The sequence below is a fragment of the Callospermophilus lateralis genome, chromosome 1, assembly GCF_048772815.1.
Source record: "Callospermophilus lateralis isolate mCalLat2 chromosome 1, mCalLat2.hap1, whole genome shotgun sequence".
Taxonomy (NCBI): Eukaryota; Metazoa; Chordata; class Mammalia; order Rodentia; family Sciuridae; genus Callospermophilus; species Callospermophilus lateralis.
The window spans coordinates 196,803,754-197,380,469 of NC_135305.1; the positions used below are offsets into that span (position 1 = coordinate 196,803,754).

The window sequence follows — 576,716 nt, forward strand, 5'->3', positions numbered from 1 at the left end:
AGAGTGCTTGCCTAACATATATGAGACCCTGATTTTGATACGATCACTGCAAAAAAAAGGATTAAAGATAAATGTGTTTCCAGATGAAGAAAATATGAGCAGACATAGATTAAGGCAAGTATAAAGGATGGTCTTCAAAAAGAAGGAACATGACACGAATTCCTAGGATTGCGATAAGAAATGAAGAATAAGGTGGTAAATATGTGAATAAACTTAAATAATAAACCTTGATTGCATAAAACAAAAATAATTGGTTTCTCAACATTTAAATATGTAAACCATTAGAACACACAGCTCTTCTGGCTCTAATTTGCTGTGGAATAAATCACCCCGGGTAACACAGGCACACCATTGTTTTGTCTCATGGTTCTATGGTTTCATTGGGCTTAGCCTGGAGATTGTCACTCAGGCCTCCCATGTAGGTGCAGTCATGAGGCTGTGACTAGAGATGTATCAAAGACTCCAGCACTCACAAGACTATTGGGGGATGCTTGCTGTCTACTGTGACCTCAGCTGGGCTGTTGAATGCCTACACATGACCTTTCCTCACAGCATTGTAGCTGAGTACCAAAGGCAAGCATATCAAAAGACAGAAAGTGAACACTGCAAGTTCTTAAGGCATAGGATCGGAAACTGGCAAACAATCTTTATTCTATACTTGTATTCTACTAGTTAAGCATTCACAGAATCAGATTGATGAGAAGAGTCAAAATCCACTCGCTGGCCACAAAGGTTCTACATTCTTACCACATGTAAGATACGCATTACCCCCTCCTCCAGAGCCATTCAAATTTCTCATTCCATAATAGCATCAAGCACAAGCTAGGGCCCAGAATTTGTAAGATCCTAGAGCAGGGGAGACTCTTTAACTCCTTGAATGATTCCTCTCCATGTGAAGATCTGTGAATTAAAAAGTCAAGAGGCCTGCCTCAATCACCGCCATATATATCGCATGCAATGGGGGAAAGGCAGAGAAAACTTCTATTGATATTTCCTTTCAAAGAATGGTGTTAAACAAAACTCTAGAGACTGGGGTTCCTCCTAAATAAATTGGTTTAGCTTCTAGATATTAGGCAGAAAAGGACCAGGTCCTTGGACAAATTCTATAGCTACCAGCAGCAAGATAAGAAGGAAGTTGAAAATATGTCTGCCAGACCTAAAAGCCAAGAGCATTTTTATAACAAAAATTGGGGGAAAGGAAAGCATAAATTGTTTACCATTGATCTGCATTGGTTATAGATAAGAGGGGCAGGATAATAATAATGCAAAGACATTTGGGGGATAGAAGGACAGTCCTTGAGGAGAAGTACTTGCTACTCCTGGATTGGCTGGGATTAACAATCCAGAAAGCTCAAACATAAAATAGATGATAGTGGTCAACTGCCTGAGGTTATAAGGCAAGATTTCAACATACAATCAGGAATATGGAATAGTCTTTTGTTGATTTGGCCCATAGCTGTTAAATAATTAACCTCTTCTATGTCTCCTCCCCTCCATCCTCTACACCTTAGGGTTAAATTTAAGGCATCTCCAAATTTTTCTTTTCTTTTAATATTTTTTTTAGTTGGACACAATATCTTCATTTTTATTCAAAAGTTGTACCAACACATATTCTTGAAATAAGACCTTTTCTAATTTATGTGGTGCTGAGGATCAAACTCAGGGCCTCACACGTGCCATGCAGGCACTCTACCACTGAGCCACAGCCACAGCCCAGAATTTTTCTTTTATCAGAGAAAAGATGGAAGGCATTTGTCAGTTCGGGGAAAGTCCATAGAAATTCTGAAATTCAGTTGAGTAGATGTTTGCAGTTCTTTGATTAGGACTCTCTTATTTTCTCTATTTCTTATTTCTACCCACTGGACTTTTGATTCCACCCTTTGAATTATCCTTCCAGTTCCATAAAAAGTAGCACAGGTTTACAGGTGAATAGTTTTCTCAGCTGTTTCCTGTATCTGAAGTCCTCTCTTCATTTTCTATTGTCTGTCCCTTTGAGTCCGAGCTGATACAATTTGTTCTTCAACATTGTGGGGATTTTGTGACTTCACTGTTAATTATTCCAATAGACAAAAGTTGTACCAACACATATTCTTGAAATAAGACCTTTTCTAATTTTGGATCCATGAAGATAATGCCTGAAGATTTTAGAAGCCTGCTGGGCACAGTGATGTATCCCTGTAATCTCAGCAATTTGGGAGGCTGAGGCTGTAAGGATCACAAGTTCAAGGTGAGCCTTGGCATCTTAGGGAGATCCTCAGCAACTTAAAATAACAAAATGAAAAGGGCTGGGGGATGTAGCTTAATGGTAAATATATGAGGCACATGCCTAAAGTCTCTAGAAGCTCTTTTGTTCATTTTCCAGGGTCTCTGAAGTACCACTTTCTGAGGTCTTAACAAATGATTTTATAGTTCTATCCTTGACTGAATCTCTTCTGGGAGTGTTTTGTTTGTTTGATTTTTGAGACAGGGACTCATCATGTTATCCATGTGGGTCCCAGACTCCATGGCTCAAGTGATCCTCCTTGCCTCAACTTTCCAAGCAGCTTGTACTACAGGCACATGCTACTGTCCCCATTTAGAAACCTTCTTTTTTTTTTTTTGGTACCAGGGATGAAACCTAGGGGTGTTTAACCGCTGAGCCACATCCCCAGCCCTTTTTTAATTTTTTATTTTGAGGCAGGCTCTCACTAATTTGCTTAGGGCCTTGCTAAGTTGCAGAGGCTGGCTTTGAACTTGCTATCCTCCTGCCTCAGCCTCCTGAGCTGCTGAGATTACAGGCATGCACCATCACGCCTGGCTAGAAGCCATTTTTGAATTTGAAAATTTCTTTTCATCTGGAGAGGGAATGAGAAACAATTTATCAATCATTTATCAAAACCACCAAGAAATTCTTGCTCCTTTATATTTCCTCTAAATTTTTCTTAAAAACTGAAGTGTTCCTTTTTTTTTTTTTTTCTTTTCATCTCATTCCTCTTCTTACCAGAGTTTTAGACCAGAGGCTGACTCTGAGATTCTCTGAAAATCAGGCCTGGTCACTCCCTCCAAAAATTCAAACAAAAAGTAATGGGGAAAAGGAGGAAAGGAATTTTAATTAGTATAGCTACACTAGGGGACCAGCATTTCCAGTTCTGTCTTCAGGGGTAGTGATGTGAGCTCCCAGATTATAGACAAGGAGGATGAAGTATGCTATCAAGTGGTCTTGGTCAAACTGTGGGTTGGTCATTATTTTAGGATTGATCAGGCAGTGTGAGGTAGAAGCAGGGGATCAGCTGCAATAAGAAAGATGGGATTTCCCAGGTGGAGGAGGGTAGTTTCAGCTCCTTGCAAGATGTTTATCATCAACCCAGTTGTTTCTAGAATCCAAAGTGGCTGACTCAGAGCAAAGGAGATGGATGCAAAATGGAGTCAGAGATACTTTTTGTTTGTTTGTTTGCAGTTCCAAGAGTCAGTGCTGGCCTGAGTTGTTGCTCAGTGGTAAGCACTTGCCTAGCATGTTTGAGGCACTGGGTTTGATACCCAGAACCACATAAAAATTTTTTTTAAAAAGTTATTTAAAAAAAAAAAGAGCCAATGCTTATAGCAAATCAGCCTCTAACTCCTTTGAATCATGGAAAGTAGGAAGAAGCCAGATGGTACTTTGAAAATTCTTCTTAACCAGATCATTGACTTCATTAGTTCAATTTCTTTTTTCCACATTATCCAAGGCAGCTGTGCTGCCAAACTTGCTACACCTACATAATAAGGACTACCTTTCCTCCAACTTCTAGTAATATTTTCCTTAAATCCCAAACTGAAAACTCCCATCATCTCCTCTCGGATTCCATTAACATTCTCCTCAATGCTTTTTAGGTCTTTAGGACCATTTTCTTTGAGGACTTTCCAGCTTCCACTGCCTGGTTCCAAAGCCAGACCCACAGGCTTTATATTTCTGTTTTAGCAACATCTGGACTCCAGGTACCAAAACCTGTTGCTATAGTTTACTGTCACTTACAATTATGTAATAGATGACTCAAAAGCTTAGTAGCTTAGAACGATAATGTTACTGTTACTGTTCTTGGTTGTAGGGATTGACTCCTGTCTCCCAAGAAAATCTCATCCAGGGTTCCTTATGCAATTAAAATTGCATTTGTGCGGTGGCTGGGACTGCAGTCATCTCAAAGGCTTCTACACTCACGTGCCTGAAGGTGGATGTAAACTGTCAGCAGGAACACTTCAGTGTGGCCTGGAATTCCTGAAAATGTGGCTACTGGGTTCAAAGATCAATCATTTCCAGAGACAGGAAGTAGGAGCTACTTGTTTTTTGTTGGGAGAAGGGGGTGGGGAGGGGCTGGCTGGGCAGAGTTGGGGTGGTACTGGGGATTGGGCCCAGCAGTGTTTTACTACTGAACTACATCCACAACCTTTTTTAAAATTTTGAGACAAGGTTTCTTTAAGTTTTAAGTCTTGCTAAGGTTTAGAGGCTGGCCTTGAACTTGCAGTCCTTCTGCCTTAGCCTCCTGACTTGCTCAGATTAAAAGTGTGCACCACTGCCAAAGCTCCTATTTTTCAAAGGTCTATGCCTAGAAATTGTCAGAACATTACTTCTGTCACGTTCCATTGTTCAAGAGTGACCAAACATTAACAACGACGGAAGGAACACACAAATTCAATCTCTACAAAGAAGAACTATCAAAAAATTGGGGTCACATATTTTTTAATATTTTTTAAAAATATTTTTAGTTGTATATGGACACAATATCTTTATTTTATTTATTTATTTTTATGTGGTGCTGAGGATCGAACCCAGTGCCTCACACGTATGAGGCAAGCACTGAACTACAACCCCAGTCCCTTCTTTTATTCTAATTTGTTATATATGACAGCAGAATGCATTACAATTAATATTAGACATATAGGGCACATTTTTATATATCTTTGGTTGTATACAAAGTATATTCACACCATTCGTATTTTCATACATGTGTTTAGTGAAATGATGTCCATCTCATTCCATCATCTTTTTTACATCTCTTGCTCCTCCCTTCCTCTCCCTCTTCTCTGCCCTATCTAGAGTTCATCTAATCTTCACATGCTTCCCTCCCAACCCCACTATGAATCAGCCTCCTTATATCAGAGAAAACATTTGGCACTTGTTTTGGGGGGGATTGGCTAACTTCACTTAGCATTATATTCTCCAACTTCATCCATTTACCTGCAAACGTTATGATTTTATTCTCTTATTGCTGAGTAATATTGTGTATAAATACCAAAGTTTCCCTATCCATTGCTATTGTGAATTGTGCTGCAATAAACATTGATGTGGCTGTGTCCCTATAGTATGCTGTTTTTAAGTCCTTTGGGTATAAGCTGAGGACTGGGATAGCTGTGTCAAATGGTGGTTCCATTCCAAGGAATCTACATACAGATTTCCAGATTGGCTGCATCAATTTGCAGTCTGGGGCACCATTTTTAAAAACTGTCAGCACTACAACATATAAAGCTAACAAACAAACAAACAAACAAAGAACAAAATTAAAGAACTTTGAAAAGGATAAACTGAGTCAGCATGCATTTTGGTTCTTGCACTGTCAGAATGGAGGATATGATAAAGTTTCATATTCAATTTTGAGAAGAGAAGCATGCATGATGTATTTTTTTAGGATGACAATTTAAGGAATAGGAAAAGAGGTATAATGAAAAGAGGAGAAAAAAATAAGAAAAATTTCTAACTAATTAAGAAAATGGAGAGAAGACAAAGAAAAAGAGCACAAATGGGTTTAGACAAATATAAAGTACATAGGAACACAGTATATTTAAACTAAATATGTAATTGTCTTCACTTATAAAAATTCCAACAGATTTCTAGTTTCTGTCTATAGCACATGTCTATTTAATTTCTGAGTATGGTGTAATGTAAAAGTTAAGGATGATATTGTCTTTCTGTGAGTCTCCAGTTGCTGTAGCAGGAATCATTAAAAATATTCTTCTTGGGGCTGGGGATGTGGCTCAAGTGGTAGCGCGCCCGCCTGGCATGCGTGCGGCCCGAATTCGATCCTCAGCACCACATACAAACAAAGATGTTATGTCCGCTGAAAACTAAAAAATAAATATTAAAATTCTCTCTTTCTCTCTCTCTCTCTTAAAAAAAATTATATAAAAAAATATTCTTCTTTCCCCCATTGAGTCACCTTCATCACTTGATGGGACAATCAATTTACCATATACGCTCGGATCTATTTCTGACACACACACACACACACACACACATATATATGTATATTTTTTTTAACTTTCCAAAACAGTTTATTATTGGTATATAGAAAAGCTATTGGTGTTGGAATATTGTCCTTTCATTTGGCTGTTTTACTGACCTCTTAGAGATTCTAACAACTTTTAGCTGATTAGTTTCTACATAAACAATCATATCAATAAAGTTTCATCATTTCCCTTTGAATATCAACACTCCTTAGTTTTGTTTTTCTGGATTTTTCCAGGACCTTTAGAATGTGCATGGTCAAGACAGTAGTTATCTTCTGTCTTAGTAGGAGATTTCTAACATTTCCACTTTAAGCATATTGTTTACTCTAGGTTTTCAAAGGTACCCTTTATCAAGTTAAGGAAGTTTAAATGTTTTCCTAGATAATAAACTATTGAAAGAAAAGAAAAGAATCAGAATGCCCTTCTATCTCTTGAGTTGGCCGGATGGCTTCCCTTTTTTAATGTAGTGAAATGCATTCATAAGTTTTTTAACGTTGCCATATTCTTGCATTCCTAAGAAAAACACTCTTGACTATGAATTATTACTCTATTTATTTATTTATTTATTTTTAAATATTTATTATTATTTTATTTTAGTTATTGGCAGACACAACATCTTTGTTTGTATGTAGTGCTGAGGATCGAACCCGGGCTGCACACATGCCAGGCAAGCGCGCTACCACTTGAGCCACATCTCCAGCCCCTACTCTATTTATTTTTTAAAAATTAATTTGTTTTAATTAGTGTAAAGGTAGAATGCATTTATGCACTTTGATATATCACACATAGATGGAGTATAATTTGTCATTTTTCTGAGTGTACATGTTGGAGAATCATATTGGTCATGTAGTCACATATATACATACAGTAATAATGTCTGTTTCATTCTACTATTTTTCCTATCCCCACATACTTACCCACCCCTCCTATTACTTCCCTCTGCCTAATCTAAGGTAACGCTATTCTTCCCTAGTGCCCCCCACCTTATTGTGAATTAGCTTCCACATATTAGAGAAAACATTCAGCCTTTGGTTTTGTGGGATTGGCTTATTTCACTTAGCATAATATTCTTCAACTCTAACCATTTACTGGAAAATGGCATAATTTCACTCTTCTTTAAAGCTGAGCAATATTCTATTGAGTATATATACCACATTTCTTTTATCCAATTATCTATTAAGGAACACCTAGGTTGGTTCCATACTCTAGCTATCGTGAATTGAGCTGCTATAAACATTGATGTGGCTGCGTCACTATAATACGCTGATTTAAAGTCCTTTGGGTATAAACCAAGGAGTGGGATAGCTGGATCAAATGGTGGTTCCATTCCAAGTTTTGTGAGCAATCTCCATACTGCTTTCTATAGTGGTTGCACCAATTTTCAGTCCCACCAGCAATGTATGAGTGTCTCTTTTTCCCCACATCCTTGCCAACATTTTCCTATTGCCTGTATTCTTTTTTATTTTTTTAATATTTATTTATTTAGTTAGTTTTTTTCGGTGGACACAACATCTTTATTTTATTTTTATGTGGTGCTGAGGATCGAACCCAGTGCCCCGCGCATGCCAGGCGAGCGCGCTACTTCTTGAGCTACATCCCCAGCCCCTGTTGCCTGTATTCTTGATGATTGCCATTCTGACAAGAGTGAGATAAAATCTTAGAGCAGTTTTGATTTGCGTTTCTCTAATTGCTAGAGATATTGAACATTTTTTTCATATATTTTTTTATCAGTTGTGTTTCTTCTTCTGTGAAGTATCTGTTCAGTTCCTTAGCCCATTTATCAACTGGGTTATTTGTGTTTTTGGTGTTAAGTTTTTTGAGTTCTTTATATATCCTAGAGATTAATGCTTTGTCGGAGGTGCATGTGGTAAAGATTTTCTCCCAATCTATAAGCTCTCTCCTCACATTATTAGTTGTTTCTTTTGCTGAGAAGTATCTTTTTAATTTTAATCCATCCCATTTATTGATTCTTGATTTTACTTCTTGTGCTTTAGGGGTCTTGTTAAGGAAGTCAGATCACAGGCAGACATGATGAAGATTTGGGCCTACTTTTTCTTCTACTATGCACAGAGTCTCTGTTCTAGTGCCTAAGTCTTTAATCCACTTTGAGTTGATTTTTGTGCAGGGAGAGAGAGAGAGGTTTAATTTCATTTTGCTATATATGGATTTCCAGTTTTGCCAGCACCATATGTGGAATAGGCTATCTTTCTCCAGTAAATGTTTTTGGCACCCTTTGTCTAGTATGAGATATCCGTATTTATGTGGGTTTGTCTCAGTGTCCTCTATTCCGTACCACTGGTCTACAAGTCTATTTTGGTGCCAATACCATGCTGTTTTTGTTACTATAGCTCTGTAGTCTAGTTTAAGGTCTGGTATAGCAGCTGCCAGGGAGGAGGGGAGTTGGTGCTTATTGGTACCTGCCCAGCTGGTGTTCTGACTTGGGAGTTGCTGCAACTGAAGATGGTGATGAAGGTGACCCAAGTTGGAGGTGGCTACTTACAGCAATGGAATCGGGGGTTGGGGGGTGAAGTCGGGGGTGGCATTGGGTGATGTGTTCAGAGACGCAGCTCTGTGGTATGCAGTATTGTGACTGTCAGCTGTTTCTGGACCCAGTGTGGGGCTCTGGACCCAGTGTGTCAGTGGGGCTTTCCTGGGCCTCACAATACTTTTTTTTTTTTTTTTTAATTTTTTTTAGTTGCAGATGGACACAATAACTTTATTATATTTATTTATTTTTATGTGGTGCTGAGGATTGAACCCAGGGCCTCACACATGCTAGGTGAGTGCTCTACCACTGAGCCACACCCCAGCCCACAATACCTTTATTTCATTCATTTATTTATATATGGTACTGAGGATCAAACCCAGTGCCTCACACATGCCAGGCAGGTGATCTACCACTGAGCCACAACCCCAACCCTGATATTTTCAATTTATATAGGCTCAGCAAGATATAACCACACTGCTAGGCTGAGGAACATTTATATTGTAATTTTCCATAATTATTTGGGTTCTTTGATACACATATAAATAGCTTGTACATTATTACCAAAAGTCTGCTGGAATTTTGACCAGTTCTACCTTGAATCTATAGATAAGTTTGGGAAAGCTGGCACTTTAATGAGTCCTCTAATTGATTAACATGGAATTAATCAGATCAGATGATTTATTTAGATTTTCTTTCATTTCTCTCATCAATGGCAATTTTCTGTATATAAGTCTTGCACATATTTTGGTACACTCGTTCTTAAACATTTCATGTTTTATACTTCTGTAAAGGTATTTTTCTTTCAGTTTCCTATTCCTTTGTTGCTAATACATTGACAGATGACTGATTTGTATCTTGGTTTCTGAAAGTTGGAAAATTGGGAGCAGCTTAGCTGGATTGTTCTGGTTCAGGGTCTCTCATGAGTTTATAGTCAAGATGTCACCTGGGGCTGTAATCATCCAAAGGCTGGCCTAGAGCAGGAAGATCCACTTTCAAGCTCACTTATTATGTAACTCTTGACCAGAGATCTCATATCTCAACATATGGAACTACAGGGATGCTTGAGTATCCTCATAACATGGCAAACTGGCATCTCCCAGAACAAGCCAACCAAGAGAAGGAAAAGAAGTTGCAGGGCCTTTATGACCTGGTTTCCGCACCATCCTTTTTTCTCACACCAACCTTTCCACTTCATTTTTGTTTGACAGAAGCAAGTCTCCTAGTCCAGCCTCCATTCAAGAAGAGGGAAGTTATGGGTTGGGGTTGTAGCTCAGTGATAAAGTGCTTGCCTAGTATGTGAGGAATTGGGTTTGATTCCTGGCACTGCATATAAATGAATAACATAAAAATCCATTGACAACTAAAAAAATTAAAAAAAAAAAAAAAAAAAAAAGAGGAAGGGGGAGTTAGGCTCTGTCTTTTGAAGGAAGGAGTGTCAAAGAACTTGTGGACGGGGCCCTAACTAACACATTTGCATTCATCATGATCACCTAATAGTTTTTGAAGGCACCAAACAATACAATTATCCTCCAAAAGAAATTAGAATATAAAAATGAGAAAGGAGAAGATTAAAATGATTACTGTTTATATGTTCTGTTTTTTTGAGGATTCGTTTTTTTATACTTTTATTTTATTTGTTTATTTTTCTGTGGTGCTAAGGATCAAACCCTGTGCCTCACATGCACTTTACCACTGAGCTACAGCCCCAGACCATAGAATCAAGTGAAAATTCAATAATATGGTGGTATGCAAAATTAATATATCACAAAACAGTAGTTTTTATATAAAGAAGCAGGCTTGAAAAAAAGAATGAAAGAAAAGAATCAATTATGACAGGATTAAAACACTTAGGAGCTAACTTAGTGTGAAATGTAAAGAGGTATACCAGAAAAACATTTAAATGTTCAAAATGAACACAAAAGTACATTGAGGGGCTGGGGTTGTGGCTCAGTGGTAGAGAGCTAGCATGTTCGAGGTACTGGGTTTGATTCTCAGCACCACATACAAATAAATAAATAAAGGTATTGTGTCCATCTACAACTAATAGAAACTTAGAAAGAAGAGTACATTGAATGTTAAATAATGGCAGTTCTCCTTAAGCTGACCATTACATTCAATGTGATTCCAATAAAAATACCAACAGAATTTTAAAAATTGGGAAAATTGATTTTAAAACTACTATGAAAAAGCAAATGGGCAAAAATGGCTAAAAAAGAAAAAGATTTAAAAGATATTAAAATATTATAAAACCAAAGTATTTAAAGAAGCATATATGGATGAATAAATGAATACATCAGCAAAGGGAGAGAAAGAAAAAATCCTGGGAACAGATCAATATGAATATGGAGTTTATTATGCAATTGAAAACTGCAATAAAGTTATACAATAAAAACTGTATCTTGGGTTGGGGCTGTGTAGCTCAGTGATAGAGCGCTTGCCTCACATGTGTGAGGCATTGGGTTTGATCCTCAGCACTACATAAAAACAAAAATAAGTAAAATAAAAATATATAAAAAAAGGTTATCTTCTTGGGGCTAGGGATGTGGCTCAAGCGGTAACGTGTTTGCCTGGCATGCGTGGGGCACTGGGTTCAATCCTCAGCACCACATAAAAATAAAATAAAGATGTTGTATCCACCGAAAACTGAAAAATAAATATTAAAAAACTCTCTCTCTCTTCTCCCCCCGCTCTCTTTCTTAAAACAAAAAAGGTTATCTTCTTAAAAAATCTCAGTATCAGTAGGATATTCTACAAATTGTTTGGATATCAACATTTAGCTATCTAGAAACCTCATATCAAATTATAGTCCAGTGGCTCAAAGATTCCCCATTCCCCCCCAAATATTTCTTTTTTTTTTTTTTTTTGTATCTGGGATTGAACTCAGGGGTACTTAATCACTGAGCCACATCCCCAGCCCTTTATTATTTTTTATTTTGAGACAGGGTCTTGCTAAGTTGCTCAGGGCCTAGCTAAGTTGCTGAGACTGGCTTTGAACCTGTGATCCTCCTGCCTAAGCCTCTGGAGACGTTAGGATTACAGGCATGAACCACTGTGCCCAGCCCCCAAAAATATTTGAAACAAAAAAATCAAATCAGAAAATGCTAGAAGAAAATATAGGAGAATAATTTTAGAAATTCAGAAGGGAGGAGGCTTTTAAAAAATATGACATTAGGGACTGGGGTTGTGGCTCAGTGGAGCACTTGCCTAGCATGTATGAGGCACTGGTTCCATCCCCAGAACCACTTAAAAATAAAAACAAATAAAATAAAGGTACTGTGTCCATCTTCAACCAAAAAAATATTTAAAAAATATAATAAAAGACAAAGGTACTGTGTTCATCTTCAACAACAACAACAAAAAAATTTAAAAAACTATAAAAAAATGTGACATCAGGGGCAAGGGTTGTGGCTCAGTGGTGGAGCCCTTGCCTAATATGTGTGAGGCTGGGCTTAATCCTCAGCACCACATAAAAATAGATAAATAAAATAAAATTATCATGTCCATCTACAACTAAAAAAATAATATTTCAAATCCAGAAATTTTAAGGAAGCAATTAATACATTTGAGTACATAAAACTTTAAGATTCTTCATAGCAAACATCACAGTATTAGTCTATTTTTTATTATTCTAAGTACGTGAGGCAGGCTAACTCTATAAAGAAAAGAAGTATATTTAGTTCATAGTTATTGGAGGTTCAAGGGCAAGGCACCAGCATCAGCTCTGCCCTGGTCTGGACTTTGTCGTAGAGGGTACCACAATGGTTGGAGCATGTGAAAGAGGAAGAGATCATGTAGCCAAAATGGAAGGTAGAGAATGACTTTTATAACAACATGCTATCTCAAGATCTAATTCAGAGTCCCACAAGAACTACCTTAACATCTTGCAAGAACATACTTCTAATGACCTCATCCTGGGCATCACCTCTTAAAAGTTCCACCACCTCCACATGGCCACCCTGAGGACCATGCTTCCAACACAGAAATGCTTCAGGGACAAACCACTTCAAACCACTTTAGGGCAAAATCAAGAGAACAGGAAAAATAAGATTCTTTGGAACATAGTGGGCAAACAAACATTTCATTTCACCAATACATTAAGAGTTCCTATAAAGAGATAACAAAATACAGTGAAAATAGCACTTAAACACTGCAACCCCAAAGAACTTACAAGTTGAGTGCTGAGAGCCATAGCCAAGTAGGAACGACGCATGGCATTTTGGTTTGAAAGGTGACCCTGCTCAGGGATTAGGGTGGCTCCGGGTTTAGGGTGGATCCTGCTGGGAATAGGGTGGCTCCAGGATTAGGGCATATCCTGCTGCCTCAGGCGCCCGCTCCTTTGGAGTTCCCGTTGAGTTCTCCAGCGGTTCTGAGAGTATTGGTACGCAGAGCCAGGTGGAGGGAGTGTATTTTTCCCGGAACGTGCGTGTAGAGTGTCGGTGAGAGTTCGGGAATAAAGAGTTGCTGTTTGAATCTACAAGGCTTTTGTGGTGGCTCGGTTATTTTGTGCCCAGCCGGACTGTGGCAGTTGAGGGCATCTTTTTTTGGTACCAGGGATTGAACACAGGGGTTCTTAACAACTGACCCACATCCCCACTCCTTTTTATGTTTTAGTTTGAAACAGGGTCTCACTGAGTTGCTCAGGGCCTCAATAAATTGCTGAGGCTGGCTTTGAATTCATGATCCTCCTGCCTCAGCCTCCTCCTGAGCTGCTGGGATTATAAACATGCATGCAGCTAGAGGGCATCTTTTTGCTTTTTTTTTTTTTTTTTTTTTTGTGTGTGTGTGTGATACCAGGGATTGAACTCAGGGGTACTTGGCCACTGAACCATATCCCCAGCCCCCAGTATTTTACTTAAAGACAGGGTCTCACTGACTTGCTTAGCGCCTCAATTTTGCTGAGGTTGGTTTTGCACTTGACATCCTCCCACCTCAGCCTTCCAGCCACTGGGATTGCAGATGTGCACCACTGTGCCCGGTTTAGAGGGCATCTTTTAAGATACACCCACACAGAAAATTTCACTGGGAAGAGCAACTAAATTGAGGAGCAGACTCTGGCAGGACAGTCAAAAACTTTAGCACTAGAATTCATGTTGCCAGTAATGGTGAAGATTAGCTGCATTTGAAGAACAGTCTGTTCTTGCTGTTTTGCAAAATTGTGGAAGAAACTGATACAGACCTTGCAGAAAGGCTGCTATAGCCATTTTCAAGATCCCATCACTACCATTTTCTCCCAATTATATGTAAGCCTGAGGATCAGTGAAAAGAAAAACTGCTCTCTGTAGAGAGCCTTTGTCCAGTCAGTACTTAGTTACAAGGAGTGAACCACAGATGTTGCTCATGAACAGGAAGAACTCTTCATGAAGAAAATTCAGTGTGTGTGTGTGTGTGTGTGTGTGTGTGTGTGTGTGTGTTTTGGTACTGGAGGTTGAATTCAGGGGAACTTTACCACTAAGCTACATTCTCAGCCCTTTTTAAAATTTTAAGACAGGGTCTCACTAAGTTGCTTAGGGCTTTGTTAAGTTGATGAGGCTAGCCTCAATCTTTTGATCTTCTTACCTCAGCCTCTTGAGTTGCTGGGATTACAGGTGTGCACCTCCATACCTGGTTAAAACATCAGGTTTTCAAAACATGTTTACATTGACTTCTGGGATTCAAAACTGCCTCTGCTTGAATTTCTGCCCAATTAATTATTTTTTTTTTTCTTCAAGAAAAGTTAATGATAAATGGTATAGTTTTTAAATGCTGGGAAGTATCGAAGATGCCTTTGTTTTCTTTACAGACCAGAAGTTTGTCCACTGTAGACTGAGTAACGTTTGTGGAGCATTCCTTTTTGAATAGAACTCTCGGTGTCTACAATATCACCTTTCTTGTTGATTCACATGTATGTGGCCAAAGGAACAACTCCGTATTTCCTGTAAGGCTTAAAGTACGTATATCATGTGCTTCTCCTCTTCTGTGTTCATCTGTTTGCAAATTGCTGGATTGGAGGGTGCAGATAAGAGAGAGCAAAGATGCTTTCTGTATGGTCTTTTGTTCAACCATTTAAAAATATCCATTCTTTCAGTTCCTCTGTTTGTTAAGAGGTCCTTGGGGTATGTGGTATACTTTGGGACATGCTGAGGTTGTTAAAAAGCCAGCACAAAGTATCCAACGAGCAAGAGAGTCAGTTAGCATTTGCTGGGTAGTCAATCACCTCAGAATTTAGTGACCCCAAACCCCAACCATTTGTTTCATTCATAGTTCTGCAAGTGAATGGTACTGAGTCATATGGTCTCTGACTAGTTCAGGCTTATTCTTTTGACAGTTGCAGAGATTCATGAGAGAGGCGGAGTGTGAGGTCTCATTCCAGAATTGGAAAACTTATCAGTTCTGCCAGATTATCTTGGTCAAAGTAAGTCATAAGACCAGGCCAGATCTAAGAGATGGAGAAACTGTCTACATTTTGATGGGAGAAGATGGCACATCACATTGCAAAACCAGTGAGATTATAAATGCTGATCAGGAGCAAAGATGCTTTTTGCTGATGGGTTTTGAAAGGCTTAATCAAGATAAAAATAAGCATTTTAAAGGGTTTTTTCCTGCTAGGAGAAGTGAGGCAGGGGTTGGGAAACTGTGGTCATTTTTATAAATGATATATCACAATTGGATAGATACAAACTTGTTTGTACAAGATACAAAATACAAACTTGTTCCTAGAGTAGTTAACAAATTTTCTCAATCTGCGGTTGATGGGTAAAGAAACCATTGGGTGGGGTTGGTTAAGAATACCCTGCCTTTAAAAAGAGAATATTGGGCTGGAGGTGTAGTTCAGTGGTAGAGCTAAGCATATGCAAGGATCTGGGTTCAATCTCAGCACCACAAACAAACACAAATAACATGAGAATGTGATCTTCCTGGTTCTATATGTAGATGGGGAGAATGCCCTACAACCAGATTTTGAGAACTGTGACTGTACCAAAAAGACTATGAATGTTAGGTAGATTACATAACCACAAATAAGGGTCAGGTACATTTTTTTTTTTTTTGAGACAAGTGTCTTGTTGTGCTGTCTAGGATGGCCTTTCTCTGGAGTAACTGGGATTATAGACTGCGCCATTGCGCCTGGCTCGGGTGGTCTTTATTTTTGTGTTCATGTGTGTGGTATTGGAGATTGAACCCAGGAGTTCTCTACCATTGAGCTACGTTCCCAGCCCTTTTTATGTTTTGAGACAGGTTCTCGCTAAATTGTCAAAGCTGGCTTTGAATTTGAAATCCCCCTGTCCAAACTCCCGTGTAACTGGGATCACAGGTATCTGCCACCATGCCCTGCTACTCTTTTAGACAATAGTTAGATGGTGTAGCTAGATTACCTGGATTCAGATTTCCAGGTCTGTTAATTATTAGTGTGTGATCTAAGACCCTCTTTACTTCAATTTCTTCAACTATAAAAGGAGATAAAGCATATCTTCCTTGCAGTGCTTAGATGGAATACGTTTAGAACTCTAGCCAGGAAGCCTTAGGTGTTTGCTGTTCAATGATAATGTAGGCTATGAAGAACATTTAGCCCTTTATCTGTCTCATCAAAAAGGAGCTGACTTGGGCTAGGGATGTAGTTCAGTGATAGGGTGCTTGCCTCACATCCATGAAGTCCTGGGTTCAATCCCCAAAACCACACACACACACACACAAAATATATCATATATATTTAAAATGTTTTTTTTTTTTTCCTTGAGATGTCTTCTTTGCTCCATATGTTTAGAAGTATTTTGTTTTTAATCTCCAAATATTTGGGTATTATCTAATATTGATTTTTAAATTTTGGTCCACAAATAAACTTTGTATGATTTTATTCTTAACATTAAATCTGATTATAGTTTTGACTTGGCACTTGTAGTTGACAGTAGTTGACAGTTTCACTGCCTAATCCATTCTCTTTGCCACTCTGCTACTTTACCTCTGTTGGGGAGGTAAGGAAATTCATGGGCCAGATGCCAAGTCATTGATGCAACCAATGGGTAAGTATGATGACAAGAGGTACAGGTAATGGATCCATTTACGGTGTGAACCTTAAAGGAGGTAGGGGTTAGATTCTATGTGCCAAATATGGAAAAACTCCGAGATTAGAATCAGTGAGACTGACATCAGATGACAAAGTGAACCAAGAGGAAGTGTGAGAGGAAGCAAACATCGGAATGTTGCAATTCGTGTAGGTAAGGACTCTCTCAACCCAGCCTCTTTTAGAGTTGCTTCTCTGTTCTGTCATCTATATAGATATTGCATGTATTATCAATATCTTTACATATAATCAATCATTCACAGTCATCAGGTGGTGAGCAGGGTTCTAATCATAGCTGATTTTATTTTTACTTTTATTTTATGTGCTGTGTTAGGGATCAAACCCAGGGCCTCATTCTAGGTATGTCCTCTACCATGGAACTACATCTTCATCCCCTGAACGCATTTTAATGACCAAGTCACTTAACAATTATTTAAACAAAATCATTGTAACCACATTCACCATCTTGATAAAGTATACAGCTCACACTGTTGGGCAGCTGTCATCCCCATCCATCTCCAGGATACTTTCCACCATCCTAACCAGGAACTCTTCTCCTCACTAAGTGACTCTTCCACTTTCTTCCCAGCCCCTGGAACCCTCGACAACCCCTGGTCTCTCTTCTGTCGCTATGACTTTGGCTACTCTTGGTACCTCATAAAATCAATCAAACAGCATTCAAATACTGTCAAAGGCACAGTACTGGTCAACCAACCCTGAGGACATTCTTCTGGGTGGGTCTCCCCTGGTCACTTATTTCAGCTGACCTAGGGTAAACCTCACTGTAAGGAAACTCTCTGGCCTCTGGGACCTGCATGTCAGTTTTCTGAAATAAAAATCACCATTTCTTTCCATGAGAGCAAAATTGAAGAGACTAAGCTAGTATTGAAGTGAAACTTCAAAATAGAATAAGCTGTGGGAGACAATGAGTAGTGAGTTTGGGTTGAGTTGGGAATCAATGATGTGTTTTGAACACTTGGCATGTAAGTTCATGTGTTCAAAAATGAGAAAATTTATCCTAAAAATCACACAGTGAGAAGGGAGCTCTGGATTGTTCATTCTATTTAACAGCAGCATGAAAATTGATTCACTGCTTTTAACCCAGGCTGTATTACCACAGAGGATCTGTCTGTGGCAATTCCTCTGCTTTAGGGCAGCCGTTGCTCAACCTGGGCATTACAGACATTTGAGGCAGATGATTCTTTGTTGTAGGTAGCTGTCCTGTATATCTTTGGCCTGTATGCACTAAAATGCTAGTAGTACCCCACATTAAAGTTTTGACAATCAAACATCTCCAGATATTGCCAAATGTCCTTCTGTGAGCAAAATACACCGCCAGTTGATTCATGAGAAGAAAATATCAGGCTTCTTGCTTCACTGAAGTAATCTAATTCTGAATCTAAGTCTCCACTCTGACCTAAACTTTGGTAATAATTAATGTTTTCAATTTGGCTTTAAACAATAACTAGCAAAACTGATTTTCAAGCAACATTTAAAAAAATTTTTTTTAGTTGTAGATGGACACAATATCTTTATTTATATATTTTTATGGTGCTGAGTATCGAAACCAGTGCAGCATACATGTGAGGCAAGTGCTCTACCGCTGAGCCACAACTCCAGCCCTTTAAACAATCTTTTGTACATGCTTCTGGTAAAGAACTGATTTACACTTTAAAAAAAATATTTTTAGTTGTAGATGGACACAATACCTTTATTTTTATGTGATGCTGAGGATTGAACCCAATGTCTCTCACATGCTGGGCAAGTGCTCTACCTACTGAGCTACAACCCCAGACCCTGATTTACACTTTCTTAAGGAAAAAGAAATACTGTTGTATGTCTGATATTAACATTGAGTGAATACAAGGACTGGTCAGGATGGCTGACAAGCAGCAGCATCCCTCGAACTCTCCTGAGTACCAGATCACTCCCTCCAGCACCAATACTACTGAAGACACATTAATGTATTTCTCTCATTATCAGATTCACAACTACATATTTACAGCATGCAGATTTTAGGGCTGTCAGATGCATAGTGGGTACTCAAATATTTAATAAGTGAATAAAGGAAATCAGAACCAAGTTAGCTGAGGCCAATATGTTTAAAAAAAATGTAGCCTAAAATACTTCACTTCTGGGGCTGGGGCTGTAGTTCAGTGGCAGAGTGCTTGCCCAGCATGTGTGAGGCACTGAGTTCAATCCTTAGCACCACATAAAAATAAATAAGGGCTGGGGATGTGGCTCAAGCGGTAGTGCGCTCGCCTGGCATGCATGCGGCCCGGGTTCAATCCTCAGCACCACATACAAACAAAGATGTTGTGTCCGCCAATAACTAAAAAAAAATTAAAAAAAAAATAAATAAAATAAAGGTATTCTGTCCATCTACAACTACAAATAAAATAAAGGCATTCTGTTTATCTATAACTACAAAAAAAGAATTAAAAAACTTGAATTTTGAAGTTTTAAGATTATGTATGTGATTTTTTGGGGGGTGGGTGGGTGTGGGGTTAGTACCAGGTATTGAACCCAGGGGCACTTTACATTCCCTCCCTTTTTATTGTTTTGAGACAGGGTCTCCCTAAATTGCCCTGTCTGGCACTTGTGATCCTCCTGTCTCAGCCTCACAAATCATTGACTATAAGTATGTGCCTCTGTGCCTGACAATGTTCAGACTATGTAAAACTGAAGTGTTTGTAGCCAGGCATGGTGGTGCATGCCTGTAATTCCAGGGCTCAGGAGGCTGAGGCAGGAGGATCACAAGTTCAAGGCCAGCCTCAGCAACTAAGCAAGGCCCTAAACAACTTAGTGAGACCCTGTTGCAAACTAAAAAACAAAAATGGCTGGGGATGTGGAACAGTGGTGAAAAGGGCCCCTGAGTTTGATCTCCAGTACAAAAAAAAAAAAAAAAGATGGGCTTGTGTGGCATGTAGTCCCAGCTAGATACTTCGGAGGTTGAAGTGGGAAGCTCACTTAAGTCCACCTGTTCAAGACTAGTCTGGTCAACACAGTGAAACCCCATCTCAACGCCCCCCCGCCCCCAAACTCACTCCCCTTTCTCTCAAAAATAGCTGCGTATAGTGATATGGGTTTGTTGAGGCAGGATTGCTTAAGCCCAGGGTTTGAAGGTCAGCCTGGGCAACGTGGCAAGACCCTGTCTCAAATAAAGAAAAATCTGCAACAAAAAAGTTAACATGTGTATCCAAGAAAACTTGGATACACATTTCTTCCAGTGGTTTTTATTGGAAGTTTATTAAACTGTTGAATTTGGGTTTTCAAACTGAGCATAGTACTTGGTGTCTCCCCAAGTGGTCGTAATTACACAGATTGGTTTTTATTTTGAGATAGGGTCGTGCTAAGTCACTGAAGCTGGCCTTGAATTTGCAGTCACTTCCAGCCTCCTGAGTCACTAGGATCACGGGCTTGTGACACTCCGTATGGCCCAACTTGCCTTATTGCACTTATGAAAACAATGGTTCAAAGAATTCCACTGACAAGTTCTAATGCTTCTGGCTACTTCATACGTCACTGCCTTGCTACTTGTTTCCCTTGGTTCTCCCCACTGTACCCCTCAATGTCTTCATGCTAACCACTTTTTCTAGGAAGCATTCAATGATGACTTTATGTGTACCTTTTCTCCCCTCCCATCACAGTGCTCTTTTTCTATCATAGCATGGATCACACTGTATTATTTTATATCCTTGAAGGTGTGGACATTGCATGGATGAATGCAGGAAATTTGAAATACTGAAAATCTGATATAAATAAATCTTGCTTTATTTTCCTGTTCTATTTTAGATTACTATAATAAGAATAGCTTAGAAGCAGCAATTTAAGCAACTAGTACATCTTCAAACAATGGTTTTCTGTATTTAGCAATTTCATATTAAAGACTTCTAAAAAACTGCCTTGTATGAAATAATGGGAGATTTGCCAAAGATATAGCTATTTGCTATAAGAATATTCAGTGACTATCATCCATCCAAGGTTGCTCCATACATACAATGGAAAACTTTGCTGCCATTAGAACAAGTGAAGATTGATATATTCAAAAGTATCAAATACACTCATAAAAGAAACAAAATTTAATGTTTCCTTATAGTTTTCAGTATCAAAATAAAATTCCTTATTCACAAAATGACAATAAATATTATCAAGTGATGATTTTAGAGGTAATTTTTTCTTAAGCTTTTCATTATTTTCCAAATATTCTCCAATAAAGGAAATAACTTTTTATCAGGTGTATTATGGATTTTTTTTTTTTAAGTTTTAGGTGGATTTAGGTGGACACAACATCTTTATTTTATTCTTTTTATGTGGTGCTGAGGGTAAACCCAGTGCCTCATGCATGCCAGACGAGCGTGCTACCACTTGAGCCACATCCCTAACCCAGGATCCTTTATATAGTTGCAAAACTGGACTAACTACAATAAAATGATCTGAAGTAATATAGAAAGGTAAAACAATGTAAGGAAAAAACCTCATGTATTATTGAAATTATATGCTAATTTGCATTTCTATTGATTGTTAATGTTATTCTAAACTAATAAATTATAAGACACACTTGATTTACAAGTAGATCTGGACTGGTAAGATTCTAGTATTTTATTATATGACCTAATTTGATGTTGTAGTCATTTTGATCTTAAATTTGTAAAAATAAAATACAAAGGGGCACCACAGATTAACTCCAAATTGAAGCCCAGAATAAACAGGTTTCATATTCTGAAATAAATATATATGCGTGTATGTATATATATGTGTGTGTGTGTATACACTTTAATTTTTGAGAAGAGTTCTCACTATATTGCCCAGGCTGGCCTCCAAATATTGGGCTCAAGCAATCCTCCTGCCTCAGCTTCCCATGTAATAGCTGGGACTATAGGCACACACCACATGACAGCCTATAATATTCTTTTATTTATTTCTCAGCAGTGCAGTAAATAAATGATGCTGATAATTAGTTTGGAGGAGAAAGCAGGAGAAGAAAGAATTTAAACAGGTGCTTTTTATCACCATTCTTTAATAGCTGACATCTACGCATGTTTCTGGAATGAACAAGTAAAGGTATACTGCATTAGTGATTTGAATAATCAATAACTTTCTTATAGTCTTATCAACTGGAATTATAGAATTTTATTCATTATTTATTTATTTAGCAGTACTGGGGATCAGACCCAAGGCTTTGTGCAAGTGCTCTATAACTGAGCTACATCCCCAGTCCTGAAATTATAGAGTTTTCAAGTTTATATACATTTACTTTCATTTAGTCACATTAAACCATACTTTTCCATCATGTAGTTCATTAATTTCTTGAGTGCCTGCTGTTAGATGCCAGGTACTTGATCTAATTTTTCAGTTAGTGTTATTATTTAGCTTAAGTCATTCTACTTAGTTGTCAACAGTAAAAAGCAATACCCTAAAGCAGAGGTCAAAATTAAATCAATACTCTGATTCAAAATAATATTAAAATATGCCAAAGGTCATGGTACATAAAACACTACTGAGAAGAGTTCAATATTTAAAATGCCTTTTCTTCTTAAAGTAAGCCATAATATATATACACATGTGTAAATAGCTATGTACATTGGATCATGGTTGCTACTTTTCTCCTCAGGTGCACTTACAAAATTCTTGAGAACATCATTAATACAAGACCTTCTAAAATCAGAAAAACTCCACAATCTTTGTGACTTATTACACAGTAAGACAGAAAAACAGCTGTTATACATTATTAACTTTTTCAAGTATGTTATGTACAGTTTTATTGCCAGTATATGCACAACAGTAAGCATAGAACTATAAATACACAATGTAATTAACAGTAGAAAACAAAATTGTTACAGGTAAGGGGGAGAGGAGATAGAGAAATTATTTTGTTGCTGCTAAATCAGAAACAAAGGAAGGGAAAAGCCTATGACAAATCATCCATTTAGTTCTCTTGTTTTAAATTCTTTACATATATTTCTATACTTTTTTCATTTAAACAAAGTACAGATAACTGTAACAGCAGCAAATTGCTTCCCTAGTCGCCATTTGCTTTTTCAGTCAAATTCACTTTATGTTAGGATTAAAAAAAAAAAAAATAAGTCAAGATGAAAAATCATTAGTATCCTGGTTCCATATGATCTAATTTGGCCTTTCACCTAAACTGTTAATCTTAGAAAGTTGGCTGCACACGAAAAGAACAGGTTTAGAAAAAGGTGATTAATTTTTTTTTTGTTGTTGTTGTTAAAAAGTAACAGAAAATCACCCTTTAAAAGTCTTCCAAAAGACATTACAGGCAGCAGCTCAGTTAAAGGTATTGGCCCTGAAGAGGTAGAGAATTTGCGCCCATTATACAAGATAGCCTTGGCACCATCTTCTCTCTCATCAGGATCATGTTTTCAAGTAATATAACTGCATGGTCAAAGGAAACCAGGTTCCACCGTTTAGGTGCTGGTCAACTCACATGTCTCAATAATTAGTTTGTTTATTAAATGAGAAACAGAATACAGTCAAAGACACACACGCACTTGATTTTTTTTTGTCTGTTTCCATTATCAAGTTTATTCATAAGTGAATTTGATATTAATAAATACAAAAAAGCATCATTCACAACAAAGATAACCAAAAAACCCTGCAATAAAACCTTCTATTTTAATAATATCAAGAAAAAAACCAGGCAGATGATTTGGTGGAGCTTTCTTAAGGGATCATAGAGGAATGTGGTTTTAAATAAAGATGGCAAGATCAATAACCAACAAACATATCAGTTTTACAGAACTGGCTGATTCTGTAACTTTTCTCTTTGAGGTCTTAGTTTTAAACTATAGACCACCCCAAAGAAGTTGCAACTAATGACATGTATCACCACCACACCAACAGAGTCTGGCTGAAGTTCAAATTAGTCTTGCTTTGTTTCACATCATTTTCAATATTTCTAGCATACGACATGATACAGAACAAAACTCAAAGAAGCAATAAAAATATTATTCTGCAATTGAATAAAATGTTTTAGACTGTTGAACTTTTAAAGCTTTAAGCATTCCTGTTTAACCAGCATTTAAAAAAATTTATACAATCGTAACACTGGCAAAGGTTAATGGGAAGACAAAGTAGTACAAACATGTGAAATGATGAATTAGATTTAAAAATTACTTTGTATTGATCAATTGATGTTAATACTGTTTCTTCTTGAATTTGGAATAACTATCATAAAAGTTACATGCAGATTGAGGACAGCCCTCTGTAACAGAAAATATAAAACAAAACAAAAAACTAAAACTGGGAAACAATGGTTATGTTTCATAAGGTGTATTTGAGAATTTCCTTTCATTGATGAGGGTAGTCTGTCTGTCCTTTCTTAGAGATTCCTGGTTACTTTGATGAACTTCACTAACTTTGTCCAGAAACATCAGTAGTGGGATCAGCTCCTCCAGAACCTGTTTGTGCACGTTTGATGTAAAGATTCAGTAGCTTCATCTGTGGATGCAAGTCAAAGTATGTCATTTGAGCAAGCAACTCTAAATTATGATATGATGCTGATTAAAATTATTATATACCTACATGTGAGCTTTGAAGGTCAGATTTTAGGATGGGTGTAATCATAATGCTTAATCTACTGCTGATAAAAATGTTGTAGTGATAAGACAAAAAACATTTAACTTATAAGAAGTCACTATTAAAAAAAAAAAAAGAAGTCACCATTAAAACAAAAACAATTGGGCACAAGCTACAACATGTGCTAGCTGCTTTACATTATCTCTTTATTTTCACATTTTATAGATGAGGCAATCAAGATACAGAATGGATAAGTAAGTGCCTAAGGTCTTAGGGGTGGGTAAGAAGTGGGCCAGGACAGAAACCTAGGCATTTGGCTCCAGGACCCAAGATCTCAGGCCACTATGCCACTGACATCCAAACAAGAATGTTTTGATGTCTCAATGTCATTTTGTGGTTTTTACCTATGTGAGATCAGGTTTATGTAAAATTTGTAATCAACACATATACAATTCTGTGTTATACTTTTTTCATCTATACTTATTTAAAAATGTTTTCCATCTATTTATTTCATATGCAATATCATTACTGGTTCTGATCAAGTTCTAAATTTTAATTGTTTAAAGTATGTGTGTATGTGTACCAGGGATTGAACTTCGGGGTGCTTTACAATGAAGCTACATCCCCAGACCTTTATATTTTTTGTTTTGAGATAGGGTTTCACTAAATTGCCAAAGCTGGCCTTGAACTTGTGATGATCCTCTTGCCTCGGCGTCCTGAGTAGGTGGGGTTACACATGCCACTATGCTTCGCTCCTTTATATGTATTTTCATTCTGCCTTGGTATTAAAAAAAATATGACCATGGCAATGATTATCATTATGATTTTGGAAAACTGTAAATGAAGGTGAATGTATCTTGTTAGCTGGATCAAAACCCATACTTCAACTATCAGGGCTTATGCAGTGGAACAAGCCTATAATACCAGTGATTCAGGAGGCTAAGGCAAGAGAATCACAAGTTTGGTGACAGTCTTGGCAATTTAGTAAGAAACCCTGTCTTAAAAAAAAAAAAAGTGGGAACTGGAATATAGGTCAGTGGTAGAGCACCTTGGGGTTCAATCTTGAGTACTGCAAAAACAACAAAAACAAAAATAAACAATCATGGTTTATTCTCAACCCCTAGAATTTATTCTAAAGTTCTGGTAGTACCAATAAAATGAGGAAAGCAAGCCTTATTTATTATTTTAAATCTTAAGGACTAATCATAAATTTTTATTTTTAAGATACCAAATCAGAGTTGCACATTAATGGGGTTCATAAGAATAAAGAGAGAAGATCAAATATTTGATCATTACAGTTCTTATGGGCAATTTAGAGAAACATTCAAAGTGTGTCACATTTTGGGAGATACAAAGTAATTCATGATATATAACTACAACAATCTATTTATTCTTAAATAGTTCTTAGGGAGAAAGATTTTGAGTAAGGGAATAGAAAAGGGGTTGGTTAGTGGTTATGAATAACCAGACTACATTGGCTTTTTCTTTTACAGCAGTCTATCAACAACCATACCAAACTGCTGACCTTACCTGAGTGACAGATGTTAGGAACAGAAACAGCTACGGGCAACGTGGTACTCAAAGTCGGATTTATTAAAAGCTGAGTAACAAATTTCTCCTTTCACACACATAGAACTGTTGTGTTTTTTTTTTTTTGGTGTGTGTGTGTGTGTGTGTGTGGTGGTGCTAGGGATTGAACCCAGGGCCTTGTGCGTGCGAGGCAAGTACTATGCCAACTGAGCTAAATCCCCAGCTCCCAGAACTGAATTTTAAAGAATGCACTACCACTACTACTTTAAATCCATGCAGCACCACTTACTTTACTGCCAGTGAGCTGACTGAGATGTGGTTTCAGTTCATCACCAATTACCGCATGAACAGCTACCAGGCAGAAGACGCAAGCTTTCCGAACACTGCTCTCCGAATTATCATAACCCTAGGGAGAGAGCCCATTGTTAGTACTCCTGAGGGATCTGAGAAAATACCTTTGCAACAGAAGATGCAACTCGAAAATGAGATCCCAAGAACACTGAGGCAAGAAAACTGATGATCTAAGTTACTTTTTCAACGTCTGCAGGCAGAGATACAACCTTCTCTCCTCGCACTTCATTGCGCTCTACTCTACTCCTAGGTCTCATTATCAGGTTTTTTCTTGATAAGCTGCACTTCTCTGACTCTGAGGTTGCTTCTTTGCCACCAAAAGTCTCCAGATGAGCCTTAAAGAACTTAGCTTCAGGGCAGCCAACAGCCTCTCACTATCTAATAAAATATAAATCCCTTGTTTTGGCAGTCAAAGTACTGTCCTATGATTCAAGCCTAATTATGTCTTACATCTGTCCCATCCCTGTGATTACCTTCTCAAATCCAGTTTATGTAAACTAATTCCCTTATGCTTTTTTAAAATTTTTCTTTTTGGATACACATGTCAGTAGTGTGTTTTGACATAGATGGACATAATACCTTTATTTTATTTATCTTTATGTGGTGCCTTACACAGCCTTACACACACTTGGCAAGCACTCTATCACTGAGCTACAACTGCAGCCCCAATTTCCCATTCTTTTTGGGAGGGTACTAGGGTTTGAACTCAGGGGCACCCGACCACTGAGCCACATCCATAGCCCTATTTTGTATTCTATTTAGAGACAGGGTCTCACTGAGTTGCTTAGTGCCTTGCTTTTGCCGAGACTGGCTTTGAACTCATGATCCTTCTTGTCTCAGCCTCCTGAGCAGCTGAGGTTATAGGTGTGCCCCACTGCACCTGGCCCAACTTCCCATTCTTGTGTTTGTATATTTGTACATGACTTGGAGTTACATTAGTATGTATTCATACATGAACATATGAAAGTTATGTCCGATTCATTCTAATCTTTCCTATTCCAATCCTCCCTTCTTCTATTCATTCCCCTTTGTCTAATCCAATGAACTTCTATTCTTCCCTCCCTCACCCTTCTTGTGTGTTAGCATCCACATATCAGAGAGAATATTTGGCCTTTGGTTTTTGGGATTGGCTTATTTCACTTAGCATAATAGTCTCCAGTTCCATTCGTTTACCAGCAAATGCCATAATTTCATTCTTTTTTATAGCTGAATAATATTCCATTGTATTTATTTATACACACACACACACACACACACTACATTGTCTTTATCCATTCATTTGTCAAAGGGCAACTAGTTTGACTCTACAGTTTAGCTACTGTGAACTAAGCTGCTATAAATATTGATGTGGCTGCATCACTATAGTATGCTGATTTTAAGTTCTTTGCATATATACTGAGGAGTGGAATAACTTGGTCAAATGATGGTTCCAAGTTTTCTGAGGACTTTCCATAGTGGGTATAACAAACTGCAGTCCTACAAGCAATGAAAGAGTGTGCCTTTTTCCTCACAATCTCACCAACATTTATTGTTACTTGTATTCTTGACAATTGCCTTTTTGACTAGAGTGAGATGAAATCTCAGTGTAGTTTTAATTTGCATTTCTCTAATTGCTAGAGATGTTGAATATTTTTTCATATATTTGTTGAGTTTTTTTTAATATATATTTTTATAACTTTATTTATTTATTTTTTATGTGGTGCTGAGGATGGAACCCAGTGCTTCACCTGTGCTAGGCAAACGCTCTACTACTGAGCTGCAGCCACAGCCCTTTGAGTTCTTTCTAAATCCTGGAGATTAATGTTTTATCATAGGTGGAGGTGGCAAAGATTTTCTCCCATTCTGTAGGCTTTCCAAGTTCTTGATTGTTTCTTTTTCTGTGAAGAAGCTTTTCAGTTTGATGCCATCCCATTCAATGATGGTTGATTTTACTTTTTTGTACTTTAGGAGTCTTGTTGAGGAATTTGTTTCCTAAGCTTATATGATGGACAGTTGGGCCTACATTTTCTTCTAGTATAAGTGCAGGGTCTCTAATCTAACGCCTATGTCCCTAATCCACAAAAATATGGAATGCTTTACAAATTTGCATGTCATCATTGTGCAGGGAGCATGCTAATCTTCTCTGTATTGTTCCAATTTTAGTATATGTGCTACTGAAGCAAGCACTCCCCCTATGCTTTTTTAAAAAATATTTTGTTTTAGTTGTAGCTGGACACAACACCTTTATTTTATTTTTATGTGATGCTGAGGATTGAACCCAGTGCCCCGAATGTGCTAGAGGAGTGCTCTACTACTGAGCTACAACCCCAGCCCCTCCACTATGCTTTTGATCACAATAGTCCATAGAATTTTTATTCATAAAGTATTTTTGAATCAATTATCTGAATGTATATGCACATTTTACACAGGCGAATGTATATGCACATTTTACACAGTTAATCTCTATTAAAACACTGATCATTTTATCCTAAAATGACTAAAGATATATTAAAATATCAATATCAATTGATACTAGCTAAAAGAAACACTTTTTTTTGGTGGTGTTGGGGATTGAACCCAAGATCTCACACATGCCAGGCAGATGTGCTATCACTTAATCACACCCCTAAACTTAGAAACACATTCTTCATAATAATCTATGATATCTAACTGCATTCATTTAATTTTCTCTCATCACTTTGAATAAAATTAATTGTCCTTCATAAATAATGATACAAGGTATCCATTTTGTATCTATACTCATTTAATCACTCTATAGTGTTGTAAGCTTGTTTATTTGTTATAGTGCTGGGGACTGAACCCAGGGCCTCATGCATGCTAGGCAAGTGCTTTCCCACTGAGCTACACCTCCAGCTTTACTGTTGTTAACTTTAAGTCTTTTTCCTCACAACATTACTCTTGACATTAGAAATGATACTACAAAGAATACTGCATTCATGTTCTGATATTTAATTGTTTGCTATGTGTAAGAATAGGCCAGGTAAATAATCTTCAGTGTCTGTGTCCTATGAGATAAAAAAATGACCCTTCCTAGAAAAGTTATGGAATCACATGGCCAGGAGGGAATGAGATAGGAATGTGATAGTCAGAATACACTTTGCAAATCTGGGCATGGTGGCACAAACCTGTAATCCCAGCAGCATGGGAGTATGAGTAGGAGGACTGCAAAGAGTCTCAGCAATTTAGCAAGGTGCTGAGCAATTTAGTGAGACCCTGTCTCAAAAAATAAAAAGGGCTGGGGATGTGGCTCAGTGGTTAAGTGACCCCTGGGTTCAATCCTTAGTACCAAAGAACCAAAAACGAAGAAAATCCTCTGCACAGAAAGGTTAAGTGGAGACCTGAGGATAAAAGTAAATTAAGAGTAAGGAAGGTGATAGAGACAGGGAAATATGCAGTGACCTCGAGAGACAGTTCAGTCTGTCAGAAAAATTAATTATAGGAGCTCATAAAGTAGGAGGAAAAGTAGGAAGGAGCCAACTAAGAGAACTGTAGCAAGACATATGGGCTCATTCTGTTCATGGGAATCTCTGAAGGGCTTTAAAGGAAGGGTGTGATGTTAGAGTTAATTCAGAAGGTTGTCGTTTTTTTGAGTACCGGGGATTGAATTTAGGGACAATCAACCACTGAGCCACATCCCCAGCCCTATTTGTATTTTATTGAGAGACAGGGTCTCACTGAGTTACTTAGCACCTCACTTTTGCTGAGGCTGGCTTTGAACTCGAAATCCTCCTGCCTCAGTTCCCCAGCTGCTGGAATTATAATTCTGTGCCACCTTGCCTGGCCCTTCATTAACTTTTTGAGAAACGGTCAAACTGCTTTTTATAACAGCTGCACTACTTTTCTTTTCAATCAGCAATGTATGAGGATCCCGATTTCTGCACATTCTCACCAATACTTGTTTATTTTGTTTGATATAGTCATCCCAGTGGGTGTGAAGTCAGATCTCATTATGTTTTTTTTTTTTTTTTTTTTTGGTGGGGGCACTGGGGATTGAACTCAGGGGACATCAGCCACATGCCTAGTTTTTTTTTTTTTTTTTTTTCTTATATTTTATTTTGAGACAGGGTTTTGCTAAATTGCTAAGGCTTGCTTTGAACTCATGATCCTCCTATCTCAGCCTACTGAGCCACTGGGATTACAGGCATATGGCATCATGGATAGCTCATTATGGCTTTGATGCACATTTCTATAGTGAACATTTTTTTCATATGCTTGTTAGTAATTTGTCTATCTTTTGATAAAATGTCTATTCAAGTCTTTGCTCATTTAAAAACTGCTGTTTTGTTAAGTTAGAACAGTTCTTTATATTCTGGATAGTAGACCCTTATTAAATACATAATTTGCAAAAATCCTTTCTCCAACTCTGTGGGTTGTCTTCCTACTTTACTGATAATGTCCTATGATGCACAAACATTATAATTATTTTTGCAGTGCTTAACATCGAACTCAGGGCCTTGTGCATGCAAGCATCACTCTAATCCCTGAGCTACACTCCCATCCCTAAAATAGTTATTAATTTCAATGAAGTCCAATAGATCTTTTTTTCATTAGTGCCTTGGGTGTCATATCTAAGAATCCACTGCCATACCTAAAGTCAGAAAGATTTAACCCTGCTTTTTCCTAAGAGTTTTATAGTTTTAGACCTTATATTTATATTACTGACTCACTTGAGTTATTTATACATGGTGTGTGGTCACTGAAGTCTCTTTGTTATCTCAGCAGTCAGTCAGTAACCTGACAGAGATTTCCTTAAATGCCTAGAGCCAAAACCAAACAAATATTCTCCCAGTTTTTGAAGATCGTCTCTGAGTTGGAGTATACACTCAATGCAAATGACATGATTTTGTACTTCTTTATGACTCAATAATTCTCCATTATGTAAACATACCACATTTTTTTAAATCCATTCATCTGTTGCCAGATACCTGGCTGATTCCATAACTTGGCTATTGTGAATTGTGCCACCATAAACATGGGCGTGCACATATCTCTGAAGTATGCTGATTTTAACTCGTTTGGCTAAATACTGAGGAGTGGTATAGTTGGATTATATGGTAGTTCTATTTTTAGTATTCCCCTGTCCTCCGCCCCCTCATACTGGGGATCAAACCCAGGGGTACTTTGCTAGCAAGCTACATCTCCAGCCCTTTTTATTTTTGAGACAGGGTCTCACTAAGTGGCTTAGGGCCTTGCTAAACTGCTGAGGCTGGCCTTGAACTTGCAATCCTCCTGCCTCAGTATCACAAGTTGCTGGGATTACAGACATGTCCCACCATGCCTATTTTTAGTTTTTTAAGGAATTTCCATACTGATTTCCATAGTGGCTATACCGATTAATATTCCCACCAACAGTATGTAAGGGCTCCTTTGTCCCTGCATTCTCACCAGCATTTATTACTTTTTTGTATTCTTCTTTTTTTTTTTTTTAAAGGAAGAGTGAGAGAGAGGAGAGAGAGGGAGAGAGAATTTTAATATTTATTTTTTAGTATTTGGCGGACACAACATCTTTGTCTGTATGTGGTGCTGAGGATCGAACCCGGGCCGCACGCATGCTAGTCGAGCGTGCTACCGCTTGAGCCACATCCCCAGTCCCTTTTTTGTATTCTTGATGTTAGTCATGTGGACTGGGGTGAAATGGACTTCCTTCTCTTTTTCCATTTTCACTCTTTAATCAGAACTCAGAGCTAAATTATAGTTTCAGGTTATTAAATGCACAAACTTAGTGATAAAACTATTAACAAAAAGCATTACCTGAATTCTGAGAGTAAGTGGTTTTCTAGGTCAGCAGGTAGGAGAGAAAACAGGAACAAGATCTTCTCCAAAGGAGAAGGGAACCATGTTACTCAGTGAGCCAACAAAGGGTTTTTGGCTTTAACTCACTAAGGGCAAGAAGGAATGTCAGTTCTGATCTTCACCACAGCAAATCAGGAACTCCAATTTTTCAAACTAATTACAGACAAAAGAGAGAAAATAACTCCAAACTGACTGACTGACTGGTCCCGATGACTAATGAAGTGTCCTATATTCATGAGTTGGTAAAAATCATTGGAGTGACTGTTGGAGAAGGGAGACTTTCATGTATTTTCAGTTGTTATAGTCTGGTAAGTGTTAGTCTTGCCAGACCACCTTGTGCCACCCCTTGAAGACCACTGGTACACTTATACAACATGTCCGTCATGGTCCTGGCTGGTACTGTGTCAAGGTCATATTTTGCACCTCATGTTTTCTCAATAACAACATTAAATGCACTAGAAAGCAGAGCCAGAGAACCTAGAGTATTAGCCTAATGTACACATTGCCTAGTTAGTCTATCATACATAAAACCTGTACATGGGCTGGGGCTGTAGCTCAGTGGCAGAACACTTGCCTAGCATGTGTAAGGCACTGGGTTCGATCCTCAGCACCACATAAAAATAAACAAATAAAGGCATTCTGTTCATCTACAACTATAAAAGATTTAAAAAAAAAACCAAACAAACAACCTGTATATATCTTGGTTTGGATCGGGCCATGTTCTGGGTTTCTTTCAGTCCTAGTTGAAGACCATTCACTACTCCAAATATAATCCCTGTCATGCAATATCCTTCAATGGTAAGAAAGGCTAGCTCAATTCTGTCCCAAGTCTTATTAGCTCCAGTTGGTAAAAATCATCTATACTGTGAACAAGATATCATGGGTCCACATTTAAAAAAGGAGACAGAGAGTTCATACCAGTTAGCAGAATGCCAGCCAATCTGCATACAAGTAACCTTTGTCACTACTTCTTCTATTGCCTTCCATGGTGTCACAGCAAACTGCCATGGCCTTCCTGCCACCTCCTCAGGTTGAGGTCATATGCTTGGCTACTGCTCCACACTAAGTGTGGAGCATTCTTACTTCTTTTGAGAAGTGTCTGTGCACTTCATGTGCACATTTACTGATTGGGTTGTTTTTTCAGTGTTAAGATTTTGAGTTCTTGATATATTTTGGATATTAATCCTTTGTCAGAAGAATAGCTGGCAAAGAATTTCTCTCATTCTGTAGGCTGTTTCATCACTCTGATTATGATTCCTTTGCTATAGAGAGGCCTTTTGATGCCATCCCATTTGTTAATTATTGCTATTATATCCTGAGCTATTGGACACCTATTCAGGAAGTCACTGCCTGTGCCTATGTCTTGTAGTGTTTCCCCTAGACTTTCTTCAAGCAGTTTCAAAGTTTTGGATCTTATATTTAGATCTTTGATCCATTTTGAGTTGATTTTTGGTATAGCATCATTTGTTAAGAGGTAGTCTTATCTGTAATGTATGTTTTTGGCACCTCTGTCAAGAACTGGATGGTTCCAGGGCAAGAGGATGGATGTATGTAATCCCAACAACTTGGAAGGCTGAGGCAGGAGGATCCCAAGTTCAAGGCCATCCTTAGCAACTTAGCAGAACTCTGTCCTCAAAACAAACAAACAAACAAAGGACAATGGAATATAGCTCAGTGTTAAAGTACCTAACATCAAGAAAATCGGTGTTCATTTGTTGATATGGCTCTCTTGCATATTTTTTAAAATATTTTTTTAGTTGTAGATGGACACAATATCTTTATTTTACTTTTTTTTTTTTTTTTTTTTAATGTGGTGCTGAGGATCAAACCCAGTGCTTTCTACATCGAGGAGGCAAGCACTCTACCACTGAGCTACAACCCCAGCCCTCTCTTGCATATTTTGAAATTGGATACTGTGATACCTCCAGCATTATTATTTTTTTTGTTTTTGTTTTTTGAAATAAGGATTGAACCCAGGGGTTCTTTGCCACTGAGCCTTTACCCCCAGCCTTTCTTATATTTTAAAATTTGAGATAGGGTCTCACTAAATTCCTACCTCAGCTTCCCAAGCTGCAGGTACTACAGGCATGCACCATCATTCCTGGTCTCTAGTATTACTTTTTGCTCAGGATTGTTTTGGTTATTTGGGGTCTTTCTTGCTTCCATATGAATTTTAAGATTGCTTTTTTCTAGTTCTGAGAAGAACGTCATTGGTATTTAAGTATGAATTTATTAAACCTGTAGATTACTTTTATTCACATAGCCGTTTTAACAATCATTAATTCTGCTGATCCATGATGTGAGAGGTCCTTTTGTCTAGTGTTTTCTTCAATTTCTTTCTTCACTGGTTTCTAATTTTCACTGCAGAGGTCATTTTCCTCCTTGGTTATCTCTTATCCCTAAGTATTTTAATTTTTTGAACAGTATTGCTTTTCTAATGATTCAATGTTGACTTTGTTTCCTGCTACTTTGCTGGATTTATTAGTTCTAAGTCTTTGGGAAGAATCTGTAGTATTTTTCTAAGTACAGAGTCATATATTTGTAAATAGGGATAATTTGATTTCTTCTTTATCTATGTTATTTGTACCCTGCCCCCTCTTTTTCTTACCCAAAAGTTCTGGCTAAAATTTCAAGGTCTATATTGAATCTAAATGATGAGAGTGGAAACCCTTGTCTTGCTCCTGATTACAGAGACAATACTTTCAGTTAGTCTTTCCCCAATCAGTATGATGTTGGCTATGGGTCTGTCACATATAGCCTTTATTATGTTGAAATATGATGTTACTGAACCACATCTCCAGACCTTTTTATTTTTTATTTTGATAAAAGGTATTTCTAAGTTGCTTAGGGACTTAGTAAGTTGCTGAGGTTGGCTTTGAACTTGTGATCCTGCTTCAGCTTCCCAAATTGTTGAGACTACAGGCGTGTGCTACCATGCCTGGACTTATTCATGCTTTTTACTAGCTTTTATTGTTTCCTACATTTACTCCTGTGTTTTCTTTCTTTTTTTTTTTTAAAGTGTGTGTGTGTGTGTGTGTGTGTACTAGGGATTGAACCCAGGAGCACTTTACCACGAAGACACATCCCATTCCTTTTATTTTATTTTTTTAAAGAGAGAGAGAGAGACAGAGAGAGAATTTTATTTTGGCGGACACAACATCTTTGTTTGTATGTGGTGCTGAGGATCGAACCCGGGCCGCACGCATGCCAGGCAAGCGCGCTACCGCTTGAGCCACATCCCCAGCCCTACTCCTGTGTTTTCTTAAATTTAGGTTTAGGTTTTCATTTGCCTTGTGTCTACATTTTTCTAGTGTACCTATATTTTAGATACCCTATGGCTACTACTTCCTTCCTTTTTTGAAAGGGAGGCTAAGTACCTTTTTTGTGGGGCCTGACTCCACACCCTTTTGTTATTTACATGTAAGTGGAATGGGATTATGTATTTTCTATATTTTAAGAGAAGTCTTCTATGTAGGGGTTGGAGTGCTGTTATAAAAATCTTTTTGTGCATTACTACTGTAGAACTGCCTCTTCTTATTTCCTAAAGGTATTAAAAATATGGCCTTTCTATGAAGCTATATCAGCCATAGTATTGGTATGATACTCAGTTTAGCTTCTACTTCAAGGAGTTTTTTTTGTAGGTGAGGAGCTCTTTCTGGAAGATAATTTATTTCTTTTCATTTAAATTCATTTAGTTCTTGTTCTCTCTCTCTCTCTCTCCTTCCCTTGTCTTTCTCTTCCACCCCTTCTCTCTCCTCTCTTTCTCCCTTTTTTTTCTTTGGTGATACTGGGGGAATGAACCCAGGGCTCTTTTACCACTGAGCTACATTCCCAGTCCTTTTACTTTTAGACAGGGTCTTGCTAAGTTGTTCATGCTGACCTTGAACTTGCAACTTTCCTGCCTCAGCCTGTGAGTACCTGGGATTATTGGTGTGCACCACCATACCCAGCTACTTTGCAAAGTATTTCAAAGAGCCCTGAGGATTCAGAACATCCCAGCATAATCTTCCCTGTCTGCATTTATGCTTCCACCATAACTTTTACTCAGATAGCACTCTGAGAATGGGGACCTCTATTTTAGAGGCAAGAATTTATGTGATTCTCTGGCTCCAGGGTCATAAAAGTTAACTTTTGGATTTTCTTCATACTCTTCTAAACTACTAGGATCCAGAGGAAACCACTGGTGGTGATGGTTTGGCTCTCCCTGCTTGCTTATATTTTGGGGTTCACTAAGATATCTTTTCCTAATTGTGTCAAAGATGTTTTCATGTTTTTTTATATACAATCCTAGGTCTCAGTGAGATGATTTTTTTTGGTCGTAAATTGAGAGACCTTCAGAAACCATATTATTATTGTCTCTTGCCTCTCTTTGTTCTTGCCCTAATACCCAGAAAGTTCAATATTAATGGTTTATGGGGAAAAAAGCTAAAATTTAAATTTATTTGAGTTCTTCTGCTTTTTCAGATAGGTTCCCAATAATCATGTATACTATAAGATTTTTGCACCAAGCTGATCAGCGAAAATAAGATATTTACAATCACTTACAGTTACAAGAACCTTTTGCTAGTATTCTCAGTTATTCATCCTATAAATATTTATTCAGTAGTCATAATATTTATGAAATATATATACTACATAAACTCTGTGCTTAGTACCAAAACATAGATAAAAAATAAAGAGATCTGAATTTTATATTATTAAGTAATAAGTTCAGGACAAGGCCACAAATATAATATTATAGATGTACAAAGAAATGAACGATTAATTTTCTTTAGGATTCTTTTTTTTTTTTTTTTGGTATCAGGGATTGAACCCAGGGGTTCACTTAGCTGAGTTGCTAAGTGCTTCGCTAAAATCCTGAGTAGCTTTGAACTCTGATCCTCCTGCCTCAGCCTCCAGAACCAATGGGATTACAGGCATGCACCACCAAGCCTGGTCTGATAGTGTTTTTTGAAGCACTAAAAAGTTTAAATGTTGATAAAATCCAATTTAACTGTTTTTTTTTTTTCCCATTGGTTTCTTTTGCATTTGGCATTATATCTAGAAACTACTGCCTAATCCAATATAACAAAAATTCAGACCTCCAGCCCTTTAAAGTATTCTATTAGAAACAGGGTCTTGCTAAGTTGCTTAGGACCTCACTAAATTGGTGAGGCTGGGTTTGAACTTGGACTCCTCCTTCCTCAGCCTCCTGAGTCACTGGGATTATAGGCTGAGCCACTGCACCCGGCTTAGGACAGTTTTTAATATACTTTATGTAATACTAGCCAGCAATTAAAATTACATTGTAAAATATTATTCTTTGGGTAGAAAAAGTTCACAATATATAGCTAAGTTAAAGCAGATTATAAAATATTATCCTACTTTTGCTAAAGTGCTTATATACATGGGGATGTGTACATACAGACAAAAAGATATTATATCTATGACTGTAAATTAGTATAACTACTTTGGAGAGAAATAGGGCAACATTTAGAAATTCTGTTTTTAGATATACACATGTAAGTAGAAGAAGATATTATGAGGAAGTTCACTGTATATTGATGCTAATAAAAAAAAAGGAAACAATCCAAACAGTCATCAACAGATGGACAGATAAACAAATGTAGTATGTTATTCAGCCATAAAAAGACAGGAAATTCTGATACATGTTATAACATGGATGAACCCTGAAAACATGCTAAATGAAAGAAGCCAGAGAGTAAAAAAAAAAGCATTTAATTTCACATATAAAGAAATCTAGAATAGGTAAATTTTAGAGACAGAAAGTAGAAGAGAGATTACTGTGGGCTTGGAGGGAGGGAGGAATGGGATGTTATTACTTCATGGGTATGGTGTTTTGGTTTGGGATGAAGTAGTAGTTCTGAATATGGACAGTACTGGTGGTTATACAAATGTGAGAATGTATTTAATGCCATTAAATCATATATTTAAAAATGGTTGGGCAGTGAATTTCATGTTATGTATATGTTACCACATCCATACCACCCACTTACTGAGACAACCCTAGTTATGAAAAGACTGTCCTGAACATCATAGGCAGCAGGAAGGCTTGGTCATGCCACTAGTGCTGCTTGGAAAGTGCCTCAAATAGCTCACAAATGTACCATACCTTGTTCTTTCAAGCTTTGCTGCTTACCTGTATTAAGCCTGGCATAATCTCTGGCAAAAGTAGGTTAAGAGTTTCCTTGGATACTCTCTCTATCACTTTTGTTTGCATTTTGATTGCAGCCAGATTAATTGGGTAATCTGCTGTTTGGATGATAGGACAAAGCACTTTGATGCACTGCTCTGGACTAATGGAAGTAGCCAATACTGATGCAGCTTCCTCAGCAGATCTCACCACCTAAAACAAAGAGGAAATTAAACCGGGAAGTAATTTTTAAAATCTTGTAATATGCCCCAGAAGTATAAACTTTAGGAATATTTACTAAGTCATGATATTTGAGGTTCACTGTAAAAATACTGTAGTAAACAAACATAAGTGAGGGTAAATATAAACAGAGTAGCAAATGGCAATAACTGTTGAAACTGGATGACAAATGCACCAGGCTTTATTTCACCATTCTCCCTCCCTCTGTGTCCTTTTACTCTTGGCTAAAGCAGTGCTTATTTTTTATCTAGTTTTTGAGAAAGAGTCTATGTTATATTGCCCAGGCTGGTCTGGAACTTGAGGGCTCCAATGATCCTCCCACTTCAGCCTCCTGAGCAGGTGGGACTACAGGTGTGCACCACCATGTCTGGCTAGAGTAGTTTTTAAACTGCACTAGTCTTGCTAGGGTGTGGAGGCTCTATTTACTTAGACTGCAATGTGAATGAAGTTCCCTGTATTGGCCACAGTGAGGTCCTACTCATTATTTAATAATCTCAACTGCTGAATTCTAGAAGTACTTTACACATTACAACTCTTAGTCCCTTATTAGATACATGGTCTGCAAAAATTCTTTTTGGTTCCAAGGATTAATTAAACTCCAACGGTGCTTGACCACTGAGTCACATCCCCAGCCTCCTTTTTATATTTTATTTAGAGACGGAGTCTCGCTGAGTTGCTAAGTGCTTCACTAAAATGCTGAGTAGCTTTGAACTCTGATCCTTCTGCCTCAGCCTCCAGAACCAATGGGATTACAGGCATGCACCACCAAGCCTGGCCTGATAGTGTTTTCTGAAGCACTAAAAAGTTTAAATTTTGATAAAATCCAATTTAACTGTTTTTTTTCCATTGGTTTCTTCTGCATTTGGCATTATATCTAGAAATTACTGCCTAATCCAATATAACAAAAATTCAGACCTCCACTTTCTCTGAGAATTTTATATTTTTAACTTTTGCATTTACCTTTGATTCATTAGCTTTGAAAACAAAATCAGATAAAGTATTTCTCAGAACTGTCCCACTTTAGGTGAAAAGGCCATAATATTATCATAATTCATATAATAGAAAAGAATATATGCTTGCATCTTCCCCCAGGGCTGGGGACTGAACCTAAGCTCTTGCACATGATGGGCAAACATTCAACCATTGAGTTATAAGCCTAGCCCATAGGCCTATATCTTAATCATGTATTACTTTGAATATAAAAAGGAAACAATTAATAAGGGTACTTTTAATGCAAAGTTTACATGGTTCATGCAATAAAATGCGAATAAAATCATAATTTAACTGTTAGATAACTTACTTCTTTTATATATATGTATATTTTAGTTATAGATGGACATGATACCTTTATTTTATTTATTTTTATGTGGTGCTGAGGATTGAACCCAGTGCTTCATACATGCTCGGCAAGCGCTCTACCACTGAGCCATTATCCCAGTCCATAACTTACTTCTTTATGAGGATCTTTGTGTGCTTCCAACGTTTTCATGACAGTCAGTTCTGCATAGTTTTTAAATCTTGCTGGTTGATGCCTTAATATTTCTCTTAAAACCTTTAATGCCAAAGCCCTGATTGTAGGCTAAGAAGAAACATTTAATGTTTTTAATATTTTATGTGATAGTGATAGACAATCTTTAACATTTTTTCTTTTTTTTTGTACTGGGAATTGAACACAAGGGCACTTTACCACTGACCCACATCCTCAACCCTTTTTATATATTTTTATTTAGAGACAGGTTGTTGCTCAGTTGCTCAGGGCCTTCCTAAATTGCTGAGGATGGCCTCAAACTTATGATTTTCCTATCTCAGCCTCCTGAGTTTCTGGCATTACAGGCATATGCCATCATACCTGGAAACATTTTCAATTTCTACAACTTCCGCACTTAATTTTGGGGAAACAAAATCTGTAGATATCTGCATGAAGTATGTAGCATTTTACATAATTTTAGAAAATCTAATGGAAAATTCACATCATGCTTTTCATATTTGTAAAAAAATATCATTCTAATATAGGAAATTTTACTTCTGAACAAGTAATTCATATTTGCAAAATAAATCTGTACTTTCTTACAAGAATTCAGTCTGTAATCTTTCATTTTTACTGTTGTCAACTGTTCAAAACTGTTGAGCTCCTTGGTTTAGAATAAAAAGTAATTTACGCTAAAAGTTTCACACAGAGGATGGCAGCAGAATAGACTCATCCTCCCAATTTCTGAACATGTGTAGTATCTGATTAATAGGCAATCTAAAAAGAGACAGGTAGGACAGACAGGTTTATATATTCTGTCACTTACCTCTTTATCACCAAGGGTTTCAAGCAATAAAAGCAATATTGTTTTGAAGTGTTCATCCCAAACACTGAAAGATTCTTCCTGTGTCAGTTTCATGAGTTCATAGAGGGCAATTTTTCTTTCTTCTACACGTTCATTGTGGTTGGAGAGTTCCTTCAACAACTCTGCAACTAGGTCAGAATGGTCTAGGGAAAGATCTGTCAAAAGAACATAATATTATAATATTATTTTTTTAATAGCTCAGTTTCACAAGAATGGGGGTGACAATTTTATAATATGAAACCCAGATATAATCAATGTTGGTTGTAAAAAAAAAACAAAAACAAACAAAAAAAAAACATTAAGTAATTTTCTAACTCTAACCCCAAACAGCAATGTTATTTAAACACTTTTTATAATAAAACACTTGAAAGAACAGTGTAATGAACTCCCATATACTCATTATCCAGATTTAATAATTACCATGATCTTACTATTCTTATTTCTTTCTCCCCTTCTTTCTCCTGAAGTAAATCCAAACATGTCTCTTCCTTTTACTTCAGTACGCAAGTCTATATTGTCATGCCAAGAGGCTTTCTATGTTGGGTATTTTATTTTTAGTGATTCTAATAATGATCACTGGATTTAAATGGTGACAACTTGATCCCATCATTTTAAAGTCCCCCCACCCCCGCATCAACATCAACCTTTTAATTAAGGGGTCTGCACAGTGACTGTTGCTCAATTAATGACTTTATTGAGAGTTAAAAATGGTAATTATCTAATCATAATATTCCTTCCATAGACTAGAATTTCTCCACAGAGAGTAACTTTATTAACTAGAGCTATTTTGATTATAGTGAAATACAATTTGAAAGAAAAAAGAATAAATGCTTAATATATTTTTCTTCAAGTTTCAAAGTAAAGAGTTGAACTCAATGATTTCCTAGGAGTTTTGATTTGCTTTTGCTTAAGTATGAACTCATGGATTTCATGAGTGTTAACGTAATCAGAATAGTGCTTTGAATCATTTTTAAAATTTTTATTTTTAGTTGTAGATGGGGACACATACCTTTATTTTGTTTATTTAATTGTATATGGTGCAAAGGATCGAACCCAGTGCCTCACACACTCTAGGCAAGCGCTCTACCACTGAGCCACAACTCCAGCCCCATTTTTTAAGAAAATCTAAAGATTGCACTAGAACACTGGAAAGTACCAGAGTTCTTCCTTAATTCCTTTAACTGCAGGACCCAGGCAGTGGCTTGAGCTTATGCCACAGACTCACTTGTTTCCTAACTCCTCTGGAATAAAATCACCACAGAGCATGCTACACACCAATATTACAATACTGCTGACTTATTTATCCTAAGCATTAGGATAAATAAACACATTCATAAATCCCACAAAAATCATCCTAGAAACTTTAAGTTATCAGGGCTGGGGATATAGCTCAGTTTGTAGAGTGCCTGCCTTGCATGCACAAGGCCCTAGGTTCAATCCCCAGCACCACTAAAAAAAAAAAAAAAAAAAAAGTAAGTTTAAGTTATCAAACTCTCACAGGTGTCAGAGGATTATCAATGCAATTCACAAGAAAATGCTTTTGAAAGGAAAACTTTTCCATGAAAGGATGTTTATAATTGCTCAAAGCACACTGCTAGAAATTACTTGATATGTATAAGTCTGGACAGACTATTGAAAGGAAAATAGTTTCCACCAGAGAAACCACGTAAGTTATTTGTTACCAAACTGAACTATTTATATCACACCAAATGCCATAATCTTAAGATAATAAATTTTTTGGCTGGGGTTGTAGCTCAATGGTAGAGTATTTACCCAGTACATGTGAGGCACTGGGTTTGATCCTCAGCACCACATAAAAAAAATAAAATAAAGTAAAATAAAATAAAATAAAGGTATATAAAAAAGATACTAAATTTGTCCTTTTCTGACACAGTAGGGCACTGGGGTCAAGTGCAAAGTTTGTGGTTCACCAAACCTCTGCCTCTTACCCTCCAGTATGGGTGGGACACGTAGTTATTTATGTTGAGGATGATTTCTCATTAGTAAAATGGGAAAATAGCATCCACCTCCTGGGGTTAGGGTTAGGAGTTGGGCCTGGAATATAGTAAAAATACTAATATTAATTTTCCCTGTATTCTTCTGACAGATATTGGCACATCTACAGTGCTGGTAGTATTTTTGTGAATAAAATGAAAATATACAATAAAGGAAGACAAGTGCTATATGAAGCTTGAAACAACCACTTCTGTGGTTTAACTGAGGGCTTATGCATCTTCAGAAAATAATTACAGAACTTAAAATGGTGGCCTATGTTTCAGAAGTTAGTCAAGCATTATACTGTGAGTAGTAATGTTCTTGAGATAAGAAAATATCTACCTAATGTTTCAGTTATATAGTTTCCAAAGAAGTCTTTTGACAAATGGAAAATATGATCTTTAGAAACAGACATGAGAATTAGACAATAAGAGGGTAATCTTACTGAGGTATCATAAGTTTGGCTTTGTGATGTTTGTGATATAGTGACTTGACATGAGAAGTTGGACATGATTCCCCAACTTCATTAATGATCAAGGAAATATAAATGAAGAAAAAACAAGGGTTGGGGATGTGGCTCAAGTGGTAGCGCGCTCGCCTGGCATGCGTGCGGCCCGGGTTCGATTCTCAGCACCACGTACAAACAAAGATGTTGTGTCCACCGATAACTAAAAAATAAATATCAAAAAATTCTCTCTCTCTCTCTCACTCTCTCTTTAAAAAAAAAAAAGAAAAAACAAATAAAGATTTTTTTATTAATCAAAATTATAAACCACCAGGTATGAAGTCATAGATTCTTGAGCAGAGTAAGGATAAAGTACAAGTTTGTAGAGCCCAAGTAGTTAAGAAGCTCGTTGTGCATATGGAGTGGCAATTTGGTGTGAGTTGTTGGAGCCCAAGTGTAATGATACTGGCATCCACGGCTTTGGGTGAGGGTAGAATGGCAGAGGTCAGAAGGATGAGGAGTTCATCTGTATAAGTGAGGATGTGTAGTGGACATGAAGACTGGGTACATACAGGAGGACTGACCAAACAATATTTACTTAAAGATAATGGAAGCTAGGTTTCTTCCTGTCAGAAAAGGGGCTATCAGTATGGAAAAGAAAGAAATTAGAATTAATACCATAATGCTACAATGGAACTGAAGCTCTTGGCGTAAACATATGGCTGTTGATAGATATTCCAAGAAACAGAGAAGTTAAGTTAATGTATATATATATATGTTCCCTAGGTATGGCCACTGAGAGGTTTGGAGAATAGTGATGTCCCATTAGCAGACAGTATACTAGTATTCAGACCCTAGACTTTAAACATTGCTTTTCATTAAAAGCAACAATGTATCTTCTGAGAAACTACTGATTCCAGATTAAAGCTGTAGCAATACAACATTTGTTATGACAGAATGCAAGGATGGGGACATGTGAACAAAGAATACCAAAAGCCAGCTTAAATGGGGTCTTGCTGCTCATATCAAGGACCAATTGAACATCAAAATAAATAACAACAGTTACAAATTAAAACCTACTGAGGGGCTGGGATTGTGGCTCAGAGGAAGAGCACTTGCCTCGCATGCGCGACTCACTGGGTTTGATCCTCAGCACCACATAAAAATAAAGAAATTGTATCCACCTATAACTAAAAAATAATTGTTAAAAAAACCCCTACCGAAAATAACAGGAAACTATAAGTACATATAGTAATCAATAAGTACACCCCAAATTCTTTTATTTATTTATTTATTTTTGGTGGGGATGGGGATTGAACCCAGGGCCTCATGCATGCCAAGAAAAAATTCCTTTCTTTCTTTCTTTCTTTCTTTCTTTTCTTGCTACTGGGGATTGAATTCAGGGGAACTCAAACACTGTGCTACATCCCCAGTCCTATTTTGTATTTTATTTACAGATAGGGTCTCATTGAGTTGCTTAGTGCCTTGCTTTTGCTGAGGTTGGCTTTATTTATTTATTTATTTATTTGGTGATCTACCTGTCTCATCCTCCCAAACTGCTGAGATTACAGGCATGGGCCTATAATCCAGCTAAGTGTTATTTTTGACTATCAATTGTGCTGTGGCAAATCCCTCTCTTTGTTCTTTAGCTACCCAGGGCAGATTCTACCACTTGACTGCTAAAACTCAGTTCCATTTGGTTTATTTATTTTTTATTTATTTTTAAAAATTTTTATTGTTGGTTGTTCAAAACATTACATAGTTCTTGACATACCATATTTCACACATTTGATTCAAGTGGGTTATGAACTCCCATTTTTACCCCGTATACAGATTGCAGAATCACATCGGTTACACATCCACTGTTTTACATATTGCCATACTAGTGTCTGTTGTATTCTGTTGCCTTTCCTATCCTCTACTATCCCCCCTCCCTTCCCCTCCCCTCCCATCTTCTCTCTCTACCCCATCTACTGTAATTCATTTCTCCCCCTTGTTTTTTTTCCCTTTCCCCTCACTTCCTCTTGTATGTAATTTTGTATACCCCTGAGGGTCTCCTTCCATTTCCATGCAATTTCCCTTCTCTCTCCTTTTCCCTCCCACCTCTCATCCTTGTTTAATGTTAATCTTCTTCTCATACTCTTCCTCCCTACTCTGTTCTTAGTTACTCTCCTTATATCAAAGAAGACATTTGGCATTAGTTTTTTAGGGATTGGCTAGCTTCACTTAGCATAATCTGCTCTAATGTCATCCATTTCCCTGCAAATTCCATGATTTTGTCATTTTTTAATGCAGAGTAATACTCCATTGTGTTTAAATGCCACATCTTTTTTTATCCATTCATCTATTGAAGGGCATCTAGGTTGGTTCCACAGTCTAGCTATTGTATATTGCGCTGCTATGAACATCGATGTAGCAGTGTCCCTGTAGTATGCTCTTTTTAGGTCTTTAGGGAATAGACCGAGAAGGGGAATAGCTGGGTCAAATGGTGGTTTCATTCCCAGCTTTCCAAGAAATCTCCATACTGCTTTCCAAATTGGCCGCACCAATTTGCAGTCCTACCAGCATTGTACAAGTGTACCCTTTTCCCCACATCCTCGCCAGCACTTGTTGTTGTTTGACTTCATAATGGCTGCCAATCTTATTGGAGTGAAATGGTATCTTAGGGTGGTTTTGATTTGCATTTCTCTGACTGCTAGAGATGGTGAGCATTTTTTCATGTACTTGTTGATTGATTGTATGTCCTCTTCTGAGAAGTGTCTGTTCAGGTCCTTGGCCCACTTGTTGATTGGGTTATTTGTTTTCTTATTGTTTAATTTTTTTGAGTTCCTTGTATACTCTGGATATTAGGGCTCTATCTGAAGTGTGAGGTGTAAAGATTTGTTCCCAGGATGTAGGCTCACTATTTACCTCTCTTATTGTTTCTCTTGCTGAGAAAAAACTTTCTAGTTTGAGTAAGTCCCATTTGTTGATTCTAGTTATTAACTCTTGTGCTATGGGTGTCCTATTGAGGAATTTGGAGCCCGACCCCACAATATGTAGATCGGAGCCAACTTTTTCTTCTATCAGACGCAGTGTCTCTGATTTGATATCAAGCTCCTTGATCCATTTTGAATTAACTTTTGTGCATGGTGAGAGAAAGGGATTCAGTTTCATTTTGTTGCATATGGATTTCCAGTTTTCCCAGCACCATTTGTTGAAGAAGCTATCCTTCCTCCATTGCATGCTTTTAGCCCCTTTATCAAATATAAGATAGTTGTAATTTTGTGGATTGGTCTCTGTGTCCTTTATTCTGTACCATTGGTCCACCCGCCTGTTTTGGTACCAGTACCATGCTGTCTTTTTTACTAGTGCTCTGTAGTATAGTTTGAAGTCTGGTATCGCTATACCACCTGATTCACACTTCCTGCTTAGAATTGTTTTTGCTATTCTGGGTCTTTTATTTTTCCATATGAATTTCATGATTGCTTTATCTATTTCTACAAGATATGCCATTGGGATTTTGATTGGCATTGCATTAAACCTATGGAGAACTTTTGGTAATATCGCCATTTTGATGATGTTAGTTCTGCCTATCCATGAACAGGGTATATTTTTCCATCTTCTAAGATCTTCTTCTATTTCTCTCTTTAGGGTTCTGTAGTTTTCATTGTATAAGTCTTTCACCTCTTTTGTTAGGTTGATTCCCAAGTATTTTTTTTTTTTTTTTTGAGGATATTGTGAATGGAGTGGTTGTCCTCATTTCCATTTCAGAAGATTTGTCGCTGATATACAGGAATGCCTTTGATTTATGCGTGTTGATTTTATATCCTGCCACTTTGCTGAATTCATTTATTAGCTCTAGTAGTTTCTTTGTAGACCCTTTTGGGTCTGCTAGGTATAGAATCATGTCATCTGCAAATAGTGATAATTTAAGTTCTTCTTTTCCTATTTTTATGCCTTTAATTTCTTCCGTCTGTCTAATTGCTCTGGCAAGTGTTTCGAGAACTATGTTGAACAGAAGTGGTGAGAGAGGGCATCCCTGTCTTGTTCCAGATTTTAGAGGGAATGACTTCAATTTTTCTCCGTTCAGAATGATGCTAGCCTGAGGCTTAGCATAGATAGCTTTTACAATATTGAGGTATGTTTCTGTTATCCCTAGTTTTTCTAGAGTTTTGAAGGGATGCTGAACTTTGTCAAATTCTTTTTCTGCATCTATCGAGATGATCATATGGTTCTTATCTTTAAGTCTATTGATGTGGTGAGTAACATTTATTGATTTCCATATATTGAACCAGCCTTGCATCCCAGGGATGAATCCTACTTGATCATGGTGCACAATTTTTTTGATATGTTTTTGTATCCGATTCGCCAGAATTTTATTGAGTATTTTTGCATCTAGGTTCATTAGAGATATTGGTCTGTAGTTTTCTTTCTTTGAATTGTCTTTGTCTGTTTTAGGAATCAGGGTGATGTTAGCCTCGTAGAATGAATTTGGAAGTTCTCCCTCTTTTTCTATTTCCTGAAATAGCTTGAAAAGTATTGGTATTAGTTCTTCTTTAAAGGTTTTGTAAAACTCTGCTGTATACCCATCCGGTCCTGGGCTTTTCTTAGTTGGTAGTCTTTTGATGGCTTCTTCTATTTCCTCAATTGATATTGGTCTGTTTAGGTTGTGTATATCCTCCCGACTCAATCTGGGCAGATCATATGACTTAAGAAATTTATCGATGCCTTCACTATCTTCTATTTTATTGGAGTATAAGGATTCAAAATAATTTCTAATTATCTTCTGTATTTCTGAAGTGTCTGTTATGATATTGCCTTTTTCATCCCGTATGCTAGTAATTTGAGTTCTCTCTCTTCTTCTCTTCGTTAGCATGGCTAAGGGTCTATAGATCTTATTTATTTTTTCAAAGAACCAACTTTTAGTTTTGTCAATTTTTTCAATTGTTTCTTTTGTTTTGATTTCATTGATTTCAGCTCTGATTTTAATTATTTCTTGCCTTCTACTTCTTTTGCTGTTGTTTTGCTCTTCTTTTTCTAGGATTTTGAGATGAAGTGTGAGATCATTTATTTATGGTTTTTTTCTTTTTTTAAGGAATGAACTCCAAGCAATGAATTTTCCTCTTAGAACCGCTTTCATTGTGTCCTATAGATTCCGATATGTTGTGTCTGTGTTTCCATTTATCTCTAAGAATTTTTTAATTTCCTCCTTGATGTCTTCTATAACCCATTGATCATTCAGTAACCTATTGTTCATTCTCCAAGTGATGCATGATTTTTCCTTCCCTCTTTTATCGTTGATTTCCAGTTTCATTCCATCATGATCAGATAGTATGCATGGTATTATCTCTACTCCTTTATAATTTCTAAGAGTTGCCCTGTGACATAATATATGATCTATTTTTGAGAAGGATTATGTTTGGTTTTTTGTCATAGACTTAAACTTGTGATCCTCTTGCATTAGCCTTCCCTGCTGTTGGGATTACAGGCGTGAGTCACTGCACCCAGCTCAGGCAAAGGTTCTTAAATAAATAAAATTTTAATTTAATGAAGTGCAGGGATATTTACATTGAGTATTTTCTGATAAAACAGCTCTTGATTAAAAGAGAAAAAGTAACTTCACAGTGAAGAAGCCTGTTAAACACCGCTGTAACCAAGTGACGAAAGTTAATATCACCAGTTGTGAAATTATGTTATTTGGTAGGGTGCAATGAAAAGAATACACAATCACTTCTATGATACTGATGCAAGAATGCATAACCTGATTCTAAACAATAGAAAACAGGTGGGTGCGTCCCACATGCCTATAATCCCAGCCAATCAGGAGGCTGAGGCAGGAGGATCACAAGTTCAAGGCCAGCCTTAGCAACTTAGCAAGACCCTATCTCAAAATAAAAAGGATTGGGGGATATAGTTCAGTGGTCAAGCATCTCTGGGTTTAATCCTCAATACTAGAGAAACAACAACAAAAAATAAGAAACCCAAAACCCCCCAAAACCACCACTACCAACAAGAAAACATTAGACATATGTAAACTGAATGAAATACTACAATGAAACACTACAAAACAACTGGTTTCTGACCTCCAGAGGTGCCTTGGTCATGAAAGCCAAGGAAAGATTGAACACTGAAGAACAGAAGCATGATGGCTGAAAGCAATGTGTGATTCTGAATGGGATCTTTGAGCTATAAGATATTATTGGGCGATTCTGGAAAGATAATGGAGCAGGAAGCACCCAGAATCTGTCTTCTCATCTAGAGAACAATTGCAATGGCAGTCTATCTGATTTAACTACTTTGGAGACCAATGAAGGCTTTCAACTTGCAGGTAATGGTTTGGATGGTAAAGTTTGATTAATTCCAACTCTTCACACAATAGCAACTACCCATCCTCCACTCCTAGCTTCCCAGCAAGCAGTTGTGGAGCATTCTGTGCACAGATTGTGAAACAAGGATAGGCAAAAAGGATCTTGTCTTCCAAACAGTGAGGCTTTGTGTTCTCATCACTCTTGTTACAGATCACAGAGGTGCAGACAAAGGTTGACAGCCATTACTATTTCAGCTCTCCCCATTATTGCAATCCCCTCACCCTAAGGCTGAAGTGACTTTCAGAGGACTTAAAGGACTAGCACTCTTAGCCACCTTCACTCATTTTCCTTTTTTCACTTTTTGGGAGTCAAATATTAAAGACAAGGATAGTAAAAGAAAACAAATGTACATCAAGAAAAAGTTAAAAAGTGACATAGCATGCTCAGGGAAAAGCTTAAGACTCAGAAAAGATCTGAAAAGATCTTAAGTTTACACCTGAGCCTAATTCTTAGCACAAAGACAATCTATAATAATCAATAAAATAAAAAATGATAAACAAAAGCAACAAAAACAACAAACCCTAGGGTAGGGAAGAATCTGATTTCCAGAGTTACCCCATAATTAGATTCAAATGTCCTATTCTTGACATAAAAAAAAAAAAATAACACAAGACATATAAAGAAACTGGAAAGTACAGCAAATATATGAAGCAACACCTGATAGAATTAAAGGAGAAATAGACAATCCCATAATAATAAGTTGAACTCTTACTCCTGGATTCTTGTTCTCAATAATGGATAAGGAAACAGAGGATTTTAACAGCTCAATAAACCAACTTGATCTAACAGACAAATATAGAACACTCTAACCAACAAAAACATACACATTGATTTCAAGTGCACACAAGACATTTCCCAGGATAAACCATATGTTAGGACACAAGTTAAGTCTCAACAGATTTTAAAAGGTAGATAACATCATAGAAGTTATCTTCTCTCACCACACCACGATAAAGTCAGAAATCAAAGACAAAAGTAAAAGTGGAAAATCCACAACTTTGTGGAAATTAAGAAATCATAAGTAGAAACTCTACTACACTTAGAGACAATTAAAAACCCAAAACATGGGGCTGGGGCTGGGGCTGAGCGGTACAGTGCTTGCCTCACACATGTGAGGCACTGGGTTCCATCCTCACCACCACATAAAAATAAACAAACAAACAAACAAACACACAAAAAAACCCAAAACATAAGGTACTAAAACTTAGCTGGGGGCTGAAGTTGTAGCTCTGTGGTAGAGCGCTTGCTTAACATAAGGCACTGGGTTTGATCCTCAGCACCACATAAAAATAAACAAATAAAATAAATGTATTGTATCCATCTACAACAAAAAACAAAAGCTGGGCACAGTGGTTTATGCCTGTAATCCTAGAGACTTGGCAGGCTATGGCAAGAGCATCATCAAATTTGAGGCCAGCCCGGGTAACTTTAACAAGGCCGGAAACAACTTAGTGAGAACTTACTTGAAAATAAAAAAGTCTAGGAATGATATGGCTCAATGATAAATTGCTTCTGCATTCAATTACCAGTACCAAACCAAACCAAACCAAACCAGGAAGATCTCAAATCAAAAACTGAACTATAAACATAAAGAGCTAGGTAAAGAAGAACAAACTAAACCTAAAGTTGAAAAATGAACCAACTTATTTAACTATAAAGAGATTGAATTAATAATCAAAACTCTACTGACAAAATTAAATCCTAGATCTAAGGGCTTCACTGGTGAAAATTCTACCAAACATTTATGTAGTCAATACTAATACTTCTCAAACTTTTTCAAAAAATTGAAGAAAAAGGAACATTTTCTAATTCATTCTATGAAGCCAGCATTACCCTGATATTGAAGACAAAGACACTTTAAGGAAACTGCAGACCATGTAATATTCCTTATCAACACTCAAAAATGTTGATATACAAAAATCCAACAAAAAACTAGCAAACTGATTTAAGTAGCATTGTAAAAGGATTATGGCCAAGTGGGATTTATTCTTGGAATATAAGAGTGGTTTAACATCCAAAAATTGATTAATGTACACACATTAATAGAATAAAGGAGAAAAAAATATGATTTCAATTTCTGCAGAAAAAGTGTTTTATAAAATTTAATACCTCTCCATGAGTCCTATCTCCAAGCTAGAAAAAAATTATGTATGTTGTTTATTTATTTATTTCTGCAGTGCTATGGATAGAATCCAGGGTCAGTCTGACTGCATGCTAAGCAGTTATACTTTAACTGACCTATATTCCTAGCCTGGTGAAAGAACTTTTGGCAGTGATGCCAAGTAGATTCAATGGGAAAAGGACAGTCTGGATATCCACATGCAAGAGAATTAATTTTAACCTACTTCACTTCATATCACAAATATAAAAATTGACTCAAGGGGCTGAGGATGTGGCTCAAGCGGTAGCGCGCTCGCCTGGCATGCGTGCGGCCCGGGTTTGATCCTCAGCACCACATACAAACAAAGATGTTGTGCCTGCCAATAACTAAAAAATAAATATTAAAAAATTCTCAAAAAAAAAATTGACTCAAAATATATCAAAAACCTAAATATAAGACCTAAAATAATAAAACTCTTAGAAGAAAAATGGCAAATGTTTCACAGCACTGAATTTGGCAATGATTTCTTGTATATGAAAGACAAGCAAGGCATAGTAGCATATGCCTGTAATCCTAGGGACCCGGAGGCTAAAGCAGAAGGATCCAAAGTTTGAAGCCAGCCTCAGAATAAGAACTATAAAAGACTGGGGATAAAGCTCAGTGGTAGAGATTCCCTGGGTTCAATCCCCAGCTTAAAAACAAATTTTTAAAAAATGATTATTTTAAAATAAAAATACACATATACATGGTACAGAGTCAGTGGGCCCAATTTAGTCTGCCAGTTTGTGACCCATATGCATCAAGAATTTTTAAATTATTAAAGCTGCTAAATCTAAGTCTGAGTTCACCAGGCTGTTGCTACTACATAGTGTTCCAAGGATACTTTCATGAGATCCAATTTATTCACTCCTATTACACTGAGGTCATGACTACACCTCAGTAACACAGTCAAATATTTGTGACAATTAGATTAAAATATAGGTCCTTATGCAACTTAAATTTAGTTTGCTAAAGCTGTCTTAATTTTGGTTTCATTATATCATGATATATTAAGTCTTCTAACGTAAGAGGTTGGTTAAAACAGGATTCCTCAACCTCATTGTAATTAAAAATACACAAATAAAGATACTAGTTCATTCATCAAGATACAAAAATTAAAAAAAAAATTCTAATTTCTCAATCTCCCTAATAATCAAAGAAACACATTAGGATGGCCTGTTTTGTATCCGACACAATCATAAAAAATTAAAAACATTCAAACATTCTGTGTTGGTGAGAAAAATCAACACTGCTTAAACTGGCCAAACTTTAAAATTCACATTAAGCAACTCCATCTTTATAAATCTCTTAGATGTGAATTAGATTATTACACCACTGTTCTTTCCTAGAGGTGAAAACTGAGACCTAAGAGGGTTGACCACCTTACCAGGTTATGTAACTTACTTAGTGCCAGAGCTTAGACCTAGGCCCATTTCACCTCAGTTCATTAGAATGACAGTTTTTCCTATATTTGGTCCTTAAATGTTTCTTATTAATAAAAGTTTATTTATTTACACTTAAAGGTTTATAATAAAGAATGTGTAGGTAGTTCCTCAAAAGGTTTTGTCACTGTGGTATAAAAATCGATGACTGATTGCACTAAATTTATGAGTTACAATTAGTTTGAATTGTTTATTGGAGGGTATTCCTCCAATTTTATTGATTGTGAGGATAATCTCAAGATACCCCCTGTTTCTTATTCTAGGGAAGAAAACTATCAAAACCATTAGGAATGAGCTCCTAAAAGACAGGAGAAAACAATCCCATTCTAAAGATCCTTATATTTTAGGAAGTTACAATAAAAGATTTGGAAGGCTGATTATCAGCCCTCCAAAACAACACAGTGTAGTAGCAGCATGACCCAGAACATACCATCAGGAAACTGGTCAGCATCATCATCAAACATGGCTTCCTTGAGGGCAGACTTGTTGAAGGGACTGATGCTATCTGAATAGTTATAGGGATTATAGTCTCGAGAGCGTGGAGAGGAGTGAACTGGCATCGAGTGGAGCAACGAAGCTTTATTATCAAGAGTTGTTTGGCTTGAGTCAGTAGCATCACCTCCTGCTCTTGGGTCTGACATCCCGGGACCACCACACATCTATTGACAGGAAGGGGAAGGCACAGTAAATTGACTTAATTTAAAATATCTCTATAACATTATAAAAAGAGGTTTTCCTACTGTTTAAAAGGCTATTTAGGAAAGTAATAATAATCAGTTGAAAGAAATTAATGACAATCAATATAATTTAAAACTTATATTAGAAATGACAAAGCTTAAGATGTAAAGAAGCCACAACTGGGAGGGCAAATAAGAAACTATGAAAGAATGCTGCCTCCATTGATTGTTACAGTTCCTTTGCCAATGATTCAACCAAATAATACATACAATGTCATTAGTAATAGCTTCTGTATGCTAGCTAAAAATGTGAAAGGACTTCATCACAATACAGAACTAGCTGCCAAATGCTATTGTCAAGGTAGTAAATTATGCAATGAAAAGTATGTCAACAAAGCATAAGAAAAACATACTTTAAAAAGGCCTCCTTTAAAAAAAATTCTTTTTAAAGAAGGACTTAAAAGTCCTACTTAACTTTTGGAAGGATGCCAATAGAGTTGGGCTACATAATCACACTTGCCAAAATATCAATAATAATAATGATACAGATACTAGTATCAAAATCTTTATTGCCGTAAGTATCATCATCACTACCATCTACTGAGCAACTATGTACAAAGCCGTTTTCCAGACATTTTATAAACATTCTTCACATATTTAGTGTGTAGCTACTATGCGCCAGGTATTGTTCCTGACATTGGAACTAGATTAGTGAATCAAAGATAAAATGATGTTTACACTCATGGAGTTACATTCCAGTGGAGAGTCAGAAACAATAAAACAAAAAACAAACAAACAAAAAAACACTTAATGAGTAAAGAATATAGTATGGTAAAAGGTGATTAGTGATTGAAAAAAAAGAACAGAGTGTGGTATTAAAGGATTATGAGTGCTGAGGTGGAAGAACAGGGTTGCAGATTAACTAGAAGTGAGTAGGGTCCACTGAGAAGCCATTAGAGTGAAGCCTGGAAAAATGTGAAGGAATTATCCAGGCGACTATCTGGAAGAGTGTTTCAGGCAGAGAGAATAGTCAATGTAAGATCCCTGAGGCAGGAACATGCCCAATAAGTTCAAGGAATAGCAAGGAGACCTGTGTAGCAGGAATTGAGTGAACAAAGAGAAAAGTAGCAGGAGATGAGATAATAGCAAGAGGAGCTTATTATATAAGACTGTGGCTTTTACTTTGTGACAGGAACCTTCTATTGAGTTGTGAAAAGAGGAGTAAAAAGAGTACAGAAGGTCCAAGGGGAATCACACAGGCCAATTAGATGCCTATTTTAATAACCTAGTAGAGAGAACTGATGATGATAGCTTGAACCAGATAGGCAGTGGTAAGAAGTGGGTATATTCTAAGGTAGAGCCACCAAGTTTCCTGACTCGGTATGGAAGATAAGAAAAGGGAGGATTTAAAGACAACTCTTTGTCTCAGGTTTTTGCTGAGCAACTAGTGTTGCCATCAACTAAGATAGGGAATAGCAGTTTCAGGGAGAAAATCAGGACTTGAAATGGGTAATTAAAAGTTTGAATGTGAATTGAAATGCATTCTGCTGTTATGTACAACTAAGTAGAACAAATAAAAACATAATTTTTTTTAAAAAAGCAAAACATTCAATTAAACTAAGAAAAATGTAAAAAAAAAAAAAAAAAAAAAAAAGAAAGTATGAATGTGGACCTCAGGAGAGATATCTTGACTTAAAAGAGCCACATGATGTTTCACATTTGCAACAACTTATAAGGTACATAGCAATATTTCTATTTACCTAGGGAAAACCCCAAGGCTTAGAAATAATCCTTTCATTACCCAATAACTGCTGGAATCTGGGATTTGAACTCACTTTTATCACATCAACTACCTGAATTCCCCACCTTATACCATAAACAAGATGAGACTGAGTGTCAAATCAACCATCTCTCTTACTAACCTGTTGTTGCACAACATGTAACTTTTAGGATAGGGAGTCTTGAATATGAATGCTAAATTAGCTTTTTGCAGCCAGTTTATTCGGCCTAGTACAAGCTACCTCTCTGCTATAGACACAGGAGAAAAACAACAGTGGGAAAGAAATCAGGAAAGCAGACAAGAGCCCTCTATAGAGATGTGCCAAAATACTATAATGTTCTGCAATTTTGTAAATATTGAGAAACAATGAATTCCATAGGAAATGGCAAGATGGCTGTTTAAAAAAGAAAAGTTGAAGCCGTCAGAGTAAAGTCTAAGAAGCAGCAAAGTAAAAAATAATTACCCTGCTGGGTACGGAGGTGAACACCTGTAATCCCAGCAACTTTGGAGCCTGGTGGAGGAGGATGGTGAGTTCAAAGCCAACCTCAGCAACTTGGTGAGGCTCTAAGCAACTTAGTAAGACCCTGTATTTAATAAAATACAGGGTGTGGCCCAGTGATAAAGCACACTGGTACCAATAAAATGAAATAAAATAAATTAAAATAAATAAATAAACCCCTCGGGCTGGGGTTCTGGCTCAGTGGTAGAGCGTTTGCCTAGCACATGCGAGGCCCTGGCTTCGATCCTCAGCATCACATAAAAATAAATAAGTAAAATAAACGTATTGTGTCCAATTACCCAAATAAATAAATAAATAAATAAGTAAGTAAATAAATCCCCAATTACCCTTTTATAATGGGACAGGCAATCAATTAAATAATATTCACATATGTTAAGAAAGATAGGTCATAGAGATGGGGTTGTGGCTTGGCTGTAGAGCACTTGCCTAGCATGTGCAAGGCTCTGAGTTCGATCCTCAGCACCACATAAAAATAAATAAATAAAATAAGGGTATTGTGTCCAATTACAACTAAAAAATTAATATTAAAAAAAAAAGATAGGGCTGGGGATGTGGCTCAAGCGGTAGCGCGCTCGCCTGGCATGCGTGTGGCCCAGGTTTGAGGTTCGAACCTCAGCACCACATACAAACAAAGATGTTGTGTCCGCCGATAACTGAAAAATAAATATTAAAATTCTCTCTCTTTCTCTCCCCCTCTCTCACTCTCTCTTTAAAAAAGGTCATAACAGTCTTAATGGGAGCCATATAACCTGATGGAGCAAATCATTATTAATTACTATAATTAACATGAGAAAAAATAATTTTAAATTCCTTATTTTATAAGACTCATGTGCCCATGTTCCACTCCCTCTTTCATTCATAATTCTACTACTACACTGGATTTCTTCAAAGGCTTCAAGTTTGCTCCTGTCACTGCACATGTTAATTCTGTTATGGAATTCTCCTCTACATTCACTGTAGCTTTATTTAAATTAAATGCAAGATGCCTGAAAGATGCCTTCCTTGACCCACACTAAAACAATTTCATTTTCTTCCAAGGACATTTTAAACTAAAACTCCATAATAATCAACTCTACACCAATATCTAAAACGAACCGTGCATGATGGCACACTCCTGTAATCCCAGTGGCTTGGAAGGCTGAGGCAGGAAAATCACAAGTTCAAAGGCAGCCTCAGCAACTTAGCAAGACCTTGTTCAAAATAAAAAGTTAAAAAAGGGCTGGGGATGTGGCTCAGTGGTTAAGTGCCCTTGGTAATCTCTGATACCAATGAATGAATAAATAAACAAACAAACAAATGAACTCGGGGGCAGCTACTTGTCTTGTAACTCTAATGCATAAAAAAGTGCCTGACAAATGGTAGACACTCAGTAAATAAATGAAAAGGAACAGATCCCTAGAAAATTGTTTGAAATGCTACAAAGCAAAGTAAAACAAAAAAGCAGACAAAAACAAAATCTAAATGGAAACTAAACAGTCTGCAAAATAAGAATATTCAGATACTCACTGAATCGCCATCATCCTTTTTAGAATCCCTTTTCAATGGCTCATTCATGTCTTCTTGACTACGGAAGCTGAAATTTTGGATTGCTTCAGTGACACCTCTAAGAGAGCTATAAATATCTTCAGAGTTCATATTTTCTGTGTCATAATCAAATGCACTATGAAAAAGATAACACTAATTTTTATTTCTCTATAGTTTTACAATACAAACACATATGAGGAGATTATGTAGGATAAAGACAGAATTAGAGAATGCATAGCCCCAAAACATCATTAACAAAATAAAATGTGGCAGCTATAAATGGTTAAAGTACATATCCTACTGTTCCTCACCAAGGACTGCTTACAATGACTCTGGATTGTACAGCTTTTAACAACTAGTTTGTCTATCTTCAAAAATGTTCTGTTTAATATTGGCCAAATTATATTGTGTTCATGTTATGAATACGAAACAACAACAAAAAATCCCATCACTATGTAAAACTATAATGCATCAATAAAAAAATGTGGGAAGAGAAAAAGAATGTTCTGGGCTGGGGGGTGTGGCTTAGTGGTAGAGTGCTGGCCTAGCATGCACGAGGCGCTGAGTTCGATCCTCAGCACCACACAAATGTACAATAAAGATATTGTATCCACATAAAACTAAAAATAAATATTAAAAAAAGAATGCTCTAATTAACCTGGGATCAGTAAACTATGGATGGCTTGCAAGCTAAGACTATTTTTTACGTTTTAAATGGCTGGAAAAAAAAATTAAAAAAATGTCTTATGACACATGAAAAGTATATAAAATTTAAATTTCAGTGTACATAAGTAAGATTTTATTGGAACACAGCCATATTTACTTATTTAGGTATTGTCTATGATTGTTTTTGTACTGTAATAACTGAGTTAAATTGTGGCCACCAAGATTACATGTCTTAAAAAGCCTAAAATATTTACCCCTTGTCCTTTATAAAAACTCTTCAAATTCTCACAATTGACTCATGAGAATGGTACTATATTTGAAAAGAAAATAAGTGTATTTATATAAGTTTATAAGAAGTTAGAGAACTTTAAACACTGAACATAAATGTTAATGACACTAATTCTATAATCAAAACTCAAAATTCAAATGAGGCTTGAATTTAGCTATAAATTATCTCATATGTATGTATAATATGGAAGAAATGAGCTAGATAATGTTTGTGATATATTTTTCTTTCTTAGATGCTGATATTATATCCTACAATTTTAATGAATAAGCTGATAAAGCAAGTTATGTATATATGGTTAACAACAAAATTGAGCTAATAATTATAAGCACGAAGTACTGTGAAAATCCTTTTTTGAAAGGTCAGGAAAAGGGAAAAAATAATAGTCTACTAATGAATTCATATTTTGATCTGAAATGCTGACCATTTTTGAGCTGCACAGTGTGTGAAAATTATTCATCTTTTAAAAATACTTTTTTCGTTTTAGTTGTAGATGGACACAATACCTTTATTTATTTTTATGTGGTGGTAAGGATCAACCCAGTGTGTCACACATGTTAGGCAAGTGCTCTACCACTGAGCTACAACCCTAGTCCTCCAAATTATAATCTTATATTCTATATTAAGGATTAATCTCTTAATCACATGTTCTTTCTCAGAAGTATATATAATGTCATCATAAGGTCTTTATATATTTAATATTCTTCTTTTTATGCTTTGTCTACAAGTTTAAAATCCCCTACCTCCTACTTTTTTAGAGGTGGTTGGTCAATATTAGATCTAAATATCTATTATTTTAATTGACCTCATCATTTATATTGAGTGACAGGATGTAAAGCAAAGATACAATTTGCTGGGTTTACATATTATCTCTGATAAATACAACTATGTGATTTAACAAGACAAAAGCTCTATCAGTAGATTTTCTTTTCCTTTCAAAAACTTCTATATCTGGGCTGGGATTGTAGCTCAGTGGTAGAGTGTGTGCCTAGCATGGGGAGACCCTGGGTTTGATCCTCAGCACCACATTAAAAAAAATAAATAAAATAAAGGTATTCTATACAACTAAAAACAACAACAACAACAATAATAAAAACCCAAAACTTCTATATTCAATACATTATCTTTGTTGTTGTTGGTGGTGGTACTGGAGAATTGAACCCAGAGGCACTAACCACTGAGCCACATCCCCAGCCCCATTTTTATTTACAGACAGGGTCTCACTGAGTTGCTCAGAGCCTCACTGTTGCTGAGGCTGGCTTTGAACTTTCTGCCTCAGCCTCCCAAGTTACTGGGATTATAGGTGTTATTTTTATTTTGAGACAGGGTCTGGATAATTTGTTCAGAACCTTGCTTAGGTACTGAGGTGGTTTTGAACTTATGATCCTCCCAAGTTGCTGGGATCATAGGCATGAGCCACCATACCTGGCAAAACATTCTCTTTTAAAAGGCTAGTTTTCGAATAAACTTAAAATTGCCTTTTCCCCCCTTTTTTTCATTTGTGGCAATATTGGGAATTGAACCTACGGGTGCTCTACCATTAAGTTACATTTCTAGCCCTTTATATTTTGGGACAGGGTCTTGCTAAATTGCTGAGGCTGACCTTGACCTTGTGATCCGCCTGCCTCAGCCTCCTGTGTAGCGGAGATTATAGGCATGCATCATCACACCTGGCCCTGTTTATACTATTTTAAGACCTTTCAAATCAAGATGGGGATATAGCTCAGTTGGTAGACTGCATGCCTTGCACGCACAAGGCCCTGGGTATGCTCCCCAGCACCCCCCCCCACCACCAAAAAGAAAGCTCTTTTATTAATACTTTACTAAGAGCGAGAATTTGCAAATACAAAATATGATGAAAAGTTATCCTTTTATTACCTTGGCGATAAAGTATTTTGTGATGTATTGGTAGGAGAAGTAAGAGGACTGGACCAGTTGGCTGGTGATCGTGGAGTTGGTCTTGTCAAAGGACTCCCCATGGAACTCTGATGAAGGGAGTCAAATAAATATTAACATATAATAGGTAAGTAAAAGGCTCTTAAGGAAACAATACAATTGTGAGACAGGAACACATGAAATAGCCACAGTTATTGGTCAATATTTTAAATATTCATATACTTATATCTGGTTTCTGGGAGGAAAGTTTTTCTCCTCACTCAGAAATCTAACTCTTTAGCGTTTTTATCTTTTCTCCTTACTTGCTTCCTTGTCTCAAATATTAATCAACATCCTTTCCCTCAAGAATTCAACAGGATCCTAAACTAAAAATTTTAAATGGGCTTTCTATTCTGAGATAATTATCCACTTCCAACAATTACTAATGATAAAATTTTATTCTCTTAGTTTGCTTTACAAATGATTTTCATAAAGACGCCAATGGAGTAAAATGTGGCCATGTTATTAATCTGTATATCTCTTACAATCTAGTGAAATAATTTCTCTAATTCACACACAAAAAAATTTTTTCAGATTATTTTTCAACCTCAGACTTTGCCTTAAGCCTCCCATCAAGTGCATCTACATTTTTTATATCTGTTATCAAAAACTCCCTAAAATTTTAGTCCAGTTCTACAGATTACTAAATAAAATTTATTTATATATAGATTTATATCTTATTGCAATGTTTCATTTACTCCCACCTTACTTCCTCAAAATAAAATCCAAGCACAGGTGAACTGAAAAGCCTATGATTATTATGTACCAACCTTATTTGTTAACCCTGCAATAAGTCATCTCTGCTAATAGTGAAATAAGGATTGGTTCATCGGAAGAACATGTCCTAATGTTCTAATGGCTTCCAAAGCTGGTACCTTCATACATATTTTGCTCACATTTAGCTTTCATTATTCGTAATTAGCCAGTATTCACCAGTGCCCTAATGTATACAAATTATAATATAAACACGGCAAGCCTAAGGCCTCTGTTGTTTCCAAGACAATATATAGTTTTACTCAGGAAACTCTGGCAAGTACAGAAATCATATATGAGGCTCAAGTTTATTTCATGTAAAGGAAAATAATTACTGTTAAACCAACCATCAGATTATACAGTAGCCAAGAAAGTAAGCAAGAAATACCTGGGTTCCATTGCCGGTGTTTCGAAGGTGATTATGAAGAAGTTTGGTAGCACCATCTTGAAAAGTTTTTGGTAAAGCTCCTAGTAACATTGTAAACTCTGGGGTATTGAGTTCAAATAAAGAAATCAGCACTGATTGTGCTGCCTTAAAAAAAAAAAACAAACAGTAAATTCAATAAATGCATTTTGGTTATGCAAAGATGACTGTCTTCTTTTACATTTCTATTAAACATCAGGAGGTTTAACTATTTTTCCCAGGGCAAAGAAAAATGTTCTTATTTCAATTATTATTATTATTTTTTTTGGAAGGAGAGGTTGGTTAGAGCATTTGTCTAGCATATTCAAGGTTCTGGGTTTGATCCAGTACTGAACAATAAAAAACAAAACACACTTCTTTTATGGGAAAGATAGAAACATTCAACTACTGAGCTACATCCATAGCCCTAGGAAGGGATTAAAAAAATATATGACCTACCATTTATTTTTTGAAATTAAAAGAGAATACAAAAAGTTTAACAAATAGAACAGAAACAAAAGATAACCAGACCCTTTCTTCCTAGGCCTGCAATCTTACCTACTCAAGAGGCTAAGGCAGAAGGATTGCAAATTCAAGTAGTTTAGTGAAGCCCTGTCTTAAAATAAAAAAGGAATGGGGGTGGTATTCAGTGGTAAAACACCCTTGGGTTCAATTCCCATTACAAAAGAAGAAAAAAAAAAAAAAAGTTAACCAGATACTTTCTCTGTCAACATGTTACTACTTCAGTTTTCCTAATAAATGATTATAATGAGCAAAAAATTTCAAATTCTACTTTCTCAATATATGTAAATCTTGAATAAATCAACAGTATCTAAACTCTCAAATAGCTAATCTAACAAATCTACAATCTGAAGAAGCTAAACTATAGCTAATATTTCGTGGAAATGGGAACAATAACAACAAAAAAACCTACTCAGATTTGTAAGAAATCTTATACATTTCTTCTCCTATAGTAATCAGTTGAGTTATTAAAAGACAAATATTGAAATTCATATTTATAGAAACTTAAGTTCTGGAACTGTTCTGACCTAATTCTATAAAAACCTAAGTGTTTCTATGTTTATAGCATCTGAATATACAACAATAGGGGAATGGCTAAGTTATGTTATATTGAAACCATGAAATATTACACAATAGTTATAGAAGATAATGTAGGTCTATTTATGCAGAAATGAAGATTGGTCTTTTATATACTGCTGAAGGAGAAATACATAAAACAACAGTGATAACACAAGTTCATTTTATTAAAAACAACAAAGCATGTATCGTATGGGAGTATGCTTCAACACATTAGTTAATTTTGTCTTAACAAATTCATTATTAAACATACTTTACTCCATCTATAGTTTATTTTGGTTTAGAGATTAACGTTTCATCATCTCTTATAGATAGCTCGATGGTTCCCAAATCATTTACTGAAGAGTACATCCTTTCTACATGATTTTAAGCAGACCGATATTCTATATAAATCTGTGTTTCTGGACCATTCTTTATGACCCATTGATCTATTTCTGTACTAACATCACATAATTTAAATTGCTACAGCTTTAGTGTATTTTGATCAAGACGTTTATTTCTGTTACTTTTAAATTTTTTTGGTCACATGTTTTACTAGATACATTTTACATTTAAAATAAATTTTCAGGTCTTTAGCCAGATGTGGCGGAATACATCTGTAATCCCAGTGACACAGGAGGCTGACGCAGAAGGATCACAAGTTTGAGGACAGCCTCAGCAACTTAGCAAGACCTTGTCTCAAAAAAAATAAAAAGGTCTAGGGATATATATAGCTTTGTGGCAAAGAGTCCCTGGAATCAATCCCCAGTAACAACAGAAAGAAAAAAAATTCAGGTCTTTAAATTAAAGTAATATACACATAAGAATTTACAGAAACCAATGTTATAGAGAAGGTTTTGTATTTCTCAATTTCTCTTTGCAATGCTTGTTTTAACTGTTGGGCATTCATAGGTTTATATACTAATTTCTTATTAGCTTGAGATACACTCTAACATAAGTTCTCACATAGGATATTATTGTTCAATATCCTATGTGAGAACTTATGCTCTTTTTAATACTAGTCCACCCTTTCCACTTTTCCCCTTTATATAAAACAGCACAAAACTCTCTAAATTAAAATCATGCCAATGGTTTCCTCTTCTCTGTGAGTGTGGTACTGGGATTGAACCCAGGGCCTCACACATGTAGACAAGCACTTTACCAGCTGAGTCACATCCCCAACTCCTAAGATGAGCCAATGGTTTCTATAAGTCGTTTTCTCTTGGTCAACCAAGCTGGAGGTTTGGAAATTTTGTTGATTTCTCCAAAGAACCAACTTTTGGTTTCACTGATATTCTCTAATATTTTCCTATCTTCATTTTGATTAACTTTTTTTTTAATCTTCTATTGGCTTCAGATTTGCTCTGCACCTTTTTCTAGTGCCTTAAGATAGTGCGTTGGCAATTCACAATAGCAAGACTGTGGAACCAACCTAGATGCCCTTCAATAGACGAATGGATTAAAAAAATGTGGCATTTATACACAATGGAGTATTACTCTGCATTAAAAAATGACAAAATCAGAATTTGCAGGGAAATGGATGGCATTAGAGCAGATTATGCTAAGTGAAGCTAGTCAATCCCTTAAAAACAAATGCCAAATGTCTTCTTTGATATAAGGAGAGTAACTAAGAACAGAGTAGGGATGAAGAGCATGAGAAGAAGATTAACATTAAACAGGGATGAGAGGTGGGAGGGAAAGGGAGAGAGAAGGGAAATTGCATGGAAATGGAAGGAGACCCTCAGGGGTATACAAAATTACATACAAGAGGAAGTGAGGGGAAAGGGGAAAAATATAAGGGGGAGAAATGAATTACAGTAGAGGGGGTAGAGAGAGAAGAGGGGAGGGGAGGAGGGGGGGAGGGGGGATAGTAGAGGATAGGAAAGGCAGCAGAATACAACAGACACTAGTATGGCAATATGTAAATCAATGGATGTGCAACTGATGTGATTCTGCAATCTGTATACGGGGTAAAAATGGGAGTTCATATCCCATTTGAATCAAAGTGTGAAATATGATATATCAAGAACTATGTAATGTTTTGAACAACCAACAATAAAAATTAATTAAAAAAAAGAGATAGTGCATTGGGTTACTAATTTGAGATCTTTCTTTTTTTGGTATAAACATCAACAGCTATAGTTTTCTCTAAGCACTGCTTTAGATGCATCCCATGTTTTGTTAGGTCATGTCTTTATTTCATTATCTCAATGTATTTTCTAATTTCCCTTTTAATTTCTTCTCTGAATTAATGGTTTTTTAAGAGTAAGTTGTTCAATATCATTTATTTGAGAGTTTTCCAAGTTTCTTTCTATTATTGATTTTTAATTTTATTCCACCGTGGTCAGAGAACACACTTTGTGTTATTTCTATTGTTTGAAACTATTGAGGTTTGTTTCATGACCCAGCATGCAGAATTTTACACATATATTTGAGAAAAATGCACTCTCTGTTCTTAGCAGGTGCAGTGTTTATCACTGTTAATGAAGGTCACAAAATTTATATTCTGGATACTCCTCTGCAACAGTGAAGGAAAAGATTCGCAAAGAATGATTCACAAGGAAGATGTGTACAGAAGGCTTAGGGGAGAGTATGTCCAAACTGGTGAAGAGAAGAGGTCTAAGAAGGAGTTCTCCAGAAAATAAATAACCTCTTTTGGAGTAAAAAAAATATTAGCTATAATTATGTGACAGAGATGTTGAAAATATTAACAAGTATTTCAAAAACATTTAAAAAAGCTCAGGCAAATGAAAAACAAGGCAAATTATTAACTCCAAGACAAAATTTCTATAAGAAAGGAGACAGCAGCAAACCACCTGGCACAAGTGTATGTGCATATCCAAGTGTAAATCTTTTCTACTGACTACCAAAAATTCAGTCATAAAGTATTTTGAAGATTATGGGGAAGGATATAGGAAAGTTATGTGGGAAAGATAGGGGAAAGCTAAATCCTAACAAAGATAGATCAGTATGTCTATATTTATCAATAGATCAATAAATAATGCCTAAAATGGATAAACCAAGAAATAACACCTGTTCTTGTTTGGAATACATAGGTAAATGCAAGGAGAATAATTTGGAATATTTTGTGCTTGAGGCTGGGAGGATTATAGCAAGGACAGCTATTTTTGATTCCAATTTTGAAAATTATGCTCAGTTAACTGGACCAAATTTAAGATAATTTAAAAGAATTATTTTTTTAAAAAAAAAGTCCTTCATAATTAATTGCTAACTGGTAGAATTCTAAAATATTCTTCCTTTACTGGCAATCCAAAACTACTGACTTGCTTTTCCAACTGATATTTTTCTTGTTTGTGGTGGTAGGTATCGAACCCAGGGCCTTACATATGCTAGTCAAGGGTCTAACACTGAGCTACAACCCCAACCCTCCAATTGATCTTCTAAACCTTATGTGAAAACACACCTTCCGAACATCAGAACTTTTGGGTTCTGTTGTCCAAGTGATGACCCTAGACACTGCCAGGCGAGTTTCACTGGAATTTATAAAATCTCCTGGATCCATTTGTTTGGCCAGAGTTTCTATGTATTTAAGGATGGCAACCTTTACCTGCAGAGATAAGCAGAATGAGACAGGACAATAAGATGGTCATTGTGAGGCACTAGAGTAAGCTTCAGAAATAATTACATGACTATTTTTGACAAGAAGAAAACAATATAAACAATAAAAGAGATAATATAACCACCTACCTACTTCAGGTCCAAGTATATGATAAGGTGATGATTTTTGTTTTCATACATATTAAAGCTTTTAGGTCCCAGGCATTTTATTCCCCAAGTATGAAAACTGCGACAAACTTTCTTAACAAGATAATAAACTTTGTCTTGTATCTACCGTTGCACTGCAGCTGATTCTTAGCTAACCCCAGAGGAAGTGAGTCTTATCAACTCAGTCATTTCATTTTGGGGGGAAATTACCAAAATATTTGAAAATTAGGAATGGTAAATCCAGTCTATCAAGGCTGCAATAATGGTGGGCAATATAGTTGTCATTGTTTTTTTTTTTTTTTTTTTTTTGAGGGGATGGTATCAAACAGGATAAAACTGACAAAATGAGATCAGGTTCATCAACTGTTACAATTGCGTTAAATGAAGAGTCTCAAAAATATTAAATAAGTATCACTGGAGAAAAGATAATATTCATTTGTAAAAAGAAGTTAACATATAGGTGTAAAAAGTCTCATTCTTGATATGTGGGTGCATGAAACATAGACATGTAGTGGGATGAAGACTATGCTAAGGTGATAAAAAGATTTGAGAATCACTGTTTTTAAAGTCATGTATTCCAACATTCTAGTTTTTCCATTTGTTTTAAAATATTTATTTTTTAGTTGTAGTTGGACACAATACCTTTATTTCACCTATTTATTTTTATGTGGTACTGAGGATCGAACCCAGGGTCTTGCAGGTGCAAGGTGAGAACTCTACCGCTGAGCCACAACTCCAGCCCCTAGGATTTCTTAATGGTTTTCTCAGACTTTACCTGTTTATACTTAATTTTTTTAAAAAACTAATTTATTCTTTTTGTATATGTGGTGCTATGTATTGAACCCAAGACCTTATGCATGTCAGGCAAGCACTCCACTAGTGAGCTACACCCCCAACCCAATTTATTCTTTCAACTGACAAACAACAATTGGATATATTTAGGGTATATAATATGATATTTTGAAGTAAGTATACATTGTAGAATGGTTAAATTGAGCTAATAACATTTGCATTACTTCACATACTCATTTTTTGTGGGTAGAACACTTAAAATCTATTCTCAATTACTTTAAAAATGTTTTTATTGTATATATTTAAGGTACACAAGATGATGCTTTGATACACATATACATAGTGAAATGATTTCTACAGTCAAGCAATGAACAAATCCCTCGTCTTACAGGGTTATCCATTTGGTGTACATGTGGCAAGAACACCTAAAATCAACTCTTTGAGCAAAAATCTCTTTAATTATAGACCTCATATTGTAAATTAGATATCTAAACTTACTCATCCTACATTATGCACAACTTGATATTCTTTCGTCTGTATCTTCCCATACCCCCTCACTCTGTTAGTATTTTCCAGCTGTGTACAATGTTATTTATCACTACATTATACCAGTGGCCACTTTAGAAATAGCATGTGATATAGTAGTGTATAATCCTTGGATTCAGCAGATGCTAAACACACAGTAAAGGCTGATTTACTGATTCAGGAAAAGTAAAGTTTAAACGTACGATTAAAACAACTTGAGCCAGGCACCAGTAATCCCAGCTGCTCAGGAGGCTGAGGAAGAGGACTGCAAGTTCAGGGCCACCCTGGCAATGTAGTGAGACACCATCTCTAAAACAAAAATAAGCCGTGCCCACCTGTAATCCCAGTGACTTGGGAGACTGAGGCAGGAGGATCACAAGTTCAAGGCCAGCCTCAGCAATTCAGCAAGACCCTGTCTCAAAATAAAAAGTAAAAGAACTGGGGATGTAGCTCAGTGGTAAAGTGCCCCTGGGTTCAATCCTCAGTACCAAAAAAATAAAAGAAATAAAAAATCCCAAACCCTAGCAAGTTGAGATACTGCCCAGGTTAATGTAATTAGTCTCTCTATGTTCTTTCTTCCCTTATGGATTTAAATGTCATTTTTATCACTCAGGCCAAGTATCTATGGGAAAACTCTCTGGGTAGTGTTATGCCAAATTAACAGGAAGGAAAATATTGAAATAAAGTTCTGCCTCTTATACATTTTCCTCTTCCTGCTCCTAAAAAGGGGGATATCAAATTATGTTCTTCTTTCATAAGAAATATTTAGATTTATAATTTTACACAGCTTACAAAAATAAAAATAGCAAATGGGAGTACATTAAACTAAAAAGATTCTTTTATGCAGCAAACAAACAACAGAGCAAAGGGACAACCTATAGAATGGAAGAATATCTTGTAAAGCACACATCCGATAAGGAATGAACACCCAAATATGTAAAGAAATCAACCTAAACAAACAAACAAACCAAACAAACCCTAAATAACCTGATTAAAAAATTGTCAAAGAACCTGAATAGACATTGCTCCAAGGAAAACACCCAAATGTACAATATAAAAATGAAAATGCTCAACATCAATAATCATCATGTAAATGCAAATTAAAACCATAACGAGAGATCACTTACTACACTAAATGGCTACTATACAAAAGACAAAAGGTTGCTGGTGAAGATGTAGAGAAAGGGAACCATTTGCACACCACTGGTGTGAATGTAAATTAGTACAGCCATTGTGGAAAACAGTATGAAGTTTCTCCAAAAAATTAAAATAGAATACCATATGATCCAGTAGTCCCAGTAGGGAGTAACTATCTCAAAGACGATGAAAATTAGTATGTTGAACAACTACCTGTACCCCCATGTACAATGGCAATGTTATTCATAATAGCCAAGATATAAATCAATTTAAGTGTCCATCAATGGTTGAGTATGGTATATATACACAATGAAATACTATTTAGCTTTAAAAAAGGAAACCCTGGGTGGGGGCTGTAGCTCAGTGGTAGAGCACTTGCCTAGCATGTGTGAGGCCCTGGGTTTGATCCTTAGCACAGCAAATAAATAAATAAATAAATAGAGTGGAAAACCCTGTCATTTGTGACAACATGGATGAACCTGTAGGACAATATATTATGTGAAACAGGCCACGTAAAGAAAGACAACTATTAAATGATCTCACTTATATGTGGAGCATGATGAAGTCAAACTCAGAAACACAGAGTAAAGTGGTAGTCACCTGGGGCTGGGGGATTAGGGAAAGACTGGTTGAAGGACATAAAATTTCAGTTAGAAAAGAATAATAATTTCAAGAGGACTATGTACATCACAGTATCTACAGTTAATAACAATATACTTGTTTTTTTTTTTTTTTGCAGTACTAGGAAATTAACCCAGTGTTGCTCTATCACTGAAATATGTTCCCAGTACTTTTATTTTTTATTTTGAGACAGGGTCTTGATAAGTTGCCCAAGCTAGCTTCCAGCTTGCGATCTTTCTGCCTCAAGCTCTTGAATAGCTGGATGTGCATCACATGCTTGGTTACCATGTACATATTAAATATTTGAAACTGCTGAGATTGGATTTTAAGTTTTCTCACCAAACACATACACACACACACACACACACAAAAGGTATGTGAGGTAATGCAAAAGTAATTTGACTCAGTCATTCCATAATTTCTCTCTCTCCACACACACACACACACACACACACACACACACACACACCAAAACATGTTGTATACTCTAAATATATACAATTTTTACTTATTATTTAAAAAGTGAATTATAACTTTTAATATAAGATGTGGTTAGTTTTGTAGTAGCAGGCCTACCTAAATTATAGGATAGCACATAATATTCTGGATTCTTGAAGCCATGTACCTGCTATCAGTGTGAATAGCTGAAAGATGACTATGTTAAATCAATAAATGAACAATGTATTCTTTTTAAGTTACCAACACTAATAACTGTATATATTCCTGAGCATAGTAGTAGATGCTGGTATTCCTAGCTACTTAGGACACTGAGGCAAATTCAAGGTGAACCTGGGCAATTTAGTGAGACTCAGAATCAAAATAAAGTAAAAAGGGCTAGATGCGGTGATGCATTCAGATGTGGAGATGCATGCCTATAATTCCAGTGACTCAGGAGGGTGAGGCAGGAGGATTACAACTTTGAGGCCAGTCTGGGCAACTTCTCAAGACTCTATCTCAAAATAAAAAATAAAAAGGGCTGGGAATGTAGCTCAGTGGTACAGCATATGACTAGCATACACAAGACCCTGAGTTCAATTCCCAGTAGATTAGGGGGGAAAAAAAAGCAAGCATTTATTTGCCCTCTGTGACATTCAGTTGGTGCAGTGTCTTGACAATTTATAGAGTCATGCACAATTTTAAAAAGGTGTCTCAGAATAGGCAAATTTAATAATAGGTAAAATAATCACACACATATGATAATTTGAATGTTTTTAGTAGGGTATTTTATGAGGTTACATCAGTCTATAATTTCAATTATGCAAATATATACTCTTTCAAAGGAAAAACAATTTGATTGTTAAGTGTGTGTAATTCTTCAATGTTTGTGAAAGCCAGAGTTCAGCAAAATTACATTAATTTAAAAACATTAGTAATTCAAATTAAAATTCCTGATTTTATACTGTTATTTCCCTCACTGCTTCCTATTTGATGTCTGATCACATGATAATACATGAGAGATATCACATTTTATGTAAATATCCTTTTTTTTTTTTTTAAATCTGAAATATCATTTCTCAATAAAGATATTTTCCCTTGGTCTTTTTGCTAGATCTAGAACAAGTTATCTGTGTTTTTCCATAGCCTGTTAAGATTTTAAAACTTAACCCTGTCACCCACCTGAAAGTTGTTTATATTTTTGCATAAAAACATAACTTCTTCCTGCTATCCTAAAATATCTACTTAAGAGTTGAAGAGTGATTCCCCAAATGGCTTTGCTACTGAAACTATACTTCTATGTATATTTATAAATAATTTAGGCTTTCAAAGAAACAGTCTGGTGCCAGTCTCCAGTACAATGTTTTCCAAAAGGAAAGCCCATTTTAATTTGTCTGTTTCCCATTTCACTATTCCCTTTAATTGTTTTCTTCAGCAACTTTATACTCTACCTCAAGTCACCTCTTATCCTTATTTCTTAAGCTGGTGATCTTCTTTTGCACTGGCCCATGAAACATCTCTATATACATTTTCTTTTTTTTAATATTTATTTTTTAGTTTTCGGTGGACACAACATCTTTATTTTTTATTTGTATGTGGTGCTGAGGATCGAACCCAGCATCCCGCGCATGCTAGGCAAGCACGCTACAGCTTGAGCCACATCCCCAGCCCCTCTATATACATTTTCAACAGTACTGGAATATCTACCACAGGTAGATGTAATTTATAGGTTATCATGTATTATAGAAAACAGTGATCTAATTATAAGTTTTATATTCCCAGGAACACTGAGCACAATGCCTTGGATATGAGTTCAAAAAACATTTCTCACTAATATCAAGTAAACTGATTTTCTGCAGGTCACTTTTCAAAGTAGAAATAGATGGAATCCCATTCATGAAGTATTTTTGAGAAAATAACATTATGTTGAATGTATATCCACCCTGGTAAGAAACATAATTGTGATTTTCAGACACAACTGCATTCAGAAACGTAGGGGAAAACCAATCCTGGGCAGAAATGCTCAAATATACTTCGTGCAGAATAGAGCAGAAGATAAAAGACTTATGTAAGAATATATGCTTGTTATTTCCCTGACTTTAATCTCATTTGATACAGCTCACTAAAAAAAATCTTTGGCAAAGTATTCAGGAGGATCTTCTTTAATATTACATCACTTTTTTTTAAATATTAAATTGCATCATTTAAAATTACAAATTAGAATCCACCTACTTTTCACATAAATTAACTGGAAAATGTGTGCAAATAAAAACTGAGAAAGTTAACCTTAATTACAAATTTGGTGCACGTCAGAAACATCACATTACAAAAATAGTTACTATTTTGGTTAAGGAAAATGGTACTGATATTAAGATTTGTTTGTTTACTAAAATATGTACTTAGGCAAAACTGGTATTTTGTCCAAAATGCCCATTAAAACTCCTAAGATTACAAATAAGAAAAAAAAGTATTGGGAAATCACAAACATAAAATTAGATAAGATTTTATAAAGCAAGTTTGCAGTATCAGCTTAGTGTTAGATGGCCATATTGTGATGCTTTCTAAATGTATATCCCCAGTAAGCGTTCTCCAAAGGAGGAAGGACATTTGAGAAACATTTGAACAAATATGTGCATGCGTAAAAGGCTTACAAAGGTTAGTACTCGAATATAGATGCATACAAACAATATCTGAAACACTGCAGAGAGAGTTAAGAAAAGAAATAATGCAGATTAAAACAAAAACAAAAAAAAAAACCTTGGAGCTCCAAAAAGAGTGAAGATGGTCCCGAAGTGCTGGCTTGACTGTCTGTAAGTTCATAAAAACAAAACCCACTGATTGAACTGTTTCTCATGTGACAGAAATACAAATACTGACATAACTTTATCAATAAAATACTTCAATTTTTTACAATGTTTGCAAAAAACCTCAGTTTTTTACCTTCAGGCTTGGTGTCTGAGTCTGATCAACTGTAAATCTCATTAGAATATTAAACTGGAGATCATTTGGAAAAGATTCTCTGAAATAAGAACAAAGCAAACAAAAAAATTAAGTCAACAAGTATGCATTTAACAAATTTCTTTTTTTTTTTTTTTAAAGAGAGAGTGAGAGAGGGAGAGAGAGAGAGAGAGAATTTTTAATATTTATTTTTTAGTTTTCGGCAGACACGACATCTTTGTTTGTATGTGGTGTTGAGGATCGAACCCGGGCCGCACGCATGCCAGGCGAGCGTGCTACTGCTTGAGCCACATCCCCAGCCCCGCATTTAACAAATTTCATACAAAAAAATTGCTTAATGTCAAAACATAATGTCATATGAAGTAGTATATATCTGTAGTACAGTCTACAATAAAAGCATTCCCAGAAGAATACAAACATTTGAATTTATGACCAGTATTGGGTTAAGAAGCAACATTATAATAATAGTCTATCTTGCCTCAATAATAGATTTAACAAGAAAAATGTACTCAATAGAAAGTTCAATAGTTTCAGACATTTCCCCCACACCTAAAATCTAAATTCCAGTTTCATTTCAACTCAGAAAATGGACATTTTGAAACAGTCACTTCAACAATATACATAGGAAAGCAGAAACATATCAATGGTTCAAAATCTTCTGAAGAGAGATTCTGAATATTTAAATGTATACTATGTTTTATTAACACTTAGGAAACACTTTCATATTTACATTAGATAAAATTAATCTTCAACCCTACTTTGCAGATATATCTTCAGTTGATCTTTAGTCAAAACGCCATGATGCAACTACAGATATCTTTTTTTTTTTGGGGGGGGGTGGTGGTACTAGAGACTTAACCCAGGGGCACTTAACCACTGAGTCACATCTCTAGCCCTTTTTTATTTTTTATTTTGAGACAGGGTCTCATTAAGTTGCTTAGGTCCTTGCTTAGTTGCTGACACTGGCCTCAAACTTTTGATCTTCCTGCCTCAGCCTCAACTGCTGGGATTACAGACAGTGTCACCATGTCCAGCTTTTTCTTCTTTATTTGAGATGGGATCTCACTATGTTGCTCAGGCTGGTCTTGAACTCCTGGGCTCAAATAATCCTCCTGCCTCAGCATTCCCAGTTGCTGGGACTACAGGTGCATATAATATGCCTAGTTCTAGATTAATCCTAATTAAGATAAAATACAATTTTGAATTACTTGAACCAATAAAATTTTTACAAAATAAATAAAAGGTCTGATCTAAGAAACAATGTTGTATTAAATATACCATGTGATTGGTGAAAATTAACAATTTTCAGAGGTGTTTCTACAGAATAAATTATTTGAAAGATCTCAGAAATTAAATTTTAACATAAAGATTAAATATAACTTATTATTAGGTAAACTTGAAATACATGCAAAAAATATTACCTTGTAACATCTAGGGCTTTCTGAACTTTTGCCTGAACAGACCCAAGCAAATCAGCACCCATTTTTTTAAGTAGTTGTGTCAGCAGTACAAATAACCAATCTTGAAGATCATCTTTGTGGACTTGTATAAAATCTACTAGAGTCTCCAAAAACATGCTGAATACCTATAATAGATAAAGGGGAGAGGTGGGAAGAAAAACGAGGAAATATTGATCTCTATGCTCAGTTCAAAACTGAAAATAGAAGGGAATACAGGAATCAGAGGCACAGCGATTGGCAGCCAAGCGGAAAAACAATCTCTCTTGCTTTTCATTGGACTCTGTGATACAAGAGTACATTTGAATCGTTATCCAACTTCTGCAGAAGTTCAACAATTAGCTATTCCATGCAGCATCACTTGGTAAAGAAATTTTGGCCATAATGGCTGGCACACCTAATGTAATCAATGATGCCACAGCTTAAGCTACTTAAACTAAAAATTTATTTTATACAAAATATAGGGGAAAGATCTATAGTCTCACTAACTCTCAGCTTTTTGCAAGCGTGGCATTGAGTAAATTAGAGAATGACTATACTAACAGCTATCTAAGGTATAAAATTTACATAACATAATGAACTAATTAGAGAATCCTCAGATTTCTCAAAATGACAATTGTCACAAACTTTCTGGCATGAAATCTGTTATTTACTAAAACTGCCCCAAAAGTAACTTTAAATGACCTGTGATAAATAAAACTGTACTTAAAGTCAAATAAATTCAAGATAAAAGCCTACATCTAAATTTTAGTGGATTTTTTAAAAGGTCCTAGATGGCATGCTTTATGCTGTGTGTGGTGGGGAGGGCTTTATAAGTGGTTCTAACATTAATCTATCTGTTTAAAAAAATTTTAAAGTGAAAAAATCTTAAGGTGCAGAGAAACTACTATCAATACATGATGTATCTCACTGAAGTACGTATGAAAAGCAATCCATCACAAGTTTTTATCTGTTTACAAGAAATCCAATATCATACTAAAAAAATTATTTCAAGGTAAAGAGGAAAACACTGTTAAGACTCTCAGTCATGATGATTCGAGACAAATTATAATCAAAACAGATGATTAAAACTGTGGTTTTTTAAATACTCAATATCCAAAGTACTATACTAATTTGAGAATTAAGAATTTGAAGGATTTTCTTTATTAGAACTATAAGCTTTAACATTTGAATCTTAGAATTCAGGAATTTTGTGAAATGTTTGGTAGCTTGAAAGCAGCTACTTTCAAATAGGAGTCATCTACACTTCAGACACTGGCAAACACTACAAACCAAGGTTTCTTCCTCCCCACCAAAGCTAGTTTACCAATACGTAACTGTTTTTTATTCTGTGGATCACTTTTACTCTTGTTTAAATTCTTCCCTATTTTCTTAAGGATTCCAACCTGAAACTTTTCCATATGAAAACCCATTTAGAAAGTCATAAGATAGAAAAATGCCTAAGTCGACTCTCCTATTTTATGTACAAGGAAACAGAGAACTAGAAAATGTGAGTTACCCAGTTTCACAGCTAGTCAATGGGTTAAGACTTAGCTAGGTCACTTGGTTTTCAGTTGTATTTTATCTACTCTATTAATTAAACTCTAGTGGCTTTTCCCTCAATTTGATTTCCTCTAACCCTAATGTTCTAATAATCATCTCTCCAAGGAAGAGTCAATTTTATTCCCTTTTAAGTCTAATTTTTCAGTTCCATATTTTTGCTCTCTAATGTGTGCTCTCCTCTACTATATTTACTCTTTCATTTTTTTACCTAGATCCTTTGCTGCCACACGCAGAAGACACCATTCCAGGAGCTTCTCTTTCAGCTTCCACCCTATTGCTCCCACTACTTATCTTCTAATTGTGGTACGCAATAGCTTTCTCCTAGGTAAAGTATGGTTGGCCATTCTGTAGCTTGACATTTCTTGCCTCTTAGTATTTCCCTTCTTTTTCTTTTTTGCAGGCATTGTCCTTTTGCATCCTAAATGTCTTCATTCTGATTTGTTCTTCATTCCAAGTGTGACCTCCTTGACTGGGCCTCTCTGATTCTATGAGGCTCCAGATCTCTAGAACTGCTCTCTTTTGGTCTTCCCCAAATCTGTTTATCATAGCACTGTTGTAGGCACCAAGCACTTCTGATTTTATGTCTGGATTATTGCAGTAGCCCGACTCTAGCCTTCATATTTTCTATATATCAAGGGTCATCAAATCATTTCTGTAACAGGCCACATAGTACATATTTGAGGCTTTACAAGCCATAGGGTCTTGCAACTACTCAACTCCATTGTAGCACAGTCACAGTTGTGTTCCAATAGAACTTTCAAAAGTAGGCAGCAGGACAGGTTTGGCCTGCAGGCTGTGTTTTTCAATGCATGCTTCTTTCATACCATCAGATTATGACAGTTTGTAATAGAAACAAAATTCTTAAACGTCTCCCATTGTCTATAGGATAATATCTCAAACCCTTATGTAAAACTGTCTACAGGATAATGTCTCAAACCCTTATATAAAGTTCTAACTCTCTAAACTGGACTATCCAGTAAAATAAGACCCTTTATTCCTCCACTTTCATTCACATCTCACATGACTCCAATTTTCTCCTATTCCTGCTCATACCTCCAGCTTGCTTACATATAGTATGTGATTCCCCACTCAAGCTCCAGCCAAGAAGCTTCTTAGGCTACTTTAGATAAGAGCCACTGATCCTTCCTACTTGGAATTCACAGTGGGATTAGCTATTTTTGGTGCTATTTAACTTTTTCTCTAAAATATCATCCCATCTGGAATATATATTATCATAGAATAAAGACTATAGTTTTATACAGTCCTATATCATCAATGGAACCAAGTCCAAAGTTACCTAAAAAGTTTTCAATGAAAATAAGTATTTTCTCTTAAGCAAAATTTACCCTGTAATTAGTAGTAAACACCTGTTCCACCTAGAATCAAGACTTTCCATTCATTCTAGTGAAGATTAACTTGTTTTTCTTTCCTATAAACTTTCTGGCACTACCCACTTTCTTCATTGGACTCATGCTAGCCATTCCTGGAAGGCTCTTTCTTCTCATGCTGACATAGCCAAGGTTTATGTTTCCATCAAGATCTTAACTGTTATTTCCTTCAAGAAGACTTCTCTAAGTGTCTGAATAGAAATTTCTTTTGGTTAGATATAACATGAGTAGCCCAATAAAAATGTAGACATGGTATTTATAGCACTCTCTATATAGAATTTTACCATAACCTTTCAAAAATATTTATATCCTATAACAGTATTTAATAAATGATCATATATACACATACATATGCACATATATCCATATGCATAATATATTGGAGACTACACACAAAATTTTTTCTTCGATTTCCCTAACACAAAGAGTTTCTCTCAGGTGTTGACGTTCTCCCATATCCTTGCCTAGAATTAAAGGAGAAAATGGATATGCTAATGTAACAGTAGGAATAAAAATTTCAAAAGAAAAAGCTGAGAATCAATGCTCCATAAATTGCTGTTTGCTTTTATGCAATAACATTAACAGACTATTAGGAAGTACATATGGGGACTTAGGGCCCAATTTTTTTTTTTTAAATAATTATGAAACTGGGGAATTATTTCTAAACCTTCAATGGAATCAATTTATAATCCTACATATCTCACATCTGTAATTTGTTCAGAAAGAATTAAATATCTGAGCTATTACAATTGAGGCAGTATTTTCCTAAACTCACTTATATCTTAGGTGTGCCAGTCAAAAAAAGAACAGAAGAACATGATCAAATTAGATTAATTAGTAGATTAAAAAAGCACATCTCCAAACAGAATGACAGTTTGCATATAGCATTTCGTGGATTGCAAAGGGTCCAACACTGCATGAACTCTTTGGGAGAGAAAACAGAGAAAAAGGGTTAATTTCACAGTCATGCAGTAAAGTTAGGTTTCCAACAAATATTGAACCAACTTACTCTCTATTGAGAGTTCCAACACAGGGGACAGCATGCAAAAAGAAAAAAGGAAAAAAAAGAAAAACACACAAATTAGTCGCCATCAATGCAAAGTTCCTGTATGGAAGAAAAACACTTAGAAAATAAAAATGACAAATGTTTTTCAAAGTTTTATGATAAACTCAAAATAGTTTTAAAAGCAAAGAGTTAAATGAATTACATGGGAGAAGAACATGATTTTCCTGTGTTTCTCTTTAACCTCCTGGCAAAGGAAATTAAAAAAAAAAGAGACAAAAGCTTTTCTTTTGTACATCGTACTATCCTTGAGGTTCAACAACTGGGAAAGAACCCAAGAGTCACAAACTTCATTCCCAATTCTGAAAATGTCAGAATTGGGAATGAGTTTTCATTTCTTATCCCCTTTTCCTCCAGAAGAAGTATTTTCATAAGTTAAATAATTTCTGTAAGGACCTGGAACAATTACTATTCTTTGGAGGTTAAAAAAAAAAGTAACTGTTTATACTATCAATTTTTTAATTCTTCAGGTAAGATGTGTGACAGTCTCCTGCTCCAAGGACTATGAGAGCAGCTGTAGCTGCCTAAAATATTTATCAAAAGACCAGATGTCACTTTCTACATAAGGTACTCAACTGTGCCCCAAGTTAGTAGTAAGATTAAATTTCCTAGCAACCCAAGACTCAAAGGCATGATTCCAGAGGCAGAATCACAAAGACCATAAAAGTCTAAGTCTACTTTGGTGAAAGTGGCTCTTTTTGAAGAGCTACTTCAGTCAAATGCAAAAACCATATAGGATAAGTTTTAGTATCTGACAATGCTTACACTTAAGGGGGAAAAAATGTGTCCAGAGCAGTCAAAATAAAAATCTGCTCTGAATGCCTTAATTTTTAAAACTACTATACTGGTATATTCTTATATTCTAAGGGCTTCATATGTATTAACTAATTTAATCATCACCACAACATTATGAGGCATATATTACTATATATTCTGTTTTACAGATTAAGAAACCAAGGCACATACTGCTAATAAGTCCTAGAGACAGAATATGAACCCAAGCCATCTTGCTCCCTATTCATACTTGTTATGTGTTGCACTGCCTCTCTTATAAAAACACTAAGAGGCTTTAAATAACATAATTTGCTACTTTGTGGTCTATTACTATCCTACATATTTCATTGGTTAGATCACTTATCTTCTTATCTGCAGGTTCTGCATCAGTGGATTCAACTAACCATGGACTGAAAATAGTTGGTGGAAAAAAAACTATATCTGTACTGAAGGTGTACATTTTTCCCCCTTGTCATTATTCTCCAAACAACAGAGTGTAACAACTATTTGCACAGCATTTACATGTATTTGTTATTATAAGTAAGCTAGAGATAATTTACAGTGTTTGGGAGGATGTATGTAGATTATATGCAAACACTGTGTTGCTTTATATAAGAGACTTAAGCATTTGCATATTTTGCAATCTGCTGAGTGTCCTGGAACCAATCCCCTACAGATACTGGGGGACAGCGATATGTAAAGTAAAAAGTTAATTTATCAAATTTCAGAAATCAAAAAATTTCAACTTGCTAACTATATTTACTTTATTCATATTATTCCTGTTCCAGGAAATATCCTTCCTCTGTATTTAGAAACAATTCTTTTCCAGGACTTCTTTTCTGGCATTTCTGTACTATATATTAGATACATCAAATATTTTGGTTGGATACAGACCTTTGGTTGGATACAAAAAGGGAAACATTATGGTGGCTGGAGCAGGTGGTCCTAGCTAAAAGGATAAGAACTGATGCTCACAACTTTGTTCTTTAAGCATCCTGTTTCTGTTGGGCAAATGTGAGAACAACTTTCATTTATGGAGGAAGCCTGCAACTCCCTAGAACCTGCTGACATAAAGAGTGAAATGCCATTTCTGTTTTTTTTCTTTTCCCCATGGTACATCAAGACTGAAGCCTTTTAATGTACATGGGGAAGTCCACTCATGGTATAAGGCATCTCCCAAACACACATAAAGGTCCATTCTAGGGGTAAGGCTTTATAAAGTTTCTGCCCCGTGAGCTTTGGTGATGGTTGAAGTTATAGAGAAGCAATTCTATCTAGTTCAGAGTGGTGATCTAATACAGACTTGAAGAAGATGTGCTATCTAAGCAGAGTCCTAAGAATGCTGGGTTGGGGAAGAAAGGGAAATATCCTCAATAATGTGTTTCAAGTGAAAAGGAAAAGTACAAGGCACATTTGGGGAAATGAACAGTTTGGGCTGGGTTGACAGCGAAGAGGGAATACAAGCCAAAATGATAAGCTTTGGCTATTTCTTTAAGGATTTTTAAGATAGTAGAGATTTATTTTTTAGAACGGTTACTAGGGCACGAAGTATGGAGGATAATTTAGGGATGGAAGTGGGAGAGGTGGTGCAAATGGCGAAAGATGAGCATGCCCTGATTAGCAGTGAGAGTGGATATTCAGAGATGAATCAAGAGGATCCAGTGAAAGTTCTAGAATAATGGTCAATTCCTCACTTGAGTAATGGTGGTATCATATAATCAGATAAAGCAACTAGAGGCTGAAGATCTAGTTGGTCCTCTGTGTTTGTGAATTCAGCATCCAAGGATTCAACAAACAATGGATCAAAACATATTTGGGAAAAAACTGCTTCTGTACTCAACATGTACAGACATTTTTTTTCTTGTCATTCCATAAGTAATAAAGTATAACAACTATTTACCATACTGAATTGTAATCTGGGGACGTGAAATATAATGGGAGGACTGTATAGGTCATATACAAATACAATTCTATTTTATATCAATGCCTTGAGCATATGTGAATTTTGGTATTCAAGTGGGTGGTGTGGGTGTGGAGTTGGTCCTGGAACCAATATTATAAAGAAACTGAGGGATAAATGAAGCCAATAGATATGTAATTAAATAAGTATAGGAGAAAAAACATGGGCTGGAAATATATTACACATCTGGAAGCTATTATGAAAGCAGGTAACAGAAGCTTCATATAACGCAGAGAATGAAAGAAGAGGGCAAAATTCTACATGACACAAACATCACAGGACAAAAAGGAGAAAGACCTCCTTCCATCTCAAAAGGAGGAAAGGTAGAAAGAATGGGCTGACGGTGAAGCTTGTTGGCTGGAGGCAAGAATTGGGAGTTTTGGCTAGATGGCTTCTATTTTCTTGGTAAGTTAAGAGGCAGGACACATGCTGGGGCATGAGATGTGTGAGGAGGTAAAGAGAGCTAAGAATTTTAGGAGAGAAAGTATCTGTCAGTCTACATGTAGGACAGAGGAAAAAACTGAGATGTAGAAGACTATCAGTCAATCACAGATCTGATACGAAGATTGCAGGAAAAGGCAGGGAGGTGTGCTTTCACTTAACGGGGCCAGTATACCATTTCCCTTCAGTAGTCCTGATTTTCAGCAAGGAACATGTGCTGCAAGAGCACAGGTTCCTGAATATACAAGACCTTTTAGTGACACATGAAAATTATATGAACACTCAAGTTTCAATGTTCATAAGTAAAGTTTTATGGCAACCCAGTTATATTCATCTGTTTACACACTATCATAAATACCTTCTTGCTAAAAAGGCAGACTTAAATGTGGGACAGAGGCTATAATGGCCTGAAAAGTCACAGACATTTACAGAAATTAACATCCGATCCCTAATAAGAATCAACAATGTATTTTGAAAGAAAAGGGTTTTTTGTTTGTTTTGTTTTCTTAAGTTTCTAGATCCTGAAAGATCAAATTGGTAGTACTTTATTGGCAGAGTTAATGATGAACAATCATCAAAGAAAAGCTAAACAAAACCAAAGTTTTTTCCATTACATTTCTTCACTGAACGGAATAAAAAAACCCAACCCCTGTGCTGGGATTGTGGTTCAGTGGCAGAGCTCACATGTATGAGGAGGCATTGGGTTCGATCCTCACACCACATAAAAACAAATAAATAAAATAAAGGTACTATGTCCATCAAAATTTTAAAAAATTGAAAAAAAAATAAAAACAAAAAAACCCCCCACAAAAATCCAATCCCAAATAAACATATAAACAAAACCAGATAGGTCAGTCAATAAGAGAAACTTCTTTTTTTTTTTTTTTTTTAAAGATCAAATAGGAAAGCTAAGTTCGTTTCTCTTTATCGCTGCACAGACACTGGCATCCAACTAACTTGCGTTATTACCATTAAAAAATGGTCAAAAATTGGGGCTGGGGATGTGGCTCAAGTGGTAGCGCGCTCGCCTGGCATGTGTGCGGCCCGGGTTCGATTCTCAGCACCATGTACAAACAAAGATGTTGTGTCCGCCGATAACTAAAAAATAAATATCAAAAAATTCTCTCTCTCTCTCTCCTCTCTCACTCTCTCTTTAAAAAAAAAAAAAAAAAAAAGGTCAAAAATTATGACCAAGAAATAAATTCAGCCTTGGTCTTATACTTTCCAGTAGCAACAAATTATATCATTTAGTGAAGATAGTTAACTAAATTTTCAAAGTTGAATAAATTGTCAATTAAAATGTTCCTTAAGGAAAAAGGCTCCTCCAGATAATTATCTCCCCTTTTGGCTTACTGTGCCAACTACTAACCAAAAGTTAGAATTTATAGAAATTTTTAGATTAAAGCAAGACCTACAACTGTAATTAGTGGTGGTGATATCAATATAAAATGGCAGAATTATCTACAGTTTGAAAATTACAAATTTTAAAACATTTTGGCCAACAAACTGCTTGTTAAACGTATTTTCATTTTTGCTTTTTAATGGGATCTTTTATTTTCAGATAAAATAAATATACACCTGACAAAGGAGAATCTTTGGAAAATATTGTTTTAAAGTGTAAGCAATTTATTTAAATAAGTATATGCCCAATAGGATTTAATCTTTAGTTAGATTTTAGTTTATGTATAATGTGGGATTTTATATCTTTAAAGAGTGACATAAATAATAAAAATAGAAAAATAGAAAAAACCAAAATGATGTGTACAAAAATGAAGTGAAGATAATTAGAAAAAAAAAATAAAGTAGAATTCATTACTATTTTTCTTATAACTTCCTTGCTACATCTCTCATTAAGGTTAGATATACACCTGCATTTGACATCTTAAAGGAAGATACTTAATATAAGTTTCACCACAGTCAAACACATTTCTGGAAAAAAAATAACACATTTTTATAACATTATTATTTATTAAGATAAACCAAAATTTCATAGTGAACATGCCAATTATGCTTAAGTACTTAATCCAATATAGTTAAATCAACATTAAAGAGTGAACAAAGTTCTGAAAATTATGATTTTTATTCAATATGTAAAATGTTTCATTTTTATGTTACTATCAAACTACGGCTATAATCATATTTTGTGCTTTTCTGTTATTTAATGGCAATTCTTTTTTATAAAAACAGTTCTTTCAAGAAAAGAATATGTTTAAATTATGGTTATAATAATCATAGAAGAAAATTGAATAAAATGTCAGCAACTTTCTTAAACTTACCCCAATTATATTCTTCACAAATAGTGAAATATTCTTAATAATACAAAATATACTCACCCTGGCTAAATTATTATCTTACACTCAATCTCTCTTCGGAGAAGCACAAATGATTACCAAAGAACAATTTCTAAATTATGTATGATATTAAAAATTATGTTTAAAAATAATCACTACCCATTTTGGGGTAATAATAAAACAAAAGTGGTTACAGTTTTCTGCTATTTTACTTCTTTTTTGGGCACATATGAGTAAATAATCTTAAATACTAAAACATACCTTGCCATGAGGATCAGCAAACATTCTTGTAAAAATCTCACATAATCTTTTCAGTTCAACTCGACTGTAAAAGTAATAAAGTTGGGTAATTAATATCTTTCCATAAAATGAACTCATTTTAAAGTAACCTTTCATATAATTAAATTTCTTAACAACAATAAAAAGGTTAAGAGACATAACTCAAAAATTTGAAGTTTGTGGGATTTACAAGTCAGGGCTAAATACAAAGTTATAAAATGTGGCATTTTGCTATAACCTATACTAGCTTTAGAGTGGAAGTCACAAAAAGAAGTACACATTTATTTCTTATTGCGACAGGGAAAATAATACATATGACATTCCTAGTACATAATTTTAGTCATTTAGGGGCCAAAATCTTTCTAAACTCCGCTTACTCTTTTGCCACGTAAAAGAACATGCTAAACCTAATATTAAACTAATCCTGATGGGCCTGGGAATAATATTATGCTGATTTACTTCATGAAGTTGGATATAGGTAAATGAAACTACATTAGGTAATACACAAATATTTATTTAAAATCATACAGGTTTAATAGGTCCTAAAATAAATACTCAACAGATATATCAAATCCTGATTTCACAGGTATCAAGTCAGAAGGTAGCCCACACTCAGAACGTATATAATTATCTGAAGACAGGGCTTTTTTTTTTTTAAGTACAAGGGATTGAACCCAGAGACACTTAACTATGAGCCACATCCCCAGCTCTTTTTATTCTTGGTACCGGGGATTGAACTCAGGGGCACTCAACCACCAAGGCACCTCCTCAGCCCTATTTTGTATTTACAGACTAGGTCTCACTGAGTTGCTTAGCACCTTGCTTTTGCTAAAGGTAGCTTTGAACTCCCAATCCTCTTAACTTAGCCTCCCAAGCAGCTGGGATTACAGGTGTGCGTCATGGTGCCAGGTACTTTTTATTTCTTGAGACAGGTTCTCACCAAGTTTCTTAGGGCCTCACTGAGTTGCTGAGGCTGGCTTTAAACTAAGCATCTGCCTACCTCAGCGTCCTAAGCCACTGGGCTTAAGACAGGTTTTTAAAGGGCCGAACAATAAATATTTAAAACATTATATGGACAAAGACAATGAAGAATATGGGGAGGAGGTGGGGGAAGCAAGACAAATCCAATGGGAAAGGAATGAAAATCCTAAAACCCATAGTCAAAATAAACTTCTGTCCTAAAAAATTCACTCTAGGGCTGGTGTTGCGGCTCAGCGGTAGAGTGCTCCCCTAGTGCATGAGAGGTGCTGGGTTCGATCCTCTGCACCACATAAAAATAAATAAATAAAATAAATGTATTGTGTCTACAACTAAAAGAATAAATACTTTAAAAATAAATGTTTAGGGCTGGGGATATAGCTCAGTTGGTAGGGTGCTTGCCTCGCATGCACAAGGCCCTGGGTTCAATCCCAGCACCAAAAAAAAAAAAAAAAAAAAAGAAATTCACTCCAATTTCATTTTATATTCTAGCTCATACTACACAGAGTCACACTTACATGAACACTAAGAATATATCTTCATTTCTGAATAAGCGTAAGTATTCTTTCCTCTCATTGAAAGTTTATCAGGAAGAAATTTTGATATACCAGTCAACTTTATTATTATACACATTTTGCTATTTGTTCATTCTTTTTCTTTTGCAGTTTTGGGGATCAAACAAACCCAGGGCTTTAAATACACTAGACAAGTAAGTGCCCACTAATCTATACCCCCAGGACTAATTTTTTAGTTTCTAAATTGATAATTTTCATTTAATTTCTATTTGTGAATAAAGTTTCCTTTAAAATGCTTCACTATGGGCTGGGGATGTGGCTCAAGCGGTAGCGTGCTCGCCTGGCATGCGTGCGGCCCGGGTTCGATCCTCAGCACCACATGCAAAACAAAGATGTTGTGTCCGCCAATAACTAAAAAATAAAATATTAAAAATTCTCTCTCTCTCTCTCTCTCCCCCCCCTCACTCTCTCTTTTAAAAAAAATATAAATTAATAAAATAAAATAAAATGCTTCACTAGGGCTGGAGATGTGGCTCAAGTGGTAGCGCGCTCGCTTGCATGCGTGCGGCCTGGGTTCGATCCTCAGCACCACATACAGACAAAGATGTTGTGTCCGCCAAATACTAAAAAATAAATGTTGAAATTCTCTCTCCCTCTCTCTCACTCTTTCTTTTTTAAAAAAATAAATAAATAAAAAATAAAATGCTTCACTAAACAGAGAAAACAAAATAAAAAATTTTTAGTAAATTATAATACAGATAGTTCTAAAGAACTGAGGCTTTGGAAAGACACTTTGATGCAAACTCTGAATTCAGGAAGCCTGTTGCTAAACTAGTATTTTTTAAGTGTTATTAAAAAAAAAAAAAAAAAAAGTACATCACTATTGTTGCTGCCTAGCCTGGAGGTCTCTTCTTTGGGTGCGGCCATGGTTACCTGGGACCAAATTCCCGCTGCCTCTAAACCAGAAGTCTCCTGTCAATCAACTGCCTCCTGTACTGCTACTGCCATTGCTGCTGCCAGCCTGAGATTGCCTGGAGGTCTTCTTTCTTAGTGCTGCTACCACAAAAGAAACCTCTGCCCTGGATACAATTGAAGCCTACACCACTGGGGACCCCCTGGTGACGCTGCCCTCTGAAGCCTCTGTTACTGCTGACCAACAACCACCATCACTACTGCTGAGACCATAGCCTAGAGGACTGCGGCAGTGACTACAGGTTTGGTTGCACGTGGATGCACCCATTTTGGGACACCCGCTAGGGCCTTGGGCCTGGGTGCCATCGGGTTCACCACCACAAGAGTCTGGGGACTCTGGGCTGGGGATGTGGTGGCGTGCTTGCCTGGCATGCGTGCGGCCCGGGTTCGATCCTCAGCACCACATACAAACAAAGATGTTGTGTCCGCCGAAAACTAAAAAAAAAAAAAATATTAAAATTCTCTCTCTCTCTCTCTTAAAAAAAAAAAAAAAGAGTCTGGGGACTCCAGATGGAAGTTGCAGGTCTAATGTGAGGGTTTAGAGGAGACTGGGGTCTTCCTGCTGAGAGTGCTGGTGGCCCTTGTCTTGCTGCTGCATATTGGGATTTGGGGTTACTCCTTTGCATAGGTATATCTGGGGTGGTCTCTCTGCAAACAGGAGCAGCACTGAGATCTTGGGACTACAGCATGGCCGAGCCTGATGTATCTGAAGCCCAGATGGGTGGGGCAGAAACTGGGTTTTAGAAATTGGGTTTGGTGATCCCGAGAGATATCAGAGATTGGGCTGAGAAACTATAAAACAATGACAGAGACAGTTTGACTTTCCAGAAAGGTTTCTTTTCTTTTCTTTTATATTTTGATTCACTAATCTCTCCACCATACTTGGAACAGGATGTTTTTTATGCATCAGTGTGTGGAGGACAATGATATATGAATGGGGTTTTACATTTTTGTTGTATTCTTATGTCTTTAATTTTTTCTCTTTGTTCATATTCTTCTTCTTTCTTGTCTACTTTCTTGGATTTTCTTTCCAACGTTTCTGCAACCAGCAGCCAACCTCTGTCGGCTCCTCTTCCACTCTTCCTGTGAATTTTTACTTCTAGCTTCTCTCTTCCTCTCTCGTGAATACTGCATACTGTACTACCTCTGTTCTCTCATCTACCATTTGAAACTGTAAATCGTTTTAACAAATATTCTGTTTGTACTATAGATTGTTATTGAACTCTTCATTTTGGTTTAATATAAGAAAGCAGTAGATGCCTTACTGGGAGATATTAGGTTTAAGGCTATATACTGTGTACACTGGGTGCTATTGATACTGGTCTCACCAGTAAAGGGGGAAGCACTGAAAACCTTCAAGGACACTACAGGTCAACAGGGTAGAATTTATCCTGCCTTAGATCTGTACTTTTAAATGGGAAAACACAGTAACAACATGAAAAAAAAGGGAAAAAAGTGCCACCAAAAAACCAAGATGCTTCAACAACAGAAGCCACTGATAACACAGAAGAAGTATCCAAGAAGGAGTTCAGATTGTATATAGTTAAATTGATATATGAAGTAAAGGATAGTATAAGGTATAATCAAAGAAAAAATACAGGAAGTAAAAGACCACTTCAATAAAGAGATACTGTAGAAAAAAAAAAAAAACAAGCAAAAATCCTCGAAATGAAGCAATCAGTAAACCAAATTATAAATTCCATAGAAAGCATCAACAACAGACTAGACCACTTGGAAGACAGAACCTCAGACAATGAAGACAAAATATATAATATTGAAAGTAGAGTTGATCATGTGGAGAGATGGTAAGAAACCATGAACAGAATATACAAGAACTATGAGATAACATGAAAAGACCAAATTTAAGAGTTATTGAAATAGATGAAGGATCAGAGACACAAACCAAAGGAATGCACAATCTTTTCAATGATATAATATCAGAAAATGTCCCAAACCTAAAGAATGGAATGAAAAATCAAATACAAGACACTTACAGGACCCTAAATGTACAAAATTACAGCAGACCCACACCAAGACACATTATAATGAAAATGACTAACACACAGAATAAAGATAAAATCTTAAAGAGTGTGAGAGAAAAAAAATCAAACTACATATAGGAGGAAATCAACTTGGATCTCAACTGATTTCTCAACTCAGATACTCAAAGGTAGGAGGTCCTGAAATAATATATTTCAAGATTTGAAAGAAAACAGATGCCAACCAAGAATTTTATATCCAGCAAAATTAAGTTTCATATTTGAAGATGAAATTATAACATGATAAAAAAATTTATAAGAATTCATAAATAGAAAGCCTACATTAGAGAGCATTCTCAACAAAATATTCCATGAAGATGAAGCCAGAAAAAAGGTGAAAACCAGCAAACGGAGAAGCTACACTAAAGGGACATTCAATCAAACGAGAAACAAAGACAAATCAAAAACCAGAAATAAATCAACATGACAGGGAATAAAAATCATGTGTCATTAATAACCTTTAATGTTAACAGCCTAAACTTACAACCAAAAGACAAAGACTGGTAGATTGGATTGAAAAGCAAGACCCAACAATATGCTGTCCTTTCAAGAGACTCACCTCATCGGCAAAGACATCCACAGGCTGAAGGTGAAAGGATGGGAAAAAACTTATCATGCATATGAATTATGTAAACAAGCAGGGGTTTCCATTCTCATTTCAGATAAAGTAGACTTCAAACCAAAGTTAATCAGAGGAGACAAAGAAGGACATTTCGTATTTCTTAAGGGAAGTATATATAAACAGGACATAACAATTATAAATATTTATGCCCCAACAATGGAGCATCTATGTACATCAAACAAACCCTTCTCAATTACAAGAGTCAAATAGACCACAATACAATAAAACTACGTGACTTTAGCACACCACTCTCACTACTGAACAGATCTTCCAAACAGAACTAAAAATATAATCAATAACTTAGACTTAACAGACATATATAGAATATTTCATCCATCAACAAGCAAATATACTTTCTTCTCAGCAGCACATGGCTCCTTCTCTAAAATAGACCATATCTTATGCCACAAAGGGACTCTTAGTAAATACCAAAAAAACAGAGATAATACCCTGCATTCTATCAGACCACAATGGAATGAAATTAGTAACCAATGATAAAATAAAAAATAGAAACTACTGTAACAAATGGAGCTAAATAATACACAATTGAATGATGAGTGGATAGTAGAAGAAATCAATGATGAAATAAAATTCTTAGAGGTAAATGAGTACACTGATACAAAATATCAAAATCTCTGGGACACTATGAAGGTAGTACTAAGAGGAAAGTTTACTGCATTGAATGCATTCATTACAAAAATAAAAAGTCAACAATAGATGACCTAATACTACATCTCAAAGTCCCAGAAAAAGAAGAATAAATCAACACCAAAAGCAGTGGAATACAGAAAATATTAAAATCAGAGCTGAAATTAATAAAAACAAAAGAAAAGAAACAATTGAAAAAATTGACAAAACAAAAAGTTGGTTCTTTGAAAAAATAAATAAAATAGATAAATCCATGGCCATGCTAACAAAGAGAAAAAGAAAACTCAAATTACTAAAATACAAGATGAAGAAGGAAATATCACAATGAATATGTCTGAAATACAGCAGATAAATTAGAAACTATTTTGAAAATTTATACTCTAATAAAATAGAAAATATCAAAGAAATCGATAAATTTCTAGAGACATATGACCTACCCAAACTGAATGAGGAGGTCATACATGATTTAAACAGATCAGTTTCAAGTAATAAAATAGAAAATGCTATCAAAAGCCTACCAACCAAGAAAAGCCCAGGACCAGATAGATTCTCAGCCGAGTTCTACAACACTTTCAAAGCAGAATTAACACTAATATTCCTCAAAGTATTCCATTAAATAGAAAAGGAGAGAACCCTTCCACACTAGTTCTATGAGGCTAATATCACCCGGATACCAAAAATCAGACAAAGACACATCAAGGAAAGAAAACTTCAGACCAATGTCTCTAATGAACATAGATTCAAAATCTTCAATAAAATTCTGGCAAATCTCATACAAAAACATATTAAAAAGATAGTGCGTCATGATCAAGTGGGATTCATCCCAAGGATGCAGAGTTGGTTCAACATATAGAGAAAAATTGAAAGCATTCCCGCTAAAAACTGGAACAAGATAAGGATGTCCTCTTTACCACTTCTACTCAGCATCATTCTTGAAATTCTAGCCAGAGCAAAAGAAAGAAATTAAAGGGATAGAAATAGGCAAAGAAGAACTCAAACTGTCACTATTTGCTAATGACATGATTCTATATCTAGAAGATCCAAAAAATTCCACCAGAAAACTTCCAGAACTAATAAATGAATTCGGCAAAGTAGCAGGATATAAAATCAACACCCATATATCAAACACATTCCTATAAATCAGCAAAGAACTCACTGAAAGAGAAATGAGGAAAACTACTCCATTCACAATAGCCTCAAAAACAAAACAAAACAAAACTTGGGAATCAATCTAACGAAATAGGTTAAAGACCTCTACAATGAAAACTACAGAACACTAAAGAAAGAAATTAAAGAAAACATCAGAAGATGGAAAGATATCCCATGCTCCTGGATAGGCAGAATTAATATTGTCAAAAAGGCCATACTACCAAAAGGCTTACACAGATTTAATACAGTTCCTATTAAAATCCCAATGACATTCTTCATAGAAATAGAAAAAGTAATCATGAAATTTATTTGGAAAAAATAAGAGATGCAGAATGGCTAAAGCAATCCTTAGCAAGAAAAGTGAAGCAGGAGGCATCATAATACCAGACCTTAAACTAGACTACAGAGCTATAGTAACAAAAATGGCATGGTATTGACACCAAAATAGACTTGCAGACCAATGGTACAGAATAGAGGACACAGAGACAAATCCACATAAACACAGTTATCTTATACTAAACAAGTGTGCCAAAAATATTCAGTGAAGGGCCAGGTTTGTGGCTCAGCAGTAGAGTGCTTGTCTCACATGTGAGAGACCTTGGGTTGGATCCTCAGCAACACATAAAAATAAATAATAAATAAAATAAAGGTATTGTGTAAAAGAAAAAAAAATCATTGGATTCAACATATGGTGCTGGCAAAATTAGAACTCCATATGTAACAAAATGAAATTAAATCTCTATCTCTCACCCTGCACAAAAATCAACTCAAAGTGGATCAAAGACTTAAGCACTAGAACAGAGACCCTGCACTTAATAGAAGAAATAATAGCCTAGAATGACTTCTTTAACAAGACTTGTAAAGCACAAGAAGTAAAATCAAGAATCAATAAACTGGATGGATTAAAATTAAAAAGCTTCTTCTCAGCAAAGGAAACAATAATGTGAGGAGAGAGCCTATAGATTGGGAGAAAATCTTTACCACATGCACTGATAAAGCATTAATTCTAGGATATATAAAGAACTCAAAAACTTAACACCCTCCAAAAAACAAATAACCCGATCCATAAAGGCTAAGGAACTGAACAGACACTTAACAGAAGAAATACAACTGATCAACAAATACATATAAAAGTGTTTAACATCTCTATCAATTACAGAAATTCAAATCAAAACTAGTCTAAGATTTTATCTCATTCCTGTCAGAATGGCAATCATTAAGAATACAGGCAACAGGGGTTAGGGTTGTGGGTTAGCAGTAGAGTCCTCGGCCAGCACGTGTGAGATGCTGGGTTCGATCTTCAGCACCACATAAAAATAAATAAAATAAAGGTATTATGTCCAGCTACAACTAAAAAAATATTTTAAAAAATACAGGCAACAATAAATATTGGCGAGGATGTGGTGAAAAAGGTACACTCATACATTGCTGGTGGACTGCAATTGGTGCTACCACTATGGAAAGCAGTATGGAGATTCCCCAGAAACTGGAATGGAATCACCATTTGATCCAGCTATCCCACTCCTTGGTTTATACCCAAAGGACTTCAAATCACCATACTATAATGATGCAGCCACATCAATATTTATAGCAGCTCAATTCACAATAGCTAGACTATGGAACCAACCTAGGTGTCCCTCAATAGATAAATGGATGAAGAAAATGTGGTATATATACTCAATAAAATATTACTCGGCTTTAAAGAAGAGTGAAATTATGGCATTTGTCAGTAAATGGTTAGATTTGGAGAATATCATGCTAAGTGAAATGAACCAATCCCACAAAACCAAAGGCTGAATGTTTTCTCTAATATGCGGATGCTAATTTACAATAAGGCGGGGGACACTAGGGAAGAATAGCATTACCTTAGATTAGGTAGAGGGAAGTGATGGGAGGGGAGGGGAGGAGGGGGATATGGGGATAGGAAAGACAGTAGAATGAAACAGAGATTATTACTGTGACTACATTACCAATATGATTCTGCAACATGTACACTCAGAAAAATGAGAAATTATATCCCATCTTTGTATGATATATCAAAGTGCACAAATGTATTCTGTTGTCGTATATAATTAATTAAAACAAATTACAAAATTAAAAAAAAAGTAAAGACAAAAAGTATGAACCTCACACAATATAATTACATTTTAATACAACTCATCTCACCTTAGTGTTCTCTGATTTTTTAATAAGTTCTGCAGACCCAGGAGGCCTTCCTTCCGTTCTGACCAATTGGAACTAGCACATCTATTGAGGACTTCTGCCACATCTTCTGTCTGCCTCATATATGTAGGAATACTACCATTTCGAGAACTGTAGGAGCGTTCTGAACAAGCACTAGAAGCATCACTGTTGGCATCATCATCTGAATGCATTCCATATGATTCATATCTTCTTCGAGCAGGTTTTTTCTGTTATATATAAAGAATCTCATTAGTAGTAACTAAAAATATATTGATATTTCATAATATCTACTGAGCACAAAAGGACTGATTTCAGTCTTAAAATCAGTGCAAAGCATGCTGCTAAACAGTGTAATAAACTAATGTCAGTACTTAAGTTTTTGTTTAGGAAACATGTTTTATAAGTTAGCAGAAAGTGAAATATTCTTTAACTATGGGAAGTGGTAGAAGCAGAATAAGACCATATGAAAGTTCAGATATGTAACGTGAGAAGTGTTAAAAAATGTGGGTTTTCCTCATATATCGTTTTCACAGAAAACTAACAACTACTAAAATGTAAATTAACAGAAACTGTTCTAGAAATTCAAATTGGTAAGAAGAAAAGATGACCTTTTTAGAGTAGGAGTACCATGGATCAGAAAATGCATGATTTCCCCTATGCAAAATCCCATTTTTCCCTGTCTCTACACCTTCTCTTTGCTATTCTCCTTTTACCTCCACTACCACTTTCCTTGCCACTCTTCCTTCCCTTGTATCCAACTTTCATGTTTCCTAGAAAAGTAAAATACAGACAAAAATATGATGAGAAACTGTTTTACTCACTATTGTTTTTAGGAGGAAAAATCCTTAAGGGCCCTCCACATTTTTCTCAATATATCTGTACTATTTCAATAAATAAGAAACATCATGTATGGATTGTTTGGATATCTTTACTTCTACGGTTTATAATTTAATGTATGTAACTGGCAATTAAACCTTGCATATCAGAAATGACATCAGGGAGAATAAATAGCTAATTTGAAATTTCCCTGGAAGAATTAGAAACAAATCTATGCAATCTGATGTTTGGATTTGAGCTGGTAAGTGGTGAAGATATTTCTACGAAATATTAAGGACAATAATTTAAAATAGTTCCAAGTAGCTGTAAGTTCTCCATTCTAAAATCTATAAGAAATATAATTTGAGCTTAAATTAAATTAGCTTTAAAATGATGTTTCTGTCACTGACCTCATATTAATCTAGAGACACCAACTCAATTTAGAAATGTTTCCTATGTTGGGCTCCAGGATCAGTCTTATTATAGAAATTAGTATAAATGACCTCATCTCATTGGTATGAAGTAGGTGGACTAAAAAAACTAATACCCCCACACAAGACAATCTATTCAAGGAGTATCTCCTTGATAATCACAGAAAAACAGATGTATGTCTAAGAATTTTATTACTTCCACTTTAATTTGTTATAGATGAACATCATCTATTAAATTGATGAAGCAAAGAAAAAAGTTATGGTATCATAAGATGTCAGAAAATAGCAATGTTTATACCTTAGTCCGTATGTCTCCTAAGAGCTGAGAGCAGTAGATTTTTAAAGAGAAAAATTGAAAATAATGAAGAACATTTTGCTAAGTGGCACAGCGAAATAGGCATTAACAATGCCCATGATCAGAAACATTAAGTTTTTTTTAACATACAGATACAAAAGAATTGCTTACTAGCAGGCTATATCGTTAGTCTTGTCAATGTCCTTTAGTTCATAGAGAAACAGCTAAGCTACAAAAATATTCCCATACCCAGTTTTCCCAAAGAATCTCAAATATTCTTCCTATTTGCATTCTTTTGCCATTTCCAAATGTAACTGTATTTCTCTGATTTTCCCTGGGTCCAAATTATACTTAATAGTTGAATTTTTTTTTTCCCTAACAACTGAGAGTAGTAAATGGAGTTATCTGTGCACTATGCAAATAATGGAAATAGAATCATATTATTGGGACTCATATTTTAGTCCTCATGGTTAAATATTCCTATACAATTCAAGCACATCATCTCAGTATTATAAGCAATAGTTCAAGAATAACCCAGTCAATTAATAAAATTTATATAAGCAGAATTTAACTAGTGAATCATCCAATTAAAAATATAAAATATGATTTATAAAATATAGTGATAAGGAATAGTAAACTAAAAACCACCTGATTAAATATTCAACATAAAAAGATCTGATCTTCATCATAAAAAGATCTGATCAATATATCTCAGACCCAAGAGAAATAAGCCTCTTAGTTATATTAAATACATTTATAAAAAATGACTGAGGTAAAGGGAAAATTCAGCACAGACTGTTAAAGCAGTACTACATAGGTGATGCTATCCAATAAATTAAAGCTATTACTAATGAACATTCTTAAAAACTTGTCTTTCAAATCTACTGCAAAAATTATATTGTGTCAACTTGTTAAGACGTGATCTACATTTTTAGGGACACTATATATATGTATTTACATATAAATATTTATTTATTTACTTAAAAATAAAGATGAGACCTTTTGTAAATTCTAGGTAAGGAAATGAGTAAATCTGCATGCAGTTCTGTTTTCAATCCCTAACACCCTCGCCCACCAAAAATTGAGTAAATGCTTCACAGACAAGATTAATATTATAATTCATATTTTGATAGAGGAAGTATCATACTAAATTGACTTGGGAAATTAGCAAATCATCCACATCATTTCAAAAGAATCTTCTTTCATAATTTGAGAAAAATAATAATGATATATGTACAGCACTCTTCTGACAAAATACTAAGAATCTGTAGGATGTTTTCAAACTTTTTTTATGTATTAGGCACAAAGAACCAGGATCTTAATTATAATTTGTCTTGAGACTGTACTTTCTCTCAGCTCAAAAAATAAAAATAGTTAGCAGAGTAAAAATCCAACTAAAACAACCCCTATTCTCTCAAGGTTAAGCCAGGCTTGAAATTACATGCTCATAAGTACACACACTTACATACCAATCTATCTGCCCTTACATTCAGTGTACTACAGTGCATAAAATACAATGATAAAACACATTACTATATTAAAGACAATAAAATTTTTGTTCCTGACACCCTATCAGTACTATTGACCCTGGCTTAAAATTCTGAATACTAAATAAGGCTCAAGAATTAATTATTCTGCTCTGCTTTTTTACATTGTCCACATTTTATCTTCCTAGATTTAATCCAGAATTTTCCCACCTCCTTTCCTACACAGGTGGACTAGCTCACACATACATTAGTTTCATAATGGGAACATTAGTAATGACAAGGAAATGGAGTAGAGTACCAAGGCATCTGCTACTGCCTCCTCCACATCAGAACCTGTGTTCAGGACTCGCATGGCACTGACAGAAGATGACAGTCGACTTGATTGGCTGATCCCATAACCTGGACCTAATTCACCAAAAGAAGGAAAACAGTTTTGAGAAAGTCATAAATATAACAGTATCAGGTTGGAAAACTTTTAAGACCCTTGGGGGTGGGGTAGGAGCAAAAAAACCAATGGGGCAAAGCATTTTAAAAGCAATATTGTACTTCTGGGCACACTGAGTTTTTTGGTCAGATAATAGGGTAAAAACAAAATTATTAATAATGTGTGGAAAACAAATTTAAAGAACAGCAGTATTATTCTTTATTTATAACAAGATCAAAGAAAGCATAGCTGGTAAACAAAGGGCTTGGACATCTATAGCCCTGTAATCAATTCATCCAGCTCTGTCAGTTCATGCAAGTCTCTCTATATGGTGAACCACAAAGTAAACCAGAACAAAGATCTATCCTCAACCAATAATGGTTAGGGAGATCAATGAAGCCACACCAGGATTTCACTAGGAAGAAAAGTTCCAATTATAATCTATCCTTCAAGATAAGTTAATTTTATTCTATAACTAAGACAGATCATTCAATGTCTGTTAAGTGGCTACTATGTGCCCAACATTCTGAGATAGGTGAAAACAAACCACAGATGAATTCTCCCCCTCAACTGCTTTGAATACCATCATTTTTTAAAAGCAATTTATATTTTATTTAATTTTTTTACTATCATTTACAATTAAAACACTTCATCCACCATTTTGGTTTTTTTTTTTTTAACATATACAAAGATGGAGTACATAACTGAGAACATAAAACAACTCTATATTTCAAAATGATATAACGGGTTTAAAAGAAAAACATCCATCTGCTAGTGAGGAAAATGTTCAGTAAGGTTAAAGGAAAAAGTTATTTGGGAGAAAAGAAAGAAACTACAAGTGATTTATTCTCCAGTAAATAAAATTTAAAATAAAAACAAATCAATTAAAAAATGAATAATATTCAGTGAAAACTGTAAAGAATAAAAACTGAAATGAATACACAGATGATAGTGAAAAGGTACTCATCCTTCACCTGAGGCCCCATACACATCGGGGGCGTAGAGGGCACCAGTAGATCTGGAATGGTGTCTGGAGGCTGGAATAACAGGACCATACAAACCTCATCTATTACCACAGAAACAAGGAATAGTGGCAGCACTACTGTCAGGCAAGGAGAGTTAGTTAACGCTGGTATTACTCTTAATAGTTAATGATCAGAATATGGCCAGATATGGCACTTGAACATTAACACTGAAAGATCATCCCTGACACACGAATACAACTTACACCTAAGTGGATGGACACAGGCCTACAGAAGACAAAAGAAAAAAAGCAAGTACTCAAATGGAAGGAAATGTCAAAAACACAAGCATGAAAACAAACAAACAAAAAAAAAAAACCAAACACTGTTGTTAAAAAAAAAACCACTATGGTAACTAGTAACTAATAATAATTTTACTTTCTTTAATCTTGGCACTCAAAAAGGCAGCTATTACTATTCAATTTTATAGGTCTAAATATTTGTTAACCGCCCACCCTCATATGTTTAAATCCTAACTCCAAGGTGATGGTATCAGGTGGTAGGAAGGACCTTTGGAAGGCAACAAAGTCAAGATGAAACCTTCATGATTGGGATTAGTGTACTTAATATAAAGGAAACTCCAGAGAGCCAGGTAGCTAGCTCCTTCTAATATGTAAGGACACAGCCACAATCATCTATCAACCAGGATACCAAATCAGACACCATTATCTGTTGGTGTCTTGACCTTGGACTTCCTAGACTCTTAAATGTGAGAAATAAATTTCTGTCATTTTTAAGTTTGTTACAGTAGCCTGAAAGGATAAAGATAGATGAGGAAATTAGTGCACAGAGAAAGCTTAATTTATATGACCAAAGCTAGACTACTAGAAAGTGGTAAACCTCAGTAATTGTACTCTTTCAAGGCCTCTGCTCTAAAGGATCACACATACCACCTTAACACTGTTCAAAAGACAATATACCTTATTTTTGTTACCATAAACATCTTTCATAATGGCTCACAAAATATAAATTTTACATTCAATAGTAATTATGTAAATATCAAAGCACATTTGAATATCAAAAGTATCAATAATCTAAACAAAAAAACCCTAAAAATTTGTGACATGTCTCTCTATATATTGCTCTAGAATCTGAATTTGTCAGGTGTTGCATTTTAGATCTTAAAATTTTGATTTTTCATAACACCATAAAATCTATCTTTCTTACATATAAAAATAAATTGCCAGGGAAAATGTATTTTAATAAATATTATTATATGATTTAAAAGTCTTCCATTTTAATATATATTATTATGATTTAAAAGTCTTCCTCACATATATTAATTAGAACAGTTAAAATATTACATAAATGCTTCCTTTGCTACAGGACAACCTTAATGAATAGGAAAATAATCAAAAAGCTTGAGGCAAAGAAGGATTTAAACAAAGAGTATGCTGTTCAAATAGTCAAGTCCTGAAAGGTGATAAGTATCATTAACAAAATATACTAATACATAGTTTTAATTTTATCTAAGGGAAATTATTTATTTATTTTCAATTAAAAAATAATAATTTCTAAGTGAGAAAGACTTGAGCAAATCTGGAAATGCCTAGTGGATGAAAATTTTTAAAAAACTAAGGACTCAATTGCTACCTGTGGTTGGAGATAACAAGTAAGAGGCATCAGCCATGTGTTTGTCATAAAGTAAGACTTTTTTTGAATTTTATTTCCAGAAATAAATGGAAGTTTAAGGGTATAAGTTCCAGAGAAGTTTAATTTTGCTCAGTTCTGATTTCTTTCTAATGCTTCAGGGCCATCAGACTATTCTTGTGATACAAGCAGCTGTATCACATGTTATAGTATTCATGTCTAAAACACTAATATTCAAAGTCAAAGGTGATACAAAGATTCCATTAAGTAAAGAGATATAGTAAAGCCTGGAGTTTGCAGGCAAATGTAGCAGAAAATGGGAATGGTGAAGACAACTTAATCTCTGGAAATGCCATTCTCCACTCTTGTGAAACACACCAGGCTAACCTACTACCTTTGCTATGCAATATCCTATGTAAATAAAAGAACTATAAAAAAACAACTCCAGCAAATTTACAAGGAGTTGAAAAAAAATCAGTTTTTCTAACACTACATGATTAAAAGGTTAATCATTTTTACCCTAACAAGAAGTTCTATGAGAAAACTGCTTCCATGACTTAATAATAAAATTTAAATATTTTAAATTGTCAAATGGAAGCTTTGAAATGAATTTAGAAAATTAATGGATAGGTGATGTCTCTCTTTAAAAACTGGCCTATTAACAACGCTTACTTTTTAAGTAATTAGTAGTTGACTGTAAATTCCCGACTATTACACAGGTTTAAAAGGTAGAGAAACATTTTGGTTTCTTTTTGGTATGTTTTCTAATTATAACCTATAGTATTAGTAATATATAAATGCAGATGTATGCCATTAAAAAAAACCATGACATCCTTGTCGTTAAAGCCTGGGGCTCGGGGGAAGAGCACCAGCATGGATGGCAATGATGATGTTCATATGACCAGGGCAATTAAATGTTCACTGCACCAAGCACAGTCCTGAGGAATTTTTTTGTTTTGATGTATTTTTCTCTTTCTTTTTTTCTTTGCACTGCTGAGGACTGAACCCAGGGCCTCGCACATGCTAGGTAAGTACTCTACCACTGAGCTACATTCCTGGCCCTCATGTATTTTCTCATTGATAGAGTCAAAGAATCCTAAGATGTATGTGTTACTATTATCCTTGTTTTACAGATAAGAACCCAGGCATAGAAAGATTACTTGAACTGAACCATCTGACCTCAGAACGTATGTTCTTAAGCTATCACATGTGCACTCTACTTCTTTCAACTCTTCAACAGAAATTCTATAGACCAAATCTATTTTATATGAACTGAAAACATCTCTGGCAAAGTATCAGCCACTTAGCCTTAGTGATGCAGAAGAGTTCTTTCTACCTTGGTACCTTCCTACAGGGGAAAGAGAAAGTGAGAAACTCTTTGGCACCTAAGGCTAGAACATGAACAAGGGTAGAGGATTTTCCTATATATCCCTAGCTAATGGAGTTTCCCAGATCATTACAGGTCAGCTCAGGGATATATTGTAACAAAGGGATCCACAGAATTATAAATTAATCCCTAAAAAGTCTATATTAACATGACTAAGGAAATAAAAAGTCTAACAAACAACCAGTAGATCTGAATTCTACTTAAATCATTCCAAACTCTTGAAGAACAGCTCTCTTAGTACTACCATTTACTACACATGTCAAAGGAAAAAATGTGAAAATGGCTGTAGGAATGTGCATACAAACGAAGTACCAGGTGCATGGTGCATGCCTGTAACCCAGCCACTCAGGAGGCTGAGGCAGGAGGATTGCAAGTTGGAGGCTACCCTCAGCAACTTAGTGAGACGCTGTATTAAAATTTAAAAATAAATAAATAAAAATAAACTAAAAAAAAGAAAAGGGGGCTAGGAATGTACCTCAGTGGTAAAATGTCCCTGGGTTCAGGTCCAAATATGAGAAAAAAGGAAAATAACAATAACAACAACAAAAAAGCTGAAGAATCATGAAGATATTCTAAAATTCTCAATGAAAAAATTATGCCTCTGCAGTTTTACTAAAAATACTAAAGCTTTAAAAAATTAACATTTTTATTTTTTAACATTTTACCTCAATTGGTAAGTATGGTATTATAATCAAGATTACAATACAATCTCTATTCTCAGGAACAAAAAAGTTTTATAGCAGTGACAAGACATGGGCTAATAAATGGGAAATGACTATTAAAATATAAAATATTATAAAAATTTAGTCCCTCCCACTGATAATAGGTCATTGATCTAAGTTGAAAAGTCAGTATTTCTACTGAAAAGAACAAAATGTACCAAACCAAACAGTTCATATTGCACTTGTGGTTATTTAAATATTGTCTTTAAATTCTGTAGGTTTATTTATTAAGAAATACATTGAATTCAATATTCTGAGGTTTAGATTTATGCTACAGTTACTTGGTTATGAAAGCAATTTGTTTATACAATGACTGACTTACTCATTTAAGATAAGTCAATAAGGTCAAAGGCATTTCCCAAACATAATTTTTCTTCCGACTCTTTCCTCAAAATGACAGAAAAGATATAGGAGCAAAGACACAGCTAAACTCCAGGTATGCTGGGTCATCAAATGGTGATAACACAAGGAGAAGGCAATGTACCTCACATTTGCCCAAATGCTTACCGAGGGGCTGAAAAGAGCGAACCGGACTAGTGTCCCTGCTACTTTCCCGACTAGCTTCCCGGCTGCATCCTTGACTCACGCTTGGTCGAGGAATACGACTGCTTCGAGCTGGCAGAAAGAAATAGGCATGGCAAGGGAGAAAACAGAAGACAGAGTTTAGCAGATTTTAAAATTTTGGTTTTATTTTTCTTTTGGAACTGACCAATAACTTATTTTTTTTTTAATATTTATTTTTTAGTTTTAGGTGGACACAATATCTTTATTTTATTTTTATGTGGTGCTGAGGATCGAACCCAGTGCCTCATGCATTCTAGGTGAGCACTCTACTACTGAGCCAGAACCCCATCCCATAACTTAAGTTTTTTAAAGGTTAAAAAGATATTGCTTTGGGGCTGGTGATGTGGCTCAAGCGGTAGGGCGCTTGCCTGGCATGCGTGCGGCCCAGGTTCGATCCTAAGCCCCATATACAAACAAAGATGTTGTGTCCGCTGAAAACTAAAAAATAAAAAAATTCTCTAAGAAAAAAAAAAAAGATATTGCTTTGATGAAGTATTACCAGAAATACAGTTAAGTTTCTTGAACTATAGTCAGTTAGTCTGTCGGGGATTAAAAGGTTGCAAGTAAAAAAGAAGACTTAAATATCATATAACATAAACAATGAGACAATTTTTCTCTTAACTATAGACTTCTATCACCTTTGGTACTTTAGACCAAAATCTTATTTAAAAAAAAAATACATGCTAAACATTAACCTAAAGTACAATCCCGATTCTTTAGTTCTCAATGCAAAATATAGGGGAAAAAAATGAGCCAATGCTTTCAATTTCCATGCCTTTTCTCACTTCTCCTAAACAAAAACACAAATAAATACACAAGCAACAGAAAATCTAGGAGTGAGGTTGGGCATGATGGCCTGTAAAACCAATGACTTGGGAGGCTGAGGCAGGGGGATGGTAAATTCAAGGCCATCCTCAGCTGCTTAGTGAGACTCTCAGCAACTTAATGAGACTCTGTCTCAAAAAGTAACAAAGGATTGGGAAGGCAGCTTAGTGGTAAAAGCCCCCCTTGGGTTCAATCTCTAGTATCCCCCTGCAATATTATATATATGAGTGAGTGAGTGAGGACTGATTAAAAGTGAAGTAGAGGGGCTGGGATTGTGGCTCAGAGGTAGTGCGCTTGCCTAGCATGCGTGAGACACTGGGTTCGATTCTCAGTATCACATAAATATAATAAAGACATTGTGTCCACCTAAAACTTAAAATAAATAAATAAATAAATAAAAGTGAAGTAGAGAATTTAAAATGATGTCTAGAAAATAAAAACAAGTGAATCAGCCTATATGATAACACCAGAGGCTTTGGGCCAAATAACAGGCACACAGTAAGTAAAAAATGCTGCTAAGGACATAAATTCAAAATCTGTAGGCCTAAAAGAAATCTGTGACACCTATTGAATGAAGACATTCTCAAACAAGTAAGGCTTCAAAAAGCTTGACTCCTACATAAAATTTCTTTTCTTTCTACTACTTTTTATTGGTGCATTATAGTTAAACATAATTATGGGATTTGTTTACATATTTGTACATGCACACAATATCACAATATAGTGTTGCCAATATCACTCTGCAGCACATCCTCCTCCTTTCCCACCTCCCGTTCCCTCCTACACACAATTTCTATTTGAGAATATGTATGGGGCCAAGCAAAAGAATAAATTTAAAAAGCAAGAGAGAGGATACAGGAAGGAGTGCATTCAATCCAGGGAAGAAGTAAATCAGACTTTCAAGATGACAGCTCATCAAGATGCCCAGATTGCAACCAATCCACCAGAGTACTGAAAAGAATGGTCTCAAAAAATAACAAACTTCATACAATAGTATCATTGAGAAGATTGCAATACTAGGGGATAAGAGAAAAAGTTGTGCTGTGCTTCCACATAGAAAGCAACCAAAATGTGGCACAATCTTAAGTAACTGACAGGACTAGAGAATTCAATTCTGTATCACAAGAACATTAAGTGGTCCATAACACTTAACACTCAGTGTTCACTGGGGAAGAAATGAGGCCATAGTACACTATGTGTCTTGGCAGCAAACAACTTTATTTCTTCATAACATAGTAAATATTCTTTATAGTTTTTCAATTTTTAAAGTCAACTTAGGGAGCAAGTACATAAGACTGGCTTGTGAGGGGCTGGGGTTGTGGCTCAGCGGTAGAGCGCTCACCTCACACATGCGAGACCCTGGGTTTGATCCTGAGCACCACATACAAAAATAAACAAGTGAAATAAAGGTGTTGTGTCCAACTACAACTAAAAAATAAATAAATTAAAAAAAAAAGACTGGCTTGTGAATGCAAAAGACAATGTATATGTAAACTTTAATAATGTAAAAAATAAAGCTGGTTACTAAAAGAACAGAAAGTGAAGGGAAAGGTAACTGGAGTTGAGATACTGGTTGAAGCTGATGAATCAAAAAACAGAAACAGGATAATATTCTTTAAAGTTATACAGGTAATCTAGGAAATACTTAAAAACAATGGACAAATGATTAAATAAAAGTTGGGGTAATGAGGGGAATTTCTGACTTGGGATCAAGTACCAGGTATCCTAGAGACAAAGTCACTGACAGAGCAGAAAGGATGGGAAAATATACAGACAGACTGGTTGATCAATCTGCTCTGAGGTCTGCACAGCCTCCAAACATTTCAGCTAAAGAGCCAAGAAATCCCTCTTTGCTGTTTAAGCTTGCTCCAATTATAATTTCTCCTATCTACATGACCTTTTTTTTTTAATATTTATTTTTTAGTTCTCGGCGGACACAACATCTTTGTTTGTATGTGGTGCTGAGGATTGAACCTGGGCCGCACGCATGCCAGGCGAGCGTGCTACCGCTTGAGCCACATCCCCAGGCCCTAATTTCTCCTATCTAAAACTGGAAGTATCCTAGTCAACACACAGAGAAAATAAAAGTTTATTAGAATTCAAATGTGGCTGACCTACAATACAGCTAGTATATATATGTATATATTTATGTACATATATACATATACATATATGACAAATGTTAATTCTATAATAATCTTGTACTTTTGAATAGTAGCTATATTTTTCAAAATTCCTATGAATTATAATATCAAAATTAAATTCATAACGTATTACTTTAATTCTCTTTGATTTTTTTTTTTTGTGGCAGGGGGAGAAGCAGAGGGGCACATCAGGGATTGAACTCAGGGGCACTTGACCACTGAGCCACATCCCCAGTCCTATTCTGTATTTTATTTAGAGACAGGGTCTCACTGAGTTGTTTAGCGCCTCACTTTTGCTGAGGCACCTTGAACTTTTGATCCTCCCATCTCAGCCTCCCAAGCCACTGGGATTAAAGGCATGCACAATTGTTCCCGGTTCTCCATGAATTTTTAAGTTGTTTTCCTCTAATTTTTAAGAGCCTTATTATTTCCTCAAGTGTTCAGTGCTACCAAAGTCTGAAATACAAAAGAAATAAACGATCAGCAATTCTCACATATAGAAAATCTTACCCACTGAAAGCCTAGATGGACTAGCCTCTCTGCTACAGCCCTGGCTCCTTGGTATCTTGCTTCTTTTCTGTGTGGATGCTGAATTGACCAGGACTCTTTGAACACCAGAGCTCACAGTAGAGAGGGCTGTTGTGGTCAAAACTCTTCCTGGAGACCCAGATCGGCTGCCAGCTAAACACCAAACACATACATAAATATTAAGATGTGAATACTAAGAAAATTTGCTGACAGGATAAAAATTCAAGAAACACATCTGAGAAAACTATTGTAGTATGACAGGTTCTAAGTTTAAAGAAAATGGACCAAAGAAGATATATACATAATTGTAACCTGGGAGGAAAAGGTATACCACATATAACTACCACTGAATGATAAATCATCTAAAACATATTTTCAGTTTGGGGAGTATACTATATTTGATAATGACAATACTATTATTATTTTTAGAACGCAAATAATAAAAAAGATTTCTAAAGCCAGCATATATCTGAAAGTATATTTCACGTGGTTAATATGGTCTGTGTGAAACAGTTATATACTTAAAAGGGAAAAAAAATCCTTGATTCCATTACTGCGATTATTTTTTAAAGTATACAATAATGGTAATTTGCTTTATCTTCACATAGTTTGCCTGAGATTCTCTGAACAAGTATATAGCAAAGTTATCTATTTTGCTACTATGTATGTATTTTAAAATTTTATAAAATTAAAAATTTAAATATTGACAAGTTTGGGCCTAGTGAAAAAGAAAATTTATTTTTGCTATTTGCAAAGGACTCTTTGGGTGGCCATATTCTGGGGTATACAAGTATTCATGGTAGAACAGGACTATGGGACAAATTTTTACATATATATATATATATATATATATGAAAGAGAGATCAGGGAGATATAGAAGGAGAACTGGACAAAAATTTTGTCAGAGACTGGGCATGGGGTAAAACAAGTTACGAAATATGGTTTTAAACTAGAAATGCCTGGATTAACTTCTATGGGAATGAGTTCCTTTGTCAATGAAAGCACTTTATGTTTACAATGAATAGGACATGGGCCAGATAACTCCAAGATAAAATCTAACTCTAAATTCTGAATGGTAACATTATGAAAAAATTAAACTTACACTTAAGTAAATCAATCTTTGTGATATAAACTTCTCCCTTTGCTGGGCACCATTTCTACCCAGTAGGAGAGTCACTATTCAAGCTGTTCAATCTTATCCAATTATGTTTCATTTCCATAGGGCAGATTAAAAATTAAAGTGCCAATGGGAACAAGCAGAGAATGTCAAAAAACGGAAAACTGAATACAGAGTAGGGAGTGTGCTAAGAGGACTGTGATCAAGAGGAGAGTGTTTACCCTTTCCTAAGAGAGAGGTGACTTTTTAGTTCCACCCAGCTGTCTTGAAGTAATACTGACTAGGTCCTGTGATTTTTTGAAATTTCCTTTTTTTTTTTTTTTTTAAGTCATGTTCTACACGTCAAATAATACATGAATGAAACAGGCTGGATGTGGCCCAAGAGCTGCTGATCTGTGGCCCCTGCTATTACTTTTCTTGGCACCATCTTGCTGAATAAAATTTATACTCCTTCTTCATCAGCAAAGTAAAATTTATTTTTGACTGGTGATTGAGATACTGTAAAACAAAGTAGCTTTTTCATAAAATTAATAATTTACCATTTGAGTAGAAGGAATTCTAAATTATAGTAGGGAAATTATTGAAGTCTACTTTAAAATGACTGCTTATTTGAAAGCTTCCCGATGTTTCAGGTGAGGAATCTTCAAGTCCGGTTTCTTTCAGTTGTAACCTTAAGGATGGTTATAAGGTACCTGTTTTCTCCATGCAGTATCTAAACTAAACATACACACCAAAACATCCAAACACTCAACATGCCACAAACTCACAATGCAAGAGAGGCTAATGGAGTATTTTATGGGAAAACTCGCAATAGTATAAAAGGTATAAATAATGAGTTGAGCACATACAATATGGTATTCTATTAAAACCAATATAAACTTGTGGAGGTAGAGGTGTCGGCAGGAAAAACTGGAGAAATTTTTTGAAATCTGGGTCTATTCAGCAGATAGGAAACACGAAGTTTAGAAGCAGAGTAACTGTTTTTTTGTCTTATATTATTTAATTTATTAGTTATGCAAATTCGCTCTCTGTATTTAAATTCATTCATGCCCTCTCCTAAGAAATAAAATGGCACTGTTCACTTCAATCACTACCCTTTGTTCTCCATTACCCCTCTGGTATCACTAAGACTGTGATAATTCCAGCACCTGTGACTCATTTGGAATTGTTTATGTTTAGAAGAAAATACCAAGGCTCTTTCCCTAGCAAAGAGCCACCAAGGTTAATTATTTCCTTTAGAAAACCACAGAGTTAATGAAAAAGGGCATGATATAACCAGGGAAGAGCAAGTTAAACAGAAAAAACCCTATGGCAAAATTTGAAATTAAATACACATTTTTCTTGTGCCACCTATAAGCTACCATTTTATACTTTTTATGGCATTTCAAAGGATCACTAAAGCTCCTTTTGACTGTTTATATATGGTCAGCTTGGATAATTTTTAAAATGCAGGGTTTGGTAATATAATAAAGACAGCCCAAAGAAAAATCATAATTGGTAATTTTTACCCCAATATGATTATAGAATGATGGAATATTAGATGTTAAGAATTTCTGCTGAATAGAACCCATTTCTGGCAATGAAAATAGGTGATCAAACAATAGATGCATACATAAAGTCTATAGATTCTTACCACCAATGGTATTAGCAGATTGTGATCCTGAACAAGTGTAAAGGCAGAATTAGGGTAAGGGTTATAATAATCCATGAAGAGGGGAGAAGCAGTTTTTAAATGGATGGCAGATGAAAACAAGAAAGCTTTAGTCAGTTCTCCGGGGGAAAAAATTCTCTAACGCGAAAACAAAAACAAACAACAACAACAACAACAACAAAAAACACTTTAAAAACTCCCAAAGCACAGATGCCTTTAACAAAACAGTACATTTAGTAGTTTTATAGCTGAAAAACAGAAATCAGACACTCATGTACAAAGCAGATGAAATGAAGCTGCAAAGTTTAATGTAAATTCTTCAGCTTTTCTATTACTGGTAATCCAAAATTTAATAATTAAATGTTTAAGTTTTTATTATTTAAACATTTAATTTAAAACTAGATGTACAGAATAACTACAACATCTTGTTGCTGAAGAAAAATCAGATGAAAATGCTACAAATTGCATCTTTATTAAGATTCACAGAAAAAATAAGAGGTGAGAGGAGGGGAGACGGTTTCTGACAGGCTGTACAATCATCTGTACACAACCTGTCACTACCAACTGAAAAAGAACACAATTCCTTCAATATAAATCTAAAAGTCTCTCCGCTGGGTCTACTTTCATTTACTTTGATTAGCCATCTTAGGACACCTGCTTTGATCCAAGAGATTTTTCTAAAAGATGATACAAAAACACGGAAGACCATGCAAACCCTAATGAATTACTTTACAACAAAGCAAAGATGGAGACCACGGTAATATTTGTGTGTAGATATGTTGTAAAGAAACTTGCATACAAATTACGTATCTATACAAAAGACTTTGGAATGGAACATATAATCATTCAAATAAATAAGCAAGCAAACAAACAAAAACTTTCCAATATGATTTACAATCTAAGTGACTTTATGGTAGGAAAGTCTTTTGATCTTAAAGTCTTCCTTGGTCTAGTCAATTTTACTGTGTTTTCACATTTTAGGGAAGTACGTGGAGTACTGCAGATTGGATTTCAAAGTAAAAACCAAATGCACAAAATTATTCTGTTCTCTCCTGAAGTGATCTGAAGTTATAATGATCTAAAAAGCAGGTCCTTTAAGGAACATAAAAAGAAGGAAAAACAAAACCAAAACAAAAACAAAATAAACAAAAAACTTCTGAAATCTTTACTCTGAGGTTAACCTTGTTTTTTAAAAGACAACTTAATAAAGCCAGGTGCAGGGTGGTACACGCCTGTAATCCCAGTGGCTTGGGAGGCTGAGGCAGGAGGATTGCGAGTTCAAAACTAGCCTTAGCAACTTAGCAAGGCCCTAAGCAACTTGGTGAGACCCTGTCTCTAAATAAAATATTAAAAAAGGTTGAGGATGTGGCTCATTCATTGAGAGCCCCTGGGTTCAATCCTCTGTACAAAAAAAAAAAAAAGACAACAAATATCTCATGATTAAATTTTATCCTAAGATCCTAGACATGAATAGTTTCTCGTTGTTTTTAATTTCTTTATGCATTAAACTTCCTATCTTCACGAATACTTATTTCAGTTTCCTAAAGGCAATAAGAATAACAAGGTGTAGAAATACATAACAGTGGTATAAAATTCAGTTGCCATTTGATTAATGATAATAACGAGGAAAATTTTGTCAGCTAACATACATAGGGCTTACTCTGGGCCAGGCATTGTTTTAAGTGTATTAAATATACTATATCATTTCATCCTCATGGGAACCTTATGAGGAAGACACTGGTAATCTCTTCATTTTACAAGTGATATATAAATACAGTAACTTTGACCCAGAACAACCAGGATTCAAACCTGGGCATTATGGTTCCAAAGCTCATGATCTAAATGAGTACTTCTTAAACTCTATTATGGCACAAATCACTTGGTAATCTTGCTTAAGATCAGATCTGATAAATCTGTGATGGTACATAAGATTCTGCTTTTCCAAGTAGCTCCCACATGATGCTAATGCTGGTGTGGGCAGCATGAATGGAGGAGTGAGGTTCCAACTAATACTATGCTACACCACTGAGACTAATGTACTCTAAAAAATCACTCCAAAATACACAGAATCAGGGAAGAATATGACCTGATAGAATATGATCTAGTCTTGACTTAAGTTGAGAAGAAAGCTCTTGCCTTGAGGACATCTATCTTTTTTTATTATTTGTAAATAAACTTCAGTTTGAAAAACAACTGTACTGAGTATTTTTGCTTATTTTTAGGACTCTTGTTGAGTGCTCCCACTGTTATTCTGTCTGGATATTCTTACTCTGCAAAGAGGAGAATTTGTCAGGCCTGACTTATGTAATCATCACCCTGGTCCCTCCAAGCCTTGTTCTTTCCCAATTCCAAGATTCAGGTATCAGGTTATAAAAGCAAATAGGATATCCAAATATTAATAAATCACCTAAATAACAACAGAAGACCCTTAAATCTCTTTCCAAAATAGTCAGGCATACAGAATAACCCTGATTGTAGAGTTTAATGCTTATGAAAATCTCTTGGTAAAGAAGAAGTGTGAATAAATGCTTCAATTAATAATGCCATAAATGTATATGTTATTATTCTGGTACACATAAAAAGAGATCATTTATTGTACTTAGACCTTAAAGTTGTGCTTTTAGTAAATGTCTTTGCTAGGACTTCAGCTTCTAAGGAAATAGCAAAAACATAAATCTTTAACAAGAACACAGCAGAATTGGTCATTTCAGTTTATTTATCCTTGCTATAAATCAGCATATGCCTGCCAAAACTGCTAACTGCCCCCCTATAAAACAATACTATGATATATTTGGGAAGACTAAGAAGATATCACTTATCCACGTTTGAATGGCATTAGCCAGAAGCAACCAGATTTTGATGTTAATATATGGCAAGTATATTTTCCATATTTGCAAGTTTCTGAGTAGAATGTGAAAACCTTAATACTAAGGATTTGTGCTATTTAAAATATTTCCATGCAAACATTTGTAGAGCAGATGAAATTTTTCTTTCTAAGTGGCAGATACCAATGATGCAGCCCTAGTAACACAAAGACAAGACAGCACCCACTCATAAAATTCCAATACATGCACGACAACTGACCCAAAACATTGAAAAAAAAAATACCTTCATTTTTGTCAGGTGATGATGAACCTAAAGTACAGAACAAGAACTCAGTATGTGGCTTGTCTTTTTTGAAATCAGCTTTGTCTTTATCCACTGGTCAATCTCCTAATACAGTAATATACAAGGAACACACTTATTCTAACATTGGCAAATAGAGGAGGCCTGATAAGCAGTACGTACGCTGTGACTGAGACACCATTTTTGTTCGACTTCTTCCTCTAGAATCTGTCTTGGCATTTCCCATGCCAGCAAGTGGTGCTGAAAGCTTTGCTCTCACTCGGCCTGAGGAATAAAATATTTGTATCATTAAACATTTTTCTACAATAATATAGAAATAACATAGTAGTAAGAGGAAAAGTCTTACTATTTTCAAGTATTATTAAATTCTGTAATAATGTATCCCTCACTTACAGGTTATAGTCTCTTATATTTTTAAAAACTCATACTTTTCTTTTTTTTTAATTGTAATTGTTTTGCTTTGCTTTCTTTTTTGAGATGAGATCCCAAACTCCTGGATTCCAGAGAGCCTCCTGTCTCAGTCTCCTGAGTACCTGGACTATAGGCTCATGCCATATACACAGATTCATATTTATTTTTTATGTGCTGTACTCTATGCTAACTTTCCTTAAAAGCTAAGGATAAAGTCAAACTAGAAAACTTTCATTCTTAAAAGTTGGATATCATTAGTCCAATAGTTATAATTAAAATAATTACTATGGTTATGCCACTTATCTCTTAATTGGTAGTTTTAATTCTAAAATTTCAGTTTCTAGAAAATTTAGATTATTCTCTAATCTACTCCATAGTTTAAAATATAAGCCCAAATAATCCTTTTGATTGAAAATGTACTTCTCAACTGATTTGCAGGAAGAGATATTATTGGCAAAATATTTAATCTTTTATGTATCAGATTATAACACATGTATATGGATATGTTCACTGTTTTCTTTCCTAACCAACCAATTTTATTGAGAAAATGATTTGAGGAACTATACGTCACATAAGGATTGGCACATTTAAAAAATATTTCTTTTCTCCCTCCCAGTTGCATTCTTTTCTCCTCTATCACTGCCTCATTCCCCATTACAAAATATTCTCACACTATTTTCCAGAGCTCTTGAACTCAAGGAAATATGTTTGTCAAAGTGCTCACATAAAATGCCATCAGCAAAAACAAGTGATAATAAATATATCACCAGCTAGTATTTTGGTTTTCTCCAGCTATCGTTTCAACCAAATCAGAACCAATATCAGACACACTGAAAAATAGGGCTCAGAATCCTTTTTAATTAAAAGGTAAACTTTGTAGGGAATACAAAAAATTTTGGCTAGTCCAATATGGCCACATTCATTAGGAAAAAACAATGAAGAGCAGGGATAAATTTTTAAAAGTTAGAAATCACCGAGGGAAGATAAGAGAATGATAAGAAAGTGGAATAAAATAGAGGCAAAATTGGTGGAATCCTAACATTCTAACAACTTCAAGCCCCTAATGAGCTATACTTCACAAAGGCTTTTACAGAGTCTATTTTGAGCAGAATATTATGTTCTCATGACTAACAAGTAAACCTAAAACACCCCATTTTAATCACAAATTCAATTTGAATCACAGACCAATTCCTCAAGTACTGATTCAAAAGTAAGATAAATCTCAAAATGGACTACATAAAAGAATTTTAAAAGCATTTAAACTTCAATGACAAAGCAAATGCAATTGCATGCTCCCACAAGTGGAAATAAATTAAAAAACAAAATACAAAGAAAAGCATTTTAATATCAATCCAGGAAAAAAAATTATGTACTAACTCTATACTAGATATTATTAAACATGTTAAGCAATTATGTTTTTTAGCAAGAAATGGTTCAAGATACAAAGCAAAACTGTAGGATAAAGCATTAAAAAACAAAATCCACACATATAACCAACACAATCAAATGTAGAAGCTGGGAAATGATTTGCAAATAAATTAACCTATCATTTTAGTTTTAACATGTAATTCCTAACAATGAAAATATTAATTTAAAGGCACTGTGTTACTAATAAAATGTATAATTCTTACCATCTTCAGATGCTGTTCCTAAATAAGAGAAATAAAACAATATTTCAACAAATACTGCCAATGCTGCTACCTCACAGCTCCCGCCCAAGACTAAAATGCAAAGGTGAAAACAAAAAGTAACTTAGTCTAATAGATTAAATTTAAATTTGACAAGGTTCATTTTCAGGAAAATAAAACTGGAGATAACAATATTCACAACTCACAAAAAAGTTGAAAGTAGTCAAGTGAAAACTGAAAAATTCTTCTACATTTCAAAATTTTGAAGTGATTTTTTAAAAAAATAATCACTCAAAAAATGTAATTAACAATTTTTGCAAATGAAGATTTTTACTGACTTTGGCTCCAGAGTAGCAATATTTTTCTATGTATTTTCAAAAGGTAGCCCAGAGAAGAATGTGAAAGTCAAATCCACAACATAGGCTTCATTTGCGCACATAAGTCCAAATATTAGTGGGAGTAACACATGATGTAACAGAGGTGACTCTTCAAATAAAAGGCTGATAAGCTTGTTTGCATGTATACGACGTGTACATGCACATGCACACACTCCTGCACTGCTCTACCACTGAACCATCCCCTTCTTGCTGAAGGTCAAAGTTGCCCAGGCTGGCTTTGAATTTGTGATGCTCCTGCCTCGTCTCCTAAGTAGTTGTGATGATAGGTATGTGCCACCACACTATGCCAAGAAAATATTTTGTTTAGAAAGTAATAAAAAAAATTGTTTAAAGGTTCCAGGAATGTTAATGTTAGAAAGGATAACCATAGGTTTGATGTATACAAACCATCTCTTTTTTGATGGTATGAAGGAGTACTGGGGATTGAATCTAGGGCACTCTACTTCTAAGCTACATCCCCAGTCCTTTTTATTTTTATTTTGAGGTAGGATCTTGTCAAATTGCTGAGGCTATCCTCAAGCTTGAGATCCTCCTGCCTCAGCTTCCCAAATTGCTGTGATTATAGGCATATGCCACCAAGTCCAACAGAAAACATTTCTTGATGGCTGTCATTTCAGCCATACATACAAAAAGGGAGAAACTAATGTAATTAAAACTCATGTATTCAACTGAAGAGTTTCATTTCATTAAAACAAAAGATACACTATAGATCAATTTTTAGAGTTTTTGATGAATGCTCAAAAAATATAAAAGTGTCTCAAGTTTTCCTAGATTTCAAGTAACTCACAGATTGCATTAGCTTATTATGAATCATTTTAAAAAGCTCATACTTCGAGATAACATGGGATCTGATAAAAACGAAGTATAAATAATAGTATAAATAATATGCTGACAAGTATCATAAAAAATATATAGGCTTGCTGCTGAATCCATCAACTTTATTTATTTATTTTTAAAAAATCTTTTAGTTGAAGCTGGACACAATCCTTTCATTTATTTTTATGTGATTCTGAGGATCGAACCCAGGGTCCGCATGTGCTAGGCGAGCTCTCTACCTCTGAGCCTCAACCCCAGTCCCTCCAGCAACTTTAGATAAACTGTAACAATTTGGATATAGAAATTTAAAAAGCAAAGCTTAATTTAAGTTCAGTTTTGATAAAATCTTGATTTAAAATTCACTGTGAAAAAGTATCTGTAATTTGTATTTCATTTTCATAAATAATCATTTGAACCTATGAAATAAGTCTCTCTATATATACCAAAGTTAGTAAACTAAAGTTCTGAATCAAATAAATTTGGAGATTCCTTTCCATCCTTCTTAACCCAACATCTTAAAGGAAGACAAGACCTTCAACATACTCGGAGGCATATTTCTAAAAGCTCAGGTAAAATGTTTAAAATAATAATGGATTTAAGTTACAACAAATAGTAACCTACTATTTGAGTAGAACAGAAAATCTGAAAATGTTTATACCTAATCTAAAATTTGACCAAATAATTATGTAGCCATTTTCACATTAAGATCCTTATTAATTAAGTAGGATATATTCAGAAATTTAAGGAAGAATGAATAAGGATATAATGTAGAACCCAAGAACCATAAATGTGTAGTAGAATTATAAAAGCAAGTTCTTACCATCCATCTTGTCAGAAGTATCCTCTTTGATGAAAAGAGCAAGCAAAGAACAGAGGAAAACTTAGTGTATTAGAAAAAAATAATTTTATGATCCCTAAAAATTTTTAAAGAAGACAGAAGTCATTGCACAGGTATACTTTACTGCTGCACTATAACCTCACCTTTGGATAAATTTAACAACTCACTTTCTCGATTCCACTACTTGATAGAGAAGACCACACTGAAATGTATTTATACATACTGGCACTAGTACAGATGTGGCCTTTGGTGCCTGTGCAGGCAGAGCTGACATGGCAGGATTAATGCTGCTTTTAGGAGGTTTTGTTTGTGAGTCTGGCTTCTGGTAACTTGGTTTTGAATACCCTCTGTGTTGATAAAGTAATTCTAAGTGAGGGTGGGGGTCCCAGACTCTGCTGTACATCTGCTTAAACTGTTTTTGCAAACTGTGATTTATGGTGAACACCTGCTTTCTTTTTGGGAGTTTGGAGTCTGATGAATGTGGTTGACACAGTGCCTATGTGACTATTCTCCACTCCCCACACCACCTTGGACTAAGTCTTAAGCAAGTTTCCCAGGGCAGAAAAATTGTGCACATGTTTCTGTACTTCACTGCCGGGGGAAGAAGCAGGCCCCTAACCTTACCTGTAGGAGGGAAAACTTTGAAAGTCTATAAATTTCTTTTGCTATATCTGTTGTGTATTCTTTTGCTTCAGTCATGAGTACAGCTGATTCTGATTCCTAGAGTTCTTTTAGCAAGTCCCCAAATGTGGGGGTGGTTTGGGAGGCCCACAGTGTACCACTCTCTCTGTGCCCCTTCAATGTATGTTTTAAACTTCAAGTTTCAAGTCACCTCTTAGCACAGGATCCTGATTATGAATCCTCAGGACAAAGATCACAACCTCCCTGATCTCACTCTTAACAACCACTCCCCATAAATACCACAACCAAATCTACCACATCCAAGGCTAACTCCCGAGCTAGGCTCTTTATATCCCATTCTTCATGCCTTCCATGGGAATTTTGTCATGAAGTATCTCCTCACATTCTTGCACTTCTTCCTTTCTCTACTGACTTACTACTTTAGTATATAAGCATACCGAAATTCCTCGAGTCTTAAAAAACAGTAACTTCATTTCACCCCTTTCCTTGACCATCAAGCACAAAAATAATTCAGATTCTCCTTTTAAAAAAATATTTATTTATTTATTTATTTTTAGTTTTAGGTGGACACAATATCTTTATTTTACATTTATGTGGTGCTGAGGATTGAACCCAGTGCCTCATGCATGCTGGATGAGTGCTCTACCACTGAGCCCCAGCCCCTCAGATTCTCCTTTTCAACTTCTTCCTCAACTGACTGAAATTTGTCTTCTGTCTATGACATCATTGAGACTGTCCATTTTCTTTTCTATACAAGGAGTTACATTGAGAACACTTGTAAATATGCATACATAGGTCAAGGTTTCCTTAACATGAATTCCTACCTATCTTATATGACACCAAGTTTACTCTTCAGGAAGTTAAATGATGTATTTCAAAACACTCCTAATCTCTTCCACCAAAGCATTCAGGACTTTAGGGAAAACAAAAACAAACACAAACCAGTGGCAAGGGCTTTACGGAATGTATGGAGTTTAATATCTATCTCTATCTCTCCCACACCCCCAAGTTCTATACCATTGTTGTTCCCTAAGTACTTTCAGTTTGAGATCCCACAGGGACTTCAAACTCAAGATGCATAATACATAATAAACCTTTAGCTGCTCATCCCTCAGCAACTGCCTAACAGACTGAGAGACTCTCAGTATAAAAACATATACCTGTGATCCCTGGTACCTCACATGGTACCTATCAAAAATTCAGTGCTCGTTAAAAGTGTTTCCAGAAAAGAATCAAATACCCTTTCTGAACCATACATGCTCAGTCATAATAAGTAAGGCTTAAAGTAGAAGAAAACAGTCCACCTGTTGCAAGTGTATAAGCTTATATAACAGGTAGAAAGTAAGGTTGAGGTAAGGGAGAAAGTGGGAGAGGGAGAGAATAGGAACATTTTTACTGAACCTCTGAAGAGAGCCCCAGGGAGGCAATTCATTGTCTCCGAGTATAAAGCTGGGCCAGATACAGAAAAGAGAAAAGGGTAACACTTTTTTCTTCCAACATGAAACATATGTTCAATTTAAACCCTAAACAACCAGAAGAAATAAATTAAGTCAAATTTTATGATACTATTGTAGGTTTTCTTACAACAACAACAACAAAATGCAAAAACTGACTTTCTGGTTTGCATTAAAACATTTTAAATATCATATTTTATCTGGTAATAAATAACTATTCAATATATCATTAATTCTCATTATTTATTTATTTACTTTTTTGTTGCCAGGGATTGAACTCAGGGGCACTCAACTACTGAGCCACATCCTCAGCCCTATTTTTTGTATTTTATTTAGAGACAAGGTCTCACTGAGTTGTTTAGAGCCTCATTGTTGCTGAGGCTGGCTATGAATTCAAAATCATCCTGTCTCAGCCTCCCAACCTCCTGAGATTACAGGTGTGTGCTATCGTACCTGGCTCAATATAATAATATTTTTTAAGGCTTGGGAAGAAAGGTTGTTTTTTTATTTTCTAATTTTCTTTTAACTCAATTTTTAAAGTATAATTCACATATACAAAAAAATTCACCTTTCTATATTATACAACTCAGTGTTTTTACTACATACACAGATTGTACAACCTCACTACTAACTCTAGAACATTTTTTACCACCTATCAAAAAAAAAAAAAAAATTCCTGTACTCATTAGCTACCTCTATTCCTTCCACTCCTAAGCCCTGGCAACAACTAATTTACTTTTTGGCCATGGATTTACCTATTCTAGTCATTTCACATAACTGGACTCATACAGTGTATCAACTTCATAATGATTTCAAGGTTGAACCATCTTGTGGAACAAGTCTTTATGTAATATACTCCTTTGTGGCTGAATCCATTTCATTATATGAACATATCCCATTTTATTTATACATTCACCTGCTGATAGACATTTGGACTGGCCCATTTTTTGCTACTATAAATTATGTTGCTATGAACACTCACAAGTCTTTATGAGAATATATGTTTTCATAACTCTTGTTAATATAGCTAGGAGCACTTCTAGGTCACATGGTAATTCTGTGTTTAACTTTTAGAGAAATTGTCAAATCATTTCTGCAGTCCCTATATCTTTTTATATTTGACCAGCAGTGTATGGAGGTTCTCCATATCCTCACCTGCAGTTATTGAATTTTTTTTCTTTAATTTCTTGGTAGTGCTGGAAACTGAACCTAAGGTCTAATGTGTACCAGGCAAGCACTTTACCACTGAGCTACAACCCAACCAGTTCTGCTTACATTTTTTCTTTGTAATCATCACAATGAATGTGAAATGACACTGCATCATGCTCTTGATTTGGACTTTCCTAATAATTAACAATATTGAGCATACTTTCATTCTTTATATCTTAAATGGAGAAAAGTTTAATGAAACTCTTTTCCATCTTTAAAAATGGAAGTGTCTGTTTTGTTACTAAGTTCTAATAGTTCTTTATATATTTGGGATACAAGTTCTTACTGGTTATATAATTTGAAGATAATTCTTTGTGATGTTTTTTCATTTTCTTCATTGTGTCCTTTGAAGCAAAAAGGTTTTAATTTTAATGAAGTCTAATCTATCTTTCTTTCTTTACTTATGTGCCTGGCATCACATCTAAGAATCCACCACCTAATACAAAGTTACAAAGATTTATGCCCATGTTTCCTTCTGCTCTATTTTGAGTCTGTGAAACAGGAGTCCAAATTAATTCTTTTGCAGTCAGTTATTCCAGTAGCATTTGAAGAGAAGAGAATTCTTTCCCCATTGGATGGTCTTGACACCCTTTTTGAAAAATCAACTGACCATAAACACTATGAGTTTATTTCTAGACTCTCAATTTTATTCCACTGGACCATAAGTCTATCCTTACATTTGTACCCCAAAGACGTAAAAGTAAGTTTTTAAACTGGGAAGTATAAATCCTCTAATTATGTCGTTCTTTTTCAAGATTATTTCAGCCATTTTTCTGTCCCTTGCATATTTGTATGAATTTTTAGGATCAGCTTCCCAACTTGCATCAAAAGGAAGATGGAGGGGTAATGCATTGAAGCAATGTATCAATTTGACACCTTATTAATATTAACCTTTAAAATTTTGAGCCAGAATGTCTTTTCATTTATTTGGGTCTACTTTAATTTCTTTTAAAAGTACAAATTTTTGTAGACATTATTCCACAAATCTTTTGTTATATTTATTCCTAAGAATTTTATTTTTTTTTTTAATGCACTCAACCACTAAGCAACATCTCCAGTCCTATTTTGTATTTTATTTGGAGACAGGGTTTCACTGAGTTAGTTGCTTAGCGTCTCACTTTTTCAAAGGCTGGCTTTGAACTCAGGATCCTGCTGCCGTAAGCCTCCCCAGCAACTGGGATTACAGGCATGTGCCATGGCACTTGGCTCATTGTGTAGAAGATCATGTTTTCTACAAATAGAGGTAATTTTACTTCTTCCTTTCCAATCTGTCCTATTTTTTCATCTTGCCTAACTGCCCTGATTAAAACATCCATGATGATGTTGAATAGAGAAGGTAAAAATGATCATGCTTGTTTTTTTTTAATTGATAATAGATAAAAGCATCTAGTGTTTCACTATCAAATAATGATATTAACAGGGGCTGGGGTTGTGGCTCAGTGGTACAGCACTCACCTAGCATGTGTGAGGCCCTGGGTTCACTCCTCAGCACCACATAAAGATAAATGAATAAATGTATTCTGTCCATCTAAAACTAAAAAAAAAAATTAAATATAATAATGATATTAACTGTGGATTTTTCTAAAGATACTCTTTATTAGGAGAAAGCTCTTTTCTATTCCTAGTTTGTAGAATATATATATATTTTTATCTTAAAGGATGTTGAATTTTGTCAAATGCTTTTTCTGTAAATACTGAGATGACCATGTGGTTATTTGTCTTTTGTTAATATGTGCATTGTTGATTAACTTCCACATATTGAAATAAATGTCATTTTGGGTAACATGTTTCTAAACAAAAATGTTTCTTGAAAATTAAAAGCACTAATCAACCCACCATTAATATCTTTATATGTATATCTCTAGTCCTTTACACAAAGTGATGAACTTACCACACATTGATAATCTATATCATTCTATCTTACTTGAAAATATGACTTTTTAATGTATGCATAATACATATAAGGATATAAAAAACTTAATCATTCCTTTGTTATATAAAAAATTGACTCTAAAACATCTGTTACAATGAACACTTTTTATTTCTTGATATAATTATCTAAACATTGAATTATTGGGTCAAAATTTCTTAAGATTTAAAAATGCTCCATGGGTATTACTAAGATTGTCACTCAAAAATAACTATCATTGCTGATTCATAATGTGGTTGGGGGAGGCATGGGAGGATTAGATGAACTCTAGATAGGGCAAAGGGGAGGGAAGGTAAGGGAGGGGGCATGGGGGTAGGAAAGACAGTGGAATGAGATGGACATCATTACCCTAAGTATATGTACGAAGACAAGAATGGTGTGACTCTACTTGTGTACAATCAGAGATATGAAAAATTGTGCTCTATATGTGTAATATAAGTTCTAATGCATTCTGCTGTCATAAATATCAAATTAAAATAAAAAGAACTATCATTAATTCACATCAACATTTCTCGGTAAGGTCCTATTTACCACATTCTTATCAATTATGGGCACTAGCTAAATATTCTTGTTACTGTAAAAATAAGCTCATGTTTCTCAGAGACTTGAAATATTTCTTGCTATTTAAAACTTTTTTACAGTATCTGGCAAAAACTTTCCCCCTTTTAGTTTTGAGCCCCTTGATTTCAGATTTTCACATACTACATTTAAATTCAAGAGATTTTGCTCTCATAGTTTTTTTTGCTTTTGTGTTTCGAAATTCTTTCTATAATCTGAGATTAGATGAATACTCACTGACTATGCTTCATCAAGTTATTTTGTTTTCTCCAAGATTTCAGTCAGGTGGAATATGTTTTTATGTGCCATATAACATGGTTACAATCTAATTTTGTACTAAATTGTGAACCATGTGTAATAACATCATGTACTACTGAATAATCTATCTTTTCCTCATAATTCTGAATCTAACTATGCTAATTTTATCACATACTTAATTCATACCTAAACACATTCATTCACTGTGTTTCAATGAACTACCTGTTTTGTCTTTCGCTAGTACTGCCTAAGAAAGAAAAATGAAGTTGAAACAGATATACAAATGAACAGCCAACCTCAAAGTTTCAAATTGATGGGCATAAAAACAGAAAAACCAAACTCCAAATAGTTTTTTGAATATATGTTTAAGCTTTGGTTAGACATAGAGCTTTGAGTTTTTTAGTTGTAGTTGAACATAGTACCTTTATTTTATTTATTTATTTATTTTTATGTGGTACTGAGGATCAAACCCAGGGTCTTGCACGTGCCAGGTGAGCACTCCACCGCTGAGCCACAACCTCAGCCCAAGAGCTTTGAGTTCTCTCAGACCAAAGGCTTTAAAATCTTGGTAAGGAACAAGAAGCAGGACAAAGAAAAGAGATGCTGGTTATAAGGCTGATACCATTCCCATACTTTCCTCAGTAATTCATTGCTTAATGTGGCAGAACTACAGAGTTATAAAAGTTCTATTGACAATATGGAGTCAAGAACTGTTTCTTTGATCAAGATGATAATGAGAAAAAGGGGGAAAAAAACACAAAAGATGATGAAGAAGAAGGTAAAGGGGGAAAAGTAGGAACTATCCACAATACAGAATCATATTAAAACATGGTTTATTCTTAATTAGCAAGAATAGCATGGCAATAATTAAGACATGTCACTTTGTCTTCACTGAGATCACAGGGAGAACACTGTGTAATTTCCCAAAATTAGCTGCCTTACCCAATGATGCATAGGAACCTGGATTCAGGGCGCCTGCCCCTAACCGTCCACTTCGCACAGATTGTCCAGCAGCATGATGTGCCTTGGCACCAGCAGCAGCATTCACATCAATGTCACTTCGAGAACGCTGCAGGCTGCCTGGAAGGGAACTGGCTTTGCTGCTGCCTGCTGATACTATGGAACACAAAACAAAGGTGATCCATATTATTTAAATAATTGTAAACATAAAAATCACATAGACTTGAAATCAACATAAGCTAATAAACATGATGACATATAGTCAGCAAGGAAGCAGCAGCCAATGAACAGTATTATATTAATGACAGACTATCTCAATTTCAATCCTAACAAAATGAAGATTTCTTAATATTTCTCTGCCTCATTTTCTTCTCCCATGAAATGGGTACAATGACCAATTATGACTATAAAATTCATAGGACTGTTACATAGATTAAAGAGATGTTGTTTATGATTGATCTATGAAAATGAAGTGGAATATAAGATAAATACATGGAAGTAATATTATTTTTACTATCAGAAAAATGCAGAAAAAATAGTACAGAAACAGGGATATTTAGAAATTAAAGGAGGTTCTGCCACTCTTGGGCATTTATGAAAGTTAAATCATTAAATTTCTGAAATATAGTTTTTTAGTTTTAAAAAAGAAGAGTTTGATAAACCATGAATCATAACCCATTAATAGGTTGGGAAATCAACTGAATGGGTCATGACTAGCGTTTTAAAGAAATGAAACAGAATAAAAAAACAGAGTGCATTACATATAAGGATAAGTACTGCTTCATGGAACTTTAGTTTATACTACATATGTATATATGCACAGTTGTAGTATACATGTGTGGCCTGAGGTTATGGAAATGATTTTTACACTATGGATCACATCAAAACAGTTTAAAGCCTATTGCTTAGAGATAAAATAGGCCATGACTCTTATTTAAAATGCAATTACCTCTTCCAGCCACACTTGATGGATTTGCTGTAGACCATTTAGAAGAAAAAGGGCGACTGCAAGGTAAAAAGAAATGTTTTCAATAAATTACTTTATTTACTATTGCTTTGACTGCAACTAATGAGATACTAGTTTTCTTAAAAGTTAGGAAACTTCTTCATTTTTTTTTTTTAACCAAAAGATAAGGTCTTGCTAAATTGTTGAGACTGGCCTTGAACTGTGTCTCAGCCTTTTGAGTCACTGGGATTATAGGTGTGTAGAAATTTAAGCTTCTGGGCTGGTGTTGTGGCTCATTGGTAGAGCGCTTGCCTAACGTGTGCGAGCCCTGGGTTTGATCCTTAGCACCACATAAATAAAAAATAAAGGTATTGACAACTACAACTAAGAAATAAATATAAAAAAAAAAAGAAATTTAAGCTTCCTTTAAAAAAAAATCACTCAAACATGTCATCAAATATCAATGGTATCTCAATTAGTTATAAATCAACACTAAAATAATTGGTGATGAATAAAGCATAAACTCTACAGAGAGATTGCTTTTATTCACTTTGGTCTTCAGTGCACATCATGGTGTCCATCACAGAGGACTCAATATTAGTATTATCAACCGCTTGTATCCTGAGGTATTTTACTTAGAAGAGAAAGAGGTAGTGTTATTATTAGCACATACCAGCATACCATAGCCTCTCACCTAAGTCATAGGGTTGTGGCCATCAGCAATTCATGCAGTTACCATGCAGCTATCACACTCCTCAATGGACTATGTGGGAGGTCTAACACAAAGCTAAGACCTACCACTGAGAATGACATACGTGATTAGAGAATGTTAAAAAAAAAAAAAATCTCTAATCATCTGAACATTTCCCTTAATATATTAAAAAACTAGACTTTAGTATTCACACAACCCATGCCTCCTTAAAATTTGGTGCCTCACCCTAAACCCTGTCCTGCTTCAGAGTTGCCAAGGCAACTAGCAGTGTTTGTAGGGCATCGAGGCTCTAAATAGAAACAAATTACAGAAAGATAAACTGACATTCTGTGAGTTGCTCTTCCCTAGGGAAATATACAAATAATATGACACAAGACAGAGGGCCATGACGATGAAAAGAGGAATCACTGTAAGGAAAAGACTTAAACATTTTTAGCAATCTCAGAGGTCTAGAGAGACAGAAAATACTGCCAAAGCAGCAAGAATTTGAAGTAGCCAACTGGGTGCAGTGGTGCACCCCTGTAATCCCAGCAACTCAGTAGGCTGAGGCAGGAGGATTCCAAGTTTGAGGCCAGTCTCAGCAACTTAGTGAGGTCCTGTCTCAAAATAAAAAATACATAGGGCCAGGTGTGGTGGCACATGTTAGTAATCCCAGCAGCTCAGGAGGCTGAGAAAGGAGGGTTGCCAAATACGAAGCCAGCCTCAACAACTTAGCAAGGTTTTAAGAAATTTAGTGACACTCTGTCTCAAAATAAAAAATAAAAAGGGTTGGAGATGTAACTCAGTGGTAAAGTGCCCCTGGGTTTGATTCTCTAGTGTCAATTAAAAATAAAAAAATTGAAGTATCCAACATTATGATGAGAAGAGAGTTATAGAGATACTAAATCATTTTGCCCCCTTAAGCATTTCTGGAATTCTTGAGATGTGCAAAAGATTAAGAAGGAAAGCAGTGGAGTTTTTACCAGTTGCACAGATTTGTATAAAAACTCTGAAGATGACTTCTCAATCTCTTACAATTACTCCACTATAAGGTCCTAGAAATGGGCTATTTACTGTATGAATTATTTCTATAGTATCTAAATCAGTGCTTCCCAGACTTTCACAGACTATGCACATGTAGAAATAAAATATGTATCATTAAACTCTGGGTAAAGAAGTTAATCTAGCATATAATACAGCTTTGAGACAACAGATACCCCCCAAAAGTTGCTTGAGTCACCATATTTTAAAGGCTTTAGGTGAAAACAAAGCCAACCATTCAAAAGTCCACCATTCATCTCAAAGAATGCTGGGGAACTGGGGAGAAAAACAGATCAGTTAACTATCACTTGCATGATCTTACTTGAGACTTTCTTGTGAGCTAGATGAGGACCGGTCTGATTGTGGAAGAGATGCTACACTGCCAGAACTCTTTAAATAAGTTTGAAGACTTTTCTGATAAGATGGCTCAAGGGAATTATATAATGTTTCTGCTTCACCAGGAAAGTGGTTTCTGAGGCCCATGTATGTCCTGTAAATAAAAGAAGAAGGAAAAAAAAAAAAGCACATTAATAGTTTTACATGATTAGGCTTTAACAATAAAATGTGCACATTCAAAGATGAAGATGAACTCATTTTTTAAACACATTTACTATGTGTCAAGGTGAATATATTCTAAATTAAACAAGTTACTGAGGAAATACTGTAAGATCTTGACAAAACAGATTTCAGTTCAAAACCTGGCAATGTCATTTATGGGTTAATTGGGCCTTGGGTAAATTTCAAATTTCCAGATTTTGGTTGGCTTAAGGAGGTAACATCACCTTTACTGGATCATTTTAAAGATTACAAAGAAACAAAGGCCAAGCATCTCACACAATACTGGGTACACAATATATACTCAATAAATGATATATACTCATAAATAATAGTTTCTTTTATTCATAATAAAAGTAAACAGATTATGATGGAATAAGAATACTGATCATTACACAAATGAATATTTCAAACAGATATCAGGTATCTAGTACAGATTTCTAAAAATATATATATTTTTTAGTTGTTAAGTGGACACAATACCTTCATTTATTTTTATGTGGTGCTAAGGACTGAACCCAGTGCCTTATATGTGCTAGGCAAGCACTCTACCACTGAGCCACGATTCCAGTACCTCTAGTACAGATTTAATGGATAAAATCAATCTCAATTTTATTGATGTGCTAGTGAATCAGAATACTTGGGACACATCTGATATTTTTATTCACTTAATACAATGCCTTTCAAAAATGTTCAAAGCATGTTTAAAGTGTCACAAAATAGACTACAGACTTACTTTCTTGCCTCCACCCTGGCCTCAGCATCAGCATCATGAATTCCCTTCTTAATAGTTTCAACTAAGACAGCTGCATGTCTATGAAATAAATAAATCTTCAGATTCATGTAGAAAGCTGTGCATTTTAGCATAAATGATACTCTCACATGTTACATATCCATCACAAAGGGGCAGAAGAGGTGAAAAGATTAATTAGTATACAATAATAAATCTAAGATTGCATGATCTTCTAATAATCTCAAGGCATTTCATTCACATATGGTTTCCTTCTGACAATGGAGACAATATAATCTGATAGCAATTATTTTTATGGAATCCAGATCATGTATAAATGTATAATGCCTAAATTTTTTTAATGAATTTGAGGGGGGAAAAAAACTTCTTGTGTAGCTCTTCATTAACCCATCATTGTAGAAAATGATTTGCTAAGACTAGGATCAATTTTGATCTGACCATATCAAATAGTAGTGGCCACAAAACTTAAAAGAAAACTTGGAATGATTTCATGTCATCAACAACAAATATTATTTCTAAAAAAGAAGACGTGAAGAGATTTAAGGACTTCCATGAAAATAGAAAATCAGCAATGCACTCAATGTAAATGGAAATTATCACTGAAGTGTCAAACTTGAGAATAAGAAATATAGCCATGCAAATGGCCAGTGTCTGATGATCAAAATATGCTATATACATGTATGAATATGCCACAACAGAACTCCTTATTCTGTATAATTAATGTGCATTAATGAAAAAATACCCAGTGACCAACTAGCTGCCCACATTTTCCTTTCCTTCTTCTCAGAATTACATTAGATAATATATAGTATATTACCTGACCAATGACACCAGATAAAAGGAAGCTCCTTCCTTCCCTCTATATTAAATTATTCACTACATGATTAATTGTAGCTCAGGAAATCTATCTCACATGATTTTAAATTTTTTGCCTAACTTAACTTGAAGTATCTTATATAACCATCCTTCTTAAGGGACCCCCACCCACTCCACAGAGAAAATCATATTATTATAGCTGCAATGAGTAAGAGCACAACAGCGCAGTTTTAAAGGAAAACCTGTACAAATAATCTTTAAGGAAAAATGAGAAATAACAGAAAACCGATACCAACAGGTTCTAAAGAACTGGTGACAACAGGGAGAAGAAGGGAAGAAGGAGGGACAGACAAGGCATACCTTTCCAATGAATGAGTCTGCCACTCTTGTAACAACAAATCTAAAAATTCAAATGAACGCCTGAAAAATAAAAAGTTAAATTTTAACTAAATGTTGTATTAAGAAACATATCAATACTTCCTTTTTAATACTGTACTTTATCCCCTGAATTTAAGCATATGTTTTGTATGGCTTAACTATGGAATATCTGATTTTAAGAATCCAACTATTCTTACAATAAATCATTGAAAAGTACTTAGAATTCCCTCATAATTTTACCTTAAAAATGTTTGTTTAATGTAAAATTTAACAGTTTTCATTTTAAAACATTTCTTATATAGCTTACTATGCACTAGACATTGAAGATATATATATATATATATACACACACATACATATATATAAGCATATATATATATGCATATACCACAATGACCAAGAAAGTTATGACAATCTAGATCTTTCATTTCTACATTATTTCCTTAAATACATATGTACATTATTTTAAACCAAGTTTGTTTATTTTCTTCTAAGCCCTCCAATTTCCACCTTCAACTTTCAATCTTGGCTCTTTTTTCTTGGCTTTTTCTAATGGCACTGTTCTCATGTTATTTTCCTTTCTTTACAAACACTTTTTCTTTCCCTACCCTTAAACAGGTACTCATCTGGTTGGTGTCAATGTTCTCTTTTATAGTTTATTTACTTGATAACATCATCCACATACTCAGTCTGCCAGATATAATTCCCACATCTATAACCAGATACAATTTTCACATCTTAGTCCTATATCTCCAGCATTAGTTCTTTGCCTCAGCTATTAAAAGTTCTAATAAAGTTATGGACATCACATAAGCAATAAGTGTCAACTCAGATACTACATACAAAAGAATAAACTAACTTTTATTTCTTGAATCTACTCTTTTGGGGGTTGGGGGTGTAGCTTAGTAGTAGAGTGCCTGACTAGCATATGCAAGGCCCTGGGTTCAATTCTCAGCACCACAAAAAAGGAAAAACAAAATCCACTCTTTTGTCCCATATCATACAGATTAGGAAATAAGAAACTAGGAGGTTAAATTAACTTGCCCAAAGTGATAAATCTAGGACTTAAACTCCAGCATTCTGACTCCAGAGCTCACAGTCTAAAGACACCATCTCTTTCATTCATATTCTATTGTCAAGTGTCATTTCCACACATGAAAGATATTTTGAATCTATTAAATAAAATCTTCAATTATTGTCAATATAGGTAATGTTCAGACCCTGCCTTCCTTTTACATGATAACAACTCCTATTTAAACTAAAGCTTTTCATTATTCCCTTTCAATCACTGTTAATAGCTGGAATAAAAATTAGCCTGGATGAAATTACTTCTTCACCAAAAATCTATAGTTGTCAATCACTCCTACTATCCAAATAGCAATGTCAAAATTCCTCTTCACGACATACAAAGCCCTCCACATTGTCACTTTAACCTACTCTCCACCTTGCTCCCCAAATAGTCTCATTTATACTGAGACCTCCTGTTTATCATGGGTTCTGGCTTCAATGGCCTGATACTTCTGCAGCATATGGCATAACTTTACATATCTGCTTAGTGCACCCTAGTTAATAACTTCCTCTAATTAATGAATCATTCTCCATTTTCAAGGCAATTCTTTTTTTTTTTTTTTTGGTACCGTATATTGAACTCAGAGGCACTTGACCACTGCCACATCCCCAGCCCTATTTTGTATTTTATTTAGAGACAGAGTTTCACTGAGTTGCTAAGCACCTTGCCATTGCTGAGGCTGGCTTTGAACTCAAGATCCTCCTAAGTCACTGGGATTACATGCATGTGCCATTGCACCTGGCTTTTTTAAGGCAATTTTCATTCCCTCTTCTCTGTTACATTCCTATTTCTCTAACTATCATTCTCCTCAATATGAGACAGATTAGTAATCTTTCCTGAAAAGGGTCAGGCAGTAAATATTTTAAGCTTTATGGATCATATATAGTCTCTGTCATATTCTTCTTCCATACTCTTTTTAAAACTACCTTGTAAAAAAAACCATTTTGTTTGTAGATATTACTAAGACAGGCTATTAGCAGACTGGACCTATGAACTAATTCCTGATATGTCAGGTAATTAAACAACTGTGAGCAAACCTCTGAGCCACTCAAAGGAAATAATAATGTCTTAATCAGTTTTTGTCTAACATTCAAACTATTTAAATAAATATGCTTACCAAAATTTAAAAAAGAATAGAGTTCTTAATAAAATTTCTTAAGGATTAAATGCACAAGTTTTTTCCTTTCTTTATTACTGATGGTGATATCAAAAACAGTAGATGTCATATAAAGAGAAAGAGAGGGACAGGCAGAACTGATTAGGTTATTTACTCTGTTTCAACCACTAGGTTAGATTATACTAATGTGTGTCTCATTTCATCTCACATTCTATGTAGTTCACATCATTAGCCCTGTTAACACACACAGACTCTGAGGTAGTTGGTGACACTCGTAGAATTCTAGCCTACTCCTGATTCTAGACTCTGAAACACAATGCAAGCAGCAGCCCAGAGAAATCAAAGCTTAATATGATAAAATTGAGAAATGTGATTATAATAACTGCTTCATCTGTATTCCTTCACATGAGATATATAAGGTTTTATTTTAGATTTTTTGGAAGACAATTTTAAGAAATTAATGATAATCAACTTTTACTCCAAACCAAAAATTAAACATTATACAATGTTAAAGTTAAGACAAAAAAAATTTTTTTTTCTTTTTTCAAAAACTTACCTCTTGGAAGGGAGGGGGATAGGGGTAGGAAACATGGTAGAATGAGATGGACATCATTACCCTAGGTACATTTATGAAGACATGAATGTTGTGACTCTACTTTGTGTACAACCAGAGATATGAAAAATTTTTTTGTGCCCCATTTGTGTACTATGAACTGAAATGCATTCTGCTGTCATGTATAACAATTAGAACAAATAAATTAATTAATTAAAAAAAAACTTACCTCCTTACAGGAACTGATTTTGATGTGCAATTGCTTGTTATTAAAGGGATAAGTCTGGGTACATGAGTATGCTGAAAAAGATATATTAGAAAAGGATGAAAAATACTGTGCACTGCATATAGTTCTTTCTTCAAAGTAACTTAGCTACATTATAAGATAAATGACAGATTTTGAAAGAAATTAAGAAAAGTTTTCCAAAGCAAAGTAAAAATTATGATGATTCAGTTTCAAAAGGACAGCTGTGAATACAGTAAGATATAACAAACACAACTGTGAAGAACTGTTAGGATAGTATAATTCATGGCAGAGGTAACACAAAGAAGGACTGGGCATGAACTATCACATTCTGAAGTAACATGGCTACTGTTGGTAAAAATTATAATTATGGGCTGGGTTGTGGCTCAGTGGTAGAGCGCTTGTCTGGCATGTATGAGGCTCTGGGTTCGATCCTCCACACTACATAAAAAAATTAAATAAAATAAAGGTATGTGTCCATCTACAACTAAAAAAATTTTTTTTTAAAAATTATACTGACACATCATCAAAGCAGGTAGTTACAGTAAATCTGTATTCCTAACTATTGAAATGATAATTTTAATAGAAGTATCATTCTGGCTAAACCAGTTGTTTTATAATTCAAGTAAAAGTTCAATAGACATAATCTACTAACTTTTATTAGTAATTCTTATGCTCTTCTTTAGTGAAGCAAACGCTATAAAATTAATAGTAAAGATAGGATAAAACAGTAACCTAAATATATGTATTTGATGTTATAAATCTCCTATTTTTCTTCTGAACTAATGGCTGGGTCACCTAGGAAGCAAACTCTGAGATAAAGAGTTTAGCATGTACAATATACATTAAAATGTGCCCTTGGGAGCCAGGTACAATGGCACATGCCTGTAATCCCAGTGGCTCAGGAGAGTGAGGCAGGAGGATCATGAGTTCAAAGACTACCTCAGCAAAAGTGAGGCAACTAAGCAACTAAATGAGACCCTGTCTCTAAATAAAATACAAAATAGGGATGGGGATTTGGCTCAGTGGCCGAGTGCCCCCTGAGTTCAACCCCAGAACCCTCCTGACGAAAAAAAAAAAAACAAAAAACAGACAGACATGCCTTGGTATCAGTATAGGTGCAAGAGAGAAGGAAACAAAAATGGGTAAGGGGTGTAGCTCAATGGTAGAGCACCCTGGGTCTCATCACCAGTACCAATCCTCCCTCTCCAAATTGAATTGTGATAAGACCCAGGATATCTTTGTTCAAAGTCATCAGGGAGTTCTGCAGCTATGATAGTCTTTCAAATAGCCTTAAATTGGTAAAAGAAAGTTAAGCCTTTACAATTCCACATCATCCATTTACTGAATGAAAGTCATAATAGAAAAAGAAAAAAAAAGAAAAAGGCAAGATGGGCTGGGGTTGTGGCTCAGTGGTAGAGCACTTGCCTAGCACATGCAAAGCCCTTGGTTCAATCCTCAGCACCACACAAAAATAAATAAAATAAAGGTACTGTGTCCAACTACAAGTAAAAAAATAAATATTAAAAAAAAAAAAGAAAAGAAAAAAGAGGCAAGATATCAGGAAAGGCAGCTCTCTGAAGCTGAAGCAATCCTTGAGGAGGCTGGAAGATGGAGGCTGCCAGCATTGGAGAAACAAGTCTTTCATTAAAGGAAAATAAGCATGGCACATAAGTGTCTATAACAGCTAACTGAAGCAAAATAAAAGGAAAAAAAAGTTTTAGCACTGAAGAAGGAAATATCTATAGATCTAAAGCTGTACAAGATTATATTAATGCCAGAGAATATGCTAAACTGTTATTCAACTGTTAACATTCATCATGAAAACACCTTGTGGACACGCTCCCTATAGCATCCAGAAGAATACATTCCCTGAACGTTATTACAAAGGATAAATCCCATGAAGACTCTCTACCCTTATCACACTATATCGTCTCCGCTACCACCACTCTCCTCTTTCTTTCATAACCCCCCAAAATCCTGACTGCTAGATTACCCATACCCATTATAGTGGTGAAGATGTTGAGAGATTAGCCTTAAGTATTGTGACGCCATCTTTAGGGGGAACTGTACAAAAGGAAAATGAAAAGTGACCTTCATAATACAGATGAAGTATTTGACAAAATACCAAGTCAGAATAACTTACACTTGGCTTTACTAATACAAGCTGACAAATGAAAAAAAAAGTCTCTTAAAATTAAAAGAATTACAAAGCATGAAGAATAATCTAATGATGGAGTTCTCTGAGAAAAAAAATGAAGCACAGAGAACAGAAGATAACATTTTTTTAAAAAGCCACTTGATTTATATTTTTGTAAAGATAATAGATTATTAATTACATGAGAAATTTTTAAGTAAAATGAGCATTTGAAAGCAAAGTATAAAGCCTGATAATGGCAAAATGGGTAGTGCCTAAAAGAATTTAAATAATTTTTCCTGAGAACACTTGTAACTGTTAGACAAAGAGATAAAAATTATTCAAGAAATGATAAATGTTATTGGGGATTTCAGAATTTGTATAAGAAGAAAGAAAACCCTGGGCAAATAAGAAAACCCAAGTAAAGAAATGATCCATGAAAATTAATACAAATTCAAGGAAAATTCATTTCAGTCAGAGGTAACACTATATAAGATCAGTACTACTGAAAGACAATTAATCAGACCGATTGTGGAGAAACTCACATTAAAAAAAATATTGCATAAGGCTTCCTAAATGCTGTTTTCTTATTGTTGTTTTGCTATAAAAGAATCAAATAGCCAGGCATGGTGGCTCACGCTTGTAATCATAGGCACCCGTGAAGCTGAGGCAGGAGGACCACAAGTTAGACGCCATCTTAAAAAAAACAATGGATTAGGAAGTAGCTCAGTGGTAGAGCACCCTGGATTCAATCCCTACACTGCCACAAACCAACAGAAACAAATAATATCTCACTTTTTAGAGACAACAATAAAGAAAAGAAATTTCAAAAATAATTCTGAGAGATGAGAAAAGTAAACCTTAAAGTTCAATAGTAAAATTTTCAGTACTGTGTAAAGGGAAAATAATAAAGTCATTTTTGGGCTGGGGTTGTGGCTCAGTGGTAAAGCACTTGCCTGGCATGTGTGAAGCACTGGGTTTGATTTTCAGCACTGCATATAATAAAATAAAGTTCACTGACAACTAAAATATATTTAAAAAATAAAGTCATTTTTAAATATGCAAATATAACAATATATGTGAGAATTGAGAAAACACTAAAGCCAAACAAGCATGATCCAGAAGCAATTAAAAATGAAAAGTAAGAGTTTATCAATAAACACTGGTCAAGAATAGAAGCAGCTGGGGCTGGGGTTATGGCTCAGCGGTAGAGCGCTCGCCTCGCATATGCAAGGTCCTGGGTTTGATCCTCAGCACCACATAAAAACAAATAAATAAATAAACAAAAGTTATTGTGTACAACTGCAAAAAAATAAATATTTAAAAAAAAAAAAGAATAGAAGCAGTAAAAAAATCTACAGTTAATTTCCAATTGTTAAAAATGAAACTGTATTTGTTGAGTGTAATTAAATGGTTAAGGGAGAAACTGATGTAAATGAGAGAAAATACGCACATACCCTATATGTATATGTAATTTTCATTTTTTTGTGTGTGGAAAAATATGTTTGTATTGGTATAGAATATAAGGTTGGTAAAATACACACATTAAACAGCTACAGTGTTCGGTTATACAACAGTAGAATTCAAGGGGAGAGATTTATTTATTTTATTTCTCTCCTCACACACACACACAAACACACACACATACATATTTAATTGAAGACAAATATTTTGTTTATTTATTTTTACATGGTGCTGAGGACTGGACTCAGACTCACATATGCTAGGTAAGCACTCTACCACCAAGCAATCCAAGCCTAAGATTTATTTTTTTTAACTCTGTTTCTTTGGGCATCTCAAGATATGCATGATGAAAATATGAAGAATTTGCTGCCTGTAACATTTGTGATTTTACACACATATACGCACAAATATGTACAAGCATATATAGCATTATATTCATATATCCATATTTAGGCATGTTTACTTTACAATCTTCTGTATTACTTATATGCTTTCTATTGACTATAACGATAACGTATTGTTTTTACTATCAGAAATCATTCAAAGCTGATTTTCCTCCTTTGGGGTTAAAAAAAAAAAAAAGACTCTAATTACTCATTTAAGTATACTGAACTCTGGGACAAGGAGGGAGATGGAACTTACCCGAATGATGAATCTGATTGCTGCACATCCAGAAGTTGCCATGACTTTTGCGCTATTGGGGACAAGATTAAAAAGGGTAGGTACAATGGCTTCAGCCCCATGATCAAACTTGTTGCCCAAAACTGTTGAAAGATGGCTAAAAGGCAAAAAAAAAAAAAAAAAAAAAAAAAATTATTTTAATAGCTTAATATTAAGGAAAGATAGGACCATATAATTTTAAAATTCTTTTACTGAAAGTAAACATCAAGTAAAATAACCAGCTCTGATAGCCCTGACTTTTCATCTTTGTTAGACATTTTCATTTTGACAAACTAAATGTTAACATATTTAACAAATTAGTTCAAAATCCTAATCAAATCAGTGTCCCTCAAGACATTCTGCATTTCTATTAATGAAACCACATTTTTTTTGTCTGACAATGTTGTTGTATTGATCAATTTCAATACATTTTCTTGTTTAAAATACATAGTTGAGACACAGGATAGCTCCAAAACTCCGAGTTTGTGATTCAAAAAGGAACTCAGACCTTTTCAGTAATAAAATCTATTTTCCAGTGTCTCAACTCACAGGCAAAAATGAATTTCAAATAAAAAGCAGAGGGTTTTGGGGATTGTGGCTCAGTGGTACAGAGCTTGCCTAGCACGTGTGAGGCCCTGGGTTCAATCCTCAGCACCACACAAAATAAAGAACAAATAAAATAAAGTTATTAAAAAAAAAAAAAAGTAGAGGGTTTCTGCCAGTGTCTGGATGTTGTCTTCTTTTAGAGTTTGAAGTCTGCTTCAGTAAGGCAAGTAAAATACTTGGTAATCAGTTTGATTAGGTAGGGTCTAGGATAGCCTTCTATTTCGGAGCTGGTATAGTGCTCTTCCTATATGATGGTCTTTCCAGAGTCTCTACTAAGTGCCCTGGGCATTTGATAATGTTTCTCCATTCTGAATGGTCAGATCTGGAACCTTTCCCAGCCCCATATGTGCTCTGGGAATTGTTGTTTGCCTTTCATCTCCCATATAGGATTTCTTTCTCTCCTATTCAGCTAGATTTAGGATTATATAGATTTCTACGATCTTTTTCTTTGTCTCTCTTTTCTCCAGTATTCTTCTAGACATAAATTTTGGCCACCCTAGTCTCCTGAAACTCTAGGAAACTAGTGCTTCTGGGTCAAAAATGCTCTCATCAAACTGCTCAATTTGTACCTTTCAGGAACCCCAGGTCAACTCTCATCTTTGCATTATCTGATAACAGTTATTTTACATATTTTGTCCAGTCTTCTAGTTTTGTTTTAAGTACAGTTTCCAAGTTTATATCCTATGGATTTTTTCCTGTTTTGTTTTGCTAGAGATATTTGATCATTTTAGTATATCAGTATACTGACTTGTATCTAGAACCTTGCTAAAGTCCCTTAATTATGATAAATCATCTGATGATTCCCTTGTGGTTTTCCACATGGGTAATTATGTCATCAATTAATTATGGTAGTTTTACTTTCTCATAATCATCATAATTTTATCCCTTTCCCACTTTTCAGCTTTAATTTAGAACATCAGACACACTGCTAATTAGAAATATTGATAACAGGCACCTTTGTGTTTCCCATCTTCAGAGGAATGCTCAAACAACATACTCAACAACAGTACCTAGGTCTTAAGTAGTAATAAATGAGATTTATGTGTTCCACCATCCTTATTGTATTGTGAAAGATCATAGAAAACATAGATTTGGATAAGTTAATGGTGTATGTTACAATTACAGGACGATTTGCTAAAGTATCAGAGACAGAGTACTTAATAAATTAGTAATGAGAAAAGTGAACATAGTTTGTTTCCAGACCAATTCATTTTCTTCTACTAGTAGCGTTGATCCAAAAATCAACCAGTAGGCTTTACATAATTAATATAAACACATTTAAAATTTTTTTTTAAATTTTTATTTGTTCTTTTTAGATATACATGACAAACAGAGTATATCTTCACACATTATACATACATGGATTATAACTTAGTCTAACTAGGATTCTATTCTTTTTAAAAAAAAATTTTTTTAGTTGTAGATGGACACAATACTTTTATTTTATTTATTTATATGTGGTGCTGAGGATCGAACCCAGTGCCTCACATGTACTAGGCAAGGACTCTGCTACTGAGCCACAGCCCCAACCCCTAGGATCTTACTCTTGTGGTTGTACATGATGTAGAGTTTCACTGGTTGTGTATTCATATATGAACTTAGGACAGTTGTGTCCAATTCATTCTATAAACACATTTTAATGTTGGTATAAAAATATAAATTGAATCCAATATATAATAAAGATGATTTTGAATCATACATACTTTTTTGAGTTATTCTGTTACTTAGTACAGAATCAAAAAGGACTAAATCTATTCACTAAAAAATAATATCACAAAAGGAAGATACTTACGCTACAGTAATGCAAGCTTCTCTAACAACCTGGGATCTAAGATCCTTAGCTGATAGTTTAAGAGCTCCATCCAACAAGCGTAAATGTTGGAAAAAGCAATCATACTGTGCAGCTCCAGCAACAAGGAGTGATCGAATTTTCTTAAGCTAAAATAAAGAGAATTTTTGTTACCAGTATTAAAGGTGGCAGTGCTAAAGAAAATAAAAAGGAACATTTGTTACCTAAATTACAATATTCAAACAATTGTTTAAAAAATGAGGCACACGTTTCATTGTATTTATGTAACCATATTCACACTATTTTTTATATAAAATATAAACTCTATTTTAGATGAATTAAATGTCCTTTCTCTCTCTCTTTTTCTGTGACTAGGAATGGAACCCAAGGCATTAAGCATGCTAGACAAGTACTCTACCCCTCATATCCCCAGCCCTTAAATGTCATTTTGTAAATAAACATACAAACAGATAAACAGCTTTCTGGAAAACAATGTGATAGATTTAGTCAAATGTTTAGTAGATTATATATATATATATGAGAACTTTTAATGTTTTAAGGCAGTCTTTTTTATTACAGTAAAAATTGAAATAATATTAATCATTTTAAAGTACATGATTTGGTAGCATTAAGAACATTCCCAATGTTGTATAATCATTAGCACTCTCTACTAACGAAGCCTATTTATAAAAGGGTCAAGTTTGAAAACTCTTCATCAATAAGCAAAAGTACAAAATCAAAATGACTAACCATCAGTCATCATCATGTCCACATGTTAACATTATCAAGCTTTGTAAGCAAAAGCAAATGGCTCTTGCTATTTACATAACTTTGGCTTTAAATTTTAGCATATGATTGTAAAATGTTTTCTACATGAACACTAGACATAAATAATAAACAAATCAATGGAGAGAAATAGACACAAGTACAAGCAATGCTCACAAATATTCAGAAGCTAAATTATGACTACTATTATACACAATCTTCCATTTAACTCAGATGCTTTTTAAATTTTAAAATATAACTTTAAAATGAAATAAAATGGAAAAAATAACATGGACTAAAGATGTAAATATAAAACCATAGCTATGGATATTTTTAAAATTTGAAATAATAGTTTATATAAACTTGGAGAATACAACAAAGAAAAAATTTTTATAAACAGAACAAAATTTCCAGAAGTCATCTAAACAAGATTAACTTAAAAAAGATTTTTAAAAAATCACAATATGTTTGGAAAAAAATACCTGCAACATGAAAGGATACATGACAAATAATAGTAAGATAAAGGCAATCCAAAATTACGTTGGGTAAATATAGGAATATGTGTTCAACCTTACTACTAGTAGTAGGCAAATCCAATTAAAAGACACATTATTTTCCTTTTTCAGGGGCAAGAATTTTAAAAACTTGATAGCATCCAGTATCAGAAAGTAGACAAACACTCTCAAAAAATTCAAGTAAGATTATGAATGACTAAAACTTTTATTCAAAATATTTTGGTAGCATCTATTAAAATAAAATTACATTTATTCTTTATCCAAAAACCCTCATTAAAATCTAACCTATAAAACACTATTGTTGCTAATATGTGCAAGGACATTTATTGCAACATTGTTAAAATGAAAGAAAATTTAAACAAACTAAAGAGCTATCACATGGGAAATGATTTAATAAATAACATGTACATATATTAAACTAAGGAACAGATGTACACAATGATCTGCATTCAATAAATAGCTGAACAGCTATTACATGCCTGACTTCTAAACCAGTCAGACTGAATGTGGATACTTTGTTCATGGAAGGAAAGCAAATTATTAAGTAATGTATTTTGTATGATCTCAGTTGTTTTCATAAAAGGCAGGACCAGTTATTTTGTCGTATAGGTTGAAATAATATACAGAAAATCTTAATATTTTTTTAAAAAGCAACTAAAAGTCTATTATTTCTAAGTGGGTACTTACAAAGTAAAACAAAAAACTCTCAAGCACAAAATTTGTTTTATGCTAACAATATTTAATGTCATGTTCCTCTTCAGATCACCTACAAAAAAGATCTTTTTGTATTTGACTTGGAACTGAAAAAAGAATTTGAACCATATTTAACACATTGGGAGCAACATTTTCTCTTAAACATTTAAAATATTCAGACTTGCTAACAAAAGAGATGAAAAAACATCTTGTGTTCAAGGTGTCATAAAAGTCATTATTTGTCAAAAAGCCCCACTTTAATTTAATTCATCAAGTAATGTAGATTTTCATGACCATTTATAGATTCAGAGCTCTGAGAACAGAAGTCTTCAAATAGAACAGCTTCTCTGTCTTCTGAGGACTTTGAGCTACTCATTATGTGTAATTTGTTCATATAAACTTGACAGATTCACATAAAGTAAAATATATAGTCTGTTGTCAATGCAAAAATTATTTAAAACTTTAGCATATATTGTCCTCAAGGAACTCTAAGGGTAAATAAATTATTCTTAACTCAAGGATATCCAACCTTTTGAAAAAATAGTGAGAAATATTTATCAGAGTCATGATTAAAGGAAGAAAAAAGTCAGATAAATGGATATGCTATTGTGATATTTTGTCAATACTTTAAAAATACTGAGCATGCAAGAAAAGTGAACTGCTCTACTGGCCAATCTTACATGATTCAAGGATGGTACTCAAAAGCAACTATGTAACTTCTATGAACCAACAGCCTCCTTCAGCATACTTTCCTGGTTAGTCAATAAACTGCACAACAGGAAAGGCTACCTGAAGGGCCAGGCAGGCACCATCTGGTCAGCAAAAACAGAATAAAAAGTGATCCTAGGAGCTGGGGTTGTGACTCAGTGGTAGAACGCTTGCCTAGCACATGTGAAACACTGGGTTCCATCCTCAGCACCACATAAAAATAAATAAAATAAACAACTACAACTAAAATATATATATATATATTTTTAAAAAAGTGACCCTAAATCAGAAAATGCCTGTTACTTCAGCATGATTTCCAGAAAGAAATGTTACATATTTCTCTATTTTATTAGTAAGTACTAGACAGTATTACTACTGAATGTCTGTTTTTAAAAGAACACTGGAAAGGAAGAGGATAAGAAAAGAAAAAACTTACTGCATTGGCACGTTGATCCCAGTCATGTTTGTCATCTGACAAAATTTCCCTAATTTTATTTAATGTTTCTTCAAGTTCTCGACTAGAATAGATCTTAAAGAAAAGATTCAGAATTTTAACAATATTTCTTACCATGAACAATATCAAAATTATGCCCTGATATTTAAAGTGTTTTTTCATATAATTAAGATGTTTTGTTTTTCTTCCTTGTTAACTCTTGCAATTTCTCACCTCATGAATAACTTCAAATATACTCTTAAAATGCTTTGTAATTTAAAAACAAGATGCAAATGTACAAGAATTAAGATAAATGCAAAAATTGCACTCATATACTATCAAATAACATTGTTGAAAGACATGTTTTGAGTTAGTTTTGCTATTCTCTGTTGTGACAGACTAGCTAAGATAGCTACGTGTTTTTTTTCCCACTGAAACCAAGTGACTAACAAGTAACTATATATTCACTATGATCTCATTCATATGACAAATATTCACATAACAGGAACATATTAAGCTAAGCACTAGGAAGACTCTGATGAGTAAAAACAAACAAAATGTTTCATGTCTTTGCCTTATGGGCCTTAAAATCTATAGTCAGGGAGATTTAAATATTAATCAAATAACATAAATATGAAATAACAAATAATAGGCACCACAATGCCATGAAAATCTACATAGTTTTTTCCTGACCTAGTAAAGTCAAACTTGAGCTGAGAGTTAAAGGATGAGTAAACAACACGTGCAGAGTGAATAGAATGCACAAAGGTTCTTCAGCAGAAACCAAAATACTCTTAAAGACATTTTTAAAGCTTTCTCACAACTTCTTAAGATCTTAAATAGCTTAAGGACAACTTTTTGTTTCAAAGGGCAAATATATTCAGTGAAAAGTAGTTTGCAAATAAAGCAATGTGAAATATTCTCAAAAAGAATGTTCAGCGTCTACACCCATCATGCTGAAAAAAAAAATACTCTGAGTGACATCAAGTGTGGTAAGGATGTGAAGAAATGGGAATTATCAAACTTTTCTCATAGGAGTTTTAGCTGGTAAAAAGAATCCTACAGAGTAATATCTAGTAAAGTTGAAAGATTATAACCACACAATTTCCCTCCTTGTGTTTACACCCTACAGAAACTCCTACAATCAAGACCACAGTTTAAAAAGAACCTTCATTGAAGCAGGATATGTAATAGCAAAAAGTTATTAATGACTTAAATATCCATACCAGAAAGGATAAATGAACTGTGACGTGTTCGGGCAATAGAATATCATCTATCAATTCAAATGAATGAAACAGAATCACAAATTTTAAGTTGTGGAAAAATATTTTTAAACTTTTGAATAAAAAGGCTATACCAATGTAATGTACAATATAATATTTTTGTATCTTAAAAAAATGGAAATAATACTCTCAATTATAATAAGTATGTCCACTCTACTTCAGTAACTTCTATGTGAACATATTTAAAAGTTTTTAGTCAACAAATCTCCAACATTTTCTGGGCTCAAATCTTGTCAGCATTAAAAAAAAAAATCACTAATTTTGTCAATATGAGTATTTCTTTTTGAAGCATTTTCATTCTTATATAGTCATTTCTCTTAACTTTTTCTTTTCCTTTTTGGTTCCCTGAGTAACTTTGGTTTTCTTACTTTCATTCTATTTCAATAAAAGGGAATATTAAACAATTAAATTAATTCAAGAATGTGAACTTTAAGTTAGACATTATAATGTAATATGACTTAATAATATGGATTCCATTTTATTTCAGTCTTACCGGGGAGTGGAAAACAACTTGAAAATCTAATTATACCAATAAATAATAGCTTTGTACTAAGTCAAATATATAATTTATATAGTCGTTTAAGGAAAAAATGATTTTTAAAAAGGGACAAAACAAATGACATGAACAAGCAAATAGGCTATATTCAGGGAGAGAGCCAATTCACAGGTAGCTTTACCTGAATAGAAGGGACATCTGTAAAAGCTTTTATAAAATCGTCTTCATCAACTGCTCCAGCACCTCCTTCTTTCGAAGCACCTGCTAATTAAAAGGAAATCAATTTCCTAACGTTTATTTTTAAGCATTTTAGCACTAGGGACAACATGAAAAATTTATGCCTTTGATCTGAACAAAGGCATAATTTTGAGGGATATTTCAATTTATAAAAAATCATTAAAAAAAGAAAACCTCCACTTTTCAAAAAGTCAAAATACATGGAAATAGCTAATTAAACTCTCTAAAAGGAACTAGGCTAGACTGGTTAGATAAAATGCAAATTACTAAAGCAGAGGCCCCAACCCCACATCCCCCATTCAGTGGATTAGCAAGGACACAAATACTATAAAAGAATGAACATTTTAAAAACTGAAGAGCAACTTAATACCATCAGTAAATGATGGCAAATAAGTAAGACACAGGGCCTGTGTATGGTCCTATGGTCATAAAAGCATATGGAAAAAATGAGAGTCCTAAAATTAAATTATACAGATAAAACTTCCTTTATTGTATGTATTAAATTTTAAAAGGAAACAATAGGTATAGCAATTATTTAAGAGCCAGAAATTAAGGTATTATCTTTCCAAATTTATTCTTCTTTCAGATGCCGAGCCTAGCATTCACCAAACCCTTATTTTTCAGTTGTTCCTAATGATTTCTGTCTCTTCCAGAGACTGAAAGCTGAAAGAAGAAGGAATCTGCTCCCTTCTGAATACTTCCTGTTCTTATCAGTAAAACTCTAGTTACTCTGGCAGAGATGTGAAGTGTAGGTAGCATTCACTAAATCAGCTCACTGCAGCCATCAAAGACAGTACCTGTTCCTTAGACACGTGAGTTCCAGATCACCAGAGAGTCCCTCCGTTTTTGTTTGTTTTTGAGATGGGGTGTCACCAAACTGGTCTTGAACTCCTGGTCTCAAGTGATCTTGTGTCAAAATACTTCAAGTTCCAAATGCTAGAACTACAGTGCATGTCACCACACCTGGCTTTAAGCCTCTAAATTTTAATAATTCTAACATCCTCATCTTGTTCCTCCAGTCCTGAGCATGGTATCTGCTTCATGTAATTGCTATCTTCATATTTTAGTGTTTTCTTTTCACATTTTTAAGGCATCAATAGCCATTTAACAATTCTTTATATAGGCCGAGTGTCCCTAACCTGAAATCTTGAAATCTGAATGTTCTACAATCTTAAACTTTTTACTAACATGATGCCACAAGTAAAAATTCTACACCATTAAATTCTGTTGCATGAACAAAAGCATTTAAAATATTGTATAAAATTACCTTCAGACTTTGAGTAGAAGGTGTATATAAAACATAAATGAATTTTATGTTTGGACATAGGTCTCAACCCCCATTATCTTCTTATGTATATTCAAATATTCCAAAATACACAAAATACAAAATATAAAAAAAAATTCTGGTCCCAAGCATTTTTGCATAAGGGATACTCAACCTTTATTAAATACTCTGTAAAAATAACTGGTGTTATTTTCTCTTTCCTAACTGAATCTACAACTAAAAAATAAATATTTTTTTTAAAAAGTAATAGCAATTAGATTAATAAAAGAGGAACTAATTCATGCTTGTTACAGAATAGTTCAATAATAAATTTAATATTTTAAAACTTCTAGATATTAAAAAGCCCAATGAAAACTAAAGTACTCTCAATTCCATCTCCATAATCAAATCAGTCTTTGTAGCTAACAGGTTAACTAAAAATTTAAATCATATATTGTACACTTTAAAATAGATGATTTTTAACTTGTCAATTTAAAAAGTCCCAAAATAATAGATAGAAAAATCATGAGAAATTAAAGTCAAAAGTGGCTGAATATAAAATTAATATATAAAAATCAATTTTATTTTTTGGGCTGGGGATGTGGCTCAAGTGGTAGCGCGCTCGCGTGGCATGTGTGCGGCCCAGGTTCGATCCTCAGCACCACATACAAAAAAAAAAAGATGTTGTGTCCGCCGATAACTGGAAAATTAATATTAAAAAATTCTCTCTCTCTCCCTCTCTCTTTTAAAAAAAATCAATTTTATTTCTAAGCAGTGGCAGCAAAATTACAAACTTTAAATTGGAAAAATACTTAGGTTCAATAGTAACTAATACTTTGAGGTATCTATGAATAAACTAACCAAATGAAAACAAAAGTAAAAAATTGGGTGGGGGGAAATAATATATTTTAGTAAAACATTTAGAGCACTAAAATGGAGATCAAAGAAAAAAGGACCAATGAAACAATCTATAGCCCATGCTTATAACACTTCAAACTTCAATTTACAAGTAAATGGAGGAAACACTAACATCCAAGACCAGCAATGTCAACTACAGAGCAGTCCTGGAGAAAAGAAATCAGAGGAAGCATCATAGAAAAGGAAGATCCTGGTTGTTGCATAACATAAACATCAACTTCCCCCAGGACCAGAGTTACTAAGTAGCACACTCAGAAGGAGAGAGTATACTTTTGAACTTTGGTAGATAAAGAAAAGAAATAAATAAAAGATAAGCAATGTCTGAAACAAGACAATCCCAGAATCAGTAAAAAGCCCCACAGAGTTAGTAAAAAAGTTGCATTTCTATAAACCAACAGAAGAGGGCATTCTTAAACTGAGAAACAACAAACTTTTCTTCCTGGCCCCACAGAATCAATCACCTGTTACTTGTAGTCCAGGAAAATCCAATGTATTATCAGAAAAAGAATACATAATCTCATGTCTATAATAGACTACAATAAGTAAACAAAATAAGAATGAAAATCTTTTATGCTGATAAAAGTATCTGCTTAAAACAAAATCCCAGCATGTGAAAAATGGAGGTACTTTGGGCAAAGGGAAGGGAGGGTAAGGAAGGTACATGTGGGCAGGAATGATGGTAGAATGAGATGGACACCATTACCCTAAGTATGTGTATGAATGCACATTTGGTATGACACTACATCATGTACAACCATAGAAATGTAAATCTGTGCTGCAATTGTGTACAATAAATCAAAATGCATTTTGCTGTCATATATACCTTAATTAATTAATTAATTAATTAATTTTTAAAAACCCAACAACTTAGTAGAGTGGAAACTGTAACACAATATTCCAACATGAATCAATATAATTAAGCAGCAATTATACATATGAAAGAACAGATTAATTAGAATGTCAAAAACTCTGATAAGATATAGAAGATACCAAAGGGCAACTGGTTAAAGTCTGGAATGAAAGAAATAAATACTAAAGCATCAACTACCCAAGAGGGAATTGATATAACCTGGTTGGAATAAGAAAAGCTATAAAGATATTCTTAAAGAACATTTGGGGAAATTTGAATATATAAATGACATGTGCTGAGGGGCTGGGGTTGTGGCTTAGTGGGAGAGTGCTCGCCTAGCATGCATGAGGCACTGGGTTCGATCCTCAGCACTACATAGATATAAGATATTGTGTCCACCTAAACCTAAAAAACAAATATTTTTTTAAAAAAAGAAATGAAGTGCTGAAAGGGAGGTGAGCATATAGTTTAAAAATAAATTTACAGAAAATAAAAGGACTATGGAAAAGCTAAGTAATGTCACAAAGAAAATCAGACAAATCCAAACGAGGGACAACCTAAAAGACAATTGACTTCAAAATACCAGTGTCACGGAGACAAAAGCTGGTTAGGGGATTGTTTTATAGATAATATTACAGAATTTTCTTGCGTATAAAAAAATATTTAATATGGGTGAGAATATATCTCTATAGAAAGAATTTAGATACGGGATATCACTGGTTATAAATATAGGTGATTAGTGTTCACTGTATATCAAGTTTGTTGTAGGCTCAAAATTCTTCACAATAAAAAGTATGGGAGGGCTGGGGTTGTGCGGTGGAGTGCTCACCTAGCACGTGCAGGGCGTTGGGTTTGATCCTCAGCACCACACAAAAATAAATAAAATAAGGGTATTGTGTCCAACTACAACTTAAAAAAAAAAAAAAAAGTATGGGAAACTATTCACCATAAAGCTAAAGTAGATACAATTACATCAAGAAAAAAATGATAGAAATTCCAAAAACAGCCCAAAATATATTAGGGTAGTATTTCCATGGAGTAAAGGATGTTTTATTTAATTGCACAGACTTAATTGGTCATGAATAAAGAAGAAATAAATGTAAATAGTTATACTACAATTTTATATAAATTATATAAGACAAAACAAATTAAATGTAAAATAATGCTTTAGAATAAATGATGTTTTGTACTTTTGGAACCGGACAGTAGTCCTTCTTATTCAAGACAGAAAATTTGGAAGTCAAAACTAAAAGGATAGGGGCTGGGGTTGTAGCTCAATGGGACAGTGCTTGCCTTGCACACATGAGGCACTAAGTTCTATCCTCAGCACCACATAAAAATAAATTAATTAATTAAAGATGTTATGTCTATCTAAAACTTAAAAAAAAGGATAGCTATTTTACCTACCATGACAATAAAAATAGAAATATGACACGAAAACATGGCATACAGGTCTGGGGTTGTGGCTCAGTGGTAGAGCGCTTGTCTGACATGTGTGAGACACTGAGTTTGAATCTCAGCACTGCATATAAGTAAATGAATAAAATAAAGGTCCATCAACAACTTAAAAAAAACACAACGTACAGAGGAGAGACTAAGGAAATGCTTGCAACTTTAAATAGAAAATAAAAGGCCTAATACTTTAAAAAATTCTACCTTGTTTTTCACAGAAGATATGTTAATTCTTACTAATGGATTTAAATATACTGAACTTCACTAGAAAACCAAATCCAGGAGAGCAGAAACATTATTTTTGTTCACTAACATTTCCCAGAGATCACAAAAGTAGAAGGACTCTAAAAGTTTTAGTTAACATTCGCTAGCTACTGGTCAAATGGATAGGTGGATAGAAAAATGCATATTAAAAGAAATATCGCTTTTTAATCTGTCAAAACAGCAATAATTACAGTAGATGGGGTAGAGAGAGAAGATGGGAGGGGAGTGGAGAGGAGGGGGGATAGTAGAGGATAGGAAAGGCAACAGAATACAACAGACACTAGTATGGCAATATGTAAAACAGTGGATGTGTAACCGATGTGATTCTGCAATCTGAATACGGAGTAAAAATGGGAGTTCATAACCCACTTGAACCAAATGTATAAAATATGATATGTCAAGAACTATGTAATTTTTGAACAACCAATAATAAAAATTAAAAAAAAAAAAAACAACAGCAATAATTAGGGCTGGGGTTGTAGTTCAGTGGTAGAGCATTTTCCTAGCATGTGTGAGGTACTGGGTTTGATTCTCAGCACTACATATAAATAAATAAATAAAATAAGGGTCCATCAACAACTAAAATATACATATATATATGTATATTTATATGAGTATATTTTAAAATTTTTTAAATTAAAAAACAGGAATTAATGAGGCTTTATATTCAATGCTATAGAAGATAAAATGTCTTTATTTAAATTAAAAGCATAAAGAGCTCCTTTTGATGAAGTAACTTTAGATGAATCTTCCACAGATGAATCTTCCACAGATGAATCTTCCACAGAATAGAAGCACCAGAATGTCAAAATATATGGAAATTTGCATTGTTTGTAATGGCAAAAAGTTGCAGACATGGGCTGGGGATGTGGCTCAAGAGGTAGCATGCTCGCCTGGCATGTGCGGGGCGCTGGGTTTGATCCTCAACACCACATAAAAATAAAATAAAGATATTGTGGCCACCTAAAACTAAAAAATAAATATTTTAAAAAAGTTGCAGACAACTTGAATGACATTAAGAGGGACATAATTTATTAAGTCATGGTGCAACAATAATGTAGAATATAGTTGCTATGGTTTAAATGTGTTCCCTAAAAGTTCAGGTATTAGAAACATATTCCCAAATTCATGTTGATACCTCATTTGAGAGGTAATTATTTAAATGAGTCATGAGGAAGTGGCTCCTATTATAGGAGTTTTATAAGAGAGAGATCTGGGCACTCTAATCAGCTGAGACTAGAAAGGCCCTCATTAGATGTCAGCACCTTGATGTTGGACCTCCCAGACTTCAGAACTATAAGAAATAAATCTCTATTCTCTATAATTTACCCAGTCTCAGGTATTCTGTTACTGTAACAGAAAACAGACTAAAACAACTGGAGGCTCTGAGAAATAGAGGAAAATAATTTTCCTTCTTAATGGAAAAAAATCATGCTGCAAGATATTTACTAAACATTTAATGGGGGGGGGATGAAATCTGAGTACCTACATAAATGAACATGGAGTGATACGACATAGAAACATACATATCAAAATTGTTTGTCAAATCAACACTGTTTGTCTCAAGTTGATGAGATTAGACAGACAAGCTATTATTGAAGATTCTTTTAAATGTATTGTTAATAATAAGCACAGCTTTTATATTTAAAATCAAATTATGTCTCTCAATTCTTTTCATTAGTAAGAAACGGTTTTTAAACAGACAAATGATAAGTTAATGGGAAAATTTTTTAAATTCACAATATGACCATTAAAAAAAGGTTTATCAATTATGTTAGAATGTATGTGATAAATAAAGCCTAAGATTGTAACTATTATTACAAGCTTTTACTTGATACTTTATACTTGATCTCTGGATCAAGTAATACTACAACTTAATTTTTTTGATCCATGTAGTTTTTCTTTATACTTGATTCAGAGTAAACTACATAGATCAAAAAAATTAAGTTACAGTATTTAAAATTATATTATTACATTTAAATTATATTATTAACTATAAGGACCAAAAATTATGTGTCAAATATAAAGAAAAATTCATCATGTGTGAGATCTTTATGAATTATCTGTCAAATCTTTTCTGAGGCAAAAATCTGGATCAATCTATATTCCTATATAAGGCTTTACAGTTTTTTAACACCTAGATTTTAGTCAAAAAGTACAGGACCAAAATGCTAACAATGGTGGACAAATGAGCAAGTACCGCATTTACCAGTTTAAAACCTTGAACTGCACATTCTATATGGCCTTCTCAGTGCACAACATAGAACCTTGCACACATTAAAGTCTACATAAAGCTGTATATAGAGACAATAGTTTTCCTGTGAGAAATTTGACTTTTTAATGTCAATAAAAATTGTTTGCTTATATAATTTCCTCTCTTATCAATATTCTGAATGCCTCAAAAAATAAACTTTGTACAAAAACTGTCTTTGCCATTTTAGATTTTTCAGAGAAGGTAACACAAAAGCAGGGTCAAATAAAATATCAACAGCAAAGACAACAAATATTCTTATATGTAGAAAGAAAGCAGACAACTTGCACTAATTTATCCATTACTTACTCAAGTCCAATTAATCTTAAAACAAAAGTTAAGATAGACAGCATCAGGGCATCTTATGATGGATAGTAAATGATTGAGGATTCACAGTAATTAAAGACAGAATGGTGAGTGGTCAAACTCTAAATCTACATGGGATAAAATAGCATGTATTATATGCACTATTAACTAGGAAATGACTTAGAAATGATCCAAAAGGAAGCCTCTGACAGCGGGCCAAGCTCTAGGTTCCCATCTCATCCCCAGTATTCAATGTTCTGAGGCTTAGCCTGTGGATATGAGTCAGATCATCTTTAAGGACCCCTCAGGGTTAAAATCTGAGTTTAGGATCTTTTCCTGTCAGTAAAAAAAAAGGAAGAGGAAGAAAAAAACTAAAATATACAAACAGAAATGTTATTTGATTTTAAATAAAGCTCAAAACCAAAAAATAGGTTTACTAGTCAAAAAAAAAACTGCATTCCAGGATTCAACAAAAAAATTCTTCAGATTTATTAAGTGCATATGATTCTTGTTATGTTTATTTGTTCAAAAGAAAAAGCAGAGCAGCACACATGTGTAATCCCAGCAGCTTTGGAGGTGGAGGCAGGAGGATCACCAGTTCAGAACCAGCCTCAGCAACTCAGCAAGACCCTGTCTCTTAAATAAAATATAAAAGAAATGGGGATGTGACTCAGTGGATAAATACCCCTGGTTCAACCCCTGGTACCAAAAGAAAAAAAAAAAGAAAGAAAGAAAAAGTAATTTGTTGTTTGCATGATGGGAAAATAATAATTTGTAGAAAATTATTCTTAATAAAATCTCAAGTGAGACATAAATGAAGTGGAACAAATATAAAATATCCTAAAGATAAGTACTACTGTATTTGAAATGGCAGTAATTACCTAATTATAAGAATATTTCCATGTAGTCTTTTAACATTAGATGGGAACAATGGAAAGAAAGCAGTCTGTTCACATGAATCAATGAATGAATGAATGAATGAGAGAGTAAGAGAACTTTGAGAACTGATAATCTGGTTAACTTTTCTCAAGGACTGAGATATGTATAAGCCCAAATGACAAGTGACTAACCTAAAAATCTCATATTAATTATAAAAAAATGACATACTACCATTTTTGAAAATTAAGTCAAAATAACTGGTAGAGAAATAGAGATACAGCATTTAGAAGGCAATTTCAACAAGAAAATAAGCATTTCTACTTACAATGTAAAAAGTATTTGTTAAATATTTCCAAATATTCTATTTTTCTGGGAATCATACATACTAGCTAAGCCTTAAAATGACCATATAGGGATTTTAATAATTTCTACAGATTATAATCTCAGAGGTAAAGGACCTAGAAGATTCCTATTTATCAACAGAGATAAGTGTGGCAGCCATATAGCAAAATGATTCTTATGCTTTGCCCACTTATTAGATGGGTAACTCCCAGGAAGTTACTTCTCTAAATTTCAGTTTGCTCATTAGGATAATAAAATATCTAACCCCTTAAATAAGACAATGTATATAAAAGAACACTCATTTTTTTTAAAACTGTTAACTAAAACACAAGAGAAATGTAAGTATTTTAAATAATCAGGTATCTTAAGCAATTGTAATCCAAACCATTGAGCAAAGAAAGGAAAATATGTTCATCTAATTTCTACTATGAAGTTAACAAATGCTATTCAGGAAATGGACTATTAAACAGAATTTGTTTTATGCCATTTTAATTAGTTAAACAGAATGGTAATACTTTTGATGTTCACACAATATGGGTTTTTTAAAGCAATGATATATTGGTTTGGCTCTACCACAATCTTTTATTTCAATTCTCCTTGGCTTACAGGCTACAAAATTACAGTATGACTAGAATAGGACAGCACACCAAGGCCAAAGGACAAAGCAAACTGACACATACTACAGATTATATACATAGGTATTACTAGCTTTATTTAGGGTGCTTTGCTTAAAATAGCACATATCTCTTTTATTATGATATGTATATTAAATTCTAAAACTTCTAAAATAGGTTTAGTCAGGATTTTAAAGAAGCTCATTTTACTTTTATTTGATAATTTCACCAAAGAAGATTTGTCAAACTCAGTAGGGCTGTAACCAGAAAACAGATAACTCATTTAAAGAGAGAAAGCAACCTTCAAGTATTCAAAAGTATCATGTTAACAAATAATTCCATGAATTCCAAGAAGGCAGATTTTAATGTAACATAAAAAAGAAATTATCCAGAACTGAAATGGGTTTATAACCTTTCTGGAAAATACTTTTCCAAATTCTAAAAATTCCTGCTTCTTCTAATCACAAACTTTAGAAACTTATACCAAGTAAATGATTGAGATGATACATAAAAGAATAATAGCACAGTTAATAAAAGCAGAAAAGACTGAAGTCAACCTAGATGTGATGTAGCAATGAATAATTTTCAATAATTAAGAGAATGAGAAAATGCTTAGGGTAAAATAGAAAATAGAAAAAAAAGTACTGAAAATGATATAATGAATAATGTTAAATTTGTTCTCCCAAATATTTATTTGTATATGTAAAAATTACTGGAAAAGCAATTATGAAATACATGGAAGAAAGTACAACATAATTTCCAGCTGATTATGTCTATATGTATTGGTACAGCGGTGGTTGTATGCTAAATTTTAATCCAGAACATATCTATCATGATTTTTATGAAAGACCAGATACCCAAGTTCCAGTCTAATTCAAAGATTCTGTAACTCTAAGAAAACTTCTTACAACTAATTTAAAAATCAATAAGTCTATGCCAATACCAGAAAATCTAAAGTTGAAATTTCAAAGTAAGACAGCCAAGAATGGCATTAATTTCAGAAACAACATCAATATCCTCTGGCTAGTAGCTCTTTTCTTGGATAGAAAAATGGGCAGAGGACGTAAATAAGCTGTGTCAAACAAAAGAAACAAGAATGAATCTCCAACTGCCAAAAAAGAGGAGGCAGCATAAGAAGAAAAGGGAGAAATGAACAAAAATTTTTCATTTATTATTACTGAAAGGGCCACTGCCTAGATGGATGGTAAATCTGTGAGTGATTAGTGACAACAAATAAGAAAACTACTAACATTTTTTTATCTGGTAGAACTACAGTTTACAGAACAGAGGACATTCAGAAACTCATTATTAAAAACTGAATTATATTCATTTGATTAGTACCAGAATTTAGAGACCTGTGTGGGAGTTAAACTATCATATCAATTTTCACCTAAGACATTAAGCCATGAAAAAACAAAACTAATTATAAACCACTAGTCCAGATTCTCAAAAATGTTAACTAGTATCACCATGTATTTTACATATTTACCTATTTTAAGTGAAATAAGACAAGTTTCACAAATTATATCATAAGTAAAATTCCATAATTCAAAATCAAGAAAAAAATATTTCCTTTGTAATGAATGAAGACAGCCATTTGTTACAAAAGGAAGAAATCACTGAATGCCATGTATTTTTTTTTTTTTACTAGAGATAGGTAATAATGCCTAATACAAAATACCTTGTAAGGATATCATAAGTAATGTTTAGATAAGAATATAATTCTATAACCGCAAAACAAAATAATTAAAATTTGAGTGTTAAGTTACTCAAAATATTCTGAGAAACATATAAGACATTTTAATTTCACAGGTCATTTATTTGCATACACACACACACACACACACACACATATACATTCAAATACATATATACATACCATACCATCTTTCTAGCTAGTTACGTTACACATCATGGAGTTAAAGAAAGTTAAAATGAAATACTATGATAGTTTCTCTATATTTAGAATACCATATGACTTACAAAAAAATATTGGGTTGTACTGAAAGATTAAAGAAGGATGATTCATATAGAATCTGGTCAAAACATACAGTTTTTATTTTTTTCTTTCCTTTGTAATCAAAGTACTATAAACAAAAAGAGAAAACATAAAAATCCTCAAGACCATGTTTTTCCCATCAGGTATTATAAATAAGGATGTACCTGTTTTCCCAAGATACAATTGAAACACATTTATTTTTTAAAATAACAGATTAGTGTTTCTTTAGTGTTAATATTTATCCTATTCTTATATATTCATTCCATAAGAATAATCCAGCAGAAACTAACATCTGAAAGGTACTAGGCTTTCTAATTAGCATATGAAAAATACCATTTAAAATTTTAAAGAAAGGCAACATGCTAAGAACAGTTCTATGAACAGTTCAATGAATATGTTCAATGAACACACTATGTGCTGTACAATTCATAAAACCTGCTTTATTCCTATTTATTATTATCTAATCCATAAGTCATTTTTTGAGAAAATTTTACTTGACCACCACCCATTTCCTATTGTGACAAGTGATTCGGTAATCAGTATCTTCAACCATTTTTTAAATATTGAGGTATTTAAGACTTACTACCTAGACAAATGTGTAAATTCATTACATAATGCAGCATTTTATAGATGAAACAGCTATAGTATAGTAAAATTAATAGCCAAATTCTAAAAAAAAACCTCTCTCCTTTAACACACACACATTCCTAGAATCTTTCCTTCTAAAAATGGCATCTAGAAAATAAATACCATCAAGAAAACACTAATTCACATGTTCTTATAGGAAATAACAATATACAATATTTTACCATTTCAAAAAGGTAGCATATTATGTGTGTTGCAACGGACTCGCCAAATCTGCAATAGTGCTGCAGTCATGAATAAACATATTCCTCTGAAGTTCTAACTATGTGGGGCCATATCAAGGGCATGGAGCATGCACATCAGATTCGAAATGGATTTACATTACCTCCAACCTTAGGGCCACCTGCTGAACCAGGCTTCCTTGCACTGTTGACAGGATTACCGGATGTTTTAGGTGCAGGAACCTTGAAGGCTGAAGCAGCTGATGATGGCCTATTTCCATCCACTGATTCCTCATCATCAAAGCTTTTATCTACACAAAACATTAGAAAAATGTATTTTAAGGAAATTAAGCTTTGTTCCATTTTTCATAAGTCTCAAAAATCAAATAATGCCATATATAAAATCATAACTTTGATAAGATATATAATACAAAACCAAGGTCTACTGAATAAGCATGAATATACTGGTTAACACATATGAAAAAAAACCTAAAATTTAAAATCAAATGCAGTATTATAAATTTTCCTACCTGTATGAATTAAGGCAAAAAACAAGCATTAACTCTAAGAGCAGTAAGAAGCATTTTTCATTTTTTTGCTACTCATACAATCATTTTCTGCCAGCTCCTCCCATAGTGCATCTTCCAGCACGCCCTGCCTTATTCCTTATACCCAGATTCTGCAACTTACAATCACAGATCCTCTTGCAAATCAGTCGCCTCATTCCTCTGAAAGCTCTTAATTTCCCTCACCCTAGGATGCTCCCAATAGTTCACATGGCCAAATACAGTAAATTCGATACTAATCAAGGATTCTATCAAAAATAGATAGAAACAACCACAGAACCACCACTGAGGTTTGTGCCGGCATTTTTCTTTCTCTTCCCTGCCCTAGGTGCTGTAACAGCCAATCAGCTACAAGGTGACATCATCTTATGGCTGCTACTGCCAGATGAAAGGTAAAAATTCTCCATGCATCTAAAAAAATTCTCTATGCATCTGCAATCTTTATTATATTCAAAAATTTAAAGGCAATTAATACTAATAGTTTATGTGTCTAAGTTTTCTTTTACTTAATTCACATATGAATTTACATAAATAGAAAAATATGGTTTTATGCAATATTCATTGTGCTGAGGTGCTTATGATTGCATCAGTAAAACATGGACTATAACAGCTCATTACTGTACATAATTAACTCCATAATCTCACAATTTGCTGTTTGTATAGGCCACAGAAACCAAACTGAACAATTTGTTTTCATAAATGATTCTCTAATATATTCTACAAGGCTCCTTTGAGAATATAATGACCACACTAGTATCATCTTCTTATATACAAATGAAACAGCTCAAGACCACCTCCTCCACCCCCAAAAGAACAAACAACAACAACAACAAAAAATTACAAGATATATTCAGTTTTACTCTTCTGAGGAAACGGTTTTCTCTAGGACCCTGCACAAACCAACTATGACAAACAAGATGGGCGAGGCAGAAAAGCAGCTTCACCACAAGCTTCAGATCAATATGCCAGAATCTCCTTCCTTTCAACCTGTTCTCCTTACCTGTAAGATACCCAACCACTCAGAATGAAATCATCCAGATGAAGGGGTATTATCTGTACAACTATTAAATACATTTTAAAGAAAATATCTCAAACAAGTTTTAAGACTTATTTATTGGGGTGGGGGGACAAAAGAATCAAAGACACCCTAACATAAAGCCCACATTTCATTTCAGTGTTTTTCTTAAATAACACAATTTATAGAAAAAAAAGTATATTCTAGTTAAAAAATAATTGTTTTAGTATAAAACAATTAGGAAATCAGTTTAGATAAAGTAATGGATTTAAAACCTGTGCTTTACATAGATTGTTCTGTTAAGAACATCAATAACAATTTCAAATAAAATTTTCTGCCACCATTATTTTAAAAATGCAGCTAAGAAAGAGTAGACACAAAAATTTACAGAAAGTTAGGCACTGAAACACACAGTAGACAGAAGTTCCCATGGAAACAGTGTTCTGTTCCTGTACACACACAAGAATTGAAGAGTAAATGTCCCTACCATTTTAAAAAAAATAACTCTTAATATTCCCCAAACTACTGAGAGATTAATTTTTAGCTTTTTAATCAAAATAGAGTCAAGTATACAGATCTGAGTTTGCAGTTCAATGAATTTTCATAAAATAAACATGTTAGCATAATCACTGTCCAGATTAATATATTACCTGTATCATGAGACCCCTAAAAGTCATTATTTTCTAACAAAACTAACTACTAGTTTTAAATTCTACAGCAACAGTTGGTTTTGCTCACTTATAAACTTCATATAAAAGGAATCATACAATTTGCACTCAGGTATCTAGTTTCTTTTCACTAGAAGTTGGAAAGTAATGTTTAGCAGATTCATTGCTTAAAGTTCTCGAGTGTATGAACACGCCACAATTTATTAATATCTATTCTGCTGATAGACACTTGGGTTTTTGCCAATTGGAAGTTATTATAAAATGGTGTTCCTAAGAGATGAGCAAACAAAGTTAAAAGGTTCTAAGGATTTTGCATTATTGGGGAAGTAGTAAACACAGTACAGGTTGAGCATCCCTAAAATAAAAACTGAAATCTGACATGCTCCAAAATTTAACACTTTTTGAAAGACAACATGATGCTCCAACAGTTTTAGATTCTGGGGCATTCTGAATTTTGGGATTACAGATGCAACTGATATCTGCAAATATTTTTTTTAAATACAAAATTTGAAACACTTCTGGTCCCAAACATTTCAGATAAGGGATGCTCAATATGCAGTTGATTTTAGATTATAATAAATCAAAGATGCTACATCATAATACCTAGCTAGGACAGTGTTCCTAAAAATGTGGTCTCCAGGCCAGTAGTTGGGCATCACCAGCAGTTTGTTAGAAATGTAAATTCTTGGGCCCAAGCCCAATTCTGAAGATGCAGCCCAGTAATCTGCCTATTAAGAAGCCTTCCTGGGCTGAGGTTGTAGCTCAGCGGTAAAGCACTCACCTAGCACATGTGAAGAGGCCTTAGGTTCGATCCTCAGCATCAAATATAAATAGATAGATAGATAGATAGATAGATAGATAGATAGATGTATTATGTCCAACTACAACTATTAAAAAAAAAAAGAAGTCTTCCTGAAGATTCTTGTGCATGATCAGTTTAAGAAACACTATTACAGCAGGGTTGGTGGACTTTTCCATAAAGGATCAGAGAACAAATAAGTTGGGTTTTGCAATTCATGTACATTATGATCTTTCTATAATACATGACATGTAACAAATAGCTGTGGCTGTGTTTCAATATAATTTTATGTACAAAAACATGAGGACAGCTGGATTTGATCTGCAAGCAACAGTTTTCCAATCCTTGCTATGAGATGAGCAATAAAAGAAGGGTAAATACATATATAAATAAAATAGAAGAAAAAGAGAATATTAAAAATGTATGGTTTACTGGGGCTGGGAATGTGGCTCAAGTGGTAGTGCGCTCGCCTGGCATGCGTGCGGCCCGGGTTCAATCCTCATCACCCCTTACAAAGATGTTGTGTCTGCCGAAAACTAAAAAATAAATATTAAAAAATTCTCTCTCTCCCTCCCTTCATCACTCGCTCCCTCCCTCTCTCTCTCTCAAAAAAAAAAATCTGGTTTACTAAAAAGAAGCAGGAATGGAGACAAAATATAAAAATAAAATGGTAAGTATAAAACCATACACACCAATAATTACCTTAAATGTAAATGAAGTAAATAGTAGAAGTAAAAGATCAAAACTGAATATCTTAAAAATAGATGGCTTCATTGAAATATTTCACAGTTATATAAAGGTTAAAAGTAAAATGAGAAAGGTAGATATTGGAAACACCAACCCAAAAAAAAAAAAAAAAAAAAAAGCTGGTTTCAAACAAAGCAGGCTTAAAAAGCATTACCAGAGAAATACAGACATTTAGTAATGGTAAAGGAGTCAATTGGACAGAAAGAAGGAACTTTAAATATTTATGTAATCACTAATACAACTTCATATATATTAAAAGGAAAAACAAGGTCTGGGGATGTAGCTCAATGGTAAAGCATTTGCCTAGCATGCATAAAGTCCTGGGTTTGATCCTCAGGATCACAATCAAACCAATCACTAAATCAATCAATCAGTCAGTGGAAAATCTACAAGCATGAAAATAAGTTTTGCCCACTGCTAATAAGGTTATATATTCTTTTAACCACAAATCAATGGAATTCATAAAACTCACTCATCATCATAAGACTTCAAATTAAAAAGTTTGTTTTATAATTTATCTAGAAGCCATAAATATTCTGGGTTTCATTTTTTTTCCCCTAAACTATAATAAAATAGCAGAACAAATCCCAATTATTTTCTTTATAGTAGAAATTACTTCCCAATAAAGTCATAAAGCTGATTTTTGGAAGTTTCTTCTTCTTCTTCTTCTTCTTTTTTTTTTTTTTTTTTTTTTTTGTGGGGTGGGGGAAGTACCGGGAATTGAGCTCAGGGGCACTCAACCACTGAGCCACATCCCCAGACCTATTTTGTATTTTATTTACAGACAGGGTCTCACTGAGTTGCTTAGCGCCTTGCTTTTGCTGAGGCTGGCTTTGAACTGGAGATCCTCCTGACTTAGCCTCCCCAGCCTCTGGAATTTTCTTGTTTATGCAGTAACCCCATTACCTATAACAATCCATGGATAATTGTCACAATCAACTCTTTTTCCTGATTCTCACCTTTGTCTCCAAGAGTTTTTTTCTGGCACAGCATTCTGATTTGAACAAAGTCACATCATATTACGCTCAAAATTCTCTGATGACTCCATAAAAAGGCCTATCAGGACTCTAAAATCTTAGATATCACATTAAGTCTCTCCAACCTCATCACCTACTTTCTCTCTCCAACCTCATCTCCTATTTGCTCCCTCCCATTCAACACTACTAGTTTCTTTGCTGGTATCCACATCAGGTCAGGGCCTTTTGGCTTGTTTCTTCTGCTTAGAATGCTCTTTCTATATCCCTGTTTCCCAATCCACACTATTCACTCACCATATTCATGTCTTTATTCATCTGTCACCTTCCAACACCTTGATACTCTGATCTACCTCTGCTTCTCTGCTTCATTTAGTTTACCCAGCATTTACTATCTACATATTTCATTAATTTTATTTGCATTTTTTCCCCACTAAAATATATAATCTAAGAGGGTGGGATCATTTGTGTATTTTGCCTAGTGCTATATCTTCCCTTCGTGGAATAATGCCTAGAACAGCAAATCACACTGGATAAGATAGATAACTTTAAGAACCTTAAAAGCAATAATTGGGGCTGGGATTGTGGCTCATCGGTACAGTGCTTGCCTGGTATGTGTGAGGCACTGAGTTCAATTCTCAGAACTGCATGTAAATAAATAAATAAAAATAAAGGCCCATTGACAATGAAAAAAACAAAAGTTAAAAGCAACTATGTTTGATAAGATAGCTAAGAAATACAAGGATAAACCGAGTACATTAAAAATTCTATTTTGAAGGCTATGTGGGGAAAAGGGAACAGAAATCAAAACCCACATAAGATGCAGAGTCAAAAGCTGGTACACCACATGACTCTACACTCAAAGTTAAAGTGAAACATAAGAAAGCCTTTATTTTCCTATAGTCTTCTTTTCAAACTTTTCTCAAAAAAGAGCAGCAGGGAAATGAATAAAAAACAAATGCTTGGGCAATCCAGACACTCAAGTTCTTGAACTCTTGAGCTCAGACTGGTAGTATTTCCAAGCAAGAGTCAAAGCAAAAGCAAAATTTCCACAAAACAGGGTTTCTGGTCTCAAATTATTACCACAACTTTCTATAGGTCACCAGGCACAAAGGAAATACGACACAATGAACATTTAGAAGGAAACAGATATTAGGAATAGACCTATATAAAATCTTAAGTGTCTGTTATCAAACTCAGACTTACAAAATACCTAGACTTGCTTACTGGGAAAATTTTAATATAATTTGAAGGATCAGAAAATTATAAAAAGTGACAGATTTTTTAAAATCAAATAGAACTTCTAAAATGAAAATATAGTAAATGAAACTGGGAAGGCATAACAGCTGATTAGATATAGCTTAAGGAATCATTAATAGGGGCTGGGGATGTGGCTCATACGGTAGCGCGCTTGCCTGGCATGTATGCGACCCGGATTCGATCCTCAGCACCACATACAAACAAAGATGTTGTGTCTGCTGAAAACTAAAAAATAAATAATAAAATTCTCTCTCTCTCTCTCTCTCTCTCTCTCTCTCTTTAAAAAAAAAAGGAATCATTAATAAATAGGAAGATAAATCAGAAGATACCATCTAGGGTATATATTAGTAGATGCTCTACTAGCTACTGAAGGATCACACAACAAAAGCAAACTGTAAATTATGACTACCTTAATGAACTTGCGTTCTTATTACAATGTTTAAAAAAAAAGAATAGTATGGTTAAGTGCAAAAGTAGAACAAGATAAGCACACTTTAAGGCTGGGGTTGTGGCTCAGTGGTAGAGAGCTGGCGTAGAACATGTGAGGCACTGCACTTAATCTTCAGCACCACATAAAAATAAATAAATAAAGGTATTATGTTAATCTACAACTAAAAATTTTTAAAAAAAAAGATAAGCACATTAAAAGCATAAGCACATTTCTAAGGATAGAAACTAATAAAGTGAATAGGCTGTGGTGCTATTTACATGATAAAGATGGAAAAGGAGGAGAAAAGATGGAGAATGAGAGAAATGGATAGAGATGGAGAAGGAATATGAGGAGGAGCAGATGATAGAAACAGAAGAGGCAGAAATGGAGGAGGTGGAAGAGATAGAAAAAGAGAATGAGTACATGGAGGAAAAAATGGAGAAGAGGAACTGAAGGGAAAGGAGAGGCTAAGGAAGAATAGTAGAAGAATACCTCTTTTGGATCCTTGAGTACGGTTTCCCAAACTTTGAATTAATTCTTTGTAACCTAGTCAAAAGAAGCTCTTTAGGGCTGGGAGTGTGACTCAGCAGAAGAGTGCTTGCCTCGCACATGTGAGGCGATGGGTTCAATCCTCAGCACCACATAAAAATAAAAAATAAAATAAAGGTATTGTGTCCATCTACAACTAAAAAAATTTTTTAAGGGGCTGGGATTGTGGCTCAGCGGTAGAGCGCTTGCCTAGCACGGGAGGGACCCCGCTTAGCACAGGCAGGACCTGGTTCGATCCTCAGCACCACATAAAAATAAAGGCATTGTGTTGTGTCCATCTATACATTAAAAAAATTAAAAGAAGCTATTTATAAGTTTTTATTATATTTAGATGCATTAATAAAATAGATATACTTCTATTTTGTACTTTATTATTCAGATAAGAGAGAGGAACAAAGAATGGGGAGTAAGATGGAGTACAGCAATAAGTTTTCTCAAAAAATCTTAAGTAATACCTATCAAATCTAGGTAATGAATTTATGGAAATATTTTCCATAATTCTTTGGTATGTTTAAAATATCTTATAATGAAATAATTTTTAAAGTTTTTTTTTTTTTCTTTAAAGATCACAATAATGGGGCTAGGGTTGTGGCTCAGTGGTAGAGGGCTTGCCTAGCATGTGTAAGGCACTGGGTTTGATCCTCAGCACCACATAAAATAAATAAAGGTCTACTGACAACTAAAAATATTTTTTAAAAAGATCACAATAAACTCCTTGAAGTATCAATAAGATGGAAGGGGAGGGGAAAAGAAAAAAGTGGGGAGGACATTGAGCCAACAGGTAAGAAGAATTCATAGAGAAATGAATAGTTTAGTGGGTGCTGGGTCTGGAAAAGTAAGCTGACACAGGATCTTTTGGGCCTTAAATGCCATGCAAAATAATAAAAATGAACTGCTCGTTGTCAACAAAAGAAAAAAAAAGTGTAGGAAGTGGAAGAGATGCAAGCAGAGGAGGAAGACATGCAAATGCAGGAAAAAGAAAGAGGGAAAGAGATAGAAACAGTGGAGGAGACTGGAAGACTTAGAAAGCAGTAGGAGAAAGGAGAAGGGGAGTGACAGGGAGAAAAAAAGACAAAGAAAAAAAGATCAGGCTTTGCCTTTTGTCACCTTCAAATAACACTTGGAAACCATTCCACTGTCCCATGTATGCATGCTTAAGGTAAAAAGTAATGAAAATCCATTTTTCTTTTGTCTTTTAAACTCAGTTGGTAGCAAAAATCTGAACTGGGCTGGGGGTAGGGCTCAGCGGTAGCACACTTGCCTGGCATGTGTGAGGCACTGGGTTCGATTCTCAGCATCACATAAAAATAAATAAAATAAAGGTCTATCAACAACTAAAAAAATATTTTAAAAAAAATTTGAACTGACCTAACTCGGTTTATGGCAAATCATAATATGAAATAGCATGGGGCTATTTGTTGTCTACTTATTTTAATCTGCACATATTTAACTGCAAAAATATTAACATACTTATTAATTATAGGCTGGTGTCCCAAGCTCAGTAGGAGTTGTTACATAGTATATGCAATGTGACCATATTACTTTTCTATAATCAGAAATATCCTGGATTCTAAAATACAACTGGTCCCTAAGGTTTCAGGCAAGAATGTGTGAATTCAGATTATTTTAATTAAGTTCTATCACTTTTTTTCTCTTTTTCTCACTAAAGGAAAGCCATACAGTCAAATGACTTTTTAAATTTTCCACTTCAGTTTTAGAGGTACATACACTAAAAAACCCTAAACATCTGCTTTTAAGACTCATTCAATAGATGAAAAAGTTCCATCTTACATGGCAACAAAAGAACAAGCCAAAACTTCACATCTCATCTGTATGGATTTCATTTTGTATGGATTTTCTTCAGTGAAACAACTAGTTAAGAACCACACTCAATACTGTGGATTTTTAGTCACAAAATACACTCCATTTCATATTAACTAGTTTCTTACAATGAAGTTCCTCTTTTCTCTTGAATCTGTATCCTTCCTTATTCTAATTAAAACAATGAGCAACAGGACTATGGATTTCTGAGCTGTTTTACACTTGTTTTTTTTTTTTAAATCCAGCATTGACCATGTTCATATGTAACAGCTAATTACTGAGACTAGGAAACAATAATTTCTACAAACTACTGTACTACTGATTATCAGATAACTCAAATTTTAATTATTTACACTCCCTATCCCAAGCTTTTGCAACAGGTAACTTCCATTGGCTTTCCTCTCACTTCATAGGCAACTGTAGCTCAGTCTCTTCTGTCAGCTCTTTCTCCTTTACCCAACTACTACAAGTGGAACATCCTCCTCTCCAGACTACACCTTTTCTCAGTAGTCTCTCATCCATTCTCTACAGTTTTAAATATCATCTAAAGGCTGACAACTCTCAACTGTTCATTTCCAGCCTAGTTCAGATCTATATATTCAACTGCCTTTGATGTCTCACCTATGGGAATCTTGAAGACATCTCTAACTTAACATAGGTAACAACACTAACACCACCTTCAAACCTATCCTTCCCCTAAATCTTCCCTCATCCCAATATGATAAATGAAACCATGTATCTCAGCTGTTCAAGTTTACAATGTAAGAACTGCATCTAAAATTTTCTTCTGTCCTACACAGATAATTTTTATTTTACCAACAATTTTTATGTAATAACTCTAAGTTATATCTTTTTGTTGTTGTTTGTGGTGCTGAAGATTGAATCCAGGGCCTTGTGCATGCAAAGGCAAGCATTCTACCAACTGAGCTATATCTGCAGCCCTTTCAGTTATATCTTTAAAACTTCTTTTTCGTTGTAGATGGACACAATACCTTGAATCTTATTTATTTTTTATGTGTTGCTGAGGATCTAATCCAGTGCCTCACACATGCCAGGCAAATGCTCTACCACTGAGCTACAATCCCAGCCCCAAGTTATATTGTAAATGCACTTATTTCTCTTTACCTCTGCTGCAACTCATAATGTAAGACCAGACCAGTATTATGTCTGCCTACATTACCACAACAACCTCTTAACTGGCTTCCTTGCTTCATTCTCAACCTCCTTCCAAATCACAAAGTAGACAATGCAATCTTCTAAAAAAAAAAAATCAATCTGGATCAATGGCTGCTAACACAAACCATAAATTGAAAGACTCAGGGGGAGCTTTATAAAGGATAAATTAGGCTGATCACTAAATCCATTGTTCAATATTAACATTACAAAGAAAGACAATTAAGACTTTGTATACCTCTGAAAAATATCCAAACTATCACACAAAATACCACCTATGAAAAATTTGTATCAACAAAATACAACTTCAAAATCAGAACTGATTTGATCAAATCATTAGAATTTTCACGGGTTGGGGTTGTAGTTCAGTGGTAGAGCACTTGCTTAGCATGTGTGAGGCACTGGGTTCAATCCTCGGCACCACATAAAAATAAATAAAATAAAGGTATTTTGTCCATCTACAAATATATATATAAAAGAATTTTCAGTTTTCAGGAAATATAGAGGATATATAACATTTTTTAAAGGGTGAAAAGCAGCATGGTGATGCAATCAACAAAATCTAATGCATGAAAAAAAATTATCTAACAAGATATTTTTCTCTTCAACAAATAAAAGGCAAGAGAAGAAAAAAGAGAGATAAATGCTTTGAATGAACAGATCCTTAATAGATATATCAACCAACTATAATAGTGATCCCTGTTGGAGTCCCAATGAACAAATTATTAAAAGATATTCATGAAAGTGAAAACCGAACACCAACTATTTGATCCTAAGGGGTTTTATAGATGTGATAAAGATACTGTGATTGTATTTTTAAAAGATACTTTCATTTTATACATGTAAATGAGTACATATGCACAAGTATACACATGTACAAACCTCAGTCCCGCAAGACGATGGGGCTGGGGTAAAGATGGAATAAGAATACAGACAGATAAAGATTGGTTATGTAGTGATGATTTCGTCAAGTTGAATGACAAGTGGTAATAAATGCTCATTACAATATTATCTGTTCCGGGGTATGTTTGAAATTTTTTGGTAATAATAATAATTTGTACTACTTTCCTCCCTGCTTAAAACCCTACAATGGAACCCCAATAATATAACAACATCATAAGAGTTAAGAAAATGAGATGGGGCCAGAGATATGTGAAAACAGAACCTAAAAGATGGCAATAAAATCTCAAAAGATGCAAATTTTTAAAAAATTAAAGGCTACTAAGAAATAGCAGATCAAGGGCTGGGATTGTGACTCAGTGGCAGAGCATTTGCCTAGCATGTGTGAGGCACTGAGTTCAATTCTCAGCACCACCAATAAATAAAATAATGGTCCATCAACAACTAAAAAAACAAAGACAAAGAAAAAAAAGAAATAACACATTAAAGCTACAATTTATAATTCCAAGAAACTGCCTGATCTATCTTGCAGAATGATACAGAAGTCACCATTTTTAAGCCAGGAGTACAGAGATGAATACAAGGAGTAACTAAAAATCTATGAAAAGGCTCTATTTGTGTAATAAGAATTGTAATGCATTCCGCTGTCATGTATTTAAAAAAAGAAAATCAATTAATTTTAAAATATCTATGAAAAGATTTCATTGTTAAGTTCTTCCCTGTCCCCAATGCAGGGAGCTCAATACACAAGTGTGCACATGCACACTGGTGTAAACATGTTTGTGTGCACACACATACATATCCATAATTTTGTAAAAATGAAACCACCAGAAATGGAAAGAGAAAGTCCTTAGAACCATTTAAACTTTTGTTTGCCAAAGTTAAAAGTTAACAGAAGGTTTGGATGACAAAGTAAAGGATATCTCTCAGAATATGGATTAAAAGAGAAAGAGGAAGAAACTTGAGAGAGAAGACAAAGCATAAAAGTCACTGAGAATCAACCCCAGAAGTCAAATGTGTGACTAATACCTACTCTCTAAGAAGAGACTAAAGCTGGGGCTGGTTTTGTGGCTCAGTGGCAGAGAGCTTGCCTGGCACGTGTGAGGTACTGGGTTCAATCCTCAGCACCACATAAAAATAAATTAATTAATTAAAGGTATGTGTCCATCTAAAACTAAAAAAAAAAAAAAGAGGAGACTGGGCTGGGGATGTGGCTCAAGCGGTAACACGCTTGCCTGGCATGTGGGGACGCTGGGTTGGATCCTCAGCACCACATACAAATAAAATAAAGATGTTGTGTCCACCAAAAGCTAAAAAACAAATAAATTAAAATTTAAAAAGAGGAGATTAAAGCTAATAAAGGAAGAAAACATATAAAAAAAATGATAGGAGAAATTTTCCCAGAACTAAAGAAAATCATCAGCCATCAGAAATAAGAATCAAGTAGCAAAAATTTAAAATGTCAATTTAAATGAAAATAAAACTTTCAGTAGAATTATTAAAAATTGAAAATTCAAGTGCTTCAAAAGATAACAGTTAAATTTTAGCATTTATATGAAGACGCTATTCTTAGCAATTATTTACAACAAATAAAGTTGATTCCATACCAAGTTTAATATAGAGGCCAATAAATCTGACAAAGTCACTTAAAATATCTAGGTAGATATAACTGTCTAATTAAAAATATATTTGAGGGGCTGGGGCCGGATTAGCTCGGTGGCAGAGTGCATACCTAGCACGTGTGAGAGACCGGGTTCAATCCTTAGTGCTGCATAAAAGTAAGTAATTTACAACAACAACAACTTTTTTTTCTCCAAAGCCAGGTGCAGTGGTGCACACCTGTAATCCCAGTGACTCAGGAGACTAAGACAGGAGGACTTCAAGTTGGAGGCCAGTCCTAGCAACTTAGCGAGACCCTGTTTCAAAATCACAAATAAGAAGAACTGGGAATACTGTTCCGTGGTTAAGTACCTCTGGTACAAAAAAATACACACACACTCACATAGATAAAGATTTTTATCTTTAAAAAGACGTGCTTTAAAAATTCAAAACCTTCAACAGTTCAAAGCAGTAAACAGACAATCACAATTTACACTATCATCTAGTATTAATAAAATTAAACAATAGCATGCATGATAACAATTATATCAAACTGATTAATAAATGAGACTCATAATAAGGTTTATTTAGAAACTTTATAAAAGCTATTTACCTAAGGTACCTAAACCTTCAACACAGTTATAATATGATTATAACATCCGTTAAAATCATCAACTAACCCTAGGTACATGTATGATGACACGAATGGGTAACTCTACTTCATGTAAAACCAGAGAAATGAAAAATTATGCTACATTTGTGTACTATGAATCGAAATGCATTATGCTATCATGTACAACTAATTAGAACGAACAAACAAATAAATAATAAATATTTAAATGGGAAAAAAAGGGAGAGAAAAAATCATCAACTGAAGTCAGGCACTGTGGTGGTATATACCTTTAATTCCAGCTACTGGGGAGGCTGAGGCAGGGGGATTACAAATTCAAGGCCAGCTGGGCAATTTAGCAAGACCCTGTCTCAAAAATAAAAAGGATGGGGATATAGTTTAGTGGTAGGGCAATCCTGGATTCAATCCTCAGTATGACCAAGAAAAAAAAAAAAAATCAACTGTACCACTCTACAAGTACAAAGAAAAGATGTAAATACCTTCTTAGAGATTCAAGATCATTAGCAACATCAGATTTGAAGTATGATGCTACTGGTGACCAATGGGTGTACCCAATGGGTAAATATGACTGCCTCAAAAAGATTATTTATTTATTTATTTATTTATTTATTTAAAGGTACAGCATATGGGACTAGATGCCCTTAATACAGACCTAAATCATATGTTGGATGGTAAAGGCTTTCAATGGCTACGGCAGGGGGCTACTATAATGTAGATTTATTTTAGTCACTGACTATTTATTGCCCTATATTGCTACTAATGCCAATTTTTTGCCTCTTGTAATTTACTTTTTCTCCTTATAGACTCTTTTTACCTCTATCATTGGTACTTTAAAAAGCAAACAACCCCCCGCCCACACACACACACACACAAAAAGAAGGTTTGAAAAGCCTTGAAGACTGGGCATGTGCTCTCAGTGGTAGAATGCTTACCTATTATGTGTGAGGCCCTAGGATCCTTCCTAGTACTACCAAAAAAAGAAATTTGGCCTTTTATTTGTGTTTTCCTGTAATTTAAATTATCTAATCCTAATGTACAAAGAATATATAAGAGAACAAAAGAAGAAAGATCTACTCAGCATTAATTTCTTTGCTATTGTTCTATACCCTTTAAACCAAGTTTTATGTCAGTTTGCAGCAGTCCCGGAAGCCAAGGGATCCCACAAAAGGTTGGCCTCTAGAAAGCCATGTTTATTCCATAACTTGCATATATTTTAAAAGACTCATTTTTGGAATAATAGATTGTGTTGAAATGTTAAGTTTGGAAACAGTCTGTTTACAACAAAACCTTATTTCTTTCCAGCCATTCTGTAGCAGCAACAAAAGGCCAAATTCCTCTTTCATGCTTCTGAGGCAGATTGCAGGGCTCAGCATCACATAATAGGATTATTAATCCTACAGGTTTTTAACTCTATCTGCTTTGACTGCCCAGAACTATACACAATCAAGTAACTGTTTGGTTTTATACCCTTGAGTAAGGATGGAGACAACTAAACCGAAAAGTGCCCAAAAGCTAATCAACAACTTTTCTAAGTGATAGAGATCGTAAGTACTTCATAAATATTTTTAACAAGAAAAAAACTGCTAATCAAATCTTTTACATAACCTTGGAGTTAAACCTATATGACATATTCAATAGATAACAGATCACAAGATCACAAACTGTAATACATAAAAAGCAATTATAAATTACAAAAGAAGTCTAAGAACCAAAAAATTAAGGATACCAAAAGAGAATCTAAAGAAAAGAAATATAAATAAACATATGAAGGCAACCAACCTTATCAGAAAGCAGACGTGATTTATAAAGGGTGAGATATTTTGCACAAATCACATTGGCAAATTTTTAAAAGATTAATAAGAACTGAGAAGAATATAGGAATAATAGGCACTACTGATGGGAATTTTGACAAAACCTCTTTTGGAGCAAATGATTATAGTTAACATAAATTAAAATAAAAACTTTGAAACAGATATGCCATTTTCAAGCTATTTTAAGATGTACACACATGTGTACGCATACAAACACATATGTTATATACAGAACAGTTTACTTCCAAATCATCTACATGAATTATATATGGTAAATAATTTGAACTTCCATAAAAGATTAACTGATTATGATACACTATTACTATGGAGTACTATGCAACAGTGAAAACAAATGAGGCAGAGTAACACATGATGGCATTTAAAAAAATCTCCATGCCATACTGAGTTGACATGGGAAATGGTTTAAAAAAAAAAAAAAAAAAAGGTATTCAGAATATCATGTTATTTAAACGCAGTCAAAACAAAACCATTAATTTTGATACTTAATGTGCAAATTAAGGCACAATAAAAAGCTATGTAAAAGCTGGGCATGGTGGGCATGCCTGAAGCAGAAGGATCACAAGTTCAAGGCCAGTCTCAGCATTTAGCAAGGTCCTAAGCAACTTAGGGACAATCTGACTCAAAATAAAAAGGGCTGAGGACTCAGTGGCTAAGCGCCCCTAGGTTCAATCCCCAGGCCCCCCCCCAAAAAAAAGCTATTAAAAAAAACATACTCCATAGAAATAAAGACTTTTATCTCTGCTTATACCCAGGCTTAGAGCTTGGAGGTGGTTCTGAGGGATTTTTGTTTTATCATCATTATTTGAATTCTAAAAAGGAGATGATATTTCATAGTAAGTTCATAATTACAATTTAAAAATAAGAAGTCACAAAAGTTAAGAATAGTGTAATCTACTTGATACATATGTTTACATGATTCTGGTATGGTATATGTACATTACGTGTGAGAGAAACTAATATACAGAGGAGTATATATCAAACTATTAAGAGCTATAAACCCCATGGCCTATTTCTATACATATATATTTACTGCTTTGATTTTTAAATATTTATATAAATATACTAACAAAAGTATTTCTATTTTAAAGAAGAAAATTAATTGAAAGGTTACCCTCTAAGCTTTGTGATTGTTACTTTGATTTAAAAAAAAAATCAATACATTTCTAAACTATCTGAATGTATTTATTTGTTATCTGAAAAGAGAAAAATTAAGATCTACATTACTACCCAATGAACCCAAAATGTTTAAGAAAATGAAATGTGGACCTGGTCCAAACCAAATACAACGTTTAAAGATGCCTGCAAATTAAGGTTTGTTTGTGTTTTCTTAAAGGGAAGAAATTTTGCAATATTCTTAAATATATAAGAACTTAATTTGATGTCTTTTGCCTTAAAAATCAGTAGTAAAATTACATTCTTATTTATTTCCATAAGGTCATATAAAAAGTTACATAAATTCTTGAAATAAATTTTTGGAATAAATCATAACAATGTGCAAAACCAAATTTACTATATTTCCATTTGAATGTGCATAATAGTTTAAATGACAATACCATCATTTTGGCAAGTTTACATCCTAATGGGCATGGCTCCAAGTAGACAGACAAACTCCTTAGATAAAAGAGGTCATAATATAGACCCAAGAAGGCTGAAATTGTTAAGAGTTAAAACATCCAAATACAAGCAAGTCCTCCTGAGAAGCCTAGTAAAAAACATGCAAAGCACTTTTTGAGAAACTTTATATTCCCCTTTGCACATATCTCACATACTGGTGTGATCACAAAATATACCTTTAAGCATCTTAACAAAAGGTTTAACACTAGGGGAAATAGGCTCAAGGATTAAGTGTTATGAAGAACAATATCACATGCTCACTTGGGACTTTAGATTTTGTCTAGTTTGTTTTCTCTGTCTGGATCAACATATCTTCAGCAAGTCTCAGTTTCCTAATCTGTGAAATGGAAATACCAAAATAGTCTGCATACTTCCTGGATTTGTACCGGAATTAAAATATTTTAAGTACATGAAAGTCCTTTTGCAAACTATAAAGCACTATAGAAATATTGTTTTATGACTATCCTTAACAAAATAAAATACTGAAAAATTTTTAATCAAATTATATCCTGTAGAGAATTCTTAAAAGGCTATTTTCTAAAGAACTGTTTACTAGATACACTGACAAATCACAAGCATACTAATTAAAATAGTGTCCATGGCAAGCCATTTTGCTTCTTTAAATATTCGATTAGCACAGAATTCTACTTGTATCGAATACAACAGGAAAGATGCCAAGCTAGCTAATCAAACCTTCCTGCCAAAATCTGTCATTCTTCCAAAGGCCATGTTCTCCCTTCAAAAGCTTTTGCATACATTCCACGTTTCTTCCAATATCCCTTCATATCCAATACCAAAGACTGAAAGCTTGCTTAGATTGCAAGCTAAATTTGTCACCTTATGTTTGCAAGATCCCATACAGAGACATCAAGTGAAAAAAGATACCAAATGACAAGCACACACATGCATAAATGTATACATGAGCGTACACACACATACACAAACACAGAAATGTCCTTCATTCTTTAGGGAAAAATACATTTCTTAATAGCAAATGATCGACACCTTAAAAGGAAGTGTATAACACAGCAAAAGAGGAAAAATAAATCTTACTCACCATCTCCCATAGCCATTCAGATGGTCCAGGGAGCTCTCTCAAACCAAGAGGTCAAACAGCACAGCAAATAAGTGTACCTCAGTGCCTGCGCCACTGGGCTCGGCCTGCAGCCTGCAGACACCCGGAGCACTGTGTGACCCAGGCCGCGCTGCAGCTCTGCACCGCAATAGCCAACAGCTGCTACTCCACTTCAAAATAAAAGTCTGGGGTCTTGCTGAAAACCTTCGTTTATTTAGCAGAGCCTAGCAGGGCTTGATCAAGATTATTCTTTAACTGTACATATGCTGTTAGATACAGGTGGTGATATTTCTCCTTGTACTGGCTGCCTGAAATTTAATCTAAGAAAAGCTCTGGGAGTCAGTAAATGCCATTCCACTAGGGGACTTTTAATGCAATCATCAAAACACAAGGCATGTGTTCAGCAATCATTTTCTGCTTCCCTAAAGATACCCATGTAATCAGTAGCAATCACATGATCGAATGGATTAACTGATTTGTGCCTTTTTAAAAAGGTTTTCATCCCTTTGTCATTACCTTTTAATATTTACAACAGAAGACTGCTAGAAGTACACAAACAGGAATAGCCCAGTTTCCACGATTAACTGCTTTCATTATGCAGGAAGCATTTCTGGCTGCCGTAAACAAATCACGTCAAAGGCAGCCCATCAAAGGCTGCTCTGTGTGGGGACAGCAGGGCCACAAGAAACAAAGCTTGCTTCTGGTAGAAACAGAACCTAGCCAGTGCGCAGCTGCAAGGACGCAGAGCACCCTCTATCCAAGCTACACAACCATCAGGATTTTATCAAGCTCTAAGAAGGCCCTGGGGTTCATGGTCCCAGACAGATATGCTTTTAAATCAGCCTAAAAAAAGAGTTGCTTTGCTTTTCACCAAATGATCGGCACCTGTTTATTTTGTTTATAAAAATAAACAAAACGAAACTGGAAGTTACCTTATTGACTCATATAAACCAAGTATCAAGGTAATTTAAAAGCCTAAGGTCCATGATTTGTATTATTAAGTCTTTAGAAGCAATTAATTCCCTTTCTAACAACTATTTAAAACAGAGAAACTGGAAATACTTTACCATGATTACAAACCACACTGTGTTAGGTCCTATATACACACCAAACAAATCAGAATTATGCACAGCTATTTTCACAGTGAAAAAAATACTTACAGTCAGAGTCGCCAACACTGCTGATGATTACATCTTGGTTAGTATAGAATATTATCTAGAAAGCTTCATGATGATACCAGACCCTGCCATAATCACAGGGGCCCTCCAACTTTCAGTTTTTTCCTTCTTACTGGGGAAGTGTTGCCTCCTTTCAGCCACAATCTGATTATTTTTAATTCCAGGTCCTTCTAATTCTACTGCACTTTGGGACTCTGCCTAACTTAACTTTTGTAATATGAAAATTAAAGTCATGCTTGAAAAATCCTTAAGACAATAACAACTACAACAAAAAAAGTACATTTATCACTATTTCCAAATTAAATGATATGTTCAAAGTTCTGATAAAATTTACTTAGTCTTCTTGAGTGTGCTAAACTAATGCTTTGGAAAATCAAATCAAAGAATTCAATCAGAACTTCAAAGTACAGATTTGACAATTATGTTCGGAACAGAGGCAACCATCGCAAGGCAAACTACAGTTTTAATCTGCAGTTGTTTACCTGAGGATACCAACTCCATGATGTGGAAACAGCTGATAAACCAGGTGAAATGTACTGCTGTGAAAAGCATCTTAACTATATTCTTTACCCTAAAAATGTGCATTATAGACTAACTTTCACATACTTGCATAAAATACAAGTATATTTAGATCATAATCTCCAATATACTCTCTGATATACTGAATTCAAGAAAAATAAATGCCAGATACTAACTTCAAACCTCTCTGTTTATGGAGAGATAAGACAAAAAGAAATGAATCAAGGGGAAAAAAATGCTTCCATTCCAAAGGTAACAGAAATAATTGCATTAAATATAAGAATGACAGTGCTTTTAAAATAAACCACATTCAAACAATGAATCCTTAAATTTTATAAGATATATTATACATTTTGCCTTAAAATTATAACTATAGTCTGGAATACACAAATGATGACATTATGAAAACACGTCTCCATTCAAGGAATTCTAACAACTCTTCCTTTTCCTGCTTTTTCTGCATTTCTATAGACATGGATAGATATAACTGTTACAAAACTTAGGAGAAGAATTTAAACACCTATTCAGACCAGAAGTGAGAAATGGCTGGCAGTCAGGGTGAGAACTGGTAGCACTAAAGACAATTTGTATTTCTGAATTAAGTTTAAACTAGGATAGATACAATGTTTATAACACCAAATTCTCACTCCATTTGACTTTTTGCAACACAATGAAACAGTCTTGGTTTAACCTAGAGGAAAAAAGAAAAACTACATTGTATTTTTAACTAGCTTTATTATTCCTTAACTATATACTCAAACAAAAAATTTTTTCTCCAATGTCATTTACATTACCAAGCTAACCACTCTCTCTAATATGAAGCTACTTTCCTAGGGGGTAAAAAATCATCTATATTATCTACAGAAACATATTCTTCACACACCTGGCTAATTAATATTTAATGATTTAAGTCAGGTAAATGCTACCCAATAAAACTAAACACAATTTATTAACCTAACCACAAAATCAAATAAATGACAACTGATTTGTGGATGTGGATGCTAATTCCAAATCTCTCCAAAATTCCAACTTGGTCTCATTCCATTTAAGAAGCAAAAGATTATTATTCTATAGTGAAATTTTGAAGGATTCACTAGTATCATCATCACTGAGAGTCTGCACACAGGTTTAAGAGAGGTTATCCACTATACAATTTCTAGTAAAAACAACGAAGTAAAACAATTACTCTGGGCATAAAAACATACTTCATTCATGTAACATGAAGGGCAAGAGGATTATAATACATCTTCAACCCACACACAACACAAAGGCAAAAGAATGGCATCATTATACACTACACTAATAGTAGTACATCATTGTACTACTATTAATATTTTACTTACTCTAAAAGCAGTCCAAGGGTAGATAATAATCAGCAAAATATAAACTTTTTTGTTACTGTACCCAGGTAATTTTTCTTTCTTTTTTTTTATTTTTATTTTTTTAGTTGTCAATGGACCTTTATTTATTTTTATGTGGTGCTGAGAATCAAACCCATGGCAAGCGCTCTACCACTGAGCCACAACCCCAAACCTCCCCCCCGCCCACCCACCGGCACAGGTAATTTTTCAAACTACAAAATCAACTCTTTGAATTTGCTATTTAATAGTTGATTTGAAAACACAATTCATAGTGTCTAAAACTTGGCTAAATAATCTTAGAACTGTTTGAAAACTGGAATAGCTTAAATTACTCTTACCTTTGCAGACACTCAATATCATACCACCCGAATTGTGTACTTCATCAAATTTGGCAAATATTCTTTCTAATCTGGGAATAAAGAATAAATAGTTTTTACACACGTGAATAGAAAGAATTTCCATCACCATCTCTCTTAGGAAGAAAACAATTCTAGGGATTCAGCTGGTTCACTAAACAACTGTTGTCTATAAGTAACTCACTGAAAGAAGACACAAAACCTAACCACTCTTCAATTAAGAGAAAAAACCAAATGTAGGTAGGATTCTACATTCTTTTTTTTTTTAAATATTTATTTATTTATTTATTTAAGTTATCGGCGGACACAACATCTTTGTTTTGTATGTGGTGCTGAGGATCAAACCCGGGCCGCACGCATGCCAGGCGAGCGCGCTACCGCTTGAGCCACATGCCCAGCCCGGATTCTACATTCTTGCAGGTACATTTGTAAAAAGACAACTTCCCACAATGCAGTTTCATTGTAAAACTATTTTTCCAAATCCAGCAAAACTTTTCCAGTTGCAACCTTATAACAAATCTACTTAGTCACCCAAACATTTTTTTTGTTGTTGTTAAAAAAAAAAAAGGCAACCATAAAAACTTAAAACATTAGGAACTAAAGTAATGCTGATGAGACTGATAATCTGATGCTTTCCCTGTCAATCTATTTTCATACAACAACAATTCCACTGGTACTACTAATTTTATATTCAGGATAATTACTCTTTCTATACTACTGCTATCGCCTTTTTCAATCAATGTTATTATTACAAAAGTAATACTTATTATAAGAGGAATTTAGTAACTATAAATAGAAAAAAATACAACACACATTCCCACCATCCAGAGAACTTAATTGTAGCATTTCTGATGATTTTATATTCACATATAAATTATCTTCAGAGTGATCATGCTGACAGTAATTTTTTTTTAAGTTTGCTTTTTCCTCAACTCTATAATGTATCATGCTATGGTTTATTATTAAATTCATGACTTATTGATTTGGGGAAGAGAGGAGAGCATTGTCGTTAAATGCTAAATATTTTTCTCTGGCTTACTATTATATTTCGGTCACAAGTTTATCTCATAAATCCTTATGTAAGCCTTAATCCACATCCTGTTATTTCTTATAAATCACAGATAGAAGTATTTTTAGAAATAAGCCATTAGCTAATTTCAGTAAGAAATAACAAAAATAATTTTTTTCAGTTGGAAATCCTTTAGAGATATAACAGATTTCTAACACTGAAAATCCTTTAGAGATTATAACAGATTTCTAACATTTCATTATAACAGATTTCTAACCTCATCTCCTATCCCCACTAATCAAAAAACACAACTATTTACATATCTGAAAGTATGTCAGTGGAAAGACACAGGTCCCTTCATGCTAGAGTAGTAGCTTCCAGAGGGCTGAACAGATAGTAGGCAGGTTGCCCAGAAGTAAGATGTAGACGTGAGAAAGAAGAGAACATTGAAATTGTAAGCTGACACCTCAGAATGAAATCCAGACAGACCAGGAACAAAAAGGAGAGAATTTAAGAGAGCTGTTTAACAAAAAAAGCAGAAGATATTAAGAAGCATGAGACTGGGCTGGGGTATAATTTAGTGGTACAGTGCTTGTTTAGCCTATGTGAGGCCATGGGTTCAAACACCAGTACTCCAAAAAGAAAAAAATATACAGTTCAGTTGTTCTTAATATATCCATAGTTACGCAACTGTTCTCATAATCAGTTTTATAATATTTTCACACCTCCCAAAACAACCACACACCCATTAGCATCACTCCCCATTGACCCTCTTCTCTCCAGTCCTAGGCAACCACTGATCTACTTCCTGCCTCTGCCTATGAGTTACTATAACTGGCCATTTAACACAAATGGAATTATAAAATATGCAGCCTTTTGTGACTGTCTTCTTCCATGGCTCATGCATGTTGTAGCCATCCCTATTTAGGGCCAAGTAATATTCTATTGAATGAATATACTGTGTTTTGTTTATCTGCTCATCAGGACATAAGTAGATGAAAGGTGTTTCCATTTTTTTAGCCACTATGAATAATGCTGTTATAAACACCTATATGAGGGTTTTTGTGAAGACATATTTTCCTATCTGTTCAGTATGTGGCTAAGAATAGAACTGCTGAGTCATGTGATAATTCTACATTTTACATTTGGAGGAATTATAAACTTTTCCAAAGTTGCAGTATCATTTTATATTCCTGTGAATGTTTCAATTGTTCTACAGCCTCATTATTATTTTTTTTTATTTTAGCTGCCCTAGGGGAATGTGAAGCAGTGTCTCATTGCAGTTTGATCAGTATTCCCAGATAACTAAATTTTATTAAGCATCTTTTTATGTTCTTATGGCCATATGTATAAGAAATCTATTTAAATACTATGTTCATTTTTAAAATTGGATTATCTGTCCCTTCTACTGTTGAGGTGTGAAAGTCCTTTATGTATTCAAGATATAAGTTTCTTATGTAATAGTTGACTTGCAAATTTCCCACTATATAGGTTTTCTTTTTCTTTCCTCATAGTGTCATCCAAAACCAGTTTTTTAACTGTGATGAAATCAAATTTATCTAATTTTTTTCTTTAATTGCATATGCTTTTGGTGTTGTGCTTTTTAAGAGTTTCATCATTTTAGCTACTTTTGGTTTTATGCTTCTTTCTGAGTTAATTTTGGGATATGTTGTGAGGGAAAGAGTAATTTCATTCTTTTACAGGTGAACATTCAGTTTTTACAGCAATATTTGTTGAAATGACTAGTCTTTCCCCATTGAATGATCTTAATATATCTGATGAAAACCAACGGCTTTATAATTATGTGTTTATTTTTGAACTCTCAGTTCAGGAGCATACGATCAGAAATTATATTTTTAAAAATATCAGACAAATAAAAATATATAATTATTACCTTTAAACTATTTGATTTAATGGCTTTATAAATTGTATTTCAGTTGTTTTAACAAAAAGAATGGCTTTGATATAAATATAAAGGTAAACAAAAACAGAACTTTAACTTTAGAGAGCTGTATCCAAAAGGAAATTTGGAAACCACAAAAAGAACAGTATTTGAGAGGCAAAAATATCTGTTCTGAAAAATCAAAGACTGTAACCACTATGACAAAAGAATACCTTGTTTCAAATGAATGCAACAGTATAAAGTTAACTCTTGAGACTATATACTGGTGGAAAAAGTGAAACATCTGGTAAAACTGGGGGGGGGGGGGCAATATTAATCCATGCTTTTCCCTGCAAAGGTTAAAAAAATCTTTAATATGCATCCAGTATCTTGAGGATTCAAAGTACTACTTACAAAACAATAAGGGTTTATACAAATAAATAAATAAACTTGTTACTTGAAAAAGCAAAGCTTCACTAAACACTTGAAAAAGCAAACCTTGTGTACCCACAAAGAGTTACTCCCAATACCCTACACCTGCTACCAAAGCATCACCAAGAAGAACAATATAAGCACCAATGGCCAATGGCCTAGAAGTCAAGAAGCCTTCAGCTTCTCACCAACTCCCTACCAAAATTCTGGGTCTCAGAGTCTTCATCTGCCAAATGACTAGCCATGTAGAAGAAGGAAAAATATATAAATAAGAATGGCTAAGTAAATAAGTTATTGGCTTATTTCAGTAACAAGCAATGACTACCTGCATGTGATAAAACCCTAACAAATTTTTTTCTTTATTTTAAGCACATATGTATGCATTCAATTTAAAACAAAGGAAGCATTGAAGAAAGATGTTTTCAGTAAACAGTGTTGGATCAACTGAATATGGAGGAAAAGTATCTGAACTCCTGTCACACCACCCACAATAAAACTGCAGGTGAATAAAACTGTAAGATAATCACACAAAAGAATGGCTTTGTGACCAAGGAGACGTTTTCTGTTTTTGTTGTTGTTGTTTGTGTTGGTTTTTTTTTTAGTTGTAGTTGGACATAATACCTTTATTTATTTATGTTTATGTGGTGCTGAGGATCTATCCCAGGGCCTCACACCTGCTAGGCCAGCGTTCTACTGCTGAGCCACAACCCCAATCCCAAGAGGACATTCTTAAAGGCAAAGATTTCTCAAAAAGGGCAAAGAAATCTCCACTCATAAAGGAAATAACCAAGAACTACATTACAAACTTACACACATCAAAGCTAGGCATGGTGGCCTACACCTGTAATCCCAGTGGCTTGGGAGGCTGAGTTAGGAGAATCGAGTATTCAAAGCCAGCCTCAGCAATGGTGAGGTGCTAAACAATTCAGTGAGACTCTGTCTCTAAATAAAATACAAAATAGGGCTGGGGATGTGGCTCAGTGATTGAGTGTCCCTGAGTTCAATCCCTGGTACCCACCCCCAAAAAACTTACACACATCAAAAGACATGAAGAAAGTAAAAAAATCATCATCACAAAGTAGGAGAAGATATTTGAAACAAATATATAGTTGACAATGACTTGTACTCAGCATGGATAAAGGACATCTCACAAATTGATTTCTTAAAAGCACAAACAACTCAGTTTAAAAAAAAAAATTGGTGAGGGCCGGGGTTGTAGCTCAGTGGTAGAGCACTTGCCCTGAACATGTGAGGCACTGGGTTCAATACTCAGCATCACATAAATAAATAAATAAAAATATTGTGTCTATCTACAAGTGTGTGTGTGTGTGTGTGTGTGTGTGTATAAAAAATGGATGAAATGAACACTTCACAACAGAACACATCCAAATGGCTGATTAATAAGTGAAATGCTATTCTTCTTTATTAGTAACCAGAAATATGCATAATACATCCACAATTAAACTACAACACACCCATTGGAAACCTAAAATTAATAAGACTAAAACTAACAATATAAAATATTGGTGAAAATGCTACAGTGTCAATATCAACTAAATGTAAACATACACTCTGACCCACCAATTCCACTTTTAGGTATATATTCAAAGAGAATGAATTCATATGTACACTAAGACACATACAATAAAGTTATTAGAAAAAGTATTCATAAAAACCACAAACTGAAAACAACTGAAATGTCCATCAACAGTATGCACCCATAAAGTATGGTCTATTCATACAATGTAAAAAACTATACGGCTACGAAAACGAACATCTATAGCTAGATCCAACAACCCAAATGAATCATAAAAATATAATGTTAAAAGAAAAAAAGGGCTGAGGAGATAGCTCAGTGACAGAGTGCTTGCCTAACATGCACAAGGCCCTTAGTTTGATTGCCAGTACTGCCTAAAAAAACACATTAACTGAAAGAAGCCAGACATAGCAGGCACCATGGCACACACCTATAATCCCAGCAACTAGGAAGGCTAAGACAGAAGGATTCAAATTGAGGACAGCTCAGCAATCTAGCAAGGTCCTAAACAACCTAGCAAGACACTGTCTCAAAATAAAAAGGTCTGGGGATATAGCTCAGTGGTAGAGCACTCTGCATTCAATTCTAGTACACACCCTGCACCCCAGAAAAGAAATCAGAGACAAAGAATAAACACTGTATGATTCCATGTATATAAAATTCAAAAATAGGTAAAACTAATCTGTAGTGTTAGAAGTCAGTATTGTAGTTACTTTTGGGAAAGACAGAAATGGTAAAGATGAAAAGGGATATGGGAAGGCTTCTGGGATGTAATATTTGACTTCCTCATTTGTATGTTGGATACATGAGTGTATTCACTTTGTTATAATTTACAAAGCCACATATTAATGATTCATGCACTTTTCTCATGGAGATCATAGTATAAAAATTTTTTTTAATATTTTAATAAAAAGTAATTTCCATCTCCTAGTTCTGGTCTTGTATGTAAGAAGCTTGGAAGTTGCCACTCTGCCCTAACAACAACCAGGAAGTTAAAATAACTAAAAAATCAACAACTTTTCTTAGCTCTAACTATAAGACAAGCTGGGTCATGTGCATATGTAGCTAGGAGTAGAACTGCTTAATTACATTATAATTCCACATTTAACATTTTAAGAACTATTAACTATATTCCAAAGTTGATACACCATTTTACATTCTCATGATGATTTCAAACTGGAAGCAGGCAAAACTGAAGAACCAGAATTGATTCCAGCAGAAACCTCTCCAGGAACCTATGCCAGAGCAGGAAAACCAGAACTGTAGTTGACAAACTACTAGAAGCTTAAAGTGGATAAGTCTAGGCCTCAATAACGCCAGAGCAAACAGTCCTGGGGGAACATCATCCCTAATCCCTCTAGAATGGCTAATTTGACTTGTCAACTTGATTGAATTAAGAGATGCCTATGATTAAGGGACTTCTGGGTGTGGCAATGAGAGTGCTTCTAGGAATGACTGGCATGTGGGTAAACCAACTAAAGTGGAGACCCTCCCTAAGCGTGGGCAGCACCATAGGATGATGGCTTGGATGAAATAAAACTTGGAAGAACAGGGAAGCAGCAGCAGATGCAAGCTGGATTCTTCTTGAATGGGTTCTTGATTGCTACTGTGATCATCTGAAGATATCAGACTCTGCTTCTTCACTTTTCAAAAAGGACTCTGCCAGTGATTCTCTAGATAGTTTCCAGAAGCCTTCAGTCTCAGACTAGGGAAGCACCCCTGATCCCTCTTGTTCTGGGGCTTTAGCCCCTTTGACTGCACAGCTACTGATTCTTCCAGCTCTCCAGCCTACAGATGGCCATTGTGGACTATCCATCTTCTATTTTTGTAAGCCTACCTAATAAAGCCCCTTTTTAAATTATACTTCCTGTAGATTCTGTTCCTCTAAAGAACCCCGACTAATACACCCTCCCTATACACATACTTGCTTATTTTATTTACCTCCAGAAGTTCAACCTGGTTTTCAGCATAGGGAATGGAAAATAAACCATTTTTAATTATGCTAGACCATTCTGTTCTTAAGGTCTGCCCTTAGGAGAAACTATTTAAGCAGAGCCTAATCTTCCGGAGTTTTATCAGACTCTAAATGGCCTGGGAGAATGGAGCTAGCCAATTCCAGCCACTATAGCTTTCCACAAGGAGGAAAGAGAATACCCAGCTCCAGACCCCTACTGTCTTCTACAAAAGACAAGGGAAAGAGCTGGCTCCAGCCCACTCAACAACCACCCAGTCTTAAATTGCAGGGCAGAGGGAGAAAAGGAAAGGAGAGACTGAGAATTTCACAGCTCAGAGGCACAAGTTCATGAAATTACTGAGACCTACTCAAAGAACTATGCTATACCTCCCCTACCCACTATACTTTACCAACCTAGTGCTTTAAAAGGCCTGTTTCTAGCAGTTCCTTTTACCTGGTAGTAATGTCTAGGTATTAAAAAAAAAAAAAATACAGAAGGTTTCAAACCAGGTTTAAAAACTATGATTAATAAGTTATGGTCTCTACTTAATAAAGCATTCAAAAGATAGGTAAGCACCCAAGAGAGATGGAAATTCTAAGAACACCTTCTCCCCACCAAAAAACAAAAAACTAGTAATAAATGGGCTTATATGTATACTGGACATTACAGAAGAAAGAATGTCTTGGCTTAAGGATATTTCAATAAATTTTTCTAACACGGAGAAGCAAAAAGAAAAGGACTAAAAAGAAAAAGAATAGAATATTCAAGAAACTGATGTTGGCAGCTACAAAAGTAATATACATGTAATTCAGCCACGTGACCAGCAGGCTAGCTTCATACTAGAGGTTCGAAGCATAGAAGTTAACTAGTGAGATCAAAATAAACACACAAAACTCAATTTACCTTTTTCTTTGACCAGGTCTGAGACGGCCCTCCCTCTGGCTCCTGCCTTGAGCCACCCAGTAGGGCAGCGAGGAGAGAGGGGCAGGGCACGCCAGAGAGTGGCCTTTTATTGGGAACAAGAAATTCAGGGGAAAATTCCATCCAATGAAGGTTGAGGGGGACAGCATTCCAAGGTCAGGGTCAGTGATTGGTCTCAGGGTCAATGGTCAGTCACACCCCCACACAGATGGGTTCTCGCACCTAGAGAGGGTGGGGATTAGTTCCGACAGTTTAGCCAGAACGCCTCACACCCAATCAGGGAGGTGCCCAATCACGTGCGAGAATGGCTTCCCACAGTAATGGCAGTAGCAAAAAAAGAAACAGAAAAAGGAAAAAAGAAATGTATGAAACAATAATCACTGAGAATTCTCCTCAACTTAATGTCATAGCAAACCACAGAACCAGGATGCCCAGAGAAAACGAAGCATAAATGCCATAATCACTACACCTAAGCATGTTATATTCAAATTATAGAAAATCAAAGATAAAGAGAAATATTCAAAGAAGCCAGAGGAAAAACACTTTACCTATAGAGGGTCAAAAGTAAAAATTATATATAATTTCTCAGGTAGAGAAAAAAACTGACAGAAATGAACCCACCAACCTAGAATTCTGAACTTAGTAACTATCCTTTAAAAGTGAAAGAGAATTGAAGACTTTCTCAAATAAAAATTGAGGGAATTTGTTGCCAGTAATCCTGTCTTGGAAGCAATGTTAAAAAGGAATTCTTCAGAGAGAAGAGAAATTATATAGATCAGAGACTCAGATCTACATAAAGAAATCAAACATCACAGAAGTAATGAGTAAAGGATGAAAATAAAACTTTAATTTTTCTTTTTGTTAATTTATCTAACAGATGTTTTCTCCAAATAACAGCAACAATGAATTCAATTATATATACTTATGTGTGTGAATGTGGATATATACATATATGTTTATGTATGGTCATGTATAAATGAAATGAATAATATCAATGACACAAAAGGTGAGAAGGCGATATTAGTATCATTTTATTATAAGGTACTCACCCTTTCTGTTTAATGGTACAGTGTTATCTGAAAGTGGACTTGAATTAGTTATAAATGTATATTGCAAACTCTAAGAAACCACTAAAAATTTTTTTATTAGTTGCTCAAGACAATACAATGATCTTGACATATCATACATTTGATTCAAACAGGGTGTGAATTCTCATTTTTCCAAGTGTACGGATTGCAGGATCACATTGGTTATACATCCATGTATATACATACAGCAATCCTAGTGTCAGTTGTATTCTGCTGCCCTCCCTATCTCCCCCTCCCCTCCCCTTCCCTCCCATCCCTATTCTCTACCCATTCTACTGTGACACTTATCTTTTTTTTCCCTTCCCTACCCCCTCACACCATCTTATATATATTTTGTGAACCCATGAGGGTCTCCTTCCCTCTTCCGTGCAATTCCCCTTCTCCCTCCTTTTCCCTCCCTCCTCTTTTCCTTGTTTCGTGGTAATCTTCTTCTCATGCTCTTCCTTCCTACTCTGTTTTGAGTCACCACCCTTATATCAGAGAAGACATTCGGCATTTGTTTTTTAGGGATTGGCTAACTTCGCTTAGCATAATTTGCTCTAGTGCCATCCATTTCCCTGCAAATGCCATGACTTTGTTATTTTTTAATGCTGAGTAATATTCCATTGTGTATAAATGTCACATCTTTTTAATTCATTCATCTGTTGAAGGGCATCTGGGTTGGTTCCACAGTCTAGCTATTGTGACTTGTGCTGCTATGAACATTGATGTAGTTGTGTCCCTGTAGTATGCTCTTTTTAGGTCTTTTGAGTATAGTCCGAGAAAGGGAATAGCTGGGTCAAATGGTGGTTCCATTCCCAGCTTTCCAAGGAATCTCCATACTGCCCTCCAAATTGGCTGCACCAGTTTGCAGTCCCACCAGCAATGTACAAGTGTACCTTTTTCTCCACATCCTCACCAGCACTTGTTATTGTTTGACTTCATAATGGCTGCCTTTCTTAACTGGAGTGAGTGGTTTTAATTTGCATTTCTCTGATAGCTAGAGATGGTGAGCATTTTTTTGTGTACTTGTTGATTGATTCTATATCCTCCTCTGTGAAGTGTCTGTTTAGATCTTTGACCCATTTGTTGATTGGGTTATTTGTTTCTAAAATGGTTTTTTAATGTGTGTAAGTGATGTGCTAAGAAGGTAAATAAAATGGAATCATTAAAAGCTCAACTTTATGGATAAAAACTATAGTGGAAGACAGTAAATTAAATCCAAAATAAGCACAAGGAAATAACAAAAGTTACAGCAGAAATCAATGAAATAAAAAACAAAAAACTAATAGAGAAAAATCAACAAATTCAAAAGCTGTTTCTTTGAAAATATCAATAATACTGATAAGCCTCTCACAAGGCAAACTAAGAAAACATATATTATAGATAGCAGAAATGAAAAATATACATTTCATGGACATTATAAAGATAATTTAAATGATCCTTTCAATAGATGCAAAAAAGCATTTGACAAAACACAACATCCATTAATAACTTTTTTAAAAACAGTAAAGTAGAAATAAAGGGGAACTTACTCAAATTGATAAAAGATACCTACAAAAAATCCAAAGCAAACATGACACTATTGGCTAAAAAAAAAATAGAAAATTTCTTACCAAGATTAGGAAAAAGCATGTATGTTACCCTTACCTTGCCATTTCTTTTCAACATCATATTAGAAGTCCTAGTCCTAGTCACTATGTAGTAAGACAAAAAAAAGGAAATAAAAGGTGTATTTATGGAAAAACAAGAAATAAAACCATCTTTGTCTTTGCAGATGACGTGATCATCTATGGAGAAAATTCAAATTAACTGACAAAAAAATCTGGAATTAGCAATTACGTGACAAGGTTGCAAGATACAAGGATACAAGAGATTTGATTAATTTCCTTTAGAGCTGGTCCTTGGCAAGGACTAATTCCAGGAAACCCCCTTGGATACTAAAATCTGCAGATGCTTAAGTCCTACATATAAAATGTCACAGTATTTATATACATAGGTCAATGCAAATCCTCCCACATATTTTAAATCATCTCTAGATTATTTATTTTATCTAACACAATGTAAATACTAGGTAAATAGGTGTTACACTTTATTATACAGGGAATAATGACAGGAGTCAGTACATGTTCAGTAAAGACACAGATTTTTTTTCCCCAAAAATATTTTCAATAAATATTTCAACCAACTATTTATGGGTAGAATATGTAGATGCAGAACCATGGATGGAGAACATCAAGTGTCTTCAAGCAAGAAACAGGTAGAATTTGAAATTTAAAAAAAAATACTATTTATATTAGAACACACCAAAATGAAATACTTCGGTATAAATTTAACAAAATATGTATATGAACTACATGAGAAAAGGTACAGAACTCTGTTGAAATCAAAGAAGGATGAAATACAGACATACTCCATGTTTGTGGAAAGACTCAATGTTGTCGAGAAGTTATTTCTTCCCAACTTGACGTATAAATTTTATGCAAGCTCAGTCATAAAGTTATTTTGTGAATATAACAAACTGTTTCTAAAGTTAAAATGAACAGGCAAAAGACCTAGAATAGCTAATATGGAAGGAACACAACAAAGTTGGAAGATGTTTTAGTCAGCTTTTTCGCTGCTGTGACCAAAAGACCTGACAAGAACAATTTTTAGAGGAGGAAAAGTTTATTTGACACTCACCATTTCAGAGGTCTCAGTCCATAGATGGCCGACTCCACTGCTGTGGGCCCAAGGTAAGGCAGAACATCAGGGCAGAAGGGTGTGATAGAGGAAAGAAGCCCAGGACATGACAATCAAGAAAGCAGTGAGAGAGACTCCTCTGCTCACCAGGGACAAACTATATACTCCAAAGGCATGCTCCCCAATGACCAACCTCCTTCAGCTACATCCTACCTGCCTACAGTTACCACCCAGGTAATACATTTAAGTGGATTAATGCACTGATTAGATTAAGGCTCTCAGTAACCCAATCATTTCACCTCTAAACTTTCTTACATTGTTTTTTAATTGTAGATGGACACAATGTCTTTACTTACTTACTTATTTATTTATGTGGTGCTGTGGATCCAACCCAGGGCCTCGCACATGCTAGGCGAGTGATCTACCACTGAGCCACAACCCTAGCCCTACATGAGAGCTTTTATGCGACAGCTTATATCTAACCTATAGCTACCTAACCCTAAGACTTACTATAAAACTCACAGAATGTAGAAAAAAATTCTAGTTGACCTTGGGTTTGGTGATGGATTTTTTAAAATATGACATCCATGATAAAAATAATTAACATGCTGGACTTAAAACTAAAAACTTCTGTTCTATAAAGATGGTTGATAAGACAAGACACACAGATTAGGACACATTATTTGCAGAAGACATATCTGATAAAGTCTGCTACCCAAAATACACAAAGATTTCTCAAAACTAAGTAGAAAATGAACAAAATTTCATTTAAGGGGCAAAAGATTTGGACACCTCACAAAAAAAAAAAAATACTGATAGCAATTAGCATATGAAAAAATATTCAAAATTATAAGTCATCAGGGAAATGCAAATTAAAATGACTAAATACCACTTCAAAACTGTTAGAATGGTCAAAACCTAAAACAGAGACAATAACATGCTGGCAAAGATAGAGCAACAGGACACTTCATCCGCAGCTGGTAGGAATACAAAATGAGACTGCCATTTTGGAAGACAGTTTTCAGTTTCTTATAATATTAAACATACTCTTCCATACAACAGACCATAATAATTATAGCTCTTGATATTTAACCAAAGGATATGAAAACTTAGCCCCATTAAAAAAAACTGACAATATTTTTAGCACTTTTTATTATAATTACCAAAACTTGGGAGCAACCAAGATGTCTCTCAGTAGGTAAGTGCATAGATACACTGGTGCATCCAGAAAATAGAAAAGTATTTGTCACTACAAAGAGATATGCTATCAAGCCATGAAAAGACAGAGGAAACTTAAATCCATATGACCGAAGAAGCCAATCTTAGGATTACATACTGCATGATTCCAACTATATAATATTCTGCAGAAGTTAACTACGAAGATAATAAATGATAATAAGATAATAAATAAGATAATAAATCCCCTAGGGGTTTAGGGGAAAGGAGGAATGAACTGGTAATGCAAAGATTTTTTTAAGGCAGTTGAATTATTCTGTCTGATAGTATAAAGGTAGGTAGTATAATGGTAGATGGATATCATTATACATCAGTCTAAACTCATAAAATATACAACATCTAGGGTGAATCCTATTGCAAATTGTGGTCTTTGGGAGATAATAATGTATCAATGTAGATTCATCAATTACTGAATAACAAATATACAACTTTGGTGGAATATATTGATAACAAGGATGCTATGTATATGTGGAAATAGAAATATATTTAGGAATTCTCTATACTTCCAATTTTTCTATGAACCTAAAATTACTCTAAAAATAAAAGTTTACTTAGAAAAAATAAAATAGTAATTTCAATATAAATTTTAAAATGTGTAATATGCACACATACACACACACACTCACACACTCACACATACAAAAAAATACATATGCTGACAATATTTCTTACATCCAAATAATATGCTGCAGAATTTACTCAAATGAAATTCTTGTTAGCCCTGAAAGTAGAAAGTGAATAGATGAACAAATCAACAAAAAGCATATTTACTGGACAATTTTGTTATCAGAAATTAACTGATACTGAGAAAACTCGACAAAGTAACACAACCAGATATGTATGATGAGACTCATGACAGAATACACCACTACCTATGACATAGTCTTATTCTTCCCAAGCCCTCCCCCCCGCAAAAAAAAAAAAAAAAAAAAAAAATCTGATGTAATGTCTACATTCAACTACGAATTCATAGGATATGAAGAAAAAAGAATATGTTGAACCATACCACAGGGAAAGAATCACCAAAATCCAGGATATGGGTTTTTTGTGTGTGTGTGTGCGCGCTACTAGAGATTGAATCCAAAGGCATCCTACCTCTGAGCTACACTCCCAGTCCTTTCTTTAAAATCTTATTTTGAGACAGCATCTCACTAAGTTGCTGAGGCTGGCCTCAAACTTACAATCCTACCTCAAACAGCAAGTCAAAGGGATTACAGACATGCATCACCATGTCTACCATTGAACATAGGAAACTTTACAGGATAAACTACTGGCTTTTTCAACAAATAAAATGCAAGGAAAAAAGAATGTTAAGGTATGTAATTTTAAAAGATCACAAAATATATCAACTAATTGTAATACTGGACTTTATTTGGATCCTGATTCAACCAAACTGCTAAAAACATGTACATTACTCATACTTATGAAGCAACTGAAAATGTAAGCTCTGCCTAGATAAATTGATAAATTGAAAAAAAAATAAGATGTGATAATGGATTTATAGTTGTGAATAAATTTTTTTCCTTTAGAAATATATATACATAAAATATCATAACAATTTATATTTACTTCACAATAATATAGAACAAAGATAAATAGGCCTCTGTATAACACACAAATTGGCCATGAGCTGAAAACTGTTAAGGCTGAGTAATGGGTACACAGAAGTTCATTGTGTTATTCTATTTTAGTATTTATTTGACATATCAAATACCATAATACAAAGTGGAGGAAATCATCTTAACAAATCCCCTTACAGAGTAAATTTCATTATGAAAAGAAGAGAATTTGGTTGGAATATCTTCAATAAAATAAATTCTAGTAAGTAATAAAGAAAAAAAGCACCTCTGAAAAATTTTCTGTTATAACAAATGCTAGTGATATGACTAATTAATGGTTTACTACTCATATATTCTTTTTTTTTTTTTTTTAGTTGCAGATGGACACAATACCTTTATTTATTTATTTGTAATGTGGTGCTGGGGATCAAATTCCATGCCTCATATGTGCCAGGCAAGTGCTCTACCACTGAGCCACACGCAGTTCCAGCCCAAGCCCCACTACTCAGATATTCTTGGTTTCCTTTTTATTTGACTAAGTTTTAAGAGCAGTAGCTGATTCTTATACATCTTTGTTACCCAATAACTTGTACAATACATTCAACAATAGGTACTACTTTACAAATATTTACTTAACTAATGAATTAAAATTTTTACTAAATTCTTACTCAAGCATCTTCCAAATAATGACTTTCACCACCTGGTATCAGAGGATAGTTACCTAATGATGGTATTTAATTATATTCTAAATAATAAATGAATATATAATAAAAGTGACCAGAAATAAGAAGATCCTAAGAACATTGTAAATAGTGCTAATTTATATATGTACCTCCTTTCATACCTTTTGAATTTTAAAACACTTTAAAAGTTTAAACCTTCTTAAAATAAACAAAAATGAAACAAACTTTTAAAACTTGAAACAATAAATAAATAAATTCAGCAAGACTTACCTAGCAGGGGGGATTCCTCTCTCATAAAGATCAATCCTCACTTTCTCTCCTACATGTTTGTAAATCTCCACCATAGCCAATATTGCAGCATCTCTCACCTGTCAAAGAATTCAGAATTTTTTAAGAAACTTATATATGACACAATGAAATACTTCACCTCAAGGTAATATTACACTAGCAAACCAACTTGAAGCTCCAACTTGTTTTAATGCCTCTTAACTCCTAGGGAAATTATAACATGTCATTAACAGAAAACCAAGAGGGCATGCTAAGAAACCTTTAAAGACACCTCATTTTAAACATTTTTTAAAAGATTTTATAGAAATCTAAGAAACTGATGAATAAAAGTTACTAATGTGACTTTCAAAAATTTTATTTGTAATAAATTTATGTAAACAAATATCAATAACCTATATAAATTATTATGGTTAAATTCATAGAAGCCTTATTCTAATAGTTAAAAGGTAGCAACAACCCAAATGTTCATCCACAGATGAATGCATAAACAAATTGTGGTGTATATGATTAGGATTTTATTAAGACTTAAATGGAAGGAAATTTTTAAATGTATTACAATATATATGAACTCTGAAGATATTACGCTAACTGAAATAAATCAAAACAAAAGGAAAAGTGTTTCATGATTCTATTTCCATGAAGTACCTAGAACAATTAACCCCACACAAAAAGCCAGCAGATGGGGAGAACAAAGGGGAAAGAATGGAAAGCTGTCTAATGGGTACAAAGTTTCAGTCTGGGAAGAAGAAAATGTTCTGAAGATGGATGATGGTGATGGTTGCCAAACAATGTAAATGTATTTAATTGCACTGAAATGTGAAACATACACTTGAAATGGTCAGAATGGTAAATTTTATGTTGTACATATTTTACCACAATTAAAAGGAAATTTTTCTTTTTAATTTCCCAAAGAAAATTACTTTTTAAAAAGCTCTAGTTCCTTTACACAGCTCACTGTCAAAAAGCAACCGAAAGCTGGATGTGGTGGTGCACATCTGTAGTCCCAGCTTCTTAGGAGACTGAGGCAGGGGAATCACTAGAGCCCAAGAGTGTGAGGCCAGCCTGGGCAACAAAGCAAGACACTGTCTCAAAAAAAAAAAAAAAAAAGCCCACACACAGCAATTGAACAGAACATTCTACAAACCTGTCAAAGGGCAGCTAAGACCTGAAAGAAGGGAAAACCCTACTTAGGGTCATTTAAATGCCTAAGCTATGCCAAAATTTTCACAGCTAAGATTCAACTTCAATTGGAGGGACGAGATCTAGAACATACTCTTGGATTAAGCCTATAATACAGACAGCTAAGAAAAAGAAATAATATACCACTAACACAAATTCTCCCTGTTAAATAAGGTTTTAACTACTACAAAAAAATGTTAGGCAAAAAAGCTTTTATATTCAGGAATAAAGGAAGCTGACAATCTTTCCTCACAATTAATACACAGGAGGACTATAAGGCAACCCAGAGTCTTTGTGACTCAAACTCAAGAACCCATTATTAAATTTCATCTCTCCTTAATACTAGCAAAGATACTGACAAACTACAGCAACCTATGTGGAATATGTTGTTTAAAACGAATCTTAATGTATTTTTTAAAAAGTAAGGTAAAAATCTTTGTTTCATGGCCACCCTCCACCCTTTCTTCTTTTTGTAAAATGGGATAAGAGCACAGAAAAGAAAGGGTAGCCAACAGTCAATACTTGAATATAAATAAAGTTTTACCTGAGTATTTGAATCACCAAATAGGATACACAAATGTGGTACCAACTTGCTGATGGCTAGTGGCTGAGCCCCAAAACTAAATATAATTTGAGAAAAAGAGAATTTGGTTTCAATAAAATAGTAAACAAAATATCCTTATGCCTTCTTCTTGTCTGTATCAATATGACAATTATGGTAGAGAAGATGGGCACACATCATTAAAACATGAAGGATATGAGACACAAGCAAAACATAATTCTAAACAATGTGAAATATGCAAACTTGAATAATGACACTGAAAACTGTCCATGACCCAAAAAAGCAAAATGCTTAACAAATGGCACTTTTAAACCTAGCAACCTCTCAATTACTTATGAAATCAAAGCATTTGCTTTTGAAAGAGTGATTTTTCTTAGACTGTGGTTCTCAAATAAATATGCAATCCAATGAAATAAGTACATTAAAAGATCATAATAATTTATGATTATTGATATTTGGATGAGTTCACAGGTTGAAAGCAAATGACAGGAGAGCCAAGACCCATAAAAGTTGTGTAGACTGGATGCATTTATAAGCTCTAGATGGCAGAAAGGACCATAGAGCAGTAAAAAAAAACAAAAGAATATTTAAGGAAGTAATGCTACAGGAAAAAGTTGAAAGCTACTACACACTACCTATCAGATTGCATAAAATCTGAAAAAATAGTCCACAAGCAGAACAAAAGCCCCAGTGACATCTATGATGTCTATGCTGTCTAGTTAACTGGAAGAATTTTGTTCAATGTATGATTTTGGTAGCCACCCACAGTGTTCCAGGAAGTTTAAGGCCAAATGGCAAAAGGGGGATGGAGGAGGAAAATGACTATAATATGTGAAATACCATTAAAAGTTAAAAACAATCCCAAATTGGATCCACAATAGAAACAGATCCTAAGTTATACATCAGTCCATTCTATGACCATCTATTTTGGGTGGCTACTATAAACATAATGAAGAAAAATAGAGAACACTTCTTATCACTAAATGACTAAAATTAACATGAAGAATAACATGCATAAAAATATTAGCAATAGTTATTAATTTTGTGGAGATAATGAATAGCTATTCAAAATTTATTCCCATAACTTTCCTTAACCTTGTGAAATGAATTTTTGTTTCTGAGAAATGGAAAACGTAGAGGCTATTTTCAGTAATCATAAAACTTACGTGTTCAAGGTTTCAATAAGACACAGACACACGCCTTCTCGAGATCGAAAATTCTTGTGCTTAAAACCAGAAGCCAACTGTTCCCAAACATACTATTTGAAAGAGGAGTAAACATGTAAAATGAAAAATTAAATTATCCACAATATTTTAACACTTTCCAACCTTATTATCAGCTTTATTGTGTTAATGAATTTTTTCATCAGACTGTTCACTTCTCTACTATAGAATAACCCTTATCCAAAATGCTTGGGACCAGAAGTGTTTCAGGTTTTAGATTTTTTTCAGATCTTGGAATATTTGCATTTACACAAGATATCTTAGAGATGGGACCGAAATGTGAACCCAAAACTCCTTTATGTTTTACATATTCTTCATACACAGAACATGAAGATAATTTTATTCAACATTTTTAGTGCACTGTGTTTGGAGTAGAACCTGTCACATGAGGTCAGGTGTGGAACTTTCCATTTGTGATGTCATGTCAATGCTCAAAAAGTTTTGAATTTTGGAGCACTTTGGATTTTGGGATTAGGGATACTTAAACCTTACTTAAAATTTTTCTAAGCCAAATTTACATTGCAGTTGTTTCTAACCATTTTTAGTATCTTAACTATATTTTTAGTTTTTATATATAATTTTTTACTTTAGATTTCAATTATTGTCAGAAAAAAATGCTTAATACCTAAAAACCTTAGCATTTCCAAAGATATGGTTTCTTGTATGCTTTAGAACCTTAATAACAATGCTACCATTATAAGTCCAGTAGTCCAGTAAACATTAAAGAGGTCCACCACTGCCTAGCAACTACTATAAACTGTCACACAGAATAGGCTTTTTAAAGATTTTATAATTAAGGTTTTTCTACTTTTAATCCTGGATCCAAACACAAAACCATTTCAAGTCAAGTCATTTTATGGTTACCTGTTTGTATAAGTTTATTTCTGAAGAAAAATATAAACTTACATAAATATTGCAAAACAATATTTTCAGTTTGGCATATCGAGGAATTCAGCTTTATTTTTTTCAAACAAATAGTCAAACATCCCAATTAATCTTTCTTCTATATTTGGAAACACACTTTACCATCTACCAAATTCAGACACATACATACACCCCTTTTTTTTTCCCAGATTCAATATTATTTCTGGAGACTATATTCAGTTCTATTAATATATTTCTCTCTCACTGCCAAACTTTCAGGAAGCTAATCTAAACACTGATTTTTCAAAATTTTAAATAGGAACCAGGTGTAGTCTTATGTACTTCTAATCCCAGCAACTCAGGAGGTTTAGGCAGTAGAATCCCAAGTTCAAGGCCAGACAGGGCAACTTAGCTAGATCCTGATTCCAAATAAAAGCAAAAGGTCTGAAGATGTAGATCAATGGTAGAGTATCCCTTTGAATAAACTGACTCAGCAATATCATCTCTGGAACTCTACTCAATAACAATACTCAAGGGCTGGGGATATAGTTAAGTTGGTAGAGTGTTTGCCTCACATGCACAAGGCCTGGGTTTAATCCCCAGCACCACAAAAAAATAAAAATAACAAACAAACAAAAACCACACATATACTTATGTCTAAAGATACATGTACAAGAATGTTCTCTAGAGTATACTCTGTAATAACTAAAAGCCAACAACAACTTAAAATACAAATCAATAAACATAAAACAAAGAATATCTACCAAATTATAAAGTTTTAATTCTGAGGTTTAAAATATCTGGAATAGTATTTACTTTTAACAATCTAGAAACTGAATTTTTTTAATAAAACACATATTATAACTTTAAGTTGCATTTTTTTTGTTTTGTTTTTAAAATATTTATTTATTTATTTATTTTATGTGTAGATGAACACAACACAATGCCTTTATTTTTATGTGGTGCTGAGAATCGAACCCGGGTCCCGCCCACGCTAGGCGAGCCCTCTACCACTGAGCCACAGTCCCAGCCCTTAAGTTGCATTTTTAAAAAAATTTTTTTAGTTGTAGATGGACACATACCTTTATTTTATTTATTTATTTTTATGTGGTGCTGAGGATTGAATGCAGTGCCTTATACCTGCGAGACAAGCGCTCTGCCACTAAGCCACAATCCCAGTCTTTAAGTTGCATTTTAAGTATCACATAATATCATTGTACATATTACATATTCTGATTTTTTTTCCACTTGAGCTACTCTCTCATCTCTGCAAGTTAATTTATTTTTACTGTCCTTTCACAATACCTCCATACTATGGTTTGGATATTGTTTATCTCCCAAGAGTTCATGTGTTAAAGGTTTGATCTTTAGTGGTGGTGTTGAGATGTTAGGACTCTTATGAGGTGGAGCCTAGTAGGATGTAAAAAAAGACTGGTTGGGGGCTGGGGTTGTGATTCAGCGGTAGAATGCTTGCCTAGCATATGTGAAGCCCTGGATTCGATCCTCAGCACCATATAAAAATAAATAAATAAAATAAAGGTATTGTGTTCAACTACAACTAAAAAATAAGTACTAAAAAAAAAAAAGACTGGTTGGTCACTCCCCCTCATTCTTGGATTTCTGTCTCACTATGTGGTGATGCAGCTAGGGATGTCTACACCAGAGTCTGTGCTATGTTGCTTGGACTTTCAGCCTCCAAAACTATGAACTAAATAAATCTTTTTATAAGTATCCAGCTCCAGGTATTTTGTTACAGTAACAGAAAAAACGAAAAATACATTACATAATGGCAAATTATTTCTACTAAATTCATAAAACACAGGTTGCTGTCATAAAATATATGCTTTATATAATAAGTAACCACATTAAAAGAATCTCTTCCTGTCTTTGTAAGAATTAGGGAAATAACATAATATTCAGTAGCTCTCAAATAAACTTTCTCTATAAACATTTATAATTTGTAAACCAGGAAATCCTAAAGTATAATATAAACAGTATCCTGTCAAATAACTTACATCTATGAATTAGGACTTTTTTAAAAGCATAAAGAGTAGAAGAAAAAAGAAGGAAAAAAACCTAAATATTGATATTGTACCTTAAATTTCAATTTCTTTATAGCATTAACATCAATTCACTGCCTAAAATTTCAGTTTTCATGCTTCTTGCAGTTTTACTAACTTGCTGTGATTACCATAAATCTTTATTGATAGTATGTCATGAATTAGAAAAACTGGAATTTTAAAATGTAGGCTTACCATGGGTGGTGCTACTTGATCCATTAACTTCAATATCAGAGCTTGAGCTTCATCTCGAACTTTGTCTTTGGCATCTCCCATTCTGTCTATTAAAGCTACAATAACTAAAGAGAGGGAAGGAAAGAAAAGAGTAAATATAACTCATCTCCATCATAAACTATATTTTAGACTACAAATAGCAATCATTTCCATAAATGAAGATTTGTAAGGTAAAGAAATTGTTTTAAGTTCTTTATTCATGAGAATCAAAAACATCTGAAAGCAAGTTTAATAGGATATGTACAATATGACATCCACTTTTGATGATGTTCAAACCAGCAAAACAAAATATAATTCTATTTACAGAAATGTATAGATAGTTAAACTGTACACACAGGCAAGGGAATGTTTATTCCCAAGGTCGTGACAGGGATGACCTCTGGAAAAAGAGAGAGAGAAGGATGGTGTCATCAAGAAATGCAGAGAGGAAAAGTCTAAAGTACTGGCAGAGTTTTACCTTCTTAACTCAGAAGTGGTTTTATAACTTTTCTTTAAATTGTACGTTTGTTATGCATTCTTCTCCTGTACGACATATTCTACAACTGACAGAAGCAAAAAGCCTAAGCCTCCAGGGCTGAGGTTTTTCTCTACCAAACCCTAGACTTTGACACTATTCCTCGAATAGAAGCAGAAAAGGCAAGTTAATATCCATTCTGGGAAAGTTTTCAGGATCAAGAGTTTTTTAACTAGAAATCAGCAATGCACCACATAGAAATTACATCTTAAATGGAGGAGAGTGGACAATAGAGGTAGAATTCAGAAGGAACAGGTTCTCAAATCAGAACAAAAATCTCAGTCAAAATTAACTTTCCCGGGGCTGGGGCCATAGCTTAGTGGTAGAGCACTTGCCTAGCATGTGTGAGGCACTGGGTTCAATCGTCAGTACCACATAAAAATATATAAAATAAAGGTCCATCAACTAAAAAAAAAATTTTTTTTTAATTAACTTTCTGGGGCTGGGGTTATGGCTCAGCGGTAGAGTGCTCGCCTATCATGTGCAAGGCCCTGGGTTCGATCCTCAGCACCACATTAAAAAAAAAACAAATAAAATAAAGGTATTGTGTCCAACTACAACTAAAAAATAAATATTTTTTTAAAAATTAACTTTCTGTATTTCCTTAATTACCACTGCCATTTAGTGTCATTTTGTTAGAAGTGTGACCTTGAACACATTTTTTGTCTATTTCTTCACAAAATATGGGTAGCAATACTACCTCGGAGAAGTTACTAAAAATTAAAAGGTAAGATGTAAACAACTCAGAGAATGTACAGCACAGAATACTATCTATGTCTCATACTATCACTATTATCATCCTCCTTGTTTAAATACAGAGAAACTTTTTTTATTTCTCTTTCATCATTACATCTACATAGCCTTTCTTTCTCAAAGGGACTGCAGGTCTAAGTGTAAAACAAGGAAAGTAGGAAAAAATAAAATCAAGAAAGCAGTATTTGTGTTGGGGTTGTGGCTCAGTGGTAGAGCGCTTGCCCTGCACATGTGAGACACTGGGTTCAATCCTCAGCACCACATACAAATAAATAAATAAAGGTACTGTATCCATCTACAATTAACAAACATATATATAAATATTTTTTTAAAAAGGAGTATTTGCCTAGTTTATTTATAGACAGGTATAATTACATGTGTATGTAATTTGATGCTAATATATTTGTCTACACTGCAATAATCAAAACCCATGTAATAAGGTTCAACAACACTTGAGGTAAAAGAAATTTCATTGTTTTTGGAAGAAAATGATGTGAGTAGAGCCCAGTTATACCAAATGTGGCATCATCCAAAAATCTTAAGCTTAATCAAGTAAATGACTATGTAAGGAAACAAAGCCCTCACCATTTAAAAAAAAAAAAAAAAAAAGGAAGAAGAAGAAGAAGAAGAAGAAGAAGAAGCCTAATTACAAGGTCACTAAAACTAGAGGAATTACTCAAGTGTAAGATTGGCTTTTATGAGACTATGGTTCTAACAGCTTCTAAATAGCAGAAGATAATAATATCTAAATGTTAGATATTGTGTAGTAATATCTCAATTAATCTTAGCAACAATCCTAAGAAACAGAGTAAGTCCACTCCATAAAGAAGGTAGAGGGGCTGGGATTGTGGCTCAGCGGTAGAGTGCTCGCCTAGCTAGCACTGGCGGGACCCAGGTTCGATTCTCAGCACCACATTAAAGGCATTGTGTTGTGTCCATCTACATCCCAACAAATAAATATTTAAAAAAAAAAGAAGAAGAAGAAGAAGAAGACTTAGAGGGATTAAACAGCTTGCCCAAAGTCACACAAATGGCAAGTAGTGAAACCAGGATTCAAATGGTTTCACTAGACAATATGAGGTTCCACTCATGACCACCCATTAACTTACAATTTGAGGTGTTTCAGTATATGTGCATTTTCATGCATTAACAACCATATAATAGAGATGGGAAAAAATACACTTCTGAGAAGTAGAATTTAACTCCAAAATTAACTCCAAAATAAAAAATTAACTCCAAAATAAAACTCAAATGTTGGTTCAAAAAGCAGCTTACTTCTCCAAATTAGAAATTTCATATGAGGTTACTCTTTCATATATGTAAAGTTCATAGGCCTAGTACATGGTAAAAAGTAGGCATTAAAAAATGGTAGCAAGCTATGATTACAAACTTTTCTATTACACCATATTGCGGCAGTCTGGCTGGGCACAATTCAGGAGCCACTTGTCAAAAGAAACTAATTTTATTTTTAGAACCACACATGCCAAACAAAACAGCTCCTCAGGAAAAACCCTCAGAGCCCAACTGCCACAACCGGCTTCCCACAAGCCACTCCCCGCAACCACCAGCCTCTCCACCTCCCACAATCCTCCTGCTCTTGAGGCCGATTGGCTGGGTCTCGTGGGCAGAGCCCAAAAAGTCCCCCAATGAGCAGCTCCGTGGCCTGAAACGGCAGGGAAACAGCCCAATGAGCATCACCGCAGAGGAGCCAATCAGCTAGATGTTGCTGGGGCCACTGTGAGCCAATCATTAGCTGGTAGTCTGAAAGGGCAGGGAAACAGCTCAATGAGCATCTCCAATGAGCATCACTGCAGAGGAGCCAATCAGCTAGATGTTGCTGGGGCTGCTGTGAGCCAATCATCAGCTGGCAGTCTGAAAGTTTGCTGGGGCCCCTTCGGCTGTGGCTCTCAACACCATATCAACCCTCAAGTAAAAATAGGTTCAAGTTTTGTTAAGAGCAATTAAGGTCCCTCAAGGTGAAAACAATATTGACTAATAGTAAATGCACAGAAAGGGTAGGAAATTAAAGGAAAAATCCATATATTATAAGTGTATGAATGGACATGTGGCATCTAGTTGGGAAAACACTCTCCCAAAAAAGCAACTGAATGTAATTTATTAAGTACTTAAAGGTATAAGAGACACAGAGTTAAAAAAAATTGGGGGTGAGATGAGGTCAATCCTTTTTTTTTTTTTTAATTGTTGATGGACCTTTACTTTATTAATTTATTTATATGTGGTGCTAAGAATCAAACCCAGTGCCTAACACATGCCAGGCAAGCACTTTACCACTGAGCCACAACCCCAGCCTCCATGTTGTTGTTTTTTTAATCTTTCTTTAGTTGTAGATGGACACAATATCTTTATTTTCTTTGTTTTTATTTGGTGCCAGGGATCAAACCCAGTGCCTCACCCATGCTAGGCAAGCACTCTACCACTGAGCCACAACCCTGGCCCCCTAAAATCTGGTGGGGTTTTTTATGTTGTTGGTTTTTTTGGTGGTACTGGGGATTGAACCCAGGGCCTTGTGCATATGAGGCAAGCACTCTACCAACTGAGCTATATCCCCAGCCTGAGGTCAATCTTAAAAGCTCCCAGATACTGAAATTTAAAGCACATTTCTAGAAGGGAAAGAAAACAACCACAGAAAAGAAAGGATCTCAAAAAGAAATAACAGCACAACAGAAGCATAAACAAGGTAAGCTATACCTAAAAAGAGTATGAAAGTTTCTGCTAAATTAGGGTGGACAGAAAGTACTTCCTGAAGATTATGAAGAAAAAGATTATTGAGATGGAGAAGAGATATATATAGCAAGAGAACTTGAACACCAAGGACAACATAACAAAAGTTCTGAAAAGAGGCAGTGTTAAGAATCGATAGATAACTAGGGGCTGGGGTTGTGACTCAGTGTTTAAGATCCTCAGCATCACATAAAACTAAATAAATAAAATAAAGGTATTGTGTCCAACGACAACTAAAAAAAAATCTTTTTTTTTTTTTTTTTTTAAAGAGTCAATAACTAGAACTCTAATCCCGTTATTCCTCTTGCTTCAAAATGAGCAGGCAGTATATCAAACCCCATCTGGCCTTCCTAGTGTTTGAAAAACAAGTAAGATACATAATACCCAGAAATACTCTCAAATCTAAAACGCTCTCTGTAACAATTAATAGCAAGCAGCTACTAAAGGGCAGAGATTACAAATACAAATGACTACAGTCATGTTTTCACAAGAAATGTCAAAACTGAGTCAGTTTAAGTGCAGAATTTCATTCTTACTATACAACACCTAGCATTCTCGGTTTTAAGAAAACAACATGGCTTATGAATTAGAAAGCCTATGACCCAGACAAAAAGTAAGCTACAACACAACTTCAGTCAACAATTACACGTCAGAATGGAAGAATGACACATTGGCCAGTTTCTCAAAGTCAGAAATATAAATTTTTATTTAAAATTGGGAAAATTTTAAATAAAAATTTCCCAATTTTAAATGCTTAGTCAATCATTTTAAGAAAACACAAAGGCAAGTAAAGTAAGTTTTCAGAGCATAGTTTTTAACATTTACTACAGAGTTTTAAGCAGAACATTGACAGAAAAAAATCTTTTCAGAAGATCAGAATATAAAAGAGGGGATGAAATCAAGATTATGATTAAAAGTGAATATTACATGGGGCTGGGATTATGGCTCAGTGGTAGAGGGCTCGCCTAGCATGTGCAGGGCCCTGGGTTCGATCCTCAGCACAACCATATAAAAATAAATGAATGGAATAAAGGTATTGTGTCCAACTACAACTAAAAAAATAAATATTAAAAAAAAGTGAATATTACAGAGAAACCTATTAGATGCTGATGCTGAGAAGATAGCTAGGAAAAAAAAAAAAGAACTGACTGGATTTGGTGGCATACCAAACATAATAAAAAAGTTGAACCAAGATATTTAAAAGTAAGTGTGATATACACTTAAATATGAAGCATCAACTGAATCCATAAAAGAAATCACTAACATTTAAGATTATATGGTTATAAACTTGAACCAAATTCATTCATATAGCATTCTAAAAGTCACAGTTTAGAAAATGAATCAGGTGACTCAGATTTAGAAAATTAGTTAGAGCAAACTTTGCAATTAGAATTAAAATACACAGAGGATTATACTAGCAAATTATAGTACATAGCAAACACATAGTAAGTGCCAAAGTAGACCCAGAAGCTCAGGACCAGTATACAAACTTTAATAAAGAAATTGAGAGTGTTGCTGGGCACGATGGCAGACACCTGTGATCCCAGCGGCTCAAGAGGCTGAGGTAAGAGGATTGTGAGTTCAAAGCCAATGTCAGCAAATGCCAGGTGCTAAGCAACTCGGCAAGACCCTGTCTCTAAATAAAATACAAAATAGGGATGGGAATGTGGCTCAGTAGTTGAGTGCCCCTGAGTTTAACATCTAGTACCTCCCTCAAAAAAAAAAAAAAGAAACTAAGAGTGTTTAGGAAACGTTTTTAAAGCGAACTAACTCAAACGATTTTGTTTGCTGGATCTAATAATAGAAAACTGAGTTCAGTTCAGGAATTCAGAATATAGTGATACATGCCTGTAATCTGTGTTCATGCCTATAATCCCAGCTACTCAGAAGGCTAAGGCAGGAAGACTGCAAGTTTGAGAACTGCTCAGCAACCTAACAAGGTCTTGTCACAAAATTAAAAAATAAAAAGGGCTGGGGATGTAACTCAATGGTAGTAGGTCTCTGGATTCAATATCTAGTATCACACACAAAAAAAAAAAAAATTCAAGGGGTTGGGGTTATATCTCAGTGATAGGATATATGTGCAAGACCCAAGGTTCAATTCTCAACATCAAAACCAAAGCAAAAAACAAAAATAAGTCTTTGAAGAACTGGGGAACAAAACTAACCAAATTTTATTGTTCTATTGTGTGTAGGTACAAACATACAATAATTAATTCCACTATTATGTATAATTACAATGTACAAATAAAAAATGTGACTTTCATTTTTTTCATTTAATTTTGTTGTAATTTATTTGTTATGTTCTATAAAATACTGATCTGAACAGTTTGGCAATGAAAGAACTGATCATTTCCCATAGACTATAAGCTATATTATAAACTTCAGTAAGAGATCAAGTAAAAAAAATCTGAAAATACAACATAAAAAAACTATTAACACTACTTAGCAATTTCTTTTCTTTCATTATTTGTTTCTTGGGGTTACTTGCTTTTTCCTCAAAGGGGATATAATTCTTTAAATAGGTCAAAATCTTAGGGTAAACTAAAATAATAAAGAGCAGATCCCTCGATTGTACAAAACTGTTTTTTAATTTACACTGAACTAATTCTGTTCGAAAACTAGGAGAAAAAAGTCACCACATCAAACTCTACAATGATTTTTAAATAAAGTTAACTTACCCATTGCTACATAGGATTTAAATCGTGTTGATAATCTGTCCACAAAGGCACTTAAAATTTCCAATCCCATTAATGATACCTACAGACAGAAAGAAGCTTTAATGAATACAAATTATTGATACACATCACTATATAATTTTTGACACACTCAAATCTTCATATATTACCAAGTTTTTAAACACTGAGACTGAAGTATTAAGGGGTAAACAGTCATGAGGCTGAGGCACCCTATTCCCAAATGGTTCAATAATAATAATTTATAAATAATTAGGAAGATAGTAATAAAGTATTTGGGGGAAAAAAGCTAAAAACTAGGAAATTAGGTGAAGGTTTCACAGGAACTCAGACTATACTTGCAACCTGAACTTCGAAATAGTTCCTAAATCAAAGTGAAAAATTCAAAAGAGTACCTTTAATTACAAAGCAATTTCAGCCTCCGTCTAGAATGTAGAAGCTGGAAAAACAACACTCCCACTCCAACAACAAAAAGTCAAGTAATCTACAAAATCGTAACTGTTCTGAATGCATCAGAAGCTGAGGTTGTAGAATAACCAGCTAACCTTAAAAAAAAAAAAAAGACAACGTGGGACACAAGCAGGTCACATGTGACAGAAGACAGGAAGAAAATTAAGCTGCAATACAAGTAAGAAAAACACAACCATATTTAACACATTGTTAATAACTGAGTGAGGCTAGAATGAAAATACAAAATCTCTGGTATCACACACACAAGAGTTTGTATACACTTGGAGACTCTAATTAGCACCCACTTGCAAGTTCTTTCTCCACAAACCTCCACACTAATAATTAAGACTGAGGGCTGGTGGAGATTGAAAAAAGGATTTCTTGGTGTACAGATCTGGGGGAAGTGAGAAACTGCATTTACTAATGCTGCCAATACCCTTGTCCTACAAGAAAGGCCAGTTTAAAATACTGAGAGAAGGATATCAAACACTGTTATCCCAAGGGCACATGTAAAACAAACTGTTCCCAGGCACAGTGGCACATGCCTGTATTCCCAGAAACTCTGAAGGCCAAGGCAGGAAAACTGCCACTCCAAGGCCAAGCCTTGGCAACTAGGCAATACTCTGTTTCAAAATTAGAAAATAAAACAAACAAACAAAAAGGGCTGGAGGTGTAGCTCAGTGACAGAGCACCTCTGGGTTCAATCCTCAGTACCACCACCACCAACAAACCTGCTTCTGTTGAAGAAAGGAAAAATACAAAAAAAAAGCCTTCTGTCTTGGAATTGTAATTAGTTCAACCACTATGGAAATCAGGTTTCTTAAAAGACTAGGAATGGAACCACCATATGACCCAGCTATACAGCTCCTTGGTATTTATCCTAAAGAATTAAAGTCAACATACAATAGCCATACAAACATACCCAAACTATGGAACCAGCCTAGGTGTCCATCAACCAATGAATGGATAAAGAAAATGTGATACATGTAAACAATGGAGTTTTATTCAGCCATAAAGAAAAATAAAATCATATCATTTGCAGAAAAAATGGTGGAGCTTGAGACCACATGTTAATAAGCCAAACTCAGAAGGCCAAGAGTTTTAATATTTGCTCTCATATGTAGAAGCTAGTGAGAAAAAAGGAAAAGAAAGGTGTGTGTGTGGGATCTCATGAAAATCGAAAGAAGATCAATAGAAAAGAGGAAAGGGACCGGGGTAAGGAGGAGGGAAGGGAAAGGGGAAATACTAGAAAATGAAAGTGTTATATTGTACATATATATGAATATGTAACAAGAAATCCCACCATTATGCACCAATAAAAAAAGTACCTGGGAAAAAAAAGCCCTCCACTTCAATGGGAGGACATGATGAGTTCAAACAATTAAAGGTTTCCAGGTGGGGAGGGATGTGATCTTTGATAAAGCCTGCCCCCAAGACTCAAGGACAAAAAGCCTCCTAAGGCTAAAGCTGGACCAGAAAAACAAAAGAATTACCACACTCCCACCAACCAGGCTAGCAAGCACAAGAAAGCAGCAGCAATGGGAATCTACCATTAGGGAAAGAACTGGAACATGAGGGAAAAGCCCTCTATGAAACAGGGAAATAAGGAAGGTGTAAGTGCAACATAGAGCAGAAACATTAAAGAAAACGCTGCATCAAATCAACCAAGTAATAGAGCAACAAGAAGTAAATATGAACTAAAGGTAAGTATAGCAACCACAATATGCAAACCTAACTCAACTTCTGCCTAGACTGATTACATATCTCCACACTAGGCTTAACAGAAAAAGCAAGCCATTTGTAAGCATAAATACTATTTAACTTAGTCTTAAATTTCTTGAACACTGTCTAGCTTTCAATTAAAAGTTAGGAGACACACAAAAGAGCAAAGGGAGAAAATTTCAATGTCAATAGCAAAGCAAGAAACAGGAAAAAAAATGCCTCTAAATAAAATACAAAAAAAAAAAAAAAAAAGGTCTGGGGATGTGGCTCAGTGGTTGAGTGCCCACTGAGTTCAATCCTCAGTACCAAAAAAAAAAAAAAGAGTTTAAAAAATAACAAGTGTGTTAAAGGTTCTCGTTAAAGAGCAGACAATAAGCATGAATAAACAAAGAATTTTAAGAGATAAAAATCTTGAGTCAAATGCAAATGATAAAAAAATGTAAAATGCATTTTTAAAGAATGATAAAAGAGATTAAGAATTCTTTTGTTGGGTCCAGTACCATGGCACACACCTGCAATCCCAGACTCTAGACGCTGAGGCAGGAGGATCACAAGTTCAAGACTAACTTCAGAAACTTGGTGAAGCCCTCAACTTAGTGAGACCCTGGCTCAAAATTTAAAAATAAAATAAAATATAAAGGGCAAGGGATATAGCTCAGTAGTAATTTAAAATAAAATATAAAGGGCTAATGATATAGCTCAGTAGTAGAGAGTCTCTGGATTCAATCCCTAGTAACAAAAATGAGAAGGAGGAGGGGGAGAATTCTTTTGATAGACTCATCAACATATTTGCCATGAAGAAAAAAAGAATCAGTGCACTTGAAGTCAAAATTACCCAAATGAAAATATAAAATGAGAAGAAAGGGGGAGGAAGAAGAGGCAAGCATTCAAGAACAGCAGGACAATATCAAATTGTCTTAACATATCAGAGAAATTCTAGAGGAAAAGAAAAAGAGACAAGGCAAAAGAAGTATTTGGAGAAAATGGCCAAGAATTTGGTAAAAATAATGAAAGGTATCAAACCCAGTAAGAGTCTCAGAGAACCTCCAAAAGGAAAATTAAAAAAAAAAAAAAAAAAAAAGACACATGATGCTCAAACTATTAAAACCAAAAGAAAAGAAAATCTAAGTCAACGAATAAGTAAACAACAACAAAAAAAAGGTTGCAATCTCTCTGTCAAAACATATGTGAATCATACAATGACATCTTCATAGTATTGGGGAAATAATTCTATCAATTTATATTTCTATACCTAGTATAAAAAATCTTTCAAAAAAGGAGAAAGACATTTTCAAACAAAATATGATAGAATTTATTACAACAGATCTACATTATAAGAAATAATAAAGACAAACATCTTCAGGTAAAAAACCATAACAGCAGACAAATACAAAGATCTACACAAAGAAAAAAATGACTCAGTAAACAAGTGAAATTAAATATTAAAACTCTATATGTACACATACACATATATAAAAATCACTAAAAAAATTGACATTCTAGGGCTGGGGTTGTAGCTCAGCAATAGAGCACTCGCCTAGCGCGTACAAAGCACTGAGTTTGATTCTCAGCACCCCATAAAAATAAATAAATAAAATATTAAAAAATTTAAAAAAAAATTGACGTTCTAAAGCAAATACTAGCACTAGAGAGTAACATCACAGGATAAAAGATCACTATAAAAATCAATTGTGAGGGCTGGGGATATAGCTCAGTTGGTAGAGTGCTTGCTTTGCATGCACAAGGCCCTAGGTTCAATCCCTAGCACCACACACGCAAAAAAAAAAAATCAATCATGGCTGTGTGCAATGGCATACTATTATAAATCCCAGTGACTCAGGATGCTAAGCCAGGAGGATTACAAATTCAAAGCCAGGCTTGGCAATTTAGCAAAACCCTGTCTCAAAAAAGAAAGTCTGAGCCACATCCCCAGCAGTTTTCTATACTTTATTAGCAACAGGGTCTGGCTAAATTGCTTAGGACCTTACTAAATTGCTGAGGCTGGCTTTGAAATCGCCATCCTCCTATCTCAGCCTTAGGAGCCACTGGGATTACAGGTGTATGCTACCATGCCTGACCCCTTAGGACATAAATCTAATAATGAGGTCCAAAAGCTACATGCTGAAATTACAAAAAGCTAATGAAAGGGATATAGAGAATTAAATTAAATGGATACATATACCAAATTCATGGGCTGTAGAACTCAATATTATTAAAATTTCAGTGGTACTCCCTGTAATCCTGGCTTTCAGATCTTGAATTGAAAGCCAGCCTCAGCAACTTAGTGAGGCCCTTAGCAACTCAGAGAGAACTTGTCTTTAAATAAAATATTAAAAGGGCTAGGGACATGGCTCAATGGTTAAGCACCTCTAGGTTCAATCCATGGTACAAAAAAAAAAAAAAAAAAAAAAAGATTTCAAACTAAAAAAATAAAATAAAATAATTTAAATTAAAAAAAAAAGATTTGAAACTCCATGAATAAATAATTCGATCTTGATCAAATTCCCAACAGAGTTTGTTGCAGAACTGACAAGCTGATCTTAGGATAGGGGGAGATACAGATCTAGATTTATAAAATACACACATACATATACATAAAAGGTTCATGGGTAGAACGTCCATACCAAACACTGAACAAGAAAAACAAATTTAAAGTCAAATTACCTGATTTTAAGACTTAATAAAGCTAGAGTAATAAAGATAATGTGATATTAATAAAAGGATGGACAAATAGATTAACGTAAAACTGAATACAGAATGGAACCAAACATGAAGTCAACTGATAACCAACAACTTCGCAATGGCAATTCCATGAAGAAAAATCTTTCAACAAATGATGTTACAATCATAACCACATCCAAAATATTAAACCTCAACTTACACATCACATCAGTTACAAAAATTAACTGAAAATGGATCAACAAAAATGAAAAACACAAATGTAACATCTACAATGCTTTTTTTGAAAATGAAATAACAAATGAACCTAAATATTATTCAGTTAGCAGTGTAACCACACAAGACTATTGCAACTGACTTTAAAATACAGTAATCTGACTTTATTTCTCCACTGAGATATGCAAGGGGCTGGAGATGGGGCTCAACGTGCTCGCATGGCATGCACAGGGTGGGGTGCTGGGTTCGATCCTCATAACCACATAAAATAAAATAAAGATGTTGTGTCCACCGAAAACTGAAAAATAAATATTAAAAATTCTCTTTCTCTCTCTAAAAAAAATAAATAAAAATAAACTATGCAAAAAAAAAAAAAAAGGAAACTGCTGTTCTTAGAAACTGCTGCTTATAGAAAGAGATACATGCAAAAGATAGGTAAAAGTTAAGTAAAAGCTGTAGTCCTGAATCTGAACTGGAAATAACAGTATGAACTCATGAAATATCTTCTTCCTTCCTTCCTTTCCTTCTTGTAGTACTGGGAATTGAACCCACTAAGAGTCAGAGTTATACCTTTTTTGATTTTTTTTGAGAGAGTGTCTTGCTAAATTGCTGAGCCTACTCTTGAACTTGCAATCCTCCTGTCATACTTTGTCTCTCTATTTGCTATGATTATAGGCATATACCACCACACCTGGCTTCACAACATAATTTTCTTTAAAATAAAATCTAACTCTACCCACAAGAAAAAATCTAAAAACAATGACTAAACTAGTAACAATAAGTACCACTATCACCACATCATAGTTTCCAGACACTGTTTCCCACTAATAGGAAACAGCTTCTAGAGAAATGGCTAAATCCAGGGCTAGAGCAGGAAATATGACAACATCTTATGATACCACAGAACAACGATGCTATCAAAGATCACTAAGGCCATGCCAAGATAGGGCAATGTGAATCCCAAAAAGGAAAAAATACATTTGTCTTGAAATACATCAGATATGTTTAAATACAAGAGTTCATAATGATAGCAAAAAAAAAAAAAAGTTCTGGCAACACTGAAGGACACTGGAAACATCACATTATTTTCACAATTAGTAAATAAAAGGAAAGAATCGTATAAACAAATCTGCCATTCTACATAAAGTATAACACTAAGTAATCAAATAGTTGTATATGGGAAAAGTTTGTCTTTATAAAAGAATTAAATATTAATGGCTGCTAACATTACAAAAAAAGAGATTCAGACTTTATGCACCGCCTGATGGATGGAGAACATTACTTATGAAATAGTCTTTTAAAAAATATTTTTAAATTTTATTATTTTTTAAAATTTTTTGTAGATGGAGAAAATGTCTTTATTTTATTTGTTTATTTTTATGTGCTGCTAAGGATGGAACCCAGTGCCTCACACGTTAGACAAGTAGTCATATGCATACAGGGTCCTATGAAACAGTCTTAACGGAAAAAAGAAACCCTGGATTTGATTAAGCTTTAGATCCAACTAAGTTACCAGTTTATAGGAAATACAGGAAAAAAAAAAAAAAAGGTCAAACATCATTATAAGAATGAAATCAGAAAATCCAGACTACTGGAAACTCTATCACAAATAAAATCCAAGAACTTTTAAAAACAGAGAGGACTGAGAAGAAAACAAATTTATAAATACTTTAATGGATATGTTAACTCTGGCAGCAGAATAATGGTCTCCCAAAGATGTTCACATCTTAACCAAACCCCCCCCCAACTAGGTAAATATGTTATCCTACATGACAAAAGGGACTTTGTAGGTGGAACTAAAAATCATCAGAGAAGGAGATATTAACCTGGATTATCTTAGGCCCAATGTAAAGTAAGAACACTTGAAATCTACTCTTAGCAAATTTCAAGTATACGTTATTACTAATAATAGTCAACATGTTATACATTGTTTCCAGAACTAATTCATCTTATAACTAAAAGTGTATACCCTTTGAATAACATCTCCACTTTTCCCATTCTATTTTGTTGCTATGAATTCTACCTTTTTTTCTTTTAGACACCACATACAAATAGGATCATGTAGTATTTTTTCTTTCTTTTTTAGAGAGAGAGGGGCGGGGAGAGAGAGAGAGAGAGAATTTTAATATTTATTTTTTAGTTATCGGCGGACACAACATCTTTGTTTTGTATGTGGTGCTGAGGATCGAACCCGGGCCGCACGCATGCCAGGCGAGCTCGCTACCGCTTGAGCCACATCCCCAGCCCCGTATTTTGTCTTTCTGTCTCTGGCTTATTTCACTTAGCATAATGTCCTTCAGGTTGATCCATGTTGTTGCAAGTGATAGGATTTCCTTTATTTTGTTGTCAAGGCTGAATAACATTTCATGTGTATATCACATCTTCTTTATTCATCCATCTGTTGATAAAAATAGGTTGTTTCCATACCTTGGCTATTATAAATAATGCTTCTATGAACATGACAGGGCAAATATCTCTTTAAAATGGTGATTTTACTTCTTTTAGCTATATACTCAGAAGTGGAATTGCTGAATCATATGGTAGGTTTGTTTTCATTATGTTTTGTTTTGTTGGGTTTTGTCAATACTTCAGATTGAACCCAGGGCCTCAAGAACACTAGACAAGCACTCTACCATTGAGCTACATCCCTCGTTCTTTATTTTAAGACATAACTCAGTAAGACAGGGTCTTACTGAGTTACCCAGGCTGACCTCAAGTTTGCAATCCTAATACCTCAGCCTCCCAAAAGTTCCTCTTTGTCTACATCCTCACCAGCAACACTTGTTATATTCTGACTTCTTGATAACAGACATCCTAACAGGCATGGGATGATATCTCATTGTGGCTTTGATTTGCATTTCCCTAATGATTACGGATGTTGAGTATTTTTTTCACATACCTGGTTGGTCTTTATATGTCCTCCTTTGAAAAATATCTATTCAGGTCTTTTGCACACTTTGTAAGTGGGGTGAATTTTTGGCTTAGGGTTTATTTGTCTGCTATTAAATTATATGACCTCCTTTTACATTTGGGATATTAACTCCTTGACAAATAAGTGGGTCTTTGCAAGTATTTTCTCCCATTCAGTAGATTGCTTTTCATTTTATTGTTCCTTTTGCTGTGCAGAAACTTGTTAGTTTAATATAGTCCCACTTGTTTATTTTTTCTTTTGTTGCCTGTGCATTTGTTATAAAAAAAAAAAAAAAAAAAAAAAAAAACTGCCAAGACCAATGAAGAAATTTCCTGTTTTCTTCCAAGAGTTTTTACAGTTACAGGTCTTACATTTAAGCCTTTAACCCATTTTTATTTATTTTTTGTGTATGATGTAAAATAAAGGTTCAACTTCTTTCTTTTGCATGTAGGTATCATTTCCCCCATACAATTAAATGAAGAGACTGTCTTTTTCTCATTGTGTATTCTTAACATCTTCTTCAAAAATTAGTTGAACATAGGGCTGGGGTTGTGGCTCAGTGGTAGAGCACACGCCTAGCATGCGCGAGGCCCTGGGTTCAATCCTCAACACCACGTAAAAATAAATAAATAAACAAAATAAAGGTATTGTGTCTAACTAAAAAATAAATATTAAAAAAAAATTAGTTGAGGATAGGAAAGGTAGCAGAATACAACAGTCACTAGTATGGCAATATGTAAAAACGTGGATGTGTAACCGATGTGATTCTGCAATCTGTATACGGGGTAAAAATGGGAGTTCATAACCCACTTGAATCAAATGTATGAAATATGATATGTCAAGAGCTTTGTAATGTTTTGAACAACCAATAAAAAAAAATAAAAAAAAATTAGTTGAACATAAACGGCTGAATTTATTTCAAGGGTCCTTGTAAGAGGGAGTCCTTATAAGTACAGGTCTTTATAAGAAGGAAATCAAAAAAAAAAAAAAAAAGAAGGAAGTCAAAAATCCAAATCAGAGGAGATATGATGATGTAAGCAGAGGTCAGAAAGAAAGTTTTCAAGATGCTACACTGCTGGCTTTGATGATGGAAAAAGATGCCATGAGCCAAAGAATGCAAGCAGCCTCTAGAAGCCTCTCTTTAATTAAGTCTCCCACAATAGTTCTAGACTATAATCCTGCTGGCACCTTGAGTTTATCCCAGTAAAATCCATTTCAGACTTCTGATCTCCAGAACTATAAGAGCATACTAGATATTGTCATAAGCAACTAAATTTGTAGTCATTTCTTAAAGCAACAGTAGGAAACTAATAAATTAACAACCACAACATATGAATCTTATTTGGATTCTTATTTCTCCAAACTAATTAAAAACACTGGAAATTTGAACTCTGGATATTTGATGTAAAGAAATTTTTTTTTAACTATGACAATGAGATTCAGGTTATACTAATTTTTTTTTTAAAATAGAGTTGTAGATGGACACAATAACTTTATTTTATTTATTTATTTTTATGTGGTGCTGAGGATCAAACCCAGTGCCTCACATGTGCTAGGCAAGCGCTCTGCCACTGAGCCACAACCCCAGCCACTATACTAATTTTTGTAAAAGAGCTTATCCTTGAGACAATGGCGAGACTAACTACAAAGTCTTATAGATGGACAATATGACATCTATGATTTGTGACAAGATGATGGAGTAGGGTTGCTTATGGGTGAAGAGTAGTGTTATGGCTGAGTTTATTTTACTGTCTACCTTTATATATGTGTTCAAAGTCCTCTACCATTATTTTGTTGTTTTGTTTTAACTATAGCAAGCATGATTCCTAATGGTAAAATGTTAGAACATACCTTTGAAACCTGAAAACAGAAGAATGCCCACTCTCCTTTTTTCATCCCCAGTCTATGGGTCTTAGAAAATACAATAAAACCAAGCAAAACCATAGACTGAAAAGAAGAAAGGTTGTCATAGTTAGAGAAAAACCCAGAAATTACAGGAGGGGAAAATGCTTTTAATTATATAACAAGTAGGTTACTCATAAAAATCAATATGCCAAACACCATTCCATTGCTATATATTAGAAAGTATAATTTTTAAAAGAATCACATATACAGTACTCTCAAAAACTGTAAATTGCCTAAGAGTAATCTAATAAAAAAGTATGTATAACACCTATTTTGAGAAAACAATTAAAACAGAATTGAAAAACATTAAATACCTAAACAATTTTCATGGATAAAGAGGCAAATATTAAAAAGACATTAATTTTTCCCAAGAAGGAGAATATTCAATGTAAATGTAATAAAAATTCCTCATATTCTGGTGCCTACCTGATTCTGAAATTTACATGGGATAATATTTATAAAGACCCAGCCAGGTGTAGTGGCACAGGTTTCTAACCCCAGCGGCTCAGGAGGCTGAGGCAGGAACATTACAAATTCAAAGCAAGCCTCAGCAACTTAGAAAGCCCTAAGCAACTTAATGATAAGCTTGTATCAAAACAAAAAGGGCTGGGGATATGGCTCAGTGATTAAACACCCCTGGGTTCAACTCCTAGTACCAACCAACCAGTCAATCAATATGCAATAACAGCCAATACATTTCTAAAGAATATGGTAGGTGAGCCAGGAGCAGTGGCACACACTTGTAATTCCAGCATTTTGTGGTGTTAGGCAAAAAGATTGCTAATTCGAGGTTGTCTGGGCAACTTAACAAGATCCTATCTCAAAAAAAAAAATTAAAAGGACTGGGGATGTGCCTCCATAATAGAGCACCTGTGGGTTCAATCTCCAGTACCAGACCAAAAAATACAATCAGAGGTATATAGTTGGTAAATGTGATACATCAAATATCAAGATTTACATATGAAGCTATACATACCTTTTCTGAACTTCCATGTTTTTCAACTTAGCCTGCACCCTGGCTAAGGGTATACTCAGTAGTAAAATACTAAAACTCTCAAAAAGAAAAGAAATAGAGCAATACTCAAATTTGCTCCTCATCATTTCCTTAGAAACCCAAATGCCTCTGCTTATATCCCTTAAAATATAAAACGTATAGCATCTCTCCCCAAAAGAAAGAATAACATAATTTTTAATAGTAGGAAAACTCTTTAAAAGCAGCTGGGCGTGGTGACTCACACCTGTAATCCCAGCAACTCTGGGAAGTTGACTGATAGGAGGCTGTAAATTCAAGGCCAGCCTCAGCAATTTAGGGAGTCCCTAAGCAACTTAGTGAGATTCTGTCTTAAAGTAAAAAATAGGACTGGGGATATGGCTCAGAGGGTGTCAAATTGCCCCTGGGTTTAATTTCTGGCGCACACACACACACACCAAAAAAAAAAAAAAAAGCTAAAAATTTGGAGGTAAGGTCAAACAAATTTTAGGGTATTTTTAAACCATAAAACTCAAATTTTAAAAAATATAATGAAATGTTATTAACCCTGAGAAATTTCAGGACTCTAGAGTCATTCCTCCATTCTTTCTCTCCCACCGATTTCTCTCCCTCTGCCCCTCCCTTCTCACCTCTGCATCACAAGTACTTGAACATATTTGAGCAATCAGTCAATAAACTTAAATGCAAGCCATTGCCTTTGCTAGAGAGTTTCAATTAAATAGGATTTAAAGTCTTCCAAATAGCTTAGATCACAAATGTTGTCATTCCTGGAAAACTCTTACACCAAAACAGTTCTGTTAAGTAACTGCATTAGATAGTAATGATTACACTCAATTTAAGAATCACAACTAAGAACTTTCTTTATAAAGTCAGAAAGTCAGCCAGCACCACAAAAAAATAAAATAAAATAAATGAAGTCAGAAAGTCAGGCAACAAGTTTTTTGACACCCAGAAACACATGTTTAATTCATAATCATGAATATTTTTTTCCACAGGTGGAACAGGAAAAAAAGCATACATTGCTCATAACAAACATACTCACATAATGCTCCTCTTACTAGGAAGTAGAATAGGTTTACAGGATGTTTTTTCCCCACCAAATTAACTAAGAAAATTAGTGTGAATGGGGATATAGCTGAATGGTAGAACACATGCTTAGCATGTACTGGGTCCTGTATTCAATCCCCAACACTAAAAAATTCTTAAACAATTAGTAGTAAAAGAATGTTATAGGGGCTGGGGCTGTAGCTCAGTGGCAGAGTGCTTTCCTAGCATGTGTGAGGCACTGGGTTTGATCCTTAGCACTGCATAAAAATAAACAAATTAAATAAAGGCATGCTATTCATACACAGCTACCAAAAAAAGAGTATAGAGAATAATTGGATAAGCAAAAGGGCATGTACACACAGGTTATATAAATGAAACCCAATGGTCTACAAATTTTAAAAACCTGAAAAGAAAGTTATTTTTTTATAAATAATAAAACTATTGACTTCAAAAAGGAAGAGAAACAAAGTGAGTTAGTGATGAATGTTAGGATGAGGTAGACAAAATAAGGAAAATATAACCCAATATTTCCCCGTCTAGACATATGCCCAAGAACAATGGTTCTCAAGGACAGTGGGAATGGGGGACACAAATATTACAATCTGGAGATGCGCAGCCTATAGGTACATGGTATAGGTATACTTGGCAGTCCTGCTGACAAACATTTAAATAGATTAAAAAAAACCTATCTGAAGTTCTGTAAGTCTAAAATTTAGCTTTGCCCCACCCCCGCAAGTACCCTTTTTCTTTGCGGGGAGGGGTGGTATATAAGTTTTCCAGGAATGCAATCAACAGGTAAATCAAAGGACAAGTGTGCTTTCATTTACTAATGCAACAAATATTAGGAGATTGTCATGGGTGTAAATGCTGGAAGGTGAGTAGATACACTATGGGAGAATTAAAAAAAATTCTAATTCCTTCAATTTTCTCAATGGAGTAGGAAGGAAGGACTTAGCTGACAGTGATAATAGATAAGATGATATTGGTATCTCTCTCTAAGGGGAGAGAAAAAGATGTAAAATAGCTGTTTAAGTGAAACAGTGAATGAACTCCAAAATACAGTATGATGCCAGACAGTATTAAGGGCCAACTTTCAGTCCACAATTTAAATGAAGCCAGTTTAAAAAACTGTGTTTTCATCCATCCACCTTAAGTTCCACTGGTGCAGGTATAAGATAGGCAGAGTTGGGTTAATTCATACTGAAGTTTATTAAATGAGGATAATAAATCAAGAATGAGAAGGTAGACAAAAATTAAGAATGAATATAAGGGTGTGATTAATGACTGACCATGATATTTAGCTCAGTGATGAGAGTAGGACAACTGGATGTAGTGGAACATGCCAGTGATCCCAGCAGCTTGGAATCCTCCTGAGGCAGGAAGATCATGAGTTCAAAGCCAGCCTCAGCAATGACAAGGTGCTAAGCAATTCAGTGAGACCCTATCTCTAAATAAAATACAAAATAGGGCTGGGATGTGGCTCAGTGGTTGAGTGCCCCTGAGTTCAATCCCTGGTAACACCCACAAAAAAAGAGTACAGGATAGGGGCTGGGCCTGTAGCTCAATGGTAGAGCACTTGCCTTGCATGTGTGAGGTACTGGGTTCAATCCTCAGCATCACATAAAATAAATAAAATAAATAAATACAGATATTGTATACATCTACATCTAAAAATATATCTAATTTAAATAAATAAATAAAGGTATCATGTCCATCTACAACTAAAAAAATAAAAATTAAAAAAGAGTGCAGGACAGTTAAAAGCTTAATGAAAAGGATGTCAGGTGGGATGATCAAACTTTGTAAGCTAGTGTACTGAAGAAATGAGGTTCAAAATTTAGACTTACAAGGCTGAAGTTGTGGCTCAGTGGTAGAACGCTTGCCTCACATGTGCAAGGCACTGGGTTCAATCCTCAGCACCACATAAAAATAAATGAATAAAGGTATTGTGTCCATCTACAACTAAAAATATATTTTTAAAAAAATTTAGACTTACAGAGTATCACTGTCATCAACAATGTCACTTGTGAAGACTAATCACCCAGCAACCACACATTTGTAATAGTCTGAATTGATAGTGACAGCATTGTAACTATTACACGTACTGTTGCAGCCATGTAACTATCATGTCTTCTTGATCAGTCTGGTCGGCACATTAAACATAGAAATGCAGTCAGTCCTCCAAATCTGTAGGTTCTACATGCTCAGATTCAGCCAACCTCAGATAAAAAATATTTGAGAAAAATATATTGTGGATCTACACCGAACATGTACATTTTTTCCTTGTCATTACTTCCTAAATAATATAACTATTTACATGGTATTTACATAGTATTCAATATAACTAATCTAGAAATGATTTCAAGTATATAGAAGGATGCATAGGTTATATGTAAACTCTACACCATTTTATATAGGGTATTTGAACACCTGAGGATTTTAGTATATGAGAGAGAGGAATGGAACCAATTCCCTGTTCAAACTAAGGGAAAACAACATATTTTACCTCATTATAAATTACATGTAATTTTCCTTTATACTACTGTTAGAGGACACTACACAGATTTTTTAAAATTATGTGTAATGGGTATTCTCTATACATTTAATTTCAGGATTATAAAGGGAGCATTAAAGGAAGATGCTAAATCTGACCAATTAAAATCAATAACCAAGAGAAATTCTCATGCATATGTACAAAGTGACAATATACAATGTTAATAGTAAAAATATTAAAAACAACCTGGAAAGGAACAGGCCAAAATACACATATATTAGTTGGTAGATAAACATCTTTTGGGGAGGGGGGGTACAAAAACATGGTAGCTAGATGTCATGACACATGCCTATAATCCCAGCAACTCAGGAGGCTAAGGCAGGAGGATCACAAGTTTAAGGCCAATCTGAGCAATTTAGCAAGATCCTGTCTCAATATAAAAAATAAAAAGGGCTGGAAATGTAGCTGAGTGGTACAGTACCCCTAGGTTTGAACCCCGCATCCCATTTAAAAAAAAAGTACAATAGTGATAGTTTATAGGAAATATAATTGAAGTGAAGCTGATGTTGGGAAATATTATCCTTAGAAAGTCAAGGAGGCTATAATTTTGAATTCCCAGAAGCATGAAATCCTAGCACATTACTTAGGTAGCAGTATGTAGTTATAATATAAATACTACTTATTGTTTTCTTCATTTTTAGAGTCAATTTACTGTTACAGATGCAGATGAAATGTAGATGTTACTGTTGCTCACAATGTACAAGAATGAAAATAAAGCTAACAAAGAATAGAAAACAAGTTTTAAAAAGGAGAGAAAAGGAAAGAAGGATGAATATCCTAATTTCTTTAGGCTTAATCCTGCCTAAAATTTCCTATTCCCTTCACTGTTTTTCTCCAAACTATTCATCACCACCTACCACACAATAGATTTTATTTGGCTGTGGATGTGGCTCAAGGGGTAGCGCTCTCGCCTGGCATGCGTGCTGCCTGGGTTTGATCCTCAGCACCACATACAAACAAAGATGTTGTGTCTGCTGAAAACTAAAAAAATTAATATTAAAAAAATTTTTAAAAAATAGAATTTATTTACTTATCCTTCCTATTCCTCCCTCCCCACAAAAATGTAAGTCCACAAAGGCAAGGATATCTTTTTTTCACTATTGTATCCACAGTGCCTAGAATAGTAGTAAGTGCCTGCACATGGTAGGTCATCAAAAAATATCTAAATGAATGAGTCTTGCCTGTCTGGTTCACAGCTAGATCCTCACCATCAAGAACAATACCCAGCATATAGACAGTACTCAAATGTATCAAAGCAATGACTGTTATGACATAAATTCTAAAGTATCAAAACCAAAGAAAAACTAGTTTGTTCAGCATAATTTAAAATTTAAGTACAATTCTATTTGTACATTCAATATTCCTACATTTTTTTTAAGAGACTTTGGTGTGGGCTGAGATTTAATGATAGTTATCTGGATAAAAGACCCTGGGTTTAAACCCCAGGAATGTCCAAAATCAATTAAAAAAAAAAAAAAGAATTTGGTGTGTTTTATTGTCTCTCGAGTAAAAAAAGAATATGCAATTTAGTTTATAAAACCCAAATAACACACTAATTAGAAAACTCTCTCCCTAGTAATGTCAAAAGTTTTTATATTGAAGAATTTAGCACAAAGAAAAGAACCAATAATTCAAGAAGAAGAAAGAATTAATGGATCAAATATCCTTGAGTAGATAAGAGGACATGGAAGCTAATAATACTCATGAGGAGGGATTGGTGTTAAGTGAGGAAGGCAGGTAATTCATCCATCATAACAGGAAAAAAGGTAGACTGTTGGGGAGAGCAACCAAAAAGTGTGTAAATAAGCTGGTGGGAGCTTGTGGCAAGTCTCTTCTGAGTATCTGGTGAGAGCATGGAAAGAATGTACAGCAAAAACAAATGAAAACCTGAGGCAGACTCCTGAAGGATCCTTCCTCTTAAGGACCACTTAAAAACAGCACCAAGCAGAAATAGAGCTCAGGGCATTAACAGAAAAATTAGGATACTGTGTTATCACAGAAGCCAGATGTGTTTCAAGAGATGGACTGCTCAACCATCCATTCACTGACAGTACACCTGAGGAATGAAATAGCTCAAAGCAGATTAGCTACAGTCAATGAGAAGCAGGGGGCACATCAATCACTTGGAAAGGTGAACAAACATTGTCAAAGAGCTGATTTTCTACAAGAATCTGTGCTGTATCATAAAATCAACTACCTTGAGCATGTCTTTCTTAATAAGTAAGTAAATTTAGCTTGTTTCTTCCAAATAACTAATATTCCCAAATGGCAATGATATATTAGTAAACAATAACTTTTCCCAAATAAAAACAATAAAGATATAATATGTAATGAAGCACAAAAATGGCAAATTTTCAAGTAGGTTTTACCATTAAATCTGCATCCTAATTCCAGAGTTTGTCTTTCTTCTCTGCATAGAGAAGCTTTCAAAGTACAGCCTATCCCTGGATGTAAGGATGTATTTCTAAGAAAAATCACTTCATCCACAGGTTCCCGCCAGCATTTTAAAGCAACACTGCCACCAGAAGACTGGAAAGAAAAGTAACAGCTAACTACTACAGAACAGGCTAATTACAGAATATTTACCTGGCCTCTCTACATAGCTACAATACAGTCTGCTACTACTGACTCTAAATAAACATTCATTTCTTCTTATACCTCACCCACCTCCTCGCCAATAAACCTGGTAGCACATGGTTTCAAGTCCGAGTCAATCCTCAGCTGCATTACAACAAAATGAAGAGCCTTCAACTGCTTCCTGTCGTCAATAAGGAAAAGCAAATAATGTAACAGGATCTACAGTTTTTCATAAGAAAAATCAGTAAACACAATCGGACACCTAGTTAAGCCCTTAAAATCTTTTAGAGACGAAGATCACCACCTTCCACACATAACAATTATGAGGGGGGGGGTGAAGGAACCGGGAGACTGAGTAGGATGAAAAGCAGTAGGAGGGGATTAATTTGACATCTCTTTTCAACTCAAAATCGTATCCTAACGTCCTATGTCTTCGTACTGGCGAGAACAAATATTAAAAAGTCTTGGATCCCTTTACTGTATATATGTTATCAATGATTTTCTTTTTCCAAGTAAGTGATAAACACTGTGCCCACCCCGCCCCCCGCCAAGTAACTCCGCAACGTGTCACGGAATAGCTGAATTTGTCGTTGTTTCACAAGCGTGGAAAAACTTGGTCGTGGTGAAAAGTCACAGTCGCGAACAGAAAGAAGGAGCGCCCCGGATCCCCGAGTTTCCCCTTCGCCGGAGTCTTCCGCCGCGCCGACGCTGCTCGGGAGCTCCCGGCCAGACGCGCACGTCCAGGATTAAAGGGCCGGTCGGGAGCGAGGGCGTGCCCCGCCGCGCCGCCACCACTTACCCGGTAGTTGCTGGAGCCCACCCAGCCGGTGAGCGCGTCCACGGTCTTGCCCAGGCGGCTCAGGTCGTCCCCCAGGTCCGGGATGGCTCCAGGAGAGCTAAGGTAGAGCACGAGCTCCTGGCCCACCTGCAGCCGGCTGCCCACGTCCTTCTGCAGCACCTGGGCGCTGAAGTACTCCATGCTGCGGGGCTCCATAGCTGCGGGCGCCGCCCGCCCGCCGGCCAGCGCTCCCGTGAGGGGCCAACTTTCGCCGAGCGCCGCCCAGCCGCCAGGGCGAGTCCCCGTGGGAGCCCGCGGGATGCGCTCGGCCAGCCCGGGGCGCGGCTCCTGGGGCGCGGGGGTGGGCGGAAGCTGCGCCAAGCGCCCAGCGGACCCCAAACCAGTCAAACTCGGCGCCCCCCGAGCCCCAGCCCGCTCTAGAAGCGCGGCCGCCGGCGACGTCAGCACGCGCGTGACGTCAGCGCGACGCCGGCGAGCGCCCGCCTGCCAGAGCTCGTGCTTCCCAGTGGAGGCGGCGGTAGCTGCAGGAACTGGCGAGAATGCTGGGACGCCTTGGGAGGGTTTGAGGGCTTCCTTGGGTGGACACTGCCAGCGGAGCCAACAGTTTACCGCTAGCGGATTTTGCAGTACCGTGCCTTCGCTGTGTCATATACAGATCGCTGCCAAGTTTTCTTCCACTTAAATCATACTAACAAAGTTTCTGGTGCTTGGTATCTCCTTCCACTTCTCCGGACATTTTTTTCTTTCTTAAAAAGTTTATTTATTTTTTAAATTGGTGCGTTATAGTTATACATAAAAGAAGAATTCATACGTGCATATGCCCTGGTGTGATTAACTTCATTCCGTTCCTCTTCTTTCCCATTCCTCCTCCCTCCCTCTCTTTATTCCACTTTCTCTACTCCACTGTTCTTCATTGTACTTGCATTGTACCCCCACCCCTTTTTAAAGTCCTTATTTCTCCCTAGTTTCTGCCTATGAGAAAACATTCAACCCTAGTCTTTCTGAATCTGGCTTATTTCAATCGTGATGTTCTGACCATTTTTTTTCCCTAAAACCAGAATACATTGTAATATTCTTTGTTGAGAGCTAGCTATGGGATTAACAGACCTAACACTATGTCTTGCCACAATGTCAGAATTTATTCACAAGCCACACTAGTTTAATTGGTTGCAATTTACTGAGTACTTGTGGGTGACTTGTAGTCAGAAGCCCAGCAATCACAGAGATATTGTTCTTGTTGTTTTTTAATTACTTTATTGAACATTATATTCAATATAAATGTGTTAACCATTATAATCACCATGATACAATGTGTATGTGGGTAAATGCAAAAATACCCATTGGTTGTGTTTTTAGAGGTATAATTACATTTAGAAACCTATGCAATGTGAAATATAATTTGACATTAAAAAAAACTAGAAGCATGAAAGCCAGTGTGTTATTTGATAAGAGCCTATTACTGCTTCTGAAATTATTGCATGTGTGTCCCTTTTCTCTAGTGATGTTGGATTTCTCATTCAGTTTTGATTGGAGTAATATTGTTCCACATTACTGATTTTTTTTTAAGTACTGTTTGAACCCTGGGCCTCATGCTTAAGGTAAGCTCTACCATTGAGCTACATCCCCAGCCCCCACAACACTAATTCTAGCATATATCTGAAAGTTTCTTGCTTAAACTCTGCTTAATCTTCACTAAAGGAGCAACATCAGTCATGCTGGTACCCTTTTCTCCAATTCTTGTTTTACCTTTCTGAATTCCTCTGTAACTTCAGATCAGAGTCTTGTCCTTTCAGTTACTCCACTACTTCCCTGCTGGTGTCATTCCCTTGTCTCACTCAGCTGAGATTGCACTGTAGGATAGTTGTGATCCAAGTGCTCAAGTTGATTGTTCAAGTGCTTTTCTCAGCTACCGGTCTTTTCCAGAGTCCTACTAATTTCATTATGGAGTTTGTCCAAAAATTCTTTGATCTCCTTTAGAGCAGATTCAGTTCCAATTTTGTGCTGGTGCATTTAATCAAATGGATTCTCTAATCCATTTCAGAGGTTTCATTCTATGATTGGCTGGCTTTGAGGCAGAAACATTATGGTGTAACCACACGGAAGAGGAAAGCTGTTCCCTGTGGCTACCAGGCAGCAGAGAGAGGCAAGCATTCAATCATAGGTTCTTTCATTCCAATCCTAATTACCATTATCTGTAACACTTCAGTTGCACATCATGCTTTACATATATATATATATATATATATATATATATATATATATATATATGTACACACACACACACACACACACACACAAATTACAGAAAGGCTAAAAAAGGTTAAGGTAGCCACAGGGGTTCAGGGGGCTAAACAAAGTACAAAGGCAGAAAGAAGATACAAATGGAAGAGTCATCACTGAATGTCAGTCAGATAAGACTATAAGCTGCCAAAGAACTTGTTCAGGGTACAGGACTGTCAGAACACACAGAGTCAGTTTGGCAGGCAATTCCAAAGTGGGCCATCAAGCAAGAATGCCAAGCTAAGCAGCTTCAAAGTGGGCCATCGAGCAGTAAGATCAAACCCAGGAACAGAGGGTCGGAGGTTCATCATCTCCATCTCACAATGGGTCAGAGTGTACAACACCAGGCATTCTTGGGGGTGTTCCTCCTTTTATGGGTCCCAGGTGAGAAGGTTGTTTCATTCAATGGACTGGTGAATTCGATAAGCATGTGGGCCTGGTTTGACAGATATGGGGTTGATACACCCCTTGCATCAGTAAGTTGATGCATGATTTAATTCAGTAAGTTCACAGATGGGTCATTTTTATTAACACAATTTATCAGTTTGTGCCTTATGCTGTGCTGTGCAGACGGTGGTTGTTTACTTGTACAAACCAAGTATAGAGTCATTCTACCTTGGCACTTTTACTCAAAATGGAGTAACTCATACCAAACTAATGTTTTATATAATGGAGTAACTGAAGGTTAGGCACAGCCTGCAAACCACTGTTTATACAACATAGAGTATTTCAGAGCCAAGGCTAACCTACTCTCCACACTCTTCCTCATTAAAAACATTATGATCCCCTGCTTCCAGTCACCAGCAGTCACCGTGTAGTACCATTTTCTTTTAATCTGAAGTTTGAAGTTCATGTTCCATGAGTTTTGGCAATTACATTGATTCATGAAATCATTATGCAATGAAGGTATCATACATTCTATCAGCCCAGGAAGTTCCCAGACACTTCCCAGTCAATAACCACCTCCACCCTAGGCAATTCTAATTTGATTTCTAATAGGGTTTTTCCTGTTCCTAAACTTAGAAAAATTCATACAGTCTGTATTCTTTTTGAATCTGAATTTTTTCTACTATCAAACTTTCAATAATTTTGCTGGGTTCTCTGATGTCTTAGAAGTCCCTTCCTTTTTATTGCCAAACAGTATTCCATTGTACTGATTTATGGATCCATTTACCTAATGACAGGCTTTGGGTTGTTTCCAATTTTTTATTCTTATGAATAAAGCTGCTATAATGGTTAGTGTCCAAGCTTTTGTGTGGGCTTGTGTTTTTATTTCTCTTGTGTAAATACCAAGGACTGGAATTACTAGGTCTCATGAAAAATGTGTGTGTGACTTTAGAATAAACTGTCAAACTGTTTACTAAAGTGGCTAGACCATATTAAGTTCCTACCAGCAGTGCTCAAGAATTCCAGTTGCTTCACAACGTTTACAATATTTGGTATGGTTAAGATTACTTAGTATAGCTATTCCAGTGGGAGTCGAGTGCTCTACAATATATTATAAATATACATAGTATTTGTCTCTCAGCTAATTATTCCCAATAACAATTAAACAATTATTTGTATAGTATCTGACTCCTCTGATACCTAGAAAGCTCTGGGAACATCTGTGTTTTCTCTAGAATGGTACTTGTTCAATCAACTTAAGTTGAATAAGTGAATGAATTCAATGAAAATGGACATTTGAAATATAAATAATAACTAAATAATATACTTTGCAAATGCAAAGAAACCTAACCTTTCTATGTTTGTTCTGATGGTTTTTTCTTATACTTGTTTTTTATCTTGTATTGTGTTGTAAATTTCTTCCATTTTTTACTGGTTGTAAATCCCCTGAGACTCTGCATCAATCAAATAAACTATGTGCTATGGTTAATTTTATGTGTACACTCTTCTGGACTAAGGGATGCCCAGCTAGCTAGGAATATATTAATTTTGATTGTATCTATGAGGATGTTTCTGGAAAGATTAGCATTTGAATAGTTGAGCTGAGTGAAGCAGATGTTTCTCCCCAATTTGGGTGAGTATTATCTGATCCATTGAGGATGTGAACAGAACAAAATGGTGGAGGAAGGGTGAATTTACTCTCTACTTGTGGTGAGATAGCCATCTTTTATCTGTAGACATTAATGCAGCTGTTTCTCCAACTTTAGACTCAGACCAAGATTTATATCATCAAGTCTCTAATTCTCTGGCTTTCAGACTAGGATTGAATTACACACCATCTTTCTTGGTTCCTCAGTAGGCAGTAGATTATGAGACTTTTTAGCCTCTATCTGTAGATATTCTGTTGGTTCTGTTTCTTTGGAGAACCCTGATTAGTACAGGCTGATAATTATTCCTTGGGTATCTAAAGGTTCTATTCTTACAGGGTTGCAAAACAATGTAAAAGGAGGATCCTGTGGATAGGAAATCTGTATTTTAGATTATTGGATTGGCATGAGGACAGGGACCAAGCTTTCAGTAACAAATTGTTGACCTGAGAACAGCTCCCTCTCCAGTTTTCTTGGGCATGTCTGCCTTTCCAGGCAACCCTTCTTCCGTGCTGAGGATACAAAGTGACTGGTAAGTTTGTTGACAGCTGACTGCTGGAACATTAGGAGAGGGGTGAGTTTGCCTTGGGTCAAACTGGAGGAGCTATTCCTGTGAGTAAATGAATAGAGACTGAGGAATTGTCCATGCAGTTGTTGAAACTCCTTTTGCTTCAGGGAACTCCCACCTTCTGTCCCTGAACAGTATAAGTTGCTCCATCTTGGTCTACTTCAAGAAAAAGGAAACTGAATCCAGTAAGGTTACAATACCCTTGGCCATCTGCATGCTACCTGCCCTATGTATACCTTGTCCAGTCACCCACCAACTGCCACCATGGACCTTTGGACAGCCCTGATGCTGAATACCCTTAACTGGCCATGCCCCACTTGATAGAGAACAAGGGCTTCAGATCACTTCTCCCAACTTTGCCTTTTCTCCGCAGTAAGCAGCTTGAAGATGCCATCACCCATTTTTCCATAAAAATGGAATTTAGAAATTGACAGTGGAGAAATGCAACAACGGTCCATTTTATGCTTTGAATATAACACTTGCTGCTGTATCACTGTGATTTATTTTAAATGAGGATATGTTTCTTTCTCTTCCTCCCCCCACTTTCCCTAATCTGTGGGTAGAAGTGGGGGTGACAACAGGATTACCTTTCTTCCTCATCCTAAGCAGAGGCAGAGTTATTTCTTGAGCATACATGAAGGAAGTACTTCAGGGGAAGGTGCCAGAAGATCTAAGAAATTTCCATTTCCTAAGTTAACAAGTGAATTACAACTCCAGATAGAGAATATGTAAAGTGTAGCCTGTGAATTACCGCTTCCAACCCCCCCCATTAGGCTGGCTGGGACTGGTACCCCATGTCTGTAATCCCATTGGCTCCGGAGGTTGAAGCAGGAGGATTGAAAGTTCAAAGCCAGCCTCAGCAACTTAGTGAGACTCTGTCTCAAAATAATAAGAAAAAGGGCCTGGGGATGTAGCTCTGTGTTTGAGTGCCCCTGGGTTCAAGCCCCAGTACCAAAAATCAATACATAAATAAATATATTTATTTAATCCCAACCACCCGCCCATTTCCCTGGGACAGGAGTTCCTTGTGTTTTTCCTTTGCTAGCAAAGCATTAAAACTTCTTTTCCTTTTTCTCAAAATAAATAAATAAATAAATAAAATTTTTAAATGATTGCTGCTCTTCACCCTCAGTTGTCTCCATTTACCTTTTTGAATTTATGTTACTTTAGGATCACATTAGATGGTCTGTAAGTTATAAGATAATTAAATTGTCTTCAGGTTATAATTATGATTGCATTGAGTAGTCCTGAAAGCAACTAAAAAATTCTTAAACACAGGTTACTATTACTTACATATCCTTTTTGTTGTGATTTAGATCTTAAATGGCCCCTAAAAGCTCATGTGTCAAAGGCTTGTTCCCTAGCTGATGGTGCTATTGGGAGTTGGTAGACACTTCAGGATGTGGGGGCTTGTTGGAGGAAGTAGATAATTGGGGATGTGCCACTGAAGGTTGTATGAAGACCCCAGCCCCTTCCTCTCTCCCTCTTTGTTTCCTTGCCACCATGAGGTGAGCAGCTTTCCTCCACCACTTGCTTCTGCCACTGTAGGCCCCAAAAGCACCAGGTAAAGTGACCATGAAACCTTTGAAACTGTGAGCTAAAATAAATCTTTTCTCCTTTTAAGTTGTTTACTTAAGGTATTTTGTCACAGTGATATAACACTAAGAAATTCTCTGTTTCGTTAATTCATGAACAAATATCTTCAGAGTACATCATGTGTTAGAGATACTGTCCCAAGTTCCATAGGTACACACAGATCATTTGCATTTGGCCTCTGCCCACAATAAGCTCACACAGACAAGAAAATCAACATTTCTGGGATGGCATGATAGGATCAGCAAAGAATTTTTGGGAAAAACAACAACAACAACAACAACAACAACAAACTCCTTATCTAGATTTCACCAAGAATGGAGTAGGAAAGTTATAAATTAGAGAAAGCTTCCTGGAGAAGGTTATATTTAAATTGAGTTTTAAGAATAATTAGGAATGAACCAATTCAAGAAGTGGTCTCCTCAGGAATAGCATGTTTATCTACAAGTTGTAGTCTTGAATGTTCAATTCAACATTTGTTATACTTATGTATCTATAAAAAATTCACATAATACCACTGTTGTCTATCATAGGTTTAACATTGTTGAAGCAAAAAGGTCCCAACTTTTAAGTTGCACAGACTCACTGTCTCAGTCATATATATATATATATATTTTTTTTAGAGAGAGAGAGAGAGAATTTTTTTAATATTTATTTTTTTTAGTTTTCGGTGGACACAACATCTTTGTTTGTATGTGGTGCTGAGGATTGAACCCGGGCCGCACGCATGCCCTGCACCACCGCTTGAGCCACATCCCCAGCCCTCAGTCATATTTTTATATTACTCCAGACTAAAAGAAATAACTAAGCAATACCACCTATTTTTTAAAAAAAAATTTATTTTTTAGTTGTAGTTGTACATAATACCTTTATTTTATTTATTTTTATGTGGTGCTGAGGATCAAACCCAGGGCCTGAAACGTGCTAGGTGAGCACTCTACCATTGAGCCACAACCGCAGCCCACAATACCACCTATTGAATTATAAAATCTAATGAATAAGCCAGGTATGGTGGCACATGCTTGTAATATCAGAGATGCAGGAGGATCACAAGTTCAAAGCCAGCCTCGCAACTTAGTGAGGTCCTAAGAAACTTAGTGAGACCTCATCTCAAAATAAAAAATAAAAAAGGGCTGGGGTTGTAGTTCAGTGGTAAAGCACTTCTGGGTTCAATCCCTAATACCAAAAAGAAAGAAAACAAATCAATGAGTAAGAGTATGCATGTCCTAACAACTTAATAGCCATACAAAAAAAATTAATACTTATGAGTAAAAAACAATTTTTATTTCATTTTAAATACTTAAATACTTACATTTAATCATGAATAGGATATCTGTGCTGGTTGGTCACTGCTCAATTTGTCAAACATTGCAATGAGTCTGATACCATGATTTTCATACTGTTGTATGTGGATTTTCATGCTATACTTCTGTTTTTATCACAGTAACCATAGAAGACACAACCTTGCAAGGGTAGGACCTTAATGTACCACAGTCTAACATTAAAATTGTGAACTTCTTGGAGCCACATTATATCTGACAAATGCTGAATATCTCTATTTTTCTTTAAAATTGAAAGTGTCCTGGTATGCTCTGAGCGAGTACCCTGAGTGCCCTGGTTCTTTCATGAAGTTATCAGAGAGACAGAACAGAAGACACAGATAGTTCAATCAGGAGGACTGGACTCAGAGAACTGGGCTTCGAAAAAGTCTTGGCCATATGTAAGGTCTTTTAATCTTCCAAACAGTGCTATATGGAAAACACTATACCACCAACTTAGAAATGAGAAAGCCAGGGCTCAAAATTAGGTCCCTAGCCTCATTCATAATTCTGGATCCATGATTTGAGTCCAGGATATTTGTTTATATTTGCTTCTGTTATTTTCCAAATAGATACAATTAAAGGAAAGAAAATTAGGGGTGTGTGTAGGGGGGGAGTTTTGAATAAAATACCACAATAATAACACTCCTTGTCTAATATGCTTATTTTTCCTTTTTTTTTTTTTTGTTTGTTTTTGGTAGCAGGATTTTGAACCCTAGGATGCTCAACCACTAAGCCACATCCCCAACCCTTTTTATTTTTTATTTTGAGAGAGTGTGTACCTAAATTGGTTAGGGTCTCACTAAATTCCTGAGGCTGGCTTTGAATTTGCAATCCTCCTGCCTCAGCCTCCTGAGCCACTGGGATTAAAGGTGTGTGCCATCACACCCAGATACTTTTTATTTCTTTGAATATTTATATTTTCACTTACAACCTGCCATTCTTTGTTGTTGTTGTTTTTTTAAGGAGAGAGTGAGGGGGAGAGAGAGAGAGAATTTTAATATTTATTTTTTAGTTATCGGCGGACACAACATCTTTGTTTGTATGTGGTGCTGAGGATCGAACCCGGGCTACACTCATGCCAGGCAAGCACGCTACCGCTTGAGCCACATCCCCAGCCCCAACCTGCCATTCTTTGAATTGCTATTAAAAAGAAAAGGGTAAGGAGATGAAGAAATTGTGTCAAAATTTTAGGAAATAATATGATGTAGGAAACATCTACATTCTTTCATGCTTATTCCTTAAAATGTGTCTGAGAGCATGTGTGGTTTTTTTGGGGGGGGAGTGGTACTGGGGTTTGAACTCAAGGGCACTCAACTACTGAGCCACATCCCCAACCCTATTTTGTATTTTATTTAGAGACAGGGTCTCACTTAGTTGCTTAGTGCCTCATTTCTGCTGAGGCTGGCTTTGAACTCATGATCTCCTGACTCAGCCTCCTGAGCCGCTGGGATTACAGGACTGCACCACTGTACCTGGATTCATATGTGTATATTTAACTGTCAACAATACTAAAATAGATCATCTAAATACAGCAGACTGGATTCCTGATCTATGTATTTGTTCATTATTTGTGACAATAATGGAAACTTTGAGTAGACTTTGTTCTGACAGTGGAGTTTCTTTTCTATACAAAGATTAGAAAATAAATCACTATGATACTATTTGAAACCATATTTCAACAAAGATTTACCAAGAAAGACACTGTGTTAGGTACCAGGGTGGAGGTAATAACAAGTAAGAGTGACTTACAAAAAATATATCATAATCTCTCCTCAAAGGTTAAGAAGGATGTCCATAAAAGTTCATGGTAGCTATTCATAATAGTCCAATTATAAAACAAAACAAATGTCTACCAATTGGAAAATAGATAATTGTATTTCAGTGTACGGTGGCACACACTTGTAATTCCCACCACTTGGGAAGCTAAGGCAGGAGGATCTAAAGTTGGATAGCATTCTTGGCAACTTAGTGAGACCATGTCTCAAAATAAAAAGTTACAAGTTCTGGGGATATAGTTCAGTGGTAGAGCATATCTGGATTCAATCCCCAATATCATAAAAACAAATAAAATAAATTAGATGAAAATTAATAAAAATATAAGGGAGTAAAAAGGTTAAGAAATAGGGATTAAAACCTAACAATTATAAATATTTATGCCGCCAGAGGCTGGGGTTGTGGCTCAGCAGTAGAGCGCTCGCCTAGCACATGCGAGGCCCTGGGTGCGATCCTCAGCACCACATAAAAACAAATAAAGAAAAGAAATAAACAAATAAATATGTATGCCCCAAACAATGGAGCATCTATGTACATCAAACAAACCTTTCTCAATTTCAAGAGTCAAATAGATCACAATATAATAATACTGGGTGACTTTAACATACCTCTCTCACTACTGGATAGATCTTCCAAACAAAAATTAAATAAAGAAACTATAGAAATAAATAATACAATCAATAATTTAGACTTAAGAGACATATATAGAATATGTCATCCATCAACAAGCAAATATACTTTTTTCTAAGCACCACATGGCTCCTTCTCTACAATAAACCATATCTTATGCCACAAAGCAATTTTTAGTTGTTGAGAGCCACAACCAAGTCAAGATGGCGCCTGGCATTTTGCCAGAAGGAGTGGTTCAGAAGTAACGCCAGCGAGCCATTAAGATGATGATAATTAAGTTAAGCTGTGTATAATTATTAAGATAATGACTAATTGCTGTAACTGGATGATGCTAAATTAAACAAGCTGTGTATTCAGTTATGTATGTAAACCTCTGCTGTCTGGCAATAAGGCGGCTCCTGCTACCTTGGGTGCTCACTATTTTTGAGTTCCCGTGGAGTTCCCGTGGAGTTCTCGCAATAAGTAGTTCCTGTTTGAACCTACAAGTGGCTAATGACCTCCCAGTTATTTGTGCCCAGCCAGACTGTGGCACTTAGTAAATACCCAAAACAGAGATAATACCCTGCAGTCTATCAGACCACAATGGAATGAAATTAGGTATAGCAATAAAATAAAAAATAGAAGCTACTGTAACAAGTAGAGACTAAATAATACACAATTAAATGATGAATGGATAGTAGAAAAAATTAAGGATGAAATAAAATTCTTAGAGATAAATGAGAACACTGATACAATATATCAAAATCTCTGGGACATTATGAAAATAGTACTAAAAAGAAAAGTTTATTGCATTGAGTGCATCCATTACAAGAATAAAAAGTCAACAAATAAATAACCTAAAACAACAGCTCAAATTCCTAGAAAAAGAAGAACAAATTAACACCAAAAGCAGTAGAAGACAGGAAATAATTAAAATCAAAGATGAAATTAATGAAATCAAAAGGAAAGAAACAGTTGAAAGTTGACAAAACAAAAAGTTGGTTCTTCAAAAATATAAATAAAATAGATAAACTCATGGCCATGCTAACAAAGAGAAAAAGAGAGAAAACTCAAATTACTAAAATACAAGATGAAGAAGGAAATATCACAACGGACACATCTGAAATACAGAAGATAATTAGAAACTATTTTGAAAATTTATACTCTAATAAAATAGAAAATATCAAAGACATAGACAAATTTCTAGAGACATATGATCTACCCAAACTGAATAAGGAGATCATATATGATTTAAACAGATCAGTCTCTTCAAGTAATTAAATAGAAAATGCCATCAAAAGCCAACTAACCAAGAAAAGCCCAGGACCAGATGGATTCTCAGATTCTACAAGACTTTCAAAGAGTTAACACCAATACTCCTCAAAGTATTCCATGAAATAGAAAAGGAGAAAACCCTTCCAAACTCATTGTATGAGGCTAACATCATCCTGATACCAAAACCAGACAAAGACACATCAAGAAAAGAAAACTTCAGAACAATATCCCTGATGAACATAGATGCAAAAATTCTCAATAAAATTCTGGCAAATTGCATACAAAAACATATTAAAGGGCTGGGGATGTGGCTCAAGCGGTAGTGCGCTCGCCTGGCATGCGTGCGACCCGGGTTCGATCCTTAGCACCACATACAAACAAAGATGTTGTGTCCGCCAAGAACTAAAAAATAAATATTAAAAAATTCTCTCTCTCTCTCTCTTTCTCCCTCCCCCACTCTCTCTCTCTCCCACTCTCTCTAAAAAAAAAAAAATATTAAAAAGATAGTGCACTACGATCAAGTGGGATTCATCCCAGGGATGCAGAGTTGGTTCAACATATGGAAATCAGTAAATGTAATTCATCATATTAAGACTTAAAAACAAGAATTATATGATCATCCCAATAGATGCAGAAAACGCATTTGCCAAAATACAGCACATCTCATATTCAAAACACTAGAAAAACTAGGGAGAGTAGGAACACACCTCAACATTGTAAAAGCTATATATGCTAAACTGAAGGCCAGCATCATTCTAAATGAAGAAAAATTGAAAACATTAACACTAAAAACTGGAACAAGACAAGGATGTCCTCTTTCACCACTTCTATTCAACATCATCCTTGAAATTCTAGCCAGAGCAATTAGACAAAAGAAAGAAATTAAAGGGATAGAAATAGGTAAAGAAGAACTCAAACTACCACTATTTGCTGATGACATGCTTTTATATCTAGATGACCCAAAAAATTCCACCAGAAAATTTCTAGAACTAATAAAAGAATTCAGCAAAGTAGCAGGATATAAAATCAACACCCATAAATCAAACACATTCCTATACATCTGTGATGAATCCACTGAAAGATAAATTAGGAAAACTACTCCATTCACAATAGCCTCAAAAAAAAAAATCTAACAAAAGAGATGAAATCAATCTAACAAAAGGAGGGAAAGACCTCTTCAGCGAAAACCACAGAGCACTAAAGAAAGAAATTAAAGAAAACCTCAGAAGATGGAAAGATCTCCCATGCTCCTGGATAGGCAGATTAATATTGACAAAATGACCATATTACCAAAAGCATTATACAGATTTAATGCAGTTCCTATTAAACTCCCAATAATATTCTTCATAGAAATAGAAAAGGCAACCATGAAATTTATTTGGAAAAATAAGAGACCCAGAATAGCTAAAGCAATCCTTAGCAAGAAAAGTGAAGCAGGAGACATCACAATACCAGACCTTAAACTATACTACAGAACTATAGTTACAAAAATGTCATGGTATTGGCACCAAAATAGACTTGTAGACCAATGGTACAGAATAGAGGACACAGAGACAAACCCACATAAACATAGTTATCTCATACTAGACAAGGATGCCAAAAACATTCACTGGAGAAAAGATAGCCTATTCAACAAATGGTGCTGGCAAAACTGGAAATCCATATGTAGCAAAATGAAATTAAACCTTTATCTCTCACCCTGCACAAAAATCAACCCAAAGTGGATCAAAGACTTAGACACTAGAACAGAGACCCTGCACCTAATAGAAGAAAAAATAGGCCCAAATTTTCACCATGTCAGCCTAGGATCTGACTTCCTTAACAAGACTCCTAAGGCACAAGAAGTGAAAGTAAGAATCAATAAATGGGGGGCTGAAGTTGTGGTTCAGCGGTAGAGTGCTTGCCTTGCATATGCGAGATCCTGGGTTTGATCCTCAGCACCACATAAAAATATATGAATAAGGGTCTGGGGTTGTGGCTCAGTGGGAGTGTGCTTGCCTGGCATGCATTAGGCACTGAGTTCGATTCTTAGCACCCAAATAAATAAAATAAAGGTCAAAAAATACATGAATAAAATAAAGGTATTGTGTCCAACTACAACTGAAAAAAAATTTAAAAATCAATAAATGGGATGGATTAAAATTAAAAAGCTTCTTCTCGGCAAAGGAAACAATAATTCGAGGAGAGAGCCTACAGATTGGGAGAAAATCTTTACCACATACACCTCTGATAAAGCATTAATCTCTAGGATGTATAAAGAACTCAAAAAATTTAACACCAAAAAAACATATAACCCAATCAATAAATGGGCTAAGGAACGGAACAAACACTTCCCAGAAGAAGAAATACAATTGATCAACAAATATGTGAAAAAGTGTTCAACATCTCTAGCAATTAGAGAAATGCAAATGAAAACTACTTTAAGATTTCATCTCACCTCTGTCAGAATGGTAATCATCAAGAATACAGGCAACAATAAATGTTAGCAAGGATGTGGTGAAAAAGATACACTTATACGTTGTTGGTGGGACTGCAAATTGGTGCAACCACTATGGAAAGCAGTATGGAGATTACTCAGAAAACTGGGAATGGAACCATCATTTGACCCATCTATCCCAATCCTTGGTTTATACCCAAAGGACTTCAAATAAGCATACTGTAGTGATGCAGCCACATTAATGTTCATAGCAGTTCAATTCACGATAGCTAGAGTATGGAACCAAACTAGGTTTCCCTCAATACATGAATGGATAAAGAAAATGTGGTATATATACTCAATGGAATATTTCTCAGCTTTAAAGAAGAGTGAAATTATGGCATTTGTCAGTAAATGGTTGGATTTGAAGAATATCATGCTAAGTGAAATGAACCAATCCCACAAAACCAAAGGCTTGGAATGTTTTCTCTAATATGCAGATGCTGATTCACAATAAGGCGGTGGGGCACTAGGGAAGACTAGTGTTACCTTAGATTAAGTAGAGGAAAGTGATGGGAGGGGAGGGGAGGGGATGTGGGGATAGGAAAGGTAGTAGAATGAAACAGACATTATTGCTGTATGTATATATGTGACTGCATGACCAATATGATTCTGCAACATGTACACTCAGAAAAATGAGAAATTATATTCCCATCTTTGTATGATATATCAAAGTGCACAATGTATTCCATTGTCATATATAACTAATTAAAACAAATAAAAATTTTTAAAGGGGATTAAAAGAGGGAAATGTGATAAAACAGTTATGACCTATTGCAGTGTCACCGATAGAAATATATATGTGAACATATAAAAGATGTAATTTATTTTTTTTCTATGAGTTACATTTTAAAAGATAAAAACAGGACTAGGGCTGTACCTCAGTGGCAGAGTATTTGCCTTGCACGTGTGAGGCACTGGGTTTGATCCTTATCACCACATAAAAATGAACCAATAAAATAAAACATGGTGTCCATCTACAATTACAATAAAAAATTTAAAAATAAAAATAGGGCTGGGGTTGTGACTCAGTCGTCCAGTGCCCCTGAGTTCAATCCCTAGTAACCCTTCTCCAAAAATAAAAAAATACACACATGTTCCAAGACACATTTTAGTGAATGATCATGAAAGAATGTAGATGTTTCCTATACCATAAGAAACCTAGCACACATGAGGCACAGGGTTTGATCTCCAGTGCCACATTAAAAAACTAAATAAACAAAATAAAGGTATTTTGTCAATCTACAACTAAAACAAACAAACAAACAATAAAAAGAAACATGTGGGGTTGGGGGGTGTAGCTCAGTGGTTCTAGAATATGTAAGAGACCCTGGGTTTAATGTCCAACATACACACACAAAATGTTGAGGGGGATTTGCAGTTGAAGTGGGGATTGAGTTGAGAATGCACTGGGGATTGTGGAGTTTCTGCAATTTTCCCTATTGGGAAGGCTCTTCCCAGCTCTGTGCCACCCATGGTTCCTACTTTACAAACTTCTCACTGAGTCCCAGGATACAGCAGGACTTATTCTCATAACCTTTCAATTGAGAAATGCCTTTGGACCTCCTATCATTTTTAAGAATTTGAGTTAAACTCTTAAGAAGGATAATTCAAAAACGGAAGGAACTTAAATTCTAGGGGAGAAGAATTTAACCTCTAAGTTGCAATCCCCAAAATATTAATATTTCAGATGTCAAATGTGAAATAGTCATAAGCAAAGATGATCCAAGGTGGAAGATTCAAGAGAAGCTTTTCGACAGGGAAGCAAATGATGGATAGCATGCACATGATTTCCGCAGAGAAGGGCAGAGAAAGAGTCTCAGGCATGAGAAGTAGTTTGGATGCAGAGGCAGGAAATGCCAAGGAGAGCTCAGCAATTGTGGCCAAATTGGCTCAAGTGGTTCCTGGAATCTATATAAGGGAGTTCTTGTTGGAATTTTTAAGCGACATGCATTCAATGTGGAAAATCATATACCACTTTTTCATAGAAGCCAAAGTCCTGTTTTCCATTAAAAAAAACGTGGAAAACAGAAAATTTGATTCACAATGAATGATAGGAAAATTTGGTGATTTGATGTTGTCAGGAAATCCAGTGACGTCTTCCTGCCAAATGTGTCAAAGATATGTTAGATGATGGTAAAGATAGACTACGATGACATCATTTGGACTCAAAAAAAGAAAAACAATAAAAAGAAATATGTGGGGCAGGGGGTGTAGCTCAGTGGTACTAGCATATGCAAGAGACCCTGGGTTTAATGTCCAACATACACATACAAAATATCGAGGGGGATTTGTAGTTGAAGTGGGGATTGAGTTAAATCTGAAGGCTGCAACAGTCAGTCAATATTTATAGAAATAAATTTCCTACATTATGGAAGATATGGAAGATAATCACTTTAAATTTAAAGTATTTTTGTGTGACAAAAAACTTATCTATTAACTCCCATAAAATAAAATTTTATCCCAGTTACCCAGGGCCACATTCATAACCCTTTATTTTTTATTTATATATGACAGTGGAAACCATTACAATTCATATTACACATATAGAGCACAATTTTTCATATCTCTGGTTGTATACAAAGTATATTCACACCAATTCATGTCTTTATACATGTACGTTGGATAATAATGATCATCAAGTTCACCATCATTTATAACCCCATGCCCCCTCCCTTTCCCTCCCACCCCTCTGCCCTATCTAGAGTTCGTCTATTCCTCCCATGCCCCCTCTCCCTATTCCACTATGAATCAGCCTCCTTATATCAGAGAAAACATTCAGCATTTGGTTATTTGGGATTGGCTAACTTCACTTAGCATTATCTTCTCTAACTCCATCCATTTACCTGCAAATGCTATGATTTTATTCTCTTTTATTGCTGAGTAATATTCCATTGATTCATAACCCTTTTTATTTTATTTATTTATTTATTTATTTATTTGAGAGAGTGTCACTATATTGCTTAGGGCCTTGCTAAATTGCTGAGGCTGGCTTTGAACTCATGATCCTCCTCCTTCAGCCTCCTAAGTCATTGAAACTACAGGCCATTGCGCCTGGTCTGTGACTAGATGTTTTGTTTTAAATGGCATTTTTTTCATTTGATTTAGCTGAGTTTTCTGATAAGAAAAAAAAAAAACTACTAAGAAGTTTATTTTGCAACTTCACTTTCTGCCTGATTTTCTGTGTTAGGTTGCTTCAGCATTAATGGTCTAAAACAACAATATCTATTTACGATCTCACAGATTTTGGTGGGCTAGGAGAAGCTTACCTGAATGATTTGGTTCTAGTTCTTTTATGAAGTTACAATCAAGATGTTAGCCAGGGATGCAGTAACCTGAAGACTAGACTAGGGTTAGAAGATCAACTTCCACGGTGGCTCATTCATCGAACTTTGTCAGGAGGCCTCAGCTCCTCACCTTATAGATCTCTCCTCATGCTGTCGTGATTGTCTTTATGACACGGAAGCTGATTTCCTCCAAAGTGAATAATCCAAGAAATACCAAGAAGAAAGCCACAATATATTTTTCCACTTAGTATCAAGAGTCAAGCACCATCATCTCCATAGTTGCCTATGATTTACTCAGGTCAACCCTATTCAGTATGAGAAAGAACTCTACTGAGGAATGAAACCATATTAAGGCAAGGATGGGGACCTGTTTCAGTCAGCATTTTTTTTGTCACTGTGACCAAAACATTTGACAAGAATGAATTAAAGGGATTGGGGTTGTGGCTCAGTGGTAGAGTGCTCACCTAGTGCAGGTAAGTCACTGAGTTCAATCCTCAGCACTACATAAAAATAAACAAATAAAGGTATTCTGTCTGATTACAACTATAAAAAAAATTTAAAAAGAAAAAAAATTAGAATGGATGGATGAAGTCATATCTCTCACATTCCAATCACTTTACCTCTGAACATTCTTACATTAACATAGGAGTTTTGAGGAATACCTCCATCCAGTTTATAACAGGACCATTTTTGTAGGTGAACTACAACAATGACTTACAATACGTTTTTTGTTTTTTAAAATATTTATTTTTGGTGTAGATGGGCACAGCACAATGCCTTTATTTTTATTTGGTGCTGAGGATGGAACCTGCGTCCACCTGTGCAAGGCGAGCGCTCTACTGCTGAGCCACAATCCCAGCCCTGCAATACGTTTTATGTTGTATTTTTAAATGGGAACATGAGGCAGTGATTAAAAGGAATAAATTTTGGTTGTAAGTTTGAAACAATGAAAATACAAGAAATTCATAAAAATCTGAATTTTTGAGATTATTGACAGTCTGAACTGCGCATAGTTTCCTACAATTATTTTGACAGTGATATATTCCAATTACCATTCTAGAGCTGAAGTTCATTCCAAATGCACAGAATATGTTCATATGTTTTCTTTTTTTTAAAAAAATATTTTTCGTAGTTGTAGTTGAACACATTAACTTTATTTTATTTATTTATATGTGGTGCTGAGGATCTATCGAACACAGGGACTTGAACGTGCAAGGCGAGCACTCTACCACTGAGCCATAAACCCCAGCCCCCATATGTTTTCTTTTTAAAAAATTATTTTTAGTTGTAGATGGGCACAATACCTTTTTGTTTTTTTATTTTTATGTGGCGCTGAGGACCAAATCCAGTGCCTCACATGTGGGAGACAAGCACTCCACTGCTGAGCCACAACTTCAACCTCTCATATATTTTCTTATAATAAAATTTTCATTCATGTAGAGAGACATGTTTAAATTTTTTTTTGAAATTACTTGAAACCATTCTATTAGAAGTGACATAAGGGCTAGGGTTGTGGCTCAGTGGTAGAGAACTTGCCTAGCATGTGTGAGGCCCTGGATTCAATTCTCAGTACCATATATAAATAAATAAACAAAGGTCCATTGACAACTAAAAAATTTTTTTTAAAAAAGTGACATTTAAACTGGGCATGGTGGCACATGCCTAAAATCCATTAATTCAGGAGTCTGAGGCAAGAGGATCTCCAGACCAAGGCCGCCTTGGCAACTTAACAAGACCCTCAGCAATTTATCAAGACCCTGTCTCAAAATAAAAAAAAAATAAATAAAAAGGGCTGGGAATGTAGCCCAGCAGTAAAGTTCCTGGGCTAAGTTCCTAGTTTTTAAAAAAATGCAATTAACAAACACATTTGAGTTTGTTTGTGTGTGTGTGTGTGTTTGTGTGTGTGCGTACTCATGCACGTTTTGATCATATATAGCCCAGTTTTTTTTTAAAATATTGGATAAATGTCTGTGATTTAAAAAAAATATTTATGTTTTAGTTTTAGGTGGACACAATATTTTTATTTTATTTTTTATGTGGTGCTAAGGATTCAACCCAGTGCCTCATACATGTTACCACTGAGCCAGAACCCCAGCCCCTAAATGTCTGTTATTGATGAAGCAATTATTTATTATATTTGTAATGGTGAAGCCTGTAAGGATGTATATTGGTAAAACATGTTGAACAAAATAGTGAAGGATTTTAGCACTCAACACTTTCTGGAAGCAAATGTATAGGAGCATATAGAGATGAAACCAACTATGTGACAGACTTCCAGCAGTAATATCCCCACATCAAGCTTCTTACCTTGTTATGGTTTGGATCTGATGTGTACCCCCAAAGCTCATGTGTGAGACAATACAAGAAAGTTGAAATAATTGGGGTTGAGAATCTTAACTCAATCAGTGAATTAATCCACTGATGGGATTAACTGGGTGGTAACTGAAGGCAGGTAGGGTGAGGCCGGAGGAGGTGGGCATTGGGGGCATGGTTTTGGGGTGTATATTTTGTATCTGGAGGGTAGAGTCTCTCTCTCTCTTCTCTCTCTCTCTCTCTGCTTCTTGATCATCATGTGAGCCACTTCCCTCTGCCATACTCTTCTGCCATGATGTTCTTCCTCACCTACAGCCCCAAGGAATGGAGCCAGTGGTCTATGAATGGAGACCTCTGAAACTGTGAGTCCCCAAATAAACTTTTTCTCCTCTTTATAGAGGGGTCTTTTAGTCACAGCAGCAAAAAAAAAGCTGACTAAAACATATCCCGAGAACACTTTATTGCAAATAATTTGCTTTTGTATTTTCTCAGAAGTATAATAAAGAAGTAAATGTTGCTTTAAGAAAATCACTGGTTTGACTACGCTAAAAAGCAGTACAGAGATTCCTCAAAAAACTAGGAATGGAATACCCATAAGACCCAGCTCTTACACTCCTTGGTATTTATCTAAAAGAAATAAAATCAGCATCCTATAGTGATATAACCCCACTAATGTCTATAGTAGTGCAATTCACAATAGCCATGAAACAAGATATGGAATCAGCCCAGGTACCTGTCAACATATGAATGCATAAGAAAATGTAGTATATATACATAATGGAGTTTACTCAGCCATAATGAAATGATCCTAAATATGGAGAAAAAAAAAAGCCCTAATCATATGATTCCTGGAAACAGTCACAAACAAAACTAGCTATAAACTTGGATTGCCAACTTACTAAATAGAAATTTCCTTCTCTATTTAAACTGATATGAATTTTATTGCTTGCAATCAGAATCCTGACTTCCGTAACCTATCAACATGAAGACACATTTATTAAAATTTTAATCAACAGGGCTGGGATTGTGACTCAGTGGTAGAACATTTACCCAGCATGTGCAAGGCACTGAGTTTGATTCTCAGCACTGCATATAAATAAATAATTTTAAAAAGGTCTATTGACAACTAAAAAATATTCAGGGTATCTCTACTTAATGATCATCCCATGTAGACTCTGAAGTAGTTAAATATATATATATTTAAATGTCCGAATTATAGAAATACTGTGACACAAGCAGTAATCAAATCATGATTCTGTACTTGTGTACAAAACTCAACAAAGTCTAAAAATGAAAGTGGGAAGCCTGTTAGCTTTTGTGTATCAAAATGCCTGGAATATAGGTGCCCAAATATTTGGTTAAATATTATTCTGTGTGTATCTGTTACCTCTGGATGAGATTAACATTAGAATCAGACTCATTATGGCATGTTGCCCTCCTCAGAGCGAGCAAGCCTCACTTAATCCACTGAAGGCCTGAATAGAACAAAAGACTGAGTAATACAGAATTTTTTTTCTAGGTCCTTGAACTAGGGCATGAATTGTCTCCTGCCTTCAGACTCAGACTGAATCTTATACCATTGGCTCTTCTGTTTCTTAGGCTTTTGTGCTTGGACTGGAACTAACACCACCTGAGATTTTCAGGCCTTTCCAAAATTCATATTTCAAAGCCCAAACCTTCTATGTGATGTTATTAGGATCTGAGAACTTTAGGCAGTGATTAGGTTTATATGAAGTCATGAGAATGAAGTCCTCCTTACAAGACGAGTGCCCTGATGTTATGATGGGCAAAGGTGTGACTTGTGCAGTCAAGGGGGAGAAATAAAAAATGTTCACGCTCTTCTGCCTTCTTCAATGCTTTATTCACTCAAACCACTCAATACAATTTCACTCTATAGGTTCTTTTTTTAAAAAATATTTTTTTATTTTTTTAGTTGTGGTTGGACATAATAACTTTATTTTATTTATTTATTTTTATGTGGTGCTGAATATCCAACCCAGGGTCTCACACATGGCTAGGCAAGTGCTCTACCTTAGAGCCACCCAGCCCTCACTCTTAATAAAGAAAATGACAATCCTTAATGCTAGGCACTGCAATAGACATGATCAATCCACAGCAAACAATTCTAGATTAATTCTAAACACTGAAAACACTCTTAATCATGACAGGCTCATTACAGACATTCCCTCTGCATGCTAAGCTCAAGTGACAGATGGAAAGCCTCAAGCCTTAGGCTCTAAGTCCAGCAGATGCACACTCAGACAGCGGTAATCAGGTCAGGGACCAAGGCAGGCTTCTCCTGAGGTGGAGCTGACAGCTGGTTGAGGAGAGGGTAGTAGGGAGAAGTTGCAGTTCTCACCAGGGTCAAGATGTGGCTGTAGAGTTTGAGAGTGGTGAGGAAGATGCAGAGGATCAAGCAAACAAAGAGAAGAGTTGGGATGTCAGTCCCAACAGAGTCTTCACTCTGAGCTTGTAAGGGTAGGGAGAAGTGACTTGTTTATATCAGGGCTATGCCTGATGATCATATTAGAGGGCTCTGTAGGTGTGCCTGGTGAGACTGCAGGTTTCAAAGTGGAGTTTTAAAATGGAATTGCTTAGGCTAAGGCCTAAAGCCATCCTTATACCTGATAAAAAAAACTTTCTGTGAACTCTTAAATTTAGTTACTAGGATTAGAGGATGGGGAGGCTGGGATAAAAGAAAACAATCAGTTAACAGCTACAGGATGAAACCAACAAAAGTTTGTTCCACATTCATGAATGTAGGTTGAAACATTGGCTCAAACCCCACGTGGTAGACCACCAAGTGCTATTACATCCAGTTTATGCATGCATTTTCCAGATTATTGATTCCAGAACCAGAAAGTTCTTTTCCATATGAATTGTTCTCCGGTCCTCAAACTTCCCTCACTTCATGTTATCCTGCCTCTCTTAACTACAGACAATGTCAGTGCAATGTAAATAATTCATGTTCCCCTTTGCCAATTTTGTTATAAAAATGATCTTAGATCCAGTGGACAATTTTTTTTTTTTCAGTTGCTAACTAGCCTTGTTACAAATATTTTCAGAACTTGTTCCAGGTCCTGTTCCTTTTCTAACATTTATAATGGCTCAAAAAAAAAAAAAAAAAAAAAAAACCCAAAACCAAACAAACAAAAAAACCAACCTTTTAAGTGTTGTGGTTCAATAGTCCTTATAAGAAGAGAACAGAGAGTAGTCTCCCACCCATCTCTTCTTTTTTTAATATTTATTTTTTAGTTTTAGGTGGACACAATATCTTTCTTTTATTTTTATGTGATGCTGAGAATCGAACCCAGTGCCTCACTTGCTAGGCAAGTGCGCTACCACTTGAGCCACACCCCCAGCCCCCATCTCTTCTTTTAAAAAAAAATTTTTTGTAGTTGTAGATGAACAGCATGCCTTTATTTTATTTGTTTATTTTTTATGTGGTGCTAAGGATTAAACCCAGTGCCTCACACACACTGGGTAAGCGCTTTGCCACTGAGCTATAGCCACAGCCACAGCCACAGCCTGTACCCATCTCTTCTTCACCCATATCTTTGCAGCAATAAAGCTTCCAACTATAGGAAGATCACCCTTACCATAACCTAACCTTACTGACACTCTAACTTTAGGTTTTCCAGTCTTTGTAACTTTGGGAAATAAATGTCTATTGTTTAAGCCTATGGTATTTTGTAACAGCGACCCAGACTAAGAAAACTGACTTCCCTTTGACTGTTCTGTACTTTTGCAACCAGTGAAATTTCCCATTCAAGATCTAATGTTATGGGCTGGACCTGGGGCTGGAGCTCAGTGGTAGATCACTTGCCTAGCCAGCCATGTGTGAGGTACTGGATTCGGTCTTCAGCATCACTTAAAAATAAACATATAAAATAAAGGTATTGTGTCCATCTACAAGTAAAAATAAAGTTAAAAAAAATCTAAAGTTACTCTTTTACTCAAAAGTCTTCAGTAACCTCCTTTTGCCAAAAATATGGATTACAAATCCCATTGTATCTCTAATCTTCATCCCTAATCACAGAGAACTAATTGATGTTTTTAAAAAACCCCAAACCCTTCTTACTTCCATAGAATACATATAGTAACTACTCTGGTCTTAGGAATTGCTCTTCACCATTCTAAAAGTTTTCAGGTCTTGAACAGTCCTCTTTGCTGTCATACCAAAAGTCTTGAAAAGAAAAAGAAAAAGAAAGGCCAGGCATGGTGGCACAAGCCTGTAATCCTAGTCCCAGTGATTCAAAGAGGCTGAGACAAAAGGATTGCAAGTTAGAGACCAAACAAACAAACAGACAAACAAACAAATAAACAGAAAAAGAAGAAGAAGCAAGATTGAGGTCAGTTGTAGCAATTTAGCAAGGCCCTAAGCAACTTAGTGAGAACTTGTATTTAAATAAATAATAAAAAGGGCTGGGGATATGACTCAGTGATAAAGCATCTCTAGGTTCAATCCCCAATACCAAAAACAAAACAAAAGAAAATTTTGTATTAAAAAAGAAGAATAGAGAGGCTGGGTCTGGGGGCACTCACCTGTAATCCCAATCCCAGGGACTGGGATGAGGCTGAAGGATCGAAAGTTCAAGGCCAGACTCAGCAACTTGATGAGACCCTGTCTCAAAATAAAAGACTAGGAGTGGGCTAGGGTTGTGACTCAGTTATCAGAGCGCTTGCCTGGAACATGTGAAGTACTGGGTTCAATCCTCAGCACCACTTAAAAATAAAATAAAGACATTGTGTCCATCTACTAGAGAAAATATTTTTTAAAAAGGGGGGACTGGGAGTATAGCACCCCTGGATTCAGTCCCCAGTATGAAAATAAATAAATCAATTCTTTAAAAATTTAAAAGCATATTGTGGAAGAAATTTAATGCATCATGGAAAAGGAAATTTTAGCCAGCAGTTTTACCAAGTTCATAGAGCAGCTTGGATTTGAGCCATGTGAGTAGGAGAACAGCTTCTCAGACAGCTAAGACACAGAAAAGATTTAAATGAACTCATTTTTTAGATGCTCTGTTTATTATTAAAGTTTTCAGAAAAGCCTCAGACTTGGTCAGCGACTTGGCCTCTACCACAGCAAATTGCTATTGGGAACAATCATGTATAGGCTGGACTAGGAATCTGAACTCTCAAGTTCTGGTTTTGTCTTTGTCTCTTCTTTGTTTTGTGTTTTTTCGCCAACACATGTATCTTCTCCCATATGATTGTATGTTATTTTATAAAACATCTCAAAGGTATGAAGCTCTTTAGCTTCCCTAGTTATCAGCTGGATCTAGATAAACTGGCTTGTGTGTTCCTATTCCACGCCTTGGGGAGAAGGAAACCCAGTGCCTTGGCCAAGACTGCTACGTATTCCCTGTGGAGTCATGGTCTCATGGTCCTCTGGCTCAGACTGAATTCTTGTTCTGCAATCAGCAATTTGATCTTTACTCTGTCTTCATTCCGTTCCCCAGTTTTCATACCAAAACCAACTCCTATTTACTGGAGGTTTTGAGTAGGTGGTACAATGTATGTTTAGGGAGGTGGGGCCACATAAGCATCTTAAAATCAAACATCAGATACTCTTGTTCTCAGCAGTCACTTGGCTGCATCCCTTGTTTCTGTACTCACTTCTCTTTCCTCTGTGTTTGCCCTCGCAAAATAGAAAAAACAAACAAACAGGGGGAAAAAAATTCTTTCCATTTCCTTCTGTAGAGCCATTTAACCTTCTCAAACTCCTACTTCCCAAAGCAGCCATAAGCCTTCATCCAGGACTTTTATGGTTAGATGCAAATCTTTGGATTTTATGGTATTTTGGTTTAAGAATAATTTTTAAAAATTTTGTTATGTTTTATATAAACCAACACAAACCAGTAGGGTGTAAATTAGCCAACAGACCAAAAATGAAGAAAAGAAAAACAGACAAAAATACAAGGGTCAACAGGATCACATTGATCAGAATGAATCAAAGAAGCCCTCAAAAAACTGTTGCCAGGTGCATTGTATACACTGGAACTCTGCTCAGACACCCTCAGAATCTCCTCAGTCTACACTGCCAACCTGCTTTGAAGGATTGCCTTGCAACTTTGGATAGAATCATCTCCAGTTGGAAGGTTGGAGATGCCTGGGAGCTCACATCCTCCAAGACAGCTGGTAGCCAGCCACTGACTGGTCAGGGCATACAAAAGCCCAGCTCTCTCTTTAAGATTGGATCAACTCAGGGATGTAACTTTTGCTCCAAAGCTCTCTTCAGAATCAGACCAACTCTAGAAATTTATGCAAATGTATACACTTGTTTGTTTATCTCCTTTTCCTTATTCCATTTCCCTCATTCCCTTACTAATCTGCCCCAGTAGCACTTCCTTAATAAATCTCTTCCAATTGTAACTTTGTCTCAGATTCTGTTTCTGGAAAAACCCAATCTAAGGATACTCGGTATTCCATTTTGTTGGACAGACAACCTGGGAATTCATTTTTTGATATGCATTGAACAGCACTTATATGATTATTGGGTCTATTAAAACACCTTTAAATGATCATGTGTATGATACAGTCCATACCCTCACGAGAAGTTTGAACTGCTTGATATGATAAGACATGAAAAGTTATAGTACAGTATGAGATCACATGTCACATATTCATGCAATTATTATACTATCTTGTGGAGATGGAGAAGGCATGCTCCCAACTTCGTGATCAGAAAGGTCTTGATGGAGAAGGCATGCTCCCAACTTCGTGATCAGAAAGGTCTTGAAGTGGGTTTTCTATGCTGGGTATTAGAGGGCACAGTATATTTCCAAACACAAAGTTGGAAGGAGAAGGCAAATGAAATTAGGGAAATAGTCCAGAGACATTCAATAAGGTGTTGGCCAAGATAATTAAGACTTTTGTAATGATTTCTTTATCAAATGGAAATGATGATATCTATGTTCTGGAATTCTGGCAAGCATTAACTTATCATTTTTTTTTCTTGTTCTGTTTGGATCATACCCAGGGTGTGGTGCATGCTAAGTATGCACTCTCCACTGAACTTCATACATTTCCATTCCTGAAAGTCTGGCACCATGCAGCAAGTGGTTAGCTATTTAAAAAAAAATTAAATATTTATTTTTTAGCTATAGGTGGACACAATGTCTGTATTTTACTTTACATGGTGCTGAGGATTGTACCCAGTGCCCCATGCAGGCTAGGCTAGTGCTCTACTTCTGAGCCACAACCCTGCCCTGGTTAACTATTTAAAAAAATTTTTTTTAGTTGTTGATGTACCTTTCTTTTATTTATTTATTTGTGTGCAATGCTAAGAATCAAACCCAGTACCTTGCACTTGCTAGGCAAGTGCTCTAACACTGACCCACAACCCCAGCCCTACCTATTGTTTTTAATGTTTCAATTTTGTGTTAGTTTTTACAAAATGGAATCAAATTATGTATGCTGCATAATATTTTTATGGGAAACGTCATTTTGAGTTTTGCCCACTCCCCATGTAAGCTTTTATGATTCATGAGGCTAGAGAGTGGGAATCCCATTCAGATGTCATGTTGGCTGCTAAAACAGGGAAGATATCTTCAGAGTGCCAATGAAGAAAACTACCTTACCTTGTCCTGGATAATAAAGTCCCATTAAAATGATTGACTTGGGGCTGGGGTTGTGGCTCAGTGGTAGAGAGTTCGCCTTGCACGTGCAAGACCCTGGGTTCGATCCTCAGCATCACATAAAAATAAATAAGTGAAATAAAGGTATTAAAAAGAAAAAAACAAAAAAAAAAAGTCTTTAAAAAAAACACGTTTGACTTAACAGAATTCTACTCCATATGAAACAGATGAGTAAAATGATTTTTAGTATGTGATATTAGAGATGCTGTTGAAAGTGTGGAAAATTCAGAATAATAAATATCATTAAGGGCTGGGGAATTAGTTCAGTGATAGGGCACTTGCCTATCATGTGTGAGACCCTGGGTTTGAGCTCCAGCACTGAGAATAAAGAAAAGAAAAAGAAAGGGAAGAAAGTAAAAAGAAATTTGGCCTGTCTTCCTGTTTGTGGCAGGATGGGGGTGGGGTGCAAATTGAACCCAGGAATGCCATACCATTAAGCTACATCTCCAGCCCTTTTTATTTTATTTATTTTTTTAGTTTTTGGAGGGTACTGGGGATTGAACTCAGGGGCACGCAACCACTGAGCCATATCCCCAGACCTATTGTGTCTTTTATTTAGAGATAGGGTCTCACTGACTTGCTTAGCACCTCGACGTTGCTGAGGCTGGCTTTGAACTTGTGATCCTCTTGTCTCAGCCTCCCAAGCTGCTGGGATTATAGGTATGCACCCCTGTGTCCAGCCTCCAGCCCTTTTTATTTTTGAGATGGGTTCTCATTAAGTTGCTTAGGGTATCACTAAGTTGTTGAGGTTAGTCTCAAACTTGTGATCCTCCTGCCTCAGCCTCCTGAGGTACTGGGCCCAGTCCTTATATTTAATTTTTTATTTAGAGATAAAAATCAAGCTATGTTGCTCACTCAGGCTAGCCTCAAACTTTCAATCTTTCTGCTTCAACCTCTTGAGTAGCTGTGATTATTGGTGTGCACAACCTTACCTTCCTGCCCTGAATTTCTTCATGTTCAGGTATAACTTCTACATGTGTTTTATAAATAAAATCTATAGTATGTGATCTATTTATGTCTGCAATGTGTACAGAGAATCATTCATTATTAAGAAAGACTTGAATTTGGAGGAGAGGAGAACAGGATGTTGCAGCTGGAAGCTGATGAGACAAAGCGCCTGCTCAGAATCTAGAGCCTGGAGCTGAAGCTGGATCCGAAGGAGATGAAGCAGAAGATGTGCAAGGACATGATCTTCTCCTTATGGAACTTCCTCATCTATGAGACCCTGCAGTGAGTCACTCCACTTATCTTAAAGGAACTGGACAGCATATGAAGATTGGGCATCACATGCATGAGATAAAGAACCCGCTTACAATTTTTCCTCCTATCTGCAGATGAATGGGTCCAGAATGGTGTAAGAGACTCTTTGATTTAATGGACATAGACATTCTACTTTTTAAGAACAATTTGGACTATGGTAACTGGCCTTCATAGCTAAAATATACAACTGTTTGAGAAGTATGAGAAGATGTTTGTAGCCATAATGTGCCCTCTGCCTGTCATACTTGGCCTCTGTGAATGCTGGTATAATTGTAAATAGCATCAGACTCCATTTTTATTAATTATAAGGGATCATGTCTGAAATGGCACTGTCTTGTCAGTCACTTCTGTGTACATTTTTTTTTTACTTCTGTTCAGAGTGTATTTGTGAAGAGTCCCTTTCAATTATGTCTTCTGAAGTCAGCACCCAACCACAATGACACTTAATCACAGGGCCACTAGTCTGTATTTTCAATAAACATAACCATTAAGAAAAAAAAGAGAAAGTACTGAATTCTCAGCAATTGATCTTCTCAATATGATTTTCTTGAAAGATTATATCCTTGATATTAAAAATTACGTGTCGTGTGAAAACAAGTGAAGATTGTAAATATATCAACCAACCAGGTGTGCCATTTGAGCAAGCCACTTGAAAACTGGCTTTATGAATGACATGTAGCTTTATGTTCAGGCGATTCTTCATTAAAAAGACTGATGTAGGAACCTGCTCCCTCAATAGGAAAGAAACGCTTCAGTGGGGAGACTCAGTCATATTTGCTACCCTTCATCCCCAACCCTTTTAAAAGGAATTTTCCCCCCTTGAGCTTTTTTGAAATATAATCAATAAAAATTGTATGTACTTACAGTATATAAGACATTTTGATACATGTATACATTGCAAAATGATTACCCAACACACCTTACATAGTTACGTGTGTGTGTGTGTGTGTGTGTGTGTGTGTGTGTGTGTATGTGCTGAAAACATTTATGATCTACTTTCTTAGCAAATTTCAACTATATTATGTAGTATTATTTTGTGTAGGCAGCATGCTGTACAACTTTGGTACTCATTGACCAGCAAGGTCTGGGTGAGGAGGTTGGGGAGATTCTGGTAAGCAAAACAAAACAAAACAAATCAACTATTTATCTATTTATTTATTAGAGAAGTTTTAGGTTTATTAAAAAATTGAACAAAAACTAGAGAATTCCCAGATATCTACTACCCTACATATTAACAACCTCCCTATCTATCACCAGCTCTCAGCAGAGTGAGAGAATAAATAAACCTACATTTATAAATCATTGTCACCCCAAAACCATAGTTATATATTAGGGTTCACTCATAGTATGGAACACTCTATGGTTTAACAAATGTATAATGACATTTATCGACACTATGGTACCATACAGAACAGTTTCAGAGCTTTAAAAATATTATGTGCGTCACCTATCCATCATTCTTTCCTGCTAACCCCTGGCAATTGCTGACTTTTTACTTCTTTGTTTGTTGTTGTTGTTTACTGGCTCCAAGGTTTTGCCTTTTCTAAAATGTCATATAGTTGGAATCATGAGCCTGTAGCCTTTTCAGATTGACTTCTTTCACTTACTGTGTACTTGAGGTTCCTCTGTGTCTTTTCATGGCATGATAGTTCATTCTTGTTAATGCTGAATACTATTCCATTTTGTGGATGTATCACAGTTTACTACTCATCCATTCACTTAAAGAACACCTTGGTTGTTTCAAGTTTTGGTAATTTTTTTTCCAAATGGAATTACTTTTTCTTTCTTAAAAATATTTTTTAGTTATACATGGACACAATATCTTTGTTTGTTTATTTTTATGCGGTGCTGAGGATCAAACCCAGTACTTCACATGTGTGAGGCAAGCACTCTGCTACTGAGCCACAAACCCTGCCCCAAGTTTTGGTAATTTTGAATAAAGCATCTATAAACCTGATTGTGTAGACATTGTGTAGATTTAAGTTTTTGTCTCCTTTGGGTAAATACCAAGGACCACAATTACTCGATAGTTTTCTAAAAGTATGTTAAATTTTCCAAGAAACTGCCAGAATGTGTTCCAAAGAGGCTGTCTCATTTTACAATGAATGAAAATATCTGTTGCTCCACATCTTTGTCAGCATGTGGTATTATCAGTGTTTTGACCTTTGTAATAAATATTATTATCTTGTTTTAATCTGCTGTTCCTTAATGACATATGATGTGAAGCATCTTTTGAAATGTTTATTTGACATCTGTGTTTATCTTATTTGTTTATTTTTTCATTTATTTAGCAGTGCTGGGGATTGAACCCAGGGCCTCTACCACTGAGCTACATTCCCAGCTGTTTGTCTTATTTTTATTTTTAAAAATATTTTTTTTTAGTTGTCAATGGACCTTTATTTTATTTATTTGTATGTGGTGCTGAGAATCAAACCCAGGCCCTCACACATGCTAGGCAAGTGCTCTACCACTGAGCTGAGTGTCTGTTCAGATTTTTTGTCCATTTCCCCCAGATTAATTGAGGTACAAATGACAAATAAAAATTGTGTGTATTTAAGGTATCCAATGTGATTTTTTGACATACATACTCAATGTGAAATGACTATCAAGCTAGTAAAATGTATTCAGTCTCTTCACATAGTTACCTTTTTGTTTTGTGAGATCATTTAAAATCTACTTTCTTAGAAAAATTTAAATAGTTACTTAAGGCCTACTTTCTACTCAGTTTTGGTTTTTTAAATTTTTTTTTTAGTTATTAATAGAACTTTATTTTATTTATTTATTTTTATGTGGTGTTGAGAATCAAACCCTGTGCCTCACACATGCCAGGCAAGTGCACTACCACTGAGACACAGCCCCAGACCCTCTATTCAGTTATTTTTGTTTTGTTTTTAAGATATCTTCTTAACAAATTTAAGATTTACTTTCTTAGCAAACTTTAAGTATAATTATTATTAACTATAGTCACTAAGCTGCATATTAGATCTCCAAAATTTATTCATTCTGTATAACTGAATCTTTGTATCCTTTGACCAACATTTCCCTATTCCCCTTGCCTACCATCAACCTCTGGAAAACAACATTCTAATCTTTTCTATGATTTTTTTTAGATCCCACATATACATGAGGTCATGCAGTATTTATCTTTCTGTGCCTGGCTTATTTCACTTAGCATAATAACTTCCAAGTTCATCCATATTTTGCAAAAAACAGGGCTGAATAATATTCCATGTTGTATGCAGATATACATGTTTACATGTTACATTGTGATATATGTATCACATTTTCTTTATATAGTCATCTATCCATGAGTTCTGAGGTTGGTACTATATATTTATTATAATGCTACAATAAGTATGAGAATGAAGATTATTTTTTAGATATTATTTCCTTTGAATATATACCCAAAAGGGAAATTGTTGGGCCATATGTAGTTCTATTTTCTGGAGAAACCCCATACTGTTTTTCATAATGGTTGCATTAATTTACACTCCCATTAACATTGTACAAGAATTCTCTTTTCTGTGCATTTTCACCAATATTTAATTTTAATGTTTTGATAATATTCTTAGGTATAACATAATATTTCCTCATATTGCTGATTTGCATTTTCCTGAGGATGTTGAGCCATTTTTCAAATATTTGCTGGTTGCTTGTATGTCCTATTTAGAGAAATGTCTATTCACATCCTTTCTCATTTTGAATTGGGTTATCTGTTTTCTTGCTATCAAATTTCCTTAAATCCCTATTGTTCTCTTATTATTGTTAGTTTTAAGGATTCTTTGTATAGTTTGAGTAACAGTGCTCTGACAGATGGCTTTTTTCTTTCTTTCTTTCTTTTTTTATTCCTATTCCTTTTTGTTTAATATTTTGAGGCAGGATCTCACTAAGTTGCTTAGTGTCTTGCTACGTTGCTGAGACTGGGCTTGAATTTGCTGTCCTCCTGCTTCAGCCTCCTGAGCTGCTGGGATTACAGACATGCACCACTTTACCTGACTGTCAGATGACTTTTGCAAATATTTTCTCCCAATCTGTGGTTTGATTTTTCACTTTCTCGACAGTGTCTTTCACAGAAGTTTTAGTAAAATTCAGCTTATCAATTTTTCTCTTCATAGAACATTTCTTTGGTGTCATATCTAAAATGTCATCATGATGCCCCAAGGTCATCTGGATTTTCTCCTATGCTACCCTTTAAGAGTTTTGTAGTTTTGTGTTTTATTTTTAGTGGTGTGGTCCACTTTGAGTCATTTTTCTGTTATGGGTTAAAGTCTGTATATATATATATATATATATATATATATATATATATATATATATATATTTGTATTTTGATATCCAGTTGTTCCAGCATCATTTGTTGAAAAGACTGCTTTCTCCCTTATATTAACCTTGCTTCTTCAACAGACTAGTTGACTGTATTTATGTGGCTCTATTTCTGGGATGTTTATTCAGCTCCATCAATCTATTTGTCTTTTCTTTTGCCAAAACCACACAGTAACTGTTTTGGTTACTGTAACTTATTAAAAATGCATTTTTTGGGCTGGGGATGTGGCTCAAACGGTAGCGCACTCACCTGGCATGCGTGCGACCCGGGTTCTATCCTCAGCACCACATACAAAGATGTAAACTAAAACTAAAAAATAAATTTTTTAAAAAATGCATTTTTCTATTTATTTATTTATTTCTGCTAAAGATTGAACCCAGGGCAAGTTAGGCAAGTCCTCTATCATGGAATTGCATTCCCTAGTCCCTTATAGTAATTCTTTTTTAAAAAAATTATATTTATTTTTTAGTTATAGCGGACACAATATCTTTGTTTTCTTTTTATGTGGTGCTGAGGATCGAACCCCGTGCCTCATGCATAGTAGGTGAGCGCTCTACCTCTGAGCCACAACACCAGTCCTCTTATAGTAGTTCTTGAATTTGAGTAGTGTCCATTTTCCAAATTTGCTCTTCTCTAATATTGTATTGGTTATTCAGGCTCATTTGGCTCTCCATATAAATTTTACATTCGTTTGTTGATTTCCACACAAAACCTGTTAAAGTTTTGATTAGGTTTATGTTGACTCTCTAGGTCAGAATGGGAAAACTGATATCTTGACAATATTGAGTTTTCTTATTTGTGAAAATGGATTGTCTCTCCATTTATTCCATTTTTCTTTGATTTTTAAAATTAGCATGTAAAGTTTCCTGATATACATTTTATTGCCACCCCCGCCCCTTTGAGGTGTTGAAAATTGAACCCAGAATCTTATGAACACTAGACAAGCATTCTAAACACTGAGATACACTCCCAGCCTCCTTCCCTTTTTAAGGTACGTATATTGAAAGACATACGCCCTGACTGCAAATTGTGTTTTTTTTTCTAGTTATTACTTTATTACTCTTCTTACTTAACATGGTAAATAAAAAACAACCAAGGTATTGATGAATTTTGAGTTTCCAATAATACCAATTAGGTGCTGATGATTCATCTATAAATGGTAGCAACTTTTGATCAAGAACAATGCAAAATTTATAGCTCATCCCCAACAATGGCCATCACAAATTATCCCAGCATTGATAGTTAAAGCACTTCACAATTATATATCTCTTTTGTGAAGGTAGAAAGTCAGGTGAAATAATTTTTAAAAATTTTTTTTTAGTTGCTGATAGACCTTTATTTTTATTTATTTATATGCAATGCTGAGAATCAAACCCAGTGCCTCACATAGGTCAGGCAAGTGCATTACCAAAGGGCCACAGCACCAGCCCTTTAATATATGTGCATTTAATTAGAGAAAGGGTCTTGCTAAGTTGCTTTGAACTCCAGATCCTCCTACCTCAGCCTCCCTAGCCGCTGGCATTATAAGCATGTACCACCATGTCCTATGGGGAGATGAAATTAATTAAGATTACTTAATATAACATCAGTATGACCAATGTGGCAGTATCTGAGTTCATTATGATTTTCCACAGAGCAGTAGTTCTCAACCTTGGCATCACACTGGAATCACTAAGGGAGCTTTTTTTTTTCATATTTATTTTTTAATTGTAGGTAGATACCCAATATCTCTATTTCATTTTTTTTTTTTTTTTAACGTGGTGCTGAGGATTGAACCCAGTGTCTCATGCGTGCTAGACAAACTCTCTACCACTGAGCCACAAACCCAGTCCCACTAAGGGAATTTTAACAATACCAACAGGTTACCACCTCCAAAGATAGTAGTATGGTCTGAGATGTGGCCTAGTGAATAGAATTCTAGAAGATTCCTTAATGATTCTCATGTGCAGTCAAGGTTGAGAAGCACTGCCGTGGAGAAAAAAGAATATCTGACAAGTTCTGAAATATTTACTAAATGCCCATTTTAAAAGCTTAGAATTAGGCCAGTTCAGACAAGTGATGTTGACGAATGTCTAGAATAGCTAAGATAGTCTTAGAGGTAGTATTTAGGGTATATTTTTATTACTAATTTTAGGTTTCTAAGGGCCATGTTGTTAAGGTTAACATAAGTAAACAATCATGCAGAAATAATTCCAAAACAAATGGGTGGGTAATCCCAGCTACTCAAGAGGCTGAGGCAGTAGGCTTACAAATTGGAGAGCAGCCTGGGAAATTTAGCAAGACCCTGTCTCAAAAGAAAATTGTGGGGTGGGGTGAGTACTGGAGATTGAAGCCAGGGGAACTTATCACCAAGCTATATCTCCAGACTTTTCTTTTTCTTCCTTCCTTCCTTCCTTCCTTCCTTCTTTCTTTCCTCCTCCTCCTCCTCCTCCTCCTTTTTCTTCTTCTTCTTTTTTTAATCTTGAAACAGAGTCTCACTAAATTGCAGAGGGCCTTGCTTACTTGCTGAGACTGGCCTCCAATTTGCACTCCTCCTGTCTTAGCCTGTGCAGTCACTGGGATTTATAGGCATGCACCACCATACATGGCTCTCTGTCTCAAAATTAAAAATTAAAAAGATTGGGGGCTAGGGCTCAGTGGTATGAGCCTGGGTAAAATGATCTAGCATGAATAAAGCCCTTGGGGCTGGGGATGTGGCTCAAGCGGTAGCGCGCTCGCCTGGCATGTGTGCGGCCCGGGTTCGATCCTCAGCACCACATACAAACAAAGATGTTGTGCCCGCCAAAAACTAAAAAAAAATAAAGATTAAAAAATTCTCTCTCACTCTCTCTCTCTGTCTCTCACTCTCTCTTTAAAAAAAAAATGAATAAAGCCCTAGTTTAGATGCCTAGTACCACACACAAGAAACAAACAAACAAAAAACACTGTTAAGAGAATGGAAACCCAACCCACAGATTCAAATGAAATATTTGCAAAGTACAATTATAATTAAAGGTTATATCTAGAATTTATTGAGAACAATTAAACACTACAATTAAAATATGGGCAAAATCTGTGAACAGTTTACCGAAGAAGATATGTTAATGAAAAGATGCTCAATATCATTAGTCCTTAAGAAAATTAAAATAAAAATGAATTAGGAGGCACACCTATCAAAATGGATAAAAGACTAACAATGCTAACTATTAGCAACAAAGTGAAGAAAGCAAGATTTTCCTGCACTTCTGGTAATGTGAAGTATAATATCCACTTTAGAAACTGTCAATCTAATTAACAATCAGAGATTTTCCAAAGAATAAATATTTGTTTGGGAATGACAGAACATTGCACTGGGAATACCCATGCCACTGTGAATTATGGACATATTCAAGGAGGATGAAGCAAATGTTTCTAAAGGCAAAAAGAAAATTTTACATAAGTTACATGGATACAGGGTTCTTGGTTTTGGAGACCCCTCGGGAGTTGGTGTCTGTTCATTGGTAGAAGTGCTATTACTGGGCAATTGTTCTGTCAAAAGCATTTTGTCTAGGGCTGGGGCTGTAGCTCAGTGGCAGAGGGCTTGCCTTGCATATATAAGGCACTGGGTTTGATCCTCAGCACCATATAAAAATAAACAAATAAAATAAAGGTATACTGTCCATCTACAACTACAAAAAATTTTTTTTAAAAAGCATTTTGTCTAAATTGTTGTAGTCTTTAAGAATGTTAAAGATAGACTTTGTTAAATCTGTGCATATGTGTGAAGCATGTAAAAAGCATGGGGTGCTTGTACAATGAGAAGGAATTTCTTGTGGGTTGTTAGAATATCCTTGAAAAAGTACTTATCTGAAACAGGCAGGCATTAGCCCTCACACTTCATTATTTCTCAGCTTGAATTTTGTCTGGGTCTGATAAGAATTATTTCATCTTGGTATTATTAACTTTCTCCAAACTAACTAGGCAATTTCTTAGAAGTCAAACACATACCTTCCATTTGGCCCTGCCATCCCAGTCCATCAGGGGAGATGAAAGTATATATTCAAAGAAAGTATATAACAAAGATTTCTATAAAAATGTGCACAGAAACTTTATGTAATTGCAAAACATGTAAATAACACAAATATCTACCAACAAATAATGGATAAACAGAGTGTAGTAAATCCATACTATGAAATATTATTCCACAATGAAAAAGAGTGGATTGTTGATATGCTCTACTCTGTGTACATCTAAAATAATTATGCTGAGTCAAAGAAGCAGGGCATAAAAGATTATAGACTTATGATTTAATTTTCACAAAATTCTAAGGTATAAATTAATATATATTGACCAGAGAGCAGGGCAGTGGTTATCTTGGAGAGGGTAGGAAAGAGATGGAAGGCAATGTTACAAAAGGGTACAAGGAGACTTTTGTCATTTCCAAAAGATAGATATATAGTAGTGTATTGTGTATATACACCCATGTACTTACAAAATGGTACACTTTGACAGTTTATTACATGTCAAGTGTACCTCAATAAAGCTATTTAAAATTCAACTATAATTATTTGGTGAGATTTCAGGGTGTAGAAGAGAAATAAATGTGGTTAATTTACCATAATTAACAGAAAATTCAATTATATAACTTTTGAGAAAACCTTATTCTTGCAGTCATGGTGGCACACATCAGCAACTCAGGAGGCTGAGGCAGGAAGATCACAAGTTTGAGATCAACCTGGGCAACTCAGAAAGACCCTGTCTCAAAGTAACAAATTTAAAAAGGGCTGGGGATGTAACTCAGTGATAGAATGCTCCTGAATTCAATCCTCAGTACCAATAAGTAAATAAATAATTTTAAAATTTAAAAATGCTGTTCTCATTTCAAAAATCATTCTCAGCTGGGTGCAGTGGTACATGCCTTTAATCCCAGTGGTTTGGGAGGCTGAGGCAGGATGATCACAAGTTCAAAGCCAACCTCAGCAACTTAACGAGGCCCTAAGCAACTTAGTGAGACCCTGTCTCAAAATAAAAAATAAAAAGAGCTAGGGATGTGGCTCAGGGGTTAAGCACACTAGATTCAATCCCTGGTACAACAAAACAAAACAACATAACAACAGCAACAATAAAAACCCCAAAACCAAAAAAACACATTTTTTTCTTTTGCTCATTCTCATTTTTCTTTATCAGTCATTAATATTTTTGTTTACTTATGTCCTGTCTTGTTTTCTTTTTTTTTTTAAATTAATTTATTTTTTTTAGTTTTCGGCGGACACAATATCTTTGTTTGTATGTGGTGCTGAGGATTGAACCTGGGTCACACGCATGCCAGGCGAGCATGCTACTGCTTGAGCCACATCCTCAGCCCCTTTCTTGTTTTCTAACCTAAGTAAGTTCTGGGTTGGCACAAGGGCACAAGGAGAATTTGTCTTTTAGGGATGGGTCCCTATACAAAGAATTACCAAGGGTAGTTGGAATGTTATTGCCTAAGGATTAATTTCTGAGTTGAATCAGGTACAGATCTGTCCCTGAAGCAAGAGAACAGACTAAGCAATGTTCCAGGTTCTTTTTGACAGATTCATTAAATAGTCATATTATTACTGGTTAATCTTAAAAATAAAGGAGGCAGGTAAATGAGATAGTGGGTCTTGGCATTTGCAAATTCATATGTACTCCCACTTCTGTCCCTTATCCAAATCACAGTTATACCTGAAACAGACCTTGATTCTACAGTCTCTGGGGTGGGTGGAGTGAGCATGAAATGATGTGCATATGTAAAATATGCCTAAGACATGTGAAAACATGTCAGAGGCACACCTATACCATGATTGATGGATGTAAATTTGAATTCTTTTCCTTAGAATTGCTGTAATCATGCATCACTTCTTTTAATAAAAGGAGCCTCTGGTTTTACCAGTTACATTTTACTTAAACCCCATTAGGCAGATAATGTTTTCAGTTTAAAATGTTTTTGTTTTCATTTTGAGTAGGAGAGTCCCAAAATGACCAGGAATTTTTCCAGAGTATAATTTAGAAAGAGAAACTCCCAGATCTCAAAAATAGAAACCAGAAGTCTTCAGGCTGGAATAGCACCTTACAAATGAAGTAAAGCAATTTATTAAGTTATCAAAGGGGGCTGGGATTGTGGCTCAGTGGTAGAGCACTCACCTAGCACATGTGAGGCCCTGGGTTCGATCCTCAGCACCACATAAAAATAAATAAAATAAAGGTACTGTGTCCAACTACAACTAAAAAATAAATATTAAAAAAAAGTTGTCGGGCTGGGGATGTGGCTCAAGCGGTAGCGCGCTCGCCTGGCATGCATGCGGCCCGGGTTCGATCCTCAGCACCACATACAGACAAAGATGTTGTGTCCGCCAAATACTAAAAAATAAATATTAAAATTCTCTCTCCCTCTCTCTCCTCTCTCTCACTCTTTCAAAAAAAAAAAGTTGTCAAAGGAATCAGGAAGGAAAAGAAAGGAAGAAAATTGGAGAAAATGAGCTCCTTAAGTGTAGATATACAAATGGTCAATAGTACATGAAAAAATGTTCAACACAATCAGTCATTAGGAAAATGCAAATTCAAACCACAAGACACTACTTCACATGTACTAGGATGATTAAAATCAAAATGTCAGCTATTAACAAGTGCTGAAAATATGACTAGTCACAAAAGACCACATATTGTATGATTCTGTTTATATGAAATGTCCAGAAGAGACATTTCTGTCTATAGAAAGCTAATTATTATTTTTTTTATTTTTACTCCTGGGGATTGAACCCAAGGGTGCTTAACCATTGAGCCACATTCCCAGCCCCTTTCTTTAATCTTTTATTTTGACACAAGGTCTCACTAAGTTCCTTAGGACCTTATTAAGTTGCTGAGGCTGTGAGGCTGGGGTTGTGACTCAGTGGTAGAGTGCTCACCTACCTAGCACGTGAGGGACCCTGGGTTCAATCCTCAGCACCACATAAAAATAAAATAAAGAGGGGCTGGGATTGTGGCTCAAAGGTAGAGCACTCGCCTCGCGTGCATGAGGCACTGGGTTGGATCCTCAGTACCACATAAATATAAAATAAAGACGTTGTGTCCACCTATAACTAAAAAATAAATATAAAAAAAATAAAATAAAGATATTGTTTTAACTACAACTAAAAAAAAAAAAAGTTGCTGAGACTGGCCTTGAATTTACCATCCTCCTGAGATTACAAGTGTGTGCCACTGCCTGGCCAGAAAGCTGATTACTCATTGTTCAGGGGTGGGAGGAGTGGAAGGATCAGAGAGTGGTATCTAAAAACTACAGGGCTTTTTAGGGGGTGATGAAAATTGTTTGCAATGATGATTGCTCATTTATTAAAAATTGTTGAATCGTATACTTTAAGTGCATGAATTATATAGTAAGTTGTTATTTTTAAGATCACATATTGCATGATTGCATTTATATGAAATGTCCACCCAAATCCATAGAGAGAAATAGTAGTTTAGTGTTTGACAGGGAAAGAATAGCAGAAAAGGGAATTGGGAGAGATGGTTCAAAGATGTGGAATTTCATTTTGAGGAGATTTAAACATTCTGGAATTAGAGAGTAATGATGATTGCCCAACATTGTGAATATACCAAACACCACTGTTGGCACACTTAAAATAGTGAACTTTATGTTAAAATGAATTTCATTTCAATAATAAATTATATCTTTTTTTGAGATACTGAAGAAGTTTAAAGATCGTATACACTTCTGTTTAAGGTGAGCTCATTAAGTAACTGATTTATTCATTAAATTGGATTGACATATCTCAAAAAGTCTAAGTAAAAGCTATGTAGTTTTCCTAGTTTTTCACTGCTCTCCCTTACAGTGATTATATACATCAGTCTATATTCTTTAAATGACCATGCTTATTTAAGGAAGAGTAAAAACCTCTATTCTAGAGCATGTTTAATTAATGTAATTATGTCAAATCTGAGGCAGTTTTTAAAAGAATTTATGGGACATTAAAGCAAGTTTAATGGCTATAATTTTCAGATTTATTTGGCCTAAATACTGACTTATTTTCTACATACACATATGTTCAAAATGGAAGAACAAATTATGATAATTTTTGGCTTTGGAGTCCTTCCCTTGGTCCACATCACAACAAAGCTCTTTTTACAGTTAGGACAAAGATCACTTTGGAGTGATTCAATGTCAAATTGATACTGAGTTACAAGTATTATAATTTTATTACAGCTAACATGGAATGACACATAGTGGCAGTATAGTTATAAATAATTAGATGGTAGAAGTTATTATTATATTGTTTTTTTCTTTAATAAAGCTTTTTGTCTGATGATTGTGTCTATTTAAACCTATGTTGCAGTTTGATGGACTGTTATTGTTTTAGAAACTTTTTAAAATATATTTTTTAGTTGTTGGTGGACTTTTATTTTATTTGCTAATTTATATGTGGTGCTGGGAATCGAACCTAGTGCTGCACACATAGGAGACAAGCGCTCTACCACTGAGCTACAACTCCAGCCCATTTTAGAAACATTTTGAAATTTCTACCTTCATAGGTAGGGAACACTTGGAAGTTCCTTAAAATTTTGAGTAATAAATGTATTTACTGAATTAAAAAATGTATATTGAAATCCCAATGACTTGTGGAGCTGAGTCACGAAGATTCTAAGTTTGAGGCCAGCCTCAGCAACTTAGCAAGGCCCTAAGCAACTTAGGAAGACCCTGTCTCAAAGTGAAAACTAAAAAATAAAAATGGGCTGGAATGTGGCTCAGTGGTAAAGTACCTCTGGGTTCAATCTCCTGTACAGAAAAAAAAAAAAAAAAAAGAAAGAAAGAAAGAAAAGAAAAAAAATTATGTCCTAAGAATATAATTGAATAAGCTGGGTGTGATGGTACATGCCTGTAATCACAGTGACTTGGGAGGCTGAGGCAGGAAGGTCACAAGTTCAAGGCCAGCCTCAGCAACTTAGCAAGCCCCTAAGCAACTTAGTGAGACCCTGTTTCAAAATTCAAAAAAAGGGGAGAGGGGGCTGCGGCGCCAGCAAGCATGACCCGCAAGATGGAGACAGAATTGGGATTGATGGGATTCAGCAATTCTGTGACAATCTGAGGCTGGACCCCACCAGCATCAGCATTCTGGTCATAGTATAGAAGTTCAGGGCTGCCACTCAGTGCAAATTCAGCAGGAAGGAATTCATGGACCGCAATGACAGAGCTGGGGTGTGACAGCTGCAGGACTCCGTGAAGTTCAAGGACTTCTACCAGTTTACCTTCACCTTCGCTAAGAACCCTGGGCAAAAGGGCCTAGGTTCAGCTCTTTCAGCTCTATTTCCCAATGGGAGAGCTTGTCCTCACTCAGTAAGACGAGTCAAATGTAGACCTCACTTAGGGTTCTTCCTAAGTGGTGAGGATGTAGGCTTATGAGCAGGAAGAGATGATCATCTTAGCATTACCCTGCGAGTCCCCTAGATTAGAAATGGCTGTTGCATATTGGAAATTAATGTTATCGGGAAGGCTTAAATTTTTAGATCTTTGGAACACATTCCTGCTGGAACATCACAAAAGATTTGCTAGATTTTGGAAACATGATTGCAGATGTCTAACTACGATGAAGAAGGAGCGTAGCCTGTCCTCATCGATGACTTTGTGGAGTATGCACGGCTAGTGCTCACAGGTGCAAAACATAGCTGAAGGTGAAGCAAGGTCCGGAGCCAGCCCACATCCTGCAGGGTACACACGGGTGGTGCTGTGTGCTTAGCTGCCAGTCTCAGCCACTGTCCTTGCCATCCTGAAGCTGGAATGCCATCCTCCTGCTCAGAGCCATGATGGCTGGTGGGGACTCCGTGGGGCTGCTCCCCCAGAGGACGGCTGCTGCAGGGGTCAGCATGCTTGCTGTAGCTGCTGCTTTAGGAGATTGCTGTCTGATGCAAGTTCAAGGTGAACATCAGCAGTTACCAAATCGCACTCCAGTCACATTGTGATCACAGTACAGAGCCATGTCTGTCCTGGGATGATGTGGTTATGTGCAAGTCAGATGGCCAGTGCCAGGATGCAGGCTCACCTAGGGACCCAATGCTGTTCCTCCTGGGGTTGTGCTGTCTCTCTGGTTTGGATATTTGTTCTCTCAGGATGTTTATCTGAAACCCATTTTATATTTAAGGCCCCTTGCAGTTTGCAGTGGTGGCATGTGTGCACGTGACTCCAGCAAGATCAGACTGTTGTCCTTCTAACAATGCTATTTCAACTTCCTGAGAAGTTCTGTACTTTTAATATATTTTATTTAAAAAGACATTTTTCCATTTTCCTTTTTGAGTGGTGAATTACAAATTTAAAATCAAATGCACTTGTCCCTTTCACTTGTCTGCAGTCCCACAGTGCCCAGGGTCTGGCCCTTCTTACAGCCATCCTCGAGTGGAAGCAAAGCCTACCCCTGGAACCTTCATCTCTTTTGCAAGCTGCAGCCTGAGTTTACGCCCTGTCACTGGCTGCTCACGAGTCAGCCTGGCCTAGAGCCACTGGTGGCAGGTGTAGAGGCCTGGAGGCAGCCACTCTCCTGTTGTTGAGCTTCGAACATCACTGTGCTGAACTGACCGTGCATTTACAAGACCTTGTGCCACAGTGTGCCTTGCTGCCCTCCTGCAGCATGCCATGGAGCAGATGGGCAGGGCTCTCCGGGCCATCTCCAGTGTCCTGTGCACAGTTGTGCACCTGGGACCTGCTCTATGCTTAGCTTCTGTGTGGACATGCCACACAGCCTTAGGGAGCAGCCCCCCGCAGCCTGGGGACCATGTGCCCTGCAATGTGGGGAACTCCCAGTCCTGCAGAGTGGAAGCCTTGAAGAGGGCAGCAGGGATGGAGACCTAGAGGGCAGGGCTGGTCTGCTTAGGACGGGCCATGTGACCTTTCTCAGGCTCTCTTGCCCTGTCTGTGAAAGAGGAAACAGCATCTCTAAGTCTAACTCAGCATTTCTTTAATAAAATAAACTCTGGCTTAAATAAAAACCCAAGAAGCAGTACAGCACCCCCCTAGGCTGCCTGGACTCTTGTATAATTGTTCTGTTCAGAGAAGTTTGTAGAATTCAGTGACTAAGTGAGGGAGGCCCGCAGTCCTTCTGTGTTTAAGTTTTGAAGTTCTGTGGGACTGTTGATAGATACTGAAGTGTTGGTATCTAATATTGATATTGAAGTGAAGTTGGTCAGACTTCAAAAACCTGTGTTCTGCTGCTTCCATTAGTCACACTTTTGAGTCCTGCATGCTGCAAAAATGCTAAGAACTTCAAAACACCGCAATAAAGTGTTTTCCCCAGAAAAAAAAAAAAAATTAAAAAAGGGCTGAGACTGAGGCTCGTGGTTAAGTGCCCTTGAGTAAAATCCCTGGTACAAAAAAAAATTATATATATATATATATATATATATATATATATATATATATATATATACACATACACATACACACACATATACACACACATAAACATACACATACATACACACACATATATGTATACACAGGTACATTTATATATATATATATATATATATACACACACACACACACACACACACACACACACACACTGAATAAATGTGCAAAGTTCTGTGTTCGTGGTACCACTATTTCCATATTAAAAAAATCATGTGGTAAGCAGTCTACATTTCTTTGCTTTTTCCGGTACTGGGGATTGAATGCAGGGTCACTTAGCCTCTGAGCCATATCCCCAGCTCTTTTTGTTTTTTATTTTGAGACAGGGTCTCACTAAATTACTCAGGGCCTCGCTAAGTTGCTGAGGCTAGCTTTGAATTTGAAATCCTCCTGCCTCAGCCTCCTGAGCCACTGGGATTGCAGACATGCACCACTGCACTTGACGCTTTTTTATTTTTTGAGACCGTTTGCCAAAAGGCATTAAGTTTAGTTTGACATATTTGTACAAGAATATACTCTGTGGCCATATATTGATACTTATCATGGAAAGATGTCCAAAATGTATTGTTGGTGGGAAAAGTAGGTTATCAAATAGTATTTATAGACTAATTCCATTAAAATTACATATAGATTATACTTTTCTGTATTTTCTGAAATTTTTTCAATGAACATAATGCATGTTACATTTACGTTAATAAAAATCTTGAAGAAAAAGATATCTTTGTCACGTATGGTTACTTTCCTCTCCTCAACTTCTTTAACTAAAGGACAGGATTCATGTCCTGGAACTCCTCAGCTTCCCTATAGTACCACACTACAAGGAAGGCAACATATGTAACTCTCCTCTACTTCAGAGATACCAGAGTCAGGACAAAGATCACATCAGAGAACGGCAATGATAGTTCTGGGGTATTTAGCCAGTTGCCCTATTCAAAGTTTTTAGGTAGTTGATTGCTTTGCTTGCTTAGAGTTAGACTTGCCTGACACCCCTCCTAGGAGCTAAGCATAGGTCATCCCATGGAACCCACAAAATACTATGAGTCCTTTAGCCTTAGGGGCTCCTCTCTTCCCCTGACATCACTTCCTACTAAGCCAGTCCATTCCATTCCTTAGCTCTAGGAGAATCCTGCATAAGCTTCCTTCAAGGGGGTTTATCTGTTTGTTTCTTTAGTGGTACTGGGGATCGAACCCAGGGCTTTGCATATGGTAGGCAAGTGTTCTACTACTGACCACATTCCCAACCTTTTAAAAATTTTTAAATTTTGAGACAAGGTCTTGCTAAGTAGCCCAGGTCAGCCTCAAACTTATGATCCTTCTTCCTCTGCCTCTTGAGCAACTGGGATTCAGGCATGTACCACCACACCTGGATTCGAGGAGATTTTTTTTTTTAAAGAGAGAGAGAGAGAGAGAGAGAGAGAGAGAGAAAGAGAGAGAGAGAGAGAGAGAGAGAGAGAGAGAGAGAGAGAAGAGAATGAGATAATTATTTTTTAATATTTATTTTTTAGTTTTCGGCCGACACAACATCTTTGTATGTGGTGCTGAGGACATAACCCGGGCCGCATGCATGCCAGGCAAGCGCGCTACCGCTTGAGCCACAACTCCAACCCTCAAGGAGATTTTCTTAAAAAATATATTTTAGTTGTTGATGGATCTTTATTTTTTATTTATTTATGTGTGGGGCTGAGGATCAAACCCAGGGCCTCACACATACTAGACAAGTGCTCTACCACTGAGCCACAACCCCAGCCCCTCAAGGAGATTTTAATAATAGTTTTGGCTTCACTCTACAGGTGCAGGAGTAGGAGCTTGCTGACACTGGTCTCTCTTATCAACTCTGTTTCCATCACAAGTATCAGGTATACCAAAAGAATATATAAACATGCTTGATTGCTTGGAAAAATGTTCACTTTACCTGGATGCTCCAGGGCATCACTATGATTTTGTTCTGTGAATTTAATGATGATACAAATAAAAGAAGCACAGAATATCCCAAAGTTTGGCATAAGCTTACTTCCATTCTTGTAAAACAACAACAACAATAATAACAAAACAAATAAAAACAAAACAAGCAAAAAATAAGAAAAAAGGAAGGGATAAGAGAGAGTAGATCAAACTAAGAAATGCCACTGTTTTTATACATCTTGGTACCTTCACATAGTTTGCTTTAAAAACTGTCTATGAAATATACACGGAGTTAACAGTGCATAAGGACTTAAATGTGTATCTTACATGTTCATTTGTACAATGTGTTTGGATTGTGATATGCTTAATGTTTGCAAGGACTATTATAATCAAAGTTAGATCCAAATCTATAAACAGACTGGTAACCATTTCTATTAAGAGAAAAAGCACATCCTTCAGAGAACACAAATGCAGAGAACAGTAATGCCCATAATTCTCTAATTGACAGCAATATTTATGTAAGAGAAAAAACTTTCAGTGATCAGAATAAATGAATAACATAGGAAATGTGTTTGTTTCATTATGGACAAGCTAGTGCATATTTCATAAAGCTTCCATCAAAAATGGGCCACAAAGCTAAAAATTAATGCAATGGAATCCTTGATTATAAAGATGAGGCAGTGTCTCTCAGTATGATCACTCATTTATTTTTTTTTTTAATATTTATTTTTTAGTTTTAGGTGGATACAATATCTTTATTTTATTTTTATGTGGTGCTGAGGATCGAACCCAGTGCCTCACAGGTGCTAAGCGAACACTCTACCACTTGAGCCACAACCCCAGTTCCTACTTTTTTCTTGATACTTCTGCTGAGTCACCTGAAAACCTTGGGAGCGTAGAGAGTAAAGAATTCTTTTTTTTTTTTTTTCCAAAAAAAATATTTTTTAGTTGTAGATGGAAACAATTCCTTTATTTTATTTATTTTTCATGTGGTCCTGAGGATCGAACCCAGTGTGCCTCACACGTGCCAGACAAGTGTGCTACCACTGAGCCACAACCCCAATCCCAAGACTTCTTTTTCTTTTCATCTAGGGATTAAGTGCATTTTAAGCAAGGCCAACTGCTAAGGGGGCAAATCTCCTTAATGAGAGAAATCACAGGCATCAGAATAAAAATAAAGAGATATTTTGGTCAGGAATGACTTTAGGTGTCCTCTGAATACTGTTGTGGAGTCTTGCTCCAATTGCTTTTTAGAGTCCATTCCTTTTTGCAGGCACTGCAAGGAAGCTAAACACAGGTCACTCCATCAGGCCCATGAAAGTATTGTAAATCTTCCCTACATCAACATTACCAAGTCAGCTCACCCTGCCCCCTCACACTGGAAGATTCTGTTTAGAAATATTGTTGACCTTTCTCTTGGGGGAAGGAGAGGAGAATGCTGATCTCAGGGGATTGTTAACTCTGTGGCAACAGCTCAGTGAACTCCTCCCATTCTTGGTAATAGAAAATTTAAGTCACTTGTGTTTCTGAACATTGGCTCCCATACTCCCTCTTGTGGATCATATGATGTATGACATACAAGATAGAGAATTTTATCTGCATTTTTGCAGTTACAAAGATTACCTGGTTATTGGTAGAAAGATGATTATAGTTAAATTGATATTTATTTATTTATCAGTTTATGTGGTAATGGAGATTGAACCCAGGGTCACTCTTCCACTGAGTTGCATCCCCAGTCCTTTTTATTATTTTATTTTAAGACAGGGTCCCACTAAATTGGCCAGGCTGGCCTTGAAATTTTGATCTTCCTGCCTTAGTCTCCCAAGTTGCTGGGATTACAGGCAAGTACCACTGCACCCATATGGATTGATAATTTTAAATTAAACATTGTTAACTTATCTAGTCAAGAATTATATGGGCTGGGGGCTGGGGTTGTGGCTCAGCGGTAGAGTGCTTGCCTCGAAAGTGTGAGACCCTGGGTTCGATCCTCAGCACCACATAAAAATAAATAAGTGAAATCAAGGTATTGAGTCCAACTACAACTAAAAAAATAATTAAAAAAAGAATTATATGGGCTGGGGCTATAGCTTAGTGGTAGAGCTCATCATGCAAGAAGTCCGGGTTTGATCCTCAGCACTGAAAAAGTAATAACCAACATTCTTTTAGTGCTTACTGTTCCAGGTACTGCTAAGAACATTTTATATAAGGAATTACATAACTTTTTATTATGGAAGTTTTCAAACGTAAGAAATAAAGAGCTGGAACACTCTCCACATATGCATCACCTGCTCTCAAACATCACCAACATTTTTTACAATATGTTGTTTGATCTGTCACCATTCTTTTTTTTAAAGAGAGAGAGAGAGAGAGAGTTTTTTAATATTTATTTTTCAGTTCTTGGCAGACACAACATCTTTGTTTGTATGTGGTGCTGAGGATCAAACCCGGGCCGCACGCATGCTAGGCGAGCGCGCTACTGCTTGAGCCACATCCCCAGCCCTGATCTGTCACCATTCTTTCCTCTCCTCTCCCATTTTTTTAAAGCTAATGTTGGATGTTCTGTAATTCACCTATCAATATATTAAATATATTATAAACTTTAAAAGTATATTAGATATTTTAATCCAATAGATATTATTATTTTTTTTAATTTGTTTTACTTAGTATTATTTCATTTTGTATATGTATAAACTGAAGCAAGTGATATCAAGTGACCCACAGAGTTCAGGATTCAAATCCTTGACTGCAGAACTTGTGTGGTAGCCAGTCTCTAAGACAGCCCCCATGCCTGCCTCCTGCTGTCCATGCCTGGTGCAGCATCTTTACACGTTATACCAAGGTTGCACTGTGAGACCAATAGCATATGGTAGAAGTATTGGAATGTCTGGTTCCTTCTTCTGGGGTTTCTTGCTGTATTGCAGGATCAGGGTTATGCATCGAACAAGTCAATGCACATAACTCCAAATTCAACAAAAATTTCCCTTATCACTTTCCTTATGGACACAAGATAGCTATGGCAGTTTCAGACATCAGAACCATACCCACAATGTTTACAGGTGGCCTTGTATTCCACTGCACTTTAGTAACTTAGTGCCTTCTATAATCCCTTTCAGTAATTAAACCTGGATACACTAGCTATAATGTACGAGATTGAAAATGTAATATTCATTCCTCCCTGGCATTGCAACATAAAATGTTGGTCAGAATGACAGTCATGGTGACTCATAGTTTTACAAAGGACAGGTTTCATTATTTAGGGACAGAGGATTCTAAATAAGTTGCCCAAAGATATACCCAATTTAGTTTGTATGAGATTATCTTCTTGTCTATAGTGAACAACAAGAGTCATCCTTCCCTGTACCACCTCCTCTACCAGATCCATGTCAATTTCTAACTACATTACTAGAGCAGGAAGCTAGGCTTTCAATAAACACAAATCTGGGGTGAAAAAGCAAAACATAAAGGCCAGAAACCAGTCAAGTCTTTTTCTTTCAGGGAAAATAACAGAGCTTATTTAAATTCAGCAAGGGTGCATTCTTTGTCTGTAGCCTGGGAAGGTTGCCCTGAGGCTACCATGATACTGGAATTAAGGGTATCTTTGGGGATAATTTCATAATACCAACATTTTTATTTTCTTGTTAATTTTGAAGAAGATAGACCAGGGTAACTGACAATCCTTAGAAAACGAATTGAAGAAATGAGGAAGATCTAGGGACCACACACTTGGTCAAACCATTTTCACAATTCTATCTGGAGCTAGGTTGAAATGGTTCACTTCAAAGCTCCTGTAACTTGTTGAACTGCATCTTCTCTGCTCTAACTCTGTGACATCTTTGATTATAACCTTTGTTTGTTATTGCAACTTGGCTTATAATAATTCTAATTTTGAAAGAATTATATTGCAATAATTCTAATTCAATTCTTCAAATAATCTGATGATATACCTCCTTCAACAACATAAATGATTGCTTAAATCTGTTTCATGTTAAATATACTTTCCTGGTTTGCTTCATATTTTTGAGGCTTATGTTTTAACATAAGCAATAATATATTTCTCTAAAGAGATTTAAAAACTTTTGCCAGGTGCAGTAATGTATACCTGTAATCCCCGTGACTTGGAAGGCTAAGGCAGGAGGATTGCAAGTTCAAAGCCAGTCTCAAAAATTTAGCAAGGCCTTAAACAACTTGGTGAGACCCTGTCTCAAAAAATACAAAGGGCTGGAGATATGGCTCAGTGGCTAAGTGCCCCTAGGTTCAATCCCTGATATAAAAAAAAAAAAAAAAAAATTAGAAAGATTTAGAAGCTTTATAATTAAGTTTAAATTCCGGGTTGACTGATTATGGAGCTTACATTGGCAGAGCAAATACAACTACTTGAGCAGTGTTCATTCATTCAAGAAATGTTTGTGTGTTGTGTGCTGCAGAGAATGACAAGTAACAATTCTTTCTTTAAGATGTTTAGCAACTATGTTTTATTGCTTTTGGAGTTGATAGATGCTGACCGACCCAACAGAATTTACCTTATGAATATATGGATATAAATCATGTATCTGGGGCTGGGGATGTGGCTCAAGTGGTAGCGTACTCGCCTGGCATGCGTGCGGCCTGGGTTCTATCCTCAGCACCACATACACACAAAGATGTTGTGTCTACCGAAAACTAAAAAATAAAAAATATTAAAATTCTCTCTGTCTCTCTGTCTCTCTCTCTCTCTCTCTCTCTCTCTCTCTCTCTCTAAAAGAAAATCATGGGGGGCTGGGGATGTGGCTCAAGTGGTAGTGCGCTCGCCTGACATGCGTGCGGCCCGGGTTCGATCCTCAGCACCACATACAAACAAAGATGTTGTGCCCGCCGATAACTAAAAAATGGATATTAAAATTCTCTCTCTCTACCTCTCTCTACCTCTCTCTCTCTTAAAAAAAAAAGTCTATCTTTCCTTCCTTCCTTTCTTTAAAAAAAAAAAAAAAAAAAGAAAATCATGTATCTGACCTATATCATAATAACAGTAATAGGTCTTTCCCATCGACATTCAAATGTTTTCATTTGAAACCATAAACAAAAGTTCACAATAGCTGGGTGTGGTGGCATATGGCTATAATCCCAGTAGCTCAGGAGGCTGAGGCAGAAGGATCTCGAGTTCAAAGCCTGCAAAAGCCAGGCACTGAGTAATTCAGTGAGACCTTGTCTCTAAATAAAATACAAAATGGAGATGGGGATGTGGCTCAGTAGTCGAATGCCCTTGGGGGAAAAAAAAAGTTCACATTTACCAAGACAAAAACCCTCTCTCTCTTTTTTTTTCTTAATTGGTATGTTTATTAAAGATATAGACTAATAGTTGTGTGATTAAATGTAATTGTGGTTGGGTACTGACTTTATAAGACATAATTTTAAGGGACTCTTCACAAATACACTCTGGACAGAACTAAAAATGTAAACAGAAGTGACTGACAAGACAGTGCCATTTCAGACATAATCCCTTTATAATTAATAAAACGAAGTTTGGTGCTATTTACAATATCAACATTCACAGAGTTCAAGTATCATAAACATAAGGGCATACTATAATTACAAGATATCTTTTCATACTTTCCAAATAGTTGTGCATTTTAGCTATAATGTTCGGTTACCATTGCCCCACTTGTTTTATTTTATTTTTTTCCATTTGCATCTCAGTGATTCTCTACTCCTTTATTTCAACATTTAGCTTTAGGTTTAAAATATTTGCTAAGAAAGCAGAGAGGCGATTAACAGAGATATTTAAATGTGTGCCATAGTTACACATTCTGTTGACAGAGTAAAAGGAAACTATACAACGTCAGTTACAAAATGGTTATTTCATTTTTCCCAAACATCCCAATAAACCCTCCACTGTGGTGTTATTCAGTTCAACAGTAGAAAAGCAAATCAGAAATGAACTAAGAGCAGCCGAGCTAGCTTACATGCAGTGGCTGCCACTTTCACCTGCGAATCTCAGCCGGAAACCTTCCCACTTCTCCTTGAGATTATCAGTTAGGTACACCAGGAGAGCGGGCAGAGAAACTGCAGCTCACTAGGGGACCCCAGAAGTTGTTCTAGCTGCAGGGTAGAACAGCAAAATCCCAAATACTCCCAGCTTCCCAAAGGAATAGGTGTTGCCCATCTGGGGTCAGCATTGTCTCCCAGTGAACAATTGAACATGTCTGGGTTTGGTTTTTTTTTTTTTTTTAAGACTCCTTATTCTTAAATTAGCAAGAGCTACCAGTTTCTCTAAGAGCTTGGCCACCACTTTGATAAGATGCCATTTTCGTTTTTTAAAATATTTTAATTTTATTATGATTTTTATAGCATTATTAACAGACTGTTTAAAGACAGTGATCACTAACATGGGACATGACAGTCAGCCAGGCTGGCTCTCAGGATGTGGCCTGTCTGGTTCGGGAGGCTGACATGCAAGCGGGTAGCTCATACACTGCCACCCTCGTAGCTTAGGCCGCAGGAGGAATGAGTGAGGAGACAGATACTGCTGTAGCCTTAGAAGCTACTTAATAAATATCACCCAAAAAACAAAAAGGAAAAAAGAAACCCTCCAGAGCACATCCACCTTAGGTCAACTGAATGTAATCTAGTTTATTCAACCAAAAATTGAGAGAGAAGAAAAATATTTAAAACCGAAAAAGGAAAAAAAAAAAGTAGTTCTTAACACTAGCAGTAAATAAATTTATACAACAATTCAGTCTGTATAATATGATGAAATAAATCTACATCTTTCCTTATTTTGGTGCTTTGAATTATACATACAAACAACAATTACAGAGACTTGTTCACAAAGCATGTAGGCCTAGAAATGACACTCTGAAACCCTCGATGGCAATTTGTGACTTTAACAGCAATTGCCCAGAACTGGTATTTCCTTTGCAGAGGCCCACAGCTTTGAACAAATGATTTGCCTACAACTTTTTTCTTCTTTTTTTAAATATATATATATATATATATATATATATATATATATATATATATATATTTTTTTTTTTTTTTTTAATTTTCTTTTCTTTTTTCTTTTTCTGTTAATGCATCAAACAACTGTGGCCAGTGAAAGGAAATAAAACTGGCAGTTTGTCCACTTGGATATCGGACCTAGTTTCTTATGAATTTCCATACTTTATTTTCCCCATACTCCTTAAAAATCTTGGCGTCCTTCATGCCTTTCTTACAGCTACCCAGGTGCAATAAAGTCTTCCTCAAATGTACAGTATTTCTTACAATATAAGTTATATGCAATGTTCAGCAATTTTTCACAGCACTAGAGACCCTGTTAAATAGGGAATATGAGTCTGAATGGCTTATTCACAAATGGGATCCAGATTCAGTGGTTGGAACACAGGCACCACAGTGAGCTCCTTTGCAAAAGTGGCAAACATCATTTTGCTTTCTGCCTTCAAAAACATATATATATATATCCATCGCTTTTAGGCTTCATGATACTACTCCTGCAAAAACGCAAGTAGAAGGGGGTCGAGGGGGACTCTCTCTCGCTTGGAGACCTGTGCACATCAAGCAGGGCTCTAACCCATGGTGGTGACCATACTGGAAGGATGGTGAGGTCCGAAGGAGAGACCGGAAGGTGGGTGCATTGGCGTGGGCGTGGTCAGCATGTGGCTGGAGTGGCTGCAAGAGGAGATGTGGCTCAGGGAGGACATGTGTCTGGAGAGGGCAGCCGGGTTGAAGGTGCTGGTCTTGGGGAAGTCCTCCAGCGTGTCATGCACCTTTTTGCACTTTTTGGATTTGCTAGACATTTTTCAGTTTCTGGTCTGGATGCCTTCCTTCTTCATAGTCAGGGGTCTGTTAATATTGTGCAGCTTGTAGTAGAGTCCACAGGCATTGCAGATAGGGTCTCCATTGGCATTTCTCCTCCAGAGGGTGGTCGTGGTGGTCTGACAGTTTGCACAGGATGTCCCTGCTCTCCTTGCTGCCGACAGCCTTCGTTTGGGCTTGATAAGGGGCCGGTTCTGTCCATTCATTTTGTGGTAGAGCCCACAGGCGTTGCAAAGGTAATGACCGGTGCCATCTCGTCGCCACAGTGGGGTGGAGGTTGCCCCACAATTCACACACTCCCAGTCTTCTGTGCTGGATCTCGCCTTGGGCCTCGACTTACATCCAAAGCCAGTGGGGGAGCTCCCCAGCAGGCTGCTTGGGGGGAAGAGTCCAAAGCTGTACTCGGGCACGTAGGGCGGGTAGGTGGTGATCGGGTGGTGGGCCGACAAGGAGGCCCCTCCCAGGGTGGTCATGCTGCCGCAGGAGTGCGACGCCTCCAGTTTCATGCTGTCGGCAGTGGCACCTGGTACTTGAGGCACTGTTTCTCGTCCTGCCGGGCCAAGCCACCTGAGCCAGGGGTGGAGAGGGACGGGTCCGGGGAGACATCCTTCGGCGGAGTAGGCGGAAAGGTGAAAAGGTGCGGGCTGGAGTGACCCGCCGCCAGGGAAGAGGACGAGGCCGGCGGGTAGACGGAGAGTGGCCCAGGGGAGCCGTGGTGGATGGACGTCTTGGAGAAGGGGCTGAGGTTCCAGGGTGAAGCAGTGTGGTGGCTGTCCAGGGCTTTGCCGCCGTCCAGCCATGGCAGGGATCCGTGGAGTAGAGGCGGGCGGCACACCTGGCTCCCGTGGTGGGTCGGAGGGTACCTCTGCACCGTGGCCCTGACGGAGTTTCCGTAGTAGGACCGGACGTGGTTCCCTTGACCGTCGATGTTAAAAACCCCCACTTGTTTTATTTATTTTATTTTTATTTTTTTTTAAATTAATTTTTATTGTTGGTTGTTCCCCCACTTGTTTTAAACAAGTAGTATTTTTATGTCCATTCAATCAGAGTCTCTTACACCATTCTGGGCCCATTCATTTGCAGATAGGAAGAGAAACTATAACCAGGTTCTTCATATCATGCATGTACATGTGATGTCCAATCTTCATACACTGTCCAATTTCTTTAAGATAACTGGAGTGGCTCCTCATAGATGAGCAAGTTCCATAGGAGGAGATCATGTCCTTGCACATCTTTTGCTTCATCTCCTCTGTTCCAGCTTCAGTGCAAGGCCCTCAATTGGAACATCACTCCTCTGCCTCACTGGCTTCTAGCCACAGCATTTTGTTCTCCCCTCCTCAGTCCAAAATCCTCTCAACATGAGAATACCATTCACCTTCTATAACCAGAGAGTTGCTATTCTAATCATCCTCACTTTTCAGTCTGACAGGCTCACTTGGATCCAACATCTGATTTTCATGCCACTAAAATTGCTCTTGAAGGCCATCCTTGATGATACCAATTAAAAACACTTTTTTTGGTTTCTCTTTTGCATTGCCAATTTCTTCCCTACTATCCTTGATCTTCTCAGTATAATTACAATAGCTTTTCAAATCAATACTCAGTGTTTATATTATTATATATGCAAATATAATTCCCAGAAGTGTCAATGTTTTATGATTATGTTTTCAACATATCTTCCAGTTTGCTATCTGCTGGGAAACCCATTCACTAATCCTAAATTTGGTCTATAGTATTGTTCTATTGTCAAATGTTATCTGGTTTCTGTTTAAAACGTTATGTTGCTTTTCTTTGTGGTGCTGGGGATTGGACTCAGGGGTGCTCTACCACTGACTTACATCCTAGCCCTTTATATCTTGAGACATGGTCTTGCTAAGTTTCTTGGGTTAGCCTTCAACTTGTAATCCTTTTGCCCCAGTTTCCTGTCACTAGGATTACAGGAGTGTACCACTGCACCCAGCTGCCATGACAATATTTATAGTTTTCAGTTGAAAATTTTGTCTCTTTTTAGCATGGCAAATATAGTTTTTAAACTATTTGTCTTTGATAATTCCAATATTTGTGGCCTTCAGGACTGTGTTTAATGTCAGTTATTTCTATTGGTTCTTATTCATGTTTTCTTGACATAGCATATGACTAATTACACTTGATTGCTAAACAATGTATTTCAAAAATTAGTTGTATAAATAATTAAACTTTAGGATGTTATTATCTCCCTCCAAAGAAGACTTGTATTTGCTTCTGCCAGGCTCCTGGGATCACTAGCAATCTAGGATCATTAATTCAGGGTTTGAGATTTTGGGCCCACCAAGTAATTTTAAACTAGTGGCAATCTGTGTGAAGGTTGCTTTACTTTAAATTCATTTATAATTCTAGAGTACAGCCCTTTGAGATGCTAGTCTAAAGCAGAGATGGTTTACTAGGGTACTCTACCTTCACTAGGTTGTGAATTCTAACTTTTATTCTTCTAGTTTCAGAAATATTCCACAAGTTCAGCCTTTCTGCCACTCTTTCAGACTAGCAAATGCCTAGGAAAAAAGTGAGTTGAATAATGTGCTGACCTTTCTACACTCATGTCCTCTCTTGCATGCTTGCCTATCTTATTATTTTTTAGTTTTATTTAATATTCTGTTTGTATTTGGTGGTTGGGTTGGTCTGAAATATCCAGTTCCACTATAACCAGAAGGTAAAGTCCCAAGTTGCTGGATTGCAGGCCACAATGGCCAACAAAGGCATAATTTTCTTCTTCCTTCAAGTGTTGATGAGGTTAGAATCACTTTTATTATGATTCCTTGTATGTGACACATTGTTGCTAAACATAAGGCTTGGAGATATTGAGTAAATAACCCAGAATCGTACATACAGCATACAATGATACGAGTTCCAACTCTGAATGAGAAAATAAAATAAAAATAAAAAAGAACTCAAATTCCGGCAGCTGCATTCTAGACATTTTTATCCAGTGGACTGAACTGCCTTATTATAAGAAAACAGTTTTTAAGGCAGCACGTGTGGGGGTCTGGGGTTATGGCTCAGTGGTGGAGTGGTTGGCCAGCGTGTGTGAGGCACTGGGTTTGATCCTTAGCACCACATAAAAATAAATAAAATAAAGGTATTGTGTCCATCTACAACTAAAGAAATATTTTAAAAAAAAGAAGATAGCATATGTGGCTGGGTGTGGTGGTGCATACCTGTAATCCCAGCGATTGGGGATTACAGGTGGAGGCTGAGGAAGGAGGATTACAAGTTTGAGGCCAGCCTCAGCAAGTTAGTAAAGCCCTAGGAAACTTAGTGAGACCCTGTCTCAAAAAATAAAAAAGGGCTGTGGATGTGACTCAGTAGTAAAGCATTCTTGGATTAAATCCTCAGTACCCACCTCCCCCCCAAAATAGCATGTGTGGTAAAATCTCATTTTTCCATAAAATAAACAAGGTAGAATTCAGCAAGGCAGTAATTCAAATTTTTATTAGCAGAGAAACTACCATTTACAGGTGTCAGCAGCATCCCTGCTAGTGGAGATCACCTTTGTTCTGGAAGACATATTGAGGGAGCCCTTTTAATTAGGGCTTTTAATTAGGAAGATGTAGAGCAAAAAGGGAAGGGAGTTGACAACATGGCTCTTTTCATCAAGTCCTTTGTTACAGAGTTCAAGAGCTTGAAGCTTATTGAGAGAAAAAAAATTCTTCCCAAAGATGAAGGAGCCTTCTGGAAAGGAAGTTATTGAGATCCAACTACTCCTTTAGGAAGGTCAATGTTACTATGGCACTTCAGGGGGACTGGAGTGGTCCTGACCTGAGATGGCAGCAAAAGACACCAGGAGTTAAGCAGGAGAAATTCAACACAAAGGAGAGGGAGCTTGGACTGCTTACCCAGATTTAACATCATTGGCCGAGGAACAGGTTTCTAGTTCAACTCCTACCAAGTTTATTTTAGTATAATAGGTGTGTCTTTAGGAAGAAGAGCCCTTTGTGTTAGTAAACTTTGGAACCATAGACTTAACAGCAATAAAGTTTTAATAGCTCCATCTTGTCAAAGGTCTTGATTATAGCCAACATTCTGTGTTTCAATGGTGACACCTTTTGGGGCAGAGGTAGAGACTGAGGTCTGTGTGGACTAGAGCAGCTTTCCATCATTCTTATAACCAGTTATAATTCAGTTGGGCATAGTGATGCATACCTATAATCCCATGGCCAGCCTCAGCAACTTAGGGAGACCCTGTCTCAAAAAATAAAAAGGGCAGGACTGGGGATGTAGCTCAGTTGGTAGACTGCTTAATTAGCATGCCAAATGCCATGGGTTCAATCCCCAGCACCATACACACAGACACACACAGAGACACAAACACACACACACAAAGGGGCAAGCCAGGCGTAGTGGTGTACACAACTCTAATTCCAGTGGCTTGGGAGGCTGAGGCAGAAAGATCACAAGTTTGAGGCCAGCCTCAGCAGCTTAGCAATGCTCTAAGAAACTTAGTGAGACCCTATCTTTTTTTTTGTTTTAAATATATTTTTTTAGTTGTTGATGAACCTTTATTTTTTATTTATTTATATGTGATGCTGAGAATTGAACCCAGTGCCTCACACATGATAGGAAAGTGGTCTACTACTGAGCTACAACCCCAGCCCAGAGACCCTGTCTCAAAATGAAAAATAAAGGGCTGGGGATGTAGCTCAGTTGTAAAGTGCCTCCGGGTTTAATCTCATTAACATCCCCCTCCTCTCAAATTAACCATTGAGAAGCAGGATTATAAGCACTCGGTTTCTTCCCACAGTCCTTTCTCAGTTCTGGTATGTCAGTTTCCTCATTAGGCTAATTCTCCATCAATACTACAAGATGGCTGACCACAACTCCCAGTGTAGAGTGGATACATGCCCTTTTTCTTTCTTTCTTTTTTTTTTTTTTGATAAATGTACTATCTATGGCAGCAAGCCTTCTTTGAAAACCTTTCCAATATGCAATTCTCCATCCCATCAGATGAAGTCCTTACTTCCTTCAAAATGGAATTCAGAAATTCTGTTTCCACGATTCCATTGCAGCTCTGTGGAATCCAGTGACATGAAGATTCCAAGAGCCATGCAGTTACCCTTCTGGCCAATATGGAAGTACTATCTCCAGAAGCAGCAGTTGCAGAGGTTCAGGTACAAACCCTTAGGGCCCAGCAACCCCTGGAAGTGGGATGTTTGTGCTCTATGGGGCAGCAGAGATGTATTCTCTGAAGCAGTCTGTATTATGGTATATTCAGCTGTGCAGGTCTAAGGCTTGATTCTCTGAACTCCCTGATGTGCTTTACTAAAAACTTTCTCCTGTTCAAACTATCCATGGTTCATTTCTATTGTGTACCTGACATACAGAGATATGTTTCTTCATCAACATCTAGGGAAAGAGAGATGACTTTCAAAAATTCTCTCAAAACAGCAAAGAGGCAAGTTTGATATCTTGCGCAAACCTTTTTATAGCGCAATAGCCAAAACAGTGCTATGTTTAAAAAAAAAAAAAAAACAACCAAAAAAACTACTTGGGCTAAGGGCTGGGATTATGGCTCAGCGGTAGAGTGCTCGCCTAGAATGTGCAGGGGCCCTGGGTTTGATCTTCAGCACCACATAAAAATAAATAAATAAAATAAAGGTATTGTGCCCAACAACTAAAAAATAAATATTAAACTACTTGGGCTTGAGAATGCCTTACACTAATGATCTAAGGTCTGAGCCACATCCTTATCCCTTCAGCCTTAAGATACAAAACAAAGAGAGTTGAGGATAACAAGGTCTTCACCTTGTTATCTGTTATCCTCTGGGAAGGGTGAATGGGTGAAGGTACATGGGAGGTAGGAGGACTGTAACTTTACCAGACACACCAACTTACATTAAATCCCTTAGTTGTACAACTAAACTTGCTCCTCACTTGTGTGTTTCTCTAATCATACAGCTGCTGGTCACAACTTGGAACCTCTGGATAGAGTTTCTAGCATGTAGCTTCTTCCCATGGGATCAGCAGAAGTCTGAGTATGGGGTCATTCACATTTTTTGATGTCCTGTTCCTTTACTTTCCCTTTAATGAGGATTGGCCAACAAAGAAAATTACAAAGACTTTCTCCTTTCTTTAATGGAAAAGTTGTCAAGAAAGTCAATCCTCATTGGTCTATCCCATTCCTCACTTCTCTCCCCTTATTCTTAGGCAGTGATATCTCTCCAATAATGCTTTCTTCTTACTTCTCAAGACAAGCCCTCATTCATTCTTTGGAACAATTTACCGTTTCCAAGTGGATCAGACTATAACCCCAGGAATATATTTCTCAAAATTTGGAACCTGTTCATAACAGTATGCTTTTCAAGAGACCCTCACCCTTGGTATTGATGTTTTAGGCCAGATAAGCTTTGTTGTGGGGACTATCCTGTGCATTATAGGATGTTTAGTAGCATCTCTGATCTCTACCTGTTAGTTGGTAGTTGCAACTAAAAATGTCTCGTTATTGCTAAATGTCCCTTCAAGTGCACAATCACTTGTCTGAGACACTGGGCTACACTACTACAGTGGGGGAGGGTGGGCTTAAGAAGGGCAGTGGAATTCTTTCATATTTCAAGTTAGGGTGGGAACTTTGCAAGAGTCTTTTTAAGTTCACCTTTGTAAAGAAAGTCTTTTTCTCATTTAAGTCTGGTTCTTCCAAGGGACCTCATATCCTAAATTGCAAGCTCCCGCAACCAACTCCCCTTTTATCTTTATGATAATTTACCTTACCGTCAGTGTCCTTACCTGACTGTAAACTGCAAAAAAGCAGGAATCTTATTTACTCAGGTTCCCTGTACACTCAAGAACATGTACACAGCAGACCGTCAACAGTGGCTCAATGAAATATCATTGGTCAAAATAACCTGGAGGCTGCAAGGTCTTGGGCAGGTAATTGAAAAGCCTCGCAGCTGGAAGTACAGCAGGCGTACTTCACCAGGGAGTGGAACAGTAGTTATTCTTACGTGAAAGTGTCCAGTCCACCCATCCAAGCAGTAAAGAAAAAGTGGAGACCTCCATAAGTTAAGAATGCCAGGACCCCACCGCGTAGCTGGAACCAGGTGAGTGACGCCGCGGCGACTCCTTCACGTGACTGCGTGCGGCGCGCGCGTCTCTCTGAGTGCGCCTGCGCCGGAGCTCCCGGAAGTGGACAGACTCGGAGCGCCGGCCGACCGAACGTCCGTCAGCCCGTCGGTCCGCTCGTCCGCCGCCCGGTGCCCGGCGCGCCTCGGCCCTCATCACTGTCCCGCCGTCTTTTTGGCCCTAACGGCGGCCGGGTGGTCATTATGGCGACGTTCATCTCGGTGCAGCTGAAAAAGACCTCGGAGGTGGACTTGGCCAAGCCGCTGGTGAAGTTCATCCAGCAGACGTACCCGAGTGGAGGAGAGGAGCAGGCCCAGTACTGCCGCGCCGCGGAGGAGCTCAGCAAGCTGCGCCGAGCCGCCCTCGGCCGCCCGCTGGACAAGCACGAGGGAGCGCTGGAAACGCTCCTGAGGTGGGCGCGGGGCCGGGGGCGGGGGCGGGTGTTAAAGTCAGGTGTTGAGCGTAGTCGCCTCCTTCCTTCCTCACTCTCCGGAGCCGGTGGCCCAGGCCGCCCCGCCCCGGCCCGGCTTGGGCAGGAGCGTAGGTGTGGTCTGCATTCTTTCCTGGTGAGCTCCACTGGCCCCGCGGCCCGGAGGTAACCCTGCCCTTTGGTTGCCAAGGCTGGATACTTGGGAGGAAGAGTCTGCCACGTACTGATTTCTCTTGTCACCTTTACTCAACTAGTTTTCACTTTTTGATGTCTCAGACTGAAGACTTCCATCTCCCCCCGTTTTCCTGTCACTGTCTTATGACTTTTTGATCCACATTTAGGTTTCATAATGCTTGAGGGAAGTGGGGGAATCGGGACACTTGGAGCAAGTGTCTGTTTATTACTCATTACATGGTTCACTTGAAATGGGCAGTCTTAAATTCAAAGTTATTAAACGACGGATGAATAATTCTAGAAGTTAGGAGCTACTGTTATTTGAAGTAAAACTTGAGTGACATAATGGAACATTCAAAGTACGTTTTAAAATCTGTTTACAAACAGGTATGCACAGTAATGGAATAAGTTGTTATTTTAGGAAATGATATTGTCCTCATTCTGTATTTAAGAAAGGTTCTTTTTTTTTTGGTATTTTACGTTAAACATGACAGCATTTTTGTGGCACTTTACGACCTCATTTCCTGTTTCACAGGAGAAGAGGAAGTATATTAGGGTGCAAGTAGTAGAATAGCAGAAATCCAGGTTTAACGCCTAAGTTAAGAAAAGACTCTGGTAATTGAAATGTCTCAATGTATTCATTATGTTTAGACATCACTGGAGATCATCTGTCTCCGTGATGCTGTCGTCTTAGGTGAGCTTTGTTCATGTGTTTAGAGAGAGATGGCCAGTAGCAGCTCTTATAGTAAATGTAATGATCCATAACACTCAGTAGACTTTCTCCTAGCTCTGTTGAAAGTCCATGGAGGCCTTTTATTTGTTCTGTTTGTACCCCTTTTTGGGAAATAGGTGGTGGGAAATAGGCTAATTTAATGACTTTTGTGTTAAACAGCTGGTTTAACTTTTCCATCCCTCATAGATCGAAGCAAAAGTTTGGACAGAGGAAGGGTTGGTTCCCCAAAGGAGGAGATATTAAACAGATTGCTCAGAGATTATGACTACTTGCTGTCAATTTTAGAGCCAAGACTGTTGGACTGTAAGGATCATTAGTCTGATGCTTAGCATAAACACTTTTTTTTTGTTTGTTTGTGATGGGGATTGAACCCAGGGATGCTTCACCACTGAGCCACATCCCCAGCCCTTTTTTTATATTTTATTTTGAGGCAGGAATTTTGCTACATTGCTTAGGGCCTCCCTAAGTTGCTGAGGCTGGCCTGTAACTTGCCATCCTCCTACCTCAGCCTCCCCAGTTGCTGGGATTACAGGGTGCACCAACGCACACAGCAACTTAAACAATTTTAAAGTTAACCTAGGAATACTTGGGCCATTTTTCTAGAATTAACCTATTTTAAAAAATCTTCAAAGTTGTTTTTACATGTAGATTTAATGAGGATTTTCAATTAGTATTTTTTTTAAATATATATATTTTTAGTTGGAAACATTACCTTTATTTTCTTTATTTATTTTTATGTGGTGCTGAGGATGGAACCCAGTGCCTCGAACATGCTAGGTGAGCACTCTACTGCTGAGCTACAACTCCAGCCCCAATTAGTATTATTAATAAAGCATACTTGTGGTATAATGAACCACAAGTATGCTTTATTAGGTAAAAACCTTGTTGACTAGGTTTGGTTCCAGTGGTGAAGGAGCTTGGTGTCTTCAGGGGCAGTTGGCACAGGATTTTAAGACTGACAAAGGAGGATATTGGGTAATGCTTCAGATAGGATGCTGGTAGGAACTTTAAAAAAACATTTGTTCATTCCTTTTTTGGAACTAGGGATTGAACACAGGGGTGTTTAACCACTTAGCCCCATCTGCGGCCCTTTTTATTTTTTGAGACAGGGTCTTGCTAACTTACTTAGGGCCTCGCTGAGTTGCTGAGGCTATCTTTGAACTTGGGATCCTTTGTTTTCCAACCAGGCATGTATGTGGAAACTGTTCTTAGGTAGTGGAGCTATTGCAGGGACTTTTTCCTTGAAACTGTGTTTCTTTAGTCACCTTTGTATGGTCTTCTCCTACTGCAGCTATTAAGGTTTTTAACTTTTTTTTTGCCCTTTTTGCCCTTTTTTGTGGAATTAGGGTAAGTTGATAAACTTACTCCAGGCTGCTAAAATTTTTAATGGAGATGTGTACAAAAATTCCTTGGGTATATACACTGTAAAATAAGATAGTTTTGAATCAAACAGTTGTGAGGTATTCAAATTAAGCAGAATATCTCATTTTTATGATTATTTTTGATAATTGTGTAAACTGAACATTTATTTTTTAGCCTAATGAATTTTAAACTAATGAACTTTGAAAAAGAAGTTTTAAACTAATTCCTAAAGAGTAGAAGGTAGCTTAATAAGGGCTGGTACACAGCTCCACATACAAAACTCCAAAGATATACTTGACTTGTAGATGCTGGATTAAATGTTGTAAGATAAACATTTATTTGTACAATATTAATGAGCATGCTTACTTAAAAATCATTTATATTAAAGGTACTTTATCCTTTATAAAATGATTTTTACTAAAAATTGAGTAGAACAGCCTTGAAAATGTTGAACTGTATGGTGATCACATGGGAACGCTGCTGTTTTGCTTTACTTTTATTTTGGAAGCTGCACATTTCAGCATGACACTGCTGTTTTGCTTTACTTTTATTTTGGAAGCTGCACATTTCAGCATTTCACCACAAACTTTGTGGTGATAAGTTTCTTTAGAAAGAAAGCTTCCTGTTTCCTTCCATGAAAAAGTCTGCCATCAGCTTTCTAAAATTTGATCAGTGTGAATGGAGGTTGGGAATCTGCAAATGGCACCTGTATAAGGTTTAGGTTCAACTTTATGTGGGGGATCCCAAATTACCAGTGAATTAAATTAAGATTTTATTCTTTTTTTAAAACTTTTTTTTTAGTTGTAAGTGTACACAATACCTTTATTTGATTTATTTATATGTGGTGCTGAGGATCGATCCCAGTGCTTCACACGAGCTAGGTGAGCACTCTACTGCTGAGCTGCAACTCCAGCCCTAAGATTTTCTTCTTGTCTAAAAAGTTGGCAGGTAGGTAGTTGTGGTAGTCAAGGGGTGGTAGTTCTGTGGAGTTCACTGGAGCTCAGACTCCTCCTAGCTTTTGGCTCTGTAAAAGCTAGAGTATGGTTCTAGTTCTTATAGTCCAAGATGACAAGCATACCCAAGTTCCAGACAGTAGAATGGAGGAAGAGGGCATCTGGAACCCGCCCCACAACATTCTACTTATATGTTACTGGCCATTATGTGTGTTTACATCTCATAGAAGAAATGCTAGGAAAAGGAGTTTTTATTATGGATGGCCTTATGCCCAGCTAAAAAAAATCAGAGGCTTTGTTAATAAGGAAGAAGGGGAGAATTGCTAATAATGTATGTAATTTGTACTCTAGCCCGAGCCTCTCCATCCCCACAGTCCCCACTACACAGTATATGATATTCCTAACATTTTTCTGAGAGTGAACCTACCCTCAGAGTTGAGGATCTGGGCCTGAAGGTTTCTTTCAGGGATTTTCAACCACATCTTTATCTTTTCAGCCTCAGATGAACTATTGCCTTTAGAGGTATCTCATGTTTCTTAATTCAGATCTTTTCTGACTTCTCTGATATGATTTGGCTTGTTGGTTCCCTTGCTTATGCAGTTAGATTTTAGTTTTCTGCTTCTTTTATTCACTTTTCACCTTTTTGAACATTTTGTTGAAACCTCTTGTATGCTGCTGTGCCTTTTCCCATTCTCTTTTTCTTTGTTTATTTACTTTTATTTTGGTACTGGAAATTGAACCTAGGGCCTTACACAGGCTAAATAATTGCTTTATATCTGAGCTACACCCAAATCCTTTTAGATTTTTAAGTTTTTTTTTTTTTTTTTTTAAATTAGTGAGGTTTCAGGAGAGAGACTAGAAGGGTTTTTAAAGATATCTTTGTTTAACAGGAAGAGGTGGGTATCTGATTTCAGCTTTCTACAGTGGTTATATCAATTTATATTCCCAGTAACTAGTATATATGTTTTTTATTCTTCTACATTCTTCCTGGTACTCACTGATGAAAAATTTAAATCATTACTTTTCGCCAAAATGATGGGTGTGGGATGGTATCTTGTTTTAGTATGCATTGCCTTTATTTTGCTGAGATTAAACATTTATGTTTATTAGTCACTTTGTTTCTTTTCTTGGATTTTTTGGGTCCCATTTTCTGTCAAGTTGTTCGCTTTTTTTTTTTTTTAAAACTGATTTGAAGAAGTTACTTACATTTTTTGGTTATTTATCTTTTTTTCCATTATGTATGTCTTAAAATTGTCTGATTTATTTCTTTTTTTAGTTTTAACATTTACTACTAAATTTTGTATTTGTGGTATCTTTTGTTATATATAAGTCTTTGCAAAAATGTTTTAGTCTCCTCATTATTATAGTAACAATTTTTTTCTTATTAATGTTGTGCATTTGTTATGTGTGATTCCTGTCCTCACCATCACCAGCAGATTTGCTAAAGATTTGGGGCCACCCTTTTTCTTTGTTTAAATAAAAAAAAAAATATATATATATATATATATATAATTTTAGCTGCATATTTGTTTATTTTCTTTTTGTTTTGAATGATTAGTTGTTCATCTTTTTTATTTATTGGTAAATGGGATTGAACCCAGGAGTGCTTAACCACTGAGTCACATCCCCAATTCTTTATTTTTATTTAAGTTGCTTAAAGCCAAGCTTAATTGCTGAGGCTGGCCTTGAATTTGCAATCCTCATGCCTCAGTCTCTGAAGTAGAGATTATAGGCATGTGTCACCATGCCCTGCAATACTTTTATTTTAGAAATTTATGTTTTTTCTCAGTCTGCATTGGCTGTATTTTACTGACTTTGAAATATTGATATTTATTTTTAAATAGTTGATAATTTGTTTTTTTTTTTAATATTTAGTTTTTAGTTTTAGGTGAACACATATCTTTATTTTGTTTCTATGTGGTGCTGAGAATCAAACCCATTGCCTCACGCATGCTAGGTGAGTGCGCTACCACTTGAGCCACATCCCCAGCCCTTGTTTTCTTTTTTTTATATTCATTTTTTAGTTGTAGCTGGATATAATACCATTTATTTATTTATTTTTTTAATGTGGTACTGGGGATCGAAACCAGGGCCTCACATGTGGTAGGCGAATGCTCTACTGCTGAGCCACAACCCCAGCCCTGTTTTGTTTTTTTTAATCCAAGATTCATTTATATGGCTTTGTAAAATTTTTAATTCATGTTTCATTTTTTAATTTGTAAAATGAAGTTGATAGAATTAGTTTTATAATTTCCAAAATAATTTTTTAATATTTTATAGATCAGGAAAGAAAATATTGTTGTTTTCCTTCACAACTCTTGCTCACATTCTGATTCTTGATTTGGGGTGAAGATATTGAGATATATTATACTAATGACATTGTAACAACTTCTTTATAAAATCTTAATGGAGAGTCCTACGTGAGCCACATTGCTGGAGATAGTGTAGAGGATATAAAGATGTATTGTACTTGATCCCAATCTGAAGGAATATCTGAGGTTGCTATACCTTAATTTGGCCCAGTAATTTTATTTTGCATAGATGAATAAACATGAAATTTTAAAGAAAGTTTTTTTTTTTTTTTAGAGAATCTTTTAATATTTATTTTTTAGTTATCGGCGGACACAACACCTTTGTTTGTACGTGGTGCTGAGAATCGAACCCGGGCCGCACGCATGCCAGGAGAGCGCGCTACCACTTGAGCCACATCCCCAGCCCCAAAAGAAAGTTTTAGGATTTAAAGTCTGATGTATTTTTTCCCCTCGAAGTCTGATATGTGTGTTTAATGTTTTTCTGAAAGTTGGTAAATAAAGTAGCCTATCAGGACTATCTTATCATTGTATATAACCCTTTGATTTACCCAAAAGGTTTAAACTCTTATATTGACTTTATGGTGGAAGCTGGCTAAGGACCTGACTCTCTGTTTGCTTTCTATTCATATTCTGCTGCAGCAGTGCTTCATTAATGATTTTTCAGATGATAAATTGGGTGAAGAATGAAGAATGAAAATAAGATTCAGGAAAGTTCTGTAAACTCTAGTTCATAACTCCAGCTTAGTTTCTCTGGTCTCTTGTTTCTCCCTCTAGTTGCTGGTCAGAAGTACATAGTCCTAATACAGATGTGAGCTGTATAGAGTTATAGGAATTTGGCTAATGTGGATTGGTGTTTCTTAATCTTTATATCTTTCTCTTAAAACTTTTTTTAAAACTAGAACTTCTCATGATAATTTCAACTATTTCCATTTTTGTTACTTTCAAAGAAATGTATTTATTTCCTAGTTTTTTCCCCCCATGAGGTTTTTTTTTTTTTTTTTTTTTTGGTGTTTGTGTGTGTGTTGCTGGGATTGAACCCAAGGCTGTGCCCATGCTGAGCATTACCATTAGGCCACACCCCCAGCCCTCCCTATGAGATTTGTAAATTAAGCTGTGATATATTTGCTTTGAAGGTCATGAGTTTTATAGAATAGTGGATTGCATATAAAACTACTTTTACATAGTTATAATAATTTATAGCTGCATTTATCACATACATATTATTTACCCAGGCACTATTTCAAGCATTTTGTTTGTATTATTTTATTTGTTCCTCACATATAAGGGAGGATAATTATCTTTATTTTAGGAAGGCTTTAGAGAGGTTGAATAACTTGTTCATGATCATACCTCTAAGAAATGGAATTAAAACTCATGGTTGGAATTCAAACTCAGGGTTGTCAAGACTTGAAGACTTGAGTTCTGCATATTGTGGCATCATACCATTTGTTTAGGTTTTTAAATTTCAAATAAGTGTTTCAAATTAAATTATTTCTGGGGCTGGGGTTGTAGCTCAGAGGTAGAGTGCTCGTCTTTAGCCTGTGTGAGGCACTGGGTTCAATCCTAAGCACCACATAAAAGTATTGCACCACAATAAAGGTATCGTGTCCACCTACAACTAAAAAATAAACATTTAAAAAATTTTATTTATTTCTAAAGTAAATTCTATAAAGATAAAATTCTTAGCATTATTTATTATTATTATTTCTATCACATTTTAAATTATATATATTATATATATATATAATATATATAATATTTTCTATTTTTATTTTTATTTTTTTTGGTCACCTTCCTGGCTTAGCATACTGGTTTTCCACCTTTCTACTTAGGGACAACTTACAGCCTAGGTCTACTTTGTGAGATATGTATTCTAGGCTGGTAGGGAAAAGCCCATTAAAATGATAAGGAAAAGGATGTGGTAGATTTCTCTGGGTTCCCTTTCTAGGGACTCTGATACCTGAGATGTAGGCTGAACCATGATGGGTTGATATATAGAGGAATTATATCAAAGGAGTAGCTTATTGTATTTGTTTCTCTAGGAGCAGTGTTTTGCCTGTGATAACCGCAGATAGCAACCACTGTTTTCTTTTGCAAAGCCTTAGTTGATCTCTTTTGTTTTGTTGGGGTTTGCTCCATACTGGCCAGACATTGTTGATTTCCAATAACTGTCCTTTCTGTTTCCTTCTACTTCTTTTTCTTCTTCCTCTTTCTTTTCTTCTTTGCAGAGCAAATATTTTCATTTTCTGCTACTTCCTTCCCTGCTTACTTTATAGTAGTGGTCAGCAAAATAAGGCTTTTCCAGCTAGGCAGCTTTTTTTGGGTTCCACTCCAGTGGTCTAACACTGAAAGCCTTAGAGACCTAGCTGGGGTGTTTGCTTGTATTTCATTCTGTCCTTGATTGCTACCAAGCATTGCTATAGTGCCACCCACACATTGAGTGCTCTGTTTGGCAGTGGCTTGGCATTGAATAGTGGAATCTTTTTTAAGAATTTTTATTATTATTTATTTTTTAGTTGTAGTTGTACACAATAACTTTAATTTATTTATTTTTATGTGGTGCTGAGGATCGATCCCAGGGCCTTGCACATGAGAGGCGAGCGTTCTACCGCTGAGCCACAACCCCAGCCCTGATTAGTGGAATCTTAATCTGGGAATTGATAACTCAGAAAATTACCTTGCTTCCATCCAGCTGTGTCAGGTAGCCAAGTTAAAATGTCTGTCTCTCTTGGAGGAGAGAAGAGAATGCTCAAATTTGGGTGCTGTTGGAGCAGAGAATGAAACTGATCATGTTGGCCACTCCTTCCTTTCCTCATGGTTCCCCTCTAACAGACTGGGCACTTTTCCTTTGGAGAATGACTCTAGCTGATGGCAGTTGAACAGCTGTGTACCTAGAACACTTAGCATCTGAAGTAGCCCAACATAGGTAAAAAAGGTACTGGGCGGATACTGTCTAAAGTAAAAAAAAAAAAAAAAAAAAAAATTTGATTTTGCTTTTTCTTTGGCAAAACAAGGTTTGCTAAACCTTACTCTGTAGTCATGTTGGTCTCTTTGCTCTGCCAGGCACATTGTTAGGTACTTTCTTGACTCAGTCCATTGGTACCTGCTATTCTTTTTTTATGGGCTTATACTTTGGTAGCTCTTGTTCATTCTCAAAACAGAGAATCTTAATCCTAGGTTTATTTTTTTCAGGGACTTTGCATTTTATTAATTCATTTCCTTGGGACTAGCAACAAAACTGAGCAAATTACCTGGCATCTGCTCTCATGGAATTTAGAATTCTTCAAGAGAAAAGATATAATAGTAATCCCACATAAACATAATCTCACAAATAATATAAACTGTGAGAAATCTATGAAGGAAATGTTTAGGGTTTAAGAGATTATAAATGGAAGGGGAACTAATTTATTAATTTTGGTTTTGTTTTTGTGGAGCTGGAAATTGAACCCAGAGCCTCTTGCATGCTAGGCAAGAGTTGTACCATTGAGCCACATTCCCGGTCTGTGGGAACTAGTTTTAAAAAGGGATTAGGTTGGGACTGGGGTTGTGGCTTAGAGGTAGAGTGCTCACCTAGCACATCTGAGGCCCTGGGTTCAATCCTCAGCACCATATAAAATTAAATAAAGGTATTGTGTCCATCTACAACCAAAAATTAAATATTTAAAAAAAGGGGATTAGATTGACTGATTTTTATTAACTTTTGCCACCGCCATGTTTTAGCATCATTTCTTGATTGGGTAGCTGCAGTAGCCTACTGTCTGACCTCTCTACTGCTTTTGCGTACTAGCAGTCAGATTTCTACATAATAGTCATGGTGACTCTTATGAAAATAAACTTGATCATGCTACTCTTTTGTCCAAACTCTCTAATGGTTCATCTTCTTACTGCATATAGTAAAAGCTAAAAGTTTTACAGTTGTACTCCAAACATCATTACTTCTTTTGAGTTCATCTATTATTTTCTTCCGTGCTTGCTCTATGGTGGCCCTCTTGGCCTTTTTATCATGCCAGGTACATTCTCAGGCACACTCTTGTCCCAGGGTCTTGGATTTGCTTTTCCTTAGACTTACTTTCTAATTTTCTTAACTCATTGTATCACTTTCTTCAGGCCTTTATTCATGCTGTTTTTTTTTTTTTTTTAAGTTATGTAGTCAAATGACTGCTTTCTTAAACAGTAGCTTTTTCACCTCACTCCATTACATATACTTTATACCTCTGTTTTAGTCAATTTTTTTTTTTTTTTTTTTTGGGTGTTGTTGCTGTGACTAAATGACCTGACAAGAACAATTTTATAGGAGGAAAGATTTATTTTGGGACTCATGGTTTCAGATCATAGTGGCCTGGCTCCATTGCTCTGGGCCCTAGATGAGGGAGAACATCAGAGCAGATGGGTGTGGTGGAAGAAGACATTTCAGGACAGATCCTGGCACCCAAGAAGGAGGGAGAGAGAGGGAGGGGGTTGGGGGAGAGGGTTGGGGGATGGGGAGAGAATGAGGGACTGGAGGAGAGAGAGAAGGAGCGTAAGCTCCATTCTACAAGTACAAAATACTCCAAAGGCATTCCCCAAGGACCTACCTCCTCCAGCCACACTTGCCTGTCTATAGTTACCACCCAGTTGATCCCTATCTGGGGATTAATACATTGATTATTTAAAACTCTCATAATCATTCACCCGTAAACTTTCTTGCATTTCTCACACAGGCACTATTGAGGGACACCTAATATCTAAACCATAACACCCTCTTACTTCTTTATCTCTCCATAGCACTTAGCACTATACCACACAGATACACACACGTATATGTATGTATGTGTATATATATTTAACATATTTATCTTGTCTTTCCCTTTAAAACTTTCACAGAGGCAAGGATTTTTAAAATGTTTATTGCTGAATTCTCATGTCCTAGAAGTGTTAGATACATGGAATGAATGCATGAAGTCTTCTTTTGAAGGCACATTAATCTAGACAGAAAAAGTGGGAAATGGGAAGAAGAATGTTTTCAGGTACAGATGAAAAAGTGTGTGAAGGTCCTGAGACAGGAGGGTGTATGATTTAGTGACTTGAATATGAAGCAAATATCCTGAGATAAGGCATGATAAGCATGATGGGCAGATAATTCAAGACCTTGTCAGAAACTTTGAATGCACTTTTAAGTATAAGGGATTCCATTAAAGGGTTTTAGTACTTAAAACTTTGAAGTTTATTTCCTAAGTACAAGGATACTATCCTACGTAACATAACTCTTAGAACTTTCAAAATCAGGAAATTGGCACTAGTTCAATATTACCGTTTAAACTACAAATTTCATTCACATTTTGCTGATTTTCCCATTTTTTTTTTATAGATACAGGAGCTAATCTAGGGTATTTAGTCTCCTTCAATCTGGAATAGTTTCTTAGCTTTGTCTTTCATGACCTTGACATTTTTGAAGAATATAGTTTTGTTGCTTTGTAGAATGTCCACAATAGGGTATTGTGTCATATTTCTCAATGATATGTGATGTTGTTGTGTCCTCTTGATGGTAGTATTAGTTTTTATCACTTCAATAGGATGGTGTTTGCCAGGTTCATTGACTTTGCAGTTAATGATTATACTGTAATTAATAAGTATTTTGTAGAGAGCTACTTTGAGAATATATGCTAGCTACCCTATTTCTCATGAAACTTTCATTATTTTTAGTATCCATTGATGAATCTTACCAGAATCAGATATTGCTCTGAAAGATGCCAAATGGTGATTTATTTTCCCTTAACTCCATCATTTTTCTAGATTTATTAGTTGGCATTATTCTGTATTCATCTATTTATTTACTTCAGAATAGTTTTCTTAGTTTTTCAATGGATTATGATTTGTTACTGTTACTTATTTTATTTAAACTATTCTAAACTTGACTATTAGGGGTCCCTTAAAATTGTGTTTTTTGAAAGATGTCCCCATCATTTTGTGAGTAATTCAGCACTTTTTGGCATAGCAAGTTTAGTTTTTTGACTCTTGAATTTTCTCAGTCTCTGCTCTGGAATCAGTTATTTCTTTAATGAGCAGTGGCTCCTTTTAATGTGGGATATTATTTGGGTACTAGATTATTGCTATTGGGAGGTATAATTGCTTCTAGGTCCTCAGCATATATATTTAGGAAATACATAGACATTTTTATATGTCCTTGTATCTCAGTGATATTAAAAAATAAGTTCAAATGGCCCGGGCTGTAGCTTGGTGGCAGAGCGCTTGCCTAGTATGCGTGAGGCACTGGGTTTGATCCTCAGGAGCACCACATAAACATAAGTAAATAAAATAAAAGTATTCTGTCTATGTATAACCAAAAAAAAAAAAAAAAAAAAGCTCACAGCTGGGCGTGGTGGTGCATGCCTGTAATCCTAGTGACTCAGTTGCTGAGGCAGGAGGATTACAAGTTTGAGGGCAGCCCTAGCTAACTTAGAAAGTGCCTCAGCAACTTAGACTCTAAAAATAAAAAGGGCTAGGTATGTAGCTCAAAAAAAAAAAAAAAAGAGTTCTCGTTGGTACCTCCAATCCAGTTCAAACCCACAGAATTAATTTTAGCCTTCTCTCTTCACATATTTATATATATATATATATATATATATATTTTTTTTTTTTTTTTTTTTTCTGACAGAAAGAAACCTGGCTCCAATCTTTAAATGTTTTTACTTAATTGCCCAGTTTTTCCTGTTTGTAATCTAACTTGTGGCCATGCTAATCAAAAGCTTTGTCTTAGACATGTTGCTTGCCTCTCCTACTTGCTTACCTCCTGAAAATTCTCCCCCAAAAATAACCACTGGAAAGATAGTGTCCATGACGGCATGGAAAGATAGAAGAGAATAAATGAAAGAAGAAAGATTAGAGGCCATTTAGAAAGCTTGGGTTTAACTCTCTTTCTCCTCAGACTTGTTGGCTAAAATCTCACTCTGTCAAGGGATAGAAGACTGCTTTATGTTTATTTATCATTCTGGATGCTGGAATAGTTAGGAAAAAATGAGAAACGAAATGGGAGTTGTCTAGGAAACTTCTAGATTAGTTTACCTGAAAGAGATGAGCTGTGTGAACTTTGATGAGCTGTGTGGTAGTGGTGACATAACCTAAAGAAATGGACATACCTAGCAGACGCTCGACTTAGCCTTCTCCGGTCTCTCCGCCCGCCCCTCCCCCGCCCACCGCTGTCACCCGGGAAGCGGGCCGACTTGAAGCTGGTTTCGTGGCAGCAGCGAAGAAAGCAGTTTTGGGGCCGTTGGTGGGGGCAGTGGACCAGGGTACCAGCTCCACACGCTTTTTGGTTTTCAATTCAAAAACAGCTGAACTACTTAGTCATCATCAAGTAGAAATAAAACAGGAGTTCCCAAGAGAAGGATGGGTGGAACAAGATCCTAAGGAAATTCTGCAGTCTGTCTGTGAATGCATAGAGAAAACATGTGAGAAACTTGGACAGCTCAATATTGATATTTCCAACATAAAAGCTATTGGCGTCAGCAACCAGAGGGAAACCACTGTAGTCTGGGACAAGTTAACAGGAGAGCCTCTCTACAATGCTGTGGTGTGGCTTGATCTAAGAACCCAGTTTACTGTTGAAAATCTTTATAAAAGAATTCCAGGAAATAATAACTTTGTCAAGTCCAAGACAGGCCTTCCACTTAGCACTTACTTCAGTGCAGTGAAACTTCGTTGGCTCCTTGACAATGTTAGAAAAGTTCAAAAGGCTGTTGAAGAAAAAAGAGCTCTTTTTGGGACCATTGATTCATGGCTTATTTGGAGTTTGACAGGAGGAGTCAATGGAGGTGTCCACTGTAGCAATGTAACGAATGCAAGTAGGACAATGCTTTTTAACATTCATTCTTTGGAATGGGATAAAGAGCTCTGCGATTTTTTTGGAATTCCAATGGAAATTCTTCCCAATGTTCGGAGTTCTTCTGAGATCTATGGCCTAATGAAAGCTGGGGCCTTGGAAGGTGTGCCAATATCTGGGTGTCTGGGGGACCAGTCTGCTGCTTTGGTGGGACAAATGTGTTTCCAGGATGGACAAGCCAAAAACACGTATGGTACAGGATGTTTCTTACTATGTAATACAGGCCATAAGTGTGTATTTTCTGAACATGGCCTTCTGACCACAGTGGCTTACAAACTTGGCAGAGACAAACCAGTATATTATGCATTGGAAGGTTCTGTAGCTATAGCTGGAGCTGTTATTCGCTGGCTACGAGACAATTTTGGTATTATTAAGTCCTCAGAGGAAATTGAAAAACTTGCTAAAGAAGTAGGTACTTCTTATGGCTGCTACTTTGTTCCGGCATTTTCAGGGTTATATTCACCTTATTGGGAACCTAGTGCAAGAGGGATAATCTGTGGACTTACTCAATTCACCAATAAATACCATATCACTTTTGCTGCACTAGAAGCTGTTTGTTTTCAAACCCGAGAGATTTTGGATGCCATGAATCGCGACTGTGGAATTCCACTCAGCCATTTGCAGGTAGATGGAGGAATGACCAGCAACAAAATTCTATGCAGCTGCAAGCGGATATCCTGTATATTCCAGTAGTGAAGCCCTCCATGCCTGAAACAACTGTACTGGGTGCTGCAATGGCAGCAGGGGCTGTAGAAGGAGTTGGCGTTTGGAGTCTTGAACCTGAGGATTTGTCAGCTGTCACGATGGAGCGGTTTGAACCTCAGATCAATGCTGAGGAAAGTGAAATTCGTTATTCTATGTGGAAGAAAGCTGTGATGAAGTCAATGGGTTGGGTTACAACTCAGTCTCCAGAAAGTGGTGACCCTAGTATCTTCTGTAGTCTGCCCTTGGGCATTTTTATAGTGAGTAGCATGGTAATGTTAATTGGAGCAAGGTACATCTCAGGTATCCCATAAATAATACCAACTCATGGATTCCCAAGATGCAAGCTTTTTATATAATGAGAGAATCCAGCAATTCTATCTCTTAATGTGATGACACTATTCATAGACTCTGATTTTATTTATAAGCCACTTGCTGCATGATCCTCCAAGTAGACCTGTGGCTTGAGATAAAGAAAATGCCGCAGAAAGAATACTACAGAAATATTTGGTGTGTTTTTTAACACTGACAGTTAAGGTTGGGCCAGCTACATTTGGGGCTGTCATAACATCCTGCCCCATTCCCTCTAAGATTTAGGAAGAATTCAGATCCTGTCCATTGGAGTCTTTCATCAAACATATTCAGATGATAGCGGACCAGGATTTTGATTATCTGTACCTTACATGCCTGATTAAGGGGTTAATATTAACCTGTTAAAAAGAGTGATTTTTTTTGGTTTGCCAAAAGTTTTCTTTTCTATATATTAGAAAACCACATCTTCATTGAATGTTTAAATGTAAAATTCTACTAAAATTATTAAGACAACAATTTAGTATCTCATAATTTGGATATTTTTCTGAAAAGTATTTGCCAAAACTGAAATGCTTCAGTATTTTACATTGTCTGGCTAATTAGAGTGACTTTTTGTCTGGATCTTATAGGAAAGGATGTTTTCTTTTTCTTATTTCTTCCATCTCTCCTTTTTATATTTTTTTACTTAATATGTATAACATAGGTGCCTATATATTTTATATACTACTGGTAGCCCATTTATAAATTTAGGAGCACATTGTATTTAGTAGGTTAACATGTCTGGTTTTAAGTGGACTACTATGTATATAAATAGTTGGGGGAAACAGCTGTATACATGTTTGGGCAACGGTTATGCATATTATTTAACCAAGAGAAATTTTTCTTAAAGAGCCAATATTTAAAATTTAAGTATATCTCCTATGTCAATAAAAAAAAATGTGCTTTATTATGATTTCAGCTATATTTCTTATACTTTACCTTTTTATTTAATTGTCTAGCTGGATATATCTTTAAAAAAGAAAACTATGGAATATTACAGTAAACATTGTTCTCAAACACAAGCGTTAGTCAAAATAAAATTATTTTTTGTTTCAATTGAAAAAAAAAAAAAAAGAAATGGACATACCTAAAACATTTTGAGAGTTTGTAAACCTATTTTTAATCACTTTGCCAGAGACAGTAATTTGTCCAATGGGTATAAACTTAAGTATCTTAATAAAAAAGAGTATTTTAAGAAATACATAGTTTCTTGGGAAGATGTTAGTTTATTTCTAGGCAATAGTAATTGATAAATATTGTCTGTGGTGGTGGGTATCGTTTTTTTTTCTCACAGTTTTTCATTTTGTATATTTTAGCTCCTGGTTTACACATTGAGAGGATATTCATGAACCTTAAAATAGCTGATTGAATTGAATTTGTGGGCTGCTAAAGTCAGCATGAATCTTTTTCTTTCTTTCTTTCTTTTTCTCTTTTTTTTGGTGGTACTGAGGATAAAACTTAGGGGTGTTTTACCACTGAGCTATATCCCTATTCCTTTTTAAAATTTAGAAACAGTCTCACTAAGTTGCTGAAGCTAGCCTCAAGCTTGTGATCCTCCTGCCTCAGCCTCCCAAGTTGCTAGAAAGTGTGAGCCATCACGCCTGGCATAGACATGAATTTTTGTATACTTTTAAATCACTTGTGTTTATATAAATGTATGTCATGTTTACCTCTGCTAATTATTAACTTTGCTCTATTTTTTAGATATTATGATCAGATTTGTTCCATTGAACCCAAATTCCCATTTTCTGAAAATCAGGTAAGCCATTAATTTTGTTTTAAAGTTGTGTGGTAATGGCAAATTACCCATTTCCTTCCACCTATGATATCATTTTATTGAGATCAATGATGCCTCTTTACTATGCTTAGGTGGTTTTATATAAACTAGAAGTATTTAGATTTGTCTGATCTGAACGTATGTGCGTCTCAAGACTCCTGAAATTTGATTCATGTAGTTCTCCTGTCACTTCTGAGGCTCATGTAGAGCAGTGGAGTTCATTTTATATAAAAAGAAGAACTGTTTATTGATTGATTTATTATTCTGTGTCCTTCCCCTTTTACAGGATTAAGAAGTAAGCTGTATAATTCAGAAAGTATTGGTCTCAGTTCCTTAAAAATTATTAGCCCAAATTACAATTGCATATAAAAGTTGCAATGGCTGTTACGATTGATATTACATTACAAACATGTCAGCTTTATTTTCTCTTAAAGACTAGTTGTTGGAAATTTAAAATGTTTGTAATTTCTTATAGTTTTATAAAAGTTTTAAACTTTGTGGTACTTTTTTTTTTTTTGGTGGTGTTGGGAATTGAACCCAGGCATATATGCCAGGCAAGTGGTATACCACTGAGCTATATTCCCTGTCCCTTTGGGATATTTCTGAGTTTTAAAACAGTATAAGAAAAGTACTTTAACATCCTTGTACTTAAGTTTTTACAGGTGAAATAATTAGGTATTGAGATTTTGTTTTAAAAAATTCCAGGAAGAAAAGTATGTGTGAATGGGTGGTGGTGGTAGGAGGAAGAGTTAGGGAGGAGATGAACTAAAAAGAGTAAAAAGCTAAAGCTGCTGATGGGTACATGCAAATTCATTATGTTATTCTTTTTATTTTTCTGTATGTTTGAAGGTTTACCTAATTCAGAGTTAACTTTTTTATTAGGTTGTAATAAATAATTTAAATGAGGCTAAGTTCTTTATAACCTTCATAAGTGTTACACTTAGTTTAGAAGCAGAGATAGATGTAGGTTTCCACTAAGTAAAATTTTAGGTGTAGTATTCTACAGAGAAGAGGATGAATCATATATATAGTTTGAATTTCACAAAGTGTGCATGCTTATTTAACAACCACTCAGATCAAAAAGTAAAATATCATCCCATCCTCTTGAGAAACCATTTTCCTACTTTTGTAATAGTTGTGTTTATTTTTATCTCCTGGAAAACCTGTAGTACTTACTTTATTGCCTTTGTTTATCTTTGCTTGTTTGACAAACATGTAGTGCTTGTTCTGTCTACTCATTATGTGTTTATGAAGATGAATGATAGTGTTTATGATTACTGATATAGAATGACCATTTTGAAATAACCTAGTGCCAGTACTTTACTTTAAAGAAAATTATTGTCCAGAGGGGGAAAAGAAATTGGGTTGGTTATAAGGAGATAATGTTTTAGGTTGAGCTTTTGTTCTTTTCTTCATTGTGGATTTTTCTTCAAAAGATACTTAAGAGCCAGGTGGATGGTGCACATCTCTAGTTCCAGCAACTCAGGAGGCTAAGGCAGTAGGATTGCAAGTTCAAAACCAACCTCAGCAACCTACCAATACCCTAAGCAACTTAGACCCTGTCCCCAAAACTAAAAAGGACTGGGAATGTGGCTCAGTGGTTAAGTGCCTCTGGGTTCAATCTCTGGTATCAAAAAAAGGAGACTTAATATTTAATGAAATCCATGATGACAAAATAATTTTCTATCTTTTCCCATTCTGTCCAGATCTGTTTAACATTTACCTGGAAGGATGCTTTCGATAAAGGTTCACTTTTTGGAGGATCTGTAAAATTGGGTATGTAGTTTTAATAGAAATGATAGGAAACTTGTCCTAAACATTTTTGTATTGTTTTAGGCTTTTAAAATTGTCTCCTAATGACTCTTTGTTAAATACTAAAGTTTTTTACATGTCATTTTCTTTTAAACTTCAACTTTAAGTGCAATTTCATAATATTTGTAGAGCCTTTGCCTTGCCAGGCACTGTCCTAGTTATGAAAATGAATAAGATAGTTGTATTCAGTCTGATTGGGAAGATAGTTGATCATTCTGTATGTACTACCAATATATAATGTATATTGCGTAGTGATGTTTTTGTCCATGAGAGACTGTATGTGTGATGGTAGTCCCATAAGATTATGCCACCTAGTGATGTTGTAGCTGTCTTAGTGGGTGTAATGATGCTCATACAACATTGAAATCATTTAGTGAGTCATTTTTCAGAATGTATCCTGTTGTTAAATGAGAAATGACTGTTTATCATCCTGTGCACAAATTGGGACCATAGATGAGGAAGAAGTTAATTTTACCTTTTTAAAGCAACAATGTTTAAATTAGATCCTAAAGAATGAATTTGTTTTTCCAGGTAAAAAATAATATTACAAGTACAACATCATAACCAAAGGTCAGAAGGTGAAGGCTTTTTGATCTGCCAGCTCAGGCAAGGTTTTGTCTCTGTGTCTTAATTTCCTCATCAGTGAAGTGAGGCTAATATTATTTATCTCATTGAGTTCTTATATGGCTTAAAAGAATGAAAACATGCAGAGCCTTGGGACAGTGCTCAATAAATATTAGCTGCAATGAGTAATAAAAAATATAACACGATACATGCACACATCACATAATGTTTATATATATTTTGTACCACTGAGCTATATCTTTAGCTTCATCCCCAGAAAATGATATTTATAACCAAATATATATACACCTAACATGGCATATGTATTTAGAAGTGCTTTGGTATATACTCATTGTATAAGATATAGTAAATACTAAGTATCTTAAAAGATATTATTATATACGCTCATATATTTGCATATTGTATATTATATAGCTATCTAATGTAAGGTATCTGTAAGGCATATACTTATATAGGTGAGGAGATGGAAAATGTAAAATAATATATATTATATGTAATACATACTATAATAATTAAGGCTATTGCTCAAAACCATAAGGTAAATTGGGGATTATGAAGGATGATAATATTGGAAAATAAATTATGAAGAATTGCAAACATTATAGTCCTGAATTGGTGGTACTTTACCCTATTGTTTATGTATTTATATATGTATGTATTATTATGTATTATATATTGTATATATTATGTGTTGTTTACATTCATATGTATATTTTAGTAACTTAATTTTATTTATTTTTTATGTGGTGCTGAGGATAGAACCAAGTGCCTCACACATGCTAGGCAAGTGCTCTACCACTGAGCCACACTCCCAGCCCTCCCTATTGTATATTAATAGCTCATGTTTATTGAGCATTTACTATACCCAGGCATTGTTGGAGGGGCTTACTTTATTATCTTACTGAATTCCCCAATAGCTCAATGAGGAAAAGCACTATTATTGCCAGTTTAGTAATTACAAAGATTGACTTTCTAAAGTCTTATTGGGTTGATGCTGAGATTTATAATTTGGTTTCACATATTGGTATTTATTCCTTTTATTAGACAGGTTGGATTTGAATTTTCTGTTATTTCTGGGTAGAAATTTCTCTTGCATTTGTAAACAATGGATTTAAAGCTCAAAAGAGATGTAGATTGGGAACAGTTGTCATTAGGTGCTAATAATTTATCCCCTCTGGCAGATAATAGAAAAGTATGAAAGCCAGAGCTAGGGAATTTGATCTTCAGGGGAAATAAAGGAAGAGGTTCTGGGAATGAGGTTGAGAGAAAGCTTTCAGATATTGTAGGAACCAGTAAAGAATAGAGACAAGAAAGGGAATTCTGAAAGCATTTCAAAGGTGAAGTAGTTCAGTTGTTCCCAAACCTGATTGCATATTAGAATTGCTGGGGAATGTTAAAGAAACAAGGATATCTTGAAAGATGAAGATACAGATTGCCGAATGTGATAGGAGATTTTAAGTTGGTGCACTGAAATTAGAATTTTTGAATATATCTTGAGGTGACTCTGACGATCATCAAGGTTGAAGCATTAAGTTATTGTGGCAGAAGTAAGCGGGATTGGAGAAGTTACTGAATTTGGCAGAGAGAAAGGTTTTACTGGGAGCATGCTACAGAAAGCCAAATTGCGTCAATTTAAGAGATGGATAAGAGGTGAGGAAGTGAATACAGCAAATTTGAGTTGCTCAGTTATGAAAAGTTGAAGGAAAGATCTAGGGACCAAGGGAACATTATGCCGTAAGGGAGGCAAAGTGAAGAAAAGAAATTTTAGTGCTGTTGTGATTTAAGCAAATTGTTAGACTGAGAATAAGAGCAGATGACAGGAGACTAGGAGATTCTTGAGTAAGATAAGTTGAGTGATGAATCAAATTCCTAGAAGTGAAAAGCAAAAAAATTAAGAGCATAAATAAAGCAGGAAGAGGTTAATTAAGGCATTTCTAGTGGCAAGAATTGAAAATTAAATGTCTTTCAGTAATGTCTTGTTACCTATTATTAAAATCTTACACAATTTTAGGATTGGGGTTGTAGCTCAGTGGTAGAGTGCTTGCCTAATGTGTGGGTTTGATTACTGGGTTTCATCCTCAGCACCATATAAGAAAATAAATAAAGTTATTGTGTCCATCTATAACTAAAAGTATTAAAAAACATTGTGCAGTAGCTCAGTGGTAGAGTGCTTGCCTAATGTGTGGGTTTGATTACTGGGTTTCATCCTCAGCACCATATAAGAAAATAAATAAAGTTATTGTGTCCATCTATAACTAAAAGTATTAAAAAACATTGTGCAGTTTTAGAAGACTAAACACAATAATGCAAATGTATATATTTGTTGACATTTAAAGCCATGGAATATTAAATAAAAAGCCTGTTACAGATCAGAGTTGGTGCTTTGCACAACCTTGGATCCTCTGAGTTGGGCTGCTTGGGACATACTTCATATAGAATCCAGTGTGATTCCTTTTCTTTGGACTTGTGCATTCCAGGCAATTCAAGTATGGTGTAGTATCCAGTTTGTGAAAAGTTGCATGTGAACGTATGTGTACCTGTTTGTGAAAATACTCTAAGATTAACTGGTTAACTCTAGGAGGTGGGGTTTTAAATTTATTTTAAACAATTGTTTAAATGTTAGAATATTTATAGGTAAGTTACTCATTTTGAAAAACAGTGAAAAAGGAACAATCACGTGAAAAATAAGAGTTGAATACTAAGAAAAAAATTGCTCTTTGAAGAAAGAAGTGCTACATATTTACAAGAGTACCTGGTTTAAGTTTAGATGTGATAGAAGAAATCAAAGGAAAATATAATTATAATATAAATACAATTATAAGAACCAAAAAGTTCTCAAAATCTCTCAGACATGAGAAATTGTTAAAAAAAAAAAAAAAGAATTCAGCCTGGGATAATATGGGAATGTAGTAGACTGGCATATATATCTATATAAATAGTTTACTTTTATCTGTTGCTTGGAACATATTTCATTTATTTTTGAAGCCCTCCGATTTTCTGTCACATAGTAGACCAACCAGTTGCTTTTTATTTAAATCATGACTTTCTTTTATTGCTCTGTGTGACACTCTCACTCTCTCTTTCTCTCTCAGACACACACACACACACACACACACACACACACACGGAACCTAAGGGTGACTTATAACCACTGAGTTACAACTCTCTTCCTATTTTTTGTTTTGAGACAGGGTCTTGCTAAGTTGCAGAGCTGTTCTTGAACTTGGTGATCCTCCTGCCTTGTAGGAGGATCCAGTGTGGCTGAGATTAACAGGTGTGCGTCCTCTTGCTCAGCTGCTTTGTGCGTGTGTGTGTGTGTGTGTGTGTGTGTGTTTTAGAGGTTTTAATTGCTCTTCCACTGCCACACATTCTGTGCTTTTATCATATTCCCCAAATTTTCCAAAATGTCCTAATGCTTTTTTCCTATTTCTCCAGAGTTCCCTTTTCTTAAGAGATTCTTTTCATGGCCTTTTGTGTTTTCTTGCTTGAATTTGGACAGTTGGTTCTCCAAAGATATTGCATAGTTGTCTTCCTGAACTGTCACTGCTCCCCTAGGTTAAAACCATTGTTTTCTGCATATTATGTCTTCCTCTTTTGCTTGGATATATTCCTAAGTAACTTTCCAAGAAAAGGTCAACTTTCTGAATCTCTTCTGGAAAATGTCTATATTCTGTCATTACATGAATTTGGTTTGAAATTCTGGCACTTAGACGCTTAGGTAAAAACAAGTCATCTTTGATTATGTTTTGCTTCATTCTTCACATCTAATTGATTCATCAGGAAAGGCTCAGATTTTACTTTAAAGTAAATTCAAATTCCAGTCACTTCTTACCATCTTTTTTTTTCCCCAAACATTTATTTATTTATTTTTTAGTTGTAGGTGAACACAATACCTTTTATTTTATATTTCTGTGGTGCTGAGGATCGAACCTAGTGCCTCACATGCTAGGCAAGCGCTCTTCCTCTGAGCCCTGGCCCCAGCCCACCCTTCTCACTATTATTGTTGCCGTTCTGGCCTGAGCCTCCATCAGCTCTCAGCATTTTGCTGCAGCAGCTATTCTCCAGTCTGTTGAATCCCTGTGGTCTATTTCCCACATGTGGGCTGAGTGATTCTGTTAGAAACTGTCAACCTTTCACCTCACTCAGTAAAAGCTTAAGGTTTTATAGCATGAGTTTACTCTTTTTTACCTTTTTTATGTCTTTGTTTTACCAAGTTGTTCCTTGTTCTCTCCTTTCTACCCATACTGAGCACAATATATAGTAGTCAAATTAATTTAAGTTATATTTCTTTAGAACTTGAAGGCATTGTTCCTTGTTTTTTGTTATCCAGAGTTGTTGTTGAAAAGTTTTGTAGGTGATCTGTTTCTTTTCTTTTGGGAAGATTTTTCTAGTTTTCCTTTTGTTCTTTGTGTTTAGAATCTCATTAAAGTTTTGAGTGTGGCACTTATCGTTGGCTCTTTTAGTTGAAATACTAGTATTTTTTTTAAGCTCTGGGAAATTTTCTTTGATCATTTCCCCTTTTATTCATCTACTTTTCTCTTTGGATTGCTTTATTAGTTGTATGTTGGTTATTTGAGTTATTCATTCATAATTCTTATATTCTTAATTTCTTTAATTTTTCTACTTTTTTGGAAATTCACCAGATATTACTTTCTAATACTTTTGAAAACATTTAAGTAATCAAGTTTTTAATTTCTAGGCACCTTTTATTAGTCACTGACTTTTAAAAAATAAGATCTTGCCACTGTGGTGCACACCTGTAATCCCAGCAGTTTAGGAGGCTTAGGTAGGAGGATTGCAAATTCAAAACCAGCCTCAGCAACTTAGTGAGGCCCTAAGGAACTTGAGGGCACCCTGTCTCTATATTATATAGATATAAAAGGGCTGAGGATGTGGCTCAGTGGTTACACATCCCTGGGTTCAATCCCAGGTACCAAAAAAAAAAAAAAAAAAAAAAATCTTGTTTTATGGAAATACTGTTCTTTGGAACTCTTTAAGGATGTTAATTGCAGTCTTTGGAATATTACTTTTTATTACTAGAATTATCTTTGTTTATGCTGGGCTCAGTTTTTCAGTTACTTTAATCTTCTATTTCTTTGTAGGCTTTCATATGATTCTATAGTCATGTTATACTAGATTTTTCATGTACCTATTTATGAAAGTACATTGGAGTAGTTGATATATATGACTGCCAAATTTTTCAGTGAGGAGGATAGAATTGGTTTGGAATCAAGTTGAAAACTGGCCATTATTAAATGAGAGGTTACTAAGAGATTGTAACAAGAAGGGATTTACTTTATGACAACACTCTGTAGCATAAAAAAACAGCTGTAGTGTTGTTTGTTTGGGTTCTTCTAGATGGTTTGTCTAGTGATTTTGTAAGATGCTTTCTGATTATTTTGCCTGGCAGTCAATGCCTGGCATGTGACGCAAGACCTTAAATATGCTGTTAATGAATTCTACAGGTCATAGAGAGCTATTGCAGATTCTTTTTCTAAAAATTATTTTTAATTATGATAAAATACACATAATGTACCATCTAAACCATTTAAATAGGTGTAGTTAAGTTATATTAAGGATATTCGCATTATTTTGCACTATTACCACCACCTATTTCTAGAATTTTTTCATCTTATAAACTGAAACTCTGTACCCATTAAATAATAAATTCCCATTCTTCCCTCCCAACTAGCCCCTGGTAATCACTATTCTGCTTTCTTCCTTTGTTTTAGTACTGTAGGTACCTTATAAAAGTAAAATCAAATGAAATTTATTATGCTGATCATTAAGTGTACAGTTCAGTAGTGTTAGGTGTAGCCACATTGTTGTGAAACAGATCTTTAGAACCTTTTTATCTTGCAAATCTGAAATACTGCACACATTTAAACAACAGCCTCCTATCCCCTCCCTGGTAACTACATCTACTTTCTGTTTCTGTGCATTGACTACTCTGAAAACTTCATGTAAGTGGAGTTGTACAATATTTGTCTTTTTGTGAATGACTGATTTTACTTAGCATAATATAATGTCTTCCAGAGTCATCCATTTTGTGGTATTTGATTTCCTTATTTTAAAGGAATAATATTTAATTGCATGTGTATACTGCATTTTGTTCATTTGTCAGTCAGTGTTCACTTGGGTTTCTTTTACCTTTTGACTGTGAACAAGGGTGTGCAAATATGTGTTTGAGACTCTGCTTTCAGTTCTTTTGAGCATGTACCTAAAAATGGAATCTTCTATTAAGATTTTTTTTTCTTTTTCTGGTATTTACAATTGAACCTAGGGATATTTTACCACCAAGCTACATCCTCAACACTTTTTACTTTTCATTTTGAGACGGGTTTTACTAAATTGCCAAGGTTGACTTTCATTTTGTGATCATCCTCCTGCCTCAGATTTCTGAATAGCTGGGATTATAGGCATACTTTAATCTGTCTGGCTTTAATTTTTTGAGGTCCCACCATACTGTTTTTCACAGTAGCTACAGCATTTTGCATTCCCACCAGCAGTGTACAAGAGTTCCAATTTCTGTTCCTGCAACACTTGTTATTTTCTTTCTTTCTTTTCTTTTTTTCAAATAGCAGCTATGCTAATAGATAGGAGGTATATGGGTTCTTGATCAGAGTTGTATTTCAGCCAAAGGAATCTGCTAACCCTCTGAGAAATGTATTAACATGAAAGAGTGAGGAATCGAAGGCCAGCTAAGAGGTGCTTGCATTGACTCCACTTTGTAGTAATGAAGAACTGGCTTAAATGTGGTGGGAGGATATAATTTTGTGAGAGGATGGAAAAATGGAAGAATCTGTTTGGATTTAAAAAGTTAGGTGAGAATTAACATCGAGAATGATTCTTACATTTTGAACCTGACTATAATAAAAATGTAGAAGTAAAAGGAAGGAAAGAATAATTTATTAATCTTTTGATTTTTTTTAATATTTATTTTTTAGTTGTAGGTAGACACAACCCCTTTATTTTATTTTTATGTGGTGCTGAGGATGGAACCCATGCCTCATGCATGCTAGGCTCTACCTCTGAGCCACAACCCCAGCCCACCTTTTGAGTTTTTGATGATGGGCGTATTTTTGTGGAAATAAGTGCTTATCAGTTCAGCTTGAAATAGGTTAGAAAACAGGTCTGGAATTTTTTTCTTGTGAGAGCTACAATAGAGGTAATAGTATTTTGCTTTGAAACATTTATTTCCTTTAGAAAAAAAAAACTGATACATTTTTCTTTCTTAATATTTTACAGCTCTTGCAAGCTTAGGATATGAAAAGAGCTGTGTATTGTTCAATTGTGCAGCCTTAGCTAGCCAGATTGCAGCAGAACAGAACCTGGATAATGATGAAGGATTGAAAATCGCTGCTAAGCATTACCAGGTATGCAGAAAAGTAGTTACTACATAAAAGTTGCATTAAATTGAAAATAATTTACATTTAAATTTATAGATGCTTCTTTGTAAACAGGTGTTTTCTTGAAAAGTACTGCACTTTTTAAATGATTTGATTCTTGTTATTGAAATTCTTAGTTAAAACATTATAGACCAGTTTTATTTTTCCCCACCATTGTATACACAGGACCTAGCACAGTGCCTGGCACGTATTAGAGGCTCAGTAAATATTGACTGAACAGAAATGATTAAGTGTATGGAATGAAATCCATTAAATAAGTGACTTCATTTAAAACATTTGTACATTAGTTTTGCATGTTTTCTTAGAGTGAAACACCTACATTTTCACTGGTGTCATGATAATTAGTTTTTGGCAAGAAAATAGAAATTTTATTCTGAGACTTGTGGAGAGGTTATATTTAAATGTGGTCAGACATGGAATGGCTATACCTATATTTTAGGTTATAATCAATGATGGAAAAAGAACTTAGCTCCTTGTCTAGGCCACTTGCTAGCCAGAAGCCATTATGTGCCTGTAGGAGAGCTCTTTCACCATTCTAGACCTCTAGTTCCTCATCTGGGTATGATAGAATGTGATTCTGTCGGTTTACTAAATAAGGCCAGCTGATTAATCCTTGTAGATATTCAGTTTTTATAATACTTTATGACTAACTATAATGTGATATTCATTTTAATACAGTTAACTTTGAGTTATCTTTGGGAAGCCTATCTAACTTACCTTTAAATTCTAGACTGCCTGGTTTCTTTTTCTCAGTATAATTTATTTTGTAAAAGCAAAGTTATTTTAGTATCAACCTCAACAAGATAGAATCAGGATAAAAATTTAAAAGGGGAACACCTCACTAGGGAGCTCTGAAGGCCAAACAAAGATGATTGATAGTGGATAGTAAAGCTATTCCTTATAGGACTAGACACACGTGCTGGTTCTTACTTGAAAGATGAATTTGGGACCAAGAGAAGAGCATTACATTGCTGAAACATTTTAATAATGTTGTAGTCCCTCCCTCTTTTCTTAGGTTGTTTCAAAGAACTAGATCTAAAAGTAAGCCTAATCAGTTTTTGTCAGTAATTTATTTTTTTCCTTGGAATTTACTTTTATTTTTTGTTAAATTATTTGTTACTCTAGAGTTTTGGAAATACATCTGTGTTGTCTTTCAGTCAGAAGTTTTAGATTAGTCTTGCACAGTATAGTAACTGTTCACTGAGTTAACATTTGGAATATGTTTTGTGTATCACAGTAGAAAATTACATCTTGTTGATTTCCTATGGATTTGAAAGAAATTTATTTTCCTTCCCTATCTAGTTTGCTAGTGGTGCCTTTTTACATATTAAAGAGACGGTTTTATCTGCCTTAAATCGAGAGCCCACCGTGGACATATCCCCAGATACTGTTGGGACCCTCAGCCTTATTATGCTGGCACAAGCCCAAGAAGTTTTTTTTTTAAAAGCTACAAGAGGTAATTGCAAATTTTCTTTCATTTTGTTGGCATGTGAAAAGAAGTGATAGGCTTTTAAATTTAAATTTATAAGGTGATTAGAAGATGTTCTGTATAGGCTTTCTTTTTTTGAACTTGGTGCATGGATTATTAAAATTTTCATCTCTTCCTCTTTTGAACCTTTACTACAAGAGTGTAGGCTGCGTTTGAAGGCTATTATTTTAAAACACTGAATTTTGGAGTAATACATATGTTTATTTGTAATATGTCAAACATTCAAATGTTTTTTGGGTACTTGTTGTGTGCCATCATTGTCCTAATCTCTGGATTATTAGCAGACAAATAAGGCTTCTTTTTGTAAGAATCTTACATTTTAGTGTGTGGGGAGATAATAAGAAATTAAGCACTCAAGGTAATTTCGGAGGAAATAAGAGTGGATGATGTGATAGTGGCACGTGGCCTGACTCTGTGATAGGGACGTAAGGCAAGTCATGCTAATTTTAGATCTCTTCATCAAGAAGGGTGTCTTTGAGAAGGTCCTGTTTAAATTAGACTTAAGTGATAAGAAAAAGCCATCTAGGCAAAGTCCTTTGTGAATAAAAGAATAGAATAATTCTTGTAAGACATATGTATTTGGTATGAGAGATTGGTTCAATATTTAAGTGTAGAGAAATTGAAAATGAGAGCAATTATCATGTGGAAGAGATATGAACTAGAATAATTTTCTTTTTAAGTAAAAGCTTATTCTGAGATAGAATTTATATATTCCAGACTCACTCTTTTGAGCTTTACAGTTCATTGTTTTTTAGTATATTCAAAGATTATTGAAACTTTGACATTATTTTACTTTAGATTATTATCACCCCAAAAAGAAATACTTATTTTTCCCTTTGTTCCAGTTGTTGGCAATCATTAAACTGTTTTTAGTCTTTGGATTTGCCTGTAGAATAAGTTTCATGCAGAAGATGTAATTTCATTAATGAGGAGATATATGTAATTTCATTAATGAGGAGATATATATATATATAATGTATATACATATGTATAAATATATATATGTATAAACTAGGCACTGAGTCATCTATCAGATTCTCTCATTTATTGTAATTATAACTGTCAGTTTAATATTTTATTCCAGATAAAATGAAAGATGCCATCATAGCTAAATTGGCTAATCAGGCTGCAGATTATTTTGGTGATGCTTTCAAACAGTGTCAGTACAAAGATACTCTCCCTAAGGTCAGTTACTGTTTTTATAATCACTTGGTTGTTTTGCATGTGGAAATAATTTTGTGTACAAGCAACAAGTTGAAAATTACATATTATAAAGAAATGAGAAATTTTAATAGGAGCATTTGAAGACTGTATTTATAGAAAAAATTTTTTTTGAATTTAAGATGCATGAATAATTTTGTATTTAGGGGGTGACTTTATCTTTATTCTTTGCTGAACTTGTTTTTCCAAGCTAAAACTCTTTCTGGAAAACTTTGACCATCTATCTTCAGTGATTTTTATCAACTCAAGGCATTGTGTCATTATGAATCATTGGTAATTTGGTGCTAGCATGAATACTTGAGCATGTTGATTATTCACATTTTTAATTATTGTCCTGTTTTCTTAGAGATGAGTCTTAAAGCGCAAAAACAGACATAAAGAAAAAAAAGGAAAAGAAAACATAACAAATTCATCTGATACTTTGGTTAGAATTAAGTTTTGCCAGCAGGTATAGAAAATTGGGCTGCTAATGGACAGCTAAAGAAAAGCAACCATCTAAACCACATAACACAGGAAGTATTATGTTTTAATGTAAACTTTTTTGAAATGGCAATTTAAAAGACTGTTCAGAGATGATCATTTATAAGTGATAAAGCTGATAATTAGAGTGTTAACAAAGTGTTGGAATAGTTAAAAAAGAAAACTTAAAAATTGAGTGAAGTATGTTTCAACTACTTCATAAATATTCAAGGATTAGTTTCATCTCTGTGGTAGCAGATGATATTTGTTAATGAATTTTTAAGTCATATTCACAATCTTAGTAAATTATATTAGAGAGCTTTGGGGTAAGCTTAAAATTCACATAAGTGTATCAACAGTACCCAATAGTCAGAAAACAAGTAATAAGGAATTAAGATGAATATTCCTGGGAATTTAAAATACACCAAGAGCCTAGTAGAAATTTGCCCAGGACTCTTGGGTATTAGTAGATTAACTCTTAAAAGAGAATTGGGATCTCCTCTCACCTTTTTTTCATCTGAAAGACCTCATGTTCAGCTGCACAGTGTACCGTTACATCCTGTTGGGCCATTAGTTCAGTCCTGTCACGGAGAGAAGAATGTCACCTACAAAGACTTGGAAACTACTTCTGCAGCATTCCTGGTATTCCTTGAAAATCTCCTGTTTAAGTACCAAGTTTTACTCCAGCCTTACCTTGAGTACTGACTGGCATGAATACAGTTTGAGATTTAGATGTCTTTAATTTTTACTTTTTCTAATAAAGCTCATAAGGTATTTTCATATTCTAGTTATAAAACTGGAATATCTGCAAGTAGTGATCCAGGAAGCTAGGAAATTATTCACTGGGAGACAGGAAAACATTCAAGGTAGTAATTCAGTTTTTGATTCTCTTATATTTTTGTCTAGACAGTGATTGTCTAGTATATTTCTTGGATTTTTTTATATCATGTACTTCCTAAAAGCAATGAAATTGCAAGTTAGGATTTGGTTGTTTGGAGGAGCCTCTACCAATATTATGGCTTTTCTGGGTCATGTCTTTAGATTTTTTAAAATTTATTTTGACTGGAATTACTTTAAAAACAAGGGCAAAGTAACACCAGTTTATCATTAGTCATTAACTTAGTGTATTTGTATGTCTGTGATGTGTTTTTTATATGGTACTGATATGTTAGTGTTTGTGTACCACTAAATCATTTTATACGTCTAAAATAATCTATTAAGAAGTCTCTTAGCATATGAATTTAAGTGAGAACTTACTTTACTGTCTTTTGTCTTTTAAACATGATGAAACAGTCAGCTATAGAACAGTTTCATTAGTATATGTGAGTAATGGTGATTTAGTCAACTCCAAGGGCTGGGTAAGGGCTTATAAGAAAGCTTCTAAAGCCCTGTGCTTGGTATTCTTCTGTGACTATACATTCTACTTCTTTTTCTAATGCATGCTCTCCTTTCTTCCTTGTAAACACAATGCTGACTTCATGGCTCAAAGAGAATTGTAAAAACCTAAATTGGCTTTGGTTAACACTTAAAATAAAGAACCAACAGTAATTTTAATTGGAAGAAAAAATTGAATTTATAGCCTTCAGTCCTTGCAAATTCATGTGGTCTTCTCTGTTTATATCTAATGACTAACCTATCTCTAAACCATTAATGGGGTGATGCTAATTTCTGTCTCCTTTTCCTTTTTCTTCCTGCATCCCATGTTGTCTGTGATGGTTTGTTTGGTTGGACTTTCCCCTGGTCAGTATTTTTATTTCCAGGAGGTGTTCCCTGTCTTGGCTGCAAAGCACTGTATCATGCAGGCCAACGCTGAGTACCACCAGTCTATCTTGGCTAAACAGCAGAAGAAATTTGGGGAAGAGATTGCAAGGTTACAGGTGAGTTTCTTGGTTATAGATAAAACTCCATTGTCCTTTTTTTTTCCTAGTGAGACCCCCAGGTTTACTTATTAAATTTTCCCATTCATTGCCTCTATCAGCAGAGATAAGTGATTGTTTCTGTTGTCAGGCTTTACCTACTGCATGTTTTTTGATGTGGTCAGAATGTTTTTTGCATGTCATATTTTGCCCAAAAAATTCATATGAAATTTGCCTTCAATTCTTTTATTTACCCATATTTCTTTCTTTCTTTTTTTTTTTTAAAGAAGAGAGAGAGAGAAATTTTTTAATATTTATTTAGTTATTGACGGACACAACATCTTTGTTTTTGTATGTGGTGCTGGGGATCGAACCCGGGTCGCACGCATGCCAGGAGAGCACACTACCGCTAGAGCCACATCCCCAGCCCCTACCCATATTTCTTAATTATTTTTAAAAATATATGTATTTTGTCGATGGACCTTTAATTAATTAATTAATATGCAGTGCTGAGAATTGAACTCATAGCTCACACATACTAAGTGAGCACTCTACCATTGAGCCACAACCCTAGTCCCGCATGTTTATTTTAATGCAAAAATAGTCTAAATTGATTATAGTGCTTCAGGAAGATGTGTAGGACATAACTTGTGGCCTAGCCTTGGTCTAAACTGGAGCATGTAATTCCATAGCTTGAGAACAGTGTTATGCACACATATACAAATCTTGTAAACAGCAGAGTACCTTCATGGCAATTGTATCCATAGTGTTGGCATTAGAGTTGCCAGAAACTTGCAGTGACATCTGGGGCAACTTTGAAGCAGGGGCAAGAGCTATATAAATGAATTGTTTATGTTTCTTGTTTTTGTAAATGGAAAATATAGAATTGTTAGGGGAATTCTAATATTGATTGGATATTAGAAGATACTATGGAACTGATGTTCAGATTACTCTTTTCTTAAGAAGATAAACCCATACTGATAAAACCGATAAACCCAGATTTTTAAATGTGTCTGATTGGTTTAGAGATTCACTCTCACTATAATAACTTATTTTCTTACATAAAATTTCTGTTGCAAAGAATTTCTGTTGGAAGGATTCCCCCAAAGGCTAGCATATTTAAGTTATTAGAAGTTTAATTTCTTTTTTTTTTCCCTGAGAATTCTAGGATTATTAAATTTAAAGGGTTGAGGTTCTGTAAACTAGTCAGAGAAGATGTTTTTTGAAATGTTAACCTAATTTTAAAATACTGTAAAAAGGAAAATGTCAAATTTGTACAGTGAAATAAAATGAAGACATTTCTCGGTTGTAGATACAGAGTTTATAACTTAAGTTTTACAGCTTTAGTTATAGGTCAAATGTTAACACAGACTGTTAACACCAGCCCCTGGCAGTTCCTTATTCTAGTAGGCATAGAATATTTAAAAAATCAATTTGAGGGCTGGGGTTGTGGCTCAGCGGTAGGGAACTCACCTAGAACGTGGTAGGCCCTGGGTTCGATCCTCAGCACCACATAAAAATAAACAAAAGTATTGTGTTCAACTACAACTAAAAATAAAATATTAAAAAAAATCAATTTGAACTCACAAATAGGCAAACAGAACAAAGAAAGGTGAGCAACAAAATATATTTTCTGTATCTTCTTACTTTGTGGAGTACTGAATGATCCTGACAGATTATTAGATGGTTAAACCATTAAACCAAGTTTCTAGTCATTGCTACTAACAAAGGGGAGTAACCTATTCATTGTGTACAAGCCAGAAACAAAAACAAAGCCACAGCCAGGAAAATCAAAACAATAAGTAAAGTGGTAGTAAAGGTAAAATTGCTGTTTTGAATTACTTCTTGAACCCAGAATGGTTGTATCTGGGCTTAATACAGCTCACGAATTGTACCCCTTAGATAATGCATTTTATTTGGCATTATTTGAAGGTTCTCTTTTCTTGATAGAATTTTTAAGCTACCAATGTATAATTTTCAAAAAGATATAAAAACATATAGATATAAAGATATATAAACAAGATTCCTTAAGGTTATTTATATGTCGGATTTATTTAACTCATTAATGAGGGATTTAGCAAGATGACAAATTTGATTTCATATAGATAATACTTTTTTATTAGTTAAAATAATAAACTACAGATATTAAGGAGATGTCCTTTTTTAGGTAATCTAGGCTGAGGTGTTTTGGGATGAGGGGTCATGACATCTGAACTTTAGTTTCATATGACTCTGCAGAAAAAGAAAAAAGTTCATGAATATGCACATACATATGGGAAAGTAAGAGATAAGACAAATATGGCAAAATGGTAACAATATCTGAATCTAGATAAAGGGCATATTGTTATTTGTTATTATGTTCTTTAAATTTTTTATGGGCTTGACATTGTTTAAAATCAAAATTGAGAAAAACTAGGTATATATAAAGGCATCCACTTCAACCCCCCCCCCCCCCTTTCCTTTGCCCTGTTCCCTTTTTTACCACTACCCCGTGGGTACTTTTCATTAGTTTCTTATGTAATCTTTTCAGTATTTTTGTTTGAAATAGAAACAAATATTTCTGGCATCTCTTCTATATGAATTAGTATCCCATATGAAGGTCCCACTCTAATGACCTCATTTAGTTATAGCTCAAAGGCCCCATTTACAAATAGTGTATGTTAAAGATGGGGCCTTTGATATAGGAATTTTGGGTAATGTAGTTCAGTCTATAGCAGCAGGTATATGTTAAATTCCTAGGAATAGGATTGCTGATATCAAAGTACAAATACATCTGTAATATGTATATTGTGTTCAAATCATTGATTCACTGATGTTTATCCTCATGTATGATATATGAATTCAGTTTTTCTCTTTTTTATTAACGACTACCTAATTGTCCTCAAACCATTTGTTATAATGACTTCCTTCACCTCATTGATTTTGAGATTCTCACTTTATCACATATTAAACCTACCACTTATATTTAAATTTATTTCTGAGTTTTTCATTCTGTTTCATTGGCTCAGATTCATACCATTTTAGTTATTTATACTTATGTGTTAGGTATTTTCATCTTTCATTTTTTAAAATTTCCTGTTTTTGTTGCCTGAGTTTTTTGGAATTATTTTACCTTTTTATGTAAATTATTTATTGTGGGAAATTTCAAACAAATAAATATAAACCATTAAATATCCATTACGTAGCTTCAATAACTGTCGGTATTTGCTGTTTTGTGTTTCATCTATTTCATCTCCCCACTCTTATCTTTTTGTGATATTTTATAGCTATGTCACATACATTTTACCTGTAAGCACCTTAATATGTATCTGTAATAGCTGAAGATCAAAAAAATTGAAACCACAGTACAATGCCATTTTCTAACAAAATTAATGATGTCATGGAAGAAGAGGTGTTTCTGAAGTGGGGTCCTTGAGTTCTCTGAGAGAAGGGGGTATTTGACTCAGGACCATCAGGATTCTTGGCATTTAATTCAGCATTAAAGAATTTCAGCATGTGCCCATCAAAGGCATAGACGGAATTTTATTTAGGAAGTGAATACATATTCAAGGAAGAATGGAGGCAGTTTTAAGAGAGAAGTACTGGGCTGTGGTTGTGGCTCAGAGGTAGAGCACTCGCCTAGCATACGGGAGGCACTGGGTTCGATCCTCAGCACCACATAAAAATAAAATGAAGATATTGTGTTCACCTAATTAAAGTAAATAAATAAATATTAAAAAAAGAGAGAAGTACATTAGGGATAAAGCAAGGAATATGTATTCAAGGGGAATGTAGGCCATCTTGAGAGTGAGAGACATGGTTTGGGGGTTCCTGGCTCTTCTTTTAAAGGAAACTTGGTGAGGGATAGATAGGAAGGTATGTAGAAATGGTATCAGTCCAGTGATCTCAAGATAGTCTGTTTAATCTTAATCCTTATGCTTATATGGTCTTCTTCATCTGATCAGTAGATGGTGCTGGGAAATCCCTTAGATAATAAGTTCCTGAAGATATCATCTCTCTCTTTGCTTAATTTATTTATTTGGGAGTTAATTAACATTGTGCAGGTAGATTTACAGATTTTCCAGGAATTTTAGAAGTACTAGGCCTGCAAAGGAGACTGGCTTAGGGAGTGACATGCTTGGAAAGGTATGTGAAACTTTTGAATTAAAATCTTATTTACTTTTCCTTCTTTTATGTCTTCTTTTTACCTATTTTTATTCTCTCCTACTTCAATGTTAATATATTAATTATATTCACAATTCGATATTATTCCAATCTAGTTTAGTGTTCCTTGATTGTTTTTCTTATGGGGTCTTGGCTTATTCAAATCAGGATTCATACAGAAGCCTCAGATTGCATTTAATTGATACATCTCTTAGATCTAATTTGTAGTAGCCTTCTCTCAACTGCATGTTGATTTTTTTTTTTTTTTTGGGTACTAGTGATTGAACTTGGGGCATTTACCACCTAGCCACATCCCCAGCCCTATTTTATCTGTCGATCTATCTGTGGTACTGGGGATTGAACCCAGGGATGCTTAACCACTAAGCCACATCCCTAGCCCCTTTTTATATTTTATTTAGAGACAGGGCCTCACTGAGTTGCTTGGGGCCTAAGTTGCTGAGGCTGACTTTGAACTCGCAATCCTCCTGCCTTTACCTCCTGAGGTGCTCGGGTACCCGGCTTTATTTTTTATTTTGAGACAGGATCTCACTAAGTTGCTTAGTACCTGGCTAAGTTGCTGGGGCTGGCTTCATATATTGGATTCTTCTGCCTCAGTCTCCGAAGCTGCTGGTATTACAGGCATGTGCTTATGTATTTCTTATTATGATTTTTGTGATGTCTCTTCTGCCTTTTGCTCCTTATGTAAATGTTTTCAGTCTTTCTTTCTTAAAAGAATTTGTATTTTTGTTCATTTCCTTCCCTGATTTCTGTCAGTTCCCATTTCACATTTTCTTACTATCCATCACCCACTGTTGTCAGGGCCATATGGTCCTCTGTTCATACTTTGTGTTCTTTTAGTACTGTGATTGCATCCTTAAGTCCTTAAGCCTATTTTAGTTTTTTAGCATGCTGTTTTCATCTACTTTGTGGCAATGTTTGGTGAGTTTTCATTATGTATTTGAAAATTATGCTTTTCATGTTCATCCTTTTCTGTGGTTGGTTTTTGTGTTCAGGTAGATGAGTTAGTTACCTTTGTGTTTGAAGGATATTGATTTAGAGGAGGTTCCTGGGTTGGGAATGGACCTGGGTATTTTTCCAGGCATCATTGTGGAAAGGTTCTCTCTGTAGCCCTGCTTCTCTGGTCCTAAAAACCTGGCCTTTTACGTACCTGTGCTTCCTACTGCTTTTCAGTTTGATGCATCTACTTTTAAGTTTGTATTTTGCTGGCATTTTCTCAGTGCTCACTGCCTTTTCTTCTCCCTTCTTTGCTTTTCAGTCTTTCCTATTTTCTACTTTCCCTAGCAATCCTATTCTTTTGATTAATCTGCCTCTTGCTCCTAGTAACTCTCTTGGCTTGATGTCCCTCAGCATCCCATTTTTTCCGTGACCTCCTGGTTGCTTTTCATAAGCTGGCAGTTGTTTTTTTATCTTCTCATTGTTTTCAGATTTGGTTAAAGTAATTTGTTCTTAGGTAGTGCAAATTTATAATATGATTTAAGTTTGTGCAGTTTCCTATTTTTCAGTTACACTGATGATACAGATTTTATTTTGTTTATCTTTATTTCTTCACAGTTTCATATTGATCTTACATATGTCCAAAATTTGTTATTGTATATTTTGTATTTTTGTTGCTAGTGGCAGTGGTTCTATTTCTTCTGCTACCTATTCAATTGATGATTATTTACGTGTATTTGTTATATTGATTTTTAAAATATTTTTGTTTTCTTTTTTAGTTGTAGATGAAAACAATGCCTTTATTTATTTATTTATTTATTTATTTATATGTGGTGGTGATCAAACCTAGTGCTTCACATATGATAGGCAAGTGCTCTACCACTGAACCACAACCCCAGCCCTGTTATATTAATTTTGTCTCTAAGCTAACTTCCTCATTATTTAGAATTCAGTTGATTTTTAAAAGTTTTTTTTGTATATAAATATGTCACTTGTAAATAATATATATTTTTTCGTGTTCTAAATTATATACCTCTAATCACACTGTTGTTTTGACATGTTTGTGGTTGTAATGATACTGATAATCTTCATTTGCTCTAGGGATGTTATATTTTTCTACTAAGCATAATATCAACTTTGGGGTTAAGATTTTTATTATATTAAGGAACTATATATTTCTATTTTACTGAGATTAAAAAATATAAGGATATAGTGCTAGGCAGTTTTCTGTTAAAAATATGTGAGAGAATCAGTTTTATAAACAGAAAAGTTTTACTTTGGCTTACAGTTTTGGAGGTTTCAGCACATGATTTGTGGGCCCTGTTGCAGCATATGAGGCAGCATATGGTGGCAGCACACGGCAAAACCTTTGATTGGGATGTGAGTAGAGGAAGATAAAGGGGTCTGCATTCCATTATTCCCTTCAAAGACATGCCCCTAATGACTAGAAGATCTCCCGCTTTACCTCTTAACGTTTCTACTACTTCCCAGTAGGATTATGGGCTGGGGATCAAGCCTTTAACCCATGGGGACATTTATCCAAATTATAGCAAATGTTGAATATATGCAAACACTTTTTTCAACATCCTATGGAGATATTTGATTTTTAATTTAAGTTCATTGCTCCAGAGAATGGAATAAGTAGATTGCTAGTATGAAATCTTCTAGCCCATTTTTGTATTCTTGTGATTTTGGCATTTTAGATTTGCTCTGTCTCCTTATCTGATTGTTTTACATAGCTGTTTTTTTTTTTTTTTTTAATGTGTTGAAGTATTATATATTCCTGATTGTGGAGCCCAGGGTACTTCATGTCTGCAAAATCAAACTCATTAATTGTGTTGTTCAACTCTTGTATGATCTTAAATATTTTTTATGTACTTGGTCCAGCTGTTGCTGAGAAAGGAGTTTAGAATTTTACTTTGACATGGATAGATCTAGCAATGTCTTGTTATAATTACTAATGTAGTGCTGGGTGCTGTAGCGCATATGTGTAATCCCAGCAACCTGGGAGGCTGAGATAGGAGGATTGTAAGTTTGAGGTCAGCCTCAGCAGCTTAGCAAGACCCTCAAAAACTTATTGAGACCCTGTCAAACAAAAAGCAAAATAAAAAATGGAAAGGACTGTTGTGAATTGTGCTGCTATAAACATTGATGTGGCTGTGTCCCTGTTGTATGCTGTTTTTAAGTCCTTTGGGTATAGATCGAGGAGAGGGACAGCTGGGTCCAATGGTGTTTCCATTCCCAATTTTCCAGGAAATCTCCATACTGCTTTCCATATTGGCTGCACTAATTTGCAGTCCCGCCAACAGTGTATGAGTACCTTTTTCCTTACATCCTCGCCAAACTTACTGTTTGTATGCATAATAGCTGCTATTCTGACTGGAGTGAGATGAAATCAGAGTGGTTTTAATTTGCATTTCTCTAATTGCTAAAGATGATGAACATTTTTTCATGTATTTGTTGATTGATTGTACATCATCTTCTGAGAAATGTCTCTTCAGATCCTTGGCCCATTTATTGATTGGGTTACTTATTTTTTTGGTGTTTAGCTTTTTGAGTTCTTTATATACCCTAGAGATTATTGCTCTATCTAAGGTGTAAGGGATAAAGATTTGCTCCAAAGATGTGGGGTTTCTATTCACCTCACAGATTGTTTCTTTTGCTGAGAAGAAACCAACCTAGATGCCCTTCAGTAGATGAATGGATAAAAAAAATGTGGCATATATACACAATGGAATATTACTCAGCAGTAAAAGAGAATAAAATCATATGATTTGCAGGTAAATGGATGGAGTTAGAGAAGATAATGCTAAGTGAAGTTAGCCAATCCCAAAAAACCAAATACTCAACGTTTTCTTTGATATAAGGAGGCTGATTCATAGTGGTATAGGGAGAGGAATAGATGAACTCTAGATAGGGCAGAGGGGTTGGAAGGGAAGGGGCATGGGGCAATTAATGATGGTGGAATGTGATGATCATTATTATCCAAAGTACAGGTATGAAGAGACAAAGTGGTGTGAATATACTATGTATACAACCAGAGATATGAAAATTTGTGTTCTATATATATAATAAGAATTGTAATGCATTCTGTTATCATATATAAATAAAAAAATAGAAAGGGCTGGTTATGTAGCTCAGTGGTAAAGCTTAAATCCCCTGTTACCCCCACCCTTAAAAAAATTGCTTATATAGTGAGAGGTTTTTACATGCAAAATTTAAGAAGTTTTGTATCTGACAAATTGGCAAATATTAAAACATGTGCTGAATTTATCTCTTTTTGTGTTTTTGGCTGTACTGTCTATTTTACCTGACATTGCTATATTTTTGCCACCTAAATAATATAGTTTGAGCCTTAAATTTGTGTGAGACATTTATTCATCTTAAAAAGAAAAGGCCAGACCTTTTTATTAAAAATATTTTTTATTGTATTTACTTATTTTTTTTATGTGGTGTTGAGTATTGAATTCAGTTGCCTCATGCATGCAAGGCAAGCGCCGTACCACTGAGCTACAACCCCAACCCAAGGCCAAACCTTTTTTAAAAAATTTTTTCTTATTGATGTTGAAATGACACAGTATTTTTCTGTGTTTCTGTTTAATTTTTTCCTGATTTCTCCTTTTATTGAGAGTTCCTTCCTTCATGTGAGGGGCTTGATGGAGGTGAATCTCACACTTGTATGGTTTCAAGATTCATGTCTTAGGTTTCTGTGAGGGGTATTAGTACAATTTACATGTGAATTCTTTGGGTTCATAGACATAATTCAACACCCAGCCTTTCTCAATGTCAGTTTATCTTGATTGACCATTGGATTTCTTTTACTATTTTGGTAATTTATCCATGTGTGTAAAGGGGATTTTTAGTATATATTATTCTTCAATTTTTGGGTATTTGGTGATGGGAGAATTTCCAGGTTATTCTGTTACCCATTATGCTGGAAATGTAAAGCCTTCAAATTAAAGTTTTTATTTTAAACCAATGCTAGGCATGGTAATGGTCCAATTATTATGTTGTGTGCATTTAAGAATATGTAACAATGAATCCCGCTATTAAGTACAGTTAAAATGAACCAATTAAGAAATGGAAAAAATAAATCAATGCTACGTAGAGAAAGAAAATGTTTCTTTTTTTTGTCATTTTTCTTTTTAGCATGCAGCGGAATTGATTAAGACAGTGGCATCTCGCTATGATGAATATGTCAACGTAAAGGATTTTTCTGACAAAATCAGCCGTGCCCTTACTGCAGCAAAGAAGGATAATGACTTCATTTATCATGATCGTGTTCCAGACCTTAAAGATCTAGATCCTATTGGCAAAGCCACACTTGTGAAATCTACCCCAGTCAATGTTCCCATCAGCCAGAAGTTTACTGGTATGTTTGATACTCATGTGCACATTAATCTTTCTCATCTTTTCTCCAGTTTAATCTGTATTATTTTTAACTAAAAATCACACAATTGCTCTAGTATTTTGATATAGTTGCATGCATATTGTTTGAAGTGAATGTGAGAATAAAAATTAAGTATTGTATCTTTAGTGTTTTTTTTTTCCCCCCCAGGTGGTACTAGAGTCGAACCCAGGGGAGCTCTTCTTACACTGAGCTACATCCCCAGTGAGCCCCCCTGTCGTTTAAAAATATTTTCTTAGTTGTATATGGACACAATACTTTTATTTTATTTTTATTTGGTGCTGAGAATCAAACCCAGTGCCTTCCACAAGCGAGACAAGCACTCTACCACTCCCAACCCCTCCCCACCCCCAGCCCTTTGTATTTTTCATTTTAAAACAGGGTCTTGGTAAGTTGCTGATCCTGGCCTCAAACTTGTGATCCTCCTGCTTCAGCCTCCAGAGTAGCTGGGATTGCAGGGTGAGCTCTACTGTGCCTAGATGTAATGGCATTTTAAGATGGAAAATAAATGTTAAAGCATACATAAAATATACAACAGTCAGAAAGCTTGAAACTGTTTGAATGATTAAGATTTTAAACAAGCAAGCACTTAAAAAGTAAACAGATAAAAATAAACATGTAATTTTTTTTTTTTTAATGTTACTGGGAATTGAATCCAGGGACTCACACATGCTAGGTAAATGCTGTACTATTAAATTGCATCCCCAGCAGACATAGTTATTTCTTAAAATGTAGATTTATGGAGTCATATTTGTGTTAGATAAATAAATGTTATAATATCTTTGTTTATCATTAATATATGTAATATGTATTTGATGGATCTAGCTGAGATCCCAGAGATAATATTCTAAGTTCCTGAGAAAGAGTTATTATTTTAGCAAATATAAAATATTTGCCCTATGCCAGGGACTCAAGGATTTTATAAAGATTAGTTCATTTATTTCTCAGAATAGACCCATGAGATGGATACTATTAATATTTCCATTTTACCAGTAAGGATATTGATGGACAGAGTTTTCATTTCCCCAAGGTCACATGGCGAGGAAGTGGTGGAGCTGGAATTGAACCTGGCACTGTGGCTTGCACAATTTAATCCATAAATGAGCAATGTTAACCAAAGATCTTTCTTACTCAATGACAACGCATCTCAAAAGTTAAATAAAATAGAGTTCAAGAAGGAAAGCTTTGTGGGTTAGGGATGTAGCTCAGCATGTGTGAGGCCTAGCATGTGTGAGGCCTATCTCCAGCAACATTAAAAAAAAAAAGAAACTTTCATTATTGCCACCGATCTTGTATATAGTGATCTAAAAATTCTCATCATGGGATTGGGGTTGTGGCTCAGTGGCAGAGCACTTGCCTTGCATATGTGAGGCACTGGATTCGATACTCAGCACCACATAAAAATGAATAAACAAAGATATTGCATCCATCTGTAACTAAAAGATATTAAAAAAATTTCTCATCATTATACTTCTAGTATTTATTTACTTATTTATTTAACCACTGAGCTACATCTGCAGTCCATGATTTAGTTTTGACCTTTAAATGTTTCTAAACTGTGTGAATATTAGAAAGAAGTTATGAACAGTTATCTCTAAAGTTTGAATTTTTGTGCTAAAATTTTGTTGAAATGTCCATTTATAATTTTAGATCTATTTGAGAAGATGGTTCCTGTGTCAGTGCAACAGTCTTTGGCTGCGTTTAATCAGAGGAAAGCTGATTTAGTTAATAGATCAATTGCTCAAATGAGAGAAGCCACCACCTTGGCAAATGGGTAGGTAGAGCTTAACTTTTATAAATTAGCCTCTAAAGTTTCCCATGGTGGTTCTTTGAATAAATAGTTTATGAACATTTAAATTTTTCTGAACTTGGAACAAAATGTCAAAGTCTATATGATTCAGCAGATGTAGATAAACACATACTTATACACACACACACACACACACACACACTCTCTCTCTCTCTTACTCTCTCACACATACACACACACACACACACACAATCTATAAGACTTCTTGCAGACATTGTTTTAAGCCCTAGCAAATAAATTATAGTTAGAAGAAATTTAATTATAGATATGAGATGAGAACATTTGACTCCTTGCTTGCATTTTAAGAAAGATTTACTTGAGGGTAATGGGAAGTAGCAGTGAACTCTGTGATATATGGTACATTAAGTATTCTAAACCAATTGTTGTTTCTGGTGGATTAAAGACAAAATAATTCATTTATTAAAAAAATTTAGGTATAAAATCAAGAAGATAATATACTATGATTACATGGTTTCATCCCAGGGATGCAAGGTGATTCAGCATGTGCAAATCAATAACTGTTATTCACCTCTTAAATATATTTAAGGACAAGAATCATTTGACCATCTCAACAGATGGATAAAAGACTTTTGCTAAAATCCAGCATTCATTTTTGTTAAAAGTGGTGGAGAAGCTAGGGATAAAAGGAAATTACTTCAACTTTATAAAGGCTATATATGACAAACTCAGAGACAACATCATACTGAATGGAGAAAAACTGAAAGCATTTCTCTAAAATGAGGAACAAAACAAAGATGTCCCCTCTCACCATTCTATTCAATATAGTTCTTGAAACACTAGCTATAGCAATCAGGCAAGAGAAGGAAACTAAAAGGATACCAATAGGAAAAGAAGTCAGACTATCTTTGTTTCCTGATGACACGATCCTATATCTAGAAGACCCAAAAAACTACTCCAGAAAACTCCTAGAGCTGATCCACAAATTCAACAAATAGCAGGATACAAGATCGTCACTCATAAATCAATAACTTTCTTGTCCTCCATCAGTGATTCTGATGAGAAGGAAATTTTGAAAACCATTTCATTCACAGTAACCTAAAAAACAGAACAAAACAAAATAAAAACTTAAAAAAACCAAAACCAACAAAATAATTGAAGTTGACCTAACCAAGGAGTTTAAAGTTCTCTTCAATGAAAATCATAGAACACGTATGAAAGAAATGGAAGAACTTAGAAGATGGAAAGACCTCCCATATTGTTGGATAGGCAGAATTAGTATTGTCAAAATGACCATATACCAAAAGCAATATGTAGATTCACTGTAGTCCCCATCAGATTACCAATAACATTCTTCACAGAATTAGGAAAAACAGTGCTTAAATTCATTCGGAAGAATAAGAGACCCAGAATAGCCAAAGCAATATTGAACAAGAGGAGCAATGCAGGAGGCATTACAATACTTAATCTTAAATATGCTGCAGAGCTACAGTCACAAACACATCATGGTATTGGCATCAAAACAGACACGAAGATCAAAGGAATAGAATAGAAAACACATAGACAAACTGATATACTTACAGCCATCTGATACTTGACAAAGATGCCAAAAATATATGTTGGAGAGAAGATTGTCTTTTTAACAAATGGTTCTAGGAAGACTGGATATCCATATTAGAAGAATGAAACTAGATCCTATTTCTCACACTACACAAAAGTAAAATCAAAATGGATCAAAGACTTAGGTATTAGACCAGAAATCTTGCAACTGCTGGAAGAAAACATAGGGCCAATTCATCATAATATTGGTGCTGGCACTGTTTTCCTTAACAAGACCCCTAAAATCTCAAGAAACAAAACCAAGTATTGATAAGTGGATGCCATTACATCAAAAAGCTTCTGTACAGCAAAGGAAATAATTAAGAGTGTGAAGAGAGTCTATACAATGGCAAAAATCTTTGCTAGCTGCTCATCTGACAGGAGATTAATAACTAGAGCATATAAAGAACTAAAAACAACAACAACAAACCAGATAACCTAGTCAATAAATGGGCAAAAACCCCAAATAGATACTTCTCAAAAGAAACACAAATGGCTAACAAATAAATGAAAAAATGTTCAACATCTCTAGCAATATAGGAGGTGGAAATCAAAATTACACAAAGATTTCATCTCATTACAGTTAGAATGGCAGTTTTCAAGAACACAAATAATTACAAATGCTGGCAAGGATGTGGGGAAAAGGTATACTTGTATGTTGTTGATGGGACTGCATATTAGTATAACCACTGTAAAAAGCAGCATGAGATTCCTCAAAAAACAAAACAAAACAAAAAAACTAGGAATAAAACCACCATATGACTCAGCTATCTCATTCTTTGGTGTTTTTCCAAAAGAACTAAAATCAGCATACTATAGTGATATGGCCACCTCAATGTATGTAGCAGCACAGTTCACAGTAGCCAAATTTGGAATCAGCTCAGTTGCCCATCAGTAGGTGAATGGATGCAGAACATATGGTATATACACAATGGAGTTTTTCTCAGCTTATATAAAAAAGAATGAAATTATGGCATTCTGGTAAATGGATGGAAATGGAGCACATCATGCCAAGTGAGGTAAGCTAGTCTCAGAAAACCAAGGGTTGAATGTTTTCTCTCCTATGTATAAAATCTAGAGAAAAGTAAGGGAAAGAAGGAGTGGAGGACCAGAGATCATAAAGTTGGAAGATCAGTGGAGTAAAAGACAAAAAAGGAGGAGGGTTGAGAAAGGGGAGAATGAATTTTATAAAATCATATGCACATAGAAATATGCCATGACATTTTACCTTTATGTATAAGTAGGAAGAACCAATCAAAAATAAATAAGTGAGTGGAAGGAAGATAAGTAGAGGAAGAATAATAGGGGGAGGAAGGATGACGAATGAGAACTGAAATAAAATTTCATGTATATATGATTTTGTCAGAATGAACCCAGCTATTATGTGTAACATAATGCTCTAAGAAAAAGTCAGGTATAATTTGTACATAATAAAATACACCTATTTTTAAGTATATAGTTCAGTTAGTTTTGGTAAACCTTTGTGTCCGTGTAACCACCCCTTAGATTGAGACTGGAAATATTTCTATTACCCTAAAATTCTCTTATGCCTCTTCCCTTCCGTCCGGCTTCCCCTGGTCCCGGGGAAGCACTAATCATGTGCTCCCTGTAACTATAGGTTTTACTCTTTTTTTTTTGGTTTTACTCTTTATACAGTTTAATATGAATATAATTCATTACATTATGCACAGTAAAGTATTGCTACCAGTTGTACAATATGTAGTACTTTCAGTATGTACAGTGTATTCTCTACTTGACTTCTTTCATTCAGTTTGCTATTGAGATTCATCTGTATTGTCATGTGTATCAGTTTGATTTTTTTTTTGTCTGAATAGTGTTTTATTATCATATAGTAGTTTGTTATTTTTTTTTTAGTTAATTTTTGCCTGTTGATAAAACATTTCAGTTGCTTCGCATTCTTACACAAATCTTTGTGTGGACATGTTTTAGTTTTCTTTGGTAAATACTAAGTAGTAGACTCTCCCTCCTTCCTGCCTTCTTTCCAGTGCTGGGGATTGAACTCAGGGTCTTGTACATGCTAGGAAAGTGCTCTACCACTGTCCTACATCCCTAGCCCTAGAAGTGACATTTGGGTTGGAATTTTAAAATTTTTTTAGTTGTAGATGGATACAATCTTTATTTATTTATTTTTATGTGATGCTGAGGATCAAACCCAGTGCCTCACAATTAAAATTCAAGTGCTCTACCACTGAGTTTCAGCCCCAGCCCCTTGAGTTGGAGTTTTATAGTTTGAATTTGTTTAACTTTATATGAGATTGCCAGATTTTTTTCCAAAGTGGGTTTTTCATTTTACATTCTACCTGCACTATTGTGAAAAATGTAGTTGCTCTGCATCCTCACCAACACTTAACTTTTTAATATTAGCCATTCTAGTGTATATGTAGCCATATCTCATTGGAGTTTAATTTGCATTCTCTAATTACCAATGATGTTAAGCAACTTTTCATGTGTTCAGTAGCTATTTATATATCTTTTATGAAGTGGTCAGTTGAAACATCAGATTCCTTTTTATTTTTATGGTGCTGGAGATGGAACCTAGGCCTTGTGCATCTAGCTTAAGTGCTCTTCTACTGAACTCCACACCAGTCATTTGGCTCCTTTTTTAAATTTAGTTTTTCCTTCTTAATTATCTTTAAAGAGTTCTTTATATAGTTTGGAGACAAGGCCTTTGGTAGATATATGTGATTGAGAGCATATTATCCTAGACTTGACCTAGTCTTGATTTATCATTTTGATGAATGCATAGAATTTGACATCATTTTTCTTTATCTAGCAAGAAGGCAACAATAATTTCCTCTTTCATATGATTAAGAGGCACCCTGAGTTTATACAGAACTTGTTTTCTGAGCAGTTTATTACATTATATCATGTTATTTGCTTTATTGTCTTTGTGAATAGTAGGAAGGGGTAAGTCCCCCATCCCTATCATGTAAAGGAAGTAAGTGAAAAATTGTTATTGCACCACAAAGCTGAGAACAGGTGAATTAATTAATATTGTAATTAATACTTAGCTTTCCTATTGTTCTATTGATATTTTGCTTAAATAATATCAAATTTAGCTATTATTATTTCTGGTTAGTGACAGTGTTATCATCAAAAGTGTCATAAAAGACTGCTTTTTTTAAAGAAAAAAAAATTTTTTTTGGTAGGGGTACCAGGGATTGTACCCAGGGGTGCTTAACTAATGAGCCACATCCCTAACCCTTTTTAAAAATTTTTCATTTTGAGACAGGGTTTCTTGCTCAGTTGCTTAGGGCCTCTAAATTGCTGAAGCTGGTCTTGAACTTGAAATTCTCCTGCCTCAGCTTTCTGAGTTGCTGGGATTATATGCATGTGCTACTGAAAAAGAAGGATTTTTTGACTTTTAATTACTTAGACTAAGAGAAGTTAAGTTTGAACTACAGGCCAAAGATATCTAGTATATTTTAATGCTGTCATAATTTTTCTTCTTGGCTAATACTTGTGAACTATGAACTTAAATAACTTAATTTTGTAATGATTTTGTCTTAAAAAAATTGTCTTTTCCTTTATCTTTGCTTTATTTTTCTGTTAGTTGGGGTTATCTGCATTTTTTAGATGCTAACTTTATTGCCATTGATTTGGATATAGGCAATTAAGATTTTAAAAGTGGTTTAGACGTAAACATGACATAATATTTCATTTTTTTCAGCGTGTTAGCTTCCCTTAATCTTCCAGCAGCAATTGAAGATGTGTCTGGAGATACTGTACCTCAATCTATATTAACTAAGTCCACATCAGTAATTGAACAGGGTGGTATCCAGACTGTTGATCAGTTGATCAAAGAACTACCTGAACTACTACAAAGAAATAGAGAAATTTTAGATGAGGTATGTTTTAAAAGATTTACTTTTCGAATAAAAACTTGATCTCTTGGTGTTCAACAGAAATGAGGCCTGGAAGGTTTCACAGGATAATACTCATCATCTTGGCCCCAGAATTTACTGTGGTGCCAAGGCTTGCTCCTAACTCTCAAGGGGAATCCTGGTTGAATGAGTTCATTCTTACCTTAGGGGAGTGGACCAAAATCTAAATCTGAAATTCATCTGTTTAATATGTAATGTGTACACATCCTGAAGGCAATTCAACACAATATTTTTAGTGTGACTGTATTTTTATTTTGACCTGTCACATGAAATCAGCTATGGAATTTTCCATTTCTGGTATTATGTTGGTGCTCAAAAGTTTTGAATTTTGGAGCATTTCAAATTTTGGATTTTTGGATTAGGAATGCTCAACCTATAGTTATGTGTTTTGTAAATAGCACATAGCAGTATTTTTCTTTCTAATTTAGTTTGAAAATCTTTGTCTCTACCTGGAGGGTTAAGTCTATTTGTATTAACTGCTTATATCCATATATTCAGAATCATTCTACTATAGTTTGTATTTTATATTTGTCTCTAAACTTAGAGTTCTGTGGTTTTCTTTGCTCTAGCCTCTTTTCCCATTCCATTCTCCTGCTTTTTTTTTTTTTTTTGGTTTTATTGTTGCTCATTCCTTTTTTTTTTTTGGAAAGTGGAATTGAAGTTACACACTGTTATTTCTTTTTTTTGAAATTTATTATAATGTGTCTGAGTTTCCTTTAAGTTGCTTGCTATTTCATTGGATGCGCTGAATTGAAGGAGTTATATCTTTTATCTATCCTGGAAAATGTTTAGTTTTAGTTTTCACTTCCTTGACTATTGCTTTTCCCCTATTCTCTCACTTTCTGGATCTCTGTTTGTATGTTGAATCTTTTCACTTAATTTTCCATGTCTCTTAACCTCTCACTTTGTGTACTCTGCTTCATTGTGCTTCTTTCATTCACAATTGTTTTGGTCTAAGAATCTTCCAGTTGCTGCAGAGATATAACTGAAGAGAATGCATTTTTTAGGTACCCATTAATGTCCTAATTTTATTATGTTTTTCATCTCTAGAAATTCTGTTTGGCTCTTTTTCAGTGTTTCCTAGTCTCTTTCTCCTATATCTTTATTTCTAATTTCTTAAAATATATTAAGTATATTTTATGTTCTTTCATTTTATTATGCTAGTATCTCCAATCTTTATGAGTTTGACTCTGATTTGTTATTTTTTTTTTTTAAAAAATAGGGAGTGTTTTCTCATTCAATTTCTTTTTGTCTATATTTTATAATTTTAAAAACTACTTATTTTGTGATAGTGTTAGACTTACAGAAAAGTTAACAGATTTAGTGCAGAGTTCCTATGTATTCTTCACCCAGTTCCTCCCACGTTAAAATCTTACGTAGTCATGGTACATTTGTTACAACTAAGAAATTAAGCATTGGCATAATATTACTACTTAGATTTTGCTGTTTTTTCACTGATGTTCTGTTCCATGATTCAGTACAAAATACTACATTACATTTAGTGTTGAATGATTTTTATTTGTGAATTCACATATGCTGTAACTGGTGGGAATTCTTTGAGGTCTGGGTTTAAAGTGAATTCTTTTAGATAGGATTTGTGTTTAATTTTGCTGTAAAAAAAAGCAAAACACTGAAAAAGAGCCAAATAGAATTTCTAGAGATGAAAAACATAATAAAATTAGGACATTAATGGGTACCTAAAAGCTGCAGAGATATAACTGATATACCTGATTCCTCTTTAAACTTGTTTTTTTCCCCCCTTCTTTCTGTGGCTAATGTTCTAATCAGAAGTTCCTATTAAGATGTGTGATTTCTAGTCCGATGGGCAGGCTTTTGATTAAGACTCTCAGGTGATATCACTTTTCTATTTAGAGCCAGAATCTGGTCAGTCAGGTTTCCTTCTGTTGGACTGTTTTGCTTTTTAGAAATTAATTTCCTGAGAGTTTAGAAGTGTCCTGATTTGATGGAGGAGAGTGCCTTTTATCTGACCTCTCACTTTTGTTGACTCCACCTATTCGTGTTTCTTCCTTTTGTGTTCAGTGCCTATTTTATGTCGTGAAGAACTACATATCAGGGAAAGCATAGATGGTGGGTCACTTTCGATTTTTGGCCCATTTTTGTTTGGTTTATTTTGATTTTGTTTTGGAGGATGATTTTTGCTGTTTTTTAGAGGATTGTAAAACAAGAATAAGTGACAAATTGTATGTAACTTATGTAGTCCAAAATATTTGCTTTCTGATGTGTGACAGAAAAGTTTGTTGTTCTCTGCCCTACGCCATCAGGGATAGTGAGATACTACTGACTTTAGCATTTGTGTCCATTGATAAATTAGCACTTCCTTGTGTTTCTTTTCAGCTAAACATTAAAAGAACACTTTAAAAAATATGTTAAAAACACAGTGTTCAGTCTCTTGTACTGGGATGGAAGTCTAAGTCATTTATTTTCATGTAATTAATCACTTTTCCCCTTTGCTTTATTTATGGCTTCTGAAATTGAAAGGTTTTTATTATGGCTTCTGTTTCTTTATTTTAATCGTAAAACTTTCTTTAAAGTAGTCTTGTATTTGGATATAAGTAATCTCTTGTTTTTTCTTCATTTTTATTTTAATGAAAAAACGGCTAACAATCTTAAATTTTTGTTACTTTTTGTTAAACATATACCTTGGATTTCTGCAACAACAAAAACTAGTTTATTTCTAATCAGAAGTATAGGAGTATTTCAATCTCACTAAACTCATTTACAGTGGGGGTGATTATTTTAAAGTTGCTTTAAAATTTTTATGCTGAAAATAATATCTTGATTTTTTTCCCCCTTTTTTAAGTCATTAAGATTTTTGGATGAAGAAGAAGCAACTGATAATGATTTAAGAGCAAAATTCAAGGAACGCTGGCAAAGGACACCATCTAATGAACTCTATAAGCCTTTAAGAGCAGGTAAAAATGGGTATAAATGACCTTTTCTCAAACTCTGAATTTGGACCCACCTTTTTGCTTAAGTTAGACTCAGTTGTAAGCTCATTTTTACTGACAGTTTGTAAAACCAGATTTTTTCCCCCCTCAGTTTAGGATAAAGGTAAAAAGTAACAAATGTAATTCATGCCCACTGTTAAAAGGTTGGATTCTTTTTTTCTTTTTTTATAGTTGTATATGGACACAATACCTTTATTTTACTTATATGTGTTGCTGAGGATCAAATTCAGTGCCTCACACATGGTAGGCAAGCGCAGTACCACTGAGCTACAACCCCAGCCTAAGTTCAGATTCTTAAGAAGGTATAAAGTGAAAATTAAAATGATCTATCAACTCTCCAAACTCTGTATCTTTTAAAATGGTGTGAACTCATATTATATGTATGATGATTTTTTTTTTCTCTTGGTAGTGAATCCTGGGTGCTGAAAAAATGAGTTTTAAGAGTTACTTTGAAGTAAAAATTATACTTTATAAGACTTTGATTATTAAGATTTTGTGCTTGTTGAGTGGATGTCTTCATCCGCTCAACAAGACTTGTTTTATTTCTCTCTGCAAAAGGGATTTATATACTATTGAAATTTTTCTAAAAACGTGTTATTCTTTCTAGTCAGGTTGTTTCTTTGAGAGAATACTAGTTGAATAAGTTATACAAATATTTGGAGTGATTTGTTTTTGTTGATTTCTTTGTATGTTCTTGAGTTATATTTGGCAGACACTGATCACCAAATATATTTTAAAATGTAGCTGTGCCCTTGATTTTACAAATGATTTTGTCAGTTTTCCAAAGACAAAAATGCAAAGATTGATAGGAATTGAGTTTTTATTATCTAGTAAATTGGGGTCATAAAGGAGCATAAGTAAAGTTGAAGACCAGAACTAAAAGTACAGCCACCTCATAAACATTGCTGTTACAATCATTACTGAGCTCTGGAAACTTTCCCCCCTGCTTCCCAGAGGGAACCAACTTCAGGACAGTTTTAGATAAAGCTGTGCAAGCAGATGGGCAAGTGAAAGAACGTTATCAGTCTCATCGTGACGTCATTGCTCTTCTGTGTAAGCCGGAGCCTGAGCTGAATGCTGCCATCCCCTCTGCTAACCCAGCCAAGACCATGCAGGGCAGTGAGGTGAGAGGGTGCATTTTGTTGTGGGTGGTCATCTGCTTAAGAAAACTGTGTTTGAGCTACAATGAACTGATAATGTCTTATTGTCATAGTTTTAAAAATGCAGAAATTTGAGCTATAGCTCAGTGGCACAGTACTTGCTTAGCATGCATAAGGCCCTGGATTTGATTCCCAGCACCACAAAAAAAAAAAAAAAAAAAAAAAAAAAAGAGAGAGAGACACACACACACAGAGAGGAGTTAGTTGGGGTCATTATATTTAAAGTTATACCCATGTACACATTGTGTGACAGTTTATTGTTCTAATATTAATTTCCTGTAATATTTTTCATTTATCAAATGCCTTTTATAATCTAGGTACTAAATTCTAGGTACTACATATGGTCACACTATTTATTTCAGGTTTTATAAAAGGGAGAGACTTGGAAATATAGAAACATGCCTGAAATGAAAACAAAATAAAAAAAAAAAAAACCAAAACAACTGAGTTTGATTAGATACTTTTCTGACCAACAATTCTTTGTTTTTTGCATGATTTTATATTGTTTTATATCATATTCCACTGGGATTAGCTCTGTGTGCATGTTAATAAGTGGATAACATTATCATTGTATTTCTAATGATAATAGGAAGGAGAAAATCAATAGTAGAGTATCTGAGTTGAAAAGTCATAAAAAGAGGAAAAAGTGCAGATGTAATTTAATGGCTGGTCACGATGAGATAGGGTAATATACTAGGATCAGATAGAGGCTCCAAAGTACATAGGAAAATAAGCCAAAGGGCAAGAAATACTGCTCAAAACTTCTATAAAAAGATGAGTTTCCTGGGTAGTAGATTTTAGAAGTTATCAAAATGGTCTTTATATAGAATAATTTCATATACTTATTCGAACAAGACTTATTCTGTAAAGTACTGTGATAATAGGTACTTTGAAAAATTAATGGACAAAACATACAAAACCTTTACTCTCAATTTATGGTTCAATGTAGAAAATTGTTCAGTGTAAAAAAGATAACTTTACAAAGAGTAGAAGTTTAAAAGTACAACAGGAACAATATAGAAAGTATTCTACAAGGATTTCATTTTCAGCAATTTGGAAACACCCCTCTTGCAGGCTTCTTAAGAATTTGGCATATTATGACAACTGGGTGAATAAGCAGGAAAAGTGGACTTATATAGGATCTTGGAAGGACTGAGTTATTGGGTATGTTCTGAGTAGCTTCTAGAGGTATGGTAAAAATCAGCCACAGGTGCTGGGTAGCTTCCTTAAGAGAAGAGAAAGCTACGTATTCAAGGAACCTGAATGTAAGGGGGAAACCTGATAGACAGGGAATTAGATCCTTGGTTGACCTGGGGGAGAAAAAAAGGAAATGTCTAGAAGATTAATTTGTGAATAACAAAAAACCCCCCAAAGAGACTGTGGACCCAGGGAATAGCAATAAATTCTGATAACCTTTTGTATTTTAGAAAAAGATCTGTAAGTATCCCTTCCTTGTTCTTTTTGGTGTCTCATATATGACCCAGAATATATCCAGCTTTCGTCCTTTGATTTTCCTACTTTTAATAGAAAAGCAAAAATGATTTGTGCTGAGCAAAATCAGAATTAGTGTGCACTGATTTGTTTATATATTATTAAATTATGAAAATGGATGCTTTTGTTAATTTTTAGTGGTATTTCACAGGGGAGAAAACTTTATAATCAGTATGAAATTATTTTATTGAAGCTAGATTTTCCTGAAGTGATACAGCATAAGTGTTTTATTAAGAAATCGAAGCTTGTTGGTGAGGCTATTTTATTATCTTACTATGAAGAAGCCTACTATTTATCTTAAATCTCTTTGGGCATCTAGTTTTAAATATTGAGATACTCTGAAAAAAGTGCAGATTATTGGTAGTTTATATTTAAATGTTCTTACATTAAATACTTTGGACCACTGCTTGTGATTGTGGGTCTCCTATCCACTGGAGTCTGAAACTGTCTATGTACAGCCTTGGCCCTACTATGGAGTTGAACCTGGCCAGAGTAAAGGGCATCTTTTATTTTACCCCCCTGTATAAGAATATTGGCCAGGAGTAATGGAGGGATACATTTAAAAAAACCTTCATTTCATGAGAGGTATTGCATGAAGAGCACTGTCCAAAGCTGTGCACCTTCCCTGAGAGGATTTTTGTTTTCCTAAATCACACAAAGGCATCTTGTAGATGAATAGAGAATCTGTAGACATGGGTTTTAATCTTGATTTTTTTCATATCAGAAAACTTATAGACAAGTGTTCAGAATGACTGGAATCCATTCATTTGGTTCACTAGACATTCGTGGAAGGCCTACTACATGCCAGCAACTATCTGAGCATGTGGTCTCTAATAAAGGGGTGTCTTCACCTCTTTGTTAGCTTTAGTGTCAGGAAACTGAATCAGGTTTCTGCGTTTCTGTTATTGTAGAGATATTCTCATGTTTGCCTTTTCTGAGAATAAAATGGAGAGGTCTAAAGGTAAAGTTGAACATTTCATTGAGAGCATTTCTTATGTCCCTAATTGTATTTGGTACTGTTAAATGCCATAAAGAGTTTTGTACAACAAACTAGAAAGAGGGCCAGATAAAGAAGGCCTCTTGGTTTTGTTTTTACATTTTTAAATGGTTGAAAAAGATTAAAAGAAAAATGTTTCATGATGTGGGCATTATATGAAATTCAGACTTTAGTATTCATAGATTAGTTTTTGTTGGAATGTAGCCAAGGCTCCTTAATTTGCATATCACCTATGGCTGTGTTCATATGTACAAATGCAAGAATTGAATAGCTGCAACATTGAATGTGACCTGCTAAACTAAAAATATTTTGTTTGGCCCTTTCCCAAAAAAGTTTTCCAGCCCCTGATTGGAAACAGAAGTATTGACACCCTAGGTGATCTTATTCCTGCTGTTCTGTTTGACCTTATCTCCCTCCACTCTGCCTTTTGTGTCTTTCTGTGCTTCAGACACAGTTGGCCCTTTTTTCTTTCCTTTGTCCCTGTCAAGTTTGTTCTTGCCTCAAGATGTTTATATTTATATTTTCTTGGTGTGGGGTTGGGGAGCTTCCCTTTTTATGACTACCTCTTTTTCATTAATCTCAGATGGCTTATCGTCCCCATCTTTGTAACTGTCTACCACATTACTCTATTGTTGTGTATTTGTTTTAAATCCTTCCCCTCCATTTGTTTATTATTTTGCAGTGCTGGAAATCAAGCCAGGGACATACTCCTGCTAGGCAGGTATCCTACCACTGAGCTACATCCCCAGCAGGACTATTGGTAGCATCTAGAACAGTACTCAACACATAATCGTTCAGAAAGTATATAAGTGATACATTTAATTGAAGTTAAAAACTAATTGAAAGTGTTTATAAAACACAGAAATAGATACCATAGGTTTCCAATTATTTATATACTTTGATTTGGTAGCATTTTAAGTCTCAAATTTGAGTTTATAAGAAAATTTAGGTGGCAGTTTTCTTGTTATCATGGTCATTTATTTGTGAAAGTAGTTTTATTCATTTTCTACATCATTCACTCTTAAAATTAGGCCAGAAGTCATACAACTTGAAATATATTTAAACTAGTGTAAATAAATGATTATTAAAAAGAAAAAGAGGATCTGTATATTAATATGTTAATTATAAGGGGTCTCTTGCTATCTTTGTGTAGCTGTCCAAAAAATTTATTTATAGATTAGTTGTTTAAAATGGCATTTCTTTTAGAGACGTTAAATCATAGCATTTTGAAATAGCACAGAACTTATTTAATAATACTGGTTTGTTCCTTTCTGCTCTGGTAAGAAAATGGTGTAAGTTGGGAGGTTAGCTTTTCTTTGTAACTAGAGCTGGTAGGAGAACTTGTGGTTCTTAAATCCCTAGGGGTTCTAGTCCCTCATTTCTGTTGTCCTGTGTATAGTTAGTTCCTCACTGAAGAGGAAGTTGTATCTGCCTGAACCATTTTATCTTCTCATACTACTTATTGTGATTAGCTAACTTTCGGGTGTTACCACAGCAACTTTGGACCATCTTTTGATGAGAGAATCTTAGTTTCCATAATTCTAAGAGTATACCATCTGGGACTGGGATGGTGGCTCAGTAGTAGAGCCCCTGCCTAGCATATGTGAGGCATTGGCTTCAATTCTCTGCACCGCATATAAACATAAAGTAAAGGTCCATTGACAACTAAAAAAAATATTAAAATATTAAAAAAAGCATACCATCTGTTTAAAGATAGTAATGTTCCAAATGTACAAAATTACAGGAGACCCACACCAAGACACATTATAATGAGAATGACTAACACAGAGAATAAAGATAAAATCTTTAAGGCCGTGAGAGGAAAAAAAAAAAATCAAATTATGTATAAGGGGAAACCAATTCAGATCTCAACTGATTTCTCAACCCAGACCCTCAAAGCTAGAAGGTCTTGGAATAATATATTTCAAGCTCTGAAAGAAAATGGATTTCAACTAAGAATTTTATATCCAGCAAAATTAAGTTTCAGATTTGAGGATGAAATTAAAACCTTCCATGATAAACAAAAATTAAAAGAGTAAACAACTAGAAAGCCTGTCAGATCATTCTCAACAAAATATTCCATGAGGATGAAGTGAAAAGAAGAGTGAAAACCAGCAAAGGGAGGATCTCACTAAAGGAATAGTCAACCACAGGAGAAACTAAGTCAAATTAAAAACCATAAATAAATAAAAGTGACAGGGAATACAAAACTTTTTTTACTTTTTAGTTGTAGATGGACAAAATACCTTTATTTCACTTATTTATTTTTATGTGGTGCTGAGGATCGAACCCAGGGTCTTGCACGTGTCAGGCGAGTGCTCTACTGCTGAGCCACAACCCCAGCCCCATAACAAAAATCTTTTATCCATATCTGAATGCTTATATGTCTAAGCCCCTTTAGTCCATATGTTCCCAACATGTATAGAATTAAATAATAAAACTCAATTAATAAATTAAAAATTATATTAATATGGTTAAACACTTACCCTATGTTAGAAATTATGTTGAACACTTTATATGGGTTATCTTGGTCTTCACAGTGGTCCTGGAATAGGTACTAGGTACTATTCCTATTTTGTAAATGCAAAAAGGGAGTTTTCTAGGAAGCAAGCTCTCCTGGGTTACATACTAATAACTAAGTCCATTATATCCACTAAGGGAGTATAGTTGTAGTTGAAATATTTTTTTTATATGTAACTACATTTCATTTTGATAGGTTCATTTGTTTCTGTATTGTTTTGGTTTAATTTTGTATTTTGAATATGTAAAAATGTTGATTCCAAGGTGCGTGCAAAGGAATCTCATTTCTATTAATTCCTTCTACTTCATTCTCATATATTCCCTAGAAGTAACCATATTTATTAATTTCTGATTTGTCCTTGTTGATTTTCTTTTTGCAAAAAATACATATATATGCATACACACACGTGTGTGTATATTTATATCCCAATTTCCCTTTTCTGTCACTCAAAATGAGTACACTATATATATGCTTTTGCAGCCATCCTCTCTTCCCCTGGCCTCCTCTTTGCTCCCCTCTCTTCCCTTATGGTGTTGAGAATTGAACTTATTTTTTCTTCTTAAATACTTTTAAAATTAAGATTAGGATACTTAGGAGATATGGGTGGTAAACAGAGGCCCAAAAGAAGTTCATCTGCATTTAGAAGAAGACTTGGACTTTTCCTCAGGTCTTTGTCCTTTACAAAGGAATGTTACTCTGGATATTAGTGTCAGGGAGTTAGCTGGGACTGTGGAAGGAAGAGGAGGACAGGAATTCTCAGTAATAGGCAGTTGGAGAGATACATTAGAGTTGGATTGTTGCTAGTGAGAAGAAAAGGGTGGAAATAGAGTTCATGGGCATTTTCCTTTTCTTTTCCTTATTTTTCTTTCTGCGAGCATTCTTGAGATGAGCAGAATAGAGGGCTTGTGGTTGGTGATCTTCCTTGGAGTCCTAGCAAAGAGCAAGATATGAGAAAAAGGGGAAGCTTGAAAGTGGTATTAGAACACAGTTAATACAGTGAATTATATGGATGCAAGTTAGAGGTTGCTTGGATTGAATAGAAGAGGTAAAAATCTTAATAATAGAAAGACATATATGTAACCATCTTTCCCCTCCTCATATAAAATAAATATATGGTACATAGTCTCCTTGGTTGTGTGCTGTTTCCCAGCCTCAACCTCTTTATCCACCTTACATACTTTTTTCATATCTCTGTTTCTGTCTTCATGTCTGTCTATATATTTCTCTCTCTCACTGTAGACAAAAATAGAGTATTTTACTTAATGAAGTCAGATCTTACCTTATCTCAAAGCCATTACAGGGAGGCTCTGTAGAATAGAGTGGTTAAGAGATGGGTTTTGCTCCTGATGTGTGGCATGCAGCAATACTTGGGAGCTGAGGCACGAGGAATGCAAGCTGGAGGCCAGCCTGGGCAATTAATGAGATCCTATCAAAAAGGAAGTGGGGTGGGGAAAAAAAAAAGGCTGGGATGTAGCTCAGTGGTAGAGCATTTGCTTAGTTCATGTGTGGCACTGGGTTCAGTCTCCAGTACTCTCACAGAAGGGAGGATTGGTTTTGGAGTTAGGCATAGTTAGGTCTCAAATTTCACATAAAGTCCTTTCATGGGAAAAGAACTGTGTCTGGAGAAAGGTCCAAGGAGTTCCTGGAGGAGAGAGGGTACTCAGCTCAGGACCAGCAGGGTTCTTGGTATATGTGACAGAAAGGAATTTCAGCTTGAGTCAGACAAAGGTTTATTTAGGAAGGAAGATACACATTGAAGGGAGAATGCGGGCTAGAGGTTTGGGCTAGGGGTCCAATATTTATAGATGGGCTGAATCAGGCTGGATCAGAGGTGGAGCCATGGTGGAGCTACACAATTTCCCTGTGCTTGTGTTTCCTTCATTTTACAAGGGCATGTTCCTCAAGATTTACAATTGTGCTTTCTGCATTTTAGTGGCTGGTGGGGGTGTTTCCTTTAAGATTCAGTATGTTATCTCTTGATCCTAATGATTTTTCTGAGCTTCAATTTCTTTACCTTCGGAATAGAGGTAATAAATATATACCCTATAGGCTATTATAAGAAATGTGTTACATTATATTTGTGAAACATTTAATAGTGTCTGGCACATAGTAGGTGTGGAGTACATTGTAGTGGTTGCTACTGTTGTTATCCCTGTTTTTGTAACTGGAGGCAACTGAAAGTATATGATTACATCTAAATAAACTTGATGCTCAATTTATATATACTTTACTCTCTGAGAAATCATCTTTCGATGACCATGAATTAACCTTTGTATAGTGTTTCCTTCCTGACATTGTCTGCTGCTTTTTTCTTTCTTTGGCAATTAAATGAAGGTGTCTTTTTTTTTTTTTTAATCATTTAGGTTGTAAACGACTTAAAATCCTTATTGACAAATCTTGATGAAGTAAAGAAGGAAAGAGAAAGTCTTGAGAATGACCTAAAGTCAGTGAATTTTGATATGACAAGCAAGTTTTTGACAGCTCTGGCTCAAGACGGTGTGATAAATGAAGAAGCTCTTTCTGTTACTGAACTGGATCGAATCTATGGAGGTCTTACAACTAAGGTTCAGGAATCCCTAAAGAAACAGGAGGGACTTCTAAAAAATATTCAGGTAAAATTTGTATATTTAATAAGATATATGTTACAGACAGGATACCCATGCACAATACCTGTATTCATTTAGGAAAAAGAAATTGGAAATAAATTGCAGAGTGCAATGTACTATATCTATATTTTGTAAAATTTAATGTGGCACAATGATTTTAAAAAGCTATGAAACAAAGTAGTTCTTCTGTTACTAAGATGGTACATGCTATTTAGAAATGCTGTGATGCATCAGATATTTTGGGTTTTTCCAAATTTTTAAAAGATGTGAGAAAAATTAAAAATTAGTTGGAATTATTGATTCCTGCAATTATATGGCTAATACATACAGACATTAGTCAGGCTTTGTAAATAATCCCAAACTAAATGTTAGAAGTTAGTCAGAATTTTTATTTATAAATAAGTAGTTTGCACTATTTAGTAAGATTTGAATATTTGCTCTTTTAGTAGTTAATATGCAGCATTAAACTATGTTTTTCACTTTTGAATATTTATATATAATCTGAAAAGTTAAAAGTTTCATCTTAATAATTTTTTTGTGATATGTATTAATAGAAATCTATAATCATTTTTGGTTATGTTTTGACATCCTTTGGATTTGTGGTATTTTTACCCAAGAAAAGATTTAAAGCATTTTACTATCTCAAAAACAAATATTATTAGGTATTTTAAGTAATTCTGCAAGCATATATTATCATATCTGGTTTTTATGGCTGAAAAAGGTATCTAAACATATTATAAAGTACATTAATTTTGTAAGCAATTATAAATTACATGTATCTTTCTTTTAACAAGGTCTCACACCAGGAATTTTCAAAAATGAAACAATCTAACAATGAAGCTAACTTAAGAGAAGAGGTTTTGAAGAATTTAGCTACTGCATATGACAACTTTGTTGAACTTGTAGCTAATTTGAAGGAAGGCACAAAGGTATGAAATAATACAAAAGAAACAATAGCTAACAAGTATAGATATGAAAGTATAGTTTGGGAAGTTAATTGGTATTTATAGCTAGACCAAATTTCTTTGCTTTGAATTTTTTAGCTTTGATGCCTTCATTGGAATTTGGAAGAATGGATTGTATATTTTACCTGGCAGAAAAAGTGATATAATCATTCTGGGTAGCAGGAGTTAGTAGAGAGATGTCAAAATATCTTTTTAAGGGTTAGGATGTTAAGCATTTTGAGTGAATTATGAGGGAACAGAATAATGAAGTCTGGTCTATGGTGTGAAATGGAGACAAGGCTTTTATATTTTGTGATGGTGATTTGGTGAGGGTAGAGTTGTGATCTGCCTGACCATCAGAGTGCTCACTTAAAAAAAAAATACACACACACACACACACACACAAACACACAAACAAACGAGCATCAATGTGCTAAAATATGTAATATGGTTCACGTGTGTGTGTGTGTGTGTGTGTGTATGTTTTTTTGGTGCCAGGGATTGAACCTAGGGGTACTTAACCACTGAACCATATCCCCATTGCTGTTTTAATATTTTGTTTTGAGACAGGATCTTGCTAAGTCCTTAGGGCCTTATTTAGTTGCTGAGGTTGGTCTCAAACTCGTAATCCTCCTGACTCAGCCTCCCGATTTGCTGAGATTACAGGCATGCCACTGTGCTTGGCTTACTGAATATATTTTAAGTACTTCTTTGCCTTATATCTTAAGTTTGAGAAAGTGCCTTTTTAAATTTTTTTTTATTTTTTGCCCCCAATAACTTATTTCTCATATGCATAAGAACCTTTGATACTCAACTCCATAAAGATCACATAATAAAGTGGTCTTGATGAGATACAGAAGGTATAATGTAAAATCCTCTGAATAGAGAGGGAAAATACTACATTGCCTTCCAAACAGAGGATAGTAAAATGCCATCTTAGTTTGACTTAAATACTTTGTTCAAATAGATAAGCAGAGAAAACTTAGCAGAGAGCCTTCAGAAATTCTTTGAAGATTATCTGAAATGATCCCTACATTTCTCTTGTGAATGTATACATTTAATCCTTCCTCTTAACTAGTTGTAGTGTCATCATTATGTAGTAGTAGAATTTTCTCTAGGAATTGGGAACATGTTCATAATCATGAAATTTAACTTATTGCTATTTAAATTTTTATGATGGTGTTCTTTAAAAATGATTTTACTGTTTTTATTTTTTAATGAAGTTTTAGGTTATATTTAAGATTAGGTTGTTGGGCTTAATAAGTGCTGTGAATATGTCTTGTACAGAGGATTCAGTTCTTCAGTTTGTACCATCATTGGCAAATTAGCTTTAGATGGTGCTACTCCGTAGATTAAAAAATTGTTATTGTTTATTACTTGTTTTCTTGTTTACTTATAGTTTTACAATGAGTTGACTGAAATCCTGGTCAGGTTCCAGAACAAATGCAGTGACATAGTGTTTGCACGGAAGACAGAAAGAGATGAACTCTTAAAGTAAGTTTGTTTTGTGCATCAAATTTATTTAAAATATTTTGTCTTAAAAATATTATAAAAACATTTAGGGTGAACTTGGTAGTGTGAAATAGGACCCTTCTTTTCTCCTTAGAAAGCACCAAGCCAATGGCTGCAAAATCTGGGATGAAAGGATGAAAACCATCAGAAACTAAATGTAGGAATGTATAGTAAGGTCATAGAAGTGACAATAAAACAATTCAGTATGGCAGATTTTAGGAAGTGCCAATGAATAGAAAGTTTATCTTGAAGTGACAAATAGGTTTCTTAATGTAGGACAGGAAGTATAGAACATGGAAAAGACAGGTGAACAGCTCAGAAAATAACAGCAAAATACCCTTCTGAAGGAGACTACTGAGAAAGTGGGTATTAGGACTTATTTTGTGCTGAATAATCAAATAGAGTTGACCCAGCATTAATACAAAGGTAAAAAGAAAAAAAAATGAACAAAATTGAACATAACTTAATAGATGAAGAATATTCACCAAAAAATTGTCACAGGATATATGAAAATTTTGAACAAAGATATGGATTAAAACAACTATCCTGCAACTTTGATAGCAAAGACAAGATATAACTCTGGGGGAAAACAGTATTTGAAACTTATTCATAGTCGGTAAACAAATTTGCCTTATTTATAAAGAACTCCTAAATTAATGAGAAGAAAAAAAAACAGGAAAGTAGGAAAAGGATGTGAACATAAATTTTGCAAACCTGGGAATGTATTTTACTTTTATAATTAAATATTTATCCAATATAAAATAAAAGTTAAAATTACTCTGGAGTAACATTTTTTCTTGGCAAAAATCTGAGTTTGATAATGTGCTTTGTTGAAATAGATCTCATATATTGCTGTGAGAGTACAGAATAGTGCAATCTTTGTATAGGGTAATTTAATTGTAAAGGTCAGAATTATAGATTCAAACAATCCTTTAATCTTGCTTTTCTGGTTTTGAAGCTTCTGAGGCTATATGTACTAGAAATGATATATTTATGAGCTTATTTCTGCATTGCTTACAGAAAGTAAAGGAATAGAAATTAATCAAGTGTCTAGGGTTGGTGAAATAAATAAAACTATGATCTCTACAGCAAAATACTATGCAAATAATTTTAAAAAGGGGGATATCTTCAATTTACTGATATGGGAAGATCTCTGAGATAAATAGGTAGGAAGAAGTAATATACAGGATAAGAGTACAGAGTATGCTTTTTGTGTAAGAAGGGAGAAAATAAAAATATTTAAGGGCCGGAGTTGTAGCTCAGTGGTAGAGAGCTTGTCTAGCACATGCAAGGCACTGGGTTCAATTCTCAGCACCACATAAAAATAAATAAATAAAGTCACCATGTTCATCTACAACTATATTTTTTTAAAAAAGAAATAAGTATTTAAATTGGTCTGTTTATGCACAAGGAAGCTTTGGGTATTCTTTGGAAGAAATATTTTCAAATATTTCTTTCTTTTTTTGATACTTTAGATTGAACTCTGGGATGCTTTACCATCATGCTACATCCTCAGCCCTTTTTATTTTTTATTTTTAGACTAGGTCTTACTACGTTGTTTGGGATCTTGCTGAATTATAGAGGCTGTCCTTGAACTTTGTGATCAGTCTTCTGAGTTGAGATTACAGTGTATATTGTGCCTGGCTATTTTCAAGTATTTCTTATTTCAAATATCTGGTTTGAAAACTAGATTTGTTATTATATGCACATGTATTTCTGTATTTGTACTATAAACAAAATTAGTTCTGAGGTGGTCATAAACTTTTCAAGTGTTTTCGGCTCAGTGATTGAAAGACGAATGAATGATATAAAAGTAGATCATATAATAACATAAGCTTTTTAAAAATCTGAGGACTTATTTTGTTAAAATAATCATTGTTGATACCCAAGACCTAAATTCGTTAAAAGTTTTTTTTTATTGAATAAAATGTACACCGAAAAGGTACATGTAAGGTACATTTTACAAATTGATATTACCCAGGTAGCCAGCGATTACATTCATAACATAGGAAATTCTCAGCACCCCAAAAATCGATCACTCAGGCATTTACTCCATTGTTATCCTGTTTCTCCAGGATAACCTGTATTGCTTAGGAGAGCATGGATTACTTTTTCTTCTTTCTATACATTATGTAAATAGAATCATATGTTCTCCTTTGTGATTGGCTTTTACTCAACATTGTATTTGTGAGATTCATCAGTTGTGTGTATTTGTAGATTATTTTACCCTTATATCCATGTATATATATATATCTCGTGTGAATATACTATAAATTATTCTATTGTTACCAGTATTTGAGTAGTTTTCTAGTTTTGAACTATTATAATAGTGTTGGCCCGAGCATAGTAGAACACAGCTGATTTACTATGAAACAAATGTCTGGGACTAGTTAATTAATTAAAGCTAGTTCAGAGCCAGATGCAGTGTCATATACCTGTAATCCCAGATACTTAGGATTGCAAGCTGAAGGCCACTGGGGCAGTTTAGCAAGACCCTGTCTTTTTTTTTTTTTTAAAGTGCGGGGATGTAGCTCAGTGGTATAGTGTTTACCTAGTATGTGCAAAGCTCTGGGTTCAATCTGTAGCACCCTCAAAAAAAGATAAATAAAATAAAGGTACATTTTTGTAGGGTAAAATACTTATCATGCAGTGACATATGCAATTGTAAAATTTCCTAGTAGCCACAGTAACAAAGTTTAAAGAAATAAGTAAAATTAATTTCAAAAATGTATTTAACTGAGTATATCCAATTTATAATTTAAATATATCATCAATGTAAAAATTATGAATGTTTTATTTTTTTTCCCCACACTAAGTCTTAGAAAAGCAGTATATAGTTCAGCTTAAGGACATTTTCAGTCAGGCTAGCCACATTTCAAATGTTTAATAGCCACATGTACCAGACAGTTGCTATATTGGATGGTATGGGCTTTTGGTGAGCATGTGTATTCAGTGCTGTTGGATGCATATCTAGGAGTTGAATTGCTGAGTCATAGAGTATGTGTATGTTCAGCTTTAGTTGATGTTGCCAGTTTTCCAAAGTGATTTTTCTAATTTATATTTCTGTTAGCAATATATAAGAGTTCTTGTTCAAACAAAACTAATATATAGTCCTTAAACAAAAAACAAAACCTCAACAAAACACTACTTAATGCAAGTAAATAGTGGTTTAGAAGATAAATATTTTGCCATTAGCTATTCTGATGGGTGTGTGGAGTTAATGCATTGTCGTTTTAATTTCCCTGATGACTAATATGTCCTTTTTATATTTCTATTAGCTGGATATTTGATTTTTTTAATATGTCTTTTCATTGAAATCTTTTATTAGAAATTTAAAGAGTACAAAAAGAATGTTTTACAAAAAAAAAAAGAATGTTTTACAAAAAGAATATTTTGTTTTCATTAAGGGTCTAAATACTAATGTCAGGAATAAAAATTCTGGTATCATTTTATTTTTACTTTTTTATTATTGATCTTATGATTTATTAGCTTTGATTTACATCATTAGTAAGTGGTTGGGCTCATTTGCTGTATTATTGTTTGCTACAATCATCTCTGGTGTTTATCAAAGGAAAAGAAAGGTCTTGTGTTAGGGCTTTATATTTTATATTACAAAATATACACATATTTCTTAGATATTTCAAAATCATCCAACCTTTCACAATTTTATTTTTTAAATTTTCGTTAGTTGTAGATGGACATAATACCTTTATTTTATCTTTTATATGTGGTGCTGAGGATTGAACCCAGGGTCTCATACATGCTGGGCAAGTGCTCTACCACTGAGCCATAACCCCAGGCCCCTTTCACAATTTTAATATTTATTTATTTTTTTTTAAAGAGAGAGTGAGAGAGAGACAGAGAGTTCTTTTTTTTTTTTTTAATATTTATTTATTTATTTTAGTTCTTGGCGGACACAACATCTTTGTTTGTATGTGGTGCTGAGGCTCGAACCCGGGCCGCACGCATGCCAGGCGAGCACGCTACCGCTTGAGCCACATCCCCAGCCCCTCACAATTTTAATATTGATGAAAAATTTTACTTTATCTTCCAAGCAACTGTTTACTTATGTCAGGTAGTTTTTTTTTTTTTTTAAGGAATGTATATTAGTTTTCTTTGTGTTTGCAGTGTCAAATTTATCTTCCAAATGGGGCTCTTTCTGAGGGTGAAAGTGTGGGTGACAGATATGAAGGGTGGCTGTTAATTGTTATATCCGGGCAGCAGGTATTGTTGCAAACATTTTGGGACATGTATTTGCTTGTTTGTGTATGTTAATCAGTGCTGGGAGAGGTTGATTGATACCATGTATTACTTGAGTACTTTTTACTTTAGGTATTGTTTTAATGAGTTTTTTCGGGTAGATTTCAGGAGGAGATTTTGAAATTCTCTTCTAATTTTTCTTTTTTTGGGGAGGTACTGGGGTGCTTTACCCACTGGGATATATCCTCAGCTGACTACCCTCAACCCCCTTTCTTTTGAGACAGGGTCTCACTAAATTGTTTAGGGCCTTGTTAAATTGTTGAGGAGGTTAGCCTCAAACTTTCATTCCTCCTGTATAAATCTCCTGGGTCTCTGGGATTACAGGTTTGCGCCACTGCACCTGGCTCTTATAATATTTAAATGGTCTTTTCAACAATTTATCTTTTCTGAGTTCACTTTAGTGCCAGGATATGAGTTGTCATTTTTTTTTTGAGAGAGAGAGAGAGAGAGAATTTTTTAATATTTATTTTTTAGTTTTCGGTGGACACAACATCTTTATTTATTTTTTTTAATGTGGTGCTGAGGATCGAACCCAGCGCCCCACGCATGCCAGGCAAACGCGTAATCGCTTGAGCCATATCCCCAGCCCATGAGTTGTCTTTTAATATAAAAATATCCCAGTGTCAAATTTCTTTGAATATCTTTAGAAATTGTTCATCTATAAATTTTCATCATTAGCTTTCACACCTGTTGTTTTATTTTCTTTATAAACATTGATATTATACACTGATTAAAATATTCATGAGGTAGCTCTGAATGGTTGTGGGTTTTTTTCCCTCCAAAATTTTTTTCTAGTTGTAGATGGACAAGAATACCTTTATTTGTTTATTTTTATGTGTTGCTGAGGGTCGCACCTAGTGCCTCACATATGCTAGGCAAGTGCTCTGCCCCAGCCCCTGATTGTGGTTTTTGATAACTTTTGGATAGATTATGGTAGGAGTTTTCATTTCCTGAATACTGCTTGCCTGGTTTAATACATTCTTTACTGAGCCATGACTGTGTGATTTCTTAAAAAGTTTACCTTTTTTCCTAGTCTTCAGAAATAGAATATGATTTAACTTAATTTTATTAAATAATAGGAAGTAGAAAGAAAGATTTATGTTCTAGTCAAGAATAGAAATGTCATATATTCTAAAATATCATCTCTGTTTGGGTACCATTTTCTGTTTCATATATGAAGAAAAGAAAAATGAGAAAACACATGGTACTTTATTTGTGGGTTTTAAAAATTTCTTCTTTGTGTTAAATTATAATACTCTTGTCTTTAATAAGGGACTTGCAACAAAGCATTGCTAGAGAACCTAGTGCTCCTTCAATTCCTACACCTGCGTATCAGTCCTCTCCAGCAGGAGGACATGCACCAGCTCCTCCAACTCCAGCTCCAAGAACCATGCCGGTTAGTAAGCCAAGTATATTCTTAAAGTAGAAGGTTTACATTAGTGACAACCTGTTTGCTCTAAATGATAAAACACACTTTGCTTTGGAGGGATTCTAGTGGTCACTACCTGTGTCAGGTGATTAAACTTCTGATATTTTGTAGTGTGTAGAGCATGGCATCACTTGTGAGTAAGCTAAGTCTAATCAAGTCTTTAGAACTAAATTTGTGTTGACAGCAAATACAGTGATTAAATAAGAAGCTAAAATGTGCCACTTAGAAAAAATGGACAATTGGAAGTATTTTATTATTCTACTAAGTGGGTCTTTTCTAAATAGAAAAAAAGGGGAGGGTATATTCTAGATTAAAGAGCTGAAAGATTCATTGTAATCAGATGCAGTTCATGGACCTTGAATGATTTTGGTTCCTAAAAACAGCTATAAGAGCTTTTCTGTGGTGAATAGTGACATCAGAGTAATTATTGCACATTTTAGCCAACTTCTCACTTGAATCTAGAGTGGATATTTGTTGATATAGGGGAATAATTGTTAATATTTTTAGGGTGAAAATGCAATTGTGATTATGTAGGAAAATACCGTTATTAGGACTGAGTGCCGAAATTTGTAGGGCTGGTATCATGAAGTTTGCAATTTATATTCAAATGGTTCTGCAGTTATGTAGGTAAATATTTGGATGCAGTTATAGATGAAGCAGATACGGTAATAGCTACTGAATTTCATTAGTAGATATATGATTGTTTTGAAATACTTTTGTTTTTTAAAGTTTTCAATGTTTCAAATTTTTCTAAAAAGAGTTTGGGGAGTGAAAGGAGTTTACAGTAACAAACCATACTTGTGCTGCTTTTTTTCTACCTCAAATGTCTAAACATTGTTGGGAATAGTAAATGATGAAATATTAGTTATCAAGAAAAGAGCAGTGGCTGTGGAGTTTTCATAAATTGGACAGTTATTCTTCTCCTATGGTACATTTCTAGAGTCAATAAGTCAGGAGTGGAAGTTAGACATATATTTGGTTGGATGCTAGAATTTGTCATTTGCTCTCATTTATTTTAATTAATAGCAGTTTAAGAAAAACAAGAAACGTTTTGTAGTAGGTGCTTATTTTTTCTTATAGCCTTCTAAGCCCCAGCCACCAGCCCGGCCTCCACCTCCTGTGCTTCCAGTAAATCGAACTCCTTCTGCTACAGCTCCAGCTCCAGTGGGAACTGGGACTGCTGCCCCAACTCCATCACCAGTCCCTGGCTCAGCTCCCCCTCCACAGGCCCAGGGACCACCCTACCCCACCTATCCTGGATATCCTGGGTAAGACTGTAGCATCATGTATCACACTGAAGTGGCTAATGTTGTTTCTACCTCTGGTTAACCTTCCTAAATGGAGGTGTCACGAATGAATGAGCTACAATAGGCAGCTTATCCAAAAATTAAAATAACATCACAGATACTTATTTGAGTAGTTTTCAGTAATTTTCTAGGTTTTAAAAATTCATACTTTATTTTTTTTTGCATGTTTCATTAAACATATCTCTTCTGTGTCAAATTCAGTATGTGTTGAATTGGCTGCCTTTATTTAGGTGCCTTTTCTGAGCAAGACTGATGAGGCCTTGTTATATCTGTATTTTGAAATTTTGGAATTTAATAAACTATTAGGTAGAAATTTACATAGTTAAGAATGTGCTTACTTAAAGTTAGTCTTCTTTGTGGCAGTTTCTTTTCTTTCTTTTTTTTTTTGATGGGGGGAGGGTTGGGGATGGAACCCAGTACATGCCAGGCAAGCTCTCTACCACTGAGCTACATTGCTGCTGTCTTATGGTAATTTCTTAATCTTAAAAATCCAGACACTTGACTACTTTTTAAAAAATATGGTCTAAATTCTATTTAATAAGTGCACTCTCTTCAAACTATAAAAACGATAAACAGTAAATATTTGTCCATTATAGTAAATATTGATTCTTGCTGAACAAGAATGTATATTTTCCTGGTACTGGGGACTGATCCCAGGACCTTGTGTGTTCTAGGCAAGTGCTTCTACTGCTGAGCTACATCTCCATCCTCCAGAAATGTGTTTAGAGTATTAGTTTTGCCACATCAAAATGAAAGGACTCTGTTTTTATTCCTTTTATAATAGTTGAATATTTGATCTTATTTCCTTTAATGGTATTATTTTCTGAATAGTATTAAATATTTGATATTCTTTTATTTAATAATAGGATAAAAATGCTTTTCTTTTTTTTAAAATTTTATTTTATTTTACCTTTTTTACAAATACCTTTATTTTGTTTATTTTTATGTGGTGCTGAGGTTTGAACCCAGTTCCCCACACATGCTAGGCAAGCACTCAACTGCTGAGCCACAACCCCAGCCCCGCTTTTATTTTTTTAAAATATTTTTTAGTTGTCAATGGATCCTTTATTTTCATGTATGTATGTATGTATGTATGTGCATGCATGCGGTGCTGAGGATTAAACCCAGGGCCTCACACGTGCCAGGCAAGCACTCTACCACTGAGCCACCACTCCAGCCCAAGAATGCTTTTCTTTAACATGTACCTTGAAACAATTCCTTTTTATTTCTGTTGTTCTCTAATATACAGGAAAAAAAATAATAGAGAAAAATGGCTTTTTTAAAAAAAGAAAATGAAAAAAAAGTGGGCTTAGAATAATTATTGTGTGTTTCATTTTCTAGTGTTTTATTTACCAACCCATTTTTTTTTTGTTTCCTCTCCCCATCAGGTATTGCCAAATGCCCATGCCCATGGGCTATAATCCTTACGCATACGGCCAGTATAATATGCCATATCCACCAGTGTATCACCAGAGCCCTGGACAGGCTCCATACCCAGGACCCCAGCAGCCTTCATACCCCTTCCCTCAGCCCCCACAGCAGTCTTACTATCCACAGCAGTAATGTCTGCTCAGAAGCTCAGCTGGTTCAGTTCAGAGGGAGAGAAATACCAACCCTGCAATAAGTATACTAAACTCTATGCTCCGGTTAATATAATGTTACTGTACTGAATGCAGTGTATAATTTCTGTCTGTGGCTGAAAGCTAAAAGCTGTGCCCCAGTTCCACATTTGATTGCACACGTGAGATTTTGCTGCTATTGCAGTATAAATAATAGGTATAATAGGATTTGAAATAAATTACATTACAGTTCATAAATGTTGAAAATGAGAAATTAAACCTGCAAATGAAACGTTTGAAGTTAGTATACTTTCTACATAAGATGCGGTTGGGACATCAGATACTTATAAAGATGGTTTAAGTATTGATATTCAAGGAAATCTCCTTTCTCTTTTGGTTTGTTGATTTGGTTTAATTTCCATTATGATATTTTACGTAATCAAGGCATTGTAAATCTTATAATTTAAAAATAAATTACTTAAGAACAGTTGTCATTGTTATGTTTTGTCATTGATTCTTATTATTGTCTAATTTCTTTCTGGTATTAGTCTCTCATTTTGTATGTTCACAAGTTAAAACAGATGCTGTGTTTAAGTGCATAAGTAGTGCAGATTACTAGTCAGGTTCAAGGATGTTTTTATAGGAAGACTGAAAGAATAGTATCATAATTTATCTTTCATATACTGATTATTAAATTACTTTTGACGTTTGTTTAAAAAGTCCTATAATGTGGAAGAAACACAATTGTTACCAAAGATTCTTCAAATAAATATACAAGTATTATATATAGAAATCTATTTAATGTTTTATTGTTAGCTTCTCCAAGAAATTGATGCAAATTCTGGTAATAATTCTTTTAGTTTTTTTCCTTAACATGGTTAAAAACAATACAAGTCATGGACAGTTCTGTCAAATGTAATAGAATTGTTTGGAGAAAATTTACTGTACCCCTCTATTCCTTTTTTCCACCTTACTGTCTTAACCTAGTAATATTTAATGCACAGTGTGTATGGATATATTTTACTTAGCCCTTTCCCTTTTTTTTTTCTCCATTGGACCATTTTATAATATGGAGGGAACACAAAACAATTGTTGGGAACATGTACCAGTTCTGAAATAGGCTGTATATTTAGCATTAGCCTCTGCTGTTAGGATAGTCATTGTATAAACCTCAGTAAAATAATGAAGATGCACCATGGAAAGAGAAAAGAAGAAAGGTGTGAGTTGGGCAGCATCACAGTGGGGGCTGTTCTGAACACATTAGATTACAAACAGAATTCCAGCAAATTTGTGTTTATTTTCTGAGTTTTAATGCTGACTTTTTCTTACATTATTGTTTCATTTAATGATACTGTCACTTGGTCCACTGTTGTTTTCATTGACTATTTAGGTTTATATTTTGAATGTTAGACTGAAGGTATGATTGTAAAAGGGAGTATACTGGCTTAAAAATATATGTGTATTTTAAAGAATCTTTGTTGTATGTAGAAAACAGAAAGACATGTTAATTCAATGACCTTCAATTACATGGAATATTGAAATTGGGTTAAAGTCCAGTAGTTAAACATTGGCAAAAATAGCTTTTTTTTTTTTTTTTTAATAATGTATCTTTAAATTTTATGGGTTTACCAAAGTGTGAGATGGGTTTTTTTGACTCCTCTGTAAATGGCTTTTAAGTTCTACATTTTTGCCACTTGAGGTATCTTATACTAACATGACACCCAGTGAGAGTTAGTGATATCCCAAATTGCTAGTTTATAATTCTTATTAATGTAGAAACAAGGAAAAAACAAAATTGGCCTGAATATTCTCTTGGGGAAAGAGGGCACTAAAGGAAAGGGTAAGTGCATCAGAGGGCCACAAGGAATATAAGGGCAGTTAGCCCATTCTGTATGCAAAGCTGGGCCTGCTCCCAGAGAGCCACAGAAAGATGATGTAGGAACCCTAGGAAAGAAGTCTCCATGGCTCCTTGTGGCCGCTTCTCTCTGCTCACCTGACTCCTCAGCTGTGTTAGTAAAGCCTCTTTTATATAGTGACCCAAACTCATTGTCTTGTCAGTTCACTCATCTTTTAGGTTTTTAAATATACTTTCTTTTTGTTACCCGTGTTTAGGTTCAAAAAACTGTCTTTGTAGCCCTTGAGTGCTGGGTTTGTCTTCATAGGCTGATATAGTTGCATTGAAGTGACGTGAAAAGAAGCCTTCTCTTATATGTATTTTACATTCTAGCGAACATAAAGAAAGCCACTCAAATTGGTTTTTGTTATGAAACTTTTAAATTTGCTGCTTAGCTTCCTGTGTTCCACAAAATACCCTAAAAAGCAATGGATAATGCTGTATATTTACAGGTAGGGGGGCTTCACTCTGTGGCTCAGGTATGTTGTTCCCATGTAAATAGTTTGGCTTTTTTGTTATATTCTTAAACTAAAGGAGTGATTCCCAAGCCATTTATGTTTGGCTTTGGGATTCTGTTTTAAAATGGATTACACTTGTAACAGTGAAGCTCTGCACAGAGAAACTAGTAGGGGTAAAACTGTCTTCCTTCTATTTCCTGTTCCTGGTTGGAGACAGATGGCCTGACTTCTCAGTCTGGTGCAAAACATTGGTTTAAAGAGAGAATTCTTATGCCCCTTGGTCTTTATACTCAGTCAAGAAAAATATCATTTATCACTGCAAAGCAGTCTTTTTGTAAGCTATCCCTGAACCCATACCCCATCATCTTTGCAATTTGTAATTGGCCCCACCCCTGACAAATCTGAGGAGTAACAACAACAACAAAAGAACAGATTTCACAGAGCCTGGTGTCCCTAATGTTGTATCCCAGTCAGCAGCCTTTCTAATCAAAACCAATTTTAAAACACGTTTTCCATTAAAGCTTTACAGTTTGCAAAAGTGCTTTGTACACATTTTCTAATTTCATAAACAGGATAAAATATAATTTGTTAAGTAGGCTTCAGTTTGCTATGGGATTTTTTTTTTTTTTTAAATGATTGGTATACCTTGAATAGTCTTGCTACAGCCCAATGGCATCTCATTTTTTTAGACTTCTGCAATTAGTTGATTCTCAGTATAAGGGAGGATACAAAGCAGGAAAAACCTGCTATAGTGTTACAATTGCTGGTTAAATATAGACTTTAGAACTAAGTGGTTGATTATAAGATTTACATGGAAAAGCAAAGAAGGAAATTATATTTTTCAAGAAAGAGAATATTCAGGCTTTATTTCTGGTATGAAGTTTATATTTTTTAAAAAATCCTATATTATCACACCAGAGATTTTAGATTCTTTTCTGGTTAAAAACATTGCTGGTGGTTGGATTATATTTTTATTGTATTCATTTCTCTTAGGGGGAAAATTGTAAAGAAACAAAAAGGTTCCAGATGAATGTATCGTAGAAATAAAAGTTGAAAGATTCTTACTTCCTTGGAGTATGAATTCTTATTTAAAGTGTTTATCCTTCAGCTTTATAGTTCCATAGTTTCTTTGATAAATGCTGGGCTGGGAAATAAAAAACACCCACTTTGACTAAAACTTGAGACTACAAAACACAGACAATGTTGTTTAATTTTTTTTTTTTTAACAGCTGTGAGCTCTATAATTTAACTGTCATGGGTGGACCATGTTTTTTATTACTTATAATTTACCCCAGTTCTTTCAGAAAGGTATTTAAGAGCCATTTTTTAGTCTAATTTTTGGAAATGATCAGCAAAATTACCATAATATTCAGTTGATTGGAAGGGGTAAATGGTGAAATGTACTCATTTTAAAAAAAATTTTCTTCCTTCTTCTCCCATATCTTAAGGTCGTATTTGAAAATATATTATTATGTAGTTAAGTATACACAATTTTTATCAGAAAATGTGTTGATGATGTGTATCTTTAAAATCTGTTGAACAAGCTATCTCTAGGAATGAATCAATAGTCTGATGTTCCTATTATGTCTATTCTAACATATAACAATTGAGCATTGTTAAATCAGTTTTTCTTTTCACTTGTTAAGCATACAGTTTGGAAAATATAGAGAGTTCACACTGAGGGGTTTTGGAACTCGGAGTGAGGTGAAGGAATAGTGGGCACCCAAGGAACCTTCCCTGGAACTTGAGTTCTGCAATGCCCCCAACAAAAGTGGCTAAGAAGCCTGCAAGGTGGGGCTGCTTTAGAATTTACCACTGTTTACTACTGCAGGGCAGGATTGGTTTAGGAACTACCTGTGAGCAGATCGAATTTAATTAGGGCCCTAGCGTGCTGCAGGCCATGAGCCACAGGACATGGGCTACTGCCTCCCAGTGCCCCTGCCTACTTGCCTGGTGTTGCCTTTGTATGCAGTAATCCAAGGCAAATTCAAGTTGTCCACCTTTTCTGCTTTTTGGCACTCCTGCCTGTAAGGGATCCTATTTTTATCAGTTCTGTAGCACCTAATATCCTTCCTTCTCATGCTGCTATCTTTCTATTTCTCTTTTTTCTTTCTCCTACTTAGAAGGAAACTTTTGATCACTTGGACTCAGCTACATAATCAAAAACGATCTGCTTATTTTAAGGTCTGCTAATTTGCAATTTTAATTCTATTTGGAACCTTAATTTCCCTTTGCCATGTAACCATATTTACAAATAGTTTTCTCATTTTGCTCCCTGGGTTGTGCTGAATAGGATGTATCCTCTGGTTTCTCATCAACAGAAGTGTAGAGATTTACATTGCAGTGGTGACTCCCCGAAGGACACACAGGCCCAACTATCAGCTTCATCATTCTCTTTAATGAAATAGTATTTGCTTTCTAAAGGAAGATTCACTTCCTTCATATTTTGTCTTCTCAAAGAAGGTTTTTATCCATTTCTTCACTATTGGAATTTTCAGAATGGAAATACCAGGTATTCCCCCCCCCCCAAGGGACTCTGAACAAGGCAGGTATTTTGTAGATCTGGTGTTGTATAAGAGTTGTCTGTTGCTAACTCTTTTTTTTCCCCCATATAGGTAATGAACAGAAATTTTAACCATTAACATTAATATTTTAATCTAGTAAAATTACCTGATGATATATGAACTTTTAAAACATCAACAGACTTTTTCTTAGAGCAATTGTAGGAAAATTGAGCAGAAAGCACAGAATTCCCATATATTCCTGCCACACCCCTTTACAGTTTTTCTTGTTAACATTTTGCATTAGTGTATTTCATTGATGACAACTAATAAACAAATACCCAGTTAATTTTTATTAACTGGACTCTATAGTTCTCATTAAGATTCATTCTATAAGATGTATATTGTATGGAGTTTTGCCAAATATATAATATTACAATATCATACAGAATAGTTTTATTGTTCTAAAAAACCCTGTGTTTACCTATTCATCCCTCCCTCCTTCTCCTCAACTGTTTCAACTGTTGATTTTAAATTGTTTTTAGTTTTGAAGTTTCTTCCATGTCTTTTCATGGCTTGATATAGCCTATTTTTTTTTTGATGCTAATATTTCATTTTATGGGTATATGGGGTATACCACAGTTTGATTATCCATTCATTTGGTTGCTTCCAGTTTTTTGACAATTGTTAACATTCTTGAACGAGTTTGTGTGGACATAATTAATAACTTGTTAATGCTAGGTTTTCTCCTATTTTATCCTCTAGAAGTTTTATAATTTTGTGTTTTACATTTATGTCTATGATCCTCCTCTTCATTGTGAAGAATAATCTCACCAAATGCAGAATTCTAGGTTGTGTTTGTTGTCTTTCAGCACCTTAAATATTTCACTCCACGTTGTTCTTGCTTGTATGGCTTGTGAAAAAAATTTCAATGTAATTCTTATTCTTGTTTCTCTATGGGGTGGGATTTTCTCTGCCTTCTTTCATAATTTTCTCTTTAGGGCTGAGGCTGTAGCTCAGTGGTAGAGCACTTGCCTCACGTGTGTGGAGCGCTGGGTTCAATCCTCAGCACCATGTAAAAATAAATAAAGATATTGTGTCCATCTGTAACTAAAAAATCTTAATTTTTTTTATCTTTAGTTTTTTTGAAGTTTGATTATAAAACATTGAAACATAGATTTTTCTATATTTATTTTGATTATTTTGGTCTTGCTGTGTTACCCAGTTTGGACTTGAACTCCTGGGCTCAAGTGGGCCTCCTGCCTCAGTCTCCTACGTAGCTGGAACTACAGGTGTGCCACCCTGTCCAACTCTGTATTTATTTTTCTCTTGCCACATTTTTATTGGTGCATTATTATTATTATACATAATGATGGCATTTGTTACATATTCATACATGCACACAGCATACAGTACACTTTGGTCAATATCAATTTCTTTTTCTTCCCCACCTCCCACTCCTGTTCCCTTTCTTCTATTCATCTTCCTTTGATTCTGTATTTATTTTGATTAGTGTTCTCTGAGCTTCCTGAATCTATGATTTTATGTCTGCCATAAATTCTAATGCATTATTATTTAAAATATTTCTTTTTTTTTACCTTTGGTGTTTCATATTTTACTTGTTAATGCTGTTGTTTCACGGTTCTTAAACAATTTATTCCAATTTTTCATATTTTTTCCTCTTTGTGTTTCAGTTTGGAAAGTTTCTATTGACTTATCGTAAAGCTCACTGAGTTTTCCTTATTCATATTTATTCTACTAGTGAGCCCATCAAAGGCTTCTTCATTTCTATAATAGGGTTTTTGATTTCTGGCATTTCCTTTTGATTGTTTTTTTTGGAATTTTGTCTCTCTGCTTACATTTGCTCATCTGTTCTTGCATGATCACTTTTACTTTTTTTTTAAAATTTATTTTTTAGTTGTAGTTGGGCATAATATCCGTATTTTATTTATTTATTTTTTATGTGATGCTGATGGTCGAACCCTGGGCCTCGCATGTGCTAGGCAAGCGCTCTACCACTGAGCCACAACCCCAGCCCTGCATGTTCACTTTTATATTAGAACTTTTAGCACATTAATTACAGTTATTTGACAGTTCTGGGTTGATTATTTCTCCAGTCTCTGCTGTATGTGGGTTTGGTTCTGTTGCCTGCATTGTCTCTTCTTGCCTTTTGGCATGTCTTATCATTATTTTTTGTCGAAAGACAGATATGATATATTGGGTGAAAGGAACTCAGATAAACAAGTCTTTAGGATCACGTACATAAAATTCTGTGTTCCATGTTTGCACGTACATAAATTCTGTGTTCCATGTTTACTGTTCAGTGTAACTATGGGGTCTGAGACTTCAGTTCCCTGTAGTGTCTTTGTTTCCCCTGGACACTCCGTAAGCACCTTGCAGTTATTCCAGATGTAGTCCTTCGTTTTCAGAAGCTCTGTTGTGGTAGTGAGGTGTGGGGTTGGCAGAAATGTTCTATAATCTTATGACAAGGTCTTAGTCTTTAAAGGGGTTGTGACCTTCAAAAGTGCTTCCTAGCATTAAGTCTTCTGCTTAGGTTGACAGCAAGGCTGGAGAGGGCTGGAGTTGGATTTCCCTGCCCTGATGCTTGATTGAGGCTCTGGTAGTTTCCTTTGAGGCAGACAGCAGCAACTTAGGTTGTCACTTTCACCTTCCTCTCTTGGAAGCTCAGAGAATTTTTTTCAAATCTTCATCAGGAGAGCCTGGTAAGCTGCCTGGGGGTAAATCTCATAAAAATGTGAGGGACTCCCTAAGATCCAGATGCTGGAGTTTTTTCACCCTTAAGGTGGTCCACAGTGAATTTTTAGTAGTTCATCCATTATAGCTCCACCCCCCGCCCCCTCGAATCTTGGTTCTAGTAGCTCTTGCTCCCAGAATTCAGTAGTTCCATATTTTCTTGTTCCTTTAGTTTTGTGTCTGTTAACCTGTGACTTCAGTTTTCTGATGGATCTAAGAGTTGTTGATTTTCAATTTGTTTAACTTTTTTTCTTGTGAGAAAAACGGAGTGATGACATCCAAGCTTTTCACAGGTCAGTAAAATCAGAAGTCCAGATAAATGTTTTGATAGAAATACTGAAATTTTTTATTAAGCTTGGAGAATTTATTCCTGCTCTAATGTGTTCTTGATTCTGGAATCTCTATTGTTATAGATACTAGATCTATGTAGAAACATAGATTATCTGGTAGATAGTGTATAATAATCATTCCATAATGTTAGCTATTCACCTATTATTTAAAAAATTTTTAGTTGTAGATGGACACAATACCTTCATTTATTTATTTATGTGATGCTGAGAATTGAACCTAGTGCCTCACATGTGCCAGGCAAGTGCTCTGCCACCAAGCCACAACCCCAGCACCTTTACCTATTATTTTAATCTTTTTCTTGATTCTGAGGAGTATCTTGAAATAATCTTCTAATTCAGATTCATAGTCCTGCAGTGTTCAGTCTGCCACAGAATGTCTCTAGAGCATTTTTAAAATGTGACTGTAATATTTTGCAATCTTTACTGACCTCTAATTCCCCCCTGTAGTTAACTGCTGCTCTGTTTCATTGATATCCTGGTAGCCACTGCATTCATATGACTTGATCAACCTTGACCGTGCACTAATTGTCAGCATTGTGGCAAGTCTTTGAATAATAAAATGTTTAGGTTTGACAAGAACTTTACAAAGTTGGTATTACTTGTATTCATACTCATTTTAAAGAGAAGAGTCAACTGTTGAGAAGTTGAGCTACTGCTTCAAGGTCACATGGCTGTCAAACAGTTGGGCTGGGGCTCAGGTTTCTGCATCCTGTTGCTTCTGACAGAAGGTCTCTAGATTGGTGAGATTCAAGTCATACCACCCATTGCATTTGGGCCATCTCTGGAATGGCAGAGATGTTTATGTCGTGCGAATATGCACTTGTGGTCTACTGCTGCTGCAGTTGCATTCATTCTGATGGATTCATACCCTGCTTGAGAACTGGTGAGTAGAAGTCACAGTCTCTCAGAAGCTTCTGTTGGTTGTGGAATGAGATTGAGTTTGAATGAATAGTCTTGAATGTTTCCACCCACTGGTCAGATGGGAGGGTCACCAGAATGGAGAGGAGGTGAATCACTTATTCCACAATGCTGAAGCAATTCACTTTTTATTTCCATCAAAAAGTACCACATATTTGGGAGAGAGGTGCCTGAATTGTGGCATTCAAGAATATTGCTACAAAGGCCCTGGCCTGGTCATGCAACATAAGACCTAGGTAAATGGGTTGTCTCAGTTATTGGGAGGCAGTTGTATAGACCATCTTCAGTTGCTATTACTGAATACTACAGACTGGGTATTTATAAGGAATAGAGATTTATGTACCTCATGTTTTCAGAGTCTGGGAAGTCCAAAGGACTGAAAGCTTACTCATTAGATTGTAACGTGAGGGCATTACATAGTGAGACAGAGCAAGTGTGCTAGGTTGGGTGTCTCTCATTCTAAAGCTGTTAGTGCCATGTTGGAGGCTCCACCCTCATGACTTCATCTAATTCTAATTATGTCCCAAAGGCCCCACTTCCAAATACCATTAACATGCATTTGGGGATGATTTCCAACATGTAAACTTTTGGGGGAACACATTCAAGTCACAGCTATTTTTCACATGGTGGAAATGAACACACAAGAAACTGTTTTGATGGAAATGAAACTCTCACTTAATCCTTAGATAAGAGCATTTGAGTCTTGTTGTGGCCTGTTCCTGGGATGCAGCAGATTGGTGGGTGACATATTGCAGAACTCAGTAACATCCTAAAGGTTAAGCCCAAGAGGTTTCAAGGTGCAAAGACAGAAGGAGGCATCTTAGCTGAGCCCAGCTCCTCAGTGCTCCAGGGCAGACTTTCAGGGAGCTGCGGCCACCATGAGCACACAGGGGGCTGCAGCAAGGTGTCTCCACTTAGCCTGCATGGAGAGAGATGCTCAGAGTTCTTCATCAGAGTGCTCTGGACTTCACAAGCAAGACCTGGGCTCCAGCACAGGTGTTGACAAGCCCGGTAGCTAGCCTCACGACAAGCTCTGACAGACGCTCTCTCCTCCCTACAACTTCTAACCTGTCACTGTAAAGAATGGATACTAGAAGCTGAAGCTAGAAAACAGCTGATTTTTTTTTTTTTTTTTTTGGTAGCTCCAGCTTAGGTCTTGCCACTCAGGCCAACAACTGCAGACATTTCAACACATACGTCCTGAAGGAGTCTCCTAAACTCCTGGGAGGTGGGTTATGGATCCTGGATCAGTAAAGGCTCACCCTCAGCTGCCCTTGGTGGAGCGACCTGCTTGGAGAGGCAGCGAGGTGAGCCAGGTGTACACCGCCTCAGAGGGAGTGGTCCTGAGGAGGCCACTGTGAGCATGGTTGGGGGGACATAGGAGAGCTTCGCTAAGTTTTCAGTCATGGGAGAATCTGTAGTTGGTGATAATGGCTGAGGAGGTTTGGGGGTGGGATCTGGGGTGGGATAGCAGATTGATCCCTCTGATGAGGACCCTGCCCCCTCCTGCGCCTGCCGGTGGTGTGTGGATGGGGTGTGCGCGTGCGCGTGCGCACGTGAAGTGGGCAAGGTGGTGGGGGTGCTGGTTGGACGCGGAGTGTTTCAGACAAATACAGGGTATTGCAGAGGTGGGAAAGGAGTGCAGGTAGGAGACCTCAGTGCACAGTAAAAAGACAAAAGCTTCTAAGCAGGGCAGCCATGTGGCGGGATGAGGCAGATTTCGCTCCTTGGGAGCTGGGACACCTCTGGATTCGAGGCGGAACCGCGTGGCAGTTTAGAGCCTGTGGACAGGGGGCCAGGCCCTCCAGCCCAGGGTCCTGGGTTGTCACGCTGTGAAGGTCTTTGTCCGTGGCTGAGGAGCCTTTGGTGGCTCCCTCAGTCCTGCTCACACGCCTGTCACAGAGGCTGTGAGAGGACTGAGGTTTGCGCTGTGGACCGGCTTCTCCTTCAACTTGTCAGCGCCAGTGCTGGCTGTGGTGGCGTCTTCTGAGGTGGGACCCGTTAGAGTCAATGTACTGGACTAGCTGTTTAATTCACCTTCTCCAGTTCCACACGCCCTGCAAGAACAATGGCACTTCCCCCCCTCCCCCGGTGAAATATTGTGAAGTTGATAACATCCTTGCCTCCTGAGGAGAGACGGCTCAATGCATAGATGAAGCTGGATTAGAATAGTTGGATTCCATGAACCCCAAGGGACCCACAGACAGAAATCAGGAGATCAGTGGAAACGATGAGTGCTTCATTTCTTTTCTTTTTGGTACCAGGGATTGAACACGGGCACTCAACCACTGAGCCACATCCCCAGCCCTATTTTGTATTTTATTTAGAGTCTCACTGAGTTGCTTAGTGTCTCGCTTTTGCTGAGGCTGGCTTTCAACTCGCCATCTTCCTGCCTCAGCCTCCCCAGCTGCTGGGAGTAACTGTATCTGGCTGAGCGCTTCATTTCTAACTGAAACTTAGAATTTCCTTCAGTTATACATGGCACTGAACTAACCTTTGTAGTATTACCAGAACCTGTGACTTTATCACTTCTTGGATTCCCTGCTATTTGCATGTCACATTATAATTGACGCTCATTTCTTAAAATTTCATTTATGTTCCTCAATACATTGAATTTATGGTAATTAGACTTGCCTCTAGGTCTTGCTATTTGCTCTATTAAAAAAGCAAACACTAAGGCTGAGGGTGTAGCTCAGTGGCAGAGCACTTGCCTAGCATGTGTGAGGCACTGGGTTTGCTCAGCACCACATAAAAATAAATAAAGGTATCATGTCCCTCAACAACAACAACAACAACAACAACAACAACAAAAGCAACACTGGTATGGGGGGGTGTAGCTCTGTGGTAGAGCACTTGTCTACCATGTGCAAGGTCCTTGCTTCCATCCCCAGCACTGCAAAAACCAAAACAAACAAAAAACAAAATCAAATCAAGAAAACAAAACCAAAAAACAACCCACCCACACGTTCACACCCACACCCACCACATATTTGTATGGCTCTCACTTAATAACTGGATACACAAATTGAAATATAATTGACATTATTTATAATTCTATATGTTTTACCTTATAAATATGGGAAAAGTTTCACATTCTTTTCCTTATTATCATTGTGGTACTTAAAAAAAATTTTTTTTTTGTTGTCAGTGGACCTTTATTTAATTTATTTATATGTGGTGCTGAGAATTGAACCTGGTGCCTCACACATGTTAGGCAAGTGCTCTACCACCGAGCCACAACTCCAGCCCCTCAAGATGGTTCTTGACCCAGAAACCGTTATTAATCTCTGGACATTGGAAAGCCTACCATTAAGAACCGCAATTTCAATCTTAACCACAAGAGGGAAGTATTTCACAACTTATGTTTTAAAAGAGCACAGCAGCATTTTTGTTATTCCCTCTTAGCTCTTTTAAAATACGTTGAAGTTTTCTTTACTGTTAGCAGTGTAATTGGGGCCAGTGAAGAGGCTCTGTAGCTGATACCTGGCCAAGAGCTGAAATATCCTTGTCTTGTGAATCCAAAAAGGCGTGATATGAAAAAGGGAGTCTCCAGGCACTGGAGGAGAACACTGGGTTTACTGTCCACCGTTTGTTTGCTGTTGTTACCCCATCTTGTCCAAAACCTTGTAGAGCAGAAAGGTTACCTGCTATGTAATTCTGATAGGAATAGATCTTCTGTCAAGATAGAAGCATAGCTGATATGTTGTGTTTGTGTGTGTGAATAGGGGGGTAGTGTGCAGAGGTACAGTGGGTGCAGGAAGGAGGGAGTCCAGAACTTTCTAGGTGGAGAGAAACTGTGATCATATAACAAAATTCTGAGGACCTAGCCAGGCCTTCCTCTTGGTTATGGAGCTATTGCCCCTAGGGTTGATTTTAATGGGAACGACTTTATGCATTCTGTAGTCCTTTGGCCACATCAGCACTTAGGTCACTGGATATATTTCAGGGCACAAAATAGAGGTCTTAAGATTGTCTAATTGCAAAGGGCAGCAGCCACTCTTACAAGTCAGCATCATTTGTTTGGAGGAATAGCTCTGCACACCCTCACTTGCCCTGAAGTAGGTCAGGCTAGAGAAAATGCAGCAAAATGCTTATGGAGGCAGAGACCCTATCACCAAATGCAGTTCTGGGTTCCACCTTACCAATGGCTCTAAAATTAACATTTGTTACACTGTCCATTTCTCTGAACTTTAAGGATTTTTTTCCCTCCAATTTTAATTACGAGCATTATTGTTTCATTCATTCATTGATTCATTCATTCAACAACTTGCTATTGACAGCTGCTCTTTTATAGACTCCATCCTGGATGCTGGGGCCCTAGGAGAGAAGCAGCTGTAAAGGCTGTGGATCTGTGCTGCTCAGGATGCAGGGCACATGTTAGGTAAATGTGGTTCCTCTGAGTGGGGTCCCTTCAGCTATACCTACCAGGCACATTGTGGATTTTCTCTGAGCCTCTGTTCTCTCAGATGTGAAATGGGAACAATCTACCTCACAAGATTATTGTGAGTTAAGAAAACAGACAGTATACATAGTTAGCAGGGTACCTAGCTTTTCTTATGAGAAAGAGCTTCTTTGTCCCTAGAGCCTGTGGTGTGCCTGGGCCAGGCAAATGCTAGCAACCAAGAGCACGAGTTGCTGCTGCATCTGCCTCACTGCAGGCACCAGCACCCCAGTGGCTGCTGATCTTAATACATGCTCTTTATTAAGGTGCCCAGGATTGATTTTGTGAGATGACAGTATGACAAATTGGTTAAGAGCATGGACTCTGGAGCTGGATGGCCTGGGCTCAGTCCCAGGGAGGACAGGTATTAGCTGCCAGACCTTGAGCAAGTTACTTAGGTTCTTAAAAGTTTCCAACTTTTAAAAGTTTCCAGTTTTAAAAGTTTCCAACTTTTAAAATAAGTGCAATAATGTCACTGCATCAAATTATTATGAGTTAGTACACAAAAAGCACTTTATCCCTGGTGTATTGTGGTGACTCAAAATTATGAGCTGTTATTATTGCTGTTATTGGCCTAGGCAACTTGTTAAGTGTTCTCTGATGACAAATTAGGGTTGCATGACTCTACTAGTCAGTGCAGGCTAGTGATCTTATGTCCAGGGAGACCGTGCTCAGGTGATGGGGTGAGGATGGGATAGTGGATGAGCAGTTGTGGTGTGGTGGTAGGGGCAGTAGTGGAGTGCTGGTGGGGTTGGGGATGGACTGGGGATCAGGCATCTGGGGTGGGATACCAGCATACCTGAAGTTGTTGTGGGATATCGTGGGATGGTGGTGGGATGAAGGTGGAGTGATAGGCAGGATGGTGGTGGTGGTGTTGATGGCCAGGGATTGGCAGTGGAGTTGTTGGTGTGCTGTTAGGGTTGGTTCTCATAGTGTTGGGAAGATGGGTGGTGATGGTGGTGGTGGTGGGCAGTGTTGTGGGTATGGTTGTTGTTTATGGAATGTTGTGGGGTGGTGATGGAGAGTCGCTGCTGGGTTGATGGGGTGATGTGGGGTGGTGGGGTGGCTGTTGTTTGTTATGAAGTGATGGTCAGGTGAGGCTGGTGTGGTTGATGGAATGATAGTGGGTGTTGGTGGAGTGATAATGTGGTAGTGGTGCAGTGGAGAGTGATAATGGAGTAGATGGTGGTACATGATGGAACTGTGGGGCAACACTGTGGGGTCTGGGTCCTGGCAGTGGCAGTGAGGTAGGAGGACTGGCCCTTTTCTGTACACCTTTTGTTTTTGTTTTCTTTTAAAGAGGCAGGTTTTTTTTTTTTTTTTTTTTTTTAAAGAGTATCATAGAGCCAGGTATGGTGGTACACACTTGGAATCCTTCAGCTCGGGAGGCTGAAGCAGGAGGATCATGAGTTCAAAGCCAGCCTCAGCAACTTAGTGAAGCCCTAAGTAACTTAGTGAGACCCTGTCTCAAAGTGAAAAATATAAAATGGCTGGGGATGTGGTTCAATGGTTAAGCACTCCTGGTGCTTAACCATTGAGCCACTGGTAAGTTGGAGCCACTGGTAAGTTGGAACCCAGAACTGCATCCTTAGTACAAAAAAAAATAATTATAGTTAGACATAATTGTTGGTTCATTTTGAAAAAAATCATACATGTGTGGAATTTGATTTATATCATTTTAGTCCCTTTCCCTTCTCCTCCTCCTTATTCTCCTTTCTTTCTACAGATCTTTTTTTTTTTACTAATTTATTTATGTATCTTTGATTGGGGCTTTATACATATACATAAAGGTGAAATTCACATTATATATATATATATATATATATATATATATATATATATATATACACTTTTTTTTTTTTTGGTACTGGGGATTGAACTCAAGGGCACTCAACCACTGAACCACATCCCCAGCCCTATTTTGTATTTTATTTAGAGACAGGGTCTCACTGAGTTGCTTAGTGCCTCACTTTTGCTGAGTCTGGCTTCTGCCTCAGCATCCCGAGCTGCTGGGATTACAGATGTACATTCCCAGCTCACGTGGTATATTTATACATGCAGTAAGTGATTTTATTAAAGTCATTCCACGTTTTCTCCCATTTCCAATCCCTCCTCCCTCCCTATCTCTTTCTTCTATTCTACTGATCATCCTTATATCTTTATAATAGTGTATCCCCCCTCTGTGCCTTATTTCCCTTATTTTATTCTAGCTTCCATATGTGAGAGAAAATATGAGACCCTTGATTTTCTGAGTTTGGCTTATTTTATTTAGCAATCGGTTCTCTATTTCCATCCAATTGTCAGCAAATGCCATAATTTCATTCTTTATGGCTGTGTAGAACTCCATCATGTATATGTACCACAGTTTCTTAATCCATTCATCTGGGCTGGTTCCATAATTTGGCTGTTGTGAATTGTTCTGCTATAAACATTGAAGTGGCTTTTATTACTTTAGTGTGCTGATTTTAGTTCTTTTAGTTAAATAACCAACAGTGGGAGAGCTGGGCCATTCGGGAGTTTCATTCCTAGTTTTTGGAGGAAACTTGGAGGCCATCTTTGCTGTGACTACCACAGTAGGAAATTTCAGGCCTGGATGATTCCTTGGTTCCAACTCTTTTTTCAAATGGCCCCAGTGTTTCCTCAGCCAGGGTCAGTTCCGGCTGTGCTGGAATTCTAAGCAGCAAGACTGTTTTCTGCTTGTGGTCCTAGAATTTGCTTCATTCATTTATGGACGTGCCTGTACTTTATTTTATAGTTTCATCTCAAGCCCCAGATGTTTCTCTGAGAAACCACAGGCATTTTAAAAGATATTTTACAAATATTTCTTATAACATCCCTTTGATGTTGGGGTCAGCTAAAAGAACCTCGCTTTACAGGTAACAAAATTGAGGTGATTCTCCAGGTCACATGTTCCTTAAACCATTGAGAGGTGGCATCTGGTTTTAAGACCCTTCCCGTGGCTGGCAGAATTAATTTTTGTTGGGAAAAAAGGACATTTTGTTACATTTCAACTTCCCCTCTACTATGGAGAGGCAGATGACAAGAAAGGCTGCCTCTTTTCTCTTTTTAGAGAGCCACGTTGGGTGCCTTCCTCCCTATGCATGTGTCTGTGACCTTATTTGCCTGCTGACAGGAGCAGGAGTCAGTGGGGTTGGCACTGCAGAGCACGTGAGTGGAGTGTGAAGCTTTGGTGAGTGAGGGGCGTTTGTATTGCCCTCACCATCCTTGGGAAGCATCTTGGAAAGTAGGGGAAAAACAAAACAAAACCCAAACCCAAACCAAAAAACTTCTATTGTTTATGACCACTCAAAAAACAAAACAAAACAAAACAAAACAACCAAAAAACCCATTTGCTTCTCATTCAGTAAAGCTGAGAAAAACCACATTTTCTTTGGTAAAAGCAACTGCAGTTTCTCCTAGAATGCCTTTTGCATTTGCTGCCACCATTCCTGTCCTAGACAGTGTTTTGTTGGTGCAGGAGCCAGGACAAATGGAGTGTGCCTTTGAGCCAATGTGTTTAAACTGAAAAATGAATAAAATGGTGCTCTTTAGGACATACTGATTTCCAAAAGGCTGCTTCCTAAAAAAATGCTAATTGTGCATGTTAAACAGCAACCACCGGCTCCCAGCAGCCTCACTGTGTCCTATTTGTAGATGTTTTATGGAGGTGATTTAAACCTTGGGGCTCTCCTTTTCTTCCCTCTGGTGAAGGATCTTGGTGTTATCAGCTCATTAACTCGTGTTCCCATTATTTGCCTGTAGTTGCAGTCCTCTGCTTTCAATAAAGGGGCAGAGCACCATCAGGGGATGTCCAAGTCACAGAGGTGGCCTCAGTGGTTGATCAATGGTAATGGCAACTTTGCAAATTTAAGAACAGCACATAAGGCAAAACTGAGAAGTCATATGAAGTGCTGATGGAAGGCAACTTTCTAATGTTCCCATCCTGTAGCTGAGAATACATCCACATGAATGTAGGCTGTGGAGGAGGAAGAGGGATGAGCCATTTGGTGCTTGGCATTGAGATTCTCAAGAGACTGTCCATGCTGCTTTGTGGTGTAGTATCTTGGGGTGTTTATTTAACAGAGACATCTTGTGGGCCTGCTCTGTGCCGATCCTTGGGCTAGATGCTGGAGCTACAAGGACAAGAGGACATGGACTCTGTCATCAGGGAGTAAACAGTTTTAGGGGAGAGGGGTGGAGACATATGTGTCCTAGGAAGTGCAATATGAGGGCCGAGCGTGGTGGCACCTGTCTGTAATCCCAGGAGCTTGGGAGGCTGAAGCAGGAGGATCACAAGTTCAAGGTCAGTTTCAGCAACTTAGTGAGGCTCTAAGCAACTTAATGAGACTCTGTCAAAATAAAAAATAAGAAGGGCTGGGGATGTGTCTCAGTGGTTAAGTGTGAAAGAAAGTGCAGGACGGAGTAGGAAGTGTTGCTGCAGAATTTTGTTCCAAAAATGTTTTGAGGAAGCTGTACCTCTGCACAAGTACTGTGGACATGTGTAAGAGGTAGATTGTGGTCTGCTGACTTGGAGGAGGAAGAGATAGTCAAGGACCACCCACCGGAGGCCACCAGGAATATATACCTGTAGTAAGGGTTGGGTTCTGGTTCTGAACTTGGTGCACCAAAGGATAGTGCACCCCATTGAGAACCATGGAGCATCTGGGCAAGAGGGAATTGGGAGGAGCTTATCAGAAGATGTGGGCACATGTTTGGTAGTTGGAGGGGGGGTATAATGAAGTAGGGCTCCTTCTGGATTGTGCTTCTTCATAAAGTAGGGCAATTCAGTAAGTGAGCATCTTATATAGTCATAGTATTCAGTTGAACACTGTAGATCAGGGACTGGGAGGATGCAGTAGGGGAGAGATACCCCAGAAAGAGGCAATAGTGACTCACATGAGATGTGGAGGGGGAGGTTTGGTGCCTCTTGTTGTATAGTGTCTTTGTTTCGATCTCTCTTTAGGTGTGACTGTGGAGTGTCCTTGTTTTTGACTTACGGAAGTTCTCAACTGATGTTGAAATTCTGTGAAATTATTCCCGTCCATGAGGGGAGCATCACAGTTTAGCAGGAGGCAACTAGGCTGACTACCAATGGAAAGGTCTCAGGGTTGCTTTTCTTTTTTAACCCTGTGAAAATGCTTGGCTTGGGAACTAAGGAATGTGTAGGAGTTTTCAAGATCAAGCAGGGAAAGCATCTCAAACAGGCAGAGGATACAGCTGGAGGAGATGGAGGGAGGCATTGAGTATCCCAGGAGGTTGTGGCCACTGTGAGTGGCTCTGGATGCCAAGAGCAAGGGTGTGTGTGGGTAGTGTGTGTGGGCAGCCAGGGGGTGCAAGGCCAAGGAGCCAGACAGGGCCAGATGTTGAAGGGCTTAGGAGTCTGGCTAAGGAGTTTTGGCTGAATTTCTTGGCTGTATTTATCCATGCTTATCTGAACATTAAACTCAGAGTAGCTGATCAACCAATATTTGTTGAATTAAAATATTGTTTATTGAATTGGACCTAATTTTCCTTGTACATTCCTCCCAATCAAAGTCAAAAGTAAAAGCTACGCAAGGGAGTGATATTCTTCTAGGAATCCAGATATCCTTCTCTTAACAGTAACTCTTGGAATACTATAATCCTGGGGTTCTTACTGCACATTTGGTTTGTCTCTTCTCTGTCCTTTCACAAAGGGGGCCTTGAAGCACCAAGTACCTGCTTCGTGTTCCACAGTAGATTGTGAAAGAATGAGCACTTGAACTCAGATGTCCTCCTTGTCTCTGCTCTTTGTACTACAGCAACCCCTGTACCTGTTCTTTCTACCTTTCCCAAATTAATTCTTACATGACCGTGGTATGTCTTGAGTCTCCACAAGGTTCAGTCACTGTAGAGACCCCCATACTTGAGAGCAAAATCCAGCCGCTGGAAGTCATTGAGAATTCCATTCATTTCGTGACTTTGTTAAACTGTAAGGGAATAGGACTCATGAACTGTAGTTAACATTTTTCAAAGACCCTTTTCTCCGCTCTACTCTCAGCCACTCCCAATATTCTCTTGTGTGAATATCCAAGTGGCTTCTCTAACCACAATCTGGGGCCAAGTTTTCTCTGGCCTTTCTTTCCTCTCTTCTAGTTCTTCATTAAATAGATGAACCTGGTCTCTCTGCCCATACTCTCCCTACCTGATTCCTTGTTTCTCAGGACCCATCTCCTGGCTAGGTCAATCACAGTAGTGTCTGGTTTCAAGTTACAGAAGCCTCAATATGGAGACTAACAAAAGTAAAAGGTTTATCTCCCCAAAGAAGAAGTCCATAGGAAAGTGCTCCATGGCCGGTCCAGCAGTTCCTCTGATTTTGTGGTGGCTAACCTTTTTATTCCCATAGTTGGCCATGGCACCATTAGGCATCTGCTTTCCTTCCAGGCCAAAAGAAGGGGAATGGCCAAATGTTATAGGCACGTGTCTGCTGATTGGTCTCTTTCTGTCAGAAAACCAATTGCTTTCCTGGAAGCCTCACTGAGTAGATTTCCACCTAGTAGATTTCCACTTATATTTCATTGGCTGGAAATGAAATTGCTAGTTGCAAGGGAGCCTGGGAACCTTTATCAATAACTTATAATCTTGAACCTTTATCAATAACTTATCATCTTGCAACCTTGAGAAAAAAAGCCAGGGTTCTAAGACTAGAGCAGAGAAGAACAGATATTGGGTATTTATCAATGTCTGCCATACTTGTCTGCTAGATTGTGATTCAGAATCTAGCTGATTTGAAGGGGGCTGATATGGCAAAACAAAAACAAAAACAAAAAAAACCAACAAAAAAACCCAGTGCCCCTTTCCATGCTGGGGTGAGGGAGAAAAGCTGATTAAGCAAAATTATTCATAAGTGAATGAATATTAGCTTAAATGAGTAGGATCAATTCTGGAACACATCTATTTGTTTTTACTCTGAAACTTTTTAGCCTTTAAAAATAGAAATTTATATTGACATTTAGGACATATTGCCTATAGGAAATGGAACACGTTTTTTTTTTTTTTTTGGTAATACCTTATACTCAAGATCAAGGCTTTACTCTGAGGTAATCTCAATTCTAAGAAGAAAAATTCCAACTATATTCTACTTGGGAAAAATTATAGTTGTTTTTCTCTTTTTTTTGTGAATTAAAATAAAATAAATGCAAGAAAAAACCCCCACCAAGCTCTTGATATTATAATTTTAATTCTCATCTTTGTCAATGTTCACATAGACATTTCATTATAATAAGTGCTTATCATTTTGCAGGGATCTGTTCTTTTCCCTTTAGCTTATTTTGTAGGCATGATTCTATGGACTGACAGTTCATATAATTATTTTTAGTATCTATATGATATATTTTAAAAAAATTTTAGTTGTTGATGAACCTTTATTTAATTATTTATACGTGATGCTGAGAATCAAACCCAGTGCCTCACACATGCTAGGCAAGTGCTCTACCACTGAGCCACAACTTCAGCCCCTCATGATATTTTGATACACTATAATAGGCTTAGCCATATCCCTTTGATCAGAGGTGATTTCAAAAATACTTAATAAATGATATTTCATTGACATTTATCAATCAAAACAGGCTAGGCAACAGAAACAGAGCATGTCCTGGAGACCCCTGCCGGACCTGACATTAACTTTCTTATTGCTGAATTGTAGGGCAGATTATAGTGGTAAGGGTCTGGGGAGTAAATATTTGCTGATAAGGAGGAAGTATAACCATGTAATAATAAGTTTTATCAATTGGTTTTTGCTGTGTAACTTAGTAATTTAAAACCAAAACAAAATAAAACCAATTCAATGTATTTAAACCATAATTCTGTGGGTTGGCAATTTGTGCTGGGGTCAGCTGGGTGATTCTTTTGTTTTTTTTTGTAGTCTGATGCTGGCAAGTTAAGCTGTAAGCTTCCTGCAGGGGCAACTGGAGAGTGGGAGTGCCTTGGTCATGTGTTTCCATTCTCTAGAAGACTAGCTTGGACTTTTCACATGGTGGAATATAGTTCCAAGAAAACATTCTCCATGTGGCTTCTTTTGCTACTCTTATGGATAAAGAAAGTCCTAAAGTCAAATCCAAGGGTCAGAGCATGGACTCCACTTCTGGTTGGGAGGAGCTGCAAAGTCACATTGAAAAGAAGTATGCATACAGGGAGGATAATAATTTGAACTCCATTTTGGTAAGAAATCTGCCATGCCGTGGCATACCAGAATGGCTGACTGAATATAAGCTCTGTTGCAATTAAGCATTTATAACTTGCATTTTTCTTTTTTTGGACATTGCATTTAGCACTGCTATGAACATCACATTCTTCTTGGGGACTTTACCATTCTTGGCATTAGAAAAGTACTAATAGAGAAGCGTTGGAGTTCTTCACTTACTCATTCATGCAATGCCCCTCTGCTCTAAGTGGAGGGATAGCAGAAGCATCAGACACATCTGTTTGTAGACTAGCAGGGAAATTATACAAAAGTGAATTACATAATGTGGAGTGTGGTTCCTGCTTTGGTGGTATAATGTGTGAAAAAGGGGTCTGGGAACATGCATAAATGTATAGTAGTGTGTGTGTATATGTGTGTGTGTGTCTTGTGTAAGGCAAGCTTTCTAGGGCTAATAGAAAGGTTTAGTTTTGAAAAATGAGTAATACACGCAAAAATCTGGTAAAAAGTGAATTTCAGTAACCAAAAGGCATTTTATCCTTATTATTAGGATGCTCTGGAGTCCCAGCCAGACTGGGATGAAAATCAGGGCAGGATCTTCAGTCTGCTTTGGGCTTTTATCTTTTTTTAAAATTTTTTTAGATGTTGATGGACATTTATTTTATTCATTTATTTATATGTGGTACTGAGAATTGAACTCAGTGCCTCACACATGCTAGGCAAGTGCTCTACCACTGAGCCACAACCCCAGCCCCATGCTTTGGGCCTTTATCTTAAATGCAGTGGGAGAAGCACCGAGACTCACAGTTTGTGTGTAGATTCTCAAGGTTGGTACTGAAGAGAGGGTACTGACCAGTGTGGACTGTTTGTTTCTTGTAGTCAGGAGCAGGTTCTTGTCCTAGAATCAGAGGTGGGGGTTGCTTTTTTTTTTCTGAAAACTCTCTGGTTCACTTATTTCACAGTAAATAAGAAGTAAACTTGGTTGTATTTCTTTTCTTTCACCAAAATAAGTTCCAGATAGACCAAAGATTTAAGTTTTAAAAATGGAGTCATAAAATAGTAGAAAATGAGGGAATTACTTTAATCTCAAATTGGGCAAGACTTTTTGTTTTTTGAATATTTTTTCTATTTTTTTATTGGTGCACTATAGTTTTACATAATATTGAGATTCCTTATGTATTCACATGGGCACACAAGATAACGATGTAATTTGTATATTAGCATTCCTGAATATTTTTTCTTTCTCTGTCTTCCTCCTTTCTCCTGGTCCTTTTCCTTGACTGTACTGATATCCTTTTGATTTTCATAGGACCTGCCCCCTCACCTTTCTTTACTTTTTTTATCTCTAGCTTCCACATATGAGAGAAAACATATCACCCTTGATCTTCTGAGTTTGTCTTATTTTGCTTAACATAATGCTCTCAAGTTCTACCCATTTCCCTGCAAATGACATAATTTCATTTATCTTTATGGCTGAATAAAGCTTCATTTTGTATACATACCACATTTTCTTTATCTGTTCATCCATTGATGAACAACTAGGCTAGTTCCATAGTTTGACTATTATAAATTGTGCTGCTATAAATATGGGTATGCATGTATCACTGTAGTCAGATGTCTTTAATTCTTTAGGATAAATACTGAGGAGCAGTATGTTACTGGGTCAAATGGTGGTTCCATGCCTGGTCTTTTGAGAAACCTCCACTCTGATTTCCACAGCAGTTGTACTAACTTACAACTCAACAGTGTAAATGTGTGCTTTTTCCCTCCATATTCTCTCCAATAAGAATACAAACCATCTTGCTTCTTTGTGGCTACTCTCTTTAAAATTAATTTTAAACAATTAATTTCAGTCATTTTGATTGAAGTAAGATGAAATATAAGTGTAATTTTGATTTCCATTTTCCTACTTGCAAATTATGTTGAACAGTTTTTTAATATATTTGTTGGCCATTTATATTTTTTCTTTTGAGAAGTGTCTGTTTAGTTCATTTGCCCATTTATTAATTTGGTTATTTTGTGTGTGTGTTTGGGGGGGAGGTGGTGTTAAATTTTTTGAGTTCTTTATATATTTTGGATATTACTCCTGTGTCAAAAGAGTAGCTGGCAAATATTTTTTTCCATCCTGTAGGTTCTCTACTCATATTCTTAATTGTTTCCTTTGCTGTGCAGAAGCTTTTTATTTTGATGCCATCCCATTTATTAACTTTTGGGCAAGACTTTTCTAAGAATTATATAAACCCAGATGACATAGTGAATGAGATTGATGCATTTGACCACATAAAGCAAAAACAAATTAAAAACACCCACATTGCAGAAACAACCATATGTAAACTGAACCCCCCCCCCCAAAAAAAACCCAGAAGGTTCTATGAACAGCTGAAGAGAAAATGAATTTAGCTGTAATTGGATGAAAATATTCTATATTCCATTTCATTTAATATTAGTTTTTTTAGGCCTGAAGAATCTTTGTTGATTTTATGCTGGATGACCTATCTAATGGTGAGAGAGGGTGTTGAAATCGCCAGGTATTATTGTATTGGGGTCTCTCTGAGTCTTTTTGTTGAGTAGGGTTTGTTTTATGTAAATATGATGTGCACCAACTTTTGAGACACAAATATTTACTATTGTTATATCTTCTTGTTGGATTGTTCTCTTTACCAGTATGAAGTGACCTTTGTCTTTTCTGGTTAATTTTTACTGAAGTCTGCTTTGTCAGATATGAGAGTAGTTACTCCTACTTACTTTCAGGCTCATTTAAATAGAATATCATTCTTTATCCTTTTACTTTCAGCTTGTGGTTGTATTTCCTTGATTACATGCCACCAGTGTGTAAGTTTCACAGGAACAAACAGGAACCAAATCTGATTTGTTCACCACTGTGGATCTTCCACTTATGGTACTTCACATAGTGGGTGCCTCAGTAAATTTTTAAACAATAAATGAATAAATGATAAATTACTGTTTTGTGTAAGTTTTTTTTTAAAAGAAAACAGAGAACACCTTTCTGCCCTTTCCTGCATGGCCTACCCATCACTTCTACTCAGCAATTTTGCCAGAGAGACAGTTAATAGGACAGGCCTACCCCCTGTGGTCTGTGTGGACAGGAGGAACTTTGAATTAATGGTTGAGGAGAGCCCTAAGAGCATGTGTGGGCAGCACTGGGTAAAGTGCAGAAAGCTGTTGGTACTGCCAGGCTGTGAGGATATTAGCACAAGGGACAGGACTTGGAGAATCTTGGCCAATTACCATGAGAGCAAGTGACAGCAAGGTATACCCAGGTTCACACAAATCCCAGCTTGCTGAAGTGTTATCTAACATAGCAGGCCCAGCGTGACCCTCCTTCCCTTTGGAGCAGAGAGATGCCATTTAGCATTTTTTGATTCAGGCAGGAGCTACAAGCTGGGATGAGAAATCTTTTCTTGCCAACTCATTAAGGATTGGTCTGGAGTCTCAGAAAACCTGCAAACACAGGCCACTTAGTTGGAAAGGCCTGAAGACATTTCCTCCTCTTGCTTCTTTGTGGCTTCCCTCTTGCTCTCTTTGGGTAGTGGTACAGAGGAGGCTTGTCGCTTCCATGACTAAACACTAAGGTCACTCCAGGTGAACAGGGCTGGCACGAAATAATCACACAGAGACAGAGAAATACCTTTTTTCTTTGGGTCCTGTGATGGCTCCTCTGACTTTAGAGGTCCACGGAAAGAGAGCGAGGAGCATGTGCTGAACCCTTTTATTGGGAAGAAGCCATTCAAATGAGGCAAGGGGTAGGATTACAAAGGAATAGGTGAGTGTAGCTCAACCGCTCTGGGTGCTGCCTACTCCTAGGGCCACGCCTTGTTATCCGAATGAGGGAAAAGCCCTTATTCAGAGTCACGAGTCATGACACTACCACGCCAGACTACAGTGATCTTTCAGATCCCAGTGGTGCGTTAGGACTTATAGGTGCATGTATTTGGAGTGGCTCCCTAAAGAGGCTCAAGGAAAGAGGGTAGGTGGGCTGGAGGGGAGAAGACAATGGCACAGGTACTACCTCCTGAAGTCTCAGGGTCTCCTCCTTTTTTTCAGGGACCTATGTCTGAGGAGTTGTATACTCTGCAGCTGTAGCCCTTTTATGAATCAAGAATGTGCTCTTGCCAGGTTGGTTCAGCCTTATATTTACTGATCTCTACTGTGTTTCAGGCCATGTGCTGGGCTCTGGGAGCCCAGATGTGTCTATTATTAGCCTGAACTGTGAAATGGGTTGATAATAGTTCTTATATCTTAAGCCTGGTTATGAGAATGCAAAGAATCAAGGCAGAGAAAACAGAATGTTCCCTGGCCTATGGTAAATGAACAATAAAATGCATGAGATAGCAGTGGAAACTGGTTACACAGAAATTTAGTCATCCAAATTAAAATTAATTTGTGATATAAAAGTATATATGATTCTTTCTTAATTCATTAAATACCCAGTGGCAGTTCCAATAATTACATTCAAAATAGGATGAAAGTATATTTTTAGACCTCTGCTACAACTCTTGTGTGGAATGAAGATACCATGCATTTTTGTTGGGGACAAAGTCATACTTCCTGCTAATACCTATGTGCTTTTTTTTTTTGTCTTCATTCATAATTGAAGAAATTGCTAAATTTCACTAAAGGGTAAATGAAAATGCAGATATAGCTTGTTTTTCACCCAAGTTCATTAAGGCTCCTCCCTCTGAGAATTCTACCCCAGGGTCAGACCCCTGGACTAGAGGGAGAGCAAGAGAGAATGTAGGATGCTAGCATGGAGTTTTGGACCAAAAAGAGGAGAACAAGGTTGCAACAGGGCAGAAGAGAGGCCCAAGAGGTAGGTAGAAAATGAGGAGAGCTTTGTCTGTAGAAACCTTGGGATATGATCCAAGAAGAGGGTGGTCAATTGTGTCAAATGCTGAAAAGTTCTTAACATGAAGACTGGTAAATGTCTGTAGCTTGAAGGCATGCATTTGTCTTGCTTACTGATCAACTCCTGTTGCATTTCATGATACATGGTAGGCATTCAATATCTATTGAAGGAAGGAATGATGAGTTGCCCTCTTTCCTCATCAGATCCATCCAGATAGTCTTATCTGGCTGACGGAAAGGGTGATGGAATACTTCAGGCACTTCCTCAAATTAATTTTTTAGCTGTAGGTATGGAAGCTGTAAAGACTCTTTGGTATTAAGAAGTCTCCAGAGTTTGGAAGGCTGTCTTACATGCAGCTTGCCTTTAGGATGGAAATTAAAGTGGCCTCTCCCCATCCAGGACCATTGGGTTTGAAGTCCCAGCCTCCCTGCTCTGCCACTGGGGTTACTTAAACTCAACTGAATGTCTTCCAGGGGATGGTGAATTCCCCTGAGGATGCATCTTGCTCTTTGCCTTCTCTTGCAGTGACTATCATCAGTAGATGGACAAGGAATGGACCCATATGTTTAAGAACTGCTCTGCTGTGTGCCGGGCGATCTAGATTATCACACCCCCAGTGCCTTCCTGAGTGATTTGTTCAATTTCCTCACTCTGCTGTGTCTTCCTAGTATGTGGAGTCACTTCTGTTGCTCATCTCTTACTCAAGCTGTGGTGCTGTGGGTGGGAGAACTGGCTCATGTGTTGTTGACCCAAGTGAAGTGTCCATTATTATCAGGAAGATTTCTCTTTTGTAGGTTTAGAACTGTTTTAAACAGTAGGGTATCCCAGAATGAGGGTTGGGCTGGTGGAGCTAAGAACTTGGCAATGAGAATAACAGAACTTGGGACTTGGTGAGGATTTAAAACTCATTCAGTTCAAGAAGTCTCAATCTGTGATTCAGGGACTCCTGAGGGTTCCATGGGAGGCCCTGGGGCATCTAAGATGGGGAGAAAGGAGGACAAACAGGTAGGGCTCAGGTTCTGCAGGGCCCATGGAGCATCTCCCTTATATATTGGAGCATTTCCTCTGTAATAACGTTAAAAAAGATAATTCTGGTGCTTAAATTTTTGAAAATCACTGATTTCATTCCACTCTCTTATACAAAAGGCAGCTTGGGCCCAAAGACATAGAAATCTGTACTCAAAGTCAGACAGATAGTTGGTTGCACAGCTGGAATTAGAACTCAAAGGAAGTATAATGTATAAGTAAATACTTATAAAACATAGAACCATTTTTGTAGGTGTATAAGATACCATGCATTTTCACAAATCATGGATAATGTCTTCTAGTTGAATTTTGTTTGCTCCAAAAGGTATCTGGGGAAGGATGCTTGGGATTTTTATACTTTGGAAACTCTTTGTTACTCTTTTGGCCTAAGAACTGCAAGGTAAATTGAGCAGGACTATCAAGACGTTGAGAATTTTTCACATATAGAGAATTGAACCCCAAAAGAAAGTGTCCTAATGGGGTTAATAAAGGTCAGCATTCCTCAGGGAACTAGGAAATTAATCTGACGGTTAAAACCTCTGAGGGGTTAATGAAAATTGTAAAGCAACAGCTCTGCATATTGAAAACTCTATAAATAGCTCAAAGTCCTGAACTGCCTCCCGAAGCTGTGATAGCTTCCATATTAACTTTGGCAGCATTGTGCTAGGCTAGGCTACAACTTGAATTTATTCCAGCTGCATCCAGAAGACCCCTGCAATATCTTTCAGCCATTGCCAAAAAAGTGATGGAGAGAGAGAGAGAGAGAGAGAGAGAGAGAGTTGGGGGGGGGGTTGGAAAGGATGAAAGGTTAACTGATTATGAATTATGTGCCAGGTCCCCATTTGAGTGAGTGTTGAGGGAGCTGTGTGTGTGTGTGTGTGTGTGTGTGAGAGAGAGAGAGAGAGAGAGAGAGAGAGAGAGAGAGAGAGAGAGAGTCCTGTCCGGGAGGAGGGTGGGGAGAGGAACTTTTTGTGTGGTATCTCAACTCAACTAGAGCAGGTTGGCAGGCCTCCTGAAGGTTAGAACCATCCTCCCTACCCCCTGCCCTGCAACTTTTTTTGGTAACAGGATTTTGGGTAATAGGACTTAAGAACCTTAGAGATTGTCGACTTCCAGCTCCTCATTTTTCATGGGCTCCTCTGAAGTCCAAAGAGGGGAAGAAGTAACTGGCCTGAGTCCATGCCTTTATGCCTCTGTCAGCCAAGGACCTGGGCTCAGGGTTCCCTGATCAACCCCTATCGAGATAACTACCTTTCCTCTATGTTTTTGAAGCTCCCTGTCCCACTTAATTATAGTTCATCTCACCAGGTATTTGTCTGTCTCTCCTGCTAACTTCTGATCTATGTAGCAAACACCATACTACTTCATTTTTGGTGCCTAGTAACTAGCAAAGGCTCTTGTTTTGCTGCAAGTGCTCAGAGAATATTTGTCAGTGGATTGACTGACTGACTGACTGAATGAGTTTTCTTGGAGAAAATTGTCTGAGAGTCAAATTTTTCTATAAGGAGAGTCAGGAGGTCATGAGAAAAAGGTTTGATCAGAGGTCACAGACTGCCCTTCTTCTCCAGATTAAGAAACGATAATGCCTTTCATTTCTGTACAATTTATTAATACCAAAAATATGTTCATGTAGGTTGTGGTTGTAGCTCAGTGGTAGAGTACTTGCCTAGCGTGTGTGAGGCACTGGACTGAGTTCAATTCTCAGCACCATATATAAATAAATAAATAAAGATCCATCAACAACTAAAAAAATATTTAAAAAAATGTCCTCCTGTTCACTTCTGAGAAAGACTGGGGAGACATTTGTTATCCCTACTTTATGGATGAGGAACTGAGGCTGTGGGACATTCAACACTAGTTTAAGGCCACAGAGGTGCTAAGAGGCTAAGTCTTATGTACTCTAGGGCTCAGTCAGAGCCCTCTTCCTTACTCTGGGGGCAGGTGTCCGGTTGCACTGCTTTAGGAAAAGCTTACAGAATATTTCTGAGTGAGAGATGTCATGGTCAAGAATTTGGAGAAAGAAAATCAGAGTTGGCATCTATTTAGTGCTTTCCAGACCCTTCCCCGTGTCTTCTCACAAATCATCTCAGCGGTCCCCATGACAGCCCTGGGATGTGGCTCTGATCATCACTCATACTGCACAGGCCAGGCAGTGAGTGATTTGCTTTTATCATTTAATTGATAAATGAAGGTGTTGAAGCTGAGCTCAGGTCTTCAGTCACCTGAGCCCCAGCTCCAAAGATTATCCTATAAGAGCATCAGCACAGAGACAAGTCAGATCTGAAAGCAGAGAGGAAGGCTCCATAATCTGAAGCAACTGGGTCCTGAGTATAAGATGATGGGCATTCCTAGGCCAAAGGCTATGCCCAGGATGGGCCTGCTGGGGAGACCAAAGAGCAGGTCAGAGGAGGCAAGAGGGAAGCTGAGAGAGGAAAAGTACTGCAGAAGATCAGGAAGCTAGCAGGGAAAAAAAAAAGAGGGATAAGAAAGAAATCAGTGATTTATCAACAGGACATGGAAGGAAAGGAATGATGTAAGCCAAACAAATGCAGAGAAACAGAACATATAGCTCTCCCTGGGAAGTGCTTTCAAGCTGCAAAGTGTAAAGGGAAGCTATTTTTGTATTTGTGACATTTTAGGCTTTAGCTACTTGCAATTTAAAATGAAAAAAGAAAATCCCAAATCAACCTAACTTATTCCTTACCAAGTTAAGGAAAATGACAGAGGAAGGGCGCAACACTTAGCTGCTAATTGCTATTCTTTGACAAGCCACGAAGAAGACTATCCTCAGCTTTATTTAAAATAAGCATGTTCTCACCTCCTTAGTTTTTGTCACTGACATCACTGCAGAGGGGAAGGAGGTGAGACCAGGAAAACACATCGGAACCCAGAATCCCAGCAAGTTTACACAGATGAATACCATCATGAAGGGAAGGCCCTGGGACAGAAAGGGCAGCCCAGGACACCCCTGCAGAGAGCTGAGCGTCACCTGGCCAGTTTCCTGGCCTCCGAGTCTCCTCTGTCCCATGTCTTCCTCCCAGAGGGGCAGCAAGCAGGGCTCTGTGAGGCCTTTGTCCTGCATTCTGGCTCCTCTCTTTGTTTGAGGTTTTGATTGATTTCAGATTTAATTTTGTCTTCTGGGTTTTCCCGATAACAGCTCTAAGCAGGAAACAATATTATTTTTCTTTTCTTCTCAGTGAAAAAAAAGGCAGGACCTTACAATAATTTTCCTTTGTGAGAAAGGATAAATTGAGATGTTTTCAGGGTGGGAAGGAATAAAAAAGACAGAAAATAACTGGAGCTCAATAGGACCCAAAGAATGAGTCCCAAATTATAAGTAGCTGCCACAACCAAAGTTAACACCCAACACCCCTCCCCATGACCTAGCTAAGCATTTCTGCTGCATCATTATCACTGCCCCTGATTCCTGCCCCACCTAACCTTCAAGTGAAAGGATTCAAATCCAAAGAAAACGTAGTTCTCCTACAAATATAAGATGAAAATGCATCAGAGATGTATTTAACTCATCAGGTAATAAGAGAGTCAGCAGGAGGGTGACGGTGACCCCCAGGATATTCCTGAGAGGGGGATGGTGACTCTCAGGCCTAACTCTCCCACTGCTTTGTCTTCTGCTGTCTTACTTCCTTGGACAGCTAGGGGGCAGCTGGGTGGATGTGGAATCTACCGCCTGCAGGGTCAAAGAGCTGTCACAGGCATAGCTTTTCAGTTGGATTTAAAAGGAATATTCTCTCCCCTCCCAGATCTGTGTTGTCATATATAGGTTATGATAGACTCTTGCAAGGGGCCAATAAGGCTGCTCTCTTTGGATACTGAGTTGAGTAGGATTGATTTTTAGGTGGCAGCTCTTTCTTAGACAAGTTTGAAAATGAAAACAGCCAGAGATGAGATTGTAGGGAGGAATTTGGAACTCAGACCTCAGGGTCCCTGACAAAGACTTGAACTCTTATGGGTCTGATGCTCTCTTGATTCATTCTAGCTCGAAGTCAGGCACATTAGTAAGTACTCAGAAAATATCTGCCAAATGAATCTCAAGAACTTCCCTCAGGGCTGCAAGGACCCAGGAGGGGGCGTTAGGGAGGGAGGAGGGCTGTCATGTTCTGCTGAGTGATCTTCTTTGCTGAGAGCGATTTCTTGCTCTTTCACCCCCCATTTCATATTCTGATTCCTTTTTTGAAGGAGAAGATGAATTTGAGACTATTTCCTCTTTCCCCTTCATTTTTTCCCCCTCTTCGAATGTGATGATATCATTGTCATAATCTTCCAGGTTGGCATTTGTCAGTGACTCACCGCTTTGCTATTTTGGTGGTTGTACATTTCAATAGATAATTGTCTCCTCCTCTCCCTTGAGTATGACACCTGCTCACATCTGTAGACTTCCAACACAACAAAACCTCGCCAAGCAGTGACTGCTTTAGCCTGTTAGTGAGGGTGGGAGCTACTTACAGATGACAGATGGTAAGTGAAGCTGTGGGTGAAAGTCAGGCATTAGTCCTAAAAGTCACCCTGAGGCTTTGCATTTCTTAGGTGCAAGGACAAGAGGGAAGTCTCCCAGGAAACGAAGCATCTCCTTGACACCAACCATAGCATTGGTGTTCCAAGTGGATTGTAATTTACAGATGTGTTATCAAGGCACTTCTGAGAGAGGCGGGTACTTTCGAGGGTCAAACCTTCAGAGCATGGTGTTCTGTAGTCTAATGAAGTCCTTGGTGATCAGAGGGGTTCCTTCCCTCTCTGGGAAATCCCTCCATTTCTTCCAAAAGAGAGCATGCAGGTTTCTTCATGGCAGTATTCAAGTTGGCTTGGAAAACTGAGTCTCTGGCTCAAATAGGCTTCCTCTCTGACCTGTCCTGCTTTTAGTGACTCTAAATGACCTCTGCTTCCTTTGGCTCCTTTGGTAATAACCTTCTCTAGAATCCACATGGTTAATAATATCATGTACTTAACTCATGGCGTTTCTTTTATGTTGATTTTAAATTCTCACTGAACACATCCTAGACTGCACTATTGGGGTATTTTCCTTTGTTTTGGCAGCTTGACTGATGCACTAGTCCTATCATGTGAAAGTGCCTCATGTACTCATTAAAAGGTTTTTGACATTTTGTGAGAAGAGAGAGTAGAGGACTCTTCAGTGGGTAGCAAATCTCTAGGAGTTCAGCATCCTAGGCCATAAGAACCTTGTCTCAGATCATAAAATTTAGATGGGGCATAAAGGGCTAAATCTTTTGTTACTACTTAGCTTTTCCTGACATTTATGATTTATTTTCCAAGTAAAACTGGGCATTTTTGGAATAGGGACTGTGCATTCCTCACAGCACCCAGCACTTCTTCGATTGATGTGATTTGAAGGTTTGGGCTTGGTCTTGAACCTGGCTCACTCACGCATTCATTCAATCCACACAAATTTATTAAGTATCTGCCGTGTGCTTGGCACCGCTGTGACCTCTTTTTCTTTTCCTCTTCAGAAAGGCCTTGAGGTGGAGAGGGGTCTCCTTTTATCTTCATTGTCAGGAGCCTGAGTTTTGTTTTGCCCCTCAGGTCATAAGACGGGGCCACTGGGGAGGGACAGATGGCAGTGTCTTCCAGTGTAGTATCTTCAGAAGGTTCTTAGTGGTGGTAAGGATGGGGAAAGATGTCTTATAGTTGTCAGAAGTATAGTTTAAACAGGGTGGAGGGGGGGGCTCTAGGTGACTCAGAAGCTCCCAGGCAGGAGACTGCTCTATGACATTTCTAGGAAGCAAGGTGACAGCGTCCTTCTCGGAGATTATCTCTACTGCAAGTTCTGACACCAGCTCTTTAAAACACTTCCCTCAGGGTTTTCATCTGAGACCCCCAAAGTCATTTTTTTCCTCCAAGGTTTTTCTGGAGATTTGTTGTAAAATATTCCCAACCCTTCAAAGGTTTGCTGCCTCTTAAAATGTTTAAAAAATAAAATCATTTTTTTCCTCCCCTAGAATTGCCATTCAAATGTAGAAAAATAGAACAGAATAGGCCTTGGGACGTTAGAACAATTCAAATGTATTCAGCTCTTGGTGCTTCTAAAGCTTTAGCTTATGACTGCTTCTCGTGGCTGATTATGGCTTCACATAACAAAGGGATTTAGCAGGCAGGAAACACTTTTTAGCTATCAGATTGAGGAAGTTAGAATTAGGAATAAACTTTATTAGAAAATGTTTATAATTTTCATTCCTCTATGTGGGAACTTTAGTACAGAATTAGACTGGATAAAACCACCATCTTGGGTAAATAAAATAATCTTTCTTCTCACATTGTCATCTGTTTGGGGACTTAGTTTGGGAACCCATCAGAATTGTCCATCATCAACCTGTGTTCCAAATGACACCCATCCCTTTGTTGCACAAAGCTCCCAGGACCAGGACCAGTGACCATCTGCTCTTGCTCAGGAGATGGGTACAAGGAAGGTCTTGCAGAAATAAAAACCATTGCCATCAAGTAAAGGGATGGGGAGGGGTTGTGTGTGCATGGCCTGATGACAGCCCCAGACTGGGATGTCAGTTGTTATGTTCCCTAGGAGAGCAATTTACAGCAGACAAGCAGGTTTCAGAGGCTTCAGCAGAGATCAAAAGGCAGCAGCAGTTATTACCTTGTCTGCTCTGTGCATTCTTCCTTTCCACCTTCCAGCTTTTCTTAGCATAAGGGTCTGCTCTGGTGGCCTCGGGAAGCCCTTGTCTATCCTAATATTCATCATCTCTCATAGAATAAAGTAACAGTCAAGGGGCACTTTGTGCTTTCCTATCAGTAAATGGCAACAGTGAGCCACTCAGCACTGGCTACAGGGCAGATTGTTCTTAGTGGGTCATATCACTGTCCCATTTTATAGAGGAGAAAGACGAGGATGAGAGAGTTTCAATGTCTTTCCCAAGGTCACACTGTAAGTGGTAGGGTTAGACTTTAAACCTCAAGCACTTAACCTGTTCCTGTCCTGCTTATGGAGTGGGCTTGCCACATACTTGAAGCAGGAGCAAGCTGTTGCAAGGTTGACTTATGGACTGTGCAGGGTCCCTGTGCTGGTTAGAGGCCAAGCTCAGGATCCTTCTGATTACTTATTTGCTAATTAAAGCTTGGTGAGCCTCTGCTGCTCCTCTGGCTCTTTGCTCCTCGGGTGTGGCCTTGGAACTTTGGTGCTGCCTGGGAGCTTATTAGAAATAAGACTCCAGCCTCCTTCTCCCCCACCACCGCCAGACCAGAACCTGCATTTTAACAAGACCCTCTTATGATTTGAAGGCACAGAAAAATATGAGAGGCATTGCTTTAGAGAGGTCTTTCCTAGCAGAAAAGCTTGAGAAAGCTGGTTGAAAGGGGCTTCTTTTAGAACTCCTGGGACAGAAATAACAGCAAGAACCTCCATGTTAGTATGTCCCCAGGATCAGAAACAGAGATTTCCCTGCAAGGGCGGACAGAGCCAAACCCACTCCTAGTTTATATTTCCAGGGCAATGAATAAAATAGCTCCAAGACAGGCTCTCAGCAGCTCCCTGAGAGTTAGGCAGATGTGACAGCGTGCAAACGCTAGATGGCAATGGATGGACAGGCATCGGCAGAGAGCATGTGAAGCTCTGTCACTGTCAAGGGGCAAGACAAAATGATAAAGGCGTGGGGCGGGGGCGGCTGAGCACAGTTGGGCTGTGAAAGGAGATTGTTGAGATGATATTAAAGAAACTGAGACTTCACCAGCCAAGTCTGGGAAGGCTATTTTGTGGAATGAGAGATTTGGGCAGTTGTAATTGCTTCTTTTTTGCCTCTAGCTATGTTAAACACACACAGTCTCCCCACAGGAGAGGGATGTCAGCAGCTGGGAATGGTGAAGCTACAGGGAATTAAGTGTGGATAAAAAGTTCCCAATCCACTTGGTTCTGCTCCCTGAGGTCAGGGGAGGCAGCGGCCGCCAGTTGCAGCACTGGTTAGTCAAAGCAGGTCTGTGGGAATGAGAGCATCCTTTCCCACCGTGCATGGGGCCTCCACATGTGCCTAGACACTGCTCGGATACTCATTGGTAATACCCTCTTGCCTCTGAAAGACTTGAAGAAGTGTTCAGATAATAATCCTCTTGTGTCCAGGCTAGGAAAAGAATATGTGGGATTATTTTTTCCTCCAAGATTCTCTCTTCTTTATCCTGGGACTGACTTGTGGGGTGGAGTACCATAACACCCATGTTGGAGAGGGTGGAGTGTGTCTTTGGACTGGAGGAACTTAGCTTAAGAACATGCAAAGGAAGTTTTCATGAAATTCCCCAAATTGTGAGGCCACCTTATGAAGCCTAGCCTCTTTTGTTTTATAGTGGTTGGTTCCAGCAGGATCTTCTCATTAAGCCAATGGAATTAAAAAGTTGTAAAAAATTTGTTGGAAATCCAATCAAGAAAGAGTACAGGGCTGGGGATGTGGCTCAAGCAGTAGCACGCTCGCCTGGCATGCGTGCAGCCCGGGTTCGATCCTCAGCACCACATACAAACAAAGATGTTGTGTCTGCCAAAAACTAAAAAAAAAAAAAAAAAAAAAAAAATATTAAAAATTAAAAAAAAAAGAAAGAGTACAGTTTCCTGACTCTTTGGGGGTAGTGCTAACTGAAATAACTTGGGGGTCATGACATGTGGGAGAAGATACCTTATTCTTAGAGATTTCAGTGTTTAAGTTTAGCATCTGAACTTTTTCAAGATGTTGTTTTTCTTTAACCAAAATGTAAGCTTGGCTGGACAGCTGACCCTGCAGTGTATTGGTAATTAAGGTTGCAGAATTATAGAATGGATGTTAGAGAACATCCTGTCCCTCTCTTGTTGGAAGCCCAGAGAGATCTGGTTGGTATATTTCAGAAAACCTCAGGCAAAGGCCCATTCTGTGTCAGGCACTGTGTTGGGAACTGAGGCCATACTAAGCTATGAGGCACACTTTCAGTATTGGATCAGCAATCAGCTTATCTATCTAGTTTATGGATCAGCTTGTGGCCCAGGTCACAGACAAACTTGCTTGTAAGTGGTGAATGTGGACATAGGATTACAAGTTTCCTTCCTTCTTCCCTCCATGTCTCCCCCTCTCTCCTACCTCTCCTTTTGTTTTCTTCCTCCCCCACCTTTCTTTTTGAATTCTGATGATATTTTGAGCCTCTAGGAGTACTTGCATTTACCAGGTAGAAATAAGTAAGCAGCAATATTAGGGATTCCAAGGTCATGTTTGATCACTTTTGTCCTTCCCCAAAGGCCTCAATACAAGATGTAGTGCTTTCAGATGTGAGAATGAAATTTTATTTATTTTTTTATTTATAGGAACTTGCCTTGTATTCTGAGAGGGGAAAAAATAAACCAAGCTAGCTAACTCAAAGGTTAATTTTCTCTCTCTTTCTCTCTCTCTTTTTTTTTTGGCCTAAGGAAATATACTTTCTGTGATATATAAGCTCAAAAATACCCTCAGGAGGACACTGTCCAAGCTGAAACCCAACCACTATTTATGATAGGTTGCCCTAATTCTCCAGGTTTTCACATCTCCTTTCTCTGTTGAGGTATGTTACTTGAATGTGTTTTGTAGGAAGAAAGAAATGTCAAATTAAAAATAAAGATGTTATCATCTTTACTGGAACATTGCTGAAAAATGTACATGTATATTATACAGTGATATACAGTGACATGAATTTCTCATGTAAATTGGCCCCTTGCCCTCCTCACTGGGGCCAGATTTGGTAAGGGCTGGCACCCAGGCCTTGATATCTGTACTGACCAAAAAGAATTAGAGGCCTGAACATCAGGCACCTGAAGTTTGCATATAATAGAGCTTCCAGACCTCTAAAAATCTTACATTTTATTCACAAACACAGGCATCTGCTACTAATTAAAGTATCAGGGTATAATTATACCCTTTCTTATTAGTAGATATGTAATCTGACAGTTGCTTAGATACAAAATAAGCAAGTGCAGATTGCGTTCTGCGCCCTTCACAGGCTGGGGAGACAGAACAACAGAATTTTCGAATGCTCTACGTAAATGAGTCTTGTTACCCAGAAAATGTAAAGTTCTGAATTATTATTGGTAAATTTGCCTGGGAACAGATGTTAATCCCATCTCAACTCTATGATTTGAGCTTTCATATCATTCAATTATTTCCCTTGCTTTGTCCCCTCACCCCTGCATTACACCCTAACCACAAAACAAAAAGCACCCCTCTTTCCAACATACACTCAGTTAAAGCCTGCAATTTAACAGCATTGCAGGAAGAGAGAAGATGAGACTTCCTCGGGAATTCTGGAGTCAGAAGATATACCTGCTTGGTGCCTGGAATGGCAGGGCTGTGTTGTGGCTGGCTTGGCCTTTGGGCTCAGGGGTGTAGATTCTGCATCCTGGGAGCCTTCTGATCATTCTAAGATATCTTCTTCCCCTTCTCAGATATGTATGTGTGTGTGTGTGTGTGTGTGTGTGTGTACACACAGCTCTCTCTCTCTCTCTCTCTCTCTCTCTCTATATATATATATATATATATATATATATGTAATTCTTTTTTTTTTTTTTGTGATGCCACAGATCAAATCCAGGGCCTTATGCCTGCTAGGCAAATGCTGTACTGCTAAGCCACATACCTAGTTCATCACATAATACAATCAGTGAACTTCCCTGCCTGCTAACCCTTCAGCCCTGGGAGTTCAAGGACCAGGTCTACTTAGAGTCTAGTAAGATGCAGGACATGAAGAGGCTGCTCAATAACTAGTAACTGGAAAAAAAAAAAAAAAAAAAGAGAGAACTCTGCTGATACCCTTACTTGCAAGTTAACCTGGAAAAGGCAACTATTTCAACCTTAGTTCTGGCCATTTATTCCTCAGAATGTATGAATGGTTAAATGAGGATTTGGCAAACTATAGCCTCAGAGCTAAGTTCTGCCTGCCAACCTGTTTTTGTGTGGCATGTGAACTAAGAATGATTTTTAAATGGCTGGGGGAAAAAAATCAAAAGAAGAGTATTTCATGATGTGTGAAAAATATATGAAATTCAGATTTCTATGTCTATAAATAAAGTTTTATTGAAACACAGCTATGCCTACCAATTTACATAACATCTGTGACTATTGGGGAGGAGTTGTGTGGTAATAACAGAGACTACGTGGTCTGAAGAACCTACAATATTTACCATCTGGCCTGGTCCTGAAAAAAAAATGCTGGCCTCTGGATTATTTGGCTCATTCCCCAGGGTTTGCTTTCTATGTTGGGGGAATGTGATGGAGGAAGGAGAGAGGGTGAGGCGTAAGATGCGGGTCCGTCTAGGCAGAAGAGAACAGCTAGCATTCTGGAAGAGCTCTGCAGCCCTATTTACCTGGGTGTCAGTCCTGGACCTTCCAGAGTGGAAGTTTCCAGTTCCTCATTGTAATTCTGATGAATGCCCTCAAGAAATGCAGCAATAATCATTTCTCAGATTGCTGTACTGCTCTGATGCAAAGGACTGTGTCTTTCTTGGATGTTGTAAATCCTTAGTCCAAAATACGCTTCCTTTGTCAAAGACATAAAATTTTGTTTCTCAGGCAGTGTTTGGGTAATAAATCTGTATGTGTGAGTGAGAGTGAGCTGGAGCTTGTCTTTGGAAAGCAAATGTCTTTAGTCTTCAGCCGCTCAGCAGTCCCTGAGGAAGCTGCCCCATATTTTAGCTTCCTGGGCTGTGTTGACCCCCACTGGTTGCATGCCATAAGCTTTCTGCTTCTCCAGGGTGGAGCCCGACCCTTCCAGTGAAGTGCCTTTGTGATTAAGCTGGCAAGGATGCAATCAGCCTAGTTAAAGCCTTGATAATCCACTTGATCCATCCCAGTTATCCACCCAAATCCCACGAGGCATCTTGTAGACCTGAGCCTCATTTCTTTGGGGTTTACAGGAGCACCTCCCGGAACAGACAGCATCATATCGTTCTCTTATTAGCCATCTAAATTCTGAATTATTGTCTAATTTTCTCCAAGCAACCTCTACTTTATTTGGAAAGAGGTTATTTCTCTCTGGGTTGGCCCAGCCTCTGGGTTCCTGGAGGCCTGCCTCATTTGTATGTATAAAAAATGCCCAGGGTCTTTTGATGGTATATTTAAGGAACTGGGGATGGGTTTGCTTTCTGAGTGACAGTGATTAATGTTGGCATTGTTTACCTTAAATAGACCTGGGTTTTGAAAATCATAAGCAATAAGAAGATTTTCATGACTTTTTTCAAGGGTTGACTAGCAGGGCTTCCTGTGGGAGTGCTAGTCAGTGATCTGATCTGAAAGGTTTATTTTTAATGTTATATAGGAAATGGTTGGTGGAAAGAAATGCAAGTTTTAACTTTCTAAATAATGCCATTTGTTGTTGCGATAAGTGCTAGATACTTTAGGTAGTCTGTGTGTATTCTCTCTAATCCTTACCTGAATCTTGCAGGATAAATGTTATTTCATCCATTTTGCAGAGGAGGAAACAAACTTAAATGGGATGAATCACAGACAGGAAATGGCATAACAAGAGCTCAACCTCGTGGGAGTGTGACCTCAGAGTACAAGTGTATAACATCATATGATGCCTGGCCTTCTGGAATGATACTTCAGCCACCTCCTGCTTTAAGGACAGAGAGAATTTTAGAAAGAACCAAAAGACAAAAAAAAGTTAGTGAACTACATGGTCACATGTGCCACCCACCCAATGTATGGTTATTTATTACATAAAGGTGTCACGAGGTTCCACATTTTCTTTCGCCAGAAGACATCTCCTTTCTTAAGCGACGTTACAAAGTAACTTAAAAAGAAAGTTTAAAATGATTTAGTTGAAAGTATTTATTTAATGGATTTTAAAAAATGCAAAAGTGATAAGAAGTCATGTAAAGGAAACAGGGCATCTATCACCCCTGTGAGATTTCTCATCGGGCTCCTTATAGGACAGCATGGTAGACTGCAAAATGGTCACAGTTCCTCTTCTTTCTTGTAGTCACACTTCTTCAAAGGCTCTCTGGCTTTGAAGCTTGTCCCACCAAATCTTCTTCCCCATCTCTTGAATCAGGGCTGCTTCTGTGCCTGGCTGTGGTCAGTGGAATGTGATGGCCTTGAGCCAGTTCCCAGCCTGGGTTTTGTGTGTCTCCTTTCTTTTCCTCTGTAATGTGTAGAGCTACCTACCATGTAAGCAGGCTCAGCTTAGCCTGTTGGAGGATGAGAGATCACATAGAACAGACAGATTATCCCAGCCAGTGCAAAGGCAAAGAAAACCGAGGATGCTTGATGTGTAGGATGAGCAGTCAGGAAGGAAGCTGGGGAGGGTTGTAAGATATGAGGTTGGAGAAGTGGCCAGGATCCTTGTAAGCCATGATGAAGACTTTCAGTTTTATTCAAGTGATCATAGTGACGAATGAACAAATGTGCAAACTAACAAATAAATGCAGGCATAAATGATCAACCTGGGAACAGGAAAGTGTGCACAGTTAATAACAGGTGAAGAGAACAACTGGCCATAGCTTAGCATAGAAAAGTTCTCTGGGGTTTGAATTTCAAAGATTCAGCTCACAATAAACAGAATAGGAGAAGACAAAGTGTTGAAGCCCTGGGTTCCATGAAACCTGATTTCTATTGCTTTCTTTCCAGGTTTGGGATCCTCAGTGGACATTATATTAGTTCTTGTATTAATTATTGACAGCTAATATCCACATTGAGGGTTCAACCACAGTGAAGTAGTGGTGATCAGCAAATCCATGAGAACAAATGAGAGGCCCTACAACACTTGGGCTGATGTGGAAAGAAACTCAAAGCAATAATGTTCAGTCCTAGATTCATGTCTCTTCTGACCCAATCAACCACATTTTTTTCTTTCTTCAACAAAATGAGAGAGATTTCTTTCTTTCTTTTCTTTTTTTAGAGAGAGAGAGAGGATTTTAATATTCATTTTTTTTTTTTTTTAGTTTTCAGCAGACATAACATCTTTGTATGTGGTGCTGAGGATCGAACCTGGGCGGCACTCATGCCAGGTGAGCGCGCTACAGCTTGAGCCACATCCCCAGCCCCAATGAGAGAGATTTCTAATGTAATTGAACTTAAGAAGAGGAAGGTACCTGTAATACTGGAGAATGAATCAGTCGGCTTTTGCTGCATAACAAATCAATCTGAAACTTAGTGACCCATGATACTGTGGACCAAGGCTAGTAGGTCTCCTGGGCTGGGATGACTTGAATGATCTCAGCTGAACTTTCATATATTCCGAGGGCAGTGAGTGTATTGGCATGTGACTGTTCTAGAATGGCCTCACTTACATGAGCTGGTGGTTGTCAGGCTGTTGCCTGGGGCACTTCCATTCTCTTCGACTTGGAGTCTCATCTTCCAAGAGGGTAGCTTGTGCTTGTTCAGGTGTTGACAGTGTTCATATGGTTCCTTCTTTAGTAAGAGAGAGCAAGCCTCCGTGTGAAATTGCACTTCTATCCTCTATTTATCTTATGTTTCTTGTTAATGTCTCATTGGCTAAAAGAAGTCTCTTGAGGTAAACTCAAATTCGAAGGGTGGGGAAAATAGCCTCCATCTCTGGATGACAGAATTCATGGATCACATAGCAAAGAACTTGTAACTTTTTTTTTCTTTTGTATAGTCTGTCCTACAGAATGAGGGAATGTATTTTTTTTTTTTAACTCAAACACTCTCAAGAGACTAATTAAAAAAAAACTCACTTAATTTTTTTCTGACAGGGTACTTATGTTAATTCATATGGTAGACATAGACTTTATGAGTTTGTGTGTGTGATGCATATAATTGAATTATAGGTAGATTTTTTTTGGAAATAATTTTCCTTGGAAATATGTCATATGATGATCATCTCTAAGTTGCCAAATAATTTTCCTATTCTTTTAACATTCTTAGCAGATTATTATTCACCTAAGGATAGGAATGTTATCATTTAGATTCATATTTACATGTCACACACAGACAATTCTTACGGTACAGAAGTGTCCCAGACTCTCCATGAGAGGTGAGGGGATTGTTTCAAACTGAGAACATCATGCCTGTGGGGAGAGCTCCAGGTATTTTCCTCTAAGGAAACATGCCTTCTAGTTTCCGTCTGTGGTAAAGCAGATGCATGACCTTGGGAAAGTCATTTTTAACTTTTCTGGCTTTGAATTTCTTAATCTGCACAGTGGAATTTTCTTCCAGCACTCAAATCTACAATGGTTCCTCCAGGCTTCTTGGAGAGGACCACTTCTGCCTGGGAGGGCAATTGCTTGTACCAGGACCATCCAGGAATTGTTTTGTTCCATCTGAGATTCTGGATAATTTGATTACTAAAAAGAGATGCAAGCGCCAGGGCCTTCCTGGGCAAGAGGGACTCTATTTGGGATGGGGAGGATTTGACAGGCTTCCTGTCCCCTGGAAGTCTTGTGTAGTGGAGTCTCCTTTGGAGTAAACAGAAAGAGAATGGTCAGCCGAAGCCAAACCTTTCAGCTATGCTCTCACCCAGAGATGTTCTGCCCTTGGTGAGAAAGCACAGGCAGGAGCAGGGTCTGTGGAGGAGGGAGAATGTGGCCCTCCACCAATGACCTTTCTAGAAGTGCACCTCAGATTTGTTTTTTTGTGCACTGGTGCATGAGCCAATCACCAAACAGTTCCTTAACTAGGTGATGGCTCTGATGGCCCCTGCTCCTTCTTTCTCTGGCTTGGGAGCTTGCCACACATGCTGCTGTTTCTTCCCAGTTTGACTTTAAGGACTTTTTTTTTTTTTTTTTAATGATTATTGGTCTTTGAATACTTGGCGGATACGTGGCTTATCTCACTCCTTGGATTTGTCATGAGGTTGTGGGCCAGTCCACACCTTCCTGTTCAGAGGAGATCACTGAGGAAAAAATAAAAGTGGCACATATTGCAGGGTATGCTTCCCGGAGCTTTCTGTAGTCACTGATGCTCAAGTGATGGGGTGTGTGTATGAAAAATGAAGTGCCTTGAGGGTTCAGAAGGTTGCAGAGGTACATTTCATATTGTGAAGGTACCAGCTATCTGGGGAGAAAGGGAGATGGCATGTTCTAACTAAAGTCCTCTAAGTTCAATTTTGAAAAATTTCATGAACAAAACCTACTCTTGGTTATGTCGACTTCCTCTTTCAGTCCTGCAGGAGTTAGAATTTCTGGGTTTCACATAGAGCTATCTGGCTGAACTTTTACCCCTTCAAACCCATGCCAAATTCTTTTATTTTTTGGAGGAGAGAGTACTGGGGATTGAACTCAGGGGCACCCGACTGCTAAGCCACATTCCCAGCCCTGTTTTATGTTTTATTTAGAGACAAGGTCTCACTGAGTTGCTTAGTGCGTTGCCATTGCTGAGGCTGGTTTTGAACTTGCCATCCTCCTGCCTCAGCCTCCTGAGCTGCTGGGATTACAGGCATGCGCCACCACACCCAGCTGCATGCCCTATTCTTAATTGGCTTCCTCAACTCCTTTTACATTCTTCTTGGGATCAAACTTTTGATTTTCTGCTCCCTGCCTTGAATAGCTCTCAGGGATATCCCTCAAGAAAACATCCCTAATGGATTCTGAGGCTGATCTGCTCCACATTTGGGAGATGGATTGAGCTGATGCTGTGACACAGGAAGGATTCGACATTCTACAATGCCACCCTGTCCCCTGCAGGCATGGCACATCTGTCTTCTGGGGCATAGAGGTGCTTCCTCTCTTCCTTGGCCTCATTTGAACTTTCTCATGGATATCAATAAAGTGAAGGAAGTTAAAGTGAATGAGGGTGTGCAGTGGAAATGGAGAGTTGGGATGGATTTGAGAGATATACAGGGAATTAAAATGGACTGCATTGAGGGTGGGGTGGTGGAGAGGATAGTTGCTTGGTTGGTGCCCAAGTTTGTTTTGAGTAATGAGAGAACAGAAGGTGCTGGTTTTTGAGTTGGGAACTACTGTAAAAGGAATAGATGGTCACTAGGATCTTGAATGACTGATCCATAAATATTAACCATCCTGATGCATCGTTTCCTCAAGAATAATCACTGAGGTCTCCCTGAAATAGTTCTTGACAGGAGCATATAGAGAAGGTTGGCAGCTCTAAGTATTCACAAATAGTAAATAATCTGCTGCCTGCAAAAAACCCCCCTGGAATGCCAAGGCTGGCTGCTTCCCTGGCCCTGGACTGTTGAGACATCATTGTTGGGAATAAATGAAGAACAAATTAATCTGCTTTGGAATGAATGATTGGATTCCACACAGACTTGATGGCTTGTGTTTCCTGCAAAGTCAATTTGTTTTTGATCTGAGACTGCATTGTTTTACAGAACTACTCTTTTCTAATGGCCAATATCTTTTCTAAGAGTGAAGTGAAACCCTTCAAGCTCCCCCCAGGAGTAGGGTAGTGGCGATGCATGTATACTGAGTCTAAATCTCAGAACCTGAATTCAGCTGGGCTCTCACCAGTCTGCCCAGGCAGCTAACAGTAAATAGAAATCTTGATGGCAGATACTTGAGGGTAGTTAAGAGGGCATCTCTGCTCAAAGAGGACCTGACAGAAAGCCCCACATCTCCACCACTTATGGTCATGGAAATCCCTTGGGTTGCACATTTTAGGGATGACTGGTCTATGTCGGGAGAGACATCACTAATGCACAAATAATATATTGGATGTGGGCCTGGCAGAGAAACATATTGCGTGTGGCTTTTTTTTTTGGGGGGGGAGGAGGGTAACAGGAATTAAACTCAGGGATACTCCATCATGGAGCCACATCCCCAGCCCTATTTTGTATTTTTTAAAATTTAGAGACAGGGTCTCACTGAGTTGCTTACTGTCTCACTTTTGCTGAGGCTGGCTTTGAACTCATGATCCTCCTGCTTTAGCCTCCGGAGCTGCTGGGATTACAGGTGTGCACCACTGTGCCTGGCAAAGATATTATTTTAATCAGCTTTTTTGCTCCTGTGACCAAAAGACCTGTCAAGAACAACATAGAGGAGGAAAAGTTTATTTTGAGGCTTATGGTTTCGGAGGTCTCAGTCCATAGGTGGCCAACTCTGTTGCTTTGGGCTGGAGGTGAAGCAGAAGATCCCGGCAGAAAAGTATGAAAGAAGAAAGCAGGTCAGGACATGGAACCAGGAAGGAAAGGGGGGAGCACTCCTCTCACCACAGACAAAATAGAAACCCCAAAGGCATGGCATGCCCCCAATGACCCATGTCCTCTAGCCACACCCTGCCTGCTTATAGTTAATCCCTATCTGGGGGTTAATGCACTGATTTGATTAAAACTCTCATAACCCAATCATTCACCTCTAGTTTCTCTTGCATTGTCCCACACTTGAGCTTTTGGGGGACACCTAATATCTAAACCACAACAGACATATATATATGTGTGTGTGGACACACACACACACACACACACATCTCAGAGAGAGAAAAGACAGCAATATCTACATACACATAATCCCTTAACCCACATTAAGAAATTACTAACAAGATATGAGTTATTTTATATAAATGTGCATTTTCTAGAGTATATTCCTTTAAAGTAGCTTCAGTTGGATTATTTTAGAAAGAGTTTTAAAATGCACAATGTTATTTCTACCCCTTTAAAACAAAATGCTCGAAAATCAATTCAACCTTAAAATATTTTGTTTTGCATTAGGGGAAATTTCAAGGATATACAAAAGTGAGAGCATCATATAATAAACCCCAGGCACCAACATTGAGGCTCAACCATTCATGGCCAATTTTGTTTCATCTATATTCCCCACTTCCCTCCACTCCAGATTATGAAAATTCATAACGTATTCATGCAGTACACTTTCCCTTTGGGTGTACTTCTCATATCTGCATTCTTGCCTTTACCAGGATTTTCCTAGGCTCATCTCCTAGATAGATGAGCTAATCTAGAAAGGTGTGTAGCTAAGATAGGTAAAATTCTATGGCAGGTAAGAGCATATAGAGTGTGACAGAGACTTTCCTATCTGGATTCCTACCTGGGCATATCGAGGGCATTCACAGGCTGTTTCTAGAAGACTAAAGTTTAGGACTTTTCATCTCTTGAAAGTGGAGGTGTTTTGTTGTATTGTGCTGTAGTAGCACTTTTTCCCCCTTTGAAAAGGAGACTATTATTCACAGATGCAAATAAATGGGAAAAAATTATTTTTGATAAAGGTTTGAGACATAAATGAGGGATTCTGGATATACTGAATGCACCAATTGTCAGTACCGTCTCTGTGCCTTTGCTCAGGGGCCTTTTTGGGGAATTGCACTCAGTGGTATACCAAATGCCACCAGACTGTTAGGTTTTCCTCCTATCCTTTCCTCTCTGTTTTTTTTTTCTCGTCCTTTTAGGTTACTTGGTTCTTCACTGTCTCTGCTTTTTGAAGTGTTTCTGCATTTATAACAGAGAGAGGAACTGTTAGTTGCTGGGTCAACCAGATAACCATGCCTATTTTACACCATAACCTATGAGTGTGTGTGAAATTGAGTCCCTAAGCTGCATTTTCCAGGCAAACAGATGAGAACTTCCTTTGTTTCCAGTGACAGGCTCTGAGGATGAAGGTGCAGACAAAGGACATGCAGCTGGGGGTGCAAGGGAGTAGTGGGATCTTGGAATCTTGCAGTCACAGTGGCTCCCCCAACCTTTCAGCAGCTCCCAGCACTTTTGGCTTGGGATGTTACTTCTGGGAATCTATGGAGAGTGAGCACGTGGACCAAGCATTGTGAGCACTTGGGAGGACATTTCATTCATTAAACATAAATTGAAGAAACTAGGATGCAGAAGCTATTTTACTTACCTTCTCTTTCTCCATTATTCCCTCTTAATCACTGCTTTAAGCATTTTCCCTTTTCATATTACCCGCCTTTCCAAAGTGCTAAAAAATAGTTCTTTCAGGATGAAAACCTGAAGGTGCAGTGTCAGTCCTAAACACAGGGTGCTGGAAATGGTTTTCTCTTGGGGAAACAAAACCAAAGGGGCAAGTTGAGGAGGAAGCTAGGAAAAGGTGGAGTTAGTATTACAACTGACATCACATGGAATGGCGTGTTTTTTTTTTTAAATTATCTTTTGTAGTTGTAGATGGACAGCATGGCTTTATTTTATTTGTTTATAGTGCTGAGGATCTAGCCCAGTGCCTCACATGTGCAAGGCAAGCACTCTGCCACTAAGCTACATCACCAGCTCATGGAATGGCATATTTTTGAAGTGCTTTCCATCAAGACTGGAGTGGGGACAGAGGTTGACACCCCATTTTGAGATGTAGGAATGTGAGCTGAGATTTTTGCCTCTTAGCATTTACCTATGTATTCCTTCCATGGACTCCCACACTTCTTATCCTCCCTGCTGACCCCCTGCTTTTTACCATTACTACCCAGGCTCAATTTCCCACACCAGATTCAGCTTCGTATCCCAAGTGTGCCACAACCACATGCAGCTGTTTCTCTTTCTTTTTCTATCCTGTTCAAATCTCTTTAGGCTCATACATTTGCAGTTTCTACCACTGTGTTTTTTCAGGGTGAGAACAAACGTTATTTATTTTATTTTATTTTTTTAGATGTGAGCCTTGTGCAGGAGAAAGGTGGGCTACCATATTTTTGGCTCCTTCATCTCCATCTTTTTTTTAAAAATTTTTATTGTTGGTTGTTCAAAACATTACATAGTTCTTGACATATCATGTTTCACACTTTGATTCAAGTGGGTTATGAACTCCCATTTTACCCCGTATACAGATTGCAGAATCGCATCGGTTACACATCCACTGGTTTACATATTGCCATACTAGTGTCTGTTGTATTCTGCTGCCTTTCCTATCCTCCACTATCCCCCCTTCCCTCCCTTCCCCTCCCCTTCTCTCTCTCTACCCCCTCTACTGTAATTCATTTCTCCCCCTTATATTTTTCCCCCTTTCCCCTCACTTCCTCTTGTATGTAATTTTGTATACCCCTGAGGGTCTCCTTCCATTTACATGCAATTTCCCTTCTCTCTCCCTTTCCCTCCCACCTCTCATCCCTGTTTAATGTTAATCTTCTTCTCATGCTCTTCCTCCCTACTCTGTTCTTAGTTACTCTCCTTATATCAAAGAAGACATTTGGCATTTGTTTTTAAGGGATTGGCTAGCTTCACTTAGCATAATCTGCTCTAATGCCATCCATTTTCCTGCAAATTCTATGATTTTGTCATTTTTTAATGCAGAGTAATACTCCATTGTGTATAAATGCCACATTTTTTTTATCCATTCGTCTATTGAAGGGCATCTAGGTTGGTTCCACAGTCTTGCTATTGTGAATTGTGCTGCTATGAACATTGATGTAGCAGTGTCCCTGCAGTATGCTCTTTTTAGGTCTTTAGGGAATACACCGAGTAGGGGAATAACTGGGTCAAATGGTGGTTCCATTCCGAGCTTTCCAAGAAATCTCCATACTGCTTTCCAAATTGGTCGCACGAATTTGCAGTCCCACCAGCAATGTACAAGTGAACCCTTTTCCCCACATCCTTGCCAGCACTTGTTGTTGTTCGACTTCCTAATGGCTGCCAATCTTACTGGAGTGAGATGGTATCTTAGGGTGGTTTTGATTTGCATTTCTCTGACTGCTAGAGATGGTGAGCATTTTTTCATGTACTTGTTGATTGATTGTATGTCCTCCTCTGAGAAGTGTCTGTTCAGGTCCTTGGCCCATTTGTTGATTGGGTTATTTGTTTTCTTATTGTTTAAGTTTTTGAGTTCTTTGTATATTCTGGATATTAGGGCTCTGTCTGACATGTGAGGAGTAAAGATTTGTTCCCAGGACGTAGGCTCCCTATTTACCTCTCTTATTGTTTCTTTTGCTGAGAAAAAACTTTTTAGTTTGAGTAAGTCCCATTTGTTGATTCTAGTTATTAACTCTTGTGCTATGGGTGTCCTATTGAGGAATTTGGAGCCCGACCCCACAGTATGTAGATCGTAGCCAACTTTTTCTTCAATCAGACGCCATGTCTCTGATTTGATATCAAGTTCCTTGATCCACTTTGAGTTAACTTTTGTGCATGGCGAGAGAAAGGGATTCAGTTTCATTTTGTTGCATATGGATTTCCAGTTTTCCCAGCACCATTTGTTGAAGATGCTATCCTTCCTCCATTGCATGCTTTTAGCCCCTTTATCAAATATAAGATAGTTGTAATTTTGTGGATTGGTTTCTGTGTCCTCTATTCTGTACCATTGGTCCACCCACCTGTTTTGGTACCAGTACCATGCTGTTTTTGTTACTATTGCTGTGTAGTATAGTTTGAAGTCTGGTATCGCTATACCACCTGATTCACACTTCCTGCTTAGAGTTGTTTTTGCTATTCTGGGTCTTTTATTTTTTCCATATGAATTTCATGATTGCTTTGTCTATTTCTACAAGAAATGCCATTGGAATTTTGATTGGCATTGCATTAAACCTATAGAGAACTTTTGGTAATATCGCCATTTTGATGATGTTGGTTCTGCCTATCCATGAACAGGGTATATTTTTCCATCTCCTAAGATCTTCTTCTATTTCTCTCTTTAGGGTTCTATAGTTTTCATTGTATAAATCTTTCACCTCTTTTGTTAGGTTGATTCCCAAGTATTTTATTTTTTTTGAGGATATTGTGAATGGAGTGGTTGTCCTCATTTCCATTTCAGAGGATTTGTCGCTGATATACAGGAATGCCTTTGATTTATGCGTGTTGATTTTATATCCTGCCACTTTGCTGAATTCATTTATTAGCTCTAATAGTTTCTTTGTAGACCCTTTTGGGTCTGCTAGGTATAGAATCATGTCATCTGCAAATAGTGATAATTTGAGTTCTTCTTTTCCTATTTTTATGCCTTTAATTTCTTTCGTCTGTCTAATTGCTCTGGCCAGTGATTCGAGAACAATGTTGAACAGAAGTGGTGAGAGAGGGCATCCCTGTCTTGTTCCAGATTTTAGAGGGAATGCCTTCAGTTTTTCTCCATTCAGAATGATGCTAGCCTGAGGCTTAGCATAGATAGCTTTTACAATATTGAAGTATGTTCCTGTTATCCCTAGTTTTTCTAGAGTTTTGAACATGAAGGGATGCTGTACTTTGTCGAATGCTTTTTCTGTATCTATTGAGATTATCATATCGTTCTTATTTTTAAGCCTATTGATGTGGTGAATAACATTTATTGATTTCCGTATATTGAACCAACCTTGCATCCCAGGGATAAATCCTACCTGATCATGGTGCACAATTTTTTTGATATGTTTTTGTATCCGGTTCGCCAGAATTTTATTGAGGATTTTTGCATCTAGGTTCATTAGAGATATTGGTCTGTAGTTTTCTTTCTTTGAAGTGTCTTTGTCTGGTTTAGGAATCAGGGTGATGTTGGCTTCGTAGAATGAATTTGGAAGTTCTCCCTCTTTTTCTATTTCCTGAAATAGCTTGAAAAGTATTGGTATTAGTTCCTCTTTAAAGGTTTTGTAAAACTCTGCTGTATACCCATCAGGTCCTGGGTTTTTCTTAGTTGGTAGTCTTTTGATGGTTTCTTCTATTTCCTCAATTGATATTGGTCTGTTTCGGTTGTCAATATCCTCCTGACTCAATCTGGGCAGATCCTATGACTTAAGAAACTTATCGATGCCTTCACTATCTTCTATTTTATTGGAGTATAATGATTCAAAATAGTTTCTGATAATCTTCTGTATTTCTGAAGTGTCTGTTGTGATATTGCCTTTTTCATCCTGTATGCTAGTAGTTTGAGTTCTCTCTCTTCTTCTCTTCGTTAGCGTGGCTAAGGGTCTGTCGATTTTATTTATTTTTTTCAAAGAACCAACTTTTAGTTTTGTCAATTTTTTCAATTGTTTCTTTTGTTTCAATTTCATTAATTTCAGCTCTGATTTTAATTATTTCTTTCCTTCTACTTCTTTTGCTGTTGTTTTGCTCTTCTTTTTCTAGGATTTTGAGATGAAGTGTGAGATCATTTATTTGTTGGTTTTTTCTTTTTTTAAGGAATGAACTCCAGGCAATGAATTTTCCTCTTAGAACTGCTTTCAATGTGTCCCATAGATTCCGATATGTTGTGTCTGTGTTTTCATTTATCTCTAAGAATTTTGTAATTTCCTCCTTGATGTCTTCTATAACCCATTGATCATTCAGTAACCTAGTGTTCATTCTCCAAGTGATGCATGATTTTTCCTTACTTCTTTTATCGTTTATTTTCAATTTCATTTCATTATGATCAGATAAGAGCATGGTATTATCTCTACTCCTTTATATTGTCTAAGAGTTGCCCTGTGACATAATATATGATCTATTTTTGAGAAGGATCCATGTGCTGCTGAGAAAAAAGTGTAACTGCTTGATCTTTGGTGGTATATTCTATATATGTCAATTAAGTCTAGGTTATTAATTATGTTATTGAGTTCTATAGTTTCCTTATTCAACTTTTGTTTGGAAGATCTGTCCAGTGGTGAGAGAGGTGTGTTGAAGTCTCCCATGATTATTGTATGGTGGTTTATTAGACTCTTGAACTTGAGAAGAGTTTGTTTGATGAACTTAGCTGCACCATTGTTTGGGGCATATATATTTATGATTGTTATGTCTTGTTGGTTTATGGTTCCCTTGAGCAGTATGTAGTGTTCCTCTTTATCCCTTTTGATTAACTTTGGCTTGAAATCTATTTTATTTGATATGAGTATGGACACTCCTGCTTGTTTCCGAAGTCCATATGAGTGATATGATTTTTCCCAACCTTTCACCTTCAGTCTATGTATGTCTTTTCCTATCAAATGCGTCTCCTGAAGGCAGCATATTGTTGGGTCTTGTTTTGTGATCCATTCTACTAGCCTGTGTCTCTTAATTGGTGAGTTTAAGCCATTAACATTTAGGGTTATTATTGAGATATGGGTTGTTCTTCCAACCATATTTGTTTATTTATGTTACTAAACATGGTTTGTTTTCCTCTCTGATTATTTCTTCCCCCCCTTTACTGTGCTACCTCCCGCTGTTGGTTTTCATTGATATTTTCCATTTCCTCTTCTTGTAATATTTTGCCGAGGATGTTTTGAAGAGATGGTTTTCTAGCTGCAAATTCTTTTAACTTTTGTTTATCATGGAAGGTTTTAAGTTTATCTTCCATCCTGAAGCTTAATTTCGCTGGATACACAATTCTTGGTTGGAACCCATTTTCTTTCAGCGTTTGAAATATGTTGTTCCAGGATCTTCTAGCTTTCAGAGTCTGTGTTGAAAGATCAGCTGTTATCCTGATTGATTTACCCCTAAATGTAATCTGCTTCCTTGCTCTTGAAGCTTTTAAAATTCTCTCCTTATTCTGTATGTTGGGCATCTTTATTATAATGTGTCTAGGTGTGGATCTCTTATGATTTTGCACGTTTGGCGTCCTGTAGGCTTCTAGTATTTGGTATTCTGTCTCATTCTTCAAGTCTGGGAAGTTTTCTCGTATTATTTCATTGAACAGATTGCTCATTCCTTTGGTTTGGACCTCTATACCTTCCAGTATCCCAATGACTCTTAAGTTTGGTCTCTTTATGTTATCCCAAATTTCTTGGATGTTCTGCTCATGGTTTCTTAACAGTCTTGCTGAGCTGTCTATGTTCTTTTCAAGTTGAAATACTTTGTTTTCATTGTCTGATGTTCTATCTTCTAAGTGTTCTACTCTGCTGGTAGTATTCTCATTTGAGTTTTTAAGTTGGTTTATTGCTTCCTGCATTTCTAGGATTTCTGTTTGTTTGTTTTTTATAACCTCTATCTCCCTATACAGTTGATCTTTTGTTTCTTGGATTTGTTTATGTAATTCATTGTCGAAGTGATCTTTCATTGTCTGATTTTGCTGTCTAATGTGTTCCTTAAGACTCCAGATCATCTGAAGCATGTAAATCCTGAATTCTTTATCTGACATTCCATCTGCTGCAGCTATTACCTCTTCTAAAGTTGAGTTGACCTGCATTGCTTGTGGTCCTTTCTTTCCTTGTCTTTTCATACTGTTCGCCTTTCTTTCTGCTTGGTGAAACTGTTGTGTTGTTGAATGTTCCCCCTATATATTTATATTGCTCTTGTATAGTTGCAAAGTCTCCCTTTCAGGGGTGGGTGCCGGCTATGCTCCTCCTCCAATTGGGGCGATGTGTCCACCACGTGGCAGGCCGCTGGGCCTGCTCCGTGGGCAGGTCGCTGGGCCTGCTCCGCCAGCCGGTCGCAGGTCTGCCTGACTTGCAGGCGCAGGTGGTGGCTCTGCTCCGCCTCTCCTTCAATTGGGGCGATGTGTCCACCACGTGGCGGGCCGCTGGGCCTGCTCCGTTGGCAGGTCGCTGGGCCTGCTCCGCCAGCTGGTTTCAGGTCTGCCCAACTTGCAGGCGTGGGGGGCGGCTCTGCTCCTCGCCTCTTCCAATTGAGGCGATGTGTCTACCATGCCAGCAGGTCGCTGGGCCTGCTCCGCCAGTCGGTCGCAGGTCTGCCTGACTTGCAGGTGCGGGTGGCGGCTCTGCTCGGCCTCTCCTCCAATTGGGGCGATGTGTCTACCACGCAGGCAGGCTGCTGGGCCTGCTCCACCAGCAGGTCACTGGGCCTGCTCTGCCAGCTGGTCGCAGGTCTGCCCGACTTGCAGGCGCGGGGGGGCGTCTCTGCTCTGCCTCTCCTCCAATTGGGGCGATGTGTCTACCACGCAGGCAGGCCGCGCTGGGCCTGCTCCACAGGTTGGTCCTTCATCTCCATCTTGACTTAAAATAGTGTCAGTCTCATCAAAAAGTGATGACTAAGGGCCTGAAAACCACCAAGCGTCCTGACTACAGAGGCGTCCACTTTCACAGACCCCAAGGGTAGGCATAGGCTGGTGGTGGGTGGGCAGAGAATGTCACTGCAGGAGTTGATTCCGTGAGTGAGAGCAGGCTTGCACTCTGGGTTCTCTGTAGGAAAGTGAGTCTTGGGCTTAGAATGTCAGGCCAGGGATGCTTCCAAGTGAGCATGTGTACCCTCCCCATTCCCTGAGGAGATGGAGGCCAAAGTGGCATAGGAAGGGTGGTCATAGCAGTTCTTCCCTTTTGTCCTTCCTTCCTGTTCTTCATCCTCTTACCTGGAGGAAAGTAAATATTGAAAATGATCATCTAGGAAACATCATGGTCCATCCAAGAGCAAGGAGGGCCTCCAGACCTACCTGAGAAGGTGATAACCAAAGTGCTATGATTGGGAATGATGTCTTTTCTTCTGGAGGTAACATTAGTGGTGGTGGTTCTGGGTTAAAAGCAGCCCTCCAAGTGCTGTTGAACTCCTTATTTATCTTTGTGTTAACCCACAATGTGCTTTTGAGTACTTGTTATGTGCTAGGCATGAATACTCTGGGATATACATACATTGCCCATTTAATTCTTAACCAACAGTTACAGATAGGTAACTGAGGCCTAGAGCTGTGAGGTGTCCTCTGTGTTACCCAGCTGGTGAGTGCCATAACGAATGAGCTTTAGGGTCCATAATCAGAATCAGCTGTCACCACCACTCCTTGTTTGAAGTCTAGGCTAGATCTAGGATAGGCTGGAAGCTGGGATTAAAGCTGAAGATCAAGACTGCTTGACATCATGGTGACTGTTTGTTTTCCCCTCTTTCCTGTTGTCCCTGCTATGTGGAGATCACTTTTCTTGTGGTCTATTGAGTCCTCGGTTCATTTGAGAAGTGAGCAATTCCCCACAAATCTTTCTCTGACTAGATTGGCTACCTTCAAATTTTGGGTTGGCTTTGTCCCTTTCTGTCACCAGCTTGTACAAGCCTAGTTGTGATGGCATTAGCCACAAGTTGTGGATAACATCCTGACATTTCTTATGAGTGTGGGTTTATTTATTTATTTATTATAGGAGACAAGTGTGCAAGCATGCTGTGCAGGTGTTCTGCAGCTGTGCGTGTCAGGGACTTGTGGAACACCAGGATAGGAGCGTGGATAGTCCCATATGCTGGCAGCCATCCTCCTATGGACAGCTCCATGTGTGATTAGGACAAATAAGATGTAGGGCTTCTCTAGATTCAAGGGGGAAATCTTTTTGGAAAATGGGTTTGCAGATTGGAGTGTGGGATGTATATCTAGACCAGCGGGGCCTGCTTGAGGTAGGCGCTTTCTGTTCCTTGTGATGGGATGATGGCTGGGCTGGGATGGTATGTGTGGGAGTGTGAGTGAACAAGTGTCTGTGAGACAGAGAGTGACTACATGCATACACTTACCTTTATGTAAGAGGGATTAGCAAAACTAGCCACTTGATTGACTGGTGCCTGCAGAATATGGGCTCCCAGCTGTTTGAGGACAGTACTCTGTCTATAGAAGTTTTGTAAATGACAGGTGTTGGCTCACCAGGGTCAAGATTTTGGAGACTGTATAATCTATTACAACTGTGTGCTTTCTTGGTTGAGAAGAACAAAATCATTTTCATTTTTGAAAATCCAACCAATTCTATCTTGACTATTACAGATCCATGACATAGAGATACAGGGTGGAAAATTTGGTTCAAGTTTTTATCTTAAAAAAATCAATGTCATATATCATTTCTGCACTATCCACATTTAACTATAAATCTTTCAACATTTTTACACCTATAATCTTTGTTCCTGTGCAAATATTTTCATCAATTCCACCCCCAAATTGTAAGATTACCCCCTTTCAAGAAAAGCAATACTGCTTTTCTTTTTGTATCTTCCCTTGAGTCTGAGGACTCTTTCTTTTTCTCTCTGTAAAGAAATTGAGAATGCATTTTATGGCCAAGATGTCTTTTCTTGCCTCTCTAAGGTAAAATTCTGTGCATATGTTGAGTTAAAAGGATAAAGACTAAAGTCTGGTACAGTGCAGAAACATGGTTCTCCTGACGTGGACAAGTTTTTGGTCTAAAGAAAATATTCCCAGTAAAAGAGAACAAAGATTAACTGCTTTTGCTTTGGAAATAGATTATTAAAACTTAATTGCCTGTAAAAGTTTTTTCCCCAGCCTACCATTTTCTTAGCTAATTTGGTGTACTTCGTGCCCATTGTGGCCATTCAACAAGGAACAAAATCTTGATCTAAATAATTAGGAATCAGTAGCAACTGTGAAGACCCTTAGTCTTAGTTCATTTTTTTTGGGGGGGGGATACTGGGGATTGAATTCAGAGACATTTGACCACTGAGCCACATCCCCAGACCTATTTTGTATTTTATTTAGAGAGACAGGGTCTCACTGAGTTGCTTAGTGCCTTGCTTTTGCTGAGGCTGGCTTTCAACTTGCGACCCTCCTACCTTCGCCTCCCGAGCAGCTGGGATTACAGCAGCTGTGCCACCATACTGAGTTCAGTTTTGTCTTAAATTTGAATTACGCAAGTTAGTGCTTTCCTTCATTACAATGGATAAACATGGTCATTGCCTGTTGAGTGGGTACAGATTCAGCCCCTGTTCTGGGAAAGCAATTTGACATTGTAAACCACGTCTGTAAGTCAGAGGGCATGATGGGCACATTCATCCACCCATCCATTCACCATCCAGCAGACATTTGAGGGCCCCATAATGAACCAGGAGTTCACAGACTACTGAAGAAACCATCAGTCCTAAAGAACTGAAAACTTATTTTGAGCAGATTGGTGAAGGCTTGGGACAGTCTGGTAACTTGAAGGGAAGGATAGAATTTAAGTGAAATGATGTCATGAATAAAATTTAGAAGCTCTTTATTGAGGTGTAATTTACATACAGTGAAATTAACAAATCTTAAATATGCATCTTGGTAACTTCTTATAAGTGTATATACCCATGTGACCACCAGGCAGATCATGGTATAGAAAATTTACATTATCTCAGAAAATACCCTTCCAGTTAGTCGCCTTCTGGAGATAACCACTGTTCTGAACTGTCACCATAAATCCGTTTGCCTGATTGTGTGCTTCAAATGCCACCATACAATTTATACTTTTTGGGTCAGATTTTCATTCAGCATCTTGTCTGTGAGAGTCATCTATGTTGGCGCACATGTCAGGGGCTTGTCCAGTTTCATTTATCCTGTTTTATTGATGGGTAGTATTCCATTGTACAAATATGCCACCGTTTGTCTCTTGTTGGACATTTGGGTTGTTTCTAGTTTTTGGCTATTTTGAATAAAATAGCCAAAATGTGGTGAACATTTATGCAAAAATCTTTTTGTGGGTGTATACTCATTTTAAAGTGAATTAAACATAGGAAGATAGGGAGAGTCAACAGATTTTCAGTTATTCAATGTGATCAAAACTCTTTAGAATGGTGTGTATATGTGTGTGTGTGTGTGTGTGTGTGTATGAGGAAAGCCAAGGATGATCAGATTTTGAGACAGGCTCAATGCATATGAGGTTTTGTGGAGATGTCAATCAATCTTGGTGCCTTCAGCTTAGTCAGTCAGGTTTTCTTGCAGTAAGAGAGGCTTATAAATGGACCCCACTGTCACTGGGGAACCAGAGATCCTTGGGAATAAAGCTACATCTCATCTCCTGTGTTAGAGAGAGGACCGCAGGCTTCCCTGTGTGCCAGGGGAACCCCAAATCTTCATATTGTTCCTGATTCCTGTGTCCAAGCAATAGTTAAAGCAGAGCAGTGCTGGCGCTCCCTGCTCCCAGGGAGTTCTGGGTCAGCAGATCTCCAGAGCCCAAGGCTCTCATCTTCCCTGCTATGTGTATGTAGCAACATGGAAGGCCAGCGCCTGTGACAGACAGTTTAATCTTACCTGCCTGCTGTGAGGTACACTCACCATCCCAGAGAATTGCAAAGTATAAATTGTCTCTTAACACTGATAAACACTAAGGAGGAGGAAAAAGCCCTGACAAAATATTACAGCTTAATTGTATTTCTCAGCTGGGTTCAGGAAACCTGCTTCCTCCTCAGGCAAATGCTATTTACCAAGTCTCCCAGCCCCACAATAATTATTTCTTTAACCCTTGGTGGAATAGCACCTTAGCATGGGGTGGACTGCACTGCCAGGGAGCTTCATGAGGTGATCTCAGGTGCTCCGGAGGGGTGGTTTGCCTTTAAGAGGTGCTGAATTGCTGTGACTTCTGGCTTCTTGCTGCAGGGGTGGCAGGAGGACAGGCGGCCCCTGAGAATAGAAGCTGTTGGGGATGGGGGTAGGGACAAGGAGGCACAACTTTCTGCTGGCCTGGTTTTCTAGTACACAGGTGTTTGCAATTCTAAATAAATGTGCAGTGTCAGTACTCGGCAGCCCATCACTGAGACTTATAATGAGGGCTGAGCAGGGAAATAAGATTGGCTCTCTCTGGGCACTTGTCATTATGCTGGATGGACCTGAATTCAGACCTAATTATGAAAAACTATAGCCTGGGAGAATTGAGTTTGGGAATATGAAAGGCAAGGGGGGTGGCCACCTGTCAGAACTATTGTGTGTTCTGAAAATCCCCCTCCACGGTTTCTGGAAGCTCACTGCTATAAGTCTTTGTTGCCTTTTCACTTTCAGAGGTGTCTATATGTCTTCTAGAAAGTTTTGAAAATCACTGAATATCTATTCAGAAAGTGGGTCCAGCGGCGAAAGCCTTTCCCCTTCACAGAACAATATACATTGGTGACCCACAAAGGTCCATCTGTTGGTCTTGGCAACTGATGGCTGCTTGTTTCACCCCAGTGACTGCTCACTCCTTGTGTTGTCTGTTTGCTCATTTGATCATTCCTTGCTGTCACATACTTAGCAGAAAACCCCAAGTCCTCATTATACTGGTTTGAATAGTATCTTCCAAAATTCATGCTCTTCCCTGAGCCTCAGAATGTGAACTTGTTTGGAAATAGGGTCATTGCAGATATAATTAGGAAAGTTCAGATGTGGTCAGTCTAGAGTATGGAGGATCCTTAATCTAATATGACTGTTGTCCTTGTGAGAAGAGAAAGAGAGACACAGGTACAGAGGAAAGAAAACCACGTGACCACGGAGACAGGGATTGGAGCACCAAGGATTGCTGGCAACCACCAGAAGCTAGGAGAGACATGGGAACAGATTTTCCTTCTGAGTTCCCAAGAAGGAAGTAACCTGCTGATACCCTGGGTTTAGACTTTGGGCTTCCTGAGCTATGAAAGGAAAATTTTTCTTGTTTTAAGCCACCCCGTTTGTGGTACTTTGTTATAGTAACTCTAGGGAACTAAGACACTCATGGTGGCTTACAGGCTCCTGGCTACTTCTCCATTCTCATTTCTTACCAATCTCCCCTTGACTCGGCCTGGATTCCTGTATGCTTGTCATGCATGTTGAACATACCTGTTCTCAGGGCTTTTGCACTTGTCCACCCTCTGCCTGGAATATTCTTCCCTAGATGGTTCCATGACTTGTTTCATGACTTTACTCGGGTCTTTGCTCAAATGTCATCTCTTCAGAGAGACCTGCTCTGGGCATCTTATCTAAAATAACATCTCCTCTGTCACTCTCTACCCCTTTACTCTGCTTTAATTGTCTTCCTAGAACTAATCACCTGCAAATATTAGAGTGTGCATATGTGTATTTGAGTCTATAAGCTCCACTTACATAGGGACTCTGTCTCATTTACTGCTATATCTGCGACGTGTACTTGGCAAATAGTAAGTGTTCAATAAATATTTATCATCAATATCACCTATCTTGTGCTAGGTGACCAGAACTAGGCCAGTTCCTGCACTCATCAGCTCTGTTCTAGTAACTGATACACATAGAACTATTGGGGTTGAAGGAAGGCGAGTTCACTTGGCTTTGGAGTCTGGCTAAGGATTTCTTGAGCAAATGATGCTTTCCATTTGATTGTGGAGTTGGGAGTTGACCAGATGGAAAGTATGCAAAGGCCTTGGGGTGGGAGGAAGCTTAGTCACATCTGAGAGAGTGAACAAGGCTGGTGTGGCTGGAGGGCCGAGTGCCAGGGAGAGAGTGACTGAAAGGCAGAGGGAAACCAGAACATCAGGGCTCTGTTGGAAACTACCCTGGTCCTTATTTTAAGGGAAATGGGGAGACTTTGCAGGGGTTAAGAGTGGAAGTGAGGCAGAAAAGCATGATGCAATCTGATTCTAGTTTGTTAAGTTTACCCAAGTTACACAATGTGGTGAATGCCTTTGGGTGAATAATTAGGGTGAATATTAATGATTCAAAATGGACAGGATTTGGAAATGGATTGGAGACAGAGTGTGAGGGAAGGAGCTGGTGGCATCAGTGGGGAATGTCAGGTGTCATTCACAATGGAATAGATCATGGTACTATGCACAGAGTAAAGGAACACTGGAAGACAGTGTGTGTGACAGTGTGTGTGTAGGGTCTGGGAGGAGATCTCTAATCTATGACAGCTTCTGAAAAATTGCTGTTAGATGCCTTCCACCAACTTCAATGGAAATAAGAAATAAAGTCTCTGAAGAGGGCTTTGATTCTGACAAGACTTGATCCCTTGTGATCAAGGGATCACCTTGTTAGATTGGTGTTCTCTAATGAACCATAGATTATTTTTTTAATCTGTGCCCTTGGGTAGACCCTCCCACTCTGAGTCTGGGCCTGGCCATGTGACTCACTTTGTCCCATGGGATGTGGGTTAATATGAAGCAAGCAGAGGCTAGATATGTGGATGCATATTGGAGCATATCCTCTTGAAATCGTTTCTCAGAAGCTGCTGCCATGTTGTAAAGAAGCTCAGGTAGATCCCTGAATGATGAGAAGTCACTTAGGGAGACACCCTGGAGGAAGAGATGCCATCTTAGAAGTTGCAGCTCCTGCAAAGCTGCCACCTTCATGCCACCACCCAAATGACCACACTGAGAAGAAACCAGCCACCCCACAGAATCATGGAAAATAATGCACCCCTGCTGTTTGAATTCACTAAGCTTTGGGTGGCTTCTGATACTGCAAGAGATAACTGAAGCAGACCTCTGAAGAGGTCAGGTTAAAATGAAGGAACCTGGCCGTTGTTGGGCTTCTCTGGGCACAGTCTTACTAACAGATATCTTTTAGATCCCTTGACTAGGGTTCTTTTTTACCCCCATTTTCCTTCATTTTGTTGTTCTGGAGGGCAGTCTATCTCAGGTGTGCAGGTGGCATCAGAGGGCAATTACCAATGGTCCTTTCCTTCCTGGGTCCCTTCTTTCTCATTTTTCCCTTAATCATCACTTCCATGGCCTTTATCTGTGCCTGGTTTTCCTCACTTCTTTCCTGCTTCTTCTATAGCTGTGGGGAGCCCTCAAGACTACAGAAACTTCTGAAACCTGGTTCAGGATGTGCATGATTGCCTCCCCACCCCCCCCAAACCCCCCCATTTCTTTTTGTCCCTTGTCCTAGCACTGGAGCAAAATTAGGTCTCTTTTGTCTTTTTTTTTTTTTTTTTTTTTAATGAACAGGTTTAGATACTGTTAGCTGGCTATTATATTGGACTGAAAATGCTATTTGTGAGCCATTGTCAACCAAGAACCAGGACCAATACTGACACCTCCTTAATTATGTGCCATTAGTGATGTACACACCGCAGTTAGGCGGAACACTGCAGATCCATTTCCCACTTTAATTCTGTGCTGTGTTGTATGAAACGCTAATGAGTCCAGAATTCTCAAAGGTCATAATCTGAATACATTTCCTTTTCTTCTTTTTAGGGCAATGGGGATGAGATTCAAAACAATTAAAATGAAATTTACTTCATCATTTGGCTAACAACGTCCTCAACTGTACTAATTACACTGAGATATGTATTCATTTGCTGGTCATTTGGACAGATCTGAATGTGCCTGATTTTTTGTAAGCCGCCCCCCCCCCATCTCTGAATTCCATGCAGGGTATTTTTTTTTTAAGTTGCTTATCCCATTGATTATGAGAAATAACTGGGGGAAAAAAAAGTCTATCCAAACCCTTACAATATGGAAAGTGCAAATTTAGCAGAACCAGCATTGAATTTTCTAGGGAGTCATTTATCATCCTTAGAAAGTTTTGGTTCTTTGCAAATAAAAAAAGAGAAAGGAATGGTAATTGCTCTACTCAGCTAATTGACAGAATTGTGTCAGAAAAAGGAGGCATTTCAACACTGCCTCGGATGATGACATATGAAGGTTGTTCCCATTCTCTTTTCACTGCTAAATTAGGTAATCATTATTTCCCTGTGAATCTTATTAATCTAATGGTTGTTTCTCTCCCAAGCCCCTCAGTTAGATTTGAGATTCAGGCAGAAATGTGAAAATGAAATGCCGAAGGTTAGAAAATAGTGTGTGTGGTCAGTTGGAGTTGTACTTACTCCCTAGTTTTGAGGTTCAGTTCATAAGAAGGAGAGAACAAGAGGAATAAGTTTAAATTGCAGTCAGGGGAATTCAGGACATCTGTTAAAAAGGACCTTCTCATTATATGAAGGGAACCCAGAAGTTTTGAAATATCTGCTGTGGATTTTAAGAATGGGTCAGCCCACTGATGTGCTGAGGTAGTAGAGGCTAAGACACTAGAAAAAGCCCAGAATAGGGGTTCTCAAGCTTTTTCTCTTTTTGGATGGCTTCTGTAGGGGGAAGAGGCTCCATTGGGGTATTCAGGGTTAATGACAATTCCCCATTTTTGCTGTGAAAATCAGGGCCTATCCAGATATAGGGCTTAAGATATGGCTTCTGATGAGATATTAATGAAATAATGGTTGATTTAAAAAATTGTTGCTTAGTTTTTATTAGACATTATAACCCAAATGCCAATTTATGATGGAAACAGGTCATATAGACAAGTCTGTAGGCGAAACCAGGAAGAGAGACCAACAGCAATCCTCCATGATGCACGGAAAACAACTGGATGCCTTGAGATGATAAAACAAAATGAGGAGGAGATTCCAGCGGATGGCAGTTGTCAGCCTATTACAGAATACTACAGGCTAAGAAATTTATAATGAACAGAAATTTATTGGCTGACAGTTCTGGAGACTGGGAAGTCCAAGGTTGAGGAGTGGCATCTGGTGATAGCAAGATGGGGAAAGAGAGAGAATGAGAGAGGGGTTTGAATTTGTTCTTTTATAAAGAACTTACTCCCATGATATTGGCATTATTCACAAGGGCTGAGCAGACAGATATGAGTGGGGACAGACAGATGTGAGAGGTGGGAACACAAGGTTAGGGAATAATTCTATAAAGTGAACCCACTGTGCTGACCCCCACATGCTTTCTTTTCCAATAAGCAATTTACCCACAGCCCTGCCTGGCTTAAGTGGACAGAATATATCATAGTCCTTAGCAAACTTACCTGTGAAATAATGTTGCTAAGAGGAACCCAGGTTACCCTGAAGGGGAAGACTTTTGTGTGTCTTTTCACAAACCAGATCTCCAAACTCAGGGAGATAATGACAATTCTCCCTAACCATAACAACCGCAAGAACTTATAGTTAAGAATCCAATTAGAACCGGTCAGCACGGGCCAAATGACCTAGAGTTGTCATGGCAGAGGGGACTTGAAAGTCTGATCCTACTATCAGTCAAAAGTCAAGAGATGGATCTGGGAAGGACTCTGGAAATTCCTCTGTCATCCTCAATAAAACTGGAGTGCAGGAGAAGCATGCTGTCAGTTTCTTCTGAGAGGACTCATCCTTTCCCTTGAGAGTTCCCACTCTCTCCCTTGAGAGTGTCCCCTTTCCCTTTTCCTACCCTTTCAATAAACTCTTTGTTACTTTGAGTGCCATGTCAAAATCTTTCTGACTTGATTGCAAAAATTGGGTTTTGAAAGGGGGTCTTTGGGCTGCCTCAGTTTCGTGGAAGAACTTAAGCCGGGCAGGGCTGTGGGTAAATTGCTTCTTGGAAAAGAAAGCATGTGGGGGTCAGCACAGTGGGTTCATTTTATAGAATTATTCCCTTAACCTTGTGTTCCCACCTCCCACATCTGTCTGTCCCAGCCCTGTATCACTTCCTCTTAATATTGTTGCAGTGGCAATTCAAACATGAATCTGGGAGGGGACAGACATTCAAACCACAGCACGGCATATCAGTCATAAATCCTATCTCTCTGTAGTCTCTGAGCTTGGACAAGATCTCCACAGTCCTTCTGCCCTGGGAGTGTCCTTGTGCCATCCCTGTCCTCATGTCCTCTTTCCTCCCCTACTTTGTCAGTCAGTGCTCCTTGGAGCAGTAGGAAGTCAGATCCTCCCACTGAGATGAAGAGGCTGAATGTATCACAAAGGACATTTCCTGCTTCCTGTTTGTTCTGGCTCCCCAAATACCACATAGCAAATAGGAATTGAGTAGCTTGAGAATGGATCTCAGCCGAACACAAACAAATTTTGTATTCGGGCGAGGGAGACCGTTAGGGCCTGGGGAAGGCTAAATATTGCCCACATTTAAAAATATTGTTTAAAAGTAGATAACCTAGATCAACTTTTTAGATATCTTGATTTTTGAGGTCAGTGGTTTTGGAAAATAAATATTTCTTTTAATAATCATCTTAATCAATTGAATTAATAGAATTCAATATTTTAAACAAAAGCCTTTATAAAAGAGAGTCTAGCCTTTTTCCCTTGGACCCACAGAGATAAAAAATTTTATGTTTTCCTCTGGCAAGTCAGTCAAAATCAAATCTTGCATCAGTGAACAGATTTTGGAGCCTCTGATTTCCACTTCTAGGCAAAGCGATCTTTAGCAAGTGTCCTTGTTCAGAAACAAGGTAAAATGATTCATGTTTACATGAAACAATGTACTAAATTGTATGGACTCTTTCTTCATTCTGTTTTATGATGGAATTAAGTCAATTTTTTTCTCCTTCATGAGAGTTTTTCCTTAGTAACTTCAGTCATCAGAGTGAAGTTCAATAAATGACACATGAAAAAAATCATTTGAAAATGTTCATTAGTCGACCTATTCTTTCAAGAAGGCAGATTTAACTCTATCTATCCTTTCTTTTTTTTCCTCCCTCTACAAATTACCTTTGCATTTCTTAAGTGTAAAACCCATCACCTTCTAAAGTTATCATGAAATACAAGGCTGAAAGGATGTGTAAGTTCTAACCATCAGGTGGTGGCTCCGATTATATTGTCCTTGGTCCAGAGTTACTGGATCCTTTGCCACCCTGCAGCTGGGGAGTCTCACCTTGGATGTTGATGGGTTTGCGGCAAAAAGTGGAGGAAAGTTCTTGATTTCTACTTTTATTCCTTCAGTTTTCCTGGTACTATAACTTTTACATTTATGGACCAAGTGTGCTAGGGACCTTGTACACATTAATCACAGAGTGAGTCTCTTGTGATCACATCTGTATGTGTGACCGCCCTGAAAAAAAAAATGAATCAAATTTCATCTCCATGTCTAGTTTTGGTAGCATATGACTTATTTTCATGGCCTTAGAATGAAAATGTGATAGTTAAAACGGTAAAGTGATATTTATAGGGTAATTTTGATCAAGCCTGTCATAATTTTCTTTCCTGGGTAAGTCTGTATGTCCTTTGTTATAGCTCTAATTACATTGACAGCTTTTCAGAGGGAATGGTAGGGTAGAGGTTATTTAAATATGAAACCAAAGGTTTGACACCAGTTAAGAGTGAATGATTTTCATTTCCTAACATATATTTTAATGTAACATCAACTTATGGGCTTATTTTCCTCCCTGAATACTATCATTATTTTTATTTTATTTTACCTTTTATTTTATCATCAAAGCAGAAAGAAAATTGTGCTGGTCTCCTTTTCTCCTACCCAGACACTGAGCAGCCTTCCACAGTATTCCTCAGTTAAAATAGGAAACAATGGGGCTAGGGGTATAGATCAGTGGTGCAAAGCCCTGGGTTCAACTGCCAGTACTGCAATAAAACCCCCCAAACCCAACAATTACAACAACTACACAATGAAACAATGATGCTCTCGTTCATGATGAACCCTGGACGGTCCCTTTCCTGAAACCCTGCAGGCCTCTGTCAGATTAGGAATTTAGCAGAGCTCCTCCAGTGACTTGGCTCTTTCCACTTCACTCCAGGGATCTCTATTAACTTAACACACTAAAAATAACACTGTAGAACTGCTGAACGGGCGAGGGAGACCGTTAGGGCCTGGGGAAGGCTAAATATTGCTCACATTGATCAGAAACTTGGGCCCTGCTCCCATGACGCTTGCTATTTGACACTGAAGCTCATTAAGAATGTTTGTGTATCTGCAGTCTTGAGAGGCCAGGGGAGTGCGTTAGGCCCAGGGGCTTGAGGAAGTTTGGCTGCTTTTGCTAGTCGCAGAGGAATTTTCCTACCAACCCAGGGCTCCCTTTTCTTCTGAATTAATGTAGCTCTTGTGTGAGGCTGGAATGAACCAGTCTTGCCCCCTGGCAAGGGTTCTTTGCTGAGAATAAAGTCAACTCCTACCTTGACTTTAACCCCAGCTGCAGTTGTACGATTTTGTTCTTGCACGGAGTGTAATGGTCTCAAATAGTAGATGCTAACATGTTGTACTTGCTTAGGGCTGAGCAGCCACCAGGAAGAATTCAGGATCTGAATCCTTAAGTTTTGTGCTTGAGCCCTGGATCTATCTCAGGTTAGCTGTGCTGCTTTTGGCTAATTATTGAAACTCCTCCAGCTTAGTTGCCTGATTTATAAAATAAGCATATTAACTGAAATTAAGCCCTCTCTACAGGATGCCTGTGAATTCAGGTGGGAAAGAATTGAAAGAGTTTAGGGAAATGTAAAGACCCATAGTTAGCATTTATAAATATCTGTAGCATTTAGGTGGAGACAAATGAAAATAACAATAATAACAAATTTTGTCCTATAAAGATGGCAATTCCATATGATTTAACTTAGCACATTTATATGAGGTTTTGGAAAGCCTTTTTCTTATCACTTCTCTGAATTACCCAGGTGAGACAATAACAACCTTATTTTAGCCCCTTGGGAAACCGAAGTTTCAAAGGTTACTTGTACCAAGTTATATAAAAATCCATGAGTGAACCTGACCTCCCATTACTCAGTCTGTGGTTTCTTGCCCTTGGCATGCTCTTTAAAGGGTCTAAGCTGCAAATGAGAAGCTGGAGAAAGATTGTGACAGAAAGTCACTCTCCCCAAGAGTTGAGCATGAGTGCACAGTGAGAGGTCCTGGCCTCTACAAACACTACCCATAGCAGCTTTTCTCCTGTTAAGGCACCTTCTGCAGCAGGCACCAGCTCTCCTGAGCTAGGGGCTTTTTTGGGGGTCTGTCTGAACTTGGGCTGCTGCATACTGGTTATTTGTGTTTCTTGTCCCTCAGAATCACCAATATGTTCAGCTCAGGGTGACCTGAAGGTCTGAAGTTCTCTCCAGGGAGGGGCCTTAGCTGGGCTGTTATCAGAGTGTGTTCCTGCTCTGGGCTTGTCTTTGGCCCACACAGGGCTTTCTCAACATCAGCACTATTGTTATTTTAGGCCAGAGAATCCTTGTGAGGGAAACTGCCCTGTGTATCATAGGATCCATGGATGTTGAACAGCCTCCCTGGCCTCTGCCTACTTGATATCTGTGGCACTCTCTCCAGTTGTGATACCTCAAATGTCTCTAGATGTATGCCAGAGGGACAAAAGTCACTCCTGGTTGAGGACCACTTGAGCCAGGGGACCTCAGAGGAGGGGGCGAGGGGCTGGTCTGGCCTACATATTTTAGGACATTTACCAACTTATCTGATGTGCTTCAACATACTTGAAGGAGTGCTTGTCTCTCATTTGCCTATGAAAAGTGGTATGGATTGGATAGAAGGTGAGTCATATTTGGGGATCTTGTTTGCCAGTTGCATAAGAACAGGAAGGGTATAGAATGACTAAGACCTTAGAATGGCTAGGACCTTAGGCAAAAAAGCAGTCTAACCAAAGACCAGGTTCTCTCTGTTTCCTGGCAAAAACATCTGTCTTCTTGTTTTTCCAGTTAATTATGGATTTTCATGCGCTCATTCAGCTAATCGAATTTAATGACACTAGACCCAAATCACATTATTGTTATTTTTCAAGGCTGTGTTGGAACTGTGCCGCATTAACCCGCCAGCAGCCTGGAGACAACTACAGTCACTCAAACGCTGGAGAGGCAACGCTTTTATTAGCAGCGCAAACAGCCCTTTCATAACATGTCACCACTGAGATTATGAAGACGAAATAAAAGCAACAGAAAAAGGAAATTTTCCATAAAGAACACTTTAGGAGCTTTATGACAAAGAAGAAACTTTATTGCAAGATGGGCAATGAGACATATGTCCTATATTTGCTCCCATTTCCAATATAACTTGGTTTGGAGAGACATGGGAAAAGATACACATAAAGCTGATACTGCTCCTTCGTTTCCATGTCATTGATGACAGCTTGATGCAAGGACAGGCTGGTTGTGACCTACCTTTGATCTTGATTCTGTTTATGACTCTGTTCTTACATTCTTTCCTTGACCCAAGGAATTCCAGGTGGGATGGTCACAGCTTTCAAGTCTGGCCACTGCCTCCCGACTGTACTCTTGCCTCAGATGAATAAAAAAACATTGTGTAGTCGGTAAAAAGTTTGGGTTCCTTGCCTTAGGACTTTACATTGCCTGGAGAAAGATTCACGATAGTTTTTCATTTAGCATTTCATTTGGTTTGGCTCATAAGCCAATAGTATTTTTTTTTTTTAAGGTGATGTGCTGTGGTGTGAGGAGAAGCATTTTAAAAAGTAAGGAAAAGAATTTTCTGAATTCTGATGCTCAAATGTCCTGGTTAGATGGATTATTAGGTCATCTTGAGACTGGTATAAATGCCAGTTTGGATCTGTCTCTTGCATGCACACCTCTAGCCTTGTGGGACTGTGCAGAGTTCTCACCAGTAGGAGTGCCCTCTTGCCAGGCTCAGCCCTTTGACCTTGGATCTCTCCAACCCTAGAACTGACAAAAACTTCATTCTTTACAAATTACCTGATACTCAGATACACAACAGAAAATGGACTAAAACAACAGCCCCTAAAGTTCCTTTAGGACTCCTGTCCCTCATAAACCAAACAGAAATTATCCCTTTTCTCTATAAATGAGAGCTTTGTACTTGTTAGAATACAATGGCACATAGATTTGCACAAGATTCCTGAATGCCATTATGAAAAGATCAGGTTATTTGGGCACACATAACAGCTATGGGCTGCAGGCCTTGATTTTTGAAGTCAGATGATCTGAATTTGAATTTTGAGCCCAACACTTATTAGCTGTGTGGCACAGGGCAAATTACTTTATCTTTTAGAGTTTTTTTTTTATCTGTAAAATTGATATACTACTACTAATAAAGCACAACATTTTTGTGAGGACAGAATGAAGTAGTGCATGTAAAATATGAAGTAGGATGCCTAGACATAGTAAGTGCTCATTTGAAATTAGGGTATGGGGGTGAAATTATTTCCAATTGGGATTAGTCCCGTATTAGTAAAATTTAGAAAATTAAGCTGCCCTTCTCAAATAGTCCCTCAGTATAACCGCTGTGATCTCTTTTTCTCAAATCATAGTTCTTAGGGCCCCCTGAATATATATTGAGATATTTTATGGCCAAAAGACCTTCCACAGTAACTCTGATGTGCATTTCTTAGGAAAGAAGAAGATTATAAATAACAAGCAATAAAGACAGCAAATTTATGCTGCAGAAGTGAGGAAAAAAAATCAGTCCTAGGGGAAGTCATCTGAACTTTATTGCAAAAGATAGGAGAGTCAATTGGAAATGTGGGAATAATGGTAGTGCTTAGAAAAACCATTGTGACTGCAGAACTACTGGACTTTGCAGTAAAAATGGATTCCTGATTGTATTTGTTTAATGATGGTAAGCAGGATCAAGAAGAAAGGTCAAGTATTTAAAATTTTTCTTTTTAACTATAATAATTGTACATATTTATGGGGAATAGTATGATATTTCAGTACATGTATATAATATATAATGGTCACATGAGGACATTTGGCATATTCATCACCCCAAGCACATACCATTTCTTTTTGTTGGAAACATCCAAAATACTCTGTACTGGCTATTTTGAAATATATACCCATTTTACCCATTAACCATCTTCTGTCTATATCCCTCACCCCTTCACCCTTTCCAGTTTCTGATAACTACCTATTCTGTTTTCCATTTCTTTTAGATTAACTTTTTTAGCCTCCCAATGTAAGTAAGAACATGCAGTATTTGTCTTTCTGTGCCTGACATTTCACTTAATATGTCCTCAGGGTGACCCATATAGCCACAAATGATAGGATTTCAATCTTTTTTTTATTGCTGAATAATACCCCATTGTGTATATATACCATATTTTATTTATCTGTTCATCCATTGATGGAGACCCAAGTTGATGCCATATCTTGGTTATTGGGAATAATGCTGTAATAAACATGGAAGTGCAGGTATCTCTTTGACATACTGATTTCCTTTCCTTTGGCTAATACCTAGTAGTGGGATTGCTAAATTCTGGTTGTTGGAGGACCCTCCATAATTTTTGTACTAGTTTACATTTCCATTGACAGTGTCTGAAGGTTCTGTTCTCTACATGCTTGCCAGCATTTGCTTGGTTTTTGTTTTTTTTTTGTCTTTTTGATAATAGCCTTTTTAACAGGGGTGAGATAATTTCTCATTGTGGTTTTGGTTTGCATTTCTGTGATTTCTGGGCTTATTAGTGATGTTCAGCATTTTTTTTCCATATTATTTTGGGCCATTTGTATATCTACCTTCTTTTGAGAAATGTCTGTTAAGATCTTTTGCCTGTATTTTAGTCAGATTATTACTTTTTGCTGCTGAATCGTTTTGAGTATAATATCTTGTTAAATAAATAGTTTGCAAATATTTTCTCCCATTTTGTAGGTTGTCTCCCAACTTGATTGCTTCTTTGCTGTGCAGAAACTTCAGATGTATTTTTTTTTTTAATTGGGGACTTAACCCAGGGGTGCTTAACCACTGAGTCACATCTCTAGCCCTTTTAATTTTGAGACAGGGTCTTGCTAAGTTGCTCAGGACCTCACAAAATTGCTGAGACTGGCCCTGAACTTGTGATCCTTCTGTCTCAGCCTTCTGAGCTGCTGGGATTATAGGTGTGTACCACAGTGCCCGGACAGAAGTATTTTTTGGTAAGGAATCAAAGTCCTTGAAAATTCTGAAAATAGGACAAAACAATACAAAGACTCAAACAAGTAGGATTCATTCATGAATAATGATTTTTAACAGTAATGACTCAAGGACCCCAACAAATTGATTAGGGAACTAAAGAGCCAAGAAGACAAAAGCAAGGATTTTTGAGGGAAATTCTTTAAAAAAAAAAAAATTTGTGGGCTGGGGATGTGGCTCAAGCGGTAGCGCACTAGCCTGGCATGCGCGGGCTGCTGGGTTCGATCCTCAGCACCACATAAAAATAAAATAAAGATGTTGTGTCCACTGAAAAACTAAAAACTAAACATTAAAAAATTCTCTCTCTAAAAAAAAGTATTTGTTTTTTAGTTGTTGTCGGACACAATACCTTTATTTTATTTATTTATATGTGGTGCTGAGGATCAAACCCAGGACCTTGCACTTGCTAGGCAAGCTCTCTACCCCTGAGCCACAACCCCAGTGAGGGAAATTCTTGTGTCATTTTTTTTTTCTTCCCCACCCTCCTTGTTTGCAGCCAAGTTCTGCAACCAGTATGGTCACTGTGAAAAATCTGGCCCCCAGTGAGGTGTCAGGTCCCATTTTAGCATTGTTTGGGTGACAGGAGAGCTGGTGGCTAAGTAGAGGTTATCTGACAGTTGATAGAGGGATTTTTTTGCTTTCTTGGATGGGGTTTTAGGATGAGGCAGAGGTGTATATAGTTGAGGGAACAAAACATGGAATAAGATTAAGGGAAGGTATTATACACCTACTACATTCTAAGGGTTTTCCCTTAGACTAATTCATCTAGTCTTACCACAGTCCTGAAGGGACCATGATGGTGCTTTCCCTGTTTTATAGATGAGTATGATGCTTTGAGAGGGCTAGTAAATTCCCAGAGATTACTTAGCTAGCAATTGGTAGAGAGATTTGAACTCAGCTCTGTGTGATTCCAATACCCAGGAAAAACAGAGTTCTGGTAAGTTCTATTCTTCTTTTTCCTTATGGAAAAGTTATTGAAAAAAAATTAAAATAGAGGAATAAGTGTGTTAGGATGTCCAAACATCAAGCTTCATCCTGTTCTGTCAAAGGTGAAGAAAAAAAGTAATTTGAACAACTTATCAAATTCTCCTTCCTTTAAGAACAACAGAAAACAATAAAACAGAATCACAACAAAAACAACAAAACATTGTCCTCAAATTCTGTGCATAGAACTGAGGAAGTCCATTGAGTCCATTTTGACCATTTTGTTTTTTCTGAGTCTGGCCCATCAACTCCTACAATCATAGTGGACACATTTATGAAATGAAGGAGGTGCTGGAGGATGGAATCATGGTAGATATAATGACAATTTTGAAAAATGCAAAAGATACTGAAAACGGAAAATGAGTATCTATTGGAAGAGATTTTAATTTCCTTGTAAAATAATGGAGCAAAAACCAGGAGAAAAGAAATCTATAGTCAGATGGAGTATAATAGAATCAAGAGCACTGAGCAGTTCAGGTCTGTAAACAAAGAATCAGGCCAAAAAACTTGATAGCTTCTCACTGATGGAATTATAAAATTAGTGGATGAAGGGAGAAATAAATTTAATACATTTGGATTTTTGGGAATACACAAGAGACAGGTGTGAAAACCCAGATTAATTGAATATAACATTTTAGCAAAGTATTTGACATTAGGTGGACTGGATTTTTCTTTTAAAAAGTTAATTTAGTTAAACTAGATTTTGCTAGAATTGCTTTGAGCATGCTTGAAGATGGGATTTCCAACACATTGTAATTATAGTAGAGGTTCATGATATGAAACAAGAATGAACAAACAAACAAACAAACAAAAACAATCAACAACAACAGCAACAACAACAACAACAAAACTACTTTGGGATTATTGTAAACTAAAAATAAGACACCGCCTGTTTGGTTTAATCCCAAGTGGATGTTTTCCTGCTTAAAGGAGCACTTATGAAAGACATCATCTTTTAACTCTGCTCCTGTAGTATAATAATACATAACTTATCCCCTTTTCCTGGGAAACACTCAAAGGTTCTAATGGTCTACAAAATGTCAAAAGAAGAGATTCATAGAGGTCTTGGAGGTGCATTTAGCACTCAGACTGAAGTACTGAAATGAAATGGTGATCGATAGTATTCAAAAGTAATTTTTTAAAATATTTATTTTTTAGTTGTAGTTGGACACAATACCTTTATTTTATTTATTTATTTTTATGTAGTGCTGAGGAGTTGTTGAATGGTTCAGGTGAAAAGTCAAACCATCAGCCACGTCTTCTGTCCTCAGATGCACACCCAGCAGATACTGCTGGACTGCCCCAAACCCAAGGCCCAGCCTGATGGGTGAGCATGGACGCAGCATGACTGCGTTCTCCAGTCCCAGTGCCCGCTACTGCGGCCTGGCATCTCCTCAGGAGGTGTTGATGCCACTAGATTGTGTATTCATGGAACTGGCCTTAACCACATTGGAGAGGCTTGCATCCTGTTTATCTCATGGGACGTGGGGGTGGGCAGTCCTCTGGGAAAATGTCATGTCTCCATTTGGGTAAAAGAATCCTATCTCAAAGCAATACCATCACTGGAATTTCCCATCGAATTTGTGAGCCACACTGTATGACCTAGTAAACTTTGTACCAATTAAAAAATAATAAAGAGTCTCACTATTTTGACATGTGGGTAAAGGTGACAGAAATGAGTTGGGTAGGAAAAAAATTGCCCTGTTTTCATTGTAAAACAGAATTGGTTTTGTAGGATTGGCTTATTTCGCTTAGCATGATATTCTCTGACTCCAACCATCTACTGGCAAATGCCATAATTTCACTCTTCTTTAAAGCCAAGTAATAGTTGAGTATATATACCACATTTTCTTTATCCATTCATCTATTGATGGACACCTAGGTTGATTTCATAGTCTAGCTATTGTGAATTGAGTTGGTATAAACATCACTATAGTATGCTGATTTGAAGTCCTTTGGGTATAAACCAAGGATAGCTGGGTTAAATGGTGGTTCCATTCCTACTTTTCAATTTTCTCCATACTGCTTTCCATAGTGGTTGCACCAGTTTGCAGTTCACCAGCAATGTATGAGTATATCTTTTTCACCACATCCTCGCTAACATTTATTGTTACCTGTATTCTTGATGGTTGTCATTCTGATTTTAATTTGGTAAAATATGTATATAATTTACCATTTTAATGATATTAAATGTGTGATTTATCAGTGTTAGACACATTTATGTTTTTGTGTTGTCATCACCACTATTTTCCAGAACTTTTCATTATCTTAGACTCATATTCTGTACCCATTGAATGCACTATTTTCCCCTGAATGCTCCCCCAGTTCCTGATAGGCAGTATTCTACTTTATGTTTCTTATGAAGATGACTCCTCTATATATCTTGCATGAATGGAATAATGCAGTATATGTGCTTTTGTGTCTAATTTATTTCAACTAATGTAATGTTTTCAGCATTTATCTATGTTGTAACATTTGTTAGTATTTCCTTCCCTTTTCTTTTCTTTTGTTTTGTGGTCTGCGTATTGAACTCAGGGCCTTGCACATGCTAGGTAAGTACTCTACTAGTGAGCTATATCCACAGCCCTGAATTTCCTCACCTTTTAAGGTTAAATAATAATATTCCATTGCTTGTGTATATTATACTTTGTTTATCTATTCAGCTGTTCATGAACATTTGGATTCTTTCTTCCTTTTAATTATTGTGAATAATGGTGCTTTGAACATTGGCTGCAAGTATCTGTTGAAATCCTTGCTTTCCCTTCTTTTGAGTATTTACCCAGAAGTAGAATTGCTGGATCATATGAAAACTCTATGTTTGATCTTTTTGAAAAGCTGCCATATTGTTTTTCTACAGTGGCTATAATATTTTACATTCCAAGCAGTAATGCACAAGGGTTCCAGTGTCCTTGCCAATGTTTGCTCTTCTCCCTTTCCTTTATATGTATTACATAATAGCCATGCTTATAGGTATGAAGTGGTATCTCATAAAGTTTTAGCTTGCATTTCCTTATGACTAATAATGTTCTCATTTTATGTGCTTATTTGCAATTTGTGTATCTTCTTTAGAGAAATGTCTATTCAAATCTTTGTGTTTTTAAAAAATTGGGCTGTCTATTTGCTTTTGGATTATGAGTGTCTATATATTTTGGATATTAAGCCACTATCAGTTATATGATTTCCAAATATTATCTCCCATTCTATGAGTTGTTTCCCCTCTATTGACAGTGTCCTTTGATGCAAGAAAAAATTAATTTTGATAAAGTACAATGACCTATACCTTTGGTGCCATATCCAAGAAGTTTGCCAAATCCAATGTTATTAAAATTTACCTCCTCTTTTCTTATAAGAGTTTTATAGTTTTAACTCTTGTGTTCAGATCTTCAATTAATTAATTAATTTGAATTAATTTTTGTTTACAATATAGGGTATGAGTCCAACTTCATCCTTTGCAAATGGGTATCTGGTTTTCTTGGAACTATTTGTTGAAAGGACTGCCCTTTTCCCAATTCAGTGGGCTTGATACCCTTGTCAAAAATAATATGACCATATATGCATGGGTTTATTTATGTGCTGCTTATATTCCATTGGTATATATGTCTGTCTTTATGTCAAGCGCCATACTATTTTGATTACTGTAGATTTGTAGTAAATTCTGAAATTAATTAGTGTGAGATCTTCAACTTTGTTCTTTTTCAAGATTTTTTTTTTACTATTCGGGTTCTTTTGGGATTTTATATGAATTTTAGGCTTTTAAAAATTTTCTGCCAAGAGTGTCATTGTGATTTTGGTAGGGATTGCTTTAAATCTGTAGATTTCTTTAGGTTGTATTGACGTGGGAACAATATTGTCTTTCAATCTATGAGCCCAGGATATTTTCCCACTTATTTATGTCTTCTTCAAATACTTTCAGCAATGTTTTTGTAGTTCTTTGTGTAAAAGTCTTTTGCCTGCTTGGTTAAGTTAATTATCAAGTATCTTATTACTATTTTTTAAAAAAATCTACATTTTCTTTTTTTTTTTTTTAAATTGTTTTTAGTTGTAGATGAACACAGTACCTTTATTTTATTTGTTTATTTTTATGTGGTGTGGGGGATGGAACCTAGTGCCTCATACATGCTAGGCAAGAGCTCTACCACTGAGCAACAACCCTGTCCCCTTATTACTATTTTTTTATGGTCAATTGAAATTGTTTTCTTAATTTTCTTTATAATTATTCACATAGAGGGGCTGAGGTTGTGGCTCAGTGGTAGAGCGCTCACCTAGCGTGCGTGAAGCACTGGGTTTGATCCTCAGCTCCACATAAAAATAAAATAAAGGTATTGTGTCCATCTGCAACTAAAAATATATATATTAAAAAATTATTCACATAGAAACAATTTATTTTTTGTGTTAAGAAAAACACATTTACCCAGGGCATTTCACCTTCTTTTTTATTTCATTTTCCAGTCCCATAACCTCCTCTCACATAACAACTTACCTTTCAATGTAAGTGGCAGGGATGCAATTAGGAGTAATGAGAAGAATTAACCTTTAAAAGTTTATTGAACTGGATGCAGTGGCACTGTAATCCCAGTGGCTCTGTAGGGTAAGGGAGGAGGATCGCGAGCTCAAAGCCAGCCTCAGCAAAAGTGGGATACTAAGCAACTCAAATGAGACCCTGTCTCTAAGTAAAATACAAAATAAGGCTGCAGATGTGGCTCAGTGGTCAAGTGCCCTTGAGCTCAATCCTCAGTATGAAAAAAAAAAGCATATTGAGATATATTTGTTCTCGTAAGTCTCATTGGTGACCGTACCTTCACTGTTTGAGCCCTTGGCACATTGCAAACCACAGCATGGAGCTCAAATGGCTGTGACCAGTTAGTTGCAATTATATTAGTTGGAGAGTTCCTTCTCATTGGAGATATATTCAATTAGAGTTTAAATAACTATTTACTAAAGGTCTGAAGAAAAATTATTTACTGCTAGAAGACTGTCATGGTTTGGATCTTAAATGTCCCCCCAAATCTCACATTGTTGAAGGGTTGGTCCTCAGCTGATGGGATTGTTGGGAGGTGGTGGACACTTTAGGAGGTGGGCCCTGGTGGAAGGAGATTAGGTCATGGGAGTAATGCCCTTGAAGGAGATATGGGACCTTGTATTATCTGTTCTCTTTTATTCTGCTTCCTGGCCACCATGGGGTAAACAGCTTTGCTCTGCCACATACTCTCTGCCAAGATGTTCTGCCTCATCACCGACCCTAAATGATGGAGCCAAGTGATGGTGGACTAAAACCCCAAAACTATGAGCTGAACTAAATCCTTCCTTCTTTTAATTTGTTTATCTCAGATTTTTTTTTGTCACAGTGACAGAAAACTGACTAACACAATGGCTGCAATAGGATTTATTGTCCCTTTCAAATTTAAGGATCTTTAACTTCTTATATAATTTTGGAAGAAATATATGGTGTGAGGAGGCTGGATTTCTGTGACTAGCCTTTGTGAGGCATTCAGAATAAAGAAATGCTAAACTATTGTCTCAGTAATGATTCATAATGTCCACCATGACCAAAACACTGTGCTAAGATGTGAGTGTAACAGAATTGAATAACACATAGTCTGTATTCCCAAGGAGCATTTTCTAATGTTGGACAAAGATGGACTTAGTGTTTTCAGTGTATTTTACAAAACCTCACTCTTGCAATGATGCAACTTGTTTTGTATTCTAGGCCAGTGATTTGAAAGTTCTTTTTGGTGATCTTTGGATCTGCAGGAGGAAGACTCAAAACATGAAAAGTTGTTTTTGTGCATTTTGCCCGTGCAACTTTCTACCCTTTGGTGGCCTATCAGTGTGTCCATTTAGAGTTAGCTTATTCTGGCTTGCAAAAGCTAATTTTGTGCATCTCTTCCCTGCTCCCTGTTCAGTGATATCATTTTGATAGCTTGCAGTTAGCCAAAATAGAAGAATTTATACTACAGAAGTCAGCAAACGAACACTGCATATTAGAGTTCCCTCCCACACCCAACCTGGGTTACCTGAACTAGGTGAGAGTTGCTCTGAGGATTAAATGACACGGAGGGCTCCATAGGTGGTTTGTCAATGAAGGGGACTTGTAGTTCTTAGTTTCTGAAGGTTTATTCCATGATCTGGTGTTTCTAAGACCTTGCAGTTTTACACATTGCTCTATGGAAGATTTTACTTTGCAGGGAAGTAAGGGTTTGAAGTACTACCTGTATGACTCCATTTGTCTCTTTTCCAGGAACCTCTGGTCACCATGTGGTCAGGGATTTGAGATCTGATAAGCAGTGATAAGTTTTTACCTTACCCAGATTTTGACAAATCTTAGACTCTGTTGTACTTTCTCCATCACATGTAGATGAAAACTAACATAATTGTTTAAATTATTGAAAAGGATACTCATGAGATTTTTATTTGTAAGCAAGAGTAGTCCTTTTCTAGGAGGAATTGAGTGGGCAAATATGCAAACAATAGCAGCAGTAGCAACAACTACCGTACTATTTAATAACCTACAAATTTCCTTCTTGATTATTAACTTCAATGTATGTGTAGTTTGGATAATATGAATTTTTCTCTGGGGGATTATTAGTAGGGAGAAATCTGGTTAGGTAACTGTTTTTGTGGCCTCTTTTACAGTCCCCCTCCTCCCCTCCCTACATGTATAGTGTGGGTGGTGGCATGGACAATGTAGTGGGTCCCAGAGGCAGCATTACCTTAGTAATTTTCTGGAAACACTCAGCTCACAGACATGGAACTGCAGTTTACAGGAAGCTATCCATCTTTCTCAAAACAGTTCAGAAAAGGAATCCATTTTCTTTAATATAAATCCTCTTTGTCTTGTGATGTATAAATCATCCCTTCGAAAGAAGCCCTTTGAGGTATCAATTCAAGGCATTCTCTCAAAACATCATCCCTCAGCACAGCCTTTCGGTGGAAGCTAATCCTTTGTGGCTGCTGAAAGGCAAAACTCATCCCACTTTTCACTGACTTTCCCGTCTAAAGCCTTCTGTTGTCATCTTAGCAATTAGGATAGCATGTCGGGGTCGGAATGACCTTAGCCAGGTAGAGTTATGTGAGTAAGAAGAAGAGCAGAGAGAAGAGTCTTCCTGATTGTGATTTCAAATTAGTGACTCTGAATACTGACCATGTTTCAGCCCATTGCTGAGTCATGTACTCATCCTTGTGTGTCTCTGGAGGTAAAAGATGACACTAAGGCTATCTCTGTGCGTGGTCTGGTTTTGGAGTTGTAGCAAAAGAAGATGATGCCCTGTTTAGATTCCCTGTGTTCCATTTTAAGGGTTTGATTTGCTCTTCTTCAGCTGCTGCCTGGGCCGTGGCTAATGATTCACAGTAGCTGCCTTCTCCTGAGTATTGCTTGTGGATGATTGGAGCCATCTCACCTAGAGATGCCTGGGAATTGCATTCCCTGCCTTGGGCCAGAGCAGCAGGTAGCAATGACTGACTGGGTGAGACTGGGTGGAAGGAGATTCACAAAATGCTTTAAAGCAGGGCAGATACAAGGTGCAATTTACGCCCCGAATTCCCAGTGAGGTGGAATTGAGGCTGGATTTCACCGGACCAGTTTGTTTTGCCTAGTTTTGCCTAATCTCTGTCCTGCTGTCTTACTCCCTTTTGGATTTCTCCTGAGAGCATTCCCTCAATAAATCACTTTGACACAAATCCCTCTCTATCTCTGTCTAACCGAACTTAAGCAAGACCAACTCAAGGTGACTTAAAGACCCATTTGTTTCTGAGAGTGAGGGAAGTTATACTGTGATTTTGAAGTCCAGTTAAAATGTATCCTTAAAAAAATTGCAACCTCTTTGGTCTTAATTAATGAATTAACTTTGTAGATGGAAATTTTGGTCTAAAACCTATGGTTGTGTCTGCATTAGATGTTGTCATGTTTATAACCCCCTCATGCTAGGGCAGCGAGGTAGGTTGCCAGACACTAAGGAAGACACCTAGAGATGGAATATGAAATACAAGGTTTATTGAGAATGCTTATAGGGATGTCCAGTGGTGAAGGGCTGGGCAGGTGCTTCTACAGAAAGTCTAGAGGCTACTGGTTGGGCAGGTATACCTCTCATGTAGTACCTCCAGTACCTGTCAGAAAGTAGTGTCTCTTATCTCTCACAACGCTTTGTCCATGAGCAGTTGCCTGGATGAGCACTTTACTCTCCACGGTGCTCTGATCTGCACTAGTTAATATAGGATAAGGGTTTTTTAGGTTAGGTTACAGAAGCAACAACAACTTAGCATGTATTGTCCCATTGTATGACCAGCACCCCCGGAACTTGACAGGCATGCAAGAAGACAGCTTCCTATGGGTAACACTAACTTGCTCCAATTCCCAACATGTGTGAGAGAAAACCATTGTCCTTCATGATAATATGTATCTGGACATTCCAGCCCAGACTCACTTTCATTGTTTCCTTAACTTGGGTAGGTGTTTGGGAAGAGGAAAGAGGTGTCCAGGGACATGGTGTATTATTGTCCCCTTCTTTTTAAAGATGTGAACTAGGTAATTCCGGGGAGTTATGCCTCCCCGTGTGTTCCATATTGTCTCAGTTCCCTTGGTGGCTTTCTTAGGTGTCTCATCTCAAGGAGTTTGCTGGTTCAATGGGTATTGGGGAAAAAACACACCAAAGTGAGACAGTCTGCAGAAACTGTCGAATGGAAGTATCAGAGCTTGTATACTAGGTAGGAGCTTAGAGACTTGAGAAATCCTTTTGGGTTGCATGTGGCAAGGAAGAAGTTTTGATGAGCGGATCTGAATTGGGCTTAGGAGACTAAGTGGAGGATTTCAGAAAAGGAGAGACATTGGATTCAGGCTGGAGAAGACTTGAGCTCATCTTCCAGCAGCATTTACTACTGGGAGTAATGAGGTATAATTCAAAATCTCCTTTACTGTAGAGGCCCCACAAAAAGGTCACATGGTAAAACCGAACTTCCCCACTCCCTCTGAAGCTGATTGAGCCATGTGACTTATTTTGGCCAATGAACTGCCAGGGGACATGACCACTTCAGGCATGCATTTTTAGGGCTAGTATATGACTCTCCATCTTCCTTTATTTTATGCCATCAAGAAAACACATGTTGAGATGAATTCTTTGAAGTAGGTCCCTCTTTCCAGAAAACACTTTGTAAACACATATATTAGGTCCCTGGATAAATCACTTGCTCTGTCTGAGCTTCAGTTTCACATCTACAAAAATGGTAGCTTGTAACTCTCAGATTCCTTCTAGCTTACTTGATTCTCTGATGAAGGTCCTGTAATCAAATTTAACAAGATACTGATCTTAGAAATGGGGATGATTGAAAAAATGGAAAATAAAGCTAAATGTCCTTTGCTCCCTGAAATTTAGAACCTGACAAGATAGAAATATGCCCCCTCTCAAAAAACTAAGAACCTGAATGAATGCTCCCTAGGTACTTGTTAATGAACATGCTTGCAGCCCAAATGAATATTCTGGTAGAGTTTGAGGTCTTATTGATTGCAATGGGGATAGTTGTGTGTTAAAGATTGTATAAATTTCCATTCCTTTATTTTATTTATCGTGCAGAGAAACATCTGTTGTTCAGACTCATTTCTTTAGGGTTGTTGTAAACATACTTCTCCTGGTCTATTTTGCTTCCTGTCATGCCCAATTCAATCATAAATCCCCTTCTGCTCTGCTTTGTACATCATTAGGATCCACTCTGTGTGTAGACATGCTGCTTGTATGTTAAGCTCTTGTTGCTTATATGCCGTATTTCTCACCTCCTTCTCAGCCCAGCAAGAAATTACCTTCTGCCCCAATCATTTCCATTCCTTCCCTCACCCCACTATCCTTTTGTATAATTTTTTCTTTCCAGATGATCTGATGGAGTCCTTATGCTGACTGCTTGTGGCAGGATCTCATGTCCTCATAGAAACAGCATTCTCTTCTTGGGTTATAGAAGGGGATCTTCCGAAATCATCTGCTATTTATTTTTAGGGGACAGCCTTTTGTTACTCAGTTTATACCAGGTTTTGTAGAATTTACACTTTTGTTAACAGGGTGTTAACCCAAGACCCTTCTATCTTTGCTTCAGTAGAGGCTGCAAAAATCTAATCACAAACTGAGAGATGCTGCCCCTGACTTTCTAAAACAAGGTGCTAGATAGACTATCCAGGTAAGGTTGGGAAGGGAGTAATAGGGAATCAGTTTTGTGACCCTTAATCAACCTGCAACTTGAGAATAAAACATGATTGGATTTGAAAAGGCAGAGAGAATATCTTTGAAGAAAGATGCTCTGGCACTTTCTCATTACATCCTAAAAGAGGTGGATGGTTATGCCTGGTGAGAGGTAATTTAAAGAGACCTGTAAGAGCCACAATGTGTATTCCGAGCAGTGTAGGAGCCCTAGTGGACTAGTTGCTGACTCATACCTGATGAACTTGACATAAGTAAGGTAGGTGGAGCAGCCTTCCTGGGGTGGAAGTGAAGAAAGGTAGTGGCACTGGGAAACTGCAGTCTTTTTTTTTTTTTAAATTGTTCTAATTAATTATACACGACAGCAGAATGCATTTCAATTTATTGTATGCGAATGGAGCACAACTTCTCGTTTCTTTGGCTGTACATGAAGCAGTACATCGTTTGTGCAATCATACATGTACATAGAGTAAGAATGTCCATCTCATTCTACCATCCTTGCCATCCCCATACCCCCTCCCCTCCCTTCACTCCCCTCAGCCAAATTCAAAGTTCCTCCTTTCTTCCCTACTTCCTCTCCGCCTTATGGATCAGCATCCACATATCAGAGTAAACATTTGGCCTATAGTTTTTTGGGATTGGCTTATTTTCACTTAGCATGATGTTCTCCAGCTTCATCCATTTACCTGAAAATGCCATAATTTCATTCTTCTTTAAGGTTAAGTAATAGTCCATTGTGTATATACACCACATTTTCTTTATCCATTCATCTGTTGAAGGGCATCTAGATTGGTTCCATAGTTTAGCTATTGTGAATTGAGCTGCTATAAACATTGATGTGGCTGCATAACTTTAGTATAAACAGCAGTCTTTTTACCTGTATCCATGGTAAGGATGTGTGGTTTTTTCTGGGAATTAATGGTGGACCTTCCCTTGGGAGCTGGTCTGGAGACATTTTGGATTTCACTCAAGAGGATGAGTAGACTCATGGATGAGCTATGGAACTAAGGATAGAACATGGACAGACTGCAATGCCTAGGGCCTGAGGAGTCATAAGCAACTAGGGGCAGAAGAGGAATTGCCTGCACAGAGACAGGTTGTGATCAAGTGTCTTGTCGGGGGAATTTCCTTGCAACCTGCAATAGTATCCCAAGTGAGAAAGAGTTGTTTTTGAATGTGAGTCAGCCTCTTGGCACCCTGCCTTCCCCACTGCAGAAGAACAATTCGTCATTAAGTGTCTTTAAAAGGAGATGAGGGGGAAAAGAGAAAATTGCTTTCTTCTTGCATGTTGAGTCTGGTTCTTATACCGTATTGCTATGTTGAGGGCTCTCCTGCATATTGATAATGCATTTATTATTTGCTAGAACTCATTGTCTTTTAAGGTATTTAGTTTTCTTTAGAATGTCATTCAGTTAATAAATTCTGAGTGCCAACTATGTGCTAGTAACTGCTCTGGAAAACATACATGAAAAGACATATTTTGGACCTCAAGTTTTATACTGTAGTGGGGGAGGCAAATGGCTAAAAATAAAGATTTAATGCAATATGCAAAGTCTCTATAATGTGTAAAGAAACTACATGTAAGTGTAATAGAGATGTGAGTGAAGTCACCCTGCCCTTAGATACCTTCCTGGCTGTACATTCATTGTTACCTATTGCTTTAGTTCTGAGCCATTAATGTAATATTTTCATGGTTTGCCTCTAAATATTTTATGATTTCTACTGAGTTTTTTTTATTAGTAGTGTTATTTATTAGTGTGTTTTCAAATTTCCAGAATTTTTTCTGTCTTTGGTTTATGATTTCTAATTTTATTTATTACATTTTCATCACAAATCAGTTGTAAGACAGTGGTTCCTAAAAAAGATAGTAATTTTTTTCTAGTATATATTAAGATTTGCTTTATAACAAAATAGTTATATTTGCATATAACCACAATTATAAACATTTGCATATGTTTATAATTGTGATTATTTTTTATAAATATTTCATGTGTGTCTCAAACAGCTATCTAGCCTCTAATTATTTGGTTCAGGGTTTTATATATGTTATATCATTTGTCGATTGTGTTTTTTAAGCCTTATTTATTTTTGCTAGTTTTTAGTTTCCTTAATCTATAATTTACCAAGAGATGCCTGTAAAAGTGTTCCACCTGACTGGATTTATTCAATTCTTCCTACAATTATTTTATATATTTTGAGGCTTTATTAATAGGTAATACTGTTTGGGGATTAAGTTTTCCCTGTGAATTGTTCTTTTTGACATATACCATATCCCCATTTATCCCTTGTAATTAAAGTGACTATAATTTATCATCTAAACAGAGACACTTGTGTTAGTGAGAAGGCACAATAAAAATAATTAATAGGGTTTAATTGATCTATAGAAGACACAAAGAGGACTATACTGGGCAAAGTAGGATGTACTCAGGCATTTTGCTTCCAACCTCAGCTTTTCTAAGTGGGATGCAATAGAGTAATGCTTACTTTCTTAATTTTACAAATGACGTAGTCCCCTTCCCTGCTCATCTGCTGGAAGCCAAGTGAGGGCAGAAAACCTGGACCAGATCTTGAGGGCCACAGAGGCTGTGTGAAGGCTCTCAGACCTGTCTTCCACTTAAGTCATTTACTTTATCTTCTGGTAAAAGAGTCTCTAAATCTCCCAGTGTTGACTTCAACAATTTTGTTGTTATGTTCCCTAAATATAGGCAACAATAGAACCAGGTTTAATGTAATTATATTGATAACAACTACACAACTATGAAACCAAAGAAAATTTATAAATTGTTTTCAAATAAAACTTCAAACCTAATCAGAAAAAAAAAATTAAAAAGTTATTTCAGTGTGTCAGGTCAAGTAGCGAAACGGCTACTCTCAATATGGCAGTGATATTGCTATCAGACGTTGTTCTCAGTTTGACCTCCTTGTACTGTATGTCAGAGTTTACTAACTGTTCATTTTTTTCTCTATTCAAACACTGTGAAACCTTAATTTGGGTAGTGATGTGAAGTACTTCAATCTTTGCTTGGCCCCAGGGCATCGTTTACACAGTGTTTGTCTTTGGACTTTACCTTAATAGCCTGGGGAAATTAAAATAGTACTACTTTAGAGCCCATGTAGTTATTAATAAATGAGAATGTGGACACTAAGTTTCAGGCTGGTACTTAGAGTGGAAATCCAGATAATTCAGAATATAATTGTACTTAAAAATGAAATGAATACAAGAAAAATGTTCTTATAGAGATTTTTGAAGTCTTCCTCGAAAACATTTGAAGACCTCTACAATCTCTATCTGGGAGCTCAAATGTTATTCCAGAGGTGATTTTAAGTATTTGGGATAATTCAAGTGGCCACTTGGAATGACCACCATGGGCAGGGACCACACTGAAGGTGGAGGAGTGAAGCATCTGAGACTAGATGTTCCAAAGACTAACAGCTGGGGTTGCCAGGAGGTTCCGCAGTGGATCTAGGTACTTCACTCAGATCCCACCCTTCAGGCTAATACAGCTGTGAGGAATATCTGGTGTTTATGGTTCACAGAGGCTTCCTTCTCTGGGACTTGCCCTCAGGGACAGGGGACCGCTTTGCCCAAGGTTACACCTCTTCCTAGGAGTCCATCCATGGCCAGTGACTGGCTGATGCGGGGATGCAAAGGCTAAATTTCAGGCAGTATTGAGGGCCATCTAAGCTGCAGACCAGCTCAGGATCAGCTGAGGCCTCAGTTGTGATTGCATTCTGGGTCAGCTTCTCCCTCTGCTGACCTGTCTTCCTCACTTCCCATTTTACAGGTATATCTTCTGAAAGTTGCCCCCCCCCCCGCCGTCCTGGCAACCCCAGTAAACCTTCTGCACACAATTCCAAATCTCAGAATCTGATTCTAAAGAACCTCATCTTAAAAACAGATGTCAATGAGATCGGTGGATAGAATGAATGTAAGTGTTCTCTGCTGTACCCATAGCAAACACTGCCTGGCACACGATAGGTTATACTTGTTGAGAGAAAGACGGAATGATGAATTGGAGCTTTGGATATTGAATAGATGATAGGGTCATTGGGTTGGGGGATATGATAAATTTAGATAGAACAGTTTCTCTGATTTGCATTTCTCATGCTTTCTTCTTAGGCTTGATTTCATGCTCTCTTCCCACCTTCCACTATCTCCCCTAAAGTACACCTGTATCTTCTTGAGGTATTTGAGGGAGTTTCAAATGAAATGGAGATGGTGTCAGTAAGAATTAGATCTGTTGATTTCTGTCCGACATTCCTATCCTGCAACGGATAGTTGCAACTCCAAGTTTTCTGTTTACCTGCAGGTGTACTGTGAAGTGTGGCACGCACTCAGAAGCAGAGTCCAGATTTAGTAGGTCTCTTTACGCATCAAAACATAAAATGACAATAATTAGATTGAGTGAGGGGAGGAAATGCTTGGTTTTTTGATTGTTCCAAATTTCATTTCCGGAGGTGTCCAGGGAGTGCTTTCATGGTGGAGACAGGAGCATTACCATTTTAACGAGCCCAGTCTCCCTGTAGTTTATGGCTTCCTTTCACCCACGGCAAATCTGATGGGCAATTGCTTTCCCTCTTAAGGTGGCCTTTCTGGGATCCAAGATTAGGTCAGACACTCCTCCCTACTGTCAGGCAGCCTCATAAAGCCTGTTATGGCTTCTTCCTTTAATTGGAATTCCAGGCCATTAAGTAGTGGCCTAATTTGCTGCCATGGACTGTTTCTCATACTGACTTTGTCAAAGTAAGAAGCAAACCCGATTTGGGTATGCGTCTCCCCCTCTGTTGTGTTTCTTAAAGGGTCAGATTTGCATTTCCAGAAGAGAGAACAGTTGAACATGTTTTGAGAGAAGGGCTTAGGGAATGGAGGTGGAGATACTTCCATAAAACAGAATTATAGAAATGAAGAGATAGCTGGGCCCTGGGAGTGAATCATGTGTCCTCTGCTCTGCATTTTATACATTATAGCCCAAGAGGTGAGGTCACCAATCTGAAGTCCCAGAGTTACTTAGGGTAGAGAGTTGAGTAGAACCCAGGCTGACTGGGGTCACCAAGTAGGAAGGCTTTGAAGGAACTGTGAAGAGTCCCCTATCATGACAGGTAGAATGGTCTCTAGAACAGTTGGGACAGGGAGTAAGTGAGAAAGATAAGCTCTTGGTGCAAGTTCCCTATTTCTGATATATGGCTCACTTGACCAGGACTGTCATCTTTCCCATAGTAAGAAATGTCAGCCAATTGCACCAAACACAAAAAAGGTCTTAATCAGGGAATATACTTCCCAGGTTATCAGGACTCTTTTGACAAGTGTCTTAGGGCAGTAGAATTGGAGTTTCTGATCAAACTCTGGATGAATGCTAAGCTTTTCAAACAAGAAGGGCTCACCAAGGACCTACCCCACTGTAACCTATGATTGTGGTCATTACCATTGTGCAGGCTTCCAGCTGCAAGTTTCTCCCTGGAGACTCCTTTTAAGGTAGCAATAGCCCTAGCTGGCATTTAGTACCAGCCACTGCCCACAGACTGTCACTCTTTGTAAATCCCTTAGTCCTGCTGAATCCCTTGAACAAAGCTAATCTGCCACCTGACACCTGAGCTTGTCACCTTTAATTCCAGGCTTCTGAGCTGCTGTCTCCAGGGAAATAAAGGGAAGGATTTCTTTTTTACCTTCACATACTCTTGACATCTATTATTCCACTCATGGGTGCCTGCCCCAAGGGGCACATAGCTGCACCTTTCTGCTCTTCTGTTTAGTAATGTAAAGTCATTTCTGAGTTTTTCACTTGCCTATTTTTCAGTTTTAATTTTTTTGGGGGTAAAGAATCCCCATGGCAACAAACAGCTCCCTTTTAGAATCTGGAAAATTATGAACAAAGAGAAGTTTTTGAAGAAAGAAGCTCTTTTCTAATGGTGGAATTGTAGGTAATGTGAAGGTCGAAGGGAAGATATTTTGAGGCAGAGGACCTATTTCTAGGTGCCCTCAGCCTCTCCTTCACCCCCACATACCTCACCTGGAAAGGACGTGTTTGCTCTTTCATTCCCTTCAATGACTGAGCAGATAGATTGGCGGGGTGATCCACTTTATTCAGGGAAAGAACTCTGCTGCTTTGTGATGGTGGACAAGGCAGAAATATTTCTATCCTCAGGCATCGTTTGGGGGCAATAACGAGAAAAGAAGGAAAAGGTGCATACATGTGAAAAAAAATTATGAGCTCTCTATATTTTCTTCCTTGCTCTGGGTATGTATATATGCACAATCTTAGGTATATGTATGTGTATATGTAAACATACATATATACACACACATATATACTATATGTGTGTATATATGTATATATATATCACAATAGAGCAATCTCATCTGATAACACAACAGGTGGTAATTACAGAGGCATGGAATAGGTAGCATAGGAGAGAAGTTAAAATCCATCTCTGGTTAGGTGCATGGCATATATCTGCAATTCCAACTACTCAGGAGGTTGAGGCAGGAGGATTGTGAGTTCAAGGCCAGCCTGGGCAACAGAGGAACACTTTGTTTCAAAAGAAGAAGATATTCTGTCTCTGGCCTCATGACCAGGTGGAAACAAGGATTATAGCAGTTTTCTGTATTTTCTTTTTTTGCTTGATTATAAATATGTTGGTATGTATAAACGGATTCACCTTTTAACCTCATGGCTTGTTGGTAGTTAACTATACAGTTTAACCTTTAGATTATGGGATATCAAGTTGGGAATGTGGCAGAACTAAAAGAATGAATGAACACCACTCAGTGACTGATGGAACTTTGTGCTTTTGAGGAGGGGTGAAATGAGTTTTTGTTTGCAGAAGCGATAGTTGCTTTATGTTCAGCCTCGTTCCTGGTGGTGCTGGAATTTATGTGTAGAAGAGTGAATTTGGGTTTTGATGAATACTAAAGGGGTAAACTGTGATAAATATGGTGAAGTGGTTCTTGTAATTGCTAATCTACCTTCCTTCCAGATGTGGTGGTTGGAAAGGTAATACACCACAGTCCCAAGGTTCCTTTGCAGTCAGTGTTCTGTGAATAAATTAGGTTCCGCAGTTAGATGTATTCATGCAAATCTGGAAGGTGGAATTAACTCAGAGCCCATTTTCTTGATCCTGTTCCTCTGATAAGTAATATCATAAAATCTGTGCATGCTTAGAGGCATGTACGGTGCCTAGACTCAGCAGATCAGTATCTAGTCATCAGCTTCACAGACATCTCAAGGCAGTTGTGGCAGAGTGGTGGGAGTAGCAACAAGTTTCCTGACCTCTGGGCCACAGATCAGTGGTATGTCATTGAACTCAATCATCTTATGGTATCCTAATATGCCATATCTTTTGTTGCACCAACCCTTCCAATGTTTGGTAAGTACCCAGCACTTCTTAAATATCTTTTAGTTTGAAATACTAAAGGTGTTTTTTTTTTCTTCTCTTACACTCTAGCTTTTAGGCATAACTCTGTGAGTCCTTTCTATGGAGGAATAGAGAATCAAGATAATTAACTAATCTCCATTTTTTTGTGAGCTGGATTCAAGAATCCTGCTTCTCTTCACAACTTGCTTTCATAATATCCAGGGCTACTAACTTTACACACTCCCCGCAAATGCATGCATTTGTTTTGGTAGGGTGCAATGCCATAGAGTCCTGGGCTGGGAGTCAGAGAACTTAAGTTAGAGCATCCTATAGCTCTAATTTGCTATGTGGCCTGGGGCAAGCTAAACAATTTCCTTGAGATTCAACTTCATCATCTATAAAGAATCTTTCCTTTTCAACTCATCAAAAGGTTGCTATAAGGAACCAACATCAATATCAATAACTGTCATTTATTTAATAAATATCGAGTATTGTCTAAGTTCCAGGCTCCATGTCAAGCATTTAGGAACACAGTAGAGAGCAAATGGTGATGTGTGAGTAAACCATATTTCTAAAAAGAAAAGATCTGATTTGTAGCATTGCCCAATTTCTGTAAATACTGTCACCAGGACTAATGCTAAGCTACTGACCCCACTGAATGCAAATTTAGGAAGAGATGTGCACAATGAACTGTCATGAGTTGGCTCTAGCAAGCTACTAACACACAGCTTTGCCTGGTTTGAAGATTATAGCCAAGAGGGGCAGAGACAGCCATGGAACATAGAGTCAGCCTGACTACAGGCTGGAGTAAGCGCGATAAAGGCAAAGAGCAGGACCCAAGAGAAAGTGATACTGGTGAAGTCAATTTAGGGGACTGGTCAAGGAAGCCTTGTCATTTAAGCTGAGACACAAAGGACAAAGAGGAGTTACTTAAGTAAAGAGAAAGAGGAAGAGGAAGCAGGAAGAGCATCTCAAGTGGAGGAAATAGCTTGTGTGAGGGCTTTGTGACCAGGAAGTTTGGCTGTTTGAATGAAAGTAGTGGTCTTCTGGGTAACTGAGATTGGAGAAGAAAGCAGAAGCAGGATCATGCAGAGCTCTGCAGGCAGGCAGAGGGTGTTAGGTTAAATGAAAGCACATTGGGAAGTCTTGGGAAGTTTGAAGTCTAGAGGGGACATGAACTTTCTAGTTGCTGCATGGAGATTGGATGTTAGGGGCAAGCATGCCAACAGAAATGCTGCTAAGGAGGTTACTGCAAAATCCCAGGAGAGAGATGCTGCTTGTAATAGACATGGGGGAAGGTCGATCAATTCAAGATAAAATTTGGAGACAAAATTATCATTTATTGATAAATATTTTTTAAAATTTTAAATTAATGCATAATAAAGTTGACTCTTTTTGGTGTGCAGTTCCGGGAATTTTTACACATGTAACCACCACAATAGGATTCAGAGTAGTTCTTCATCCCTGCAAAACTTCCTAGTGCTAGTCTTTTGTAGTCACATCCTCTCCTCCAACACCTAATAGAGCTAGAAAAATTGAACCAAAGCAGAAGCATTATCAATCACGTTACTAATGGTCCGTCTGTACTCAGGAGCATTTATCTGGGTGTGGCCTTTCCCAGAAGGTCATTTCAGTCCCTTGGCTCTTTGAAGACTTCCTATTGTTCTGACATGCTCAGTTCTCATCTTTGTAGGCATAGAAAATGCAGGAAAATCCTGTAGAGCCGGAAGAGCTTATCTAAAATTTCCCACATCTTGAGATATATCAATGAAGTCAGTGATGGGGGAAAGCAGTCTATTTTTAGCCACATAAATAATTTAGTTTGGAATATTTCAGGTAGCATTGCATGATAGCTGAAAACAAACCTCAATTTGGATGGTTATAAAATGATTTCAATAAACATCATTGCTAAAAACATAAGCATTTTAATTAGTTCATCTGTAACTCCACAGGGCCTGCTGAGATATAAATATACATATATATTCATAATATAGATTGTTGTGAATAAATTTCTTATTAGTTACATCTCTCTCCTCCTTTCCCATTATTGTTTTGCCACAAAATGTCTTCTATCACCTGAATGAGTGAAGACTTCTATTTCCTTGTATTCTAGAGTCAAAGAAAATGGTCACAATTATTTCCTTTGGAAAGATGAGAGGGTCCAGGATGATTTCAATATTTTACTTTCCATTAGAACGACACGTGTCACTTTATTAGAGTTGAACCTTCCTTGTTCCCTGGTTCCAGCGAGGAGCAGATGGAGATAACTGAGGTCTTGTTATTGGTGGAGACACTAGAATATGGGGCAATGCTCACAGGGGAGAAGCTAAAAAGAGGGAAGGGGAAAAAAGGGAGACTCTCTCTTCCCAGGAAGCTTAGCCTCCGTTCTGGGTGTTGGGGTCTGTCTGTGTCCTTTTTGTTATTGGGTTTTCTCAGGAACACTGATTTTTGACTCTGCCAATAGGGAAACTGAGACTCAAAGAATGTCTTTTCCAAGGCTCTGTGGTTGTTTCCTAAGTTCAGAAATCAAGCCTGAGAAGATTAGGGATGAGCTGTGCCCTTTTCCTTCAATGATGTTTGAATTTGCACCAAGAGGATGAGAAATCTTAGCATGAAATATGGAAATGGAAGGAAACACAAGTCTAAAATAAAAGATCAGAGGCAGAAATAGAAGGAAAACAAGAGCAGTCCTTGATATCTGCACCCGGGAGAACCCTGCAAGACACTTGAGAATTTGCAAAGTTCTTTCATGTCTACTGACTCTCATGCCTTGGGAGGCAGTGGTGGAAAAACTCAGATTTTGTAGGCAGACATGCTCAAGTTCATCACTTCTTTTTTGGCAATAATTGAGGGAGGGACAGAAATTCAGAGAAGAAAGAGATAAATGATGGTCCGGGTAGCAGAGAGAACTGCTTCTTGCTTTTTACTCTTTCTCCTTCCCGTCTTTTTCTGTTTCCTCCTCTCTAGTTTCTTACTCTATACTCAGCCTCTTTGACTTTCTCCTCATCTTAAATGTGGTTATCTTCTTACGGTGAGAGTGAATCAGGCTCATCCATTGAATCAGGTATCTACTGCTATGTAATGAATTATCCTATAATTTTGTGACTTAAAATAACAACAAATATTTGTTATCTTTTATGATTCCTATGGGTCAGAAACTGAGACATTGCTACGTTGGGCACCTCTGCATCAGTGTCTTTAATGAGGTAACCATCAAAGCTGGCCTGGGGCTGAAATCATGGAAAGGCCAGAGTGGGGCTGGAGGACTCATTTCCAAGGAAGCTCACTCACATGGTTGGTGGGTTGGTGCTTTCTGGGAGGGTCTCTGCACAGGCTGCTCAAGTGTCCTCATGACATGGCAGCTGGCTTCCCCTAGAACAAGCAAGGTAGGAGAGCAAGAGCCAGGTGGAAGCTATCTTTCTCATAACCAGCCTTTGGAAGTCACATGATATCATGTTTGCACCATTCTGTTTGTTAAAAGTGTGGCCTCCTTTCAATTGGAGAAGAATTAGCTTTGCCATCTCAAGGGAGCAAAGGGTTTTCAGCCATTTCATTTATTTATTTTCTTTTAAAAAATGTGTTACTTTTAGATATAAATGATGGGTGAGTGTATTTTGACATATTCTACATACATGGAGTATAACTTATTCTAATTAAGATCCCTTTCTTGTGGTTGTACATGATGTGGAGTTTCACTGGTGTTGTATTCATATATGAACTCAGCAAAGTTATGTCCTATTCTCATCCCCCCTCCCTTTCCTCATACCCCTTTTTAAATTCATCTATTCTGATGAATTTCTATTCCCTGCTCCCCCGCCCCTTATTGTGTGTTAGCATCCACATAGCAGAGAGAACATTCAGCTTTTGTTTTTGCAGGGATTGGCATGATAGTCTCCAGTTCCATCCATTTACTAGCAAATATCATAATTTCATTCTTCCTTATGACTAATATTTCATTGTGTACATATATCACGTTTTCTTTATCCATTCATCTGTTGAAGGGTACCTAGTTGGTTCCATAGCTTAGCTATTGTGAACTGAGCTGCTCTAAACATTGGTGTGGCTGTGTTTCTGTAGTATGCTGTTTCCAGACATTTAAAAACCCTATTGATAGTTCAAATAGGATCCTCCTGAAGTCACTGAGTACATTGTCTCCCTCTTCATTAACGTCCGAGGTGGAGATAGTCCCCCTTGTGGGTGATAAATAACTCACATTATGCGATGGACAAATGATTTCTTAGTAACCAAGTCCTCATTCCCCTTCATGAGGAAGTTCCTGTCTCACATAGGGGATAGCTAATGCTGACCCTGGCAAGACATAAGATGGCTCTCAAAAGCCAAAAAGTATTTGAAAGGACCAAGATAATTTGAGGGGAGAAGGTGGCCAGAAGTGGCTGCTTGTCAGTCAGGCAGGTCATGAAGGTCATGCTCCCCTTTGTCCAGTTGGAACCAATCCCTTTCCAAGGTGAACTTTCTGAGGCTGTCCCTTTGCTTCCCATGAAATGAAGTATATTTAGTCTGTGTGCTTATTTTTTCCCTTCCCTCATGGGCTCTCCGTGGAATTCATTATCTCTGATTTAGTAAAGTGCATTACACACCCTAGGAGTCAGTTTAACTAATTCCAGCTCATCAGCTAATATCACTCTCCTCTCCAACTACTTCCCTTGGAGGAATCTGCAAAGATTAGATTTGAGTTGCTGCTGTGAAAAATACCCAACAGGAGGAAGGTGGAAACTGAGTAAGGGGTCTTTAACTTTTGGAAGGAATTATCCTTGGAAGGAATTATTCAAGGAATAGACTTTGCTTGTCATCACTTTCTCTCTCCAAATTTTCTCTTGGGACTTCTTTTGGCATTGACCTTGCTCAGGATGTGTGCTACTTGACCAGCTCAGTTGTATGGCATAGGAGGCTTCAGCTCAGTGTATTTGAGTTCTGGTTACAGCACTAGGTACAATCCTGGGAATTCAAGGGATGCTTAGTTGATGGAATGAGCAAATGGAGGAGGTTTTGGGAAGCAGAGGGAAGCTTGGGTGAATGTTGACCTGAGTTCTAGTTCTTAATCTGTTGCTAAGCACCTCTCACTTGAGTCCCTTAACTTTGAATTTCTTTTCTGTGAAATGGAAGGGGAAGAAGTAGATTTGGGACCCAAGACATTCCCTGATTCTGGGATCATGCCCTGTTTGGGAGGATTTAGAACTTCAATCACTAGATATGGCAATTTCTGGAAATGCTTTAGCTCAGCCTAGCTTTATGTAATATCATTGTCAAAGTAGCCCCATGGAATTGTCACTCAGAATGCAGATCTTCACCAGATGCAGACTGAGGAAACATTTTAAGACAGAGGACCTAGAGGTAGAAGGCCAGTCACCCCCTCTTCATTCTAAAGAAGAGTCCAGTGTGGTCTATAGAAGGTCCTCGACCTGTGCCAGGTCACCTGAAGCATCTGTCTCTCATCTGTGCCATCTTGCCAGCATAAAGGTAGGCTGAGCTAAAGCAAAACCTGATAATATCCATGTCCTGGAGATACAGGAGACTCTTGTTTCTTGAAATAAGGCTGGAACAGAATCTTTTCCTTCTCAGACATGAACTCAGTTGTAGGGTTCTCCTGCAGTTAGAGAAGGAGCTAAATTTGGGCATTAAGGGCTGTTGATTGTGATCTTCTAGAATTGGAGGAAATTTTACTATGACTCTTTCATTCTTCTCACGAGGAATACTGAGCTCTCGAAAGGTAAGTGCACAACAATTTAGCAAATTAATGATTAGGTCCATTTATTTGTGGCATTCTGGTCACAATTTGTTGTTGTTATTGTTTTTATTTTGGGTTTCAGGGCTTGAATCCAGGGGCACTTAAGCACTGAGTCACACCCCCAGCCCTTTTTATTTTGAGATGGAGTTTTACTAAGTTGCTGAGGCTGGCGATCCTTTTACTAAATTGCTGAGGCTGGCGATCCTCCTGCCTCAGCCTCCTAAATCACTGGGATTACAGACGTGTACCACTCTACCCAGCACATTCTGTTAATTTCTAATGGAAAGTTTCTTCCTACAATAACTCTGTTTTTGCTTTCAATGAGATCTATAGATTTCCAATACTAGCAGATAGGAGGGTGTCTAGGGCCTAATACAGTGCCTATCACATTGTAGGTGCTAAATAAATACTAGTCAAAGAAACAAACATATGAAGTTCTGTGGTTACGGACTCTTCTGACAGTAAGAATATAGAACTTGTCATGTAGATTCCAAGTTAGCAGTCCTTCTCCCGTGCCAAATTCCTCATCCTCAAGTGACTTCTCCTTTGGACCTGATTCTCTGTAAATGTGTCAGAGGTGTTTTCTTTTTATTTGTTTTGTAAACCATATTCATATCTCAGACCCCTTGTAATGACAAGGCCTAGATATGTGGATATTATGGGTCCTGTACAAAACTGGGTCACTTTCTAACTGATTTATGGGACTTGTCCAAGGGCAGGCAAAAATAAAATCTTGATTCAGGATTTAAAAAGAGATGTGAAAAAGACAAAGGGGGGAAAAAGTACATCTTTATTGATTTAGGAAATGGTCTTGTCAAGTTTATTTCAAAACTCTCCCTTCTTTTGCATTCCCCAAAACTCATTTTCACCATTATTAATTTACTACTTGTGTCTTCAATAGGGATATTATAAATTTAATTGATTTTGAACTCACTGATTTTGAACTTAATGAAATTGTTTATTTGAGTAGCCTCACTTTCGTTTCTTTTCTTCACCATTAAACTTAGTGATATAAATTCCAAAGTGATTGCCTAATGGCTGAAGGGGCGAAAATAAAGAGATCTCAGTTCTCTGGGAAGTTTTCCAATTTTATATTCTGGATGATATACTGGCTCAAGAAGTTATTTGGCTCCTTCTCTTGAAAGCTGTTTTCTTTAATATTCCATATTTGTCTTATTATTTAAGAAGAAACCAAGTCCCTACTTTGCTTAAAGAAAAGTCAATGACTTCACACTGTCCCCATGAGAATTCCCAAACATTTGGCATGGCATTCCCAAATCTTGATGATATGGCCTCCAGTGTAATTCCTTTTCCATATTTCTTCTTGTCACTCCTGACAAACACAGTTTCTTTGGGTCCCTCAAATACACTATGAGCTTTTAGTAAACATAATATATTAACTATCTCTTGCTGAATAACAAGCTACTCCCAAACTTTAGGTCTCAGTGCAGGGATCTGGGTGTGGCTTAGGGGAATTCTCTGCTTCAGAGTTTCTCCCCTTACAAGACTGCAAATGAGGTGTCAGCTAAGTCTGCAATCAATCATGTCAAGGTATGACTGGAGCTGGATCTGCTTCCAAGCTCACTCACGTGACTGTTGGTAGGATTCTGTTCCTCTTGGACCATTGAGCCAAGGGCCTCAGTACCTTGTTGGCTGTTGGCCAGAGGTCACCTTTAACTCCTTGCAAAGTGTCTCTTTCGTCACAGTGAGCATGCAAAAAGAGGAAGGCGGTGAAAGTAAGAGAGTGAGAGCAAAAGAGCCAGCGAGAGAGAGCATTGCCAAGTCTTTTGTAATAAATAACATAATACTAGACTGTTTCTATTGGTTAGAAGCAATCCTAAAGGGGAGGGCACTTAAGGACCAGCACATCCTAAAGGGGAAGGTTACATGATGGCATGGATACCAGGAGGTGAGGATCATCTGGAGTCATGCCATAAACTGCCAATCAAGCATGGCATTTATGGCTAACATTCATTGAGTATATACAGGCTCTCTGCTGTGACCCTTCCCATATGGTATTTCATTTAATCCTCACAAATTTCTTTTTTTTTGGGGGGGGGAGGGAGTACCAGGGATTGAACTCAGGGGGATTTAACCACAGAGCCACATCCCCAGCCCTATTTTGTATTTTATTTAGAGACAGGGTCTCACTGAGTTGCTTAGTGCCTTGCTTTTGCTGAGGCTGGCTTTAAAATTGTGATCCTTCTGCCTCAGCCTCCCAAGCCTGCCTCAGCTGGCTTTAAACTTGTGATCCTCCTGCCTCAGCCTTTGCACTGGGATTAGAGGCATGTGCCACCACACCCAGCTTAATCCTCAAAAAATTCTATTGGGCAGATGTTTTCATTGCCACCTCAGGGAAAGTGCATAAGAGCTACAGAAAGATTAAATAACTAACAAGTGTCTAAGATACATTTGAGCATTGGTTGTTAGGTTCCAGAACCTGAGGCCAGAAACAGCATCCTCATTTCTATTCTCAGAGAGCTCAGTGCAAGCTCTGTGACCCAGGAACCTGATATCGAATAGTTGCTGAAGAATGAAAGAATGAATGAAGACCTGGGTCGCATTCTAATTGCTTTTTGCCCAAACTCTAGTTCTGAGCCTTGACCAGCTTAAAAAAAAATAAGTTGTTGTATTAGTTAGGTTTTCATTGTTGTGACAAAATAATCTGACCAGAACAAGTTAGTGGTGGAAAAGTTTGTCAAGAGGTTCAGTCTATGTTCAGCTGACTCTTTCTCTCTGATCCCAAGCATCACAAGGCAGAAGAACATCATGGTGGAAAGGCATGGAGAGGAAGCTTCTTACCTCATGGTAGCCAGGAAGCAGAGTAGGGTGGGGGAGGGGTGGGGGAGGGAGCCAGGGGGACAAGATATAATTCCCCCTGTTGATGTGCTTCTTCCAGCCATGCCACACCTGCCTACAGTTACCACTCAGTACAGTGGTCCTTTTGAATTATGAACCCATCAACTGGATTAATCCTGTGGCAGAATGCATTAAGAAAGAATGGGTAACGGGGAAGTAGGGGCAAAGAGAGAGCTCTGTTTGCATCCATCTGGCCTCAACAACTCTTCTTGCATCTATCCATATTCAGGATCCACTGAGCTGGTCACGCTCAGGTGGACCCAGAAGTCGTGGCTGATAGACTCTTCTAACTGTGGCCCAGTGAAGCTCAGCATTTGAGGTTACTGTAGTGTCCACCTCCAGACATTTATAAAATGCTTTTCTTGTAGGGTATTATTTGTGCCTTCTAATGCACTTCTGAAGTGACATTGTTAAGATGTCTGGATGGTCCTTTGATCTGAGCAGGCTCTTTTCTCCCTGTGAAGAAACCACTTGGTAATCAAGTCTCCATAAGATGCCTGGAAAACCTGGGCCAAAATTTCAGTGTTTAATTCATTAGGCTAATAGTTGGGCATCACACTGCTGGTGGGTTCTTAGGGTCAGGGTCTTCCCTTTTTGGGATGTGTGTTATCAACTGTTGACTCTTCGAGTCTCTCTATTATAGTTCTAAGTAGTGCTCCCTGCCTGCTTTGTGGGACATTTTTCTTTTTGCAAACATTTCTGTTCTGATTAATACCATGGATACAAATGCAGCCAGTTCATTGCTGTCTTTGCAGCTGGCAAAGAAATATTTTGTCTCTGAAGTACCATTCACACAACTGACATCATCCATTATTTGTTGGTTTTATAATTTAGCTCAGTCTTTTAGATGCCTGCAGGATGTCACCTGCTTATGGGCATTATCATTTCCAGTTTATAAATCAGGCAATGAGGCTTAGACAAGGTGGTATGGGGATTTTCCAGGATTGTGTCACTAGTAGATGGGAGACTCTCTAATGCAGGTTTTCCTACTCCAAATTCTGAGTTCCTTACACCCTGGCACTAGCTCCTTGCTGGTCTCCCACAGAGTCACAGTGAGGAGATCCCTGTTGTACTATCTTTTTTTTTTTTTTTTGCACAAAGTTCTGAGGGCCTCACCAAGTTGCTGAGGCTAGCTTTGAACTTGCAATCCTCCTGCCTCAGCCTCCTGAGCTGCTGGGATTACAGGCATGTACCACCATGCCCAGTTTATTTTCAATCTGAAGATAAAGTTTGATCAATATTTAAAAATGTCATTAAGAGTGGGTATACATAAACAATCATACAGCATCCTCTGACACTTGATTGTCTCTTTCTATCCTTGGTCATACCCCAGAGCCTTTTTGGAGTCTTCGGTCTTTTGGGTCCCCAAAGCCTTGTTCTACTAGAATGTTACTCCTGCCTGTCTTGGCACTGGTGAGGTCTCCTCCTCTCCCATTAGCAGGGGAGCAAGTGAATCAGTAGGTATCTTAGACTGTCTCTAACCTCCAAGGAGCAGAGAGGACCATCTCCTACATGCTCTGAGCCTGGCGAGCCCATTCCTGCTATGCAGGTTGTTCAAAACAATGACCACAAGAGAAATTGATTCTTCTAGGCTAAGACCTAGATTTATAATGAGCATCAGGCAGAGCTTCCATGGATATGTTTATATGGCTAATGTATGCTGACTTTAGTTCTTTTTTTTAAATTAATTTTTATTGTTGGTTGTTCAAAACATTACATAGTTCTTGATATATCATATTTCACACTTTGATTCAAGTGGGATATGAACTCCCATTTTTACCCCGTATACAGATTGCAGAATCACATCAGTTGCACATCCATTGATTTACATATTGCCATACTAGTGTCTGTTGTATTCTGCTGCCTTTCCTATCCTCTACTATTCCCCCTCCCCCTCCCCTCCCCTCTTCTCTCTCTACCCCCTCTACTGTAACTCATTTCTCCCCCTTATATTTTTCCCCCTTTCCCCTCACTTCCTCTTGTATGTAATTTTGTATACCCCTGAGGGTCTCCTTCCATTTCCATGCAATTTCCCTTCTCTCTCCCTTTCCCTCCCACCTCTCATCCCTGTTTAATGTTAATCTTCTTCTCATGCTCTTCGTCCCTACTCTGTTCTTAGTTACTCTCCTTATATCAAAGAAGACATTTGGCATTTGTTTTTGAGGGATTGGCTAGCTTCACTTAGCATAATCTGCTCTAATGCCATCCATTTCCCTGCAAATTCTATGATTTTGTCATTTCTTAATGCAGAGTAATGCTCCATTGTGTATAAATGCCACATTTTTTAAATCCATTCGTCTATTGAAGGGCATCTAGGTTGGTTCCACAGTCTTGCTATTGTGAATTGTGCTGCTATGAACATGGATGTAGCAGTGTCCCTATAGTGTGCTCTTTTTAGGTCTTTAGGGAATAGACCGAGTAGGGGAATAGCTGGGTCAAATGGTGGTTTCATTCCCAGCTTTCCAAGAAATCTCCATACTGCTTTCCAAATTGGCTGCACCAATTTGCAGTCCCACCAGCAATGTACAAGTGAACCCTTTTCCCCACATCCTCGCCAGCACTTGTTGTTGTTTGACTTCCTAATGGCTGCCAATCTTACTGGAGTGAGATGGTATCTTAGGGTGGTTTTGATTTGCATTTCTCTGACTGCTAGAGATGGTGAGCATTTTTTCATGTACTTGTTGATTGATTGTATGTCCTCCTCTGAGAAATGTCTGTTCAGGTCCTTGGCCCATTTGTTGATTGGGTTATTTGTTATCTTATTGTCTAATTTTTTTTAGTTCTTTGTATATTCTGGATATTAGGGCTCTGTCTGAAGTGTGAGGAGTAAAGATTTGTTCCCAGGACGTAGGCTCCCTATTTACCTCTCTTATTGTTTCTTTTGCTGAGAAAAAACTTTTTAGTTTGAGTAAGTCCCATTTGTTGATTCTAGTTATTAACTCTTGTGCTATGGGTGTCCTATTGAGGAATTTGGAGCCCGACCCCACAGTATGTAGATCATAGCCAACTTTTTCTTCTATCAGATGCCATGTCTCTGATTTGATATCAAGTTCCTTGATCCACTTTGAGTTAACTTTTGTGCATGGCGAGAGAAAGGGATTCAGTTTCATTTTGTTGCATATGGATTTCCACTTTTCCCAACACCATTTGTTGAAGATGCTATCCTTCCTCCATTGCATGCTTTTAGCCCCTTTATCAAATATAAGATAGTTGTAATTTTGTGGATTGGTTTCTGTGTCCTCTATTCTGTACCATTGGTCCACCCGCCTGTTTTGGTACCAGTACCATGCTGTTTTTGTTACTATTGCTGTGTAGTATAGTTTGAAGTCTGGTATAGCTATACCGCCTGATTCACACTTCCTGCTTAGCATTGTTTTTGCTATTCTGGGTCTTTTATTTTTCCATATGAATTTCATGATTGCTTTCTCTAGTTCTACAAGAAATGCCATTGGGATTTTGATTGGCATTGCATTAAACCTATAGAGAACTTTTGGTAATATCGCCATTTTGATGATGTTAGTTCTACCTATCCATGAACAGGGTATATTTTTCCATCTTCTAAGATCTTCTTTTATTTCTCTCTTTAGAGTTCTGTAGTTTTCATTGTATAAGTCTTTCACCTCTTTTGTTAGGTTGATTCCCAAGTATTTTATTTTTTTTGAGGATATTGTGAATGGAGTGGTTGTCCTCATTTCCATTTCAGAGGATTTGTCGCTGATATACAGGAATGCCTTTGATTTATGCGTGTTGATTTTATATCCTGCCACTTTGCTGAATTCATTTATTAGCTCTAATAGTTTCTTTGTAGACCCTTTTGGGTCTGCTAGGTATAGAATCATGTCATCTGCAAATAGTGATAATTTGAGTTCTTCTTTTCCTATTTTTATGCCTTTAATTTCTTTCGTCTGTCTAATTGCTCTGGCCAGTGATTCGAGAACTATGTTGAACAGAAGTGGTGAGAGAGGGCATCCCTGTCTTGTTCCAGATTTTAGAGGGAATGCCTTCAGTTTTTCTCCATTCAGAATGATGCTAGCCTGAGGCTTAGCATAGATTGCAAGATTGCTTTTACAATATTGAGGTATGTTCCTGTTATCCCTAGTTTTTCTAGAGTTTTGAACATGAAGGGATGCTGTACTTTGTCAAATGCTTTTTCCGCATCTATTGAGATGATCATATGGTTCTTATTTTTAAGCCTATTGATGTGGTGAATAACATTTATTGATTTCCGTATATTGAACCAACCTTGCATCCCAGGGATAAATCCTACCTGATCATGGTGCACAATTTTTTTGATATGTTTTTGTATCCGGTTTGCCAGAATTTTATTGAGCATTTTTGCATCTAGGTTCATTAGAGATATTGGTCTGTAGTTTTCTTTCTTTGAAGTGTCTTTGTCTGGTTTAGGAATCAGGGTGATGTTGGCCTCGTAGAATGAATTTGGAAGTTCTCCCTCTTTTTCTATTTCCTGGAATAGCTTGAAAAGTATTGGTATTAGTTCCTCTTTAAAGGTTTTGTAAAACTCTGCTGTATACCCATCCAGTCCTGGGCTTTTCTTAGTTGGTAGTCTTTTGATGGTTTCTTCTATTTCCTCAATTGATATTGGTCTGTTTAGGTTGTCAATATCCTCCTGACTCAATCTGGGCAGATCCTATGACTTAAGAAATTTATCGATGCCTTCACTATCTTCTATTTTATTGGAGTATAAGCATTCAAAATAATTTCTGATAATCTTCTGTATTTCTGAAGTCTGACTTTAGTTCTTTAGGATAAATACTGAGGGGTGGTATAGTTGGGTCATCTGGTTTCATACCTAGTATTTTGAGGAACTTCCATAATGATTTCCATAATGGTTTTACTAATTTAAAATCCCAGTAAAGTGTAAAAGTGTTCCTTTTTCTTCACATCATCTCCAGCATAATCATTATTGTTCTGTAATGGATTTCCAAATCCCTTTTCATAGGGCTATCGTGTACCTGGTATAATACCTGAAACAGAAGGGCTCCATAAACACTAATGCTCTCCCCTGTTTTACTTTCCCCGACTAACTAATAGACATCTTTAAGAACAGTCACTTTAAAATTTAGTTCATCCTCACCTTTATATCTTGCCATTTTAAGACAAGTAATAGAAATAGTTGAAGCCGGGCGTGGTGGCACATGCCTGTAATCCCAGCAGCTGGGGAGGCTGAGGCAGAAGGATCAAATATTCAAAGCCATCCTCAGCAACTGTTAGGCACTGAACAATTCAGTGAGACCCTGTCTCTAAATAAAATACAAAATAGAGCTGCAGATGTGGCTTAGTGGTTGAGTGTAACCCTGAGTTCAATCTCTAGTTCTGAAAAAAAAAGAGAAATAGTTGAGGAAAATAATAATAAGCAACATGGCAAGCAGGAGGGTTCAAGGTGTCCTAAATATTAGAGTTTTCCAAAGATTTCTCAGTACCTTAGAAATCAATACTCAAGCATTCAGACTGGAGTATCCTAGCCACTTGGCCAGGCCAGACACTCGGATGCTACCTGCCCGTTCTATTACGCTGGACTGTCTTGGAGAGTTTCTTCCTGGCATTGCCATAATGTTAGATGGAGCTACCATCTCATCAGGTATGGGAGCCTTTAGTAAAAGTTATGGTTTCCAAGTCCCAGTTAAATCTAACAGGGCAAATCTCTTCACGTTACCCAATGCAGTTTCCTCAGTAACTGCTAAGTGCCTGAGCCTCCCTAGTGTCTTATTCTCAACTAGCCTTTATCTCTTCTGTTTTTGTTAATTCTCTATTACAGAGTTTTTCAAAACAGAGTGTCTGGTGTTATTGAAATTTAGGGCTCAATAATTTTGTTATGAGATACTGTTCTGTGAATATTTCATAGCATACTTACTCTCTAGCAGTTGGATGCCAGTAATCCCCTCATTTATGACAACCAAAGATGTCTCTATGAGAATCAAGATAGTGGAGTCAAGGTAGGCTGCAGATCTTAGCTCCTCCACAGTTTGGAATCAAGGCAGAGAGAGAACAGGTGATTGGCAAGGTGGCCGACAGAGGGAATGAACTGAGACACAATATTAAGCTGTCAGTGACTTGGAGACACTCAGAATTTCTGGTTATTGGAACAGAAAGCAGGAAAGAATTGGTTAGTCCAGAACTAGCACTGGTAGCATGGAACAACTCTGTGTGTGTGTGTGTGTGTGTGTGTGTGTGTGTGTGTATAACAGGAAAAAGAAAGAGGCAAGGCTCTATTCAGAAATAGTGGTTGAAGAGAAATTAAGACTGAGTAAAGCTGAGGGAAGAGCTGGAAAGCCTCCAGTATATGAGAAGTGCTATATTTCTCTCAATTTGTTGGTGGAGTACTGTGGTAGGAAGTCATTTTATAAAGGACAGGCCTAAGCTTGCAGTTCTGGAAAGGATTAAATACTACAGCTTCATCCATTCTAGAGATAACAGCAAATTTTATCATAGGGAATGGGATGTCTTAGTAACTTATGTAGTGGGGTTGTTTGTCAGCTGAAAGCTAAGTCTTGACCACTACCCCTGCCCCTGCCCCTGCCCTTATTGCTGGCCATGGGAGCACAGTGGAAGAGAGGAGTACACTACACTGCCTGGGAGTATGGCCCCTAGTGGGTGGCATGTGTCTTCCATGCACTGTGGGCTGTATCTCTGCTGCAAGCTGCTGCACCTCTGCTGCAGGCCACCATGTCCCATGCACCAAAAACTATACCGGAGAGCATATACCTGCTGCATCCCCCCACAGTTTAATATCCCTGATCAGGGGAATCCAAGTGCCTGGATTCATCGTGGAGCATTAAGAGCCACCTTGGCCTCACCAGAGAAGGGCAGAGCAGGATCTGTTTGGATAGCTCCAGGCTCATGTGGCATTTCTACATGCAAACCCATAGGCTGCAGTCCCAGTTAGGGGGCAATCTGGCCTCTGAGTTATAGACAATCAGGGGCCATTTTCTCTGACCCATCAGAGAACTATTAGGCTCCTGAACATGCCAAAGAACTGTGGGAGTCCTCTAGGTTTATGTTAGAGGTGGCAGAATGAGGCCCATGTGGAAAGGTGCCATGGCCTGAGTTCTGTAGTTTTTGAAGCAGAAAGCTGAGCTAAATGGGAGAAGAAACTAAATATACAGATCTCCCATGTAGCTTAGACTACACCCAGAGAAACTTAGCGGACAAGCCAAGGAGGCGTGGATATTTACTGTGCCACCCAAACTAGATGGAATCCAAATCTGGAAGGCCTAGTAAGAAGCCTTTCCATCTGAAATACTTCAACAAAGAATAATTTTAGACTCTTTTTTATTTTATTTTTGTTTTTGGTACCAGGGATTGAACCCAGGGATGCTTAACCACTGAGCAACACCTCCCCCTCTTTTTTTTTTAATTTTGAGACAAGTTCTTGCTAAGTTGCTTAGGGCATTGCTAAGTTGTTGAGGCTGGCTTTAAACTTGAGATCCTCCTGCCTCAGCCTCCCAACAGGCTTGGGCAACCATGTCTGGCTTAATTTTAGACTCTTTAACCTATTGTTCCAGATATAGAATACGTATAAAAACTTAAACTGAGCAATAAATATATCACTTATGTTAACTTTGAAACGGATATTGTCTTAATAGTTTCTATTCTTTTGAACAGAGTAATAGGTGAATGATTAGAGCATTTGAAAATATTTTTAAATTCATTGTGAAAACGGCATAAACTTTACTGTAAAAGTTACTTTTACTAAATGTTCAACTGAATAAAACTTTTTGTACATAGCTGATATGTAAGAAATGCATTCATGAAAGTATTTTATAGAACTAGGTTGTCATTTTATTGTGAGGAGTACACTGTATTTCAAATGATCAATGTTCAAAAATAGCTTTCCTATAAATAGGAGATTGGGACAATACATACTGCATAGTAATACGAAGTACACTGCACTGCTTCCTGACCAACCCTAACATGTTGCTACTTGTGTTTATTTCTTGACAGTTTGTGTCCTGTTTTTGTACTCTGAAGACTGTACTTATTCTGTATGCTTGAGAAAAGTGAGGGATTCATGGGAGCATTCCATCCTGGTAGAGATTTTTGAAAACATGTTGAAACCTGAAATATAAGATGCATGCTATTTTGCAGAAAGTGAGAACAAATTTGAAGTACTTAGTGTAGATGAGTTAAAAACATTTTTAGGAATTCTCATGTTTTGGGGTTGTCAGATAAACCACCGTCTATAAGTAATTTATGGCTCAAATGATGATGATTTGGGTATCCTATCATAACAAATGCAATGTCAAGAAATTTTTTTCAGGATTTGAAAAGTATACTTTTTTGCAGCAATAAAGAATCAAAAGAACATTGGAGATAAAGGCTTTAAAATTTGTCTTCTAATAAACTTTTAAAAATCATGGCAGAAATTTGGTACATTTAAAGACTGTTTGATAGTGGATGAAATAATTATCAGATATTACAAACTAAATTCACTGAAACAATTTGTGAGAGGTTATCTCATAGATTTGGTTTTATATTCTGGGCACTGTGCAGAGTATCAGGATATTAATATAATTTTGACTTGCATTGTGAAAAAAGTGCTTAAAAAGTCCCCAACAATGATCTTTTGCTTAGGACTAAAGTAGTTCTACATATGTTTGAAGGGTAGAGAATCCACAATCACACTCTGTTTCTTTCTTTCTTTTTTTTTTTAAGGTCTAGCCACTGGTTATGACTTACTGGTACACCTTGGAAATATTGTACTTTAAGCCATAGTAGGTACTATGAGGGAAAACAGATAAAATTAATAATATGTCTTCTGAAGCCAAAAACATTAATGAAAAAATAAGCAAGAGGGCTATATGATTACATAATCAATTCAAATAATGAAACTCTCATTGTAAAATTGTTAGGTGGTAAGTATGTCATTGTTGGAATGAAAAACAGAGGAACCACTGGTGGCAAAGGTCAACAGTGGAATAAAGAAATAAGAGTAGAATCGATTAATGAGCCTCAACCAAAGGCAGCGTCCGTCCATTTTGGTGGTATGGATAACAAGACTGGTTGTTTCCAAATATTCCATTTCTTTTAGAGATAAAAAGTGGTGTTGACCTCTGTTCATTTGAATAATTGATATGTGTATAATAAATGCATGGGTTACTCACAGATTTGTGAATGAAGACAAGAAAGACCTTAAAAAATATTGGATTTTAAAAGAGACACCTGCTGAGTATACCTAAAACTAAGTAATGAGAGACCATCAGAATGAAATGTATTACTTCCAAATCTACTACTGTTCAAAATGATATCAGATTTGACATGAGAAGCCATATTATTCACCAATGGCAAGAACAATGACAATGTCAAAACAAGCCCTGTTATGTTAAAATTATGACATGTTGTGTTTTTATGATTCATTAACATGGTTTTCTTTGAAGTGATTTTAGTTACTGCTGATTATTATCTCCTCTCAAAGTGGTGCTAGAGATTGATCATGGCAGTGTGATCATGTTGAGAGGGTGCTTTGATACTGAAATACACTGCCAGCCCAGGGCACATAGTAAAGAGAAAGTTGCTCACTAAAAAGGCATTTGCATAACAGAGGAAGAGATATCTATTCCAGCAGATGTGCAAATATCAACAGAGGAACTACAGGAGCCATGAGAAAACATGGTAATAAGATGCTTCCAAAAGCTTATAACACTCCAATAATGAAATCTTTAGACATTGAAGTGGAAGAAATTCTGAGCATTGAATTAAAAAGTTAATTGTTAAAATAATTGATGAATTAAAAGAAGAGATAAGAAATGAAGAAGGGAGAAAATACAAGATATGAAAAAGCATTTTAATAAAGAGAGAGAGATTCTGAAAAAGAACCAAACAGAAATTTTAGAAATAAAAAGCTTAATAATAATAAAAAAAAGTCAGTGAAGCTGGGTATAGTAGTGAATGCCTGTAATCCCGGTGACTTGGGAGGCTGAGGCAAGATGAGTACAAGTTCAAAGTTAGCCTCAGCAACTCAGTGAGATCCTAAGCAAATAAGTGAGACCTTGTCTCAAAAAAAAAAAAAAAAGTCAGTGGAGATTCTCACCAACAGACTAGATCAAGCAGAAGAAAGAATATTAGGGGTCAAAGACAAGATGGAGGAATTAGAACACTCAGTAATAGAGGGGAGAAAAAGAAACTATGAACAGAGTATACAGCAGTTCCGGGACTACATTAAAAGGTCAAATTTAAGACTCAGAGGTCTTAAGGAAGGAGAGGAGATACAGATTAATGATAGAAAATTTATTCAGTGAAATAATATCAGAAAACTTCTGTAATTTTTGGAATGAGATGGAGACACAGGTATTAGAGTCATTTAGAACTCCAAATAGATAGGACTAGAAAAGAACCTCTCCATGACATTTTGTAGTAAAATGCCAAAAACTCAGAACAAAGAATTTTAAAACCTGCAAGACAGATGTGTCAGTTCACTTATAAAGCCAAACCCATCATACTAGCAGCATATTTCTCAGCAGAAACTCTAAAAGCCAGGGCTTGGACTGATGGATTTTAAACCTTGAAAGAAAGTGACTGCCAACTTAGGTTATTATATCCAGCAATATTTATTATCCTTCAGAAGCTGAGAATAAATAAAGACTTTCTAAGATAAGCATAAACTAAGGGAATTCATAGCCACTAAGCCAGCATTGCAGAATATACCTGAAAGAATCCCTTACACAAAAGAGGAAGATAAAAACAACAAAGAAAGTATGGGAAAGAGTAAATAACATTAGAAAAATAAATAATAAAACGAGAATTTGAAAAAATGTAAATATTTGAATAAAATGACAGGAACTAATACATTCCTATATAATAACAGTGAATGTAAATAGTCTTAATTTCTCTAACTAAAAGAAATAAACTGGAAAATTGGATTAAAAAACAAGAAACAACTATATTGTCTCCAAGAAATGCACCTCACAGGTAAATACACTAACAGACAGAAAGTCAGAGTATGGAAAATGATATTCCACACAAATGGAATCCAAAAGCAAAGAGGAGTAGCTATTCTTATATCAGACAAAGCAGAACTAAAAAAGATCATTTCATATTTTTAAAGGGAACAGTCCAACAAGAAGATGTAGCTGTTTTGATTATTTATGTCTTGACTGTTGGCATACCCAGCTTTATAAAACAAACATTACTTGACATAAGGGGACTGATGGGCCTCAATGCAATAATAGTGGAGAACTTCAATAATCACTCACACTAATAGATCATCTGGGCTGAAAATCAAAAAAGACATATCAGATTTAAGCTACACTGTTGATCTAATGGACTTAACAGACATCTGTAAAAAATTTATTCAACAACAGCTAAATACACTTTCTTTTCAGCTTCTCATGTAACTTTTAGCAAAATTGATCATATATTAAGCCTAAAGCAAGTTTCCACAAATACAAAATGTTTAAATAACCTCTTGCATCTTTTCAGATAAGAATGGGATGAGAGTAGAAATCAGTAGCAAGAAAACCTACAGAAACTATATAAACACATGGAAATTGAACAATACACTTTGAATAATAGGTGGGTCATTGAGGAAATTAGAGAGGAAATTTAAAAGATTGTTAAAATTACATGAAAATTAAAACACAGCATATCAGAATCTGTGGGATATAGTATGATAATTCTTTTTAATTTAAAATTTTTCCCACTTTATTACCAACTCCACTACCTCCTATATCCTTACATTTTTATGAATTTATTTTTTGTTCATATACTTTCACTACTTCTCCTATGACTATTAACATTCATGTGTCATGTTAGTTACATATTAAAGTACTTGAATTAATAGTATTGTGAAACATACCTGGTTCTATTCTTTAAAGTTTCAAGGGACTTAACATCAGTATACTACAGTAATGCAGTCATATCAGTGTTTATAACAGCTTAATTCACAATAACTAAACTATGGAACCAACCTAGATGCCCTTCAACAAATGAATGGATAAAGAAAATGTGGTACATATACACAATGAAATATTATTCAGCCTCAAGTAAGAATGAAATTATAGCATTTGCAGGTATATGAATGAAGCTGTAGAGAATCATGCTAACTGAAATAAGCCAATCCCCGCAAACCAAGGGCTGAATGTTTTCTCTGATAAGTGGATGCTGATCCATAGTCGGGGCGGGGGTTGGTTAGGGAAGAATGAAGGAACTTTGGATTGTGCAGAGGGGAGTGAGTGGAGGAATGGGGCTGTGGGAATGGGAAAGATGGTAGAATGAGACAGACATCATCACCCTATAGATATATGTATGATTACACTACTCGTGTGACTCTGCGCCATATACAGCCAGAGGAAGGAGAAGCTGTGCTCCATCTGTGTACAATGTTTCAAAATGCATCCTATTGTCATGTGTAACTAATTAGAACATATTAAAAAATTTAAAAAAATATTAGATAAGGCCACTAAAGTGAGTCCCAATCTTTGGATACTGGTGGCTTTATAAGAAGAAAGAGGAGTCAGGCATGTTCCCTGTCTCTTGCTGTGTGATGCTCTACACCACTTTGAGACTCTGCCAGCAAGAAAATCATCAGTGGGTGAAGCCCTCAACCATGAAACAGAAACAGGAGTCAAAATAAACTTCTTTTTTTTTTTATAACTTACCAGTATGTGATGTTGTGTTACCATCAATAAAAAGTGGGCTAATACATCAAAATAATTAACATATGAATTACTTTAAATATTTATTTTTTATGGTGAGAACACCTAAAAATCTACTCTCTTAGCAACTTTCAAGCATGATTATATCATTATCTGTAGTCACTATGTTGTACAATAATCTTCCTAATCTTATTTTTCCTGTACAACTGAAGTTTTTATCCTTTGACCAATATGTCCCGACTCTCTCCTGTCCATGCTGTTCATTCTTTTCAAAGGGAAACCATTATAAAATCCTTTCTTGTATGTTCTCAAAAAAAGGTTTCAATTTAAAATTTTGTGTTCTCTTTGTATTTCCATATGTATCTAGTTCATGCCTCTGCTTACTACACACTATTTCATCATATGTACCTACACATTTTAGTTACCCATTTCTCAATTTATGGTACCTCAGTTGTTTCCCATTATTTATTTCCACACACAACACTATGCATGTACTTCCCCACTCGAACTCTTGTCTGGATGTGTTCTCCACCGTAGGAATGTTTGAGTCATGAAACCTGAGCATGGTCTAATTTCACTATTGCCTGTTGGATATCCAAAATTTTGCACCTGTGTACACTCTCATTAACAGTATGTTGTTTTCTATGTACTTATCACCAATTCAATGCAAAACCCCCACAGCCATCACATTAGCTACCCTATTAATTTTGTCTCTCTGAAGAAATATCTTCTTGAGTCTTCTGATGTGCTCCAAACTGAGTGGGTTGTTTTCCAGAAATGCTGGACAGCTGTCAATATGGGATCACCCTTAACCATCACCCTTGAGATTTCCTTTGTCTCTGGTTTTTTATTTCTTCCTCTTTTTTTGTTGTACTCTCTTGTTTGGAGCACCCACCCTGCAGTGGCTTGCTGAGAAAGAATACTTTTCTAGAAGTGCTCCGAATCTGATAATGTCCTTATTTTACCTTTGTGCTTAATTGTAACTGGCTCTAAAATTCTTGATTTCAAATAATTTCCCCTTGCAATTCTGATGACATTATTTATTGAATTCTAGCTTCCAGTGTTGCTTTGGAGAAGTTCACTGATATTCTGATATTTGCTATTTTGTATTTAAAAACTTTTTTTTTCTGCTCAGGAATTATTGCATCCTCTCTATATCCCCTGTGTTCTGAGATTTTAAACTGATGGATCTTAAACGTTTTTCTATTATTATTATTTTTTCCTGTGCTGAGTACTTTGTGAGCCTTTCGTTCTGGAAATCCAAATCTTCAGGGTTGAGATATTTTCTTGAATTATTTAATTGATAATTTATTTCCATTTATGTTCTCTTGTTTGGAGTTGGCCGTCTTATGTTTTCCATTTCTTTGTCTACCGCTTTATTTTCTTGGAGGTTTCCTCAATTTCATCTGCCAATATGTCTATTGGATTTTTCTTTCTGTTGTCATTTTCTTAATTTACAAAAGGCTGTTTTTGTTCTCTGGACATTTAAAAATATGTTTTGGTCTTATTTTATACATATAGTATTTCTCCAAAGATAATATTAGTTTTAACAAAAATTGATCTTCATGCATAGCCTCTGCTTTCTCTATTTTTGTCTCTGAACGTTTGTCATCTTTTAAAATTATTTATGTTAGAAATGTTCCCCGAATATCTTGTTAATCCTTGATTGTCTACAATGAAGAAGAGCATCTGAAAGCTCATTCAGAGCTCCAAGCTTCCATAGTAGTTTTCAGCATTGGGTGAAGGTTGTACTATTTTGCTGGAGAACTCCTGATATCAGTAGTTCTAGATATTTTCTATTAGGTTGGCTACATTTCTCAGAAAAACTGTTGAGGATTCCTGGTTGGAGAATTTAGCTTGATTGACAGCAACCTGAGATCTAAGGTGGGCTGAGAATTCTAGGGATGTGGGGTGTAATTTCAATATTTATTGTATATTTTTGGTACAGTAAGTTTGTCTCTTAATTGTCCCAATTATCTATGAGACAACCTATGGATTGATGTGCCTCAATTCATAGATTTCCCCTTTAGTCACTTTTAGAATACTGGTTCTCAAAGTATGATCCAAGGGCCTTAGGGGACACTGAGATCCTTTGAGGAGGTCAGCAATATCAAATCTATTAAAAAGAACACTAAGATATTATTTATTTATTTATTTATTTCATTCTCATTCTCTCGTGAATATTCTGTCAGAATTTCTAGAGTCTGTATGATGTGTGATATCATAAAAGACTGAATGCAGAAGCAGGTAGTCGATCCATTTTTTCTATTAAGCCAGAAATTAAAAAAAGATTTGAGAAATGTAACATGATGTGGTTCTTCTCACTAAATTTTTTCTTTGATTTTTTTCATAAGATACATTAGTCATGCTAATGTAGAATGGATTTCCTGTAGTTAATTTTGAAATAAATTAATAAAAAATTATTTAAAAGTTATTCAGGTCTAATTTTCTATATGCCAAATATCAGTATATATAATCCTCAAAAGCTCTTTGAGGTCCTCAATGTTTTGAAGACTGCAAAGTAGGGCTGAGACTAAAAATTTGAAAACTGTTGCTCTAGAGGATAAACCTTCAGTGTTCTATTGAGGGTAGATGATAGGATGATCGCCACCTGGTGAGATAAAATTGAGGAGGGATCTGAGGATTCTAACTTCTTTCTGAACAAATTTCTTCTCTTTTATTCCTCCCTTTCAGAGCCTCCTGATACTACAAATAGTGGAGTTGAAGGACAGAGCTTGTCTCCCTGAAGATGCTGTTATGCTGATGAATCCACCTGCCCTGGCCCTGAAGGCTGACCTGTCTCTGGAGATGCTCCCTGTTAGGTAAGATAATGGATTTCCTTGTTTGGTTGAGGTGATTGTCAATTTCAGCTGAAAACAATGGAAGCCCAGAGGACATTGTTTCAAGAAGCTGGAGCAAAGCTTTCCTTGTTGATGATGCAGGTGAAGGTTGTCCTGAGATGTGGTCACCTGGAGGCCATTGGTGGCTTTGACATCATTTTCAGGGGAGTGGTGGTGGCAGTGATTTCTGTCCCCACCCACTCTATGTTGTTGTCCACCTCGGTCTTTTTTTTTTTTTTTTAAGTCCTCTTTATCTTCCTTCATCACCAGACTGCAAGTTGTTGGGTTCTTCTTAGCTTAGTCTGAACCTCCTTCTCCTTTCTATATTCTTTTCCTTGATGTCATCTATTCTTGTGTGTCTAAATGTCATTTCTATGTCGATATTAACCCAGCTCAGCTCTTTCTCTTTGCATTCCAGATTCACACACCCAACTGCTCCCCTGACATCTCCAGGTGAATCTTCTCTACGCATGTCAAATTAAACATGCCCAAAGCAAATGCCTTGATTTCCCCTCACCTGTTCTGCTCAGTTCTTTCACCTCTGCCTATTTCAAGCCACAGAATCATCATCCATTCAAAGGCTTGAGCCAGACAGCAAAGCATCACCCTCAACTTCCTCTTTCCTGGGCTTCATGTTTATAATCCAATAGGAAAATTTAATTCAATCTGGAAAATATAAAGGGAATCTATTGCTCTCATTTTGTCAGATACCGTCTTCTTGACCCATGTCATTCCCATCTCTTGCTTGTATTGTTGCGTCAGTCTCCCGGTTGGCCCTCCTTCCATTTAGCTCTATTTCCATTATTATTCTCCTCCACCCAGCAGTCAGAGTACTCTTTAAAAAACCATGTCTAGTATGTTTCCCTTCTTACTTTAAATCCTTCAGTTTTTTTTTTGTTGTTTATAATATAATTGATACCCCTTTCCATGACCTATGAGACCTGGCCCTAGCCATTTGGTTTCTTTTTTTTTTAAGTTAATTTTTAAAAAAATAAATGACAGCAGAATGCATTACAATTCTTATTACACATATATAGCACAATTTTTCATATCTCTGGTTGTATATAAAGTATGTTGACACCAATTCGTGTCTTCATACATGTACTTGGTTAATGATGTTCATCACATTCCACTATCCTTGCTAACCTCCTGTCCCTTCCCTTCCCTTCCCACTCCTCTGCCTTATCTAGAGTTTGTCTATTCCTCCCATGCTTCCCCTCCCTACCCCACTATGAGTCAGCCTCCTTATATCGGAGAAAACATTTGGCATTTATTGTTTTAGGATTGGCTAACTTCACTTAGCATTATCTTCTCCAACGCCATCTGTTTACCTGCAAATACCATGATTTTATTCTTTTTTATTGCTGAGTAATATTCCATTGTGTATATATATCACATTTTTTTTTATCCATTCATCTACTGAAGGGCATCTAGGTTGGTTCCACAGTTTAGCTATTGTGAATTGTGCTGCTATAAACATTGATGTGAGTGTGTCCCTATAGTATGCTGTTTTCAAGTCCTTTGGGTATAGACTGAGGAGAGGGATAGTGCCCCAGCCATTTTCATCCACATGATTTTGTGTGTTCCTTGTCTTTGTTTGCCTCAACCTAGCTGTACTGGTCTGTTAGTTTCTTGGACAGATTGTTTACTTGTGGTACTCTATCCCTGTCTCTCACTCTTTGGCGAGTTACTTCTGTCTTTTTATTTTATTTTTTCATTTCAGTTTAAATGCAATTTATTCTGCAGGCATTTCCATCCACTTTACCTAAAGTATAGTTTTTCCATATGATATTCTCCTACACACTTTTTATTTTATTTTTAAAATTAGATCAGATTAAATTTTTTTGTTTCACAGAAAAAATAGAGATTTATTATATAAATCCATTTCTAGGTATTTTGTGTTTGGCTGTTCAGCAGAAAGGGTCTCACATTTTCTAAACAGCTGTCAGCAGACAAATTGATTCCATCATGGCCTTAGTTGCCTGATGGGCTGGGGATTTACTTCTTAGAGGAGTTTAGGAAGTTTAGCAACTCAGAGGAAAAATAGCAAGAAAAACATCACGGCCCATACTGACTGTTAGAACTCCAGCATAATTATTTGAACTTTTCCTACTGAACCCATTAGAGATTTATTTAATAATGTTAGATCTCTTCAAAATTCAGTCTTTTGTCTTGGATTTACTGGGCATGTTACTGAACTAAATGTCTTGTGACTTCTCATTCTGATTTTTAATAACAGAGAATCGATAACTTGTTCCCATTTTTTTGAAGTGTGCTGCTGACATGTATCGCAAGGGCCCCCAGAGGGAAGAAAAACAGGGACTCAATCATTTATGTTGTCAATCTTTTAAATTTTTATCCCTCTTGGTGGGCATGGAGTGGTACCTCATTGTGTTTTAATTTATACGTCCCTGATGACTGATAAGCCCTTCAGAACTTGGGATTGCTGGCTCAAGTGGTAGCTTTTTCTGGAAACGGGTGAGGTCAATGATTGGGAAGCCAAACTGACCTGTAGGTCATCACATGATGACAGATTCAGAGTGTATTTGGAGTGTCCTCTTTCTGTTCTGGATTTTCACAATCTACCGTGCATACTTTATCTCATACAGGATTTGGGAAGATGTAGCTCTAGAAGTGTCTGTGTATTGGGGTATTATGAAAAGTAAAACCCAGAGCAAGCAGACAGGGGATTCCTACATTTTCTATTTGTGGCAAAATTGACAAGCTTCTCAAAGAGAAAAATGTCCTTGGATGTACCAACTCAGGAGGAAGTGAGAGGAAGGAATGGTGCCACGAATGTACTGAGCTCTTACTGTGTGCTGGGCACTGTGCTTTGTTTCAGTTTGCTCTCCACAATGACCTCACAAGCAGGCACTGTCACTACCCTCATATTATATGTGAGGAAATGGAGGCTCAAGAAAGTCCTGTGATTTGCCCAGGTCTCACAGGGACAGGATTTGAACCCCAGTAATGAATTCTAGATCATGTACTCTTTTTTTTTAATATTTATTTTTTAGTTTTAGGTGGACACAATATCTTTATTTTATATGTATGTGGTGCTGAGGATCAAATCCAGTGCCTCACGCATGCTAGGCGAGTGCTCTACCACTGAGCCACAACCCCAGGCCCCCCTCTTCCCCCACCCCCGCCCTCAGCATGTACTCTTAACAGGTACATTAATCTGAAAGAGCTCACTCTTATAATAGAAGGGACCCAGGTTTCAGAGCCAAGAAGCCATGTGTATAAGTTCCAAATCTGTCATTCAGAGGCCGCATGACCTTGAGCAAGTTACTTAGGTTTGTGGAGCTTCAAACTCAGTAAAACTGAGAGCAATACCTGGATTTTAGGACTAACATCAAGGTTAAATGGGATTCCCTTATATGTCGAGTGTCTGACATAATTTCACAAAGAAAGACTTTTAAATGACCAATAATATGAACAAGTGCTTAAGTTCACTAGTCAACAGGGAAGTGTAAATTAGAATCACAATGAGATATCACTTCATACCCATCAGAATGAAATAATTGAAAAGATGACAATAACAAGTGCTGGTGAGGAAGTGAACTAATTACAACACCCTGTGCCACTGGTTGGGAGTGTAATTGGAACAGAGCCTTTGGAAAAGACTATTTCATAGCCTTTTCATAGCAAAATATTCATAGCACCATTTATAATATCAGAAAACTAGAAACAGTCCAAATGTTCACTAAAAGAAGAATAAATAAACACTGTGGTGGAATACTACAATGAAATATCATTCAGCAACAATCTACTCATAAATGTGTAGGTGTATGTCACAGGTACTATGATGAATGAAAGAAGCTAGATAAAAAGCACATGTATGATATAATTTGATTTGTAAGAAATTCTATTCATACTTCATTTATATGAAACACAAGAATAGGTAAAACCAGTCTTTGTTGATGGACATCTATACATTGATGACCAGGAGAAATATATAAATTAGAAAAAGACACATAGGAACTTGTCTGGGTGTTTTTTTTATCTTAACCGAAATCATGGCTACATGTCTACATTGTGTAGACAAGTGAAAATGTATTAAGCTTATACATGTAGTATTTGTGAATATTATTGTAAGCCATCTGACATGCACAAAATGTTGAGAGACATGTACTTGGTATGTAGTAGATGCTCACTACACATTAGAAGTTTTCCTTGCCTTGGTGTCTCCTGAATGAAAATATGAACTATGGATTATCAGAGTTCCATCCTCAAATCTAGTGATTCTTAACTGAGGGTACATGGGGCCAATCCACAGCTCAGGAGGGAGACAAGTCCTCGTGCAGAAAGCGGGGATACCACACATGCGATGTGAAGAGGTCCCATGGAAGATCAAGCAAACTCCAAGCAGTTAGGGAAAGATTCATCACTACTGTGTGACTGTGGGAAGCCTTGTGGAGTGGTGAGATATTCCAAATGGTGAACGGCAAGGCAAGAGAGCAAGGGGTACAAGTGGAGAGAGTTCAGACCTTGTCTGCCGAGAGATGAGGAGCTGTATTTAACCACAGCATACAAGGAAGTCGTGTTTGGGAGGAGAACTGGAGACAGGGATAGAGAAAGTTGTGAAAAAAACTAGAGTTCCTGGACAGGAAGTTTGGACGTGATTCCATTGGTGTGGGGAACTTAGAAGGGTTCTGAGCCACATTGTCAAGCCTGTGTTTTAGAGCTTACTCTGGTGATGAATGGAACATGGATTTATGAGCAGGAACGGCAAAATTCCAGGTACAGCAGGTAGGGGGCAAAGGCCCAGGATGATTGACACAGAAATAGGCTGGAGAATACAGGACTCATATGTTTTGGGGTTCTTCTTACCCATTCCTTGCCAGGAAAGACAAATTTAATTTATAGCCAGTAGGCTAGAACCTAGAACTTGTATCAGAAATATTGGCCACGTATAAGTGTGACTTCCTAGACAGGGATACTTACCCACTTATTTTTGTGGGAGTGGGAGTAGGGAGGAGATTCTTGTAGGAGAATGGGAGTGAAAGAAGCAGGATAGGGTATTGGAAGGTCCTAAGCAAGGATAGTATCTCAGCTGGAGCCTTCTTCAACCTGATCTCACAGGCACTCTGGCGTGTCCTGTAGACAGAATTGATTTATCAAAGGGCACAGGGCAGCCTTGTGTAACCTACTGTCATTATGTCACTGACTGTAAGTTGTTTCCAGTGGAAGAGGCAAGGAGTGCAACCTCCTGGACAAGGCAGGTTCTTTAGTCCAGAGCAATTTTCCAGAGAAGGTCCAGCGGTGAGTCATTAGCAGTCAATACTCACAGCAGCAGGACCATGCTTGCACCGGCGTGGAAAGCAGGATCAGAGTTGGGCACCAACACCTCCATGATAGCTCCTGCCTCTGGAGGGGGTATCCCTTAAAATAATAAATAAATTCCACTTTTTCTTCTCGCATGAAGGCCTTTCTGGGCCATCCAGCCTGAGCTGGCCACTCCCACCCTTTACCACTCCGCCTTATCCATCTCACTGTCATTGACTCTTTATTTTCCTGTATTTCCTGGGCAGAGCTGCTTGAGGGCAGAAGTTGGGCCCTGCCCATCTCTTTGTTCCTATCAACCCCAGAGGCTGGCACCATCCTTGGCACAGAGGAGGCAAGGCAACACTTCTGCATGTCACAGGTCCTCTACCTCAGAGATTCTTGTTCTCCATGCCATTGCCACTGCCCTACGCTTACCCCAGCCTCTCTTCAAAGTCATTGCCTGAATTCTGACCTTGAGAGACCATGATGAGCCACATGTGAAAACCAGGCAGCCGTCAGCTTCTCTGAGGGTTTTCAGCTTTGTTTTTTTTGGTTATATAGGACTTTAAAAGGTTTATTTAAAACAAGTTATAAGGTAAATTTCTTCTCCCTATTTTCGAAATGGCACGGTGGAAGACAATTTTACTGTGTCTTTCCTGGAGAGAGCAAAAACTTTGGTGCTTTTAAAACCAAATGATTATTTCCATCAGCAGGAAATCAGAACTCTGTGTCTGAACTGAACAGGTAGTGGGAGAGCCTGACCGTTTAATTTCTTTGAAATGTCATTTGCAGGCGTTCAGTGTTGAGAGGATCACTTGAGGAGTTAGGGAATGAAAGAGAAGTCAATGGAGAGGAAGAAGAGATTTGACAGACTCAGAAGGCTGGTGAATGGCTGGTATTTAAGAGCCATTTTCCCATGTTTACTTGCAATTGCCTGGGAACCCAGGGACACATCAGCCCGAAATCCTGGCCCTCCCTCCTAGGCTTCTGAGCTGTGGAGATGTTGGCAAGACCCCTGTACTTTAGTCTTTGGGAGGCATGCTGTGATCACTTCCTGGAATGAGCTGTGGGTGGTTGAATCACAGCCTCCTCAGGTAAATATCTCTCTGTATCTGTAAACAAACAAACAAACAAACAAAAACCAATGTGGGGGACTGCATAAACTTTTCCTGGGTGTCTCCTAAGGGTCTGAAGCTGCAAGGTGGTGAATGAGTGAGCCCCATCAAAGAGCCAAAGGAGTCTAGGGAACCTGAGGGGCCGTGTATCTGGCATTCAGGCTAAGTTACCCCTTTTTTTGGTGCCTGTAGGTGTCTTCTGTTTACACTCAAGCTCTCCATCTAAAAGATAGTTTTTACAGTTGGGTTTAGTTTTAAAATAAAATTCAAATGTGTTGAAAACCTCCATGTGCTAGGCCCTTGGCTAATCACTGAGGATTCAGAGGTCACATTTTTATAAGGGAGCAGAGGTTATTCATAGTAGATGTGGCCGTGTGATACTGTCATGTCAAGGAGGAAGGTGTCCTGTGCTGTGTTGGGGCTGGGGTAGGGTCAGGAGAGATGGGTGGGTTTGACAGGCAAACAGTAGAGACAATTTTTTTTTTTTCTAGGCAGAGAGACCAGCCTACAAAAAGTCTCAGAAGTCTGAACAATATCTTGGGTTCAGGGCTGTTCAGAAAGTTTGATATGCCAGAGAAGGAAGTCAGGCTGTGTGGACTTGATTTGAGGTGACAAGTGTTGCTGAAGATCATAGCAGAGACCTCATAAAAGACCTTCGGAAAATAATCTGTATGAAGGAGCAAAGCCCTAAGGAGGTTTAAATGTGACATTTCTCAGTGTAGTTGCTGGTAGTGGGTGATGTTAATGAACTGAATTACCTAATAGTTGGATTTCCAGAGTCAAAGCACTGGTGAGTGCCGTTTTCTTGGAGAAAGGAGTTTCTGTAGCAATTCTGCCTGTTGATGGAACTTCTTTTTCAGCCTGTTACTGTTGATAATACTGAGCTTGAAGAGTGAGGGGAAGGGATGACCAAAACCCAGGTAAATTGGGAAAGGGTGTTCCATTTTTTTTTTCTAGAACACTGATCACGAGGCCTTCTGTTCTTAATGATTGACAGGGCCTTCCAGAAATTAGGGAAATTTTATTATATTTATAAAAATTGGTAGATTGATCATCAACTGCACAAGTAAGCATGCCCTGAGTCCCTAAAGTGCATTAGATCTGCAAATATCTTGTTTCTTCTGCCACCTGTGGCTCTCTTCCTGTTCTCATTCTGTTCCTATTTTATTCCATTCTCAGCAGCTCTCATCTCTTCCTCCCTGATTCCCAGTCCCATGACTGAGAAGTAGGGAAGACTGTACTTCATCATTACATGGGATTGTTATGGTGGTATTGATGACAATATGATTATGGTCATCTAATGAAGAAGAAGAAGGAGGAGAAGGGGGAGGAACAGGAGGAGAAGAAGAAATTAGAGATTCTGGGGCAGAGTCATCATGAGACAAGTAGGCTATGGTAGTCAGAACAAGCATGATCCCTTGGTTCTAGCCTTGTTCTGTGTGTGCTGTTAGTAAACTATAAGACAGACTTGATAGAACTGGACCAAATCTCTCACCACCCTATTGGGCCTCTTGGAAATTAAGAATAAAAATTTATTTGAAAAAATCTCTGATGCTCTGTTTGCTTTTAGTGGGTAAAATATAGATGATGAATGACTTTGTAGTCCCTATACCTAGTACAGTTCCTGAAACGTGGTTCCTGTGTGACATACTTGTTTAATAAATAGAAGAAAGGCAGTCCAGCTGGGCAAAGTAACTGAGAGGTGACAAGCCACTGTGAAGGTTGAAGCGGGAACTGCTTTATTGCGGAACAGCTGAGGTATATATATCTTACTGATTTACATAAAGCATGACTCAATCAGCATCATCCAATCCTAGCATTGCTCCCCTACAGATACAGCAATCATCCAATAAGGAGTCCCCACCATCTTGATGGCTCAGTGGCATTGCCTCATAAGCCACTCCTCCTGGCAAACTGCCAGGCGCCATCTTGACTTGGTTGTGGCCTCCAACAGAGTGAAACCAGAAGCTTGGGTTACTAGATCTTTCCTTAGGTTTAGATTCTAATACTTGGGGCCTTGGTATATCCTGAACTACTTCAGGCTGCTTATGAAGTAACTCTGGAATATACCAACTTTGACAATAAATAAATATAGTCACCATATATTCAATAAATATAGTCACCATATATTCAATAAATATAGTCACCATATATTTATTGAATACTGTTCTCAGAAGAATATGTGTGGCTGAAAACACCACACGTCCCAGAACATTGACCCCTGTGGCTACCCCGAGACAGAGATTCTCTTTGCTCTTTTCCTTGACAAGACTCACTTCCTACCACACCTAGCGTGATATAAACCTTAATTATTCTTAAATCTCTGGTGCTCCGGGAATTCCATGGCACATGCTCAAATGACTTGTACTAAAAAAAAAAAATAAGGGATAAGTCATTTGTGGATCTAACATTAATGATGGTAATTTCTGGAATTTGAGGATGTGAAGGTGGACTTGGGCTGGAAATCTGATCTTGCATCTTCCCTGAATTATTTTATGACCTTTGGAATCCCTTGGCTGAAGTAAACCTTTCACCATCTGTGAAATGAGAGATTTGGACCAGTGCTTCCCTAATGTCCCTTTCAGCTCAAATACACTAATATTTAAAGTCTACTAACAGGAATCTTTAGAACCCTGGATTCAAAGACATACAAATGTGTGAGCCTTGGGGCTTTTGGCAGAATTTAAAAGCCTGAAAAGAGTACCTGGACCTTAGAACTAGCTTCTTCCTTGCATAGAAAGAGCTTGTTTTTCTCCCTTATGAAGGATAGACAGGAAAACTTACTGCCTGCTCTGGGGTGCTATGGCAATTAATTAGTTAATGTTTGTGAGGTATGAAAGGAACAAAAAGCACTGTATGTAAGGAGTCATATAAATGCTTATGTGTTATTGTTTTCCATCTGATTCTCTCCTATTCTATTTTAGTTTCATATCAGAGTAGTCATAACAGCATCAGTTGGGGCTCCTCTGGTGAATTATACTGCCAATAAAAGGAGAAAAAAATCCCTTTTAAATTTCCATTTTAATTTCTCTCTGTCTCTGACCCCCTCCTCTCATTTCTCCAGTGCATTGTTCAGAGTTGCTAACTACTCAGGGGTCAGTAAAAGTAATCACTTCTGCTGTCTCTCCATGCTCATTGCAGTCTGTGATACCAACATTCTCCCACTAGTTAGGCAATTGGCATTTCAGTGCTTTTGGGACCAGAGCTATGGAGGATACATAAATCAATACCCTAGCGAATCTCTACCCTAAGGGGCTCTTTTCTGTATAGGAAGAACATACACCAGTCCCTTCTTCTGCCTCAGGTAGAATGTGGCTAGGTTGGTGAGGGCAAGGCTATGGTGTTCTTGATGAGCCACATAGTAAACTGTGGAATAATTGATACAAATACACATTCCTCTGTGCATCCTGATAATGCTAAGTAACAAAACAACCTAAAATTCAGTGGTTTAAAGCAATAAGCATCCATTAATCTAAAAAGCTGCAGACTGGTGAGGTAGACCTGGCTTACCTGCGTATTTGTTATGTCTGGGTGTCTGCTGGATATTAGCAGATAGCTGTTTTTTTTGAAAGAATGGCAGGAGAGACTGAACTCTACCCCACTGTTTCATCTTCCCTTTGTTTAGCATAGGTGTGTCATTCTTGGGACATTGCAGAGGTGCAGATTCTCCTCAATTGGCCAAAGAAAGCTGCATGCCTGAGTCTAGATTTGGGAGGGGCTGGGGGAACATGGCAAGGGCAGGATACAGGAAGGGGTGAGGAATTGGGTCATTAATGCCTCAGCTCTAGCCTTTCTAAATCTCTGGGGTCGGGGTATTTACATTTTAACCAGTTCCCTAGGTTCTTCTGATGACTAGTGAAATTTGAAAACAACAGGACACAAGCAAAAGGCAGCAGAACAACAGAATCTTGTAGAAGACATGAAATTACCAGCGGCCTGGGCTGGCCTGGCCCCCAGTGCTCCTCACCTGTCAGCTTTCCATTTCTTCATCTCCAGAAGAACTGGGTTGAATCTCTTCAACTGGCCATGAATTGGTGTGCACTGTGGCTCCATGACAAGAAGGCCCTCTGGAACGTGGTCAGGAACTCTGGCAGACTTGAGGAGATGGAGGAAGGAGAACAGGGAGAGAAAAAACACATGAAGGCTGGGAGCAAAGAGAAGCATGCAATGATGTTGGAACGGTAAATCAGTCCCAGATTGTGGGGTGCCCTCAGTAGCTGGGATATGGCGAAGTCAGTGGTTAGCTCACTATGTGGCCCCCCTTTCAGTCTGGCATAGAAACAAAGTAGAGGGTGGAAGCAAAACGGCCAGGTCCTAAAACAGAATTTTTGTGTCCAAAGTTGGGCCTTATGTCATGAGGAATTTTCTTGTAAAACTGCTGTGTTGAATCAGCGTGCTTTGTGGGGGTGTAGTCATATATATATATATATATATATATATATATATATATTTTTTTTTTTTTTTTTTTTTTTTTTTTTTTTTTTTTTTTGGTCTCACTGTTTTGTTACATGTTTGGTGGGACCAGTCTTTCCTCCACTCTTGGTTGACAGTTCCAGTGGGCTCTGTGACTTTTCTGGTCACTCTTGTGACCAAGGTTGTCTGGTTAATAATTCAATACCCATTTTTCCTATGTAGGAGTCAAAACTTTGAATTTGGTTAAAGTGACATCATCCCATTTTGCATTTTCCATTCCATCAGTGAAGGACTGCTAAGGAGAAGGAAGCCTGCAGTCAGGAGTAGTAATATGGATGGCTTCTTCTTGCTTTCTCTGACTTCAGTGTCTACCCTTCCCACCTGCAGCTTTTAATCATAGTTTTTGAAGGTCTAGGGTTTAAAGAAGTGAGAAGTAGTAAGGGATAGATGAACATCTTTACTTGATGGGAACTGGTGGGGACTTGGGTGCTCTTTCTGAATCTTTCTCTTGGAGTTCTGCAGAGACCCCTTGTCTTAGGTTGGATGCAAGGCAGGAACTGGATGGGAAAGGAGAGCAAGCCAAGGTGTGATTTGAGGCCAAATCCCAAGGAGAGTCACTTGAGCTGATTACAAAGAGGCACTCTGGAGTGTGTATTACACCTCAGAGTCTGCACTTTCACCCATTCCATCAGACATGGCTAGGAGCCTTTGTGGCAGCGAGTTATGCAAGGACATAAACTCCCAAAGACTTGCAGCAATTTGCTCCTACAAAAAAAGCAGCTCGAGCTCCAGTGCAAGCCTCCAAAGACAGTTGTGGATGCAGGTTGTCAGAAGCAAAAGCACACAGAAGCTGGGAAAGGAGCGGACATAACCGATTAAAGGGATCCAAGAAAATTTAGGTGATGTGTTGACAGTATCTCCCAGCCCCCTTCCCCCAGGTCCTCTCATTTACATTCCATTGATGTAGGTGAAGGACACTTGCTCAGTTCTTAGCTTCTCCTTTTTTAGTCCCCAGGCATCTGGCAACCTCATTTCTCTCCGCTGAGGCTTACTTAACTCCTTTCAAGTGTCTCTCCTGGATGGGATCAAATGACCTTATGCTTGTTCTTCTTTTCTTTCAAGGTTCCCACTAGTCCTCAGGAGAAACTGAAGGCTTCTCTGTCCTGGAATCTCTGTGCAGGCCCTTCTCTGGCTTGGCTGTCAGCTGTTAGCCAGCCCATTTCTTGGGGTTGTTCAAGCAGGAATTGAATAACATGTCCCATTGTGACCCCCAAATTGTGGAAGGACATATTTCAATAAGTCATAGCACAGCTCTCTCTTTAAGGTGTCATCAAAAACCCTCTTCCAATAGTCAACTCCAGCTCTCATAAATGGATGTAAGAGTCTTGTAATTTGTGGGGCGCGGGGTGTCATCTTTAAAATAAATTTCATGCATGTTCTGCACCTCCTGTGGAATGCATTTGAGGGTCACTTTCCATGTCTTACGTCCTGCTGCATTCATTTTGTGTGAGCTTTTGTAAGAAGGATGTTTGATTGAGTTCCAAAAATGTACATGGAATTCTGCAGTGTGCTTGCTGTACCTGGGGAAGTTGGGAGAATTGGAACTGGAACCTGCCACCTAGAGGCTCTCTGTGCAGCAGTGGAGAGGTGCACTGGAGATATCACCTTCCTCTCAGCCAACTTGGACAAGTGAGTCTGGCAGGAAACTGATGGAAACCATGGCAGAGCCCCAGGCCCTTCTATTTCCCCATTTTTAAAGAAAAGGAAGGTATTGGGTTGCTATAGTTTGATATAATAACTCATGTTGAAATCTGGTTGTCATGTGATGGGGTGTTGGGATGTGGTGTTAGTTGTTTGTCACTGTGATCAAAATACCTGAAAAGCACAGTTTAGAGGAGGAAAAGACTATTTGGCTCATGGTTTCAGAGGATTAGTTCAGGTGGGCCAATTCCACTGCCCCAGGCCCAAGTGAGGCAGATCATGGCAGAAGGGCATGGGTAGAGGAGCACTGTCCCTTCCATGGCAGATAGGAAGCAGAAAGAGAGGGGAAGGGGCTGCAGGGAAGATGAAACCTCTCAGGGAACCCCCAGTGACCCACCTCATCCAGCCATATCCTACTTGCCTACCACCCAGTAAGTCCATTCAAAGTGGATGGACTGATTAGGTTACAGTTCTCATAATACAAGTTTATTTTGGTTCTTCGTTTCAGAGGTGTCAGTTCATGGTCAGCTGACTCCTTAGCTCTGGGCCCAAGGTGAGACAGAGCATCATGGTGGAAACCCTTGGTGGAGGAATGCAGCTCAGGACATGGCAACAAAGAAGCAGAGACTGTTCACCAAGGACAAAATATAAACCCCAAAGGCAGGGCCCCAGTGACCTACTTCCTTCATCCTGCCTAGAATTACCACCCAGCTAATCCATATCAGTGGGCTAATCCACGGATTAGGCTACACCTCTCGTAATTTAATAACTTCACCTCTGAAAATTCTTACATTGTTTCACACACGAGCTTTTGGGGGACACTTCATATCTAAACCCTAACTGAGGCCCTGCTGGGCTCTCTGAGCTCTTTGCACAGAATTGGAGTAGGTATGTTTTTATCCCTTGCCCTAGGCCATAAGGGCATGATCCTTTGTGTTCCTTGTGGAATGTGTAGGGCGTCGGTGTGCCTGGAACTTAGTTGGCCTCGATCACTGTGGGTGGGTGAATGACTTGGTCAGCCAGGCTCATTCTGCTCTTGCCCTCCTCTTCCTGGCATCTGGGGGCCCAGCTTGAGTGTGAATTCACAGGAACTCCCCCACCCAGGAATGATCTCCTAGCCTCCTGGGGAGGCCCTAGATGGGGCACTGGTGCCAGGAACTCTAATGGTTTCTGACCTAAGCTAGTGGAGACTCATAGCTTTTCTGATCTGGTGCCCTCTCTGCCCCTGAAACTTGGAGAATGCCCTGAAGGGATGTCAAATGGACTCACCATGGAAGAGATTCAGTATCTAGAAGTATAAGCCTATCCAAGACTCTCTAAGTTCTGTTTGGTCCCCTCATTGGGCTGTTTCTGTGGGCCTGTCTACCTCTATCTCCCAGGAAGCACCCAGACAGTGAATGCCCACTGTGTGCCAAGCTGGTGGCTCTGTCTCTGTGTAGGGAGGGAGATGAGCTAGCTGCTCAGGGCTTGGTCAGCCTCAGCTTACTCAGGCATGGGGCAGAGTCTTGGGGATGGTGATTCGCTGTTTTAGTCAGCTTTTTCTCCACTGTGACCAAAATACTAACAATAACATTTTTTTTATTAGCACTTTTTAGTTATGCATGGTAGTTGGAGCCATCCCAACAAATTCATACATGCACAGAATTCAATTTCACTTCACGATCCCCCCTTTCCTTTCTCCTTTCCCTCTCCCATTCTTCCTCTCCTCCCCCAAATTCTTTCTTCTTCTCTACTAGACTTCCTAGTCATATTTGATTGTTTCTTCTTACTTATGCATAAAGGTGAAATTCTCTGTGGTGTGTTTATGCATGCACATAACATGATTTTTAAAGAATTAATTCTGCATTGTTTCCCCTCACCCATCCCTTCACTCTGCCTCTGGATCTCCTTTTTCTACGTCACTGGTCTTCCCTTTATCTTTATGCTATCCTACCCTTCCCTCCCTCTTTCCTCTATTTTATTCTTGCTTCCACATATGAGAGAAAAATTCAACCTTTGAGTTTTCTGAGTTTGGCTTATTTTACTTAGCATGATATTCTTCATTTTCATCCATTTAATGGCCAATGCCATACTTTTATTTATTTTATTTTTTTATGGCTGATTAGAACTCCATGTATATATACAAAAATTTCTTAATCCATTCATCTATGGACACACATGTAGGTTGATTCCATAATTTAGCTATTTATTGTAAATTGTTCTGCTATAGACATTGAGTTGGTATATTACTGTAGTATGCTGATTTTAGATCTTTTGGTAAAATACCAGAGTGGGATACCTGGGTCATATAGTATGGTTTTATCTCTAGATTTTTGAGGAATCTCCATACTGCTTTCCAGAGTGGTTGTACTAGTCTGTAGTCCCACCAACAATGTACAAGGGCACCGGTTCCCCCACAACCTCTTCAGCATTTATTATTGTTTGTATTCTTTGCTGTTGCTATTGTGACTGGAGTGAGAATAAATCTAGTGGAGTTTTTATTTCCATTTCCTTGATTGCTAGACATGTTGAAAGTTTTTTTCATAAATTTGTTGGTCATCTGTGTTTCTACTTTTGAGAAGTTTGTTTAGTTCTTTTTCCCACTTATTTTTTAATTTGTTCTAATTAGTTTTATATAACAATAGAATGTCTTTTGATACATCATATATAAACAGAGTATAACTTCTCATTCTTCTGGTTGTACATGATATAGAGTTACACCGGTTGTGTAATCATATTTGCACATAGGGCCATAATTTCTGATTCATTCTATTATCCTTCCTACCCTCATACCCTGTCCCTTCCATTTACTCCCTTCTGTCTCATCCAAAGTACCTCTATTCTTCCCTGCCTGCCCACACTTATTGTGAATTAGCATCTACATATCAGAGAAAACATTGGGCCTTTGGTTCTTTGGGATTGGATTGTTTCACTTAGTTTGATATTCTCCAGCTCCATCCATTTGCTGGCAAAAGCCATAATTTCATTTTTCTTTAAGGATGAGTAATATTCCATTGTGTGTGTGTGTGTGTGTGTGTGTGTGTGTGTTATATCTATCTCACATTTTCTTTATCTGTTTACCTGTTGAAGGGCACCCAGGTTCCTTCCATAGTTTAGCCATGTGAATTGAGCTGCTATAAACATCGGTGTGTCTTTTGCCCACTAATAGATTGGGTTATTTTTTTGTTTTGGGGGTTAAGTTTTTTGAGTTCTTTATAATTCTGAATATACCAATTCCCTATTTGAAAAGTACCTGGCCAAGATCTTCCCCCATTCTGTAGGCTCTCTCTTCACACTCTTGTTTTCTTTGCTGTGCAATTTTTTTTTTTTTTTTAGTTCTATGGCATCCCACCATCACACTTATTGATTCTTTGTTTTATTTTTTATGCTTTGGAGGTCTTATTAAGGAAGATCATGCCAGCCCCTATATGATAGAGTATTAACTCTGTGTTTCCTTCTAGAAGTAGTAAGTTTTCTGGTCTAATTCCTAAGTCTTTGACTCATTTCAATTTGAGTTTTGTGTAGGGTGAAGAGATAGGGGTCTAGTTCCATTTTTCTACATATAGCTACCCAGTTTTCCCAGAATTTGTTAAAAAGGCTATCTTTTCTCCCAAATATATGTTTGGCACCTGTGTCAGATATTAGATGGTTGTAGGGATGTGGGTTTATATCTGTGTCTTCTCTTCTGTTTCATTGGTCTTCATGTCTATTTTGATTTTAATGCTGTGCTGATTTTGTCACTACAGCTCTGTAGTATAATTTCAGGTCAGATACTGTGATACATCCTGCTTTGGTTTTCTTGCTTAGTATTGCTATGGCTACTCTGTATCACTTATGCTTCCAAATGAATTTAAGCACTGTTTCCCCCCCCTCTAGTTCTATCATTGGTATTTTGATGGAGACTGCATTGAATCTCTGTATTGCTTTTGGTAGTATGGCCATTTTGACAATATTAATCCTGCCTACCCAAGAACTTGAGAGATCTTTACATATGAAATCTTCAATTTCTTCAGTGTACTATAATTTTCAATGGAGGGCTCTTTTACCTCCTTAGTTGGATTAATTCCCAAATATTTTTTTTTTAGATTATTGTGAATGAGATGGTTTCCTGATTTCTTTCTCATATGAATTGCTGTTGGAGTATAGAAAAACTATTGATTTATTGGTGTTGATCTTATATCCTGCTACTTGGCTGAACTCATTTGTAAGTTCTAAAAGTCTTCTGGTGTGGTTTTTTGGTTCTTCTAGATACAGGATCATGTCATCAGCAAACAGAGACAGTTTGACCTCTTTTCCTATTTGTATCCCTTTGAATTTCTTTTCTTGTCTGATCACTCTGGCTAATGTTTTGAGGACTATATTGAATAGAAGTGGTGAGAACAGACAGACTTTTCCTGTTCCTGATTTTAGAGGAAATGTGTTTAGTTTCTCTCCATTCAATATGATGTTGGCTTTGGATTGTCATAAATGGCCTTTATAATGTTGAGGTAAGTTCCTTGGATCCCTAGCTTGTCCATAATTTTAAATATGAATGTGTGCTGGATTTTCAAAGGCCTTTTCTACATCTATTGATCATGTAATTCTTGTCCTTAATTCTGTTTGCATGGTGAATTGTATTTATTGATTTGCATTTGTGTTGAACTAACCCTACATCCTGGAATAAAACCCACTTGATCATGGTGTATTATTTTTTTGATGTGTTTTTCAATGTGGTCTGCTAATATCTTATTAAGGATTTTTGCATTTATGTTCCTCAGGGACATTGGTCTGTAGTTTGCTTTCCTTGATGCATCTTTGTCTCATTTTGGTATGAGGGTAATCCTGGCTTCATAAAATATATTTGGGAGTGTTCCCTCCCTTTCAATTTCATGTAATAATTTGAGAAAGACTGGTGTTAGTTCTTCTGTAAAGGTCTGGTAGAATTCAACAGAGAAAGCTTCTGGTACTGTGATTCTCTTTTTTGGAAGACTTTTAATCACTGTTTCAATTTCACTACTTGATATTGGTCTGTTTAGGTTTTCTCTATGTTCCTGATTCAATTTGTGGAGGCAATACGTATCTAAAAATTTATTAATGTCTTCTAGATTTTCACAATAGGTCTGATAATCCTCTGGATCTCAGAAGGGTCTGTGGTGATATCCCCTTTTTCATCTCTAATATTGTTGATTTGGGTCTTCTTTCTCTTTTGTTTAGTTTGGCTAAGGGTTGTTCATCAGTCTTGTTTATCTTTTTTGAAGAACCAAAACTTTGTTGCATTGAATCTTTGTATTGTTTTCTCATTCTCAATTTTATTGATTTTGGCTCTGATGTTAATTATTTCCTGTCTTCTATTGGTTTTGAAATAGTTTGTTCTTCTTTTTCTAAGGCCTTGAAGTGGAACACAAGCTAATTTATTTGGGATCACTATTTTAAATGGAGGCACTTAGCGCTATAAATTTTCCTCTTAGAACTGCTTTCATACTGACCCAGAGATTTTGATATGCTGTATCTCTGTTCTCGTTGTTTCTGAGAATTTCTTGATTTCTACTCTTATTACTTCTTTGATCCATTCTTCACTTAAAAGAATTCTATTCAATCTTCATGTGTTTATGTGGTTTTTATTATTTCTTTTGTTGTTGATTTCTAGTTTCATTCCATTATGATCTGATAGAATGCATAGGATTATATTGACATTTTTGTGTTTGATAAGATTTGCTTTGTGGCCTAGAATATTGGTGATTTTGGAAAAAAAAAATTCCATGTGCTGCTGAGAAGAAAGTAGATTCAGCTGTTTAGGGGTGAAATATTCTGTAGCTGTCTGTTAGATCCATTTGATTTCTAGTATTATTTAGGTTGAAGATATCTTTATTGATTTTATGTTTTGATGACATGTCTATTGGTGATAAGGGTGTGTTGAAACCACCCACTATTATGACAAGAACAGTTTTAGAGGTGGAAAAGCTTATTTGGTGCTCATGGTTTCAGAGGTCTCAGTTCATGGTTGACAAACTTCATTGATCTTGGCCTGAGATGAGACAACATCATAATGGAAATGTGAAGTATATAAAAGCAGCTCAGTATATGGCACCAGGAAGGAGAGAGAGAGAGAGAGAGAGAGAGAGAGAGAGAGAGAGAGAGAGAGAGAGAGAGAGAGAAACCTTTTCATTGCCACAGACAAAATACAAACCCCAAAGACATGACCCCCAGTGATCCACCTTTCTCAGCCACACTCTATCTACCTACAGTTACCACCCAGTTAATCCCTATCAGTGGATTAATGCACTGATTAGGTTAGGGCTTTCATAACCCAATCATTTCACCTCTAAGCTAATCTTGCATTGCCTTACACACAAGCTTTTGGGAAACACCTCTTATCTAAACCATAACATTCACTTAGAACAGGCTTCATTGCACAGAATGCCTTTCCCTGTGCTAAGCAGAGTAGAAAGCCTTAGCTGGATCATTGCCTCTTCCCCCAGCAGAAGTTAGCTAAGATGGAAGGTGAGTGACATGGATGGACTGCAATGATTCCATAGAAATGGCAAGGAGAGATAGCTCAGGATGAACTGTGAGGGAAAACCCAGATTTCAGTGAACTTGTTGGGGTGGGAGGGGAGGAGGGCAGAGGAGGGAGAGGAATAAGATGAAACCCCGGGGAGGGACAGATAGGCAAAGATGTAGTTATTAAAGCCTAAATAACAGGCAAATAAATTTGTGGCTTTTTCTTAAAACCACATTTTATTTGAAACTCACGGACTTCTGGTTCTCATTATTTTATTGTGTTTATTTGTTATTGGTGTGAAATCTTGCAAATGAGACTAAATTTTCCAGTACAGATATTTCTCAGTGGCTGGGATCATATTTTCACTTAGGACAACAAACAGGCTGCTTGTTCAAGGGGGTGGTGGCTGTTGGGATTCTCAAAGTCTAGGAAGCTGAGGAGCAGGACTGAATGACTTTGTCAAGACTTTATTCCTGTGCACTGAAGGCAATGCTTGATTTTAAGTCTGAGTTCTCCCCCCTTCCTCCTTCCCTCACTCCTTCCCCTTCTCTCTGTAACCCTTATTCATTCATCAAACAGGTTTTAAGCATCTACTATGCACCAGCCAGGATACAGTGATAAATAAGAGAAAGTCCGTAACTATCCAGTATGGATATGGTAGGAGCTAAGAAGTTGTGTTCACTCATTTGTTCAATAAACATTCACAGAGTGATATCTGATAAAATCTGTGCTTGACATTGGGAATACATGGATGAACAAGAGAGAATAACACATTGCCTTTGCTTTTGTGGGTGAGAAAAGATGTTAAGTAAAGAAATTCACATTTTCACATAATGACGTGGTTTGAAAGATGCTTCTGTGCAATTATCTTTCCTCATTGGCCCAAGTTGAATGTGTTTAACCCTGAGCAATGAAAATGCATACATAGGTATTGATGTTATTATTATGGATGGGTGTGTAATCATGTGTATTACCTTCTTTATTCATTCTCAAGACAAAGGGGATCCCTGTGGGGAGCCCACGATATAAAGCAAGTATCTTATTCCTTGTTGGTTATTCTTCCTTATCACCAAGAAAACCCAACAGGCTCTTCAAGACAGTGTTATTGGAAAGACAAAAGCTAGCTGAGGGGACAGCGAATTGAGCCACAGTTGAGACTCTTGTTCTCATTGATTTCAGTGCTTCTGTTATATTCCCAGTGGCTGCCGTCCTTACCGAGACACCTGAGCTCCACACCTGCCTGGTTAGGGTTCTGACACTTTAGGTCAGAAATAAGGTAGGAAGAGCCACATAGATTATTGTTTCTGTCTGTGGCACAGTGATTTAACCTGTGAATGTGAAGTTGACATGAACAGCGGTTCCTCCAAACCCTGTAGTAACAAATGGAAGGCCTTTAAGACCCTATTCTCATGTCCACCCTTCTTTCACCAGCAGACAGGGCCAGCATGGGAGCCCTAGTGACTTTGATCATTTTCTGTCTGTATGTTTTTAGACAAACCCTTGTTCCTGTCTTGCTCCATAAATGATGCTGATCTCATAGGGTTTTATGAGCATTTAATGGCACATGCCTCATAAAAAGTATTTTATAATCAGTAAGCTGCTGAATTTATTACTGTTATTGGATTATAGAAATAATGAGGTCCTTGTTTCTCACTTGCAAACATAGAACACTTAGGGGATTTGTGGCAGATTATGTTTTCCAGAATGACCATAATGGCGTCTCCCATCCACAGGTAAATTCTTCAATGTGACTTTGCCATCCCTTACTAAAAAGGTGCATCTATTTCTCTAAGTCCTTGACTCTGGGTTGGTCCTGTCACTGCTTTAACCCATGGAATATGGTAAAGGAACACTACCAGTTCTGGGATATGGCCCTAAGTCATCTTGGCAATTTCTGTTTCTGCCTCTTGGAACCAGCAGCCATGTGATTATCTGGGAACTACTAGATGATATGCCACTTGGAGAGAAAGAACAGCCAAGGAGGAAAAAGGTGTTCCAGATTCAGAGCAAAGAAGCCAACTTGGAAGTGGATTTTCCAGTCTTGGATTCCTGAATTCCCAACTGAAATCCTCAGCTCTCAACCCAGCCAATTGTACAAAAAATAAATTTTGGGAGGTGTTGGTTACCCAGCAAGAGACAACCAGACAGTCCTTTTTTCCCTTTCTTTCAGGCTTGTGTATCTTTCCCCCAAGGCCTTGATGAATATGTTGAGTTGAGGAAAGCACAGACTTACCCAGCCCAGGTGGCCAGGTATTCAGATCTTGACTCAATCGCCTCTTAACTATGTGTTCATATAACACTTGAACTTCAGCTTTCTTAATGATCACCAGGCCTGATAAGGCCTCCTGTGTGCTGAGGTTGTAGTGAGTCAATCCAGCTGGAAGTACCTTGCAGCATGTCTGGTTCTCAGCAGAATGTCAGGTGCAAATTGGGGATAGGAGAACCCTGGAAGGCTCAGTGGGATGCCTGCTAGTCAGCTGTACAGCCCTGGTGAGGCTATTCCCCACAGCCCCTCAGTTTGCTATATCCTGAGGTCTGCTTTGGGATAGGAAGGGGTGAGGGCATGTGGGGCTGCATGATATGGAGGATTTGGATGCAGTTCACCTGCTGAGTACTTACTACATGTTCCAGGCCTTTCTATAGCCTTTCTTTCTTTATTTTTTGTTGTTGTCAATGGACCTTTATTTTTATTTGTATGTAGTGCTGAGAATCCAACCCAGTGCCTCATGCATACTAGGCAAGCGTTTACTGCTGAGCCACAATCCCAGCCCATTACTTCTTTTTATTACTGCTTTGATGCTTATCTCCATTTAACAGATGAGGAAAACGAGGCTCTGAGAAGCCAGATAGCTTGCATAAGAATTTTCTCTGGTAATGCTGGAACTAGGATGAGAAATCAGGTTGCTGCTCACCAAGTCCAATAACATTTAATAAGGCAATTGCTTAGGATTATTGATTTTGGCACAAGATATAGAAGATGAGAAGTACTCCAGGGACATGTAATTTTAATCTGAAAGCATTGCAATGCGACAATTTCTTGAAGAATACGAGAAACTTTGAGTTCCACGGAAGCTGCAAACACCAGGAGCTTACTCCTTCCAGCTGATTGTTCTTGGCAACATGGGTGTCAGGGCGTCTTATTTCTTCCGTTTCCATTTGGAGGTTCTTCAGTTTTGAGCATGTGTGTTCCTCTGTTCTGGAGTTTTTCTTGACAGAAGCCAAGAGGCTTTTGACAAACAACTTTAATATTCTTTGTGTCTGTGTGGCTGGCTCTAATAATCCTGCAAGCTTACAAGGTCACTGTTAAGATTAAATCTGAGTCATCTGAGGCAGATGTTGACACATCATTATTTAAATCCTGAGCTGCTGAAGGACTCTCCTCCCCATGAGCTATGATTTACTGTCCAAATGAACACCCGGAATTCCACACCGCTTGCAGTGCATGGACTTTGTACTCCATTAGGGGAAAATACCTGACTTACTTGTGTGATGAGGCCCTACTTTCTGTCACAAAAGGATCACAGCATAGGGGGATAATGAGGGTTTCAGGAGAGACTGTCTTGTCTTGTCTATTGCTGTGGGCTTTATTTTTCACCTGCTCTTCCTAAATCTTCTGATTTCCACATACACATTATTTATTTATTTATGCCTTTTCATCTTTATTTCTATTAAGGTATAATTTTTAAAGTAAAATGTATCTTCTTTGATGTCCAGTTTGATGAAATTTTACTAATGGATTCCACAAGTGAGTGCCACCTAGAGCAAGAACATGGGACGGTTTCATCACCCGCAAGGGTCCCTCCTACTCCTTTGCAATGAATGATTCCTCAGGGTAGCCACTCTTCTGACTTCTAACCCTATAGATTAGTTTCATGTATTGCAGGAATTCATGCAAAAGGAGTCAAGTGGTGTGTACTCTTCTATCTGGCTTTTTGCTTAGCAAAATGCCTTTGAGCTTTATCCTCGGTGCTGTGTTTATCAGTAATTTGTTCCTTTTTATTGTTTGACTATACCACAATTTGCTTATCTAGTCTCCTGTTGATGGGCACCTGGGCTATTACCACTCCAACTATTATGAATAAAGCCGCTCTACCTATTCTTGAATACATGTTTTTATTTCTCTTGAGGAAATACCCAGAAATGGGATTTCTGAGTTATAGAATCAGCATACATTCAGCTTTATCAGAAACTGTTAAATAGTTCTAACATGGTATTTTCAGTCTTTAAAAAAGGCCTCTTGGGCTGGAGTTGTGGCTCAGTGGTAGAATGCTCGCCTAGCATGTATGAGGCCCTGGGTTCGATTCTCAGTACCACATATAAATAAATGAATAAAATAAAGGTCCATCAACACCTAAAAAAAAAAAAAGGCCTCTTCATGAGGCCTTTATGGATTTGGGAAAGAAAAACTGTCTATGCAGTTGCATGGCAGTGGGAGCTCCTTGGTGTTGTTTGGAAGGAGAAATCAGTGGAGCTAGGAATTGGTCTGATAGCCACCCCTCTTGTATTGAAGAAGTAACTCAGAGCTGTGACTTTGCTCTTTTCTAAGTCTCCAAAAGTTGGATGGAAAATGAGCCTCTAGAGATATCTGGATTTATCTTCCAGCAGGAATTTATTTTTTTTAATCTGAGACTGTTTTCCTACCTGTAAGATGGGGACAATAATGCCTACCTTGAAGAACTAGTGTGAAGATGAGAGTTAATCATACAAAATACTAATCACAATGCCTTCGATCAAGTAAGAGTTCAACAAACATCAGTGTTCTTTATTTCAAGGGGAGAAAATTAAGATGCTTATTACCAATGTGGGGTCTTACTGCATATGGGACATTTGGAAATTCAGCCAAAGACAGCTTATTAGTGAGTTTTTTGCTGTTAAAATAAAATACACAAAGCTGAGTACTTACAAAGAGAAGAGGAGGCTCACTTAGCTCATGACTGGAGGTCATAAGGCATGGTGTTGGCATAGGCTCAGCTCTGGTGAGGGCTCTCTAGGCTGCATCACATCGTGGTGGATTGCATCATGGTGGGAGTGTGTGCAGGAGCTTACATTGCCAAACAAGAAGCCAGAGAGAGGCTGGAGTATCACAATTTCTTCCAAGAATTTGTTAGGTTCCCCAAATGACCTAACAATGTCCAAGTAGGCCCCAATTCTTAAAGGTTTCACCTCCTAATACCACCACACCGAGGAGGACCAAGCTTCTAACTTGAAAACTTGGGGGATAAATGCAAAACATATCCAAACTATAGCACAGGCAGAGGCATTTGCTCTCTTTTGACATCACACTTATCTAAAACCTGGAAGGAAACTCTTTTGATAATAGCCTCTGGGGTTTATAATTAGCACGTGGCAAGGGCAAGATGAATTCCTTACTTCTGTTTATTCACTGAGTAAGTAGCATTTATGTAGTTGAGATTTGTGAGTTACAGTTACTGGATGTTGGGTGAAATAGCCATTGAATTGAGGTTATATTTTACAGCATCAAAACATTGGACTCTTGGATGCTTCTAGAGTTCATAGGGACTAAATCATGGAAGTGTGTATTGTGAAATATTAAATTTGCTTAATGGAAAAATAAGGGTATTGAAGAAAAACATCAAAAGCTTACTTCTTATAATTCTCTAAATAAAAGCTCTGATTGTTTATTATGAGATGTGGGTTGCTGTGGAAACCCAGGGAGCAGAATGTGAAGAGGATTGAAATAGATATTTTAATATGGATATAGCTTATCTATAAGCACTTAGGAAAAAAACACTGCTTTTTAGAAACAGACTCAAGAAGTATAGAATGTTTTGTGGTATCAATAAAATTTCTTGAGTTTCTATGTCAGACTGGCCTATTTTCTGGACAGCCCATTTAGTCCCTCATTGCATTTTATTTCTGAGTCATAACTGAGATTGCTTATTTGTTCATTCATTTATTTATTCATCAGCACATAACTTTTGATAGCATATAGCTCCACATCCTGAGGGATATTCAAAGAAGAACTGACTTTTTCAGTGGGGAAAGACAGAGGCCAAATTATTGCTACCAACCTAGACTTGCATTCCAGCTCCTCCTTCTTGAGGAAAGACAAGGCCCATGAAAGTGATTTCGGGAAAACAGCAGCACATTCCTGTCACTGACTGATGGTCCGTTCTGAATTAGTCTGCATTCAATCACTGTCTTGGGTGAATTCAACACTAGGGAAGTTTGATATAAAGATTATTAAGCCATGAGACGATAGCCCATGTAAAGATGGAAAAGTAACTCTAAAAAGTACCCAGGGAAGGACAGATGTGGAAGGGAGTGTTCAGATCTCATTGAAGGTCTTGTGGTTGCACTCTGGATGATGAAGTTTGCTGGGTTGGCAGAGGCCAGAGCTAGTCCATAGAACTGGGCAAGCAGCAGCAACCTTATGGGGGTCAGTTAAGCTGAGGCTGGGTATCAAGTGTGCAGTGAGACTTGGTGGTGTTGGGGGTGCCACTGTGGGAAAGAAGCTCAGGGTGTGTGGTGTTTGCAATTGCAGGGCTCCTGCAAGGTGGGCCCAGCCAAGGCTGTGAAATTGTTGAACTGCCTATTTTTGAGTAGACAGCTAGGGCAGAGGGCCACTAGATGTCCCTACCCATGCGCATCACTGACAGAGTGTGCAACTGGAGGTACAGGAAGGTAAAGGGCAAGCAGAATCAGGAGGAGAAACTCCTTCCTCCTGTGCCGTCCCTTGATTGCCCTCTACTGATAAACCTTAACATTGTGCTCACTGAGAAGTGTTTGAAGGGTCCCCTCTATTATTACAAAGCAGGTATTGAGGAATAGGTTAGTCAGCTTTCTGTTGCTGGGATAATCAACTTTTAAAAGTGGAAAGGTTTACTTTGGTTCATACTTTCAGAGGTTCCAGTACCCAGTAGGTTTGTCCTTGTGTTGCCTTAGAGACTGTGGTGAAGTACACCATGGCAGGAGCACACAACAAAGAAAGCTCCTCACTTCATGGAGGCAGGGAAGCAAAAAGAGAAGAAGGAGCTGGTGTCCCCATATTCCCTTCAAGGGCACGCACCAAGTGACCTAACTTCCTTCCCCTGGGTCCCATCTCTTAAAGGTTCCACCACTTCCCAATAGTGTTACAGACTGATGATCACACCTTTGACACATGGACTTTTAACACTTACCAAAACCACAGCAATGGGTGAATTTTGAGCTGTGAGGTGATAACTCAATAACCGGCCCACTCTCTTGGTTGTGATTTATCTTGTAAAATCATTGTACAAAGCCAGGAAGTTGTTAAAGTGTTCCAGAAAGCAAACCCTTCAGAGAGGTAGACTCCCAGGAGAAAGACCTGGAAAGCAAGACTGTGGGGGTAGCAATCCTTTGGACTCCATCTTTATATACTAAAAGGTAGTCTATATCTATTTGGTTTACAGACTTGGAATCACAAAGATGTGAATTCAGAAACCATGCTCCAGAATTGACTTCCAAAGTTACTGTTTTCCCAGTCATATCATAGGCTCATCTACCATGTCCTAGAGCAGGGCCGACATATTTTTCCCATAAAGGGCCAGCTGGACCTCCAGCCTCTTAAATATTTTAGGGCCAGCTAGTAAATATTTTAGGCTCCGAAGGCCATGTGGGCTCTGTTGTGACTGTCCAACTCTGCCTTTCTAGTACAAAAACTTCCATTGACAATGCACAAATGAGTGAGCATGCCTCTGTTGGGGAGGTCCAGTATTGGCCCTTACTGTGCTAGGACAGGTGTGTCCCCAGGGATGTTCTGGTTTTTGTGCTAGACTTGCCTCTCCCTTCTCAGAGGAAATTTTATCTCAGGTCTCATTGACCTACCTTGGGATGGGCCTCAGTTGGAGTCCTGAAGATGCCCCGAGGGACTGTCCTATCTTTGAGTCTAGAGGATCTGGGGTTGGGAGTCTTGCATGCTTTCTACCTAGAATGCAGGCTTTTTACTTAAACTTGGTCTTCAGGATCCAGTTCCATAGACCCAGTAAAGTGTCAGCTTTTGCTAAGTTATTTAAAAAACAGGATGCTAGCTCTTGCGGTGAGGCCCTGTGGAATACAGAAGATCCCATTGTCTGTTAAAGCAGCAGCAATGACAATACAGATCAACAAACCAAACCTGGCTTTACTGTTTTATTGTTGCCATAGTTACTACAAGGAAGAAGTTGTCACTGTAAGCAGAGGATCAAATGTTAATGTCACCTGTGAATTTTCTTGACCAGAAAAGATGAAGCAAATTTGAATATATCAGAGAGTACATTTTAAGGAAAAGTAGGGGTCAATAGAGTGAAACATTAAATGAATCATCACCTAGTGTGTGTGGTGGAGGTGAAGCTTCCCAAACATGCTTGCCAACATGCCTCAATTCTAAGCTGATTTGTGAGCCTCAGGGCTATTGCCCACCCCTATAATTTATAGGACAAGGTAGCCGTGGCACCCTGGCATCTTTTTGTGCCTTGTTTTGGTTTTATTTGAGTTCTGGGGCAGAAGCACTGGGGACAACATATTTATGCCCTTTTGATAACTGCTGCTTAAGCTACTTCTTTGACAGACAAATTCTAATTAAACAAGTATAATAAGCTGCAGAAACAACAGCTCTCAGTGGTTTTCCTGTGGCATGTCACATCCAAAAAAGCTATATCCTGTAACTTGCAGATACATTTTTAGGAACTGTCTCCATGAAGTTTCCTTGGCTGTTTCTCTAGAGATGTTGGTTAGGCTAACACTTTCTTCTTCTTCTTCTTCTTTTTTTTCCTAGTGTAAACTATTTTTAGGCATTGAATTGTAGGAAGGTTCAAGTCAAAGAGATTTGTACTTTTTTTTTTTTTGCTTAGGAATATTATAACAGTCAATTAAGTAGTTGGATTGGGATTTGAATTTTGGTCCTTCTGTCACCTTACAATCCAGGAAATAAGAAAGTGGAAAGCAATAACAACAATAACAACAAAACCAGAACAAACTGAGTAGTCTGGTGCTGGTTTGGGGCATAAGGTTTGACTTGGATTTGAAGAATGGAGGGTTATTACAGTGGTGATATTCACTATGCTGTTGGAAATGTGGGCCTGGAATGTGGTCGAAGTTCAGGGTAGATTGCATTGTGAGAGTCTTCTATGTGAAGTTTAATTCACCCAGCACCTCATTAAGTGCCGTTTTTTTATAGGTTATAGTGAAAGGAGTACCAACGTCGAGTCAAGCCATACTTCTGATACTGAGTTTGATTTTAAATTGCTGTGTGTCTTTTGTTGTGTTACTAAACCTCTGACTCTGGAAGGATTATGATGGGACTCTATGTATTTAGGTTAAGCTGGGCTTGTTCACATGGCAGGCACAGGATTCCAAGACAGTGTGGAGGAGCATCCCAGGTCTCTTATGGCCAAGTTTCAATGCTTCTTCTGTCATATTCCATCGCTCAATGCAAATCATAAGGCCAGCCTAACAGAAGGACCTACAAAGTAACATTGGGAAGAGGCAAAGAGATAGCAGAACTATTGCAAATAAGACCCACTGGCCTGTTTTTCATTCTGGTGTCTTTAAGGAAAAGAAATGATTAATATAATGTGAATTGGGGATGTGATCTGCCTGTGTGTGGCTTTAGACAGGAGAAATAGGCTAAAACAGAAGAGAGAACACTGGACAAGGGAAATACTGAACTGGTTGGAAAGCTCCAGCTTTTGGCTGAAGGTTCCAAAAACCTTAATTAAGCCCATTCTATTCTGGCATTAGAGCTGCAAGTAGAAAAAATGGTGATCCTCTTGAGTTTTTATAGTTGCATGTATCAATGATATGAGGGATGTTCGTAGCAGTCACTTTTGGCAGTAAAGGGTTGCCATGTTTAAAATACATTGGGCCCTTGCTTGCTATTCAGGTCAGCTTTGAGCATGGATTGCTGGCCCACTGTTTCACTGAGGGAGCTCCAAGGAGCAGCAGATGAACAGTATTTCTTGCACTCCAAGGCAGGCCTTTCCCCGTGGGAAATCTTCTCTTGTTAGCTCAACTCTTGAATTGCTTGACCCCTTTGGGGGTTGGTAAAGTCTTCATGAGCATCTGTATTCTGCTTTGCTTGTCCTGGCTGATTTTCAACTTTGTTTTCCAGCTGTGAAAAACATATGTACAAATGGCAGTAATTGGGAATTTAATAATTTTTTGATGTTTCTTGTGGTGCTTGGGAAATCCACTGAGAATGATATATATATTTTTCAATGTTTCCCTGTTATGTGCTAAGATTCTGTGCTAAAACTATACATGATTTTCTTTTTTTTTCCTTTCCTTTTTTTTTTAAGCATAAGGCAGGCTAACTTTGAAGTCAAATTTCCTTTTTGAAAGGTATGTGTATTGGTTCCTTATTGTCTCCTTTTGTTTTTATTACTCTAGTATTCTTTATTATTTTTCTTCCATGTTACTTTAGAAATAAAAAAAAATGTGTGTGTGGGAAAACCCACTAGAGTTAGAGAATCAAACGGTCTGGAGGTTGACTCTCTGTGAGAATCACTCTTGTGTCTGTAGCAGGATCCTAGTGTATTTTACTTGATGTTATTTGATGACTGTGTCATCAAAATGATACTATTTCTATTATATTGACTCTTAAAAGCTTGAGAATAGCAGACGAATTGTAAGTTGTGTTGCATGAGCTCCAGCTCCATCTCTGAAGGAAGCAGGTTTTGGAAGGAGTGGGAAGATGTTTGGATATAAGACCCAACAACATCACAATCAAGGAGCTGGGAGGCCTTGAAAAACCTGCTTCACCTCTCTGTGCCTTGGTCTCCAATTACTGAAAAAATGTTTTTATTTGGAGAATGAAAAGAAAATCTCTCACTCTTGCATGGTGGACCTAAGTTCAGAACAATTTGAATGTTCTGGTCAAGATGGGGAAAGAGTCTGATTATTACATAAATATGCTGTTTGTAGTAGGCATTTGAGAAAGTTGATCATCCATGTCCTCTACCCCCCAGCAACCCCAATTCTCCCTTTGATAAGTCTCTAGGTATTTGGATTCTTGACTAGGCATTGCTGCGGCTCTTCCCAGCCTTTGCTTATCATGTTTTTTTTTTTTTTTTTTTTTTTTTTTTTTTTTTTTTTTTAGTTACAAAGTGTGACTGATGGCTGTTAGAATTTGTACAGAATCTTCAGGGGATCCAGAGTGCAGCAAGGTGAGAGAGCAGAGGTTAAAGTTGTTTTTCAAGCTTGTTAGCCTTTAAATTCTGACCTTTTACCCATTATGAGCGAGTCTACATGCATTCATCTGTATGGTAGTAAATCAATGCCTTTCTGGTACAAGTTCTCTGACTTGCATACTGGAGACACATATGGCACCACTCTATCTAATGATGCAGATGGAAAAAATGGTGATACTCCTGAGTTTTTATAGTTGCATGTATCAATGGAGACACATGTGAGTTTTGGAGTGGAACAACCTGTTTCCACTCCTCTGTGTACCTTTTTGTTCCTGTCTCAACCATAAGTGGCAGAGGGAGTCTAAGAGGTATGGAATGAGGGAATCAGACAATTATTGTTTCATTAACATACTTTCTGGGAGAATTCTTAAGGATGAATGTGGGCAGGGCATGCTTTCCATTATTGGACCTCACATCCTCTTTGCATTATGGATGCTTGGTGTGTCTTAGCTTGTCCACTGGTTACTAGTATGAAGGTAAGTCAGCATTTGTGCCCCAGAGTGTAGGAGGCATGATGTCAAGTTCTTCTTTCTGTTGCTACCACTGCCTGTTGCTGTTGACATTTAATAGGTGACAGACAATGTGCATCTACGATTATCATTGAATATTGAAAGCAATCATTTGCTGAATTCAGTATCATTACATTCACTTGGCCAATGTGGAAATTGAGGCAATAGGCTTCTTTTGACTTTCTTAACCAGGTGGTATGTTAGAAATGTGATTTGAAATGAGCCAGCTAGCCTCCAGATTCCCTCCTTGAATATTGTGCTCTCTTCACAAATACATATGGCCATTGCATCTGTCCCCAAGATCACAAGGATTAAAATGCTTCCAAATAGTTTGTGTTCTTAACCCTAGTGCCGCAGTCTGGCTGGGCACAAAATCACGAGCCACTCATAGCCTTGTAGATTGAAACAGCAATTCTTTATTCCTGAACTGTCACTGGCACTCTACACGCACGTCCACCAGGCTCTGCATCCCCAAATACTCTCTGAATCCCGTGAGAACTCAACGGGAACTCAAGGAGCGGGCGGGTGCCTGAGGCAGCAGGTTACACCCTATTCCCAGCAGGAATCACCTTAAACCTGGAACTGCCCTAAACCCCAATCCACCCTAAACCCTGATCCGCCCTAAACCCAGATCCACCCTGGTCCTTGGGCAAGGTCACCTTTCATGCAATGTCACTGCAAATGACCTGGGTCCAAGGCAAGCCCATTTCCACAATGGAGAGTTCTCCCTCTAAGCAACACGGGGTAGGCTGACAAAGAAATTGCCATGCGTCATTCCTACTTGGCAATGGCTCTCAGCACCCTAGGCTAAGCTTTTTCAGGTGACTTTGGTCAGAGCTTGTAGATGTGGTGAGTCATGATTCCTCTTTGGAAGTCCCAGTGAAGATGTGGTATTGGAGGTTATATATTGCAGCAATTCCTTTGCATTACCTACAGGACCTCTATGTTTTGCCCCTGTCTGATCTCTAGCTTAATTTCCTAACAATCTTTCTTTGTCCTTTTTATTTCAGCACCATCAAAAATGGTTGGGGCTGGGGCTGTGGCTCAGCGGTAGAGCGCTCGCCTAGCATGCACGAGGCACAGGGTTCAATCTCAGCACCACATACATGTAAAATAAAGATATTGTGTCCACCTAAAAACTAAAAAATAAATATTTTAAAAAAATTATCATTGCTATGTAAATATTCTTCATATATCATATGTCATGTTTAAAAAAAAACCAAAAAAATGTAGTTCCCTGATTTTAGTATGCTCTCCTGTTGCCTGAGGAGTTGGCCTCCTTCACTGTCCTTCACATGGTGGTCTTGTCTGTCACTTTAGGTGGGACTAGATACTCTACCTGGGTACCCTCTTGACCATCTTCTAGGTTTTTCCTGGCTTGACAGATGTTCTTACTCTCCATCTAAGGTGACACACCTTTGGCATTTGTTCTGATGTTTCATAGTTATTTATTACATGTGTATTTCCTAAACTTTTTTAGAATAAGGCCCAAATAGTCCTCATCTAGCATCTCTGAATTTCTCTTTTCCATGAGCATTTTTATTTTATTCCCCTTCTGGGCTCCTCCCCTTCTGCTTGATTCCATACCAAGATTTACCCCCTCTGCCTTAAACACATCGTTTTCTTTATTATGGCTATGCCTTCCCTTCACCCTAAATGTCTTGGAAGGGTTGTCTGCATTTACAGCTTCCATGTCCACACTACCTGCTCATCTTCACTACTCTGCCATCTGACCATTCCTCTCTCTACTCTGTGGAAGCTGCATCTGTTGTTAAGCAGAGCTGCAATGGCATCAGGTAAAGGCTGTTCATCATCTTTGGGACCTTTCTACATATGAAAATACTGGGAAACCTTCACTTTCCATGACTCATATGAGAGAAAGCTCTCCTGGATCTGTGATAGGTGCTTCTCCCCACCCCTGCCTCTAATTTATATTCTTCTCAGTCTTGCCCACAGATAGCTGCTTCTTTCTTCTTCTCTCCTTAGGGAGCCTTATGCACATTCATAGGTTAATCTGCCATTTGTGAATAAGCAATTCACACATTTGCACACTCAGCTCTAATATGTACTCCAGGCCTGGAGGTTTTTTTTTTTTTTTTCCTGGACTTTATGTATTGGTATGATCCAAACTGAAGTTGTTGTCATCTTTCCAAATCACTCTCTTCTCCTTAAAGTCCTTGTTTTTGTAATTTCCTCCCAAATGGTCATCTTTAATTGTTTTTTTCTTCTTTAGTTTACCTCTTTGGTATTTCCACCATTATTTTCCACAAGTCTAAACTCTCACCCTTGACTGTTTCAGGCTTCAGACTTTTCCTACCTTTCCACCAGCACCACACACTCATGTCGTGTTTGTAAATAGGCATGGGCAAAAGTGACTTCATCATTTTTATGTCCCCTGACAGTGACTAGCACAGTTCTTACATTAAGTAGGCCTTGAGTTCAAAAAAATTAATCTTTTAAATTACAGGTCCCAATCTGACCACATTGAAACAAATCCAGAAAATAGAAGAAAAAAAAAACAAAACAATCAGCCAAAAATATATTACCCCAGCACACATAAATATATGACTCTGGTATGTTCTTTTGTTGTAAACTCACTTTCATTTTCTTGCATATTGTTTTCAAAATCATCATTGTTACCCAGGGGTTCACACAAAGCATACAGAGAATTTCTCAGTATGAAGGCAGAGGGTCATATCATAGTCACTAATGTTGATATTATATTATATTTATATTTCCAACTCTTGGCCTTCCTGGCACATGGCAGGATTGTACTTTCTAGTCCCTTGCAGTTAGGTGAGCCCACATGACCAGTTATGGCCAATAATCAATTAATTACTAGAGTGAGACCCTGCCTAGAGAACTCTTTCAAGGATAGGGCTAGTTCATCAACCTTGGAGAACATGGCACAGGGTAGCACCCATGATAGACATGAAGTGAAAATGAAAAATAAATTTTTGTTATTTTAAACCATTAAAATTTTGGGATTATTTGTTACTACAGCAAACATTAGCTCAGCCTGGCATGTAGATTGCAACTTCTGGGAGCAAGAGAAAATCTGGGAGATTTTCTGGTTTAATACCATTGGTATTCAGAGAGAAACTGAGGCTCAGAGAGGTAAAATGCACTGTTCAAGTCCCATACAGAGTCAGTGTTGGCACTGGCCTGTGGTCCAGGTTTCTGATTCCTTGAGTACTTTGCTCTGGTCAGCAGCATTCTGGGCCCCACAGAAAGCCAGCCTCGAGTGATGCTGCCCTGCTTTTCCTCTCTGCTTTGTGGTAAGCATTTCTGCTGCAGCATGTGGAACTGGGCAGTCCCTGGAGTCTGGGTCACTGGCCCTGATGTAATTTTTTACCTTGACAGGTCATTCAAGAGGGCCCTGGGGTCCACTTTTGGAGCCCTCCACAAAATGGCATGGCACAGGTGTCTGCATCAGCATTACAGCAGCTAGAAGAATGTTTCCTTTTATAGATGATAGCCTTGAATTTTATGCAATGGCATCTCTGAACAAGTGAAAGTTCAACAATTCTACTTTAGAATTATCTGATGGTGACGAAATTCTCAGATTCAAAGGTATGAGGATAATTAGGACTCTTGTTAATCATTCTGCATCCCTCTCCCCACCCCCACCCCCCCAGCAATGAAATTCACACAGATTAATTACTGCCTGCTATAAATAAATGCAGAGAAAAGCAATCTGCATAGGAGAGGCAGAGGGTAACTGTCATTTAATATAGCACAGCTTTCCGCACACCTGTTCTCCCCTCGCTGTTGCCATGGAAACCACACTTTATAAGAGAAGCTATGCATAATTAGCAAGGATGGAGGTCTATATCAATCAGAATAATTTGGAAGAATACTAAAAGCCCAAAGGAGCAGGCAAAACTACTTGTCTCAGTAGGAAGGAATCAGACCTCCACTGTGTGGTAAATGAGGAGGCAGTTACAGTAGGAAATCAGCGGAATTAGCAATTCTGGGTCAGCTGAAGAGCAGGGAGCCAGCCTTACTCCACTAGAGAGAAAGAAAACTTTGTCATCAAGTTTGGTTTTTTCTTTTTAAGTGCTATTTAGAGTTGCACAAAGGAAATACAAAGCCAAACAAACATGTCAGTGTATTTCAGGGGCGGGGACTTGGATGACAGGATCTTTGCTTCTGAGTGGAGAGTTCTGCACACCTGGAGCTTCCACTACCAAGTTAGGCAGTGGGGCTGGGGCGCCAAGACTTCAGTTGTGGAGGGGGCAGGTCGTTGGGTACGGGGCTCCTTCAGGGAACAGTGAGTAGCTTTCAATCAAGGTGTGGGATTATAAGTGGATGGAATCACCCACTTAACTAGTAGTAGAAGGGACCTTAGAAATAACCTATTTCATATGCCCTAGTTTTTTGAGAAGGAGTGAGAATCACAGAGGGATGCAACTCACTAAGGTTTCAAAGCCAGCTGGTGGCCAATCTGGAACCAGGAGTCAGCTCTCTGCTTCTTGGTTAGCACTGTTTGCTGAGGCACTGATCCAGACCACTACTGCGCTGGTCATCCTGACCTGAAATTCCTTGGTTACAGTGGGGATGAAACTGAGCACCTAGCACGAGAAATCATCCAGACATTGGCTTTTGCAGTCTCCTATGATTTCCCTTTGTGTGTAGACTTGAAAATTCACTCATGTTTTTAAGCCGTGTAGAGAAAATTCATTAAGTAAAACGGGATAATATTAAGTTCTTTTGAGATACACACAACTATCTATAGACTCCCGAGTTCATACTAGATTAATGTTCATTATTAATTCCACATGTATATATTGAACCAGCTGTGTTCTAGATGCTGGGATATAGCCATGAGGAAGGTATGAAGATATGCTCTATGGAATTTGTATTTTAGTGGGGAGAAGGATATCCCAACTGTGGGAAGAAGTTAATAATATAATTTTAGGTAGTGTAAGGTCAGCGAAGAAAATAAGACAGGGTCAGGCCAGGACTAGGGTTTAAATTTTCCTTTGAATACAATAAGCAGCAAGCAGAGGGTTATAAGCTGGGGAATGATGGCGTCAGAGTAGTCAGTACCTTGTTTTGTTCCCCAGAATGAGACTTGAATCACTGCTCTGGAGGGGTTCTGAGTGCACATCTATCCTGGCCCTCTAGGTTCCCCAGGGCATATTTCTAGAAGCTTCTGTTGTCCTCACAGCAGGCCTTGAGGACAAAGGTAATGGGGTCATGGCTTGGGGATGTGGCTTCTTCTTCTCTCACCTTTTCTTGGTTGCTCATGCTGTGCTTTATCTCTTTATGGTCCTGTTAATAATTGAAAGAAGCAAGTGAGAATAATGACAGTAATGAAAAGGTAACAAGCAAAAATATGTAAAACGAACCCTTACCATATGCTTGGTGTACAAATTGCTGTGTGTTGTTCAACTCAGTAACTCTTCAGAATGTAGAAACTATCATTAAGTTGATTTTGCAGATGAGAAGACTAAGGAGATGATTAAGTAGTTTTTCTAAGGTCAAATACCTAATTTAATGGCTGATGCTAGGATTTGAAACCAAAATCTGCCTATGCTGTTAACCTCTATGCTATTTTTTTTTTAAAAGAGTGAGAGAGAGTGAGAAAGAGGGAGAGAGAGAGAGAATTTTAATATTTATTTTTTTTAGTATTTGGCGGACACAACATCTTTGTATGTGGTGCTGAGGATCGAACCGGGGCCGCACGCATGCCAGGCGAGCGCGCTACTGCTTGAGCCACATCCCCAGTCCCAACCTCTATGCTATTTTGATAAATCAATTAATTAACATGTTGACATGTTAACAGGGAAAGCTTAAATCCCTTAAATTAAGAGAAGTGGGAAGAATAGAAGTGTAAAAAACATAGGTGTTTTGTGTTTTCCATGTGCAGGAATTTGTGCAATGCTGTAAGATAGGTATCATGGACTTTATCATCGGGATGAAGAAATGGAGGTTCAGGGATGTGAAATAACTTGATGAGGGGCTGCCAGGATTGCCTTTGTCCTCTGGTGCTCTGAGGAAGGTCATCACAGTGGAGGTTTCGGTCGGCCTACCTGGGAATTTGAGTGGTGCCTAAATGGGAGTCAAGAATGCCCAGGAGAAAAAAAAAAAAACAAGGGGGAGAAAAGAATTATAGTAGATGGGGTAGAGAGAGAAGATGGGAGGGGAGGGAAAGGGAGGGGAGATAGTAGAGGATAGGAAAGGCAGCAGAATACAACATACACTAGTATGGCAGTATGTAAAATAGTGGATGTGTAACCGATGTGATTCTGCAATCTGTATATGGGGTAAAAATGGGAGTTCATAACCCACTTGAATCAAATGTGCGAAATATGATACGTCAAGAACTATGTAATGTTTTGAACAACCAATAATAAAAATTAACAAAAAAAGAATGCCCAGGAGGCAGCCAGGTAAAGGATTGGGAGGACCCTCAGGTGCTCCTTGGTAGTTACCTTTGGACATTGGTAGCCTTCAGTTACAGGACCTGGGGTTACAGCACAGTAAGATCTGCTGGTATGTTCGCAAACCAGGTAGTAAGCTTGGTGGTCATGCAGCCTGTCGCTGCAGGGCTCTGCCTTATTCCCCAGGTGCACCACCAGAGCTGCCTCCTATTTGGGGTATCCCACGAGCTCTGTCTCAGATTGCTTCTTTGCAGAGTGTATTTGGCCCTTGCTGGCCTGTCACAATTCTGATTGTCCTTTCAAGTTTTTGTCTTAGCCTCCTTGATAGCAGTCGGTCCCCCAGGCATTCTCCTGCCACCAATCTTAACCTCTCCTATTCTTCAAGATTCCATCTCTGCCAAGTGCACTAAATGTTATGGTGCAAAGCTTCAAAACTAGTCCTGGCCAAGAACCCATAGTCAGCATCCTCTTTAATCACAGACATTATGTTGTATGTTTTTCAAACTCAGAACATGCTTGAATTGTGAGCCCGGTTTGCATACGCTTTCTCTCAACCCCAGCTTCGTCTATCAGAGCCCTGCAATATGACCCTGGTTTCTGATTATTCCCTTTCTTTGGGAGTTGATTTAATATCCTCGGCCCTGAGTTGGCACCTTTACCCTGATTAATTCATTGAGAACCTCTCCAGATTTGGGGGCTTGCGGTCTAGGGATGATTGGAAGACAAAGTTCTACAGGAAAGTATAGAAGACTGTTCTCAGCCCCAATCAGTGTACAGGACACAAAAATGCATTCTGGAGGTCCTTGTTGTGGCTGAACAGGTTAAAATGACCCCTTGGCTTTGCTTCCATTCCAGTGCTCACAAGTGAGCAGTTGATCTGAAAACAGTGAATTACACTGGATTATGGAGAAACTACCCCAGTGCTTTTTGCCCCAATGTGTCCCAGCAGGCCTCTATCCTGGCTTACCCAGAAACACAGGTAGTGGAGTGGTAAGCATCCCTTTATGGATGCCTTATCACACAACTTAATGATATCAGTTAGCTTTTGCTACATAACAAACCACTGCAGAAACAACTATTTATTTAACTTACATTTTTTTTTGAATGGTTCTTCTATGTAGACTGGACTTGGCTGGGTTTGCTCATGTGTCTGTGGTTGGCTAATGGGCCACCTAGAGCCTAGCATGTTCTGTATGGCCTCACTCAAACACCTGACCAATGGCTAGCTATTGGCTGAGGCAATGGGGTAACTGGGTGATGTGATTTTCATTGTTTAGTAGGCTAATCTGGGCTTGTTCACTCTTGGATTGGCAGAAATCCAAGAGTAGAAAGAGAACTAACACTAGTGGGCCAGCCCTTTTCAAATCTCTGCTTAGGTCCCACTTACTTCTGAAACACATCATGTGGCTGAGCTCAGAACCAACATGGAGGACACCAACGAAGGGATATGTGAGCAAACTGGGTCATTATGGCAACAAATCTCCTATATCATCATTTCAGTTTATGCTTGCAGAGAAAGATTGACCTTAGCAGTGACTATTCCACTCTGGGTCAAGGAGGCCAGGAGGGGGAATTCAGGCACGTAGCTAGTTCTGGTTAATGAGGGTGACTTTAAAGTCTTTCCTAAGGTTTCTGAATCCATCCCTGATTTGGGGTACTTTGGCATTGTGTTAGAGGTCGATCTGTAAATATGACTGTTCTTTCTCCATCCTCTGGGTCGGTTTCTTCCCTCTAGGACGCCTTCTCCTAATATGGCTTGTGTTCAGAAGTCAGGCATTTCTCTACAGACCTCAGCCCTTCCAGGTTTAATATTTGAACATTGTCTTTTCTTCACATTCAATAGAGTATTTATCAGAAACAATGATGGTGTGACCCATGATGAAGCAGAGTGAAGAGTTTTCTCTGGAGTGGTTATATTGGCGCCGTGCTGGGCCAGATAATTTTATTATTTAGGTATAATTTCTTTTGAAAAATTGTTATTCCAGCTTTGAAACTGGAATGATGACTTTTTTTTATGGATGCCAACTCTAATGGTATTTTTATCACATCAAGGCATACCTTGAACCCAAGTATTCCTGTATTCCAGAATCTTATCAAATGATTATTTTGGCTAAGGTTTAGCACAAAAGATTGATTTTATGTTTATTGCTTTGGCTTTTATATTGATTGTGTATTTGTACTATTGTACTGAATATGGTTACTTATATACATGTACATGAATAAAATATGTTTAATAAGCATGCATAAAATATATGAACTTGAAAACTGTTCCCTGGTGGAACATTATAGTCTTGGTTGAAATATCTAAGTGACTTCCAAAAGAAATCATTAGTTCCGCTCCAGTGTATTTTGTTTCTGCATTGGAGGTCACACTACACACAACTATGATTCCTAATTTTTTTGTTGTTGTTCTACAAATCTTCTGAGAATTCTAGTAACTTTTATGACTAGGACAGAACAAATTAAAAATAAAACAAGATAGAACTGTTGGGCTGTTTCCTAGAAGGGCAGACATTTGTATTATTTACCTGCTACCTGAAGTATTTCACTCAAAGACGCATCCTCAGTACCCCATGGACTGTTAAAAACAACCTAAAATGCCTGTTCCACAAACATGCCAGGAAGCTGTTTTCACTGGGATGATATTTAACTTATATTGCATTTGTATATAGTGTAGGACTCAGATTTTTCAAAGTTTGGTGTTTGGATAACTGTACTACAACATCAATGGGAATAAAATACTTGGAGGTGCTGGTCTTGCCTCAGAGGAATATTTCTCATTTTTTCATTCATTCATTCATTATCAATGGAGAAATGATATGCCAGATACCAGGTTGGCAATGTTGTGTTGGTAATTGAATCATCTTTTCAGATTAAAAAATCTTGATTTGGGGCATTTGACATTTCTGTGGTGTAGATACTCCCATCATACTCCCATTTCAAGATATCAACAATGTGACACTGAACACAGAGTTGGAAAGAGATGTAGAAATTATCTTGTGCAAGTTCATGTGAGATGATTCTGGTATACCCTTGTATGCTAGATGCTGAACATACATGATGACTAATGCCCACCACCTGAGACAAGATGTAATGTTTAGGTAGGAGTGAGTTAGGCAAAGGTACAGGTGGGGTGTGATGGTGGAAAGGAAGGAAACGTAGACAGAAGAGCAGCTTGTTCTACAGGCCTATGTTTGTAGCACAGGTCATAAGAAAAAGGGTCATTTGATGTTATGGTTTGGACGCGGTGCTCACGTGTAAGAAAATTCAGGAAGGTTCAGAGAAGATATGATTGGGTTATGAGAGCCATAACCCAATTGGTGAATTAATCACTTAATGGGATTAATTGAGTGTTAACTGAAAGCAGGTGGGCTGTGGCTGGAGGAGGTTCGATTTGGGGGCATGGTTTTGGGGTATCTATTTGTATCTGATGAGTGGTTTCTTTCTCTCTCTGCTTCCTAATCATCATGTTAGCAGCTTCCCACACTCTTCCTCCATGATGTGCAGCCCAAGGAATGGGGTGTGCCGTCTATGGATTGAGACCTCTGAAACTGAGAGCCCTCAAATAAGCCTTTTTCCTCTACAGTTGTTCTGGTCATATCTTTTAGACAAAACAGTGAAAAAGCTGACTAGAATACTGGATAAGAAGGTTAAGTGGAGTTTTTCTCCATGGAGTTCTGAGACCTTGGGGGATGGGTTTGCTCTGAATCACCTCAAACTAGAAAGAACAGGTAGGTTTCGGATAGGCTTGTCATGACTTCACCCTACCAGTGGTTCTCAAATTTTGTAATGCATCAGAAGCACCTCAAGGTCTTGCTAAAACAGATGGCTGGGGCCACCCCATAGGGAAGGGATGTTGCTGTTGCTACTATTCTGGCAACCACACTGTAAAAAACATGGGAGCATCCCATTTGGTGTCACCAAATATTGGATTTATTGTTTCCAGAGACCATGTTCTTTTTACTCTTATTTTGCAGGGTCTCTTCTCGGAGAGACTATGCCTATTGGTGTGAAGCGAATCCCTTGGTGCACCTTTTCTGTCCAATGAAAGATGGTATTTCAGAAATAACACACTAACTGCAAAGAAACTATAAATTAGCCAAATTTAAGAATTGTGGTTTGAAAGATAAAGTCTTTTTGGCAAGCCCAGGTGACTCCACTTTGAAGAACAGATTCTCTCCCTTTTGGGCAAGAAGTTTTCCTACAAATACATAAACGTTGTATCTATCCTGGGAACAGAATGATTCTGCATAACTATCTGGCATGGAGGAGTCACTTTACTTTTCCTATAAAAGAAAAATCTTTGTTTCAGGATCTCTTACCCACTAATAAATTTTGTTCTTGACCATCGGTTGAGGAAATGAAGGAATCAATCTGCTCTGATGTGAACACCTATGATGTGCTGTGATGTTGGTGACTTAGTCTGTAGTTACTTTCTGCTTTCTCTGACTTCCTGACCTTTGCTGAAATGTCACTTGTCCCTTTTACGGGGAGGACTTACCAGATGAAAAATTATTATTTCCTGCTGTTGAATATGCTGTGATTAATTTTACCTGCTTGCTTTCAGCCAGCTCTTGGAAGACAAGTAAATTTTTTGCAAGTGAGAGATTTGGTCAAAACTTCCTTTGAGAATTCTTGCCTACAACACATTTCACTGATGTTCTCTCAATTACTGTTATCTGTGCCTCTTGATGCATTTTGGCCCACAATGATAACCACTTTACCTTAGAGATGATAAAATGGTTTTTTAAAAAACAACCCATACCATGCTTCTTTCCAAAGTACTCTTTATTATCAACCTAATACTTCCAACAAAACACCAGATAACATTTTCAGATACATTTTTATCTGTGTCTGGATCAGCTGTGTATGCATCTATTTTACTTATTTCACATTCCTAAATAAGAAAGAATTGGGTGAGGGCAAGTCTAGGAATGGGATATTTCATTTTCATTTCCCTTGACATTGACCACCTGCTTCTGCATAGTTCTTTTGATGATGATGGTCTGTTGACAATGCAATGAGCTGCAGTCTGTCTGGAGAGGCAGGACATGTGCATGTGGCCTAGGTCATTATCAAAGTGAGACAGTGTAAACAAAATGGCAAGATGATTGATTTTAAGCATTAGACATTCCCTGAGTTCATAGAGCAGGTCGATCAGGGAGGTCCAGTTTTCTTGGATGTCAGGCTCCACCCTGCTCTTACCCTTTCCTTACCATAGTCCTTGGATTGGTGATGATGGGTAGTCTGGAGGGACTGCATGAAGAGTAGTGGGGTCAAGGGTGGGTAGGAAAGGTAAGGGGGACCCAAGATCAAGTTACATCAGGGCCAAGCTGGGATTTTGAACTTGACCATATAGTTAATGGATATGGCCCAGGAATTTTTGAGAATACCTATAAAGTGAGAAACGTATGTTTTATTAAGACTTATTGTGTGAAAATGCACAGGACCCGGATTTGGACGGGGAGAGGGAGGAGCAGGGGGATCCAGGCACATTCTGAGTGGGGTGAAGGTGACCTGAGCAGTGAGGTATCCATGAGATGGAGAGAGAGAGAGAGGAACAGAACTTACCAAGAAAGACACAAAAGGGACCTTGTGGTTAGAGGTGAGGAGTGAACAACTGTGATAATTATCATCACAGTTCCTATGTCCTGTTACCTACTGCTGCATTACAAACTACCCTCAACTTAATGTCGGAAATGGCCATTACTACTCATTTGTTGTCTTTGGGAATTTGCAATCTGTGCAAGGCCAGGTGGGGTCAACTTGTCTCTTCTCCAGGAGACCTGGGGCCTCTGTTGGGAGGACTAGAAGGGTTGGAGGCTGGTTGGGCATCTCCCTCTGCATGATGTCGCGGGGTCGCTGGGTGTGAGGGCTCCACAGGTTTTTTTTCCCACAGTGGCAGCTCAGGGTTCCAGCATGAGTGTGCCAGGAGACAGAAAGTTGGGACTATCAGTCTTTTAAGACTGACCTGGAAGCCAGCACAGCTGCATGTCCATTATATTCTATTGGCAAAGCCGTTCTAGATTCAAAGGGAGAAAATAGACCTGACCTCTCAGTGGAGTGTCCTTCTTTGGTGATCCCTTTAAATGCCATTTTAAAGGGTCATTGGAGATTAAACAATAAAAGGAACACAAAAGGCTTAGCCTAGCACATGGGACATATTAAGTACTTAATAAATGATAGCTCCTATCATTATTAGAGACACTATCAGGGTTATTGAAGAGTGATTAGGTGCTCTGGTTCAGTATCAGGATGCTATTGGTGTTTTAAAAAAAAAATTTTTAAGTTGTAGATGGACACAATATCTTTATTTTATTTATTTATTTTTATGTGGTGCTGAGGATCAAACCCAGTGCCTCATGCATGCAAGGCAAGCACTCTACCACTGAGCCACAACCCCAGCCCAGCTATTGGTGATCTTATAGTCACAGTGGCCACCTTGTTCTAATGGTCATGGTAGAGAACAAGGCTTTGGGGTGGCCCCTGTCAGGAGATAAGGAGTCAGTGAGAAGAGAGCACATTGGCTGTAAAAGTTCAACCGGGGGAATCCAGGAGAGAGAGTAGCTGTGGGTGGACAAAGGGGGCGGGCAGCAAGATTGTTTCCCAGTGGGATGACTCAGGTGTGGGGGTGTGGTACCCAGTGGGGACACACACATGTGTGAAGGACGGGAAGGAAAGATGTTTGGAAGAGGAAGTAAGGGAGTAAGCCCAAGAGAATGAGAGACTGAAAGAAAATGTATGAGCCTGTCTGTATTTTGAAGGCCAAATTTCTTCTAGGCAGCCTATTTATTTAAAAATTTCATGCAGATGAAAATAACTGGGATCCAAGTTTCTTAGAGGAGGGACTTTGAGAGGAAGGATTAACAGGCCTCTTTTCAGGCTGGTAGAACAGACTCCTATGCTAGGCTGAGGGCAAAGCTTAAGCTGGGAGGAGATCCGGACTGCTGGACAGGGAAGGGTTATGCTTTTAGTGTCAGTGACTGTCTACTCAGTGCATGTTCAAGAGCAGTGGGAAACACCCACCTAGGGTATTGGGAAGCCAAGGTCACATCAGGAGCAGTTTTGGAGGCCCTAAGAGCTAAAACATTTGTGGTTCTCCCCCGGCTCCTATGTCATTTATTAAAAAGAAAACAGACTAAATTATAAAGTTAATATTACAAAGTGGAGGAAGGTTCTGATTTTTCTCAGGAGATTTTGGGAAAACCCTAAGCCTGGGCTTGGCTGGCTGGGAGGGCATCCCAGCTTTATGTTCAAGGCTCACTGTCTCCAACATGAGCCCCAGTGGAAGCCACTGGTCCTGAAATTCCTTCCCTGTAGATTCAGTGTTTTGGGTGAGGACTGTCATCGTACCCCTTGACCAGACTTGGGTCTTGCCCAGCTGCCTGTGGTCCTATTTGAGTATCCCTGAGGGTTTCCCTTTGTTTCTGATGCAGTTTGCATCAGGGTGTGGAAATTTCTGGTTTGTTTCTTACTGTATTCCTGGAATTTAGCCCAGTACCTGCAAACACATTATGCATGGTCATTTGTTGAATGAATGTGAAAAAAAGGGGGTAGGTACTATCGTGCACCGAGGAGGCTCTGTGAGGGGGAGACCAAGGTAGTTCAGACAATCTATAGCCAATTCCTAACCAAAAAAAAAAAAAAGAAAGAAAGAAAAAGATTTTTCACAACTCAGGAATGAAATATGAAGGAAAGGAAGGGTTAGTTCCATAGATCTTGGATAGATCCCCCCAACCCCCACTTTCTCAAAAAATTTGACAAATTTATATTCCTATTTAAAGTATTGAAGTACAGAGTGAAACTGTGCAGGGTCCCTTTAAAAAGTAGACTGCATTTGCTGATGCACAGGCCATATGGGACTCTGGAGTGGGTGTTTATGGTGCCAAAATAAACTCCCCGGATTCGCAGCCATGAGCAGTAAGGCTGGAGCAAAGTTTCTTTTTCACCTTAGAAAACTTCAATTTATTTTGAACAATTTAAAATAGAGTGGGATTTTCCCATTATAAAACGAGTGCAGGCTTATTATAGAAAAGCGAGAAAACACAGAAAAGTAAACTTTGCAGAGTGTAGGTAGACGATAGTTGACAGCTGCAAGGTGGAGTCTAGAGAGAGCACAGGGGAACAGAGCCTTGGGGGCATTTCTGGGGCACCTTGAAAAGTGGTCTGTGGCGGGGCCTCCTCTGGCTTCTGCAGGTTGAGACCCATCCTGTGGGACGGTAGCGCAAAGAGGCGGGCTCTGCAGACCAGGCCGTCAGTGCGACTCTGAAACTCCACATTGCAGTGGCCGAGTACCTGTGATTCCCCCAAAGATCTCTTTTTTTGGGGAAAGAAATAGACTGGTATTCTGCAGAGATCATTGATTTTCCCCAGCACCAGCAGCTCCCAGAGGGTGTGCAGAGGCCACAGATAAGCCGTAATCCACCCTGGAGACCAAGGGATTCATTCATCCAGCAATGGTTGAGGTCTTCTGCTTTGTACCAAGTCCTTTGCTGGGGATATGGTGGTGATGTGTAGGTGCGAGGCCTGTGCTTCTGCGGCTCATGGTGTAGCTTATGTGTGTCCTTAAGCTTGACTGAGTGGATGTGGGCTGTGGTCATAGGACTCCAGGAAAGACTGTGGTCCTTACCCACTAGTCCTACCCAGCTCTGTCCTTTGGACAGGGTCCTCATCACCTTCACACCAGAGTCACTGTGGGAAGCTTTTCTTGGTGGTCCTCTATTCACTTTGTCCCAGGGATAGATGCTAAAGGGAGCAGCATGGAATCTTGGCAGAGATGGGTAACGGGTGCTGGCCCAGCCATCCTTTCTCTGCTGTATTACGAGGAGTGGATGGAAAAAAATCTAGGCCTGACCACATGGTGGAGGGGAATGGCTTCTACAGAGTTTATTTGCCAGAAGACTGTGTGTGGGATGTGGAGTCCTGTGGGACAAACTTGTTCACCACACACATATTGCCTCAGACATTCAGCCTAGCAAGACACTTTAGGAATCTCCTGAGCTCCCTGCTCCTTCCACAGCATATGGCACTGCAGCTATGGCTGGGACTTACAACTCTTTAGCTCAGGTTTCCTTACTTGGCTCTGGTTTCAAAGATTCTGTTTCACCATCCACCCAAACCATGAAAATATTTTAGGAGTTCTACCATTTGCATCTGAATTCTTACTTCACTCAAAATTCTCATACCTAGAAGTAATTAAAACTATTTTGTCCATTTATGTTGTTTGCAACTGGGTTTCTCAATATACAGTGCTGTAGACCAACATTCTGATCACCGGATGAGGAAGGGCTAGCTGCTGTGAATCACAAGTCCAGGATGTTCAGAACAGCTCCAACTTCAAACGTTCTGTCCCAATATTCAAACCCATAGGTTCCAAATTTTGGTTTGAAAATATATCTCCATGGCTGGGAGGCAGTTACTTTTTTTGGTAGGGACAAGGACTTCCCTGTTTCAGTCTCTTCAGGGGAAATTAGAGACAATACTGTCAAATTGATGTGGGATTTCACACAGGGAAAGTGAGACTTGCCATTTTCAGTTATTATTTTTTACTTTTACAGTTGCTTCATTTTTTTCTTTTTTTTTTCTGAAGTCCGGAGTTTTGGTGAGACTGAAATGTAACAGTGGGTACAATTCAGGCATTAGCTTAGGAAATGAAATGAGACTCAAGTACTAGCAAAGTTTGAATCAGCCCTGGGGGAAAGAACGTCCCTGTGTTAGTTGAGGTTCTTTAGAGAAAGAGAACCAATATATCTGTATCTGTGTCTGTGTCTATGTCTATGTCTTATCTATATCTGTATCAATATCTATGTCTACGAGAGGGGTTTTATTATGGGGATTGGTATATATAGTTATGGAGGCTAAATCCTATGATCTACCTTTTGCAAACTGGAGAACCAGAGAAATCAAATAGTGTGGCTCAGTCCAAGTCCAACAACTTCAGAACCAGGGAATCTGATGGTATAATTCTCTTTCTGAGATGAAAGGCCTGAGAACCTGAAGGGCCACTGGTGCAAATTTGAGGCTATAGAACCTGCATTTCTGATGTTCAGGACAGGAGAAGATTGACATTCCTGTCCCAGAAGAAGATGGAGAGAGAAAGAAATGAGTGGAGAAAAGAAGAGATTGCCTTTCCCCTGCCTTTTTGTTCTACCTCAGCTGGTTCAATAGTGTGCTTTAGTCAGCCTTTTCATTGCTGTGACCAAAAGACCCAGCTAGAACAATTTTAAATAGGAAAAGTGTATTTTGAGGCTCACAGTTTCAGAGGTCTCAGTCCACAGATGGCTTGAGGTTCCAGGTGAGGCAGAACATTATGGTGGAAGACTGTGGTAAAAGAAAGTGGGTCAGGACATTGCACCAAGAAGGAGGGAGAGAAAGAGAGAGAGAGAGAGAGAGAGAACCTGCGAGAGAGAGTGCTCTGCTCAAAAAGGACAGAATGTATACACCAAAGGCATGCCCCCACGAACACACCTCCTCTAATCCTTATCAAAGGATTAATGCACTATTAGGTTAAGATTCTTATAACCCAATCATTTCACCTCCAAACTTTCTTGCATTGTTTTATACATGAGCTTTTTTTAAAAAATATCAATGCAATTATGCTTTGATACATTGTTTTTGTTTGAATAGTTAGTGTTATGTTTAATTCTTTATTTTTAAAAATATTTTATTTATTTATTTTTTTAGTTTTCGGCGGACACAACATCTTTGTTTGTATGTGGTGCTGAGGATCAAACCCAGGCCGCACACATGCCAGACGAGCGCGCTACTGCTTGAGCCACATCCCCAGCCCCCATACGTGAGCTTTTGAGAGACACCTAATATTTAAACCATAACATGGTGCCTGCCCACATTGAGTGAGGGTGGATCTTCCTTACTGCACTGATTCAAATCCCTATCTCCTATGGACACACCTTCACAGACATACCAAGACATCTCAGGACCCCTTAACCCCATCAAGCCAATCTAAAACTTAACCACTGTGATTCCTCACTTGGTCCGTGAGCCCATCAGCTCTCACTTGAGTGTGGGCTGATTCATTGAGGCAGGTGGCATCAGGGCTGGCCTTAATCAACCAGTAGATCTTGTTCTGTACTCTATGCTGTGCTTTATATTGGATGGCATTTTGGAAGTTCTGTGAATCTGTCTTGATTATTCTCCATACCCTATTATTTTTTCTTTTGAACTTATTTTAGAAACATTTTGGTAATAAAATTTTAGAAAACATAGTTTTTTTAATAGAAAAGAAATAAAAGCATCACTAATAAAACTATTACTGCCAAATATTATCATTAGCTTTATATATACTAGTCATTTTTATTTTAATGGTTTTTGCTACTTTTAAAAACAGTAAATGCAATTCTTAACCTTTTTTTTTTTTACTAAACATCATAAATAGTAGTCAATTTTTGTTATTGAAATATTCTGTTTTTTTTTGTGTACACAGAGTTTACCATTTTTAATATTTGGTTAAACAAAATATATCTTTCGTAAACAAATCCAGCACAAAGCTCACAGAAAAAAAGGGGAACAAAAGTAAAAAAAGCATTAGGGTCAGGCCTGCCTTGTAGGGCATTAGGGTCAGGCCTGCTCCCTTCCTTTAAAGAAGTGGGGCTTTTTGCCTTTGAACATCAACTTGGGTCCCTGTTCCTAAGCAACAAAATTGGATATGAACAGAGAAACCCCCAGTCCTGAAATGTTTAATTGTTTTTGCATATCCCATTGGCTCATGGAGTCCTTTAAGTGCCATTTGCAAAGGCCCATGCAGATTTGTGGGAAGGAATTTTCTCCTCTTCCCAGGTAATGGCTTACAATTACCGATAGTACCAGTGGACCCAAGGTCCTGGTTGTGAGGATTAATCAGCAAGATTGGCTGTAACTTCTGACTATTCTTGATTATTTGTCATTATATGGAGGTACTTTGCTTGCTTAGCTGTTCCTTTATTACTGTGTTCTGAATGTTTGTGTTTACCCCCAATTCATGTGGACTTCTAACACCCAAGGTAATGATATTAGGAAAGGGGTGACTAGGGAGGTGATTAGGTCATGAAGGCAAAGGCCTCATGAATGGAATTAGTGCCCATATAAAAGATGCCCCAGGGAGCTGCCTTGCCTTGTCTACCATCTGAGCACAGAGGTAGAAGGTGCCATCCAAGAACCAGCAAGCATGCCCTCAGATTGGGGGGTGCAGCTCAGTGGTCGAGCACTCACCTAGCATGTACAAGGCCCTGGGTTTGATCCTCACCACAGGGATGGAGGGTGGGGGTGGGGGAAGCATGCCCTCACCAAACACTGAATTTGCTGGTGGGCTGATCTTGGATTTCTCAGTCCCCCAGAACTGTGAGAAATAAATTTCTTTCTTTATAAGTTACCTGTTTTATGACATTTTGTTGTAGCAGTTGGGATGGACTAAGACAGTTATTTTTTCCAGGTTATTGTTATCATAAAGGACCTATAGTGAATATCTCTGTGCATATCATTTTTGGACACTTAGTCTAATTTTTTAGGCTGTTTTAAAAAGAACATATTTCTGGAGGTAAAAATGAGATGGTACATGGGTCATGGGTGCTTTACCAATGGTTTTAAAATTTTCAAATTCTATGCTTAACAATTTGTACTGTCTAAGAAAAAAGGCTATACTAAAAGTCACTATGGCATAGAATTCCATGGCCAAAGGTATTAAGACCTTGATTTCCATTTATTGTATTGGAAAAATTCCTTCTGAGAACCTGTTCTTGTCTGCAAGGGTGTCTGCATGACCTAGTACAAAGTGTAGGTGGGGCCCTTCCTTGGCCAGCCAACTCTTCTTGAAATCTGTAAAACCCTCCTTCTCACAGCTCTGTATCTGTTGATTGTAAATGCACATGGATTTGCTTATGTAGACATTTGGTTTCCAGATATTTGATAGGGAACGTAACCAGAAATTTTGCTGCTCAACTCTTGTCAAAGGTCTGGCATGGAAAATAACCTTCACAGGATACTGCTTGAAGGATACTTTTATGGACTGAATGTTTGTGTCCTTCAAAATCCACACATTGAAGCCTAACCCCCAAAGGGTTGGTGTGTTTTGGAGCCTAGGCCTTTGGGATATGTTATTGTTTAGATATGAGGTGTCTCCCCAAAGCTTCTACCTGTGAATGCAGGAATGTTCATAGATAAAATGATTATGAGAGCTGTAACCTAATCAGTCTGTCCTTGTTTGTATGGGCTGAGTGGTAACCGTAGGCAGGTGGGGCAGGACTAGAGGAGGTGGGTCCCTAGATATGCCCTGGAAGAGTACATCTTCCCTGCACTCCCTACCCCATCTCTCTGCTTCCTGGCAGTGATAAGTGAAACAGCTCCCATTTACCACACATGTCGACCTTGATGTTCTCCCTCACCTCGGGCCCAGAGCAATGGAGTTGGCCCAACATGGGCTAAAACCCTCAAACCCTGATCCAAAATAAATTTTTCCTCCTATAAATTGTTCTTGTCAAGTATTTTGGCAAAAAGCGAACTAACACAGGATGTAATCAGATTTAGATGAGGTCATGATAGGATTATCCCTTATAAAGAGGGAAAGAGACACCACAGCCCTCTTCTCTCTCTGGTGTGGGAGATTACATCTGAAAAGCAGCTCTCTGCAAGTCACTCACCTCTGCAAGTCACTGCAAGGCCCTCACCAAGAACTGCATCTGCTAGCACCTTGATCTTGAACTTCCAGCCTCCAGAACTGCGAGAAATAATGCCTGCTGTTTCTGTTCTCCAGTCTGTAGTACTTAGCTGCAATAGTCCCAACTGAAGAGACAGATATGCAGTCCTTTTACTCCTTGAGGACTTATCTATTTTATCTTTGGACCTATCTAAGCACCAGAGCTTAGAGCAGCTGTTCTGTTGTTCTAAGCTCTTTAGAATTAAACTTTTTGTTGTTGCCTTCAGAATGTTGCTCTCAGCCTCCTGGGGAGGTCCTTCAGAGAATGGCAGGAAAGCCACACATTTGCAGGCACCTTCTCTGTCTCTCTCTCTCTCCAACATTATCTCATACAAGGCCCTTCATGAGGTTTCTTCCCAGACATAGTCCCAGGAGTGGCTTTACTTCTTCCTAGCTAGCCTCTTGTTTTTATTGAGTATATGCAGTGTTTAATTAACCAATATTCTTCCCAAAGCCAAATTACCAGTTCATCTTCAGCAATGGTATAAACCTCAGCAGTTTGCATTACCCAACAGGCAGTTCAAACACATGGTTTTGGAAACCCAAAACATTGCCCAAAACATTTATTGCTTTAGTTTTTCATTTTCAGTATATCCACAGAGAATTTTATTATCAGGAAATCTGGAAAAAATCTGTTTTAATTTCAGTTGCAGATGTATGTTTTGTGTTTGGTCTAATGTTGTTTTTGTCTGAATTGGCTACATGGGCATTGGGGTCTCTGAAGGCCTCAATTTGGCCTGAACTTATGGCCACTCATTTGGACTTGCCTTAGTTCTGGCTTCACAAGGTCTTTATTTTGCCACTGATTGCTTATTTATGTGGCTCGATTTGCTGAATCATAAATACTTTTATAAGGCACCTCCAGTAAGGCATATGATTTTGGGAATCAGTTGTAATTTATTGGGTCAAAAATGTGCATACCTTGAGGTTGTTACATGCTACCATGAACTTTCCTGTTCTTGATTACCTCCCATGACTATCATCTTCTTTTTCATGAACTTGAAGCCATTGGGCTAGTACCAGTGGGTCTGAAAATGTCTTTAGCAATGCAAGAAGAGGGCGCATATTCACTTGATTGGAAGATTTAATGAATGCAAGGTCAAGGTTTTCTCCAACTTACTCTCCTTGGTGTTGTAGGTTGGGTTCTCTGGGAAGCTGACTCTAAACCTGACTCAGTGTGCAGGAAGGAGGCTTTTTAGGAAGTGCTCTTGGGATCCACATCTGAGGAAGGGAAGAGAAAGAGGCAGGACTGGGCAAAGGGTAAAACTGGGCATAGTGTCAGTGAAATCCTTAGAGACTTCTGACATTAGGATGGAGGTGGAGTGAGAAGGCCTTAGATGAATTAAGTGAAGTAGGTGAGACCTTGGGCAACGTGGTTTTGTACAGGGGGCTGACAGCTAAGGGGCCTCTGCCTCCAGAGCTCCAAGCAGCTGGGGGAGTAATTCTTTAGTCCAAAGGTGTGATCTGGACAGTGTATTACAGCATCACCTTACCTTCCTTGGCAATGGAAGTGTGCAGGCCTCACTTGATTTGGAGCATTCTTAGGCCTGTGCATGTTTCTCTGCAAGAGAATTTAGCCTGCATTTGTGAACACTTCCCTTTCGCCGGCACTCGGCACTGTTGCCACCTGTGATTTAGGAAATCCGCATCGTGGTTAGCCTTCTAATTTTATAATTACCTTTCCAGAATAATAACCCCATCCAGGTGTTTTGTAACACAAAACAGCAAGGGAAATTAATTTCAATTAGAAGGGGAAAAATACAAATTGGAGTGGAGTTGTGGAAAAAAAAATAAAAAAGCCCAACACGCATTTCTTTGAGTATACTTCATTTAGGTAATTAAATCCCTGCAATGCGACGGAAGCGTTGGCAGCGGTGCCCTTTAAAGACTGACATTTAAAAAATACATGGCTCTGTGGAATTTGAAGCTGTTCTGGCTATCCAGTACACATCTGGAAATAAAAGGGATGGAAAGAGAGGGGGAGGCAGGGCAAGATCCCAGGGAGGTAATAGAGACACAAAGAAGCATTCTTCTTGTAGATTTTTACTCTGTCATTTTTTTTCCTTACAATAAGAATACAAACTTTAAAAACGATTTCAAGTTGGGTTCCAGCATTTTGAAGAGTCATTGAGGGAATTGATGGTACATGGGGACTTTTGGACTTTTAAGGAGGAAAACAGAAGGGTTCCTCCTGGCCTATTCTCTCCGCTGACTGAGGAAGCCGTGGATCTTGCTTTCTCTGGCTGGCTCGGCAGGATTGCCTGCAAATGGATCAACATGGGATATGAGGAACTGGCAGGCATCAAGAAAGACAAGCTCATAAAGGAAAGGGAAGTGGGACGGAAGACACCTTGTGTGGTTCCTTAGCTAAAACCCATATCACCAAAGAGTACCTGGTCCTTGGACTCCTGGAAAGGGCAGTGCAGTGTGACCTGTTTAATAGTCCAGATGAGTTAACCCTTGCATACATGGAGTGCTCAGGAAAGCTCAGCTTGGCCATCACCTGCTAGAGATGTTCTTTTAAACAGTTAAATTTCAGGAAGGCTATAATAATTACACAGCCGCCTTCTCCAGAAAGAATTTTTTCTAACTTTCCCGTTCTGGTCTGAGACAGGAAACTGAACACTGCTTGTCAGATTTATTCTTCTGGATCTACCCCAAGTGTTCCATTATAACATTAGTTCGCCCATAATGAAGGGGGAGCTGACATGGGGGAAGTGGTGTTAAGGGCACAAGGAACTTGGCTTCTGTAACCATCCATGGGTAGTATTGACAGCTGGAGAGTAGTCTGATCTGGAAAGACACATGTTTAAGTCACGCAGGGGAAGCGCTCCATTAGCTGAGTGTTTTATGGGTTGACTTGAGCTTCCTCATTTTTTTTTTTTTTTTGAAAAGTGTAGGGAGCCCAGTTTTGCATCTGTATCGATTCCTACATTTATAGTGCTTATGAGTTACTTGATGAGTTTAAGATTCACCTGTTTGAAAGCTAAGCATGTTGGCCCATCTTGTATTCCCAAAGAGTTGGGAGGTTGAGGTGGGAGGATCACAAGTTCGAGACCAGCCTAAGCAACTGAAACCCTGTCTCAAAGTGAAAAACAAACAAACAAAAAGGGCTGAGGATGTAGCTTAGTGGCAAATCAGCCCTGGGTTCAGTCCCTAGTACTGGTGGTGGGGGGGAATCACCAAAAAATTATTCCTCTTTTCAGAGCTTTTGACACTCCTGTACACCCATCTGTACAACCGGGGGGCACAGGTGCTTTGGTTATATAACCTCTGATTTGAGGGCTATTAGCACATCTTATCTCCTCATCCCTCTAGAAACGGGACCCATCACAAACCTTTAACGCAGATCAAGTTAAATGCATGGTGCACTGATTTCAATGAGAGCACACTTCTCAAGAACCAGTACAAAGTGTGAATATCCTTTTCTCAAATCTTTGACTGTATTCAGTTTGTCATTCTCTAGGTACAGAGGTCATAAACCTCTGGGCTGTATTTCACTGTCTGTGGATTTTCATGATCCCTTCCTGCCTTAATATCCATAAGCACATAAAAAAGGCTGAAGTCTATTATTCTAGTTAGAATATCCATCATTGTCAATCATGATTTCATCTAATTTGAAGACTTTGGCTCTTAGGCATTTAGTTCAAGTGTGTGTGTGTGTGTGTGTGAGTGTGTGTGTGTGTGTAAATGATCTGAATGATTAATTAAGTGCTTTTTTTTTTGAAAATCTGGATTAGCACCTTCTTTCACACATCACATTGCATTTTTGTCTTAGTTCATTTATTTGTTTTTGTTCCTTTCAATTTTCTTTTTTTATGTGGTGCTGAGTCCCCATTTCAGTATTTTCAAATGTCTACTCTTTACTGCAATCTATGCTTTAAACTTCCATTCATTTGGGGCTTCAAGATTCATATGGTCCAATACTCACAGAGATTCTGTAGCTGCTTATTATGAATTTCTCGGAGAGGCTTTTGAATAAAGGCGATTTCCTTGCTCAGATGGGAATTTTCAGGCACTTTCTCAGCTGGCATAGGGAGGAGATGCCCTTTGGGCGTTTCTCTTCACTTCCTGGTTAGATTGTAAAGTTAGCTTCTTAAAGACCCAAAGACTTTTCTTCTACCAGACAACTCTTTAGGCTGCAAATTGCTTTACATCTCCTCTTATTTTCATCTTAGCAAATTGTCCCTGAAAGCAAGGGATGGAGCACAGAGTCTTAAAACTGGTAAATTTCTGAATTTATCTGACAATAGATGAGCAAACTGCTGCCCAGAGAGGTTGAGGACCCTAATGAAGATCACACAGTGGTGGATGAAGACTCTGATCTCCCAGCTCCAGCTGAGGGTGCTTTGCATTGCTTAGCCTCAGGACTAATTTTAGGAAACCTTCCAGAAACAACAACTTACTAGATTTTTTTTCTGTTTTATTATTTTCCCCCTTCTTTCTCTTTTATTAAGTGGTTACTTTTCTCTCTTTATTTGAAAATGAAACTCATTAATTTTTAATTTTCCTTTTTTAATGCTCACACGTAAGGATGTGACGTTCCTTTTACATACTAATTTAAATACATTTTATAACTTTCAATATATTTGTTTTGTCATTATTTTTTTCTAAAGATTTTGTTGTGTACATTATGATTTGTTCTTTGACCCATAATATTCATAAAAGTATGTTTTAAAATTTCCAAGTATGTGGGTTATTTGGGTTATGTTTCTGTTATTGATTTCTAATTTAATTGTGCTGTAGTCAGAGATCATGGCCTCTATGCATTTCATTTTCTGGGATTTATAGCAAATTGCCTTGCAACCTTTTATGTGATCTATTTTTGTAAATGTTTCATGCTGTTTGAATAGAGCATGTAGTCTCTAATTGTTGGCAATGGCATTTTTATATAGAGCCACTACATCAAGTATTTTAATTGTGTTCTATGTCTTCACTAATTTTTTATTTGCTTAATTAGATACCGAGACATGCATATTAAAATTTCTATTATGATTGTGGATTTACTAATTTTTTTCTGCATTTCTGTCAATGTGTGCTTCATATATTTTGAAGCTGAGCTGTTAGGAGAAAAATGCAGGGTTTGTACAAATGGAGTCAGATGGCAGAGTTGGAATTGTGGCTATGCCATTTCCTAGCTCTGGACCTTGGGAAGGTCACTCTCTGTCTAATTCAGTATTCTCATCTGTGGAATGGACTGTGCCCCAGGGAGCACTGTAAAGTTAAATAAATTAAGACATAAAAAAACACTTGGATCAGTATCTGGCACAGAATTAATGCTCCAGAAGCTGAGTTATTAATAAATTGCCCTTTTTATCCCTATAGAATGAGACCATACCTATCATGATTATGGTCTATCTTTGATATCTTCATAGATATTGATATGGTCTAAATATTTGTGTCCCTTCAAAATTCTCTGTTGAAATCTGATGCTTAGCATGTTGATTTTAAGAGGTGGGGTCTTTGTGAGCGGTTAAGTGCCCTGAGGCATGAGAAAGCCCTGTTGTCCTTCCGCTAGGTGAAGACATTTGGAAGCTGCCATCTGTGAGAATAGGCCCTACCCAGACACCAGATCTGTTGCTGCCCTGGTCTTGTACTTCCAGCAAGCTCTGGAACACTAGGTTTCTGCTGCTTCTCCATTACCTCGTCTAAGACTTTTTGTTATTGCAGCCTAACCAGGGCAAGACAGGTATACAGACAAATGTCTACATTTGTATTTTTGCTTAGTCTTCCTTCCTAATATTCATATTGCTATATTGGCCAGTCCCCAACCCCACTTAGTTGGATATGCCCAGATTATCTTTTTCTGTTCACTTTTCCTAACTTTCATGTCTTTCTTTTTCAGATAATTTTCCAGAAATAGCATATGGCCAGATTTATAAAAATCCAATCTGGGAATTTCTGATATGTAAAATCCAAGTATTTCATATGATTATGGGTGCTTAAATATATATCTAGCATTTCATTTCATATTTTCTATTTACCATTAGTTTTCGTCCATTTTTTTCTTTCCTATATTGCTTTGAATTAATAAAAAAATGCTTTCTTGTTCTTTTGACCTTCAACTGTTTTCTAAACATATCTATCTTATTTCTATTATTTTATAAGTAACATTTTAATTTTTAGAATGCATAGTTGATTAAAACAGTAACCCCCTCCCCCATTTAGAACATTTCACCTCCAGGTTCCCTTTCATGGTGTTGCTTTTTTACTTTGATGTCCTGTAGTTTCATTATATGTGCCTAGATGTAGGATTTTAAATGCATAATATTTTCGGAATTCATTACTCATGTCTTTCATGAATTCTAGAAGAGTCTCATTTGTTTTCTCTTGGAATCTTACTTTGCTTCTCTCCTTTCTTTTTTCAAAGTTCCATTTGACATCCTAACTTTCTTTGGTCAACTTCTCATTTTTCTTATCCAATTAACGAATTTTTAGTTAGGCTTGATTTTTTTGTTTATCTAGTTCAGAGAAATTTTAGTTTTAATGACTTATGAAGATTATTATTTAATTTCTGGAAATTCATTGCCAATTCTTTTTTCATAGTTCTCTATCTTGATTTCTTTCTTTTTTTGTTGCTTTAATCTTTTTAAAGATAATTATCAAAAATTTTCCTTTATCACAAATTCTATTTTGTCCTATTAGGTACATTGTGTTTTTGTGAGAATGGTTTAAAATTTTGGACTGTTTGCTTATTTTCAGCAGAGTTTTTACTTATATTGTTTTCTTTCCTTTTTCCTAAACAGGAGTCTCACTGATGCTGGGTTTTTGGAAAAGTTGCTCCAGAGTGGGCTTTAATTTGATTTTGACAGGTGACCTGGAGATATTTTTCTTACTTACAACCTTTAAATGTTTTGTTGTTGTTTATTTCTGTATTTGGAGATTTCTGCCCCATTATACTAGTTATACATTTGGACTGCACAGAACATGAGAATTTGGTCTTTGGTTCCCTGTGGGGGACTTTTTTGTCTTATGCAGAGTTCCAGGTAGAGTCATGCTTTCTTATTGTTTTTCTGAGTCAGTGGGTATAGGTATTTTGTTTTTAACCTTCTGTTTTTCTCTTTTACAAAAACAATAGCTTCTCCATGGTCTAGTTATAGGCAGTGATTTTTTTTTGCTTTTGCTCTTTATCTCCTATGCCATTCTTCTGGATCTTAACGTAAGATTCTTAGGGATTACACTCAATTTGGTAGGACTCTGGAGTGTCATGGAATCTGCACAGAGCTTTATCCTGCTCTTTTGTTTTTGGCACCAAGGAATTTCTGTTTTCTTTTTCTTTTAATACAACCTATGCATTTATTTAATTTTTCTCTTTGGATTATTGGTTGTAAGTGGGAAAGAATCTGTTCATTATTAACATTATTATCAATAATGGTTATTGGTAGGCAGTGACTGTGTTGGTGGCTTTTCTTCACTTTTAAATAATATCCATGCATACTCTAATAAATTATGAAATTATTCACGTACAGTTTTATTTCAAGAGAGGCAGGAAAGAGGCCTGTAGGAGATATGAGGTCCTCTGTGGAAAGGCCAGTGGTGTTTGTGGTTGTAGTGAGGGAGTCCAGTGGCAGGAAGACAGATCCTGCCCTGTTCGTCTTTCAAGTCTGCTTCTTTCTTCCTGGGAGCTCTGTCTAAGCTTAAGAGGTTAAAACTTTTTACAGTTATAAAATTACCATTTACAGGGGTAGGGAGGGAGAGCATGGGAGGATAAGATTAATTCTAGATAGGAAAGAGGAGTAGGAGGGAAAAGGAGGAGGAAGGGGATTAGCAAAGATGGTGGAATGTGATGGTCATCATTATACAAAGTACATGTATGAAGACTTGAATTGGGTGTCAACATACCTTATATATAAACAGAGATATGAAAAATTATGGTATATATGTATATTAAGAATTGTAATGCAAAAAAAGCACATGTAAAAAATAAAGATCTGGAAAAAAAATAAAACTGAAAACAGGAAGAAAAAAAACAAAAAACAAAAAAACCTAAAAAAAAATTACCATTTACAGATGAGTATTAGTCTTAGAGGATCTTTTAAATGAGAGTTGCAATGACATCTGAAACGCATGAACAGTTGCTTTTTTAAATGCCTGTGTATGTTCTCCTTACCCCTAATGTTTTGCAGAGCTATCAAAGAGGTGGTAACTTGGACAACGTGGACCTGGGCATTTCTTCCCATGGGTTTATTTAGATTTTCCTTGGTGAGTTAAAGGGAACAAGGAGGCCTCTAAGGGGAACCCTGGTATTTAAATAAGACATGCATCTAGATTGCATAGTCAATGTTTATTCTTTCCAAGTTGGCAGCTTTCTTGAGGTCTGAGGAGACACCCAAGAGCTTCAGTCTACATAGAATATTCTGAAATTGGCAATTGTAAGACTGGATAGAACATCTGTGAGGGAGACATGAAAATGTTTTTCATGCATCAGTCTGATGAGCTCACCCACCCTCAGCGGCCATGCCGTAGAGTGAGTAACCTAGCATGGAAGACTATGGGAAGGGCCCAACTTGGTTGAAGCTCTGTAAAGTTGAATTTTCTAATTTGCAAGCATGTATAGCAACTGATAAAGAGCTGTCAGCCTTCCTTTAATGACTACCCAGGACTCATTTGATGTGAGTACATTTACTTTCTGAATTCAAAGATGTTCTCAATCTGCTTACAGATGAATATGTTTCTTAAACATTTGCCTGGCAATTTTGTGTTTTAGAACACTTCTCCCCTAATTATCATACATCACAGAAGCAGAGAGAACTTTTCCTCTACCATATTTGAAATGTCAACAGTTGCAGATTAATGCTACAAGGAGACTGGTAAGCTCATGAAGAAATCAGTAGAAGGCTGCCCACAGCATGGGGGACCTTTGTGGGTGTGCATCTGCCTAGTGGAAGTAATTCTCTGCATGGATACTTATGGAAGTGAACAGAGCAGGTGCCAGGTTGCATGCAGGGCTCCGTGCAAAGGCTGCCAGGAAAGAGATGCTGACCAGAGACTGCAGGCCTGTTACCGTGACTCTTAGGGACTCTCAGAATGGGCTGACCTGAACCTTGCCTCAGGCCTCCTATCTCTGTCTGGATGTCCTCTTCTGGTCACAGAGTTTCTAACACAGACTACAAAGAAAGTTGAAACCTTTCTTCCTATTCTAGACAACAAAAAGCATAGGAAATGCTCAGTATTAGTAAACAGGCGAGAATTTATTGAGCATCTTGAAGTTTTCATTTGTATTTTTCTCTTACTGAAATTGTGACTTAGACAAAATCTTGGGGGTTATGCAGAACTGAGAAGTGAATACACCCACATGTTTGTCACAAATGAGGTTATTGCACAATCTGTTTAATTTTTTGCATATTCCAAGGAAGGTTCATCGTAGGAGTATGTGTGTATCTCCTGCTTGCAGACAAATTATTAAAAAAACCAAACAAACAACAAAAACAACCTAGGTTAGAGTTTGAAAGAATAGGTATAAAAATAGTTGGAAAAAGAAACAGGATAACAAACTTGTGGGCAAGTAAAGTCTTACTTTCATATTAATTTTCTTGTAAAGTTTTTAGAGTTCACAGGAGCTAACTCAAAGTATCCTCCAGATCACATTGAAGGCTGTAGACACCCTCATCATTCTATTTCATATGAATCTGGAAATTAAATTTCAAGTAAAGGTCTATATTTTGTTATTTGGTGACACCTTCCTTATAGCAGACACATAATTCATGATTTAATACATTGAAATAAAGATTGGAAAAATTTTCTTGGTAATAATTAACAGACTCTGGGATCATTTCATTGGAAGGAAGGGAAAATAGGAAATTATTAAATTCTTTAATGATAGGTTCTTTCTCTTATATATTTATTTATTTGCCTTAACTTATTCTTTTTAATTTCAGTTTTATTATGCTATTCCCTTTACATAAGAGAGCATTCTAATATTTTAGAATATTTCCTTTTGTTTCCTACTGATCTCTTTATTTCTTATATTGTTGTTTTATGTGCCTGTACTTGAAGTTTATGTGAATGGTATTTGGGAATAGATCACATTCTGTTCTTGGTTCACTTTTTAAAAGACCCATCTACGTTGCCAGGTTATATTCAGTCTGTGTTGTTGTTGATGCTTCATTTTACTCCACAGATGCTTCTCTTCATTTTACTGTTTCATTTTTTTTTATAGTCATGGGCATTCAAACTGTCTCCAAATCTACTGTGAATTCATAAGATCCTGATTAAAAAAAATGACTTGTAGTATTTGTACGTATTTGTGGGGCACAGCACAATTTGATAAATATATAAAATGTGTAGTGGTCAGATCAAGGTAATTAGAATTTCCATTTCCTCAAACATTTATTATTTCTATGTGTTGAGAAACTTCATTCTCTTTTTGCCCATTATCTTGAAATATATTATAAATTTTTGTAGACTGTAGTTACCCAATTGTGCTATAGGGCACTAGAATTATCCTTCCTCTCTAAGTGTATTTTGGTACCTGTTGTTATATATCTGAAATGTCCTTCAAAGGCTCATGTGTTGAAGGCTTAGTCCCCAACGCAGTCATGTTTGGAGATCGGACTTTTAGAAATGACTGGATCATGAGGGCTCTCACCTCATCAATGGATTAGTCCATTGATGGATTCATAAGCTAAATGGACGATTGGGAGGTGGTAGAAACCATCGGGGGTGAGACCCAGTTGAAGGGAGTGCATCTTTGGAGCTATATCTTGTCCCCGGCCCCTTATTCTCTGCTTCCTGACTGCCATGAGAAGAACAGCTCTGATTCACCACACCCTCTCTGCCATGTTGCTTTGCCTCACTGCGGGCACAAAACAATGGAGCCAGCCAAATCATGGATTGAAACCTCTGAAACTGTTAGCCATAATAAATCTTTCTTAAGTTTTTCTCAGGTATTTTGTCACAGTGATGAAAAGCTGATTTATGCATACAATGCCTAAACTCTCACTATCCCTTTCCCCCTTCTCCTATCCAGTCTCTAGTCACTACTAATCTTGTCTCTTCTATGGATAATTTTTTCAGCTTCCACAAGTGAATGAGAACATGCACTATTTGTCTTTCTGTGTGTGGCTTATTTCACTTAACATGATGTCCTCCAGCTCTATAATTGTTGCTACAAATGACAGAATTTTATTTATTTTTTATGGTAGAATAATACTGTGTATATATCCCACATTTTCTTTATCCATTTTTCTATTGATGAACACTGATTGATTTCATATTGTGCCTATTATGAAGAGAGCCACAATAAAGGTAGGAGTGCAAGTAGCTGTATGTTTTCTCTTCTCTGATGGTTAAGTTTGAATCAATGGCAAAATTTTAAAATTTCCTTTTGTACACCTTGCTTATTCATAGTTCTACTGGTATTGCCATTGTTTTCTTTGTAAATGTTCTATTTACTTTATGTATTATTCCCTGTTCAATTTTGGGCACTGAAAATTTCTTCTCTAGTTCTCTATTCTATTAAGTTTATCCCTAGTATTCTTTCTTTTTATACTTTAGATTTTTTTCATTTGTTCTTTCTAGATATACAAGATAGTAGGGTATATTTTGATATATCATACAAACATGGAGTATAACTTATTTTAATTAGGATCCCATTCTTGTGGTTGTACACGAATGATGTGGAGTTTCACCGGTTATGTATCCATAAATATAGAAAACTTATGTCCAATTTGTTCTATTGTCTTCCTAATCCCATTGTCCCTCCCTCCTCTTCATTCCCTTTGTCTAATCCAGTGAATTTCTATTCTCCCCATCCCCACTATTGTTAGCATCCACATACCAGAGAGAACTTTTAGTCTGGATTTTTGGGATTGGTTTATTTCACTTAGCATTATAGTTTCCAGTTCCACCCATTTACTGGAAAATGCCATAATTTCATTCTTTATGACTGATTAATATTCCATTGTGTATATATACCACATTTTCTTTATCCATTCATCTTTTGAAGGGCACCTCTATTTGTTCTATAGCTTAGCTATTGTGAATTGAGCCGCTATAAACATTGATGTGGCTGTATCACTGTAGTATGTTGGTTTTTTTTTCTTTTTCTTTTTTTTATTGGTTGTTGAAAACCTTACAAAGTTCTTGACATATCATAGTTCATACATTAGCTTCAAGTGAGTTATGAACTCCCATTTTTACCCCAAATACAGATTGCAGAATCATATCGGTTACACATCCACATTTTTACATAATACCATACTAGTAACTGTTGTATTCTGCTACCTTTCCTATCCTCTACTATCCCCCCTCCCCTCCAAAGCCATCTTCTTTCTCTACCCCATCTACTGTAATTCATTTCTCTCCTTGTTTATTTTCCCATTCCCCTCACAACCTCTTATATGTAATTTTGTAAAACAATGAGGGTCTCCCTCCATTTCCATGCAATTCCCCTTTTCTCTCCCTTTCCCTCCCACCTCATGTCTCTGTTTAATGTTAATCTTTTCTTCCTGCTCTTCCTCCCTGCTCTATTCTTAGTTGCTCTCATTATATCAAAGAAGACATTTGGTATTTGTTTTTTAGGGATTGGCTAGCTTCACTAAGCATAATCTGCTCTAGTGCCATCCATTTCCCTGTGAATTCCATGATGTTATCATTTTTTAGTGCTGTGTAATACTCCATGGTGTATAGAGGCCACATTTTTTTAATCCATTCATCCATTGAAGGGCATCTGGGTTGGTTCCACAGTCTAGCTATTGTGAATTGTGCTGCTGTGAACGTTGATGTGGCAGTATCCCTGTAGTACGCTCTTTTAAGGTCTTCAGGGAATAGTCCGAGAAGGGCAATAGCTGGGTCAAATGGTGGTTCCATTCCCAGCTTTCCCATACTGCTTTCCAAATTGGCCGAACCAATTTGCAGTCCCACCAGCAATGTACAAGAGTACCCTTTTCCCCACATCCTTGCCAGCACTTGTTGTTGTTGTTTGACTTCATAATGGCTGCCAATCTTACTAGAGTGAGATGGTATCTTAGGGTGGTTTTGATTTGCATTTCTCTGACTGCTAGAGATGGTGAGCATTTTTTCATGTACTTGTTGATTGATTGTATGTCCTCCTCTGAGAAGTGTCTGTTCAGGTCCTTGGCCCATTTGTTGATTGGGTTATTTGTTTTCTTATTGTTTAATTTTTTGAGTTCTTTGTATATTCTGGATATTAGGGCTCTATCTGAAGTGTGAGGAGTAAAAATTTGTTCCCGTGATGTAGGCTCCCTATTTACCTCTCTTATTGTTTCTCTTGCTGAGAAAAAACTTTTTAGTTTAAGTAAGTCCCATTTGTTGATTCTTGCTATTAGCTCTTGTGCTATGGGTGTCCTATTAAGGAATTTGGAGCCCGACCCCACAATATGTAGATAGGAGCCAACTTTTTCTTCTATCAGATGCAGAGTCTCCGATTTGATATCAAGGTCCTTGATCCATTTTGAATTAACTTTTGTGCATGGTGAGAGGAGGGGGGTTCAGTTTTATTTTGTTGCATATGGATTTCCAGTTTTCCCAACACCATTTGTTGAAGATGCTATCCTTCCTCCATTGCATGCTTTTAGCCCCTTTATCAAATATAAGATAGTTGTAACTTTGTGGATTAGTCTCTGTGTCCTCTATTCTGTACCATTAGTCCACCGGCCTGTTTTGGTACCAGTACCATGCTGTTTTTGTTACTATTGCTCTGTAATATAGTTTGAAATCTGGTATCGCTATACCGCCTGATTCACACTTCCTGCTTAGAATTGCTTTTGCTATTCTGGGTCTTTTATTTTTCCATATGAATTTCATGATTGTTTTATCTATTTCTACAAGCAATGCCATTGGGATTTTGATTGGCATTGCATTAAACCTATAGAGAACTTTTGGTAATATTGCCATTTTGATGATGTTAGTTCTGCCTATCCATGAACAGGGTATATTTTTCCATCTTCTAAGATCTTCTTCTACTTCTCTCTTTAGGGTTCTGTAGTTTTCATTGTATAAATCTTTCACCTCTTTTGTTAGGTTGATTCCCAAGTATTTTATTTTTTTTGAGGATATTGTGAATGGAGTGTTTTTCCTCATTTCCATTTCAGAACTTTTGTCGCTGATATACAGAAATGCCTTTGATTTATGTGTGTTGATTTTATATCCTGCCACTTTGCTGAATTCATTTATTAGTTCTAGTATTTTTTTTGTAGACCCTTTTGGGTCTTCTAGGTATAGAATCATGTCATCTGCAAACAGTGATAATTTAAGTTCTTCTTTTCCTATTTTTATGCCTTTAATTTCTTTTGTCTGTCTAATTGCTCTGGCCAGTGTTTCGAGAACTATATTGAATAGAAGTGGAGATAGAGGGCATCCCTGTCTTGTTCCAGATTTTAGAGGGAATGCCTTCAATTTTTCTCCATTCAAAATGATGCTAGCCTGAGGCTTAGCATAGATAGCTTTTACAATGTCGAGGAAAGTTCCTGTTATCCCTAGTTTTTCTAATGTTTTGAACATAAAGGAATGCTGTACTTTGTCGAATGCTTTTTCTGCGTCTATTGAGATGATCATATGGTTCTTATCTTTAAGTCTATTGATGTGGTGAATAACATTTATTGATTTCCGTATATTGAACCATCCTTGCATCCCAGGGATGAATCCTACTTGATCATGGTGCACAATTTTATTGATGTGCCTTTGTATCCGATTTGCCAGAATTTTATTGAGGATTTTTGCATCTATGTTCATCAGAGATATTGGTCTGTAGTTTTCTTTCTTTGAGGTGTCTTTGTCTGGTTTCGGAATCAATGTGATGTTGGCCTCATAGAATGAATTTGGAAGAGCTCCCTCTTTTTCTGTTTCCTGAAATAGCTTGAAAAGTATTGGTATTAATTCTTCTTTAAAGGTTTTGTAAAACTCTGCTGTATACCCATCCAGTCCTGGGCTTTTCTTGGTTGGTAGTCTTTTGATTGCTTCTTCAATTTCATCCATTGATATTGGTCTGTTCAAATTGTGTGTATCCTCCTGACTCAGTCTGGGCAAATCATATGTCTTAAGAAATTTATCAATGTCTTCACTATCTTCTATTTTATTGGAATATAGGTTTTCAAAATAATTTCTAATTGTCTTCTGTATTTCTGTAGCATCTGTTGTGATATTGCCTTTTTCATCCCGTATGTTAGTAATTTGAGTTCTCTCTCTTCTTCTCTTCGTTAGCATGGCTAAGGGTCTGTCAATCTTATTTATTTTTTCGAAGAACCTTCTTTTAGTTTTGTTAATTTTTTCAGTAGTTTCTTTTGTTTCAATTGATTTCCTCTCCGATTTTAATTATTTCTTGCCTTCTGCTGCATTTGCTGTTGTTTTGCTCTTCCTTTTCTAGGGATTTGAGATGAAGTGTGAGCTCATTTATTTGTTGGTTTTTTCCTTTTTTTGAGGAATGATCTCCAGGCGATGAATTTCCCTCTTAAAACTGCTTTCATTGTGTCCCATAGATTCCGATAAGTTGTGTCTGTATTTTCATTTATCGCTAAGAATTTTTTGATTTCCTCCTTTATGTCTTCTGTAACCCCTTGATCATTCAGGAACATATTGTTCATTTTCCATGTGATATAGGATTTTCCCTTCCTTCTTTTATCATTGATTTCCAGTTTCATACCATTATGATCAGATAAAATGCATGGTATTATCTCCACCCCTTTATATTTACTGAGAGTTGCCCTATGGCATAATATATGGTCTATTTTTGAGAAGGATCCATGTGCTGCTGAGAAAAAAGTATATCCACTTGATGATGGTTGTTATATTCTATATATGTCAATTAAGTCTAGGTTATTGATTGTGATATTGAGTTCTATAGTTTCTTTATTCAACTTTTGATTGGAAGATCTGTCCAATGGTGAGAGAGGTGTGTTGAAGTCACCCATAATTATTGTGTTGTGGTCTATTTGATTCTTGAACTTGAGGAGAATTTGTTTTATGAATGTCAGCACCATTATTTGGTGCATAAATATTGATAATTGTTATATCTTGTTGGTGAATGGTTCCTTTTAACAGTATATAATGTCCTTCCTTATCCCTTTGGATTAACTTAGTCTTGAAGTCGATTTTATTCGATATGAGGATGGCCACCCCTGCTTGCTTGCAAGGACCGTGTGCGTGGTATATTTTTTCCCAGTCTTTCACCTTCAGCCTGTGTATGTCTTTTCCAGTCAGATGTGTCTCCTGGAGGCAGCATATTGTTGGATTTGTTTTTTAAATCCATGTTACCAGCCTATGTTGCTTTATTGGAGAGTTTAAACCATTAACGTTTAGAATTACTATTGATATATGGTTTGTACTTCCAGCCATATTTGATTATTTATCTCTCTCTTTTTTTTAAAATTTAGTTTGTTTCTCCATGATTAGCTTTCCCCCCTCCGTCTGCCTTTACTGAGGTACTTCCCACTGTTGGCTTTGGTTATTGTTTTTCATTTCTTCCTCGTGTAGTGTTTTGCTCAAGATGCTTTGCAATGCTGGTTTTCTGGCTGCAAATTCTTTTAGCTTTTGTTTATTGTGAAAGATTTTTATTTCGTTGTCATACCTGAAGCTTAATTTTACTGGATACGGAATTCTTGGTTGGCATCCATTGTCTTTCAGTGTTTGAAATACCTTGTTCTAGGATCTTCTCGCTTTCAGCGTCTGTGATGAAAAATCCGTTGTTAACCTTATTGGTTTACCCCTTAATGTAATCTGCCTCCTTTCTCTTGTAGCTTTTAATATTTTCTCTTTGTTCTGTATATTGGATATCTTCATAACAATGTGTCTTGGCTTTGGTCTACTGTGATTTTGTATGCTCGGTGTCCTGTATGCATCTACAATTTGTATATCTGTTTCCTTTTTTATTTCTGGAAAGTTTTCTGTAATTATTTCATGTAGCAGGTTACTCATTCCCTTGGTTTGAATCTCTATTCCTTCCTCTATCCCAATGACTCTTAAATTTGTTTTTTTTATGTTATCACATATCTCTTGGGTGTTTCTCTCATGATTTTTAACCAGCCTATCTGAGTTGGCTAGACTCTTTTCAAGATGATATATTTTGTCTTCATTATCTGATGTTCTGGCTTCTACTTGCTCCACTCTATTAGTGATACTCTCATTTGAGTTTTTAATTTGGTTTATAATTTCCTTCCTTTTTAAGATTATTGTTTGATTCTTTTTTATAATCTCTATCTCCTGATAAAGATGCTTAACTTCTTCTTTTATCTGTTTATGTAATTCATTCTCAATGTGTTCTTTCGCTGCTTGAATTTGCTGTCTCGTATCCTCTTTAAGGTTCCATTCCATCTGTCTAAGGTATTCCTTGAGTTCTTTATATGACCATTTTTCTGATGACTCTATATCCTCCTGAATATTTAGGCTGTCCTGCATTGTTTGTACTCCTTTTCTTCCTTGCTTTTTCATGCTGCTCATGTTGCTTCTTGTTCTGTTTGACTGCTGAGTTACTGTTTACTCCTATAAATTTATTTTTTGCTAGGGAGGAAAGGTATTAGAAGGGAAGGGAAGAAGTCACCAAAGAGAATGAGAGTAAGCAGGTAGAATTCAAGGAAGGGGGAATGAGAGAATTGAAAAGAAATGAAAAGACAGAAGAAAAGAAGAAAGAAAAAAAAATGGAAAATTAAAAAGAATTAAAAAATAATAGTAATAATAAAAATGAAAATGAAAATTAAAAATAAAATAAAATAAAATAAAATGAATTAAAAAAATTTTTTAAAAACAACAACAACAACAACAACAACAACAAAAATTTTAATAAATGCAGTCTCAGAGTTCGATTCACTGTTCTTCCAGTAGGTGGAGCTGTGCCCACCGGGCCAAGCTTCTCCTCTCAGTAGGCGGGAGCCAGTCACTGTGCAGCAGCTCTTCCTCCCGGACTGGGCGGGTCTCCAATCCTGAGTGCCTAGGGCCTTCTCTTGTGTCTAGTCACATCCCCACTTTTCCTCGAGCTAGGCGCCGCTCACTGGTGACGCTCACCACAATACTGGCTACATGCCAGGTCTGCTGCTCCTGTGAGCCCTGTTTTCATGAACGCCTGGGCACACCCTCCCTGTTTGCCATTCCCTTGGATTCTAAGTTTGTAGAGCTTGGAGCTGAGAACCCCCAGCAAATTTGCTTGCCCTCTGGTAGCCATGCCCCCGGAAACTGGTGCAAGAGACCTCAGTTGTCAGCACTGGTGGGAGCCGTAGCCGGGAGTTCCGTGCCGCGGGTTCCGCGCCACTCCTGATTCCCCCGTGCGGGCAGGGCTGTTCAAAGAGCCAGGAGGACGGGGCCGTTTGCCGTGTGGGCGGGGCCTTTCGCAGAGCCCGGCGGGCGGGAGCTGTTCACACGAGCGTGGGGTGGGGGGGGGGTCGTCGTTTGCAGTGCTGAACCAGCGGGGGGCAGGGGGGGTGGTTGTTTGCAGCGCCGAACTGCCAGAGGCGGTTCACAGAGCCGGGCTGGCGGGGCCCAGGCAGGCAGCGGGCATTTGTCCTTTCCCTGCAACGTGTGGGCAGCGGCAGTTTGGAGGCGGCCGGTGGGACTGTGCCCCTGCTCTGCGTTGCCAAGATTCACTCATCTGGGACAAACTGACCCCTCCAATAGACTTACTAATTTCCAGCAGGTCTCCTTTCAGCGGAATTTTGCTAGAAGTTTCTCAGCAGGTCGCATGTAGATGTATTAATGGGTCTCTCTGATCCCCTTACTGCGGAGGCTTTGAAAGTGCTGCCTCCTCGCCGGCTGCCATGTTGGGTCTCTCCAGTATGTTGGTTTTAAGTCTTTTGGGAATATACCAAAGAGTGGGATAACTCTGTAGTATTCTTTTTTTTTTTTAGATCTTTATTTATTTTTATGTGTGCTGAGGTTCGAACCCAGCACCTCACATGTGCAAGGCAAGTGCTCTGCCACTGAGCCACAATCCCAGCTCCATAGTATTCTTTGTTGACTAGAAAGCACTAATTTTTAAATAATAAAATTTATGAAAAATTTTTTTTTGTCTCAGTTTTGTGCTTTGGGTTTTATTTAAGAAGGTCTTATCTGATTTTAGATGACAAAAATATTCTACTACATTTTTATCTATTAACTTTATCATTTTATCTTTCATAAAGTATTTCATACTCTGCATATGGAATGCTGCTTAGAGTACAATGTTAGAGTCTGTTATATTTTTCTGACTATACTTGAGTTAATTATTCCAGTACCAATTCTTTAACAATCTATCCTTTCCTCACTGATGTATGCTACCACCTTTATTAAATATATGTATGTATCTGAGACAATCTTCACTTCTGTTTATTTTTTTCCCCCAAACTAAGCTGTATTTGGCAATTCTAGCTTTCTTAAATTTCCAGTCATTTTTTAAAATGAAAGTTGATTTTATTTTATTTTTGTGGATAGCTATTCTTTCATAGAGATACTCATGATGGTTAATCACCTAAAAGATCTAGGGAAACTTTGATTGTGATCACAGAGAAAATTTGTACATTATTTGTTAAAGAAATGACGTGTTTGTCATGTGAGCTGTTCAAGACAATGGAATGCCACTCTGCTCCTGCTGTTCTTTTCTTTGTTTTTTATTAAAATTAAGAAAAATTTCTTCCATAGTGAAGTATTAAGCTCTCTGGATACTTTATGCTTTTTGTGGTTGCTATTGTGAAGATTATCTCACTTTTTATTATATTTTCTAGTTGGTTACTGAGTGAGAAAGTAATGCTTTTTGTGTTTTCCCTTTCTTCTTATAGGAAATGCATTTACTTCTATTTTGTAGTTCTCTTTTTCGATGGCTTAGAATTTTTTTCTTTCAGTAGTTGCTGAACATTATCAAATTATTTTCTTGTATTAACGGAGACAATCATGCATATTATTCTTATTCTATTAATAAAGGTTAATAGCTGATTTTTCTAGTGTTGAGTCATCCTTTTACCTGGGGGGTGGACCCTACTTGAACACACTTAGAAACTCAGCTCAAACAGCACACTTTTTGGTAAAGCCTCTGTAGTTAACTGATGCCCCATCCTTTGTGTTACCAGAGCTCTTTGCTATATCACTGCTGTGGAGCTCAAAATGGTCATTGCCGCTTTTCCTCCCCTCACTCCATCATTAGATGGGGGAAATATCTCAGGAATAGAACAATGCCTCACTTCTAAAGCAGCGTTTTAAAGGTATAATGTACACATCACAAACACCACCCATCATAATTTCACAATTTTCAACACTTTTTAGTAAATTTGTAGAGTTTGTGCAACCATCAACACAGACCAATATTAAAACATTAGAACATCCCCTTATACCACTCTGTAGTTATTTCTTCCTCCCAACTCCAGCCCCAGGCAACCACTTGTCTGTTTTGTTGATCTCTATGAATTTGTCTTTTTTTGGATATTTAATATAAATTTAAACATAGTATGCTGTCTTTTTGTTCTTTTACTTAGCATACTGGTTATGATGTTTATCCATGTTGTAGGATAGATCAACAATTTGATCCTTTTTATTTCAGGATATTCCACTGTATGGATATACCACAACTGTTCATTCATTTTCTTTATCTACTGTATGGATATACCACAACTTGTTCATTTATTTTCTGATATACTTTTTTGAACAATTCTGGTAGAAACATTTGTGTACAAATGTTTGTGTAAACATTTGTTTTCATTTCTTTTGGCTAGATTACTGGGAGTGAAGTTACTGAGTCCCTTGGTAAGTTTATGCTTAATATCTTAAGAAACTGCCAAACTGTTTTTCAGATTGGTGTGCTATTTTACTACTCCAGCACATGAGGGTTCCAGTCTTTTTATCTCCTCACCAACACTTGGTAGTGTCTGTCTTTTTGATTGTACAAATTCTAGTGGGTACATAGTAACATTTAGTTGAGTTTTCACTTTTCCATTTCCCTAAAGAGGTGAAAAGTTTGACCATCTTTTCATGCAATTATTTTTTTGTTTGCATATCTTATGTATAAGTGTATTCAAATTTTCTCTTCATTTTTTGCATTTTAAAATTTATATGTATAAATTTATTCTAGTTAGTTATACACAAATGCATTTTGACACATGATACATAAATGGAGTATAATTTATCATTCGTCTGGTTGTACATGATGTAGAATTACACAGGTCATGTAATCATATATGCACATTGGGTAATACTATCTGGTTCATTCTACTGTCATTCCCACCCCCATACCTTCTCCTCTCCCTTCGCTCCCTTCTGTCTAGTCCAAATTACCTCTATTCTTCCAGCTCTCTTTATTGTGAATTAGCATCCACATAATCAGAGAAAACATTCAGCCTTTTTTTTTTAATATTTTTTTTATTGTTGGTTGTTCAAAACATTACATAGTTCTTGATATATCATATTTCACACTTTGATTCAAGTGGGTTATGAACTCCCATTTTTACTCCGTATACAAATTGCAGAATCACATCAGTTACACTTCCATTGATTTATATATTGCCATACTAGGGTCTGTTATATTCTGCTGCCTTTCCTATCCGTTACTACCCCCCTCCCCTCCCCTCCCCTCCCCTCTTCTCTCTCTACCCACTCTACTGCAGTTCATATCTCCCCCTTGTATTATTTTTCCCTTTCCCCTCGCTACCTCTTGTATGTAATTTTGTATAACCCTGAGGGTCTCCTTCCATTTCCATGCAATTTCCATTCTCCCTCCCTTTCCCTCCCAACATTCAGCCTTTAGTTCTTTGGGATTGGCTTATTTTGCTTAGCTTGATATACTCAATGTGCATTTTGATGAAAATAAATTTTGTTACCTGACATTTAGATTAGATGAATTAAGAAAGCACTTTGCCTAGACCCATTGAATCATATCACTGGCATTTCTTTACTCTAACCTGATTTTCTCTTGAGTGTCTAGTCAATGAGGGGACTGACATACTTTGGATTCTGAATACCCACAAAGGCCCATGTGCTAAAAGGTAGGTAGGTCCCCAAGCTGATGCAATGGGGAGGTGGCACAATCTTTAGGAGGAAGAATTTAGTGGGAGATCCTTGGATCCTGGGGACCCTATCCACCCTTGCTCTCCCTCTACTTCTTGACTCATGATTTGTGCTCCTGCCATTGCTATCTTGTGCTTTCATCAGAGGCCAAATCAGCATACTGATCTTGGCTTTGAACCTCTGAAACTATGAGCTAAATAAATCTTTTCTCTTTATAAGTTAGCTATCTCATGTACTTCATTGTAGCTATGGTTGTCTTTCTTCTTATTGAAGTTTAAGAATTCTTAATTTTTTTTGATGTATGCTTTATAAATATTTCTTCCCAGTTTGTGACTTATTTTTTCATTCACTTAATATAGGGTCTCTTTTGAAGTAGAAAAATTTCTAGTTTTAATGAAGTCCAGTTTTTCTTTTATGATAGTACATTTGGTGTCTAAAAACTTGTGTCTAAGAACTTGTTGCCTAACTGATAGTCATAAAAATTTATTCTTAACTCTTCTTATAGGAGTTTTAGAAAATTTTGTATATGACTTGAGGCCAGGGTCTAAGGTTTTTGTTTTGTCTTTCCTACTCTCTGCAGGTGTATATTCAATTGTCCCAACATCAATTGTTGAAACAACTGTTCTTTCCTCATTGACTTGTTTTGGTATCTTTGTGAAACTCATTTGACCATAAATATAAGGATTTATTTCAGTTCTTTAGCATATGGTCCATTACTCTCTTTGCCTGTCTTTATACCAGTATAACATTATCTTAAGAGTGCTGCCCTATATCTTGTTCAAACAAATTTTGTTAAATTAAAAGCAAAGCCACTTAGTGTATTATGCATCATTTTAATTTTGTATGAATCTCTGCACTGTCACATCATTGGTTAACCAAATCAGTCTCAATTAGAAAAGTGGTTCTCCTACTCTCCCATCAGCCCTGGGAGATCTTAGGCTGGATGCCTGCCTGGGATGCTCTCTGTGTTTCTGCTTAAGGCTCATCTCTCCATTTCCCACTCCAAGTGGAGGAAGAAGAATACAGACTAGAGTCAGGATCATGTGTAGTTTGGAGCTGTTGTTCCACTTCAGAGAATATTCAGAGACATGAACAATTTTAAGCTCTTTTTAAATTTTAAGCTCTTTCACTTGTTGGCCAACTCTTAGTGCTTCTGTGTTGACAATATTGGGAGGGGAGTCTGAGGCTGCTCCTGGGTAGGGATTGCACACATTCTGGCAAAACCTAGGGTTGATCCACTTTATACCTCAAGGAGAAGGAGGAACACTCCCTTGAGTTTGTCTTGAAGTGTAGAGATTATTTGTGTTTGAAGATTAAAAGGCAGACCAACCAAAGGCCTATGACCAAGAACCTTTTGAGTGACATGGAGATGTATTTCTAGCCCAATTCACAAAGGCAATTTCAGACAACTCAAGGCCAAAAACTTGTGGCAGTAACAGTGTATATTCACTTCTTTTTCTGTTGGTGGTGCTGGGGATTGAACCCAGGGCCTTGTGCGTGCGAGAGGCAAACACTGTACCAGCTGAATCTCTGCTTTTTGTTCTTAATAGTGTGTATTCAAATAGAGTGTTTTCTCTTCTTTCCTTCAAGCACCTACGGTGACCATCAAGTGGCTGGCCAATGAATCATGAATTTGGGTTCTATATAAAGTATTTCCCACCATCGAGGAGATTGATATGAGACTCTGTTCTGTGATGCATGAAAATTTATTCCTTCAAAGTCCTACTTTCTTATGTAATCTGAAAGCACATTTGTACTGAAAATTTTTGATAGCATGCCCCAACATCTTTGTTTTTGAATAGATGCATCTTTTGAAGACAGAAAGGGGTAACATACATGTGGGATTTTAGGCACGAATAGTAATTGATGGGGGAGAAATTTTAAGTGATACTGTAATGTTACCCAAACCATATTGCACAGGAAGCCACTAGATGCTCTGATGAGGCTGAGCTGGTTGAAGTGGCCACCATAAAGGGAATGAGGCTCAGAGAAAGCATGGGGGTGTGTAATACATTTGAATTTTGAATCTGGTTCTTCTTTTTAATGGATTTTGAAGAGTGCAAGAAACTTTTTAATGTGTTGTTTAAAAACATTGTGCACATCAAATTCTATATAATATACACATCCATTAAAAAAAATAAAACAGCACGGAAAGGGAAGAATGTTAGCATTCCTTGCCCTATATAAAGGCTCATAGCTTAGCTTAAATAAGCTTGGTGCATTTTATTTGCTTGTACAGTCTGAATCTAGGTCTTGATTCTCAGACTTTTGTTGACAGTGAGGAAACCAATGAAGCTTTGAATGAAAAAAGTGACCTCAGGAAGACAATGTGGCCATTCTCCCTCCAGAAGTATTCAACTTGACAGAAACATCTTAATGAAGGTGCTGAAAGTAGCTCCAGTGATCTTAGAGGGATTATGGCCTTTCAGAAGGGTAGAAAGTTTGGCTTGAAACTTGTTAAACAGCCAGGGACCAAGAGGCTACAAGTTTTCTGCTGAGAATCAGAGCAGGGCCTTTCTGCAATTTGAAGCTTGGCTTGCCTCCTACCCACCTCTTCTCTGGCAGCACACTGCGTCTCCCCAGTCCTAGCTCATTAGGATTTCTGCACCATTATTGAGAGAGAGAGAGAGAGAGAGAGAGAGAGAGAGAGAGAGAGAGATGGGTGGGATGCGGGGAGAGAAAGGGAAAGAAGATAAAACAGCTAAGGGGAAGAGAGGGAGGGAGGTCCCCAATGGTCCCTTTGGTTTCCCTCCTTCCCTCTTGGAAAATGAAAGAACTCCTTCGTATAAAACAATACCATGTCCCCCTCTCTTGCTTAATCCTGTCTGAAATCTCTCTGAAACAGCATCTCATCCCTTTGTCCTTCAGGATTGCTATCGATAGAGGTATTTCTCTCTTCTTTCTCTCTCCTGCTCATCTCTGTTTCTCTCTTTCTCTTCCTTTTTCTCTGTCTAGCTTCTAGCTCTCCTCTCACCCTGCTGAGAGAACAGAATACTGCCTTATTTGTGACTGTGCAGTTATTTCCATGGCAACCGACCCCTAGCCCAGGTGTGAGCCCTTGCCTTCACCATACGACTGTGCTAGAGAAAAGGCCGTTATTGAAGCTGAGTGCCAGCAGGTTCCTTCCACGGCGCTGGCCCAGAAAGGAACTTCTTCAGGAGAGTAAAAGGAGGGACACAGGAATCAAAAGAAGGGTTCCCAGCCTTCTCACAATTTCCCCAGTGTAAATGAAACACCCCCAACCCACTGCATGTGTGCGCGTGTGTAGACACACACATGCTCACATCAATTCTTCTATTTTTGGCCGTATAGGCACAGAGCATTTTTTTCCTTTTGAAGAGAATTAACTTGAATTCTGTGGTCTGGAACAAAGGCTTACGTTTGAAATGAGAGGTGGGCTCAGCTGTTGAAGCCTTCTGTGCATAAAATGGGGGTCGGGAGAGAGCGGGGACAGTGGCAAGGACAGGATAAAAGCTTAAGGTGGCAATGTGGGGATAAGAAAGGCATGTTAGACCCTTAACTCAGTGATGAGAGAGAGAAATGGGAAACATGAGGGTTTCAACTGGGAGTTCTTAAAACAAAAGCTCATAAAATGTTCATTATTGTGTAATGTGACTTGTACACAAATAAAATTATATGAAATGGCAAAGGAAGCTGACTCTCTTCTCAATTCTTTCTCTTTTTTTTCCGACCTATTTTTGGTGAATCTCGGCTTTTTGTTCTCTTCAATTTTGTCCAAATGAAGGGAATGACATTTTGCGGAGATGCTAGAAACCCCCCAAATTCTTAATACCCCTTTTTCCACTTCTCCCTCTTCTTCCACTGGAGCACTTGAGTCCCAATAAAGAGAAAAGGGGTAGAGTCTCTCTTCCATCTCTCCTGGGAGATGTCTGTGCATTGTTGGAACTTTCTGCAGCCTAGAGCCAAGAGAGCATTCCAGGTTTCTACTACAAGCAGGATGAGTTAATCTTTATTAAGCAGATGTATGGAGGACCAGCTCGTCTCTATAACATCTCCACGGCCATCCACTCTCCATTTCTTTTATTGATCTGCCTGTCTAAATGAGCACTTCTAAACTCGGTGGGAGTTTTCCAATTAGATAAAAGGCAATTCATGTTGCCTGCTGCCTCCGCACAGCACTAACAGCCTAAACCAAGAGAGCATATTCAAGACTTCTTGGCAGAACAACCTGCTTTAATCAAGGCGACCCCCTTCTGAGTACCCTCATCTGCAGGACATTTCTCTTAATATGCAAAGGCTTTCTTTATTGGAGGTTGAGAAAAATGGGCTGCTTCTCCAGGAGCAGGGCTTTGAAGGTATTCTGCGTGGTTAACGGAGAAGATGCATTGGCCCACTTTCTGGGCTAGTGTTTTAGAAAAGGCAGTTTGGCAAGTATGTTGGGGTCAAACAATAACTCAGGGATTTTCACATCTCAGACTTCTGCTAGGAGTTCAGACATGGACTTCTGTAGCCTACTCGGGGTCCTCCTGTTCCTGGATGAGTCATAGCCCTGGTAGCAGTGTCCCAAGAGCTGTATCCAAGGGCCAAAGAGAGGACAGAGAGATGATGCCACAGAGTCAGTCCTTCTATCCCAGGATGTGCACCATTGTCCAATGGTGAGTATAAGCTGCCCAAGTCCTAGAGACCAACAGGGGTCTACTATGGCCCACTACAGCTGGTCCAACCCATCTGACTGAAGTTCAAGGTCCTTTGTGTAATGCAATCTTACTTTTCTATTTTCTGGCCTGGTTCATCTTCCACATAGCCAAACAGTCACAGATTCTAACTTGGCCCTCCTTATATGAGAAAGGGAAGTTTTTTCTCATCTACCATCTTTCTTCTTCCAGATTCCTTTCACACTGTTAATGTCATCTTGCTTATTATCTAATAATTAGAGCTATTATCCTTTATTGAGTGCTGACCCTGTGCCAGGCACTGTGCAATTAACAAATCAAACCTCACAGTATGACTATAAATAGGTGCAATTACTATTCCATTTAGCAGATGAGAAAACTGAGCCTAAGCACCTTATTAAAGGGCACATAACCATTTGGATATACATCTGTGTGATTCTAAAATTATTGGAATTTAGCATACATAATCGGGAATGAATAATAATCATAATGGTAATGATAGTAAGTTGTTTGCTTTTGGAGCCACATGATACAATCAGTGTTAGCACAATGTGAGGCTTAGCAGCAATGATCTTTGACTTTGAGAAATTTCCAGGTAGAATGATTGGGTCCTTTTGTTCCTTTTGTCTCTAAAACACCAGCACTTTTATTGGAGACAAGCAAAATTTTCCCATAGCTACTGAGGGTTTGGATTAATATGACAGGGTCTGGGGAATCCCATTTGGTGGGCAGTCTAGTTGGGCTATGATGGACAAAAGATTTGCTTCACTTAAGTTTAGTATTTCCTAAAGGGAAAGGCTTAAATATTTAGGTTTTCTTACAGCTTCCTTTGTCTCAAGGAACTTGGGCTAAGTTGCCATATGACAGGACCAGAATATAATTAAAAACACTGCCCTCCAAAGTGGACATTCTGTCAGCCTCCAACTACTATCTTAGGAAAGATGTGGACTCTCAGTTCAGGTCTTCCCTCAGCTTCAAAGAAATTTCCTCTTTTGTTGGTATCTTTTTTTTCTCAGAGATAGGAATCATCTTTACTCTTTTTCTCTTTTCTACGGTCTCCATTCTATAGTTTTAGGGTTTATCTACCAGTCCCCAAATTTCATTTTGCTATTCTTCCTAGAGGGCAGATATGTTCCATGCAAGTAAGATATTTAGCATCCAGTGCTGGTAGGTCAGACCCATCAAGTCCAGTGTGGTGATTGGGTGTTTTCCTTTACATTCTTGCCTTAGGTTGATTATCTCAACTGGCTTGATAAGACTACAAGGTAGGGAAGGTAGCCAGGCCCTTCAGGACTACAATCCTGAGCACGGAACTGGGTATGGTGATGTCCAATAACCCCTGTTCATGTTTTTGCTTGGTGAACCCAGAGCAGAGCTGAAGGTTAAGATAGGAAATATGGTAGGAGGTCATATTTTCGCCCCCAAACCTTTACATCCTTCCCTCCATTCCTGCTTCTGACTCAGCATTTGAATGATCCAGACCCAGTGGAGAAGGTGGGATGACTCCACTGCGTCTCTCCTTCTTGCCACTCACAGTACAATCTCATGGCGGGGAGGCACAGTCAGATTCCCACTTGCCTGTGTGGCTTTGTGGACAAAGATTGGGTCTTCTCTGACCGATGATAATCATGCTGGCAGTTTGAGGAGAGCCCGAGGGGTGAGGAATGAGGCCCTTTTTGAATATTGAATCCCTGGGTCTTGACTTCTCAGCAGTATCATCTTCTTTCTTGCAAGGCACATCATTGCTTAGGCTGCACCAGAGGAGTCAGAGCCAGAGATTGATGGAGGTGGGGCATGCAGAAGCCTTAGGCACCTGCTGCTCAGAATCTCTATGCAGCCACTGCAGAAGGCTCTGGAAAGAGGCACTTGACCTTCCTTACATCAGAAGAGAGAAGAGCTAGAGACTAGCATTGGAACTAAAGCCCATTCTAGCTCGAGGGGTTCACCTTTGCTCTCAGGAAGAAAGAGAAGTATTTGAAGATTCAGTGAAGCTTCTGTTCATTATCAAGCCCCAGCAGGACTTTATGATAATTTTTATAACTTCTTCATTCAAAACTCTGGGTGCTATGAAGGTTAATAACTTGTGTTTATTGAAACTTCCCTTCAAGGAACCCAGAGAGCTTTGTAGACATTATCTAATTCAGCAGCACCACAGGACAAGGAAACAGGAAAGAGGGAGAGGATGAACAGACAAGATTATTCCAATTTAGGAGAACTGATAATATTAATAGCTCCAACAGGGAGTTTAAGTGAGTTTTAGAAAATTGCAAAAGCAAGTTTAAGCTATCCAGGAAGAGATCTCTTCATACCCCGCCCAGTACTGGCCACCTCAGCCCACCACTTGGTCCACCACTGTGGGCTGGTGGGAGTTGAACAACTTTGGCACAGTTTTCTTATCTGTAAAGTGGAACAGTAAGTCCCATACCCTGGCATCTTTTTGGTTTTTATTAAGCTAAAGGGGTAAAGGTATGAGAACAGAGCTTGGCACCTTGTTGGTACTTGTGGAAGGTTACCTATTTGGATCCCCCTTTCCAGGGAACTGAGAATGTTTTTCTGGTTGAATGGCTGAGTAAGCTGCATGTCTTGTACTCTGATGAGTACGAGGAAGAAGAGTAGGAATGCAGGGGGTTGTTTGGGGATGAGGGGATGACAATCATTTCTCTGGGAACTCTGACAGCCAAAGGACACAGCCTATAATTGTGAGAAGATGGGCACTCCATCCCCAAAACCCTGAGCAAAAGGCACACATATCCCTGAGCAGAAAGCAAAATGGAGATGGGAAGCAATGTCGTGGTTAATTGGGGGTGAAAAAAGTGCCTCTGCCTGAATTGTCTTTGGCTTTAGGGCATTGAGTCATTCGTGAAGGTTTGCATTTCTTAGTTCGTTACACAAATCTTCTATTCTGCTTTTGCTGGAAAAGGAAACTTCTGTGAGAAAGCGCTTGGCCTTTTGTCTGGTTTGGAACATTCCAGAATAGGAGGAAATTTTCAATTCATGGCTTGAGAGATTTTTTTTTCTCCCAAGACTCACAAATAAGGATGAGTGGTACCAGCAATTGTTTTTTTTTTTTTTTTTTTTTGGTTCTTAAAACTTTATTTTATGGAGAAGAGAAAAGGGAAGACTTGCACAGCTGAAAGGTTCTTAGGTATTTTATTGGTGTCCACATGCAGTCCACATGTGGAGCAGGGGAAGGGCTGCTCGCACCTAGGATCCCCCGTTGCATAGTGTGAACAAGACTCAGGCAAGAACGAGAAGAACCTTTCTTTTGTTGTATTCTCTGAGTTGCTTCTGCATTAATTTTATCCCTTCCCCATTTATGGAAATCAGGTGGCATTTCTGTAGGGAATCTGAAGCTTTTGGCTTAGATTCAGAGGTCTGAGGTCCCTTTTGTTTCCTCCTACCTGAGCTCACCTGTCTTTGGCACACTGTAGCACAGGAGGGCTTTGCTAGACATCTTGCTGTCCATGGTATTGCTTGAATTCATCTTCTCTTGCATCTTCAAGCAAATTAATTTTGGGCTTACCGGGGTTACATGTGTCAGCCAATAAAAAGATAAAGGCACACCATAGCAAGGCAAAAGAGATGGTGGGTGGCCACGAGTGGTTTTGGTGATTCCAAACACAGTGTAGACACAAAAGAAGGTTGAAATTTTGCTTTGTTGATAAGTAGGCCTTTCCTCTTCTCTACAGACAAGAATTCATATTCAAAGTTTAGAAGAGGAAGCAAATAAACTTGTTGAAATGTTCTCTGCATTCCCTAATCTTATCTTGAAGCCACACAGATTGCTGTAGCATCTCCTGAGACAGATTTCTTTCCTGGTATTACCTGGAGAAAGATGAAAGCTGCCTTCCCTGGCTCTGTGCTGAGGCCCTGGAGCCAGAATTAAAGCTGTCCTGGGACACTTACCTCTGAATGTCTCAGCTCCAGTAGTTCTAAATCTGAACCATAAAGGTTTCAGAAGTGTGCTTTTTTCTCTTTTTCTTTTTTTCCTGCACTGGATGTGTATATTCAATGATTTAACGACCCATTCCATGACCTAGTGTTGCTATTGCTACTGAATGTATAATTCTCCATTTGCAGATGGGCTTTGAGTTTCATTGTTCTCCTAGGCTTTAATTGGAGAATGTTTCATGGAATAACATAAAGAACAGGTGTTCAGAACTCATGCCGCAATTCACAGGGAAATCCAGGTTATCATCCAACAAAGAGATGTCCTCCAGAGCTGGGAATTGAGACAAGGCTGAATGAAGTGCAAAACTTACCTCCTAGTTTTATGGGCCTTAAGTTAAACCAGAGTTTGTGGAGTGAATGGGGGAACTTGTGAAATGGAGGAAGAAAATCTTACATGCAGCTTGGGACCTGTTCTGAGAGGACCCTGACAAAGTTTCTGGCAAGTGGGTGTGGCCAGGATGGGTTGCCAGGGCTCAGGTCCACTACCTGACTGGCCTTGGCGAACTAACCAAAGTCCTAATCTGTCTGCCAAATGCTTTGAGATCCTGGCTTGCAATGTGGGGCGGGGGCATGTTTATCTTCATCCTAAGTCATGTTCTCTCTGGCTAGGAGGTCACTGACTTGTCCTGAAGGAGAAAGACTTCCAAGGCCAGAGAGATGTAATATTCCTCTTTTCCCTGTTACTCCCAATCTTCTCTGGATTGCCTCTCAAGGTTTTGAACACCTTTTTTTTCTGAGAAGTTTGCTGTGCATTCATTCATTCACTTACTTATCAAACACTTTTTTGAAAACCATATCCTAGCAGCATGTTGGGAATAGAGTGATAAATAAGCACAGTTCCACTCCAAGGATTGGTCTGGTGTGGAAGGCTGGCGCATCTACAACTGCTTTGCCACTGAGGGTGGTGAGCGCTTGGTTGTATGCACGTGTTAGAGGAAGAATTTCACTCAGACTCTGTATGTGTGTGTGTGTGTGTGTGTGTGTGTGTGTGTGTTTCCAGGGAAGTTTTCCACAGAAAGGTGATGAGTCTTGCAAGGGCAAGCTGGAATTAACAGGTGTCAAGTGACTGGAGGTCAGGATGGAAAGAAGAGTCTAAATAAAAGAGTGAAGTCCATGAGCTTAGGAGAATGGAAGAACATCGTCCAGGTGGGCAAAGCCTTGTGCCTCCTGTGATATTTTATGTCTTTCTAGGAGTGAGAAAGGGAGACTGTAATCCCTCATTGTTTCTTCAAGTGATGGTACAGAGAAAGGCTTTTCTTGGTTTGCTCCAAGGACAGAGTTTAGTTTCCATTAGGTTTGTCAGACTTAGCAAATGAAATTTAAGGAACTCAGTTATATTTGAATTTCAGATAAACAACAAATGATTTTTTTAGTATCAGTATGTCCTATGTAATATTTGGGATATGCTTGTTTTACTGAGTCTACAGGCTTCTCAGAACTAACAACGGCAAGAAGGGCACAGAAAGTTTCTATATTTGCATTGTAGGCCATTTAGCAAGATGGTGAGAGGTTTTCTGAGTTCTTTCTATATTGGTGAAGATTTTGCTTTTTTTTTTTTTTTATGGTGCTGGGGATTGAACTCAGGGCCTTGTGCATGTGAGGCAAGCACTCTGCCAACTGAGTATATCCCAAGCCCCAGATTTTGCTATTTTTTTTACCATCATAACACAAACGGACCATGACATAGTATATGATTTATTTGGCTTATTCATTCATACATTTTAATTTAGTCAAAAAATATTTAATACATTGCATATTGTATGCCAGTCACATGGTAGACAGTGTGAGCAAATACAGTCTGGGGTCTGTTCTCGAGGTATTTTCAAGTAGTTTTGATAAATCTGTTGCATTTCTGATAGTCGCCATATTTTTCCTGCCTGAATCAAGGAGCCATTTGCGTCCTCTCTATTTTGCCCCACATTTAGTGACACCAAATTGGTTCCCACTGCCCACTGCTTGCCTGAAATCCTGTTTTGAATGGCTTGTGCCTATTGACCTCAGAGTTTAGATTGCATCAGAATCACAAGAGGTTTCCTTAGAATGCGGTTGCTGGTCTTCCCCCCAGAGTTTGACTCAATTGGTCTGGGATGGGGATCAAGAATTTGCTTGTTTTAACATGTTCCCAGGTGAGACCCTAGGTGAGAACCAGGTTTTAGATGACTGCAAGGGAAGGAAGCTGCTTCCTCTTCTTCAATGTTCATCTCCTGTCTGTCAACTTCATGTCTGTCAGTCTGGATTTCCTAGAGCTGAGTACGAAGCAGGCTCTTCTGCTTTGTGGCAGGGCACACAGACTGTTTGGGGAGGAGGATTTCCTGGATAACCAGTGAAAGTAACAAAAGGTGAGAAGATTTGGAAAGGGGAGTATGAAAACATCAGGAAACACAGAAATTGTGTATGTCATAAAAATTGTAGAAAATTTAGAAAAAATGCTAAAAGAGACAGTTAAACGAAGAAGATAAAAAGACTCATAACACCCCTAACATAGTTCCCGTTAATACTTATTGCATGTATATATGCTTACACATTTTACTCATTCATGCATCCACTCAACCAATACCTTCAACCGAGAGGGTGCCTTCTCTGTGCCAGTATTTCTGGACCCTGGGGTTATAGTAATAGGCGGAAAAAACCCCACACTAAGCACCTTCTATTGGGAGAATCATATCATAAGCAAGAATATAAATAAAATATGCAACATTTTAGATAATGATAAGTACTTAAGATAAAAATGTTAAATCAGGAAAGGGGGTTGTGAAATGCTGGGTTTGGGGTGACGAGGGGAGTCATCACTGAGAAGATGACTTTTTAAGTGAGGAGGGAATTCTGAAGCTGGTGAATGAGCATTCCAGATTGGGGAACAGGGAGCAAGTGCAAGGCCCTTGAGGGGTGGCAGACCTTGTGGGGGTCTGAGCAGCAGCAAGAGGGCAGTGTGGCTGGAGCTGGGAATTAAGTGGAGAGCAGTGAGGGAGGAGGTACAGGGGAAGGCACCAGATCACACAGGGTCTGTAGGGCTGCAGTGCAGGGTCTGTAGGGCTGCAGTGCAGGCTCTGGCTTTTCTCTGCATGAGATGGGGCCTATGGTGGATTTTTGTGAGACCATTTCATTTCCTTAACAGGATCACTCTGGCATCTGTGTTGAGAATAATCTTTAGGGGACAAAGATTAAATCAGGGAGAAAAGTTAGGAAGCTACTGTAGTATTCCAGGCAAGATACAGTGACAGCTTGGACCAGGCTGATGGTGAGAATAATGAGCCGTCTCTAATTCTGGGTTATGTTTTGAAGGTAGATAAAACAGGTTTGCTCATGGACTGGAGAGAGAGTGAAAGAGAGAAATCAAGGCCGAGCAGCTGGAAGAGTAGAATAAATCACCTCACCTGCAGACAAAGGGAAGGCTGTAGAGGGAGAAGGCATTGGAATGACTATTAGGAACTCAGTATTGGATAAATGCAGCTTGAGAATTAGTCATTACCTGCAGATGTTGGGTAGGCAGTTGGATATATGAGTTTGGAATTCAAGGGAGAGGTCTGGCTAGAGATTTGAACTTGGGATGTCAGCATATAGGTGGTATTTAAGGTGGGCTGAGGCCCACCTCCCCTCGACTAGAAGAAATATTGTTTCCCAGCTACTGTGAGTGCTAGCTGCTCCCTGGTCATAGCTGCCCCTCTTCTGGAGAACTTCACTCTGCTGATGTGGCCACTTTGCCTGGTAGATAAAGGAACATGCCCACTCCTGCCTGTCCAGGGAATCTTCAGTGAATGACTAACTGTGGCACAGTTTGTGCTCCAGAGTTTTTCAAGGCGGCTTGACTCAACCTGAGACCCTAGACACACTTGGTTTATCCTTAGAGTACCTTCTCAGTGACCTTGAAACACACCTGACTCTCCCCCAGCCTCTTCCTCCAGGGAACCTGACCTAACGACAGAGCATGCCCTCTAGTTGCTGGAGGCTAGGGGATGTTTGTGCCACGTGCCTGCGTGTGTCATTCTTCTGGAAATGTTGGGGCTTTTCAGGTTGTATATTATCTGACTGCATGATGAGTCAGGATGGATTTGAGATGCCACCGGCCTCCCAACACCCCGCCGTTAGCAATGCAAGGCTTGTTGTGGGTGCAGGCGGGAGGGCGGACTGGTCCTGGGGGGAGGCGAGTCATTATTTCCGCTTCAGTGCATTCTAATCATATTTCCCTCTGTCAAACCGAGCAGTACTTTCAATCTTACTGCAGAGTCTCTGCTTTCCTTCCGCTCGGATCAGAAACAAATCAGCGTGATCAAGCCTGGCAGTAGATCATTTAGAGATTTCGTCTCTGCTAGTAGCCAAGGGCTGGCAGCATCTTTTGTATTTGTGCGTGAATGCCCGTGTACGTTTTGGTTTCAAATCATGGATGGAACTGCCTCCCGTTTTGAAATGCTGTATATTTTGCACTTCCACTTTTCAAGAATTTTTGAGGTCATGGGGAAGGACAAATCAGTATGGGATAGAGTTCCTAACTGCTGTGAACCTATCCAGCAGAGGGATTCTGATGTCTGTCTAGTCTTTTATACTTTTAAAATTGCAGTGTTACATGAATACATGATAATTCTCAGATATTAAGTATATAACTGTCTATATTTTTATATATGTGAATGCTCATGTGGCCACTACCCAGACCAAGATGCAGAGCATTTCCAACATTTCCAACACCCCAGAAGGTTCTCTTGCTCTCTTTCCCAGTCAATCCTTGCTTCTACCCTGAGTCACTACTATTCTGTTATAGATTCATAGATTCTAATCATACTCATTATGGCTTAGTTTTCCTGCTCTTGATATGCATATAAAGGAAATCAAGCAATATGTAGTATTTTCTTTGATTCATTATTTTGTCTGGAACATCATCCATGTTACTATGTGTGTAGAAGGAGTTTGTTCTTTTAAATTTTGCATGTAGTATTTAATGATGTGAATATACCTCAATTTATCCATTCTTCTCTTATTGGGTTACTTCCAATTTTTTGGTTACATTTATATTCTCAGAACTACCTTAGTGTCTATGAACTGATTTAATACCTCTTCCTCATAAGAAGCCTGCACAATAGGCAGCAAGGGGATTTGTAAGCTTATCTTCATTTCATAGATAAGAAACCTTCACAGATAATTTCAGTGGCTCATCAAGGTCATACAGCCACAGAGGGAACAGAGGGAGCACCGGCACTCAGGCCTTTTGACTTCGGCTCCAGTGATCTGCCTCGGATTCCTGCTAGCATTTCCCCTGCAATGCTTGACATCCAGAGTCCAGGTTGGGGCACCTCTCCACCCCTTGAGGTGATCATAAAAACTGCAGACACCCTGTTGAGACCCCCTCATTTGGCTGGAACCTATTTCATATTTGAACAAGGGCAGTTTCCCCAGTAGCCCTTCAGAACAGAGGGATGCACTTGACACTCAGGCAGCAACAACAATTAAGTCTCTTTCAAAAAGCAGCTGAAATCCCCACTTGACAGTACCTGGTGAATAAGCAGTTATAGCAAAAGCTTATGCCTGTCAGGCGCAGGCAGGGAGCAAGAATGTGTGGCATGGATGTCACCTGCAAGGACACCTGGACTTAGATGTTGTCATTGCAATGGTCCCTGCTCCAAGGGGGTTGGCAAAGTTGACAGGATGCAGCCCTCCTGCCAGTTCTCAAAAGTAGGCACTGGGGAGGGGGATGCATGTCAGTGTTTAGGGAGCAGGATGAAAAGAAGGCCACAGAACAGAAGGTGCCCTGAGCATCGCTTCTGGTGATTTCTGAGCTGAGTGTTCAGAGAAGGAACTATTTTCATTCTGCTGCTCTTCCATATGCCTCACAAGTCATCATAATGCCCATGCCAAACTCCTGCAGGATTCCAGAGAGCCTCACAGTGACGGGCTGTGCTGGCTGTGGCCGTCTCTGCTTTCCCTTCCCTGGTGGTCCCTCCTTTCTTCCATGATCACCATTGTTTTTCTGTGTTCCTTCATTATGTTGATCTCTTCTTAAACGAACAAATGCCTCTGGATGGAGTAATAAGGATTGGCAGAGTGCTTCTGTCACCAACAAGGCCTCCCGCCTTCATCCTCTAGACCCTCTGCATGGCAGATCTTCTCATGAACATGTTTACAGAAGAGGGGTGGACAATGAGCCAATCCTGATGTCCCCAGAACTCCTCTGCAACCTGGGAACTCCCCTGGTCCTGGGCAAACAGGGAGGGATTGGTTACTGTAAAGTTGAAGTGCCTATGGTTACAAGCTGGGAGGTTCTAGGGCTGAGATTAAGAACTCAGTCCTCCCTGGGTCCCAAATTGGTGATTTATTTTTTCCTGCTCTAATGTTGGCTTCTTCTAGCCGTTTCTTAGTTCGAGATGAAATAGAAGGCATTTGAACAATAGACTTTGCAGCCTCTAACATGCAGCCAGAGATGCCTTCTGAGAGAGTGCAGCAGGTGCATGAGAAAATGAGGAACAACCGGGAGGTTAGCTCGGACAGCCTTGGACATGCTTCCCACCTGCAGCCTGCCTGCATGGGCATCTGACTCAGGATAGAAGAGGAAAAAGACCTATTTATTTAGGTTGTACAGATGAAAAGGGAAAAATGGGAATGCTTTCAATCACTGCTCTCCCTGCTGTCACAATCTTGACTCAATTTAGGGATTCCCAAGGTTTGGAAAAGTGGTACTGTTAGCCATGGGTATGACACAGTGAGCATTTTTTGAACAATGACCTGAAAGCTATCAAATTTCTCATATTTGTCTCATTTGGGAGGAAATTATCTGGGTTGAACTGGGGCATTTGATGAACCTGTAATAGGCTCCTTCCTGACAGGGGCTCAGCCCCCTTAGAGTGCATCCTGACTCCAGAGCAAGACCAAAGTTCATTCCCTCCACACTTCACCCAGTGCTAATGTGGGAGGTGTTTTTTTTTTTTTTTTTTGTAACTGCACAAATAACTGTCCAATATTTTATTATCATGATTGATTGGTTACAAACAATTAAGAAGGAAGTCTTTCCTTCCCCATCTATAGTGCACTTAGAAGACTCCCAGAACATTAGAATCGAGCAATACTATTACGTGTTCATTGTGTTAGATTGAATGACTTTCTCAGCAATGGATGCTCCAAATAGAGTACTTCGCCGCTGTGTAGTGAAAAAGCTGCAGCTTATCAGTTGAAGGAAGGGTACAAGGAAGTCAGAGAAAAACATGTTTCACAAAGACTTTATAGACTGTACACAGTAATTTTGAACAGAGGACAGGAAGGGTGGTAAAGCATGGCAAATAAAACTTATTCTTACAGATAAAATGACACGGAATCATTGAATCAGCCACATCTGACGTGAATTCTGACTGCTACTGACAATTGAGTGGTCTCAGATAAATTTTCTGTTAAGCTGTTTCCTCATCTGTAAAACACGTATAATAGCACCCACTTTGCAGAGCTGTCTACAAGTACCTTCTTGGAAGCAGGTCTCTAGATGCTGGTCAAAGTGTAAGGAGCTATTTGGTAGAACATCTGTGGAGGGCAGAAGATGAACTGGCTGAGTTCTCTGTCAGTTTCCTTTAGGGGATGATTTCTGCTCTCTTGAGTCACCTGATACCTATCTTCTTATTTTCCCTTTTCCTAGCCATTTTTTAAAATGTGTGTATCCATTAAAATTTCCATAGAAACTGAGAAGAAAATTTATTGAGGAAAAAAAAAACTTACATTGCTGTATTTTAGTTATCTTAAAGGAAGTTTTAGTGGATAGTTTTATATTTTGTCCTGAACATTTCTGGATTATGTGGGTTTCCCTTTCGGATATTCTTCTTCACTTCCATCAGGAGCTGTCTGAACTTCCCTGACACTTGCAAACACCTGTGTCCTGATAGGATGAAGGGGGATCCACTGGATAGATTGCCAACTCAGAGGTGGAAGGGATTCAGCACCATGGCCCAGGTATACATCCCCCCTACCCATAAGCCTGGTGGTGCCTCTTTGGCCTCTATAGGGGTCTGAGCTGTGGGTTTCTTATTCAACTCTTAGGTAGAGTCCAGGGCAGGCTCAGACTCAGGAAGAGCAAGAACACCGAGGGAGGGGGACGGGGCTGTGGCATGTGCTCCACGCACTCTCCAGGGTTTCTACGTTCTTTATTGTGCACCCCAATTGTCGTATTATTCCTGGTTCTCTAACAGTCACCCCTTCCCTTTCCCCTTTCCTGCTTTTTTGGCTAGCTCTTCTCATTCTTCACAACTCATCCTGGCATGGCCATCTTGAGTTTGCCTTTGATGGTTCCTCCTAGACCCCCTGCCTAGGTGAGGCTGCTCATCTGAAGCTTCTTGGTACCAGACCTCACCCTCTTCTTGGTTTTTATCACCCTGTATTACGAGAGTCTGTTGCTCCTTAAAGGAAGGGATTGCAACTTGTCAATCCTAAACCTTCTCTTTCTGTTTCCAATATTGACCCTTATTCTGTTCCCCTGATATCGTCAGTCCACTGAGGTCCTTCTCCTCTTTGGCCTCTCACACAGTTCTCTTTTATCTTATACCTCGTATCTATTTTTCAAACCAACCACAGGAGAGTCCTTTTAAGACCTACATCTGACTATACTGCTCTTCTAAGTTTTCATGAGCTCCCTCAGGCCTATAGGAAGGTGCATAAGCCCGAGTGTTAGGTCACATTGTACCAGAAACAGATCCTAAGGTAAAGAATTGAGTGCAAGTCCTTTATTTGGAAGTAGAGGGGACTGCCAGAGGGGGATGGTTACATGAGATGGGGAAGGAAAGCAGCCAGCGTAGGGAGTGCTGGAGAGCAGATTACCACCATGGGTGGCAGATGTTCAATCTTGAAGGGTGCCCCTGATGGACAGTGTAGAATGTGCCTATGTGATGCTACCCAAAGAGTTATAAGTCCAGTTTTCCTCCAAACAACAACAACAACAACAACAACAAAACCCAAAACAAAATCTAACCTCCCATTAGTCATTGGCTGAGTGTGTTCCCAGGGGTACTGATTACCTCCCACTCTGGCTTGCCTTGCATAGGAGCTAAGCAAGTGCCAGTGGTCAGTGGATGCCCTCAAGCAGAGAGGCGATATATTCAGGAAGAAACTTTGTGGAATAGTGAGTGCTGAGGGAAAATGGGAGGGGCACTGGCAGCATCCCCTGTGGCCTGGCTCAGAAGGCTCTGCATGATCCACGTACTTCCCAACTCTTCAGTCCCCTCTTCCTTTGCTACCCATGTCACTCTTTCTGCTCCAGTAGCCCCCGGTTGCCTGTGTGTCCCTGTACACTTCCAGCTGTCTTTTTGCCTCCATGCTGTTGCTCACGATATGTCTTTTGCCTTGGATGTCCTTCTCTCACCTCCCCCATCATTCACATCTATGCATTCTTCACAATTCAGCATTGCCTCCTCCAGGAAGCCCTTCTTGACTGACTCCTTTCCCTACCTGATTGAGATGCCCTTCATGCTGCATCTTCACAGGTCTGCCTTCCTCACAGACAATGGATCGTGGCACATCTACACCATCTGATTTCTCTTTGAGTCCTTGTGATGAGCCTGCAGCTTGGTGTCTTGATAAACGTGCATTGGACTGAGCTGTGCATCCATGGTGCATGGTTGGGGCTCATTTTGTGTCCTGAATGGAACTAATCTTTGACCCAACTTCCTCTTTCAATGGCAATGACAGGAAGGGGAAAAAAACTTGAACCTTCCCCTTTCCTGAAAGCACAGACATTTTATTCTTTTTCTTCCCAGAGGGATTAGGTCTGGAAGCAGTGGCCAAGGGGAGGCACAGGAGTCCTAGGAGACAGGAGGTCATCAGGAACACACACACACACACACACACACACACACACACACTCACACACACAACACACATGTGGATAGCAAGAGAAAGGAGAGTGGGAGCTTAGCAGATAGACAGACTGGACCCAGAAGAAGGGGAAAGATGGACTGAGGGGGAATGAATAAAGGGGAATGAAAAAAGAAAAGATGGATAAATGGAAAACTAGAAGACAAGAAGAGGAATAGGGGAAATAAGACCAAATAATAAGCTAGTTGGGAAAGTAGTGAATGAAAACCCCTGTAAAAAGGTTTTCCATCTCTCAGGGAGGCAGAGATGGAGATCAGAGCTGCAGCTATGAATCTTTTGTCTCATCTCCCATTGCTGGCCTAAAGGCAAAGGTACATATTGGGGTGTTCTGGGAAAGGAGGACAAGGGGGCTGCTGAACCACATGAACGAGACATAGGTTTGCTCCGATCGTCTGGTGGCACCTCCACTGGTGGTGAGTGCTTGTGTGGTATTTGCCTTTCTGTGTCCTCTTTTATAGGGTCAGATCTGCAAGGAACAGGTCAGAGTGACACAGTGGCTCCCATGTGCATGCCTTTGGCCTTGTGCTGTTGGATTTGCAGTGGCTCATGAAAGAGTAATGAGCCACATCAATTTTTAAAGCTGCCTAATGCTCCTCTTAGCTCAGCTGTCTAGAAGTTTGCAAAGCAGGCAACATGACTCTCCAGGAGAAGACCAGTAGACCTGACCCAGTGTCGGGTCTGCTGCTGCAACAGCTAGTGCCTTAGATTGTTCTTTGGTGGTGCTACAGTGCTGAGGAGGGCAGAGAAATGATTTGACTCATCCTTTGGGTCAGAGGGCAGGAACTGAGAGACTAGCATTTTGCAGGAATTGCATTTTTCATAAGTCTCTAGGTAGACTAGATTTGGGAGCTTAGGAAGAATTTCTAAGTAGGTAAGTTCTTCAATTGAATTCTTTAACACAGATATATTTTTTTACCCTGTGTATGTTTAATTGAATTGTAGGATTCAATTAAACAGTTATTGAACTATTGTCTTTCAGCTCCAAATCCAACATTTTTTATTTTTTAAACTTTATATTTGTTTTAATTAGTTACACATGACAGTAGAATGCATTTATGCACTTTGATATATCATACATAGATGGAATATAATTTCTTACTTTTCTGAGTGTATATGTTGCAGAATCATATTGGTCATGCAGTCCATATATACATACAGTAATAATGTTTGTTTCATTCTATTATCTTTCCTATCCCCACATCCCCAAATCCAACATTCTTCATTCTGATCAGTGATGCTGGGGCTGGATCTCTGCAAATATTTTCTGCCTTGTCAGCTGGTTCCCTGTTAAGCTTTGCCGGCAGCAGGCAGAAGAGGGAGGAAGGCTTGCTCCCTACTTTCTTGTTCCTGTAAGCAGCACCCTAGCAATGTTTTCTCACCCCAGTAGTGCCAGCTCATTCCCACAGCAGCAACTAAACACGGCTGGGGGGCTTCCAGCACTCACAGAGACAACCTCAGCTTGCTGCTACCCTGACTTCAGAGTTCTGGGCTCCATGTCTAAGGGACTTCTCCTTCACACTTCTAAAGTTTTACCAATTTCAATATCTTTCCATTGTTCTTTCAGCTTAAGAGTTTGTAGAAGGTGACCAACTCACCCTGGTGTTCCTGGGACTTTCCAGGTTTTAGAATACCAACAGCCCAGTGTCCTGGCAACTCCTTCAGTCCCAGGCAAATAAAGAAGTTTGGTCACCTTAGAGTGACAGCTGCTTCCTGCAGCTGCTACCTCAGTTACCTAGTTAACAATTATATATCATGATAACAATTCTTATGATAAAGTTTCTCTGTCAAAATAGCTGGTATGATCCCTGTTTCCTGATTGAACCTTGATGCATCCTCATTTCTAATTCTTAGGAAACGATATGAAATCAGAGAGCATCCATTATTTGTGGGTAAAATCTAAAGTGTTCCACTAAAGAGTATTACCCTGTTTTATTGCTGCTATTTTGATCGCTGCTGCTCCAGCAGCAGCTGCTGCTCTGGGTGATAACAATACCTCACATGTATGGCGTCTCACAGGGCACACAGCACAGCCAGCCACCTCTTCTCACTGGTTTTCACAGCAGCTCTGTGAGGTAAGTACTATTACCTCCACTTAAATGAATTTTCAGAGGAGGGCGACTTGCCCAAAGTCACATAACTAGTCACAGATTACTGAACTTCAAACTGTCTTAAAAATTTTTTCCCCATTTTTTTCTTTTTACCTTGCAGCCCTTCATGAGTGGAATTCTTATTACCAGCAAGTAGAATTTCTCTCTTAGTCTTCTTGCCTTGCTTTCCCCAACCTCTATCCCCAAGCCTTTCAACTTTACTTAGTTCTATTAGATAAAATGGATCACAGGGATGCATGGACTAGAGGAATTATGCTCTCTCTGGATCCTATGAATTCTTCTGGGTGTCTCCTGAATACTGGAAGGTCCACATTTCCAGTGGACTTGCATTTGATCTAAAAGCTTTCTAGAACCTTGGCTTTAGACCTGGTTCACTTAGAAGGCATTTCCCATAACACTCAATTTTATTAATGCCATAAACCACTCCATGTTAAAAAACTGGATCATTTCATATTCAGAAAACATCCCCAGTCTGAACGACTTTATTTGGACGCTGACTGAAGTGTTCCTGTAAATGATGTTGCCTGGTGGCATTGGAGAAGTTGGCCTGAGAGGTGAAGACTATGAGGGTGCCAGGAAGACAACTGCAACATCTGCCGTGGAACCATCCAGCACCACCTACGTGGTACCCAGAAAACAAAACCTGTCCCATGACCCTGCTCTCGATTGCTTACACTTAATTAATGAAATCAGAGGCTTTACTTAAACATTCCAAAGCAACAATGTCATGCTAGCTTGAACATGGATTTCTTGAACATGGATTCCATGTTCAAGTACAAGGAGTCATCTCTGGAGTTAGAAAACTGGTATAAGTGAGAAACTTGAACAAATAATCTATCTGATTCTCAGTTTTCTCAACTCTGAGATGGGTATGAATATAATCATAGATTAGGATGTAGTATTGACAATATTAGGATCCACAGATGGCCAAATCCTCCTCTGCTGATCACCCCTCATATCTTTTGAGTTCTCAGAAAAGTTATACCTGCAATAACAAAGTAAGACAAAGTACACTTTTATTGATAATGAAGCAAGTACCTGGAATTCTAATGCAGTAACATTACTGACCTATTGCTTAAGGTATTAAATTGCACACACTCTTTGTGCCACAGTTTCTGTGGGTCAGAACTTTGAGCATGGTCTAGCTGCAGGCTCTGTTTCATGACCTTTTATGAGGTTGCAACTGAGCACCTGCCAGGGCTGTGTTCTCAGCAAGGCTATTTTTTGGGGAAGGATCTCTTTCTCGGCTCACATTGTTCATGGCAGGGTTCAGCTTCTTGAAGTCTGTTAGGCTGAGGACTTCATTTCCTTGCTGGTAGTTGGCCAGGGGCTGCCCTCAGTTCCTTGTCATGCGGACCTTTCTACTGTGGCAACTTGCTTCATCAAAGCCAGCCAAGGAGATGGTCTGTCAGCAAAAGGGAAGCCACGGTCATAAGGAGTCTAAGTGGATGTTATTTCCAAATCACCTTTGCCATAAGCACAGCCTCAGCAGGAAGGATGACACAAGAGTGTGACTCCTAAGAATAGGTGGAGATGACTGGGGACATCCTAAGAGTTGTTTACCGCATTAGGGCTCCTTGATAAAAGCTGCTTAGGGCCTGAGGCTGGGATTGGGATCTGTAGTGGTGACTTCCATACATCCTCCATTTACTCTGCAAAATTCAGGTCTTGGGACACATTCACTGTGCTGTGCCTGTATAGGAGGACATAAGCCTTCAGGTGGTCCACTTACCCATCTCAGGTCCATGTGATAGAAGAGGAAGGAGAAGATGGCAGGTCCTCTACCAAGGATAGGTCAAGGCATGAAGCAGGTAGAAAGGGCAGAGTGGGGATCTCACCTTTGTGATATAGTAATGAGCCAAAGGGATGTTGTTAGTTCTGACCAGGTGGTATCTAAGTTATGTCTCAACAGTTGAATAAAGCGGATTATGGAAGCAACTAATAAGTAGGTGGGGAGGGAGTTTAGGGGTTGTACATGTTTTTCCCACTAATTATGAAGATCAGGTCTCTTGTTCCATTTTCCTTTCCCTTAGCCATGATATCAGTTAGCTATTGCTCAGTAACAAACTCTGAATTAAATCATTTAAAACACCAAAAATTTATATTCTTATGATTTTCTGAGTTGGCTGAGCTCAGCTGAGAGATTCTTCTGTTCTCTGTGGTATTGGCTGGGATTACTCATATGTCTCCATTCAGCTGGGAGCTCAGCTGGGTAAAGAATGTTCGAGATGCCTTTGCTCACATTTCTGGTATCTCGTCTCAGGTGTCTAGAAAAGTTGACAGCTGACTAGGCCTTGGCTCCTTTCCTAGATGATCCCTCATTATATTTTAGACAGCAGTTGGATCCTAAAAGAGTCAAAATGGAACCTGTCAGGTCTCCTAAGACTTAGATTCCAGAATTTGTACATTGTTTTTGTTCTATTCTTTTGGTAGAATAAGGCACAGGGCCAGCCCAGATTCAAGACTGGGGGAAATGGACTCCATTCTCCATAGGATGAGTGACATGTTTGTACTGCACTGGACTGAGGGTCACCTGCCAACTTCTCAGACCATCCAGTACAGCTGCAAGCTTTGCTTTGTGCTTGATGAGAAAGCTAAGGACACAGCCGCACACTTAGCCAGGCAGCACTTAACCATGCAGCTGCTGAGGTCACCATAGCAAGTCAAAGTTCCTTTGGAGGATTTGAAGACTCTGCCAACTCCCAGGGGCATAGGTTCCCTGTGAAAGCCATGACTTTTGGGCTAAAGAATCTGCCAGTCCCAGCCTAAGGAGGTGGAAATGAAAGCTGCTTGCTGGTTTCCAGATAGCATGTTTTATTTATCCCTGAGAAGACGGAAGTGGGATATTGTCAGGATTTGAAAACATTTCCTTAAATTTGATGCAGTTGAATCCAAAGGCAGATAATGGATTTGTTTCATCAATAAAGTGTCCATCTCTTTGGTGTGCATATCAACAAAGGCTGAAAACAAAAAGGCATAAAATTACCATGGTGGGGGCTCATTGTGGTGCATCTGCATATATTAGCTCACAGTAACACAAATATAACACTTTGGGAGGCTAAAGTGCTAAGTCACAGAAAGTATTATTCTGTTTAAAATGTTGTGAAAAATCACAGTCTTCTCTGATTAAAATAACATTAGAAATATTAGCAAATTAAATATTGTCTAAGAGTGAATAGAAAAGAAAATCATCATTTCAGAATATGGTTTAGGAATATTGTGCTGGGCACTGGAAGATGGTTGGTATGCTCTTTATGAGAGAGTATTCTGGAATAGAAAATTGGTCTTTGGGGTACTCCTATCTCCTTTTTATCAGCATTTTTTTTTTGCCTCAGCATTCTCTTTCCCAGATACCCAAATATTTCTTCTATAAGTGCACCGTGGTAGAAACTATGGGAAGACAAAGTAACATAGACTGTTTTTAAGAAGAAATATGAGGCTGAATTTTATAGTCATACCCAGTAGGTCTTCCCCGCTGCTAACTTCGGGTGAACAATTCACCTCTGAAATTCAATTTCCCCATATGTAAAAGGAGGAGAGTGCGTACCTTGAATGAGATGAGGGGTACAAGGCATCCAGAACATAATGGCTGTTTGTTGGTATGACTTGGAGACAAAAGGCCACTGCACATGAAATAATGGCACAGTAAGGAAGACATAGTAGGGATGAGCTGAATTGTGCTTTGGACTCTTCAGTTCTAGAGAAGTTCAGGAAATGAGGTCAGGGTTACCAAATAAGGGGAGGCTGAATCCAGGCATAGTGATGGGGTGGCAGAAAATGCCAAGGGGCTGCCCTTGTGGAGGCAGAAATAGACATGTTAATAGACAAAGGGGAGATTTAAGTGATTTATGTGAAAGATATGGTATCTGGTATTGGGAATCACATCATGAAGGGTCATAGAATTCAGGTACAGGAGTATAGGGTTTAATGGGTCTACTTACCAAGCAGGCTTATGCTATGACTGTCCTTAAGAAATTATACATATTCCAAATTATTTTTAAGTTTGTGTGATGTACCTTTATTTTTTTCTACTTCCATTTGTTTCCTCTTCCCCTTCTCTTTTTTCCAAATTACATTCTCATCTTCAGCCTACAGTGTGCTGTTTACTTCAAAGTATAATTAAAGGACTGGGCCAAAAAGCAAATGGAGCACATCTTGCCAACTCTACCTGCAGAAGGCATTACATTTGCAAATCTGTGACTCAGATTTGGAACGACCTGAAGGGAAAGGCAATGGTGTACAGGTGGTGACAGTGCCATCCATTACCTTGCTGGGAGTCAGGAAAGAGAGCCAGTGGAACTATTGAAAAAAGGATGAACCATGAAGCAAACAGTGATTCAAAATTAATAATAATTCCTTATGCCTGGGTTGTGATTTACAAGTGCTTAGAATGCTCTCACAGCCAGGAACTCGTGTAATTCTTGGGACAACCCTATGAGGTTGTTAAATAAAATGTTGTTGTCTTCATTTTACACACGAGAGAGAGCTGAAATTGAAAGAAAGAGAGGGCTTACCCAAAATTACATGGCACATAAATGGGGGAGATAAGTGGAAATTCAGGTTGTTTGCTACTTTCACCCATCAAACAAGTATCTCTTCTGTGTTTGTGGCTGATCCCCACTCCCCCATCCCCCATCCCCCAACCTTGTCCTCGTTGTAGACTGGGGAACACTGAACTAGGGTTTAAACAGTTAGAAACCAGTCATGAGGCCATTTTGGTGAACCAGGAATGACGTGTGGAGGGACTGCATGGCACCAGATTTCTACTTTCTCCATGACCCCCCTAAACATTCCTCCCCATTCTCCCTCATGGCCCCCTTTCTCTTGTCTATTTCATAAGAACTGGCATTGCCCAGTGTTTGGCCTTTGTCTACATTCTTGTTTTCCCCATTCTCAACGTGGGTGATTCCATTCTTCACTCTGACTTTTATCATCAATTCTAAATTCATATCTCCACCCACATCAATCTCTCAAGGGAATATGGGTTTAAGGACCATCTCTTGGCTCATTGGATCCCCCTCTTTCCCTTTGTCTCAGGAATCATATACTATATTTTATTTCTTCCCTGTTCTTGACTGTAAATTTTTCTCTTCAATGATTCCTTCTCATAAAAAATGCTCACATTTATCCCATTAAAAAATTAAAACTGGAATTAAAACAGGACTGGAGTTGTGGCTCAGTGGAAGAGCACTTGCTTCACAAGTGCGAGGCACTGGGTTTGATCCTAGCACCACATAAAATGAAACCAACCAACCAACGAACCAACCAACCAAACAAACAAACATAAAAACCCAAATAAAAGCATTGAGTCCATACACAACCAAAAAAAGTATAAAAAGTTAAAACAAAAATATTCCCCAAATTTTCTTTAAATGCCTCTCCTTCTGCAACCATAGCCTTAACTTCTTCTTGCTCTTTCTTACCCAAACTTTTCTGGAGCATTTTGTATACTTTCTGTCTCCATTTTCACCTCCCATTCACTCTCCTCAACCTACTCCAACCTGGCCTCTGTTCCCATCACTCAACCTTAATAACTCTTTCTAGAAGCCCATGACCGCTGTGCTCACCTTATGAGACTTCCAAGCAGAAATCAACACAGTGAACCACTTTACTTTGGTTTCTATGACACAATGCTCTTCTGGTTTTCCTGCCTCCTCTGGGAGCTCTTCTCTGACCTTTGCTCATCTTCTAATGACAAATGGCTAAATATTTTCATCCCATGCCTTTTCTCCCTACTCTGTACACAATTATCAAAAGATTTCCCAAGCTTTCAGTGACCAGTTCTATGGAGGCCACTCTGACATGTATCGATCTTGGCTACCCCCTGCTTCTGATCCTCATATTTTCATATTCTCTTAACAGACTTCTCTCCTTGAACAACTTCAGGGCTGCTCAGACATAACATATTGATATCTTAAGTCAGATTTTTTCATTTCAAATATGGTTCTCCTCTAATATTCTCCATCTCAGTGAATGGCCCCTTAATAAATATAGTTCAGAATTTCTACATGTCTCTCTGGTCACCTCCCACCACTGTGATTTTCAAGTATCTCTTGAATCCATCCACGGCTTTGCTCTACAACAACCAGGTCATAGTTTTGTCTTGCCTGACTATGGAAAACTATCCCAATTAATTTACTGTGGTTCACTTTGGTCCTTGTGGTTAACTTTTATACTAAATTGAAGTGACCTTTTTATCATCTCATTCTCTAGTCTTCTATGTCTCAACACATGGCCTTTAGAAATGTCTTACTCCCTCAATTATTCAACTCTTGACTACCTCTGTAGTCTCATCTTGCTCTGTTCTCCTATTTCTTTTTCTTTTTTCTTTTTTTTTTGGTGGGGAGGGAGGTACCTGGAATTGAACTCAGGGGCACTTGGCAACTGAGCCACATCCCCAGACCTATTTTGCATTTTATTTAGAGACAGGGTCTCATTGAGTTGCTTAGCACCTTGCTTTTGCTGAGGCTGGCTTTGAACTCATGATCCTCCTGCCTCGGCTTTACAGGTGTGTGCCACTGCACCTGGCTGTTTTTCTTTTAAAAAAAAATAATTTATTTCATTGTAGAATTCATTTTGACACATTGTACACAAATGGAGCACAACTTCTCATTCCTCTGGCTGTACATAGTGCAGAGTCACACCAGTAGTGTAATCGTACATATATATGGGGTAATAATGTCTGTCTCATTCTACAGGTCTTCCCATCCCCACAGTCCTACCTTTGCCCTCACTTCTCTCTACACAAACCAAAGTTCCTTCATTCTTCCCTATCACCCCACCCCACTGTGGATCAGCAACCACTTATCAGAGAAAACAATTGACTTTTGGTTTTATCTCACTCCAGTCAGAATGGCAATTGTCAAGAATACAAGCAATAATAAGTGTTGGTGAGGATGTAGGGGGAAAGATACACTCATACATTGCTGGTGGGACTTCAAATTGGTTAAACCACTAGGAAATAGCATGGAGATACCTCAGAAAACTTGGAATGAATCCACCATTTGACCCAGTTATCCCACTCCTTGGTCTATACCCAAAGGAATTAAAATCAGCATACTATAGTGACACAGCCACATCAATGTTTATAGCAGCTTAATTCACAACAGCTAAACTATGGAACCAACTTAGGTGCCTTCAACATTTGAATGGATAAAGAAAATGTGGTATATGTTCTCCTATTTCTTGTAATAAATCATGTTCAGGCTGTGCTAAATCTCCCTGGTCACCAGAGAGTCAGGGAACCATCTGAAGAAAGTTTATCATTTGATGATCTTCAAACTTTAAGACAAACTAAATCTGTCTGGGCACTCTTCCCACACTCACACAAAGTTCTGGGATCAAATAGGATAACTCTGCCTAAACTAAAGGTTAATGGGCTTTATTCTAATTGTAAAAAATTACTGAAATACTTCTCAGAGTTTTTAATATTCTAATGTAATATCCCACTAAGTCTGGAGGTGCATATAGCATGTAGTACTTACCAAGTTTATTTTATGATATGATTCCTTTTCCCTTTTTAGTAGAACATCTTACAAGGCTGTTGTTATGTGAAGCAGAGATATAACCATGCTACAATTAACTTCAACAAATATTTGTTAATTGCTGTTCATGTACATAGCCCTTTGAAAAGTATTGCAGGAGATGAGATAGCATCTGTCTGTTAGGAATCTTTTACTTATAGGAGAATTAAGGCCCAATTTTAGATGGCTTAAGTAGAAAAACAAAACAAAATAGGAATCTATTGGTAAAGTATCTTGGAAGGCCAAGGCATGGGCTGGCTGGCTTAGGTATAGCAGGATTAAGGTGTTCAAATTACATTTTTGGATCTCCCCATTTCTCCTTTTTTTATTTCATTGTAAAGTATGATTTATCAATGTGCCAACTGTTTTAAGTTTGGTCCCCAGGAAATAAATTCTGGAATGGAGAGTTACATGAAAATTACTGGGGAGAGCTCTAGAGACTGTATCTGTGAGGGAGTAATAAAAACATGATGTGGCAGAGAAGTTGATGCGCCTCTTTTGATCCTACAAGGAGCTCCAGAATCCTTCAGTACAGTTCCCAAGTTGAAGCAAAAAGTATATGCCTCATTGAGTATGGATTGGTCCCTGGGAGGAAGCACAGCAGAGCTTCTTCCTTGTGGCAGAGAGCAATCCTAGTGAGAGACAAAGCTCTGAGCACATCCAGTGTTGGGAAAATGAGTGCGTTGACCCTCAAAAAGGAGCTGGATGGAGGACACAGGGTCTGCTATAATCAACCAATGTGGGCCTGGCAGCCCAAGCCTGAACTTTTATTTATTATTTCAGATGGAGGGAGACTTTGTCTTCAGGTTATATTAGTGAGATGACTTTCATTATTTACCTTGAGTTTCTGCTTCCCCTGTGATAGGGGAGGTAGAGGTCACAGTGATCAAGAGCTCCACCATATGTGGGAATGGCAGACTCCCAAAGGAGTGCATGCTGCACATGCTGAAAAAGGAACCAGTGTCAACTATAACCTTCAAATTTTTTATTGCACCAAAAATTGAGGAGGCATATTCACATACAGTGGGAAACAACACAAGAGTTTATGGCTTGTACTTTTAAAAACAATGACCTGAAGCCACTTGGTCTTGTCTTATAGGTGACAGGGAAGAGAACTTGTTTCTGATTTACATTGGCACCTGCTGCTAAATCTATATTCTACAATATTGTAATTCTGATGATGAAAATTTGTACCATAATGTGGACTGGTCTGTTTTTATCAAGATAGTTTAAGAAAAGAGAAGATAAAAAGTTATATAAGTTGTAATAATTTCCAACCTGTATTAGGGTTCTCTAGAGGAACAGAATAAACAAGAAGTATAATTATAAAAGGGGGATTTATTAGGTTGGCTTAGGCGATGGGAAACTGGATAGTCCACAATGGCCACCTGCGGGCTGGAGAACTGGAAGAATCAGTAACTGCACCGTCCAAGAGACTGAAGCCTCAGAATAAGTTTTATGAATAAACGATTCTACCTTAATCCAAGACCAGAAGCTTCTGGAAACTCCCTGGAGAATCACTGGCAGAGTCCGCTTTGGAAGGGTGAAGAAGTGAGAGTCTGATATCCTCAGATGATCTCAGCAGCAATCAAGAACCCTGTTCAAGAAGAATGTAGCTTGCATCTGCTGCTGCTTACATGTTCTTCCAACTTTTATTCAATCCAAGCCATCATCCTATCAGATGGTGCTGCCTATACTTAGGAAGGGTCTTCAGTTTAGTTGGCTATCCTACATGCCAATCATTCCTAGACACACCTTCATTGACACACCCAGCTTCTTAATCATCTGGATCTCTTAATCCAATCAAGTTGTCAATTCAAATTAGCCATTACATATCCTAATGTATGTAGAAATACTTTTCTGTGAGCATTGTTCACCTAAAGATTTAGATCGCCTCATTAGCAGTGTAAAAATTATTCATATTTATCAAATACTTATTTGTCTGATATTCTATCAACAATTGGTAAGCATCATTCAGTTTATCTTTAAGTATGATCAGTGTTCTTATTTTACAGGTAAGGAGCTAAGGTTAAATGAAGCAATTTTTCCAATGTATCACAAGTAGTCAGAGGGACTTGGCTCTAGAATCCAGTGATGTCTCCTGGGCTGTGTTGTCATATTACTACAGTTAATAGCTTTTCATTAGGTTTTTTTTTTTGGGGGGGGGGGAACAATTTCTTATTTTACTTGGAAGCCTAATTCCTTGAGTCTTGTTTGGCTAATTAAAGACTTTCAGGCAGAATTCAAACTGGGATAAAGATATAATGCAATTGTATCTTTTAACTTATTTGACTTATTTTCTATATAACAGGGTAATAGCAACAGTGTCTCTAATAGTAATAGTAACAGTAATAGTAACAGTGTCTAGTAATAGTGACAGTGTCTCTAATGTTTTAAAATTAAAATAGACTCTACAAACAACATTACAAGAGCATGAAAAATGACAGGGGCTGAAAAGTTCATCTTCAACACTACTGATCCATCAATTGTGTTTTCTTTACATTTCTTCATGGACCTGGTCCATAGGAAGGTCCTATTTTTACTTACCTGCATCCATGACAGAGCTATAGATTGAATCATGTGAAGCTTTCATTATTTGATCATCTTTATACAAAATGATGACATTTGATAAGTTTCAACCTAATATCTGCTGCTTTAGTTCAATTTAATGTCAGCTTTTTCCATGTTGTTCTGTAGCCTTCATATGTGCTCTATTAAGGAATGTCTAATGATGTTCAATTAAGAAAAAGATCACCATTCTCTGTTCATTGTCTCAGTTTTTATTATTGTAAAGAAATATCTTCATACACAGACATTTCCTTGTCTTTAGGGGTTACTCCCCACCCCCAACATTTTCTATTGGTATAGAATAGTTGCACACACTTCTGGTATTTGTTGTTACATATTCTTACATGCATATAATATAACAACATGATTTGGCCAGTATCATTACCAGCACTTCCCCTGTCCCTCCCCCTTCAGTGGTCTTTACTACTACCTCAAACCCCACTTCTTTTTTTTCTCATTTTATAAAAAAATTGTTTTTAGTTATACAGGACAGTAGAATGTATTTTGACGTATCATACATACATGGAGTATAATATCCCATTTTGTGGTTGTACTGACATGGAGTTACGCTGGTTGTGTATTCATATATGAACATAGGAAAGTATTATATTAGGGGTTACTTATTTAGGATAAATTCTCAGTGACAGAATTATTGGATCCAAGAAATTTAATATTTTTTGACTTTAACATATATAGCTAAGTCATTTTGCAAACAGAATAAAATTGTAACCCAAAGTAAACAAATACACAAACTTAATCAGAACCTGGTTAGACTTGAGTAGTATTATTTTTGCTAACGTAATAGGTGTAAAGTGATACTTAATGAATATTTTAATTAGTTTTTCTCTGATCACAGCAAGGTGGAACATTTTTGCATATGTTTATTTACTAAGTTCAATTCCTCATGCATAAATGATCAGGTCATATTCTTAGCTCATTCATCTATTAAGCTTCTTAATTTTAAATGATAGTTGTTCATTTTATATAATGTGGGCCATTTATGTTTCTATTAGAATCATTTTAATGTCTTGGTTTTCTTTTAATTTTCATATTTTAGAAGTCACAAAGTATATTTTATAGCATTAAATCTGATTTTTTCTTAATAATTACAGTTTAGAATGTTTTAACTCCTGAATATGTCTAACCATTTAATTATTTTATTTGCTATGCTTTATATAATATTCAAAAATTTCCTTTTTTGGTGATATAAAATTTATTAGATTTATACTGTAAGCTGAGAATAAATACTAATTTAAAAGTTTGCTAGCCAGATATCCCCAAGTTACTTATTAAATAAATGGTTCTTTTCTCTATTGCTTAGTGATATTTCCTGTAAGAGTAAAATCACTTAATGTGATAGAATCTGTTTCTGGAACCACTTATTTGGTTCTACACTTATCTGATGCCACATGCATTTTAATACCTACTAGGATGCTCTTCTTTAAAGTCCTTTCTATTCTTTAAAGTCCCTCTATTCTTCTCTGGCTAATTTCATAATATTTCACAATTTCATAAATTGATTAGGTTTAAAAATAATGTATTAGTTTTCTTTTGCTGCTGTAAAATAATACCATAGAATTAGTGGCTAAAACAGCACACTCAGTTGTATAGGTCAGACGTCTGACCTGGTCTTCCTCAGCTCAACTCATGCTGTCAGCTGGGCTTGTATTCTTTTGTGGAGGCTCTGAGATGATCCACTTTCTTGCCCTTTGCAGCATCTAGAGCTGCCACATTTCATGGTTCATGGGCCCTTGGTCCACTTTCAAAGGCAGCAGTGCTGCCTCTTCTGACTATTTTTCTCAGTGAATACATTTAGCAAAGGAATACATTTGATTTTAAGGAATATGTGATTAGATTATGCATACCTGGGTAGTTCAGAATAATCCCCCTATATTTTAATAATATCTTCAAAGTCACTTTTCCGTCTTATGGTAACATTGAAAGATTCTAGAGATTAGGATGTGGACATACGGGGGGCCATTTATCTGCCGACCACGAAGAGGATCAGAATTTTATTTTAATTCTCAGCAGCATTGCATTTGTGCAATATTTTACTTTTCCAGTTATCAGTAAAGGTATGGCTTAATTTTCACGGTGATCATCTGGTGACATTTTGTGATCCTCTTTCATATGTCATTAACTGTTCTCCATAAACTTCCATATTGTGTATTGTGATTATGAGCAGGACTTCTCTTTGCCCATATTCCTCTGTAATATATTTCTCTAACAAGTTTTTGCTTGATGTCCTTGATTCTTTATGAAAATGTATTCCCTAATGGAATATCAATTTGGCATCCGCTCTACAAGAAGAAACATATGCTGGCAATCCGTGGTGCAGCAAATGTAGCTCCCAGGGAATCAGCTCAGCTATGCCATATTGAGAAATCTCCATTTTCATTATTTATTTGAAAAGATGCAAAAATGCTGAGCACTGAGGTGACCTTCAGAGCTTAGATAAGGTTGCTGAATATGACGTTTGACCTACTTTGCTCAATGTCCTGAGCAGAAGGACACCCAGCAGTCCAGGAGCTGCCCTGGCAGAGGGAAGTGGCATATGGGCCTGGGGTTGAGAGGCAAAGTTTAGCTTAGGGACCCTGCACAGACCTTCTCTTCAAATGATTGATTAATTTCTACTTCAGCAGATTGTGGTTTGTAATCCACTCTCTCCTAAGTTTGCTATTTACATTGAACTCAGGCCCATGATACAAAGGTAGGATCTCAGAACTGGGAAATGGAAGAACTGGTTCCAGCCTCAACTGAGAGCTTGATTGAACCATATGGTAGTGAGGAGGCAATTTAATTTCTCAAAGGATCAGTACTTTTATTTGTAATATGGGGTGGTGGTAGGGAAAGGATTGGGCTAGACCCATCAATCTATTACCGGATGGAGACTTCAAAAAAGGCAATATCCATTTGAAGAAGCAAGAAAGCGCTCCTCACTTCAGTTCCCATATATATTTTTTTCAATTAATTGATTCTGGGGTAACATCTAGGAAGCAGAAGCTCTTTTTAAACCTTTTAACTTAGAAATATCTCAGAGCTTTTAAGCTAATTCTCATCTCAGCCTTTAGGCTCTTGAGAAGTCTTAGAATCCCTTGCTTTAGGAAGTGATAGTAGATCCTGATATTGCCTCTAAATAATAAGCATATAGGATTGAAAACACATTAGTCTCCTGGCACTGTGCCCTCTAGACTGAGTTCCACAGGAGGCTTTGTCACACAGGTCAGTAAGAGAAAGCCCACAGGCTTATCTTCAGGACCCAAGCAGAGTCTGGATGGATTTGGTTTCCAAGGCAGTCCCTCCCTATGGATCTTGCTGAAGTTCTCCCCTTCCACTCTGTGCGTTGAGACCACTTGAAATCTTGTCTCTTCACCAGCTCTTGTTTCTCTCTCCTGCAGATCAGGGGCTCTGTGTTGATGAGCCCAGAGTTGGCCAATGAGATTCACTGGAGTAGCAAGGACATCAAATCACTGTACTTTTCATGGCTCTTCCACTTCAGTACTTCCCGCACAGGTCTTGGCGGGTGAGGTGCAATCCCACATGGAGGGCTGGCAAAGTGCTGGCATTGGATAATGTACTGTAAATTCCAGTTTTCCTTCCTTTCCCACATCTAATATTTTCCTGTCATAGGAAGCATTTGGATAGCTGTGGGAGGGACAAATTGGTTTCTCTGATCAAGGTTATAGCTTGCTCTTGTCAGAGGCATGCAGATTATCATGAACCCTTTCCTAGGGAAAGGAAGAGAACCACAGCCCACAGATTCCAGAAAGTATGAGAGCATTAAGCTTGCAGTTGTGGCAATACCACACCACATCTATTGATGCCTTTGTAAGCCAGTCACTGTGGACAGGGAGACTCACCTGGAAGAGTGCAGAATCTTGTTTGGAATTCAAGCATAGAAACAATTTTAGGGTGGCGTGACATAAATGTTGACAATTGGGTACATAAGTTGCTGTTGACTTGCTCAGTTGAGAAATTACTTTCTCAGAGGCCAGTTAGCTTTCTGAAGAAAAGAGCCTCTGAGGATTAGAAAAACAAAGCATGTAGGCTATTTATTTTGAAGATTAAGTAGAAAGCAGGAATATTTCTTTTTACAATTTTGTTTTTATATTTTTAATGTTATATAACTAGCTTATATGCATTCAAAAATTTGGAGACATTCATGATTTAGGATTCTTGTTACAAGCTTTGTAGTCTGGGAAAAGTGTCTTTTAGAAAAATTTAATTGACACATAATATTTGTACATATTTATGAGATACAGTACAGGAATTTGATGCATACATAATGTATAGTGAACATATCAAGGTAATTAGCATTTTCTTTTTCTCAAATATTTATCATTTCTATATGTTGGGTAACTTTGGCCTTTTAGATATTTTGAAATATACCATAAATTGTAATATACTATAGTCACCCTACTGTGCTATAGCACATCAGAACAAATTCCTCCCGTGTCTTTGTGCCCTTCTTCTAACTTTTATCTCCTGGCTCCCTCTTGCTAGTCTCTAGTAACCACTATTCCACTCTCTTCTTGATGGAATTGAAAAACTTTCTCTGAACTTCATATTTTCTGTGAAGATTTATTAAGATAATGCACATAATACTATTTGCTACTTGTCTGGCATTTGATCAATGTCAGTTCTTATTATTGCTATTATTATCGTTGTTGCTTGAAAACTAGAGCAGTGTGGCAAAGGGAATTGATATTTTGGACCTCAGTCAGATCAATCAAGTTGGGCTATACAGTGGGGTGTGAGTGATGGGAACCAGAATAGAGAGCTATTCCAGTATTCCAGAAAGTCAGGAAACCATAAGCTGGCCTGGTCACAGAGGAACCATCAACTTCTGAAGCAGAACTCAGAGCCTCAGACCACAGGCTGGCAAGGTGCCCTGGCCTGAAGCTCTGAATGCAAAGAAGGCAGAGAGAGGAAAGCCCTTGGAATTACACTTCAGATGAGGAAATCCCCAGAGAGAAGAAAAGAGGGAAAATCAGTGTTGTTGTACAACCTTGGCTTTTGAAAAAAAACCAAAACAACAACAACAACAACAACAAAAAACCTATAGCTTGCTGGACAAGGAAGAGATCTCAATCTGAGGACCAGAGGGTCAGAGAGAGTGGCCCTGTCTGGGCTAAGCAAGGACTCAGCTGCCAGGCCAGATTGGGAATCAGAAGTGCCAGATGCGGCAGATGGCTGTGCCAGCAGGCTGCCTGTCTTCCTCCCAGGCTGTGAACATGGTGGGAGTCAGCCTTGATGCTTCCTTACATAGCCACATTGAACTGAATGTAGGAAAATGGGCATAAGGGAAGAAATCCCTTAAAAAACATTTTAAAAAAGAAGATGTTAGTGTTGGAACTGAAGATTGCAAGATCTATGCGTAAAAACACCTTTGCTGAAGTACAAGTGACAGGATTTAATGATGAGACACTCCTGAGAGAGAATCATCTGTATTTTGTACCTTTCAAAGATAGGTCCATGGGAGTCTCTGGCAAGAAAAGAACCCATGTTTATGAACAGATTCCTCATAGGAAGGTGCACGTGTGTGTGCACGTGCGCGCGAGCGAGCATGTGCGCACATGGGTGTGTATAGTGTCTGGGCATGAAATAAAGCATGAAGAAACAGAGCGGGATTGCCACCCACCGCTTCCTATCTTTCTTTGAGGCCCGACTGGTATTGCTATGATCTCCTGCTGTTTGGCAGAGAGCTCCCGGGACAGGCTTTGAGGATAATAGTGATGAACAAGCAGCCACATTTATTGACCAGGTGCTACTTGTCAGGTACTAGGTACTTTATATTTATTATCTCTAACCCTGACAGTGTCCTTGTGAATTTCCCCCATCTTATAACCGCTGTTTTGGCCTGGGGACTTATGAAGGAACTAAGAGGTTAGGTGACTTATTCAAGCTCACAAAGGTTGCAAATGGCAGATACTTGTAGTCTGAGTCCAAAATATGTGTTCTGTTCCCTAAAATGGCTGCAACCCCATCCCAAGCAAAAACAAATGGACAGTTGAACCCTGCCTCCAACAACATCCCTGTGGTTCACACTCAAATCTGTGTCAGCACTAGAGTGTGATAGTCAGGAGCAGGATGAGAGCCATTCTAAAATGGGCTAGAGGTGTGCAATGTCAGGAAGTGACCTGGGCTACAGGTGAACCAGTAGTGTCCATGGAATTAAGAAGACATTGTTAGCTGTGTGCAGTGGCGCATGCCTGTAATTCTAGTGGCTCGGGAAATGAAGATTGCAAGATCTGTGCATAAAAACACGGGAGACTGAGGCAGGAGGATTGCAAGTTCAAAGCCAGTCCAACAAAGGGGAGGCGCTAAGCAACTCAGTGAGACCCTATCTCTAAATAAAATACAAAACAAAACAAAAAGGGGGGGCTGGGGATGTGGCTCAGTGGTTGAGTGCTCCTGAGTTCAATCCCTGGTACTTCCCCCACCCCCAAATAAAAAGAG

General features: G+C 37.3%; 2 protein-coding genes, 1 long non-coding RNA gene, 3 other non-coding genes and 3 pseudogenes across 22 annotated transcripts; 3 read left to right on the plus strand and 6 right to left on the minus strand.

Moving 5' to 3' along the window:
• Nucleotides 1–8,974: 8,974 nt before the first annotated feature.
• Trnaa-agc (transfer RNA alanine (anticodon AGC)) lies at nt 8,975–9,046 on the minus strand. Its single transcript has one exon. It is a non-coding gene; the product is annotated as a tRNA-Ala (tRNA).
• A 12,671-nt stretch (nt 9,047–21,717) lies between these two features.
• Nucleotides 21,718–221,673, minus strand: Clasp2 (cytoplasmic linker associated protein 2). Of its 16 annotated transcripts, XM_076843311.1 has the most exons (40): nt 204,192–204,210; nt 203,832–203,981; nt 203,422–203,500; nt 196,693–196,796; nt 193,517–193,608; nt 192,333–192,408; nt 190,592–190,689; nt 175,341–175,411; nt 154,456–154,602; nt 142,291–142,373; nt 140,334–140,426; nt 137,220–137,365; nt 134,804–134,939; nt 130,546–130,616; nt 127,560–127,619; nt 126,369–126,446; nt 125,400–125,567; nt 123,349–123,404; nt 122,382–122,555; nt 113,340–113,357; nt 111,460–111,561; nt 111,280–111,306; nt 105,386–105,556; nt 101,850–101,957; nt 96,496–96,602; nt 93,151–93,395; nt 84,044–84,107; nt 74,288–74,451; nt 72,849–72,927; nt 72,666–72,716; nt 66,097–66,240; nt 61,581–61,724; nt 60,383–60,489; nt 57,535–57,688; nt 53,482–53,710; nt 40,641–40,834; nt 39,797–39,925; nt 38,113–38,319; nt 26,119–26,235; nt 21,718–24,221 (listed from the first exon to the last, which is right to left on the minus strand). In XM_076843311.1, exons 3-40 carry the CDS (start codon nt 203,489–203,491, stop codon nt 24,135–24,137), a joined length of 4,371 nt encoding a protein of 1,456 aa, XP_076699426.1. In that variant the 5' UTR covers nt 203,492–203,500; nt 203,832–203,981; nt 204,192–204,210; the 3' UTR covers nt 21,718–24,134. The 16 variants fall into 16 exon arrangements, with proteins under 16 accessions (XP_076699426.1, XP_076699344.1, XP_076699338.1 ...); XM_076843229.1 differs by lacking the exons at nt 203,832–203,981; nt 204,192–204,210 and adding an exon at nt 221,288–221,673 and having other exon boundaries at nt 142,291–142,370; XM_076843223.1 differs by lacking the exons at nt 203,832–203,981; nt 204,192–204,210 and adding an exon at nt 221,288–221,673.
• LOC143384487 (U6 spliceosomal RNA) lies at nt 28,240–28,346 on the minus strand. Its single transcript, XR_013089342.1, has one exon. It is a non-coding gene; the product is annotated as a U6 spliceosomal RNA (small nuclear RNA).
• On the minus strand, nt 200,495–200,567 carry Trnam-cau (transfer RNA methionine (anticodon CAU)). Its single transcript has one exon. It is a non-coding gene; the product is annotated as a tRNA-Met (tRNA).
• Nucleotides 221,674–222,876: 1,203 nt separating the features above from the next.
• LOC143399606 (DCN1-like protein 2 pseudogene) lies at nt 222,877–263,686 on the plus strand (annotated as a pseudogene).
• An 11,254-nt stretch (nt 263,687–274,940) lies between these two features.
• Nucleotides 274,941–276,596, minus strand: LOC143399614 (trans-acting T-cell-specific transcription factor GATA-3 pseudogene; annotated as a pseudogene).
• Nucleotides 276,597–278,553: 1,957 nt separating this feature from the next.
• LOC143408956 (uncharacterized) lies at nt 278,554–282,191 on the minus strand. The gene is made up of 2 exons (XR_013092532.1): nt 282,082–282,191; nt 278,554–278,902 (listed from the first exon to the last, which is right to left on the minus strand). It is a non-coding gene; the product is annotated as an uncharacterized LOC143408956 (long non-coding RNA).
• A 78-nt stretch (nt 282,192–282,269) lies between these two features.
• Nucleotides 282,270–353,701, plus strand: Pdcd6ip (programmed cell death 6 interacting protein). Of its 2 annotated transcripts, none has more exons than XM_076843350.1 (18): nt 282,270–282,611; nt 298,779–298,833; nt 300,558–300,627; nt 308,497–308,624; nt 309,960–310,113; nt 311,231–311,331; nt 313,572–313,703; nt 322,929–323,151; nt 324,838–324,961; nt 330,246–330,423; nt 333,281–333,392; nt 334,383–334,552; nt 341,961–342,209; nt 342,998–343,132; nt 344,547–344,641; nt 350,192–350,315; nt 351,429–351,616; nt 353,044–353,701. In XM_076843350.1, exons 1-18 carry the CDS (start codon nt 282,403–282,405, stop codon nt 353,216–353,218), a joined length of 2,622 nt encoding a protein of 873 aa, XP_076699465.1. In that variant the 5' UTR covers nt 282,270–282,402; the 3' UTR covers nt 353,219–353,701. The 2 variants fall into 2 exon arrangements, with proteins under 2 accessions (XP_076699465.1, XP_076699472.1); XM_076843357.1 differs by having other exon boundaries at nt 313,587–313,703.
• LOC143412261 (glycerol kinase pseudogene) lies at nt 293,717–297,215 on the plus strand (annotated as a pseudogene).
• Nucleotides 353,702–576,716: the final 223,015 nt, after the last annotated feature.

What these genes read in the sequence shown, in the direction of transcription:
- Clasp2 (XM_076843223.1), bottom strand. Translation starts at nt 221,482, where the DNA reads ATGGAGCCCCGCAGCATGGAGTACTTCAGCGCCCAGGTGCTGCAGAAG. An exon ending in TCCATCTAGGCTTTCAGTGG is followed by an intron (nt 101,958 to 105,385) that starts GTAAGATTTTCT and finishes TCTTTCTGCCAG; the next exon opens with CTCGAAGCAGTCGTATTCCT. An exon ending in TCGCTCTTTTCAGCCCCTCG is followed by an intron (nt 96,603 to 101,849) that starts GTAAGCATTTGG and finishes TTGGTGAATTAG; the next exon opens with GTCCAGGTTATGGGATCAGC.
- Pdcd6ip (XM_076843350.1), top strand. Translation starts at nt 282,403, where the DNA reads ATGGCGACGTTCATCTCGGTGCAGCTGAAAAAGACCTCGGAGGTGGAC. An exon ending in ACAAAGATACTCTCCCTAAG is followed by an intron (nt 311,332 to 313,571) that starts GTCAGTTACTGT and finishes TCCCCTGGTCAG; the next exon opens with TATTTTTATTTCCAGGAGGT. An exon ending in AAGAGATTGCAAGGTTACAG is followed by an intron (nt 313,704 to 322,928) that starts GTGAGTTTCTTG and finishes TTTTCTTTTTAG; the next exon opens with CATGCAGCGGAATTGATTAA.